Below are 445,577 nucleotides of genomic sequence, written 5' to 3'. Positions count from 1 at the left end.
AAGGAATAACACCAAGATTTGCTGTTTAGGAAGGCAAGGAAGAAACATCAGCGTCCTGTCTAGCCTCAGAAAAAAACAACTTCCTGTTTTTACTAATGTTATGAATCCCTCACTCAAGTACACCTTTGTGATGTGACTTCCAAGTTGCTATTCTATTTTCTGGCTGGAATCTGCAAATTCCAATCTGGAAGTATAGCTCTTTAGGGAAAGGGAAGGAAGACCAGAACCAGTGTTTGTTAAATACCTACTAAATGTCAAATTTACTATGCATAGCTCTATATATGCTATATGAATTACCCATGAAAAAAATCACTGGCATCACAATGTGTATCAGCTAGCATTTGCTGCATAACAAACCAACCCAAAATGTAGTGGCTTGAAACAACCATGTATTATTGCTGATGAGTGTCTGGATCAGCTAAGTGGTTCTGCTGAGCCATGCCAGGCTTAACTGATTCCAGCTGGATTCACTCATGTGCGTGAAGGTAACTACTGGATTAGCTAGGGACTGGCTGGTATAGGATGCCCTCAGCTGGGGTGGTTCATTTCTGTTCCATATTCTACAAAATGATATTCCATGCATGTTCACATGGCAGTGGTAGAAGAGAGTAAGCAGAAGCCATGAGGCCTCTGAGGCCTAGGCTCAGATTGAACACACCATCCCTTCCACTCCATTCTATTGGCCAAATAGAGTCACAAGGCCAGCCTACATTGAAGGGGCAGGGGGAGGGGAAAGCCGATTCCATCTCCTGATGGAATAAGCTACAAGGTCACATGGTCAATGGCATGAATACAGAGAGTGATAGAAAATTTGAGACTTTTCTGCAATGAACCAACCACAAATATCTTGGAATATTCCAGATCACCTAAGTTGTATGGTTTCCTCCAAAAACATGTTTCTCTTGCATATCTAGACTACCTTTGAAGATTTTTGAGTTCCCTTTAGTTTCACTTACGGAAAAATTCAGGAAACACGCTGTAGGGTTTTAAGATGGCATATAGAATTTTCAATTTACCCAAGTAAGACAAATGACCATCTAAATCCAGTAAAAACCTATGTGCTTTTATTCCAAGTAACAACAGTACAGAGCTAATTCTACTTCTCCTCTTTTCATCTACTACGTCACTCACTGCTTGAAAGAAGAATCAACTAGACAGGAAGCTTTCTACTCCTGCCAGTTGGGTTTGGTAAGAGACCAGCCCAACAGCTGAGGCTCTGCCTTAAGGGAAGCCCTGTGGCCTCTACCAAAATGGAAGCACACATTGCCCTGGTGTTTTGTTTTGCAAATAAAAAATAAAAACATGTTATTAAAAGGCAACCCTCTAAATCAGAGATCACGGATAGTTTTTATCCTCTATGCCAACTCCAATTGGTTAACAGAAGCTTCCAGGGATGTTATGTTCGAAACATTAGACTTCAGGCAATTCTAACAAAATTAGTATAGCACAAGAATTTTCCAGCAGTAAAATATGGTCACACAGTGATTCCCACCATTAGATTAAATTTACAGGGTAAACTGATTCTCTTCTCCTGGGTCTCTTTCCCATTGTTTCTTTCCCTCTACTTCTACCTGGGCTGTTTTTGAGAAAGGCAAGTAGAGCAGGGTTTTAATCTGCTGTTGGGTTTTATCATAGGCTCTGGAAGATAGACACAACGTGACTTTTTTGGCCGTTTCAAGTGTGTAGATGGTAAAGATCATGGAAGAACAAAGGCAGATCTACGATAAGGACAATTTATTCCAAAGGTCAATATATTGGTTCAGACTAAATCTAACCTCAGGAGGAATTATCTAAAACCCAGAAATAATTTAAGAGTATCACAACAGAGCGCACACCCTTTGTGCTCACTCTAAGCCTACCTTGACCTGTGTCTCAAGATAATATCTTCTATCTACTGAGTTGAGAGGAGCCTGAAGCTAGATCCGGATGGTCAGGCTCTGCTTTAACTTAAGGAGAAACATCTCAGACCCAGAACAAGGCTTATCTACGATGCCGCAATGCACAAGGTATAGTGAAAAGAACACAAAACACAAGGGTTCAGATTCTGCCTTTGCAAGTTTTAACATTTCTCCCAGAGTCTCAGAAGAGATGTGATACAACCATCTCAGAGTTTATGGTGAGAATAAAATGGGCAAATATGTAAAGCACCCAGACTAATAACTGGATCATATAGTTATATAGATCATATAGCTCATATAGATCATATAGCTCCCTAACTATAGCTATTATTATTAATTGCAAGGCAATAATAATAATTTATATATAATAATTATATACATTATATATAATAAATACGTGTAATATATAATAATATAAATAATAATATAGCCATAGCAATAGCAAAAGCAAAGCAAATCAATTAAGTTTCTATTATGTGCTAGGAACTGGGTTCCACGCTCTATTAGAGAAAACCAAAATATAAAGACTGTTGTTTATCTTTGGGAAATAGAGTCTGTTTGGAGACCAGGTGAGTATATATAAAATGAGTAAGAGCTGGAGAACAATATATGAAATACTCAACTAGACTCTGAGGACACTGAGACTCTAGGATCATTGCTTCTACCTCTTGTCAAAACAACAAATTAGTTTCTCAAACTCATTGACATTTCCGTTTTCTTAGGACAGTTATTTGAAGTGACTCAATGATCCAAACCTGTTTCATCTGATCTTTCAATATTTTTATTTGTACTTTGAGGGTCGCCAAATCATTGTGTCCTGACAGATAAAACAAATGGGCCATCCTCAGCTAAAGAGAATGAGGCCACCACTCATCACCCTGTACCCCATCTTGTACTTTACACATCATCATCACCCTGCAGCTAGTGTATCATGGGCCCTCAATGAGGTAGAATGAAAATGACAACAGGCCAAGGCCTGATGCTTTCAAAATTTTCCGCTAGATGCCAATGCTTTTGAAATATCATCCTTTCTTTCCATTACTCAGATGTCATTATGCAGGCAAAGCATGTTCTTAGTTGCCCATAGTAGGCTAGAGGCAGGATACATTGTTCAACAGTAATTCATGTCCTATTAAATGTGAAAATTGGACTCACGTGATTCAGTCACTGCCTCACCCAGTTGCAAGGTGGAAAATGTATCTAAGCTAGCACCTTTGTGAACCATGGCAGGGAGGTGATCCCTGAGCCCCATAAAAAATCAGGAAACAATGACTGAAACATGAAGATGAAGGCCTTTGTCAGCTCATAAAGCAGAAGTGATTGCAATTAATTGCTGATAAAATATGAAGGAGTCTCTTGTTGCTAGAGATCAGGTGCCAAGACATAGTACAGCTCTTTCCTGAGAGCTTGGGAAAGACATGTCTCTGAACTGTGTTTGTGAGAAGGCCGATGAGTTGATCTGTGTTGTGGGTGTTTGAGGAGGAACAATACCGAGAGCCATAGAGGATGGAGAGAAATCCCAAAAGGTAGGCTCCCTCCCCAGGTTGACATGAACCACCCTGGCTAACATGGCTCTTCTAGCAGAAGGCTGCCTTTGAATGATTTCCCCAACCAAATCACAACAGGAACGTTGACGGTGAAAGAGCAAATCCCACAGGTGAGGTTATCACAAGGCGGGGGAATAGGAGTAAACATTCACAACAAGCCTTTGGAATATAAGTTTTTGGAATATATTTTAGATGTTACTCATTCTAAGACAATATTTGATTAATCCAAATATACACAAAAAGGTAAAAAACAGGTAGTAGTAAATGCATTTCTAGAAAAGGTGTTCAAAGGGTCTTTGAAGTCTAAAATATATGATCCCTAACAGTTCAGCCTCAGGTTCAGGATGTGTATGTTTGTATATTCAGGGTGGGAGGGTCACTTACAGACATGATTTTTCTTCAGTACATCGAACTTCACAGTGGTTTAGAAAGTGATAAGAAATATACAAAGAATCAATATATACTAAGAAAATAACAATTTAAAATAAAGTTTAGAAATCAGATCATCTCACGCCTGTAATCCCAGCACTTTGAGAGGCCGAGGCGGGCAGATCACGAGGTCAGGAGATCGAGAACATCCTGGCGAACACGGTGAAACCCTGTCTCTACTAAAAATACAAAAAAATTAGCCAGGTGTAGTGGCAGGCGCCTGTAGTCCCAGCCACTGGGGAGGCTGAGGCAGGAGAATGGCGTGAACCTGGGAGGCGGAGCTTGCAGTGAACCGAGATTGCGCCACTGCACTCTAGCCTGAGCGACAGAGCAAGACTCCGTCTCAGAAAAAAAAAAAAAAGGGAAATCATATATCAGATCTAATTTCATATTTCCTAAATGACTCAGGCAGTGGTTTCCTAAAATAGGTCATGGACTGAATACATTGAAATTATCAGGGTGTCATCAAAATACTAATTCCCAGGCCTCCATCTACATTAACTAAGTGGGAGCTCTAGGAAAGAGGTTCAGAAGCTTACGGTTAGTTGCAGGGGCAGTGACTCACTCCTGTAATGCCAGCACTTTGGGAGGCCAAGGCAGGAGGATTGCTTGAAGCCAGGAGTTCAAGACCAGCCTAGGCAACATAGCAAGACCCAGTCTCTACAAAAATGAAATGAAATAAAATAAAATAAAATAAACTAGCTGAGCATGGTGGTACATGCTTATAGCCCCTAGCTGCTAGGGAGGCTGAGGTGGGAGGATTGCTTGAGTTCAGGAGTTCGAGGCTACAGTGAGTTGTAATCATACCACTGCACCCTAGGCGACAAAGTGACACCCTGTCTCCTAAAAAAAAAAAAAAAATCCCCAAAGTGATTCTGACACAAAGCTTCATGTGCAAGTGACAGTTTTCAGTCTTACAGCAATTAAATTCATAATTATGCCTTCAGTAGGAAAGAGCACAGGATGTGAGTCAGGGGAACTGGGCCCAGTTCAGCCTCTGCCTCTGAGACGCACTTATCCTACACTCCTGGTCTTTTAAGTGCAGTCTATGGACCAGCAGCATCAGCATCTCCAGGGAGCTTGTTAGAAATGCAGATTCTCACCCCTGCCCCTCACCTACTAAATCAGGGTCTCCAACTTAACAAGCTCTTCCTGTGGTTCCTGGGCACACTGAAGTCTGAGAAAAACTGTCTAGACCAAGTCTTTCAACCTCTCAGAGTTTCATTTACAAACAGATGGACTTGAAGCATATCTAAATCCTCCTCCCAGACCTACTGGTGCATGCTGACATCAGAGTGAGGACACAGAGGGAACACAATAGAAAGTTCTGGATAGGATGCCAGAAAAAAAGAGTGTGAGATTAGGTACACACACACACAGTTTTATAGAAACCATTTGTCTAGGAAAAATCCAAGTCCCAAGACATACACACCCTCTTATGAGATCCTGAGATCCTGCTCAAGCAGGAGCAGTCCCTTGCTGGGGATGGGAAACTGAGGAAGTGAGAAAGGTTGTGGACAACCCGACGCCCCAGGGCAAGTCCAAGGGAGAGGACAAACTGCAATCCAGGTGTCTGCGCGCCCAGCCCTGGACCACCCTGTCTTGTTATCTCAGCTGCATCAGGAAAAATTAAGAAAATAAGAACAGGACATCATAACAAAGAAAGCAGGTGTTTATAGGGGGCGATATATGGACATCGCTCCTCAGTCCCATCCTAGAGCCTTATCAGTCTTTGGATTATTATTTCAACCTTATTAAAATTAGCATCATTAAAATTGAGCATTAGGGCCCCCATAGTCTGACAACCATTCTAGCCCTCCCTCCATCTCTTGGTCTGTATAGTTTCACTTTGGAGGAACCAGTGTCAAATAAATACATCCTGCTAGTTTCCAAGAGTCAGATTTCATGAGTCCTGACTGTCACCTTTGCTTTCAAGATTCTAGAGCTCAGTTTCCCATTGTTTACCGTTCTGTGGGCTCTGTAGGTAAGTTAATGTGTGTTCTTATTATGAAATTCACATGTCAGGAACTCAGACATTTACACATGGGGTGATATACCAATGCGGGTTCACTTACCCTTTCTAATTGCATAAGAAATTTATGAACATTAATAACATTCAACCCCATAGAAATATACAACATAAGAGATGACATTCCCTTTCCACACAGGTCCCCATTATGCTGTTACCACTAACAGCGCAGCACCAATGTGCCACTCTTTTTAAATTTTTTGTGCAAGACTTTTTTAAAAATGAGCATACCACACATAACATTGTGCAAATTCTTTTCGTTACTGTGTATCTCATGGCCATCTTTTTAAGTCAAGTTATAATGCTCTCTCTTCTTCCTTGTGTCTACATGGCATTTCAACATTTCCCCAAACATGAACCTATCCGTGGACCCTTGGATTATTTCCAATTTTTCTCTATTACAAACTACGCTGCACATTTGAACATGTAACACCAGGAGTGCCCACAGGAAGTGGCAAGCTCTTTGGTATATTATGTTTGCAGATTGCTGATTTGTCTCCTGGTGCACCTTTCGGTCTTCAGCTGGAATAATGGTGGTGATGGAAGGTCGGATTTATTGGAGATATGAAGGATTTGAAATTATGACCCTTATTGTCTGAAAACCTTGCATGCACTCTGCAGGAGTCCATCTTTGCTACAGAGATCCCTTGCCCATACCACACACCCCTATCCCACACAGCCTCACCACTCATCCCATGGAGCCAGTTCCTTTATCCAACAAGTCTTCAGGTACCAGCAAGACAGACCTAGTCACTGCTCTGAAGGAGTCTATAGTCTAGAAAGGATGTTAGAGAAATAAACAGAAAAATAAGAATTTCAGATGGAGATACATGGTACGGAGAAAATATTACCAGGTCCTGAGATGAACGATGACTAGAAAGGGTAAGGGAGGTAAATTTTCAAAATCTTTTTTCACAGATAAAAATCACTTGGTTAAAAATTCTAAAAGTGTTAACAATAAGTATAAAACCTTATGAAAGTCAATATCCTGCCCTTGGGCCCTAAGAATCTAGTTACCCTACCCTCTGAAAACCCTGACAACCAATGTTTCTTACGTAATCTTTGGAGATAATTTATATGCATGTGTGTGAGAGAGAAAATGTGTGGGCAAATGTATAAATATATGTATACATATCTTTTCCTATATTTTTACACAAATGGTAGTTTCCATCTTACCTACTACTCTATCTTGCTTTTTCCACTTAATATATTTCAAATATTATTTCATTTCAATGTAATAAATGAATCATTTTCTATTCTATTTTATAATTACATGGTATTTCACTGTGAAGATATCCTACAATTATATAGCCAGTCCTTTATTGAGAGACATTTACTGCATCATTCTTTTGCCAATCAATAGAACAATGAATATCTTGAATATATGTCAAATCATGTTTATGTAAGTGTATCTGTAGAAAAAGAAAACATGGATTCAGCAGGTCAAAAAGGATCTGTAATTTTGATAGATATTGCCAACTTGTATGGCAACAGGTAAGGACATTTTTTCTATAGAGGGCATGAAAGTAAATATTTTCAACTTTGCAGGATATAGAGTCTCTATCACAACTACTCAAACCTGCCATTGGAGCACAAAAGCAGCCATAGACACAAATAAAGGAATGAACATGATTTTGTTCCAATAAAACTTAAGTCATGAAATTTGAATTTTACATAATTTTCATGTGTCACAAAATGTTTTATTTTATTGATATATACTTACAGTATACAACATGATTGTTTTGATACACATATGTATAGTGAAATGATTAACATGTTCAAACAAATTAACCTATGCATCACCTTCCATACCTACCTGTGTGTGTGTGTGTGTGTGTGTGTGTGTAATCAGAGCATCTAAAATCTACTCTTACCAAATGTTCAATATACAATACAATACAATATTATCTTGATTTTTTTTCAACTACTTAAAAATGGTTCTTAGGTCTTGGGCAGTACAAAAGCAAGCAGCAGGCTGGATTGAGCTCACAAGTCATCGTTTGCTAACTTCTGCCACTTACCTCCCCACCATTTGTATTTGAAAGCCTGTTTGTGCCAATACTGTGGCCAACACCAGGCATTATCAAACTTTTGAATCTTTGCCAATTTGACAGGTGAAATTGTATCTCAGTTATGCTTTACTTTGCATTTCTCTTTGTAAAGCAATGTAAATGATCTTTCTTTGTGAACTTCCTTTTGTATAAACATGACTATTCTATTCTTTTTCTGCTATTTGTTTGATACTAGTCTTTTTCTTATCAGTTTGTGTGCCTCCTTAAAGAGTAGAGAAATTCACACTTTAACAGAATTGCAAATATTTTTCCTGGCTTGTCATTTATCTTTGAACTTTGATGTTGGTGTTTTCGCCAGGTGCAAATACTTTATTTTTAATCAGTCTTTCATTTTATGACTTATGGCCTTTCCCTCCTCTACAATTATAAAATAATTTTTGCATGTTTTTGTATTTTCAGTATTTCCTTTTTTACATTAAATATTTTCTTCATTTGAAACTTATACTGTAGGGTGTGATGTATTACTTAGTTGTCCTCATTCCCCGAATAATCTTTCTTTACTGATTTTAGATGTAAACTTTGCCTTATATTAAACTATTATATGTATTTAGGTCTATTTCTAAACTTTCAATTCTGTTCCAATGATGTCTTTTTATTCTTATGCCTGTACCATGCTGTCTTAATGAATTTTTATAAGATTTAATAATAGACAGGATAGTTACTCCTTGCTACCCTTCTTTTTCAGAATGTTACTAATTATTCTTGATTATATACCTCTCTACATAAACTTAGAATCAGTCTGATTTTTTCAAGTTATCTTTTATGTCTTCATATCTACCCCCCAAATTGTTCATCCATGTCAAAATATTTTTACAAAACAATAGTTTATGACCTTACATGTAGTAAAAGTGTCAGATTACAAAGGGAAAGTGGAAATTACCCAAGGAAAAATGCTAGTCTGAAACACCTAGACATGAACCCTCATCAAGGAAAGATGATATAAATAATCTAATCCACACTAATTCTTAAAATACAAATTGTTCTTCTCCATTTACTGAAAAAGAGAAATTGGCACTTATAGCACTTAACATAAAAGAATTTCCTAATAGTAAGAGGATAGGTGGCTGGGTGAATGGCCAGATGAGTGGGTGAGTGAGTGGGTGGATAGATGAATGGATGGATGGATGGATGGATGGATGGATAGATGGACGGATGGATGGATGGACGGATGAATGAATAAATACCAGATTACTTAGGGAACTTGAATCTCTGCATGTCTTTTGTCCATTCCTCACATAGAATCAATCATTAATTCAATTCAACAACTTCAGGATTCCACTAAGGCATATGGAAAAACAAAATATCAGTTGGTTTTCCTTCTTAATTTATTTTCTTTATTAACAGAACAAAACCCAAAGCAAATCTTTAAAACTAAGATTTATTAAGGAAGAATGAATGTTATTCTCCAGTGCTTTCTCTACTGTGGTTTCGCCTTAATTGATCTTTCTCCCACTGGACCATAATCCAACTGGCATAAAGTGTTGCTGCGGATGGAGAGAGAAAGTAAAAAACTTTATTTAAACCACTGATTAATTTTATATTTCCTAGCTGGCCTGTGCCATGTGTCATGGAGGGCAATGGAAGGGGTGTGTGTGGTGGGGATGGAGGTGGGTGGATATTTTGTGTGCTGAATTTTAACAAGACCATTTTGGTTTCCCCATGAAAACTGAAACATGAGCCCAGTTCACTGACATATAGTCTCCACTGGAAACCCAGAGCCCAACACAGAATCATTGCTCCAGCTTCTTCAAATTCGAGCCATTATCATATTTGTTAATCTCCCTTGCAGCTGTGTTGGAAACTCCTCGGACTAAAAGTAAATCAGCTCAGGTGGAGTTCTATTATAACCAGAACTCTCCCTGATGCTTCCATTTGCAACCCAAACTCTATAGTCATCCTTCCAGAGTTTGCTCTGCCTCAGAGCAGACCATAGTAATGAATGGTAAGAAATAGAAGAGGTGAACTTGGCCAAGAAAACCATATTTCATTGCTCCAGATGACTTGTCCTTCATTAGAGGGTCTGAAGCACATACTCTAACTTCCACCCTAAAGATGTGGACATATTAAGACCAGGATTCTTTACTAAAAACACTTGCAACTTCTCCCTTAGGACATTTTTTCTGGAACAAAAGTGTTAGGAAGTTAATGCCCTCAAAAGCAGCCCCCACCCAATGAGTGATGGCAATTGGTGGATAAATACCCCAACTTCCTCACCTCCCAGATGAGTTCACTCTGAGGCACATTTTATACACTGATTGCTAGAGTTCACCACTGGGATTTTGCTCCATTTGTCCACATTGATATCTGAATAGCACTTCCCTGACTGCCTTCCTTTACCTCCCTGTCTCACTTTCCTGCCCCTCTGCTAAAGTTTCCTAGAATGATCTCCCTAGCAAACTACTTGCTCTGGACTCTTTCCATCTGTGTCTGCTTCTGGGGAAAACTCAACTAAGACAGGCTCTGTAACCCAGTACAGGGCTCTGAATACAGATTACTCTTTTTAAATTACAATACTCAAATAGTCCACACAGAAAAATTGGGTGTGGGTTTGTAATGGAGTTGAGAAGTGAATGCATGATATGAGGGCAGATAACTCGTCTGCCCCTTCTGACCCTGTTCTCTCCCATTTTATTGCTCACTCATCACTTGCCCAAAGCCTCCAATCCAATCAGGCTGCTCTGTTTTTGAAGTCTCAGACACGTATATGTATTCTCACCTCCGTGCTTTTGTGCATGCCGTTCTCCACATCTGAAAGCCCTGCTACTCCTCTTCAACCTGTCCAGATAGTACCAATCCTTGAAGATCTGTCTCAAGCTTTGCCTCCTCCAAGATGTCCCTTGTGTCATCACTAAGAGAATCACAGCATAGGTAGCCTGTTATTCACAACTCACCACTTAATCATAGGCTTTTGTATAGCTTCTAACTACTGCATATGTGATTGTTCTTGTCTCCCTAATTAAAATGGACTTTCCTTGGGAATAATGATGACATTTTGTACCTCTCTACTCCTCTCAGGGCCTAAAATAGTCTGATAAGCACAATTACTTGTCAATGTATGATTTATGCTTTTAAGTAATAAAACAACATGTATGTGTATGCCCAATAGTAATGAATCATTTTTAATGATCTTCAGAAAGGCCTCTTTCCTCTTATGCAAACTGCCTGGCAGACAGTTATCAGAGCATCCTTCTTGGTGATCCTTTCCAGAAGTTCACAAAAGACAACAGGCCACAGCAACACCTCGGTTTATACACACAACTTCCCTGCACTGCTTTAAAGGCATAATAAAAGATAATGCTTCTCGCTCATAAATAAAAAGTGCTTAAATGTAATTTTGACAAAATGTGTCCCAGGGGTGATTGAAGTCTTTTCCTCTCTGTTGTGATTGTAACTGTTATAAATAGACAACCATAAAAGATTCAAAAGGGGAAACCTTTTAAAGGCTTACTCCAGGGCTTGATACCCTCCCCACTTTATTTTTCTTAGCCCTAATGCTGAAGGAAAACAAACACTTATCAACGTAGTAATGGTGTTTATTTCCCATCTGCCTTGGAAGGGTGGCAATGTGCCAAGCCCTAAGACCGTTCACCACAGCGCCAAGTGAGCTGAAGGCAGCCCCTCCATTCACTGTACCCACGGCTTCCACTTTGGGGGCCATGGAAAGGTTCAGGATCTTGAATTTATTTTTCCCACCTGTTTCACACTCTGTACCTTTGCCACACCTAAGCCGATTTTCCCAGGCCTGGTGTAGATCAAATCACTTCCATTCTGCTTACAAAGTCACAGCCACCTTCATGCCCCTCTAGAAACAGCCCCATTGAAGTCAGTCGAGGAAACTCGGAAAGGCTCTTTGTTCTTGCTTTGCCTAGAGTCTGATTCCCAACTGCTCATGCCAGAGCTGCCCTAGCAGGGAACAGGAAAGCTGTCAGCCATGAGATGGAGTCACACCCACCTCCTCACCTGTACCACACCATCTCCCCCATGCTGCACCAGCAATGCCTTGGGAGCTGTGAAGAGCACCACTAGTGTTCCACTGCAAAGCTTTTCATCTTCCGGCAAGTCATCCCTCACCAAAGCAAAGTTCAATCGTCCTATTCAGGTGGGAGGTCCCTGAAAGATCCCAAGAGAAGAAGTGAGCATTTCCTGCTGTTTTTCTGTCTCTTTTCCAAGCAGCAAAGCATACAGAGGAAGTAGCTCGACTTTCTCCTCTCCTTTCTCCTAGTCTTAGCATTTTTGGCACTGACATGGGAGCCTACGCCCAAAGCAATCATGTCTACAGCAAGATTATACTTCTGTAGTGATATAATTCTTAATGGCACCTCAGTGTATCAGCTGTTCCAGTGCGTCTTATAATCCACTGCATCTGAAACCTCCCAAGTTCTTGACAATGGTCTTCCTCATGATGACTCTAAAAGACAAGCAGTAATTAGGTAACAGAATCTAATATCCTTTTAGACAAAGTTCAACTCATTTGTAAGGGGCTTTCAGTGATTGGGCTGAACATGCAGCCCATCTCTGTTTTTGCTAAAAATCCTCTCAACACACGAGAGTCATAAAAGGATATGGCTGAGAAAGTTTTAGTTGCAATCGTTCATTTCATTTGTTTAGAGCTGCTTTTTTTTTTTTTTCCAAATCCATTATTTTAGTTGATTTTCAGATGAACAGGCAAGATGACTTAGCAGTTAGGAATGCTGGTTCCAGATGCCCGAGCTTGAATCCTGGCTCAAAGCCTTACTGGCTTTATGACATTGATCAAGTCACCTACCTCCCACTCCATGTCTCTACTTTCTTATCTATAAAATGTGAATAGCTACATAGAGTTGAATTTTTTAAAGCACATATGTATGTATACATTATATATATATAAAGAGAGAGAGAGAACACATACATTTGGAACTATGCCTGGAACACAGCAAGTGCTAAATAATTATTCTAGTTAAGAGCCAAGAAAATAAAAGGTTAGCAGATTCCATGCCTGGCCTAAGCAATTCCTTCAGTGAGGAGGTCAGATATTGCCTTAGCTTGGGCTGCCTCAAAAGCAGACTCTGAGAGCAGCATTTGGGTACAAGTAACTTATATGGGAGCTGAAACTCCAGTAGAGGTAGGGAAGGAAAGGAGGCAATTAAGCTGTGTTTATGAGCAGTTTACTTCTGCAGGAAACTGGGCACAATCTTACCTGGCACCCCTTGAAGTGACTGTGCAGAACATACCACGTACCACAGAACTTTCCCTATGAGGCTGAAGGGAGCTGGGGAATGTATCACCAACTCTATCCCCCATTGTTGAGAGGTATCTCTGGGACTGGAACTTTGCTACAGTGTCTTCCAGACTGCTCCATGCATAGGTGAAGCATCCTCAGGGTATCATATGCATTCAGGCTTAAGGACGCAGAAAGCCATCAGCACATACTTGGTCTATCTGCAAGTGACTTCCTGGTATGGCCAAAGGAATACAAGCAGGACAATGACAGCAGTGAATACAGGAGTGCAATGCAAGTCTTAAAGTTCCTTGACCATCTTGTGCATTCAGACAGAACCAAAGCCAAAGGAACCCACCCAGGGAGGACCTATCCTAAATTAATTTCTGGAAAAGGATACTGTACCATCTTTCCTGGTAACTCATTCCAAGCTTATCAGACTTTATGACATCTCTATATACCTCAAAATCCCTTGAGATCTTTTCTTCTACATTAATTTCCAACAGAGAGAAAGAGTAAATCTGACAATATATTTTCATTCATAAAATAAAAAGTTTAAAAAAGGACATGACATGGCTTTAGACCCTGCTAGGTATACAGAAAAGAATGTTCTCTGAGCTTAAATGTTAAACTCTAAAAATGTAAAAACCTATTTGAAAATGCCTACCTTCAAATATGTTGACCCCTCTGTACAGGAGTCACTCTAGACATATGCTTCCAGAGTTGTAGTTTTGGAAAAACTAAAGTTTGCACAACTATCTTCAAATTGACAAGTTTACACTTCAAAAACAGAATGCGCACCTGAGCCCTTGAAGGCAAAAACCAAACAAAAGTCCTTAACTTTTATTAAATACCTTCTCTCTGCTCTTTCCCATTCCTCCAGAGACAGCTTTCATTTTACCTTATCATCTTTCTATCCAAAGGCAAAAAAAAATTCCAAAATCAATTCATAAAGGCAAGAACTTGTATCCACCATCCATTTCTAAATAAAGAAGGAAGGAATACCAAAGCAAAACAACCACACCTATTATAACTGCTTTCTTTGACTTCTAGCCAAATCTTCTTAATATGGACAAGATACAGTAAGTGACAAGGAGATCGTAGAGTCTGGCTTTTATTTAGAATGTTGGTTAAGCCCATTTGCAAGTAAGCATCTTTACATCTTTTCATGTGGAGGGCTTATTTTCTCTATATTTGGGCAGAGCCCACTGAAGTAACCAAAAACCACTACCTCTGATGAGGAGCTGTAATGTAGAACAGAGAAAGTCTTAGTTGAGGTAACTGAGGCCAGAGATCCACAATGAAACTGTACTGTATTATTTCATTTTTCAAACTTACAGATTCTACTACACCCCTTTCTTTGGGTATGATTTATGTTCAGTTGATTTTGTTACAGGTCTGGAATGTTTACACAAAGGCTTAATAGACATTTACTTTGGAAGTTACATTGTGAGATAGAATCAAGGAATTGGCCCATTGCCGGAGTCAGAATGAGAGGCCACCTGGAAGTTAATGATCACTTTGCAAAGACCAGAGGCCTGTAACAGAAGGTTCTAGAAAAGTAGAGACTTCATGTAATAACACATTATGCTCACACATCCATCTTCAGAATGACTGAAGAGAAACTCATGTTTCATAGAGACATCCACCGATAGAGACATCCAGGACACAATTATTCAATACCTTCATACTTTAATGTCATATTTTGTGCTCTAATTTATAGTTTATATATGCTTTTATATAACATTTAAAATAATGCTATCCAAAATGATTCCTGTTACCCCATTTATCAGATAATCTGCTTTACATGTTTCATTCATGCTGAATTTACCCTTGAGGCAAATATAAAAGAATTACAACTTTCACTTTACAGATGAGGAAACTGAGACTTAGAAAGGATCAGCAACCTACTTGCTCAAGATTACATCATGCATAAGTGGCAAAAACCACAGTCCCTTCAGTAATTTCGCCACTATTCTACAGTTGTTTTGTTTAAGCTATTCGCTTTTTCTATGATTCAACGGAACCCACAAATACTTATCAAGAAGCATTAACATCACTGGGCTGAGCATAGTGGAGGATAAAAATAAATGTAATCTCCTTCAGATTATAACCTAATTTGAGAGAAAGGCCTATTTCTTGAAGTGGCTTGTTTTTATATTCAGAGATTTCTTTCTAAGAAATTATCTGTAACACACAGGGCATTGACAACTAAACAAGTCAATATATGTTACATCCTTCCATATGGCATAGTATGAAAAAGAACACTTTAAACAAAGTGCTCAAAGGAATTCTTTTTTTAATTTTAGTTTTTTCTTTAAGTTCTGTTGCAGGATGTGCAGGTTTGTTATATGGGTAAACATGTGCCATGGTGGTTTGTTGCACTTATCAACCCATCACTTAGGTATTAAGCCCAGCATGCACTCGCTGTTTTTCCTAATGCTCTCCCTCCCCCACCCCACCTCTCAACAGGCCCCAGTGTATGTTGTTCCCCTCCCTGTGTCCATGTGTTCTCATTGTTCAGCTCCCACTTATAAGTGAGAACATGCAGTGTTTGATTTTCTGTTCCTGCGTTAGTTTACTGAGACTAATGACTTCCAAATCCATCCATGTCCCTGCAAAGGACATGATCTTGTTTCAAAGGAATCCTTCATAATAAAATGATATTTGACAGACATCTGAAGAAGGTAAAAGAGCAGGCTATGCACATATCTGGAGAAACACCAGTTCAGAAAGAGCAAACAGAAAGAACAAATTTCCCGAGGTAGAAATATGTTTGACTTCTTCGCAAACAGCAAGGAGACCAATTTGGCTACAGCAAGACTAGGAAGAGATGGCATAGAGGAGAGATGAAGGAGGCCTGGTCATGTTGGACCTTATGTGCCATAGGAAGGGATTTGACTTTGACTCTAAGTAAGATGAGATGCCCTTGGAGGATTCTGAGTAGATAAGTGACATGGTCTGGCTTTTGTTTTAAAAGGAATCATTCTGGCTTCTTTGTGAAAGAGTATAGAGGGACAAAGGCTGAAACAGAAATACCAGGCTTGAGAGATGGCGATGGACATGGTGAGACATGGTTGGATTCAAGATGCATTTTGAAGATAGTTTCCATGGGATTTTGTGGTGAATGGAATGTTAGGTGGGAGAGACAGAGAGGAGTCAATGATTGCTCCAGGTTTTTTCAGCTTGAGCACCTAGAAGGATGGAGTTGCCACAACTGAGATGGACAAGACAAGGGGTGGAACATATTATAAAGTTTTAATCAGAAGGTCACTTTCTGTCTCATGAAGTTTGAGATACCCATTACACGCCTAAGTAGGGGTATTGAAAAGACATTTAAATGTATAAATATGGAGTTTAAATGAGAGATCTGAGATGGAGATATAAATTTAGGCAATATAAGATATTTAAAGCCATGAGACTGAATGAGATCATCCAAAACATGAGTGAGAGTGAAGAGGGTCAAGATCTGAACTGAGGGTGGGACAGCTCAACTTTTAAAGGTTGAGGAGGTCAGGAGAAACCAACAGAGAACAACAAGAAAGGAAAGTCAGTGAAATAGGAAGAGAGTAAAGAGAAAAAAGAGGATATGTCCACAATAAAAGATTTATGTAAGAAAGCTCACAGTGGCTTAATTCATAATACCCCCAGGATGAGAGCAACACAAATATCCATCAGCAGGAAAATAAATAAACAAGTCATGGGATACAAGTCATACAAGGGAATAATACTCAGCAATGCAAAACAATAAACAAATTGCTACCCACAACAACACGGATGACTCTCCAGACATAATAAACAAGATACAAAAGAGAACTCACTCTATGATTCCATTGATGTGAAGTTCAAAGAAAGGCAAAACTACTCCATAGGAATAGAGGTGAGAACAGTGGTTTCCTCTGTAGTGGGAGGGGTAGGTATTGACTAGAACTGGTATTCTAGTGAACTTTCTAGAGGAATAGAAATGTTCAATATCTTGATCCAGGTGGTGGTTGGACAGGTAGATCATACACAGAAATGCATCAAGTCATAGCCTCAAAATGTATGCATTTTGCTGTAGCTAAATTATCCCTCAATAATAAACACAAGGGAGGAAAGAAGGAGGGCATGAAAATGGTGTCCTATGCTATAGAATAGCATAAGACTCCTTGTCCCCCAGCCCCCAACAGGCCCAGTGTGATTGTTCCCCTCCCTGTGCCCATATGTTCTCATTGCTCAACTTCCACTTATGAGTGGGAATATGCAGTGTTTGGTTTTCTGTTCCTGTGTTAGTTTGCTGAGAATGATGGTTTCCAGTTTCATCCATGTCCCTGCAAAGGACATGAACTCATTCTTTTTTATGGCTGCATAGTATTCCATGGCATATATATACCACATTTTCTTTATCCAGTCTATCATTGATGAGCATTTGGGTTGGTTCCAAGTTTTTGCTATTGTCAATAGTGCTGCAATAAACATATATGCGCATGTGTCTTTATAGTAGAATGATTTATAATCCTTTGGGTATATACCCAGTAATGGGAATGCTAGGTCAAATGGTATTTCTAGTTCTGGATCCTTGAGGAATCGCCACACTGTCTTCCACAATGGTTGAACTAATTTACACTCCCACCAACAGTGTAAAAGCATCCCTTTGGGAGGCTGAGGCAGGCAGATCATGAGGTCAGGAGTCCAAGACCAGCCTGGCCAATATGGTGACATGCCATCTCTACTAAAAATACAAAAATTAGCCGGGTGTGGTGGCGCACCTGTAGTCCCAGCTATTCGGGAGGCTTAGGCAGAAGAATCGCTTGAATCCGGGAGGTGGAGGTTGCAGTGAGCCGAGATTTGTGCCACTGCACTCCAGTCTGGTGACAGAGCAAGATTCTGTCTTTTGGGGGGGGGGAAAAAAAGACGTCCTTATTTTTCCACAAAATACTGACAGGTTGATGGGTGCAGCAAACCACCATGGCACATGTATACCTACATAACAAACCTGCACATCCTGCACATGTATCCCAGAACTTAAAGTATAATAAAAATAAATAAATAAAAATAAAATATATATTCTACAGTAAAAAAAAAAAAAAATAGCACAAGAATAGTGTAAATTGTCTTTGCCCATGAAGAGCTTACTTATCAGACTGAAAATTGGAAATGCATAGATTTCCTCTTCGGAACAAGAGGACTAAATTATTATCTTTTTACACTCTTTCTACAGAACATCCTCTTGCTCTTCCCCTTAACTATGACCATTTCAACCAATTGTCTCAGCAACCACAGCCCCAGGTCTGCTCTGCTAGGCCACTGGCCCCCAAGTACCTTAGAGGATATAGGAGATAATGTTAAACATGTTGTCTTGGTAACCAATGCTTTTGCCTGGTGGCCCTGGCTCCGTCCTCCTCTATGCCCTGCCCTCAAACTTTCCACTGCACTCCAAGGTTGATGACCTGACCCTTCCAGCCCCTCTCTGCTATGCCCTCCAGTGATTGTGCTGTGCCCCCCGCCAAACAAATTCTCCTCCCTCTCGTACACTTCCACCCTACTTCTTATTCTGAACTTGCACAGTTGTTTCCACCTCATGTTTAGCAGGTCTCAAGGGTTCTAATTCATGGTCTTGCTTAAATCTTAAATCCCTGCCACCTCACTGTCACTTGGATGAGGCACCCTGATAGGTTTCCCAGGACAACTACAAAAACTCCTTCATGGATGGAGAATTCTTCCCCAACTCCAAGACCTTTTAAGTTAGTTGGGATTTATCAGGTTGTTAATCACTTAAGTCAAAACTTTATAGTCAGGGTTTAGGATACCCTCCATCAGAAAGCAGAGAACGGAGAGGGGTTTCCACTGAAAACAGGATCACAAATTGGACACATATTTGCTCCTAGTTGGAACATTGCGCCCAGTGGCAAAGTGAGCTCTTTTCTCCCGGTAAGATGTCCCTCACTTGAACAAACTGTTTTGGCTGATAGATTTTTATTTTCAAAGAACCAAGAAGATTAGGCCGGGTGCAGGCCTGTAATCCCAGCACTCTGGGAGGCCAAGAAGATTAGGCTGGACTCACACCTGTAATCCCAGCACGTTGGGAGGCCAAGGTAGGTAGATCACCTGAGGTTGGGAGTTTGAGACCAGCCTGGCCAATATGGTGAGAACCCATCTACTAAAAATACAAAAATTAGCTGGATGTGGTGGCAAGCACCTGTAGTCCCAGCTACTTGGGACGATGAGGCAGAAGAATTGCTTCAACCCAGGAGGCAAGCTGAGATCACGCCACTGCACTCCAGCCTGGGCTACAGAGCGAGATTGTGTCCAAAAACAAACAAACAAAACAAGGAGCCAAGAAGATTATACTTCAGAGGCAGTTCTGAAAGCAGTCACTTCTAGGCAAGAATTAAAAATGCTTCAGAAGCTGACATGTGATCCCTTCCTGGAACGGGGCTCCCAGGTTGACCCCTGCCCAAGCTCTATCCGCCATATCACCCCACTCCCAACTCCCTGCCCAGGGTCCCAGGGCAGTCACAGGGCAACAGATCACAACAGTGTTATGTTGGGCTGACTCAGCTTTTCCACAAGGGAAGTTACAGAAGAACCTGGCTCAGGACTTAGACCAAGTAGTGAAAGAGAAGGAATGACGAAAGCTGGTGAGGCTTCTGCAACTTGGGTTACTGCCCTTGGATTGCTTCCAGGACTGACTTTGTGGGTACGAGACTCAAACTGCCACACAGAGCCCCATGCTCAAAGGGGTCTCATGCTTGGTTTAATGCTCTGCTGTCACTGTCTTGAAATTGTAATAATTTTTTAACAAAGGCCCACATTTTTATCTTGCACTGGGTCCTGCAAATAAATTATGTAGCTGATACTAATTGTTTCAACTCAGTTTTCGGCAAACTAAACATCACTGGTTATTTTTATATACTCTACTTTGAGCCTTATCTTCAGTAGATTGAAGTTGATAAACTGAGAGTGATAGACCCACATTCAAACATCTATGGAAACCACTGTTTTCAATGTGTAATTGGAAGAAGATAGGTCAGTTGGATTTCTAGACTGGGACAGTCTTCCCCAAAACTGGAGAAATAAGGAAATATCTACAAGTTGAAGGTCAAGATGATGAGTAAGAATGTATTGAAAAGTAAGACTTCAAATAAAATTTTCATCCCTGTCTTGAAGATGACATTAAACATAAACTTACTGCTATGAAAATATCAATCAGTCATAATGCCAAATAGTTGAAAAACACACATAACTTAAAAAATCCCCAATCCATCATTTATCAGAGGTAAGTTCTGGTAACACAGCCAGGTTGGGTCACAAACCAAATAATGGCAGTGGCACAATGAAATAAAAAGAGAAATCTGGGTAATCCATTGAATAATAATTGCTTCTCTCAACTCCTCCAAATAACTAAGGTATGTGTTTCCAGAGAGATCTATCTTATCCCTGAGTAATACTCAAATTTTCTGTGTTCTCAGAACTCTAAACTCTCTCCCCCTCAGTAAAGTCTTCTCTGGCTATTTAAAAGCAATTCAGTGTTTTATCTTTCAACTATCTCCTCTTTTCAATAAATCTCTGTGCATTGAAAGGCTCTTCTGGCCTTGTCAGCATCAGAGTCAAAGGGGGCTGGGGCAGAGTAAACACACAAGGTGGACCTTGGTAGCCAGGCTCCGCACCTGGCTGTAACCCTTTCTTTTTATCATCCACAGTATACTTACTCCTTGTCTTGGAATTCACCACAGCAGCCAGCCTTCTCCTCCAGCTCTGTTTCCTCCCCTGCCTCCTCACTCTCAAAGATGACCTCTCCACCTACTTCCTTGGGAAAATTGAGAACATCTGATGAGAACTCCCACAAGTTTCCTCCCAAACTCCTTAAGTTTTCTTTGGACCATCACCCAAACTTTCTTCCTTCCCGCCCATCTTGGAAGAAACATTCCCTGACACATGGGCAGGTTAACCCCTTCACCTGCCTCCTACCATGCAAGGGCTTCCCTTTGATGATAAGGGTCTCTGTTTTCTCCTTCCACTGGCTACTTGTCCAGTTCCTCAACACAGGCTCAAATCTTCTCATTCAAAAACAAACACACAAACACCAATGACATCCCCTCCTCAGTCACTCTTCACTCTCCTGCCTTCCTTTTTCTACCAGTCCATAGTGTCCACTTCCCTTTCTCTCTCTATGCCTTCAGTAAAACAAAATACTGTCTCATCCAGCACTAAATTTAGAAGGCATCAAATAAATGTGAGACCCATTTCTCGATAGCCTTGAAATACAGTTTGAAACCAAGTAGTGTGATGCCTCCAGTTTTTTTCTTTTTCCTCAAGATTGCCTCGGCTGTTTGGGGTTTTGTGTGGTCCCATATGAATTTTAGGATTTTTTTCCAGTTCTGTGAAAAATGACATCAGGTTTTGATAGGGATTGCATTGAAATCTGTAGATCACTTTAGGTAGTATGGACATTTTAACAATATCAATTCTTCCAATCCGTGGACACGGAATATGTTTCTACTTATTTGTGTCTTCTTCAATTTCTTTCATCAGTGTTTTATACTTTTTAGTGTAGAAATCTAAATCACATTGACCAGTGAAACAGAATAGAAAGCCCAGAAATGAACCTCCACTTTTATAGTCAATTGATTTTCAACAAAGATGCCAAAAACACACGATAGGAAAAGGACAACCTCTTCACTAAAGAATGCTGGAAAAACTAGATATCCACATGCAGAAGAATGAAATTGAACTCTTATATTATACCATACACAAAAATCAGCCCAAAATGAAATAGTCTTTTCTAGGGTTAGCCAAATCAAAGGCCTGGGTTTGACACCCATCCTATTTGTAATCCCAGAAGCATTCTTGCTTCTCACGATGAGATCTCTCTTCCTGGTTTCTGTGATGTTGGTTTCCCTCCAACTTTTCCCACTTGCTCATATAAAGTGTCTTTTTCCTATTCTTGTCCATCACTTAATGGAAGTTATTTCCAAAAATACCTCTCTTGGCTTGTTCTCTTGGCTCAGTATAGTGAGCAGAGAACATCTTTATTCCATGAAGGTTCTCATTGGCTCCCATCCTCACTGCATGATTCCCAAAGGTATATTCTTACTTCTGACCTCACTACCAAATCACAGACCACATCTCCAACACTTACTAAACACCCTCAGTCACCTGCCTTACCTCCCTCTAAGTGTGGCCTACCGGTTCCTTAACCTCTAGTTAACTAAAGCAGAATGAATGTGACAGAGGGATCCATCTTGGACAACTTTCAGGGAGTTTCTTATATAATTCTTGCTGTGGAAAGGCACTAGTGTCAGACTGAGGCTCATCAGGCTTGCAGGTAGAAACAACAGGTGATTTTACCTGGCTGGAGAAACAGTGTGAGACAAGGAACAAAGCCAGATTCTGATCCAAAGCAGCCAAGCTGCACTTCTGTGCTCAGCACTGTATGTTTACCTCTTGATCTTCTTAAAAATTACACTGTTCAAGACATTGATAACAGATAGAGACATCGCCCAAAATTAAACCAGCATTGCTTTCACACCTAGAGATAGAAAATTAACTACTTACTTTGCCTGCAAGTCAAGGCACAATGGCGTTGCATTAAGCAGGAAGTGATGGGACGTCTGACTTGGGCACAGTGGATCAAGAAAAGCTGTGACCTCTTTTCCACTTATTGTTCACACTGTAAATGCTTTACTTCCATCAATTAAAAGGCCTATGTGGGTTCTGTCGCTCCAATTATCCATGGTTCCGTTAAGCATCTCTCTCTGATTGAGACGCGTTTCTTAGTGGGAGTGCCTGCATCTGCTTTCCTAATCATGGCATTCCCAAATCCCAAGGAGCTCTGTGAATGATGCTCTCTTGGAAGACACTGGTGCTAACATTTCCCTCCCTGAGTTAGGAAAGTTAAGAAGAGTTAATAAATTTTGGCTGTGCTCATGTCCCACCCTCCCACTAACAACAACAACAAAAAAGTCCTTATTTTGAACAAAGGAGAATGAAGAAAAGCTCCCTTCCTCCACCCACAGCCTGGGCTCCCCATCCAGGGCCTCCTGCTAATTTCAGACCTCACCCTGAAATCAGGGAGGCCTGTGCCCTTGGGACACTTACCACCCCTCTCGGCATGACCTGCAGCATTCACAGCTTCCGAGTATCCTAATCTATTCCATATTCTGGGAGATTCTCAGAAGGGGAGGGTAACCATTCTCCCACAGTCACTCCACACTTGCTTTCCCACTCACATCCGCTTGGGATTGAGAGCAGTAGGGTAACAGTTCTGCCTTCCCTGGTGCTACGTGACTCCTTGGCTTTTGCTTAATCAAGGCCATTACTGTGGAAGTAAGCCGTGCACAAGGGGGCCTGCCCAAAATAAAGCAGGGAGCTATGGCATTGCCTTCTCCCAGCTTAAATGGAGTATCTAATTGAAACCACACCACCAATGTTAAAGAAATGTAAGGAGCAAAAAGGAGCAAATACACAAAAGTATAAAAAATTATAGGGCAAGCTGAGTGGGGAGGAAGACAATAGAATGATGCCCATTACTTTCCCTTAACTGCCATTTTGTATCACGTTAATTGAGAACTGTATCAGTTTTCACGTTCATCCACCAATGACAAAGTTGGAATTAAGAGTACCCAACCCATGTGAAAAACTTCCAGGGCTTAAGATCAAGTAAGTAGTGACACACTTGTAATCCTGGCACTTTGGGGTGCTGAGGCAGAAGAAGTTCTTGAGCCCAGGAGTTTGAGGTCAGCCTGGGCAACATAGGGAGATCCCAACTCTACAAAAGATTTGTTGTAAGTTCTTACTAGGAAAAAAAAAGGTGAAGTAAGTACTGCTCCCACCAAACCTAGCCATTTGCCTGACTTTTAAACCTAGACTCCTTAACTCTGTCATATCCAGTTTATCAGGAAGCCTTGGCTCTACCTCCAGAATACCTCCCACATTCTGCTCCTAGCTCACCTCCTTTGCCACTACCTTTTTGATTCAAGATGCTATCATTTCTTGCCTGGAATGTTACAGCTGATGGCCAACTGGGCTCTCTGCCTCACCTTACCCCCATCCCACTCTCCATACTGCAGCTGGTGAGAGTATTTTCACACCCAAATTACCTTCCAAAGATTTCCCACTGTCTTTGAGTGGAATCCAAGCTTTTTACACAGCCCACGTAATTTTCCTTAAGCTGTCTCCTTCTCTCATCTTTACCGCGATTCCCTAATACTCTCTCCCTCACTTACTGTGCTTTACTTTGCTTTAGCCACGCTGTTCCCCTTGCTGTCCTTCTATTGCACCAAGCTCTTTCCCTTTGTCCCAGATGGGGTTTTCCAGTGCAGAGCCTGTGATGGGGATTCTTGTGTATGCAGGAGGACTCTCAGGACAAACCTACAAAATAGTCTGGGAGACAGAACAGAGAAAGGAAAGACACCAATCAAAGATACAGTCTCTGCCAGAGACCAGATTCAGCCTGATGATCCCATGGCCGTGCTTAAGGCAACAGACTGGCATCTTGTTCCACTCAGCCATTGGCTGTGATCCACCCCTGAGAGGGGACATCATCTCAGGCACTCTCTTGCAGCAAAGCGCAATTGCAGTTGTAAGCAGATAGCAGCCAACACTCAGGGAAGCCAGGGGATGGGTACCTTGGCCCTTGGGATGTAGGCAAGGCATTAACAATTCTACTAGATCTACCTTAAGAACTTGTTTTAGCTATTCCTTCTGCCTAAAACATGCTCCTTCTAGATCTGCATGTGTCTAGCTCCTCATTATCATTTTCATCTTGATTTAAATGTCTTTTCTGAGTGGCCATGCTTGACCATCTAGCTAAAGTAGCTACTCTGACACACTGCCCTTCCAGTTAGTCAATATTATTATCTGATAATATCCTTTTTCACTGTCTGAAATCATATTTTTTTTATTTAACGTTCACTTGCATGTTTATCGGTTGTCTCTCCTACTACAATGTAAAGTCCACGAGACCAAGACTTCAATCTTATTTGCCAATTTAGTGGTAAAGTCAAAATATTCTGAAGTGAGACTTCCAAGTTCAATTTCTGACTTCACTATTTAATAGCTATATAAGCTTGAGCAATTATAAGTCGTTGTGTTGCTGACTCCCATCCTTCAGATTAATTGGGTCATTTGGAGGATTAAATGAGTTCATGCAAGAAAAGTGCTTGGAATACTGTCTGATACATGTGAATTATTCAGTAAATGCTAGCCCATGAGATGTGCCTGGTATATAAGTGAATGAATGAATGGATGGGTAGATGAATGAATGAATGAATGAATGAATGAATGAATGAATGACTCCCTTGGCAACTCAAGTTGCCACTCTGCTCCACCTGTATGGTGTATAGCAAAGGCCACTGGCATTTCTTTGACTTTTACCCTTTAAGGCTACAAATGTTCTTACTCTCTTTCTCAGCCATCAGTAGACGTCTAAAGTACTCAAATTAATTTTTTTCTCAATTATGCTTGGAACCACCCAATACTCCCTTCTCAATCATACTCATTGCAAGTCTTTAGACTTGAAGGCTTAATTTCCTGGGCAGCAGCATGCTAAATTCTGGAGGCAAGACTCTAGTCCCACAGTCACAAGCACTCACTGTTCCACCAACAGCTCTTTCCCGTTGCTTTGCTCAGGCCACCCTTGCCATGTAATCCAAAAAGCTGGCTGCATCAAGAGGAAAGGAAGCTTTCAGTAAGCTTCAGCCACCAAATGAACTGTGGTTTTGTCTGTGGCCTGCATGAAATGGATAAAGGTGCAATTAGTTCAACTCTCCTCTGCAAGGCAGAGTTTATGGGAAGTAAGCAGGGGCAGTCATTAAGCAAATATAAACTAACCGCGTTCTGTTGAGCAGGCACTGTGGGGAACGTGAACCGTATCATAGAAGGAGATGAAGAATAAAAGACACAGTTCAGAAAGCAGTTGCCCTGAGAGGGGATAATTTTATTGACCTAAATTTTTCTTAAGGAGGCTTTTGTATTTTTTTGGGTGAAAAGGTCGGATAAGACATTTAGGATTAATGGAAAGGCACCAAGAACAAGGCTACCCTTCCATTATGGGAAGACCAGGCAATATATTCGTCACTGAAGGGGGAGAAAAAGAGCAATGCAAACAGAAGTAGAAGAGGGAGGTTAGAAGGCAGAGGGAAGATAGAGGTGTCTTGAAGAGCTGTCGTTGTGTTGCTTACTCCCATTCTCTATAAGGTGGCTAAATTCAACAATGCCTGGAGTGAGGGGAGGTTTCATAGAAAGCAGTGAAGTGTATGGGTTTCCAGACCAGCAGACTTTAAATGATCCAGAGACCACACGTACCCTGTAGGCCAGAGGAGATGTGGAGGTAAAGGAGCCTCGGGCAAGCTTAGCCTTTGTGGAGGCCATGAGATGGGATTTGCCCCAAATTAACCCAGATCTCCAACGGATCAAGAGGGTTCAGCAAACACCCAAGCAGTATCTAGATACTCTCACACTCAGGGAGATGTTAAAGGGCAGACATCCACATCCCAATGTCCATCCCAGTGTCCATCCCTGTGGCCCCATTTTCAAACCGGGTCTAGAATCTTCATCATCAATCATATACCCAAATCTAAGCTAATGATCAATTTTAAGCAGTGGCTGAAGGCTCAGAAATAACATGTAGAAGGGCAGGCCCATGGAGATCATCCAGCATTTCTTCTTCTGCATAATCTTCCAGGGTGATTTCATTCACTCTCTTGGTATCAGATCTTGTCTGTAGTCTGGAGAATCTTTAGCCCAGATCCCCTCTTAAGAGCTATTGTGTGTAGCAGCCACTAGCCACATGCGGCTATTGAGCACTAGAAATGCAGCTAGCATGACTTAGCAACTGCATTTTTAAAATTGTGCTTCATTTTCATTTATTTTGATTTTAAAAAAATTATACTCAATTTAGTTATTGGAACACCTTTAATAATGTTTGGAACAATTTAGGTATGTAAATCTACTTTTAAAAAGTTTTTCGTTTTGAGTTTTGTGGGTATGCAGTAGGTATATAAATGTATGGGGTACATGAGATGTTTTGATAAGGCATGCAATGTGAAATAATCACATCATGTAAAATGGGGTATCTATTCCTTCAAGCATTTATCCTTTGTGTTACAAACAATCCAAATCTACTTTTACAACTATCCATTTTTCGTGTGAATGAAAACTTAACATCCAAATTGAGACGCTCTGTAAATGTAAAATATAAAGTTGATTTAGATGATTTAGTATCAAAATGTCAAGTTTTCATTAATAATTTTATATTGATTAAATGCCGAGATGATAATATTTTGGATATATTGGGTTAAATTAAAATAGTGTTAACATTAGTTTCACCTGTTTCTTTTTATTTGTCTCAGTGTGGCTACTAGAACACTTAGAACTCCATACATGGCTCATGTCATATTCCACTGGACAGCACTGCTCCGGAACCATATGGCCACATCCACCCTTAGGTTGTTCACAGGTACCTCAGACTAACATGTGCAAAATTATCACATGCAAAATTACATTATCTGTTGTCTCCCATCTCACCCCCAACCTCTTCCTCCTCTAGAATTCCTTAAATGCCTTCATTCATCAGATTACATTGGAAAATAATCTGAGAGTTATTCTTGATGCTTCAAAGTCAGTACCACCTTCAGTAGCATGTAGCTTATGCACTCCATAAGGGCAAGGGCAGTATCTGCCTAGCTTATGATTCCATCTGTCTACACTTCGCCAAATACAGCATGTAGTAAGACCTCAATAAAGACTTTCTAAACAAATGAATGAGCAAACAAGTGAAGCGGTGACTCACCTCTGGCATGGCTGAGACGACAAAGCATGTATAGCACAGTTAAGCAGAAAAGAGACATTTCAGTGTGTTCCCTAGAACAGCTGACCTTGAGGAAGAAAGTCAAAGTCCCACCTACAAAGCCACGGAGCAGTGACATGAAAACTGAGGCTCCAGAAGCACTTCTATACAGGGGGGTCTGGAGATAACCAAAGCAGTCAGGGCCTTTCCTATGAATTAAGGAGATTTGGGGGGTTTTTAGCTTCCTGGAACCACACCCTACTCAGCTTTGCAACGTGGCCTCTTTGCTGTAAAAGCTGGAAGAGGAATTACAGAGACAACAAATCTAGGTCAGCAAGAACCATGGACAGACTAAGCAGGGAGTGGACAGCCTCCCTGAGTGCCAATTAAACCAGAGCAATGACCAGTTAACAAGTACAACTGAAGAATAGGCTGAAAAAAGTCAGGCTCATTCCAGAAAGTCTGGCGGCCTAAACACCATCCCAGAACAATAATAGCAGTGGGAATAGCCATTGACATCAATTTATGCAGCACATACTATGTACCAGGAGCTACTTTAAATATTCCTTTCTTCTCACACTCTCTCTCTGTATGTATACATGTATATGATGTGTGCGTGTGTGTGTGTGTGTGTGTACGCGCACACACACTAGCTTCAGTCTTCACAGCAACCCTATAAAGTAGTAATCATTATCATTTCCATTTCACAGATGACGTAAATGAGACATGGCTCTGGGATTCAAACCCAGGCCATCAGTTACAAAGTCTTCATTTTTAACTATCATGCCATTCTATAAATCATAGATCAGTGAAAGGAGGCATCGAATCCTAATTTCTGGAACACCAGGTAAGATTATGATCCATCTGCTCAGTGTTCTGATGACTATCTAAGAAGCATTATTTAGGACTAAGTGAAGAAATAGGCATTATTCTCTTCTCTGACACTAGCCACATTCATTCACTTCTGCATTAAACGTGTATATTTTTTAAGCTCTCTCTTACCCGTGTTTCTATTTATCCTAGTCTCTTCTTGAGACAAGGACTTCTCTTCTACTCTTTGCTACTACCGCAAGATTGGAAGATCTTAAGGAAAATTGGTATATTTGGAAGGCAGAGATTCTGAATTAATGGAGAGTTAGATTGGCTCTTCTATTTCTGCCTCCTTGTGCCTTAAACTGAGGAATGGATCCAGCTAAGCACAACTTGGTAAAAGAGTATGGAACAGGGTCCTCAAGCAACGAAGGTGGGGTGCAAGAGGAGAATGGGGACATGGGGAGCTAACATTGTGTGATGATATTTGCAGTGGTTTTAGACAAACTAAACAAACACCAACAAAAGAGGAAACGATAAAACTTCTGGCAATGTCACTACCCTGACATTAACATTTTTGGAAAGAGAGACATAGAAGGGAATGATACAGAAGAGAATGAAAGACTTACTCTGTTTTGCTTATTACATAAACACAAGAATAAGGGTGGGAGATTGTTTAAGGAAGGAAGATACAAATCAAAAAGGGGGAAATTTTTCTAGCCATAAAAACTTGTCAAAATTGAATCATCTCTCTTGTATGGTTTTGAACTCCAGTTTAGGGAACAGACCTCAGCCAAAGATTATTGACCACTGGAATTTGAGTTTGAAATTGATGACCATTTAATCCCAACTCTAAGATTTTATGCCCTGAATATTACCAATATATTTTCTATTAAGATATAATTTATACCCATGAAAGTTACCATTTTAAAGTGTACAATTCAATATTTATAGTATTTATTTGTAGAGTCATACAGCCATCACCATTTTCCAATCCCAGGATATTTTTATCAATCCAAAAAGAAGCTTTATATATTAACAGTCACTCCTAATTCCTCCTCCCTCAATCCCTGGCAACCATTAATCTACTCCTTGTCTCTATGGATTTGCCTATTCTAGAGATTTAAGCCACATAATGTGTGGTCTTTTGTGTCTGGCTTCTTTCATGTAGCATAAGACTTTCAGGATTCATTCATGTTGTAACATGAATCAGTATTTCATTTATTTTTATGGCTGAATAATTTTCTATCATATGGATATACCAAATTTGGTATATCCATTCATTTGGTAGTGGATATTTGGGTTGTTTCATTTTTTTAGCTATTATGAATAATCCCACTATAAACATTTATGTACAAGTTTTTGTGTGAACGTGTGTTTTCCTTTCTCTCTGGCATACACCTGGGAGTGGACTTGCTGACTCACACGGTAACTCAATTTTTTAACTTTCTGAGGAGCTGCCAGACTGTTTTCCAAAGCAGCTGTACCATTTTGCATTCCCACCAGCAACGCATGAGGGTTTTTACTTCTCCATATCTTAGCTAACAGTTAGTATTTTCTGTCTGTTTTATTATAGGCATCCTAATAGATGTGAAGTGGTATTTCCATGTGGTTTTGATTTGCATTTTCCTAATGACTAATGATGTTGAGCATCTTTCCATATACTTATGGACCATTTGTATGCCTTCTTTGGAGAAACGTCTATTTAGATTTTTGTCCATTTTTAATTGGGTTGTCCTTTTATTATTGAGTTTTAACAGTCCTTTATATATTCTGGATGATCAATATACCTGACTTTCACTATAAGTGAAGAAATTTGAAACCTGGGTAAATTATCTTTCCAGGAGAAAAAAAATAGGAAACTTGAAATTATTTAAGAGTACCTAATATGAATAACCAAAGAAGAGATTATGAACACTTATAAAGAGCTATTTCCCTATTCTCCCTAAGCCCCTCTCATCCTACCCTACCTAAAATTCCAAAAAGCACCAAAGTCAATTGGTTTCAAGGGTGAATTTTTCAAACCTTCAAGGAAGAGATTTTTCCTTTGTTATATAACATGTTCCGGAGTCTAAAGAAAGGATACTTCTTAATTTTTTATGAAGACAACATAAAACTGCACCAAAACCTGAGAAAAAATAGCCGAAGAAATAAATTATAGAACATTCTTACTTATATATGTTAACATGAAAAGCTCATAAATTAAATATTAATAAATGCAATTTATCAGTACAGTAAATGAATACTACATAGGAATAACCTTTGGAAATCATAAGATGATTTAATAATGAGGATTCAATATAATTAACAATGCATGTGAATAAAAAACTCAATATTCAGAAAAGACATTGAATAGAAACATTTATTACCAGTTCAAAAACACTCCTTAGGACCTGTACATTGAACAACAGTTCAGTACCATCTCACACCTTATATAGAATAACATTAAAACATCTGAAACTATTTTTAAAAACAGCAAGAACATATGGAAACAGAACTTTCATAAACTCCTGGTGGGAGTTTAAAATGGTCAAATCACTTTGAATAAATACTTGGTAGCATCTAGAAACACTGATAACCTACATTCTATATGGCCAAGGGATTCTACTCCAGTGTGTATGTCCTAGAGAAATTCTTGTACAGTTTATAAACAGACATATACTACAATTTCCATAGAGAAACTCTTTAAAAATAGAAAAAAATAAAATATATTAATAGGAGAATGAATAAACATTTGTATTTTCATTTCATACAACTGTTAAAATTATGTAGCTCTCTCTATTCAGTCATGTAATTAGAACTCCACACAAAATGTTGAGTGAAAAAAAAGCCAAAAAGCACATTTCAGACAGCACACACCTTAAACATTGTTGTTGCTGTTGCTGTTGCTGTTGCTGTTGAGGCAGAGTCTCACTTTGTTTCACAGGCTGGAGAACAGTGGCACAATCTCGGCTCACTGCAAACTCCGCCTCCCAGGTTCAAGCGATTCTCTTACCTTAGCTTCCCAAATAGCTGGGACCATAGGCCTGTGCCACCATGCCCAGCTAATTTTTTTTATATTTTAGTAGAGACAGAGTTTCTACATGTTGGCCAGACTGGTCTTGAACTCCTGACCTCAGGTGAACCGCCCGCCTTGGCCTCCCAAAGTCCTGGGATTACAAGCATGAGCCACTGTACCCAACCTTAACACTTATGTCTATTTTCAAAACACAAAAACAAATATTATATATTATTCATCAACACATACATATGTATGTAAATACATTTAAATGGAGTGAAAAAGATACACATTCCATTCACATTTACCTCTGGGTTTGTAGCAAGAACAATACTGCCAGTGGAGGACTTTATCATTCGCCGTAATCCTTTGCTTCTTTTATTTAAATTGGGGTAAAGCAAAATCTTATCAATCCTCAATTCTGATTGGTGAGTGTATGAACATGCATCATTATTAATTATACTTTTGAGATTTTTCAGATTTCTGAGAACAAAAAAAATCTTTTAGTAAAAACAGACACCAAGTTCCTTAATACGATAAAAATATATATTTCCAAACAAAAATTAGTTCCATTCTTACTGGCAAAACACTAGAAGCATCACATCAAAATAATTTTAAACAATAAGGATCCACACTATTAATTTATATGACCCTAAAGGGCTCTAGCTATTTAATTAATTGATCAGAATTTTAAGATGTATATGTATCTTTAAGTATATGTCTATAGGATTGTGTATTTGTGTGTGAGTATGTATATGTTCATGGAGTATGTGCATGTGCATATATAAGAATTTGTATATTTATGTATATGTATATGAATGCATATGTATGTGTGTGAAGTGGGTATATGTGTATGAGAGTATGTATACGAGTGTGTCTGTGAGTACAAATACCCACTAACAGACATACTCACATATATACTCTCATACACATATACCCCCTCACCTATATACACATTCATATACATATACATAGCCACAGGTATATGCTTTTACATACATAGGTATATGTATGTAAGAGTATCTGTGAGTGGGTATATATGTATGTATGTAGGAAGATGTGTATGTGTATATGTATATGTGGGTATGTACACATGTGCCTACATGTGTGTACATGTGTGCATATATGCCTAGGTATGCATATGTATGCATGTGCATGTGTACATGTATGTATGTATATGCATGTATATATGCATGCAAACACATCAAATAGGAAGAAATACATATCAAGTGTTCCACATGTGTTTGTTCTGTATTTTTGGGTAGAGTTTATGCTCATTAAAATCTGAACCTGTGACTTGTGTTTCTTTTAGAATTTGGAAGTAAGTTCTCAATAATTCTTGTAGAATTAAATTTGGCACCAGTACCCCACAATTTCTACAGACCAGCAAAAATTCACAGACCAAATTTCAGGACTGTTTTTAGCTCAGTACAAGATAGTTGATGGTGAGAATTTTAAAATAAAAATGAAACCCTAGAGATAAGTTTCTTTTAAAATTTTTACAGATACAAACATAGTTATACCCTTTTCTGGAATTCATAGCAAGCATCAGGAACTAAGAGATTATAATTACCTCTAAATATTTGACAATTTCTCAAAAATTGCTAAAGTACGTTAAGGAAAGATAGAGAAGATACAACGCTGTAGATGACCTGCTTTGTTAACCAGAAGGACAGAAGAGAACCCACCAGGTGGACTTTGCTTCCACTTCCGGCCAGTGGGTAACTCACTCATTTGGAGAAGGTGGCATCAAGAAGCCAGCAAAGGTGGGGGATGCCCTTCATGGATCCCGTATAGCAGAAGAGAGAAACGGTGGTGTTGGTGGCAGTGATGAATGTGGCCTTCTGGTCCTGTGTAGGAAAGCTGTGAACTCACAAGTTCAATTCCCAGGATAGGAGGGTGGGGTCTGGAGAAGAGGAGCATAGCCTGAGCCTGAGCAGACAGGCTTAGTGATTGCATCCTACTGACAAGGAAACACAGCCATGGCTTTTGTTCTGCACGTCTGGAAAGGCAGCCAGAGCAGGAGAGCCATCCAAAAGCAAGAAAAACCATTTCCTCACAAAAGGAGAGGTTATTCTCTTATTTTCTTTTCCCCTGGAGCCTGAGTCAGGCAGGAAAGCAACACCCTAAGGTCAGATCTAAGTCAAAGAGGTGAGCGCTCCATTCGGGTTCAATTCGACAGGCTGAAAGACACTCACAGCCCAGATGGGCAATAAACCGGAAGAGCCACAGCAGCAGAAGCAATGCCTTATTCGCAAATATTGCTTGGAGCCCAAGAACAGTCTCTTGCATTTCAGGTCATACTCCCCACACAGCAAACCAAGCTGTGCTCTTTCTGGGTGGCTGGCTCAAAGAATCATACATTACAGTGGAAACTCCCATTTACTTCATTTACTGCCATTTATAATATTTTCCACTATTTGTAGATAATGAATTCATCCTTTTCTTCGTTCCTTTTTGTCAAAAATTAAAATGTTCCAAAATCCTTCTCAAATGTGTTCGCCTTCATTTTCTCTGATAGCTTTAATGGTTTCTTTGGAATTGCCCCAATATCAACCAAATTAACAATGCTGAGCAATAAAAATTGTTACCTTCATTCACTTTGAGTGGCAAGGGGCCTTTGAATGAGCAGGCTTAAAGAAGAGAGGTTAATTAAAGTCACTCCCAGAAAAATAACCACTCATCACAAAAAGTTTCTCCCCAGCAGAGTCTAGCTCTGTGTCATAGTTATAGACAATCTCTAGTTTATTTGAAACTCATTTAACATGCAGGACTGAAGCCACGAATTTTGCCAATGGAATTACATCTCTACAATTGCCTCACCTAAGCCTTTCAGAAGGATGTTAAGCAGGAGTCTTAGCAGGAGATCAAAAGGAGAAAAGGAATATTCCATGCTTACTTTATTTCACAGAAGCCTGGTGGTTTTCTCAGCCTGTGAAGAGTCAGGCACACGTTACATACGTCTGCATGCGGAGAAATTAACGTTCCACTTGGAAACCTTACTTTTTACCAAATAACAGCCTCAGAGCAAAGCATGATGAACAAAGCCACAATAACATCTCTTTCATTTTTACACCCTTCAGTCTACTGGCAAAATTGGAGCAATAAACATGTCAGCAGCTCATTCCTCTTTCTTATATTCTGTCATTGTTTGCTTTGGCAACAGCTACTATCCTAGGGCCAGGAGGAAAAGTGGACATACTGGACCAGGATAAAAGGTGTCAGCCAGCTAAGTTCATCAACAAACCCCAACTGGTAAAGGAAATTGGTATCCAATTCATGTGATTGCTACTGCTCATAGCTAAGACGCTGAGTCAAGCTGAAGAGCTACCCTGGAGGAGGTGGCAGAAAATTACTTTTGTTCCATTAAAAGTGAATCCTAATTGGCAATTCTCTATAAAGCAGTAAAGGGAAGACATTATTTTGATTGTTTGCTAAGCTTTCTGCATCTCGAGAGAGATGGTTTCAGCATCTTCAGTGCTTGGCACATCCTTGTTCCAAGGAATCATTCTTTGTATGTTGCCTTCTCCTATTAAGATATCTACATAGGTACCCTGTACTTCCTACACTAAGTAAGGCAGGGGTTCTCAATTTATGTAGTTCAGTCCCTTCCACATGCATCTTTTTTTCTATTCATATTACTTTTAACTTGTGTCTTTATATTGAAAATGTATTTTTTATAAACAAAACACAGGTGGACTTTACTCTTTCACTTAGTCTGACAATCTCTGCCTTTTAATCTGAGTGTTTAATCCATTAATGCTTAGTGTAATTTTTTCTATAATTCACTTTAGCTCCACATGCTTCCTATTTGTTTTCTATTTGTTTCACTTTCCTTTGTTCCTTTGTTTCTGCTTTCATGACTTCATTTGGATTGATGAAGTATCTTTTAGCATTTTTTAATCTACTCTACTGTTTTTAAACTATATGTCTAGTTGTTTCCGTTAATAGTTACTCCAAATATTATAAAATGCATTCTTAACTTGTCACAATCTATCACGAGTTAATACTATACCACTTCATATCTAATGTATTAATCTTACAAAAGTATTCTTCCTTTTACCTCCTTTCTATCTTTATGTAATTGTTATTATATATACAATGAGTAAATCCCAGAATATGTTGCTTATTTTCCTTGAAATAGTCAATGATCTTTTAAACAGAACAAAGGGGGAAGACATTGTATATTTACCCAAAACTCATTGTTTCTGGAGCTCGCCATTTCTTCCTGTAAAATATTGAATTTCCCATTCAGTCCTTTTGAATAACTAGGCATGATAGAAAGCTAATGCAAATTAGCACCTGGCTGAAGAGCTAACCCTGACAATGAACAGTAGGGATGAACAGCAGCTTTCTCGTGATTGTGAATACACATATCACAAAGTGATTTGCAGCAGGGACTTAGGGCCTGTTTATTCTGGAGGAGAAAAAACCCAGAGATGATGGAGTAAGCCTCAGAAGGCTGTCAAGCAAAAGGTAAAAATAATCTTCTCTGAAAGTTGGATCTAAGATCAAAGAGTTTAAGAAACTTAGAAGTTGATTTACATTCAAGATAAAGAACTAGGACTATTCAACATGGAAGAAAATGTCTGGAAAACCATCAGTTCTCCATGACAGGGCTGCTCAGTCTGGGGAGGCAGCATGACAAAGAGGTTGAATGTGGGCTCTTGTGTCTGACTTTCTGTGTCTGACTCCTACCTCACCATTTACTAGAGATGTAATCTTGGGTAAGTTCACCAACTTCTTTGGACTCATTTTCTTATCTTTAAAATGGGCATGATGATAACAGGATCTGCCTCAAAAGGTTGTTGTGGAGGAATCACCTGGAATATGCCTGGAGCACTGCCTGGCATGTTCTGTTCTGAGTACTCAGTAAACCTCAGCTATTACTATTACTGTTGCTAGAGGACTCCTCATGTTGTTTTCAATGCTAAGATTCTATTTTGCTCTGAGTCTTCTGTCTTTTATTATGCTTGAAGTCCAAATCAGAAATAGAATATTTGTTTTCATATCACCACTTTCTTCTTTCACTAAACCTCAGTAAACAATATGAGAAATACTCTGTAACTTTTGTTTAATTCCTAATCAGTAACAATGACAGGAATAACTTATTTTATTGAAATAATCTACCAAGACAGGAACTATGGCACCAATACATCATGCCACATTCCTAGGACAATGAAAAAACACAAACCATAGATAAAAACAGGCTTACTCCTTGATGCATGCTCTTGAAAACTGGTCATCAATGAAAGAAATAAGACTTGGCCTCAAAGTTATCAGACCGTAGAAAAACAAGAGAACCAACTTATGATGATGACCAGTGCTATCCAGTGAATACTTGTAGGTATTTTAAAGTTTTAAACCATCCTCATGACAGGACCCACTAACGTCATTTCACAAATGTCAATGACTGGAGTTTGGAGAAGTTTATGTTACTTTTTCAAATCCACACCTGCAGCCATACTCTTTATTCTTTGCACCATGACAATGCTACATCATGTCCATGGGCAGCAAGAGGGCAGGGGCACCTAGACTATGTCAAGATTTAGAAAACTAGATATCAATGTAACTAGACTCAGTTAAAGGAAGGTAGTACACTTGGGTATCAGCAGGCCTCTCTTCAGGCAACCAAAAAGGGGGCTGAGGAGAGAAATTAAGAATAGGGCAGTCTAAGTTTAAGTTCCCCGAAAAGTAGACAAGAGTCAAGGACAAGTTTAAGTACGTGATCTGGGGAGTAAAGAAACAACAGCAAGAAAGTGAAGTCAAACAAAAGGAAAGACAGCCAGTAAAGTTTGTTTACCAAACAAGTTACTATGTGGGCAACTGGAGCTTAACCTCACTGGAGAGCCCTGGGAGCCAATATAGAGCCACACACCTCTGAGTTATTGGAACCAGAGAGTGAAGGAATTGGGGTGCTTATACCAATCCAATTTATTTCTTCTGTCAGTCAGTAATTAAGAGCTGTCTCTGGAGGATATAATCCCATGGCACTCCTATCTACCACATACATGAGCAGAGTGGCCTTTGAAGGCAGAAGAAGAGTCTCAAACTAAAAGGGGCAGGTGTGGGCAGTTGAGAGCTAGGCCAGCACACATTTGCATTGGTAAAGGCCAACATCAGGAATTCGGTTTAATGAGTATCAGAAATCACAGTAGGTTGATGGCTTAATATATCAGCAAGAAGCTAAGGCTAAGAAATTGGCTCTATAGAAACTATATATATTGCCTAGATCAACTCTTTTATGTTGGTATTGAGGTAACTGATGGCCAAAAGAACAAATGCCCTTGGATGCTCAGTGCACTAAAGGCAAATTAATATTGCAATTGCCTGCACTTGAACTCCAGTACTCATACCTATTGTATCATACAGAAAACTATAATATGATGGATATGTAATACAATAAATTCCAGAGTAGATTTAATCCAGACAACAGCCTCCTTTAAACTACCAGGGAAGGAAAAAAAAATCAGTGTGTGGGGCCTGGATCACAAATTCATATTGGAAAGTAAGTTGCAGAGGAAAATAGAGAAACAAAAAGCCACACTTCACACATATACCTTGGAAAACAATTTGGCTGTTTCTTAAAAAGATAAATATATATTACCATACAACCCAGCAATCTTCCTAGGTATTTATTCTAACTATTGATCTAAGAGAGATGAAAATGACATTCACACAAAAATCTATATGCCAACATTTATAGTGGCCCTTTTAATAACTATCAAAAACAGTAAACAAACAAATGCCTCTCAGCCTCAGAATGGATAAACAAAGTGTGGTATATCCATATAATGGAATACAACTCAGAAAAAGAAGGAATGAACTACTGACATATGTAGTAGTTGTTGTCATCCAACAACATGTATGAATCCATCATGGATGACTTTCAAGTGCATTATGCTAACTGGAAGAAGCCAGATTCAAAAGGCGATATTGTAAGATGCATTTATATGACATTCTAGAAAAGGCTGGGGTTGGGGAAAGAGTTCACTCCAAATGGACAGCACAGGGGATTTTATGGGTGATGGCTATGTGCTATATCTTGATTGTCTTGGTAGTTATATGACTGCATACACTTATCAAAATTCATAGAATTGCATACCCAAAAGAGAATTTTATTGTAAATAATTTTTTCAATGAACCAATCAAATAAACAAAGAAAGCAATGGTAGGTTCCCATAGCAGCAAGGAACCTCGTGAAAGTTAAAAACCCAACCCAGGGCACGAGGTTGAAAGTTCCACCCTTTTATGCTTCAGCCATTGGCAGCAGAATCCCAGGCCTTTGGTAACTGAGATGGTCCATGATTAAGGCAAAAATATGTGCAGACTAACAGATTATTTGAACCTCCACACCACTACACCTCCAGCCCTGCGGTAGAGCCAAATCATGTGGATTGATTGCAGTCCAGTACCACAAAAATGACGATCATTCAATGAGATAAATAACAAAATGTTTAAAAGAAGAATATCAGATTTTTTAAAGGTTGGAAACATAACTTGAGTCTGGAGACTAGGAATCACATGAATGGCAAAACTGTCTTTGATAATACATGAAGTGTTTGGGACAGAGGAACTCAACAAAATCGAATGTGAACTCTAGGTGTGACCCTGGCTCCATACTCCAGGTAGGACTGTGGCAGATTGAATTTGGGTCCCAATTGTTCCCCCCTCCCTGGACCCTGCTTTTTGCCGTGTGACTTCATAGTTCTACCCCTGGCACTGTGGGCATTGTGTACTTCCCCAACCCTTTACTTTGGGCTCAGTGGAGGGATCTACTTTGGCCAATGGAATGTGGACAGAAGTGACGACATGTTTCTGAGGACCCACCATATCACGTAAGTTTCTGTTTGCCTCTTGAGCTTTTGCCATCTGCTTGAACAGAGCTTCTCTTGTGTAGCTGCTGTTCCTTCAGCCTGAACCTCAAAATGATCTTACACAACATGGACCACGCCAGCTAATCTCCTGACCTAAGAGCAAGAATCAATTATTCTTCCTTAAAGTCACAGAGTTTTGGGGTGTTTTTTATTCAGCATTACTGCAGCAGTAGCTACTGGATACAACAATCTAGATGAGCATTTTTATCTCCCATTTATCCATTCATTCATCCAAAAGAAATTTTTATTGAACACATACAGTATGCTAAGGACTAGAGTAGATGCTAAACCCTCTGCCAAGTGATGAGCCTAGTTATCTCTTAGGAAGGTAACCCAAAGCTCACCACCATGTGGGTACAAATGAGGTCACCAATGCACATATTTTGCCAGCTCCAAACCTCCCTCTGCTTACACAAGAAGTCCAGTCCATAAGGTAATTCTTGTGAAGCTCTGAACTGATCTGGGCTGTAGTCTGACATCTCTCCCTCCACACTCTGTTTCACATTACCTCCCTTACCTTCCATATCTCTGAAGTCTGCTTTACTGAGCTGTGCTTGACTGTGAGGATCCCACAGCACTGTGGGTACTGAAGCTTTTGGCTTGATAGTCACTAGACCCATGGGGCTATTTCATTAAATTTCAATAAATTTAAATTTAAATTTCATTAAATTTCAATAAATTTAAATTTAAACAAAATTAAAATTCAGTTCCTCAATCCTATTAGCCTCATTTCAAGTGCTCAATAGCTCTATGTGTCCCATGAATACTCTATTGGACGGCACAGATAAAGAACATTTTCCTCATCACAGAAAGTTTTACTGGACAGTGTCAATTCGAATGTGTGAATCCCCTCTTCTAGCTTGCTAATATTGCCCTTTTTCTCCCACGGGTTTATATATGCTCTCAGGGTATCTTGTGCCAGCCTCAGTGCTAAACCCAGAACCAACAACAATGCAGACCCTATTGCAGAATCGGCCTCGTCACACTGTTTCCTTCTTTTGGAATTAACACTCTGGGGTTTCCAGAGCCCTTTCCTGAAACTTGGCTTCTGTTGTAACCCTTCCCCCTGCCAGATCCATTCCATTCAAGTTATTTTCCTTCTGCACAGGTTTCTAGAATTCCATAAAAATTTGTCAATACATATGGTAACATAAAGGAAGAGATGTCACCCAACTCTTTCTGCCTGATGTAGTCATACCTCAGATTCCTCTAGGCAGAGCTGCATTTGCATAGAATTAAAATAGGAATACTCAGGAATTGAGGTGTGGAATAAATGCGGTAATATGTGTGGCCAGGTGCGGTGGCTCACGCCTGTAATCTCAACACTTTGGGAGGCCAAGGTGGTTGAACCACTTGAAGTCAGGAGTTCAAGACCTGCGTGGCCAAACATATTATTTAGTAGAGCCAGGGTTTCACTAAAAATATAAAAATCAGTTGGGCGTGGTATCAGGTGCTTGTAATTCCAGCTACTCTGGAGGCTGAGACAGGAGAATCTCTTGAACCCAGGAGATGGAGGTTGCAGTGAGCTGAGATCATACCACTGCATTCCAGCCTGAGTGACAGAGCAAGACTCTGTTTCAATATAATAATAATAATAACAATGATAGTAATATGTTTCACATGTTCAGTGTAGGACTTGGAGCATAGTGGATATCAAGAAATGAGACTTTTCTCTTCAGTCATCCCAAGTATATTGAAATTGGACAAAATTTTCTGGTGCTAGATACTGGCTGATTCCATTACAGTAATGCCCAGCCAGACAAGTCCATGGATAACCAGAAGTAACTCTCAGCTAGGACCCATGATTATCTCCCTTCAACTGCACCAAGGTCTTATCCTTTTGCCACTGGAGGAATAAAAAAAAGAGAGATTCCTGATTAGAGGATCCCAACTCCAACTAGATGTCCCTTAAATGATTCTAAATAGTCCTAAAGTAATCTCCAGTTCTTCCTTTGGCTCCTTGGCAGCTGCTTTCAGAAACATAGCATGACCATTTAAAAAATCTCAACATCTTGGCCACTTCTATGTTCATCCCCCTACCTACCTTAACCTTTGGAGTAACATTCATGTGCTTAAAAAATTAACATAGAAGGAGGCCTCATTGGGAAGAATAGGTATGTCTTGAAGGAAGAATTGTTAACCAAGAACAAAGCTACAGGAGAGTTTCTGTTGTGTTTTCTTTCAAGCTCTTTGGAATTTTTGGTCTTGGACAGACAGATCAACACGGCACATCGCTCCCAAGTTTCCAACCCCAAAATATTTTTCTTAATTTTAAATCTTTGAAGAAGAAATGCTACATTTGCTTCATGATTTTTTACTATTGAACATGATGGAAAGAGAATGCTAGCTTCTGTCTCTTGTCCCCCAGTGGAAGTGGGGCCAATGGAAAAAGCTGAGATGTTGCATTTTTCTGCCCATCTATTGAGATTTTCAAAGCACACCACTAAGAAAATATTCCTATTTAAAAAGAAGTTTATCCCTGTTACTTATGGCTTTGATGACTAAATTTGAAAAGGACTTATAATTCTAAAATAAATGAACCCTCAGTCCTTCCAAGATTCCAGATCCTAAATACCCCCAGACACTTCCTCTTAGAGGAACTGGCAGGATAAATTTGCATTTGCCATTCTCTGAAAACGCTGATTACCAAACCGAACTGCTTTGAATAGGCCTTTCAAACTCCAATGTATCTCATAATATTTTGCATGAAACTTTCCACTAATAGTATTAAAACTCTGTTTATTATTCTTTTCTTCTCTTCCATTTTCTTCTAATTTTGCATTTTATTCCATACCTTGTGACTTGTTCCTCTTCCTTCTTTTCCCTCCCTATTCCTTTCCCCTCATGCGTTTCCTTCTGTCTGTGATACACAAGCTCCTCGATTCTCCCTTGGTCTTTCCCAACTCAGTCAACAGCTAAACCTTCTGCCAGACCCCAGAGCCACAAACCTAGGACTCCTCCTTGATTTTTCATGGCCAACATCCAATCTGTTAATATGCTCTACTGAATGCGCCACCAAAACATTTCCCGGATCCATGTCCCTCTATTTCCTCTGTTCCACCCCTCACTCCAAGCCAACATTATTTTCACTATGATCTCCTAATTGGCATCTCTGTTTCCATTTCTGTTCTTCTACAATTGATTCTTCATAAAGCAGTTGGAGTGATCTTTTAAAAACACATGTAAGTTTATTTCATTCCTGTACATAAACTCACCAACAGCTTTCTTTGAGACTTATAATGAAATCGGAATGTCTTAGAACTCTTTCTAAGGAATGGCTCTGAAGGATGTAGTCTGTTCCTACCTTCCAACCTTATCCTCTGGACTCATTTCCTATCATTTTCTCTTTGGTCTCTATAATCTAGCACACTGGCCTTTCCTCTGCACTTTGAATTTTCAGACTTTCTTCTGCCTTAGGACATTTGCATTAGCTGTTCCCTCTGCCTGAAACAGTCTTTCCCTATGACTCCGAATGACCAACTCATTCTTGATCAGTGTTATTTCAGAGACGACTTTCCTGACCACCAATCTCAATGTAGCTCTCCAGTCGTTCTGGATTCCATCCTCCCAGCATGTATTTTTATAGTATTTATTACTACCTAAGACATGCCAGTTTTACTTCTTTGATGATTGTCTATTCGGCTATATTGGAATGTTAGTCCTATAAAGGCAGGGATTTTTGTCTATCTTGTTCACAGCAGTATCCCAACACCTAGAGCTGTGACCAACACACAATAAATGCCAAATAAGTATTTTGTAATGAATAAGTGACTAACTCTCCCAAAATTATTCTCTTCCTCTAATCTGAGAGGCTGATTTCTTTGAGGAGCTATTCTTCATCTCAACCAGAGAGATGATGTTACTATCTTTAGACAAGACAGGAAGAGAAAGAAGTTAACATCTGTGACTGGCACTGTGTTTAATCCTCAAAACATGTTATATCAAATAATCTTTACAATACTCCTTTGAGTCACCAGTATCTTAATCTTATAAATAAAAAGCTAAGAACTAACTCTAGTAAAAGCTGTGTGTAGCCTCACCTACATTGTGTTTAAACCTCAACACTGTGAATAATGGCTGCTAATGCTCAGAGTCACCGTCTTCTCCTGAAAATTGCTCTCTTATGACAGAAACACCTCATAAGAAGATTGCATGTCCTGTGTTGTCCCCTAGACAAAAATTGACTGACACAGGGGTCCAAAAGTTGACCAACCCCTTGAGGCCAATTCCATGGTACAATTTACCCTGCAGGGTTCCCAACAGGATCAGGCTGTAGCTTGATTCCAGCCAAGCTTTTCTACACTTGCTCAGCATACTCTCCTGCCCCTCCTGCTTCCCTCATTCTGGTGCACATTTCTTCTGAGAGCATCCCCTTAATAAATCATTTACACAAATAATCCCTATCTCAGGCTCTGCTTCTAAGGAACTCAACCCTAAGACACTTAGAAAGAATGAATCACATACTTAAGTCAAAGAATTAATATGTGGCAGAACTAGAACTCAATCACAGGTCTGTGTGACCCTTGGGCTCTCACCACTGCATCACACTCACTCTTGAAATTTTATTTTTTAGCCTTCAGGGAAGACTGCCATGGACTATTCTGGTGTAAGAGCTTCTGAAATATGCCTAATGCCAAAAAAAAAATTCTGCCACGGGAGTTAGTGGTCCTTGTACTCCCAAGAACTACAGCATAAAGGGGAAAAGGATACATTAGGGAAAAGAGAACAAACAGTAGCTAAGGGACTGGCTCTGTGACCTTCTATATCCAGAAAGCCACTGTCTACTGTGAGCTTCAACACATTACTTGAGTTCTGCATCTGTTTCTTTATCTGCAAAATGGTGATAACATCTATGGTGAAAAGTCATGCTGCAATGTCTGCTAGGTAGTAGGTGCTCTGAAAAAGGAGCTAATAGTCTCCTAAACCAAAAGTGTTTCTACCCCACTCCAAAGCTCTCTTGAGATTCGAGTCCTATGTCGCCAAATATGTTCCTCTCATCTCCCACTCCTCACCATCACTTCTTCATGGAGGCTTGTTTTCAGTGCATGTAAAACAAGTTGGTTCAACTAGTTAGGCCATGGTTGGGGCTTGCCAGGGAGCTGGGTGTTGAGGGGAGAATACCTCATTGGACTTTATCTGAGGCATCTAGCTCTTCCTGAGTCTGCTACTGGGAGATAGGCTGGTATTCACCTCCCCCAAGTGATGCTACAAGAATGAAGACAATTACACATGGTCCAACTATGCAGAAAGCTATGATGTGTCTTACAGACATATAGCTTACCTCCCTTGACATGAGAAAAGGAATTGAGCATACTTCAACCTTATTTACTGCCTCTTAAATGGCTGGCTGAGCCATAAAAAAAATCACCTTCAATGCCATAGTTAATATTCCCTGTGCCAAGAACATACAATCATTATTCTGTTCATTCCTTACTACAGGTGTTTTTAAATACTGCTTCCCACTTCCAGAGGAAACTGACACTTAGAGTAGTGGTCCTCAAATTTTAACATCCATCAGAATCATCTGGATGGCTTTCTAAAATCCAGATCACTGAAACTTATCTCCAGAGTTTCTGATTTCGCAGGTTTGGGTTCCACTCCAAGAGTATGCATGGACCACACTTTGAGTGCCGGCTTAGAAAACTTACATAAAATTTATAAGACTCCAACTCTTCTCTGTTTACATGGCAAAATTTCTGCTCTTTGCTATGGAAGGGAAATCCTTGCCTAGTTGTCACCAGTGATGTGCTGGACCTGTCTCCTCCTGTCACAAGAGCCAACGGTTATAATCTCTTCCCAACTTCACATTCAATTATGTCACTCACACTTCACACAGTAGCCCAAAATCAGCTATGGTGGGAGTATTAACAACATGCAAATTGGTGAACACTACAAATCAGAGTTACTGTTTTCTAGAAGCCAATTATTAAACTTCTACCAGTAGACTACAGATCATGGTCATGCCTTCAGATTTCTCTGCTCATTCTCCATCTCCTCAGAAGGAATTCCTCAGTGACCAATGGCCATGATGTGGCTAGGGAAATGGCTCCATCCACACAGTCATAGGGTTTTAACACCACATTCTTAAGTCCATTTCTTTTCTTCAGTTTTTTGTTTAAGAAGGAAAGTGACCAATTTCAACATGAACATCTCCTGAAAATCATGGTGAGCACAAAACAGCCTTACTGTGGATACTTGAGATTTGCAAGGCTCATTGTGAAGTCATCTCATGCATCCCATCCCTTCATTTATATTTGTAACATATATTTTTTGGTGACAAATATTCTCTTCCAGGCACTAAATTAGACAAAGAGGGTAGAGAAGAAAAGACAGTGGTAGGCCTTATGAAGCAAATAGTCTATCACATGGGCTTAAGGAAAAACAAATTTTCAGATAGAAAAAAATCAAAAAGAAACCTTCACCTTGGAATTCGTATTTAGGTTTCAATTTTTTAATGGGTAATGCATTCAAATTCACAGTACAAAATGCTACATATACAAAAGGATACACAGTAAAATATAAGTCTCCCTCCCGCCTTTGTCTTCCAAGCACTCAGTTGCCATCTTCTGGGAGGAAAAAAAATACGATTTCATTTTCTTTGTTTATCTAAAGATACTTTATGCACACACAAACAAAAACATTTTTTTCCTTTTTTACACTAATGAGAGCTCATAACACAAATTGTTCTTCATCCTTCATTTTTTCGTAACAACATACATTGGATATTATTCTATAACAATACATAAAGATCTGCTTCATTCTTTTTAACATTAACCATAATATATTTATCCAGTCCCCTATTAAAGTTGTTTATAACGTTTTTCAGCTACAAACAGCACCACAGTGAATAACTTTGTGCATTCATTCCTTCATCCATGTATGGGTATTTCTACAGGATAAATTCCTAGAAGTGTAATTCTAGGTCAAGGGACATTTGCAATTTTAGTAGTTATTACCAAATTGTCCTCCAAATCATTTGTAGTAATTTACAGGGCCACCAATAATGTATGACAGTTTTAGTTTCTCATCTTCTCAACCAAGTATATCATTAAACATTCAGGTGTTTGCCAATCTGGGAAATGAAAACTATTACATTATAGTTTTAACACACATATTTATTATAATGGATGAGGTTGAGTGGCTTTTTACAAATACAAGATTCATTTGTATCTACTTTTTAGTAAACTATCTGATCATACACTTTGTCCATTTTTTTCCACTAGTTTTCAGTCTATTCTTATTGATATATAGGTACTTTTTATACATTATAGAAATTTTTCTTTATCTGATATGAAATGTAATTTTTTCATATGGTTATTATAAACTGAGAAGAAATCCATTAACCACAGGATCTTCCTCTTTTTTTATAAATAAAATTTATTTATGCTAAATTTTCGTCTTAGTTGGTTCCCTTAAGAATATCTTGTTTTAGATTATCTTATGATAATTAAGAGTTTATGAATTATATGCTAATGGGAAAATCTAACTTCCCATATCTTCTTTATTCTGATTTCATCTATATGAGTTTCTTTTTTAGTCCACAAACTACCTCCTATACTTAAATACATGTGAAAGTAGTAAAGAACTTTGGGTTCAGGAGCCACAGACAATATTAAAAGTATTTATTTCCATCCAAAACTATAGCTTTCTAAAATTGTGGTTAAAGGCATAAGCTCCAACTAGGTCACTTGACAGTAACATGTAGAAGCTCACTGCTGAACTAACAAGGAAAAGAATCCCAGAGTGAAGACCATGAGAAGGAATGGAGAAGGATCAGCTTCAGTCTGTTGTCTCAGTGTCAGAGTGGAATGCTAGGATGTCTTGGGAAGCTTGCTCACTTGTTTATTTTCAAATGCCTTTTGAGAACCCATAAGGAAAGCCTAGATAAGAGCAGACAGGACTAGAGATGGCTACTACCTATGGGGATTCATGTGGGCCTTTAAAAGGGATACTCCACGCCCACCCTCTACTCTGCCCTCCAAAAGAAATTTGCAAACTGGAAAAGGGGACAGCATGAATTATCTCCACACAAGTCCCTAGATGCCTCGGTTTACTTATAATAGCAGCTTTCTTTTGTGATTCAACAAATATATCTCTTACAAATAGGCAACTTTCTGCTTCAATGCAGGATTGCCAGCTCTGAGCTAATGCCAGAGCCGTCTGGGCTGTCCCTCACTCCAAATTAAGGTTTTCTTAAACACTGTTTTCAAGAAGTGGGGGGCGGCTCTGGTTTATTTCCGATAATCAAGTTTTGCAAAGACTTCTGGCTAAGAAAACACCACATAAGCCTCTAAATCCCAAGGAGGCCCAATAGAAAACTTGAGGAGAAAAGATAAAACTCTCAACAGGCGCCAATGTCCTGGGGCTCAGATCTTCAGAGCAGCGTGAAATCCTCACTTCAGGGGGCTCCGAAATGGAACTCCCTAGTCTCTTTGAAAAGTGGTCATGAGACAGTATCTTCTGGAAAAACTGGCAACCAAGCCATTAACTGCTAGCAAGAACACCTAAAAGTGTACTTGTTGATCTACAATTTTATGGCTCTCCCTGCATCCTGCCACAAAGCAATATCCCCAACAATGTAGATGGAAATGAATGATAGGCTGAACTCATGTTGTGCAAATGCCAAGATGTAACTTAAGAGGAGCTTGCCACCCCAAAGGCAAGTATAACACTCATTTTTGCAATGCTGAGGTCATGTTTCCTGCTTCTTTTTCATCTCCCATGGTTCCTCACACTGGGTTGAGCGCGCAGTAGGCGCACAATGGGCAAGGATGACCAAGTAGGCACTCCCACAAAGTGCCCCAGGTAGTCCCAGGAACATTCTACTCTTCCCTGCATTCCCGGCCAAGTCTTACCCATTCCTTAAGTCCTAGCGCAGTTTGCTTATCTTCCAAGAAACTTCCAGGCTGCTTATTTCAGTTCATATTGATTTCTCTCTCTACTGTCTTCCCACCTCCTGCACTAGGGTCTGAACAAATTCAGCACTTAATATAGTTCACTTTGTGTAATCATAGACTTCTCTATTTGTGTGTGGATCTTGACATCACAGCTACACAAGAAGCTCCTGAAGCAAAGAAACACTTATATTCACACGCTTCTGCAGAGAAAACAATGAACTTTGCTCTTCATGTTCTAAGTCTTTCATGCTGTTCTCTCTGTCTGAAACATCTCCTTCTTTCATCCTCATCTTTCAGACCTCAGATTAGCAATGTCTTCCTTTAGGAAGGCTCTTCAGATGCCCTGTATTTATCTCTATGATAGTGGCCATTACGCCATGTGGTGATTGATGGCTGCCACATGGATGGACCGTGTCTGTATCAGTGAATGAGTGCTGCATACAAATTCGCCACATCCCAAAACTTAGCGGCTTCAAACATGAGTCCATGAGCTGTGTCCAGCTGTGTTTGCTCGTGCATCTGTGGTCATCTGGGTGGCACTAGCTGGTCTAGCATGGCCTTAACTGGGCTACATGCCTGTGGCCTCTCATTCTCCAGTAGGCTAGCTTGAGCTTGTTCACACAGCATCTGGAAAAGATTCTGAGAGAAAGAAAAGGGGCAAGGAAGAGATTCATACAAGGTATTTTGAAGCAAAGGTAAAGAACTGGCACAAGGTCACTTTTGCTGCATTCTATTGTCAAATCAAGGCACAAGCCTAGCCCAGATTCAAGAGTGAGGAAATGAACTCCTCTTGAGAGGAGTTAAGATAAGTCACATTACAAAGAGGCATGCTACAGAGAGGGGTGAAGAAGTGCAGCCATTTTTGCATTCAGTCTCCCATACTCTCCCTCACCCGATCATAACCTCCTCACAGACAGATGTGATATTCTGTTTACTGTTACATCTCTAGCCTCTAGGACAAGACTGGCAGAGAGCAGTCTTGCTTGTTAAACAAATATACGAGTTAATTAACAAATAGTGCTGAAAATAGAGGAAACGGCGGGGGAAACCCTCAGGTTTGACTATCTATGTGCCGTGGATGAATGTTTTATTTAATCCTTCCAATTTATTTCATTGGTTCCAGGAGCACAGTCTCAGGACTCCTATGCCATTTCATTGCATTGTCTACTTTTAAATCTGGTTTTCTGTATGTCAGGTACTATTCTAAGCATTTTTTTTTTTTTTTTCCGACGGAGTTTCACTCTTGTTGCCCAGGCTGGAGTGCAAATGGTGTGATCTCGGCTCACCGCAACAGCCGCGTCCCAGGTTCAAGCAGTTCTCCTGCCTCAGTCTCCCGAGTAGCTGCGATTACAGGCATGTGCCCCCACGCACAGATCATTTTGTATTTTTAGTAGAGATGGGGTTTCTCCACATTGGTCAGGCTGGTCTCGAACTCCCAACCTCAGGTGATCTGCCCACCTCAGCCTCCCAAAGTGCTGGGATTACAGGCGTGAGCCACTGTACCTTGCCTATTCTAAGGGTTTTATGTGAATTAGTCAATAAATTATTACACAAACACTTTGAGACAGATATTATTATCTCTCAATTTACCAATGAGGAAACTAAGGCACAGAGAGATTAATAGCCTCTGCAACTTCACAGTTCAAAAGTAGCAGAGGTGGAATTTGAACTCATCTAGTCTGGGTCCCAGGTCAGCTCTCTCAACCACTACAGTACATTGTGCCTCAAAACATGTGGCTTATACAGGCTTTCCCCATCCCAGCTCCTAGACAAGTTCCTTACTTCAATAGAGTTGTCCAATACAGTGGCCACTAGCCACATAAGAATATTTAAATTTAAATTCATTAAAATGTAACATAATTAAAGGTTCAGTTTCTCATCACACTGGCCACATTTTAAGTGCTGGATAGCTAATGGATACCAAATAGGACAGGGCAGACAACATTTCCATCATTGCAGAAATTTCCATTGGACAGCATAGATCTAGAATATTCCACTCTCAGAGAATTTCCCTTAGATCACAAGGAGAATGAAACCTGAAGCTTTTAGGGTCAAGATATGATGTTCTGTCATATGACCATTTACCAGCAATGTAGGAAATTGGCAACTTGAATTTTGGGGTCCTTCAACATGAACATGTATGGGCCACTGAGGCATCACAAGTTGTTTTTCTAATGAATATCTTCTGAATGTAGAATTCATTCAAGCACGGAAAGCAACCATTTTTTTTAAACCTATGCAATTTGAGTTCTCAAAAGCTCTATGCCCTGGCCCCACATTCTCCATCTCAAATGCAAACCCCTATACTCTCAAGGTGGAAAGGTCTGTCTTTTCTGAATGGGAAAAACTCCACGTGATATGTGGTGGAGGAAGGCATAATACAGAGAAAAGCAGTGAGGAACCTTTTCTTGGTGAAGAGAGGAACAGGTGGTGAGCAGGATGGAATGAGGCTTTTAGAACATCTGACTCCCAGAACTAGAGACCTGGCCAAGGATTCTTGCTTCTCTGAATTTCACTTTAAATTTGACATCTAAGCAATTCCAAACAGCTGAGGAAATTTCAGCTATGCTACATAGATATTGCTGTCATTTCTCCACTCACAGCTTTTCACGCCATGATTTAAATGTGATGATCTCCTCTGCAAATTTGGCTAGGGTTCTCCTGAAAGCTGCTTGCTTGGTACTGAAGGTGGGTGACAACAGATGAAACGTGGGGTGATGCCTTGCTTTATGCCTCTGTTTGCAACTTCCCACCAATGTTCTGAGAGCAAACACCAACTAGCCTACAGATGACTTGTCTCTTTTTCTATCTAGATATTTCCAGATCTCTGAAACTAGTGAGAAAGTAATAGTGAAAAGTCAGCCTTGAAGAGAGTCTTGTTGGTGTCTCAAAAATCAGTCTTGATTTGGAAAACAAGAAAGAGAAATTAGTACAAATGGTATGCCATACCACGTGGATTGTCTTTGACGTCACCCTCTTTCATTATAAAGTCTGCTCAAAGGTGTGCTAGTTTTTATGGTTTTCAAAACATGATGAGTTTCCAAAAACTAAACCTCAACCCACTAATGGTGGCTAGTTTAATAATCGAACATAGTCTTATACTGCAAGTCATTCCCTTAACTGCTCAAATCCAGGTTTTGTCTTTCCTCTTCCTTTTATTATAAAAGAATATAATTAGACCTGAACTCAGATGTTAAGAATGTAAAGCCTCTTTAGAAAAAAGAATGGAGTCTGTGGAGGAAGATGCACTATTAATTTTAGGATACTGCTCAAATGCAGTTGAACAGGTTTAGAAAATCTTTGTGGTTAAATTCCCCACCTTTCCCACCAGGATGGTCATTTAATGCCTGTCATATTTTCACCTAATACTATAAGCCCCATACACCCAGACTCATCTACAATATCAGCTTTATCAGAAAAGCTAGAGTGGAATATGATCAGTGGGAAAGATTAAGGGGGCTTTGCAAACAGAGGAAGGCATGTTCCATGTTAATTACTAATCAGTTTCAGCCAATATGGCACCGTGACAAAGGCAGCAGGCTTCATATAACAAGAAGGAGATGGTCCTGCTTTTCTGGGGTACAATATGTCTAAAGAGAAGAATCACCCAACAACCCCAGGTGACTAATTTCTCTATAAATTTATTATTGACATAATAGAAGCCTTTTTAATGGGATTATAACTACCCAGACAGCTGCTCTGCTAGTTGAGGAGAACATGGTTGACAAAAAAGATTTAAAGGAAAGAATAGAGGAAAATAGCAAACCTCCAGCCAGGCACACTTAAATGACCCCATTTGCTTGAAAATAATAGGATCATGTTGCAGATATGAAAGGAAAAGCCAATGCGCTTAAAGCAATCGCTTTCTGCACGCTCCTCACCATTTCTCTCCCACTGCTCAGCTAAGGGCACCGTTCAACAACAAATGGAGACGCCCCCAGTTCCCCTGTGCCAGAAGCAGGCCTTTCAAAGCAAAGGCCACATTGTCTGGTACAGCGTTCTTTAAAGGAATTAGGTTTGGATTTAAAAGGTCTGTAACGTGGACATGTTCTTTGCTTCCACTGCCAGGCTAACTTTTATTATATACATGAAACTCTTTGCAAATTTTACTCAAAAAAAGCAATTCTCTTAGATGTTGCTCTTCAGAAAAAAACAAATAAATAAGCATATGAAGAACTGATCAAGGAAAAGAAAAATTGCCTTCAGAATCAATTCCACAATTAAATTTCACTTGGATTTCAAAGGACATTAAATAAAATGGTAGTATCTCTTCATTGTCCTCTATTAAGAAAAAACGTGCAAAATAATATATGAGATTGTCTACATTCTTTTAAGGTTTATGGAAAATAGTGCTTTCAGATAAGATGAGAGAACATAGAGCCAAGTCTATGACATATTTCCTTGTATTTATCCATTGTGTCTAGTGACTCACACTTTCATTCATTTGATAACTAGAAATTCAGTGGAGAATGAAACAAAGTACAATCCTGCCCTCAAGAGCTTATATTCTAGTGGGGAATGCTTTAAGTTAGATTCTCATGGAGTGGAGCCTGAGATGGGGATTCTTTTACATATGATTTATAAGGGAGGAGTCTCAGGTAATACCAACAAGGCAATGAGGAAGCACAGGGCAGAAGAAGCTGAGAAAGGATATGGTTTCAGCTGATCCCAGATAGCCCTGGAGTGTGAGTGGCACCACAGAGGCAGAGTAGCATACCCTCGCAAGCATGCCCCCACCCCACCATACCCCATATCCTCTCCATTCCTCCAAAGTTAGTCAAGGCAATAAAACAAGCACATGTGACACTGTCAAAGGCCTAACACAATAGGAGGTGTTTGAGGTTTTTTTGTTTTTGTTTCTTGTTCATGTAATCATTCCGTACAGATTTTCTTGATTGTGTAGTTTTTCTTCAAGTTCTGAATCAAGAACCTAGGTTCCTTCTATCATCTTCCTAAACCATCTTCACATACATAACTTCCATTATCGAAAAAGCAGATGTAGAAACCCCTAGAGGGTGCTCCTGGGAGCTTTTGAGGGCCTGGAAGCAGCACACATCACTTCCACCCACATTCTATTGACCAGAGTGCAACCAGTGATCAAACGTAACTGCAAGGGAGGCTGGGAAAGTTTGCTTAGCTGTGTGCCAGGAAGAAGTAAATACACATTTAAAGAACATCTAGACAGTCTCTACCATCCTTCCTCTCTGACTCTGTGCTCAAAGAAGCCCAGAAGAACAGACATGAAAGTGCCTATAGAATAGAGAAGACCTTCTCCCAGCTTTCATGACTGTACCAGTGAAAGGTAATCCATTGACCATAGGCATCTCCGCTGCCTAGGAGTGATGGAGAAGGCAAAAGCATGGGAGTGGGGAAGAGGAGAGACCTGTTGTATCTGCACAAAGCTGAACTTCTAATTCTCATTTATTTCAGCTCAGTTTCCTCATCTGCCAAGCAGGACAAAGACCCAGTTATAGCTACTCTGTACATCACACTGGAATTTTTTAGAGGGAACGTAAAGAAACAAAGAATTTATTTTTATTTAAATTCAGCAAATTTAAGAGCTTTGACCAAACTTACAATAATTGATTAGTGATGTAGGTAAACTCTAACTCAAAGTTCTTTCAAGTCCTATTGTAATAGCTCTCATAGCAAACACAAAAGCTCATGGAAGAGTACACATCACTGCCAAGTGTACAGTGGAATTGTCTTTTGTTGCAAACATGTGTGTTATCATCACTTTTCAGAAGGACAATTAGAGGGCCACAAAGGAAAATTCTCCAATCAGCCTACAACAAGACTAACAATATCATGAGACACAGCTAGCTCCCACAACATCATGATAAAGCCATTAGCTTATTCACCAGAGAATGCTGGTTACCTATTCGGAAAACAACCCTCTTTCAAAAGGAATGTTTGCAGGCTGGAGCAATCAAATGACAAGAAGTAGGATCATAATAAAGAGTAGAATGAAATATTGCACAAACATCAGCGATAACTTGGCTAGGTGATTCTCACCCTCGTGACATGTGAGCATCACATGAAGAACTTTTTAAAATGTGAATGCCCAAGCCCCACTTCAGATAAAGTAAATCAGAATTTTTAAGGTAGAGCCCAGGCATCAGGATTTTTTAAAGTTTCCCAAGCAATTGTATTGTGCAGCTATATTTGAGAGCTACTGGTTCTCCCAGTGCGTCTTCATAACATTTTTTTTCCTCAAACACTGTTAACATTTTTATTTATATTTTTACAGACTTATCTTATGGGTGCATGTACTATTCTTTCAAGGTTGAGATCATATCAACTACATGTATTCAGGATACCAAACTTTGCCAATTTTTATTTTTTTTTTTTAAATTTTACTTTAAGTTCTGGAGTACATGTGCAGAATGTGCAGGTCTGTTACACAGGTATACACGTGCCATGGTGGTTTGCTGTACCCATCAACCTGTCATCTACATTAGATATTTCTTCTAGTGCTATCCCTCCCCTAGTCCCCCACCCCCTTACAAGCCCCAGTGTGTAGTGTTCCCGTTGTTGTGTCCATGCTTTCTCGTTGTTTGACTCCCACTTATGAGTGAGAACATGTGGTGTTTGGTTTTCTGTTCTTCTGTTAGTTTGCTGAGAGTGATGGTTTCCAGCATCATCCATGTCCCTGCAAAGGACATGAATTCATCCTTCTTTATGGCTGCATAGTATTCCATGGTGTATATGTGCCACATTTTCTTTATCCAGTCTATCATTGATGAGCATTTGGGTTGGTTCCAAATCTTTGCTATTGTGAACAGTGCCACAATAAACATACATGTGCATGTGTCTTTTTAGTAGAATGATTTATAATCCTTTGGGTACATGTCCAGTAATGGGATCACTGGGTCAAATGGTATTTCTAGTTCTAGATCCTTGAGGAATCACCACACTGTCTTCCACAATGGTTGAACTAATTTACACTCCCACCAACAGTGTAAAAGCCTTCCTATTTCTCTGCATCCTCTCCAGCATCTGTTGTTTCCTGACTTTTTAATGATCACCATTCTAACTGGTGTGAGATGATATCTCATTGTGATTTTGATTTGCATTTCTCTAATGACCAGTGATGATGAGTTTTTTTTCATATGTTTGTTGGCTGCATAAATGACTTCTTTTGAGAAGTGTGTGTTCATATACTTCACCCACTTTTTATGGGGTTGTTTTTTTCTTGTAAATTTGTTTAAGTTTTTTGTAGATTCTGGATATTAGTCCTTTGTCAGATGGATAGATTGCAAAAATTTTCTCCCATTCTGTAGGCTGCCTGTTCACTCCGATGATAGCTTCATTTGCTGTGTAGAAGCTCTTTAGTTTAATCAGATCCCATTTTTCTATTTTGGCTTTTGTTGCCATTGCTTTTGGTGTTTTAGTCATGAAGTCTTTGTCCATGCCTATGTCCTGAATGGTATTGCCTAGGTTTTCTTCTAGGGTTTTTACGGCTTTAGGTCTTAGATTTAAGTCTTTAATCCATCTTGAGTTAATTTTTATATAAGGTGTAAGGAAGGGATCCAGTTTCAGCTTTCTACATATGGCTAGCCAGCCCAACACCATTTTTTAAATAGGAAATCATTTCCTCATTGCTTATGTTTGTCAGGTTTGTCAAAGATCAGATGGTTGTAGATGGGTGGTGTTATTTCTGAGGCCTCTTTTATGTTCCATTGGTCTATGTGTCTGTTTTGGTACCAGTACCATCATGTTTTGCTTACTGTAGCCTTGTAGTATAGTTTGAAGTCAGATAGCGTGATGTTTCCACCTTTGTTCTTTTTGCTTAGGATTGTCTTGGCTATGTGGGCTCCTTTTTGGTTACATATGAAATTTAAGGTACTTTTTCCAATTCTATGAAGAAAGTCAATGGTAGCTTGATCGAGATAGTATTGAATCTATAAATTACTTCAGGCAGTATGGCCATTTTGACGATATTGATTCTTCCTATCCAGGAGCATTCAATGTTTTTCCATTTGTTTGTGTCCTCTCTTATTTCCATGAGCAGTGGTTTGTAGTTCTCCTTGAAGAGTTCCTTCACATCCCTTGTAAGTTGGATTCCTAGGCATTTAATTCTCTTTGTAGCAATTGTGAATAGGAGTTCACTCATGATTTGGCTCTCTGTTATTGGCGTATAGGAATGCTTATGATTTTTGCACGTTGATTTCGTATTCTGAGACTTTGCTGAAGTTGCTTATCAGCTTAAGGAGATTTGGGGTGAAGACAATGGGGTTTTCTTTTTTGTTGTTTTTTTTTTTTTGAGACAGAGTCTCACTCTGTCACCCAGGCTAGAGTGCAGTGGCACGATCTCTGCTCACTGCAAGCTCTGCCTCCTGGGTTCACACCATTCTCCTGCCTCAGTCTCCTGATTAGCTGGGACTACAGGTGCCTGCCACCACTCCTGGCTAATTTTTTGTATTTTTAGTAGAGACGGGGTTTCACCATGTTATGCAGGATGGTCTTGATCTCCTGACCTCGTGATCCGCCTGCCTCGGCCTCCCAAAGTGCTGGGATTACAGGCATGAGCCACCACGCCTGGCCAACAATGAGGTTTTCTAAATATACAATCATGTCATCTGCAAATAGAGACAATTTGACTTCCTCTTTTCCTAATTGAATACCCTTTCTTTCTCTTGCCTGATTGCCCTAGTCAGGACTTCCAACACTATGTTGAAGAGGAGTGATGAGAGAGGGCATCCTTGTCCTGTGCTGGTTTTCAAAGGGAATGCTTGTGGTTTTTGCCCATTCAGTATGATATTGGCTGTGGGTTTGTCATAAATAGCTCTTATTATTTTGAGATACATTCCATAATGCCTAGTTTATTGAGAGTTTTTAGCATGAAGGGCTGTTGAATTTTGTCTAAGGCCTTTTCGGATCTATTGAGATAATCATGTGGTTTTTGTTGTTGGATCTGTTTATGTAATGGATTACATTTATTAATTTGTGTATGTTGAACCAGCCTTGCATTCCAGGGATGAAGCCTACTTCATCCTGGTGGATAAGCTTTTTGATGTGCTGCTGGATTCAGTTTGCCAGTATTTTACTGAGGATTTTTGCATCAATGTTCATCAAGGATACTGACCTGAAATTTTCTTTTTTTTGAGACAGAGTCTCGCTTTGTCACCCAGGCTGGAGTGCAGTGGTGCGATCTTGGCTCACTGCAAGCTCCGCCTCCCAGGTTCACGCCATTCTCCTGCCTCAGCTTCCGAGTAGCTGGGACTACAGGTGCACACCACCACACCTGGTTAATTTTTTATATTTTTAGTAGAGACAGGGTTTCACTGTGTTAGCCATTTTCATTTTTGTTGTGTCTCTGCCAGGTTTAGGTATCAGGATGATGCTAGCCTCATAAAATGAATCAGGGAGGATTCCCTCTTTTTCTATTGTTTGGAATAGTTTCGGAAGGAATGATACCAGCTCTTCTTTGTACCTCTGGTAGAATTCAGCTGTGAATCCATCTGGTTCTGGACTTTTTTTTGCTTGGTAGGCTATTCATTATTGCCTCAATTTCAGAACTTGTTATCGGTCTATTCAGGGATTTGACTTCTTCATGGTTTAGTCTTGGGAGGGTGCATGTGTCCAGGAATTTATCCATTTCTTCTAGATTTTCTAGTTTATTTGCATAGAAGTGTTTATAGCATTCACTGATGGTAGTTTGTATTTCTGTGGGATTGGTGGTGATATCCCCTTTATCATTTTTATTGCATCTATTTGATTCTTCTCTCTTTTCTTCTTTATCAATCTGGCTAGTGGTCTATCTATTTTGTTGATCTTTTCAAAGAAACAACTTCTGGATTCACTGATTTTTTTGAAGGTTTTTCCTGTCTCTGTCTCCTTCACTTCTCCTCTGATCTTAGTTATTTCCTGTCTACTGATCCCACAGAAATACAAACTACCATCAGAGAATACTATAAACACCTCTAAAACCACAGTGCAATCAAATTAGAACTCAGGATTAAGAAACTCACTAGAAACCACACAACTACATGGAAACTGAACAACCTCCTCCTGAATGACTACTGGGTAAATAACAAAATGAAGGCAGAAATAAAGACGTTCTTTGAAACCGATGAGAACAAAGACAAAATATACCAAAATCTCTTGGATACATTTAAAGCCGTCTGTACAGGGAAATTTACAGCACTAAATGCCCACAAGAGAAAGCAAGAAAGATCTAAACTTGACACCCTAACATCACAATTAAAATAACTAGAAAAGCAAGAGCAAACAAATCCATAACATCTTGTTGAGAGCAAGGGACACTTGACTGGAAATGGGGGCCTGAATTATGCAAATAAGAGGTTTGGGTTATGAGCAGAGCATCTGGATAATGAAGAGACAGACACATGAAACTCCCACAGTAGCAGGACAAGTAGCCAGCTCCATGCCCTTCCCCCTGCCACATCCCACCTGCTGGAGTCATTCCTGTCAACATCTCCCAAGCTTGTGTCCTCCTTGGAAAGTGTCTTATATAAATAGTTTCTGAGCTTCTGTCACCAGCCTGAGCAAGGTTCCTTAGGATAGGAAGCTGATATGGTTTGGCTCTGTGTCCCCACCCAAATCTCACCTCTAATTGTAATAATCCCCACATGTTGTGGGAGGGACCCAATGGGAGGTAACTGAATCATGGGAGTGGACTTTTCCCATGCTGTTCTCATGATAATGCATCAGTCTCACAAGATCTGATGGTTTTATAAAGGGGAGTTCCCCTGCACACTCTCCTGCCTGCCACCATGTAAGATGTGACTTAGCTCCTCATCCACCTTCTGCCATGATTCCCAGCCATGTGGAACTGTGAGTCCATTAAGCCTCTTTCCTTTATAAATTACCCAATCTTTGGTACATCTTTATTAGCAGTGTGAGAACAGACTAATACAGAAGCTGATGTTCTAAAATACTTTTGATGGCAATGAACTGGAGGTCACAAAGTAGGCTAAGAAGAGTCTCCATTTCTTGAGCACTAACTACCTGTAAAGGACTGGGAAAAGGGCTTCACATGTGTTATCTCATTTCACACTATAAAGTAGGTAATGTGACACCTATTTTTCAGAGAGGTAAGCTAAGGCTGAAAACGAATAACTTGCTTTAAGCTATCCAACTAATAACAGTAGAACCTTGTTTCAAACCTAGACTGCCAACTTTCAAAACTCTTGCAGTTAAACAAAAATGGTTGCTAGATATAGGGGCCTATTCAGTGTCTTGAGCCCAACCACCCTTCAGAGTTGGAAACCTATAAGGGATAGAGAGGGGAAAAAAAAACCCTGAGATTTATTTTAAATAAAACTTTCAGGGATTACAAAGCCCGAATATTACATAAATCCATAACATCAGAAAAAAAGTAAAATTATAATAAAGTATTTTAAAAGCCAATTGTAATCGTTCTCTGGTCCATGCATATCCAAAGCAATCAGTCTTTTAAGACCCTACCTGAAATATGGAAGGGGAACATAGTAGAGAGCCCTAGAATTTGTTCACAAAGAGAGTGGATATCATAGGCTCAGAGCTGACCTTGGCAAAAAAGGTATACACAGCTTCCAGCTTAGGAAATCTAAACTCTGTGAAGGAAGGCAGCATATTTTAAATCCAAGAGGCATCTTTTTATTTTTAACAATTCCAAAATATTGGGGTTTTCCTATGGAGAAAAGGCAAAGCCCCATGTATTTAGATGACAGCTGATTTGACCAAGACTCGGCTACCAAGAGCTTTATTATTCTGGGAACTCAGGGACTAAATGGACTACATTTCAACAAATCAAATCAATTATACTAATATTAATTTTAATAAACTACATATAAGCCAACCAAGTATGGTAGACAGGTTGTAAAAATGATCTCAATTCTTTACCTTCCCCTGGTTCTCTACCCTTGGCTATATAATATTGTAGTGCCTGCCTCATGTCCCTAAATTTAGCCCTGTGATTTGTTTTGGTCAATTAAATATCAGCAAAGGTGATGTGGGCAAAGGCTTGAAACGGGTTTCCATTTAGTCTCTTGCTGTCCTGGCTAAATTGCTCAAGGTAGAGACATGTAGAGCAGACCCCAAATGTCCCAGTCAAGGTCTCAGACATGTGAGGAAAACCAGCCAAGATCCGCAGTTACCCAGCCAAACCTAAACTCATAGACATATAAGTAAGCCCTACCAAGCCCAGCTCAGATTGGCATAACCACGCAGCCAAACCATAGATTTATGAACAAAAAGGTTTATTGTCACATGTATCTGAGGCTGTATGGCTACTTGTTATGTTGCATTATTGCAGCAGTAGATAACTGATATATCATGTAATAGAAATTATATTTGTGACTATTTCTTGATATTCTGCAAATATTACTACCATTATATATTTTCAATAAAAGGTGTCCTTCCTCCACCCCCACTCCCAGTTTCCCTTAGGCTTGAATCTCTCTCATCTCTTGAGTTATTTTCAGGGTCAAAAATTTCCTCTATGCCTTCTGGCGATCAGCTATTACTCAAAGACATGCTTGCCTAAAGCTAATTTGTTCTGTATTCCAGAAAACCAAAGTAGAGCTGAGCTTTATTTTACATCTCTTCCTTCTCCATGCAACTGGAAGTTGAACTTTTTCACAACATCAGGTATAGAGTAGGCACTCATTAAATATTATTTGAATGAATGAAGTAGAATAAAAAGTAAGATTGACCTTAAATGAGAGTAAACTCAAAGTATCTATTGGTCTCTTTTGGTTGCAAGTGATGGAAACCCCATATTAAATTGGTTTCAGCAAAAACAAGTATTTAACTGATTCATGTAACTTGAAATTTCCATAGGTGGCTGAATCCAGGAATTCAAACAATGCCATCCCATCAGGACCTAGTTTTTCTTTGGATCTCAGCTCCATCTCCTGCTTTGTTCATTTCTTTTTCAAGCTCTGAGTGGTACCCCTGAAGCTACAGTCTTACATCTTTCGAATAGAAAAAGAAAAGGTGTTTTTTTCCCCAGTAGTCCCAGAAAAGCCCTGATTGGTTCTCTCGACTCTGGCTGTATCACATCCCCATCCCTGAGTCAATCACTTTGGTTGGGCAAATGCAGTGTTCTCATTGGCCAGGCCTGGAGGACATAAGAGGTGGAGGGAGTGAATGGGGGACACCTTCACTGAAAGAAAGTGAGGTGTGGGTTCATGAAGAAAAACATCAAGATTAGAATAAATAGATGCTGCATCCACCCAGGTTCCAAATCTACCTAATTAAACAGGGAAAGCACACATGAGGTTATAATACATGCACACCATATCTGACTCCTCTTGTGCCCTTCCTAGGGTCTCTAACCACCACCCCCACTTTCCACTACAGCATTGTAGCTGCAACCAGATGTATGTGATGTAACTTGACAGCACTTCAGCTCAACTGTGTCACGTAACTCTCACTTTCTATATTGGGCCCTTCTATGCCACAGTCATGAAGGATGCCAGAAAGAAACCAACCAGTCAGTCTGGCACACGTGCAAACTTAGAGGTGTAAGGGAATTAACTCATGAGGCATCCTTGACCATAAGTAATGGAAACCAGTGGAGAAACACTCCCTTCTTCTCAGAAGACAATCCTTCATGGCTTCTGGGGGCTCTGGACTGAGCCCTAGTACCCACAGCAAGAATCAGCTCAATAATTCACTGAGAAATTAACTTTTCTTCTTTCCCTACTTCACTCTCCCCAAACTCCTGCTCCTGCTCCCTGGAATCATTTCCTAAAATAACCTGCACAAAAGTCCTTGCCTCTGGCTCTGCTTTTCAATGGAATCTAGGCTTGGGTACATGCACACACACAAAAATGTACACGCATACACACACAGCCTCAACTATATGCAGGAGGTGAAAAAGAATGCAACACTAGATAGGAAAAACTATCCTTTTCCTCTTCTTTCAGCTTCAAATCACGTTATCCCATCCACATTCACTTCTGCCCATCGTTAAATGGACTTCAATAACTTTACTGGTAGTTTTATAAGAAAATAAAACTCCCATGAAAATTTCCCCCAAAAGTTCTCCTCCAGATCTTGAGAAGGGTCCTCCCTCTAATCAAGCACAGACCTTTGGGGTTACTAATCAGGAAGCAGCAATGGAAAGAGACCAGGAAACTGGAAGAGATTACGTGTGTGACTTAGGTCTTAAAAGGTACATAGGATTTCCATATGCAAAGAAGTGATGTGAGCAAAATCTGGGCTTGACACCTGAAATGTGAAAGGCATCACTAGTATCAGAGCTGGGGTGCAAGTCTGTCTCCCTGGAAACAGAGATCATGTCATCTCAATGACAGCACCACTGCCCTCCCAGAATGCCTTGTCACCACAAAATATGCAGAAATGGTATTTACACTCACATCGTCTAACCTACCAAGTAAACAAAACACTGCTCTTGCAAATTGCAGAAAATATAAAAAATGATCAAAATATGGTTAACATGTATACTATATATCGCAGATCAATATTTTTTAGAGTACAAAAATTCAAAAGCTAAGTCAGCAAAGGATGAGAACAGATGATTCGTTTGAAACAATATGGAATTAGATAACACAAAGGAAACAGAACAACCTTGTTGTCACCAGAGATATGCAAACTGAACAAGATGCTGCTTTCTACCAAAATGATTAAAAAAAAAAAAAAAAAAACCTACCATCACTGGCCATAACCAATAATGGTAGCTCTGTGTGTTGCTAATAAGACTGTAAATTGATAGAACATTTTGGAAACACATTTGGCAATATTATCAAGAGCCTTAAATCCTTTCATTCCTTTTGATGGTATAAGTTCATCTTTTGGAATCTATGGAAAGGAAATAATTCTGGATGCAGAAAACAAACAAATCTGAATTTATAATTATCCTGCCCATTTGTAGCATTACAATAGCAAAAAAAAAAAATGAACATTATCTTCTAGTAAAAGAATGCTAAAGCAAATTACAGCCTGTTAATGTAGCATATTATTATGTAACCATTTAAATTACATTTGTCAAAAAATTATAATAATATATTATTAAAATCATGTGAAATAAAAAGAAAAATCATAATTACATATGTAATATGAATAAAATTCTTGTTCATATTGCATATAGAAGAGGAAAAGCAAGGCATGTATAAAAGTTTGAAGAAATAAACATTAAAATCTTAACAAGCATTGTGTTTGAGCAATTGGTACTGCACTTTGTTATATTTTTAAATGTTCTATAACAAGTACATAGTTAATGAGAAAAATTAACTCAGTATTTTTTAAAAGACTGTTGGTTAAAAGTTCTATACCTGTATAGCAGAAACTAAAACTATGTAAGCCTGCAGACAAGTATTAGAAAACAAAAAACAGAAATATAAGTAGTTGTTGCATTTGGATCCTTGAATCAGAGTGATGTTTATTTCCTTCATGGTTTTCATAACATTGTTTTGCAACACCACATACACACAAAGAAATAATATTGAATTGATTTCAAGGAAGATAGTCCCTCTGCTCTATTGAGATGGATCGCAATAGATTCCTACAATAAGGATCAAATCATTGCCCTGGAAATCGTGAAGAGTCAATGTTCACAGATGTAAATAAAAGCAGGTCCTCTCCCAAGTCTGAATTAAGGACAGTCCAGAGAATTAGAAGCTTCATCCATGATCACTCTCCAAAAATGGAAAGCCTAGGCCTTTTGCCTATCAAAATCTATCACACTGACAAGACCCTCAAGAAGCAAAGCCAAAAGAGAGAAGTCCCAGCACAAATAAACATATCCACGCACATAAACACATTCATTCTCAAATAATGGGGGTCAAAGGCATTCGGCCACAGCAAAGGCATGGCTATCTTAGAAAATGCCTGGCTTCCTACCTTTGGACACAGCTAAATAGTAGTAGCTACTTTAATTTCTGGATAACAAACAAAGCTTAAGTGCTAGACTCTAAGTGAAGGGTTTGGGGGAAAGAAGGAGCTCAGGTTAAGCCAAACTGCAGTTCAATTTACTGAAAGCTTCAAAATATTAGCAACTCTCTGTTTGAAATGCGTCAGCAACGGTTCATTTTTTTTCTTTTTATCAAAACACATTTAGACTGTGGTGAATGACAGCATAAATCTTAAATAGAAAAGATACAGGGAAAAAAGACCACCCGGGTAGAACATAACTGTAAATGTGTCCATAAAACTATATTTGAATTCTGATCTTATACACAGAAATGCATTTAACCTTCCCAGCAAGACGCTTTCACCAACTTCCAAAGAAAGTGTTACCAATTAAGCTAAAGAAACTTTAAGAGTCAATTTTAATTACACCAAGAGATGCTCCAATCACTTCCCAGCTCCAGCTGAAGTTTTTACTAGAGATGGCTGGAACCAATTTACGTGCTTTTATGTTGCGTCTAGACTTTAATAAGCGGTTTAAGCACGAAGCAAGCTGATGCCAGCATCAAGCAGGCTGCAGTATAGCCTGCATGTAGAAATACAATAACCTTCTGGTCCCAGCCCCTTCTTGCTGATATCGGGGAATATCTCTCTACGATGCAGTTTCAAAAGCAACAGGATCCAGCCTTTATGATAAGAGTTTTGGCCTTTTTCTTTAGCCTTGTTTAAGTTTTCCTCTCTTTTCTCAATACCAAATGCCTTATGAGATCAGCCACTCTAGCCTTTCACTTAGTCTTAAAATTAACAGTGGGGAATGGAGATAAATGGCTTGGATCAGGTGTGCCTCCCAGGATAGCGCAGCTGGAGCCAGGTGCTGTTTCTTACCTACTGGCAAGAGTGAACTTCTGCAAGTCAGGTGGCTTCCTGAGCCTCCATGTTCCACATCTGGGATTGTTAGCTGACGTTTTGTGAGGGCGAAACACAGTCCCCTTTATAGTTGGTCAGATTCCTAGGAGGCAGACCAAGACCAGGATTCGCGGATTAAGGAAGTGCTACCGGAAAGCTCCAGGTAGGGAATGCTGGACCGAAAAGGGGAAGAAGTCAAGCCAGGGTTGATATTCGCTGCAAATTTCCAGTCCCTGCCTCAGCGTGCATAAATCGCTAGAGCATAAATTATACCTCAGAGTTTGTCCTGAATCAAGGCAAAGGCGCAGGGCTTTCACAGTCCTACCATAGTTAGTCCTTGGCTACAGATGGTCAGGCTGGTATTGGTTGGAAATGTACACTCCTAGGCACTACGGCTCTCAGGGCAAGGGAAGCAGCTCCAAGTACCCAGAGGTAACTTTCAGAAGGTCACAGGTTCAAGCTGTTGGCAGAAGCTGGGATTGATGCAGCAATCTTGTAAAAGAATTTTGGCAGGGCATGAGTTCACCCCGCTTTGCAAACTCTGTTGGAGAAGTATTGTACGAATGACGGCTGCTACTAACGTTTTTAAGTATTAGGTACCTCTTACAAAGCACATCATGTGCATTAGCAAATCACTTATGAAGTATGTTCAGTTACTATCATCATTGCACAGTGGGGAAAACAGGCTCAGAAAGACAAAATTACTTATACTCACAGCCTTAGAAGTAGCAAAGCTGGATAGATGAACCTTGTTCATCTACTTCCAAAGAGGTACCAAGTTCCTATATAAATATATATATATAAGTATATATATAAAATATATATTATATATAAATATATATATATATCCCATTGTTATCTCTGAAGCATCTAAATTAAAAACCAAAATGGCAACCACTTTCATGGGACCCATGTACATAATGAAAATGAATGAAACATAAAGATTTTAGACAATTGGGTGAAACCAAACTCCAAACAAAACCCTTTGACCAACTTATGGGATCAACAGGCAGACAATTTAAGACTCCTGAACTTTCCATGTACCTATCTGACTTTTCTCATTACCATCAGAGGCTCCATAGAGACCCTGGCCAACATCCACTCAGGTTAAACATATAAGTCTTTGAGGCCCATTTTTTCAATATATACTGTATAGGGTGGTAGGTTATAGGGAGGAAGAAAATAAACTCCTGCTTCCGTGGCCATCACACACATTAACTGGAATATGAAAGGCACCACCTGGCATTGTTAAGTGCATCTGCCCTGTCTGGTTCTTATCATCTTTGAGCAGCAGAGAATGGATTGCCAAGCTTGGTAGGATTTCCTTCACTCTTTTTGGAGAAGGGTTGGGGGGAAGGGAACTTATTATGTTGCCCAGGCTAGTCTCAGATTCCTCAGCATAAGCAATCTGCCTGCATCAGCCTCGGGAGTAGCTGGGATTACAGGCACGTGCCACAGGGCCCGGCTCTGGGTTCCCTTCTCTTGACCTGACACTGACCTAATGACAACAGATGACTTTGGTCATTACTGCATAGTACATAATTGCTCTCAGGTAAAAAGCAATCTTATTAACTACTAAAATCTACTCTTTGTCAATCTATATTTTCAGAGATTTCTGCACAAAAGTGTGAAGGTATAAATGATAAATTTTAGATTGAACCATTTGAAAATGACATTTTTATAGTTTAAAAACAGTTGAATATCAGCAAGTTCACTTGGTTCCACACATCGGCCACTGAGAGCAAAAGGAAGAACAAAAGATTACATTAGAATTAGATTTGCTGAGGCTCCTTCACGGCCCTTTCAAATTACTGAATGGTGTGCATCATGAGTAAATGGGTACAATTGTTTGTTGGAGCCACTGCTGTCCTTAACCAGAATGGTGGATAAATGACAGTAGATGACTAAAATTGGAAGCAAATGTATGATAAATGCATCTGATAGCAATAACTTAGGCATACCCTTAGGATGACCCTGTATGAAAGATGGACCTGAATGTGTGTTCTGAGTTAGGGAATCCAGGAGTGGCCAGCCCAGAGTTCCTTCCTTATTAACAAGTTCCTTCCCTATCCCGTTCCATAGAACACCAGGCATATAGGGGATCAAGGCCCCAAGCTTTAGGTTGAATGATGATTGCCAGGTGGAGGTTTTTAGTGGGAAGGCACTAAGTGGAAACGCTATATAAACTGCTTGCTTTTTGCAAGCTATTGTGGTTTTCCCACCTAGTCTGCCACCTCTGGGCCCTGCAGTTATCTTGTCCAGCTCACTGCCACTGGACCATATGTAAGGCAGTTCTCCTGCCCAGCTCACCACCACTGGACTGTCTCCCTAGTATGTAGCCCCTAGTAAAACCCCATGTCTCATTTTCTGGCTCTGGGTCTCTTCTCCAACCTCTCGAACATGGTGCCTACCCCACTGGAGTCGATAGAGGTTCAGCGCAACAGCAAATGATCTAGAAATGTGGGGTCAACTAAACATTTTAGCCAAACATAGAGAAGAATACATTGATGCGAGTTTCCTCTAACTGGTCTATGGAGGTGGTTTAATTCATGGATTAAAATAGTTCAAAGGAAGGTGGCCGAAAGAGAAAAAGATAAATCGTGCCTGGGAAACTTTCAGACTGGATGACAAATGTCGAACAGAGACATCCAACCTGCCTTCCTCTCATGCTGGCAGCTGCAGCATCTGTATAAATTACACATGTCATTTACAGATTATATTCCAGCTAATCCACATGCAGATAAAACTTGAAAATTAAAGATTTAGAAGGCAAAATCAGGACTGTTTTGCTCTGTCACTAACAAGAGTTATAATCATTGAATTTTAGGTCTAGAGGTGAGAGACTGCTTCTAGTCCAGGGATGACACACGAGTTGCAGTGTTGATGATGAGTTGGATTGCTGGTGCCTGCCTAGATCACTGAATGGAGGTGTCCCAGGTCTTCTTTGGGCTTGGTGGGAACAATTGCCGTGGTCAGTTGGTTGTGTCTATCCTGGGCATGGGAGAATGGGTGGTCAAATGTGCACTACACATTTGTCATTCCTGACCTAGGCATGGAGCCCTCGAGGCCTCAGTTTGCTCATCTGTAGAAAAAGACACTTCAACTGGGCTATGTCTGGAAACCTTCCATGTCTAACACACTGGATTTTTTTTTTTTTCTGATTAGCTGTAAATGTGATATCTTTCCTGATATTCTGTCTCAGATTCCTGGTTGTCCCAAACTTTTATTATAACGAGACAGCAGCAACAATTCGATGATAGCTGCCCTTTGCTTCTTCACGTTCTGAGCTGCTTCTCCTGTCTCCTCCAACCTCAGCTGAGATCCACTCTATCATGTTGCTTCAGTCATGCGATAATGATAGGTGCTCTGTATCGTGCCCTTAAACGATATCTCACAAAACTTTGTCACATCCCCATCTCTCTGAATTTGCTCCAGAAAATTAAACATCATTTCATCTGAGAATTGGGCCACCGATGAGTGTACAAACATCATTCCCATTATTTTGGAAGTGACTACTTTGTCACTTTGTCACTACTTTGTCACTTCAGTGACGGAAGAAATTAGATAGGACATGTGTGAAGACTTTAGGTCTCTGAAACACATAATTTTGATTAGCTTCTTCCACAGAGACATGGCAAAAGTAATGATGACAGCAGCTGCTAGTTGTTGAGTCCCCTGATGCAACAGGCCCTTAGGAACATAAACTCAATTCTTACAACTACCCCTGAAGTTGAGTGTTTGTCCTGGATAGCCCGTGCATGATATGTTCAGATCCACCATACCTAAAATCCCTGTATCAGTCAGTCAAGGTTCCATCATGTAAGACCTGTTTCACTCAAAGGGTTCACTAACAAGAGTTGCAGGAAGGGATTATTTACAAAACTATGGTCAGAATTAAGGGAACCAATTAGGGATGGTGAAGCACCCAGCATCCAGCAGAAGTGGGAAGCCATTACCACCTGTATGTCTGCAGAAAAGAGCTGCTACTAAAATGCCAGAGAGAGTTGTAGCCAAGGTGGGGATGCTGATTAATAGGGGCTGTGAACCCTGCCAAAACCATGGCCACATGGTTAGGGACATATGAAGAATAAATACCCCAACTTCTCTCTCCTTCATCATCTGATCGCCTTCCAATGCTTCCCATTGGCCACACCTAATGGGAACAAGACAGCACTGGCAATGCAGTTTGTAGAGCTCAGCCTCCAGGGTACATAGCAGGGCAGAGAAAAGTGGAGAATGGATCTGAAGGGGCAGGTGGAGCTCACCAAGGACAGTCCCCTACTGGGCAACATAGCTGTGTTTTATGTCATATGACCCTATTGGCCTTGCCTTTGCAGATGGTTCCAGGAATCCTGAACCAAATGCAACCATCCATGGGCTAAGCCAGCTCTGAAGAAGCCTAAAATGAGTACTCTCACCAAGGGAGGGTCCTTAATGGGTGGTCATCTCCTGACTCAATGGGATTCTCTCTGTTGGTGAGGTTTAAATGAAAGACAGAGACAGGGAAAGAGTGGTAGAAAGAAGAAAAAAGCCATGTTGGGCCGGGTATGGTGGCTCACGTCTGTAATCCCAGCAATTTGGGAGGCCGAAGCGGGCAGATCACGAGGTCAGGAGATCGAGATCATCCTGGCTAACAGGGTGAAACCCCGTCTCTAATAAAAATACAAAAAATTAGCTGGGCATGGTGGCGGGCGCCTGTAGTCCCAGCTACTAGGGAGGCTGAGGCAGGAGAATGACGTGAACCCAGGAGGCGGAGTTTGCAGTGAGCGAGCCGAGATCGCGCCACTGCCCTCCAGCCTAGGTGACAGAGTGAGACTCCGTCTCAAAAAAAAAAAAAAAAGAGCCATGTTGGCGGAGTAGACACAGACATACAGAGGGAAGATGACACGAAGAAACTACCATGAATATGGTGGCAGCGCTTTTTACGAAGGCGCTGCTGTATCCTGTATGGTGATCACTTGCTAAGTGCCTGCATTCCTTTTAGTAATCCCTGATCTCCAGGGTAACCTGAGCCTGCCTTTGATCCTTACAACCTGAAAGGCTCCAACCAGCAAAGTGCAATTACTCTGATACTACAGTTGAGCTAATTGAGCAAGAAGAATTAAGAATATACCCTAGGTGACACAGAAAATAAGTTCCCACAAAGGAATCTAAACCTCGTTACGCCTGTCACAAGCCCGTGGGCTCTCCACAGAGCACAGTGCCAGTTGCAGCCCAAGACAGAGCTGCCCCAATAACAGAATTCAAGGACAGTTTCCTGATTTTTCCAAGAAAATCCTCCAATGATTGTAGAATTTCCACCACTAAGAGCTGATAAACATGTCCATGTCTTGTTTTTTTTTTTTTTATTTGGTGAGGCACTCACAGCCTTTTCAGAGCCATTCATAATGGTCTGCATAACACAGGGATGTTAAGAGCACCATCTCAGAGCTGTTGGCAGATGTTCCTGGCTAAAATGACTTTCTGGAATGTAAGAGAAGGATATTTCACACCAGCTTCCATTTCCTTTCCTAGGTCCCTCGAGATCTGACTGTGACCAAGGCATGCTCAGAACAATATGTGACACAAACAATATTCGAACTTAGAACAGAAAGTATTTCAATTATATGCATAATAAAATATTGCATATTCCATTGCTTCAGCTGGTAGAAGTAATGGAACCACACTTGGTGATGTAAGTCACTGAGCTATAATAGAGCAATCGGGAGATTTTGGTTGGCAGCTGAGGACTAGGAAATGTGTAGAGAAGATGTCAAGATCTGCAAAAGGTTTTTAAGACCTCCCACCTCATGGATGCTCATATTCTAAGACAGGGTAATCCTGTGTCCTGCAATCCCCAAATGAACCCCTTACAGTCTTGTCATTAATCTGAAGGGCAAGTCCATTTCCACAGGTCAAGCTAAAACCCAGGTCAAAACCCAGTCCATTTCCACAGGTCAAAGCTAAAACCTCAGTATGGCAGTGGAAAAAGCTCTAGAATGTTTTTCCACATTCAAACCAGAGCTTCCTTATCAAGTTCATCAAAGCATTTTTTAAAAATATAAATGTCTCACCAATTTGCCCAGGAAGAATAAATCTTCACAGCCACCTCAAAGGCTTGACAACTTTATTTTCATTGTGTGGAGCTGGGTGGGTCCCCTGAACTGGGCTTCCTAAAGAGACCCACCCCTTCTCCGCCAGTTTCCAGGCCTGCCACTCCAGTGAGAGCGATCAAAGGGGAAGGAAAGCCGAGCCGCTGAGCCTCAAGGAATAAAGCTAAAACAACAGATTTGTTTCTTGGCTTCTCTCTTAAATACGCAGAGAGTGTTTAAAGCCCTGTAAGGAAACGCTCTGGGGCCCTGGATATGAGAGAGGCACATCTAAACCCTTTCCCAAGAGGAAATCTCTCACCTCGGTGGGGTAAATTAGCTCATTAAGAGCTGCCAGAAGCATGCAGGAAACCTGGGAAGTGGGAGCTTTCATTCAAAGCATAGAAAATTATAGATTTCTTTACACATTAAAAAAGCATTTATCTTGGCTGAAAATGAAACAACTTTTCAATGATCAACACATGGTTTAAATCTGCTTTACTAATTTATATCTCTCCACCCATCTGCCTAGTTGTTCAGCTACCAGGAAATTCAATTATATTCAATACATCTTTGTTGAACACCTACTATGTGCCTGTGGTGCATTTATAAATTTTTATAAACACAAAAAAAAAACAAAGGCAGGTGTCTTTCCTTTTGTTCGGGAGGTGATACTCACATGTATTAAAAATTAGAAGATATTGGCATTTCACTTCTCAACAAACACTGATTTTTTATATACCAGGCATTGAGCTCAGATAAACACCACAAAATGGAATGTCAAAAGGGCTGCCTTCAGTGGAATCAAATGATAAGATGTATAGAAGGGTAACAGGTAAAGCAAGGCAGGGAGTAGAGAACTGTAGAGACTGAAGTTTCTCCACAAGGTTTTCTAGAGGAAGCAGAACCCAAACTGATCTTGAAGTATACAATACAAGCAAAAGTGGTTCCTAGAGGATACGACTTTAGTCTTTTCTCTGCTGCTGTAACTACAAACAATTTCAGTTCTCTGGGCCTTAATTTCCCTCTTTAAAATGAGCACTTCGTAATAGAATTATTCATATGTTTATTCATTCATTCTTTCTTTCTTTCTTTCACTATTCAAGACCAATTATCCATCCCAGATAATCTTGACTTTTTTTGATGAAGCCTATGGGCCTTTTGTCAGACTGTTGTTGATATAAAAAATAAAATAGATAAGAATACAAAGGTAACCAATTATATTTTTTAAATATGTCTCAAACTACTTAAAACCAAAATTGTAATTTACTTTAATGTATACCTTTGTTAACACTTTGTAATGACTAGATTCAGGCTTAATAACCTGGAAATTGCATAGGCTTAATAACCACTGCAATTTCAAAGTATCAAGAAGCGTCAATGACATTTCAATGTCTCTGTAATGACTGTCCTATGATACGCAAGGATCTGTGATTTCAATGGGTGACAAAATCACATATCCCACTAAAACTACATTTTGTTTCTCACATTCATGCTTGAAGGAAATGCTAAGTTTCAATTAGAGATAGGTTAAAATAAAGACATAACTTTTTCCATCCATGTTCACAGACCCTGTGTTGATTTTCTGTGGCTGCCATAAAATGTTACCATAAACTTGGTGGCTTAAGATAATAGAGATTTATTCTCTCACAGTTCTGGAGGCTGGGAGTTCAAAATCAAGATGTTAGCATGACCTTCTTCCCTCCAGAGATGCCAGGAGAGAATTTGTTTCCTGCCTCTCACAGCTTCTGGGGGCTGCAGGCAGGCATTCCTTGGTTTATAGCCACATCTCTCTGACCTCTGCCTCCAATTTCACATCACCTTCTTTTCTGTGTGTCTGTGTGTGCACACCTGTGTGCACATGTGTATGTGTGCCTAATCTTTCTCTCCTTCTCTCATAAGGACACTTGTGATGGCATTTAAAGCCCACCCAAATAATCCAGGATAAGCTGGTGCTCCAAAGATTTTTAACTTTTTCCCTTATTTTTTCACGTAAGACAACGTGCACAGGTTCTGAGGATTAGGAAGTGAGCACATCTTTGAAGAGTCATTTTTTAAGCTTACCTTAGCCCCCCTGAATTCTACTCACACTTTGTAGAGATCTATGGACCCCTAATGAAGAACCCTTATCTTTTACAAGGATTATATCAAGGTGCCCACAAGTACAAATATACCTATAAGACAAGATAGTAGTAAGCGCCATACAGAAAACTAAAGCCAGGTAAGAGAAATAGACCGGGGAAAAAGGTGATGACTGAACAGAGTGAATGAAGCAAGAGACTGTGCCATTTGACTTCACTGCCGAAGAATAGTCTAGGCAGAGAAAATGGCAAGTGCAAATGTGTGCAGTTAGATGCACACTTGGCATGTTTAAGAAGAGGCCAGAGGCCAGGGTGTATGTGTGGATGAGCAAAGGGGTGAGTAGTAGGAAATAACATGTCAGAGGTAGTCCTCAGGCAGATCATGATCCCCAAGGGATTTGTAGCCCATGGGAGAACTTTGGGGTTCATTCCAATGCTTTGCAAAATCCCTGATGGTCCAGAGAAGTGGAAAAATGTAGTACAGTGTCTATTCTAGAAGGATCACCCTGGCTGCTTAAGGTGAGTCTGTGGTAGAGGGGGAAGACCAGGAGAGCAGGCAGGTCCATTGGGCAACTACTGCCAGCAGGATGAGCAAGAGGTATCAGTGGCCTGGACTAGGGTAGAGGGTGGAAAGGAAGAAAAAGAGTCAATGTGGGAACACATGTGGAAGGTAAGAACTTTCTAAGGTGTCTGAGACCTCAAGAAAAGATTGGAAGAATGTGGATCAGTGGTGTGGTAAGGAGAAGAAAGGATGTTTGACAAAAGGAACACGGGAGTGTCACCCCCTGTTAAACCTGGCCATATAGGTAGAAGTGGTGACGAGGGATTCAGCTGAGAGTGAGAAAGCCCAGTGTGCCTCTTTGACTGCTGGACTGTGATCACACAGAACAAGGCACAGCACAGAGAAGACAGAACCAGGAGCGTGCACAGCAGAAAGAGAAGATTGACACCCACCAAGGCAGACTTTCTTCTGTTGTGCCCCCTTCTTGACATGGAGTTTAAGACCTTATTTACTTCTCCTTTTCCAACTAGGAAGGTAAATTCTATAACAGCTCCCTTGCTTTCCTTGCTTAAAATCTCTTGAAAAAAGGGATACTTTGAATATTTTATATATATATATATGTATATATACACACACACATATATTTTCAAAGCACATTGTGGGTTGTGTCCCCTAAAGGTCCTAACCCCCAATACTTGTGACTATGACCTCATTTGAAAATTAGATCTTTGCAGATATAATTGATTTAAAATGGAGTCACACTGGATTAAGTTGGGCTCTAATCCAAAGACTGATGTCCTTATAAGAAGAGAGAAATTTGGAGACAGTAACCCATACAGAGAGAAAACAGCCATGTGACAACGAAGGAAGAAATTGGAGTAATTGGAGTCATATGGCTGCAAGTCAAGGAATACCAGGAATTCCCAGCAACCACCAGAAGCTAAGAAGAAGCAAGGATGGGTTTTTCCCTGAAGTCTTCTGAGGGAAAAATGGCCCTACTCATACCTTGATCTCTGATTTCTATCCTCTCAAACTGTAAAAAAATAGATTTGTGTTGTTTTAAGTCACCCAGGCTATGGAAATTAGCATGGCAGCCCTGGGAAACTAATACAGAGAACTTGCATGAGAGAGAGAAAGTGACGTGATGGCCAAGCTGTGGGACATGAGACAGACTCCTGGTTCCCCTGCTTGTTTGCCACGTTGCAATCCATTGCCCACCCATGTTGATAGGAGGAGCACAAAGAAAAGTCTCTCTGCTTACATGCATCTCCTCTGACATAAACTGTCACCCCAAATCCCATCATCCCTGCTTTGACCCAATGCATGAAAGAAAGGCCTCTGCTCTCCAGGAGGGGCTCAGACATGCATGACACCATGACAAATCCTTGTTGTTAGCTCCTTTTCACTTTTCAAGTCATCGAAGTTGGCTCTGGGGGAACAGGACACAGGATAGGTGAATTGCATTGAGGAAAGGTCAGGAAACGTGTAGAATGTGGGGAGTTGCAGGAGAAATTCCATAGTGGCAACTACATGGCATCTAATGATCTGTGTGATGGCAGGATGAAGTGGGGGTGGGAATGAACTTAGATGACCATGATAAGGTGTAAAGACAGTGGAAGGGCTCAGAGGAGAGCTGCCATTTAGCTCAGAGTAGAAACACTTAACAGCCTCCTTGAGGCAGGCATTGTCCCCTTATGTGGCCAGCTGACACAAGACCAGGAGCCGGATTGGAAGGCTTGACGTTTCATCTCAGCTCTGCTATTGGAAAGGATGGAGTTACTGAACACATTTAATAGCATATATGTGGTCTCCCTTTTTAAAGCCCTGATGACTAAAAAGCATTTTTTAATCAATAATCTTTAGTTGAAATTAATTGTTAAATAGGGAAAAACAGAGGTTGCTTTGGCTGTCACCAGAGAAGGACCATCAAGATTACAAACTCCAACATTACTATTTTGATGTGGACCACTTTATAGATTGTGTCCCAAGGGCTTTGAGTTTTAAGATTATCCCATTGCACTGAGGTCAAGAAGATCCACTCATTTACATTGCTTGAGCCTAATTTACATTGCTTGCGCCTATTGAACTTGAGACTCGATATTAGTCAAACTAAATTGATGAAATATATTGGCATTTTTCTCCCTCACATCTAAAAAGTAATTTAGGAAAATGAAAAATAACATCTAGCATATTCAGTATGCTAATTTTTATATCGGTTTTCACTTATTAGCTCTAGGCAGAGAATCCTTGTGGGTAATTATGTTTTAATATAGTACCAGCCTCTTTAAAAATGGTACCATGTGCAATTAGGAGTTCAAAATGATCTTGATGATGAAGTTTGATAAAATGTCTCTATTTGAGAAAATACTACAGCAGTCTTCAAGTGTAAGACCATTGGGCCTCATGTTGCTTGTGAAAAGGCAATAGAATAGGCACATGGAAGTAAGATGTGCTTCACTCAAATGATTTAAATTATAGATTAACACCTCACGTCTTCTGCCATGCTTTTGATTAAGCAAAATAAGGAGTGTGAGCATTTGACAAGTTGAAGGCACATGCCTCTCTTGTTCAACACTCTATCCAGTCTGTGGATGCCATTCCTAGACATGAAATGAGTTCTAATCAAAGACATGCCCATTCCAATTTGAGAAAAACATCATGGTAGTTTATAGAAAACTTCCTTTCTGCACTGACCCACAACCTAAACAAAAGGTCAAAATCATTTAAGTTGTTTCAAAACGAACAGTTGTGATATAAGCCAGCTATGTGGTGTGTACAAAAGCCCACACAATTCCTTTGTAAGCTGCAGAGCTAAGTAAACACTATGAAAGCCTGCTATTGTTTACTCCGATACCTTAGTCAACACTTTGGAATCATTAGCTTTGGGCCCTTGGGTAAAGCTGTTTTTAAATTCTCCGTTTCACAGTCAAGGTCAACGTCTACTATAGCCAGCAGACTCAGAACCCGAAGGCCACTTCTCTCCTCACATACACATGTTCACTCTCACAGACATCAACAGAAGGGTCTCCGGAGACCCAGAGGCAGGATGGGGGTTAGTTCCCTCTCTCCTCTTTTACCTTAAGGTGAAATGCTAAGGACTTAGAGTTTAGGTCTATCAAATACAGCAGTCACAAAGCAAGAAACAATATATTTGAAGTGAACAGACGGATACCAAATATTTTGGCCGCAGAAATTTTAGCCATGTCAAACAGTGTTAAATTATCTTCTCACCAAACCATCCAACTGAGATACAAAACCTTTGGCTTCAAGTAATACTCTTTATGGCCACAGATTATCAGTGGGATTCAAACAACCAATCACCATAACGCATAGCCCTCCTAGCCTCTGTATATGCACAAAGACCATCTACATAAATCTTGGTCTAGAAGGCAGGAGGCTTCAGTCCCAGTCACCCAGCCACTGACACTACCTAGTAGGATGACTCCTGTGAATCACTGAAGCTCTCCAGAGATGTGTTTTCATTTCTTAAAAAGAAAAAAAAAAAAAAGGATGACTCAAAAAACGCATTCGAAGCATTTTCTGTGATATCTAATAACTAAATGACAGAATCTAACTGTGTAAGTCCACAAGCACAGCAAGAAGAAACTATAAACTTAAAATAAAATAAATTCCCTGGGACAGTATTATCTTCAATTATGAAGTACAGGACATTAATCATTAACACTACACCACTGGCAAAGAGAGGTAAATTAAATACTAAGGTGACTTTCTGGGCTGTGCCTAAGGTGCTGACCCAAGCAGCTAGGCTGGTACAATACCGATGCTGACAATTAACTGGATATGTAGCCAAGGCCAGTCAAACCCAAGATGCCTGGGATTAGGGAAGGGAGAGGGCACACATACAGAGCAAGTCTAGAAAATTCTCCAAGGCCAAGACTCATGTCTCAGGCCCTGTGACAGGGCAAAGGATACTGCAGTCAAGAGGTCCCTTCATCTTCAACAGGCTGGGTTCATTTGCAAGTACACAGGAGCCATATTGTACACAGAGGATTGGTGTCCTGTCCAGCCTGCAGAAGCCTCCTCAACACACAACACCCTCCCTGAAGCACAGTAGTTACAGAATCACTTAAATGAGACTTAGACACCCTATGTAAAAATCCTTCCAATGATAAGTATCTTCCAAGTACTAGGAAGAATGCAATGCACACCTGCTCCACCCCGTCATCCCCCGACCCCACCCCCCTACACACAGAGCAATTTCTATCAGCTTTGACTGCTCATTCAGAATGGCCACTAAGAGTTTAGCTAGTTCAGATAAAAGTAGTAACCCAGGGACTCTGCTGGCAAACCCTCAATGGGTAGAAGAAATTCTGTGGATTAATCAGTCATCTGCCAAACCACGGAAGTCAGACACACTTTGTGGATCTGTTCCGAGCATACAAGTTATAGCATGATACTGACCCCCCTGAAAGGCAGTGGGACAGATTCTTATGATTGATTGATTAATTGGCCAGTTGGTTCATTGGTTGGTTGGTGAGTGGGTTCATTGGTTCTTTTAAGGATTGGTTGCTTAGTTAAGCTGTTGTTTGGGTTTCTTATTTTGCTTTGCTTATTAAGAATTGACTAGACCATCTAATGTATAATGCTTCTAGAAAAGAACATAGAATAACATTTTCCTGAATTTGGAGTAAGCAAAGATTTCTTAGAAAGGGCCCAGAGAGCACTAAATATAAAAGAAAAAAATGGTAAATTGGACTTCATTAAAATTAAAATTCTCTGCTTATCAAAATACATCTAAGAGAATAGATAAGGAACAGATCAGGAGATAATGATATCTGAGAAAGAACGTCTATCCAGAACATATAAAGAATTGCTACAAATCTATAGAAAGAACATCTATCCAGAACCTATAAAGAATTCCTACAACTCTATAGTAAAAAGATAAGCAACCCAATTTTTGAAATGAACAGAAGACTTGATAGACACCTTATATATAAAGGCCATATATATATATGACCAATAAGCACATGAAAAAGTGCTCAATATTATTACAATCAAGGAAATGCAAATTAAAACCACAATGAAATGCTATTTCACACCTATTAGAATGGCTAAAATGAAAAATATCAATAACACCAGAAGTTGGTGAGGTTGTAGACCAAATGGTGAGGTTGTAGACCAAATAAATTCCCTGGGACAGTATTATCTTCAATTATGAAGTACAGGACATTAATCATTAACACTACACCACTGGCAAAGAGATGTAGTGGCAAATTAAAACCACAATGAAATGCTATTTCACACCTATTAGAATGGCTAAAATGAAAAATATCAATAACACCAGAAGTTGGTGAGGTTGTAGACCAAATGGAACTTTCATACATTGATGATGAAAGTATAAGTGATACCAACACTTTGGAAATTATGTGGCACTATTCACAATAGCAAAGACTTGGAACCAACCCAAATGTCCATCAATGATAGACTGGATTAAGAAAATATGGCACCTATACACCATGGAAGACTACGCAGTCATAAAAAGGGGTGAGTTCATGTCCTTTGCAGGGACATGAATGAAGCTGGAAACCATCATTCTCAGCAAACTATCACAAGGACAGAAAACCAAACACCGCATGTTCTCACTCATAGGTGGGAATTGAACAATGAGAATACTTAGACACAGGGTGGGGAATATCACACACCAGGGCCTGTCAGAGGGGTGGGCCAGGGCCTGTCAGGGGGGTGGGGAGCTGGGGGAGGGACAGCATTAGGAGAAATACCTAATGTAAATGACGAGTTGATGGGTGCAGCAAACCAACATGGCACATGTATACCTATGTAACAAACCTGCACATTGTGCACATGTACCCTAGAACTTAAAGTATAACTAATTAACTAAATTAATTAATTAATTAAAATACAGGGAAAAAAGACACTTTCTTTAAAATGTAAACATACATTTACCCTGAGACCCGTCAATTCCACTCCTGGAACTGGGTGTTTATCCCAGCTTATAAAAAGATTTCAACAAAACTGTTCATAGCAGCTTTATAAGTGTAGCAGTGTTTATAATAGTTAAACACCGGAAACATCCCAGGTATGCACCCACAGGACAATGGAAAAACAAACTGTGGTATAGTCATACAATGGAATAATACTCAACAATTAAAAGCAATAAATTATTGATACCTGGAACAACAAGAATGGATGGATCTCAAAAACAGTATGTCGAGTTAAAGAAGTTGGATGTAAACATTTTACACCATGTAATTGCAATTGTATGAAGCTCTAAAGGAGGCTGGATGAATCTATCGTGATGGAAATCAAAATAGTAATTGCTTCTGGCAAGGGGAGGGAGACTGTCCAATAAGAAGCCCAAAAGAACTTTCTGGGGTGATGGAACTGCTTTGTGGGTTACATGTGCATATGCGTTTGTCAAAAATAATTGAAATCACACTTAAGATCTGTGGATTTCACTGTAAGTAATTTATCAGTTGAAATATATGAAAAAAAACAGGCAGGGAAAGAGATGATGACATAAGGATGGAAATGACAATATTCCTATCCTCAAGGACTCTTCAACGATGGGACAGACATCATTTCTCTGACGAGATCAAAGGGTGTAGGGGAAAAAAGGATGGAGTTACCGAACACATTTGACAGCATATATGTGGCTTCCCTTTTTAAAGCCCTGATGACTAGAAAGCATTTTTTTAATCAATTGAATACATAATCCTTAGTCTAAATTAATTGTTGGATAGGGGAAAACAGAGGTTAGCATGGCTGTCACCAGACAATGAGCATCAGCATTACAAAGTCAGGCGGGGCACGGTGGCTCATGCCTGTAATCCCAGGGCTTTGGGAGGCTGAGGCAGGTGAATCACCTGAGCTCAGAAGTTTGAGACCACCCTGGACAACATGGTGAAACCCCGTTTCTACTAAAATACAAAAATATTTGCCCGGTGTGGTGGCGCACAACTATAGTCCCAGCTACTCAGGAGGCTGAGGCACAAGAATGGCTGGAACCCAGGAGACAGAGGTTTCAGTGAGCCGAGATCGTGCCATTGTACTTCAGCCTGGGCGACAAGAGTGAGACTCCGTCTCAAAAAACAGATTACAAACTCCAACATTACTATTTTGATGTGGACCACTTCATAGATTGTGTCCCAAGGGCTTTGAGTTTTAAGATTATCCCATTGCACTGAGGTCAAGAAGGCCCACTAATCTGTGTAAGGCACAATCTTCCTGAAGACCTTGAAGATATCTTGCCCATTGCCCTGTTCCAATGCCCAAATGCCCATATCACAGATTCTTTTGGGTTAAAGTAGAGATAGACACTTGAAAACCCAATACCCCACATCTTCCCTGTAGCCCATCTCTAATCCATGACATTTGAAAACTTGGTCTTCCCTTTGCAGACATTCTTTCTCAAGTGATACCCTTCCTATCCTCCCACAAGCTATACAGCTTTATTTCCTGCATCCTAAAAGACACACATCAGCTGATAAATTCAGCCCTCTTCTCAGAGACTTAATCCAGAGTATTAGCTGGAGCCTAAGAAGGGAGAGCTGGTGTATTCTAACATCAGGCTTGGGAAACCCAAAGGCTAACAGAAAGCTAAAACACTCCAGTTCCTAAGCTTCTAGATGACTCTCCTGCAGCCATTGACTGTTGACCATTCAAACATCATGGCAGCACCCTCTTTGAAGGTTCAGACTCACTGAGCACCCAAACATGCCACCCTTTTCATTACTTCCCCAGGTCACCCTGTCCCAATTCATACATAGCAACAAACTAGCCTGAACAAATAAGCATGTTGCAGCCCAACAGCAGATCTGCAAACTTCAAAAATGAAAAACCACAAGTGCTAAAAGACAGTGTCACATATTCAGCCTTTTCATAAAAAAAAGAAAGAAAAAATATCAAACCTGAGAATAAATCCACCTGTGGGTCCCTATCTCTACTGAGGTCACCAAAAATCCCTCCCTCTTTGTTTGCAAACTGTTCAGAAGCTAATGAAGGAAGCCAGCAAATAAACCAAGATTAATGGCTGATTTGTCATCTGGGAAGGGAAAGGTGAGCTCCACGCCTCAGCCAGAGGAAGCAAACCAGAGGAGGTGGGGGCTGATTTATGGGGTTGGGAGCAGACTAATTAGAGCCTCATGGCAGGTGATAAGGGGGACCAAAGGCATCTGGGGAAAGCAAAGTGAAAGAAGGCAGGAACCCGGCCGGCCGAGTACTTAGTGCAAACTACAAGCTGGGGAGGGCAGGGGCCACAGAAACAAGCTCCAGACGCAAAGCAGACCAACTTTGAATTCCAAGAAAATTGCTGGAAAGTTTTGGAAAGTTCCCAGAAGCCACCAAGAAAAGCCCATGTTCCTGCATCTCAGATAAGGTCTGGAAACAAAGTCCTTGAGGCTCAGTTTTGAAGAGCTGCCCCCATGCAATTGCTCACACCAAGTGGCCAGCATGCCGGGGTCACCCAGTCAGCCCTCCCGTGTCCTTCCTAGCCCAGTTTGCTCAGTGCTCCAACAGGTCGGTTGGTTGAGCAGAAATTGTCACCAAGATGTAGCCTTCACTTTGAAGGTCTGCACACGCTCCAGCCACATTTACTTCCCACAGATTTCCTGCATGTAGGGAGGAGCTATCAGGGTGGTGGTGGGGCTGAACCTGGGACTGGGAGAACCAGCACACCAAGGAGGGAAGACCCTCCATGCATCATTCCCTTGAGAGAAGCCCAGGCTGGACAGTGCAGGGGTGGCCTCTTCAGATGACAGGCACTGTGTTCAGGGTAGAAACTCAGAAAGTCATGGACCGCTGGAGTGTGTCTGGGGAGAAGGAGATTGAGAGGAGAGTGCACCCTGCCTAATTTTTCTGAGAAGAGGCTCCTTTTGCCAGAACAGCGGCACCATTTGCTCTGTGTGGGGGTGTGTGTGTGTGTGTGTGAACACTAAATGCACACACACCTGCAAGTACTCAATCTCCTCTCATATCCTTCAAACGCTAACCCTGGGTTCTGTCTACCTTTAATGGGATGTGTCATTAGATGTAGCAAACAAGCATAACGTCCCTCAAGCATCTGCTTAACACAGCATTTGGGCAATGAACACACGAAAAGCTCACACTTCACCACTATGCAATATATTCATGCAGTAAAATGGTATTTGTTTCCCATAAATTTATACAAATTTTAAAAGCACAGCAGTCTTTTTCCCTCTCTCATTTTAAAAATGTGAACAAAGAGGAGGCAGAGAAAGAGACAGAAAGAAAGGCAGAGAGGGAGGAAGAGAGAGAAAGGGAAAAAAGGAAGGAAGGGAGGGAGGAATAAAGAGAAAAGAGAAAAGAGGAGAGAGACGGAGAATAAAAGGAAGCGAGAGAGCAGGCAGCTGGTGCAAGAAGTAAGGGTCTTTTCTCTCATTTTCCTGTCTTTTAATAAATCACTGTAGCGGCCTGTGACCACTCTCTGTTATCCCTAAATGCTCAAGCAAACAGCTTTTCTTTGAGACTATTCAAGTGGCTGCCAGGGAGGCTGGAGCTGAGCAAGCAATGTGAGCCCCCGGCCTGCCCGCCTGTAATTCAGGTAGAAAAGCAAGCATGAAGTCAATATTCATGGTGCGGGTAAGAATTGCCACCACACAATGAAATGGTAATGAGCCTGCTCACAAAGGAGACAAGCTGGATAATCAGCTTTTAAGGAGGTGCTGGGGCACACAAGGCTGCCAGGGCCTGAGCGGGCGCCCCGGCCATGGGCCCCCACCATCTGCAGGCGTTGGCAGAAGGCCGGCAGGAGCCAGGGCGGGTCTCACCAGGCCCTCTTCCCCTGGCCCTGCCTCTCCTTTTTGTCATTCTGGGGCCTCAAGGAGCCTAAACTTTGAGGACAAAAAGCCACTTTGCAGCCATTGCCTCTTCACTGGCTTTCAGATGAGTCGGGTGATGGCTGGCAGACAGATGAGAAAATTGGATACCTTGCAGTTGTACCTGGCGTACATGCTAAACGCACGCAGTGGTCGTTACCTGACTAGCTCAAGATCCCTAAGCAGGAAATCTTACCCAAAATCACAGACACTGGGGAGTGGAGTCAGACACTGGGTATTTATGTATGACAGTAAATTCAAATACACAAAGAGATTTATTTTTATTTCTTCTATAAGATTCCACTTAATATACCTTTTTAACAGGCAGATCATTTAATCTCTTCAGGAAAATTAGAATCAAAGAAGGATCAAAAGGAAATGAAGCCATCAGATGAACAGCCACATGCAAGCTGCGTTTAGACAGCCACGGGATTGTTCCAGGGCGATCGGTGGCCCCGGATTTGAAGATAATGTTTTTCTTGAGACTTCAATTTGATTTCATCTATGGTGTTGTCTACTGATGTCTGTTTTGAGATCGACTCAAACTCAGGCTTTCTACAGTTTCTCATTATTCTAGAGTAAATCTGTTGTCTTCATCATCATCGTCATCATCTGTATTTGTACCTCTAGTCATTACAAAATTAATTTAGGTGACTGTATTGGTCTGTTCTCAAGCTGCTAATCAAGACATGCCTGAGACTGGGCAATTTATAAAGGAAAGAGGTTTAATGGACTCACAGTTCCACATGGTTGGGGAGGTCTCACAATCATGGCAGAAGGCAAAGGAGAAGCAAGTCCCATCTTACATGGTGGCAGGCAAGAGAGAGAGCTTGTACAGGGGACCTTTTAAAACCATCAAATCTCATGAGACTTATTCACTACCACAAGAGCAGTATGGGGAAAACTGCCCCCATGATTCAATGATTCTCCACCTGGCCCCGCCTTTGACACATGGGGATTATTACAATTCAAGGTGAGATTTGGGTGGGGACAAAGCCAAACCATATCAGTGACCTACAAAAATACATACCAAAAAGCAAGATAACATGCATTTTAAAATAAAAAGTGAAAGGAAAATGAGGTAAGAGATGAGGTGAAGCCCAACGTCCTGTATCCTGGCCCGAGCTGAGCTGAGAGCTGGTTCGTGGCTTTCTAGTAACCAGTTCAAAAAGAAAAACACAATCCTTACAACCAGTGAATCTCAACTCAGCCCCAGGGTTTCTGATACATGTGGTTTGGGGGTGGGGACCCAGGCATTTTTACGTTTTAAAGCTCCCTGGTGAGATAAAAATAGACCAGTTCCTCAGGACATAATCATTCTCAATGTTCATAGGAAGAACATTGTGTTATATGGAAAAAAAAAAAAAAAAAAAAAAACCTCTCAGCAACTCCCTTACAATAAAAGCAATAAAGGTGGTTTTGTTAAGACATGAAAAAAGCAAAGGAGATCAAGGAGAAGGGACAAGTACTCCAGGGAAAAGAAATAGGATGAGAAAAGAAAAAGAAGTATATAAGCAAATCATGGAACATTTAGTTGTTGGTAAAAACACACACACAAGTGGAAGGAATTCAGCAAGCTGATGAAAAGGGCATTGTGGAGAGCCCTGAATGCCCGACTCAAGGCATGAGGTTAAGAGTACAAAGGGAAGAGAAAGTGCAATTGGCTGGATTCAAATCCCAACTCCCCTGCTTATTAGCATATGGGACCTTAGGCATGTTGCTTCCCTTTTGGGGCCTAGGTTCACCCATCTGTAAAACGGGCTAAAAAAAGTACTTACCTTGTAGGCATAAATGAGATAATCTATGCCAAGTGTTGAACATGGCACCTAATACAATAGTACTGTGAACCAAATGTCTGTGTTCACCCCAAATTCCTATGTTAAATCCTAATCCCCAAGCTGAGGGTCTTTGGAGGGGGTCTATGGTAGGTGATTTGGTCATAAAGGTGGAGCTCTCAGGAATGGGATTAGTGTTCTTTTAAAAGAGGACTGAGAGAGACCCCTTCCTCCAGGGGAGGTTACAGTAAGAAGATAGTCTATGAGTAAGTGGGCCCTCATAAGACACCGAATCTGCTGGTTTCTTGGACTTCCCAGCCTCCAGAACTGTGAGAAATAAGTCTCGACTTTTTATAAGCCACTCAGTCTATGATTTTGTCATAACAGCCAAATGGACTAAGACAATTAACTAGTGTTATTATTTTCATTATTATTGCTGTTACTATTTTATATGCAGTGAGAACAAGGGAATAACATTATTTCATGGAATGGCTCCAAGATGTACTAGACTTTATATATATATATATATATCTTACTTACTTTTGTAACAACTTAGTCTAATAGGTATTATCATTATCCCCAATAGCCAATTGGATCTCAGTGTGGTTAAGTACTGTGCCCAGGTTGTAGAACAAGGAAGTGGTCAGGCTGAGATTCAAACCCAGAAACTATAGAATATTCCAATGATAAACTGAGGCCAATTTGCAGTAAAGCAAATAAAGCTTAGGCTTCACAGACATCTTCAGTTGCCCAGGATGCTCCAAGGCTCTAATCTAATTTTACATTTATGCTCTGTATTTTTTTTCTTAAGTAGAGATCCCAAATTTACTCAGTTAGATCCCCAAAACCTGGACCCATCTTGATGATAATATATATGAATAACGTGGTCTGATCAGAACGGTGCCCTAATAAGGGAGGACCAAGGATAAAGTGACAGGAGGAAGGTCAAGAGGAAATGAGTTTTGTGAGTAGAGACAAGAAGTTCAACCTAAGCCACATTGCATCAAGGGGACCACAGAATAATCAAATTGGGGTATTTGTAAACATGGTTCAGGAGAGCAGGTAGTATAGGGAGATATAGACTGGGAATAACGGGGTGGACAGTAAGGCAGAAATTATTACCCACAAAGACTGTTCTAGAGCTACACTGTCCAATAGAGAAGCCACTAGCCACATGTGTCTATTTACATTTAACTTAACTAAAATTTAAAAGTCAGTTTCTCAGGCCCATAAGCCCCATGTCAAGTGCTCAGTGACTATATGTGGCTAGTGGTTCCAACAAGGAACAGTGCAGGTACCTTTGCAGATAGTTCTGTTGGATAGCTCTGGTTCAGAAAGTCAGAAAGTGATTAGGGACAGATTCATGGGAAAACATCTGAGGAACAAATGGAAGAAGAAGACAGGGAATAAACTGGGGAAACCAGGCCATAGAATCAGGAAGAGAACCAGAAGATGGAATTCTCAGCAAAGAGAATTTCAAAGCATTTATTCACCAGCTCAGCAGTTAGCAAAGACCTTGAAACGGCACCGTTTTCTTACAGCCACAAATACTCCCTGAACATGGCCCTGCCCAGAAAGGAAACCTTGATTAGGACAAACGACAGCAACAGGTAGGGAAGCAGATGCCCAGAGGCTTGCTTGCCCTCCCTTTCATCAGGAGAAGTCTTTAAAATTGTACTCAAACGGACAAGGCACACGTCTGCCCATGCCCACACGCACCTCTCCAACAGGCAGCTGCCTGCATACCTACGCAACTTCCTGTTTGCTTGTGCAATTACCTACGGTTCACATAAGAATGCATGTTCTGAGTGCAGCCTTTTCTGGCCCACACATGTATGTGCATATTTTGAAGGTGCAAATGAGGCACTGAGCATAGTTTTTTAATGTAGCCCTAAGGGGTACATTATTCTGATCAGCACTAACATAGCCGTCCTACATTAAGGTATCAACTTTAGGTCCCACTGGAGGCTGCAGTGTTAAACAAGCAAACAAACCTAGTTTCCCCATGTGGCCCAAAGTTTCCCTTTGCCCTTCACTTCTGCCTCCTCCTGTTAAAGTCTCACTGCCTGCCAAGCACCCACCTCCTCCTAACTCCAAGTCTTCCTGGAGACTCTGGCTCATAACCCAGGTATTTACATAGGTCTTTGTGTGTGTCTCCCCTACTTAATCACAACCTTGTCTTTTTAACCTTTGTCTGCCCCATATTACCATGCATTAACTTTTGAAATGTGTCCCAGTGCACTTTCTTGGAATGAGTTCCTCAGTCACAGAGTCTGTGACTGTAGCAGAGTCTAGTTAGGTGCTCAATAAGCCATTTTCCTCTTTCTCCTAACAGCTGGACCACATTTCCCAGCTCTCTTTGCAGTTCTATTCAACCATGTGACCAAGTTCTAGCCACTGGAAAGGGGCAGAAGTGATATGTATGACACCTCCAGGTTGAGGTAATTAAGGACAGATATTTCTTCTACATATTTGCTCTCTTCTTTCATCTAGTGGATGGAAACGAGGACCCAATCAAAGGCTCTGTGGCTTTGGATGCCACAGCAACTGGACAGAAGGAACCTTGGTACCTGAATGGCTGTGTGGAGCAAACTCTCTCACTCCCCTGCCCACCTCTTTTGGACTGTGATAATAACAAGAAATAAACATTATGGTGTTTGCATCCTAAGATTTGAAATTTGTTTATTAGAGCAATCAGGCTACTCTGTTGTAAATTGATTGCAAAATTTCCTCCAATTATTTATCTTCCATGCAATGTAATTAGCAATTTCTTCCATTAAGTGTTGATGTTTATTTTCCATTCCTTGGACCTAGGTTTGGCCATGTGCCTTGAACTGACACATGAAATGTAGCAGAAGTGACAGAGCCAGTTCCAAGTCTATGCCTCAAGAGACCTAGCAGGCTTTTGCTTACTCTTTGAGATCTCAGTCTCCACCACGTGAAGAAGCCACACTAGTCGCTGAAGGTTGAGAAACAACATGGAGTAGAGCAGGTTGTCCAAGCAGACCAGAAGTTAATAAATCAAGCCAAGCTGAATCAACCAAACTCAGACTAGATCAGCAGAACTTCCTAGCCAGCCAGCCCATAGATTTATGAAATATAATAAGTGGTTGTTTTACGTCACTAAGTTTTGGAGTTCTTTGTTACACAGCAAGAGATAACTAATATGCCTGACTAATATAGTAACTATTTTAATAGATTATTATTCAAGCAGTGATATTTATTAGACCCATTCTCATTCATCTTCAAAGAAACATCTGTTTTCCTTTTTCCTAACCAGACACTGGTGGCAGGTGTAATCAGAAAGACACCCCCACCCCCTGCCACCACACACACACACTTACATAATCCTGGGCTATTCCAAGACACAGATGTGTCCTATCTTTACTCTGTTGTCAGTTAAAACTACTTAGTGTCTCCCAGTCATAGCTAACAGACCCTAATGTTGTCTAAAGTTTTACATTCCATTAAATATTTCAATGGATTCCATATTTTTGCTTAGGGAGGGAATTTTTTTTGAAATCTGCTTTGAAAACTGCCTATTGTTTTTATTTTGTGTGTCAGATATTTTATAAATAATCTCTGGCAAATTCCCCTAAGAAAACTCTAGTTGAGGCTATGAGTTCCTTTTGCTACATCTTCAGCAGCAACAGCTTCAGCAGCAGCTGGGGTGGGTCATGATTGCTGAGGACTTCCTCTATTTAGTACACACCACACACTTCTCACCAGCCCACACACAGGGTCAGCCACCAGTTGGGGAAAGGGAACATTGAATCCCTCAGGAACAATCTTCAGCATCTTCAGCACTGGGTGATGGGAGTTGATGGAGAAATACCTTATTCCTTTGGGGAGTTCTTTAGGGCATACTCCTGAAAAGCATTCCACATGGTTTCTCAAAGGATCCCCTAGAGAATTGATCCCTAGTTCCATGTAATTGTAACAAACTCAATAGTGTACCTTTTTGCTGGCTTTCTCTCTATCACTGTCTCACTATTCTCTGCTCCCTCACTCTGTCTTCCAGGGTTCAAGTACCTGTACCCAAACTACCCCTACCCAAGTCCTTACAAAACAATACACAAAACTTTTGTGTATGTGTGTGTGGCCTTATGGCTAAACTCATGCCTTTTCTCAACAACGCCCCATACAGTAAGTGGTGATTTTAACTCAGATTTTATCCCAAGGGCCAATTCTCAGCATGGTGTTGGTTCACAAACTTCTTTCATTCTTTATTGAATGAATGAATTAGTTAGCACATGAGAAGCTTGACCTGGTAGTTTTCATATACAGTCATTTTTGCCCTGTTTTTATGAATAGGTGGATTTCTTACCTTCATTCATTGAAATACTTAATATTTACCATGTGTTAAGCACAGTGCTAGCCGCTATGAATGTAAGGACAAATAGGGTCCTATTAAACAAATGTGGTGTCGATTGCACTGACTTTGTTCATTCATTCATTTATTCACATGCCAGGGCACAGACCTTGAGATCTGATTGCCACTTAAAACCTAACCCAGAGTTGGTCTGGAAGGAAGATAAAGCTAGCACAATAGGGACCAAATCTGGTTGCCTAGAAGACACATAAGGCAGGTGGCATCTGTTTTAGCTCCTCATGTGGCACACTGGCCATGAATGGACACAGCTCATAACAAAAGAGCACTAAGAGCTAAACTGTACTTCAGCCAATACCTTCCCCCATTGGTATATTGCTGCTTTTCTCTCCCAGTACCTGAGCCCCTTCCTCCTCCTTCAGCCGCCATCTGCACATCATTCTAGGAAGCCTTGTTCTCTTCAAGATCTCATGGTCGCAAATGACTTATTGCAAAGGTTTTTCTGTCCATAATATTGACATTTTCAAGATAGGTTCTCAAGACTCAATAATGGTGGAATTTTAGCTATTGTAACAGATAACCTAAATACTCTTCAGGCTGTACCTGTATCACGACACCTACAAACTTGAAGAGCTGACCTTATGATGGAGAATGTGACAGTGAAAGACTGAAGCAATGATGAGACACCTCTCTGCATCCTACACATGCTTCAATTCTTGTACCACGAACGTCTGTTTCTTCTCCATGTGACAGCTAACAGTAGATAATGGCTATCTGTCTTATCTTGACCTCACAGGGACATGCGAACAACTAAATAACATCCAGAGAAGCTGAATGTCCTTGAATAAAAAGGCCTTAGACTACTAGGAATAAGGCACAGAAATATGCTCTCATTAATTCAAATTTGTGCTGCAAATTTGTTTTATTTCAACTAAATAACTGAATATTCTTTTACCATCCTTATTACAAATATTCAATGCTTGTTTCAATATTTCATGCAATTTTTATATCAGTTCACCTTGATTTAAACATCTTTAAAGAGAGATGTTAAAACTCTGCCCTAAATTGAAAACCACTGACCCTTGTCATAAATAGACATTAATGTTTAAAAGTACCTAATTAATTAACCTATTAAACAAAATGTTAAATAAATGAAACTCTTTTTGTGTAACATTGGGGACACACATTTCATTCTTTGGAAACACTACCCTAAAGGAAACAAAAATAAAGGTATTTATAGTAGAACCACCTAGAATGGAAGAGGGAGGTACAAAAACAAACCCAAGCTTTCTCATCACAGTAATTTAGGTTAATCCATTATTTATTTCACCCTTCTGGCATGCCTCAGGGAAGGTGAAGTTTCATCACCCCACCCAACCCCCACCATAAGGGCTGTCAATGTTTTCATCCACACTCATGTTTAGAAGTTTATGACAGCTGGGCTGGAGGTTCTGTAATGTTAGAACACCAACCTTGGGGTCACAAGAGGCTCTTGAAAATGAGACGGGAGAAGAGATGGCTTTGTTCATTCCAGTCACGGATTTTTCCTTGCCTGTTCTTGCTCTACGGCCTCTGAAAGAGTCCTTCCTGTCCTACACATACTCATTCCTAGAGCATGAGAAGCAGGTGGTCTGAGTAGAACCCTGTACTTGCTGTCTTCTAGCAGGTGGTAGTTCTATGTTGCAACCAGGCATCAGCAACTCCCCAGTTAGTGACTCCTTCTCTGTATCAGTAAGCTATTGCTACGTAACAAGTGATGAGACTTTGATAAATATAAAGAATGATTTGTAATTGATCTGTTAAACTCTGAGATTAAGAGGATGCTTCTCAAGTCTTTGAAATTGCTTTTCAAAATTTGTTCTCTTTAGACATTTAACCAGGTCTCTCCACACAATTTATTAGTCAAGATTTATTTTGTAAATGATTCCTTCAATGGTCTTTTTAAGAGAAAAAGTTCTGAGCGCAGGAGCTCACAGCTATAATCCCAGCACTTTGGGAGACAAAGGTAGAAGGATCACTTGAGGCCAGGAGTTCAAGACCAGCTTGGGCAACACAGCAAGACTGTCTCTACAAAACAAAAATAAATTAGCCAGCTGTGATAGTCCTTGCTTGTAATCCTAGACACTTGGGAGGTTAAGGCAGGAGGATCACTTGAACTCAGGAGTCTGGGTTACAATGAGCATGACTGCACCACTGCACTCCAGCCTGAGTGACAGAGTGAGACCTTGTCCAAAAAAAAATAAAGTAAACTAAACGAAAAAGCAGAAAAAGCAAACTTTAACCCTCATCCATTACAAATATCTCAGAGTCTCTACTAACAAAGGCTGGTGATATTTCAGAACTAAGACAGACAATTGCCTCTGTGAGTTCAAAGACAGAAAAGGAATTTTTTGATTCTGAAAGCTTCTACTTAATGTACAGTCTAAAGACACTGCGGGAAATCACAACAGCCCTTTAACAACGGTGTTTTTCTCTGTAATTACTGTTATGTCTAATAACAATATGTCTTTATCCTTTGTGGAATGAAGCAAGGTATAAATACAAATAACATCCTCCCATTCATTCACACTGGAAAAAAAATTGAAGCAGGTGTTTTTTAAAAGCTATGTGTTTGATTTAACGTTGTTTAAATATTAACTCACAACAACTAAGCATTACACCATTGTATCGATTATTTGAATTGCATCTAGTTTTTCCACTTGTTTGCAAGGTCTCCTTGAGTACTTCATTTTTGTCTTACAATATTTTTCAGTGGTTTCATGCAAGGAAGTATCCACTTGCTTTGAGCAGCAACAGTGCTTCCAAAATTTTAATATCTATACAAATCACTTGAAGATCTTGTTAAAAACACAGTTGCTTTTCAATTACTACTACCAGCGTAGTAGGGCTGGGGTCAGGAGATTCTGCATTTCTGACCAGCTCTGAAGTGAAGTTGGTGACGTAGGTCCACACAAGAGTCAAGAGTGGACTTGTGCTGTTCTTCTAACACTTAAAATTTTACTAAGATGGAACATGATACAGAACGTGATGATCAGGCTGGAAAATAGGCAGCAGCTTACATCATGTCTATTAATGTCATTCACTCTGTGATCAGCAACCTGAACTCAGCCTGATGTAATGCCCAAGGTGTTATCATCTGGCTGGTCTTTTGCTGAACAAAAACAAGACACCCATTTGTGTGGACACAGGAAGCAGGAGTGCTGAGGCATTTTCACTTCTCTTCCCATCATCTACTAAATTTGCATCTAAATTACTTTCCATTCTAAAGAGGCTAGATTCTTCTACTTATCTTCGTAATTCTCTTCCCTTTCTTTGCTCAGACCTGTTATCAAACTGCCATCTTGTATACACATTAACCAAAGCTAAATAATGCAGGTGGTATTGAGGTAGCAGGCGGGACTCAACTCCAGAGGCAGGGCTTGGACACTGGACGAAATTGAGGACTAGTTAAAACAAAAGGCAAAAGCAGCTTTCCATAAGACACGCCCACCAGTGTCCATGTCAGTTTACTATTGCCATGACAACACCAGGAAATTACTGCCTTTTTCCATGAGGAGAACCTGACAACCGGGAAGTTACCATCCTTTTCCTAGAAACCTCAACAAAATCTGCCCCTTAATTTGCTTAAAATTAAAAGTGGGTATAAATATGCCCCACATAACAGCACTGCCTCTGAGCTGCTACTCTGGGCACACTGCCTATGGGGTATCCCTGCTCCACAAGGAGCAGGGACTCTGCTGCTGCTGCTACTGTACACTGCTGCTTCAGTAAAAGTTGCTGTGTAACATCACCACTCACCCTTGAATTCTTTCCCAGGCAAAGCCAAGAACATTCCCTGGCTAAACTCTGTATCAATATCTACAGATCCAAGGCTTCATGGCAAGGTGTACATGAGCTGGATTTTTTTCTATCAGGTGTTTGGTCCACCTTTTCCACTTGATAACAATCCCTATGGATGGGGCTGGCCTTCTGTTGGACAGCACATAGAACAAATCAGCAGGAGAGTGTTTCTAAGGAGGTGGAGCCTCTGAGATTTGGTTTCAGCCCTTAAATAAGAATATCTTCCAATTTCATGATCACAGTGTTTGGATCAAGGGGATTTCTTTAGCCAGGTAGACTAATGTCTACCATCTCAGAAAGAGTGCTGTTTAATAGCTTGCTACAAAAAGTACAGTCTGTGGACTAATAGAAAGATCCATTGGTCTGGCACGGTGGCTCATGCCTATAATTCCATCACTCCCAGCACTTAGGGAGGCAGAGGCATGTGGATCGCTTGAGTTTACGAGTTCTGGAGAAGCCTGGGCAACAGGCTGTCAAAACCAGACTCTACAAAAAAAATAAAAATACAAAAGATACAAAAAACTCAGCCGGGCATGGTGGTGTGTGCCTGTTGTCCAGGCTACTTGGGAAGCTGAGGAGGGAGGATTGCTTGAGCCCAGGCAGCAGAGGTTTCAGTGAGCCAAGATCACACAACTGTACTCCAGTCTGGGTGATAGAGCCAGACCATGTCTCAAAAAAAGAAGAAGAAGAAGAAAAAGAAAAAGGAAAAGAAGGCAAAAGAGGGAGAAAGAAAGACCCATCAGTCAAATAATAGGAAACAAGGTTCTGGCCCCAATTCTACCCCGTCTTAGCTGAGTGAGCTTGTACAAGTCATGTCATCTCCCTGAGCTTCACTGCTATCCATTACAAAAATTAATTTCCAGGTCTAACTTTTCTGCCAGCTCAGATATCCCTTGACCTGAAATGCCTCCAGACCAGAAGCTACTCACAGCTATTGACCCACACAGCACAAATAGCCCTCGGACCACAACCACTTCTGCAGGTGGCTCCACAGGCACCATATTTCAGAGCAGGAAGGTCTGAAGGCATCCCATGCCAGCTGCCTCATTAAGCACAGGAACAAATCAAGGTCCTGGAAAGCAAGATGACTCCTCCAAGGTAATTTGGCTCTTCGAGGGCAGAACAAGAACCAGAACACAAGTCTCCTAATTCTCAGTCCAACACTCTTCGTAACAACCCATGCACTCAGGAAACCAGGCTTGGGGAGGCCACATCAGGATGAAAAGTTTCCCCTCTGTGCTGGATGAGATGGAGCTCCTTATGAAACAAAAGTGTTGGAGTACCTGCAAGGCCACAGAAAGCAACGGATACTCCATCTTCTCCACATTTATCCAAATACACAGGGAGGGCTTTATAAAGATTTGTCAAATGAAAGAATGAGTGATTCCTTTGCATTTTATTTCAGAGATGCATTTGTTGGCTTTTAGCATCTCTGAGTATTTAAAAGGGGCTTTAGTGCCCTTCCCAAATTCCCTCAGCATTTATCACTGTTCTCAAAGGCTGCTTACTGCAAACGTGAGACTCTCTTCCTAAGGACTTCCTTTCAGACCACAGTACATGATCAATCTGAGTGCAGGGAACCCCAGAAGCATGGGAAAGTTAGCATTCCTAGAGAAACCCTCGATCAATGATGAATGAGGAGTTGGTGATCAACATCTTAACTTCTTCACTTCTGGGACAGGACAGCGCTGAGGCATGTTCTACGGAGTTCCAGAATGTCTCAGCAGGACTAGACTCTAGCTACCCACAGTCATGATTAGCTTGATAACGTCCACATTCTTTCTTCCTTCTCTTCCCTATCTCACTTTCCTACTCCCCCTGGAGTCCTCTCCCAAATACACTATTTGTACCAAAATCATTATCTCAGGATTTGCATCCAGGGAATCCAAACCAAGGTACAGTGGTATCAACTTGGTGGAAAAATAGAACTTTGAAGAGGTCCCTCAAATTCTTTTGGATGCAAACTGAATTTTTATCTGATTCTGTCTTTGGGTTTCCCCAAAAGCAGCTGCTAAGAAAAGGATGTGGGTACAGGTAGTTTATTTGAGAAGTACCTCAGGAAGCAGAAGTGAGAGACTAGAGGAGTGAGACAGAGAAGGGAAAGAGAGCCAATACAAAGTGTGTTCATGACTCAGTTGCTGTGGGAAACTGTGGGCACGACCCCACTGGGGAGTCCCTGAGAGGCCGTAGGGAACGCACTTCAGAATTCTACACTGGGGGCAAGAAGCTGGTATTCATTCACTGACAACCTTCCTGGAGCCTCAGCTTCTGGGCTTCCTAACATGTCCTACGAGCAGCCCAACCACATCCTAGAGATCACGGAAGCTCTCAGTGTTCAGGGGAGCTGCCAACAAGGGACCTCCAGGGAACCAACAGCATCTGCCATAGATTCTGTAGGATTTTTACTAGATCAAAATGCTACTCTGTTCAACAAATGATAATCTTGCTGCTCCCCAAAAAACTATGTTGAGCCTCCTCAGTTCTGAGCTTGCTTTGTTTTGGCTTCCTTGAAAGGTATCCTTGAACTCCATCAGTTCCCAATGCAAAACTTCCAGATAAACTGAAAAGCAAGAAGAATGAGAAATGAAACTACTAGGGGAAAAAATGAGCCTGAAACCTTCCTACCTTGGTCATGCAACAAACACAACTAGAAATGTTCAGCAGTCATATCAGCACCATGCCTGCCCTGTCTTCAACACTCTCTCCCGGCCGCCGCACCTCACCATGGAGTCGAAGCCACAGTCAGGCTCGTGGGACCGCACAAACCCTTCCTTTGATGCTTCTCTGTTCAGTGTTACCGAGATGCCTGATCAGGGGGGCCCCCGAGGTCAAGGCTCTATCAGGAGTAAGGTTTCTTAAGTGCCATGTGTGAGACACCATCTGACACTGTTTATAGATCGATTTAGCCCCTTATTGACCATGGGACAGAAGTTAAAAGCATTGCTTTTGGAGCTCAAATGTGTTAACTTCTGAAGTGATGTTTGAATTAGGGTTAAGAAGGGCCCAAAGTTTTGATCTGCTGATTAGAGAAAAGAAAAAAAATAAAAAGAAGAAAGGACATAAACTAAAACATTTTTTTTTTCAGAAAGGAAATCAGATTCTTTTTACTAAAACCAAGAGACCAGCCCATGATTAATCTATCAACTAGAGTTGACATTAGATGTTCTGTAGTCACAGAAATATCTGAATTCTTCAGCCACCAAAATGTGGATGATCTATTAAAATGCAACTGCTGGTTTTGAAGTAACTCACTGAAAAAAGTAGCTTCCTTCTTCAGTAGGTCAAGGCTAGAAAGAGAAGTATCCACTGGGTTCATATCTGGAACAACCACCTTCTTGCCAACTGTAAGTCAAACAAAGCACATTCCTTGCCTAAAAGCTGACATTAGTGAGACAATAGTCATGCAGTAAAAAGACACAAGCAGCCCCACAACTAGTGCTGTTAGAATTAGGCCTGCATTCCCTGAAATGTCTTTGGATTTAAAACACCTAGAAAGTAAATGACCCTCCCTTACGTGAGCTCTGTGATAAAATGCCTGTAATCTAGGTATTATGCAGTAGGTTTGACCATTTTTAACTGATGTGTTTCTTATCTCCCATGTGGCATAATAGGAAGCAGTGGCAATTAAGAAAATTAGATATGAGTAGGAAATAGTTCTTCTGATTAGAACCAAAGACTGGGCATGCTGGATATTCAACAAGTGGATATTGGTGTGTATGGCATGTTACGAGCTGACACAGACACACTTCTGCAATGCAATCACGATTATTGCATTAACAATGACCCGAGGCTCGACATAGTCCTGGAGTCTGTTTGGGGCCATTCAGAAAGAGCAATTGAAGTTCAATAGGATTTGAAAAGTTTAATAAACTCTATTGTATTCTAATTCTTTTAAAATTAGTAAGGTGAATTAAATATGGGTTAACTATTAAGCTAAATATTTGATGATCCAAAGGCTCACAGGAAAATGGTTGACTGTGGAAATTACCATCCCCATAAAAAATAGGCCAGAATCCTTAAAAAATTAATTAAATGATGTCTATGAGTAAACTATCTAGAAGAAATAGTATTGTGCTAATATGAACTGGAAAATATTTATAGGCAACTCAAAGTATGTTCTAAAATTATTTTGGATCCTATTAAGAACATAAAAAAGCAATAAAGATCTAAATCTTTTAAAAGCCTCTGGATTAAATGTAATATAGGCACAGATATTTTGCCAGAGCAAGACATTTGCTAACGATGGTTCGTGCAGTCTTTGTATCTCCTATGAGTCATGTCATATAAAGCTTTTAACTCGTTTTGAGCTCTGGAAATAACAATTGAAACTTTTATCATTTACATAATTGTTTAATAAACATTTGTTAGATATCCGCAATATTGACGTATCAGTATGCATGCCTGGAGAACTCCAGATAGCCCTACCTTACGCAGGTGGCAAGGGCACATTCCAAATGATTGAAGTATGCCCAGATGGTCTAAGCATATTTAATAGCATGTATGTGCGGCAGGGTGGGGCACAGGAATGGCATATATACATCATGATAAAAGTGGCTAGAATTAAAATCTTTCACATCTTAGACAAATACCTGTGGTTCAGTAAGATGATAATTTGAACATCGACCTTGATAGCTATCCGAACCACGTTCTCTGAGAGCCACTAAAAAGCCATTCATTGTTTAATTGTTTAGTCAGGAATTAATTCCTGAGCATCTATTAAGTGCCAAGAACAATTCTAAGTGCTAAATCACATTAGGGAACAAAGACAATGTTCCTGGTGCCTATTGTTACAGTCAAGGTAAGTCTGAAAAATTTTTAGAAACAGAGTTTTTGATCCATTTTTATCACACCTTTATAATACAAAGGCTTAATATTGAATAAAATGCTTTAATGGCAATCTCATTTGATCTAAGCTGAACTCTATTCCTGAGAAAATCACATGAATTGAGAATTGAAGGAAGTCAATTTTCTCAAACATAGTGAGAAAAATTGTCCGTGTGAATGAGGTTTTGATAACTTTTCTCTGGTGCTGTAAATGATCTATTCCAAAAGTTAAAGTTAAAATTGCTTTTATTAGAGTTTCAGAATCAGTGTTTTGAGGTGAGCTGTCAGACATGAGGCAAAATTATGTGTATCAGGAGCAGAAGTTGTTAAAGTTGACAGCCAAGTTCAGAATTTGCTGTTCTTGAATTTTAAGCCCAGTTATTGGCCCTTTAAAGCATTCTGTCTGTACAGTTTTTTCTCTCTTAGATAGAAGGAACCTTAATTTCTGTATATTTCAAGAGGCCTAACAATTCAAAAATTAAAAAGATTATGCAGATATATGGGGCCACCTTGGGAAGGCAAACAGAGAGGTAAAATAAGAATGTTAGACAGGATAACTTATAAACATTCCGTCTTGGCATAAATCTGTAATTTGATGTAATTATTAATTATCTATTATTAGCTAGCTTTAGATACTGCAGCTAATTACATAGATATATAAGACTCTGCCTTTAATAGCCTGATATAGAATTCTAAAAATAAATAGTGATATATGAAAGGTAATAAAAGAATGCAAGATAATGTTATAAAAGGAAGAAAGAAGAGAAGAAAAAGGAACGGAAGAAAAGGTGTGTACGGAGACCATTCTCTCACACTGAGGAAACAAGTAGTTTGTTTACATTAATCTCTGCCACGCATTTACTCCTTGTGTGAAAATTAGCTCTTTGAAGTCACTGGATATAGTAGACACAGTCCCCTCCATATACCTGAGTTCACCTCCATGTACAGTGGCCAGTTTTCATGCAGGCTGGCAGCTTCCCCCTCATACAATGAAACCTCCCTCTGCTGCTCAGCCTGATGGCTTTCTCTAGTGTCACACATGTTTGCTCAGTCCAGCACAGGACAGCCCAGGAGAAGCCCAGCTCAGAAACACTAGGGGTTTAACACCTCCACAGCAATTCTTAACCAATGAGAAACAGAAGCTGATAAATATGCAGGGTTCCCCGACATGTGCGAGGTGTGTTCCACATGGTTTCCCAGAGGGCCCCCGGCAACAGTGAGCCCCACCACCCACAGCGGTAGCCTGAATTGGCTTCCTTCCCTCTCTGTCTCACCCTTCACCACCCTCTCACCCGGCTTTCTGGGATCACCTTCCAAACAAACTACCTGCCTCAGGGCCTGCTTTGGTGGGAAACCAAACCAAGACCAAAGGGAATGATAATTTAACAGCAGTCATTGCTAGGAAGCCTTCCATTCACCTAACCCTAATGTCTCCTCCTATAAAAGTCATTTTCTCCCTTAGTAAGTCCTTGGCAATATAACCTTAACCCAAACTCAACATTCCCTACAGAGAAAGTCAGTGGAAAGTCTGTAACCTTCCTTACCAGCCCTCTTTCCCTGCCTTCAACCATCTCTCTTATTCTCCTCTCCAAGCGCTCCTCCTCCCAGTAAATCTCCATATTTTAACATAAAGTGAAATTTGACTGTTAAATAGAAAATGGAGAAATTTGAAGTAGTTCATGCTGAAGTGTTTTTTTTTCCCAAAATTGATGTGGTTTATAATGATACCAAGTAGTAAAAACAACAGAAAGCAACATCATGGTTTCTCCTCATATTGGCCACTTTCCCTTCCCAACTCATCTTCCCAGGCTCTTTCTCCTGTTTTGATATTTAAAAGGTTGACACAAATGCCCTCCTTCACAGCTTTTCAGAAAAGTTGATAATAACACTAGCTAAGGTTTACTGAAAGCTTAAGAGTGTTTTATGTCAATAAACTAGCAACTTTCACAACAGCCCCATTTTTATCATCCCATTTTTTCAGACTTACTGAAGCATAACTTATAAATAAAAATTATATATATATTACAGGATACAACATGATGTTTTGATACTTGTATACATTGTGAAATGATCACCACGATCAAGCTAATTAACATATTCATCACCTCACATAATTACCTTTGTATGTGTGTGTGTGTGTGTGAAGAGCTTTTAAGATCTACTGTCTTAGTAAATTTCAAGTATACGATACAGCAATATTAACTATAGTTACCATGCTGTACTTTAGGTCTCCAGAACCCATTCATCTTGCATAACTGAAACTTTGTCCCCTTTGACCAACATCTCCCCGTTTCTTCCATCCCCTAACCACTGGCAACCATTCTACTTCTGCTTCTATGAGTTCAACTTTTTTTAGATTCCACACATAAGTGAGATCATGCAGTATATCGTTTTGTGCATGACCTTCCATTTAATATCATATCCTCTAGGTTTAATCTTATGTTGTTGCAGATGGTAAAGTTCCCTTCTTTTTAAAGCCTGAGTATTATTTCCTTGTCTGTGTGTATCACATTTTCTTTGTCCATTTATCTGTCGACGGACACTTAAGTTGACTCTGTAGCTTGGCTATTCTGAATAGTGCTGTAATGAACACGGGAATGCAAACATCTCTTCACAATCTTGTTTTCAATTATTTGGATAAACATCCAGAAGTGGGATCCTGAATTCTATGGTACTTTTATTGTTGATTTTTTTGAAGAAGCTTCATAGTGGTTTCCATAATGGCTATGTTAATTTACATTCCTACTAACAGTGTACAAGGGTTTTCTTTTCTCCACATCCTTGCCAATACTTCATATCTTTCTTCTTTTGGATAATAGCCATCTTAACTGGTGAGAGGTAATATTTTATTGTGGTTTTTGACTTGTATTTCTCTGATAATTTGTGATGTTAAACATTTTTTCATACACCTGTTGTCCATTTGTATGTCTTCTTTGGGTCAATGTCTATTCAGGTCATTGCCCATTCTTTATTTGGGTTATTTTGGTTTTTGCTATTGAGTGTTGTGAGTTCCTTATATATTTTGGATATTAACCTCTTATCAGATATATGGTTTGCAGATATTGTCTCCCATTCTGCAGATTGTCATTTCACTGTTTATTGTTTCCTTTGCTGTGCAGAAGCTTGCTAGTGTGAGGCACTCCCATTTGTCTATTATGAATTTGTTCCTGTTGTCTTTGGGGTCATATGCAAAAAAATTATTGTCCTGACCAATGTCAGGAGCTGTTTCCCTATGTTTTCTTCTAGTAGTTTTAGAGTTTTATGTCATAAATGTGTATTTAATTCATTTTGAATTGATTTTTGTGTATTGTGTAAGATCTGGTACAATTTCAGTCTTCTACATGTAGACATCCAGTTTTCTCAACACCATTTATTAAAGAGACTGTCCTTTCTTGGCACCTTTCTCAAAGATCAATTGACTGTAAATCAGCGTATTTCCTGGATCTCTTTTCTGTTCCATTGGTCAATATGTCCGTTTATATGTCAGTACCATGCTGTTCTAATTGCTACAGCTTTGTAGTATATTTTTAAATCAGGTATTGTGATGCCTCCAGCTTTGTTCTTCTTGTACAAAACCGCTTTGACTATTTGGGGTCTTTTTTGGTTCTATATGAATTTTAGGATTGTATTTTCTATTTCTGTAAAAAATGCCATTGGAATTTTGGTAAGGATTGCTTTGAATCTATAGATTACTTTGGGGGTATGAATATTTTAACAATGTTACTTCTTCCAATTCATGAGCATGAGCTATCTTTCCATTTACTTGTGACTTCTTCAAATTGTTTCATCAGTGTTTTATGGTTTTCAGTGTATAGATCTTTTACATTCTTGGTTAAATTTATGTCCATTTTTTTACACTACTGTAAATGTGATTGTTGTCTTAATTTTTTACAGATGCTATTTTGTTAGTGTATGCAAACAAAATTGATTTTTATGTATTGATTTTGTATCCTACAACTTTACTGAATTTCTTTATTAGTTCTAACAGTATTTTGGTGAAATCTTTAGAATTTTTCATTCATAAGGTTATGTTCGCTGGGCATAATGGCTCACACCTGTAACCATAGCACTTTGGGAGGCTGAGGCAGAAGAATCACTTAAGCCCAGGAGTTTAAGACCACCCTGAGCAACATAAGGAGACCCTGTCTCTAAAAAAGATTTAAAAATTAGTTAGGCATTGTGGTGCATGCCTGTAATCCAACTACTTGGGAAACTCAAATGAGAGAATCGTTCTAGGCCAGTAGGTTGAAGCTGCAGTGAGCCATGATTGCACTACTGCAATCCAGTCTGGGAGATCCTATTCTGTAAAAAGAAAAAAGAAAAAAAAATAGATTATGTCATCTGCAAACAGAGATAATTTTTCTTCTTCCTTTCCAATTTGGATGTCTTTTATTTCTTTTTCTTGATTAAATCACTGTGGTTAGAACTTCCAGTTCTATATTGAATAGAAGCAGCAAGTGAGCATCTTTGTCTTGTTTCTGATCTTAGAGTAAAAGTTTTTAGCTTTTCACCATGGAATATGATGTTAGCTGTGGGCTGGTCTTGCACGGCCTTTTTATTTTTATTTTTATTTTTTTTGTAGAGACGGCAGAGTCTTGCTTTGTTGCCCAGGCTGGTCTCAAACTCCTGACTTTAAACAATTCGCCTGCCTCAGTCTCTCAAAGTTCTGAGATTACAGGTATGAGCTCCTGTGCCTGGCCATATATGGCCTTTATTAGGTTTAGGTGCATTCCTTCTATCCCTAATATGTTGGCAGTTTTTATTATAATAGGATGTTGTATTTTGTCAAATGCATTTTCTGTATCGGTCAAAATGATCGTATAATTTTTATTCTTCATCCTGTTAATATGGTGTATCACATTTATTGACTTACATATGTAGAGCTATCCTTGCATCCCAAGGACAAATTCCACTCGAATATCTTTTTATTGTGCTGTTGAATTCAATTTGCTAGTATTTTGTTGAGGCCCACTAGAACCTGGGGCCATGGGAGCCAGTCTGGTCTTGGGACAGGTCTGCAGCCTGGATTTGCAAGGCCAGCCTGAAGCCTGGGATGGGCCTGCAGCCTGGATCTAAGAAGGCTAGCTAGATTTTACCGGGGTAGGCCCTGTGCTGGAGTCAGAGAAGTCAGGTGTTTGCCTCATTCTCCTTCCCCCATGCAGTGGGGGAGGAGTGATGCAGGTAACGTGAAACTGTCCTTCCTGCTCTCCTCAGTGCAGCTTTTCTTATTCTTGTGCTCCACCCATGTGCTGTAACCTCTCACTTAAATTCCTCAGCTTTTGTGAAGGTATCTTTGCATATGAATAATTCTTCAAATTGATGTTTCATTATGGGGACAAGCACTGGAAACTCCTATTCTGCCATCTTGCTGATGTCACTCTTTCCATCTTCCCCATCAACAGATGAGGAAACTCAAGTAACTTGCCCAAGGACACTGTCTTAGTTCATTTGTGTTGCTATAAAGGAATACCTGAGGCTGGCTAGTTTATAAAGGAAAGAAGTCTATTTGGTTCACGGTTCTGCAGGCTGTACAAGAAGCATGGTGCCAGCATCTGCTTCTGATAAGGGCATCAGGAAGCTTCCACTCATGGCATAAGGGGAAGAAGAGCAGGCATCACATGCAAAAGATGAAAAAGAGGGAGGAGGAAGGTGCCAGGCTCTTTTTTAACAATCAGCTCTCATAGGAACTAACAGGGCAAGAAATGACTCATTAGTTTAAAGAGAGCACCAAGCCATTCATGAAGGATCTATCATTGAGACCCAAATACCTCCCACTAGGTCCCACCTCCAACACTGGAGATCACACTTCAACATGAGGTTTAGAGGAGACAAATACCTGAACCATATCAGACAGTCAACTCCCAAGTGTTAAAACTGGGATGTAAACTAAGGCAGTCTAGCTGAAAATGGACATTTAATTCCCATGTTAATCAGCCTTCTCTGAGGTGATGTTTATTACTAAACTAACACAAAACACAACAGAAAACCATAAACCCTTGAATTATTCCTCAGAAGATAAAAGGAAGGGAAGGTTTGACACAAAAGAGCTCAAACCAGCATAGAGAGGCAAAAAGCTGGTTTGGACTGAGCTGCCACCCATAAATTACCACGATTCTCAAGACTGAACAACTAGTTCTTCTGACTAAGGTGCATTTAGAAAACCTGGTAATGATGTGCAATGGCACGACATCCTGGGTTACACTGATGTCTTCAAACAGAGATTATTAACAATGAAAAAACCTCTCAACTCAAACTGCTCCAATGACAACTGAAATAATTGTGCTAACTCAAGATTTCTGTCCTGGTCACATGGCTACTTCAGCTGTGAGGTATTTTGGAGAACTGCAAAGAAAAAGGCAGTTCTAGGGCAGAATCCACCTGATCATACCTCTCAATTTAGTTCCTATATCTCTATTCAAGGCAAAATGTCAAAATTTATTTTGTGTCAAATCACCTCTAGGGAAGCCACGATCTATTTAGACTCACACCAGAAAACTGGCATTTATCAAATTTAAAATGCAAGAAAATATGTTTAATTACTGTTGTGCTGGTGTCAAATACGTAACTATGAAATTCTTCAATCTTGACTTGCCTTAGAGTTTGATAGTAAGGGTATTAATTGACTTTTCATATGCTTAACTTATCACTTTCAAGGCAACCACTAGTAATCCTCATTACCTGCCTTCCCCACAAGAGAAAAAAGAATAGGACAAGAACTAGCATATAATTGGTTGAGGGGTCTGTTGTTGTTGTTTTTTGTTTTGTTGTTTTATTGTTTTGTTTTGTTTTGTTTTGCAGATCTGCTTATGCTTGCACATAACTATGTAAACACAAAAACCCAGGGCTGCAGATGTAAACTTGCAATTACAGTAATGAACCAGAAAGCGGAAAGAGTGGAGAAAGACTAGGCTATACTTACAGTTTTACTGATTAAGGAAGAATCAAGAATATCCACGGGATTACTGGATATTTGCCCCATGAGTGGAGATATCAGTGGCAATGGAATGTTTTTAAGGGAGGAAGGAATTCAAAATACACATCTATACTCAGCAAAGCCTGTTGATCTTGTCATGGTGGGTGGCAAAAATTGACAAAGAAATCTGAGCCACTGAATATCTTTTGTTTGCCAGTTCCATACGATTTTCTTTATATTGGGTGGGTTTCATCTGTATAGTTTGATATAAACAAAAAGCTACAAGCACTTTAACTTAGCAAGAAAAAAAAAATCAAAACCCCAGATTCCAGTTCTCCCATTCAAACATCACTTTCCCCATCTCTCTACAAATACAAACAACTTCACATTAAGGAAAGTGAGGCTCCCCAATTCACTGCTCGTGCATGACATCATACCCCTGTCATTATTCAACTCTCAGTATATGAATACACTACAGCACAGTTTACAAGCACAGAGCAATCCATTTTGTCAATGGGAACGTTGAATTGTTTCTCCTTTTTTACTTCCAAGAATAGGGTAATTCCATAGACAAGAATGCCTGGGAACACATGCAAATTTCCAATCAACACCCATTTTGAAAAGTCACAGTGTGTCTTGTCAACAGTCCAACTTACAAGGTATCAGGTTCCACTTACCTTTTTTTAACATCTAACAATTAGCCAGAAAGACAATCCATCAGGACTCCTATACCACTGTGTACTGGAGGAAGCAACAAGTGCAGATAGCTCTTAACCTTGCTCTTAAAGGCCATTGAGAATACTACTATTATAACACCCTCCAAAACATCTTTCTGATGATGACTGTTCTACTGAAGAAAAAAAAAAAGTTTTCTTGTCTCACTCTGCCTTTGAACTATGATAGAACATAGGTTTTCCTGATGTCATGGCTATTGCCAAAGAATAATGATAATCCTTACTCAATCCAGTAATACTTTGTATATATACAACAACTCTGCATTCCAAAAGCCTCTTTATGAAACACTAGCTCTATCTAGCACTTCCACCCTCAGCAAGCTAGATTGAGGCATATACATAATCCTCACATACAGAATAGGAAAATGGAGACATTCAGAGTTAGGTAAGTCAATTCTCTAAGATTGCACAATGCAGTTAATGATGAGGCCAGAACAGTCTGCATCCATTTACTGGGCTGCCTTCTCTTCTCCTGCTAAGATTCCAAAACACTTAAATAAATAAATCTGACACACCTTTGAAAAGAGAATAATAATGGTTACTTAAGGCAGAGAAAACATTTATCTTACCATCTCATAAAAATAGATACTATTTAAGGGCCTTTTTAAAAAGCCCAGGCCTCCCCATTTTCAGGTGAGTAATGGTGGTAACTTGGAGGCTCACCACCAATAGATATGTAGGGCAGGGCTAAGTGTTAGCAGGAAAGGTATGATCCAAGTTTTAGCATGATAGTTTTACCTCCAGCCTTGCTAAAGAAGGATACTAAAGGATATAAGAACAACTACAATTCAGCCACCATATCAGACACTCCAGGCCTGATTCCTCATTTACTTGTACATCAACCTATAAGATGATAATAGCATTCCCACTTCACAGATGAGAAAAGTGAGGCTTGGGAGATTAACTATACAAGGATCCCAGTCAAAAAGTGGCAAACTCTAGGTAGTCTTAAAAAGAAGATGATCTGCTGTTCCCAGAAGTCCTTAGCTGCTGTCAATTCGGAGTAAGGAAGAATGATGTGTCCCAGATAAGAGACCTTGAGTGTGTACATGAGGATGAATTATAAGAAATTGTTAACATTCAACTGCTTTCAATTCACAAAACGGGTATGTCACATGGTTCAAAGTATTACTTTGGGGGGTCCCTGGGATGTTAATGAAGGGAACAAAATTTCAAAAGTATGAATACCAAGGGCAAAGTCAGAAGCTGCCTTTGAAAGCACAACTGAGGGCTTCAAATAAAAGGGGCAGGCTAATGGAGAATTGTAATTCAAAAAATGCACCAGTACATAATAAGCTTGGTGAGAAAGGGTGTGTTCCCACCACTGGAGCAGAAACTTTCTTTCCCAGCCCTTCTAGGATTTTGCCCTTTCCATTCATCCTTTCCGATCAAATTCATCCTTTAGGTAAACACAGGAGGGATTAGAGACCTTTAATTGGCTTTGAGGAAGGAATGGTAATCTGAGATGCCCGGGCAGGAACTATCTTGTGTCTTGTGGGAGAGAAGCAGGGAGAGAAAGAGGAAAGGAAATATCTGTAGCCTGACAGGCAGTTCCCAGCCAAAGACGACAGCATTCAAGAATAGGCAAGACTGTTCAACCATTCACCCACATTTGTCTCGGAGCTACCAGCGTGCCATTTTGAATTTCTGCTTCCCCTCCAGCTCTTCCTCTGTGAAGTAGAGAGGTTCAATGGCATCCCACAGTCTAGATCAGTGGTTTTCACACTTTCGCATGCATCGGTATCACCTGGGGTCTGGGAAGGGTAAGGGATGCTAAGACACAGGTTGCTGGGCCCCACGCCCAGAGATTTTTGATTGAGGAGGTGTGGGGTAGGTAGGTTTTGAGAATTTGCTGACAAGTAACTGGGTGATGTTAATGCTGCTAGCCAAGGAGCTCACTTTAAAAATCAGTAGCCTAGCTTCCAGCTGTGTGCAATGCATTGTGTCTGTCTGCCGTGTAATGCAATTACCTGGACTGTGTTTGCACATATGGGAGCCACACATGATCCAACAAGGATGATGCAAAGAGATGACGCTACCCAAAGGATTATGACAGTGGGCGCTATAACGTTGGCTTTGGTGCAACAGTTTGCAACCCAACTGACTGTGGGATTAGTATTAATGATATCTAATAGTCATTGACTAATTAGTATGTGCCAAGCAGTATGCCAAATCTCTACCCATGTTATCTTTGAGGTATAAGTACTGATATTACCACTGTTTTAGAAATGTAGACTCTGGACCTCATTGGATTAAGTCCATCATAGCTTAGCCAGATAATGGGGAAGGTTGAATTGAAACTTAAGACTCTGACTTGCCACAATGCATTGTACTTCCTGAGCTCCAGAAAAAATAGATCAGGAAAAGAGAAGTCTACCTCCTACGTTCTTTGACAAAGGAATAAATATAGGTGACTGGGAGGTCATAGTTCTTTCTTTGCTCTGCTTGCTCATGTCTTCTCTGGGTAACTCAAACATTCTTCTCCAGCCCCATTCTCTCCTCTGCCCTATCTGCTTTATGTGTTAAAATGCAGGAGGCAGGAGAAGGGGGTGCCCCACTGCCAGAGGCGGTGCCTTAGATTTACTTCTCTTTCCCTATTGAAATAAACAACTAATGTTCCATAGGAGCATCACCTACTGTTTGGGGACTCCGGCACAGGAAATGTTATTACGGTTTTGGGCTCCAGTGGAAGTTAATTGCAAGGAATGGGACATCTCGAACAGAAAACTGTCTTGATTTTATGACGTCCAATTCTTGCATTGTCTGTCTCATCTCTTTGATGGTGGGAGGAAGGCAAGAGGTAGGAAAATGAAGCTACAGAGACACTAGCTCTTATCAGAATGGAGGATTACTTTCATTGTTACCACTCTGGCTTTGATATGCTACTTAACTAGTCTCATAACTTGCTCCTTCACCCTGACAGCTCCACCTTAATAGTTTAATCCAGGACCTGGCTCCCAGGCCTGGGACTACACATTACTAGGGTAGGAGTTGATGGAGCCTCCTATCTCAACAAGAAGAGGACTGAGCATCTGACATACAAAGTTCACGTGCAACCTCATGGACCATATCGTTGGCTAGTGATAGATCTTCAGGGACACTTGCCACACAATGGCCAATTGTCTTGGAGTCACCAGGTTCAGAAGAGTTTTGTTCTATTCTACTTCAGTCCTGCCCTATGCCTTGATTTTACTGAATTTGAGTATACAAAAATGTGGCCACACATCTGCTTACAGTGATGACATCCTACAGTCTCTAGTGAGTAATGAGTGAGGCATTAGGTCCCAACCAATTGCCCTTCATTATGACCATTTTCAAACCTGTTCAGATATCTCTGCATTAAAATTTTATGTACCCTTTGACCCAGCAATAACATTTCTAGATATTTATTCTACAGATAAACCTGCACCTGTGTAAAATAAGACATTATAGCATTACCTATAATACCATAATACTGGAAACAATCTAATCCATATAATCCCTCAATAAGGAACTGGCTAAATAAATTATGGTCATTTGTACAATAGGATCACATGCAATCATTAAGAAGAATGAAGCAATCTACCTGTACTGGAATGGAACAAACCATCAAGATGTGCCATCAAAAAAAAAAGGAAAATATTATAGTATATTATGTATGTAGGTAGAAAAAAAGAAAAGTTTTACTGTACATGTATATGATAGAAATAGAATATGCTTGAAGCATGAGAAAATAGCAACATTGCTGGTCACTTCAGGAGAGATATTAGATGATATTCCCTAAGTATAGCTGGCACTTACTCATCTTTCCTGAGAGGCCTTGAAATTGATTATAGACATTATTCCATGCAGCCTGAAATAGATTCAAAGAGGAAAGGTAATGATATGGAATAAATCTCATGTTTCTTCTTGCCTCCTCCTTGCCGCAAATGGAAGATCCCCCATCCCCAGCCAGGTCCATGCATGCTGGGGAATACCATTCACATACACACCATTCAATCCAGCTTTTATCAAGCCCTCTCCTCAATATTCTACAGTAGACTTTTCCTGTGGAAACTGCTGGCTTTTAAAAGATATAGACACAGCCAGGCGAAAATGTGAAGTCGCAGCAGGCCTTGGGACAGGCCTACAAAAGACGGCAGCAGCCTCATGTGAATGTAGTTGGACGGAATGAAGATTCGAAAGCCACATTGCCTAAAACACAGAGCTGCTGGAGACCTTGCTCTTCTGTAAACAAAATCTTTAGAAAAATACAGCAAGCAGATGATATTTTCCCTTAATAAAGTATTATTTCTCAAAGTGTGTTGATTGTATCTCATTGTAAGAACCCATCTGTATTCAAGAGACCTTGACCACTTGCTCCTTCACTCTCTTCCATGTGAGCCGTCTCTCCTGGCTACTTTCCTGCCTCTCTCCCTGCATCTTTACAGTTTCCTCTTGGCACAATATTCTTCCTGATCCTACTTGTGAATGCTTGTTCTCTGTTTCCTTCTTGTCTCACGCTACAGATCTTCCTGGGTTCATCTGTTCCTATTTGTTTGATTATTATCACCTATGTACCAAATGGCTCCCAGATGTCTTATCTTCATTTTTATTTTTATTTTTGAGACAAGGTCTCTATCCCCCAGATTGGAGTGCAGTGGCACAATCATAGCTCACTGAAGCCTCAAACTCCCAGCCTCAAGTAATTCTTCTACCTCAGCCTCCTGAGGAGCTGGGACTACAGGAATGAGTCATCATGCTTGGCTTTTTTTTTTTTTTTTTTTTTTTTTTTGAGACAGGGTCTCACTATGTTGCCCAAGCTGGTCTCAAACTCCTAGCTTCAAGGCATCCTCCCACCTTGGCCTCCCAAAGTGCTGGAAATACAGGTGTGAACCACCATGCCTGGCCCCAGATGTCTTAATTTGTTCTGCAATCTGGAACCCAACTTTAAACTTCTTATGGAATATCATCAATTGGATGTTCCCCGGGTACATCAAAATCCACATTTACAAAAATCTGAGCATATCATTTTTCTTATCCTCCAGTCAACTTTTTTTTTCTTTTTTTTTTTTTTTTTTTTTGAGATGTCTCACTCTGTCGCCCAGGCTGGAGTGCAGTGGTGCAATCTCAGCTCACTGCAACCTCCACCTCCCGGGTTCAAGTGATTCTTCTGCCTCAGCCTTCTGAGTAACTGGGATTACAGGCACACACCACCACACCAGGCTAATTTTGGTATTTTTTAGTAGAGATGGGGTTTAACCATATTGGCCAGGCTGGTCTCAAACTCCTGACCTTGTGATCCACCATGGAGGCCATCCGTCATGGCCTCCCAAAGTACTGGGATTACAGGCATGAGCCACGGCACCCAGCCAGTAGATTCCCTTTTTTCTTTTTTCCTTCTTTTTTTTGAGACAGAGTCTCACTCTGTCACCCAGGCTGGAGTACAGTGGCACAATCTTGGTTCACTGCAAGCTCCACCTCTCGGGTTCATGCCATTCTCCTGCCTCAGCCTCCCGAGTAGCTGGGACTACAGGCGCCCGCCACCACACCCAGCTAATGTTTTTTGTTTTTTGTTTTTTGTTTTTTTGTATTTTTAGTAGAGATGGGGTTTCGCCATGTTAGCCAGGATGGTCTCGATCTCCTGACCTCATGATCCGCCCGCCTTAGCCTCCCAAAGTGCTGGGATTACAGGCTTGAGCCACCACACCCGACCAGTAGATTCCCTGTTTTAAGGAATATGCCCATCACCCTCTAGCCACCCAAGGCTGAATCTTAAAGTCATTCTTAGCTGATGCTGCCTCATAAACGTCACGTTCCATCTGTCAACAAATCTTAATATGTCCATCTCTGAAACATTTTTCTAATCCATACCACTTCCTCCATTCCTAGGCCCATCATCTCAGTTTAGGCCAGCAGTCCCCAGCCTTTTTGGCACCAGGAGACTGGTTTTATGGAAAACACTTTTTTTTCCCATGGCTGGGGTTTGTGGGGGCAGAAGGCTTCCAGAAGAAACTGTTCCACCTCAGGTCATCAGGCAGTAGTAGCTCTCATAAGGAGCGCACAATGTACATTCTTCCATGCACAGTTCACAGTAGGGTTTGTGCTCCTATAAGAATCTAATGCCACTGCTGATCTGGCAGGAAGGAGATCTCAGGCAGTAATGCTGGCTGGTCCGAAGCTTACCTCCTGCTGTGTTGCCTAGTTCCTAACAGATCATGGACCTGCACCAGTCTGTGGCCCGAAGCTGGGGACCCCTGGTTAGTCATTATCACTGCTCAATATTTTATTATGACAGTGCCCTACTGCTGTGCCTGCCTCCAGTCTCTGTCCCCTCCAATCTCTGCCATTCAATAATGTGGCTTTTTTGTTGAAATCCATCCGATGACTTTGACTAATATGGAGATGACATTCCAAGCTCCTTATATGATCTGTAAGGTTCTGCATGATCTTCCCTTTCCTACTTTTTCCCTTCAACTGCTGCTTTTCCCCTGCCTCCACCTATATTGAATTACGGTCCCTCAAACTACAGCCCAGTCTGTAGCCCACTATCATGTGCTGTTGCTCCTGCCTATAATATCCTCCCTGCCTCATCCACCTGCCAGACTCCTATGCATTCTGCAAGCTCAGCTCAGTTCTAACGTTCTCTGGGAGTTTTCACCATCGTTTTCTCCATGCCAATTCCAGCTGAGTTAGCTACTCTCTCTTTATTGTCATGATCATGATTTTCTCTGTTTTATTCTATTTTTCTGTTTAGCTTTACATTGCAATAAACATTAGAGGAACTTATCTCCTTTTGAATCTATCTTTTCTTCTACTATAGCTATAGATCCATGAGAATGAGAACTATTTTTCACTTCTTTTTCTGTCTTTAGTGGTTACATTGTATCCATCATACAATGAAGACCTAGTTCTTGGTAAGAAATTAAAGATTAGGTATCATTCTTCTGACTTCTAAAAGAGTATTCTTTGTAATACACTTACAATAATAATGGACCAATTGGTTAGAAGAGGGGGAGGTATATTAACCAAGTAAGTAATCTGTAAAAAATGAGATAGCTCTTCACACTATACAGAAATATAATTGTACAACTCTCTCATGATTTCAAAGACCCTGTAACTGGAAATGTGCTTCAAGAACAGAAATAATTCTTATTTAAATGTCTCCTAAGAATTAAGTTATTCATTCACGTATGTATATGTGTCAACTTCTTATTACTGGGTAAACCTGGAGATTCCCTTTCTACCTAGATGAATTTACTGAGGTTTATTTCAGGGATGACATCTTTAAGGGTTCCCAGATTTGATTGCAATTTGTAACAAGTACTGCAATTCTAAGAGTCTGACCCCCAGTTCTCGGGAAAATTTCTCAGCTGACTAGCAGGTTTGTCCAGAAATGTCTCAGTCCTTAGGAAAAACTAAGGAAAACCCTCAATTGTCTATGAAAAAACAGGTGAAACACCTTGAGTAGTTCTCTCATTCCATGCTATCTCCTCTTCTTCCACCTTCTTGGTTTGACAATGGCATGTGGAGATGAGTGATGAATCATATTTAGATTTACTGAAATTTTGAGAGATTATCATTTCCAGATTTCATGCCATAGGACTAACCTGTAGGGGAGACTTTAAAGTAAGGCTATTTGGAGGCCTAAATAATGAAACCCATCCAAGTAGAGGCAAAGATTGAACCACATTATAGCAAACACATCTTTAAAACAAACAGAAACTGCCAACAAATAGCTCATTTTGTTGCAAAAATTAATTTGTACATATATTTGTTTACAGTTCAAAGTTTATTTTTCCAAAGAAGCTAAGCTATACATCTTAAATCTATTCCCGTCTGCTTGTAATGCATATTTAGTGCTCCTACAATTTAACACTGATAAAACCAAAGAATTAACCCATCTATCACATCCAACACGATGTCTGTGAGAAACAATATAAGTCTAATTTCCAACAAGCAAAGTATCAGATTTTCCCACAACTCTTGCAGAGGGAGAAACCATGTTTGAAGAGGATAGGGAGGAAACCCCCAAGATGGGGCAAAGGGGAGTTTGCATGAGCTCTAGCCTGCTAGGCTGGAGAGACTGTTTCCTGCAGTCAGTCATATCCCAACTGGGCATTCGTATTTCAGGAGGCAGCTTATAGAGCTAAAAGGAAATTCCACAACATCAGACAAACCCAAATTGAGGGACATTCCACAAAGTATCTGGCCTGTATTCATCAAAAATATCATGAAAGACAAAGAAAGACTGAGAAATTCCAGATTAAAATAAAAGAAAAAACAACTAAAGACGTGTTAACTGAATGCAGCATGTAGTCTAGGACTTTCTTTTGCTATAAAATATTTATTTTTGGACAGTTGGGGAAGTGAATTAAGTCTATGAACTGGATAATAGTATTATGGCAATGTTAATTTTTTGATTTTGGTAATAGTACTACAGTTATGTAAGAGACTATCGTTGTTTTTAGAAAATATGCACTGAAATATTTAGGATATCATGTCTGCAACCTATTCCTAAACAGTTCTGTGGGAAATACACTCTCTCTCTCTCTCTCTATATATATATATATATATATATATATCCCCAAGAACTGTTACATCTATGTATGTGTGTCTATTTATTTATTTATTTATATTTCACATATACATGAAATAAGAAAAGGGAGGAAGGGAAAAAAGAATTGGTAAAATGCAGAATGTGAGTATGAAGCATACACAAAAATCATTTGTACAATTCTTGCAACTTTTCTCTAAGTTTGAAATTATGCCAAAATACAAAATATATTTTTCAAGGAGAATCCATCATGTTATTATAATTCTCAGTTATGTGTTAGGATTCTCAGTCATGTGGTCTTGGGGCCTAACCTGCTTTTTAAAACCTTTTGCCAGTTGAGTAGCAATCAAGCAATGCTCAAAGTCCTTCGCAGTGTGAGGTCCTTGCTTTGAAAGAGTCTTTGCCTCTGATTCTTCTTTGCTGAGATGGTTCCTAGGGGGAAGATAGAACCGACCTACCAGCCTGTAGTCACCTCCAGAGGACCCACCATTGTGAATATTCTAAATAGAGCTTCCCATTCTGAAGGCATGAGCAATATTCAACACTTTCACTCAAAACTTTGGTTGAGCCTGTTTAATTTGGCTTTCCTTTAGTTTTACTCTGCTATGCTTGGATAACTGTGTGGATCTATTTACAGCTTTCCCTGTTGTCTGAGAATGTGGCTTTGAGACAGTGTCATAAGCCATTTCCAACATAGATACTAATGATTTCTTTACATTAGCTGCTCCCCTTCACTTCTCCTGAAGGTCATCTGTGCCATGGGACGTGGGCTGGTCCTCTTCATTCCAAGCAGCTCACCCAGACTGCTTTGCCTGGCTTTTCTTCCGGCAGCTATCATGGTAAAAGGCTTGACACAGCCCTGTTCAGGCTTGTCCATGTGCCAAAATCAACATACAATACGTACTTCTGGGTTTTTTAGAGCTGACCCCAAAATATCTATTTACCCAGACATTCACATTCTCATGAGTAATAGGCAAAGCTCTGAGGACATGCTGTTGGTGGCAGAGCAGAATTCAGAATTCCACTCTGAATTGTAGAGTTGGACGGGGACTTTGAGATCGTCAGTTGCAACTATATCATTTTAGGATAGGGAAAATGGGGCTGTAAGGGGTAAATAACTCGCTCATCAGAACCAGATTAGAACCCAGGTACTCTGTTGCCTGGATCAGTTTCTTTTGATTCTACCAGAGGAATGAATGCACTTGAGCGAAATGACCCCAGGAGCCTCAGTTATTAGGTGGGTGATGGCGAAGGCAGCCTCCCAGATACATACTTTGGGATTAGAGACAACAACGTTTCCAAATCCTTTTTTCAGATTCCTACACGAAGAAACCTCAAACCCAGGATTCAAGCCAAAAACAATGATTCTCAAGTTCCTATGAAATCCTGGATGGATGTTGAACTGGGCAACGTACTAGCTGACTCCCGTGGCAGATGCGAGCCTCAACAAAGCTCCAGGGCTGGCACTTCAAGGGAGCGGAGGTGTGTGTGCGAGTCTGAGTCACATGCAGCAGGCCATCTGCTCTTATCAACAGGATGAGTGAGTGCAAAGGAATATGAAGGCCATTTCTGAAAAGCAATTCAAAATTATATGCCTCCTATTAACCCGACTCATGCGCTTCTCACAGCCTATAGAAAAGCTTACAGAGATGCTTTACAGGGAAACTTCCAGAAACTTATAGAAAAGTACTCAGGAACAGGGATATTTCACTGTCTCTCAGGCTTAGGACAATACAAGGCAGTCAACACTATTGACTCATTCATTCATTCACTTATTTGTTTCTTTATTTGTATGATAAATAATTATTGATTTCTACTTTGTATTAGGTGTCAGGCTGTATTATGGCAAGGTGCCACCCTCAAGGAGGTCACAGGGCTGCTATAAACCCTAAGTAACATATGTATTATAAACATATGTGTGTGTGCATACACACACACACAACTGAGTTCCCTTTTTAGTGTCGTTTGTAGCAGCTCTCACAATAAAAAAGGGCAATTCAATTGAATTTTGACCAAAAGATATGCATAGGCAGTTCAAAGAAAAAGAAATGCAAAGGCCAGCTAAACACATGAAAGAGTGTTCACCTAGAACACCATACTAGAACAGTCTAGAACAGTGAGATACCATTTTTAGATATCAGATCAGCTGAAATTTAAAACACTGACAATATCCAGTGTCTACAGGCTCTGAGAGACAGACTCTTTCAAATACTGTTGGCACTGGGAATATAAACTGAGATACGATTTTGATAGCAGTACCGATCAAAATTTTTCATGCGCCCACTTTTTAATTCTCTGTTACCACTTGCAGACATCCATCTCAAATTCATCTCAAGTGGACATTAATTCCTTTCCTTGTCACACAGCATTCCCTCCTCCTTCTAGTGATAGGAGCAAGGCTAACCCTGGGGAATCACTCCCTTTCCCCATGTCCAATTCATGTCACAAGGTGTCATATGCCTAGCCCTAGCCTATGGTTTTTTTGGGGTTTTTTGTTGCTTGTCTGTTTGCTTGTTTTGCTTTTTTTTTTTTTTTTTTTTTTTTTTTTTGAGAAGGAGTCTCGCTTTGTGGCCTAGGCTTGAGTGCAGTGGCATGATCTCGGCTCACTGCAACCTCCACCTCCTGGGTTCAATCAATTATCCTGCCTCAGCCTCCTGAGTAGCTGGGATTACAGGTGCCCGCCACCATGCCTGGCTGATTTTTGTATTTTTAGTAGAGACGGGGTTTCATCATGTTGGCCAGGCTTGTCTCAAACTTCTGACCGCAAGTGACCCACCCATCTCAGCCTCCCAAAGTGCTGGGATTACAGGCGTGAGCCACTACACCCAGCCAGCCCTGGCCTGTGAATGGATTACATCCCCCAGCCACAATAATTAACCTAGAGTTGGGCTTTTGATACAATTTGGGAACATTTCCTTGGGCAACTAAGAGAAAACTGTCCTCTGTTTTCCAATGGCCTTGGAGTTCTGAGGGTAGAAGCCTGGAACTCCTGGCAATGAAAAGGAAAGATCTGGAGAATGACATGACATGGGGGACAGCAGAGAGGGGGGGACCAGTCCCTGTGACACTTCTTGAGCCCTTGATAGCTGATTCTAAAACCAGATTCGCCCTTTCACCAAATAAATTCGCTTTTGCTGAAGCTAGTTGAGGTTGGGTTTTCTTTTTCTTTTTCTTTTTCTTTTTCTTTTTTTTTTTCTATTGAAACAGAGTTTCACTCTTGTCAACCCTGCTGGAGTGCAGTGGCACAATCGCTCACTGCAACCTCCTCCTCCTGGGTTCAAGCGATTCTCCAGCCTCAGCCTCCCGAGTAGCTGGGATTACAGGCACCTGCCACCAGGTTTCTATTTTCAGTAGAGATGAAGTTTCACCATGTTGGCCAGTCTGCTCTGGAACTCCTGACCTCAGGTGGTCTGCCCACCTCAGCCTCCAAAAGTGCTGGGATTACAGGCGTCAATCACCGCGCCCAGCCGAAGCTGGGTTTTCTATTGCTGAAAACTAAAAAGCTCAAACAGACACACTCATCTACAGGATGGCTGGCACATGTGTGCAAGATATATGCACTTAGATAGTCATTGCAGAATTTTTTTATAACAGTGGAAAAAGTATCAGCACCCTAAGTGTTTATCAGTAGCAGAAATGTTTCAATAATTATAGTATATCACACTGTATTATGGAATCCAAGGGTATTGTACTATCGAAAAAAAAAAAGTCACAGTGCAACATGTATAATGTGATTTCATTCATGTGAAAAGGACTGTGTATAAAGATGTGTTCAAATTCACTTATCATTGTATACACAGATTGGTAAATGTATTCACATTTGTATATCTACATACTTTTAAATGTGTAGATATAAAGAAAAAATTTGGAAGTATGTATACCAAACAGTGGTTAGTTCTGGAAGGAAAGTAGACCAGGATGAGAGGGAGAAGGGAGAAGGGAGGGGAATAGGTGATGAAGGAGAAACATTTTATTCTTTGTTTTCCTGTGTCATTTTAAATGTTTGTTTAAAAAGAAACAAAGGGGAATCCAGACACAAACAATGCCTTACGCAAAGGCAAGAAAATGCTGACAGAGAATACTGAAATGTTTTAGGTTAGGTTCTTCCAAAAGTCAACCCTGAAGCAAAGATTCCAATGTGAGTAGTTTATTTGGAAGGTGATTCAGGGAAACACTGATAGGGAAGTGAGGAAGTGAGACAGGAAATGAAGGAAGCAAACAAAGGATGAATCAAACCCGAGTTACCACTGAGGGCAACTGGAACTTAATCCTGCTGAGGAACTCCATGAAGCAATGTCAAACATGTGCCTCAGAGTTATCTCACTCAAGGGAGGAAAGAGTGGAGGTATTTATACACCCATTCTTGGAAGTCATTGGTCAGGGATGCTTCCAGGGGCCATTAACTCCCTGGCGCTTGAAGCCTTCCCCACACATGGGCAGAGTGGGTTGTGCTGGTCAGAGAAGATCTTGGGCAGAGTGTCAGGTGCTGGCAGCTGGAATTTGGGCCAGTGTTCATAAAAATGCCAAATGTTGAGAGAACGTACAGAGGGCACAAAGATCATCGGCTTTGAGTGTATTCTTCCAGGACTGATAAGGATCTTAGTGTAGATGGGAACAGATGGTATCAGGAGAGGTAAGTGAAGAGACTTGGAAAGACCAGGGTGAGACTTTGAGGTTGAGATGATGAAGAGATCTTTTCCACCATGTTAAGAACTTCTTGACAATGGGAAGCTACCAACCTGTGTGAGTCAAGAGGTGATTAGATTAGATTCGTACCTTAGAAATTCATTTTTAGAACAGTGTGTCTAATTATAGGGGTCTGGTTGTATTCAACACATTCACGTGTAAAGATCCACTAATTGTGAGTGTCACAAGTAACATTTACCCCTTTAATAAATACCTGTTCAGCACTCCCTACGAATATCTGTTAAGCCCCAAGGATGTGTTTTCAATACTTTTTTTGAGACAGAATCTCATTCTGTCACTTAGGCAGGAGTGCAGGGGTGCAATCTCGGCTCATAGCAACCTCTGCTCCCAGGTTCAGACAATTCTCCTGCCTCATCCTCCTGAGTAGGTGGGATTACAGGCACACACCACCATGCCCGGCTAATTTTTGTATTTTTAGTAGAGATGGGGTTTCACCATATTGGTCAGGCTGGTCTCGAACTCCTGACCTTATGATCTGCCCACCTCGGCCTCCCACAGTGCTGGGATTACAGGCATGAGCCACCACGCCCGGCCTTCAATACTTTTTTCAAACAGAGTTTACAAGTGATTTTTCTTAACGAAATACAGATAATTCCCTAATCATCACGTGAGATCTGTTCAATTTGCAGCCCTGTGTATGCTATTGACGGGGGATGATAGGCGAGGAGCTCCAGTGTGGGGAATTGTGCTCATAGATGCTGCTTTTCCCCTGTTAGCTGACACATGAGCTCCGTCTGTCAGCATTGAAATTGTTAAGAAATGGTGTTTATATAATGAAATTAGAGCACACACTGAAGTCAATTGGGACCACTGGGAAGTTTGTTTATTTGTTTGTTTTTTCCAGCCATCCAAGAAAGAAATAATGGTCTTGAATTCAGGTCGAATTTTCAGGTGTTGAAGGGAGGGGCTGAATCTGGGCTGGCCATTCTCCATTTGTTGCTTACCCTACCAGATCCGTTTTGCTCCCCTCTCTGCACTCTTTGTACCCCAGGAGCCTGCCTCCCATCTGTGGCCTACAGCACCGAACTCCTTTGCCCTGTGATTTTTGGTTGGCCTTTGCCAATTGGAAGCACTAGCAGGAGATCAGAGGATGAGAAGAGGGAGAGCAAATGATGGTGGTGATTGTCTCCCTGGCTTTCGTCCCTAACTGCCCCTACCTTTCCAGAGTCCTGGCAGCGGCTGCATCCCCTGTTTTAGCTCCCATCAGGTGGCCCTTCTTCCACAGCTCCAAGCTTAGAGATCAGGTACTTTTAGGAATTCCCACTGCCGACCCTTGCACCTTATTCTCCTAAGGATGGTAAATGCATCCTGCAGCTGCCTTTGGGTCTTTTGCAACTGTTTTGTTTTTTTGTTTGTTTGTTTTGAGATGGAGTCTCACTCTGTCACCCAGGCTGGAGTGCAGCAGCTTGATCTTGGCTCACTGCAACCTCTGCCTCCTGGGTTCAAGTGATTCTCCTGCCTCAGCCTCCCGAGTAGCTGGGAATACAGGTGCCCGCCACCACACGGGCTAATTTTTATATTTTTAGTAGAGACAGGGTTTCACCATGTTGGTCAGGCTGGTCTTGAACTCCTGAACTCAGGTGATCTGGCCGCCTTGGCCTCCCAAAGTACTGGAATTACAGATGTCAGCCACTGCATCCAACCTTGCCACTGTTACTTAGCTTCCTCCTCCCTACTCTGGAAGCCAACTGTTCATTAAACTCTCCACCTTTCAGCCCTTTGCGTGCTCAGTTTCCTGCAGGAACTGAAATTTCTACAGAGAATAAAAGAATGTTTCAAAGGTTACATTAAGCCTGGTCAGATTTCATGATCAACTAAACATGTGCATGGGAGGTTGGGAAGAAGGAAAAGACAAAGACTCCCCAGTTTCTTGCTGGAACAGGGAGACAGATAGTTGGCAGTGTGAGGGATGAAGCCACACAGGAATGAGCAGACAGAAATGCTGCATGATAAGGAGTAGGCAAAGTTTCTCACAGGTGAGTTGGCATTTTGGACATGTGAACTTGATTCTCCAAGCTGGAGATGCTGCCACTTGGACAGAGGAGATGGAGATGGAGCTGAGGACTGAAACCGAGATTGGAAATAGATTTGGGAGAATGGAAAGCCATTAAGAAAATCTTGGGCAAACCTTGTGGCTTACACCTCCTTCCTTTTTCTCTGAATCTGCTTCTCCTCCAGCCCCACCCAAATCCTCCCCCTTCAGCCCAGATTCCCCACATCCCCAAGTAAGGTTACCCTTTAGGCACAGTATCCCACACTTTCAAATCTTGCCCTTTTTCATCACCAAAGATTTTCTAGTTTACAATCTTTCCAAGCCCAGAATATTGTTTTCCAAAATGACAATGAACTCCTTTGATAAAGTACCTCCTTCTAATGTAAAAATAAACTCATGTATTACTGTTCCAGGAGAGGATTTGTACATTTTCAAAGGACAATGACCAGACTACCAATTGAACAATGACTGAAGTCCTTATTTCTCAAAGTAGGATCCCCCTGCTCCTGAAAAGACAAGAGGGTATTCTGCAGAGTGGCCAGGACCGTGGAAGAGATATGGTCCATCCTCCTGAAGTTTCATTTCCACTCAAAGATTTGCAGATGGGTGATAATTTTATGTTACATAAAACATGAATATATGATGGGAAAGACGCAAAGTTCCTACCAATTTTTAAGATAAAACATAAACCTCCAAAGGATTCCTTGCCAAAAGTTCACATTGAATTGGACCTGCTCGTGAGGATGCATAGTGGGAAAGGGGGGCTAAGTTGGAGAAAACTGTCTCTCCAAGGACTATTCCAAAGGCAGGAATTTCTGGACATTGGACAGCAAATATATTAGAGCCAGCAACTCTCATGATATTCCCACAAATCTTGCCTCTTTGGTCCACCCAGACGCCATAGACAATGCCTGTGTCTTAAGTGGCAGTCCCTTGCTTAGTGGCCTTCCCTAACTTTGGAAATTGGTGCATAAAATACCTTTCAGATGATGTAAATTCATCTACTATAAGTCTTTAGGTGTTTCTGTCATACACTGAATTTTAAGTATAGCACATTTGCTTTCTTCCTGCGGAGAACATATCCTGATTCCAGGAAAGTCTGCCAGGGGAGAAGAAAAAAGTGCATACACCAACTTCTTGAAACATTTAGCACCTGCCACAATCACCAATAAATCTAAACTGGACAACTTGACATTTCCTCAAACAAGACCCCACCTCTCAAAGAACATTTGTTCTAACATGAAAAACAATAAAAGCCCAGCTGATAGAATGCAAAACATTCTTCCTTGTCTAACTGCAGAAGCAAAAACAAAATAATTGCTTGCTTAGGCAGCGATCTGAGCCATTCCACAATCCATGAATGTTATGGTACTGTTCAAATGGCATCAGTAATAACCCTCAATAATTTTCAAATTGGAAGAATTTATACACTGTGTCAACACTCAATTTTTTTTTGAAACCTACCTGCCCAAAGAAAACTGCACTCTGATCTTCTTAAGCACTGTATATGCCTGAATGAGGACTGTGGAACTTGTTGCATCCTTTTCTACTTTGTAAAAACACAGTTGTCAGTTCCGGCTTTAGAAACAATTCAACTTATAAACAATTTAATGGAGGTTTCCTGTCTCCTCCTTTCCCCTTTAACATGGAGCCTTCCTCCGTTGTTTCCAAAGGAGGACCTTAGCTTCCCCACCAAACCCCCACACCCACCAATCCTCCTCCCTCTCTCTACGCAAGGGCTGCCAAGATCTCCCAAAAGCAGGACAGGATATAGCAGAGCCTCTTCCAGTTTCCCAGTCTCTCGAGCTGCCTCTCGAAGGGCTGAAAGTTTAAGCCTCAGCAGCTTCTGAGCACATTCGTTGCAGTCAGCCACTTGGGGAATCCAATGGACCTTTGCTTGGAACATTGTTCTCTAGGAAAAATGCATCCCAAGTTCCAGGGGACTTTGGAACAGAACATTTTCACATGATAGCATGTGATCTGCACAAAATGTTAGAGTCTGATGCATGGTTTCCATGGACCTACAAGATTTCATGGGAGTTTCCTAGCAATGTCACTAACAATTAATCTAGGGGCCTTTGGGAAAGATTAGAAAGACCATCCATTTACTTAAACCATTATTAGCAAAATAGGGGCAAAAAGTTCATTCTTTGAATTTGATTTTTGTTATTTTATAATATATCAGAAATAGTCACATTGGAGGAAATCAGAACTGTTTGGGACTTCTTTTACTTTTTTAATGGGTTGGCATTGTCATTTTGATTTATATGTAGACAAACCAAGCTTAAGGCCTATTAACAATACTAAGAAGGACTTGATACTAGATAGAAAAGCATATTTATGCAAATACCAACCTTGGTTTTGGTACTAACTTGGTAACATTTGGGTGTCCGCTTTCTCATGAGTTAGGTTTGCCTAAAGCTTCCTTCCAGTTTAATGCTTCATGATTCCAATCATTTCTTCCCTGTCTTCATGCATGGTTCTCTGATGGTACCTTCCTTCCCTGGAGGAATCTTTGCCAAGAAGCCTCTGGTATAGCTACCAACATAGCTGTGCCACCTGGTTCCATGGATTGGCATCTCCATCACCTAATGAAGCAGAGATAACATGGAGGACCTCGGTCAATACTATCTACAAACCTCAGTCGATATCATTTGCAAACCTCCCTGAGACTACTCCTGATTCAGTGTTAACATTCACAATATTTAATGAGGCACCATTGAATTTCATTTACCAAATGTCAAGCAGATGACAAAATTCTCCCAATTTGATAAAAAATTTTAATGTTGACATTAATTCACTTTTATTTTAGAAAACAGCAAGACATCTTAGATGTTGAAAATAGAAAAGTCAATATCACCAAAGTCTGTTTGTTGGTATAAGAGAAAAAATTGAGTTAATTATTTTTGTTGTCTGTTCTCTGTGCCTCCCTCCTTTCTCTCTGTCTCTCTCTTTCTCTCTCCCCTCCCTCTTTCTTTCCCTCCTTCCCTCTATCCCCTCTCTCACACACACAAACACACACAAATATATACTCACCATCCCTTCAATGTGTGCCAAAGGCCTCTTCAACAGTCAAAGCATGTTAAGCATAAAGCCAAGTCCTACTTGGCAGAGAGGTTTTTATTCCAAAGAACTTTAGATTAAACAACCTGCTAAGTCAAAACAGCTTGCGTGAGCTTTCAAATCAGATAAAACAAAGGGTCAGCTAAACTATGGCCTATGAGCCAAATATGTCTTACCACCTGTTTCTGTATACCTGTAATCTAAAAATGGTCTTTATGTTTTTAAAGAGTTAAATATAATTTTAAGTATAATATTTTAAGACACAAAAATTACATGAAATTTGAAATTTCAGTGTTCATAAATAGTTTTATTAGAATACAACCACAACTGCTTGCCTCTATATTATCTGTGGTTGCTTTCACACTACAACAGAAGAGACTACTAATTGCAACAAAGACCATATGACCCACAAAGCTGAAATATTTACTATCTGCCCCTTTACAGAAAAAGTTTGCCAATTCTTGTGATAGGCCCACACTTTGATTCTGCCATTTAACATCTCTGTGGCATTAAGCAAGTTTCTTACCCTCTGTGACCTCAATTTTTCTTTCTAAATTAAATCATGGTATACAACTTGCAGATATCTACAACGATGCTTGGCACCACATATATTGGTTCTTCTGCCACATCTCTTTCCCATGTCTTTCTCTATGTAGCTGTCAGAGGCAACAGTCCAACAGATGTTGGCACAGCTCAACTTGCAAAGAGGGCAGACCACATCATATCTTGGTTGCAAGGACCAGGGCTGGGCTTCTGGGTCTGCTTTAGTGAAAGTTATTTTTGGCCAGTACCTGGACTTTTTATTATTTTCCTTTCAGTGGAAGCAAAAGTGGATATTTGCAAATTTGCATCTCCCACTTTTGCTAGTATACTCCTGGGAAATTCTTGACCAAGAGGAAAGTGTGTTTTAGTTGTTAAACTGATAAAACATATAAAACTACGTCAACAAGCACTAAAAGTTGGAGGGTCTGGGCAGCCCACTCCATGAAAATTAGAATTATGTATCCAATATGCAATTACTGCAAAGCATAACAACTCCCACAGTGACAGCCCAAAATCACAAGGTCCTTGGAGACTTCCCTGCTATTCTCCGGATCTCTCTGCCCACTTCATTCAAAACTTCTTTTACCACTAAGTCAACTCAACAAGGAAAATGGTACTCCAAAACCAGCTGAGCAGATGATTTCTACCTCAGAAGGAAACCACTATGTTTAGAGAAATTAAAGTACAACTCGGGTAGTTTTCTACCTAATTGGGAGGCGGCGTGTTCCTGTGGAATGAACTTTGGAAGAGTCCTGTGTTCACACATCAGTGGGCCTCCTCCAGCTCTGTGACCTTGCCCATCTGGCTCTCTGAACCTCAGTCACCTTATCTGAGTAATGATGGAAATAATTTTTACCCCATAGGGTTGATATGGGATAAAACAAGATTACTTATAAAGTATATCATGAGCTTATGAGCAATGTCTAGCACAGAACGCTGCTATCCTGACTTCTATTCCAAGTGGAATCAGGGGTTCAGCATTGCCACCATACCAAATACCTGCCAGTGCCAGGAACTGTATCTATATACAAGATGCTAGTTAATATTTGCAACAGCTCTGTGTAGCTGACATTTCTGGCTTCATCTTTTAGATGAAGATATTGATTAACCCATTCAGAAATAATGATGGGAAAGTGCTATTTTCTGTATGAAATGTATAAACTTAAGGACTAGAGGAATTGTCTGTAGCTGGCTGGTTCTGCAGGCTAGCTTTGTTCCATAAAAATTACTAATGGTGTCCAGGGCTGCAAAGATGGCAGAAATAATTTATTTAAACTTGCCAATTGAAAAAAAAACTTTTTATTAAAATACAGTATACAGAAAATACCCTTAAGCATACAGTCCAATGAACTTTCACAAACTGAACACAATCCTGCAACCAGCACCCAGACTAAGAAACAGAACCTGACTAGCATCCAAGAAGTCCCCAGTAATGCTTTCTTCTAGTCACTAATACTAATTACTATCCTGACTTCTTTTGGTTGTTTGTTTGTTTGTTTGTTTTGAGATGCTGCCTCGCTCTATCACCCAGGCTGAAGTGCAGGGGTGCCATCTCTGCCCACTGCAAACTCCACCTCCCAGGTTCAAGTGATTCATGTGCCTTAACCTCCCAAGTAGCTGGGATTACAGGCATCTGCCACCACACCCAGCTAATTTTTATATTTTTAGTAGAGACGGAGTTTTGTCAAGTTGGCCAGGCTGCTATCGAACTCCTGGCCTCAAGCAATCTGCACAACTCAGCCTCCCAAAGTGTTGGGATTACAGGTGTGAGCCACGGCATTCGACCTGCTATCCTGACTTCTAATAGCACAAATCAGTGGTGTTTGTTATACAAACTACAGTCATAGAGTGTGTATTTTTGTGCATGCATCTGGCTTCTTTTGCTCAACATTTACGTTTATAAATAAGATTCATCTATATTGATGCATGTAATTTAGAATTATATCATGCACTCTCAAAACTATATAGCACCCCATTTTTGCAAACATGCCAGAATTTATTTATCCAATCTATTGCTGATGGGCATTAGAGTAATTCCAGTTTTGAGGAGTTTGAACATTCTACTACATGTCTTTGGTGACTGTTTTCTGCGTTCTGTTAAGTACACACCTACAAGTGGACTTGCTGAACAATAGCATAGCTACTTTCAGCTTTAGTAGATACTAGCAACCATTTTTCCGAAAAGGTTTTGTCAGTGTATACTCCCACCAGCACTGCATGTGAGTTCCAGTTGTCCCACATCCTTGCCAACAGTGAGCATCTTCCATCTATTTCATCTTTGTCATGCTGGTCGGTGCCTGCTTGCATTCTTATTTTTGTCCCATATACCCAAAATATTCAACGACAAGAATGAAAGACAAGAAGTGAGTACAGGAAGAGCAAATTGAGGGAGCATCACAGACTCCAAGAAAAACATGGGGGCCACAGCCACGTAATTACCCACTAGGAACCATCATTATTGAATGCATCTGGAATTCTAGTGCTCAATGACTCAGCCCCTCGCCATTGGTGCATTTAATGCCAACGGTGTATTTAAATTAAAATTCTATAACAGATTCCTGATTTTCCATCATCCCACATTTGGACTTCAGAATTGCATTTTCTTCCCACCACTTTTTGGGTCTCCCAGGAGAGCCTTAATGAAATTTGGGATGTTGGCAAGGAACAAGTACGAGAAATAGGAGAAGACCGGGCTCTGGATATAGTAACAATCTATAAACATAAATGTGTACTTCAAAATGGGAAGGAGTGGGGAGGAAGAGGCCTGGGGTGTCCCCAACATATCTTGTCTATAGGGATAACATCACCAGTTGGATACACAGTAATAGTAATACCTTGCCATTGCATAGCTTTTTGTAATTTATAAAATGCTCTGGGAATCTATGGCATGCCTAGCAAGAAACAGATCCTGGGAAAGCAAGGTGCTGGAGGGAGGGCTGCTGCATATCTGGCTTCACAGGAGAACCTTTACTGCAGTAGTGGAGTAGAGGCTGCCCTCAGTGAATGTGGGTTTAGGACAATAACAGGAGGGGCTCATTCACTGCCTTTCTTTCTCTCTCTCTCTGTTTCTCTCTCTCTCTCTCCCCCTTTCTCTCTCTCTCTCCCTCTCTCTCTCTCTCTCTCTCGGTCCCTGTGTCTGTGTCATGCCATCTGACCCTGGGGTGATGCTGAAAATGGACCTCCCTCCCTGACTGTTCCCATGCAACATACATCCCTACCCCCTACAGCAACCCAAAACAGTTTCACTCCTGAATGTCCTTTAGCATGTGGCCCGGACTCCATAGCTCTTAATAATAGCCAATACTTACTGGATGCCCACCATATACGAAGGAGTGTGCTAAACACTTACATGCATTATTTATTTTGATTTTGGCTTAATTTCCACAAAACTCAGCCACACAGCAGATAATTCACAAGACTCAGGATAAATCCAGCTCTCCCTCTCTACCCAGAAAGCCATGTGATCTGAGGAGGACTTTTCCCTCTCCAAAACACACCCATGCCTGCTGATGCTTAAGGTCCCACAGCTCCAGCTTTGTTCCTGTGTCAAAAAGGGTGTTTGTGCTTGTTTGATGCATTAATGTTTATTGGACACATTATCAAACATTGACACCTTAAGGGAACATGTTTAGAAGAAAAAAGACCTTTTGTAACCTGAAAGCCTGGGATCCCGAGCTTCTGAAATGTCAGGAACATGAACTGCAGAACAATGTTCTCTTCCCTTTAGAGTTTCTAAATCCACAAATATTTTTGTAGATTTCCTTTGAGACAACTCTCTCAGACTCTGGGGCAAAGACTAACTCAAAAGGTGAGGATGAAACAGACATCAAATTATTTCTCCAGTCCCAACATGATAGAACAAATAAGTTCCCTTTCATTCTGTACTTGGAGCTAAGTTTAATTATTTTACCCAACAACGTATTAACCTCCAAATGGGTATGGTTTAAGGAAAAAAAACAGACACTTGAAAAGGTCTAGATATTTCATAGTTGACAGAGGCATAATGGGTCCTTACAGCCCATTGGGGTATCATTGGGATAAATGTGGTTGAGATAGTGATCGTTGACACCAGGCGAAGGACAAACTCAACACTACCACCCAGCCCCAAGGCCACCAAGATAGGAAGAGCGCTGTCTTCTTTCACCTTTCATCCTCCCCTTGCTCTATTCTCTGGTCTTACCTACCTCCAAACCATTTTCTACAATGTAGACAAAAAGAAATTACATAATCTAAGTGATTCATTCCCCTGTGGTTACCCCTTTGCTCTTGGAGCAAGAATTCAAATGCTAACAGATACAAAAGTATAGTGAGAGAGGAGGAATAAGTGCTAGTGTTCTATAGCACTACAAGGTGTCTGTAATTAACAATAATTAATTATATATTTCCAAATAGCTAGAAGAGTGGATTTTGAAGCTTCCCAACACAAATAAATGATCAAGGTTTGAAGTGATGGACATGCTAATTACCATGATTTGATCATTACATATTGTATACATATATGGAAATAACATACTACATCCCATAAATATATACAGTTATTATGTGTCAATTAAAAATAATGACAGAGCAAGAAAAATATCCTAAATGCTTAACAACACCAACAATGATCTGAGGAATCTGGCTCCTACCTACTTTATTTGACCATCCCTCACCAGTGCATATATCAGTCATTTCAGTATTCTTTTAGTTCTTCATACATAGTGAGTGCTCACCCACATTCAGGCCTCCCACCCCACTGTTCTGCACATCTGCCTGGAAAAATAATTACACTTAGCTCCCGCTCCCTGTCACTGAATGAACTTTGACTCACTCCTTGGATCTCAGATTAGATTTCTGCAAGAAACCTTTGTCAGGTCCCCAAAAGTGAATAAGACCCAAGTGTTCCCAATGCCTTCCCTTGCATTAACCCCATGTCCATTGACCATAATTGCCTATTCGTTTATCTACAGCTTTGAATGTCTTGTTCACTGGTGTATCCCATGTCCTAGTACAAGGTCTGCCCAACAGTAAGTACTAAACTATTTTTTCACGTTGAATTAATTGAATAATTTGTTTATTAAACTAAGGTCATTTCTTCTAACCAAATAACAGATTGCCAAATTTCCTTCAACCTTCTAGGATAAGCTTGCCATTTCTTTTTGAGAAAGGAAAAGAGAAACTTAACGGAGAGAAGTAAGCCTACTACTCTGCAAAACTAAATGAATTAATTCCATTTAGCCAACAAGTAAATACAGAATTAGGAGTCAAACAGTGACAAAACCTCCCTTCTTTGGCATGTGTTGAATGCATGACCAGCTCTGAAATGTCTTCTATTTTCCCAGACTGCTTTTGTTGCTTAATTGCTCAGCAAAAAAAGAAGGAAATTCAGGCACTCCCAGGTCTCCCTCCCATGGAAACCTGTTTTACTAGCTGCATTTTATATGGCTACAGAAGGCCCCAGAAGGAACTTACGGAAAAGAACAGGGGCTTAACAACCGTGCATCCTTCAGCTCCAGAACACACACTCAAGCTCGTGAGAGAGTCCGGGTTGGATGTTTTCCTTGTCTTCCTCTCAGAGCTGCTGCGTCATTCATTGAACTTGTATTTTGGTACTGGTACAAAGCATTCCCTTTATGGTTCACTCCCAGTCTTAAACCTTACATGTGACCACACGTCAATGTGTATTTTTATGGTTCTATAATCTCAAGACTTTTAAATCTCTGTTGCTTAAAAGCATACAGTGAGCTGAAGCGGAAAGCTCTGGAAGTTTCTGATCATCTAGAAACAGTTGATATGCTGGTTCTAAGTGGCTTCATGGCTTCAGTTCTTTCAGGGACTGGACATAGCAGAGAAAAGGCCCTGGCACCTAATTAATTCTTCAGGGCCTTCAAAACAAAAATTAAAAGTGATCAGAAAACATGCAACCTGTTTCTGTGTAAATGCTTCAGCTGTAGAAACCTGTATCTGCTTGCCCACTGGCAGGCTTCCTCCCTAGGGCCTGCTCCTTGGCTATCTCACAGTACATCCGCAGAACTGATTTTCTTCCCTGAGCTTACACGGAAATCCTTGGGTGGCCTCAATGAAAGGTGGAATTTAAAAAAATAAATACATTTTATTGTGCATATTTGAGTTTTACAACATGATGTTATGGGATACATATAGATAATAAAATGGTTACTATAGTAAAGCAAATTAACGTATCTATTGTCTCACATAGTTTTTTTGGTGACAAGAGCAACTGAAAATGACTTATTTAACAAAGATCTCTAATTCAATATAATCGTATTAACTTTAGTCCTTATGTTGTACATTCAATCTCTAAACTTGTTCATCCTATACATCTGCAATTTTGTTCCCTTTGACCTATGTTCCCCCATTTGCTCTCAATCTCTCTTTTCCCCCATGGTAACCACAGTTTTATTCTGTGTACTTGACCTCTTTTTAAAAATACATTCCACATATAAGTGAGATCATGCAGGATTTTTCTGCGCCTGGCTTATTTCACTTAGCATAATGTTTTCCAGGATCACCCATGTTATGGCAAATGGCAGGATCTCTTCTTTAAAACTGAATAATATTCCACTGTATTATGTATATACCACATTTTCTGTATCCATTTGTCAGCTGATGAACATTTAGGTGTTTCCATGTCTTGTCTATTGTGACTAGTGCTGCAATGAACACGGGAGTGCAGATATCTTTATGAGGTAGTGACTTCATGTTCCTCAGGTACATACCCAGGAGAGTGATTGCTGGGTTGTACGGTAGTTCTAATTTTAATTTCACACTGTTTTCCATAATGGCTACATCAACCTACATTCTGAAATGTGGAAAATTTACAAGGAAAATAAAAACAGGAGAGAGGCTCAGGATGTAGGAAATGTGTTCTCTTTCTGTTCTGCAGAAAACTTTCCTTATCTTCTCTCAACTCACATTTCTTTTTCTCATCTCTCATTCTTCATTCTTATAGACGAATATTTTGTGAATCCAGAGTAAGGTCTGATTTTATTCCAAAATTAGCACCGTTTTTCTGGCACTGACACAGGGGATTATGTATCAAAAGAATATTTGCAAATGTGAATTTGATGAAAACTATTGCATCTACCTCTCTATTTTGATGTCATTAAATAATTTTCTATACCTAGAACACTTGAGATGGTTTTGCATTATAAAAGTTTAATTCTCATATGCATCAAATATTTGTTTTTTAATGTCAAATTGGTCAGTTATTACTTCTTTCAAAATCTTCTTTGACTTTTGTTTCTCTTCTTTTTTTCTTTTTTCTTTTTTTTTTTTTTTTTTGGTTGTTTTTTAAAAAATCATTTGTTTCTGAAAGATGGTCATATAGAAGAAAATAAGCTCAAGGCCCTCGATACTTCGGTCAAGGTCTTCACCTCCAGTTGAATAAATTCTGCATTCAAGGACCGCACATGGAAGTGGGTGGGAATAGTTACATTTCCAGCCACTCTGCATCTCTAGCTTTAATTTGTTTGCAGTGAAAATTCCCAAGGTTTTGTTTCGTTTTATTTTGTTTTGTCCATTTGCTCCCTCTCTGATCTGTACTTGTGCCAGCAAATCATTTCTGACCCAAGTGAACAATTTTACAGAGAGCCGTGTTCATTTCCACTTGTTAGATTTGGCCCAAACTCAGCGGTCATGGCCTTTTGGATTTGAAGTCAATCTTAAAGTCAATTTAAGTCTCTTATCTAGAAATTGTGTTTCCTCTCAGCATTGTGTCCACAACATACTTGATGATCATATTTTCAAATCTTCCTCTGAGGAGCTGATTACAGTGTTGGTAAGGGTTGGTCAAGAAACAAGTTCTGGCATTACTATTACGGTTAGATTTTGAAAGATCAGGTTTTTATTGATGCAGGTCCTCAGGTGGACATTAGGAAAGAGTTTTGACAGTAACAAGGGATGAGAGGTGATGGAGGTGTTACATTTCCAGCACTTGAGTTTTCTAAGAACTGGAGGACTTACAAACAGCAATGGCTTCTGATGAAGTGAAGCAGGAACTAGCTAAAGGTTTATGAAATTGTTTTGTTTGGTATCTTGGAAAAGAAAAAATGATCCTTCCTATAGCAACATCTCTATTACATATGTCTATATTTTAAGAGAGTTGGCCCTGGGTGGGGGGGGGACGGGAAATCAGTCTAGTAGGATTCTTTTTTTTTTTTTTTTTTTTTTTGACTGGGGTTGGGTTCACTCTGCAACCTCCACCTCGGGAGTTCAAGTGATTCTCCTACCTCAGCCTCCCGAGAAGCTGGGACCACAAGCGTGCCACCACACCCCGCTAATTTTTGTGTCTTTAGTAGAGACCGGGTTTCACCATGTTGCCCAGGCTGGCCTAAAACTCCTGAGCTCAAAGCAATCCACCTGCCTCAACCTCCCAAAGTACTGGGATTACAGGAGTGAGCCAATGTGCTCAGCCAGAAGCTAATTCTTATTCACATTTTGGGGGATTGTTGTAGATAGGTCTCTACCAGGTGGCCCCATGCATTCCAAGAACAAGCAGGCAAGGCTCTTTTCTCTTTTGTGGAGGCCCAGATATATCTCAGAGTCTTACATCACCTTCCAAAGCAGCATGTAAAAATCTGAGGTAGGAGTTTTATTTTTCTGCTTACTTACATATACCTAGACTTGAGCTATAAAAATACTGAAGTAGATGAACAAATGTAAATACAAGAAATTTTTAGATCACAACTCTCCCTCTCTGTTCTTGAGGCTTCAATTCACTTTGATGAGTCTTAGAGTACAACATGAAATGTATGATTTTGACACCTGTGTAACATGGAGGTTTCCTTTCAATATTGTGTGCACTTATTAGGTGTTTGAAGCCTTGAAGGTGTAAATAACTATGCTCTTCTGTACTCATGGGATGTGATTAAATTACATTCATGCATAAAGTAATTCACATTGTGCCTTTTTCTGTGTTGTTAAAGACTTGAAATCCAATTAGAAACTTCAGGAATTACCACACCTATCTTGCAAGGACATTTAGATTGTGTGCACATTTGTAACTGTCACATTCTCATAGCATTTATAATGAGAATGTAAATAAATAATGAGAGAAAGAAATTAAGCAAGGTAATGAAGTAATTATAAAAACCAAGCTAAATCTCAAGAAAATAAAATTGTGGATTTCATGTTAAATATTGAATCTTCTCTTTAACAAACTTTTTCATACAATCCTAACAATTGTTTCAAGCAAGATCATTGATTAAAATTAGCAGATGAAAGTAAGAGGAGAAACAAGATTTTTATATAGTCTCAAAGCGTATCCCCACAGAATACTTATTGATTACAACAGGAGATGTGTAATTTTATAGTGGAGAAACTAGCAGACACTCCGTTAACCAAGTGATCAAACTTAATATCACCAGTGATAAGATATCAACACCACGTGCCTCCTGATATGCCGCACTGAGAAGGACATAATATCTCTTCCATGGTATTCCTACTAAAAGCGCATAGCCTGAAAAGAATCATGAAAAAGATCAGACAGACCTAAAATGAGGAAATTTTACAAAATCACTGGCAAAATGTTTAATGTTCCATGTCACAAAACACAAAGAAAAACTGAGGAAATGTCTCAGATTAAAGGAGAATAAGTAGAGGTGACAACTAAATGCAACATACAGTCCTACATTGGACTCTGGACCAAGGAAAGGATATTAGTGGAATAATATAAAATCTAAGTAAAGCCTATAGCTTAGACAATAGGATAGTATCAATGTTAATTTTCTCATTTTGGTCACTGTACTGTAATTACAAGAAATATTACTATTTGGAGAGTCTGGATGAGGGTATACTGAAATTATACAATATTTGTAACTCTTTTATAAGTCTGATATTATTTCAAAATTAAAACATAAAAATTAAAGCCAAAATAGATGAATAAATGTGCTCCTATGTATGTCCCATCTGATAAATTGCTAAAGAAGAAAAAAGCAAATGGTCAAGAAATCTAAAGTTCGAGAATTACTGAATTAGATGACAGGTAAGATTCCTTTCCATGCTACAGTTTTACAATTCAACCAATTATGAAATTTAGAAAACCACAATGTGTCAGGATCAATTGCTTTGAGAAAATGTGACACCAATTTAACCATTAAGAGATAATTTATTTGAAATTCTTAAATCTTTATGTTCACACCAAGGATGTAGAATCAGCTAATACTTTCATGAAAGACATTGACTACTTGAAATGAATGTGCTTCCTGTCTTTTCCACTAGTAAGTACATGTACACATGTATATAATCAATGCACCTCATTCTAGATAATACATGAAGTTGATAATTTAAATTATCCATACTCATTGTAACCTAGCTTGGTCTGACACCCAGCTTCCCGAGGCTCCCAGTTGGAGTGTTCACAGATTAAAAATTTAATTCCAAATTGCCTTAAATATGCAGGAGAAAAACTTGCTGCTATGGGTGTAGAAAATAACATGGAACATATTCTGTGGAACTATTTAAATATAACCCACATCATTGTGTCTCCATGTTAATTTTTTAAAATAACAACATTCACTTAACTTGGCAATGGCCACACTTTAAAATGAAGGTAGAAAAGTATATTTGAATTTGAAAACAAATTCCCTAGCTAACACTAGCCTCGGGAATTACTTATCATCCCTGATTCCTACATGTTAAAACATTGTTTTAAGAAAGTATTCCATGTTGTTTTTACAAAGGATACTTTCTTCTCCTGCAGAAGAATGTTGAGAACAGACTTAGAGGCAGCACCTTAGGGTTCTGGCTTTTTCTCTGCCACTTGCCAGCGCTGCCTCAATTTCCTCAGCTGTAAATAGAGGAGATTGGGCAAGAAAGGGATCTTATGCCATGTATTATGGACCTCTTGGCAGTGTGATAAAGACTGTCCTGTTCTCAGAATAATGCTCATAAGTAGATAAAATATATAAAGTTACTCAAAAACCTAGTGACAGAAAACACAGTACTCGAAATAGTTTTAAATGTGTGATATAGTAATATATGTATTTTCTTTAGTAGCTCACTAAAGAAGAAGCTCTAGCAGTGGGTTCAGTAACTATCATAATTTCACAGAAGTGATAGGCAGAGATGATGTCTTGAGATATCTATACTATAATATGACATAAAGATATATTTGATTTCCACTGTGTCAATATCATGGGTATAGCTGATGTTCTTATTATTTTTTGTCCTCATTTGAAATAGAAAGAAAGAGTTTATTTCAATTAGATGTTAGTGAAGACAAAAATGTGATTATTTTCCCATCCAAGTTCACAGATTCCCCCTGGATTCTCTCCAAGGATCCTTTGAGTACAAACCTCTGGACCAGATGACCTCACAGTTCTCTCTTCCTGCCTCGAGCCAGTCATTTCTCTAATCTTCTCTGGCCATCCACCTTGAGGACCCGAGTCTATCATGTGTATATGTATGCACCTCCCTCTGGGGAATCAAGTTTAACAAGATATCAAAATATTTCGTTTGCGAGTCTTGGCTGCTGTACAGCACTTAGCAAAGCAGAGCCAGTTTTCCTAGTTGAGATTGGTCAACACCAGGTTCATTTGTCTAGCATTTCACAAAATATTTTCCCACATTTGTCCCACTGCAGTTTGAAGGCTGTAACTGACAATATAAATGTGCCCTAAGGTGGAAAGTCCGACCCCATTTCCCTGAGTGATCTCCAGGGTTGGCCATTACCATGCAGATGCCCGGAGTCAAGGGATTTCCATAGATCTGCTAATTATTCCCCAGACTTTTCCACCAGCCATAAAAATCCCATTTGTTGCAGCTTGTTTGTAGAACAGCCCCCATTTCCACAGTGGTGGTATTAATTAGCAAAAACCTGTGAAAATGGCCAGAGTTTATGTGCTTTAATGGGAGGGAAAGAAAGGAACCTGGGTCACTTCTAAATATTCTTATAAATTCCCCTGTAGCAACCAGGAGGTAAAAGCTCACTTGTCTTAGATACTATGACTTTTAATGTTTGTAGTTCTAAGGGGGAATTAGTGAAGCCATTTAGTGAGTTCCCATTAGAATAGTAACTTGGTGAATCCTGAATGCAAACAGATAAATTTCTCAGATAATCAATCACCATTCCCTGATGATCTAGTGGCACCTGACACTGAGCCTGGAGAGATCCTGGAAGCACCATTCTTAGAGGAAAGATCTTTGCCAGTGGGGAGCTGTAGAAACAAACCATCCCTCCAGGGTTCCAGAATATACTCCAGATGATGACATTGGGCACTGGGGACTGAAGAGTGATGAAGGGTGTCCCTGTCCTCCAGCCCAGGAGGACACACAAACTTTAACCTCAGAGACATCTGATATACCCACACAGGGACAGAGGCTAAAGAAGAAAGAATGAAGTTGTAGAAGTTTTCGTCAATGATCTTATCAAGTTGTCCTGTTGGAGCAGCTTTGTTTCTTATGTTTGTTTGTGTTAATTTTTAAGTGGCTCTATTTTCTATTTGTTACAGATTAGCCACAGGAGAAAATGGTCTGTCCTACGCTTAAAAACCCAGTACCTAATCACTTTATAAGTAAGTGTGACTCTAGCTTTACTTCTGAAGGGTTAAACAAATGGATAAAGGGTAATAATTCTTTCGTCTCTTCACTTTCAATGAGTGTTTCAGAATGTTTTACTCCCTAATTTCTACCTCGAGCCAACAATCGCTGCTGACTTTAGCTAAGAATTCTATTTTTTAATATTTTTATAGCTGCAATGTGAGTTTCCCATGCAGTTTTTATTAACTCTGTTTCATTGCAAGGCCTTGCAAGCAAAAACAGCCCTTATTTTTATTCGGAGAAATCTATTTCGGTGACAATCTAGCCTCGGGGTAGCTCTATGTCAATCTCTTTGCTTTTTTTCCTGTTGAAACAAGCATGGGAAAGTTGCAAGACAAATGCCACACAGGGCAGGGCTGAAGGAAGCAGCATACCAGTCCTCATCTCTGGCCAGCTCAATTCCAGAAAGTGAAAGGAAAGTGAATTCCGAAGAGGTGCAACTGCGTAAGGTAGAAGAAAACTTCTGCATGTCTACCCACTTTCATTCCCAACAGATGAAAAGCCTTAAATTCTCACCACTTATCAACTTTTCCCAGAAATGACATTATTTGGGATTATGCTGGGAGGCTGGAGTATAATGTTTACAAGAAGCAGCATGTCTTCTTAAAAAAAGAATGGGAGCTAGGTGTCTGGTGATTCTGGACTGCAACCCTATGGCATCCTAAACTCTACTCACTGTGACCCTTTGAAAATAAAGCCAAAACTCTACTCACCATGACCCCTTTGGAGATAAAGCCTAGTCCTTCTGAGGTGTCCCATAGGGATTATCAAAATTCAAACTCGAGCACCCTACACTAAGAAATGGCAGAATGACAGCTGGACCAGTCCTAGGTGTGCACATCATGAGACCAGGTTTTCCAGACACACACAAGCTTGTCATCTGAAGCCTCGGCTGCTTGATTGAAAACAGTATTTGGATTTCCAAACCTTAAAGCTAAATTCTGAAAACAAATGGGAGAATATAACAGGGAGGAGGGGAAGTGTGAATATCTTTGAACAAGACTGACATCATCCCAGATTTTTACATTATTTCACTTAATCCTCCCATCAATACTACCAAGTAGACTTAATTCTTACCTTTTATACAGGAAGATAAGGTTGGCAAGAGAATTAGCAGCCAAATAAGCAGGTATAACTTATATTCTCTCTTTGTCTAGCACAATTAGAAAAAGACAAAGTTGGGAGCAACTCTAGAGTCCGTCTGGTTTTACCTCTTGTTTTTCAGTGTATGGGCAATAGAAGAGGGACAATCCAGCCCCCCACCTGTTTTTGTAAATGAAGTTTTATGGAGACACAGCCACACTTATTCATTTACATATTATCTATACTTTTGCATTGCAAAGTCAGGGTTTGATAGTCACAATTAATATCATATAGCCCACAAAACCTAAAATATTTACTATCTGTCCCTTTATACAAAATATTTGCCAATTCCTGCTAGAGAACAATTTGAGAAGAACTGACATGTTAATGATATTGAGTTTTCTAAACCATGCACATGGCATAGTTTTCCATTTATTAGGTTTTTCATGCCTGAAATGTTTTGTATTTTTTGTGTACAAGTCTTGCACATTTTGTTAGAAATAAATTTAAGTATGTTATGCTTTTTGATGCTACTTTAAATGGTATTTTTAATTTTATTTTCAATTGTTTGCTGTTGGATATACTTATATATTAATTCTAGAAGCTCTTGTGTCAATTTCTCAGGATTGTTACATAGATAAAAATGCCATTTGTGAGTAAAGAGTTGTAGTCTTCCTTTCAATCTCTATGCCTGTTTTTCTTTTTCTTGCCTTATGGCACTGGTGTGAACTCTAGTATGTTAATGGAAGTGGCAAGAGTAAATATGTTTGCTTTTTTCATGATCTGAAGGTGATTTAATAGCCATCATTAAGTACAAAGTTAGTTGTTGCTTTCTTCTTAGATTTTGAAGTCCACCCTTTTATTTCTTTGTATCTAGTGAAACAATGATTTTTTTTTTTACAGACTGAATGAGTAAATGGAGAGCCTGAATAATCTGAATGTTTATTATTGAGTCCTGCCATATGTTCAAATTGTCTAGAATTGACTGGTTTAACAAGGCAAAAAGGAAATGGGGGTGGTGAGAGAAAGTAGTACAAAAGTCTCTCTTTCTGTGCTGCTAATTGTTTAAGAGAAAGTCTTGAGTAAGAGTGTGAAATGGCACAAGTGCCTTGGAAAACTGCTTGGTGGTTTCTTATGACATAAAACATACACTTTCCCTCTGACCCAGCAATTCCACTACCGGGTATCTACACAAAAGAAATAAGTGCATATGCCAACAAAAGTCTTGTACATGAACTTTCATACTAGTTTTATTTGTAATGGCCAAAAATAAGAAACAACTCAAATGTCCATCAGCAAGATTAGATGTTTTAAAGTGTGGTATAATCATACAGTGGCATACCATTCAGTAGTTAAAAGGAATAAACTCTTGATACACACAACAATGTGGATGAACCTCAAGAAGATAACACTAAGGGAGGGAGCCAGACTCAAAGTAGTGAATATTGTTGGATTCCATTTATATGAAATTCTAGATCAGGTAAAACTAATCTCTAGTGATAAAAAATAAGAACAAAGGTTACCTGGGGTGGATGGAGGGGCAGGAATTTACTAGAATGGGGCACAAAGGGACATTCTAGGGGGATGAAAATGTTCTAAATCTTGACTATGGTGGTGGATCCATGGGAATATATATTTGTCAAAATTCAAACTGTACACTTAAGATCTGTGCATTTCACTGAATGTAAATTAATCCTCAAAAAATAAACTTAGAAGAAGCAAACCTGCAGAGGACATGCAGAATATTAATAAATGAGTCTTCGTTTATTTGATGTACTTTGTCATCTGTCTGATGTAATTTCAGATTCTTTGCCCCTGGTATGGAGAAGATCTGCTGAAGACCAATCGACAATACCATGGAACAGGTTTATAAGCAGGAGTCCAGCCCCACAATCTCTACCGAACAGACATCCCCCTACTAATAAGCATGCACACTAAGCAAAAATCACTTATGTGTCAGGCAAGGAAGCTTCAAAACCGGTTCCATATATCTTTTTCCAACTGAACTGCAGGCTCCTGAGCCCTCCTAATCAGAAATTTTGGGGCCACCACTGTGAACCTCAAATCACTTAGCCAGCCACTCAGACTGAAAGCATCCTTTTCCATCCACTTGCAAACCCTTGTCCACCCTCTTAGCTTCCTGGATTCACACACATGCCCCACCTACTGCTCTACATCACTAGAGTAATTAACTAAACAAGTAAATGCAGTCCAGGTATCATGCTTATAACAGTACCGGAGATGTAGCAAAAGACCAGGCAACATCAGATATCACCACACTGACCACTTCTGTTTTCCCTTTAGTTCTCCTTCAGTCCCACTAGATAGTGAGAGGTGTCTGCTTTCTCAACTGTTCTAGAATTTCTGAATGGGCTGCAAGAGCCTCTCCAGGAGATAAGAGACAAGAGAGCACAGTTTTTATCTAGAGAGGCCTAAATCCTCACCAAGTTCACCACACCCTAGAATTTCAGAGGGCTCCAGAACCGTAACATTTTTTACTCAAACCAAGGCTCAGGCCAGAAAAACTGGGTTTCACCAAGCTCATCAGTCCGTCAGAACGAAGTGAGGCCTTTGCCCTTGCTGCACTTGCTTCCCAGAACGAACATGCAGCCATGGTATCCAGCAGGTGCTCTATAAATGCTTTCATAAAATGTGCACTAGGGTTGGGAGATGGCGACTCTCTTTTCAGGGTACTGAGAAGTTCAAAGTGTGCAATAACAAATTTGCTCATCTACACAAATTAAAATTGGTTGACTCATAAGGACTTTCTTTTGAATTTTTACAATTAGATTTTTTTTTCCCACAAAGAACCCTTTGCTTTCCTGGGCTAAACAGGGGCACACACAACTGAGCTGAAATATCTGCTTTTGTTTCTAATCCAGGAAAGCTAGTATAACAGAGGAGAAAAAGCAGCGACTTAGGGGCCAACCCACCCTAGCTTCTGACCCAGAACGTGTTACTTAAAACCACTTGGTATCTGAAGATAATAATTGCTTACATTGCAAGGTTGGGAGAGCCTGGGGCCGTGCCTGGCATCATGCTTGGCACATATCTGGATCTCAATGATTGAATGTGTTTTTAGGAATAGCAGAGCTTCCTTTTCTCTAGGCACATGGGAAAATTGGCCCTGAGCCCCATCGCCCCCAGTCCATCAGCCTCTGCCCCCATTCTAAATGTATCCCAGGGTCAGGGGTTCAGAAATGAAGTAGAACATGAGGGCTGTCTTAAGCCAGAGCGATGAAGTCATGTCCTGGTCCAGCGTTCACTCAGGCCTTTAGGGAACCGGAGAAGAATGATGCTTCGAGTGTCTGAAGTAAGCAAACAAAAAGAGGAGACAAGCAGCCTGATCTCCAAAATTCAAACCTAGACCCAGCAACCATTCCAAAACGGCCTCAAACTAGGGCACCACGAAGCATTATGTAACCAGAAGGCTTCTTTATTTATTCCACTGGCAAACATTTCCTGCTTGGTTTTGTATAAACACGGGTGCAGAATTTCCTAGCAGTTGTATCTTCTGTGGGGCCAGCTATCATTACCCTGTTTGGTTCTGAAGGCTGATCTCATTGTTTCAGCAGCTCGCTTCTCCTCCTCACACCAGACGCTTTCGCTGATGAATTGCCTCCATTTAGGGATGGGGTTTGCTTAAACACTTTTGGATTTACAACACAACAAGATTTAATTGTCCAAAGGAACATCCGCAGCGTGAAAGAATCCCCTCTGCCAAAAAAACTGGGAGCTCATGTGTAGTCCTCAGTTTTTCAGAGAGGTGAAAAGAATGCAAAGATACTTCAGGGCTTAATTCAGGTGGGGTTCTACCTTGGTAAGACCATACGGACATGACTAAGTCAATACATTCTAGAAGAATTCTAAGAATTTTACAGATATTAAATCATTCCATGTATACACACAATTCTATCAGAAATACATTATTTCATTCCCATTTTACAGATGAAGAAACTGAAGCACGGAAAATCAAGGTGACACAGTTAATAAATGGCAGAGCCCATATTCAAATCCAGTCTGGCAAGCTCTAGACTCTGTGGTCTTACCCACTATGCCACATTACCTAAACACAGGTCCTAGGAACAAATAATATTTGAGTTGTGTCTTTCAGCCCCTGTCTCAGGCAACATGCTCATTTCATATAACAAACATTTATTGACAACCACCATTCTAAGAGATGCAGAGCTAAATAGGACATAGGTCCTCTTCTCAAGACCTGCACTGATCATTTGCCATTGGCCACATTTAATTAATTTAAATTAAATAAAATTTAACATGTATTTCCTTAGCAGCACTGGCCCACATTTCAACTGCTGAATAGCCACATGTGGCTAGTGGCTGATGTCTTGGACGGTGTAGATACAGAGTATTCCATCTTCACAGGAAGCCCTCTTGGAGAGATGAACAGGCCATTTGCTACTCAAAGAGGGGTTCCTGGACCAGCAGCACCAAGGAGCTTTCTAGAAATGCACAGTCTCAGGCCCTGCCTCAGACTTATTGGATCAGAATCTTCATTTTAACAAGATCCTAGGAGATATGGGCATACTTTAAAGTTCACGAAGCACTACAGTCTGGAAGCTTTTTTTGCCTTTAACTTCTATTTTACCAATAATCTCAAACCCTTTTATCAGACACATACACCATTATTCCCATTCCCTGCTAGAGTACTCATTAAAGTATATTGTCTTATAATAAATGACTTAAAGAACCAAAGCTGTCCAAGTTAAAGGAATAGAAAGATAATGGAGTGACAGGCAGCAGGGTTCTGTCCAATATTCCTTCAAACTACACTATGCAGAGGGGCACCCCTTCCTCCTATAAGATAAGTCTGGGCAGAAAAGATTAGATGGGAGGGAACAGTGGAAAGACCTGAGCTTGATGGTCAGCACAATGGGGATCCCAGTCTTGGATCCCTTCCTAGGAACTGGATGACATTAGACAAGTTGCTAAAACCCTCTGGATCTTGGGTTCTCCATCTGTAAAATAAAACAGACTGTAAGGCCCCTTCCTTCCACCTCTAAAACTCTGTGTTCCCGTTGAGCTGGTGGGTAAAGAGAGGAAGAATTGATCCTCTCGGGTGGGATGTCAGCCCTGGATAATGATGAGGAGAGAATTATAATATTTCACTCAAGTGTAAAGGAATCTCACTATAAAGATCCTTCCTAAGCAGAAATCAACATGGAATAGAGCATCATGGACCCTGTATACAGTGGGGTCAACTGAGGCATATTGTAAAATGTCTCCCAGTGCTAGACTGATTACATTAATGGCCTCAATTCTCCACCCCTTTCTATGTCCACTATCTTTGCCATGTGACTGCAACTCCCATCAAGTGGTGTGGTCTTTCTCCCCTGCCCTTTTCATTCTGCCACGTGACTTTGTAGTGCCCTTCTCCTCTGACCCTGGAGATGGTCACGTGACTCGTTTTAGACAATAAAAAAGAATAAAAAATGATGGCATGGAAGTTCAAGCCTAGGCCTTAAGATGCCTGAATACTTCCTCTCTTGTGCTGCTACCACCACCATGACAACATGCCCAGGATAGCCTGCTAGAGGAGGAGAGACACATGGAGCAGAGCTGAGTGATTGCAACTGACCCAAGAATGGCCATCCTAGATTAGCCAACAGCCAGCTGACACCCAGGCATGTGAGTGTGCCCAGTCAAAATCAGTGGAGGTGGCCAGTTTAGCCAAAGCTGACCCCAGATGCATGAGCCACACATGTTTAGTTTTGTATGTTACTGAGGTGTTGTATTATTGATATACTGCATCATTGTGGTACTGGATACCAGACATACTCCCTTATAAGGCAGCATCATTGTATGTTTCTAAATACAGATAAGATTTGTGATTAAAACCATCATCATAGAATCGAAGCCCTTTTCATCCACTTCTAATTTAACTGTCACAACTACAAAGTAGCCTCTTAAAAATGAGAAAATTGACACTGATAGAGCTTAAGTCCCTTGCCCATAATTTCATGGCTTCTAACTGTTTGAGCCAGGATTTGAACCACATTGTCCAATTCCAACTTTTTTTTTTTTTTTTTTTTTTTTTTTTTTTTTTTTTTTTTTTTTTTGAGATGGAGTCTCACTCTGACTCCCAGGCTGGAGTGCAGTGGTATGATCTCGGCTCACTGCAGCCTCTGCTTCCTAGCTTCAAGCGATTCTCATGCCTCTACCTTCTGAGCAGCTGAGATTACAGGCACCCACAGCCATGCCAGGCTAATTTTTGTATTTTTTTTTTAAATAGAGACAGGGTTTTGCTATGTTGGCCAAGCTGGCCTCGAACTCCTGATCTCAGGTAATCTACCCACCTTGCCCTCCCAAATTGCTAGGATTACAGGGGTGAGCCACCACACCCAGCAAATTCAATTCCAACTCTGAGCTACATTTTAAAATGCCAGTGCTATCTAAATACTGTATGATGACATGGAAAATGACTGGTCTAAGATTCCAGGCTCCACCCCAATTCTTGCCAATAAAGAGTTGAGTGGATGAGAACATATGGCTCTCTAAGTTTTGGTTTCATCAACTTTAAGAGAAAGAAAATGAACAAGCTGATTTTAATTTTTCTTTTATTTCAACATTCCATTATTCTATAAGATACTAGCCTAGTTGGCCAGGCATGGTGGCTCATGCCTGTAATCCCAGCCCTTTGGGAGGCTGAGGCGGATAAATCACCTGAGGTCGGGAGTTCGAGACCAGCCTCATCAACATGATGAAATCCCGTCTCTACTAAAAATAAAAAATTAGCTGGGCATGGTGGTGCATGCCTGTAGTCCCAGCTACTCAGGAGGCTGAGGCAGAAGAATCACCTGAACCTGGGAGCCAGAGGTTGCAGTGAGCCGAGATCATGGCTTTGCGCTCCAGCCTGGGCAACAGGCGAGATGAGACTCCATCTCAAAAAAAAAAAAAGATATGAGCCTAGTTTTTCAAATATCTATACTCCTTCTTGGAATGATAGAATCATATCTGAGAGGCTTTATGGTATTGTTTATAATAGACTTTGGGCAGAGATCCAAGTCTAATGGACATTGGGGTTCTGCTGGGGTATCCACCGTCCCTGCTTGAGGTTGGATAAGCTGAGGTTGAAAACTCAAGAGTAAACACATAAGCCAGATTGTTCTCCCGGGCTCAGAGCCAAAGGAGCCGGATGGGTCTTACTACCATCACAGCCCTCAGCATCAAAAACAGCTCTCTTAGTGATTGTGCCAAGCATGGGAGGAAAATAATGTCATCTAGGGGCAGTTATGAGGACAGGAAGAAGGCTGAGATAGAAAAAATGTATATACACAGATATCAAGGATAAATAGCAATAATAATAACTGCTAACATTTATTAAATGCGTACAATGAGCTAGATCATGTGGTCAACATGGGAAGCACCTCCCAGATTCCTTTTCAGGAAGGGCTTGCTGCCCAGTTGTAGGTGTACAATCTCCATGCAACCTCCAGCTGCCAACTCCTTCAGGCTCTGCCTTTTGCAGAGTCACCATACCCAAACCATGTCCCTTCTTGGGCAGCCCACGTCAAATGACTGATCTATTCAGAAATTTAAATGATTAGTCATCTCAATTCAATTCAGGACAGCTCTGGAGGGCTACGCTGGCTTCAGAGTCTATGTCTGGTTGGTTGAGGCTTCATCAGACTTATAACACAGTTTGACTTCTTTTTCCCAATCTTACTTCCCACCCTTTGTTTTCATGGGTGTTAATGCTTAGTAAACATCTTGTTTCCCAAACTCTGTCTCAGCGTCTACTTCCAAGACACCAAACCAAACTCACTCTATGAGTTAATGGTTATAGTAAATACTGTGATATAATCTATTAACCTGATGGAAATTTCATTTTGTTTAAAAATAAATAAATAAAAATAAAAGGAAAAAGGAAGGAAGGAAGGAAGGAAGGAAGGAAGGAAGGAAGGAAGGAAGGAAGGAAGGAAGGAAAAGGAAAGAGGGAAGGGAATGAAGGCGAGAGAGAAGGGGAGGGGAGGGGAGGGGAAGGAAAGGGGAGGGAAAGGAAAGGGAGGGAAGGGAAGGGAAGGGGAAGGGGGAGGAGAGGAGAGGAGAGGAGAGGAGAGGAGAGGAGAGGAGAGGAGAGGAGAGGAGAGGAGAAAAGTAATAGAAGTTATGCACTTCCTAAGATTCTTGACTCACTACCATAGGCCCCAAGACATCAAATTTGTGACACTTTTGGACCATTATGAAAGGAGTTGTCAGTGCTCAACTAAGCATCAGACTGGATGAGGAAGAGAGAGAGAAGAGAGAGATGAATTTCTCCCCTCTGTTCCAAGATTGCTAGTAGTCCTTCAGGTTCTACAACAGCAGAGGAAGAAGTTGGCAATAAAGGAGAGACTCGGGGCAAGTTGGACCATGAATCTCAGTATCGCCCGACTGGGTTCTCAGAGGTCCTTTTGTCCTTTGTTTTCCTTTCAGTTTACGGCACCATCTTTTTTGTAAGAAATAATAATAATGAGAAATACATCTTGATCTTTTACGATGACACAAGCAAATATGTATTACATCAGTTATCACTCACAGCAACCCCAGGATAGTGAGGTAGATGTTATTGTTCAGCAACTACTCCCTGTCCCTTCCTCCTTCCCTGGGAAAAGTGTGATGACCCACCTCTCAATGTTAAACTTGGCCATATGACTTGCTTTACCAATGAAATGTAAATATATGCAAGCAAAGGCTCTGCCTGGGTTGTTAAACGGTTCAGTTCATTCTCTCATGCTCCTCACATTGACCTCAGAGGACCACTGCTCTTTCAGTCTCGTATCAGTGGAATAGATCTGAATCCAACTGTCAGCCAATAACAGAGTTGCCATACTTGACCTACAGATAATTGAAGGAGAAATAAAATATCTGTGATTATAAGGCACTAAATTTGTTTAGGGAAGGGGCTATTTGTTACACAGCAGGACTGTAATAAAAGCTGACTAAAACAGACATGTTCTGTGCTCATTTCCACTTTCAGCTGAGAAAATACAGGTACAGAGAAGTTAAGTGGCTTGGCTAAGGTCACACAGCTAAACTGGTAAAGCTGGAATTTCAACCAAGCAATACGACTCTAAAGCAAAATTCTTAGGCCCTGCTTTATATTGCAGCATGTTTGAGGTGAACATTGCGAATCCATTCTTTGTGAAATGTCTGGGGAGCTTTGAATTCCACCTCAAACCGAGGCACAGATATTTTATTTTCTAGGTCTTTGTTTTAGCATTCTTACATTATAATGTCTATGAATGAGCCCATATTTAACATATGACTACTGTGAATATGAGAATCAAAGAAATTACACTAAAATGTCCAATTATATCATTGGCTTAGGAACTATGCATATAGTTTCAATTTCCAAAAGACAATGAGTTATCATTTTTTTTAAATCTGATTTTTCTTATCAATGGAAAACTCAGAGCCACTTCAACTGCAAGAGAGATGAGGAACTTGTTTAACAGGCATATCTCTAGGCCTTTGTGCATTAAGAGAAAGACATATATGAAGGAACTTGAATTTAATTAAACACTTAAAAGTAGGTATTTTTTTAAATTTTTTAATCCCCTTGTGATTTCATACTTATAAGCAAACTTTTTCTATGTGATATTGAAATGTATACAATTAAGACAAATGATTGATGTGAGCCTCCCCTGTCCCCCTGCTTTTTCTTCTCATTTACTGAATTTAGACTACAAAAAATTCTTGAACCTTCTTGCGGAATTTAAAACCCAAACAGAACTTCTATGCACACCCTTCCTCAGGACAACTTTATCCATCATCCCCTGCCATTGTGGCTGCTTTCACAGCCCTTTGAGAAGATAAACTTGTGACCCAAGCTGGGAAGTTAGGACTGACTCATGCTGAGCAGTTGAGCAGTATAAAGTGCATCTAGTACTTTAATTTATTCCTTCAGACTTCCTACTGCCCTTACCAGAAGCTTATTGCCACAGTCCTCCAAGTTCTTTCAACTCAAACCATCTATGCACCTCACTAGAGATACAAAACTATAAAAGATCTAAACTGTTACTTTAGATTCTTTTCAGGCTCCTTCAGAAGGTCTGCCCTAAAGACAGTGGCATGCAGCAAATTACCTCAAAGGAAACATGCCATAAAATACTTACTGGAAAAATGACCTCGGGTAGAAGATGCATAACAAAGATTATTATTATACATTTTAAGATCCTGCCTCTAATTATCTGAAATGCATTTTACCTCTTTTAGCCTATGAACACCATGAACAGAAGCAGGGTAATTGCTCTCCTCACCTCCATACTAGATGGACGAACTGTTCTTTTGTGGCTCTCTGAAGGTCTGTATCAATGACTTTCAAAAGGCAGCTGAACAGGTGAGAGTACACATTACAGCTGCAAAGCAAAACGAAATGCCTGCCGGCTTTTTATGCTCATTATGAGGTCTGCTGTCAGCCTGACCCTGACCTCTGCATGACAGGAAATGCACAATGGTGATGGAATCCTCATTCCTGCCTTCAGGATGCTCAAAATACTGGTGTTCTCTCTGCAAATAATTGTGAGCAACAAGCTCAAGATGTTTCCCAATCCTTGAGAAAGAATACAAGGGCAAGTTGATCAATTATCTTGATCTCAAGTCTACAAGCGGAGAAAAGACTAACACTAAATAATTCTCGTACGAAGCAGAAAGCAATAGATGCCTAAGAGAGACTCGGATAATAAGCAATGAGGGGTTGAGCAGAAAGAGAGAGTACTTAAAATTAAGGGGAATGAACTGAGACGGGAACTCTGCACTGAGAAAGCCTTTGAGGTGGGTCTTGAAAGACAGGATTAGGATTTATGCAGATGAAGGGAGAGCTTTCTAAACAAAAGAGAATTCTATTCAAATGAGCAAAGGATAAAAAGTGGGGAAGCCAAGACGGAAGATGGAAATAACTGTTCCACAATGATTCAACTGGAGGAGACACAGTTGGCAATAACAGGCCATAGATGGGAAAAGTACAATGGGAGTTAACTTGGGGTGTCCATTACTGTGAGGCTCAGGAAGCTGGCATGTCTTCAAAATCTATTTTGCTGAGCTCTGGGTGTTGTGAAAACAGAATGGGCAACGATCCAGGATACTACCCTGTTGTGACTGGGACAGTCTGCTTTTGTCTAGTTGACATACTAGAGTTTCTGGACAAGATTTCATTTGGGGTACCAAATGTGAAATGACTGCTGTCAACAAATAGAAGCCATGCAGGATCCTTAAGAGGATCGGGTGAGTCAGGAGATCAGATACCAAAAGATGAGTCTGGTAGCAGCGGTGTTTAAGACGGATTAGAGTGCAGAGAGTGCAAACTCGAGAAGATGAATGAAGAGGTTACTGCAACATCCCCAGGTAAAGGCACTGGGGGCCTGAACTCAAGCACAGTGGTGTGGGAGAGGAGGTCAGGCAGTTATAAGCAGCACAGAGGTCAACCTTCTGGGCCTTGGAAACAAGTGGAATACAGTTGAAGGGCTTGAGCCTGGAAGATGGGAAATTTTCACTACTAATAGAAGACACAGAACACAGGACAAGTTTGGAAATTGAGAAGCCAAGTTCAATTTGGGAAATATTAAGTTTAAGGTCCTGGCAAGATTCCTAGTTGGCAAGCAGCGTGGTAGAAGTGTCTTGCCGGAAGTTGGGAAGAAAAATTCACTGGATAAACACACACATGAGAAATGAGCACATGAGACAGTTAATCGTATACAAGAGGGTATTTTTTAATAAAATGCAGAAGCTCATTACATTCCAGATTCCACTTACTGTTTCGCCCATCTGCTGCCTTGGTTTTTCTTCCAGACCCCAAATAGAACAGGTGCATAGTATTTGGTCCTGGAATTCTGCTCTTCCTGTTTCTTATTCTTCTACTCAGAGATCTCATTTATTAGCAACTTCAAAAATCTACTCCAGCCCCATTCTGCTGCTCACTCCATAGCCCCATAGTTCCAACTGCCTGCTAGAGATGGCCACCTGACTTGGGCATCTCAATCCCCAACTCAACCAAGACAAAGATAAATTCATCTTCTCCTCTCTTCTTTAATTAGTACTTTCTCCAAATGTCTTTATTTCTTTGAATAGGGACTTTGAGCTGCGGTGCCTCAGACCTTTTCTAATTCTTGACACAGCTGTCCTAGAATAGCCCTTTTCTGGGACATTGTTTCCCCTTGCATTCGGCTGTTCTCGTGCTACTAACAAAGACATTCCCGAGGTTGGGTAATTTATAAAGGAAAGAAGTTTAATTGATTCACAGTTCCACATGGCTGGGGAGGCCTTACAATCATGGCGGAAGGCAAAGGGGAAGCAAGACACTTTTTACATGGCAGCAGGCAAGAGAGCGTGTGCAGGGGAACTCCCCTTTATAAAACCATCAGATTTCATGAGACATATTCACTATCATGGGAACAGCATGAGAAAGATCTGCCCCTATGATTCAATTACCTCCCACCAGGTCCCTACCACGAGATGTGGGAATTATAGGAGCTACAATTCAAGATGAGATTTGGGTGGGGACACAGCCAAGCTGTATCACCCCTACTCAAAGCTTCTGGGAGCTCCCCAGTGTGGACAGAATAAAAGCCAAGCGGGTTTCAAGGTCATCCATGAAGGCCATCAATGGCCATTCTTGGGTCCACCCCAAATCACCTTTCTAACTACAGTTTCTACTGCCTCTCTGCTCAACCCTGCATGGAGGACACCAACCTGCACCTGATACTCAAGCATGCTCACCTTTATTTCTTCCCTCCTTCTCAAGCATATTAGCATTCCTTCCTTCTGCCAGGGAGCATGCCTCCCCAGCCGATTCCTCATTTGACCTGTATCTATTCTCCAGGCCCTGGCAGAAGTCCTAACTTGTCCCAAACCCCCTCCTTATCCATTCTGGTGGACAGAGGACAGAGTGGAGCTTCCTCTACTCTCACTAAACAAACCAGATGGTGTTTGCATATCTGTTTCGTCATGTATGATGTGGGGATTAAAACTTTACCTATATCATAGGATTTTTAAATTAAATATGAGCTCAATAAATTATTATTACGATCACTAGTATTATATGTTAGACATTCGACTAGACATTTAAGGATATAAGTAGAAATACTGACATCCTAGGCTTTTCCTAGCAAAACATACACAATCCCCACCCTCTCTAAAAACTCCATAAAGAACCAGCCCTTTGCCATGCACTTTGAACATTGTTTCACTATTAGTGATCTTCTAGTTTTTACCTCTTGAGAGCAAGCAACTTATCATCTTAGCTTAATTATTCATGCCCTGAAATAAAACAAGAACATCCTTCCAAGTCGTATTTTACCTCAAGGAGCTCAAAATCTAATGGGAGAAAGCAGAAGTGAACAGGAGAGCACTTTGAGCCCACTGGACTGGGAAGGGGAGATACAAGTGATATGACACTTCTTCGCTGTCTTGTCTAATTAGCTTTTCTAAGATGTCAGGCATGATTCTCCTATGTGAATGTAAGCCTTAACAAAGTATTTTAGAATATTGTCCTGAGTAACTCTTAGGAAAGTGTATCTTATTTCTCTTTCTTGTGCTTTTACCTTTCCCAGAAGACTAGGTACTAAATAATTACATGTTCACAGGATAAACGTTTTTATTCCAAGAGCTAGAGATTTTTGCTCATCTTACTATACTTAAAAATAATAGTGTAATTATTAATAGTTCAATATTTAACACCTTTTGCTGATAGGTTCTCACCTTTATGTATCTGCATATCACACACACACACACTCATCTCTAACTTCCCAATTCACATGTATCCAAAGACGTTTTTAAAAGCACTCAACTTAGAGTCAAAAAAAAAAAAAGAGAGAGAGAGAAAGAGATTATAGATTTGAGTCTCAGTTCCACCTCTAGAGCAGGGATCACGCATGTAAATTATCCTTGCCAAGCCTCAGTCTACTCATCTGTTAAATGGGTACACCAAAATGTGGCTCCCAGTCCTGGTTGATCATAGGACTCTCATATGGGGAGGCTTGTTATTCATATTCCTGGATTCCAATCTGAACCTACTAGAGCAGAAGTTCCAAGGGGGGACTGGAATCTGTATCTTTAAAAAATCACTCCAGATGATTAGGTTAATTCACGAAGTTTGAGCATCCCTTTTGCAATTTTGATTCCCCTCACATTAAAAGACCTCCTCCAAGAAGCCTGGGATATCCTGGAGCTAGGATTTGAGGCACAGAGCGTATTACTGTTCAAAGACAGAAGCTGTAATAACGGGGTCACCCCTCCTCGTTTTCTGCTCAGAAACAGCCTTTCTTTTCACTTACCAACTGCGGTTTCTGATTAACATAAACATTTCAACCATTTATGATTCTTTCTCATTGATGGCTAAGGGAAAAGAAAACACTTTGATTATTTTGATACCTCTTAAGGACTTAAAGCCAGCTTTGAACATGTGACACAAAATCTCCTTCATCAGATAGTATTGTTGCCGTTGCTGAATTCAGTTTAAATCAGATGCGTATCTTCAATTGTTTCACTGACTGAACTGTGTTATTTTAAAATCTTATTGCATCCTCCCTGTTTACCTAAAGATACGTTTAAGGAAATACACTCAGCTTTACTGGCTTTGACCAAGCCTCTTCTATAAAATGCCACTTTGCTGGGGCTTTCACTCAATTGACTTAAGAGGAAAATTTTTCCCACTCTCCCAGGGGAGCTCCAGGGCTCTGCTTTGCCAGCTCTGGAGAATGAGTTTTTCTGAAAGAACAAAACTACCTGCAAGAGTTTCATGGACTGAAGTTTCCAAACTCTGAGCGAATTTGGGGAAATTTGAAGAAATATGGGTGCTCATCAAATATGACCATTCACCCTCCCTGTGTATCAAATGATTGCATGCCTATAGACAGACTAACAAAATCATCTAAATTCTGTCAGAAACTAACTTTCTGTTAGAGATTCTGTACCTTTTTTTCTCCACAGGTTCTGGTACAAGAAACCCGCTCCCAAGGAGTCCAATTTTCTGATTAAGGGGTCATAGCTTATGGAATCTGACTGCCTGGCTCCATCTTTTGCTAGCGATATGAATTTAGGCAAGGTGCTCATGCACTTTGTATTTTAGTTTCCTCATCTGAAAAATAATAGTGCCTGCTTTTCCAGTTTGCTATGAGGTTTAAATTAGATATTACATATAAAGGGCTGAAAATAAATCCTACCACATAGTAAGTACTCCATGAATGCTAGCTTTTATTTCTCCTTGCAGGGCTATAGGATTTGAGGCAAAATAAGAAAAAAAAAGAGTCCCCTATGCCCTGTCTGTCCCACTACCTCAGCAGCAGACAGATGACTTCTTGAGTGCTTTGCCTTTGTCTATACCAAGAAGCCTGTTCAACTAGGTGAAACAACTGCCCTGGTCCATACATGCTTCTATTTTCTTCCTCAAAGAGAATTTGAAGAGTCCCCCATGCTTGGATGGCAGTCACTCTTAATCGTTCTTTGCTCTCTTTCCTACAACCTAAGCGACACCACTAGCTGGGTCTCAAGTAGTCCATTTCAATTTGCCATTGTGAAGTCATCTTAATAACTCTTGCACACCAACAAACTCCGAACAGCACTACTTCAGTTTCTCCCTACTGCTGCCATTCTGCTGAAGTGAGAGATGCATAAGCCAAACTCAGGTAACCTCAATCTCTAGCATCCAGTAGACTAAATACTTCAGTTATTAAATCAGTCCTCTCAACCTTTCCCACTGAGGCATTCAGACTGTAGCAATGGTAGTCTAAAAACCAATCCATCTCTCTAAGAGTGCCCTGCCAAACGGGAAAGGAGGGAAAGAAGAAAGAAAGGAGGGTTGGGATTGTGCATGTTTTGGCACGAAAAGCCAAGGATTGTTATAGCCATTGGGAGGGAGGACAAGAATATGAAGTAACAGACATCTAAATAAAGTTCATCTATTCTGCAAGATTCAAGCTTTTATTTGATGTAGATAAGACAGTAAAGAACCTGATGTCTTGACTACGGAAACAACGAGAGAACTACCCACGACTCTAGATGAGTTACTGGGAAAGGGAAACAGGCATTTGTAAACAGCTTCTGCCCCAGAAAGGCTTAAATAACATCAACTCCTTGGCCGTGGGTCTTTGCATGCTCATTTCTTACTGAGCAAGATGGTTCTGCATTAACAAAGGCAATCGAAAACCAAATCATGCAGACAATGAATTGATGGCAAAGCTTCTAGAATGAAAAAAAAAAAAACTTACAATGAAAGTGACAAAATCTAAAATCTCACTGATTTAAAATATGGAATTTTGAGACTAGGACAATTCTTACTAAAATATGACTTGGAAGGATATTCTTGTTTTATTTTAGGGCCATGAATAATTAAGCTTAGATGATAAGTTACTTGCTCTCAAGAGTTAAAAACTAGAAAATCACTATTAGTGAAACAATGTTCGAAGTACACGGCAAAGCGTTGGTTCTTTACGAAGTTTTTATTACATCCTGTTCACTGGAATACTAAAAACTCAGACCGTTCCCAGAACCTATTATCATGGTCAGAATTCTATGTTCAGAAAAAAATGTACTGAACCTTCAAAATTTAGTTCATATCTGAAGGGAGGGAGCTGGGAATGAACAATTCTACCCAGGAAAAATAATATGAATTATTCAGAAGAAAATTCTCCATAATAGCTTAATCTTCTCTGCTTCCACATATTTGTAACTGATATAGCTTCAGGAAGTAAAGAAGTTACACCCAATGCTAGTTCCAACTGGAAGGGCCCATGGCATTCTGGGAGTGGTCTCCTCTTATCAGTGTTACTTTGGGGAACACAATAGCTTCTGGGCAATGCCCATTATTGGCAGATCAACCAAATTGCCAATTTCCTACCCTAAGATAGTGGTTGAATTAGCATAAAAATCTCGAGTTATAATGTATTTTATTATTCTGAAGATATTTTAAAAGAGATGACTTTTAAATTTCAAAATATCCCACTAAGAAAGCTTTCTAATTATTAATAAAGGTGGCATAGTCAGCAAGGAAAATGACATAGAAATGAAATTTTATTTATGTAGAATTCACTTATTGAATACTTTTTAGTCTCATCTATGTTCTAGACAGAAACACAGCTGAACATGCCTGATCCTTTTTTCTATTCTCTTTCTGTTTCTCATGGCTATCTCTATTACCAGAGCTGTGCCATCAAAGGAAACCACATAGGCTCTTGACCTGGCTACAAACGTGGCACAGTTGGCACATGGATAAAGAAGGTCACCGTGGAAGCATGAACAGAAACAGCACAATATTTAGCACGTAAAAAAAATGAGTCACAGATACCTTAAGAATATATTACTTAGAGAAGAGAAAATGTAAACAGATTACACATTTGGGAAGGGGCAAGGGGAATAAATGGTTAAAGGAACTGAGATTGGCCCCACAGGGTGGTTGAGTAATATATGGAGTGTTATTAGATCAAAGTTCTCTATCTCCAAGGAGAAAACAACCAAAAATTGGCTTCAAGTCAGTCCAGAAAGATGTCAGCTTAGCTTTTAGGATGAATTCTTGATGTATAAGTTGATATGTATCATATTAGGTTACAAAGAGAAGTCTTGTAATCTCCCTCCCAGGAGAGGCATGAGACAGGAAAAGTCCAGTAATGCGCTCGGCCATGTCAAGTGGCCGATTCACCCGGAGCCAGAGGAACGCACCAGGAGACTTACCAAGGTCCTTAGAGGCTCGGGATTTTCTCATAAAACAAACACTAGGCTATAGAAGTGACTGCTCTGCCTCTCGTTCAGCAATTTTAGCAAATTCCAAATACTTTTACTTCATACAAATGAGGTGAACAGCAAGAACAGATTTTACAAGGACATTTTACAACCAATCAGCACCTCTTGGAATGAGATAAATACCTGCTTTTTTCCTTAATATGGTAAATGGCTGGACATAGTTTAAAATAGAGCCAGAGCTTGGTGCAATTAAAAAAAAAAAATAGGTGAAAAACAAGAGACATGTGCAGGGCAAGCATGTAAATAGCATTTGGGGAAGAAAGCTAATGGATCTAGCGTTCACACAGGGAAATTTCACTAGACTCTTTAACCAAAGTCAATCTGCCACATTGAGGAAATGCAGGATCAGCCTTGATACTTTTGGTCCCAAGGGAAAGTTGCCTGGTTGCCAGCAAAAAAAGAACTATTTCCATTTCTGTTCTTGCTCTAAACAGTGGGCTGAGAAGAAATTGATCTCATGCAGAGGTCCTCAAAGAGAAAGCCTTCTGTTCACTTCCTTCTCAATTGAGACTCGCTCCTGCCAAACTGAAACACACGTGGAATCACAGACTCTTACAAATAAAAGAAATTTAGAAAGCTTGCAATCTAAAACACATATGCATCTCAAAACATACCACTAGCTAAAGAAGGCCAGCAGCCCAAGGAATATTTTTTCCTTTTCTCACAAGAAAGTTGCAGTCTAGGTTAGAAAACCTGCTGGAAGGCAGTCCCATCTCAAGAACGCAAGATGGTTGCCCCAGTTCGCTCCGCACTGAAGTGAAACCTCCTACTTCCTCGCCAGACAGGCACTCCCCAAAGAGACCACAGCATCTCTGCACAGAAAGAGATCTCAGTAATCTGTCTTAATCGCTGAGCTTCTAAAAAGCGTTTGACTCTGCCACAATGATGCCTTAAAAATCCCCACACCCACACTCAGAAATGTTGTGTTCTAGCCATGAATTTTTTTTTTAAGGCAGTTGAATCAGAAGCCTTGGGCCCATATTGCTCTACCAAGTAAGTTATGTACATGGAAACTGAACTCCCCACTAAAACGCCTCAAGTTGTGGCTAGGTGTGTCACTGATCTCTTCTCTGTTTAAAAAAAAAAAAAAAAAAAAAAAAAAAAATCCTTTCCTTCTGTTCCTTTACTTCTTTTCTAGGTACTAAGTAAATAAGTAGAGAGTTTTGTAGTCCCCAGCTTGTACAACTAACCCCTCATAAAACAATTCGTATTGTATAAAATAACAATGCTGTCCATTGAAATTAACATGGAAAAATTTTAACTGTTACTCAGCAAAGACAACAAAGGTGTCCCCTTTCAGAGTTGATAAGAGATCATGAGATTGAAACTCTGCACAGCACTTTGAAAACTAGAAGCCCTAGTCTTAGGACCTCATTCTTTTAAAGTCAATAGCTTTGAAAGCTTGCTAGATCTGAAACTGGCTCCATCCTATGTTATGTTTTTGATCAACAACACCGTGAAACAATTACTGCTGTAATCAAATACACTTTGATTATGTATAGCCCTCTATGCCATTTACACTTACAGAAAATAGTTCTTAAACCATATCAATATTAGAACAAAGCAAAATGGCCTTGAAAATGAATGAATCCTGCAAAAAGTCATGTTTTTAAAAATTATACATATATATACACACACAGAGGGAAAAAGTATTTTTGAAAGCTCACAAAATTGGAAACAAGGCAAGTCAATAAAATTTCTTCCAAACCACCTTTCTCTACCCCTGGAAAGCATTTTATGAGATAATGAAAACCTCTAACATTGAGTGATGTGATTAAGTAATAAAGGGCTGAATTTTCCTTCCTATGTAACTCCACAGGGTGCTTCCTAGTGCATTGCAAATGTCTGTATAAAGAGCTAACTGTGTGTTGGTGTGCCACCAGATCACAGGTGTTCGTTAAAGGAGATCCCACTGAGATTTTTCTCTAGACTGGTAAAACAACAGCTTCATTCTCTCTCCTCTAATGGGCTGATTAGTGAGCCCTACCCTTCCTAGAAAGCACTGTACGCAGTAGATATAGGTGCATTGTCTCAGCCCTAAGTGTGAAAGAAGAGCAAGCCTGCACACTTGAAATCTCATGATTCGCCGGTCAACACTATTTGGTTGGGAGAGTCCGCATGAAGAACTAACACTGCCTTCACATACTTCATAAGAGGTGGTGGGGCTCAGCCACTGCAGATACTCCTGGCTACTAAGAGAAGATATATGGCCAGCTGTCAACCCCCGGAATGCAACACTTAAAGGATGGTGAATGTATTCCTTCCTGGGTTTAATCTCATCACTGCTTCCCTCTCTGAGGATGGTGCAGGGCACCCAGGTTTGACCCAGACTACTGCTCCACAGGTTCCAAGTAACACATGGGTTAAGCCAGCCAATAAATCAACCTCCTAACCAGGGCTTCATCACCCTATACCTGGACTCTCACAGCTTTTCAGTCATCTGAAATTTCTTTAACGGGATTACCCTGCTGGACATAAAATCTCTGGAGTCTGTCATTTGTGAAAGGACTGCTTCCAACAATATTTATGAGAAGGTGCTTTTGCAGTTATTCCTCAAGTTTGTCTCCCAATGTTCAAACTTTCTGTATTCTAAATTCTCCTCTCATAAAACCTTTCACCACTAGATACATGCATATGTGAGGAGGTGTGGGGGGCGGGGGAGTATTAGCTTTATTTTTAAAAACTTTTATTTTGGAATTATTTTAAATCTACAGAAACATTGCAAGAATACTACAAGGTAATCTCAAATATTCTTTACTCAGATTCAATGATTTTAATATGCTGCCATCTTTTCTTTCACAAACCCCTCTGTGTGTGTGTGTGTGTGTGTGTGTGTGTGTGTGTGTGTGTGTGTGTGTATCCAGGCATACACTCAGTCACAGACAGTTGTTTCTGGACTGTGTGACTCTAGGAAACATGTATCATGTCCTTGCTCTGAAATACCTCAGTGTGTATATCATAGGAATAAGGATAACCTCTTACATATCACAGTACTGTTACCAAATTCAAGAAATTTAACACTGATGTAATATTTTCCTCCTACAGACCACACATAAATTTCATCATGTGTCCCCAACAATTCCCTTTATAACTATTATTTCTCTGGTAAAGGATTCAGTTCATAATCACATATTTTATTCAATTATCAGTTCTCTGCAGTCTCCTTTAACCTGGGAGCAATTCCTCAGCTTTTCAGTTATTTTATAGAATGTTTCTCAACTTGGATTTCTCTAAGATTTCCTTATGATCAGGTTCATACATCATATTTGAGCCTGGAATACTACATAATGATGTGTTCTTCCTAGAGTCTCATCTCAGGATTCTGATAACTAATTTGCCCATTTTTGTGATGTTAGTTTCTATGATTTGGTGAAGATCTTGCACCATTTCTTCATTGCATAGTGACCTGTTTTCCTTCTTTACCTTTAGATACCTTGTAATCCGCCTTTTTGTTGTTGTTGTTTTGTTTGTTTGGTTTGTTTTTTGAGACTGAGTCTTACTCTGCCTCCCAGGCTGGAGTGCAGTGGCACAATCTTGGCTCACTGCAACAGCAACCTCAGCCTCCCAGATTCAAGTGAGTCTCTTGCCTCAGCATCCCGAGTAGCTGGGATTACAGGTGCCTGTTGTCACACGCAGGTAATTTTTGTATTTTTAATAGAGATAGGGTTTCACCAAGTTGGCCAGGCTGGTCTCAAACTCATGACCTCAGGTAATCTGCCCGCCTTGGCCTCCCAAAGAGCTGGAATTACAGGCATTAGCCACCGTGCCTGGCCTAAGTATTCTGCTCTTTATTTAATCTGTACCTCTAGATTTAGCATCCGATGATGAATCTTGCCTAAATCAATTTTCCCTCTGACATTCACGTATTTTCTAATTTACATTGCAGAAAGTTAATTCACTGACACCACCCCAGGGCAGAAGAAAACTAGATTGCTTTAGCAGTCATCAGGCGTTTTCACAGGGTGACCATATCATACACTGAGAAAAAGGGGAAAATGCCTATGCTACAAATGGGCCAGCTTTGTCACAACAGGCTTTCCTTTTATCCTAGTTTCTTCAAAAGAGTCCTGTCTCCAGAGGTGAGAGTCCAAATCAGAAGTCACCACACCATCTTCCACTCCTGTGATTCAGTATCAAGCATTTTTCATTACGCTCACATGCAGCCTCTAGTCCAGGGCACTTCCTCCCTTTTGTTTAAATTGCTTGTAGAGTAAACATCTCAAAAGTTAGGATGACAGCCAACAGAAGATAATCTCTCAGGGGAAAAGATTGGAATCCTCACAATTTCCATCAGCAAGAAGCAAAGGAAAATGACAAGTTGCTATTCATTTCCAAAGAAATTGTACTCTACAGTCAAGTTTCCCACCTTTAATTCCATGAAATGAAAGACTTTCAAAATGTTACATTTTATAAATGGCAAAAAAACCCCACAAAAACAAAAAAAACAAAAAACTGCATTGCAACATTTCCTATGGAAACAAACACTTTTGCATATATTATATAGATAATTTACACACGAACACTTTTCCTTGTAAGAGGAGCTGCAGGCATCTCAGAAACCTGATAGGTTAATTATCAAGAGAATACTCTTCTACTTCACATGAAGTGAAACAAAGTGAAACTTACTGGTTGGGGGAATATATCACTTATGCCCTCTGGGGTTTATCATGTTCGCTAAAAATAAACAGACTTCTTTGAGGACAGATGGAAAATGTGAAGTGACAATTCATTCTCCAGGAGAGCACATTACTTCTCAAGAGGCAAATTCTCACTTCAAGGTGTGGAATCCCCATATGCATTAAAACACTTCTTCAAATCTATAGGCAAGCAAGCCTACCGCAGTGAGGATTATTCTAATAAAACTGGAGTTTGATTGAAAACAAAAATATAAACAAAGTGATAAGGTCCAACATATAGTAGCTGATATGGCCAGTCTTGCTTCCCTTATCACTAATCAGAATCTGGCAGCATGAGTTAGATTTTGTCATCTAAGAAATATTTGTTTCTCTGTCTTATATTGGCATGTATCGTATAAAGAGACCATAGCAAAATCCCAGTAGCCCAGCCAACTAAAAAAGACTACACACGTACAAATAGAGTGAAAGAATACTACATCCTGTTGTATGGTGTCCTGTCCTGCCAGATTTTATTGTATTTCAGAGCTGGAAGCAACTTAAATATCATTTTATAGCCTCCTCATTTAATAGGCAATGCAAACAATGGCACAGCTTGAATACATATTCATTTAATAACTATTTAAATTTATTTAAATAAGTATTTGTTCAAAGAATATTTAGCAAGCCCCTACTTTGTGCCAGGCACTGGGCCAGGCCCTAGATATATGATGGGAAACAAAGTAGAAATAATAGTAGATGATCCCTACTGTCACAGATATTGAAACCTACTTGTGGAATTTATTGATAATAACATCATAGTTCATTAAAAGCTTTCATATAGATCACTAGTGTTTAGTAGAAACATATTATGAGTCACTTACATAGTTTCTATATTTCTAGTCCTGTCTCCAGAGGTGAGAGTCCAAATCAATTGGCTACATTTTTTAAAATGTAAAAAGAAATAGGTGAAATTAATTTAATAATATACTTAATTTAATGCAGTATATTTAAAATAATCAATATAAAAAGTTATATAGTCAACACAAAAAGTTATTGATATGTTTTACATTTTTTTATATTAAATCTTCGAAATCCAGTGTGTATTTTACATTTACAGACATCTCAATTCAGATGGTAAATTTTCACCAGAAATAATTGATCTATATTTAGATTAAAATTTACAGTTTAAGAAGATTGGCAAATTCAAGTTGTATCAGGCATTCTTAAAAGTTTTCAAAGATCTGAATCAAGCAGCTCTTAAATTTAAGTTAATCAAAATTAAACGCAATTAAATAATACAGTTCCTCAGTCACACTAGACCCATGCCAAGTTCTCAATAGTCCCATGTGGCCAGCGGCTGCAGTATTGGTGCTGTAGCTCTGAAAGGCATCATTTTATTTTTCTAAGAAATATATGAACAAGGCAAGGCAGGCATTACTGCCCACATTAAATATATCAAAAACAAACCAGCCTTGGAGACAGATAAAATGAGTCATCTGGGGCTGTACACCGCTGCAGTGAGTAGTGGAATCAGAATTCAGTCCCAAGACTCCCAAAGCCTAATGATCTTTCCCCTCCACCTCTCTGCATTAAAAATGAGAGTGAGGAGTCCTGTTCTGTTCACAGCACTATGTTAGGTCGTACAGAATCATAAATGTCAGATTAATAAGTCTGAACTTGAGCCAGCCCACAGGTAACACACAAGGAGCCTAAGAGCTGAATTTAGCCGCAAATGTGTTCCATTGAGCAGGTCTTATTTCTCTTTTACAAATATGAACTTAAATGCTGCTCAATAGGACATGCATTTTTCAGTTTACCAGAAACCTCACCACCTCCTATTAATCATAACCATTCAGTTTCACTCACTTACTGTTCTTTCCCTCGCCCCTGATGCTTTTGAATTTGCAAACCCAGTGAGGCAACAAGCATCGTTAACAGTTTTCAAGCAAGGAATGATAGTCACCCAATACTGCTTTCAAGAGACTAATCTGGTCCTCTGTGCAGGCTCAACTGCACAGAGTAATCAGTGCAGTATTACAGTATCAGTAAATATGAGAATCTAAGAAACTAGTTTAGTACTAGCCTGTTTAAGACCTCGTTTGCTCCTTTCAGATTTTTCTTCTAGCTCTCATTAACATACTTTTTGACCCCAAAAGAATCTTCCAGAATGTCTAAAGTTTTTAGTGACTCAAAAGAAGCTTTTAATGAAAAGACAGAGCTACAGACACACACACACACACACAGACACACACACACACACACACACACACGGAGCTGGTCCCTACCTGCAGGGGCATCTGGATGACTCCTGTGGAAGGCTTTTGAGTTCAAGATTAAGATAAGGATTTTAAAGATGTAAAGACATCTTTTTTCCTCCCCTGCTTCCTTGCTAGGATGCACTGAACAAAACCTATTACTTCTATATATCTGTGTTCTTTTCTTGTCAAGTGAAAATTTACTAAAGCAAAAGCAATCCATCAAACTTGTTTTCCCAATATGAGTTTATCAGTTAATCTGCCTCTATGACATAACATATTCATCATAACTTGGGAGAAGGTAAGAATTTGTTAAGTCAATTCGCTGAAATGGTCCAACTAAATTTTTTTGTAGTTCATTTCAGAGTTAGTTTTCCAGATACGAAAACTATGTTCTGTTACTTGAATCTACATGTTTTGATGATTGTGTTGAGTAGGTGAGTCTAATACAAAAATTCCCAAACCTGAATATTAGAGTTATGGGGTGGGAGTTGGGGAAGAAGTTTAATTGACAAGCAGATTTCTGAGACCCAGAATTAGATTCTATAATAATTCAGTAGATCTAAGGCATCTCAAATCCCACAGGCAAATCTGATGCAGAAGATACCTGTATAGCACATTTTGAGATATATAGTATGAGCAATTGGCCATGGATCACAGCTCTTTCACCTGGATCAGAGATCCCTAGGTTTATTGAAGATTACTTACCAACTAAGATGAAGTATATTGATTGCATTCATAGTGCGAAGTAATGGTCGCTTTGTGTGCACACTCTCTGCAATGTGATTCTGTGGATTTTCCCGTCAAGAGGAAGATTCCACTTCCCTCCCTTTCGAGTCTGGGCTGGTCTTGTGATTTGCTTATGACTTTTCAGTGAAAGTATCAGCATGTCAGCTCCAAGTATGGGCCTTGAGAAGTCTTGCATGCTTATGTCTCTCAGATCCTTGTCACCACCATGGGAACAAGCCCAAAGGAGCCTGCCAGGGGATGAGACCGCATGGAAGAGATCCCAATTGTCCCATTCAAAGTGACCTTAAATCAGCCTATAGTCAGCCAGCCATTGAACATGTGAGAGAGCCCAGCCTAGAAAAACAGAGCTCCCTATCTGTCCCACAGTTGGCTAGGGACTCATAGTGAGCTGGCCAACGTCAGAAGTATCCAGCCAAACCAAGGGAAATAAATCTTACTGTTTTAGGCCACAGAGTTTGGGGTAGCTTGTTATGTAACAGTGCTAACCGACACATAAGGCAGAGTACCTACCATCTGTCCTCTGTTCAGGCAAGTTTGAATGAGAAAACAATTCCTTCACAGGAAGAAAATACATCTGTTATTCTGGCAGATAAACCCATGGGCAGACTCTTACCATTTGATTTCACTGGGTTTTATCATGGCCCTATAGTTCTCCCAACACTGTGGGACCAAGGTGATGGCCAAGGAAAAGTGATATCCAGGCCCCAAATAAAGTAATAGTTAATAACAAAAAGCAATGTTATTTAAAGCATTGCAAAATTAAAGACCCAAGCCCCAATTTAATGAAGAATTTTTTGTGTGTGTTCCATCAAGGTCTTGCTGTCCATTCACCATAAAAGAACACAATGAAACTCTGTCTCTACTAAAAATACAAAATAATTAGCTGGGCGTGGTGGGCATCTGTAATCCCAGCTACTTGGGAGGCTGAGGCAGGAGAATGGCTTGAACCTGGGAGGCGGAGGTTGCATTGAGCCAAGATAGCGCCATTGCACTCCAGCCTGGGTGACAGAGGGAGACACCATCTCAAAAAATTAAAAAAAAAAAAATTAAAAATGGAAAATGAACACAAAAGAAATAGACTTTATTCTTTTGAATGATAAAGGAGACATGTAATCTGGCATTTTTTGCATATTTCCTGTGAAATCCTTCTAGTACATGTGAATTCTTCAAAAGCATTTACAAATGAGATCTTTTAAAGCTCCCTAAATGCAAAACCAAAATTCAGACTTTTCCAATAATTCAAATATGGCTTTGCTGAATCTCACTGCTGCTAAATTATTGCAAGCTGTTTGATGTATCTAGAATCCAAACATTAGAAAGACCAGGTCTCATAAGAGAAACACATCTTTGGGGTCCTAGAATATTCATCGTTTGGACACCAGTTGCATTACTCTCCTCTTGTAAAGCAATGTCCATGGCACAGGGAACTCTTGGAGCAGTGGGTCGCAGAATAGCAAGCATGCCATATGCTCAACAGTTCAAAAGCACAATGGCCTTATGTCAAGGGTGACACATTGACTAAGAATCTCTTTACAAACTCAACTTTACATGAATGTAATGGGTATGTCACATTCAAAGGTAAAAAGAGTTACTTCTTTTGTTTGACAGATAATTATTTCACCCATACAGAAGAATGAACAAAGCCTGTCAAAAATCATAGCGTGTCCTCATCACTGGCCATCTACAAACACACAAAAAATGGATATGAGACTAACAAAGTCTCTTTGCCCATTAGAGCAAGTATTGACCCCACTGGCCCCGTATGCTTTCCATACGTTTCTTAAAGATCGCTCCTTATAATAAAATGACCAAAAAGGCCAACAAAAGAGCCACAAAGCTAAGTCACATTCTGTAGCATTTTATAAAGTTATGTATACCAGAAATGAAAACAGGGAGAGAAAGCTATATTACAGACTCCAAGATGATTTCTCACACCTTTCAACAAATTTCCTACTAGGTATGAGTCCCAGGTTTTTATAATCTGAAAGCAAGGAAAGTCCTATGGTTTCATAATCCTCATACTTGGAAGCAAAAGTCTAGAAGTCAAAATATTTCTTGATACATATTTGCAGAAGAAGATTTTCTCACCATTTTAGGTTAAACCTACAGTGCCTCGGGCTTTCTGATTATACAGATCCTGACGTCTAGCTGTTTTAATAGAAGCTTAGTGACTTCCAGTTCACGTTTGCCAACACTCTAGGAGTGCCCTCTTAGTGTGAGCGGTCAGAGATGATTAACTGAAAAATATTTCCAAGTTAAACATTGATTTGCCTCTGCCTCCATTTATTCCTATCTTGGATGACCTTTCCAACTCTTTTTTTTAAAGAAAGAAAGCAGGCACCAGTGGCTTTGCATTTCTCAGTGAAAAGCAGAATTCTGCATTTGTTAGTTCTTATGGTTTTATCATATAAAGAAATGAGTAGAGTATTGGGGCAATCCAAGGGAGACTATTTTCTTTTCTTTGTACACACTCACATACACACCTACACACATAGATGCACACTAACTGACACATACAGGCACACAATACATACAGACTCATATATACACACATTCACACACACATATACACACGGGTGCACACATGTACACACAGGTGGCCACACACACCTGTACACACAGATGACTCACATACAGCCAGACACACACACACAGACTTACACATACATACACACAGATATACACAGAAATACATACACACCCCCACCCCATACTTATGACTTGAGTGACGTCATTCTGTTATGTTTCTTTTCAGTTACTATTTTACTTGAGTATTTAATCCACGCCAATTCGGAAGGTATGAAACTAGCTTAGCTTATGAGGGAGTTGAACACTCTCCTCACTGTTTCCTTCCTACATTTTAGGAAAATGGCTGTATATATTTCAAATAGCTATCTCTAGGTCTCAAGCCCCTATTTTTGAATCCATAACCAAATCCTGCTGCATCTGAATCTCAGACTAATTGCAAAGCCCATAAAATTTTATATTTTGATAGAGTTCATTATATTGAAAGACAGAGAGTGAAAATCAAGGGTAAAGGAGAAAGAATGCTACGCTAAGGTCAAACGAATGAAGCACAAGTATCTGTTATGTTATTTCTTTATTTCCAACATATCCAGCTGTCTCACAGAGGCTAATATAAACACCAAAACATCTATGCACATGAAAGATTTTTCTTTTTACTAAAGATATCTTTTTTAATTTTTTATATTTTTCATACAAATATAATGTACCCTTATTCTAATTTTTTTAATTTTTTTTTTTTTTTTTTTTTTTTGACACGGAGTCTCGCTGTGTCTCCCAGGCTGGAGTGCAGTGGCTGGATCTCAGCTCACTACAACCTCTGCCTCCTGGGTTCAAGCGATCCTCCTGCCTCAGCCTCCTGAGTAGCTGGGACTACAGGCATCTGCCACCACCCCCGGCTAATTTTTGTATTTTTAGTAGAGATGGGGTTTCACCATATTGGCCAGGCTGGTCTTGAACTCCTGACCTTGTGATCCGCCCGCCTCGGCCTCCCAAAGTGCTGGGATTACAGGCGTGAGCCACTGCGCCCAGCCCCCTTATTCTAATTTTTAATGTCCCTATAGAATCTGGAATAAGTTTATATAGCAGGAGATAAGAAACAACTTCCTGGGAATGGGGCATTTATGATCTAAAATTATCTAAAATATCGCATACCAAAAAATAGGCCAAATATGTTTACATCTTTTCCTTTTTCTTTTTTCTTTTTTTTTTTTTTTGAGATAGAGTCTTGCTCTGTTGTCCAGGCTAAAATACAGGGGTACAATCTCAGCTCACTGCAACCTCTACCTCCCAGGTTCAAGCGATCCTCCCATCTCAGCCTCCCAAGTAGCTGGGAGTACAAGCATGCACCACCACACCCAGCTAATTTTTGTATTTTTAGTAGAAATGGGGTTTCACTTTGTTGGCTAGGCTGGTCTCAAATGCCTGACTTCAAGTGATCTGCTGACCTCAGCCTCCCAAAGTGCTGGGATTACCAGTGTGAGCCACCATGCCCAGTCTCTACATCCTTTTCTGATGAGAAATTTCACACGTGAATATTGGTGGATGTTAGAAAATTATTGTTAATATTTTTAAAGTATGATAATTTTGTTGCAGTTTATGCTTTTTTAAGGCATTCTCATTTTTTAGAAAGTAATAGCATATATTTTAGATCAAATATATGAAGTCAGAGATTTGTTTAAGAAGGTTAGGGAGTTCTGCTGCAAGATTAACGATCATTAATGATTGAATCTGGTGAAGGGTACCTTAGTGTCTGTTTAAAAGTTTCTATAAGACAATATTCTATGGAAAAAAAATGTTTTTCTATTTGCTTACAATCTTCCAAGTATGAGTAGATATTCTTCCTTTAAAATAAAACCTCTTTGGGCTGGGCACAGTGGCTCACACCTGCAATTCCCACACTTTGGGAGGCCAAGCAGGGAAGATGACTTGAGCCCTGGAATATGAGACCAGCCTGGACAACACTGTAAAACCCTGTCTCTATAAAAGATACAAAAAAGTTAGCTGGGCATAGTGGCATGCACCTGTAGTCCCAGCTGCCCGGGAGGCTGAGGTGGGAGGATCACGTGAACCCAGGAAGTCGAAGCTGCAGTGTACCATGATCATGCCACTGCACTCCAGTCTAGGTCACAGAACAAGACCCTATCTCAAAAAATATATAAATAAAAATAAAATGAAATAAAACCTCTTTGCATCTGATATTTCAGAAACATTTCCAGAGCAATAAGCATAACACGTAGAAGGTGAATATTGTTTCTTTGAACATTAAAACCAATTACCACCTTTTCTTGATAGTCATAGCAAGGGTGTTCTCAGTTCTCTGACTTAACTGCACTCTGATTTTAACTTCAGGTTTCAACTGCTACACATTAACCACTGCAATTTCACTCCACCCCTGCTATCTTTTCTTAGTAATCATCCATTCACCCTTGTCTGAGCCACTCTCTCATAATGTTTTTCTGGGTAGCAAAGTATGGAGCAAGGCTTATGTTGATTTTATGCAGCCCACATTCCTGGAATGTTAGTACTAAGTACAGAATTTGACCTGTAACACAGTGAAGAAAGAGTTCAAATGCAAACTCCAAAGATATCCATCCCACAGAATAAATGCCAATAAGCAATTTCCTTTTCCCAGCCTACCAGAGATTTTCATCAGATAGCCCATAACAGACAGAACCCGTGCCAATATTTTATAACCCATAAAATTTCTTCAAGCAATTGTACAGATTTCCAGCCATCCTTTGATCAGTCTTTGTAACAGTGACTCTGGGCCCTCGCCTAAAAATGATTCCTAGTTCTCGATATATATACAAGGGAAAAGATCTAGCCTTCAGAAAGCCTCTCATTAAAGCGCTAATCTGTTCCACCACATTCTTCCAAGACACAGCGATCAGCATTCTAGCCGGCCTCAATGGTCAGCCCTAATAAGACTGATAGAAACAGCTTAAGTAATTGGATTGGTATATGGGATTGAATGTCTGACAACAAAAGATAGCCATCTCTATTCGACCACCAAATCTTTGTTCCAGCAATGAATTCATTTAGCAATGTGCTTAGAGGCTCCTGAGCCTGGGCAGAAATAACAGACTGGGGACACAAAAGCTAGGCCAACTGATGAGCCCAGAGACAGAGGCTGTGCAGTTCCAAAAAGTTAATTACAGTGGACAAAGGCAGCAGACGATGACTTGTTGAATCATTACCATAATCACATTACTGCACTGCTCTGGAGTTCCCAGCCAAGGTGGCATTGCTGCTTCTCATTCTGCCCATGTACTTCATACTCATTTGCCACCTGCAATATACTGCGTGTGACTTCTCAGTTGACATGCTTTTAACTAGCTCAGCTTGTTTGTGTATGCTAGACATTCTTAAACTTTTCATATTTTTCTATCAAAAGAGCCTGATAGGAGAAAAGTGTTAAAGTAGCTGGTACAGAAAAAGTTGGTGTTAACATTCTTTATTTGTCTCAAAATTTGTGATTTAGGAAAGCACTATCATGCATTAATGCATCTATTGCAACAGAATTGCACTCTCAAAATCATATATTTATGTATATAACTTTAGAAAGTTCTAAGTAGGGTTTAATATAATATAAAACAAAACACTGATTTACAACTTTAGGTAGGTCTAAAGAAGGTGAATATAAATCAGAATATTGATATCTAAAGCCCATGCTAGGGTGAAAAGCAGCAAGGAGTGCCCACACTCAGTGATTCTGAAGCAACATTATTAGTTAACAGTTTCCTAGAAGTTTTGTCATGGTTATTTCTTGACCACTGGGTATTCCGTTTCCTCAGCAGTGTGACATAAATTATTTTCACTTCTAACTTCTCTGGGACTGCTTTGGTCTGTCTGGAAAACATACCAGTTAGCGAGTGAGAAGAGCATCTCATTTTATAACAAACAAAGATGGTGGTACAATAATCACAGCCAAAACTGTAATAACAAAGCAGCAATAATAGTAGACGTGATATTATTAATCAATAATTATTTTAAACAGCCAACTTAGAATGGATTCTAAATATTTCTAAATGAAGGTCTGATTTAGCCATACAACATTCTGTAAGAGGACTCAGGGATCATTCTACATTAAAATGGAAAGAAATAGCAAAGCCAGGGTGCCTTCGCTTTCTCAAACAGTGGCACCAAAGAAGCCCAAATACAAATGTCTTGACATCTAGTCCAACACTCCATGTCTTTAAAAAGCATCTTTCTGCCAAGATTCCTTGCCCAACTTGGCAAAGACATAGAACCAGCTTCACAGTCCAAATTGTGACTTTGGATCACAACTGAAAATACACAATCATATTTTGTCCAAAGTTGGCATGTTTTTCCCTTCCCAACTTATCATCCTGCCAAATGGAGAACGTAGTCACAAATGCTTGGAACTATAATCATAAAAAAAGATTGGAATATTTCTAATCAGGGATGAAGAACACATTTTTTTATTTTAACATAAATCATGAAGAGAACCTTAGAAGGATTTTTGCTCAGACCTTCTCGGCAGAGATTTCTGGGGGCTTTGCTGATGTTTTTGAGGAGAAATGTTCAGAGGAAAGGACACTGGTAAGTTTCCGAGTCAAGTGGTCACTCCTTTGCTGGGAGCAGGTGGTTCCCTCATCCACACGGCCTCCGGAACATACCACATCTGCGACCATCACATTCCACAAAACTGATGTTACCTTGATAAAAACAGGCCCCCAATTCAACAAAATATCCCAAACATCTGCCTAAATGCCTTCGTTTCTTTTCTGTTTTCTAAAAAGGACTGAAGTTGTAATCGATCTGTATGTCCGGCAATCAAGTGCAGGATATTTGCCACGTCCCTACACACAATAGCTGCGCGGAGCTTAAGTGCATCCTGTGCTCTACAGGAAGCTCCTCCATAGCATGGTCCGTGGCGTCCTCCAAACCCCCCTCTAGGCCTCAAGGCTCCTTCCATTTCCACCGTCCTTTTCTCATTCCACATGCCCTGCCTGTACTGGATACAGTTTTGCTTTTCCTAGGACCACGTATTTCTTCCATCCTCCCTGGGATCATAAAGCCCTCAAGGGCAGGGACGGTGAGGTCTACGATCTTCCCATTCCTCACGGTGCCTAGCACAGACTGGAATCCCATCAGTGTGTCATGGGCCTATTAGGATGGACTGAGAACATGAGACAGACAGAATCTGTTGTACTTGGGTGCAATGTGAATAGGCATTGATGGCTTGCCTTCGAGGTCAACATCAGTTTACCAAGAAAATAATAGGCTTTCAGTTCCAATGTTTGCAATCTTTCTAAATCATCCAAGGTGTGACTGGAACATGACCACAGCATTGTATAAACCCCAAACCTGACAGCCACTCACAGTGTTACAGGAAATGTGTGTCCACACAGACACATACAAAGCTTCTGTCTTGGAGCGGTAAACACCCGCGGCGTCTGTGACTAACGGTGAAATCACTTCTGTGCTGAGCCGACGCCCTGGTTCCTCTCGCAGAGCCACTGGGACAATACAGGTAGGCATGACATGGCTGAGCACAGGTGGACGGATGTCCCAGGGCCTCAGTCATTTCACATGTCACTCTTTTCTCACCTAAGATTCTCAGCCTCACCCCCTGCCCCTGCTTGGTCATGGAAGGCTGCTGCTTTTTGAAAGTGTTCTGGAAAATCTCTGATCAAAAGGTCTTTCCCAACTTCTTTGTAACTCCTCGTTGGTGCTGGAATGAAGTCCTACCAAGAGCCAGGCTGATTTCTGCCCCTTACTCTTCTGCCCAGGTCTGTTTGTCATTAGCAAATTATCTGTTCTTCCTATTGAGCACATGGTTCAACACAGACACAGTAAGTTGGCAGCCTAAAACACATAGCCCACATTGGGCCTGCAAGGGGATTTTGATTCATCTTGACACTGTTCGTTTGTTTCATGAATTCATCACCAATGTTTTTAAGTCAAGAAATCTTCTATGTCAGTTCAGATGTCTAACCTCTTTTGAGAAATTGGAAGGTTTGGCCACCTCTGGTTGGCATTTCTACCTGGCACCAATCAACTGAAGCTGAGAAATGGCTGTCTTTTTAGCTGGGAAAGCAGCACTCCACTTCTCCACTGTCCCCATCCATCTCCACTGTCCCTATCCATCCCCACTGTCATACACTTGACCATCCCATGTACTCATATATGTACCTTGCATGGCAGAGACAGGATAACAGTTCACAAAACATGGTTTCTCTCCTTTCTGAACACATAAGACTATATATCCTTATTTGTACACCCATGGTTATAGCAGCATTATTCACAATAGCTAAAATAGGGAAACAACCCAAGTGTCCACTGACGGATGAATGAATAAGCAAAACGTGGTATAGACATACAATGGAGTATTATTCAGCCTTTAAACGGCAGGAAATTCTGAAACATGCTACTACCGGGAATAAGCTTGAGGACATTATGCTAAGGGAAATAAGCCAGTCACTAAAAGATAAATACTACATGATTCCACTTACAGGAGATATTTCGAGTAGTCAAAATCATACAAGATGAAAAGAGTTGTGGAGATGGGTGGTGGTAACAGACGCACAACATTATAAATGTATTTAATACCATTGAACTATATTCTTTAAAATGGTTAAAATGGTAAATTTTTTGTTTTGTATATTTTATCACATTGGAATTTTTTTTAAGATTATGGTCATGTGACTGAGCTCTGGCCAGAAGAATGTGCATAGCAGTGACATGTGCCAGTTTATGGTGAATGTCATAAAATTTCTCACATGTGATTTTCCATGTTCTTTTCCTCTCCATTTGATGCAGTCAAACCACATGTTGAATATGGCAGAACCATCAGATGGAAAGATCCCAGGTTGGAAGATCCACTTGCTGACTAGAACAACTTTAGATAAGTAAGATATGAAAATACTTCTATTATGTTTCAGCCATTATGTATTTTGGGTTTGCTACAGCACCTAACAGAACTTTAACGCACCTACCTTTGAGCATCTGAGTCTGGGACCTGATTTAACACCTACAGGCCTATCGTTCTCATCTTACGTTGAACTACCCACGACTAATCCCTCTGAAAGGCACCATTTCTTGTAGAAATCAACCCACTATGAACTTCAAGAGATGGTTTTCCTCCCTGGACCTCTGTAGTGGGTTGCTCTGTCTAACATTAATTTGTATAACTGTGATTGTGTCTGAACTTGCCTGACTCTTAACTTAAATCTTTACTTTCTACCCTAGAAAGCTATGGCTCTGGTCTTCATGAGCTTCTTAGAAAAGTAATGGATGTTTATAAACAATAGAATTATGGTGTATTATTCTGTTCTCATATTGCTATAAAAAATACTTGAATCTGGGTAATTTACAAAGAAAATAGGTTGAATTGGCTCATGGTTCTGGAGGCTGTATAGGAAGCATGATGCTGGCATCTACTCAGCTTCTGGGGCGGCCTCAGGAAACTTACAATCATGGCAGAGGGTTAAGGGGAAGCAGGCACATCACATGGCCAGAGACGAAGCAAGAAAGACAGAGGGGGCGAAGGGGGAGATCACTTGAAGTCAGGAGTTCGAGACTAGGCTGGCCAAATGGTGAAACCCCGTCTCTACTAAAAATTAAAAAAAAAAAAAAATTAGCCAGGTGTGGTGGTGCATACCTATAATCCCAGCTACTTGGGAGGCTGAGGCAGGAGAATTTCTTGAACCCAGGAGGGAGGTTGCAGTGAGCCAAGATCACACCACTGCACACCAGGCTGGTGACAGAGTGAGACTCCAACTCAAAAAAAAAAAAGAAAAAAAGAAAAAAAAAAGAGTGGGGAGGTGGCACACACTTTCAAATGAACAGATCTTGCAAGAACTCACTCATTACCACAAGGACAGTGCCAAGGGGGTTGATGCTAAACCATTCATGAGAAGTCCATCCCCATGACACAATCACCTCCCACCAAAACCCACCTCCAACCTTGGGGATTACAATTCAACATGAGATTTGTCAGGGACACAAATCCAAACCATATCATATGGTCTATAGGAGTTGAAGAAATCCACTAGAGTAGACTGGTCCTTTTTCCTAAATTCCCCAGCCAGAAGATCATAGAAAGAAGAATCAAACTCTCCTTGTGTACTTTCGAATGCAGTGCACTTGAGAGCACCATCCTTCATCTCTTATTGCAACTGACACTATTATTTAGCCTTGACCTCACCTCCACAGTCTCTAGCAATTTATGGAACAGCTATTACACTCAAGTACTATACCAAGTATTTTATGGGTTTTTTTTTGTTTTGTTTTGTTTTTTTTGTTGAGACAGAGTCTCGCTCTGTCACCCAGGCTGAAGTGCAGTGGCACCATCTCGGCTCACTGCAAGCTCTGCCTCCCGGGTTCATGCCATTCTCCTGCCTCAGCCTCCTGAGTAGCTGGGACAACAGGCACCCGCCACCATGCCTGGCTAATTTTTTTTATTTTTAGTAGAGACGGGGTTTCACTGCATTAGCCAGGATATTTTATGTATTTTTTAAAGTTAATTTTATAATAAATATACAAGATTTTATTATTATCTCCACTTTTAAGATATAAAAATTGAGACAAAAAGAGTTGAAATTCCTCAAGGCCACACAACTAGAAAATGAAAGGTAAGCTATAACTCAAAAACCTATGCTTTCCAAAACCATGTTATATTTCCCATGACAAGCTTATCTTTTTCCCTAGAGGAAAGCACTTTTGTGTCAGTTACCTTTTTCTAGGAAACAAATCACCCTAAAACATGGTAGCGTAAAACAACCACATGTTTAGCCCATGACACTATGGGGTGGCAATTTGGTCTGGGCTCAGTTGGGCAGTTCTGCTAGTCTTGGCTGGGCTCACTCATACATATGAGGTTAGCTGGTGGATAGACAACCTAGATGGCCTCACTATATTATCTGCGGCCGTAGCCAGGAGAGCGAAAATGACTGACAAGGTAGGGCCTCTCTTCACATGGTCTCTCATCCCCCAACAGGCTAGCCAAGTCTTGTTCCCATAGTGGTGGTTACAGAGTTCCCAAGAGCCCAAGAGCATCAAGAAAGGCAAGTACCAAAACACAAGCGATTTTCAGTTCACCACCTGTGTCACGTTTGCTACTTTTCCATGGGCCAAAGCAATTCACATGACTAACTCCAATTGCAAAAATCAGGAAATAGACTACTCGATGAGCAGACCTTCAAAATTATATTGCAAAAGAGCATGCAGAATGGAATGGGAAGAATGTATAGACACTTTCAATATTTCAGGTAATGTAAATTGTTTTCTTCTAGTATTTTCCTCCATATTGCTAAATAATATTTATATATGGCTACCACTTAAGTAATTGACTTTACTGTCTTCCAGTTTTTTATCATAACAGTTAAGAATTTAACATTTTTACCCTTTTACTTTCTACAAAAAATTCCCATATAACTTTCACCCAAATTCCCTAAATGTTAACTTTTTCTTACCACAACTATTTTATATTTATTTTTTTCCCAAAACCATTTGAGAATGGGTAGCAGACATGATTCTTCTTTACTCCTAAATATTTCTGTGTATGTTTATAAACCATGGCTTAAATAACCACAGTACAATTATCAAAAATCTGGAAATCAACTTTATAATACTATCATCTAATCTACCTTTTGCTGTCCAATATGATACACATTCTCTACACATGGCTATTTATATTTAAACTAATTAAACATCCAATTCCTTGGTCACACGAGCCATATTTAAAGTGCTCAGTAGCCACATCTGATTCGTGGTTGTATTGGGCAATGCAGAGAACGCAACATCACAAACAATCCTATTGGGCAGTGCTGGTCTATATCTTTCAAGACCTGTTCGGATATAGTTACAGATTTACGGAGATGAAATTTATATCTGTTGCATGAGGCCACAAGGTAGTAATTATTACCTCCATTTAAAATATAAGTAGAGAGTTTATTTGGACCAACCTTGAAGATTGCAACCCAGGTACATACATTCAAATTGCTCTGAATATATACTCTGATTAGCAGCAATTAAAAATGGAATTTTAAAGGCAAAAAAAGGGGGGGGTCACAAGGCATGGGCTGATACAAAGTTGTTTGTTAAGAATTCTCATTGGTTCACAGCAGTAATATTGATTAGTGATTGGCTCTACATTGTTAAGCTATAGGGTATGGGCTACAGTGTCTGGTGCAGCACTGTTAGGTTAATTTATAGCTATTTATAGCACTAGCAAGCGGTTTCAAGAGATGGACACATAACTCAAGGGGGAAGTAGGACATGTTTGCTGTCATTTTAGTGTCTCTTTGAGCTTAATAATTTAAAAGGACTCAGGCCAGGCCCGGTGGCTCATGGCTGTAATCCCAGCACTTTGGGGGGCTGAGGTGGGTGGATCACTTAAGGCCAGAAGTTCAAGACCAGCCTGGCCAACATGGTGAAACCCCATCGCTACTACAAACTACAAAAATTAGCCAGGCATGGTGGCACACACCTGTAGTCCCAGCTACTCAAGAGGCTAAGGTGGGACAATCCCGTGAACCTGGGAGGTAGAGGTTGAAATAAGTGGAGATCATGCCACTACACTCCAGCTTGAGTAACACAGTGAGACTCTGTCCCCCAAAAAGGACTCACATTCCTCAGATAAAAGTTCTTTTCTTTTCTCATTTCCCCCTTTTGATCAAAAATCTTTCTTCTTGAAGGCATCGATGATCAAAATTTGAGTGTCAAGGTCTTCTTTGTTGCCAGGAAAGCTCATTTCCAGGTAATCCTGTCATAGTAGAAATATCGTGTACATAAGAATCATAATTAAAAAGAAAATGTGTATGCCAGAACAAAAAAGAGAAAAAAAACTTTCATTGAGAAGTCAACTAAAAGCACCATGTAGAAAACTAAATCCAGGTTGTTCTTTAGAGATTTATTATAGCCAGGAAGTAGTGCAAGATTTAGGTAATTGTAGGCAAATAATAAAACTCAAAAACAATGGAGAAAGCTAGAATCTACCTCCATATTTTAGATAGGGAGACAAAATTAGAAAAGTAAACTGGGTCCATGACTGTATAATAAAACAATTCTGTAAGCAGAGATCCGAACACAAGCTTGATTGTTTTAACGCTTCTCTCTTACCATGACATTTTATTTTATATCTTAGTTTGGGTTATCCAGAAGCAGAGTCTGAGACAAGAATTCACGTACATGTGGCTTATTAAGGAAGGGCTCCCAGAAGAAACTAGTAAAGGAATGAGGAAACCAGAACAAGGAAGGAGCCAGCCAAGGTGGTGATTTCAGGCAAAGTCCCAGCCACAGGCCCATCCTGCAGGAAACTCCAAAGCATAAATTATATCAGCGAGTTTGGCCCACCTAGAGATAGGGAACTAGGCTTTCATATACCCACACCTGTTAGTCATTGGCTATGTAAACTCCCAGATACTTCTGGAAGTCCACTTGTATGGGCAAAGCACAGCTGGTACCCAAGGGCTGTCCTCTGAAGAAAGCTAATAGTTCATGCTGCTAGAATCACAGTGCACACAAGCTGAGGCATGGGGACACCCTGAACCAGTAAAAAAGGTCCAAGAACATCTGGGTGCAGGCCCTGCGAAAAGCACAACAGAACATTCTACCTTATTATTCTTCGTAAAACATGTTCATTGAACATCTCCGTTTGTCTTTTGTGTAAATAAAACTTGAAAATCGAGCTGATTCAGAATAAATGCTCATTTATTTACCCTGGCCTATTTCCACGAGAGATTTTCTTGTGCCTACAATATCAGTTGAAGAAAAATAGGTGGGGTGGGTGGGGCCACCCTTGATAAGGAGCATAAAATCAAAGGGCAGGAACCATGGAAAACAGATTCAGGGACAGCCTAGTACAAATCAGTCCACTTGGTAGAAGGGAAACCCCTCGGTTGGAGAACTGTCTTCTCTTGCCCTGCAATCTACCCGGACTGCAGAAATCCACACAGCTTGCTTACAAAAAGTGGGGATTGCTTTTAGGATACAAGAATGTCTCACATAACTAGAGTTGATAAATCTAGTGGGGCATCACAAGGAAGCTGGAGAGCCATCAGGAGCAAACACAGGTTGCCTTTCCCTTTTTATTCCTTTGTTCCGCTATACAGTCTTGGATCTCTGCTTCTCTATGCAAATGGACCAAAAGTACCTGTTTCAGTTCTGAAGTCCACAAGCTGTGTTGACTCCAGAAGTAGATTCAAAAGTACAGATATCTCATTCTGATTCCTTTGTTTAAATTCTTGGTCAGGACAGAATCCAATTAGCCCAGTTCCCATGTCAGGGGTCAACCTCTGATTCAGTCATCAGATCCCAAAAGAAAATAGGATTACCTTGCAAAAAGATGGTATCAGGGGCTTGAGCAATGGTACAGGTTAACTTAAAGCATATGGCAGACTATCTTTTTCTAATGTCCACAGCAATATTTCTGGTCCCTGATACTCTTCAGAATTTTGCCACTCGTCTCCATTCTGAGAGGCGGGGTCTGGGTTCCCTTCTCTTGAATCTAAGCTGAGACTTGACTGCTCTAACCAATACAATATTGCAGATGTGGTGCTACGTGCTTCCAAGGCTGCTAGGTCATTAAAAAGATACAGCTTCTGCCTGGTATTCCTCTCAGTCTTCCCACCTTTTCCTCATACTCACCCTTGGGAACTCAGCCACCATGCTGTGAGGAAGCCCATGCCACATGGAAAGATTATATGGCCATGTTCCCTACAACAGCCCCAACTAAGATATCAGCTGATAGCCAGCATCAACCACCAGACCTGTGAGCAGGGAGCCTCAGACGACTCCAGCCCCAGCATCCAGCTACTCTAAATGACCTTGAATCAAGCAGAGGTGAGCTGTCACTACAAAATTCTACCCACATTATAGATTCATAAGCAAAACAAATGTACCATTGTTGTTGGTTCTAGCCACTTGGTGGGGGGTAATTTGTTTTGCAACCAGAGTAATGTCTCAATAAGCTTTGGTGTTCCCATCTTCTTGACCCTCATTGAATTTGTAACCTTGGGATTTCTGACCCCAGTGTCCCGATTTTCTCTTCTGGTCCCCTTACCTCACAACTACCAAAACCAAGCAAGCATGATTGCTGGGAATATGTGGAAAAGCAGTCCCTCATTTATTATGTATTATATGTTTTCTATTCTGTTAAGGGGGATTTAAGATACTCACTTCCCTCTCAGAACATGCAAGGGAGAAAACAAAAACTACCATGAATATGTCAAGGAAGAGTATAAAGAACAAGCAAGCATGGAGCTGTTCAACATGGTCAGGCGTGGGCTTTTGAATTTTTGTTTTCATTTGTTGGCATGACAAAATATATAAGCACGAATCTGAACTCCCCACCAAATAACCTAAGATTCTTTCATATATACTCTTGTTTAGAACCATTTAGATGTACCTCCTTGAACCACTCCCTCTCTAAGGCCTGTGGGTTTATAAAATGCCAGGAACACATCTTGCACACCATTCTGAAAATATATGATCACACTGCAGGAAACTTTATGAATGAATGATCACACATGCCCTTCATTTCCTTTCTTACTACATTGGCAAGTGGTAACACCCTGAACCTCACTCTGCTTTATTTTCAAAACATCATCAAGTCATTAGTCAATTGTGTTTACTTGGGTCTACTACTTCCAAGGAGTCTTATGGTGGTTTCAGGACAAATATTTCTCTAGGAGCAGACTGCTTTGTTCAGTGCAATGATTCTCGAAGTGGGGCCTCTGGGCCAGTAGCATCAGTATCTCTTGAGAACTTGCTAGAAATTCACATTATTGGGCCTGGCACAGTGGCTCACACCTGTAATCCCAGCAATTTACAAGACCAAGGTGGGAGGATCGCTTGAGCCCAGGAGCTTGAGACCAGCCTGGGCAATATAGCAAGACCCTACCTCTACAAAAAAATTTTTTTAATTACCCAGGTGTGGTGGCACTCACCTGTAGTCCCAGCCACTCAGGAGGCTGAGGTAGAAGGATTGCTTGAGCTCAGGAGGCCAAGGCTGCAGTGAGCCGGGGTTACGCCACTGCACTTCAGTCTGGACAGCAGAGAACCTATCTCAAAAAAAAAAAAAAAAAGAAAAAAGAAAATTCAAACTATTGGACAAATTCAGACCTACTATATCAGATATTCTGGGAACAGGCTTAGCAATCTGTGTTTTCACAAGCCCTCAAGATGATTCTGATGCATGTTAGAGTTTGAGAACCACTAATCTAGTTAGACCCAATAGAAATTGTATCAGTAACTGCAAAGAGAGAATAGAATTGTTAACTAGGTAGAAAATTCTAACAAGGTAATTGAACAGGCAAAAAGGAAACCATTAGGTATCAAGGAGACAGCAACTGTAGGCAGCAGCTCCTAGAGCAAAGGGAACAAAGGGAAGAGATTGGAGTCATTCAACTTACATTCTCAGAGGAGAGGAGGGCCCTGCAGAACTGAAAAGGCACCACTGAGAAGGATCCGAAGCTCAGCTGGTGCTGTCCTCAGGATTCACAGTCCCTCCCTCAAGCTGGACCCAGGCATCTGGGGAAGGACACGGGCAGCTGGTGCTGGTGTTGGTGTCTCTAAGGGAATGTGATCATGCTTGTTCTGTGAGTGCTGAATACACTGCAAACCAGAACCACCCGCTGCTACCAGAACTAAATGAGGTTTCCTCAAAGAACAAACGTTGGTCAGGTGACACAGGAAGGCACTGCTCTCTCCTCCAACCTCGCAGTTTCAGTCTAGCACCCCCTACTGGCAGCAGCTGACAAGGCTGAAACGGAATTAACAGGGTCTCCGCCCCAGCGGCCCCAGAGTCACAGAGCAGGATATAAGAGGGAGGGTTTAGAGTTTAAAGACATTGGCTTAATAACTGGCAAAGTTATTTGGATCTGTTATTTCCAAAGTATCTTATATGGTCTCAGAACAAGTTCCCTTTTGGGACAGGCCACCCTCTGCCTAGAAATCTGACACCCAGAGTACATTGAGTGGTTTGCAGTGGCTTATTCACAGGAAAGGGCTCCTTCAAATAACAGAATACCCTTTCACTATCCTCTTCTTATGGTGAAATGGCAGGGAATTCTTTTTCCCACTGCAGAGGATGAAAGCCAAGGGAGAAAGAAAGAAATGGGGTTGCTGACTGAGCAGGGATTCAGGGTGAGGGGAAGGAACTGAAGGTTACTGGTGTCTCAGGGACTTTAGCTGGTTCAGACAGCACAACATGCTCTGTCTTCCTCCAACATTAACATTCCCAAGAAGTGACAACTCCTTGGATTTCACAGAACTGGTTGGGTCCAGCAAGCATGCTCTTTGGCTACTTCAGAAACTGTCTCCTGTGCTTTAAAAAAGAGAAACTTACATGTCCTTGAGGCCTTCTCTGACAGCTGGCAGCAACACCTCTATTTCAGATTGTTCATCCCTGCACCTGTACCTGTCAGGTCCCCCATCACTTTGAGCTATATTCCTTCCTTCCATGATCTGGCTCTATTAGGAAACAAAAGATGATGCTTAATGGAGAAAAGAAAATGCACAACTTTCAATGAAATTGAAAGGAAATTTTGAGGGGGAAGAAAGTAAAATCACTTATCAGGCAGTGGAGAATAATGAGGGCTTTTTCATGAAGGTCACAGACATCCAGAGATACCTTCATATTTCTCAATCAGCCCCAATAATACTTTGAAAAGCCCAGGTAATAAAATACTTTATTACAAAAAGAAAATGAAGATAATAAATAGGTTATACTGTGTGCTAGACCTTGAGCCATCTGTCCTTGGCAGTTCCTAGAACTCCAGCATTTTCTCAGAATTTTTTAGAGCAATGCCTTCTCTAAATCCTAACTCTAAAACTTTTCTTGAATGCATTTGATTTCACATACAACAACAGCTTTGCCTCAGTTCACAACCATCTCTGAATCAAAATGAGTTTAAAATATTTATCATAAGGTAACCCCACTTCTCCTAACTTTCCTCTTTCTACAAATGTCAGACTTGAGGTTCAACATGTCATCCAACTTTGGAAGGCTTCCTAGGGAGTAAAAGATAAAAGTGCAAACTCATCCTAGCATTCAATGTCATCCACAGTCTGGTCACATCTCCTCACCATCTTCAACCCTCTGTCACCTAACCATGTACAACTTTATGTTCATAAGCTTTCTTTCAACATATACATTCCATTTCTTCATCAAAATGCTACTCAACCTTCAAGGCCTATCCCTTTGATGAGTCCTTCTCCAACTGAACCAGCCTGCCTCTCTGGCCTTTTCTCTCTTCTGCACTACCTCGTATCAACTAACTCTGATGATGATTGACACTTCATCCTAGAATGCCCACATCATCCTGTTGTTCCATCTGTCTTTGCTCTTCAGTATGAATTATGTATAAAGAGAAGAAGAACTGTATTTTATACAGCTGCATTAGTACCTAATATATTTTAAATTGGAGCATAAATATGAATGCATATGCCAGAGTTCTTGGTTGAGAACAACAAAAACTGGCAGCGACAGAAAATAAAAGGTACCTAGGAGTCTATCAAAAGATATGCAAATATTTTACAGATAAATCCTTTATTTAAGAGCATCAGTAAATAAGTTTAATAAGTGAAGCAATATACCATGTTCACAGATGAAAACCTTAAAATTGCAAAAATGTCAATCTGCAAATTAAAATTTAAATGTAATTTCGATGAAATTGTCTACCCAGTTTTTCATGAATCTTGACAAGCAGGTGATAAAATCTATATGGAAAAGCAAAGCCTCAAAAATAGCCCATTTTAGGACCAGGCACGGTGCCTCCCAGCACTTTGGGAGGCAGAGGCAGGTAGATCAACTGATGTTGGGAGTTGGAGACCAACCTGGCCAAAATGGCAAAATCCCATCTCTACTAAAAATACAAAAATTAGCTGGGCATGGTGGCAGGTCCCTGTAGCCCCAGCTACTCGGGAGGCTGAGGCAGGAGCATCACTTGAACCTGGGAGGTGGAGGTTGCAGTTAGCCAAGGTCATGCCACTGCACTCCAGCCTGGGCAACAGAGCAAGACTCCGTCTCAAAAACAAAAACGAAAAAGAATAGCCCAATTTAAAAGAAAAGAATGAAGATGGATACTGAAACTCATTCTACCAAATGCTAAACATGTTTTGTGTATAGCAATAGTGATGAATGTGGTATGGTATGGGCACAGGGATAAAGAAATGTCAACGGAACAGAATAGAGACCCTTGAAACAGTCACATCCATACATGGAAATGTGGCAGGTAACAGAAGAGGCACCACAGATTACTGAGAAAACAAGGGACTATGTATGAATGTGGCTGGGGAGATAGCTTGTTAGACTGCTGTCCTTGCTTTACATCATGCAGAAAAATCTATTCCAGGTAGTCTAAGGGCTCAGTGGTGACGATTCAGAAGAATTTCCTTATGGTTTAAGAGTAATAAAGAGTTTCCTGACAACATGTAAACACACACACACAAATTACAAAAGTAGAGATGAAAAAATTCAACTACATTAAAATTTAATATTTTGTATATCAAAAGATACCATTTTAAAATGAAAAACTCAAGTCATACACTGAAAAAATATATTGTCAATGCTTGCAATGATAGAGTCACTCTACAGAAAATTGGAATAACTTCCACAAATCCATAAGAAAAAACAACCCATAAAAAAAAAAATTGACAAAACATGAGATTCACTGAAGAGGAAATTCAAATGTCCAATAAATAGTTTCTGTAAAGTAATCAGATGTACAGAATGGAACAAAATACCATTTCTCATTCTTCAAAAACTGGTAAGAAAAATAGTTAAGTATGATAATAGCATTAGAAGAATATCAAAACCATAAGACACAGAATTGTTACACAGTGGGAGGGATGTAAATCGATGCAACCATTGGGGAGAACCATTTGGCAGCAGCTAATATATTTGAAGGGAAATGTATGCAGCAACCGAAAATTCTGCTCCAAGGAATATACCCCAGGTAATGTTCCTAGACAATGCTAATGCTGCTTCCAGGGGCAAGTTACTAAAGATTACCTATGGTAGTAATGGACTGCCAACTCCCCTTTCTCAATGGAGGTAGCACGTGAGCTAGAAGCTCAATTAAATGTCCACTTAACACTTTAGGGTCTTCAAAAAGAACTCTACCAGCAAGTATTCATTCCAGTGGTTCTCAAAAAATAAGACACTTAACAATGCTGGTAATTTTGATTTTTAAATAGCGAGTAATAGCATCCAATAATGTTCTGTGTTTTCAGTAGCCACTTAGCACCTCACATTCAGAACACAGATATGATTTAAGTGGGCTTAATTCCCAAGGATAAAATATCATAAAAGTGGTTTTTTACCTTGCTAACTTGATCCAATTGAGAGTTTACCCCACATAAATTTTAACACCAGGGAAAAGGGTCGTCTAAATTAAAATGTCATCATGTCAACAATTTTAAATCCTTCTCTCACCTGAGAACCCTGGTAAATAGAACCAGGTTTTCAAGAATTAAAAAGGCTCAGTTTTTACATGAAATGCTTAGAGACCAGGGCAATTTAGGTTCCACTTTTACAGTCAAATGGATTAATTATTCTGTCCACTTTATACCAAGAAAGAGAAGCAGAGGCAACTGCAAAAGGAAAACTAGGCAAGATTTCCAACAAGGGGCCTATCTTTTGTCCTTTGCTTTTAGTGGCTTCCAATGTGACCTATTAAAGGTATACTCTCGGCCCCAAAAAAGAGGAAAGAAACTATAGCTTTGTATTCCCAACTCATGTATCTTTGCTTGCAATCTTGCATTCAATTTCAGTGTAATATGAAGAGGCCTATTCTTTTACAAAAAGTTCCCTCTTCCCACCAGGCTTGTTTGTTATTTTATGTGTTTCTGCATCATTTGTGGGCTTCGCTTTGATCTGCATTCCTCCTGGATGTGGGGTTTCCTTTTCAGCTACCAAAAGGAAAGCTGGTCTGTTTGAAAATCTGTTTATTTGGATTTTTTGCTAGCCTAAAGTTCCTATCTTTATCAGGATGCGCAGAGCTCCATGTCTGCCAGCCTTGGACATCACTAGTTTTCCCTCAGGAAAAGGCAACTTGGAAAAAATACAATTTGCCCGTCTCTATTTGGAATACTCTGGGGAAAAGGTTTTAGCGGTTTCAGTTTAAAACTTTAGGAAAAGATTCTTTACCAGATACATTTAATCAGCAGTGGCTCTTTCATGTTTAGACTGAGAAAAAATTGTTGCCTCTCTCAATATTTGTCAGTTAGGAATTTTCTCAGCAAGCAACTGCTTACTTGCATGCACTGCCAACTGCATCTGCATTTACCAGTAAGAACCCACACCGTTCAAAGAGAAAAGAAACACAGGACCGTGAGGCACCTCTCTCCGCATTTAGACCAGCATAGTCCTGTGGATCTGGGGAAAAAGAAGGCCCCAAAAAGCACATACAGGTGACAATATCACACTATCACTGTCTCCAGAATATTTTCCTTTTAAAAGAAAAGTTGCCCAGGTGCGGTGGCTCACGACTGCAATCCCAACACTTTGGGAGGCCGAGGTGGGTGGATCACCTGAGGTCAGGAGTTCGAGACCAGCCTCGCCAACACGGTGAAACCTTGTCTCTACTAAAAATGTAAAAATTAGCCAGGTGTGGTGGTGCTTGCCTGTAATCCCAGCTACTCAGGAGGCTGAGGCAGGAGAATCACTTGAACCTGGGAGGCAGAGCTTGCGGTGAGCTGAGATCCCTCCACTGCACTCCAGCCTGGGCAACAGAGCGAGGCTCCATCTCAAAAAATAAAAAAATAAAATAAAAAGTAAAGAAAGCTCAACATTCCTCCAATACATATGTAAGAATAAGACAAATAATAAGTTTAAAAAGAAAAGCCAATACTTGACTCAGGGATGGCTCCTAGGTTACAACTAGCATTTCAGCTCTGGTTGCCGGGCAATGACTACATGAAGAATGTCAAGCATAGCAGGACTCCTTGGGTAAAAGGATCCATGGCCAAGTGTTAGCGACACCTTTCATGGCATGAAAGTATGTGTCACACACAGGGCGGGATCAGCTGAATGCATCTAAAGGCATGTTGCTGGTGCTGTATAACTCTGTTTAAAGTATGTGTCTTGAGGATGGGGTGGATTACTTGTTGAGGACAGGGTCATGGGTTCTTTAAACCAACCTTTTGTCTACAAAGTATTACCTATAAGTGATGTTGGCTCCAGACCAACACTTCTTCCTAGGAATAGTTCTTCTTAGGAAGACTGAAGCCGTCTATAGACAAAACATAGGGAGGAAATAAAAAGGCTCTCTGAATGGAGAAGACAGGAGACGTTCTCTCACATCCTCCAACTGCCTCTTTGAGGGAGAAACAGGATGTGTTCCCCAAGGACCTTATGAGACAGTCAACCTCACGGACGGCAGTGCCCGGGACCCTCTCTTTGGAGGGTTAGCCAGAAGGATTCAACCCGGGAATGCAAACAAACTTAGGAAAACAATAGGCAGGACCAGGAAGGAATGGGAATTATTTGTCTGTTTTTAATAGAATCCTGCCTTCAAATTGCAGCTTTGCTCTAGGAAAAAAAAAAAAAAAAAAAAAAAAAATCACAGCTTTCTTTAAAGTTAAACATGAACAGTTTCTGGCTTCAAAAGATAGAGATCAAAATAAACTCCAGTTGTTGTCTAAGAACCACCTCTTTTGCAAGGGCACTGGGCCTCACTCAATGTAGGCTGCCTTGGGACAGGTGGCAAGTCCACAGAATGAAACTAGTTAGATAAGGCAATTCTACACTGAGACTTCTCAGAGGACTCAGCAATTACAAACCCCAAATAGGAATTAAGATGGACTTGTTTACACCAAACTCTGGGCTGCTCCGATTTCGCAGTTTGGCCATCCATAGGGAGACCTTTGAGTCTCTGAGAACCAACAGAACCTTTCACCCCCTTCAGTTACCAAACCCCAAAAGTCCACATGTTGGAAGAAACCAGGACTATTGTTAAACCAGAGGGTTTTGTTTTGGCAGAACATTTAGATTGCATTTTACTCCTTTAAAAAAGGCAGTTCTAGCATACATATAAGTGCTGTTTGTGAGGTAGGGCAAGCCGAATTGAGGATTTCATCCCGGCAGATCAGGAAGAAACAAAGAAGCCCTTGTGGAAAGTTTTGGTTTTGAGACTCAAACTTCAAAGGAAGCTCAGCAGAATGAACAAATTGTCAAAAAAAGATGATTGTTAGAGGGAGGATGTCTTCTTTCTCAAAAATTCCCCAGGTGCAAAAAAAAAAAAAAAAAAGCCATTAGCATACAGACTTTAAATAATTTACAAAATTTTATAACACATCTCACCCTCGTCTTACACCTTCATGTCTCTTAAGCTTAGATGGGACACAGTATGCGATGGTGGCTCTCCTTAGAAGAATGTGGGCATCATAGACTCTGTTTTCCATAAAATCTCTTCCAAAAAGACCAATATTCGAGTCCTATTTAAAAACATCTGCTGAGAATCCCCCATCTGAAGCCAGAATCCCAAGTAACATCCCCTGGAGAATTTACTAAAGTTAATCCCCGACCCTAGGAGATTAGCAAAGCCACACACTCAAGAATCCTGGGGGCAGCAGGGGCTGGGGTTGTGCGGTGGTCAGATGAGGTCTACTCAAAGTGTGGACCTCAGGCTAGCAGCCATAGCATCACCTAGGAGCTTGCTAAAAGGCAAATGCTCCAGCCCCACTCCAGACTTTCTGAATCAGACTCTTGGTAGGGGGAGGGATGAAAATCTGTTTAACAACTTCTAGAGGTGATTCTTAATGGAGACTTCATTGTGACAAGCATTAAGCTAGAGGGATCATAAGGAACTATCTGGTAGCTCTCTGAGAGGTCAGCCCCAGAAGGACTTTGAAAACAGCAGGAAGGACATTGAGAGAGGGCAGTTAGAAGACAGTGGGTGCCTAGGACCTTGGAATGAAAAGGGAGATAGGCAATCATCACCTGTGTCTTGGTCTGAGGCCATAAAACCAACAAGTATACATTACCTTTGATCTTGGGAGGAACATCAGACCCTCCCTGCCACCCTTCTCATTTTTCCTGCCATGCAAAGCAAGAGCAGCCTATATTTAGGAGAAGTTTCATAAATATTGCCTGCCAGGGAATTGAGATTTTCATGGGGGTTCAAGGGCCACAAAACCTAAAGAAGGGTCTCAAATGAGAGCGGGTTCTTCACTAATCTAAGACCATCTCAACTTCATCCTCAGCAGCCCCTTCAACTCTATGGCTTCTGACCTATTAGCAACCTCTCAAATATACACCAGTGCTCTCTTTGTCCTCACTCATCTCGGTCCTCTTTCCCAGGTGCATCCACTGAAGCCCAGGACTCAGCTGTCACTGAGTGTGGCCTGACTGCCTAGCCACACTATTCTTTCATGCAGAGTCAAGCTTCATCCAAGAGTGTTACAGCTACTCAAGAGGCTTTTGTTTCAACCCATCGAGTTTTTAACTGAGCAACTATTATATATAACCTGCTGCCTCACTCCCTAGTTAAGTTCTACTGCCCCTCCTCTGAAAATGCCATGCAAGCACAAACTTTGTCACAGATAAATGAAGCCTTTGAGAGATCAAATGTTCCAACCATAATGTAACAGCTCCTTTGGCCTTAGTTTATGGAGTATTTTTACAATTTTTAGTTCCTACTCTGTTCATTCAGAACAAACTTCACTCACTTCTCATTTCCCTATACCCCTTGGTTGAGGCTGACCATAGGTCTCCATTCTACACCAAAACAATAATGACTATGCTGAAGATAACGGCAATGTCAACTCAGACATGTGGCGAGCTCACCATGTGCCAGGCATTGAACTAAGCATTCTACATACATTATTTAAGTTTCCCAGCCACCTTATAAGAAAGATACTGTTATTATTTCCACTCTACGGATGAGGAAACTGAGGTTTAGTTACTTAATTGAGGCAATTTAAGTAACTTGCCCAAGATTCCAGAGTTAATCAGTAGCAGAGCTGGAACTTTAACCCAAGACTGACTTTTATTCTTTATGCTTTCTTACCTCCGTATTTATGAGGAAACAATGTGAAAGTGATTTTAACCTGTAAAGCACTATCCACAAGAAACACATTTTTCTAAGGATTCTCCTGCTCTCTCTGGTCCCTCCATTACTCAACCATATTTTCCACTTGACAAGTGTCAGTGTGGCATTTTCTCAGTTTCTCTCTCACACAACTCCAGATCCCAGTCTTATGTGTCCTACAGCTTCCTCTCACCTAACTTTCCTGGACCATTTCACCATGAGACACACATTGGATGGGTCCACTGTGAAAGAGAAGGCTCTGGTAAAGTCATTAATTCATTCACTTGCTTAGTGCATGGTTTGTTTAGCTAGAACGGCAGGCTTTAACCTTAGCTACACATTGGAAGCTTTAAACAGTCTCAGTGCCCGGGTTGTAACCTAGACCAATTAAATCAGGATCTCTGGGGGTGGGGCCCAGGCATCAATAATTTTTAAAGTTCCCTGGGTGATTCCAGTGTACAGCTAAGGTTGTGCATGTTGACTATGGGTTTAATATCCCTGCTACTGCTCTGATATTTTTTCATGTACTCTGTGATTACAAAGCCCTTTGGGATAGACTTTACATTTGTGTTTCTCCAGTATGCCTCATGGACCAGCCTATGTTTAGGAGAAGTTTAATAAATATTACCTGCCAGGGAATTGCAATTTTCATGGGGGTTCTTAAAATAATTTTTTTGTATAAGGAAGTCGCCCTTAATTAGCCATCTGGGATCATTTATTCTCCAAATACTGTTTGGGTCTTGAAACAAGCCAGAAGAAATTTATTCTCTGAATGTGGATGAAATTGCCCGTGCTCTTTTGCTTTCTCTGTAACTGGTGGAACTATGAAACTCCTCTTATGGGGAGTCTTCTCCCAGCCTAAAAACACCTGAGAAGGTCAGAGAGCATGTTTCCAGTGATGCATATCAATGAGCTCTGTAGTAAAAGAGAGTAGACTGGACACTCATTCTGGATATAGCTTTACAGTATCTTATGTCTAAATTTCCTAAAATTAAAGAACTTAGCTATAAGATCTCATACTTCTTGGTGGCAAGAGAGAGAACTAAAATATGTGGCCATGATTAGCAACAGGGTAAAATGGTTGTAGAGTTTTCTATTGCCATGTGTAGGATAAAATGTAAACAATCTGGTAGATGTTTAAGCTGAGTGATACATAGGTAAAAATCCACTCCAACCCCCTTGAACCATCTATACTTTACCTCTGCTCTTTTGCTCTGTTTTCTGAAGTGAATGCACCTTCAAAGAAAACCCAATTGTGACTTTTCCTTGAAGATTTTATTTTGACCGCTTTCAAACGGGTTATGAGTGGAAGCTTCTAGATTAGGGAAGAGTCAGTTTCCTAAATAGAATGTAAAATCATGTGACACCTTTCATCTGCTTTCCAACATATGAATTAAGCCCAGGTTTACCTCAGCCGACCACACCTCAGCGAGAGAGAGCGAAGAGGATTTTCAACAGGATTAAATGATATGAATAGCTTTCAGGTTTCCACCGGGGGCAGAGCTGGGGGCGGGGTGCTGCTGCAGCAGCTGCTCAGAAAAGAGAATAAAGGATTTTCTGGAGCTTTGCGACTCCGTGTATCTGCTGAGGATTGATCTGAGCGCCTTTCTTATCCTCCTTTTGGTGCGAGGGGAGGGGCTTCCTTTCAAAGTCACATTATCTGACAACAAAGCCTAAACCAGGAGGGTGGTGTTTTGGGGCTTGCACACTTGCTGGGAAGAGAGGTGGGCTCAAAGGCTTCTTCAAGGAGGAGGCGCAAGGGCCCTAACAGATGGGCCTGAAGGCTTGGACAGACCGGGGGAGGTAAGCCCAGGCTGGCTGGCTTTCCCAAAACCTCTGACCTCAGTCTTCTCCCAGGTGGCTCGTGCTCTGACAGCGACCTCACTGAAATCCCTGCAGTGAAGGGTGTCCTCCCATGTGTGTCTGGGTACTGGGAGGAGCGTGTGGGTCGTGCGGCTCAGAAAAAGCATTCATCCATTGCTGGGGAGAGTGCAAAATGCTGCAGCCACTCTGGAAAACAGTTTAGCAAGTTTCCCAAAAAAGTGAAATGTACACTTTCCATATGAGGCAGCAATCCCAATCCTGGATATTTACCTAAGAAAAATTAAAAGGTGTGTTTACACAAAAACCTGCACTCAAATGTACAGCAGCTCTATTCACCGCCAATAAGAAGTGAAACAACGGAAAGATCTCTGGACTGGGGATGGATAAACAAACATCGCTGTATGGACTATCACTCAGCAATAAAAAAGGATCCAACTTTGAAGACACACTACAATGTGAATGAATCACAAATACACAATGCTAAGTGAAAGAAGTCACACTCGAAAGGCTGCATACTGTTTGGTGCCATCCATGGAACATTCTAGAAAAGGCAAAACTATAGGCACAGGAGGAGGGAATGAGGACCAAAGGGCAACATGATTGGACTGGCGGAGTGTGGATATGTTCTGTGTCTTGATCACGGGGGTGATTACATGACTGCATGCGTTTGTCAAAATTCATAGAGCTGTATACCAAAAGCAGCAAATGTTACCATATGCAAATAAGGAAAATAAAACAGCAACAGGTACGCCATGAAAGGTATGAAGACGGATTTTAAAGCTCCTGGCCCTCCTAGCTGCTTTCACTATAATTCCACACTCCCTTTTCCGGTAGGTGGTAACTGAGAGGGCAGAGTGGATTGTTCTAGATTCCCATCACATGCTGCTGCAGTTGGTGAACAGGTGACCATATTCCCTAGTTGGTTCTCAGGCAGTCCCAATTCCTTTTTCTTCAGCTCATTCTCCCTTTTCTCAAGAAGAATATACAGCCTTGGCATTCTTTCTTGTGCTTATTCATTTAATATAAATTTCCCTTTGGTTCCCTCTTCTAATTCTTCACTGAGAAAATGAAAGGCAAATTGTATTGTGTGTATAACATGACTGAAGGGCCATTCAGGACCTCCACTTCCTGCCAAGGGACATCCCAGACTCTGCACCCAAGCAAATAGGGTTGAGAGCATTGCTTTTCTAAGTGTAGTCCTGGACCAGCAGCATCACCATCACCTAGGAACTTGTGATAAATGCAAAATCTCAGGCCTGTCCTAGAACTGTAGAATAGGAATCTATTTTTTAACAAGAGGTCCAGGAGATTCACATGCACATTAAAGTCCAAGAAGTCCTGTTTTAGATTTAAGTGTTCATCTTAGTGACCTGATAATTTATGTTCCCACTAGATGTTGTGGAAAAAACAGGGCCTTCGGTCTCAGTTGATCCTGACCCTTACTCCACTGATTACTAGCTGTGTGTCCTCCATCTAGACGATACTAAGTGAAAAAGTGATGCTAGTTATAGAAGTGTACCACCTTTCTGACCCTCAGTTTTTCTCATCTATAAAATGGAGATATTAATATCAACTTTATAGTGTTACTGTGGGGGTTAAATTATAAAATATAATAAAACAACACTGTACCTGGCCCATAACCTAGGTTTTATATATCTGTTGCCTCATCCCAGCCAGTTAACTTACCCAGCCAATTCAATATTCATCCCATCAATTTACCTAACCAATTCAATACTTGTTGCCAGAACATTGAAGTCAAATCCAGTATCAGGTGAGACGTTTGAAGGAATTAAATGGACTGGGGTAAATGGCCAGAGGAAGAGGCAGATGACTTTGGTAATCGCCTGTTTTGGAGGTATACCAGGTCAGTGACTCTCAAAGTTTGTTCCTTGGAATAGCGTCACTTGGCAACTTGTCAGAAATGTAAACTCTGGAGTCCTACCTCAGACTTACTAAATGGAAACTCCATGATAGAGCCTAGCAATTTATAGTTGAACAAGGCCTCCAGGTGATTCTGATACATGCTAGTGGGACACTGCCAATAACAACAAAAACCTGCATTATCAGCCTTTGTTGAAGACCTGGTATAAACAAGCAATATTTAGAGAAATATTGGAAAGCTAAGCTGTTCCTCCATCTTCTACAAGTAAGGTTAAAGAAAGTGTGGTTAAAGTAAAAAGTCAGGTTTTTTTAAAAACTCAGTATTAAAACACATTGGTGTGTGAAAACATGCCTGGTTTGGTTGTAATGTGCATGGCCAGCAATTTGCCCCTAATTCATCCAACGAATTCATTCAGCAGTTAGTAATAGTGCTCCTGTTATGTGTCAGGCATTGGTCCAGGCTCTACTAATAGAATAAAACCTTCTTAAGTGATGCAACCATCACTAGTAATTGGTTGGTTAATCAAAAATGTGGGTTAAAGGGCCGGGCGCGGTGGCTCAAGCCTGTAATCCCAGCACTTTGGGAGGCCGAGACGGGCGGATCACGAGGTCAGGAGATTGAGACCATCCTGGCTAACAGGGTGAAACCCTGTCTTTACTAAAAAATACAAAAAACCAGCCGGGCGAGGTGGCAGGCGCCTGTAGTCCCAGCTACTCGGGAGGCTGAGGCAGGAGAATGGCGTAAACCCGGGAGGCGGAGCTTGCAGTGAGGCGAGATCCGGTCACTGCATTCCAGCCTGGGAGACAGAGCGAGACTACGTCTCAAAAAAATAAAAAAATAAAAATAAAAATAAAATAAAAATGTGGGTTAAAGATGGCATCATAAAACATGAGACACAAATGTTTTACTTTACTATCAAATGTATAAACAATATGTATTTGCCTATCTTTTGATATAAGACAAAAACTTTAAGTTGCTAGTATTGCAGCTTATCACATCTATAACAAGCTATTTTATTATTTTTAGTCAAATTGGAAAGCTAAAAGACATTTGGAAAACAATTTGAATGCAGAATTCTTCTAGATTATTCAGAATATTTAAATATTATTTTAAAATTGTCTTGGTGACATTCATTGAATAAAAATTCATTTTTAGCTTCTCACATTTATTTTCATCAAGTTACATTTAACTTGGGTTGCATAGGAGCACTATCTTTTTTAAGCACTCATATTCATCAGTTTATGTAATATTGAGCTGAATGATATAATAAGTACAATTGGCATATACAGATTTGGGAACCCTCCCAATTGACTACTGGGAAGTATAACAGCCCATTCCCTCTTTGAAACAGAACTAACTGCATAGGAACACGAGAGCTCAGTCTATTTACTGCAAGAGTTCTCCACGCTGTGGGGAACAGTCAGTATTTATTAAAGAAGGAATGGTGAACATTGGTTAATCCAGTGATTAGGTTAAGTGGAAGTTGGTTATAAGAGTCTTTATCAGGATTGTTTCAGGGGAGCCAACAAATAACTTATTTTTTAAGATAAGTTGGAGCAGACTTGATTATTCCTGTAATAAGGCCACTTTAACTCACATTTCAGCTTGCTTTCTCAAGTGGAGATTATTGAGTTAAGGTTGGCCGGTCTTGGCTATGTTTAGCTCACAGAAGTTTACTACTAACAATGATCATTCATTGAATGCTTGAAAGCTGACATTTGTAGTTGTTTTCTTTAAAATTTTTTACCCATGAAGGCTGTAGTAGTTATCTAATGCCACGATAGTGCTTCATAACAAACCAGCTCCAAACTTGAATTAAAAGAGCCAGTTGTTATTTCTCACAAGTCTATGAGTTGACTGGAAAGTTCTGCTGATCTGGGCCAGTAGGCTGATCTCAGCTGGGCTTGCTCATGTGTCTGCAGTCAGCTGGTAGGTCAGATGGAGGCTGACTGGTCAAAGATGATCTCATCTGGGACTACTAACTTCTCCCTATAACTTTTCATCCTCTGGCCCGTTAGTCCAGCTTGCCCCATGGCAATGATAGAGTCTTCAATCCACCGCCACTTCCCCTCCAAACTGCTTCCTCTGAGCTGTGCTTTGTTGCCATGCCCTCAGTTCAGGGTGCACCATTCTAAGAAGCAGTTGCATTTCCTCTGCATTCCATATATGTAAGACCCAAGGCCACCCAAAATATTTATAATTATATGCTCACACATATGTGAATATCTTTCATAACAAAATGCCAGGAAAAGCTTTGCTTCATCTGAAGGATTAGCTTGTTGATTCTGCATGGAGAATGTTAATCTTGTAGCTGACTCTGTTTTCTTGGTCACTTTGGCTGTCAAGGAGCTCAGCATCCGATTCTCAACTGAAGTAGCCGTCCTTGACCTGCCTGTCACTGATCTTGATCTTCTATCTTCAGTTCCATTTTCCTTGATCTTGATATTTATTCAGTTATATTTTTCTATTGGCTTATATATTTTACCTGAAAGTTGCTGAAAATTATTTAAAAAACTATCTGGTCTATATATACTTAAATAATTATAATTTCCATTATAACACTGAGTTCACAATGGGACAATCAAAGGTGGATTTGATTAGCCAATACTTTTACCCAATGATAGAGTATTGCAATCATTCAGTGGAAAGATCATTTGATAACTTCTACTAACTCTGGAATATTTCTGTTTTTGTGGGTTAGATTAAGGCCTCTTAGACCTTAATGTGCATACGAATCACCTGAGGATCTTGTGAAATTGTAGCTACTGAGTCAAAAGGTGTGGGACAGGGGTCTGATATTGTGGAGTTCTATCAAGCTCCCAGGTGATGCCAATGTTGCTGGTCCTCAGACTGCATTCATAATCGCACAGGTGAAAGTATAATAATAAGACCAAAGCTATGATGACCAGTGCTGTGACATTTAGAATTGATTCACTTGTTTCAGGTAATATGTGTGCAATGGATCCCAGAAAAGTGAGTTCAAAAAGCAGATAAATCTGTGCAAAATGGTCACCCCTGTACTCCAGGTTGTGATCATCCTCAATCAGTGGCATCAACTTCACATTTGTTTAAAAGCTGGCTCCTAGCGGCTCTTTATGTTTACAGACCTGAGTTTCCACCCTACCCATTTATTTTGTGATGGCCTCATAAAGAGTAGATTCCCAGGAAATCACTCAGTTCAACCTCCCATCCAGGAAAGGGAACCTCCCTCTCTCCTGCCACTGACAATGGTCCACAGCAGCCTGTTTGATATCCATAGATGGCAGGGACTCACTATCTCCAAGGGAGCCTCTTCCATTAAGGAATGGCTCTTATGAAAACAAAGTTTGTTGCTGAGTCAAAATCAATTTCCTTGTAACCTCACCCATTAAGCCTATTCTGCCATCTGCAGCATTTCAAGTCTGCTCTCAAGTCAGCCTTCCCCACACTGCAGAGAGCTGCTATGACTCCTTTCTCCTCTTCTCTGGTTAGACCCTCTCAATCCTTCATTTGCTCTGCTTAAAGGTCTGTATTTTTAGACATTTTACCACCTTTTTCTGGGAGTGGCCCAGTTGGTCAATATTCTCTTAAAAAATGGTGCCTAGGCTGTGTGCGGTGGCTCACGCCTGTAATCCCAGCACTTTGGGAGGCCGAGGCAGGTGGATCACAAGGTCAGGAGTTCGAGACCAGCCTGGCCAATATGGTGAAACCCCGTTTCTACTAAAAGTACAAAAATTAGCTGGGTGTGGCGACATGTGCCTGTAATCCCAGCCACTTGGGAGGCTGAAGTGGGAGAATCGCTAAACCCAGGGAGGCGGAGGTTGCAGTGAGCCGAAATCGTGCCACTGCACTCCAGCCTGGGTGACAGAGTGAGACTCGGTCTCAAAAAAAAAAAAAAAAAAAATTGGTGCCTAGTACATACCCCCTAAAATTGAAAGCAGGGTCTTGAATAGATACTTGTACACCCATACCCATGGTCAGAACAGCATTATTCACAATAGCCAAAAGGTAGAAGCAACTCTGGTGTCCATCAATGGATGAATGAATGAATAAGCAAAATGTGGTCTAAAAATACACTAGAATGTTATTTAGCCTCAACAAGGAATTCTGACATATGCTACAACATGGATGAACCTTGACGACACTGTGCTAAGTGAAATAAGCTAGGCATAAATGGACAAATACCATATGATTCCACTTATGAGGTACCTAGGGTAGTCAAATTCATAGAGACAGAAAGTAGAATGGCGATTACCAGGGGCTGGGGGTGGGTGAGGAAGGTAAATGGGTGTTGTTATTTAATGGGCATAGAGTTTCAGTTTTACAAGATGAAAACGTTCTGTAAATTTTTGCACAAAAATGTGAATCTATTGAACACAACAGAATTAAAAATTGGTTCACATGGTGATATTTATGTATATTTTACCACAATTCCAAAAAATCTCCAGCCCAGAGCTGGCCAGACCCCTCTAGATGTGTTAAGTCTAATGCAGAATATGCTGGGGCTATTATTTTTCCTTGACTGCCAACCCCTACATTCCTCAGACTGTGAGCCCTGCCCTTCCTAGTAGCCGCATTACATTACCTGTGTGGTCTATTGAAAACCAACCCCCCAACTGCAACTTCTCTTCACATGAATTTCTGCCAAACTATCCTCAAATAGAATAATTCACTTCTCTAGTTTTCATCTGGCTTTTAAGAAATATTATCACTTCAGTGGAGGAAATAACCATCTTTTGGAAATTAAACTTTCTTCTTTATAGTCATTCTAAGTTTTCTATGTCTTAGCCTTCCTTCCAAAAGCAAAAAGAACCTCTGATATTGCTCTGAAATAATTTCTGAATGATGCTTTTGAAAATCTATGTATCAGTAAACCTGTGTTATGACTAATATCTAAGGATCTAGAAATGTATAGTTGGTACTTGTACCAATATTTCTGTGCTGAAGCTAATATTTCTTCATTTAGTCATCCTTAAGTGCTCTTAGCATAAAGCAATAATAAAAACAACTATTTATCTTCCCAATGGGAAATCAAACATAAGCATTGCAATGATTCACTTTTGATGTTCTTAATAACTTCTAATTTAGAGGAAACCATCAGTACAGAAACCACTGGCTTGAGAACAAAAGTGTCAAATACAGACACAGTCTTATAATTTATTTGGGACCATTAACCTGAACATGAAATATGTAATTCAAAGCTCTATTACTTTCATGTCATTGGCAGGTGCAATCACCTTTCTTTGACTCTCACATTTATGTATGTGAAAATTTGAAATTTTCTCAGATAACTAAATACATTTAGCTCTCCTTTCTCAAGTTCCAGCGACTACTTTATCTTATTTATTTATTTGAGATCTGGAGGCATGCGTTTGGAAAAGCTGAGTGCAAATGAGATGAAAGGTACTCACAGAGAAAACTGTATTGTGGTGGTTTCCAAATACTACCTGCTTCTGGAAGTGTAATTTCCAGAACCTTTCAGGAGATGAAAAGGCTTGTAAGTGCTCAGTCATATTTTGCAATTATAGAAAATTGTTAGTTGCATTTAAATCAGTCGACTGTACAAATGGACCAATTTGGTTAAAAAAAAAAATTCTATCCCAGAATATCTATAGGTTAAGTCATTCAAGTGCCATTCACAAGAACAGACGACTCACTGTATCAGCGCCACAAAAAAGGAGGATTAGTGAATCATTTACAGTTGTTTTGAGAATGCCAATTTAATAGCAACTTACACCCAGCTTTTTTTTTTTTTTTCCCTGAAAAGACTGAACTCTAAGAAAAAAGTACATTTTGTACGTAGGACTTCTCCCACACTCTAGCTTCACAAAGAACATTTGATTTTAACTAAGGAGTAAAATGTAAATATTAGTCCTGTAGTTCCTAGATTTTGCATCTAAGTGTTTAGGCGACTTTCTGTGATTGGTTTGGTAAAGGGCATGTGGACACATAATTCTATTCATCCTGATGGTTTTCCACATAATGACTATAAAACAGGACTGGGGTAGGAAGGGCAAAATCATAACTACTTGGGCTCAAGATAAAACCAAGAAAATGTTTAACACGTGCTCATACAAAATCACTGTTGATAATACAAAAAATTCATAGTTCTGGTTTCAAAAAATTAATCCAGATCTCTTGTGTACATAGGATGAAGCTTTGGGGAAAAAAAAAAAAAAAAAAAAAAAAGCTGGATCTACTCAATTTATGCTTGAATGAGCAAACTTGTGGCCTGGTTGTGGTTGCTGTAACTATACCCTGATTTTTCAGTGTCTGTTACGTATAGGTTGGTGGTTTTTTTTTTTTTCCTTGTAGAATATCTTGTGATGTGATGTGGGAGAATGATGTTGTGCTTCCTTAGAGAGCTGGCTGGACAGAGTTCATGGGAGGCACTAACCTTGTGGGACACGTGAGTTTCATTGGGCTCTACTGGAAAGCGGCAAAAAAATATCATATCCGTGGAACAGGATTTGTGAACCTTTGTTAACGTCTCTGCAATGTTCAAACAAGGAATAAGGAAGATCTTAACGGATATTTTGTATGTGCCTTCTCTACAATTTGAACCTAACTGGAATGAAGAATGGGAGGAAAGAACTACTTTCCTTTCATTCACTCTTAACATCTACACCATCACCATTCCTTCCAAACACACTCTCCACCCAGCAGTGCTGAAGACCAATATTGCCGTGTTGCCCACCATATTCTTGGCACCATACAAAATACCTGGCAACTCAATACCTATCTTCCCCAAGATTTAAGAAGGACAATTTTCAAACATAGAAAAATGTCGAAGAATTTTGCAGTGAGCACCACTGTAACACCTAAATTCTACCATTAAGACTTTACTGACTGGGTACGGTGGCTCATGCCTGTAATCCCAGCACTCTGGGGGGCCAAGGCAGGAGGATCACCCGAGGTCAGGAGTTTGAGAGCAGGCATGGCCAACATGGTGAAACTCCATCTCTACTAAAAATACAAAAATTGGACACGTATGTTGGCGTGTGCCTAATCCCAGCTGCTGGGGAGGCTGAAACAGGAGAATCACCTAAATCCGGGAGGTGGAGATTGCAGTGAGCTGAGATGGTACCACTGCACTCCAGCCTGGGCAACAGAGTGAGAATCTGTCTCAAAAAAAAAAAAAAAAAAAAAAAAAAAAAGATTTTACTATGTTGCTTCAGCATGTATCTACCCACCCAGCCATCCTCTCTCTGATCCCTCTAATTTTGTATGCATTTCAGTATAAGTTGCAGATATCATTCCACTTCCCTGTTAAATGCTTCAACACTCACATAACTGGAGTTGAATATCTGTTCACAATTCTTTCTTTCTCTTTTGAACACCTAATGAAATACGACAATCTTAAATGTACTATTTAATAAATTTTGACAAATGCATACACCTGTGTAGCCCAAACACCTATCAAAAATATGAAACATTACCCCATAATGCCCCCAGAAGAGCCTCAAGCTCATCCCAGTGAGTCTCTACTCCCATCCATCCACCCTCAAAATCACTCTTGTGATCTTTTTTTCACCAGTTTTGCCTGTTCTGGAACTCCATTTAAATAAATTCATACAGGATGTAGTCTTTTGTGTCTAGCTTATTTCACTTAACATAATATTTTTTAGATCATCGATGTTACTGCTTATAATAGCAGTTCACAATAAATATTGATTAGCTTATTTTAACCGCAGTGTTGATTAACCAAGGATTAAGTTGATTAGATGTATTTAAATACAGCTAATATAGCTAGAATATCTCTTATAAAGCCTCTGCGGGTTCAGAATATAGCAATATGTTGTTGACTAGATAAAGGTGGGGCAAGTTTTCTGGGTAAAGAAAAAATGAGGCATCCATCATCTTTTTAGAATTAGAGGAAAAGATATCCAAGGATGATGTTTTGAGCACACAAGACGGGTGAGATAGTAACTGACCACAAGCCTCTCCCCTTCTCTCAGGTGTAGGTATGATAGCTAAAGATGGCATTTTCCACAGGAATGTTTTTCTGGAATATTCATTTACACTTGGAGGCTATACCCCAAAGCAGGATAAGGCTCGACCAAGGGGGAATCTCTGTATTTCAGTTCTTTCAGCAGCAGTTCCTCATTCTCTAAGGAGGGGGGCTGACAACTGGCTTCAAGGAAGCAGAGTACAGAGCTTCCACTCAGTGTCTGTTGTGGTAAACGTGACTGGCTTTTTGGGGGAGTCCCAATTATTTGGAAGAGCCCCAACTGAAAATTTTCAAAAGAATTCTCTAAACCCACAACTGCCTTCTCTAAAAGTGGGTTCCCAGGCTCAGGAAGGTGTGGGACTCTGTGCTGTTTGACATGAAAATTTTGTTTATTAGTGATTTGACATTCATGTTAGGTTTAATCAGGTAGTTTTCACCTCTCAGAATCTATATTTTCTTTCCTATCATTCAAATGGGCTAAATTCACTGGTGGACTCGAGGTGACACCAGCTTGCACGTGGCCCAGACTGCAACTGGTGGCACTTGCAACCTCAGGTAGCCCTTCTAGGTGAAGCCAGGTGGAGATCTAAACACTTCAACTAAAGGTCTGGCTCTGCAGCCTCTTTCCTGAGAGCTGTGTGGGGCACAAGGCACAGAATTAAAACAGGGTCAGACACAGGGAACTCTAAGGAGGGTGCACTTTGAGATCACACCAGCCTTTTTCAGCATCATTTTGCTTTTTTTTTTTTTTGTTTAGATGGAGTCTCGCTCTGTCGCCAGGCTAGAGTGCAGTGGCATGATCTCAGCTCCCTGCAACCTCCTCCTCCCAGGTTGAAGCGATTCTCCTGCCTCAGCCTCCCGAGTAGCTGGGACTACAGGTATGCGCCACCACGCCCAGCTAACTTTTGCATTTGTAGTAGAGATGGGGTTTCACCATGTTGTCCAGGATGGTCTCAATCTCTTGACCTCGTGATCCACTCGCCTCGGCCTCCCAAAGTGCTGGGATTACAGGCGCGACCCACAGCGCAAGGCCCATTTTACTTTTAAACCGTTATTTAGCACCCAAACTCAGGGATACATGGAAGTATAAATTATAACAGGACAGATAAGTGGGGAGACTGATGTTGATGGAAACTTCAGTGAGAAAAGTGTAGATAGGATTACAGTTGACAACTGGATGCCTTGCATTTAGGATAACTGGGAGAAGGGAGGCTGGGACACATTGAAACACCCAGGTTGTTGCTGCCTACCCCACTTGCTAACATGACCAGTCTTAAACCTGCTCTGTTCTTAGAAACCTCCCTTCCAAAACGTGGATTCTCTCGCCAGTGCTCAAGATGGGACACATTAACACTAAGTAAGCACTTTTCTTAGGAGCATTTCTTAGGCTGTTAAAATGCCAAGACTCCTAACCATCCTTGGTAGCTTTGAACCTATGTAAAGAGGTTAGCTGCCCTAGTTTATTCCTCAGAATGATGAGATCTGGCACTGAAAATGTTGTTCATACTGAGCCTCCCATCAAATGCAGTAAGTAGATAACCACAAACACCCACCCTTTTATGCTCATAACTCAGCATGTTGGAAACTATTTTCCCTTGACCTATTGCCAGCCCATCACGCCCCATACTCAGAACTCAAGCCCCAAACCGGCCGCTGAACAGTCACGCTTTTCTGCAGGACATACCCAATGTTAGGGCCAAAACTTTGTCCACCCTTCAAAGGAAGTCGATGTTTCCATATAATGGCCCCCTCAAATGCAACAGCAAGCCCGTTGGGAGAGGGGTTGGCAGAGGCTACGGCCAGCCCATGGGCTTTCTTCGACCTTGATTATGACCGGGAGTGTAGATGTTAATTGCCAGGCTTGCCTCAAGGTGGAAAACAGTATCGGTTTCCACTGCCACCCCAGAGAAGGCAAGTTCCGCGGCTGGCGGTGGTGGGGACACGGTCCCTTCCAGGCCCCTTGCCACCCAGAGAGCAGCTCGGAGGCCGCCTACAGGTGCAATACCGGCACTGCGGCCGGGGCGGCGGGCCGGGGAGGGCTTCCAAGCCCACCAGCATCTCCGCAGGCCCTTCCCAAAGCCTGAACACGGCCCCGGCGTGCCCACCGCCTTCTACCCCCGGTTTCCCTGCGCCTCTGCCCCGGCGCGGTTTGGAAAGGAAGCTGGGAGCCCTCCCAGGCTCCGCAGACTCGGATTTGGGAGGGAGTGGGGCGCGGCCGAGGCTTCCCCTCGAATCTGCGGCAAGCCTGGCTCCAGGAAAGTTTTTCAAAGTTCCCAGCAGCGTCTGCCCAGGTCGCCTCCGCGGGGCGAGCAGACGGCGGCAAGCGCGCCAGCCTAGCCGCCGCCTCTGCCGCCAGCAGAGCGCTCTGGGCGGCTCGCTCGCGGGAAGCGGGCCGAACTCCCGGCGGGCAGGCAGGCCCTCCTCCCGGGGCAAAAGCCGCAGCTGACGCAGGCGGCTCGGAAGGCGGAAGCTGCCCCGCTCCGACCGTTCCGCCAGCGCCGCGGCGCCTACACCTGGGGCCCCGACGCGCGGGCAAAGGCTCCCGGTCCCGGGCGCCCGAGGGGGCGGTCCCCGCTGGGGGCCTCCACGCGTCCCTAAGCAACCATCCCTTCCAAGTACCTCCCCGCACTCTCCCTTCCCTCCTGGCCCGAAGCTCCCGAGAACAGGGGTTGCTGTGGGGCCCCGGTATTTCTTTGCCGCCCTAAGCATCCCCGAGCCCCCAACCCCTTCCAAGATCCTCCCCGCACTACCCCCTCCCCAGCAACGTGAAGGGGAGGGGCGTGTCCTGGGTGAGCACGCCCTCTCATGAATATTAATAAGGGCGCATGCGCCCTGCCCGGCGTGCTGGGTAGAGGTGGCCAGCCCGGGCCGCGGCTGCCAGACGGGCTCTCCGGGTCCCTCTCCGAGAGCCGGGCGGGCACGCGTCATTGTGTTACCTGCGGCCGGCCCGCGAGCTAGGCTGGGTTTTTTTTTTTCTACCCTCCCTCCCCCTTTTTCCATGCAGCTGATCTGAAAGGGAATAAAAGGCTGCGCATAATCATAATAATAAAAGAAGGGGAGCGCGAGAGAAGGAAAGAAAGCCGGGAGGTGGAAGAGGAGGGGGAGCGTCTCAAAGAAGCGATCAGAATAATAAAAGGAGGCCGGGCTCTTTGCCTTCTGGAAAGGGCCGCTCTTGAAAGGGCTTTTGAAAAGTGGTGTTGTTTTCCAGTCGTGCATGCTCCAATCGGCGGAGTATATTAGAGCCGGGACGCGGCGGCCGCAGGGGCAGCGGCGACTGCAGCACCGGCGGCAGCACCAGCGCGAACAGCAGCGGCGGCGTCCCGAGTGCCCGCGGCGCGCGGCGCAGCGATGCGGTCCCCACGGACGCGCGGCCGGCCCGGGCGCCCCCTAAGCCTCCTGCTCGCCCTGCTCTGTGCCCTGCGAGCCAAGGTAGGAGCCCCTCTCCGGGCCTTGCTCCCAGCCATCCTTTCCCTCCCCTCGCGGCGCCCTGGGCGGTTGAGCCCCGCGAGCAGGCTCGGCAGCCCTCGAGCGCCCGATTCCTCGCCCCTGCGCCGGAGCGGCTGCACCTGGGCTGAGCGCGCCAACTCCCGGGAGCCCCGGCCTCCTGAGGGTGACCCCTCCAGGCCGGGCAGGGGCGCGTTCGCTCCGCTCTTGCCCCCCGGGCAGTCGTCGTCGTCGGATTTCTTCCGCACTCGTGCATTTTTTTTTTTTTTTTTGCCCCGGAATCATATTGAGTCCTTGAACCTAGTTTTGCAAAATTATTTTCACTCGGCGCGGAGGGCTCGTCGGGGCGGGGAGTGGGAGGGAGTCGCCACCTCTATACTCGAAGAAAACAGCTTTCTCCGGCGCTGACCTTCCTCCTTCCCTCGCCGGCAGGTGTGTGGGGCCTCGGGTCAGTTCGAGTTGGAGATCCTGTCCATGCAGAACGTGAACGGGGAGCTGCAGAACGGGAACTGCTGCGGTGGCGCCCGGAACCCGGGAGACCGCAAGTGCACCCGCGACGAGTGTGACACATACTTCAAAGTGTGCCTCAAGGAGTATCAGTCCCGCGTCACGGCCGGGGGACCCTGCAGCTTCGGCTCAGGGTCCACGCCTGTCATCGGGGGCAACACCTTCAACCTCAAGGCCAGCCGCGGCAACGACCGCAACCGCATCGTGCTGCCTTTCAGTTTCGCCTGGCCGGTGAGTGACGACTCGGGAAGGAGGCCAGGCGGAGACTCACACCCGCGCCTGGCCGAGCTCTGCTATCCCCTGCTAGAGGGATTTAAAGGGCTTTGGCTTGAAACTCGGCGCTAACGGGGGAAATCTCTAGGGGTGGCGGTTGGGGGAGCCGGGACACTATAGTTAGATCTCGACCGGGGTAGTCGAGATGGGTCCCATTCCTGCTGCTGTTTGCTTAGTACACAAAAGTGGGGATCCCAGAGGGGTTATGGGACCAGGCTCCTAGGAAGGCCGGTGTAAACTTGCAACTTGAAGTTCCCGGAGTAACCCTCCCGGCCCCAAGCCAAGAGGTCGTTGTAGCTGATCTCTTTTCTTAACTAATTAAACCTGGTGCGCCGTGGAAGGCGACTCGGCGCAGTTCTGGCCTGCGAACGCCGTCCAAATTGGCAACCTCCCCTTTCCCGTGAACGGCCAGGAGGGCGGGTGTGTCCTTCCTGGAGGGTGTGGGGGAGTCCGTTTCCCGCTGCTCCCCGGGAGATTTTAGTGTGTGCGGGGGCGCTCTCCGGGCTTGGCTCAGGGGCCGGGGGCGGCCGCCGCAGGAGGAGGTTCTTGGGGCCCTCACAGGAGCTGTAGACCCGGGAACCCCCGCCCGCTGCCGGCCCCTTCCTGCCCCCGCCCCCGAGTGGTGTAGCTCTTGTGGCCTCACTTCCAGCGGTTCCCGGGCTCTGGAACAGCTGTGTTTGCAGACTTCCCCGGGAAGGGCGGGTGCACGGCCCCCGCAAGCCTTCGGGGGCCGTGCCAAGGCCTGGAAGGGGTGGTCTTCTGGAGGTAGTGCCTGCGGGTGCAAGTGATAGACCCTCATCCTCCACCCCATTCCGCCCCCAAAGCAGCTCGAGGCCCCGGGCCCAGCTGGCAGATCCTGCAACGAGGCCCTTGCAACATCCCAAAATGGGTGGAAGGAAGATGGGTGCGATTGCAGAAGGGGAGGAAAGGGAAATGTTGGGGGTGTGCCCTCTGCCTGGCTCCCGCTGTCCAGGAGGCATGACTCATTGCCAAGACTGGGGTTTGGCCTAGCCTGTGCTGGGAGGGTGGGTGGTGAGAGGGGGAGCTCGGTGCCCCAGAGGATTGCTTACCACCACGTGCTCTAATGGGGTGCACTCTGCTGCCTCCTGTCCGCCAGCTTTGGCTGTGATTCTGGGAGGAGACGAGAGAGGGGAGAGTATCAGGCTGTGACTGTGTATGAAGCTTGGGGTGGCTCTTAAAATCCACGTTTACAGGAGCTGGCATTATAAGGTGCCCTCCGCTGTGGGTGAGATAAGACACTTATCAAAAACTGCCATGAAAAAGGGTTTATAAAAAAAAAATTAAAACCAACACTACTGTATGTGAAGCTCTCTTGAGGTCCAAGGACTGCTTCTGTTGTAGGATTTCATTTTTACCAAGAGTATTTATCTTGTTTGTTAATCCCCTATTAGGGAGAACTTTAAGCTAAAGAGCCTGGCTACCTTTAAATCTGGCTGGGCCCAAGCTGACTGTGAATACTCAGTGCCCTTGAACGTGTGTTTGAAGTTTAGGGGGAAGGGGCCTGCAGGTGGTTCCACCCTCCTGCCGGAGGATCTGTCTGGAGCCCCTCGCTTTTCACAAGACCATAAAAGGAATCTTATTAGTGATGTGGAAAAGCAGCAGCCTGGCTGAGGCTCATTTTGGAGAGTAGGGTCAGAGGGATGGCTAGCATGAAAACAAGGAGGCTTGCTCTCTAGGCTGGCCAAGGAAAAGTGACCTAGAAGGTGCGTCTGTCCCCTTTTGACACTTGGTCAGCGAGTGCTCAATGGAAAAGGAGCGGAAATAGTGTGGGAGGGCAGGAGAAGCGATTGATTTGCATTTGCTGGTGCTCTTCTGTGGTTTCAGGCCCCACGGGTCACCAACCATGAAATAGACTCTCCGCTTTTCTCGAATGGGGGAAGACCGATGGGGCAACACTGAGAATGTGGTTCTTTTGAAGTTGGGACAAACACATGTATCACAAGTCTCCACCCTCATGCCCCAAAAAGGCCTGTGAAACATAAGCTTTACTTCTCAAGAGAAATTGGAGTTTAGGTGTGTTTGTTTTTCTGTATGTGGTTGGAGAAACGGCACAGTCCATAACTTTCAAGAATGATTCCAGGCTGAGTATAAACGTAACTGAAACACTTAAGTAGCTGAGCAAGTATTTAAGTAGAGAGCACAGCTTCATTCAGTTTGGGAATTAACTATGTCTTTTAAAACTGATTTCCTTGAATAGGAAATAAATGAACTCAGTACAGAATTCAAGAGATAACAAGAAAAGGATATATGGTTAAAAACAAAGCAAAACTCCAAACCACTTTCGTCTCCCAACCCCTAGCAGGCACAATTACCATTTGCATGAGTCCTCCCAAATTTGCTGACGCTGGGTGTCAGCAAAGGGTGCAGGGGTAGGTCAGTGTAGAAGGTCATGTAATTCATGCCCTTTGTTTGGAATTATGACCCCATCCAAGCAACTGTTCATGTTCTAGAGAGGACGAGGAGGAAACCATTTGGTCAGATATGATATACAGTCCACGTTCTGATGTGCATGTGAAAGGCTTTGTAGAGGCGGCCCTTCCTGCCATATATCATATCTAAGTATGTCCCACTTGGTGTCCACTGCCCCGGCTCTGGTCTTGGCGTAGCTTTTCACCACTGGCTTCTAATTCTCATACTGTTGCTGCTCCAAGGGGCTTAACTTGCAGCAACTATCTGGATTAATGATTCTCAAGTTGGGGGACCAAGTGATAAGAACATTATTGTGGGAAGTAATTGGGCTTAACAGGAAATAATTTAGGAATGACCACTTATAAATCACTGAAACGATTAATTTGTACCTCCCAAAATTCGTGCTAAATCCCAGTAGTGCCTGCTTATTAAAAATGCATTAGTGTAATTACCACTACTCATCCCCAAAACCTTTTTGGGAACTTCAGAACCCCAGTTAGCTGTATTGCTACATTGGCCCCAGAGTGAAATGAATCTAGAGAAATGTTAGGGGAAGCAATTGCGGTATCTGGCTTATTAGCCTCACATTTAAATTCCATTGATCCTATTAAAAGACTTGCTGAGATCAACTTAATTGTTTTTTAGGAAAATCCAATGAAACATTCTTCTGTGTGAGGGATGCCAGCTTTGGCCCCCTTCATACTTCAGGCCTGAATGACCAGTTGCCATGATGCTAATCACAGAATGTAATCGACAGGCCCTTACTTTTATGCCTTTTGCTGTCTTTCCCAGTCCCTGAGCTTCTCTAGATATGGTGTGGGCACATGGAGGGCGCAACGATGGGGTTCTGATTTGACCAGCCTCCTTTCTGCAGCCAGGATTTACATCCCGCCCATGTGGTCAGCATGTATACAAAGAAAGAGCATGTGTGTATGTATGTGCTCAGAGCAAGGGACTTTCTGCATGTGGAGAAATGCCTTTTGCTGTAAGAAGTCTACCTCAAACCAAAGGGATGAAGTGATGTGTCTGTGTTGCAACACTGGGCTTGGGGAAAAGTGAAATTGTGCTTGCTTGGAAAGAGCTGTGCTAAGTATCTGCAGAATAGCTGCTCCAAAAATGGAATCTTTATTCCAGGTACTTGGTTTCTAATATTTCTTTTTTCTCTTGCAGGTGTAACCTTCTGTGTTTTCTTCCTCCTTGTTGTCTTGTTTCTTAGCAACTTATTCAAACCTCCTGTACTTACATGAATTTGCAACCCACCAGTTCCACACCCATCATTCTATAGGGACTTAAGATGTTTTTAGAAAACAGTGCAACTTTTGGCGTGGAGGCTTTTGGGGGAGTTGAGTGGGTAAAAAGGAGAGTCAGCAGCAACTTACAGGCATGCAAGCTCCCAGAAAATCAGCAATCTAAATGCTGCTCAAAATCTTCACACCAAATAGTGGTGCCTTTGGGGACCTTTTAGATAGAAGGCATGTGGGAAGTTTAACATGGAAAAAAAATTTACTTAAAAAAAAAAAAAAACAGTGTCAAGGCAACAAGGGGCCTTCAGAGTTCCTGATCTGAAAACAGGAATGTGAACAGAGGCCTTGGCTGGATTCATATCATCCACTGGCCCTATTGTAGATGGGCCAGGAGTTGGTCCCAATGTCCGGCTTTCAAGGTTAGTGACAGTGTAAGAATGCATGATCTCTGGATGTGCATACAATTAGCTAGCATTGTAATCCACAAATGCAAATGTTCCTGCAAATTCTTCCATGGCAAACTTCTGGAGGCATGTTGCTCTTCCACCTACCCCCATCCTTCAAGCTTAGGATCTAGGCTGCTGAGAGAAGTGACTCTTGGCTTCAGCTTTTAAATACATACATATATACAATATATAAAAACTTAGTCTTTTCTTCCAACTGTTGGAAGATACATTGGGATGAATGGGAAGTGGTGATTCTAGAATTGTGGTGGAAATGGAGGGGGGTCCTGGGTTCAGAAAAATCCCAACTTTACTTTGGTGCATGGCACCAGCTGGCTGTGTTGTGACTTCTATGCTGATTTCTGATTACCGCGTGGACCACAGCAGCCCCATGGCTGCTGGTATTTTTTTTTTTTTTTTTTTATGGTGCCAGTGACATCTATCATTGGTGCAGTGCGTGTGCTGGGAAGAAATTCCGCAAGGTGGCTCCCAGTAGTTAAAGGAGTACGTAAATAGTCAAACATGCAGAGTCCTCTACCAGCTCAACCCAGTTTTTATGCGCTTTTGGTAAATAAATAGAAAGGCTTCTTGTTCAGGCTTGCTCTGTGTGAACCAGACCGTTGTGCTTGGCTGGCTTCTCGGTATTCTATCTATTAACCTCGCCACCCTTTTGTAACTGGTGCATTTAATTATCAGTGGGATGCTTTTCAAACAGGTAAGGGTAATGATGGGAAAGGGGGTGGGGATGTCTCATTGAGAGTCTCAAATCTGGATATGAGCTTTGGGGCCCCTTGGTGAGCCTTTGAGGTGGGCTTTGATGAGAAAATCACCCTTTGTAACCAGATCGGACTCTATTGACATGTCAAGCCCTACAGACTTGATTGCTTTCTGTGTCTGAAGTCTTAGCCTAGATGCTATAGGATAGTTGTCCTTTCTTATCTCACCTTCCCGAAAACCACTGGCATGGTGTGCATGAGTACGTGTGAGTGTGCCCACACATGGACTCCCTGCAACCTTTTCTGCTTAATATGTTTTGTGATTGGAATATTTTATACTCTGGCCACCCAGACACAGGCAGGACAATAGAGTTGGCCGAATTGACTGAAATGAGGATTATGGAGAATAATGGGGCCTCTCCAAAAATAATGCTAATACAGGACAAGCGACAGGAAGCAACAGTTGAGTCAGCAGAGCGCAGGGCCCCTGACGATCCCCGGGAGCCGACTGACTGTGCACAATGGCCGCGTTGGCACGTCGGGCATTCCCAGGATGTGCGTGCCGCCGGCAGGCCTGCCTGTCGCTGCAGCCTGGGGTTTTGGACGCCGCACGCGTGCCGTTTGGATGGCGGTTTATTTGTGTCCGTCAGCTTGGCAGGAGGGGAGGCAGCCGCTTCTCAGGGCTTGGTTTGGCTGTCACTGTTGCCAGGAAAAGGAAGCTCCCAGCTGCCAACACAATTACCTTTGTTTCTTACATCCCCCCTTCTTAATGTGGCAATTAAGTGCTTACCGCTCTGCCCAGTGCCAAGGTAACCGCCATGGAGTGGGACAGGGCAGAGAACACAACCTTGGCACAGCAGCCTAAGTGTGGAGGGCGGGAGGAGGTGCAGGGGCCCCAGCCTTGGCGGAGGGGGAGCCTGGTGGCCCTTGGATGCCCTGGGACTTTGATGCCAGGACTCTCCTCTAGGTAGAATTCCATGGAAATCTTCCAAAAAGCAATTCTGAAGGCTGACCGTTCCTCTTTGATGCCATACCAGAATGGGAACCAGCTGCCAGTTTGCCACATTTCCTTGGGCTTGGAGCTGGGAAGGGGCTGAGGTGACTCAGTTGCAAATCCAGACTGAAGATCTGTTTGCTACCCCTCCCTCCTGTGTGGCCCCCACAGTATTGTTCTGGAAAACATAAGGAAAAAAGATGAAAGCCAGGTGACTCCTCAGCAGAATCTTAGTTCTGTAGTCTGAAACCAAGAAAAAACCCAGGTATTTGCTTTTTTTGTTGCTGTTTTGCTGTATAAACAAGTTTGAACACTTGCCTTTCCAAGCCCTCCTGGGATGGAGGACTCAGCCTCTAGTGGGGGTCAGAGTTGCAGTGGCTGCTTGTATGTGACTTTGGCATAGTGGATTTGCTGCTCTGTGGCCTCGTCCCTGCTTTGACGGCATGAGGTGTGTGTGCGTGGTCTGGTATCTCAGTGCCTGGGTGTATGTTCAGGGATGTACAGAGGTCAAGTGTGGGCCTGGGAAAAAGTAAAGTTCTCTAGCAACTAATAATCATTGTTAAATTATCTTGATTGCTGATCGATCTATAGTGTGGGGATGGAGTGGGAGGTTGAGTGCCTGCTAATAGGAGCCTTGGAGGGAATCCTTTTTCTCTGTAGGGCTGGGTAGGAGGAATCCTCCTGCCCCAGGAGATCCTAATCCCTTCCCTGAAACAGGCAGGAAAAAAAGTCCAGCCTTCGTTGCCGTCACTGTAGCTCCCTGCCTTCACCCTGTCTCTGCCTCTGAGAAAGAAGGCAGTTCATGGAAAATCACAGAGCCAGGCATGTAGGGCCGTGTGCAATTCTTTTCTCTCCAGGTGGGGTGATGTTGGTCAGCAACTTCTGAGGTTTTCCCAGTTCTGGCGAGGATGAGCCTGGTAGACCGCTTGGTCTTCCAAGTTCTTGTGCAAGCCCTAAGGATGCCTTCCTCCTTGAGTATTAAACCGAGTTAGTACTGCCATGCCAGCTCAGTCCCGGCACCTTCCCTTGCAGTGGGATTTGTGGGTACTATGTGTTTAGCGCTTGTGCAAGTCTGTCAAAACTCCTGGTGTCAATGCATTTAATCAGAGGATTAATTACAACAATATTGTTGAAGTGGAGGATGTGGGCCCCAACGTGACCAGCAAATGAAGGGCTTAATTATACAGAATCAGCCACACATTTGGCCTCATTCTGACTGTGCTGTTACCTCAAATCAGCAGAGAAATATAATTTCTTGCTGCTCTTAGGGAAGAGTCCTGTAATTTGCAGGAAGTCCTAAGAAACTTCAAGAGGCTGTAAATAAGGTATAACTTTCGCTAATAAAATAGTAACAACAACAATGAACTTGGACCTGTGGCCACTAACAGGAGAGGGCTGGGTATGTGCCCCGGCTTGCCCGGTTTTGCTTGCTTTTCTGAGCATTTTCCCACAGTTATCAGTGAACGAAATGGAATCCTACTCTGCTTTGAGTATGAAACATATTTCGGCTGAATTCCAAGGCAGGGTCTATCACAAGATATTTGTATATTCAGAGATGACCTGCTGTATCACTGTGAGAGCACTAAGCTGGCCTGGAGTTATGAATGAAACTCCCTTTTACCCTTTTTCTCTTTTGCCTTTGTCTCATAGGTGCTTTCTCTTCTCTTGGCAGCAGTGTGCTTCTGGTGGCACAGCACGGTATTATTTAATGTACACGCTTCTATTTCCGATGGCTTGGTTTCTGACACAGCAAAGCGGGGATTCATGACCCAGTTCATGTTCCTTGTCTACCCCACCTGCCTTGAGTACATTTCTTCAGCCCCAAGATAGCAGAAGCTTCATTTAAACGCTGGTGTTTTGCGAGACTGACCTTACTGTAAATTACGAAGGAAATTTTTAGAAAAGGAGGGAATTTGCTAATAGCTTAGGTTTGGCGGAGGGGTGGGGAGGTGGAATTCTGAGATAAGCTTGGAAGATAAAAGGTGCCTTCAGTTTAACAGCTGGCATCTTGCCAGTATCCAGGGAATTTGTTTAGTTAGTAGACTCTGATTATTCTTGGAATGTTAGATCTTATTAACAGATAAGTTCATCAATAAATATAACCCATGGGTGTGTGGTTGTTTCTCCCTTTGTACTTTCTTCCCTGGGATCTGCCCCCAACTCCACCGCCCAAGTGAGGTTGACTTCTTTGTCTTGCAGAGTCGCTTTGCATCTACCCCCTCCTGTTTCCTAGAGTTACCCGATACTTGTGGGAGCCAGGATGGTCTCACACAGACAGAGCTTTCAAAGGGGTTCTAAAAAGGAAAAGGGGGCCTCCCTAGAGACTGCCTCACCAGGGCCCAAAGTGTAACCTTAGCAATACCCCCTCGGTACAAATACTTGGTTAGGTTAACTTAGAATAAATTCTTTGTGTTTTTTCCCCCCCTTGTGCACTAGGGTCAGGGTCTGGAAAGTTTTGGGAAACCATATGCTAAGTACTCTCATATCATATAGGGAGGTGGCATTTCCTGATCTCAACTTTGAGCTGCCTGCATGCACGTTGACCCCAGTGGGTCCCTGCCAGGTGAAAGGAGTCATTTGTCAACCTGGGAAGAGTACTGACAAAGGAAGGGGAGTTGGTTTGGATTTAAACATCCAGGAACTCAGTGCAATGACCAATAGAATTTTTATTTTGGCATTATGGTTTTGTTTGGTGGGGTCTTCTGGGAGGAGGCCAAGAATGTACGAGGTTTTGGAGAGTCGACCCTGTTTCTGAATTGCTAAATTGTTGTTTATCTGTCTTGCAGAGGTCCTATACGTTGCTTGTGGAGGCGTGGGATTCCAGTAATGACACCGTTCGTAAGTATCGCTTCTGTGGACTTTTCTCTAAACACATGTGGAAGTGTGGGGCTTGGCCAACCAGTTGGAGCTGGATCTGTCTCCTTAGTACTTAGGATTTCTGCCACCCCTTGCCTTCTGTTCTCTCCCGCACCCTAGGGTGAACCTGTCAGTGGAATCTATTCCTTAACTTTTCTAGAATTTTAGCTTGGAATATTAAGTGGCCAGAACAGACTCCCAGTTAACTCATTCCCTGATTATGAAACCTAGATTATCTTCAGGATAGAGATCTTAATGGTTTTACAACTTTAAAACCTTGTAGGCTGCTAAAGGATCAAAGTAGTGACTTTTTAAAAGTCCATTTAAACTTTAAGTGAGCGTTTAATCTCTCATCAGAAAGATAAAGCCATAAAGGTGGTGCTGGGCTCTAGAGACCGACCTTGAATTTCACTTGGTGGGCAGGTGAGCTTCTAGCCCGTCCAGGTTTCCCACACTGCGCCACAGACCTTTCATTGAAGCAGAATTACAGAGCTTCACAGCCATTACCTGCCTTGTCCCCTCCTGAAAGATGGCTCTGTTTTCAGTGCAGGTTGCCTTTCAGGACGGTGAGGGGTCGGTTTTGGTGGATACGCCATGGAGGATGTGATGGAAATGACATAGTCTGGCTTACAAAGTAGTCTTGCTCTTTAATTGTAACTTTACAGTGTTTTTGCTCACGAGCCGAAACTTCAGTTCCCTTTTTGCCAGCAGAGTTTGGGTTGCTGTTGCTGGAAAACTTGATGTGCACTGAAATCTCTTGGTGTGTGCATGAGGAAGAGTGGATCCAGCTTCTTGTCTTGGCTCTCCGTTCTCTGAATGCCTTGTTCTTTTTGCTTTTCTATCTTACCAATTTTTTGTTGTCACTGTGAATAACATCTTTTCCTCTTTCCTTGCCTTGCTTTTTTGCTGACAGAGAATGGTGAATGCCCACCGTGGGTGCAGTGAGGGCTCGGTGCCTGCTGCGTGGGCAGCTTCCACCTGTGGCTGGCTTATTGGGCCACTTGGGGCTGCAGAATCATTGCTGAGCCCAGATGTGCCAGAGAGTCCCAGGCCATTTGGGTCACTCTTCTAGCTTGGGAATCTTAACTCCAACTCTTTGGGTGTCATCCTCCCTGGAGGGGAGCTTGTGAAAGTCCAAGGTCCAAGTCTTCCTCCCCAGAGGACTACCCCATAATGCCATGGGGAGCGCGTGTGGGGGTGGCAGGGAAGCTGTGTCAGCCTTGGCTATGGCTGATGCCAGTCAGGGTCACAGACACCTGTTTGTTCTCCCCTCCCTTCCCTGCCACAAACGTTGAGGACTGTGAACATTATGTCACTGTGACCTGCTTACAATGGTAACTAAGCGTTAAGCAGAAGGGGTCGAGGAGAGGGGGAGGCATGGGCTCTTCTGTAATATTATGGTGTCGGCATGGTGTTCTTTCCCCTCCCTTTTAGCTATTAAAACAATCCACCGGTAGAGTGAACAACTTGAGTTTGACACTGGCCTGTGATAAGAGCTGGGTCAGTATACTTGTTAGGGACATGTGAGAGACCTCCCTGCCACACTCCAGCATTCGCAGAACCTTTCCTGGGCCTACTGTTGCCTCACTGGTCAGGGAGTTATGTCCCTGGGAACCCAGGGCTTGTCCAGAACTACCCACAGTTGTCTGCATTTCCAGGTAGCCCCATTTTGGGGTTCTGGGATGTTTCATCTCCTGCTTGGGGGGTAACCAAATCCCTGGAAGAGGACAAGGAAGACTGGGGTAGGAATAAAGGTCTTTTAAACCTCTGTTTTTAGAGAGAGAGGGGTTGATACAAAGTCACGGGTGCCCATTGCGGGTTATCAAAACTCACTTGGTGAACCCCGAAGAGGAGATGAGTTTGGTGGGAATGGTTTCCACTTGCCTATTTGACCTCTTCTATGATGCTTCCAAGGAATCTTGAATTCAGCACAGCCAAAACCAAAGTCAGGATCTTCTCTTGACAAAAGCAGTCCCTTCCCTAGCGCCCTTTCTGGGTGTCTGGCACTGATATTTGAACGCTCACTGCCATAAGTCAGAAATATGGAAGGCGCTCTGTGTACCTCGTCTCTGTTAGCATCCATACCTAGTCCACCTCCAAGTTCTGAAAAATCTCTCCAGCTCTTCACTTGAATCTGCCTGCCTTCTGCCACTGCCCTGGTCCAAGTCACCATCTGCTCATGACCGAACTTAGAGTAGCCTCCGTCTGGTCCACCTTGATCTGCTCTGACCCACCTCTAGTGCTTTCTCCATTCTTCTGCCATCCTGGTCTTTTCAGAGCATAACCTTGGCTTGTCACCCTTATTATGAAAAACCAACCACTCGGTGGCCTTCTGTTGCTCTTGGGACAGATCTTCACGTGGCCCACAAGGCTCTGTGCAGCCCAGCCTTGTCTCCCTGCCAGCCTTGTCTTACACACCATGTCCATCGTATCTATAGCCTGGCCATACCCTAGCAGTTGCTTTTCTATCCTCAACTATATCGCGTGCTCTCCTGCCTCAGGACCTTTGCACATGCTGTTTATGCTACCTGGAGTGTTTTGTTCCTTTCTTCACCCTGAGCCACTCCCTCTGGACTGCACTCCACAGGGCAGAGGCTGAGGATGTTCAGAAGCCCAAATGGAGTTGGCTGCCCTGTGGGACCCAAGCGAGTTGTAAACATTCTGGCTTCAGATGGTAAATCAAAGGCAGATCCCTGAGTTTTAGGGCAGAGAATTCCTTCTATCAGCTCTGCAGTGAGCCCTCACAGGCAGACTCGGGCCCAAATATAGCCTAGGTTCTGTTTATGTATTCGAAAGTATTTAAGGCTGGTCCTTCTGTCATCGGTCCTTCAAAGTCTTTTATTACATTTTGGGATTGTGGTATATAGAGTTCCAAATTTCTTTCTCCCCCAGAGCAAATGGTTTCAGTTTACTGTAATGCACAGTAGACATGTAAGCATACATAGGCACACTTCAGACCAGGTTTTCTCTGAGGCCCCCTTCTAGGTTTTCGGGTTGGTGTGGTCCCAGGTTATGCTGAGACTCGCCCTTCATCACCTCCTCCATGGCCTGCGAGGTGGTCATAGATTCTTCGTGATTCATCTTCATGGCACTAGGGATTGCAGAGAGGCATGGTGACATCCTTTTCCAATCACAAGGCTGGACTGCCAAGTGAACTGCCACAGATAACCTTTCCGGTGCCCCAAGCTGAAGGGAAGCGTGATCAGGAAGCAGGCAGCAGAGGTGTTCGAACCCAGACATGCTTGACTCCCTCCCTGAGCAGGTGTGAAGTTATGTATGCAGCTCTATTAGCTCCACTGAAGATTCTGAAGTGATCCTCTACACGGCACTTCCCGGAAATAAGTGGAAAGCTTACTGCGTGACTGAAAAGTACATATCAGTCTTGTACCCCTAGGATTGCCCTGAACTTTTGTCTGAACTGTTTGTTGTTGATACGAGCCTCAGAACCTAGATGCCTTTGAGCCATGGCTAGTGTGTTTAACCGATCCCTTTTATGAAGATCTTGTAAGCGTGTGGTAATAGCCCACTATGCTTTTTAACTGAACCAGCAGAGCAAACATAGTTAATGGAGAGACATTTTTGTCATTCCTTGGCCTCTGTTTATTTGCAAAAATGAGGAAAGTGTTACCTGCAAGTGGTTCAGTGCTGCCGGGGTGTCAGGCCGCGGGTATGTGGGCTTGTTCAAGGCTTGTCTTGCCCACGCAGCAGTTTGAGAGCCCCAGAGGGTGAAACTGGGGCCCTGTTGGAAGTGGGATGTGTGGATGAAGCCACCCAGGAGTCCCTTCTCTCCTGGTCACCTACAGGGCTTGCATCAGTTTGTAAAGGAGCACGGGCCCGAGGCCTAGAAAAACAGCCATGTGGGTGGTTAAGAATCACACAGACATTGCAAGTCTCTGTCTCTCCAAGATGGCCTTGGATTTGACAAGGTGATGGAGAGTTGGTGCTAACAGGTTTAAGAAAACAAACACAAAACCAGGCTGGGGTGCTGACTTAGTGCCTCGCTGCCTTTTCAGATCCCTCACCTGAACTCCTGGCACCTGATGTTTGAGCTATTTTTGTACCTGTCTCTTCTCAAACTAGATCATAAATGGCCTCAGGGCAGGGACTACTTACTCCTGAGAGCTGCTTGAGCTGGAGGTGTTTCTTTTCCTCAGTAAGCTTTTTTTTCCGGGAGCATGACTTGACTCAAAAAAAAAAAAAAAAAAAAGAAAAAAAACCGTCCCCTCGATTTACCTGTGTCTAAACTTTGGTGAGTTATTCTTCCATCTGCCTTCTGGGCAGGGGAGAAAGGTGGAATGCATCAAATTCAAGGTGTTGGTATTTAAGGGCTGGCTTTAAAGGTTGCCATGTTAACACTTTTTAAAAAAATGTAACTCAGTCCTCTCCTGGGCTTCCAGTTAAGAGTTTCGGAATGGACAAAAAGCTTTTCTGAGCAAGACACGAAACTCTAAAACCAGAAATGATTGCTGACCTTTATCTGGAATAATGAAATTTCTTCAAGAGCAACATTTCCATAGGAAGCTACTTTCTCTCATATGTAAAGAGCTCTTGCAAGTCAGTATGGCAATGTAATAGAAAAGTTGGCAGAGGAGAGAGGCTGTTGCTGGTCACAGGAACAAATATAAATGGTTTTGTAACTACCAGAAAGGACTGTCACCATCACTTAATTAAATGCTAATTAAACGAGATACCTCTTTACCTATCAGGCATAGATGAGAAGGTTTGATAATGTACAACGTTGGCAGTGTTATTGGGAAGCACAGCTTCCTGGGTGGTGGGAGGACAGACTGGGTAGTTTGAGATTGTGGACAGATGCCGATTGGTTGTGCACATACTCTGATTCGGCACTTCCATTTCTAGAGTGTCTGATTGTGGGAACCGTACACAGGCAGATACGTTCCAGGAATGCGCACTGTGGCTTTGTTTAATAGTAGGAAGCCCAGACGACTCACATGCCCACATGTCAGGGACTAGGTAAATTATTTATTGGTGTTTCCAGACAATGAAATAGTGTGTACCCATGAAAGAAGGTAAATAAGTGGTAACAGGTTGTCTCTAGGTAAGGGCATAACCTTTTTCATTTCTTTGCCTTTTTGTACAACGGATATAATTTCGTAGCATGTGCGTATGTTTTTATTTTAAAAAGCCAAAACGGTCAGGGAAGAAGGCTCCAATGTGAATATTTAACACGATTCATCATTTTGTCTTTAGAACCTGACAGTATTATTGAAAAGGCTTCTCACTCGGGCATGATCAACCCCAGCCGGCAGTGGCAGACGCTGAAGCAAAACACGGGCGTTGCCCACTTTGAGTATCAGATCCGCGTGACCTGTGATGACTACTACTATGGCTTTGGCTGCAATAAGTTCTGCCGCCCCAGAGATGACTTCTTTGGACACTATGCCTGTGACCAGAATGGCAACAAAACTTGCATGGAAGGCTGGATGGGCCCCGAATGTAACAGAGGTATGTGTGTGTGTGCATGTGCACATATGCCTGTGGCTTTTAGTGTCCATTTATCCCCCCACCAGCAGGCAGGTGGCATGTGGCTATCTCAGGTGGGGTGGGATTTTGGCTGTTATTCAGGGCCTGCAGCATGAAGATGCTGAGTGTAGAAGATGCTGTCGGTGCCCCATCCAGATCCCCTTTACTGACATCGCCATCCCCCAGGTGCTGTGTTGGCTGCCAACAGCTCACAGCTGCTCCTTCTCAGGAGACTCGTCCTTGGCCAAACCAGTGCATGCCCCATTCCTCCAGCTCAGAGTCAGTGATTGACAGACTGGGCTACAAAGGCCAGCTTCCTTTGCCTTAAAACAGTAGTACAGTGCGCACTCTAGAGCTTACCCTGGGACTAGGCTGAAATCAGACTCCAGTTGAGACCATGTTCTTGCTCAGCTCCTTCCCCTACCCCTTTCTGCTGCCCTCAATTCCTTCTACCTATGTCCAGATCCCCTTCTCAGACTCTGCTTCTAAGGAACTTGACCCAAAATAGATGCCAGACAGGACTAGGTTAGCCCAGTTGATGTCTGAACAGGCAATCCTGTAGGAAATGATAGCCCCTGCATTCGGGGTAGCCTTGCAGCAAGTTTTCACTGGGCGTCTTTGGGGTCATGGCATTGAGGGGGAGAGGTATGTGGTTAGCTCAAGCTTTCCTACTGATGGAGGACTGAGCCCACTTTTAGCCTCTGTACTGTCTACTGTCCCAGTCCCTTTATAGAATTCAGTGATTCCAGTTCATAGCAACTTGATGGGTAATTCTGTTGACTGTATAATATCCCCTCATGAGCAATAATGTACTCTGCTTATTTTACATGATAATTAGGTAAATTCTTTTGATAAACTCAATTTCGAAGTGAGTTTTATAACCATGACAGAGGGATGGGGCATGGGGGAAGGAATTTGCAGATCTCCCGGGTAGTACTAATGCTTTCTTAAATAATTGGAGACAAGAGTTTAAAAAGGATGGCATTTCTGGAATTCAAATGAAAAGGGAAATTGATTAACATATTTTAGTGTGTTTGAAAAATTAAATGACCTAACACTTAGTGTGGGTTTTTTGTTTGGTGTTTTTTTTTTTTTTTTTTAAGATAAAGTGCTCACTTTGTCACCCATGATGGCACAATCAGGGCTCACTGGAGCCTTGAACTCCTGGGCTCAAGTGATCCTCCTGCCTCAGCCTCCCAAGTCGCTGGGACTATAGGCACATGCCACCACACCCAGCTTTCCCAGCTTTTTTATTTTGTGTAGACAGAGTCTTGCTGTGTTGTTGAGGCTGGTCTCAAACTCCTGGCCTCAGGCTATCCTTCTGCCTCAACCTCCCAAAGTGTTGGGATTATAGGCATGAGCCACTGTGCCTGGTCTTATAAACTGACATTTTTTAAAAAGTCACTTTTTTTTTTTTTTAAATGAAGTAGAGAATCGCTCTGCAAGGGTACTTTACAAAAATCTCACCAGATCTGGCCACCAGATTAGCCTGCCCAATGAATCCAGCCTGGTTGGCTCTGTTAGTCCTGTGGAATTTTGAAACCAGGCATTTGGTATGGATTTTTTTTTCCTTTTTTTTTAAGCCTGAGGCTCATCTGAACGTGTCCTGGTGGGATGGGGAAGGATTATCTATACCTTTTTTTCTTCTAATGAAAAGGGTGTGGGCAGAATGGAAGCTGACCAAGCTCTGCTCAAGGAGCCAGGGTAGCTATGGTTTAGAGAGGCTGGACGAAGGTCCCTGTTCCCTCATCAACTTGTCTGCATTTTGTCCCCAAACAATATCATGTTTTCAGGATCTGCTAACAAGGCCTTGAAGTTTAAAGCTGGTTTTGTTATTTGGGCCTCTCCCATCTTCCTCTCCTTACAAGGGACTTGATATGAGATCTATTAAAATTGTGGAATTTGCAGACTTTAATGCAATGGGCCATTCTCATGACTGTGGCGATGCAAGGAGCAGGCAGTGTGCTGACACGCCCTTCTCTGTTTTTTACAGCTATTTGCCGACAAGGCTGCAGTCCCAAGCATGGGTCTTGCAAACTCCCGGGTGACTGCAGGTAAATAAACTGGTCTTTTGTGAGATTTCTTTTAATTTTCCTTTATGTAAGAGAGGGACTGATTTTATTGCGACTATGCCTCTTTTTCCTTGGATAACAAGAAAGCTTTTTTAAAAAATTCAGATAGACACATCCGAAGCTTATTAAATTATACCAGCTGTCTGGTGGAATGCACACACCACTTCTCTCTTGGAATAAAAAGAAACTCTTTGGGCATAGCCAGTGACTTCATGTATTAACTGTTCTGTAAATTGATAACACATTTTTATAATCTTCCCTTACAGTGCTAATGGGCTAGGTGGAGGGATGTGGGCTTGTGTCTTTGCATCTCTCTCCTCCTCTTCCACCAAGGTTTTCTTCTCCCAGCCCCCTCCCCCACTTTTCCCATCAATAGGCGAAAGTCCAGCATTCTTTAGAATGGGATTAGTCCAATCTCCTGGCCCCTTTGCAGGCGGGAGCTGGGTTGGTGCTGAGAGGTTAATGGCTGCCCCGGAATCTTGTCAGTTGAGCCTGATGAATGTAGACTTTTGCTGCAGTCCTTTGAAGTCTGTTCCTTTATGGTCCAGGAACAATGCAGAAGCCAAAGGGAGGCCTGCCCTGACCACTTCACGATGGCGGATTTTGGAACTTCTTGAAATTTATATTATGCCAATTTGGAAAAGGCTTATTTAGGGAAATATTGTTGGTGTCTGCAGTGTTTTTGGCAGTCCTATGCTTTACTCTCCCTCTTCCCAAATTTTATGGAGTAACACGAAATGGATCCTTTGAACCTGTCACTTTTGCCCCAAAAGCTACTCTGACATGAGTGAAGAGACTCTTACGAAACATAGTCTAAACCAGTATGTGCCAAACTAACGTTATTGGGGGCTCTTATTAAAACGCAGGTCTTGATTCTATAGGTCTGGGCTGGGCCCAGGTTTCTGCATTTCTAACAAGCCCCCAAGCGATCCTGCTGATGGAACCATCAGGGATCACTGCCCCAAAACCTCAGTACTGAAAGTGTAACTTCCAGAATTAACAAGGGAGCTGTTAAAATGCAGGTTCGTGGGCTCCATCCCACATCTGTAGAATCCCAGTCCTTGGTTTGGCCTAGGAGTCTGCATTTGACAAGCTTGCCACATGACTTTGCTGCTTGGTAAATGTTGAGGCTGCTGCTTTGAAGAGAACTAACTGTGGCCTTTACCTTTGTGATTCCACCACTCCGTCTGCTCCCCTCCCACGCAAGGGGGAACAGGGAACTCTACATTAAGAACTGGTTGTCCTGAATTGTCTCTTCCTACATTTCAAAAAGATAGTTTATTTCCTGGAAGGCTGAGGGGCTTCTCCTGCTGTCTCCCATTGGTGGCGGTGAACTGTAGTGTTTAACAGCACTGCTGTCAAAGGTGGAGCAGGAATCCACCTACCTTAACTCTTCCTAATTAAGGGTATTCTGGAGAAAGTCCCAATGGCAGTGCTATTAGTGATTCCAAGCCTGCTCCCTGCTCAGATGGATATCAGCGGAGGCCGACTGTGATTTGTGCTGCTGTCATCAGAACACACATACAGCTATACAGGGGAGGGCCCTCCCAGCCAGAACAACAGGCTTTGTTTCCAGAATTTAGCCCTTTCTCTTTCGAAGTCCCACCTCCCTCTCCCTGCCCAGACACGCACTGATGGCCTTATTTACTTAAGGTGCGACTTTCCCACACATCATTTGCATAGTCTCCCAGCCCAGTTTTCTCCCTACCTTGAAAGAAAGTCAAAACAGAACCTTCACACTGAGGAAGTTCAGGTTGTGTCCTGCCGCCGAAATAGTTGAATGGCAAGTTACCTGCAACTTGTCTTTTGGATTATGTATTACACAGGTTATTTTTTTTTTCACCCCCACATGAGAATTTACTGGTTTTTGTTGTTCCCAAGTAGACTGAGTCCCTTTCCCTGGGTATACATGCTTGCTTATTGCAAGGCTGCCAATAATATCAAACTTAATTATGAATCATCATCTGAGGAAAGTCACTTCAATTCCTCATGAGAATCTTAATCATATATTATTAAACTGGGATAACTTGGTTGGTACCTCTTTTAGGGTCAGTATTTTTATTTGTTTTCTTTTGAAGTCATCCATGGCCTCTTGTGGTTGCTTTTTTATGCTTGGGGATTGCGGTCTCTTTAATTAGGTGAGGTTGGGTCCTCAGCTGCCTCTCCTTGCCTTTATGAGGCAGCTCGAAGAGGCCTAGTGATCCTGAATTTGGAAGAGAATAAGGGAAGACGGTGAGAATATTGCCATTTCGTAATCAGTTCCCTCTCACTATCTTTCAGGCTAAGAATATCAGCCTTGACAGAATGGCTACCCCCCTACCTCCCACTAACGTGGGTGTGCGCTTTTGAGAACTTATTTAGATTGTAATTTTGTTCTTATCTTACTCCTCTAGTCACTTGTCACGTTGACATTCCACTTTACAGAAACCAGAATCCAGTGTCTAACTTTAAACCACACATTCTAGTGATTCTTTGCATGTGGGTGTGCACGGCTGGGTTTTAGAAGTTAGGAAGTGGTTAGTCAGTATTCTCAGGGGTTAAGTTGACTCTCAGCCGTGGGTGATTAGCTATTAGCTAGCTCCCTATAATTTTCCCATGACAAGGATTTGCTAGCCTGCCTCCCGCTCTTGGGAAACCAAAAGCCTTTCCTTCTGGGGAGTTGGAGGGGGAGGTTTGTTTTCCAGAGTTACAGCTGAGCAGCTTAGGGGGTTGGCGCTGATCGGGGCTTTTCCCGGGTCCCATTCTGGAAACATGTTGCCCATCCCACCCGCACCCCACCCTCCACCCTCCGCCCTCCGCCCTCCACCGGCAGGCTAGTTGATGTTTCTCCCTGCCTTCCCCCACCCTTGTTAAAACTTGGCTCTTGAGAAGGCAATTACAGTTTCAGAGGGCTTGAAACTTGAAGGGAGAGTGGTTTGAGATGCTGCCCGCTCCCACCCCAGGTGAAAGTTGTTTTGTTTTTGTTTTTATTTGGGGATCAAAGGCACTATTTGGCCCCAAAAGAGTACGATTAATCAAGGTGCTTATATAAAAGAACCTCAACTCCCCCAATACTAGATAAATTAAGCAGACTGCTTTCTTTTTTTTTCTTTTCTTGGCAAAGCAAGAAATCACTATAAATTAGCACACAGTAATGGGACACAAATTATGGAGTTGGTTCCAAGTGTTGTCATTTCCTTCTCCTTCCCTATAGAAGTGGGTTTAGAGCGCCTACTCTGGCCTTGGCCAAGGGAGGAGGGTGCCCCTTTCTCTCCTTTTTTTTTTTTTTTTTTTTTTTGAATAAAGCGTCATCGTGACGCGGTTTCCTGCTGCACTTGGTGACTTGTTGCCTTTCTGTGAGCTGGGGTCGTGACTTTCTGTGCAGACAAAGAGCAGAGCGGCAAGTGCGGCGTCTGCAGAGACTTTGGCATAGCCCTCTTGTCACCAGGAGAGTCCTTTCTCTACAGTCTGTCGCAACTAGGTGCGCAGGTTGATTTATTCCACGCCTTCACCTTTGGCTCGCTCGTGTGAGCCTGAGAAGAGAGTGGCTTTGTGAAGGGCATCCCCATGCTGGTCTCTTCCCAAACAGCCCTCCTTTTGTCAGGAGTCGGCTGGGAGGGGACCTCAGCCCAACTGTGAAAATGTTTGTTTCTACGGAGCCCCTGATGAGCCTTGGGAGTCTACCACCCTGTCCCCAGACACAAAACAGAAAAAGCCTGGACTTTGCAGTCTTCCGTTTGGATTGTGCAGGTCTCTCTTAATGTTCAAAAGGCTAACCTGCAGGTGTGCTGTGTGTCTCCAGGTGCCAGTACGGCTGGCAAGGCCTGTACTGTGATAAGTGCATCCCGCACCCGGGGTGCGTCCACGGCATCTGTAACGAGCCCTGGCAGTGCCTCTGTGAGACCAACTGGGGCGGCCAGCTCTGTGACAAAGGTATAGCCCCTAGGGATGAGACCCAGGGTGGGATGCGGGCCTCGGAAGGAGTGTGGGATCTGGGGGTGGGATGGCAGTAATTTGGTTTTTAATTTTATTGGCAGGGGCTTTTATTCTGAATTCTCCTTGAATGCTGTGTGGGTTTTCTGGTTTTCTTTTTAAAAGACGATTGGGGCTAGAAACATGGCAGGTTTGCCACCTTCACAGGCGTCTCTTAGTGACTCCAGGATCTTTTTGGCAGATCTCAATTACTGTGGGACCCATCAGCCGTGTCTCAACGGGGGAACTTGTAGCAACACAGGCCCTGACAAATATCAGTGTTCCTGCCCTGAGGGGTATTCAGGACCCAACTGTGAAATTGGTAAGTGGTCCAAGCTGAATGAGAGTCCTTTGTCTAATTTTTCTGTACTCAGCCTTTAAAAAATATACTTAAGGACTTGTGTAAGGAAAAAAAAGTGCAAATAGCCTCCAAAGATAGGCCTTATCCCAGCCATTCTGTAGGCCTTTGTAACTTTCAAGTCCCGAAGGTTTTTTGGATGATGTTGATTCATATAGGAGGCAGCGGGAGATGAAATGACCCCAGCTCTACCATGTCTCGGAATGTGGTTAGAGACAGCTCAGTGAGAAAGATGACTTCCTTTCTTTCCTAGACACAGCAGGCTTCTATCACACGCTTGCTTTTGGTTTTTGAAATATGCTTGCACTAGTGGCTGTGGTGTGGGATTCGGTTGGAGGGCGGGGCGTGGGGAGGCAGCGGTGCGCAGGCATCCCTCGCTGACTGCCATCCTGGTTTTTGCAGCTGAGCACGCCTGCCTCTCTGATCCCTGCCACAACAGAGGCAGCTGTAAGGAGACCTCCCTGGGCTTTGAGTGTGAGTGTTCCCCAGGCTGGACCGGCCCCACGTGCTCTACAAGTAAGTCCAATTTTCAGCCTGTGTCCATTCTAAGGATCCTTGTGCCAAGATACCACGCTGGGGAGAGGTACCTAGGCTTGTCCAGTGTGCACGTCTCAGCGGGAGAGGGGCGGGTGCAGGCATAAGTCTGGTAAGCAGTCTGGCGGCTTGTGTGTTTGGAAGTCTCCCAGCACCCCTATCCTGTCCCACTAAGGTAGTGCATGTATCTGTTCTTGGAAGGAACGTCCTCGTGGAATCGCTTGTTCCTTTGCATCTGCTTCCCGGAGCTGGCCACCTTCCAGTTGTGGTTATTCTCCTTGCAGCCATGGAGAGCCTGCCTTCAGGGGAGGTTGTCACTCACTACTGGATTTTGTCATAGGGCCAGGGGGCCCCAAAAGAAGAACGTGGCCTGCAGAGTTCCTTTGGCTGTGAGACAGGGCTGTATGTCAGAATCACCTGGGGTGCCTTACAGTGTGAATCTCTGGGTCCCCCAGATTCCCTCCAGAATCCGGGAGTCCATGGTCTCTGATAAACTTCTGAAATTCTGCAGTGCAGCCAGGCCTGAGAACCGCTGTCATCAGCACCCCAGGTGTGGTTATGGATGTGGATTTCTGGGGTCAGCTTGCCTGTGCTGGTCCCGGGCCCCCACCCGTCACTTGCGGAACTCCAGCAGGCCACAGAAGCTCCCTGGGCCCTCTTTAAATGGCACAGTAGCAATTGCCGTCTCCGAGGGTTGTCATAAAGACACAAAAGTGAATACTTGATAAATTGTCAGGAGTTCTCTCTGGTCAGAGCAGAAGTGGAGAATGCAGCCTCTAGGTGTGCTATTTTGGGCAGACTCTAAGCAAATAAGAGGAATAAGATTTTCCACCTGTAAAGAACTGTTTTTCCTTACTCCTTAGCTACTTCTGAGCCATGATGAAACTTTTCTTTAAAAATAAAGATTAGGCAGATAGAGATGCCCTGTGTTCCTCCTGGGCGGATGCTCTGTCAGGATCCAGCTGTCTTTCTCCCCCACTGCTTAGGTTGGGGATTACATGAACTGGGGCAGTGGGGGATTTAAAGCTAAAATCAAGGCTTCGGCCTTATCGTCACTGTCCCACTTGTCCTGCTGTAGCTTTCCTTGTAGCAGGTGTCTGGCTCTTCAATGACAGCCCCTCATGTGAGAGGTGATGTTAAAGGATCTAATTGTCAGATGGATTGAATTAAATTGTCAACCCCCTCCTTTTCTTGTTGACCAGACATTGATGACTGTTCTCCTAATAACTGTTCCCACGGGGGCACCTGCCAGGACCTGGTTAACGGATTTAAGTGTGTGTGCCCTCCACAGTGGACTGGCAAAACGTGCCAGTTAGGTAAGAAAATCCCTGCGACTGTAATTTTTATGTCAAGGTTGGCTTTGTCAAAGCCATTACAGAAGACGAGCGTGTGGCCAGCAGTGTGAGTTCACACTCCATCATGCTAAGAAGTGATTTATTATCAAGAGTCTAGCGGGCTTGGGAGAAATAACTTGAATGCAAATGGACTAGCTCTTTTAGGCCCTGTGGGAAAGTCGTGGGATTCCTTGAACCATGTCAATCGTCTGTCCGAGGAGTGTTCAGCTGGGTTCCAAACGGGGATGATCTCATGAGGAATGAGCTGTCTGCATTCTTTTTGCCACATTTAAATCCCAGCAACTAGGCTGCGCTGGGTTTTGCACAGAAATGCCTGGTGGCTTTCTGCTCTTCTGTTGGGGGCTGGTTAACTAGCAGCTGGAAAGTTATCAATTAGCGTTCTTAGTGGATAATGGCTAGGGAGAGGGATCAGATGCTTAAAATAGAGGGAACCTCTAGTATCTTTTATTTAGCTAGCTTATTAAAAAGGTCTCATGTCTCCGACAAACTCTGGCCTGTTCTTTTCTTTTTTACAAAGTGGGGGAGATGCGGGTTGAACTTCATTTCTCATGCTCATCCCCATCTCCTTTCAGATGCAAATGAATGTGAGGCCAAACCTTGTGTAAACGCCAAATCCTGTAAGAATCTCATTGCCAGCTACTACTGCGACTGTCTTCCTGGCTGGATGGGTCAGAATTGTGACATAAGTGAGTGACTTTGTTTCCATTTTGATTTTCATGGAACTTGGGTAGCCGACTTGCTGGTCTGTGTTGAGGCTCCAGTCCTACGCCTCGAGCAGTAGAAGGAAAACCTTAGAGTGGGAATGTTTTTTTGAGAGGGAGTGGTCAGTGCAGCAGTGAAAACACACACTTTATCAGGTTCATTTAGCTGCTAAAACCAGCCATATTCTGATAATGTGGCTGAAACAATGATGTGAAGTTTCACTCCCTCATTCTGGAAGAATTAGGGAGGGTCCCCACCCAGCGTAATAACCTTATCTCACGGGAAGCACACAGGAAATCTGATTTGAAACTTATCTATCCTGAGCTGAGAAGGCTTTTCAATTAAGCCCAATTTCACTGTAAATTACCTCTTTAAAATGATGACTTATTTATTTTTTAGATATTAATGACTGCCTTGGCCAGTGTCAGAATGACGCCTCCTGTCGGGTATGTAAATCTTTGCTTAAATCAAAACTTTGACAATTGACAACAAATCTTTAGATTTGTGTGACACTGGGAGAGCTCTGTCCCTGTGAGATTTAAAAACTTGGGTGAAAAACGAGCCTCTCGGAAGTTTCACTAGGGCTTATATTACCCCAGCCTCGTGGGAGTCATTTTGAAGGCATGCACGTAGAAATTCCTCTAACCGTTTTCAGAGGTTTGGCATTTGGCTATTTCAGTGAACCAGCTAAACCGCAACAGTCATGCTAAACCACTGAAGCCCTGTGTTTGTGGAATACATAGGAAAAAAAGCACGTGTCTCTCTCTCCCCTTCTCCTCTTCCAGGATTTGGTTAATGGTTATCGCTGTATCTGTCCACCTGGCTATGCAGGCGATCATTGTGAGAGAGACATCGATGAATGTGCCAGCAACCCCTGTTTGAATGGGGGTCACTGTCAGAATGAAATCAACAGATTCCAGTGTCTGTGTCCCACTGGTTTCTCTGGAAACCTCTGTCAGGTGAGTGGTGGCAAAACCTCAGATGGCCAAGTTTTTACAGCAGAGCTGCTGCCTCCTCCGCTTGCCCTTTACTCCTCCCTCAGCTCTTATGTCTGGAATTTCCTGACATCTATTAACATCCTATTGATGAGTCTCTGCTAGACAAATGCTGGTGGAAGGAGATATTGACGAATTATTTTCTTCTTAGTGTCTTCGTCTTTGTGTTCTATTTGGTTCCCTCCACCCCCTCTTGGGCTCCCTCTCCCACTCTGCTCCATTGTTTCAAATATGGACATTGGCAGTCCCTAGGGCATGGACATGTATCTTACAGGGTGACTTCTAATAGAAACAGAAGGAACTGTCAGATTCCAGTGCCTGCTGCCCCAGAGAAGTTATCATGACACCTTTGTTTTACCCTGATCCCTCCCCCTTTTCCCTGTTCCTGATATTTGCAGCTGGACATCGATTATTGTGAGCCTAATCCCTGCCAGAACGGTGCCCAGTGCTACAACCGTGCCAGCGACTATTTCTGCAAGTGCCCCGAGGACTATGAGGGCAAGAACTGCTCACACCTGAAAGACCACTGCCGCACGACCCCCTGTGAAGGTACCTCCCTTCTCCTGGGACCTGGCTGTCTCCACTTTCTCCTTTTGTCCCCACTTACTACCACTGCCCCTTGCTACACTTGAGAAGTAATGTATTGGTGAGGAGGACCGCTACAGTGAAATGATCCTGTCTGTGTAGCGGGCCGCAACACGTGGAAACAATCTATTCAGGCCTGCCAGTGGGAGAGCCATGTCTACAAGTAGCCCAGGGGAGAGAATGTGAAATCCATTTAGCATTCCTGTTCTGGGGTGGGCTGATGTGCAACGCTGAGGCAAATGCCTGAGAACAACACTGTCAACAGAACTTCCTGCAACGGCAGACTGGGGGAATGTTCTGTATCTGCACGGTCAGGTGTGGGAGCCCCAGGCAATGTAGACTGTGACTAGCGCAACTAGAAACTGATTTTATTTCATTTTAGTTCATTTAAATGTAAATAGCCACATGTGGCCGGTGGCTGCTGTATTAGGTAGCACAACATTTAAAGCTTCTATAAGATTGTCCTTGAGCCTTGCTTAAGGTCAAAAAGGAAGTGAATAAAGCAGGTCCTTTTTCCTTAGCAAGTGTTTACCAAATTGGGTAGATGTCAAAAGTAGCATGAAGGGGACCTGCAAACATGTGGGTTTTCCTGGTTGTGGAGGGAGAAAATGCTTTAAAACTCTTTGCCTGGAGTCTCGACTTTGCCACATCATAATGTGATGTGGCATGTTGCCAGTATCTTGGCTTCCCTGGGGTGTGTCTCATTAGCCAGAGGGTCCCTGTCTCCAGGAAAGTGGGCTTGGCCCAGGCCCTTGGCGTAGGAATGCTGCGTCTGTGGGTGCATGACTATGATCTGATCCCAAGCCTATCTTCTAGTGATTGACAGTTGCACAGTGGCCATGGCTTCCAACGACACACCTGAAGGGGTGCGGTATATTTCCTCGAATGTCTGTGGTCCCCACGGGAAGTGCAAGAGTCAGTCGGGAGGCAAATTCACCTGTGACTGTAACAAAGGCTTCACGGGAACATACTGCCATGAAAGTAAGACTCCCTCATCCGGGAAGGGACCAGTGCTCCCCGGTCTGCCCCTGCCCCTGCCCCGCCTTGGGATCATTGGTGTTGAAAGTTTTTTCTTTTTTCTTTTTTTTTTTGAGACCAAATTTCGCTGCTCTTGCCCAGGCTAGAGTGCAGTGGCGCCATCTTGGCTCACTGCAACCTTGGCCTCCCAGGTTCAAGCGACTCTCCTGCCTGCCTCAGCCTTCCTCAGTTGCTGGGATTACAGGCATGTGCCACCATGCCCAGCTAATTTTGTATTTTTAGTAGAGATGGGGTTTCCCCATATTGGTCAGGCTGGTCTTGAACTCCCAACCTCAGATGATCCGCCCCGCCCACTCGGCCTCCCAAAGTGCTGGGATTACAGGTGTGAGCCACTGCACCCCGCAGTGTTGAAATTGTTTTAATCAGAAACAGCAAGGCTGGGGAAGACCGGTCGAGGCTTATCTTTACATCTGGATCTAAGACTGAGGTCGTGTTCAATTTACCAGATCACTCTGCCTCGGAGCCTCCATATCTATGTTGGAACATTCTGGAATGTTGCTAGGTTGGGTGGTTCCTCTTTAGGAGTTTCTTCCCCACTTTCACCAAGTACAGGTGACTGAATGCCCATGTGAGGGCATTAAGTGGGTAAGGCACTCTGGAAGTTTCTGCTTGATAAGCCGCCTAATTTGAGAAACAGCCCTGATGGAGGGTGGCAGGTGGAGGTGCCAGGTGCATTGTGTCAGGAGGGAGCCATGAAAACTGCCGAACAGTGCTTGTCTATGGCTTCACTTGTCCTTCAGCTCCTTTTTTTTTTGCTTTGTTTGGTAGATATTAATGACTGTGAGAGCAACCCCTGTAGAAACGGTGGTACTTGCATCGATGGTGTCAACTCCTACAAGTGCATCTGTAGTGACGGCTGGGAGGGGGCCTACTGTGAAACCAGTGAGTCTGCCACTGTTTGGGGAGCTCTGGGATGTATGGGTCATGTTGGAGGGATCCCACTTCAACGTGGGAAATCTTTCTTTGTCCTGGAAATCTCTGGAAGCAAGACCCCAGTGATTTCTGCAATAGGACAGTATCACTTGTGTCTCATTTGCGTTTGAGTACTGATGACAGCTTATGGGGAGGAATTTCTGCTGAGGAGCTATAGAATTAGACTGTGTAACAAATATTCCTGCTTGCAAGGAAAGTCATATTTCTACTTTAATTTCCATGGGACTTCCAGAGGCCCACCCCACATCTTGCCTAACTTGTGGCATTCAAAGTAACCTGGTTGGGAGCTCCTTTATTCCTGGAAAAGCCTGATTGTGTTAAAGTGCTACGGCTGTTCTCAGAATAGGGTGTTGGATGTAGCAGTAGGAAAGGCTTGGCTCTCACCTGTCGTGAGTGGTCCTGGACTTGGTCTTCAGCCGATTGTCTCCTCTTTGATTCTAGATATTAATGACTGCAGCCAGAACCCCTGCCACAATGGGGGCACGTGTCGTGACCTGGTCAACGACTTCTACTGTGACTGTAAAAACGGGTGGAAAGGAAAGACCTGCCACTCACGTAAGTGGTAGATGGCCTTGGATGCTATCTCTGAGACCCTTCCCTCTGTCTCCTGTGGGAGGGGGCCACTGGGACTCACACTGAGATATTTTCCTCCAGGTGACAGTCAGTGTGACGAGGCCACGTGCAACAACGGTGGCACCTGCTATGATGAGGGGGATGCTTTTAAGTGCATGTGTCCTGGCGGCTGGGAAGGAACCACCTGTAACATAGGTAACTTTCTGCCCCACGTGGGATCTGCAGTGGGCATGGCCACCTGGGCGTGTCTGCTGGTTGGCCCCTGGAGCTTATGATATTTCTCTGGGCCTGGTTCTTGCCCCTCCAGACTGTTTCTGGATACTCAGGGAGGGTGGTCGTGTCTGCTCTTCTTTATAGCCCGAAACAGTAGCTGCCTGCCCAACCCCTGCCATAATGGGGGCACATGTGTGGTCAACGGCGAGTCCTTTACGTGCGTCTGCAAGGAAGGCTGGGAGGGGCCCATCTGTGCTCAGAGTGAGTGTCCTCCCCCTTGAACTCTCCCAGGGCTGTCGGAGCAGATCCTGACACCCTTGGGGACTTGCAATGGAAACCAGAAGCAGAGCTGTTTGATGTCTGCTTTTGTATCACCTGGGTCTGCATTAATGACTTGATGGGATACAGCCCTGACCTGGGCATGAGAAAGTCGCCAATGAGATAAGTGGAGACAGATGGCGTCTCAGTTCCCAGCTCTGGGTCTGACCAGCAGCCTGTCTCCTTCCATTCTCACCCCCACCCCTATCCCCTACCAGGGCCTCTTCCTGCGTACATGTGTCCCACAGCAAAACTAAGTGTGGTGCGGGCCTGGTTCCAATTTAGCGAAGGTATTTTGCTGGTGTTAACTACGACTTTATCATTTGGGTATTAAGGAAATAAGCGGTGGTTTTACTTAGGGCTAAGACCGCTTTCCCTTTTGAAGGCCTCACTATTAAGTTGTCTTTTCTTTGCAGATACCAATGACTGCAGCCCTCATCCCTGGTAAGTGTGACATCCTTTTAAGCCAGCACTCATCCAGTATCGTGTGTGTGTGTGTGTGTGTGTGCGCGTGTGTGTGTGAATCACCCAGGGATCGTGTGTAAAATGCAAGTTCTGAGTCAGGAGGTCTGGGGTGGGGCTTCAGACTGCTTTTCTAACAAGCTCCCAGGTGAAGCGATCCTGCTGCTCCACGGACCACACTTTAATTAGCCAGCTTGTGTCCTCATTTAGAGCAGTGATTTTTCAACCTTGGCTGCACACCAGAATCACCTGGGAGCTTTTAAAAATCCCACTGCCTGGGCTGCAACCAAGACCTACGAAATTAGACTTTCTGGGCGTGGGACCCAGGCATCAGTATTCTTTAAAGCTCCCCAGGCAATAGCCATGGGGTGAGAGCCACTGACTGTAACTGGTGTGGTGACATGCGAGTGACTGGCAGCCAGAGTCATGGACTGGGAGGCTGGTAACCAAGGCGGTCTTTGCTTTCTCAGTTACAACAGCGGCACCTGTGTAGATGGAGACAACTGGTACCGGTGCGAATGTGCCCCGGGTTTTGCCGGACCTGACTGCAGAATAAGTAAGGACTGTCCCTGTCTGATTTTCCCAATGGCTTTACCCCTTCATTCCATACCTCAGCCCGAGACTTTCATCTTTAAAAACAAAGCCACCATTCCGTTTAAGTAGCTCTCAGAGAGCAAGGATCTCCCTCTTCCAGCTGGGATTAAGATATCCCAGGCTGGATCCTCCCAGGTACCTGCTGGTGGTTCCCTGGGTGGTGTCGCCCTCCTTGTTCTTGGGGAGAGAGTGCCAGCCACAGAATCTGATGATTACACTGGGGTCCTGAAGAAAGTGTGTGCATTTCCCCGTGACTAACATGAAATTATGGGCAAGCAGACATTAACCGCAGCTATACTGGTATAGGATAGAGCTAATACAAATGGAAGGGAGGACGACTGTGGCTTCCAGAGGCTTGTCTCTGCTGGGTCTGATCAGGCCCTGGAGAAATGACTAAAATAGGAAAATACGGGCAGGCAATGCAGTTTTTCAAGAAGTTTAAAACGTATTATTTCGAGCCTTTTCTCTAATTTTTTTTTTTACAAGCCCTTTCTCTTACAGAACAAAAAAAGGTGCTAGAGTAGTTATGGTTTGATTCTTGTACCCAAATTGTCTGAAATTTTACTGGTGCTTGAAATCCAAGTCTGGGATTAACTAGTCTTCAGCACTAGATGGGGGCAGGTTGTATCTGTTTCATGTTTCTAAATAAACAGTTGGCAAACTGTGGCCTAGGGGCTGTATCCAGCCCACTGGCTGTTTTTATACATATAGTTTTCTTGGCATAGAGCCACACATTCATTTACGTATTGTCTATGGCTACTTTCATGATACCACAAGAGTTGAATAGTTGTGACAGAGACTATATACTCCACAAAGCCCGGCGTGTTTACCGTCTGACCCTTTCCAGGAAACTTTGCCAGGCTTGCTGTAAATTGCACTGTCAGAGAAAGGAATCAAATTAAAAATTGCTGCCTCCCAAAATGGTTCTCCGCTGTTAGAATGCAGGATGGTGGTGGTCTTTGGGGGCCAGTGATTGGAGATTTTTGCAATAGATGATCTGTTTCTTCTTTTGGATGCTGCTTCCCTGAGTGAAAATTCATCAAGCTTATGATAATATGCTTTTCTAGTACATTATGTCAATAAAAATCTCAAAACATTGCTACAAACCATCAGTCCCTAAACTTGAACTCCATTTCTCCTAGACATCAATGAATGCCAGTCTTCACCTTGTGCCTTTGGAGCCACCTGTGTGGATGAGATCAATGGCTACCGGTGTGTCTGCCCTCCAGGGCACAGTGGTGCCAAGTGCCAGGAAGGTATGTGTGCCAGGCTCCAGCTGCCCATGGGTCTTCTGGGGTGAGCGACCTTTGCAGTCACCATTTTGACTTTTCACAAATAAGCCACTGTGCTCAGGGAGGGAACACGCAGTGGGGGGCTGCAAGGAAAAGGAAACGTGAGGAGTCTTCCCCAAAACAGGTAGCTGTTTTTGGTCAGCTGTTGCCACAATAGTGGGTACCAAACCATCCCAAACTGCTGTGGCTTGCAGCAAGCATTATTTTTACCGCTTACGATATGCAGCATGGGCAGAAAGATTGTGCTGTGGGTTGGGTTCAGTTCGGCCAGTGGCTGTGTCTGGGGCACATTCCCTTCGTTGCCAATGGTAGGCGTGCAAGAGGCTGGTCACAGGCTCTGCTTACATCACATCTGCCAATGTTATATTGGCCAGAGCAGGTCTTGTGGCCAAGCGCAGAGCCAGCAAAGGTAGGAAGTATACATGCTGTTACTGTGGGAAGAATGATCTTAACATAGCAAAGGGCACAGGTGTAACCATTTCATAACAGGGACCAAAGAATTGAACCCTGATCCGGTTCACAGAAAAATAAACTGCTCACCAGTCTCCACCTGTCAGTTTCAGGGAGACCTTGCATCACCATGGGGAGTGTGATACCAGATGGGGCCAAATGGGATGATGACTGTAATACCTGCCAATGCCTGAATGGACGGATCGCCTGCTCAAAGGTAGGACATGATGGCTGCCGCAATTCACCTGTGTTCTGGAATCAGGGGTGAGCATGCCTGCTAAGCTGCCAGCTTCTGTTTTTCTCCAGGTCTGGTGTGGCCCTCGACCATGCCTGCTCCACAAAGGGCACAGCGAGTGCCCCAGCGGGCAGAGCTGCATCCCCATCCTGGACGACCAGTGCTTCGTCCACCCCTGCACTGGTGTGGGCGAGTGTCGGTCTTCCAGTCTCCAGCCAGTGAAGACGAAGTGCACCTCTGACTCCTATTACCAGGATAACTGTGCGAACATCACATTTACCTTTAACAAGGAGATGATGTCACCAGTACGTAACAACTTTTTGTTTTTATTTTGGAATGGTGGATGTCTGCTTGCTTGCTTTAAAGGAGGAATGTCATGAGCTAGGATCTAGTTCTCCCTAGCCTCAATTCCTATCTTATAGTAAAGTGAGCTTGAACTTAGCCCAGCCTCAAAGAGAACATCTCAGCCTTTTGTTCTTCCTCTCAATCTTACGTGTGTGGGTTTTTAAAATCGTTGTAGGGTCTTACGACAGAGCACATTTGCAGTGAATTGCGGAATTTGAATATTTTGAAGAATGTTTCTGCTGAATATTCAATCTACATTGCTTGTGAGCCTTCCCCTTCAGCGAACAATGAAATACATGTGGCCATTGTAAGTATAAGACCCTTTCACACCTCACTATTCGACTGCAAGGCAGTTAACAAACTTGGGTTAACCAGTGTCTGAATGGAGCAAATTCACTGACAAAAAGCTTTGCAGACACAGATTGTCAAGTAGTTTTGAAGAAAGGCTGCTTTGAATATTCCCCTGACTCTCAAGTCTGATCATTCTTTTTCCAGTCTGCTGAAGATATACGGGATGATGGAAACCCAATCAAGGAAATCACTGACAAAATAATCGATCTTGTTAGTAAACGTGATGGGAACAGCTCGCTCATTGCTGCTGTTGCAGAAGTGAGAGTTCAGAGGCGGCCTCTGAAGAACAGAACAGGTAGGTGTCAAGTGGGACTAGTTTATTTGTGTGATGGCAGACGATCTCATTACACTTCAATAAAGCCATCAGGTCGGGGGATTACTTGGCAGTGTCCTACCCTTGCAGGAGCTCCCAATTTAACTGAGAACTGAGGGCAGCCTACTTGACTAAGGTCACATGGCCCATGACAATAGAGATCTGCCTCATATTTTCCTTCCCAACACACTATGCAATGTTCCCTGCAGAACAGGTATTGTGTCTAGATCCATGACAAAGCCCTAGGACACCGCTTGTCCTTTGTCCTTGAGTTTGAAGCTGTATAAAGCCTGACTTGGCATTTAGGTGTCCTGGGACAGCCCAGCCACTGCTGAGGGCTGTGAGGCTCGATGGCCCTGCAGGATGTCCAGGCTTCCCTCCTGAGGATCTCGAGCACCGTTTCAGCCAAGAGAGAGATTGGGCATGGAGCCATGGCACGTTTGAGCTGTCTGTGCTAATTTGAATCGGGTTTCTAGTTCTGAAAACTGACTCCTGTACTGAGCTGCCTCAGTGGCCAGACTTAACAAGACACTGCTCTCCCCATGTGAAGTCAAAGAGCCTGCAGGAGCTGCTGCTCCACCCAGTCTCTCCAGGGATAAGAGTGTCAAGGTCTACAGGGGCCTGATCCCAGCATTTGCTTATCAAGTTGTGAAGTGACCATATGCAATGATGAAAAGGGACTTGTCCCTGTGGCCCCCCTCTGAGGGACAAAGGGCAGGAGAACCACTGTTGGTATTCTTTTGTTCTGCGGTGACGCTTTTTTCTTTCTTTCTTGGAGAGTTAATTGGTTTTGTGCCTGCCTTACAGATTTCCTGGTTCCCTTGCTGAGCTCTGTCTTAACCGTGGCTTGGATCTGTTGCTTGGTGACGGCCTTCTACTGGTGCTTGCGGAAGCGGCGGAAGCCGGGCAGCCACACACACTCGGCCTCCGAGGACAACACCACCAACAACGTGCGGGAGCAGCTGAACCAGATCAAAAACCCCATTGAGAAACATGGGGCCAACACCGTCCCCATCAAGGATTACGAGAACAAGAACTCCAAAATGTCTAAAATAAGGACACACAACTCCGAAGTAGAAGAGGACGACATGGACAAACACCAGCAGAAAGCCCGGTTTGCCAAGCAGCCGGCGTACACGCTGGTAGACAGAGAAGAGAAGCCCCCCAACGGCACGCCGACAAAACACCCAAACTGGACAAACAAACAGGACAACAGAGACTTGGAAAGTGCCCAGAGCTTAAACCGGATGGAGTACATCGTATAGCAGACCGCGGGCACTGCTGCCGCTAGGTAGAGTCTGAGGGCTTGTAGTTCTTTAAACTGTCGTGTCATACTCGAGTCTGAGGCTGTTGTTGACTTAGAATCCCTGTGTTAATTTAAGTTTTGACAAGCTGGCTTACACTGGCAATGGTAGTTTCTGTGGTTGGCTGGGAAATCGAGTGCCGCATCTCACAGCTATGCAAAAAGCTAGTCGACAGTACCCTGGTTGTCTGTCCCCCTGCAGCCGACACGTCTCGGATCGGGCTCCCAGGAGCCTGCCCAGCCCCCTGGTCTTTGAGCTCCCACTTCTGCCAGATGTCCTAATGGTGATGCAGTCTTAGATCATAGTTTTATTTATATTTATTGACTCTTGAGTTGTTTTTGTATATTGGTTTTATGATGACGTACAAGTAGTTCTGTATTTGAAAGTGCCTTTGCAGCTCAGAACCACAGCAACGATCACAAATGACTTTATTATTTATTTTTTTTATTGTATTTTTGTTGTTGGGGGAGGGGAGACTTTGATGTCAGCAGTTGCTGGTAAAATGAAGAATTTAAAGAAGAAAAAAATGTCAAAAGTAGAACTTTGTATAGTTATGTAAATAATTCTTTTTTATTAATCACTGTGTATATTTGATTTATTAACTTAATAATCAAGAGCCTTAAAACATCATTCCTTTTTATTTATATGTATGTGTTTAGAATTGAAGGTTTTTGATAGCATTGTAAGTGTATGGCTTTTTTTTTTTTTTTTTTAAATTCTTCTCATTACTTGTTGCCTATAAGCCAAAATTAAGGTGTTTGAAAATAGTTTATTTTAAAACAATAGGATGGGCTTCCGTGCCCAGAATACTGATGGAATTTTTTTGTACGACGTCAGATGTTTAAAACACCTTCTATAGCATCACTTAAAACACGTTTTAAGGACTGACTGAGGCAGTGTGAGGATTAGTCTAGAACAGGTTTTTTGTTTTTTTGTTTTTCTGCTTTAGACTTGAAAAGAGACAGGCAGGTGATCTGCTGCAGAGCAGCAAGGAAACAAGTTGAGCTATGACTTAACGTAGCCAAAATGTGAGTGGTTGAATATGATTAAAAACATCAAATTAATTGTGTGAAGTTGGAAGCACACCAATCTTACTTTGTAAATTCTGATTTCTTTTCACCATTCGTACGTAATACTGAACCACTTGTAGATTTGAATTTTTTTTTTAATCTTCTGCATTTAGGGAGTATTCTAATAAGCTAGTTGAATACTTGAACCATAAAATGTCCAGTAAGATCACTGTTTAGATTTGCCATAGAGTACACTGCCTGCCTTAAGTGAGGAAATCAAAGTGCTATTACGAAGTTCAAGATCAAAAAGGCTTATAAAACAGAGTAATCTTGTTGGTTCACCATTGAGACCGTGAAGATACTTTGTGTTGTCCTATTAGTGTTATATGAACATAAAAATGCATCTTTGATGTGTTGTTCTTGGCAATAAATTTTGAAAAGTAATATTTATTAAATTTTTTTGTATGAAAACATGGAACAGTGTGGCCTCTTCTGAGCTTACGTAGTTCTACCCGGCTTTGCCTTGTGCATCTGCCACCCCGCTGAGTCTGTTCTGGTAATCGGGGGTATAATAGGCTCTGCCTAACAGGCATGGAGGAAGAACTGAAAGGCTTTTCAACCACAAAGCTCATCTGAAGTTCTCAAAGACCTGGGGCTGCTGTGAAGCTGGAGCTGCGGGAGCCCCATCTAGGGGAGCCTTGATTCCCTTGTTATTCAACAGCAAGTGTGAATACTGCTTGAATAAACACCACTGGATTAATGGCCTGTAGTGTGGAGGTGAATTGTTTGTGAGCAATCAGGGGAACTGGCCACCGCACTGAAAGGGTTTTAAAGGGTTTGGAATTGGTGTTGGGAAATGAGCAGGGAGATTTAATGTCTGCCTTTTTTTTTTTCCCTGGCTACTCAGATTCATATTAACGTCCTGTTGTAAGGGTGTGGTCTGAAATGACTCTTGTGCACATTTACCCATGGGGTGGTTTCCTCACGGCACAGGAGGTGGTAGTTGCAAGCTTCTGGCGTTCGGGCTCATCACTCATCACCTTGTTCCCAGGGAATAAGTGTTCTGGCCTCACCATGCAGCCTTGGGGTGCTAGTGTTCTGGTCTTCTGTGAGGTTCCAGAGTTGGGGCTGTCCCCACCTGTCATGGGCAGGAGAGCTCTGGTTCTCTCACTTGTGGCTGGTGGAGGCCCTGCCCCCGCATCGCGTGGTGGGGTGTGGGAGAAGCTTTGCCTCTGGTACCTCTGCGGAAGGAAAGACCTGTGGTAACAAGCACATGGACAGCTTCCAGCAGCCGTGCAGAGTCACCAGGAGTTCCCTGCTTCTGGTTAGGAAAGCCAAAGCTCACCCTTCTCAGAGCCATCCCCCAGCGCTTCAACATTCAGGCCTGTCCACACACGTCCGGTTTTCATACAACTGGCACAGCAAACTTTGGAGGAAAAGTTGATGGGAATATTTTTCTTTGTTCTCGGGAAAGCTTTTATTTTTTCTTCTAGGCTTGGAGTTGTGCTAAGGAACATCTTGATTAAGAATGAAAGATGGGCTTTAAGTGTCCCGGGCTCCCTGTGCATGAGCAGAGACCATCAAGGGATTCGGGGTTGTGACAACCCAAAGAGTGGCCAACACCATTTTGGCTTATTGGGGAGGTAGCCTGAAGGACCCGGACAGTGAAGAGTTGAGGTTCCCATGACATCTCGCTCTACCCTAGCGTAGCTCTGCTTTGTCACTAATGTCTGCTGGGTTTCTGTAAGGTGGGGTCAAAGGGAGGGAGAAGTGTAGATTCTACTGGACAGGGGACAGTCATTTCGCAGAGTGGAGTCAAACACTATCCTGAAGCAAAACCTTGTTCTGGTGGTTTGTAAACTTGGATTCTGTAGGACCCCAGAATTCCTTGGGTAGCTGCCAGATGCTTTTGTGCCGAGAAAAAAAAAGTTGAATGAGCCTCTGCAATTCTATATTCCAGGAGGGAAGGGATCTTGGGATTCATGGGTGGTGTCTTATCTCACCTTCTGTCAGGGACACCCGTGGTATTGGGAGGGCATAGATTAGGCTCCTCTAGACATGCCTCAGTGCCAGGACTTTAATTGTGAAGGGTAAATTTTCCCCTTCAGGAAAAAGGAAGCAGGCAATGGTGCTCTGGTTGTCCTTGGGGGTTAGGGAAGTAGAGAGGAAGGGACTCAGTGCCTTTACCATTCATTCCCCAGGAACACTCTGGGCTCTCTTTAAAGGGGCCCTGGAAGGCCCCTGAAATTTTCAGTCCAGAAACTTGGCCAACTAGAACTCTAGCATTAGACTATCCCACGCAACTCTAGGAAAGAACACTTAAAGCTGGTGTTCTTAGGATGGGAAGCTCTGTCCTGAGATTCTTTTTTTTTTTTTTTTTTTTTTTTTTTTTGAGACGGAGTCTCACTCTGTCACCCAGGCTGGAGTGCAGTGGCCGGATCTCAGCTCACTGCAAGCTCCGCCTCCCGGGTTCACGCCATTCTCCGGCCTCAGCCTCCCAAGTAGCTGGGACTACAGGCGCCCGCCACCTCGCCCGGCTAGTTTTTTGTATTTCTTAGTAGAGACGGGGTTTCACCGTGTTAGCCAGGATGGTCTCGATCTCCTGACCTCGTGATCCACCCGTCTCGGCCTCCCAAAGTGCTGGGATTACAGGCTTGAGCCACCGCGCCCGGCCTGTCCTGAGATTCTATACTTACCTGATGTAGAATTTGAATAGAAAGTGGAGGGGGACGATATATCTTAATTGACTACAAGCCAAATGAGACTGATGATTTGTGAGAGGGTTTACAATTTTAAGATGCAGATTCCCAGGCCCGGTCCATGACCCTGTTAGACCAGATGCACCAGAAGTGGAGCCTGGGAATTTGAATTTTTGACAAGCTCGCTCTTCTTCCCCCACTCATGCACTCTAAAAATTGGGAGCGACTCTGCTAAAGTGCTACAGTACCAGCTCTTCACTAATTATAATGTTTTTCCTCCTTGTTAAACTGAATTAAATAGCCTGGAAGCCAGTTTGTTGCTAAATTGCCACCTGACATCATTTTTAAGTAAAATAATTACACTGCCCCTTGAGCAAGTTGTGGTCTAAGTGCTTCACGCCTATTAGCTGATCTGAGGGGTCAGTGAGTCAAAATTAACTTATTCTGTAATATTTCTTAGGTAGCAAGGAGCCAAATGGGCCAGAGCGTGGGTTTCCCACCTTTCCAAATGGCTTACACCTGTGTGCTCGTGCTCCAAAGTGAGCAAATGTGCAGCAAAAAACCAGTTGCCTTTAAAGGAAAAAAAAAAGTTCTACAGGCCTATCGGGCTTTGAAACTTGGGCTGAGCGATGCTCCATTTCCGTTTCGACTGTGGGTCTCTTTCTTGCCTCTACTGGGAATGAGAAACAGGAGTTCAGAGGTTCCTGGTCTGGGAAGACATACAAGCACATGGGTTATGGGAAGCCTCCTCCTGCTAATGTGTATTTATACTTTGTAAGCTCTGATTCATCCAAGCATTGGAACAGAAATCTGCTTCCTGAGGTTCTGTTTTTAAATAGATAGTTTGCAAAAACAACAATTATTTTTCTTAACATTTTTTTTCCACCCCACAAGCAGCTAAACAACCCAGCTCAGGGTATGTCAGTCTCCAGCAATGCCAACAAACAGCTTGGTTATCTGAGCTAGAAGGGTGCCCTAAGGCAGTTCTCTACGGTTCTGGCCCCAGAAGTCTTAAAAACAAAGTTTAGAAACCATTAGGGCAATCTTGTTGCATCATTTCAAATCCACGAGGTATTTCGGGGTCTATTAAAAATAATGAATTTCCGTTTGCGAACCATTGCCTTCCAATGGCTGTTAAAATAAAACTAAGAGCAGGTTGGGGGGAGTGATGCTTGTAGGGCTGCCGTGGTATCGCTGCCTGGCAGCCGAGGAGCCTAAATCCTGCACGGCACCCTCTGAGATCATGTCAAAAGGGTGCGGCTCTCTTGCTTTGGACATATATTCTACCTGTATTACTCGCTCTTGCATGCTGGGCACAACCTTCCTGGCTTAGAGTGTGTTTCTTTCAAGTCCAAGGCAGCTTTTACAAGTCTCAAATTATGTATCATTATGCCTGGGTCCAGTATTAACCTGTGATATGCAAGTCAGGAAAATTAACCTGGAGAATAAAGGCTCTTAAATCCAGTAAGAACCTTGAATTGAGGCCTGCCTGCTGCCTTCTCCAACCCACCCGCACTGCAAATATCCACACCAGGGCACCCAAGGGTTGAGTTATCCAGAAAGCAAATGCAGATGCCAGCAACATGAAAGTAACAGCTTTGTTTTAAAGAGAAGCTCTCTTGGCAGGGCTGGTGGTGCTCATCGGTGATCCCGGAAGGAAATACAAGTTTGCAGCTGGCTTCCTAATCACTACTCAGGCAACCAAACAGGTTGGCCCCCTCTGTTCTGCACCTGAAGAGTGAAAAGCTGTTTTAATTCATCCTGGCTGAGATATGTGCAGTTGAAATACCTTTATCGTAGATGTTACATGTGAAATACCTTTATCACAGGATGTTAATGCAGTCAAGGACCTTACCCATCAAAGGATCCAACCCCTACTTCTTTCCCAGAAGAGGAAACTGAGGCCCAGAGAGGTTCAAGGTCTCGTCCGAGGTTATACAGAGAGTTAGCAATAGCCAGAACTAGAACTTGGGGCTCCTGCTTCCTGGGCTGCTGTGTTTTCTGCCTCTTCTGGGAATTTGCTAGGTTTATGCCTGGATCCTGCCCTTAGTGTGATTTTCAAGGGTAGAGCCTTGGGAGATCAGCACCTCACAAAAATGGATGCAAAGGCTCAAGGGAGGTCACAGGAGGCGGCTGCTAAGACAGTGTCGCCAATCTGAGCTGGTTCCGCCTAGAAAGTGACATCTGTATAAATCCGGGAGCAGTAGGTGTTTCCTGCATCACAGGCAGATTCAGCTCTGCTCCTTTGTAGGTTGTTCTTTTGTTCTTGGGAAGTTTCCGATTTCCCTTTTAGTTTTTGCTTCATAGAATTAAAACGAGTCGCAGGAAAAGAGGTTCAGAAAGGACATCAACAGGCTCACTAGGTCCTACTGCTCCCTGTGTGTGTGCACACATGTGCACACATGTACATTTTACAGGCGTTTTCAGAACAGCGCTGCTGGCTCACCGGGTCTGAGATGCAGGTGCCAGGGTCTTGGCCAGTGTTAAGTGATTGCAATTACCATTAGGCCTCATCCCATGTTCCCTAACCACTCCCACTCCCCCTGGCAGCTTCCTTCCTGGTTATCACCACAAAAACACCTGAGCATTTAACAGGACTAAAATCCAGATCGCTTGAATGTGATGAAGTTCGCCACGTCTAGTGTGCGGTTGGGCCAGTTCAGACACACCTGACAGTTCCTGGAACTGCCTGTGGGCAGCTCTGCTTCCTCCACCTGACATCCCCAAAAGGCTACACCTCCACACTCTGCCCCACCCAGCACTGATGGATTAGCAAAATCTCCCACAAGTCATCCTTAACCTGTTTGTCGTGTCAGGGTAGGCCAGAAGTACATTCTGTGTAGAAGTTTCCTCTGCGCCCAGGCACCCACACTGAGTGACTTGGAAAAACCCCATCCCCAAGACAGAAACATAAACCCCCCAAGTTCAGGACATGAACAATCAGATGCCCTCTGGGGCTCTCTCTGGCTTTGCAGTGATGTTATTTTGGAAGAATTTTTAAATAATTCAAGGCATAAAGCAGAAAGGAAGAGCGCAAATGTGACACGCCATACAGGTTTGCAACAGACTAAGGAAAAAAGTGCCTCTAGTAAAGAAAAGGGAGTGGGAAGGGGCCGGGAGGGACCACAACCTCTGGCTTTCTCCATCTCCAAGCCCCGTCATTTCCGCGCTTCCTGTGAGCTCTCAGTGGGACAGTGTTGGCTGCAGTGCAGTTACAAAAGAGGTCGTGAACATCTCCTGCAGAGCGTTCAGCCTCCACGTGGGCCTGATCCTTCCTTCACTAGACTGTTACTTTCACCTTCTTGGTGTGCAAAGCCGGGCTGTGTGCTTAGTGGTCAAGAGCATGCATTCTGGAGTAAGACTTCTTTGGTTCCAATCGCAGCTCTTCCTCCCAGCTCCCGGTTTGAAATTTTCCACCTGTGTGTACTAACAACACAGTTTCTGGGCTTTGAGATTTGCCAGATCTGGATTCTAGGCACTGCCATTTACTAACTTGGGAAAGTTTCCAAAGTTCTTTGTGCCTCAGTTTCCTCATCTGTCATGGTGACAATAAATGTGTGCCACTGCAGTATTCATGAAAAGGGCTACAGGAAAAGGAAAGAACACTGCTTTCAGTATTTGCTCTAAGCAACCATTAAAAGATTAAGGAATTCAGCTAGATTCCAACTGACACTCTACTTTCTCACCATTGCTCCATTAAACTGGGCCCGTCAGAGAAGAGCTAAGTGCTGTTGGATGTGGTCGTAGGCAGGACTCCATGATGGCTCCCAAAGGTCCCTGGCCCCTGGTTATTCAATCAAACACTAATCCTGGTACTGCTGTGAAGGGATTTTGCAGATGTCATTAGAGTCTCAAATCTGTTAGCCTTCAAATACAGATTATCCAGGTGGGGCTGGCCTAATTACAGGAGGTTTTTAAAAGCAGAGAGGTTTCTCTGGCTGGTCACAGAAGTCAGAGATTCAAAGCACGAAAGTGATTCGATGCCAAGGCTTCTCCATTAACGAAATGGATGGGGTCACGTGGCAAGGACCCGCGAAATGGCTTCTAGGAGGTCCCCTGCCAACAGCCAGCGGGACAATGCGGATCTTAGTCCTACAAATGTAAGGAACTGAATTCTGCCAACAAGGGAGCTTGGCAGCGGACCTTTCCCTGGTTGAGCATCCGGATGAGGATGCAGCCTGGCTGAAGCCCTGATTTCAGCCTATGAGACCCTGAGCAGAGGACCCAGCTAAGAAGTGTCGAAAACTGTGAGATAATAAACTTATGGTGTCTTAAGTCTCTCGATTTACGGTAATTTGTTACACAGGGATAGAAAATGAACATAGGCTTCTTCTAAAAAGGATCGTACCAGGCTCTGTCACTTGTAGGTGTTATATTTGGTTGTGACTATAAAAATCGTTGTTAGCTTTTTCCCTGATCAATTCAGAGCCGGCTTCCAGTGTAGGAGAAAGAAAAGCTCATTCAAGACAAGAATGAACTATAGGACTGCACAAAACGTGGTGCCTAATTGAAGTCTACAACAGTGTGTGGTCTGAGTGTCGACAGCTGTCTACAGCCTGCGAATAATGAGAATAGAACACAGTTTTTTCCTCTATATCCCTCGAAACCCCTATTTTATAAAATTCATGCCAAATGAGGTAAGCTTAGATACCTGGCCTTGGAGGACTCCAGGACACTCAAGTCTTGAGATAGTCTTCTCTCCTTATGAAACGAGATAATGTTGGACTTCCATTTTCTGGAGGTTTTCAGTGGGTTGGGCATTTTGGAAATACTTTGTATTCCCACCCCCGGCTTCTTCAGAGGCTTCCCCTACAAGGAAGTTCCCTTCTTGGCTGTCGTCACTGCACAGTGGCCACTTCTTTGGCACTGAGAAGGGGCTAAATGTGAAGCCAAAGTTTCTCTCCCACCATCTCTCTGCTAGGATTGCCCTTGCATGGAGGGCAAGGCAGGTGGCTTAGGCAGACATGCACAGCTGGGAGCAGAAAATGAAGGTTTCTCTTAAGTTCAGTGAGCTTTTCTAAAACATTATCAGGACCTGGAATTAGACTTGACAGACATGCAAAACAAGAACCAAAGTTGTTTCTACAACTGGAGCCCAGAAGAACATGAGATTTGGTAAACCGGTACCAGGAAATGCTATCTTCAAGGGAAAACAAGGACAATTTGCTGTATAAAATTCACAGATGGACGCAGAGACTCCTTGTCTTTGAGCTTGTGATTTTATTGAAATCTAGAAGGTTATTCCTGGTGAAGATGCTTGTTGGTATCAAAACAAGAACCCCAAAGCAACCCAGATCCCCAACACCTCTGGGGTAGAAAACTCTGCCGCCTACAAGTGCCTTCAGATTGATGGGGCATTTTCATGGGAGAGCCACCTGAGAATAGTCTTTTCTAGATGCCCCAGGCTCTGCCACAGGCAGACAGTCCACGTGCTAAGCAGTAGGGTACTGGGACAAGGCTCACTGGGGCAGCATTTTAAGGAGAATATATGAATACAGCAGTGTTGCTGCTTCACAAGGTCCTTCTCCAGTGCTGTGACAGGAAGGTCCCTCTAGGCTCCTCCTCCTGGGACACATCCCAAACACCCAGCCCAGTCTCCCACCTCCTGGCTGAGGGCTGCCCTGATTTACCATTCCACCTCTCCCTCTGACAACAGGAATGGATGCGCTGGTATTCATCTTCCCAGGCACCCACCCTGGGTTTGGGAAAGAGCCTTTTGCGTTCTTCTCACCAGTCAAGCGTGTGAAGGAGGAACTGAAAAGGCCTTGGGAGCTGCTGGGCCTAGAAAAATTCCCAGTCAATCCATCACCTGCCTCCTCTGGAGCAGGGTCTGTCAGTCTCTCCACTGTTCCTGGGGCAGGTGGAGAGAGGGATGTGAAGCAACGAGTGGAAATGAGGTGGGAGTGTGCATGTGTCTGTGTGTGTGTGTGTGTGTGTGTCTAAGCGCAGAACAGGACTGGTAACAGAAGTGCAAGCGAGAGGGCGTGGGAGACTGGGAACTCATTTATAAAAGCTCTTCTGCCCTAAAGCAAGTCAAACTCCCTGCTGAGGAGTTGCTTTTTCTTCCTCCCTTTTGAGTCTTGTGTGCTGAACTGACCTCTCCCCTGGCAGAGGTCAGCGCTCTGCTCACCCCGCACACACTCAGCCTTCTGGGGTTTGATCGCCTTAGAGCCTGAAGAGGAGAGAATTCTTCAGCTCTAATTTCTGAGAGAAAAGCCATAGTAAATCTTGTGAAGAAGCTGTTTTTTTTTTTTTTTTTTTTTTTTTTTTTAAGACATATATATACACGTTATGATAAAAATCTTTTGGGAACTGTGCAGAAAACAAAAAGCAAACATAAAAACCATACATCATTATATAGCCCCCTCCCACAGCCTACTTCACTCCTAAAATAAATCAGGCTGGGTAATGAATGAGGTTTTAAGAAATGCAACTGAACTTAAAATACAAGGTCAGTATCTCATCCTAGGTAATCCTTTGGAGGATGAGAAATTCTCCTGATTTTCCCACAGGGTTATTTCAGATGCACTTTCTGAGCCAAACTATTTTAAAAGCGTTCATTCTTCCACTGCCCTGTCAAATGCTAACTTGAGATTCACACGCACTTTTAGAGAGCCTATTAATGATATTAATGATCATGATCAAAGGCAAACCCCAGAGGTTTATGTAAAAATTTCAGACAATTATTTAGGTGCTTTAAAGACCCATCTTCTGAACGAGGGTAACAATTTCTCAATGTTGGCAAAGATGAGGGGTGTGTTGGGATGTGTAGGTTCTAAAGCAGCAGAACCAATGCAGAGGGGCCTTCAGAAGAAAACAAAACACATCTCTTTGTAAGGTTAAAATGTATGACTGTCGACTCACACCTTGTCCCCGAAGCCATTCCTACTCATTTACTTGGAAGTAGGTACACTCCTGATTTGCAGAAAGCCCCTCTTCTAAAGAATACTCAGCGGACCCTCTTTTAACATCTGCTATTTACACGCACACACCACATTTTTAAACAATAGTTCTTAACTATGGTGTCTCCTGAGAATCATCATTTGACGAGCTTTAAAAATACCAACGCCCAGGCCAAACCTCAGGGATTCTGACTGAACTAGGAGCTATCCAGGTGACCCCAGTAGGTGGCCAGTGTAGGGAACCATTTTCAAACAGATGGAGACATTAATACATGGGATGGGAATGTTCATCCCGATGCACTAAAAGCTATGTTTGGCACTTAAAATATTAGAGATAATTTTATTTGACAGATGAAGAAACTGAGGCCTGGGTGGTTACATGACTTGTACCAAAACATGTAAAACCAACTAGTGGCAAAGCAGCAGCCTGGACCCACGGATTGCAGCTTGCAGCCCCATGCTGTTGGGCAGTCCCCAGATCCCAGGCCCAGCCCCAATGTCCAGGGCAGGGCGTCTTTCCTGTGGGTTCGGCCAGATGGCGGACCACCATGATCAAAACACTAAGAAGAAATGAGCTACGCCTCATCGACTGCAGAGGTTCTCAGCATTGCACGCACAGCTATTCAAATGTATTATTCCAACCTGACTGAACTCCTTCTGAAAAGTTATGTACAAAACTAGAGAAACCTGCAGTACTGAAATGAAAGGCAGTGTAGACAGTCAGCCCAGGACTTCATCAGTTCTGAGTAAAGAGTAGATTCACTTGGAAAATACAAATGAATCTACTTGGGGAATGTCAAGATCCTTGGAAAGGAGTCAAAGTGCCATAGTTTAATCCTGCCAAAGACGTCTATCTTAGCTCATAGCTGGGAGCAGAATTGGGAGCAAGTCCACACTGTAAGGAGCACCCCAATAACTGACGGGTCAATTTAATCCAAAGGCTTCATGCTGAGTTTTCAATACTTACATCCTGAAGGCCAATGGTTAAATGGAAAGCTCCTCTGATTATTTTACATAGTATTCAAAACTGCAGAATTATTTCAACAAATAAAACACAAACACTTCTTATAAATAGAGCATAATTTAAAATAGCTGTCTAGAAAAGGGCATTTTTGAATATGTATTTCTTGGGGTGAATTCACTTATTTTTGAAGAACAGAAGTGATACACACTAATTTTTAAAAACAATTTTACTCTTTATTCATAAAACAGTACGTTTCTACTACGTAAGTTTCATCCCCTAGGCATGCACAACCACTTGAACTATTTAAACAGTTTAAAACAAAACAAATGAGAAGATAAGGGAAAAAGAGCTCTCCTGGTGACTTACATAGCTTTTGGTTTTCTAACTTGATTGAAGAAAGTTATTAGGGGAATCTGTCCAATTCACACCTTCTGTTCCCTGATCAAATACTTTAGGGTCAGACATATGGTTTACTGATTTTTTGCTCAAGCAAAGAATTAACATCTTTGATAAGGAATTGTAATGGCAATTATAAGGTAATACGGTGTATGGTAATATTATGCTGCCAAAGGAAACATGTGAATATGATTAAATTCAAGCCCAGTACTGGGTAGCTCTAGATGATTAAAGATAATTTTATCCATTCAAGTCCCCTCTGTTAAGCTGCACATTGACACATATTTGTTCCCTGTCTTGTTAAATAAATAGAGAAACCAAATTAGAGGAAGTCCTGCAGATTTCTGAGAATTTAATTATACCCTTAAATTGCAATACCAATGATATATATTAGATTTCTGTACTGAGTAATTACCTGAATTAACTTCATTTTACAATGCTTAATTTATTTTGTACTAAGGAAGACTTTTAACTATTTAAAATAAACCAACCTAATTTTGATTTTTTACTTGCTTCAACGTGTTTCAATTCATTAATGTTTCAATAATAAGGAATGAACTCTCTTGACAAACCAAGCATGGAAATTTCCTCATAAGAGAAAAGAAGAAATTAAAATGATTTCCATATTCAAGTCGCAGCACGCTGAAGAGAATTTTGAGTTCTTAGGAAAGGCATCTGTTACCTCCAAAGAAGGGCCACTCATTACAGTTTTGTGGAAATATTACAGTAGGGCCTGCCAAGAAGGAATTCAAGGAAATTGGGAATGGCGACATTGTGATCCCAGGTCATTCCCTTGAGCAGAGGTTTCCTTTCCTTATGTGTTCTGCCCTCGCTAAGCTCTTTCTGAAATCAAAGGCCACTGATATGCATAACAATCCATGCTAAAATCCAAACATGACACCAACAGCAAACAATTAACACTGTGATCGCATTGTGGTCCCCAAGATATATCTTGAGATACTTCGGAGATAAGCTATATTCTTCATAAATCAATTTACAGAGGGTTTTTATGATTCTTGCTTTTTATAAAATGAAATACACTTCTATAGTATTAAAATCAGTGAAAAAAAGAACTGCAGCACTTACTCCCATACCCCCAAATGTTTGCTCCTTTGCATTTCACAATTCATATTCATATCTGGATGACAGTTAACCTCCAGTGGCAAAGATAAGAAAATGTGAAAGAAAAATAATACAGATTGTTTCCAGACTTTTCTTGTTTATGGACATTAAAATAACCTCAACACCAATCTATTAAGATGCCACCTGAAAGCACATGGAAGTGGCTTAGAATCCATGCCGCTGAGAAAGTTAGGAAATTCAAAGTGTAACATTAATTGAATCAGATGAATGACTTCTCCAAGCACTGGAGTCACAGGGACTTGAATATAATTTGGGGTACTAGGTAAGTGGTTGAAGAACTTGTTCTTTTTGATGAAGAATACTGACACAGTTTCAGACTTTCAGATGCCAAATTATGAAGATGATTAAGAATGTCAAAACACATACCATTCCCAACAGTGAGAACTCTTCATATCCTACCTAATAAGCCACAATAACAAAAATCCCCTGGCATCCATTTACCCCTTTGTACTTCCAAATATCCAAAGAATCACGCAACCACTCAAATAACAAGAGATCCAGGGGTGTTTCAACCACGGGCAAGAAAAATGCTTAAAGGCAAAATTCCTCAAGCACATGTCACAGTGTGGGAACTGAGAGCCATTCCCTCTGTAAATCCTGTTAAAATCCCTTTTACATGAAGGGATGTGAGGGCTGTGAGGAAAACCACAGCTATCTACAACCGGAGGTGCTATTTTCTCTCTTAGATCACAGTAATTGTTATATCCCCAAATATAACAAACTCTAAAGTCAAGACTTTTCTTGACAGAGAATCATTCTAAGTACAAGTATTAGCCTTAACCACCAAGCCCAGGTTAGCTAATGAAATAAAAATTTCTCAATACCAGAGTGATACTTCAGGGAAAGATTAGAATAAAACAAAAACAACAACAAAAAAACCCAACAAAACAAACAAATAAAAACTTCTCAATAGAAATTTTCTCTGGCGGCTCCAGCTCAAATATCTCCCCCCTAGTTCTGGAGCAGGCAGTGGCTATTGTTCTAGTACAGCTGTCTTTTTAATTCCAGACTCTTTTCCAGAGAGCTGCTTCTTGGTCTATCCCCTGGGTTATTTATTACTTGTGCCCTCCCTATATATAAATCATTCTAATTGCTTCTGTTTAAGAAGATTCAATGATACACTGTGGTCCTGTGTTCAATAAAGAGCACACCTAGAATACTGTTTGCTCTAAGAGAGAGGCCTACGGTGGGCCATGGAAATGCACATTCTACCCAGTACTCAGGGGGTTTCAACTCTGTGCAGCCCAACCCTATTGCATAAGCAGAGTCAGCTCCATTGAAGCTAGTATTCTGTTGGGCTCCCTCTTCTACAGAATCCCTTGACTGGGTTCTGCTGGGAGTAGGAAAAAAGCCAAGAGGGAAGAAGACAGGACACCAGTAGGCAGGGCCATTTCAAGTAGTGTTGGTTAGGCTGGGATCATGGGATAGGAACAGGTTTTTAGGCAGGGTTTGGAATATCAGAGTAACAGTATCTACCACCACAGTCAAACTTGGTGACCAAGATGGAATTTCCTGATCCAAAATGTTGCCATGAAATATGGCTGCTGCTTTGTGAGTCTTACGGAGTCTCAACAAGTGGGGACAGGAGGTGTGGGGAAGGACAGAATGAGATGGAATAAACTACTAATCCATCTCAAGCATGAACCTATACTATGCCTGTTTCTGTATTCTCTTCATTTTGTTGGGCTTTTCTAGGTGATTTTTCTGCTAACTTCAACACTTTAGGGAATATACTTGGTTTTCCTTATTACTTAGGGGAGGTGCTATTTCAAAGGACCACCCCATGTTGAACAGAAAAAAAAGATGTATTGAATGAATAGACCTTGAATATTGTTTCTTTCCTATTTTAGAATGAAATTCGGTTATTGGAAATTTTTAGCAGGTGTCCATCCAAAATAAGTCATTGCTATAATTCACTATGTGACATTTCAGCAAGCCCACTGGAGACAGTGGGTGACATTGTAAAGGGAAGGCTCTGTCTTGAAATTTGAACTGCCTGTGAAGCCTTCCAACTGGGAAACTGGAAACTGGTCACTGAGTTCCCATTAGGTTCTAGTCTGCCCCAAACCAAAATCCTGGAGGTGGGCGCAAGAGCAGGGACTGGGCCATGCTTGAGCTACAGGCAACAACGAGCCTCTCTGATGTCTTCCCTAAAGTTGGGCAGAATCGCCCATCAACTTCAACAATTATAAGGGTAACACCTTCGTGGATGCCATGGCTACCATACAGTAGAACTAGGGAAGAGAGTGGCCCATACACCAAACCCAAGCGTTTTACAAGTTTGAGGGAGTCCGAGGGGATGCATGTGCACATCTGGCCCCAACTGGTGAGCTGGAGGCCATGGCAGCCAGGTTGGACGAAGCACCAGGGAGCGTTCTATTAGTCCAGTGGTTCTCAAACTCAAGCATGTTTCAGAATCACCCAAAGGTAGTTACTCAGCATGGGGCAGGGCCCAATAACCACATTTCTAGCACATTTCCAGACAGCGAAGCTGGTCCAGGACCACACGCTAAGAACCACCAGCCTGTTGCTCCACTGCCCTCCTACTCAGGCTGAGGAGCAGGAGGATGGATTGAACCCCTGGAGGTGAGTGGCACTGTCTTTGCATGGTCCATTGTGTGCTCTGCACAGTGATGTGCCAAGAAGGGGCTCATGATCAGTTTCTTCATACAGTCCTTGCACAGTCTCCTCCCTGACAAGGGGGATGGCTCTTTGTCATTATACTAATTCTCTGAAGACAGTCATAAAATATAATGATAAAGAAGCAACGCTGTTAGAACAAGCATATAGCCTCCTGGTTTGCAATGCTTTGAAAACAAACCATAGCCATAACACAGATAACACACTTCCTATGTAATCATTCTAATTAATTCCTCTAAAATGCCGGCATCTATACACGCAGCTCTCTTGTCACAGGTCTGGCCACTATGTCCTCAACTCCAACGGTACAATCCTCTTTGGTGTTAATGGACTCTTTCGTGTTTCTTTCTTTTCTTGGTTGGGCTGTTCTGAATTGTAGATAATCTTTCAGTGTTTGTGGCTGAGCCGGTTTGCTGTGCCTGCCCTGGGTTATTTTTCATAAGATGTCTGGAGGAGAGACTTTCCAAAACATGCAACTCTTCCTTAGACGTGGTTTTTGCCAAATTTTGTTTCAAAAGTAACCCTGGATCTGACAACTCTGAAGCTGGCAAAACCCTGACAGCTTTGCTTTTTTCCACTATTATTTCTCTTGGGACTAATCGATCACTTCCAAGAGAAACTCTCTTGCGGTGGTCGAAGTCTTCCGCAGAGCTGCAGTTCCTGCGTTTCTGTTGGGTTTTGGCCACTCGTGGACTTTGTTTTGGACCTGGTGATGCTGACTCACAGCTACAGACAGGGCTCCCACTTAGAAGCCCTGTCTTTAACCGCTCCCCAGGATGAGGTTTTTGCTGGCCACTAGTGACTTCTGGCTGGGTCTGATTAACTTTTTCCAGCTTTTGAACAGGAAGCCCCCAGTGGCTCTCAGCTGCCTTTATGTAATCCTTTGCTAGTCCCGTGGATTCTGATGCGGGACTGGAGGAAGCCTGACCATCATTCCTCCTCCTTGCTATCTCTGCAATCACTGAGTTACTAGATGTTTCCACAGTGTCTCTTCTGGTCTGTGATTTGCTCGTGATGCTGCTTTTTGTTTCAGTTCTTTTCACACTGAAACAAACAAAAATGATTTTATGGTTTGTGAAGCTGTCACGGCACAGTTTCCTCCAAATTCCCTCTACCACATTTCCTACACCTGGAAAAGGAGGCAGGCACTACCTGCCTTCTTGCCTCCCCAGCAAATCTGGAAACACCCCCCACAACAAGTGTATGTTTAAATGCAGATGGAATCAAGCAAAAACCTTCACATTTTCCATTATACTAGGATATACCTGCTTATCAATCATTGGGTTAAAAATGGATTTATGATGGTGTTCCCATTTTAACTAAGGCAAACAGGTATTCATTTCTGATGTTAAGGGTCAGTACTGCTTATATGCTGACTTTTTTTTTTTTTTTTTTTCCAGGAGTAGACTCAGGTTCTGTGAACACAAATGTACACATACACACAATTTCTACTTGTGAGTAAAGAATAATCTCCTGGAATTTCTCTCAGGCTATTTCAAGGTATTACCCAAATACAACCACCACTTAGCTGGTGTCATGTTTGTTGATCAAACTTGATCAACAAATGGGAGTAGGACTTAGTTAATATAATTTGAAATGTCCTGGAAGAAATTCCAGATAGCCAGCATGAAAGGCAATAAAATGCAATCATGGAAGACAAAAGAGTGTCGATATAGCTGTATATAAGCCCCTTGCTTCTAACGGCATGCACAACAGACAATGTAACTTCACTCTGATGATAAAATGAACTTTGAGGGGCGGGATAGAAGTTGCACAGGGAGAATTAGAGACTACAGATCTTAACTTCAGCATATGTTTACAGGTCTGTGAATGGCAAGAAATTTCCTCAACCACCAAAACATTGAAAGCTGAAATATTTATTTTGGCTAGCTTCAGTGTGAAAACAAATACATACAATACTCATGTTCTTACTGTTGACACCAGGAGTATGAGGATTATTGTAATTATATTAAAGTCGGAACAAGGATCTTAGGAAAGGAATGTATTTTTTAGATCTGTCTGTAGTCCCTCTGAAAGTGGTATGAAACACACCACCAACAGGTGCTTTTCATCTTCAAAGAACGTGTCATTAATTACTCCTTGCAACACACCTGTGAAGCAAGGACTCTATCCCTACTGTCCAGAAAGCAAGAGAGTCAGGAGGGAGGGGAGAGCAAGTACATGATGGAGGGGAGTTTGTGCTTCAGTTCCAGGCACTCTGTTTAATTCTGGACTTCATGTTATCTATCCATACATAGAGGCAGTCACAAATGAGAAAAAGGAAACACATTGCACCTACATTTCTTTCAGAGCATTTCTCCGGAGCTTTGCACTGGGAGGAAGTGAACTCTCTGCACACTCAGCAAAGTAATCAGACACTCCATGGAGAACTCTTTCTGTCTACTCCAAAAGATAACAAAGGTTCAACCAGAAATCTATTAGCTGAACATGAGAGAAAACAGTTACACTCTGAATGCCCAATGAACACATTTATTTTTGTAAAGACTGAATGAAACTGCTCAGTGGTAAGCTATTTTAACCTTTTTTACCTAGAACTTTATGGTTAATTGTAACTTCTTTTGGACTCCCAGTCTACATTTCAAACATTAATATGTGCCATAAACATACAAAACTGTAAGGCAAAGAATGCTGATTCCAAACCATCTGGGAAGTCTTGTCCAATATCTGGTAACTGTGAGGCCCAGGCTGTGACAAAAGCCCCAGAATCCTACTGTGTGGGGCAGCGTGCCTGTGAGCTCCGTTCTTCCAGCAAGACCTGGTGACACAGTGGTCTACACCCTTACCATCCTAAGAATTCCCCATATTTTCTCTATCTGCAAAAATAAAGAATATTTTGTGGCCGGGCGCGGTGGCTCACGCCTGTTATTCCAGCACTTTGGGAGGCTGAGGTGGGCGGATCACGAGGTCAGGAGATCGAGACCATCCTGGCTAACACGGTGAAACCCCGTCTCTACTAAAAATACAAAAAAAAAAATTATCCAGGCGTGATGGTGGGCACCTGTACTCCCAGCTACTCAGGAGGCTGAGGCAGGAGAATGGCATGAACCCAGGAGGTGGAGCTTGCAGTGAGCTGAGATGGCGCCACTGAACTCCAGCCTGGGTGACAGGGTGAGACTCCGTCTAAAAAAAAAAAAAAAAAAAAAAAAAAAAAAGTTGTAACACCCAAGACCGTAGCAATAGTCAAATATTTTAATATTGGTATTTTGAAAACTGGAGTTTGTGATTCTTGGCTACTAAAAAATTCGGGACTTTTTTCCTTATACTAACCACCACTCTGGTTTTATATAATTCATAGATTATCTGCCTATCTAGCCTTTTGTGTTCCCATGGAAGCATCATAAGGAAGTAATTATAAAATGTAAAAGCCTACCTACCTTGCCAACATTAACCCATTTCATAGTTTTGGAATCTCTTCTCCTTTTGGTTATCGAGTACATAATCCAGACGAGTATTAACTCCTCTCATTTTCTGAGACACTAAGTATTCTTCCCCATCAAATTCCAATAAAATGTTGCTACCACCAGAAACAGCTTTAGTAAACTGTCATTAGGTCCTTGCTTTAGAACGACACTGGAATTAGCAGTGACAGCCCCAGAGCACCTGGTGGGTGGCAGCCATGAGTACCACGCCTGGTTACCCTATAGGCTGAGGGGATGTGCTTTGCCTAATCACTGCCCTGCACCACTGAGGATGGGCTCTCCATGCTCTTCAGTTGTGCCTATCCATCTCAGACCTGGGCCAGTGTCATTCAAAGTCATATCTGGTTATAACCCAAGTGAGTTTTAAGCTAGTGAACAGAATATTCTATGTTTTATTGGATTATACTCCCTTTTTTTTTGGTTTGTTTTCTAAGACTTACTAGTTGGCCAAAATGAGTGACATCTTAAAATTCAAATGAGAGAGAGAGAGAGAGAGAGAGAGAGAGAGGAATCGAGATTTATGTGTGAAACACTTCTAAACATGCCCTATAAGTACAGTAGAATCTCCCCTTACAACCACACCCTGTAAGTGCTGTATTTTCAGAGCTGAACAATTAACATAAGGAGCATGAGTCAGGCTTTGAACAACTCTGTGGGAACCAGAAAGCCTTTTGCTATTAGGAATGATGTAAATTCCCCAAGGCTGGAAGAAATCCACAATGCAAGGCAGACAGGGTCATAAATAACAACAATGAATACTGCATATGCCACATAAAGTATTATGCTGCGATAGTGACACTCTCTTCAAATCTTGTATTAAATTCAATCACTGCCTTTATTTATTTATTTTAAAAATTCAGTTTAAAGAGCACTATGCATTTCCTTTGGGAACTTCAAAAACTCCTTTAAGAAGCAGAGCAGTCGGCTCTCATCCCAAATTCCTCTGACAACAATGAGGGAAAATGTCCTTGGAAGAAACGGGACAACAGAAAAGGTGACAGAGTGACAGGAGGAAATGTCCTGTTCAAAAAGTGTAAAATCTGTGACTTAGTTTTCATTTAAAAAAAAAAAAAAAAAAAAAAAAAAAAAAAAAAAGAAAGAAAAAAGAGAAGAAAAGAAAAGAAAAAGAAAGAGAAAGGCAAGGCGGGGTCTCCTGCTTACAAATTAAAACCACATTTGGCAATTTGTTGAAGGAGGCATATTTACATTTGTATGAAGACTGGGTGGGCAGGAAAAAAAAAGATTAGACTCCCTCTTCAGCCCCTGAGCTGTCAGGTCTCATTAGAAATCTCTTACTCTAACATTTCTAGGGTCAATTCACTCCCCTTTGTCTCTAAATCAAAGCCTCCAGTGCCACTCTCCCCTGCCCCCAAACAAGTATTCCTTAGGAAGCAGCTATCACCTGGGAACAGGATTTCCTAAAGGGAGTCGTCCTGATTACTAATGGCTTCTCACATCTGGCATCAAAATGCAATCTGAGGCTTATCCGGAGGCACAACGCCAAGATACAGATATATAATGTGTGCTAAGAGGGGTTGCAAGTGCCTTCTGGGCTTACGGGACGACCCTACTACTTTTCAGATTCTGCCATGAATAATGATCCCATCAGCTCTTGTAAAGAATGAAGATAAACCCAACATACTCAAAGAGGCTACCAAAGAGTTGGCCATCCAAAGTCCAGAATGAGGACATTCTGAGTCCCCATGGACTCAGATATTCCACAAATATCATTCCTTGGTATACTCCTTCCCAGCCATCTGCCTCATCCCCACTCTACCTCCTATTTTGTTTTACTTTTAGGTTACACTTTGAAGAGTTTTGATTCAAAAGTTTCTCTCTATAAAGAATGTCAGTACATAGTTCCAGGGCAAAACCAAACAGAAATAGGGCAAAGCCCTGGCCTCTAGGGAGATACCCTCCTTCAAACAACCTAAGCAGCCTACGCAGGCCACAGGGCAAGGGATCAGGACTTTTCTCCATCTTTGGGGGTATTCTGGAGACCACCACCCCAAGGATGAAGACAGTCAACACTCATGTCCCAGTACAGAACCAAGGGGAAGGCTGAACAGATGAATGTTTGAGTATGATGATGGGTGACATTACCGTATTCCTGTATGGGCTGACCTGGGAAACACATTTTAAATTCCAGGATAGAAAGGACTGCAAAGAGAGTCCTCACCAGGATGAGCTAGGTGACTAAGATATCCTTCTTGCCTCTAATCAAAGAACAGGCTGATTTGAGATGCAGTTAGAAATACTGGGCTGGGTGCAGTGGTTCACGCTTGTAATCCCAGCACTTTGGAAGGCCAAGGTGGGAGGATAGCTTGAGCTCAGGAGTTCAAGCCTAGGCAACATAGTGAGACCTCATCTCTACAAAAAATTAGCCAGGCGTGGTGGTGCGCACTTAAGAGTCCCAGCTACTCAGCAGGCTGAGGTGGGACGATCACTTGAGCCCAGGAGGTCAAGGCTGCAGTAAGCCATGACTGTGGCACTGCATTCCAGCCTAGGTGACAGAGTAAGACTTTGTCTTAAAAAAAAAAAAAAAAAAAGAAGGAAAAAGAAAAAAGAAATACTGGGCAATGTTTAAGTCCCAAAAGCACATTGAAACTGTGGATAAACCAAGGAGACACCCCACAGTGACTCAATGAAAACTGGTTTTGAACAGAACACTGTTGGATTAATGGGAGATAGGGAGAGAAGTTGGCCTAAAATGGCAGAGAAAACACCTGCTCTTGAACTTCCAACCTCCTCATGCAGTCTATAAAGCATAGGAGGGGCTCCCGCAGGCCAGTGGGAAGACTGGCTGCATCAGAGGCATAGAACGAGTCTTTTGAAAATGGAGATTCCCAAGACCCCTCCCTGGAAGCTCTGATTCACGAGATCTGGGGTGCGGCAAGGGCATCTACATTTAGGTTCCAAGGTGATTCAAAAACTGCCGATATACATAACACAACACTCAGCAAGGCAGAGCAACAGATAAATACAAACTGGTACAATGAGACAGTCTTTGGCAAAGTGTGGTCTGTTTATCCCATGCATCAAAATCATGTGGGGAGTGTGTTAAAAAATGTTCTAAGTTCCACCCCAGAATTTGGATCTCTAGGAAGCAGCGTCAGGGCATGTATATTTTGGGCAAGCTCCTCGGTGATTCTGATACTCAGCAGAATTACTGAACTTCTGCCCTAAGGGCACACAGAATTGATAACTGAGCAGAATCCCACAGAATAATCCAATCAGGCAATACTGAACTCTGTACCTGGCAATGCTTGAAGCCCTTGAGGGAAAGGACCTTGCTTTCACAGAGCCCCTATCTCAATGGAGAAGACAACAAACAAACAAATAAACATGTGTCACGTGGTGATGATATTATGAGGAGAAATAAACATCCAAAGGGCCATGGGGTGCTATTTTAGATATGGCAGTCAGGGAAGGCCGTGGTAGGTAACAAGGTGGGCTTTACACTGAGACCTGAGTGAAGGACAAGCCACAGGAAAGAGCATTTTGGGCAGGGGGAAGAGGGAACACCAAGGCTCTGAGGACAGAGTATGCCTGGATGGTACAGAAACTGGAGAGTAAATCAGGGGAAGAGGTCAGGAAGCTGGAAAGAGGGGTGTGTGTGTGTACTGGTGGTGAAAAGGCAGATCTTGTGTGACTTTTGTAAGGATGGCATGTTTTATTGTGAGGAAGATGATATGCCCATGGAAGCTTCCTAGAAGAAAAGGGGCTTGACATTTTAAAAGGAATACCTTGGGCGTTGTAGAGGTACATGGTTACGAGGAGGAAGACTAGTGATGAGGCCTCGGCAATGATTGATTCATTCAGAGGTGATGGGTCCTGGAGGAGAGCCTGCTTCTTGGGGAGCAGTGGTTAGACTGGAAATATAATTTGATGGGAGACCCAACAAAATGTGCTGATGGACTGGATATAGAGTGGGAGAAAGAAAAGTCATTGGTGACTCCACAATCTTTGGTTTAAATAACTGGATGAAGGAAGTTGGCCTTTACCAATGCGGAAAACATAGTAAATTTAGGGTCAGGCTTGGGGAATAAGACCAAGAAATCAGTTTTAGGCGTTGCTATGGTATGACTCTGTCCCCTTCAAAATTCAGGTGCTGCCAATGTGATGGTATTAAGAGGTGGGGCCTTGAAGATGTAATTAGGCCATGAGGGCTCCACCCTCATGAATGGGATTAGGTGTCTTTATAAAAGGGCTTGAAGGAAGGAGCTGGAACTATTGTCCTTCTACCTTGTGGGGACACTGCTCCTCCTTTCCGGAGCATACAGCAATGAGACATCATCTTGGAGGCAGAGACTAGCCCCTCACCAGACCCCAACCTGCTGGTGACTCGATCCTAGACTTCCCAGCCTTGAGAATAATAATAAATTTCTGTTCTTTATAAGTTACCAGTCTCGGGCATTGTGTTACAGCAACACTGATGGACTAAGATAGTGTAAGAGTCCTCCTGGATATCTAAATGGAGGTGCTGAGCAGGCAGGTAAGATACAGGTTTCCGGCAGAGGGAGGTCTGAGCTGCAGACACAAAGTCCTCAGAGTCAGTCGGATTTTGGAAATGATTTTGGATGAGTAAAAGAAGTTGAGAACATGAGGAGGATTCAGGAAAATAGACTATGAGGGAAGCACCAGTGAGGAGGAGAAAAATCAAGACAGCATAATGCTCCTGGAGGCAAGAGAGAGTGACATGGAGGCAAGAGAGAGTGACACGGAAGTGAAGAACAAAATGCCAATGAAAGTGACAACTGTTTGGAACACTGCCGACTGGTTATGAGTGAAAACTAATCACTGGAAGGAAGGTGACTTTGACATAAGCTGTTTTTGGTGAAGTGCTGGGATCCAAGCCTACCTGAGATGGGGTCAAGGGAGAAGTGCAAGTGGCTGCACTGGCACTTCTCCAGTATGGAGACAGACTGGAGACCAGAACTCCCGAGGAGAAACAGAATGTGAACTGTACAAGCAACTTGAAATTTTCTACAGACCCATTAAAAAAGTAAAAGGACACTTTTAAAGGTGACATTACATTTCAATAATATATATTTAACATAATATAAAATATTATAATAAGTAATCAATGTAAAAAAATATTCAGATGTTTTATATACTAAGTGTGTGAAGTCTGGTGTGCACGTTATACTTAGATTACATTATTTCTGACTTGTCATATTTTAAATACTCCATAGTCAAATGTAGCCAGTGGCTACAAGTACTGGCCAGCACAGGTCTAGACAACACCACTTTGGAAGAATTTTGCAGTAAGGGGGAGCAGAGAAAAGGGGGCCCCCACCACTGTCATCCTCAATACAGCTTGAGGCAGATATTAATACCACGCCCCAGGGTCAGATGCTGCTGGCTAGAAACTGGTGTGACATGGACACACAGCATGGGATGGTAACACCACTACCCATCTGACAAACATGACCTATGTTGGGAATGACTTGCAGCCAGCTCTCCAGCAACTGGCTGAAGGCTCTAAGACAATAATATTAGTTGAGGTTGGAGTTTATGGGGGCAGATCTTCGGGGCCATGGCATTAGGCTACTGTCACTCCAAGAGTTCTTGGGGTGCACCAGCCAATCCTGGCTCATCCTGACCACATGGCCCACCCCGTATGATCCTCCTGGTACCTTTAATAGCCATACTGGAAGCATATGGCAGAAGCCATCCCACCAAACTCTTGTTTTTAGGATTGTAAAACATCATGTGGAGGCAATAATGGGATGAAAAAAAGCTATTCAATGTCATTAAAATTGTTCTCAAGGTAGGACTTCATGAATTCTCAGTCTTCATCTTTTGAGAGTTGGACCTGTTTTTCCCATGGTTATGTACAGGAGTTTCTTCTGATTCTGTTACATTTAACCCCAAATGAAAATAATTAATGGCCGGGTGCGGTGGCTCACACCTGTAATCCCAGCACTTTGGGAGGCCAATGTGGGTGGATCACCTGAGGTAGGAGTTCGAGACCATCCTGACTAACATGGTGAAACTCCGCCGCTACTAAAAACACGAAAATTAGCCAGGGTTGGTGGCTCATGCCAGTAATCCCAGCACTTTGGGAGGCCGATGAGGGTGGATCACCCGAGGTCAGGAGTTCGAGACCAGCCTGACTAACACGGTGAAATCCTGTCACTACTAAAAACACGAAAATTAGCTGGGAGTGGAGGGGCATGCCTATGATCCCAGCTACTCGGGAGGCAGGAGAATCGCTTGAACCTGGGAGACGGAGGTTGTGGTGAGCCGAGATCACACCACTGCACTCCAGCATGGGCAACAAGAGCGAAACGCCATCTCAATAATAATAATTAATAACCCAACCAAAAGATTTTAAAAGTAGGCAATTCACAGTAGAAGATTAGAAAACATACTCTTAGGGCATATTCAAAATGTTACTGCTTTTCCATTCCTCCTAATCACATCTGCTGAGAATGATACACTCAGAGTTGATCGAATCAGGCAGAGGCTCCAGGCACACGAGTCCCAGCACAGAGGTGAGAGGGAGTGGAGTCTAAGGTCTCATGTTCATTGTTGACTTGTCCCAGAGCCAGCTTCTCAACCCCTTGATGGTTGGTTTCTCATCTACCTTTCAGGATTGTTTGGGAAATTTAAATGCTGTGAGGTGTATGAAGTAACTCTGGAAACTGGAGAGTGCTGAACGCATTTTCAAAGCTGATGCCTTCACAAACCATATGGGGCTGGAGAGAAGGCAAGAGTGCCTTGTATTTGTGAAGAAATCATGTGATTCTCAAAGTCCTTTCTCCAACATCTCATCTGGGCCCCAAGGAGTATTCATCAGGGCAGGTATTGTCACTATGTGATGGATGAGAAGAATGAGACCCACAAAAACTGAGGCCATGCATATAATCAAGGGCAGAAATGAGTCTAGGAAGCCTGCTCTCTGTGCAGTAGTACTGTCTTCACTTTGCCTAATGGCTGCAGTATCATTTGCCATCATAGTTAGATATGGACTTACAGAAAGAGAAGAGGACTTTGGCTCTAGTCACCTCTTGGTCAGTACCTGACTGTGATATTTGGACAGCTGACATATTCTCTGAGCACCAGTTTCTTCATCTATAAAAAGAGAGATGATAATAATGCCTCTATAGTGGATACTCATTCAGTTCCTGGAAGCAACACTCAGATTTTGTTCTGGAAAATCACATCTTCAACCTTCATACATATTCATGCATTTCGAGAGATCTTGTTTCCATACCTGACTCCAGAAATGAGCCTATGGCTCAGGCCAATCAAACTACTGAATTCACAAGCCTCAAACAGATGCATCAGCCACAGCTGTCCTGGCAAGAGGCCTCACCTCCTCCCACTGGAAGGAAACAGACCTGAGACTGCGGGATCAACCACCACCCATCAGCGGAGAGTGAAGCCAACACAGTGGAATCTGGAGCCAAAGATGGTGAGAAATGGAGACTTAATGATATTCTTTGTGTCTCTGATCAAGTTGTACCTAAAGTCTGGACTTCTCAGGGGCATGAGACAAAAACCTTCCCTTTTTTTGCTAAGCCGCTTTGAGTTGGCCTTTCGGTCTCTTGAAAACAAAAAGGTTCAAGACTGATACAATCTCTTCTCAGGTTTGTTGCACTGAATAGGTTATTGTATGTGTCAGCCCTCTGCAAATAATTAAAACCTTTTGCCAACAATAAAAGCAAATTAAAAGTATAATATATTATTAGCTTATTTGGGGGGCATATAACAGTGTCAAAGTTTGAAACTGGAACTATTTTAATTTATAACGAGGCAAAAAGAAACGTTACAACCATACTTTAGTGGACACCACATGATTTTCAGGAGCATCGGCAATGTGAAATGTGACACATACGAAAGGCTCAGTTAGTTATAGAAAAGCAGCTCAAACAGAGCATGAATGACAATGACCACAATCTCAGACCATGAGGCAACATGGCCATACAGAAGCCACCTGTCTTTAAAATGAGGGAGAAGTCTCTCTTTCCTAAATTTCACTTATAATACTTTTAAAATTTTTTGATAATAACGAAATAAAAAGGGCAAAACAGGTGGGACAGTCACAATGAACAATTAAAAGAAAGGATGGAAACACACAAGTATGTGTGTATTGACTCAAGGGAACTGAAGCAAACAGGAGGTGAAATGAAAAATGGCATTGTATGAATTCCACTGGGACTGAAGTTGTTTTTCTCTAAATATGACAATGATGATGGACATTTGTTCTGAGACCAAAGGCAAAACACTTGGCACAGGGGCTGGCACCTGGTACGTGAGTCCGCATGAGATGTGCACGAAGCAGACATGACCTTCCCCATTTCAGACTTGAGGAAATTGATGCTCTGGGTGGCCAAGCCATCTGCCCAGTTCCCACAGTGAGGGGCAAGCCTTCATTCCACACGTGTCTGGCCCTGAGTCTGTCCTCTGAGGACTTCACTTCTCTGCCTTCCTATGAAAAGGGCGGGTCTCTAAGGGGAAGTAGAGCCAGGGCTGCTGATAATGCTGCCACTTGGGTTAGTAGTGAATACTCTCATTTTCTCTTTAAAATCATTTTTTAAAAGTTTTCTTTTCTTCTGAATTGATGCCAATGAAGCTCTTGGGTAGACTTGGGGAAGCACCCATAAGTGGTTGCAAACAGTATCACCCTAAACATGAAATCGGTAAAAATAATCAAGGAAGTTATTTTGCAGGAAGTATACATTTCACAGGGATTTTCCAGTTTACATTCACCTGCCCTCAAGAACCTAAAAATATATCCTGACCAACCTTAGACTCTATACTCGAGTCTCTGGTGCCAAACAAGTGACAAACTTGGTGACAAACTTGGACATTTTGAAGAATTTATGGTTTTGGGCCAACACTTGACATTGTGAGGCTTATCAACTGTTCTGAGAATTGGATGGAAGCTATTTAACTTTGACCAGAAGAAAAAATAAAAATACACTTTTTTTTTTAATTTTAAGGAATTCATGAATCATAGGCTAGTAACCCCAGTTTAAAAGCAGAAGGGAAACATCTGTAAAAAATAGAGAAAACATAATAGGAATTACCCCAGGCAGAGTTGGGCCACTTTAGGAGGTCTTCTTGTTAAAAAAAAAATGCCTTCTCTGACAAAGGCCTGCGGTTGAAAAGTGCCAACACCTGAGGGAAGGCAGACAGCCCTCTTTCGGGATGATGAAAGAAGGATAATGTCTTTCCTAACATCTCACCTGACTGAGCACATGGGCCTGAACAGGGATGTGGTGGAGAGAGGTGGGTAAACATGAAGTCCAGCTGCATAGGGAGTAGGGCTAACCAAAAGGGAGCCCACAGTAGTCCTGGGCACTGATGGGAAAAGGGCTTAAGAGCTAGAGAGAACACACCACAGATGATTGTCTCATTTCAAAATCCTGCTCTGAGCTGGCCTTCTGCCCAGGGATGTGGAAGGAATAGCTCTTGCCATTTCCCTGGGACACAGATACTAAGGCCTCCTCTTTCCAAGACTCAGAGCTCATGATAGTAACAGCTTTTGTGAACTAGTCTGGGAACCTCATCCCCAGTTATGACACTGTTTCCTTGGGAAAATGAGTACTGAATTCTAAATCATCTGCTTACTAATGAACTCTCTGTGCTATCACTGTGGGTGTTCTGATGAAGATGTGCTTTTAGGAATTCAAGTCTGAGAAGTCTGCTGTCTCTTGATTCCTATGTACTTGAGAGAGGTGACTGGGTCCTTCCTCCAAAGCCGTATCTCAATGTGAGTCTGCAGCTAATGGAAATTGAAGGTGTTTAGCTGGGTGGTCGCTGCTGCTCCGCCTCCTCCTATTCTTCCTCCTCTGGATGTTGGTTAACAGAGCTCCCACTGAAGGTCATAAGTTTTTGCCTTTAGTGTGTCTCTTTCCCCACCACTGACTGGCTGGCTAAATGGGGGTTTATCACTTAACTCTTTGGTACTTCAGTTTTTATAGCTGCAAAATAAAGTTGAGCTGGCAAGTGGAGAAAATAATTAGGGAGCCGAGTTTCTTGGGAAAATATTAATAATATAAGCACATGGACAGTGTCAGGTATTTTTCTCCTTTCAAGTAGGAAGGAGAAGATTGTATAGCAGTCTGTTAATGAGGTGTTAATTGCATTTAAATGAAGACTTCTTCAGAGAAGAAAGGAAATGATGCTGATAAAAATTAACACTGTATAGTGCCTTAGACTTTCTATGACATTTTAATATTCATTATTTCACTTGCTCTTTAGGAAAACTTGAGAACACTGTACAGAAGGTATCATGTTTACCTTTGCTTAACCAGTTAGGTGATTAGTGCTCCCGCGAAGCCAGATTACTTGTCTAAGGTCATCAGTGAGTAAGGGGAGAGGCAGTGGTCAAAGCCAGCTCTTTACATTTTAACTCAAATCCCTTTTCCAGTTGTTCTATTCCCCACCACATTTTTCCTAATCAAATCTATCACGTAAAGGGATCATCAATGGAGATCATGGGCCTCTGCACACGCAAAGACGCTCTATGAGCAAAAAAACACAAAGGATTGGGGACTAAGATACATCCTATTCCAACTTATCCTATCTAACGATCCTCATTCATTTAACCTATCCTATTCTACTTCAGCAAAGGGCAGGTTCCCTTTCAGGGATGGCAGTGGTGGGAGGAGGCACAAACCATCTTTTTCACAAATACTGCTGGCTAAACATTTGGGAAGATTTCATTATTAAGAAAAGAGAACAAAAATAATTTCATTATTAACAAACGAGAACTCATGTTACTGTAATATACAAGCAAAAGACAATCTTTTAAAAAATGATCTCACCTGAGAAATATTTTTTTCTTATTTTCTCCATCTTAGTCTAGAAAAACTAACCAACAGAGGACATCTTCACCCCCACTACCAGCATTTTCAGAGGGTCATCCCTCTGCCAGTCCCTATAAGGGCAGGTGGGGATGGCGGCTATCCAAGGACAACAGCCCATCGTAGGCCACTTGCTGGGGGTGTGGCCCTAATCTATTCCCTAGCTATCTGTTGAACATGTTCTGACCCTGAGCCTTTGCCTTAACTGACTGGAAGGGGACAGGGCAGTCAGCCTTGGGAGAGGGCAAGCACCATGAGAGTTCTTTCACACTGAACAATAGTGTGACTTAAGAAAAGTGTTCTATTTAGTGCTTAAATATTGTCTCTTGGCAGTACGTCCCACTAATCTTTCTACTTAGATGATGCTAGTGAGGACTAGCCTTGTGTGGCTGATGCAGGTCAGCAGAACCTTGACGGCTATTTTGTCCACAACTCAAATGAAACATAAGGCAGAGAACCCAAATATCTTAGCGGCATCAGCGAAATCCAGCTGCTAAGGGGCAAAGGAAAGCCTACTTCCTACAGATGCCTCATTGTCAGGTGTGCACCGACGGTGTGGCAGAGGCAGACAGAGCTTGGCTGTCCCTTAAACCAAAAGACCATAATTAGGATAATATTGGTCACTACACAGAATAAAAAGGACCTCATATCATAAACTAAAATACATTCCATAAAAGTATCAGAAGAAAATATAAGTAAATATTTATCTAAGTTTGAAAAACATAACACCAACATCATCAAAAGCAGAGATCATTACAGAAAACACAATTCTCAGGATAAACAATGTATCCTACCATATAGCACTGACATACAAGTGAAAGGAAAATGATAAACTCACTGAGAGTTACTTTCCTTACTAGATAAGAAGCCTTCATGTAGCAGAGTTTGTCAAATACAAAATCATCAGTAAAAAAAATGGACAGAAACACATAATTGACAAATAGGGTCCTAGTTGAAACACATACACACGGACCTCAGTTTATTAAGTATGATGTATGAAGAGATACCATCCAGATCATTTGCAGAGACTTTGCATTCAGAGTTGTGGCTAATTTTTATTTTCTTTATATATATTTGGATTAAAAACTTTTGTACAATGAATATGTACAATATTGGTCATCAATTATTAGGTAAAATCTAAGTTCATAACATTGTAGAAAATGTGAAATATGAAAACAGCCTCTCTCTACTCAGGGAAATTTTCCTAGTGCTACAGGAATCTCTTGTTAATGTCTTCCATGCAATTCACCACTAGCGTTGTTTAGAAATAAGAAAAACAAAGGCTGGGCCCAGTGGCTCACGCCTGTAATCCCAGCACTTTTAGAGGCCGAGGCGGGCAGATCACAAGGTCAGGAGATCGAGACCATCCTGGCTAACACAGTGAAACCCCGTCTTTACTAAAAACACAAAAAATTAGCCGGGCATGGTCGTGGGCGCCTGTAGTCCTAGCTACTCGGGAGGCTGAGGCAGGAGAATGATGTGAACCCAGGAGGCGGAGCTTGCAGTGGGCCAAGATCGCGCCACTGCACTCCAGCCTGGGCGACAGAGAGAAACTCTGTCTCAAAAAAAAAAAAAAAAAAAAAAAAGAAATAAGAAAAATAATTTTTTTAACTCTATGATAGATCATGCAAAACCTGGAAAAGTCATCCACTACTTATTCCATTTTCTAAACACAAAAATAGAGAATTATTTTCTTAAATGATCTGATTTATACTTAAGAAAAAGCTCTCTTAGGAAAGTTAAAGGATTCTGTCATGAGGGTACAAACGTCAGTGCACAGTCAAATGTTAAGTAGTTTATTTCTTCTGTTCTAAAAACATAAGGCCTATAATGTTAGCTTATAATTTCTACTTACATCTTTCTTAAGATCAAATATAACTACCCTGGAAGTTTTGCTAATCACAATTTTTAAATCTGCAAGAAAATTTCTTCTTTGTGCAAAATTATTTTGTAGTTTTTATTTAGCTACAGTTTTATTTGCTTCCTCCAATAGAAATCCCAGGTGAGAAAAGATTTTTGAGATAATCTGATACCCTCCCCCTTGAATGACAGGAGGGCTATGGCCCACAAAGGGCTGGGTTATGCACAGCTGAGGACTATAACAGCCAAGCTAAAAACAACTCAGCCTTCAGTAGTTTATTATTTTGTATTCAAAAACCAGAAGAAGACTTCTTTACCACTAAACAGTAGTGTGCCTTAAGAGAAGTAGCTGAGTTAGTGCTTCAGTATTGTTTCTTGACAGGATGCCCCAGTAATCCTTAGATGATGCTACAGTGAGGACCCAGCCTTTTGTGGCTGGCCTACATCTGCAGAGTCTTAACAGCTATTTTCACAACTTGACCACAACTCAAAGAGTATAAGGTAGAGAACTCAAATATCTTAATGTAGATATCCACTTGTAGGCAGTAATAGCACTACAGATCATTTTTAATTTCCAAAAGGATCATAGACTTTGAGAGCTTCGGTTTAAACGTAAAAAAAGTAGGTCTGGGGATTTTGGACTTTCCTTCTGAGGAAGAGTAGAAGAGATCCAATGGAACCCTTAAAGGTACAGGTGCAGAGTGGAAAAATATTTAGGAAAAATGGAGGCCGTATTTGAATGACATTTTTAGGTCACCAGGATCTCCTTCAGCAGCCTTGATCTGCCAAACTGTAAGCTCCTTGAGGGCCAATGCGCTTTCTTACTTTTCCTTGTTTCCCTGGTGCCTACCAGAGTTCCCAGTATAGAGCTGGGACTTAGCAAATTATGTTAAAATGTGATGGTAAAAACAGATGGGAAGGCTGATCTCCAGAGACTAGAAGGAGTGGCTGTAACTAACACACAGTGAAATAGTAGCTTTGTCCTGACCCAGAAATGTCCCAGATATATACAGAGTTCTATGCTTATTTACACAACTTTAACAAAGAAATAATAGAAATAATAAATAATATTAAATTTCCCAAAGGCTCCAGGACTTTACATCTGAGAAAGAAAACAGTTTCCACATAGGCTCTTGGGTTTGTAAATAAGAAAATATTGTTGGAATGGAATGTAGTTGAGCGCAATCAAAATTCACTTTTTGTTCTTCATATTTCTAAGGAAAAAAAGGTGAGGAAAAAACAAACCAAATAAAGGTAAAAACTCTCAAAAAGACTCCCCAGTTCTATATCTAGCAATAGGTCAAAAACGGAGGCTACAAGAGTTTTTAGATTTCTTATGAGAAACTCTAGTAAGAAAAATACAATGACTCATTTCATAATAATGCCCTTTCTTCCCAAAGTACACATCACAGTTCCCACATCCCTAGCACATGGGCACTCTGTGCAGAGCTATTGCAACACAGAGAATCTCCCTGCACCAAAGTCCCTGAGTGGACAAGAGAAACGCCAACAGTGACAGCAGGGACAGACCTCCCTGGTGCTGCGGTGCTTAGGGGCAGCGTGGCTGCATTCGCTCTGCTCCGTAAAGGAGGGGGATTACTCCCTTTGTACTGCCTGATCTGGAACAGCAGTTCTTTTGTGCAACTACCTTTAAGAACTGGGGAGCTAAGTGCAGCTGGCTTCCTTGTCTACAGGTTGAAAGAATCCCTTGACAGAGTAGTTTTGAATAGACGCTCCCAGATTTCCTAACCAATTGTCACTCAGACATTGAGAATCCAAAAAAAAAAAAAAGATGAAGGAAAGGGAAAGTGTGCTCTCAAGGCTACAGCATGAGTAAGGCACCCAGGCTGTTGCTCAAGTACTAGTTCACTCCCCTGTCACTTCTGTGGCTGCAGAAGGGTGAGTTAAGTCAACAGTTATACAAAAACAACTGAAGTTTACTGCCAAGAAATCTCTCCAATATAGCTACTGCGGGCACCAATTTTCCCAGCCTTGCCCAGTCAGATGTTCTTGAGAATCGCTATCAAGAGAAAATGACACGGCTCCTGCCCTTTGGTGAATATCCATGTAAAGTGATACAAGAATTCAAAGCTTGAAGGAAGTCCAGGGAACACTCACAGGAGCCTGACATCACTGGCTTTGGGCATTTGAAGTATAGAACAAGTGATAAGAATGCCTTCTCTCAGGCAGAAGGCAGTTCTGGAAGGGAAGGGCTGTTTATTGATCCTTAAATAGCTGAGACAGGCAGACTCTGTAGAGGTCAAATATCAATGAGAATTAAACTACAAGACACTTCTAGTGGAAGGATGGTGTAGTTGGCTTGATGGGCCATTTGTGGGAGAGGGACCTTTACTTGACCTGGGTCTTTTATTGCTTCTAGTAACAACAGGCCTGAGGAAGTGGTGGGCTGGAGGCCTGTGAGGAGGGGAGGTGGCAGAGGTGAGCAGGCTAGGCAGAGGGACACACAGAGCTTGTGCCCGGAGATGAAGCTGTTGAGTAGTACCAGGCTGTAGCTGACATATGTGGCTGGGAAAATGCGTATGTGAAGAGACAGAGGTGGAGTAAATGAGCAACTGAAGAGACAGAAACTGACCACAGCTAAAGACAATCACTCAAAACAAGGAACGAACCTCGTGATGGAAATGGCATTTTCCTCATAAGTTAATATGGTTAACTCTGGTCATGTTATCGCTGGTTATCAGAACATTTTAAAGATAAAGAAACTGAACTCAGTCATGTAAAAGGCTCAGACTGGTGAGATTTTCAGAATGAAAATTCTCAATGTTTAGGAAGTCCTCCAGATTACAGGATTTATATGACAGCCGCTATAGAAAACTTACATCTGTATAAATACCAAGGCCCCTAAGGGGGATAATATTTCATTTGTATTGAGATGTTTTAATCCCTCCTTAATAATTTAAGATACTAAGTATTAATATTGCATATCAGATAGAAGATCTAATTTCTCCTGTATTTCACTTGAAAGTAATAATACTTTCTGGAACAGTTAATTGTTGTTTTCTTAAACCATAGATCAATTTCTTCCTTGCTCTGAATCAGTTAAGCTATATTATAGTTTAGATGTATGCCCATGGCACTGCCACTTTAGTATTTATTAGTTTACGAAGATAACTCAACATCCTGGACATATTTCAAAGGACAAACTTACTGCTTTTCACCAAATTTGCCTCATTCATTTAATGTGTATTCTTAAGAGTTTAACTGATGGATGAAGAAGAGGAGATATGAACCACACTGGCTGTTGCAAAGCATTCCTCTGCACCAAACACAGACATCTAAATTTAAATACAAGTTCTCTGCTCTTTACTTTTCCTGGGTCTCTACTCACCCTTGTAGCCTCTGAAACACTCTTCTTACGTATTTATTTAAGATGAGATAAGAAGCTGGTTTTAGATGATGTGGGCCAAATTTCAGATTTCATATGGATTAAAAAATAATAAACATCAAGGGTAATCTAATATTCCCATAAATTATTTTAGAAGCATAATAATCATGTCATTCTTCATGGCCCGGTTAATGTCTGCTGGTTTTTTTTTTTCTGTTTGTTAAAGATTCAAGTCATATGTCCCTGTTCGTTAAAGATTCAAGTCATACGTTCAAAAATACGGAAAAAAAACTCTGTGTAGAAGTCAGGCAGACTGGACCGTGGCTGCAGCAAACACACACACATGCAACGAGGAGATTCTCAAGTGTACATGTTCAGTTTAAAAGACAAAGCAGTCAGCTGCAATTCTGAGTCAGTTTTCTTTATCTATTTGAAGAGACAACTCCAATAAAACAGAAACAGGCCCTGTTGGAGCTCAAGACTTAGCATGAGAAAAAGGAGACAGAGAAGGAGACAGAGAGAGAGAGAGAGAGAGAGAGAGAGAGAGAAAGAGAGAGAGAGAGAGAGAGAGAGAGAGAGAGAGAGAAAGAGAAAATGAACCCTATCAGCTGTGAAATAATACACTGGGGAAAGTACTGGTTCTCATGAAAATGTCGGTGAATCACCATGGAATAAAATTAAAAGCCACTGACCCCAATGAAAGCCTCCAGTGGAAACATGTGGATTTTGCTTCATTTCACGTAAAGACTTTTCTTTATTTCATTTAAACACTGTCATAAGCACCATCACAGCTTTTGTGATGTGCTGCTTTCTCATTTACAATTGATATGGAAAAGGTACTGCTGATTAAAATGGTCTTCAGGAAAAGAAGAACAATGCACAAATTAGTTGATATAACCATGTAAAACAGGTAGCGCTCTTCTTGTTCCCTTAAAACATGCGTTGGGTGCTCATCAGCTGAACGACAACAGCAGACAATTCTTTTTTTCTATTTTTTGCAGTAACTCAGCATTTAAGCAGACTTATTTGTAGAATTTTTTCATACTCACCAAACCTTCATTCTGATTTGCTAAAAGATCACGACTGAATGCAAGCTGACTGACACAAACCACAAATCTGTCAGGGAATACATGGAGTTCTGTATAAAATGAAGAAAAACGAGTTTAAAGGCGTCAAAAAACTCTAAACACAGAATGGTTGTCCCAGATTTTTGTTCATTTTAAGTTACTGCAATATGCAGTAATAGAAAACACGCATCTCCCCTCTCCTCCCATCCTTTCAGCGTTTGCCAGCAATAGGGCAGGGTGAGCGCAAAGCTCTAGGGAGAGCTGACCAGGCTGCAAATGGGTCCACCTGCGCCCCGGGACCATTACATTGCAGGAAACCCCCAGGCAGAACCTCTGCAGCCTCCCCTCTGTGTCAGTTGGCTGTTTGCTGATTACAACTCCTATTTGGAAAATAGGATCAATGTTTTCAAAATGAGCATGTAAGACTTATAGAGGAAGAGGAATATTAGATAAAATCTAAAAATGTGACCTATCAATGTTTTTCCTAGTTACTTTACTTATCATCTCCTTGGTCAGCTAGTCTTAGAGAGGTCCCCGACCCTGGAGGGTAAACTACTAATCTGAATCAGGCTGGGAAAACAGCAGCTTCTCTTAGGAATTAATGAACCAACTATTAAGAAAATGGATAAATATACAATAAAGATGGTAAAATTACACCATACTCATAGTAATCTATTATTGCTGCTTCTTAAAACAAAACCACAACTTCCCATTGGGAAAGACTGAATGAATCACTGAACTGGACTCCTCGGCATTCAATGAAAGGAACGCAAGGTAGTAATGACATCCGGATCTTTCCTTCTCTCATCTGTCTGTCCATCCATCCATTTGTTCGCCAGCCTCCAGCTACCCAGGCGTGATGTCTGGAGTGATGCTGAGCTGATGCCAACAGTGTATGTTCCAGGTGGGTGGGGAGGGGCTCTTCTCCCTTTTTCATACTTGGTTGTACTGCTTGAATATTTTTATGATACACATGTCTGATACTTGTGATAGAAATCAAGTCATTTTTCTAACAAAGAAAGCTTCCCTCTTACATGAGACCAATTTTTTTTAAAGATGAATATTATGAATCAGGTGAGTAAAGCCTTTTAGGTACATTGCACATGATGGCAATGACTGTTTGAGGTAATAACGTATCTCAATTTGATATACCGCTTAGAAGCCAAGCAAGAAGGTGTCAATTGCATGGACACAGAATTTAAACAAGTTACACCTTATACTACTAGACTAGCTTAAATGATCCCAAAAGGCCTAAGGAGTTGTTCCAGTAACAGCTCTCTCCTTATCCTGTCAACCACTGCTGTCTCCTTGGCAGTCACCCGCCTTATTCCAAGTTATCCTATTCAGAACAGCAGGTTAACAGTTCTAAAAAAAGAGCTCCACTCATCCTGCTCCAAAACCTACCATGGCTCCCCAGTGCCCAACATTCAAAGCCCTCCATGATTAGGGATTAACCTGTTGTTCTGGTCTCACTCCCAATTAGTCCTCCTCATGAGGAAAGCCCCCATTTCAGGTGGGGGCCTGGGTGTTTTTAAACTTTAATCCCATGTGGGTATGATATCTGGCTAGGTGACTAGAGATGGACTTTGAAAAGCCGGAACAAAATTAGCAAAGCAATTAATATTTATTCATTAGTTCTTAAAAGATCTTATTGAGATAAATGGTAAATAGCCTTTTTATCATTTTATGAGAGGGGAAAATAAGCCACAGAATTCATTATTTGTCCACCTTCCCCCCACAAAAAAAAAATCATAAAATTGAAATACAACAGTTTATTAGTGGATCAGAACTGGAATTCAAAATTATCAGTTCTATCAAATAATTCCTCTGTATTTGCATTTCTTCCTCTGAAAAGTAACAATGTTAGAATGGCAGATTTTAAACATTTTGGTGCCAGGTATGAACAGAAAGCAACTTCTGCACCCTTTTGTTCTGTTTAGGTCATTATTGAGAGTTGCATTATTTTAATATTTAATTAAATATTTAGGCAATGATAGTCCTTTGTACAGATACAAGGTTAGCTGACTTATTTTATGAGAGAGTTGAACAAAGTGGAAGGCCTGTTAAGAAAGCAATATATCTGAGGCTGGGTATGTTGGCTCATGCCTGTAATCCCAGCACTTTGGGAGGCCAAGGCGGGAATACAGCTTGACCCCAGGAATTTGAGATCAGCTTCAACATAGTGAGACCCCTTCTCTACCAAAAATTAAAAAAAAAAAAAAAAAAAAAGAGAGAAAAAAATTAGCCAGGCATGGTGGCACACACCTGTGGTCCCAGCTACTTAGGAGGCTGAGGTGGAAGGATCACTTGAGCCTAGGAGGCTGAGGCTGCAGTGAGCCATGACTGCACCACGGCACTCCAGCCTGAGTGACAGAGTGAGACCTTGTCTCAAAAACAAACAATAGCAAAAAAGAGAGTAATATATTCGAGCAGAGTTTATAGTTAAGAAAATGCAGATAATCATGAAGATTCCACAGCAAGCCTCTACACAGTTAATTTTTTAAAGTTCCTATTTCATGTCTTACATATATATATACTGAAATCGTCCATGGAAGGTGACCTACATTTTCTTTCCAGTGCTCAGATCAACCTGGAGAAAGATCATTAGCTTCTGATTTTACTGTTGCTGGCTGGACAAGTTTGAAATCATATCCTTAGGGGACATCTAGACTTGGGGAAGTGACGTGGGAAAGTGGCCTCATCACACACCTAGGGAAAGCTCTGAGAGCTCTGGGCTGGGAAAGAGCTTTCTTGTGTACACACCTGCTCCATGTGCCAGGGCCTTGGTGTGCACAGACAATATTGAAGTGATTCATAGTTCAACCGTGTTGAGTCACTCTGAAAACTCAAAGAAAGTGCTGAGATGCATCAGGAAAGGAAAGCATGATGTGGCCCGGCTCAGTGTTCTCAGAGAGGCAGTAAACACAGTACAAGCTGGGAGGAAAGAAATCACAAACTTTCGGACACACTCAAGGACATGAAGGCAATGAAGCAAGTAGGACTCTCCATTCCTTAATTTTCATCCCTTCTCTATCTTAGGGCAAGCAGATTGTGTGAAATGTCTGATAAACCAAGAAATCGGCTTCTTACCAGCATTCTGTGAGCTCCTGATGCAGCGAAGACGTATCCCTCTCTTGAGAAAATAGGCTGTGATTTGAAAGCCATAACCTGTAAAGTGAAAGGGAATATCACACTAAGTTAAAAGTTTGTTTGCCACTAAATCTCAGGTTCGGCCCGGTGCCTGCCATATAAGATGCATTCAGTAATTATTTAGTAAATGAGGCTGCGCACGGTGACTCACGCCTGTAATCTCAACACTTTGGAAGGCCAAGGCAGGCGGATCACTTGAGGTCAGATGTTCGAGACCAGCCTGGCCACCACAGTGAAACCCTGTCTCTATTAAAAATACAAAAACTAGCCGGGTGAGGTGGCGGGCACCTGTAATCCCAGCTACTCAGGAGGCTAAGGCAGAAGAATTGTTTGAACCTGGGAAGTGGAGGTTGTAGTGAGCTAAGATCACTGCACTGTAGCCTGGGTGACAGAGTGAGACTCTATCTAAAATAATAATAATTACTAAACAAAAGAATAAAGGAATTAACAGAGGGCTTCTCTTGAGAGGTAAGGGTAAACATTACTATCTTGCCTCTTCCAGGAGGCCTGACTATGACGCCTGGCATAGTCCCTACTCCCTGAAGTGTCTCAGCTACTTCAACTGTAAAATGAAATAAATGAAGAGGTCTAATGTGCCTGAAAATTAGAACTTTCAGATGGGATAATTCAATTGGAGCTTGCAAATAGATCTTAGCCACCTTCTGATACTCACTGCTTATTAGCTCATAAAAAGAAGCAGTTCATACCTATTTGAGCATGGATGTATTTTGCCTATAAATAAATTAATTCAAATATGTCAAAATCTTTATATAGAATGAGATGAAAAGAAATGTGACATGAGTAAAAAACTAATTTCTCCAACTCACCAGAGTGGCCTAAGTGAAAGAGACAGAGCATTAAGTGTTGGCAAGAATGTAGGACAACTGGAATTCTCATACGCTGCTGGCAGGAATGCAAATTGGTACAGCCACTTTGAAAAAAATGCTTGAGTATCTAAAGCTGAACTTAGGTATGAAGATGCAGTGTTCACAATAGCACTCTTCACAACAGTCTCAACCTGGAACCAATGCAAATATCCATCAACAGTAAATTTTTTAATGGGGATACAGTCACACACTGAAATACTATATTGCCTCTAAAAATGAATGAGCTACAGTTACAGGTAATAACAGAAATACATCTCACAAACATAATGTTACATGAAAGAAGCCTGACCCCCAAGAGTAAATGCCATGTGTGAAAATGGAGACATTATCATTCATCTTACAGGGTGGCAACAGATTTTCAGATGGGTCACAGAAAGTGCCAGCTTAATTCCTTCCTCCCTCCCTTCCTCCTCTCTTCTGGCTTCCCTCCAGGTATAAACTACTTTATTGATGATTTTCCTAAAATCATAGTAAAACTGTTCCTGGTTATCGCAGTCAGCAGTCAAGTTATTTGGTAGAAGAATCAGAAGCAAAAGGTCCACCAGAGCAGGGTGAGGGTACCCCTGTGTCAAACTGGAGCGGCCAAGAGTTGCAGGAAGTAATCTCTAGGACTGTCAGATTCTCCAAAGTCCATGACTATGGTTGTTCTGCAATACCTTAGGTAAAGAATACAATTAAAGAAGTTTCCCCTTTCATATTCAGTATCCTTCTGACACTCCTGTAGAAAGACCCAGGACATCAGTGACCCCAGATTTGATGCTGTCTAAACAAGCGATGGTTCTGACAGAACAATTGCTTTAGTCATGCAGATTGTGCAATAACAGTGACATCTATGAAAGGATAATCTCCGGATTTACTGAGATAAAATATATTTTTTCCTAACACACTTGAAAATAGATTGCATTTCAGTCATGTGGCTTTCTTCTGCTTAAAATGTCAAACAAAATATACACATCACTGACATTACTCTGAGTGCTTTAAAACAAATATGTTATTTCTTAGGTCACTGAGAGAATGGAAGTCATTCCTACATCTGTTTATTTGTCCAACTGCTGAGGGAAGAAGTGGAATCCTTAACAATTTGCGACTCACAAACACATATAGCAAAATTTAAAAGTGTTTTTCAAGTATTAATTTATAATGCAAGTCTTCCAAAGAACTGAGAAAAAAATATATAATATCTAAGTTATTCTACCTTTGCTGACCTATAGGTCTAAGCGATTAAGATTCAGGAGGCATGTTCAAAATTTCAAAAATATTCTTCCTATACAAAATCTTTAGCAATAAAATGTTATTATCGGTCCCAGTGTGGTGCTTATACCTGTAATCTCAGTACTTTGAGGGCCCACAGTGGGAGGATTGCTTGAGGCCATGAGCTCGAGACCAGCCTTCGAAACATACTGAGACCCCACCTCCATTCAAAAAATACAAAAAAACATTAGCTGGGCATGGTGGTACATGTCTGTAGTCCCAGCTACTCAGGGGGCTGAGGCAGGAGGATTGCTTGAGTTTAGAACTTCAAGGCTGCAGTGAGCTATGATCACCACTGTACTGCAGCCTGGGCGACAAAGCAAGATCCTATCTTAAAAAAAAAAAAAAAATTATCAGGAAGGGGCTACATCTGAAGTTGACCATGAAAGCTACAGTTTTGAGTCCAGGAAGCCTGGTATCTGAAGATACTATTTGAGTGATAACTAAATCCTATTTGGACTGCTGAACAATCAAGTCTCAGTATGACACTTTCTCCTATAGAAAAAGAAAGCAGTAAAAGGCAGATTTCAAGTGATTTGTTACGGAAATTAGTAGGAGAAATTAGTTTATTGAAACCTTGACCCCTACACCTCCCACCCCTAGGACAGAACTAGGTTAAAAGGAATCATTTCTAAATGGCATATTGTTATTAGTGGTTTCAGTGGAAAACCTGCTCAAATGGCACCTACAAGAGAAATGGCAAGTTTAACACGTAAAAAAGATTTGCACCTGCTTAGTCCAAATTCCACTGGTCATATGAAACTTTATTGTTTAATGAGAAACTTAAGGAGAGATTAAACACAAAAGGTACTATGTCAGTTCTTATGGCAAACTAAATTTGATATACAAACAGAGAAAAGTATTGGTGCTTGAAACATACTGAACTGAAATGCTCAGGAAGATGTATTCCATTTATTTATAGATAACAGGCAATGATAAAGACTACATTCTTATCTTTGCTCTTAATGAAATCGCCTTCACAGAGTTCAGGAAGCCACTGAGATTTTGTACTTACCCAGGGCTAAAGCAAAGCTCCACTACTCTCTAAAGCTAAACAGCAATTTGGCAAAGAATCCAAGAGGCCTTTTGCTTTTCCTACTTGGGGCACTAGCTCCCAGCTTGTTATGCCGGCATTTTAAATGCAGAAAACTTGTCAGTAGAGCAAATGGAAATCATAAAGTGATCATCTTCTCCTTTGAAAACTACTGGATGACCGTATTAAGAGTATAAGGCACTTGCAAATCACATTTCAGTATGCCTGTTTTCTTGCTGGCGATTGTGGTCCTCCTAAATCTGAGAAGGCTGTCTTTAGACACAAGAAGAGACCTGGGTTAGAGGGAGAGAAAGCTTTGCAATAGAAACATCTTACCACCAGGCGTCTGTGGATATGTGCATTTCCAGAAACAATTGTTATTTTTATTTTTGAATTGCTTAATGTAACACAATCATCTAGTTTCAGCAAGATCCCATCTTCTCCCCTGGCCCCCAAGCAGCCTCAAAAGTCTCCAGTTCTTGTGCCACCATTTGCTCTCTGTATGTCGTAAAAAGCTGTTGTACTTCTCCCTATCCTTCTACAAACAACCTCCAAAGCGGCAATGAAGCCTCAAATGATTACTTTTTACCACACTAACTTTCTTCTGGCTTACCTAAGTTGTTCATCAAAAACTATTAAGTCTCTTAAAAAAAAAAAAATGGGGAGGTGATCAGTAATGCTTATGAAAGAAAGAAAGGACAAATGAGTCCTGCTACTATTTTATTTCATATTCTGTCTAAAATAAGCTGCTCCAAAATGGCTGTACTAGAAATTTGCAGTCTTCATAAACAGAAAGGCAAAAATTACGACAAAAAAACTCAAATATGAGTTGAACAAATTCCATCCTGGCTTAGCAAGGCAGTAGATTAGTTTCAAGTAGTACCGTGCTCCAATGAGTAATGGTTTTAAGGGAGGGGTCATTTATTTGGGTTGTTACAGTTCACAGTCCCAAGACACTGAGAGCAAATATTCAATGAGAGATTTTTACTGTAAAACTATCCAGCCTCACTTGTTTTCCAGGGGATTCATAGCCAAGGCGACTTGAGCTTCCCCACAGCTGCCAAGGGGAGTCTGTGGTCTGGTGCGTAACAGTGGGAAGCCCTCTCCCACAGCTATTACAGGACCATTCATGGAGGAGCCTGGGAAAATGCCTCTATGTGGCTTGGTGAGCCATCAGGACCTCTGGGCAGGTGAACTCTACTTCACTGTGGACCCCACCCACCACCTGTGTGGCTCTCTTCCAGCAAAGCCTCCTCCCAAACTACAAAGCAGGTTCAGGAAGACCTACGATGCCCCTCAGTACTTCTCTCCCTGAGATGACTCCTTCATTATTATCACCACTTAGATAATCTGAAACATTTCAAACATTCAGGAAATTAGAAAAAGGTCAGGAACATCCCAAAACCCACCATCTAGATTCAATAATAGTTAATATTTTGCCTTATTTCATATACATATTTTATAAACTCTTTCAAAGTAGACATCATGAAACCTTACCCCTAAACATGTGAGCATAGCTCTTGAGCAACAAGGAAATCTTCCTTCATCACCACGACACTATTATTACAACTGAGTATGACATTATCGATCAAATAACCATCTATATTCAAATTTCTCCATTGTCCCAAAATGTGTATCACTGATCTGATTTTCCTTTGAATCGGATCCAACCAAAGATCATGGATTTTAAGAGATGTATTTGCTTACATCTTCTTTAATCTAAAATAATCTCCCTTTACCTTTTAAAAAAAGAACTCTGAACTTTGGAAGAGGATCAGGCTAGTTGTGTTATAGAACAAACCCACTGTACATTTGATTTTTTTTTTTTTTGAGACAGGGTCTTGCTCTGTTGCCCAGGCTGGAGTGCAGTGGTACAATCATGACTCATTGCAGCCTCAACCTCCCAGGCTCAGGTGGTTCTCTCACTTCAACCTCCTGAGTAGCTAGGACCACAGGTGCATGCTACCATACCCATTTCAGTTTTAAAATTATTTTTAGAGACAGGGTCCCTCTATGTTGCCAAGGTTAGTCTTGAACTCCTGGGCTCAAGTGATCCTGCTGCCTGAGCCTCCCAAAATGCTGAGATTACAGGTGTGAGCCACTGAACCCAGCTAATTTTTTTTTTTTAACCTAAGTTGCCTAAACACAAAATGTCAACCTGTAAGCTCTTTTAAAATGCCAGTCATTTATTAATTTTGACTTCTCCTTTAACTGCTTTAGGAAATTACAGGTTCAAACTAAAGTTATAATGACAATGCAAAGACTGGCATACAGATGACTTGAAAATTTGGTCCTAATGATAATTTCAAAGAAATCAAATTATGAATTTGTAGACACTTGAAATTTTGGTGAAGATAAGCTTACTTAGGTAGGTTGGATAGTGGTCTGATATTTGCTTTAAGAAAGGGCACTTTGTCACAATCAGATTACTATATGCTAACCTGGAAGCAGCTCTGCATTGCACGCCAGTTCAGACATGTGACTGTTTCCAGTCTGAAGTCATGAGTCAGTTCTCAAGTTCGGTTGTGATTTAATAAGAGGACAGGAAGAAAGAGGCTGATACCAACTGAGTACTGACAGTATCTTGGGTATTAGACTAGACTAGGAACATACAACATATTTAAAAGATGAAGAGGCCAGGCGCGGTGGCCCTCACCTGTAATCCCAGCACTTTGGGAGGCCAAAGTGGGCAGATCACGACGTCAGAAGATTGAGACCATCCTGGCTCACATGGTGAAACCCTGTCTCTACTAAAAATACAAAAAAATAGCCGGGCATGGTGGCATGCGCCTGTAGTGTAGTTCCAGCTCGTTGGGAGGCTGAGGCAGGAGAATCGCTTGAACCCGGAAGGCAGAGGTTGCAGTGAGCCGAGATCACACCACTGCACTCCAGCCTGGGCAACAGAGCAAGACTCCATCTCAAAAAAAAAAAAAAAAGAAAAAAGAAAAAAAATGTGTGCTTTCAAGCTATCTCATTAAGGAAAAATGAAGTTGTAACTCTTTACATTCCAAACTGTGTCACTCAGAAAGTTGCACTTTGTCCTTATCAAAAGGCCTAGGGTAGAAAGGGTAGGGAAACCATGAGTTTGATGCTGTCACTTCAAACATGAAGACAGACTAAGTATGAGATGTGGCCTGTGAAAAAGCCTTGATGGGGCCTTTGGAAACATGTTATAGGTCCAAGTGTGACCTCCTCTATTGCTGGTGATGGATGGGGTTGGAGGAAGGGGTTATTCTGTAGGAGGTGAAAACCAAGGGTTCTGTCACAAGTTTAGGAATATACATACAGGATCCTAGTCTAAGACCACAACTGGGAAACAATTTGGGTGGGTAAGTGGAATATTTGATCCTAGGCTAAAAATTTCACTTATTATCCAAGACATTTAGAGATTCCAAAAAGGTTCCCTTGAGATAACATTTCATGTCCCTAAATAAGGACAGTACTAGACTCTGAGTCACAAAAAAGCTATGTCTATTTAATGCCAAAACAAACGGGGCATGAAATGTTTCATGAAAAAAAATAAAACTGTGAAAAAATAATTATTTATAAAATAATTCTTTGGAGCTGAATTTATTTAGAGAAAAACACACATTTTCTACCTGTCACCCTTTTGACTTTGTAGGTAATGCCAGAGGACACATGTGCTACAAATTTCATTTTCTATGGGATCCATCAGAGATTGTTAACATGGAATAAGAAAGCTTTTCAGAGGAGACAAAAATTTACAATACAACAAATTGAGAAATTATCACTTCAGATTTCTTCCCCATATTGCTTTTCCACTTTTTTGTTTATTACAAAAATGCCCTTAACATTAAATATGAAAACCATGTTCGGATAACACACAAACATAGATGAAATGAGCATAGATGAAATGATATTCAAAACTCTGGTTCCCACAATCATAACTCTGCCAGGCCATGCATAATGATAAGAATAATATAATACTGTGTAGTTATAAAACTCAAAGTTCTCTTTAAAACCCTTCACTCGTCTTTAAATAACTATACATAAAAGAAACAGAGATTTTAATAAGCCTTCTAAATGAGGTAGCTGGTTGTTTGAACTGTTCGCTTTTTAAGCAAGCCCCTCTGCAATAGATTTCAAATTTCCTGTGCCTACAGAGGAACACCAGATGAAGCATACCCTCTGTGGTCTCCCTGTCTTGCAGGGGGTCCATTTCAACTCTGAGATTCTAGATCACGTGCAACGAGAAAAAGAGTTCACGAACCACTGGACTATTCTAACAGGATCATGGACCTAAAAGACAAGAAACAACCTTGGGAAGTCTCCTAGTTCATTTCCTGTTTGTCAGCTAGGACCACATTAAAACCATCTTTTAAAAACAACACCAAAATGCAGAGCGAGAAGATGCTATACCTACCTATGTGCCACTTTATCTGTCCTTTATATGAACTGAGGTTGCAAACTTAATGCCTAAGGGGTAAGACAGGTAACAGGAAAAGGGCTGGGTTCTGACTGGAAAACTGGAGAGAGCTCAGGACTTATTTAAAGGGGACAGCAGTGATTTTCAAAACCAACCATCAGCTGCCATCAGAAACTAGGGCACAGGGATACCAGAAAAGCTGGAAATCCAAGTTTTTATGTGGAATCTCTTCAAATTTTAACTCTGCAAACAATTCAAACTTTTAAAATATATTGTGTGGTCCAAATAATATGTCTCTGAGAGCCAATGTAGCTTTCTATTGTCAGTTTGCAATCTCTAACCTAAATTCCTCACACTTCAGTTGAAATTCTTTTTTGTGTGTTTTCGGCAGAACTAAAGGAAAGCTGGCCACTACCGAATGCTTGAAGATAGGTATTCAGTTTCAATTTAGTTATTTATTCTAAGCTAAATAAACCCAGGTCCTTAACCTTACTAAACAGGGCATGTTTTTCTACATTAAAATCATCTTTCTGACTCTTAAGTCTGACATTAAAGATACTCAGCCGGGCGTGGTAGCTCACACCTGTAATTCTAGCACTTTGAGAGGCCGAGGCGAGTGGATTGCCTGAGCTCAGGAGTTTGAGACCAGCCTGAGCCACACAGCGAAACCCCATCTCTACTAAAATACAAAAAATTAGCCGGGTGTGGCGGCATGCTCCTATAATCCCAGCTACTCAGAAGGCTGAGGCAGAAGAATTGCTAGAACCCGGGAGGCAGAGATTGCAGTCAGCCGAGATTGCGCCACTGCACTCCAGCCTGGGCGACAGAGCAAGACTCTGTCCCTAAAAATAACATAACAACATAACATAACATAACATAACATAACATAACATAACATAACATGACATGATACTCAGTTAAGGGTTTGACTCAATATGGGGGAAAATTAAAAGATTATATAATTTTAGAAATAATTGTATAAATGTATGGGATCTGCATTAAAAATTACAAAGCTTTCATTAATTAATTAGGAAAAGGTCTTGAAAAGATTAATATGACATGTTCTCAACTGGAAGGGCTGACCATCATAAAGATGTGAATTGTTCCCATATTTATTTAACAAATATGTACCGAATACCTATTATGTACCAGACAATTCCAGTCAAATATCACAATGAAACTGTTATTTTGTACATGTGTAAGGGGAGGAGGCAGTTTAGAAGTTGCAAAAAATAATGCTAAATTTAATCTAAAAGACAAGAATAGTTAAAAAAAATTCAAAGTAAAAAAATGTTTGTTTCTAATTAAAAGTAACATAGACTCAATGTATTTTTAAAAATCTAGACCAAAAAAAGTGTAAAAAGAAATGAATCTTCAACAATCCGACCACCCAGAGACCTCTGTCACTTCGATTTTTGCTATCTTCTAGGTCTGTTCTCAAAATATATAATCACATATACTTTTACTTCTTTCTACAAAAAAGAAATCATATGATTAATGTTGTTTTATAAACTGATTTTAAAAACCTCAGTGCTATGAACATTTACTTTGTGTATGATACCATTTAGAAATCCATTTTTATTATTTCCCAAATGAATAATAAATTGAATATTCAACAGAAGATTCCCACTGATCCCTGGTTGCCAGTTCTGTCATACACAGACCTCTCTTTCTGACTCCCTTTATTCCATTGGCTTATCATCAGTCAGTTAACACTATGTTAATTACCTGAGTTTTATTTATAAAAAATCTTAATCTAGTAGGGCAATTTCCTCTCCTGACTCCCAACATTATTTTTCTTCTCCATCAGGAGTACTTGAAGTTATTCCTGGCCTTTTATCTTTTTATTAGCCTGTCCAGTTGCATGAAAAGTCCTTTCGGGGTTGGATTAGAAAGACCTTGAACGTATAGATCAATTTGGAGAAAATGAACATCTTTATGATAATGAGACTTCCCATACATTTGACATGGTAAATCTAATTATTTTTAAGAACTTATTTAATATCTTTGAATAAAGTTTTTTTAGTGTTGTCATGTAAATGTTATCTCCTAAAAACTACATTTTTTATTTATTAAAAACTACATTTTTTTCTTTCTTTTTTTTTTTGAGACAGAGTCTTGCTCTGTCGCCCAGGCTGGAGTGCATTGGCCGGATCTCAGCTCACTGCAAGCTCCGCCTCCCGGGTTTATGCCATTCTCCTGCCTCAGCCTCCCGAGTAGCTGGGACTACAGGTGCCCGCCACGGCCCAGCTAGTTTTTTTTGTATTTTTTTTAGTAGAGACAGGGTTTCACCATGTTAGCCAGGATGGTCTCGATCTCCTGACCTCGTGATCCGCCCAAAAACTACATTTTTAAACTGCCTGCTGTTGTAACTGACTTCTATATGTTGTCAGCTGAAATGCCTATTAAATCTTTTTTCCCCACCTTTATTGGGGTATAATTGACAAATAAAAGTTGTATACCTGTAAGGTGTAGAATATGATGATTTGATAAATGTATCCATTGTGAAATGATTACCACAATCAGGCTAATTAACACAACTATCACCTCATATAGTTTTCTCTCTTTTTCTTGCAGTGAGAACATTTAAAGATCTCTCCAACCAAATTTCAAGTATACAATGATAGGCCTCACAGGGTACATTAGATTCCCCAGAACTTCTTCACCTTATAACTGATAGTTTGTGTCCTTTGCCCAACATCTCCCCTTCCTTCCCTCATTGACCCTTTCCCCCAGCCAGACTCTGTCCCCACCCCTGCCTCTGGCAACCATCATTCTACTCTCTGCTTTTATGAATTAGGCTTTTTTAGATTCTACATACAAGTGAGATCACACAGTATTTGTCTTTCTATGTTTGACTTACTTCACGTAGCATAATGTACTCCAGGTTCATCAGTGTTGACACAAATAGTAGGATTTGCTTCTTTTTTTATGGCTGAATAATGTCCATTGTATATATACAGCACATTTTTAAAGATGCTAATTTCATTTCCTTTGTATGTATACCCAGAAGTGAGACTGCTGGATCATATGGTAATTCTGTTTTTACTTTTCTGAAGAGTCTCCATACTGTTTTCTTTAATGGCTATACTAATTTACACTCCCATCAAAATTACACAAGGGTTCCCTTTTCTCCACACCTTCACCAATACTTGTTATCTCTTTTTATAATAGCCATTCTAAGAGGTGTGCGATATCTCACTGTGATCATAATGTACATTTCCTGATGAAAAATTACGTTAAGTACCTTTCCATATACCTGTTTACAATTGTATGTTTTCTTTGGGAAAATATCTATTTAGGTCCTTCTCCCATTTTCGATTGGGTTTTTAATTTAGTTGTTTTCTTTCTTCCTTTTCCTTTTTTTTTTTTTTTTTTTTTGCTATTGAGTTGTATGAGTTCCTTAATATTTGGATATTAGTCCCTTATCAGCTATATGGGCTTGCAAATATTTATGCCATTCTATAGGTTACCTTTTCATTTTGTTGATTGTTTCCTTTGCTGCACAGAAATTTTTAGTTTGATATAGTTGCTTTTGTTACCTGTCTTTTGGGGTCATACCCAAAAAAATCATTGTCAGGACCAACGTCAAGGAGCCATTTCCCAACGTCTTCTACTAGGAGTTTTATGGTTTCACGTTTCACATTTAAGACTTTAATATATTTTAATTTTTGTGTATGGTATACGATAAAGATACAAGTTCATTCTTTTGCATATGGATATCCAGTTTACCCAGAACCATTTACTGAAGAGACTACTCTTTCCCCATTTTGCATTTTTGGTGCCCCTGTCAAAGAATAGTTGGCCATATACACGAGTTTATTTCTAGGCTCTCTATTTTGTTCTGTTGATCTAGGGTCCATTTTTATGCCAGTGCTATTCTGTTTTGCTTGCTATAGCTTTGTTTTAAATTTGAGTAATTTGTATGTATATCTATTTTAGACTTTTCTGCATATACAATCATACCATGTACTAAAAAAGGGACTTTTCTTCATCTCCAATTTTTTCACCTGTATATTTTTTTCCTCTTTTATTCTTTGGGCTGGAACTCCTCCATTAGAGTGTTGAATACTGCTGCTGGTAGGCATCTTTTGGTGCTCCTTATTATAAAGCTAACACTGTTAATGTTTCACTCACTACTGAGAACATTTGTCATAGCCTTTTTGTAGACATATTCCTAATTTTCTAAGAATTTTTATTATAAATAGTGGTTGCTTTTTCTGTACCTTGTACAATTGTTATATGCATTGCTCTTCTTTAATTTATTAATGTTGTAAATATTACAAATTGACTTTTAATGCTGAGCCAACTTTGTATGATACCATGATTTTGTTTTCTACATTGCCAAATTTGGCTTGCTAATATTTAGTTTAGGATTTCTGCTTTTATATTTGAGTGAGATTGACCTGTAATTTTCTTCTCTTTTATTATCCTGGTTTTTTCTTTTCTTTTCTGATCCTAGTTTTTAGTGTCAAGTTATACTAACCTCATAAAATGAATAGGAAATGTTAATGTTTATTCAACTACATAAAACTGGAGTTACCTAGTTCTTAAATTTTGGGGAGAACTATTCTGGTAAAATATCTAGACTTGGTGCTTTCTTTTTTAATCAGTGGTTTAAATTCTTTAATAGAGTCTATTCAGGGTTTATATTTATTCTCAGCTCAGATTAACAATTTATATTTTTCTATGAATTTTTCTATTTCACCTTAGTTTTCAAATTTATTAGCATGAAGTTGTTCTTAATAGTCTTTCATTATTTTAATTTCCACCTAATTTAATTGTCTTTTTTTCATTACTAATATTTCTATTCCTAACCTAATTATGTCTTTTTTTCATTACTAATACTTCTATTCCCAATATTTCTTTTCACGTTTTTTCCCTCTTTATCATAAATTACTGCATACCTATCATTAACAAGCTGTTAAGCCAAAATTAGCAAGAAACCATTAGTCTAGGGTTGTTTCTGTACCAGGAACCCTTACATAAATGAACAAACCAAAACTTAACTTAGAGGCATTCCTTGTGACTGATTAATTTTGAATGGAGCTTCAGCCAATCGCAGATAACCAACTAGCAAATTCGTTACATTAACTAGGGACTTCCTATTGAACCATATCCAAATAAGGCAAATGCCTAGATACAACCAATCAAGTAATTTCTTTATTTTGCCTCCACATTCAGCCTAGGAAAGCCCACTGCCCATACTGCTGGAACGGAGCTCTCAGAATCTCTTGCGGATTTGAGTGTTGCCTGATTCATGAATTGTTATTTGCTCAAATAAACTGTTATATTTATTTTGTCTAAAGTTTTTCTTTTAACAAAGTCAAGTGGGAGAAGGCAAGGATCATCAGTAGCCATAGGACTAATGAGAGAGAGACACAGTCAAGGGACACTTTAGAGATAAAAATCAGAGACAGGCTTAGTTGTTAATGAAACGTGTTCAGAGAAGAGTGATGACAATGACAATATTTTTTAACTTTGTTGACTACATGAGTGGTAGCTTCCTAAGGAACAGAGAGGATAGGTAGACTTGGTAAGATAATAAAGCAAGTTTTGGAGATGAGGATCAGTGAGATTTCTAGGTGAAGCTGTTTGGAAAGCCAATAGAAATAAGGTGTGCAGTGGCTGGGTGTGGTGGCTCATGACTGTAATTCCAGTATTTTTGGAGGCCGAGGCAGATGGATCACCTGAGGTTAGGAGTTCGAGACCAGCCTGACCAATATGGTGAAACCCTGTCTCTACTAAAAATATAAAAATTAGCCAGGTGTGGTGGTGTGCAACTGTAGTCCCAGCTACTCAGGAGGGAGGCTGAGGCAGGAGAATTGCTTGAACCCCGGTGACAGAGGTTGCAGTGAGCCGAGATTGCGCCACTGCGCTCCATCCAGCCTGGGTGACAGAGTGAGACTCTGTCTCAAAAAAAGAAAGAAGGAAAGGAAAGAAAAGGGGAAAGGGGAAAGGAATAATGGAAAAGGGGAAAGGGGGAAGGAATAACGGGAAAGGGGAAAGGGGAAAGGAAAAGGAAAAGGGTGGAGTTCAGTGGAAAAGTCACGGCTGCAGATCTACTGAAGCAACTCTGGCTAAAGGGAAGAAAAGCCCATGGCAGAGCATGTCAAGTGAGAGATCAAAGGGCAAGGGCAAGGGCAGGACCACTGCTCAAGAGTCAGCAGAGAAAGAGGAGCCCACATGGAGTAGTTAGACCAGAAGAAGGCCAGCCACCACAGTCAAGTCTTGGAAAAGAGAGTTGAAAGATCAAATGCCAGAGAACATTAGTGACAGCAGAAATAGAACAAAATACTCAGCTGGCAACTGAGAGGTGATTGGCAGCATTTCGGAGGTAGCTGCAGGGTGGAAGAATAAATGAGAGTATGAAAGAAGACACAAAACACACACATCTGTTCTGGGAACTCTGCAAAGATGAGAAGCAGAAAACACAGGAGCTTCAGGGGGAAACATTAAACTAAAGAAAGATCACCGTGTTTCTTCTTTCATGTCACACTCCTGTTTTTGTTTCCCAGTTCCATGCTTGCTTGCTTTCTGCCTTTTCTTTTTAAGTAGTCTGTTTTCTATTCTACATTTTCTATTCAGCATTTGTCTGTAACAAACATTCCTCTTAATTTTGTCACAGTCATTTGGAATTTCTACCCCATTTACAAGGTACTAGGTCTTTTACCCATTTTTGATGCATTCGCTCAAGTTATGGATGAAAACACTAAATATTCCTAAAACTTATCATCTCTTCTACTTCTTCCAGTTATTAAATAATCCACTATCAAGCTCAAATAAACATCTATGTACTAGTCTAGGGTCTTTCCGATTCCCAGTCATGAGTCCACTGCCCATATCTAAATCACTCGGGAAATTTGAATCTCCAAGGCTGAGGTCTTTTCCAACCATACAGATTCCTGGATCCCCATGCCCAGAGAACCTGGGGTGAGAGCCAGAGAACTACATTCTTTTTAAAGAGCTCCAGGGAATTCTGATGCTCAGACAGGTCTGGAAGTTACTGCTCTAAATCTTATTTTGTTGATTTACTGGTATGTTATAATGAAATTAGTAGTGAGAGTCTTATTAGAGTAATGGTAGTGCTCTGCAGAGTTCTTAGAAGACAAAAACAAAATGTAAGTTCTGTCAGTGAATATAAGAGATTAACCTAGTTCTTTAAACACAAACAGGCCTTTAGCTGGACTCTATAGCAACAATGAAGAGGCAAGGGGAGAGAGCTAATTTCTAAGGCACTCAAGGCCTAAACTACTGAAGCAATTTATGAGAAGCCAATGCATATTAGCTCAACTATTATCACTCCTCCAGAGAATTTAAATGAACAGATCTCATGCCTTTTTTTGTTTTCTTTTCTTTCTTTATTTTTGTTTTAACTACCTGCTGATTTGCGTTTTCATAGGAAAAAAACCCCACCATATATATGCTTTTTATTTTTATCTCCTATTATACAAGTCCTTAAGAGTTCACATAAGATGTATATTGGGCAGATATGTAAGCCTTATGATGATAGGTATGCAATAACTTACAATCATTTTAATTAAGGTCCTCAATTAGATCTTACATAGACTCAGATTTAAAAAGGAACTATGTATACTAACACCCAGGTTTTATTTTGAAACATTACCTCAATATATTTACCTTAATTGCCTGAATTAGGCAAAGTTTCAGAAGATTACATAAAGGAGTCTTTTATTTTATTTTTAATTTAATTAATTAATTAATTAATTTATTTATTTATTTTTGAGACACAGTTTCGCTCTTTTTGCCCAGGCTGGAGTACAATGGCGCAATCTCAGCTCACTGCAACCTCCGCCTCCTGGGTTCAAGCGATTCTCCTGCCTCAGTCTCCCAAGTAGCTGGGATTACAGGCATGCACCACCATGCCTGGATAATTTTTGTATTTTTAGTAGAGACAGGGTTTCTCCATGTTGGTCAGGCTGGTCTTGAACTCCCGACCTCAGGTGATCCGCCCGCCTCAGCCTCCCAATGTGCTGGGATTACAGGCATGAGCCACCGTGCCCGGCCACAAGTCTTTTAAATTTTGTTTTGCTTAAACAGTATTTACTAGTAATATAAATACCTAATGAACAAATCTAAAATACTGATTAATTTTAAAAATCATAAAAAGCTCCATTTTCATTGTATATACATTGTTAGCATGAAATTAGAAGGGATACAACCAGAAATCATGTGCTGCCAGATGAGATGCAATAGAAAAAACACCCACCTCCCACAAAGTATTCTCACACAAGGGACCCAAGCCTCATCAGGCCTGTGATTCTAACCACCAATCTACAGAAAATATAAGGGGCTGGAAGAGGCAGGCTAATTCCACCATCCAGATGCGGCCAGCCAAATCCAAATGTGGGAAATTCCAGAGGACATTTGACCCACTTTCTTAAATAAACAGATAGAAAAAAAACTGGGGAGGGGGGGTTCCTATAGGTTAAAGGAGGTGTTCTTCTATGATAAAGAGAATCAACCGAGTGCAATGAATGTGCACACCAACCTTGTTCGGACCCTGAATAGAACAATTCAACTACAAAAGAACTGAAGAGACATTCAGATAAATCTGAAGATGGACTAGATACTTGATGACATTACTTTATTGTCTTTAACGGCGCTTTTAACATTTTAAAAATCACTTCTCTTTTAGAGTTATGTATATTGAATCATTTATATATAAAATTAAATGACATCCAGGATCTACTTTAAAATAGTTGGGGGAGGAGGGAATAGATGAGCATATAAATGAAATAACATTCTCTATATGCTGTTTAAAACTGGGATGCTGACGACAGATAAGTGGGGGTTCATTACATGATTCTATTTTTGTATGTATTTGAAATTTCTGATGTTTTAAAAACTGAAAGTATTCTTTTAAAGAAGATTTCTTTGTAAAAAAGAAATACCATCATGAAAATATTCAAGGCCTTTAAAGATGATACATTTTTTCTTCTAAATATTTATATTAATATAGACCTTCCTCCAAAGTCTCAGAACATAAATCATATTAAAGCTTGCTTTTATACATAATTTCCTAAACATGAAAATAACATTTTACAAGGAAGGCAAAAGCATCTTTTATTATGTTGTGAACTATAACTATAATGTTTAGAATAATTTTTCTAAGTAGATAACAATTTAAAGGAAATCTAAACAAAAATGATCTAATAGGTGATTGTAAAGCTCTTACCTTCCTTAAGCTTAAATTATCATACCATTGTAAAATAAGAACAATAACTTCACCTTGAGATTTTTCAACTAGTGGCCCAAGATGAAAATACAGATTTATAGATACATAGTTATAGACACATATATGCATATTTTGCAGAGTCAACCCACATTACCAACCTGTTAAGCATGGAATAGAAAGCGCATCATTCTATAAAAATATCGCCTGGTAGTAAAAAGGGCTCATCTCTAAAAGCTGAATTGGGGAAATCTGAGAGAGAGTAAGATAAAGGAAACCTTACTGCTAAAAACATAGAATGCAGGTTTAAAAAAACGGTTTAAATATGTAACCCAAGCAAAATGGAAATATCAAGGAAATACCAGGAACAGAGGGAATTTAAAATAAGAGTAGGAAGCCAATAGACTGACACTCTAATGGCCTATGGAGAAGTGTCAGATCAGGTGTCTGGGAAGGTCTAAAGCTGCATCCTGCCTGTATCCTGCCACCTCTCCAAGATCCTGGTCCCCACTCACTGACAGGAGTACACACAGCCCTGTCATTCCATGAAAACTTCACTTTCCTTTTATTTACATATTTTTCCTTTTGTGGCACACTAAGAATTCACCATTCCCTGGGGCCTCACAAAAGCCCATAGCATTTTATTATGCCACATTTCCCAGCTTCCTGGAGATCCACCCCACAGAATCACTTTCCATCACTGTCCTTCCACTGGTACAAATGCAAATATTTTCAAGGCATTACTCAGCTCAGTCACCCCACTTCAGGTGAAGATGTTTCCAGTTACAGGCAGCTTTGATGGTGGGCAGTGGCGTGATCATAGCTCACTGCAGCCTCAAACTTCTGGGCTCAAGCAATCCTCCTGCCTCAGTCTCCCAAGCAACTAGGACTCCAGTTTGCACACCACCACACTCAGCTAATTAAAACAAAAATTATTTTGTAGAGATGGGGTATCACTATGTTGCCCAGGCTGGTCTTGAACTCCTGCTCTCAAATGATCTTCCTGCCCTGGCCTCACAAAGTGTTAGGATTACAGGTGTGAGCCATCGCACCTGGCCTCTCCCTTTGTTTTACTAGAAAGTCCACATGGTGTGAGATTTTCCACCTGGCATTTGCAAATACTTGATACTTTACAGTGCTTTGGGGTCTCTGAAAGAGGATCCTGGAGAAAGCTCTGAGTTATAAAACAATATCCACACAATCAAGGGTAAGAATACACTACATCTTGTTCAAACTCAGGCACGTTCTGTCTCTCTCTTTTCTTCCTGGACTTGTGCGTTTCACTGGTTTGCTAGGTTTGTCTTCATCTTTTCTCAGTGGCAGACGTCTCCCACCAACTCTCATCTCTAAGGTTCTGCATGAAGTCAAATATCACTACTTTTCAGGGTTTTCTCAATACCAGCCCTGCCCACACCCCCTGCCATCAGCTCCCTGTCCCTCCATCTTGCCCCATGGTCTCCCCAGGCTGCTGCTGCTTTCTACCACCACCAGCAGCTTTCTACCACTTCAGCTTTCTACCACCAGCAGCTTTCCACCACTTCTGGACACACTGCTACTCTGCTTGTTTGCATCATTCAAACCCCTTCTCCATGCATTAGAGCAAGTCTCACTGTTTCTCAGCAGTTTCCTCAAAACAGCTTTTCTGGAAAAATACTTTTTTGGGGCTCAGAAAAAAAAGTTTCCTTAGAAATGGCATTAAGGCCAATGTTGCTAAATAAATCTGGGCTGCACACATTTGTCTGGAATTATATGTCAATCATTTCTATCAAATATCACATTCATGGTGAGCTATTACTGAGTTAGCAGTTTGGCAGCAAATTGGAGTATACATTTCTGTATATGTGAGGCATTCCACTAAGAAGGGATTTTACTCTTTCTTAATCTTGAAAATGATTTCAGTAGAGGAGTTCTAGGAGCCAGTATGAACAGGAAATGGTCATGCTTTTTTCATTCTGTCAAAAACCAGGTGCCTCTCAAATAGTAATAATCAAACCAGAACCATCCAACTCATGCCACTTGCACACCTACCACATATAAGGACTATGTGAGGTCCTAGGGGTGCCAACAAAAATGCTCTGCTCCTGAGGGACTCAACTGAGGGCAGAGGGAGAGACAGAGGAGTTAAAGGTAGGATGGTTACATTGTAAATGCTACTACAACAAAGGTATGCATAGGCAACTGCAATGTAAAAAACAAACAAACAAACAGAAAAGGACAAGTCTAACTAAACAAAGAGGAGTAACAAATCAAATTGGGAGGAGGGAGATCCCCAAGGATGGGAAACATTCAAGCAGAGGATTAAAGCATGAGGAGCATTCTGCTGGGACTGAGAAGCAGAGGGCACTGCATTCATATCTGTGCAAAAACACAGACAAGTTCTGTTGGCTCCTGGGAACCCTGGTAGGGTAGGCTGAGGCCTAGAGTTCAGAATAATAGAGAGAGATGGGGGACAAGCCTGGAAGGGTGAGCAAAGGAGGTTAGATTTTAACCTGGCCTCAACTCTAAAACCTGAGGGAAAGGATTCTGAATGAGAATTAAAGACCCATGAGTGCCTTCAGTCATACCCTGAGAATACTGGTAACTCACTGTGGTTTTTCTGCCTATGAAGACCTGGACTATAATGAGGATCATTTTTGTCTTCATTGATTTGGTTAAAATGGAACAATTAAAGTCAAGAAATTTGTGAAAGATTTAATTTAATCTAAATCTCTAGAGAAGACCACTGGCAAAATCAATAGTACTTTATTAATTCATTAAAATTCAGATATTTATAATAATTTAAAATCATGTTTGCACTGGCTAGGTTAAAACAGATTATTGATCCTAACCAGTAAATGCCAGTTTTGACTCTGCTGGGAAGAAAGGAAAAAAAAAAATAGTTCCATTAAAAGAATGGGAAGACAATTTTAAATTTACTACAAAGCTACAGTAATCAAGACAGTGCAGTATTGGCATATGGAAAAACATGTAGAAACAGACTTGAGGCTGGGCACGGTGGCTCATGTCTGTAATTCCAACACTTTGGGAGGTCGAGGCGGGCAGATCACATGAGGTCAGGAGTTCGACACCATGGCCATCATGGTGAAACCCCATCTCCACTAAAAATACAAAAATTAGCCGGGCATGGTGGCGGATGCCTGGAATCCCAGCTACTCAGGAGGCTGAGGTGGGAGAATCGCTTGAACCTGGGAGGCTGAGGTTGCAGTGAGCCGAGATCACACCATTGCACTTCAGTCTGGGCGACAGAGCGAGACTCTGTCTCAAAAAAGAAAAAAAAGAAAAGAAAAGAAAAGAAAAGAAAAAAGAGAAACAGAATTGAGAGTCCAGAAATAAACACTCACATTTACTGTCAACTGATTTTCAGCAAAGGTGCCAAGAAAATTAAATGAGGATAGAATAGTCTTTTCAACAAAAGGTACTTGGACAACTGGATATCCACATGGAAAAGAATAAAGTTGGACCCATAACTCATGTCATATATGAAATTAACTCAAAGTGGATCAAAGACCTGAATGTAAGAGCTAAAACTATAAAATTCCTTAAAAATTAGATGTACATTTTTATTACCTCGGATAGGGCAATGGTTTCTTAGATACGATATCAAAAGCACAACAAGAACAAAATAGATGAATTGGACATCATTAAAATTTAAAACTTTTATGTTTCAAAGGCCATCATCAAGAAAATGAAAAAGAAAATCCACAGAAGGGAAGGAAAATGTTATAAATCATATAACTGATAAGGGACTTATATCTAGAATGTTTAAAAGTACTCCCATAACTCAATAAAAAGACTAATAACCTAATCAAAAAATGGGTTCAAATCCTGAACAAACATTTATCCACAGAAGATATACAAATGACTAATAAGTACTTGAATAGATGATAACATCATTAGCCATCAGGGAAATGGAAATCAAAACCACAATGAGATTAATACTTCATACACACAGGAGAGCTATAGTCAAAAAGACAAACAGGTGTAGCTAAGGATGTGGAGAAAACGGAATCCTCATACACTGCTAGCAAGAACAGAAAATGCTGCAGCTACTTGGAAAACAGTCTGGAAGTTCGTCGATATGTTAAACATACAGGTACAAAATGACCCAGAAATGCCATTCGTAGGTATATATCCATGAGAAATAAAAACATATGTCCACTCAAAAACCTGTACACGAATACCTACAGTAGCATTATTCATCATAGCCAAATGTAGTTAACAACCCAAATGTCCATCAATTGATGAATGCACAAAATGTGGTATATCCATACCATGGAACATTATTTGTAATAAAATGAAATAAAGTACTACCGGTATGTGCTATAAAATGAATGAACCTTGAAAACATTATGCTGCGTGAAAGAAGCCAGTTATAGAGAAGCACACAGTGGATGATTCTATTTGTATGAAATGTCCAGAACAGGCAAATCCATAGAGACAGAAAGTAAGCTGGTGGTTGGTTGTCTGTGGCTGGGGTCTTGGGGAAAATGGAGAGTAACTGCTAATGGGTAAAGGGCTTCTTTTGGAGTGATGAAAGTGTTCTCAAATTGATTCTGGTGATGGTTACACAACTCTGAATACATAAAAACCATTGAACAGTATAAACAGGTGAATTGTATATGAATTATATCTCAATAAAGCTGTTATTTAAAAAATGAGAAGTATTCTTCAGCTAAATGGATTGTTGACAACTATGTTCCTCATTTTTAAATCTCTCAACTAAATAGGAAGAATGAGGCTTTCCTGTAAGTGAAAACGTCTGAGATTTTAAAAATGAGATATGTCATTATTCCGCCACACTGGTAAACAACAAGAGGCTACAATGGAAATACAGAAACAATCTTTCTCATCATTTGACTGATTCAGCAAATGAATCTATGAGTATTTGATGGTGAATTCTATAATTTTCCAATAGTAGGCTTCCTGGCCCTACAGTCATCCTAATTAAGTTTCATTGTTGTCATTCATTCATTTATTATTATCATTAAAGAGACAGGGTCTTTCTCTGTTGCCTCGGCTGGAGTACAGTGATATGATCATAAATTATGGCAGCCTCGAATTACTGGACTCAAGCCATTCTCCTGCCTCAGTCTCCTGAGCAGCTGGGACTAGAGGCATGTGCTGCCACACCTGACTAATTTATTTTTATGTTTTTTTGTAGAGACAGAACCTTGCTATGTTGCCCACGTGGATCTTGAACTCCTGGTCTCAAGCAGTCCTCCTGCCTTGGTCTCCAAAGTGTTGGGATTAAAGGGGTGAGCCATCGTGCCAGGCCTTATTGTTATTTTTTAGTTGATTAGAATACTGTATACTACCACAGCCAGCCTAAGTTTACTTAGCCTAATTTTCCCTGTTATAAAAAGCTAGAGGAAAAAAAGATTGAACACGCTAAAAATGAAGGGGGGAAAGCATGAAAAAGCCTCACCACAAGGGCATTACTTATAAAGCCTGTACACTTTTGTTATGAAAACACCAGTATTTTACTAAAATAAGGGTAAACTTAAACAATACAAAAATTTCAGTCTTCTAGAAGTTCACACTTCCTTGAAGGGCAACCAAGAAGTTGTTTTATTTTCAAATATATCTAATAAGGATTTGTTAAGTTTTTAAAAAATAGTTTCTATTTAAGTGAAGCTTTTGCAAATCATTCTTGTAAATAATGAGAATTTCTTTCCCTGAGGGGAATACTTTCTACTTCAGTGTTTATAAGAATACACAGGGTTAAAACCATGTAAAATATATTTTCTCACAGTTGAGGGAGAAAAAAAACACCACAAATAGGAAACCAGACAGCTAGGGGGGTCAAAACACTATACTTCCAGGTCAGACTTCTGGTTGCAATTAAGTAAAATTCCTGAAAATATTTGTAAGGAAATCATATTTTTGGTGTCCCCTTTCAGGCCTTGTAACTTTTATTTTCTTTAGCAGCACCTTATATTTGTGGGTATATACTTATCCATTCATTAAATACACACACACAAACACACAAATATACACATTTACTTGGACACATACATTAATCTATGACCCAGAACTGAAATTCAATCTTGGTCTAAAACTTAAAACTAGCATCTTTTCCAGGCATTCATTTTTTATGCGTGAGATCATGTGGAGTTAGTTTTGTTTTTGCTTAATGTAGGCATGGATAATTTTCTCAAGACATTTCACAAAATAGATCGGGCCAAGTTTCCCATTAGGTTACGTGGTTCATGATCAAATAATTAAAATAAATGCGAATCTGATGGGAGTTTATGCTCTACGTAATAAGAGCATTGTGGTAGAACAACAAATATAAACAAGCTATACAATTAGGTGTACCTGAACAGTTATTCACCATGCCTCTACTCAACTCCCTGGGAACAGCCCAGGGAATCTTAATGCTTCACAAGGAAGCACCTCACTCTGAATCTGTGGCAAGTTCACTTACAGACAGTATAAATGTCTATTGTACGAAAGGGAGTCAATGCCCCTGCCCAGTTTATAGAAGTTATTATAATGAATATAAAATTCTTTTGATTATGAACAACTGAAGAGGTTAACTAAAATATTTAGTAACCATAAAACTTCACAGTTTTAGGTTATCCACTTTTATTCTAAATAATTAGAATAATTAGGGTGTCAAGTTAGGGAATTTGAAAATGAAAGCTCTCTCGTTTTTCATCATCACTTGGGTTAGAATCCCTCAAATTTCCAAGATATTCAGGTAGCAAATCACAGTCCCAATGTGTTAGACCACAGTGTACTATCCCAAACAAGGCCTCTTCACTCATCCTTCATACACTTCAAAATCAAAGAGCTCTTACTGATATCTAGTCTGTAAGATAACTAGTATCTATTTTCTCTTTCAAGCTTCCTTATGGGTGTTAAGATCAGGAATGTGAAACTCAATTACTAGAAATTTGAAAATGTGGGCATTATGATGGGAGGTCCTGGCCAAAGGAAAAAAAAAAAATTAAAAGGAACAGACAAGCTGGTGAATGCTACAAGTACTTTCTAGATAAGAGAAGGCTTTTTATTGCTAAGGTGTAATGGACCTGAAATTCTTGAGAAATTCTTGAGAAACAAACAGTAGATGCTAAGGAAAACAGTTCTCACGATACCTTGTCATCCAACATACTAAAAATGTGTATGTTACTCCTATGAGAAAGTCATCAGTCTTCATGGAGCTAATGAGAAAGCAGGGCTCTCAGCTAACTGGGACAACTCGTTAAAAAAAAAGTCTTGCGGTTGCGCATGGTGGCTCATGCCTGTAATCCTAGCACTTCTGGAGGCCAAGGTGGGTGGATCACCTGAGGTCAGGAGTTCGAGACCAGCCTGGCCAACACGGCAAAACCCCGTCTCTACTGAAAATACAAAAATTAGCTGGGCATGGTGGCACGCGCATGTAATCCCAGCTACCTGAGAGGGTGAGGCGGGAGAATCACTTGAACCCAGGAGGCGGTGGTTGCAGTAAGCTGAGATTGCACCACTCTAGCCTGGGCAACAAGAGTGAAACTCTGTCTCAGATTTAAAAAAAAAAAAAAAAAAAAAAGTCTTGCAAAGCAGCATTTGATAACAGAGATCTTTCTAGAATCCAAGAGTCCTGGGGTATTTGGTAGAGCAGTTGTGAGCTTTCCAGTTCCCAGATATGCAGAAAGTCTGGTTGTAAATGTGAACAAGCCCAAGCAGATAAAAAGTAATACTGGGGTTGTGTCACCATAAAAGCTCCATCAGAACTGGCATTGTAATTTGAAGCAGAACAAAGGCAATATGAACTTTGTTTTATGATGGAAAAATTGTCTTTCTGATCTGTGGGGTAGTGGGTTCAGATGGGTGAAGTGGGAGAGAAAGAAGCAGTATGTTCACAGCAGGCCAACAGGATCATTCTAATAAGGTTTATACTTACATGGGAAAAGTCTTGTAATGGTTCAAATTGAAGTTTGACAACCTCTGGTCAAAAGAATTCTAACCTTTCTGGAAGACTTGTACATCAAGTTTTTTTGAATTTTAATGTCTTGTAAAATTTAAAAGTAGACAAAGGATCAGTCATTGCAACTCTGGCAATGTCCATAACAGGTGATGATAGCAAGTGGAAACATTACCCTTAAAAGTTTAGAAATTTTGTTTACTTTCCATTTACTGTAATAAGTGGTTAGAGAAGTTTCCCCAGTTTTTGAGAAAGCAAAGAATTGTGTGTTGTCACTGGTGCTTTAGCACACTTTTCGTAAAAAGCATAAAACTTCAAGTTTTACAAATTACCCATTCCTGAAAAAATAATCTTTGTTGAAATTGTAGCACATTCACCAGACAACTTATAGGCATTTGCTTTCTCATTATTGCCCTTTTAAGCTTTACATGTGTGGATAAAAGCCTATAAAATGTTTTGATTGAGTACATTATGGGAAGAAATGTAAATAATAACCAAAGCTATTTAAACATGTGTAAAAAGAAAACACGTTTCCACAGTGCTTTATGAGAGAACTAGGGAAATCCACTTCTATTTGTAAAGGGCTGTGAATAGAAAAAAAACAATGTCTAAACAGTAAAAATATTTAATAGAACAGCAGATAACTGAAAATGTGCTGTGCAGTTTTGCTGTTTCTAAAACCACATGAGTGAGTATTTCTTCCCCTCTTAGTCCTCCTCCACGTCTGCTGTGGAAGTCAGAGAACTACCTAGCTTGCTCTGTGACTGCGGTACGGTTCCATTCCTATTGTGCACGGGTGTGTACAATAGGAGCACATTCTAACTGCCCATTGTAATAACTGACTCGCATAAAAAATGACTCTTAAAAATAGAATTACTTGTCAAGGGCCTATGTTTATTTAGGGATCACAGTGATTGGATGTACAGTACTTGTTATTTTGTTGTTAATGCGTGAGAAAAACACTGACCAAAGGGAAGTCTATGGATGGTGTTTTAGAGCAAGTTTTCATTGTCCTCTGAAAATGCATGAAGGTTTGTATGGAGGAAGGGCTGGGCTCTCAAAAGGGAAAAAGTATTTCACTTCTGAAATTTATTTTAAATAGGAAAAGGCCCTGTTTTCAAAGGGCTGGGAAAATAAATACAAAACAAAACACCACATACACAAATTTGCACTTGCGGGGACGCCGGGGAGAATGGCTCACAATGAGCTTGTGTCTGAAGAGCAAGGAGAAAGCTTTTTTTGGCAGGTATCATGCATCGGGTGTTGGGGAAAGTTGAGGAACATTTCTCAGACAGAGGAAAGAATAGGAAAAACTTGCTTGTTTTGGCAATACTTGTCTTTTTCTTTTTCGCCTCTTGTCGTGTGAACATACACTGATTCCCTAACGTGGTGGTAACGTGCCCCACCACAGAATGCTGCTTGGGAAGTGAGTGTTGATGAAGAGAGAGAACACCTTGGTAATTCGGCCTTGAATGTTCACCAAAGACACCTCAGATGCCACAGAAGGGTGAGCAGAGGGCTAGGTACTTTGTCTGCAGATGTAAGCTAAGATTTTAGAGGAGCATTCAGCTTAGAAGAAATGCCAAAAAGCAGGCCACTGCAGACAGAAACCACAGTACCCAGGAAAATTTAATTTATTTTATGGCATTTTCCAAAGGACTGGGTTTCTTAGATGTTAACTACAAGAAAAGGTTATACAGAATAGAATAATAGGCAGTAAAAAAATTTACTGTTACTGTTCCACAAACAGAAAAATGTCCTGAACCCTATTTAGACAAAATGCATTGAGGCAAGTGCTTACAGCTGGAAGATGAGCTGTGTTTGGGGGTCTATGTCTCCCTTTCCATCTCGTGATCAGAGGATAGAGAATATAAACTTTAAACCAAGATACCCACGTGGTAATTCAAGCAGAATACTGCTCCTAGTTAATTTAAAGACAGATGTGTTTTTATGATTAGAGGAAAATTGTATTAAAACAAACACATAAACATACAATACTCTCCTTAATAGGGATACCAAAGCAATGAGGACAAACCTGGTATCAGACAGTGGAGTTTTCATGTGGCCTCTGACACTTCCTAGCTACTATCTGATCTTTGGGCAAGTTACTTGAACTACAAATCTGGCTCTCATCTGTAGAGAAAGGGTTCTAAAGCTTAGGAACGGTTAAAACAAGGGCTAAGAAGGCTGGCTAGAAAGGACTGTCTCAGGGATCTGCCATAGGTAGGTGGAAGATCTAACCCAGAGTCAGCATCCGAGGGGTGGACACTCGGTAACGTGTACCTGGGCAGGGTAGTAATACTAATGAAGACCCGGGGTGGGGTGGGACTAGAAGGGAAGGTGTTTCCTGTCCCTGGAGTCAGAAGATATTGCAGCCTAATCTTACACTGGGGTAAGCTGTGGTTTTGACTTTCTGAAAACCAGATGAGAAAAGCTACTTAATAATTTGTAACTCATAGGCCACTTTCATCCTGCGTTTTGTGCAAGGGGCAAGAGATGCTGCAATGGAAACATGCTGTAAAGTCTTGGCAAAGAAAATGGAACCTGGGAGTTGTCACAATTCCTTTATTTCTCCCAACACTTGTGCTCTGACACGCTCTGCGGTGGTTGCTGAACAGGACAAGACTCCTGTCCTTAATGAAACTGAAGTCTATCTGTGAGGCAGGAAAGCAGCGGGAACAATGAGTGCCACTACTCCAGAGGGTGAGCAGGGAGAGAGGAAGGGAAGTGCTCCTGAGAGAGAAGCTACACAGAATCAGATAAGGCTCCTTGGAGGAAGTGATACCTGAGCACAGGCTGGAGGATGAGGAGGGCACAAGCAGGGGAGCAGAAGCAGCGTGTGCAGAGGCCCAGAGTGAGAGAGCACCACACTCTGGGGATGGCGTTAGGGGAGAGTGACAAGCTGATCAATGATCATGGGCACTCCCTGGATTTGCTGGCCAAGGCCATCCGGGAATAATGACTCCTAGTCCCTGGGGAGAGAGGCTCCTCCTGAACTCAGCCGACCGCAGGTCTAGCTGGAAGACTGCCAAAGCCTCCAGGTCCTGGGTAGCTGGCTTGCTGAGCATACTCCTAAGCAGCCAGACTGCTCGGTGCTTGAATCTGGGACTCAAATGTTTGCCACCCACAACTCGACAAGGTCACTTTTATGCTTGCCCAATAAAAAAGGCTGATGCAGGACAGGCGTGGAGGCTCATGCCTGTAATCCCAACACTTTGGGAGACTGAGGCAGGAGGATCACTTGAGCCCAGGAGTTCCAGACCAGCCTGGGCAACAGAGTGAGACCCCATCTCTGCAAAAAAAATTTTTTTAAATAGCCAGGTATGGTGATAGGCACTTGTGGTCCCAGCTATTCGGGAGGCTGAGGTGGGAGAATCACTTGATCCCCGGTGGTTGAGGCTGCTGTGAGCCATGATCGTTCCTCTGCACTCTGGCCTGGGCAACAGAGCAAGACCTTGTCTCAAAAAAAAAAAAAACAGTGTGCATGGGGCTGGGCATGGTGGTTCATGTCTGTAATCCCAGCACTTTGGAAGGCCAAGGCGGGTGAGTCACTTGAGTTCAGGAGTTCGAGACAAGCCTGACCAACATGGTGAAAACCCGCTTCTACTAAAAAGACAAAAGTTAGTCCGGTGTGGCGGTGGGCAGCTGTAATCCCAGCTACTCGGGAGGCTGAGGCAGGAGAATCACTTGAACCTGGGAAGCGGTGGTTGCAGTGAGCTAAGATTGTACCACTGCACTCCAGCTTGGACAATGAAGCAAGACTCTGCCTCAAAAAAAAAAAAAAAGTGTGTGTGTGTGTGTGTGTGATACATGGGAGCACACCTTGGTACACGATGCCTAGAGAGTACGTGATCTGTCTGCATGCCGATCTGTGTGACAATACCAGCCTGTGCCAGGTGATCCCCCTGCATTCCCCAGAACTATTTGCAAAATGGTGTGTGGCTCAACATGAGAAAGATATGCTACCAAGGCTACTCCTGAGTGGGTAGCCACCTTGTGGGTCAGGGGTGTCCCCCAGGGAGTGAGAGTTACTTGCAGAGAAAGTTAACAGCCAGAACAGATATGATGTCTGCACAGTACCAACGCTCAAAAGTAAAGGTGGGGCACTTGGTAACTGGGAGACTAGAAATTTATAGTCAATTTAAGCACATGGTTGGGCAAGTCACTTGGTCTACTGGAGGGCCATGATCCAGTGGTGACCCTGGTCGGAACCCTTTCAGAGTGGTTCTACCCAGAGATGTTTCTGGCTTACTGGTTAATTGATTATGTCCATAACTCCAAATAAGATGGAGAACATACTTAGACTCTACTTAAACTGTATGTTACGGGGTGAGCTGTGCACACCCCTGCCCAAATTCATATGTTGAAGTCATAAATCCCAGTAACTCAGGATGTGACTATATTTGGAGATTAGGTCTTTAAAGGGGTTAACTAAATTAAAATGAGGTCATCAGAGTGGGCCCTAATCCAATCTAACTGGCATCCTCATAAGAAGAGACAAAGACATTTATAGTGGAAAATCATGTGAAGACAAAGGGAGAAGACAGCCATCGACAAGCCAAGGAGAGAGACCTCAGAAGAGACTAACTTGCCAATACTTTGATCTCAGACTTCTAGATAAGACAAGACACAGGCATTTATAGAGGAAAACTCACGTGAAGACACAGGGAGGAGACAGCCATTAATAAGCCAAGGAGAGAGGCCTCAGAAGAAACTAACCTTGATCTTAGACTTCTAGTCTTTAGACTTTGAGAACAAATAAATTTCTGTTAGTTAAGCCACTTGGCCTGTGGTATGTTATGGCAACCCTAGCAAACCAATACACTGTAGAACAGGAAAAAAAAAAAAAATCTAGATCTAGGCTGTGCATAGTGGCTCACGCCTGTAATCCCAGCACTTTGGGAGGCCTAGAGGGGTGGATCACCAGCCTGGCCAACATGGCGAAACCCCGTCTCTACTAAAAATATAAAAATTAGCTGGGTGTGATGGCACGCACCTACTACAGCTACTTGGGAGGCTGAGGCAGGAGAATCGCTTGAACCTGGGAGGCAGAGGTTGCAGTGAGCTGAGATTGCACCACTGTACTCCAGCCTGGGCGACAAGAGTGAAACTCAAGTCTCAAAAAAAAAAAAAAGAAAAAAAAAATCTAGATTTGGTGCACAGGGACCTGACTTGACTTGAGCCACCTTAAAGGAGAGCCATAGCCACCTGGCCAGTCTCCAGATCTGAGTCAGTTCATGGACTTATTTTCTCCTTGAAAGGAGAGCCAGGAAGTCCTCAAGTAAGGACCCTTCAATAAAGTTACAAGCGCATCCTTTAAATCTTTCACGTGGGATCAACAGAGATTACCAGGGTATTTGCACAAGGAAAAAAGGGAAATATCTGAACTTTTGAGGAGGATTAGGCATTGGCTCTGAGATAATTCTTGGGTTCCTGATTACTGCTGTGATCCACCAGAGGGTGGCATCTAGAAATGTGGCTTAAATTCATCTCATGAAGGGCACACCATGTCTGTAAAAATCTGCAGTTGTCATCCCAGTTGCTGAGTATATCCTTGGGATAGGTTTATTCTGCAACTGACAGAATCCACAGTTGGAATTCATGTCTCAGGGAGTGAGAACTATTATGGTAATTATGGGCTAGGTGAAAGTTTCTGGAATTTCTCCCACCCCACCAAAATTGTAAACTAAAATCAGTATTAATCCCTAGAAGATCAAAGAGATCTGCTGCCATGAAAAACCTGAAACATTCATGAGTATCTTTCATACAGTCTTATCTCACTTTCCTCTTCGGTTAAGCAGAATGCAGAGGAGTCTTAAAGAATGATGGAAGGTTAATATAAGTTTAAATAGCCAGGGATTCTTCCAGAGTCGGTCTCTCAGCTGGAGCACCACAGCACCTAACATCAGTACTACAGAGGTGGCAAAATCTGTTTTTTTCTATCCCAGTGAACAGCGAACACAGAAGCAGGTTTCTGTCTACTGGCAGAGAAAGTCACACAGCTTCACTGATTTGCCTCATTGCTCTGTTGACATTCTGCTTCAGTGATACTACTGAGTCTACGGGGACCTTCATTATCTCAGTATCTTGCAGGACATTGTTCTGGTCTACTACACCAAAGGATTTATGACAGGACTTACAGAGCAGAAGGTGGCATGTATTCTGGCTGTCATTCTAAGACATAGGCATGTCAGATGGTGACAGATAAAGCCTTTCAAAATATATTTCCGAACGGCCTGGTGCACAGGAAAAAGTTCATCTAAAAGGAAAATCAAGGTTTTTACACCTTGTACCCCTTACTACTAAGAAATAAGCACAAACAATGAGTATGTCTGCGTGTTTCTCTGGCCAATATGAGAGACTTGAAAAGGTAATAGCTTCACTCACCAGTTATTAGATAAAAATTTGTGCCTAATCAGTGTCACTGCCCAATGGGATGGTATTAGCCAGAAGTGAATGAATATAATGACATAACCTCACTCAGGGTAGAAAAGAAAAATCTGTCCAGTGAGCAGACTGCTGAGTGGTATATTTTGGGTCTATGTGGTCTGTAAGGAGAGATGGCCTGAGAAACAAATACATACTGATTCACTGGCAGTGGTTAATAGTTTAAAGAGAGGGTCATCAAGAACTGGTGACATAAACATTTGGGAAAAAGTTAGAGTGTGAGAATATTTATGCATTTTGTGAAAGTTCTCCAAAGGGCCCTGTCTTAGTCTATTGTGTTGCTAAAACAAAATACTGCAAACTAGAATAAAGAATAGAAATTTACGTTCTCACAGTTGTGGAGGATGGGAAGTCCAAGATCAAGGCACCAGCAGGTTTGGTGAGAGTCTGATCTCTGTTTCCAAGATGGTGCCTTGAACACGGAGTCTTCCAGAGGGAAGGAATGCTGTATCCTCACATGGCAGGAGGAAAGGCAAAAGGGGACAAACTCTCTCCATCAAGCCCTTTAAAACAACATTAACCTATTTATGAAGGCTCTGCCTTCATAATGCAAATGCTCTCCCCACCTTCCAACACTGTTACAGTGGGGACCATTTCCAATATGTGAATTTTGGGGGATACTTCATACCACAGCAAGCCCCATTCAGAAGAGGTTTTTATAATGAGTTAGACAAGGTGACCTACCCCGTGGATGCTGGCTGGCCTCTTTCCCTAGCTGCCAAAGTACCTGCTCAAAGGTCTCATAAGCAATGTGGCCATGGAGGCATGGATGAATGTTCTGCTAGGGCTCAACACAGACTTAACCTAACCAAGACTGAGCTCTGCCAAATGCCCAATTTGCCAGCAATAGCAATTAATCTGAGCCTTCCCACCAACTCTCATTTCATAGGGAGATAGGCCAGTGATGGTGGGTAGATGACATTTGACCTCTTTCATCACAGAGAAGCCAATGCCTTATCTTCACTAAAATGGAGCTTTCTTCTGGATTTGGATGTGCCCTGTATGCCTGCCATGTTTCTGCCAGCCACATCATCCATAGACTTCAGGAAGGCCTCATTTGCCATCACCAGCACTGCGATTCTGACAAAGCAGCTCATTTTACAGGAAACAAAATAAGACAGTGGGCTTGTAAAATTCAATGGTCTTACAAACAATCAAGCACAGCTCAACTGCAGCTGGCCTTACTCAGTGGTAGAAAGGTCTACTGAAAACTCAGTTGTGATGCCAATTATGAGGCAGGGCCTTGTAGAACTGGAGTAAGGTCCTAAGGGATGCAATATAGGCTCTGACCAGCAGAACAATATGTGCTACCTTGGCCAGATACATGGTTCCTGGAATGAAGGACTGGGAAAGGGAGATGACCACCTCAGCAAACATTTACTTTCCATCTCCACGACTCTGCTTCCTTAGCACTGAAAGGATGATTGTAACACAGATGATAACAATGAATCGGGCTGAAAGTTCAAAGTACCATGTGACTGTTTCAGGCTCTTTATGGCACTATACAGACAGGCCAAACGGGAGTTGAAATGCCGGCTCATGATGAGATGAATGTGGGGAGAGAAGTATATAGACCAAAAAAAAAAAGAATGTAATGAGTTCTACCTGGTGAAACATACCCAGTGCTAAAAGTTAATTAAAACAATGGCAATCTCATCAAGGCAGGACCACTGGCAGCTCAAATCCTGGGGGAATGAAGGTAAAGAAAGCTAATCAGATGAATTACAGGCAAAGAACACAGAGAATACAAAATAAATAGAGGAGGTAAGATACAAACATCAGCTACTTATTTCATGGTTACAGAAGTTAGAATGGTAGCATCTACCTACCTCATTGTCTTCTTTGCTGCATCATGTATTTATTTATATCAGTTACTTTTTTGGCTTTCTGTTTCCCTACTATTTTATTTAAGGTTTGTTGGCAGTAGTTCACTTCATTACTTAGTTGAAAAGTTAACAAATATGCGCTGGGAATGAACTAGAAGGGGAGTAAACATCACTTAGAAATCCTGGACTTGGAGCTGGGACTTGAGACTCTGGGGGGTCATCTCTTTTGGAGGATATTTGGTGAGCACATTTCCTTTGTAGTTGGGAAAGTCAGGCTGTTAGGCAATAGCTTCTTGTTACTGAATAGCAGCTCATGGAAGAAGGAAGCCAAGAGGAAAGTTATTAGTGGATATTTGTAACTTGTGTCTACCCACTCAAAATTGTTGACCATCATCCTATGTTTTGATGACTTTCCACATCTTGTGTCAATTTCCCAAGGTAAAAGCCAAACATTTTGCCTCCCCTGACTCACTTGTAACTAGGAGACAGCCATTAAATCTAGTTTTGCCTTGTGGAGGACTCAGAAGGGAAAAAACAGCACAAGGCTGTGGCCACAGGCTGGGCAGTCGGTCTCTGCAGGATGGGGCAGAGGATGATGCTCAGCAAAGCTTCTGATATATGGTCATAAGCATCACAGGGAGCATGTCTCAAAGCTGTCCCTGACTCATGGCTGAGGCTGTTTTGTGTAGCTTCACAACAGGGCTCTCTGGCACTCCCCGAGATCCTGTGAGCTATCTAGTATCTTTAATCAACTTCTTCTCTGCTTAAGAGCCAGACCCACTCTGGCTAGTCTCAAGCAGAGAAAAGGTGAAATAAAGAATGTCAGGCAACTAAGGTTCCTGACCACAAAGGGTTTCAAGCTAGGAGCTATCACATTTTTGCCTTCAAAAGGCCACCCTGGCAGCAGAGGTGTGGATGAATTAAGAGGAAAATCACAGGCTGTGGCATTAATTTAAGAGCTGATCAAGATGGGCCTTGACCAAGGGAGTGACAAAAGGAAAAAAAAATTATGAGGGAAAAGGCAAAAACCACAAATCTAAACTATAACACAGATAAATAAAAATCAAAAAGCACAATATCTCGTTTTTTGACTTTTGGCCTGTCAGTCTGGCAAAAATCAAAAACATTGGTAATACTCAATATGGGCAAGGTTAAGAGAAAAATATTAGTGAGGTAGGATTTATGGGAATTGATAGTCAAGTCTTTAAAAAGCCTTATCTCAATAATTTTTTACTGAATCTACTGAAATAAATTTTCAGGTAACTCTTATAAACAATGAGGCTATTGGCAATATCTGTACTATTCTGTTCTTTGACCAAGTTTGTGAATAATTTTCATACGCCTCTATATCATATAATTGGAAAAACAGCCTCCAAGTCATTTATGCAAATTGTTTATAAAGAAATCTCAAAGCATAAAAAATATTAGTATTATTATAGCAACGAGCAAAGTCACCAGCCTAGAGACTTCAGCTTATCCAGGGTTGTATATTAAGTATATATACCCATGCTGAGGCATATTCCATTACACGGATCTGGAAATGGAAAAAAAGCTAAGGAACTCACACAAATGAGAGAAGATATCCAATATACACAAAAGCATAAACAATCCACATTCATCCAAACTACCTACACAGAAACAACAACTCTATTTTCAGGGAACGTGAGACATAGAACTGAAGACTGAGGAGGAAATAGGCATGGCTTTTTGGTTAGTGGTTTTGAACTTGGTTTTGAAACAGGCTTAGAACACTATAGGATCAGCTGAAAATAGGCAGTTAGGTAAATGTATAGAGAGATGTTTTTGGCACTGATGACAAAGTAAAAGCATGAATCAATTTCCGTTTTTAGTGATGCTGTTAATAAACAATGTAAGATGGTGGTGTACCATGGTGTGTCCCTCTTGTCCCTGCAGGTGTCTAGATCTACGCAGCCTAGAACACGATGAACCTCTGTCATCTGTGAAAAGCAATCTTGTGGTCAAGTTGGGTCAACAATGCTTATACCTTTTAGAAACTGACAGTTTAGTAAGAGTCTAAGCATGTATTAACCAATCCCTACCAAAATACCAATGACATTCTTCACAGAAATAGAAGAAAATAACACTAAAATTTGTATGGAACCACAAAAGACCCAAATAGCCAAAGCAATTGTGAGCAAAAGAACAAAGCCGGAAGCATCATATTACCTGATTTCAAAATATACTACAAAGCTATAGTAACCACAATAGCATGGTATGGTTATAAAAACAGACACACAGACCAATGGAACGGAATAGAGAACCCAGAAATAAGTTCACTTATTTAGAGCCAACTGATTTTTAACAAAGGCGCCAAGAACCATATTAGGGGAAAGGACACTTTCTTTAATAAATGCTGCTGGGAAAACTGGATATCCATATGCAGAAGAATGAAACTCGGCCCCTATCTCTCACTGGATACAAAAATCAACTCAAAATGAATTAAACGCTTGAACGTAAGACCGAAAACTAAAAAACTACTAGAAGAAAACCCAAGGAAAACTCTTCAAGACATTGGTCTAGGCAAGGATTTTATGAGTAAGACTTCAAAAGCACAAGCAATAAAAACAAAAATAGAAAAATGGGACTATATCAAACTAAAAATCTTCCATACAGCAAAGGAAACAATCAACAGAGTGAAGAGACAACCTGTAGAATGGGAGACAAAATTTGCAAACTATTAATCTGACAAAGGACTAATGTCCATAATATACAAAGAACTCAAATAACTCAATAGCAAAAAAGTGAATCTGATTTTAAAATGTGCAAAGGATTTGAATATTTCTCAAAAGAAGACATACACATGGCCAACAAGTATATGAAACACTGCTTAACATTATTAATCATCAGGGAAATGCAAATCAAAACCACAATGAGATATCTCACCACAGTTAGGATGGCTATTATCAAAAAGACAAAAACTAACAAGTGCTGGCAAGGATGTGAAGACAAAGGAACTCACATACATGGTTCATGGGAATTTAAATTAGTACAACCATTATGGAGAACAATCTGGAGGTTCCTCAAAAACCTACAAATAGAATTACCATATGATCCCACCAATCTCCCTACTAGGTATTTTAACAAAAGAAGAAAATCAGTATATTGAAGAGATCTGTACCCCTTTGTTTACTGCAGTGCTACTCACAATAGCTAAGATATGGAATCAGTCTAAATGTTCATCACCAGATGAATGGATAAAGAAAATGTGCTGTATGTATACACAATGGAATACTATTCAGCAATATGTACAAAAAAAAAAAAGAATAAAATCTGTCATTCATGGTGATATGGGAGGGGGGCAAGGAAGTGCTGGGTAGAGAAGGGAAGGGTCCCTGGTGAGGGCTCCACCCTTGGGCCTGTGCCCACAGACCTAGGTGAGGACAGGCACTCCTGTTTTCACGCCCAAATGTTGCATTTTCCCAGACCACCCTGGCCAGCCACACCCCCCATCTTGTGCCTATAAAACCCCCCAGACCCTAGCAGGCACACACACAGGCGGCTGGACGTCAACAGGAGCAGAGGAACGGAAGAAGTTGTTCCGACAGGCACCAGCAGACTCTGGCAGGCCATTGACAGCGGGATAAGGAGAAATTTTGCCAGGGGCAGTCAGAGAGTCCGGCAGCTGGGCGGCCCAGCTCCAGGGGAAGACCACCTTCCCACTCGATCCTCCTTCTGGCCTCTCCATTCACCTGGCTGAGAGCTACCTCCACTCAATAAAACCTTGCACCCATTCTCCAAGCCCACGTGTGATCCAATATTTCCGGTACACCAAGGCAAGAACCTGGGATACAGAAAGCCCTCTGTCCTTGAGATAAGGCAGAGGGCCTAACTGAGCTGATTAAGACGGCTAAACTGAAAAAGCACATTGTAACACACGCCCACTGGGGCTTCAGGAAATGTAAACACACACAACCCTAGACGCTGCTGCTGCTGTAGGGTTGGAGTCCATGCTCCCTATGAACTGCCCGTTCTGTATATTCCCCTAAGAGTTTGAGCTGCAGGGCAGCGATGAAGCAAGCCACACCCCCATCACACACCCTGTGTGGGGGATAAGATATCTGTTCCTGTTTCAATAGCAACATGGATGAGCCCAAAGGAAATTAAGTGAAGTAAGTCAGGCACACACACAATGGAATACCATTCAGCCATAAAAAGGAATGAATTAATGGCATTCTCAGCAACCTGGATGCGACTGGAGACTATTATTCTAAGTGAAGTAACTCAGGAATGGAAAGCCAAACTCATAAGTGGGAGCTAAACTATGAGGATACAAAGGCATAAGAATGGCACAATAGACTGGGGACTCGGAGGGAAAGGGTGGGAAGGGAGTGAGGAATAAAAGACTACAAATCAGGTTTAGTGTACACTGCTTGAGTGATGGGTGCACCAAAATCTCACAAATCACCACTTAAGAACTTAACTACTGTAACCAAAAAAAAAAAAAAAAAAGAAAGAAAGAAAAAGAAAAAAAAGGAGATATATAGACATACTAAAATTTGATGATGTAATCAGAAAATAAGAAAATAGATATCACATATTCTCACTTATATGTAGAAGCTATTTATTAAAAAAAAATTGAGCTCATACAATTGGAGAGAGTTGTGGGTATTAGAAGAGTAGGAAGGATGGGGAAGGGAAGGATAGGAAGAGGTTAGTTAATGGATATAAGATTACTACTAGAGTAAGTTCTAGTGTTCTATAGCACTATAGGGTAAATATGGTTAACATTAATTTATTGTATATTTAAAAAAAAAACAAGTGAGGATTTTAAATGCTTGCAACAAAGAAATGATAAATGTTCAGGTGATAGATATGCTAATTACTTTAATTTGAAAATTACACGTTGTATACCTGTATCAAACTATCATTCTGTATCCTATAAATATGCATAATTATTACATGTCTACTAAAAATAAAAAAAACCTTAAAAATAAAAAACAATCCTTTAAAGAATTTACAGTTTCCTTAGGAATGTTTTATTTGCTATTTTTATGCATTTTGCTACCATTAAAAGTCCTGAGGACTCTTTGGTTAATTTTCTTTACCCAAACAAAGTATCTTCATTAGGATATATTTTTAAAATGTATCACTATACTAACATGACAGTCAGAGTCAAACATAATTGCCATCTCTACAGAGCAGAAATTCTATTTATTTTTTGTCCAAAATCAAAGTGCTCTGTGCCTACCTTTTAAGGACAAGGGACTGGATCTTGTGAATTCTGCATTTGATGGCCTGTGCTGTTTGCGAACTTCCAAGTACTCCTGAACTCTTGAATCAATGGTTTCTTTTAACAGTAAACAGACTTCCTAAAGCAAATAAAAAATTAGATATAACCTTAGAATCTAATGCAAAAAAGTTAACATGATACCTATTAAAAAGTCAACAATGAACATTTCATTTTGTTTGCTTTTTAATTTAGCTATGAATGTTGAAAGGAAGGTCATGTGTGCTCATGAATAACACCACAAATTTAAATTTGCTACTGAAGTTTGCTCGAAACCATGATGTTGGCTCATTGTGTGATCTGGGAAAGTCATTTCATTTCTTTCTGCCTCAGTTTCATATTTCTAAAAGAAAGATAAAAACACTTCAATGTAAACATCAGGGTGAGGAGGTAGTAAGTGTGGTAAAGAATGCTTTCATATAAGTATCAATCAGTTCTACTGTGACAAATAGAAGAAATAAGTCAAGAAGAGCCAATACTGGCTGGCATCAGGGCCCCAGGGAAACACCCAGTGTGGCCAGCCAGGGGACTGTAGACGGGGACGGGGCCAGGAGTAAGGGCATATTCATCCACTGCTGGTGCAACGGCATGGGGAACCCACACCACAGCCCAGTCAACAGCAAGCAGCCCCCCATGGTTTCAGGGGACTGTTTCATGTTTACATGCACAATGTTGCTAGATTTTTGTTCAAAAGGAGTCAGAAACAGTAATTTTTATATAAACTATCCCATTTTTCAAACTTGGTCTAAAAATTTTTTACAATCTAAGCACCATCATTCATTAGTTTCTGCTCTTGGGTTTACAAATCTACTGAAGAAGGAAACTGTTGAGCAGTGAGTTAAGCAGAGAACTGGAAATCACTAATCCTATTTTCTTCTATGCTCCTGATGATACTGTATATGCCAGTTTGTTTTTGTAAAAATGCACTACACTCATGTATTAACCGTGAAAATAATGTAATTTCTCTAAAGTAGATGAACATTTATTAGGCAACAGAAACACGTGGTTTTAATTCAATTTCAGTATTCCTTATCACTAGTCAGTTTCTGGATATGTCAATTGTTTTATGACTTATAAATATAATTGTTTTATTGTTTTGGTGTTATTTATGGCAAAGGTAAACAAAAATTTAAGCCCAACCACACAATGGGAAGATACTCTTTGAAGTTGTTTCCTGCACTAACAGGAAATTGTAACCTAATGTAGAAAAAGAGAGTAAAATAACACACAAATCTAAATTTCTTAATTTAAATTAAGAACTGATGTATAAGGACTGATGATTCCTGTTTAATTCCCAAAGACTGCAGCAAACTTGAGGTGAGTTGCCCAGGTCACCTCAAACCTGTTTTGCTGGTTTCTTGCAATGTCATCTCAGCTCTTAGAATCTTCACAAATTAAAACAACAAAATTTTTAGCTGTTCTGAGGAGCAATGATAGCAAAACTTTTCCTTTATTACTAACACTTACATCCCTCAAACAGTACAGAAAACCCTTGATTTAACTCATGAGTGTGAGTTTCTAGATAAAATACAAACACTGGTTTCCTCTCTCCTGCTTTTCATGTTGCAGTCCAAAGATGCAGTGCCTCATGGAATACAGAGATATCCCTTTACAGTTGAGTGTTTCGGCATTGTTCACACAACAAAAAGGCAGCCTTGCCGCCTCATAGGTTTTTTTTTTTTTTAAACAATTAAAGAATTTTGCTTCACATGCAGAGTTCAACTATGACTGCGCTAGAAAATATGTGAAAGACATACATGGAAACAAGGATTGCTAAAATTTGGCCATAAATGCCCTATAAGGCTAAAACTAAAAATAGTATGACAAAAATAAAGCAAAGGCTCATACGCACAAATTTTCTCCCTCTAGCTCTGGGGCTTTCCTTCCATGAGTCAGTTTGACAAATGGAAGGTAGACCAAGTGCAGTGTGATAGACACCAGTAACTGACCACACCACACTTAGCGAAGCTTTCTCTTCAGAACCACAACAATGCAAGAAAAGAAAACTTCTCAGCTACCTTTGAGGGGCAGACAAGAAGAACAAGTTAAAATCAGTGCGTAAGAGAGAGATACAGAGGGCATCTCTAGGCTAACGGGCTGTGCTCGCTTCCTCGAGTTTACAAATGGAACAGTTTGAGTTCAACTGTTTGGGTACAAAGACTACTCGTGCTGCACTCAAAGTAAACATATGGTTAATACATGTAATTAGTTCTTTTTTCTAAAAAGGAACTGGATATTCTCAGGGTTTCACGATATAAAATGACTGTTAAAATGCAATCAAATTGGTTGCTTATGAAATCCCAATCATGAGAGGATCTAATGAAAAAAAAGATGAAAGCCTGGGGACACTGAACGTAAGCTAAAGTCATAGCCTTTCCTCAACTAGCTTTTCTCCTTTCTTACACACACACAAATGATCCCAGAGGAGTTTTAACGTCAGTGAATTTTTTTGTTTTTGTTTTTGTTTTTTTTTTGAGACAGGGTCTCACACTGCTGCCCACGGTGGAGTTCAGTGGCATGATCACAGCTCTGACTGCAGCCTCAACCTCCTGGGCTCAAGTGACCCTCCTACCTCAGCCTGCAGAGTAGCTGGGATTCCAGACACAAGCCACCACATCTGGCTAATTTTTTATTTTTTATATAGATGGGGTTTCACCATGTTGCCCAGGCTGGTTTGAACTCCTGGGCTCAGGCAATCCACCCACCTTAGCCTCCCAAAGTGCTGGGATTACAGTGTGTGTCACTGTGCCTGGCCAATACACATTTTAAAAGGACAAATTAAAGAAGCAGCAGCAAATTGACTATTTGGTTTTGAGTGGCAAGCTCAGCTTGCTACAGCGACCTGCCCCTTGCAGCTGCCAGCGCAGCACTGCTCTGCAGGTCCTGTCATGCACTGTGCAGCTTTGCTAAGTCATGCCCTGCTGCCCTCAAGTAGGTACTATGAGCATCCATGCAGCTGCATGTGGCTCCTAAAAAAAAAAAAACCTAGCCTCACGCTTTGGCTATGAGGTGATTCACACACCCAGGGCTTTATTTTAAAGCGTTCCAAATTAACTGAATCTTGGGCAAAACGGACTCAATATTAACAAGAAAGGTCTAAGGCTGATAAAGGTCTAAGGTGGCAAAGCTGAAAGGGAATGGAGAACGGGCCTGGAATGGTGGATTTATAACATTGTTAATTTAAGCCAAGTCAGAAGATTTCGGGGTGAGGTCCCCTTGGGTGACTATTGGTCACTTTGGGGAAACGAGCGAACAGTTTTGAATCACAGCAACATGTGTTAGTAAGCTAAAGAGTGGAATTATATGAAGGTAAGTGGCAGTAGGAGATGTTGATTGACTTGCTAAATACTTAAAAGTCATGAAGAGGAGAGTCTACAGTTATTTACCTGAATGATAAATCCCGTCATACAGAACCTTGTGCCTTCCTTTCCTCAACTTTAGGTCACCAGGTATTCTTTGCAAAATAATGACAGCAAAGTCTTGATAATATTATCCTTTGAATGAAAATGTATTATCCTATAAAATCTTTCTTGGGAGGTGGGGATCTCTTTTCTGGTGATCTCCAAAAGCTGATTAAAAGCAATTATCACAGAAAAGGGTGGCTTTTTTTTTTTCCCCCACCACTGTCAATAGTTTCTTCTGCATATACTATATTTTAACACATTTTAAAGGTATGTAAAAGCCACAAGCTGGTTACTCTTGCTCTCTGGAGAGCAGGGATCAGAGAAGGAAGCAAAGTAATGGTGAGAGCTCAGTGCAGCTTGTAAGCCTCCACCACAAGCAGCACTTGGGTGGGATTGTTGAAACTTAGAACCAGGAGTGGATCTGGCATCTAGGCAAACCCCTTCACTTTCAGATGAGGAGGCTGAGGCTCAGGGAAGTCCAACATCACGCTCTGCTAAGCCCCCCACTGCTGGCTTTCCTGACTGACCACTGTGAGAAGTGGTCAAGTATCTCCTCACTTGTCAAAGGCTCATGATAATACAAGGATGATAGAAAATAAAAGCTGAGGCTTTAACATGGGTGTGAAGGTTCAGCCTTGTGTTAAACGCCACACCTGCTTCAGGTGCTCAGGCTATCCTTCACAACCAGTCAGGTTAAAATCCCTGATTACCTGAAATAGTCACTTTAACTTCTTCTTCTTCTCTTTTTTAATATATAGAACTCCTTCCCCCAAAACAAAGAGGTATAAAATGTCTGGTTTAAATAATAGAGTATCATATGAAGTGTATGAATGTGTCAGTTTCTGAAGGAAAAAAAAAAGTGGGTGCATATGTGTCTGTCATTGAGAATACAATTGTTTTTCAAGAATTAAATACCCAACATTTTCCCCCACCAATAGAAATGAAAGCTGGAAAAAGATAATATTTCTTGTAGCAGCAGCAGCAGCAGCTACTTGCAATTAAACAGCAGAAAGTTTTGTTGTACCTCTTTCTTCTGTTCAGAAAACCAGCTTGTATCTTTGTTTGAACCTTGCGGCAAGATATGAAGATCCACGAGGACAGCAAAATTCCCACACTGAAAGACATTAATGGCAGAGTCAGTGTCTGTGCAGCTCATGCCCAGCAAACAATGAGAGAAAATCTCACAAATTCCTATGTGGTTGCTCATGATGAAATGGCAACAAAGTTCGCTACTAGACAGAATTCTTAATAAAGAACATGGCTACAGGTCATAATCTACTACTTTTCCTAAGTTTAACATTTACAGTAGAAATGCTAAGGAGAGATGCAATGTTAATCAAGACAGGAAAGACAAAATAATCTGTCTCTGGGCTGCACCTTGAAAGGGGATGTCCAGGCATCCCGGCAGCAGTTGGAAGACGTCAAGCATTGAGAGAAGTTAAACAGGTCAGTACTAGGTAGGCTCCACAAAAGAATGATTCCATGCACAGCCAGGGGAATTCTTTCTTCTAAGCAGCAAAGAACAGATATAAGATACTGCATTTTTAGACGGACAAAAGGATTGGCTAGGACTGTACACTTTAGAATTGAAATAGGAACATGGAAGAATGAGAAATAAGCAAGAAGAGAAAAATAGACACTGAATGCTAGTTAACAAAACAAAACCAAAAATTCATTAAAGTATGCTACAAAACTGTACAAAGCCTGACTCTGTTCTTATTCTATAGGCTAGCGCTGTCCAGCACTGTAGAAAAAAATGGAAATATTCTATATATATGCTGTTCAGTAAGAGAGCCATATGTGTCCATATGTGGCTGCTGAGTACTCAAAATGTGGCTATTGTAACTGATAAGCTAAATTTTTAATACAATTTAAATTAAATTTAAATAGCTACATGTAGCTAGTGGTTCCATACTGGATAGCACAGTTACAGGCCCTGTGAAAAGTTGTTACCTTATAAATCTTCACATATGAGTGAACTAATTTCTGAGAATCACAAGATAACTGTGAACAAACTAATTTGGTAAGGAATGGGACACCAAGGTTGGGGATAGTCTGAGAGACCCAGAGGTTTGGTTTATGAGACTCAGAGGTTCAGTTTTTTCACTTCCTTGGCTGGACAGTTTTTTTTTTTTTAATTCTGTCCTATGTATCAACAGGGAAAGGAAAGTAGTTTCAACAAATGGTTAGACCATCAGATGTAAATATAAAGTGAAACTTGACACCTACCTCACGCTATACACAAAATTTAATTTGAGATGGATCACATACCTAAACAAAAAAAGCCAAAACTATCTTCCTGATCTTTGGAACAGGAAAAGATTTCTTAGGATCCAGAAAGCACCAAATATTGAGAAAAATTGTTGTAAAATTGTTAAATTTTCAAAACTTCCTGTTAACCAAAAAAGCACCATTAATAAAATAAATAGGTATGTTACAGACTGGGAGAAATGTATCTATGTATTCATAAATACATGTATCTGGCAAAAAGGACTGGTATCCAAAATATGTAAAGAACTCCTACAAACTGATATTTAAACAACAACAAAAAAAACCCAAAAAACCCGAGTTTGAACAGACACTTCACAAACAGGATCAATGAATGGCTAATAAGAAAATGAAAAAAGTGTTCAATATCATTAGTCATCAGGCAAATTAAAATTAAAATGACCAAGAGATACAACTACAATACCCACCAGAATGACTACAATTAAAAAGACTGACATAACATGAAATGTTGGTAAGGATATGGAGCAACCCAAACTCTCATACTTTCCCAGTGGAAATGTAAGATGGTCTAACCACTTTGGCAAATGGGTTTCTCAGTTCCTGTAGTTAAACGTACATTTACTTATCAATTGAGCCAATGATTCCTCCCCAGGTATTTACCCAAGAGAGACGAAGTATATGTGCACACAAAGATTTGTATGCAAATATTCATGGAAGTTTTATTTATAATAACCCAAAGTGAAGACAACCCAAAAGTCTACAACAGGAGAACAAATTGTGCCATATTCATGCAATGGAGCACTACTCACCACACTACCGACAGACTCAACATGTATTTATCTCAAAAACATTAGGTTGAGCAAAAGAAGCCAGTCCAAAAGAGCACATACTGTATGGTTCCATCTATATATAATTCTAAAACAGCAAAATCAATGTGTGATGAAAGGAATCAAAACAGTAATTTCTCATGGGGGTAAAAAACTGGGTGAGAACTGTCACAAAGGAAGTTTGTATGTGATAAGAATACTCTGTATCTTGACGGGGTATGTTATGTATACACTGTAATCAGCTCCTTTCACTATATTTAAATTATACATCAATAATAAACAATTTTTAAACACTGTGTAAAATGCACTCATACTTACTGGCAGTTATTTAAAATGCAGGTATTACGTCCCTGAAAATGTGTGGGAGACCAAAATGAAGTTTACTGGATAATAAACTGTGAAGCATGTTGAAAGATGGTTTCCTAGGATGTAAAAGAGTGCACTTTAGTGTGTTACAGCTCAGTGTGTTGCAATCAGCATTTTATTTTAATGAAAGAGAACTGAAGAGAATATTAGAATGTAATACAAAATATCAATGTGTCATATGGTAAGATCAAGAATTGTTTTGTGAAATGTAAGTAAATGTGTACTCAGTTATGATGGAAAGCCTATTTCTTATTGTGGGCTGTAATAAAAAATGTTTGAAAACCGCTCAAGTATTTAAAGTTCTTCTCAACTGTTGGTTATAGAATTTAACCTTTAAGGAGTATGCTGCCACCAGGTGGAGGTCGCATGCCACAACGACAGGATCTTAGCCACGGAATATTAACCTTTCATGTGCCATGGACTTATTTAGTCAACTGTGAAGCTGATGAAACTTGCTCGGAATAATATTTTTAAATGCATGAAATACAACACATAGGATTAACAAGAAAACCAATTACACTGAAGTACAGTTGTCTTAACAAAAGAAAAATTTGAGGCATAGGAATGTATGCACTTGTTTATTAAGGTATTGGGTCTTGTCACATAGTGATGGAGCTAGCACTAGTACAAATCTGAAGTAGTGATAAGCATAAATGGTATCTTTATTATCTGAAACAACCATAATGCAAAATGAAAAGAGCTATAATTTCTAATGGTGACAAATACTGCTAATATTATTCATATTTTTATTATGAATCCTACATTCATAATAAAAAGGAAAACTAAATTTACTAGAACTTGGTCACAATAAAGATGTAACTTTTTCCCATGCAAGTTCACTGGCCTCTGAATTCAATCACAAGCCCATTGAAGTTCCAGAGATTCTGGAATAAAAGCCCTTCCAAAGTGGTAAAATATGTCTCAACACATTTTATTGCAGGTTCCTACAGTTGTTCTTTCCTGATTTTTAAATCTAAACCAAGTTCACTGCTACCTTTTCATTAGCAAAACTAATTCTGTTTTTTTTTTCTTGTAACCCTCTCACCACCGCAAAACTAATTCTTAAAAAAAAAGGGGGGGAGGGGTGGGAATCTTAAGCTTAAGACACTTAAATTGATACTGTAACAGCAGCTTTCTGAAGAATTAACCTAATAGTAAGGTCCAATTTGGTATGTTTCTCACCATTTTGTGATCCTGATCACAAATAACCTAATCTAAGTTTGAAAATAAACAGATTGAGTAGAATGTCTCTTTTTAGGAAAATAAATTGTTAAATCTTACTGTGGTGATCAGACTTCCCTGGGGTTTCTGGAAACCTCCATCCACTGTTTGGTAGGCAGTCCCCTCCCCCGCAGGGGGCTCTCCCTCCGCAGCCTGCAGTTCTGAGCTCTCTGAACTCCCTCCCACACTAGGCAGAGGTATTCCGCCTTTCCAAAGTTCCCTGCTCTCAAAGCTTTTCTTCTTGTCTCTCATGAGAAAACAGAAGTGAAAAAAAAAAAAAAGGCTTCTTACACTACCAGCAGCACAGCCTCCCTTTCTCCTCCTCCTTAATTAGGAGACTGTTATTTCTAGTCTCAGAAGATCAGCTCTCCAGCTTTCTTCTGAGAGGAGCAACATGGTAACCATCACTTCTTTCTCCGCCCAGAACTGGTCACTCTGCAGAGGCCAAGCCACCTCTTGAGCAATCAACAGGCTTCTAGGAATAGCTTCACATCGCATGCACTGGGCTGCGAGTCCCCCAGCCAGGATCTGGTCTGGCTTCTATCCCCTCCACCCAGAGGATGCAGCCAACAACCAGGGAGTCACCCCCAACTCCTCCCTTTCCCTAACCGTCCGGAATCAGTCACGCATCTTGTCCATTTTAATTTTTTAGAGAGTTCTCAAACACACTTCTCTCTTGCTCTGTTGCTCGTATCTTCTCCCACTTGGAAGATTACAGTCACATCTATCGGTGTCCTGGATGAACCCTCAATGCATATCCGGGCAATCTCTAACCTACAAATCGGATCAGTCCACTCCTGCTGCAGCTCAGAGCAGCAAGTCACAGGCCTCTAATGAGGTCCACGTCTTTGTCTCCTGCGCCTGACTTTTTCATCCTTGGCTTACATTACAACTTGCCTCATTGCTTCCATTCTTGTTGAGCTCCTATGCATCCTCGAACCCTAGTAGGAGTGTGGCCAACTCTGTGAAGGTGTTCTGAAGTTTCTCTTTCCCTGCTCTGGACCAGCCCATTCTTCATGTGATTATTTATTTCTACATTAAATGACTGGCCCAGGTAAGGCCCCCATCCTAGGCTATAAGCTCCATGGAGACAGGTCTATACCTCTGCCAACCCTGTATCCCCAGTGATCAACACAATACCAGCCCTCGGTGAATGCTTAATATTTAATGAAAGGAAGAACAAACGAAAAAACAAATGACAGAACAAGTTAGCCCCAAGTATTGGGCAAATCACAGCCTTGTCCGCAAAGGGAGAGCTCTAAGCCCTTTCCAGGGACAAAGCCATTCCTATTTGGCCCAGTGCACTGATACATCATAGAAAACTTCCTCTCTCCCTATTCTGAAGTAGCAACAACTCTTCCATCACCTACAACAACCAGTCATTTTTCATATTTTGTGAAATGGGAATACAAGAATCTTAGGATTACTTCACTGGAAACTCACTGCCAACTGAGCGTGTTGGTTATTTTTCCTATCTCTTTCCTAAGAATTCCAGAGGTGCAACTCACACTATTTCTAAGTCCTCAGAGGTGGGAGGTCTTGTCTTCTGTGTTTATATTAAATATAAGAATAAGGATGAAAATATTAACATTTCTCACCCACAAAGCCATCTCTGGAGCATCCTCAGAAATCTTAAGAGATGTAGAAAGGTCCCCACATTCTCTCACGCACTCATTGATCATCTGAGAAACACCTGCTGAGTTTCACAGGAGCACTAGCCAGGCCCTCAGAGAGGGAGGGGCAGCAGCTGGGCACTGTGGCATGTGTGACCACGGCACATACCCAAGGACCAGAGGGAGTGGAGTGACAGCTCTGCCCGAGGAAGGTGAGGGAAGGGAAGGTGGTGTCGCAGTCAAGTACTGACAAACAGGGCAAGCAGTGCAGAAGGAAAAATGAACAACGCCCCATGCAGAGAAACAGTCTGACTAGCTCGCATGCTTTGGAGATGGAAAAGAGTCTAAATGCAGAAAAACAGGGCATTGTTGGCAGATGGGGCCAACGGGGCAGGAAGGCTCAGGCCACAGAGGGACCTTGGACAGACCGAGGTGGCTGGTGGGCTGGAGGGCTCACTTGGGTAGGAGTGTGGAGCATGGGCGGGGAAGGGGAAATCACTGGAACCAGACAGATTCAAAGTCACTGCAGGAACCCAAATAAGAGCCCAAGCAAGGTGATCTCAAGGTGAAGGGGAAGGGGCACATTTGAGGGATACTCAGAAGACAGAAGTAAGAGGATGTGGTTGGATGAGAGGGAGAGGAAGAACAAGGGTGAGGCCCAAGGCATGTGGGCAGTTTCTACCACACCCACGGGGCTTCCAGAGGCAGCTTACATACATGCGTCTGTTGCTGAGAAGCCATAAAAATCATCATTGGCATTTTACACCCACCTGGCATTGAGGGTGTAAGGCAGCTTCAAGTAACAAGGCAAACATTAAAAATGGAGAGAATAAGTAAAGGCAAACAAGGGTAAAAACATAAGATGAAACCAATGATAGGCCTGCACGAACTTCCCACCATAGTCCCAAGTCTTTGCAACATCTGGCTCTCAGATTCCTAGGGTACAAATGTGAAAATTACAGCACCAATCAGAGTCAAGAAGATGAGAAGGAATCCACGCTGATGATAACTCAATCATTTCTGATACTACAGCTAGAAGGAGTTTCTCCTAAAGGCCTCCTCAGAAAACATGGAAATTTTCTTCCTGGAAGTACAAATTTTACAAAAAAGTTTTAGAAAACATATTACATATTTTCATATTAGCACAAACTGCATATATCTTACAGCATAAAATTTTATAGTGATGTGATTTTTAAACAATCACAGTTTAAAATATGGATTGTCATTTACAGAGCACCTATGTTCCATGCACTGTGCTAAGTTTTACTCAGAGCATTCAATTAAATCTTTGCCACTCTGGTGAAGGAGCACAATGATTATTTGCATTTCATAGATAAGGAAGTTGAATTCGGGAAGGTCTAGTCCAAGATTACACAGGCAGTGAGTGCCAGACCCAGGAATCAAATCCAGATCTGAGAGACTCCACATTGCCAGACATTATTCTGAGGAAATTTAACGCCTGTGGAAGGCTACTCAGGACACGCTTCCAGCCTCATGTGGGAGCACGTTTAGGCTCTCTAGCCTGGAACCCACTCCCCTTTATTTGGGAGCTGGCCCCTATCCCCTCTAGGTGAGCGATGGCAGCCCCATGTGCCCTAAAACACCCTATGCCTTAGTGCCTGGTGACTGCACCAGGGATTCTCAACAGAGTCCCGCAGCACCCTTCCCTGGGCAGCCTGATTCCCTGTCTAATTCCATTCCAACACAGGTACAGAGAGCTCAGACACTCAAGTTGCCACTGTAGAGCACCATGCTGAAACCCAAGTGCAGTGAAGCAGTGAAAGTCCCATCTTAGAAAGAACGAGGTGGGAGGGGTGGTTAGGGAGAAGAAAGGGTGAGGAGGGGAAAGAAAAGAATGCAGGAGAGGATGACAGCAATAAACCCTGTGAGAGGTGGGGTAGAGCTGTGAGGGTAGGAAGAGAAGTCTCCTGACATTAAGAATCCCTATCCAGATAGTTAAAAGCTGAAGAAAAGTCAATGCAAGTGTTCTGTCAATTGAATTCCCTTGGCCTGTTATTCATGTGAAATACTGGCCCAGGAAATCCAAGCTTGTAGTTTACATTTAAGAAAGGGAACCAGCATACCTGTTGGATGGCATACTTCGTAAACTCACAGACAGGTCAGGAGATGGGAGAATAAAGAGTCATTCTGTTGGAATACACTATATATTTAGTCCAATTGCAAAAATTTACTAATGGTGAACAAGTGAGCAATAACAATAGTTAAGATTCATGGAGCACTTGTGTGCCAGACACTGTGTCAAGCCCTTTCTGTACATTATTGCATTTAATTCTCATAGCAACCCAAAAGGCAGACACTATTACCCCTTGGTGTTCTGGAAACACTGAGAAATTTAAAAGCACTCTTTCTCTTTTAGGAGATCACTGGTGATCATGACTGGGTTTTGTTTGGTGCAGTGCCTTGCCAACCTGGCAATACTTGTGAGATCGGGTACAAGGAACACTCCATAATCTCAGTGACAGAATTAGACACAGCCTGAATTTGAGATCATAACACACAAAGAAGGCCTGGAGAAAGTCCTTTGATGACTAATGGGAGAATGGCCTAGCACAGGAAGTCCAAAGACCATGAATCTCTTCTAATGATGCCCCAGTTTAGGGGGGGTGGTACCACCCTCCTTTCTCTACTGTCAGTTTCTGTATATACAAAATGAGTGGACCGAACCAAATTGCCTTTAAGATGCCTTCCCTTTAAGATCTCATCTCCTGGTCATTTTGGTTTGCAACCATTTACTTGGATTCTACTTGCACACATAGTGTCTGTCCTCCTGTGGAGGTTATAAAAGAGCCAAACTGAGACTAGCACCTCATGCTGTCCTCTGTCAGTCCATTATGGGCCACCTACCAGGTGGCCTTTGTGGAGGAGCTGCTTTCTGTTACCTTTGGGTTGTCAATGTCTAGTACTGGGTCTGGCACACAGATGGTTGTGAAGAGTGTTTGTTAAATGAAAACATACATCAGTGATGAAAATTAAGTGGCTGGCTTATTCTCTCTCTAGGAGGGATTACCTCCCTCTCACCTGCACCCTGAACTCAGAACAAAAAACACTACAGAATCAAGCTCATGGTTTACAACTAAGGTTGCCCCAGGTATGCACAGATTACTGTCACTCATGAATCAGAATGGCTATTTCTCCACTTTCCAGTCAATCAGGCAGAACAAGATGCAAGCACAAAGCCCTGGTTGACAATGTGAATCCAGACCCATTAAAGGGAACTTCCTTGGTTGCACATGGATGACTAGTTCTTTAAGCTTGAGTTTTTTGGGTTAAAGGGCTGCTTGGGAAGGTGTGACTTGTCTGAGGAGAAAAGGACTCAGGAGGGGAGGGAGCTCCTGTCTCCTGTTTAGTGTCTGTTGTGGAACCTCTGACTATAGGTCAAGGATGTGTAACTTCCCAATCACTTGTTTTCCACAACAGATTTATGACTATGGTTAGGAAGGATTCTACAAAGATAAAGAGTAAAACACAAAGGAAAGAGAAAGATGAGGGAAAAGCAGAACAAATGACTTAGCAGCTTCTAAAAGGAGGAGAAAATCAAGTAAGAGGCTGTGATGTCCTTCAGTAAATCACCTCTGGTATCCTATTAAGAAAGAGTTTTGTGTTTTGACCCAGAGTGCTACAGGGTGGCTCACAGTCTCCCTGGGTAAGATTTGAGATGGGAAGCAAAGTACTGCTTGGAATAAAGCAATGGTCAACCACGTTATTATGAAGGGCTGCTTAAATTTAACATATGCCCCTGGGACCCTGTGGTAGAAATCCAGGCTGAATCACAAACTCTCAAAGCCATCACTGCATGAAGAGTACATTTGGGAATAGGTTTTCAGGGGCTCCCTTTGAAAGATGAGAACTGACTTCATTTCTTTAGACACCCTCCCTAATGGTTTTCAGGACATGATTCTTTCAAGTATAACCTGCAGGTACCTTCCCTTAGTCGACTGGTCAGTGGCACAGACACAGCAGGTGTGGCAATGAGTAAAACAGTGGCTTGGTTCAGCACAGACCTGACTTCAAATCCTAGCCCTGAGCTTCAGTGGCTCTGAGACGCAGGGTAAGTTCCTCCAATGTAAAAATGGAGACAGCAATGAAAACTACCTGATGTGGTTATTTTGAGCATGACATGACACAATGTGGGCATAGGGCTTCTGCACCATGCCAGCCACACAAAAGGCTCAAGGAAGAAATACTGGCTGCTTTTCTCATTTTTTTCCTCCAAAGGTAGAATTTGTCTCAAATTCCAAAGAATTTTAAATGAATTCTGAACTGTCAGTTCCACAAGATTTACAAATACGTAGGGCAGAGGTTTCCACCTATTCCTGTTAAGAGTCAATAAATGCCTCATAATTCTTCTGCACGGTTTTACTCTGGCCACACACTGCTTCTATGAAAAAGAGCAGATGGCTTGTAATCATACCACATTACAAGTAAAAATATGAACTCTCCTCTTACATATTTCTGCAAGAAAGCACATGAAATGAAAAGATAACCTGACAGAAACTGTAATGTACTCGTCCGGAAGGCCCCTGACTTCAGAGGGTACGAAGTGGCTGGGACGCAAGCATCACTTATATTTAGTGACATTTATGCTGGTCAGGAGCATGTTCTGGATCAATTATGGCATCTATAATCTGAAAGTGGAGTATGGGAAACAACAGGAATATCAGCGCCCACAAATTTTGTCCACAACTTGATCTAACATGTGTGATCATGAGGCATTGGAATGTGGCTTTGATTTTAAACTAAGAATTAACATGTTAGAAAATATTCTTTAATATTTGTGAAGAATCTTGACATGAAAGAAAAACTTTTCAGTGTATGAGTTAGAGGAATTTATGACAAACTACATATGAGTCAAAGAAAACCCCTGTAAATATTCCCCTAGTGATCAACATCTAGGTTGGCAGATTGTTCTAAAGGGTGGCCAGTCTTGGAGGGAGATTTCTTGAAGCAGGAAGGAAGAGGAGAGACAGGTAGCATAATTTTCCTACCTCTGTGGGTGAAACCAAAGCTTCTTTGATAAATACTTTGGGGATTCTGGATGACTTAGAGGAATTGTTTATTTGTTTATAGGTAAAATAATTTAAGGAATCCCCCCGTAGTGGTATTTTTACCCTGGAATCTTCTCATCTACTTTCTTTCTTTCTTTTTTTTTTTTTTTTTTTTTTGAGATGGAGTCTTGCTCGTCGCCCAGGCTGGAGTGCAGTGGCACAATCTTGGCTCACTGCAAGCTCCGCCTCCCAGGTTCACACCATTCTCCTGTCTCAACCTCCAGAGTAGCTGGGACTACAGGCGCCCGCCACCACGTCCAGCTAATTTTTTGTATTTTTAGCAGAGACGGGGTTTCACCATGTTAGCCAGGATGGTCTCGATCTCCTGACCTCGTGATCCGCTCGCCTCGGCCTCCCAAAGTGCTGGGATTACAGGCGTGAGCCACCGCGCCCGGCCCTCATCTACTTTCTAATATAACAAAAGACTTGCCAGATAAAGCTATGACAGGTACTCTCTGCTCAATCCAGCTGTCATTTAATTTTTACTGGGGTATTAGTATTGTATGAGTACTGTTTTGTTGTTTGTTTTTTAATGTACAGCTGTGTCACAGAATGAGTACTGTGTATCAAGGGGGTCATACATTTACTCTTTCAAAGTGGGTGTCAACTTTGACAGGCCAAAGATAGGGCTAAGTGTGATCTTTACAGGAGACAAACAGCATTGAAGTATGTGGCTGTAAACTAAAACACAACCTCAGAATGAGAAGTTTCTACTATTTCAGGGCTCAGGGTTACCAGAACCTTGGAGAGCCCCAACAAAGTCAAATCCTAGGCCTGTTTGTGCCCTTGGTCACACTGATCATCCTGGCTCTGCTAGTTCAGGAAAGCTCTCTGGGTGTATGGCCTTAGGGATATTTACCCACTAGAGCCTCGAGCCTAGACTACTGGTTCTCAGAGTACCAGCAGCCGAGGCATCTCCTGAAGCTGATTTGATGTGCAAATTCTTGGATCTTACTCAGACCTACCCAATCAGCAATTACAGAGAGGGAGCCCAGGATCTGGTGTTTTAACAAGCCCTCCAGGTGATTCTGGCACATGCTGAAGTTTAAGAGCCACTGCTACAGGCCCCCTTGTATCCTGGAAGAATACTAATAGCATTCTCTGTAGAATACAGTAACTTCTTTTGAGGTTACAATAGAAAGGAAGAAAAAAAACTCTGATGAAGTTTCACCCTGTTATACAACAGGAAATATATTCACCAGAATATATTTTAACTGTAAAACTCACAAGTAAAAAAATCACTGTTTTATCATAATTACAAGAAAATAGTTCCTTTAGTGTAAATTATGAGTTTATTTAAAAACAAAAAACAAGGCTGAGCATGGTGGCTCATGTCTATAATCGCAGCACCTTGGAAGGCCAAGGTGGACAGATTGCTTGAGTTCAAGAGTTCGACTGTAGCCTGGGCAACATGCCAGAACCCCATCTCAACTAAAAATAAAAAAATTAGCCAGGAATGGTGGTGCGCGCCTGTAGTCCCAGCTACTCAGGAGGCTGAGGTGGGAGAATCATCTGAGCCTGGGAAGTCGAGACTGCAGTGAGCCAAGATTGTGCCGCTGCACTCCAGCCTTGGCAACTAGAGTGACATCCTGTCACAAAAAAACATTCTCCAGAGGTGAATGTGATGTGTAGCCAGCGTGAGAGCCACAGATAAAATAATGCCTTGATGAGCATCTTCAAAATTCACCTCTGAATTAGGATGATAAAGATGATGAAAATCCAAAGGGAAAAAGAAATCTACCTGCTGGATGAAGGGAGAGCCTTAGGAAGAAACAGAAAGGAAAGGCCAGAAATGAAAAAGAAAGGGAGCTGTGAACTCCAAACAATTAAGGAGCAGATACAACTGCATTTAAATCCTTTAATGAGTTCAGATGACTGGGCTCAGAGGAATCCATCCCAGGGCACCAGAGCCTGGCACGACCACCGGGATGAGGAGGAGCACAAGAGTTACACGGAGAACCTAGAGAGACACAAATGATGCTGCACTTTTGAAAAAGGAGGCAAAGATGGATTTTACAGCTATACATTTAATCCATAACAGACTATTAGGGGAGAGCCTGAAGAAAATCCCAGTTATGAAAAACTAACCTCATTTTCTTCTTTGACAATATTCTTAGCTGCCATGACTGGTGAAGGCAGTTGACAAAGCACACGTGACCCTCAGCCAGGAATCAAATGAAGTTCCTCATGACATCCTTTTATTCACGTTACTCCACTAAAACACCTTTTGTCACGGTTATCAATGATCTGCATGTCGCCAAGCCCAATGGCCAGTTCATGATCCTCATGCTACTCTACCTCTCAGCATCATCTAACAAAGTGGATCTTTCACTTCCTGCTTTCCTTGATTTCTTGGGACACCACAAGTCAGCTTTCCTGGTTCTCCTCCCTCCTCATTGGCCACACTTTCTCAGTCTCTGCTGGCTTGTCCCATCACTTTGGCCTCTAAACACTGGAGAGTCCAGGGCTCAGTCCTTAGACCTCTCCTTGCCTCCATCTGCACTCTCATCAGTCTCAAGGTTTCAGACACTGGGCAGTTTACATGCTGAGAGCTCCTAGTCTTTTTGCTGTAGCCTGGACCTCCCTCTCGCCTGTAGATGCATATTTCCAATTGCCTACTGTGCATCTCCACTTGGGTATCAAATAGACACCTACAACTTAACAGGTTCAAAACCAAACTATTAATGTTTACCCTCAAACATGGTAACTAATGGTAACTCCATTCTTCAGTTGTTCAGGTCAAAAACGTTGGAGTCATTTTTGATGCCTCTCTTTCTCCCATATTGCACATCCAATCTATTAACAAACCCTAAGAGTTCTACCTTCAAAAGGGTCTGGCACATGGTAGGAGCTCAATAAATATTAAAGAAATGAATCTATGAATGAACAAGTGAGTCCTGAATAAAACAACAGAAAAATAGAAGTGGATGAAATGACAGGTGGGTTCATAACCAGTTAAACAGCCATAACCACAGGACCCACTAATCGCCAAACAGCAACCTGGATGGGGATGGTGAACAACTTTTTCCTCCACCCTGGTCTTGGTCTGCATTTCCAGCACTAGCATGGATAAATATAAAGGGGACATACCCACAAAACAGGTGGATGACACTGCACAAAAGAGGATAGTGAATATCTGGGGTAGCAAAAACTGGACTGGCAAACAAAACAAAACCCTAAAACCGGACCTCTGTGCTTCGGAGGGAACTAACTAGAGAGAATGTAACTAGGATATATGTAAGGGTCATATAACATTTGGCTCCAAAAAACTAACAGCCCAAGTGGAGGCATTCTTAGTCAAGAGTAAGTGCTGTGAGCAGGCAGCAGTGTCGTGGCTGTAAATGATGTTAATTTCATCTTAGGCTGCCTTAACAGCAGTGGCCAGGAAAAGTGACAGGATGAGGCTTTATACATTTAGTGCTCAATTACTCTCAATATTCAAATTGAGACAAACTGTCACGTACCCAAATGAGAGTAATCAGGATAACAGCAACACTTAAAATGTCATGAGCATCAGCTGAAGAAAGTAAAATGATAACCTAAAAAAGAATAGCCAGGATAATATAGTATTAACAGGGCTTTCAAAGGTGGAAGAATAATCCTTCTTAGTTCTCTAGGGCCTTAAGGGATACAGAACCAGATGAAGCAGAGAAACCATAAGGAGACAGGTACTGGCTCCACCTAAGGAAGACGATCAGACCAGCAGGGCTTTTCAAACAGGAAGTGATCTGCTGCAGGGGGTGTGTGCTGGCCACTCAACCCGGGGCAGAAAACTCTATTGACACAAAGCCCATTAAAATGGGCAACTGAATCAATATTGCACTGTTACCATAGGCCACTGGTCTCCCTGTGAGGAGTAACGAAAACTACACAGAAAAGGATCTGCTGCTGGCTTGCTGCATTGGACTGATTTAGTTACTTCAACCATCCAATGCACCACTGGTTTCCTGGTTTTTTGTTTAGTTTACACCTAAAAATGTGGGGTTATAGACCTCAAAAATCTGAGAAGTTGACTTTTTAGTGACACTTTAACATACAAAGCATGGCTTCAGAGTCATACAGATACATAGGTGTGCAAACACCGGCTGCCCCCTTCACTGGCCACAGAGCCAGAGCCAAGTTTCTCAGTCTCTCTGAATCTTAATCCCTTTATCTGTACAATGGGGACAGTAATCCCTGCCCTCCCAGAGATGTTATGATTAAATTTAAAAAGAAAACATAGTGTGCGGTGTCCACAAATAGGAATTAACTAATTGGGAGTAGTTAACAAACATCATTCTCAGTCTCAGTATCTTGTTTAACAAGGGTGACAAAATTGACCACTGCTGTCCAATAACATTCTGTGAAGATGCACATGTTCTGTATCTACAATGTCCAGTACCTTAGCCTCAAGCTACATGTGGCTATTGAGTATCTGAAATGAGGCTGGTGTGAATTTTAAATTTTGTTTCTAATTAAATTGGTTAATAAGCAGTTAATTTATTAACTTAAACTGCTACATGTAAACTAGTCACTGCCACACTGGACAGCCTAGACACTTCCCTAAAGTGACTCCTGGTTCAGAAATCCTGGTTCTATTATTTTAGTGAGAGACTAAAACCACAAAGGGCAAGCAACATCGGGAACCTCATAATAGGAAGTGCCCAGTGATGTAAGGGGAATCCCATCCTGCAGGGAATTCCAGAAGGCTCCTAAGGACTACATGTAAGGGAATGATAGGGACTAACCTGGGAAATTTCTTTGAACTTTAGCAAAGAAGGTGCTGATCCAATAGAATTGTTTTATTTTAAAGGTGTTTTCCTTGAAAATAGAAAATGAAGCAATAAAAACTTACTGACAAGTAAAGGACTAAGAAGTTTGTTTCCCTTCACCTTTCACCCTCACTCAGCTTTATCAAATCAGAAAACAAAATTCAAAATTCATCCAATGCAAAATAATCCCTTAGTTTTGCTGAGAATGAACCTTAAAGTTTGGCGCTGAATTTCCCTCACTATTCTGCTCTGCTTCTAGAACTCAGGAAACAATCCTATGACTACTTTCATCACAGAGAATTTCTACAGAATGAGTAAGAGTTCAAAGGGAATCTTCAACCAATTCATGCCTAAGGCAGGAAATTGAAATGGGACAGAAGCATGTTAAACAAACACAGGCGAGGTCTGCTGGTGAGAGCTGAGTTTTTCTTCCTCTGACCCATTTTTAGAGAACTACAAAGAGGAATAAAGGGAGGTCGTTAATTGGTCACAGGACTTGTTTAGAGCCACCTCTACTTTCCTTTTCTAATTGACTGCTGGGAATAACACCCTCTTCAAGGAATGCTCAAAGGGGAAACGTGCTGGGACAGGAGACCACTGATGAAATGGCTTCAGAAGCCGAAGATCATTAATTAAGAATATTTAGAGTGAGGCTGAAAGCTTGGCTGAAACGAGTGGGAGGGACAAGTCAGTATCAGCTGCTACCTACACATTAGCAATTAAACCTTATAAAGGCTCTCAGTGGAAAGTTACATCTCCCAGGCATCCTCCTGGGATAAGTGAAGAGCCTCCTGAGCCACATGAACTCTCAGAGCCATAGCACTGTCTTCAGAGCAATATTGCCAGCATCCACTATTACATACCCTTGATTCTCAGGATTTGGTGTCTTCAAAACACCACTACCCATTGCCTGACATAGTGTTTCTCAAACTTGGGCAAGCATCAGATTCACCAGGAGGGCTTGTTAAAAACACACATTGATTAGCTTTGTGCTCGGCTAGGTTAAAAAAAAAAAAAAGAAAAGAAAGAAAGAGAGAGAGAGAAAGAAAGAGAGAAGGAAGGAAGGAAGTAAAGAAAGAAAAGAAGCAAAAAGAAAAGAAAAGAAAAGAAAAAGAAGCACAAATTGCTAAAGCTCAGCCCCACGGTGAGGCTTAAACCTGGGGTGAGACTGAGAATGTGCATTACTAACAGACTTCCAGGTGATGCTGATGCTGCTGGTCTACAGACCACACTTCGAGATTCACTGGCCTAGAAGAGTGGTTTGCAACCCTGGCAGCACCTCAGAATCACTTGGGGAGCTTTTAAAATAATAACTGTGTCCAAATTCTACGCCAACGAAATCAAATCAGACTCTAGGGGTGGGGCCTGGGTATCAGTATATTTTAAAAGCTCCCTACCCAATTCTAATGTGCTGGCTGCGCTGAGACCCACTGCTGAGATGGTTACCTTCAACTACTTAAATCTAGAGACTACATATACTCTGAACAGTTTAATAATTATTCCTTGTTTTAAGTAAATTCCATACCTTCCACACTCATAAAATGAAAAAGAGAGGCGGAAAACTACCTTGTTTTTCCTTACACATTAGAGATAGGGAGGCAGATTCTGGTGTCTGCTTGATTCCCACCTGCCCTTGCTGGTGATGATCACTTTCTTCTTTTTTTTTTTTTTTTTTAACAAACCAAAATATAATGAGCCTCTTTGCACCTGCAGATGTCACCCTCCACTCCAATTCTGCTATTTAGACAGGATTCCCTGCAGATTTACTAATTAGAGCAACTCATGCTTTGTGAATACTGATAAATCTTCTAGCCCCTTTAAAACGTGGTAGGTAGCAAGTGATACATTTTCATGCCAATCCTACAACTATTTGAGGAGCAGACAATATTTCCAAAACACTCAAATTCTTCTAATGTTTCTTCCTTCAGTCTCTTTTCTATCCTCCTTGAATGCCTTTTTTTCTTTCTAAATCAGATTCTACTTTTCCTTCATCTATCATCTGCCTGCCTGTACCCTTCCTTCATCACCTCTGCCTTAATGTGACAAGTGTAAACTTTACAATTATTCTTATGAAATAAAGTTTTATGGTGCCTGTTCCCAATTTAACAAACAAGGAACTGAGTATTTTTATTTGGTGAGATAAAAAGACACTAAATTATTTTTGGTATGTGCCTCCTGATTAACTCTGCCTTGGGCATTAGTCCTCAACAGGAAACTTATTCCCCACCCTTAATTCCTTAAATTAAGAAACCTTCAGGCCACAATCCATTGTGTGCCATAAATCAGCACCTATTGGTGAAATGTGACAATACAGTTTGCCTCAAAATAATACAGCCAAAGAAGAAGGTCTGGTGCGGTGGCTCACACCTGTAATTCCAACACTTTGGGAGGCCATGGCAGGTGGATCACTTGAGGTCAGGAGTTCGAGACCAGCCTGGCCAACATGGTGAAACCACATCTCTACCAAAAAATTCAAAAAATTAGCAGGGCATAGTAACATGCACATGTAGTCCCAGCTACTCGGGAGCCCGAGGCAGGAGAACTGCTTGAACCTAGGAGGCAGAGGTTGCAGTGAGCCAAGATGGCACCACTGCACTCCAGCCTGGGCGACAGCGAGATTCTGTCTCAAAAAAATAAAATAAAATAAAATAAAATAAAAAATAAAAAATAAAAAGATGAAGGGCCATATCAATAAGAATCTAGAACTGTAATTTTAGATTCTTAATCAGGAGGTGATTTTGTTCCCCTCCTCCCTGTGTACAATGTCTGGAAACATTTAGGACTGTCACAGCTGGCATCTAATAGGTAGACTCCAGGAATATTGCTAAACATCCTATACTGCACAGGCCAGCTCCCACCACAAGGCATCATCTGGCCTATATTGTCATTAGTGCCAAAGTAGAGAAACCCTGGTCTAAAAGCTTCTGCATGGAGCCAGCTGACTTAGCCCTGGAGAATTTGCAGGGATCGAAGGCCAAGAGGAGGAAGAAAAAGAGGGACAAATGGCCCTGGGTCAAAGAGGTACTACAAAACACTCAGCCAAAGAGTGTGGATGCTGCTCATCCTCCCAGCTGCCCGGAACAACAAAGAAAGGGTCCTCTTAGTCTTTACCTTGCCAGAAGTTGTCAATGAGGGCTTTCTTCATGGGATTAGGGTTTAATTTGATCATAGAAAGAATTCTATTCCATGATTCATCACCTGGCCGGCTGACAAACTACCCCAGCTCTATAAAGCATTCTTACATCACTGTTAGCTTTTAACAGGGCCTAAACCAATGAAGGAAGAGCTGAAGGCAAGGAGAAAGGAATTAAAAAATAAATTCAGGAATTGTGAACAGATAACATTTTAAAAATAGGCTATCTCATTACTTTTGTCAAAATCTAAATGATCATGTTGTCCCTTCTCTTGAGAGACCTTGTTACCTAACCATTTTTATTTTGGGTAATTTGTATGGGGTATTCGCATAGGGGTAAAACGTTAAGATTCTTCTCATGTATTATTAATGTCATAAGGAGGTCATGATATTAGATGTATTTCCTGTTGCTATTCAATTCCTAGAAAAATTACATGAATCAACTGAATGGTAAATATCAAATTGATCCAGCTTAAAAAGATTAACATTATGTCTTTAGATCCTAATATCCAAACGAGTATGGTAGCTAGCTTTTATCTGTGATACTCTTCGGGCCAAACTGCAACCTAATGAATTACTTAGGAATCTAAATTTTAAAAAGGGTTACAGTAAGGAAGTACATGCCTCACGAAATAGTGTTTTCTTTGTAAGTATTCACTGTGGGTTCCATTAAACACAAAGCCCACTTAGTTGACTGGAGTATTTACCTTCTTCCCAGTTGGGAAGGGAAAGGGAAGTGCCAACCAAAGATTGGTCACAAAAAATTAAGCACTGGGTAGGGCAACAAGGACTGCCCTTAAAGTAGTTCCTGCATAAACTGCCATAGTAGCCCCATATCTTCATTGCCCCTTCCCAATGTAGTAAAACATATTCTCACGTTTTACCATGTAACATAAACTCATCTCTAAATTATAAATTGTGTAAATATGTTACCAAGAAACGCTAAAATCCTATTGAATATGAATTGTTTATCCCAGGCCTCTAATGTTCTGTGCCCTAAGCTTCAGAGATATTAGATACTAAAATTTGATTAAAACCATATTCCTTGCATTTGCTGCCATTATCAATGATGCAAATTCACACATGTGTTAGCTAATGAAGCAGCCAGACAGGGTTTCATAGGCAGAGACAAGGCTGAAAGAAATCTTTTTTGCCAAACAGAAAGTGGCCCAACTGTGGGAAATGATATGGATACCCAAGGTAGTCCTCAAAGCCAAAACTGTAAATAAGGTTAGACCCTCACATGGTTCCATGGTCTGAGTATACATTACAACATTTTAAACCAAACATTCATTTCATTGTAGGGATTTATGCCAGCTGGCATAGCGTAGTTGACCAAAGTGAAAAACGAGCTTGAGTTTTCCTTCCTTGTAAAACTCAGTACATTTGTAGCATTAGCCCCTTACCAGAAGAGGGCAATGGTGGCCAGGCTGGCATTATTCACAAAGAACAAAGTTACCTGCAGCCAAGGTAACGTTTGCCAAGGGGGCCAGACCTTAGGAAACAGCCTGCAGAACTGCTGGCTTCTGAGTGTCACACATGCAAAGAAACAAGGCTCTCTGCCTTTCCTTTTCCTTGCATGAACTAACAGGCGACTGAAAGATTAAACCGTTCCAATATTTCTAAGTGATGACACAGAAGCACTGCTCACTGCAACCGACTCACCACATTTATTTAATCTTTTTTTTTTTTTAAGAGACAAGGTCTTGTTATGTTGTCCAGGCTGTCCACAAATTTCTGGGCTCAAGCGATCCTCCTGCCTCAGTCTCCCAAAATGCTGTGATTACAGGCGTATGCCATCAGCGCCCAGCCCTACTCACCACATTTTAAAGTTACCCTCTCCTCTGTCCATACTAGCTATAACACTCTTCACATTCCAAAAAACAAGAAGGTGTGTTAAAGATCTCTGAGTGGAGAATTATTATGTAAATAGTATATAAGAAGTTTGCAAATTATAGATACCGTGAGAGCCATTCTAAATTCAGATTCAAGTTCACCCACAGTGCCCTGACTTTTCAGACTTCCCTGGTGGAGTCTACGGAGTCCATTTCTGCTTACTTTTCTCCCTCACTAGTGTTTCCAGGCTCATCTTTCTAAACAGTGTGCCTCCAGCTCAGGGTCTTCAGGCTTTCTCAAAACAAAGCATTCTCCAAAACCCTTGCCCCTCTGAAACCATTTGATCTTCTATGCAAATTTACTCAATATTTGCTTTTTAAATACATTAATCTCTAGTGAAGGAAAGAACTTGTTTTTAGCTAATAAAATTCAGGCATATGTGAGTAGTGAACACCTGGGTGGAGGGTTGACGATGGAGCTTGAACGTGCAAGCAACACAGGTAGTTACATTATTCTCTCCTGGTTTAGGAATTCATAAGACTAAGGATGAAACCTCTTAAGTTCATACCTTGACTCTTACCCTAGACAAAACTACATGTTCTTGGGCCAGGCATGGTGGCTCATGCCTGTAATCCCAGTACATTGGGAGGCTGAGGACGGTGGATCACCTGAGGTCAGGAGTTTGCGATTAGCCTGGCCAACATGGTGAAACCCTATCTCTACTAAAAGTACAAAAATTAGCCGGGCATGTTGGCACACACCTGTAATCCCAGCTACTTGGGAGGCTGAGGCAGGAGAACTGCTTGAACCCAGGAGGGTAGTGGTTTCAGTGAGCCAAGATCGCGCCACTACACTCCAGCTTGGGTGACAGAGCAAGACTCCGTCTCAAAAAAACAAACAAAACCTGCACGTTCTTTCCAAACCTGCTCCCTCCTCCTGTTTTGACTCAGTCAGTGGCACTATGACTTATCCAGTTCTGAGACCTCCACACTTCCTCAGCAGCCATTTGCAATTCATCACTTCTAACCCCTTTCATGCCTCCAGGCCAAGCCACCACCTGCTGCAGCCTGGCTGGGCCTTCTGTAACCGTCTTCCATGGTCTCTCCCCTGCAACAACTCACTTTCAATCTATTACCAGTCTGTTGCCAGAGTGATCATGTCATGCCCTGCCTCCACACCCCAAACCTCATCCCAGCTGAAAACCTTTGGAGGGGCCTTCCACTCCTCTCAGAATAAAGACGAAAATTCTAGGAAGCTGGTAAGAGGTTGACCATATCCCAGTATGCCCAAGTCAGTTGCATTTTACACTTCTCTATCCAGGCGTAATTATTAATAGCTCCCCCTTTTGCTCTAAAAACTATCTTGATTTTCCTAACAACCTATGTGGTCTCCTTTCATGATAACCTATGTGGTCTCCTACAAGTATATGATAACCTACAAGCCTCTGTGAGGTCTGGCCCCTGCCAGCTTCTCCAGCACCATGCCAACCCACTGTCCCCTGTGCTCTGCTCCAGCCCTGCTGGCCTCTGTTCATGCACTCGTTTTTAATTTATTGAGCATACACCAGACGCCAGCCCTGTGCCAGGAGCTGAACACAGAGCAGGGCAAAGCAGAAAGGACCTTGGCTCTGCTGGAAGGAGCTCCCCATTCCTTCTTCTATCCCACCTTCCCTAGGCTCAGGCTTGACTCGAGGCTCCTTCTTTATGGAAACCTTCTAAGGCTCCAGACCAGGGCAACCCACCCTTTATCTTACAGGCAGCATCATGTACCTCTTTTTGAAACAATGATTCAAGATTGCAATTTTTCCTGCTTCTGTGTGATTGATGTGACTGCCAGCTTCCTCCAAGAGACAATAAGGTCTGCATCTATTTTTGTTAGTTATTGATGATTGACACCCTAATGCTTACCAATGCCTAGCCCACAGAAGGTACCCAATAAGCATATTGCAGAAAGAAAGGAAGGAGGCAGGGAGTACATGCTCACTCCCCAACTCAGGGCCGACACTCCTTCCTGGGTCCCAGTGTAGTTCCAGTGGTGCCCAGGGCCTTACAAATCCTCTCATAACCTTGGCTTCTGCCCTGTTAACCCCTACCCCCAAGGCACAAAGTTGGTTCAAGGGGGCTCTGGCAGAAGTGACCCACCACCCTCACCCTGCTCAGCTGAGACAAAACTCTGGCTCCACATGCAGACTCTCTCTCCCAACAAAAGGCTGGAGGAAGATCTGGGAACCCATAACCAAAGGAAAAAGGGAGGGCAATGTGAAAATCAGACAACACAAAATTAAGGGTGAAAATTTTTTAAAAAATAAGAGATGGCTAGATGCAGTGGCTCATACCTATAATCCTAGCACTTTGGGAGGCCGCGGCAGGAGGACCACTTGAGGCCAGGAGTTCGAGACCAGCCTGGGTAAAACGGCAAAACCCCATCTCCACCAAAAATACAAAAATTAGCCAGGCAGGGTGGAATGTGCCTATAGTCCCAGCTAGTCTGGAAGCTGAGGTGGGAGGATGGCTTGAGCCCAAGAGGTGGAGGTTGCAGTGAGTTAAAATCATGCCATTGCACTCCAGCCTGGATGACAGAGCCAGACCCTGCCTCAAAGGAAAAAAAAAAAAAAAAAAAAAAAAAAAAGGCCGGGAATGGTGGCTCACACCTGTAATCCCAGCACTCTGGGAGGCTGAGGCAGGCAGATCACCTGCAGTTAGGAGTTTGAGATCAGCCTGGCCAACATGGTAAAACTCCCTCTCTACGAAAATACAAAAATTAGCTAGGCATGGTGGTGCACGCCTGTAATCCCAGCTACTCGAGAGGCTGATACAGGAGAATCACTTGAGCCCCAGAGGCAGAAGTTGCAGTGAGCCAAGATCATGCCACTGCACTGCAGCCTGGGTGACAGAGCAAGACTCTGTCTCAACAACAACAACAACAAAAAGAGATGTTTCATATAAGATGATCAGACCATCAAGAAGACATGAATTGCAAAGTTTCATGCACTGAACAACCTTCTTCCCACCAGTGATTGACCTTAAACTTCTCTCCATTTCAAAGTGGATCTCTGTTTTATCTGCACAAATATAAGCTCATTCATATGAGAGTTTTCCCAAGAGGTTTTGAAATACTGAAGTTTCTCATTCTTGACACAAAAATATTGCTTGCAGACCAGGCGTGGTGGCTCACACCTGTAATCCCAGCACTTTGGGAGGCCAAGGCAGGCAAATCACAAGGTCAGGAGTTTGAGACCAGCTTGGCCAACATGGTGAAACCCCATCTCTACTAAAAATAAAAATAATTAGCTGGGCGTACTGGCGGATGCCTGTAATCTCAGTTACTCGGGAGGCTGAGGCAGGAGAATTGCTTGAACCCGGGAGGCGGAGGTTGCAATGAGCCGAGATCATGCTACTGCACTCCAGCCCAGGCAACAGAGTGAGACTCCATCTTAAAAAAAAAAAAAAAAATTGCTTGTGGCTTATAAAAGTCCATTTTCTTTTTCTTCAGCTTCTATTCAGTGCGAATTAAAATCTCATAGTCCAAATTTCAGCTTGGGGACATGCACCCATCTTGGAGAGGGGCACTAAAAGAGTATGAACCTCCATTTAAGACACTGGTTATTTTCATTACAATATGTCACTGGGGGCCTGGGGTGAAGTGAGGACTAGAGATGGGTTGTGTTTTTATGAAATCATCCACATGACAACACCCTGCTGCATGTGGCTGCATGATGTCCCAATCAAGGGTAAGCCAACAGGAAAGGGTACCACAGTCAGGTCCTTCCCATCAGGAGGGACCCTTCCCTCCTTCATGTCACCTTCCCAGACAGAGGGCCTTTCGATGCACCAACCTAGTGAGGGTGCAGATACCAATTTTTTCAATTGACAAATAATTGTGTATATTTATGGGGCACAATGTGATTTTGTAGGTATACACTGTGGAATGATTCCAAGCCAGTAAACATAACCACCCCCTCTCATACTTATGATTTATTGGTGGTGACATCAATCTTTTGATTAGTTCTTTTGAATTCAATAAACTAAATATAGATAAAAGTTCTTATATTTTCCCATACCACCATGGATCATTTAACCTTTGCCCCCACCTTGGCACATGCACACAACCATGGAGACCACTCCAGTCAATGACGAGATAGCTCATGACTCAGATGAGGCCCACAGTGAAAAAGGCAAATTCCTGCTGGCAGTTGCAAACCAATGTCAGGGATGTGATGTCAGAAACTTACACTGGAGTTACAGGAGATGAAGCAGGGCATGTGCAGTGATGGAGAATAAAAGCTATAAAGAAATGAAAACTATCCTGAGAATCCAACAGCATACATGTGCAAGGAAAAGATTGTAAAACTCGCTCCTCTGATACTTCACGTTTGCTTCTATCTCAAAGGCTTGGTACCTGCTGTTCTCTCTGCTAGAACCACTTCCTCCAGACCCTAGGAGGTGCCTCTCTCTTTTCACTCAGAGTTCAACTTGAAAGTTCAAGGCTGTCTGACCATCGTATTTAAGCAGGAACCACCTCCAGTCACTAGCCACCAAGTTACCATCTTTTATTTTCTTTGTCACACGTCTCGGCATCTGAAATTATCTTGTTTCTTTCTTTGTGCAGTGTCTGTCTAACCCTGCCTGAAATGTCATCTCCATGAGAACAAGGACTTTGTCGGTCTCATTCAAAACTGGGTCCCCACAGCTGGGAACCATTCCTGGCACATAGAAAACAAGGAATGAACATTTATTGAACAGGTACAATTTTAGAAAACAGCAAAGAGAAACACAAGAGTCATAGAAGACTGAACCCACTTCTTTCAGCCCATGTCAGATCAAGTAGGCAAAGACAAATAGGACCAGAGGGGACATATAATAGATAATGTTGGTCCACAAGATATACCTCAAACCCTATGCAATGGAAGCAGAGAATACATCATGTTTCCAATCATTCACAAAACTGTATCTGTCCAGCTACATTTTTAATCTCCCAAATGAACTTCCCTGTCAAGTCATGGCAGGCAGGAGATAGGGTTGAGGGTCTGATCCCACAGCAAGACATAACAGCTGAGATGGGTGGGGAGAAGTGGGCATGTGATGATCCCAGAAGAGGAGTCAACGCTGCAAGCTTGGCAGCAGCCTGATATCTGTCTACTAGGCCCATCCATCTTCATGTCACACTGCTCAGTGGACTATCCATGTGCAGTCTCAACTGGGAGATAATGATATAACCTAGTTAGCACAGGAATAAACCTAAATATGTTTGTAAAGCTGAGGACTCCACAAAAATAGGCTCCTTACATCACTGATGTACTCTCTGTAAGAAACATCTCATGTATATAATATGATAAAGTGTGTTAATCAGGGTTCAGCATTTATGCTTTTTTGTAGAATCCAGCTACAAAGTTGGTTCTTTGGAAGAGTCTTGGTAGTTTTTTTTTTTTTTTTTTTTTGTATTTTCTACCTTAGGGTCACTTTAAAATCCCTTTTTAAAGATTTGTTTCAATAGCAAAATTAATTTTCTTTTTATAATCAAATCAATTTTTAAAGCAAGATGGAAAAAGGCTTACAGCCTCTATACTAAAGCCTATGCTCATGCCATAAATAATTTATAGCAAGATGGTTGCTTCTCAGTGGCAGGCTCAAATTCCCATTTTAATCAAAACTGATTTTGCAATCTGTTTCTCAATTTACGTGTGGTCAGGGAGCTTCTCACCAAGTGAGCAGGCAGACTCCATGGAAATGTGCACTTTTCCCAAACTCCTAACACATCGGGACATCGTTAACCACTGGTAATCATTTTCTTCTACCCTCTGATGCTCTTAACTTCATCAAAGGTTAATGTCATGGCAGTAGCTTCGGAGGGAAATCAAAAGCTAAAAGCCGCAAAACACCAATGGAACTATATTCGCTGATATTTTCAAATGCGTAAACAGACCTCACAAAGAAAAAGCTCAGAGATTCACTGGATTATCTAAACGTACAAACTCATACCAGAAACACAAAGACTAACCAACAAATGAAAGGACCAGCCAGTGTATTACTGTGCTTCAAACCTCCAACCAGTACGTCTGAGACTGCGCCGCCTTACTCTGGGGTAGGCAGCACAGGCACGCCTTCTTAAATGATTGTTTCCCAAACAGTCTAAATTCCCTTAAACGGTAGGTAGGCAGAGTGTCAGCCTGTTCACAATATGGATTCCCAAAACTTTTGGGAACCACCATGCTCTGTATCTGAGTGCTGGCTCGGCAGTTGAGACTCCAATAGAGAGAACTAGAATCTTCATGGTGCCAACCCTGCTGGTATGCTCCCAACTTTTGATCCGTAGGTAGAACCTCTGTAGACTGCATATGGTCTTGGACTTCTTCATTAGCAGAGAAATGAAACAATTCCCAAACTGACGGCAGAGATTAAAAATGCTTCCCAAACTCATGAAATTCTCCTGGCACTGAGAACTCTGTTCATAGGTGGTTTATATTCAGGTGGACTAGAATTGAAAAGAACATTTTCTGTGATAGCAATTATGGGAGAGGGTCCTTGAACCTTCGATGATTTTGGTGTTCCTCCTTTCTTAGAGATATGGAATTCTAACAAAAGTAGGATTAGAAAAAAAAAAGAAGAATGTGAGTAATCAGAATCACTTTTTTTTTTTTTTTTCCTGAGATGGAGTCTCACTCGGTCACCCAGACTAGAGTGCAGTGGCACAATCTTGACTCACTACAACCTCCACCTCTTGGGTTCAAGCAATTCTCCTGCCTCAGTCTCCCAAGTAGCTGAGATTACAGGCAACTGCCACCACGCTCGGCTAATTTTTTTGTATTTTTAGTAGAGATGGGGTTTCACCCTGTTGGCCAGGCTGATTTTGAACTCCTGACCTCAAGTGATCCACCTGCCTTGGCCTCCCAAAGTACTAGGACTACAGGGGTGAGCCACCGTGCCTGGCCCAGAATCGCTTTTTAAAATGCTATTTATTTTATCTTGCTCTACCACAAGGCTAATGAACGTTAAGATTACATTATAAAAATTAAATGTCTCATGTTAGCATGACAGGAAAATCAATCTACTTACTCCTCCTAAAAACTGGACTTTTAAATAAGTTAAAGCAGTAAGCAAAATCTGAATCTACTTTTTAGTCTTTAGACATCATCCCAAATTTATTATTATAAAAAATAGAGAATATGGAAAGCAAACAGAAACAGAAATCTATCTGAACAATTCACTGTTGTATCACTACCTTTCTTTCCTTGTACAGATTAAAATAAAATAATAGACAAATATGTCATGTGTTTAAGTCATGTGCATAAAGGAAAGCTCAGGGAATATCAACTTTGAGCTGGGTTGCATTTGGTTATATAGTTTGTGGGTGCCTGAAATGTCCACATCTATGCTTAGAAGAGAAATCCCAAATTACAAAAACATCTAATGTGATAACACAGATATGTTGAGCCCAGGGCAACATGACCAGTGGGGCAAACACTGGCCAGCCACTCTGATTGGGTGTGGATCTTCATGTGGATATCAAAGATTTTCTCTTCTGAGTCTTCAGGCTGGGGCTGACAAGTCTAGGCCCTCCTCCGTTGGCCTGGTACGTAAGGAGACAGGTCTGGGGCTTACTCCAAAGAGCTAGTCTGTTATAATGACAACATATTCCTGGGGATTTTTTTAAAAAAAGAAAAGAAAATTCCAAGAATATGGCAAGGCCAGTAAAGCTTAACTTCCACAAGCCTTTTTACTCCTAAGTAAAATTATTTTCTACTTCATAAGTGTTAGTTCTTGCTTTTGTTATTATTCATGAGTATCAGATAAAGGAAAGGGAAAATGGGCAGGAGGATGAAAGACTGTGAAAGGTGCAAATCTCATTCGAATGATTCAGCCTCGCCGTGAAAATTAATTACATTTCAAAAATGATGATGTTTATCAAACTAATGTTTGACAAGTGGACCCACAGAAGGTCCATTTAAGCATTGTTTTTCCCTATTGCTTTGATGCTTTCTTGTTTTGATATAATTTCAAATTTCAGAAAAGTTGCGAGAATAGCACAAAGTTAGAAAACTTGAATTAAATTCTAAGAGCTTAAAACCATTTTTAAATTAACTGCAAAAGTTAAAAATAAAACAAACTACTCTTACCTGACAAATGGTTACACAATGGAACCACCAGGCCTGTCAACATTTTTTTAAAAATTGAAACACGCCAGACAGAGAATGACATTTGTGACCCGCTCCCAGGAGTGCACAGATAAGGCAGGCTGGGGGTTATGTGTAATTACAGAGGCACCAGCTGTCCCTCTGCACATTTCTTTCCCAAATGAAAAAGCAGGATGGAATGCAAATGAAAAGGCGTAATTATATTAATGAATAATCTTAAATGTGTGTCAATCTTTTTTTGGAAAGAAATCACTGACAAACTTAGATACTATATTAGGGATCACAATTTATCCAAAACATACTGCACTGTAAAGAAACCACGGATTAGAACCTCTAACACAGATGATAAATTGGGATTCCAAATTATTCTTCCTTATTAGATGAATCCAAGAGAGCTTTGTAAGAATACCCCAGAGAAATAATTTTGAGTGTAGTCAAGTACCCTGAAACAAATGAAAGCAATAAAACATCTCTAAAGGCTGAAGACTACCTTCCATTTCCTTTGTACCTTATAAAAACATCTTCCTTGGGGACAGGATGGAGTAAATTTTTACAGCAAGAAGTAAAGGGGCTCATATTGAATACACGGAGAGGATTCTGTGGAGAGTTTAATCTTTGTATCATAAAGCCACTTTGCATCCAAAAGCCTGCTCCAAACACCTCTGGTTGGTAAATCATGAAACATGCCTTCTGACTAGTCCCCTCCGCACCTTCCACATGTGTCTAACATTCCTGCCAGAGTTGCTCTTTGTATTTTTAACTCTTTATTTCTATGGCTACTCAAGGATGTATTTAAATAATACGTTAGGACCCTCATGGGCAAGATGGCTTTTCTGGCAGAACTGTGAGCTCTTTGAGGGGCAGTATTTTGTTTTTATAGCTTTTATAGAGCCAGTGCCTAGCACAGGGCCTAGTTTATGGCATGTTTATCTGTTAAGTGAACAAATGAACCAGCAAAATACTGATGGTATGTGATCATCATGGCCAGAAGACGAAATATCTTTTGATTATCAACATACAACACATATCTCAATGGGTACCTTGCTTTGGTTGCACCTGTGAATAGTCAATGCATTCCCATCCAGGTCACAGAACAAGATCCTGTCTCTCTCTGTTTCTCTTTTTTGGGATGGGGTCTCACTCTGTCACTCAGGCTGGAGTGCAGTGGTGTGATCTTGGCTCACTACAACCTCTCCCTCTCAGGCTCAAGCAATCCTCCCACCTCAGTCTCCCAAGTAGATGGGACCACAGACACACACCACAACACCACAACACCCGGCTAATTTTTTGTATTTTTGGTAGAGACAAGATTTTACCATATTGCCCAGGCTGGTCTCAAATTCCTGAGTTCAAGTGATCCACCCACCTCAGCCTCCCAAAGTGCTGGGATTACAGGCATGAGCCACCATGCCCAGCCTGAGACCCTGTCTCTTAAAGAGAGAAAGAGAGAGAGAGGAGAATAGATTTCTGTTGTTTTAAACCACCTGGTTTGTGGTAATTTGTTATATCATCCATAGGAAACAAATACAGAAGCCTACTAAAAACACAGCAGTTCAAAAACAATTTGATGGAGACAACATCTGAGTGGCAATGTTAAGGACATATTTCAGACAAACACCACCACGTGTCAGAAACACTACTAATTTTTATTTGTTAACAAATTATATCCTAGCTCATCCCAAAAAGGATCACGAGAGCTGACAACCCAAACCCAATGATTCTCACACACCTGCCTAAAAACTGACCTTTCATGCTTTGCTAAACCAAAGTTGAGCAAGAGCTAAATTATAATTGAGAAAGAGCATGATTTCCAGACAGGGAACCATGCTGTTTCTTAACTATAATTTTATCACCTCACTAGACATCTAGATTGATGACTAGGCTTTTACCAAGTAGAATATTGGGGAAGAACCCTGAAGTCTAAGGGAAGAGTGTGAACTAACGCAGAGGGCTGAAAGTGCAATGTGATGTGCGCATGAAGGAAGGAGGGTATGATGGGGGAAGGTGAGACCGGAAATGCAGGCTAGAACAAAGAGATCAGCGACAGGCCAGTGATGAGCAGGGAGAGGACTTCATGGAGAAGCGGGGCCCTTCTGCTGCTCAGCTCCAAGAATGCCGGCAGCAAGGCATTTATCAGGAGACCCCCAAGTCCTTACCCCATATCCACATTCCTTCTCAGAAAGTTACTAGAATTGTGTTCCACCAAAAAAGGAATAAATCGAGACAGTGGAAGGTGTGAGAAAAGGAGAATCTAACACAGAAGAGAGGTGGAGGTAAACAGAAAATGACGTCTGTGCGCTGAGCCTTGAATGCCGTTGTTTCAGAAAGCAGCAGGATGACATCTCCAGGAAGACACGAAGAAATGTGCTGGTCCGTTACCTGACGGGTTTGATTGTGGGAAAATATTTTTTGGAAGGACTTTATAATTCATTTGGATAATTCTGGAGGAAAATAGTGATAGAAACAAAGAAAACTATGACTACCCCCTACTCTGCCAAAAAAGAGGCAACTCCAAATTCCAGGAAAAACAAACCATTGTAACAATGAGAAAATGTATTCATGGTATATGTTTGGCTAGGCAGTAAAAATACTTACAAAATTATAATAATATAAGCATTACATACAGATTTAACTCAACATTGTAATGCAACTATGGAAGGGAAAGAGGGGAAACTTCTATGTGAGCAGATGGAAAGCGAGAGGTATGAGTGCTAACTTTCTGTGTAGAGAAAAGTCAATAGATAACATCAAAACTGGCAAATCAAATTACCATATAAGCAGGTAAAAAGAGGTATTTTCTGCAGTACAGGATTTGGGAATAGGAAGAACTGAAGGCAGGGGTCTGCTACTTTTTCTTAAAATCCTTGTGGTGCTGCTATTTCATATTTTAAATGATATACACATAACAATGATGAAAATACTAATTATAAAGAAACCACATTTAAAATAAAAGAAAAAGATAAACTGGAGCAGATTGTAAAGATTTTATTTTATTTCTATCTTTCTATTTTGAATAATGTGCTAGGAACTTTTTTCTCTGTCAAACAGGATAAGCACACACAGGACCACTGGCTCCAAAGGGGAGGATGGGTGCAGAGGGGAGAAGCTGAAGACAATACTAGTTAAGTGGCTGCTATGTAATCTTAGAAACAGGAGATGACAACCTGAACCCAGACAATGGCAGCAGAAATGACGAGGAGAAATGTCTGAGGACCAAGCAAGTATGACTGAGCAGGAGATCAGAATTCTGGATATACTGAGCTTCAGATGTGAGCAAGCACCAATCATTATCTCATTTTCGAGACCTGTAAAATGAGGCTTTGAAAAGATAAGATCAAATGGCAGGTAACTGGCAGAGCCCAGTCCTCCTCCTTGACACTGTGCTGACTTCTGTACATACATCATTTGGCTAATACTTTTGTAGCTCCACTACCATCCTGTATCCCCACAGGTCAAATAAAAACTTGAAAGCAACTCACAAAAATATTAATTATTTTAAACATCAAAGACATCTTTACGCATATAGCAAACTGAATTTCCAATTAAACCTCTTCTTTATGACTGTTTTCTCATCACCGCTGAGTGGGCTCCTGGGAATCCTGTGTGTTTCTGACTTCATCCCAGGCCTGGCCATAGCTGACGGAACAATCATTTCACGTTTCTCGGCAACGTGGAACTAAGGCAGGGCGGGCGGTCAAGAGTGTCTCCCTGCATGGCTATGCCTGTTCCGTGCAAATCTGGGCACTGTGGAACCAAAACAGAGCCTGAGAAGAGTCCAGCTGATTCCCAAAGAGCAGCAGCCGAGAGGAACTCTGCCAAGGGTCCTCCTTCCCTGGAGTTCTGCAAGCCATCCCTGTAACTGTAATCAATTCCAAATGGACACAGCCAGCCCACTTTACCAACCCCATGAGGACTGTAGCTCTCTTCCCTCACAAAGCCCTGGGCCTGGCCCAGGCCTGCTGCTGTCACCAGGCCTTTCCACTTTCTCTACACCTCCCAATGCAGAGTCGTAGGGTCATGAGCCTGCTGGTCCCCCAGCTAGCCAGGAAGACCCTTATGTTCGACCAGCCAGCCCTGCCCTTGCAGGTCCATGTCAGACGGAACAACAACAACAAAATGGCCAAACATTACTGCCTCCTCCTACCAATTCAATTTTTAAAAATGATACTTCACCTACTGTCTCATATCCTTAAAAAAAATGGATTTAATAGACTCAAATAAGAATTTGGTTGTAGCTAAGTGATAATGTGACTTTTTGTTTATATAGTGAGACAACTCTTAACAAATATTTTTTAGTCTGCTCATAATTTTAAAGCTTAATATGAGCTTCTCACCTAATACCTCCTCCAGCAGACAGTTCTGATGTATCACCTCTTGCAATAAATCATTCATTCATTAAATCAGCACTGGGTGCTTGGTGCCAGGCACCATGCCAGGCCCTGTGAAGGATGGTGTGAATAAGCAGTCCTGGTACCTGTCTTCTTTGGTGCTTACAGTCTCATTTTAGAAAGTCATTAGCGTTTAATGCAACATTTACAAAGGTGAAGGATCTGTTACTTTATTTATCCTATAATTAATCTTTTTCCAGATAATCATATGTCTGTAGATAGGAAGAAATAAACACAAAGGCATTTGAGTATGTCTATATACAGAGGTCAATTAAAAGAAGGAAGAAAATTTAGGCAATTTAATAATTACCATGAAAACTAGTTAAGTGTGATTTGGATGAATTCAACTCCTCCTCCCCTGTGAACTGGCTTATATGTCCTTTTAGCATTAGAAACGAATTTCATATAAACTTCCACAAGGAGGAGAAAGCTATGAGCCTGTCTCTCTGACTATCGCAGTATCTTGCGGTACAGCGTCCCTTCCAGGTGGAAACCAGCTTGAGATCCTTCTGGCCAGAGAGAAAGTCCCCACCTGCTCTATAAACTTACTCACTGGCCCATCCCATGCCAAGAGATCTGCTACAGAGACAAAATTCGATCTCTGTTTGCATTCAGGGTTCAGATATGCATGCAGGCAGGTCAAGCAAAGGCGGGGAAGAATAGTGGGCCAGGAGACTTAGAGGCTAAATGGCAAGCAGAAACTGCAGGATGATCAGGGCTCAGAGAGAACTTAACACAGTAGGGAAGAGGGTTGTGCACCCAGTGAGGTGGATGTGATATGCTCTCTGTCTTACCAAATTCTTATTCACAGAAGGCCCAAGCAACCCTGTGGTGGGACCCCCTTCCCACCAACAGGCTGTGCCATGGGGTAGGAGAGATGGTCTCTATGGTTTTTGCAGCTGGGCTCTTGTGGATTCGGTGGATGAAAAGATTCAATGGCTGGGAAGAACAAGGAGGGTTCTCTGTGAGAAACAGGACCAGTAGCAGCCAGCTGGGCTGATACATGAGCACGTGAGATGACCTCCCTCCCTAGGACTGAGTGAGGGAAGGGCATTTTAATGAGCGTAAGGCACTTGGCTAAGAATGCAACAGGTCAACAAAATCCAGGTTTTAGTTGCATGCACTGTCACTGGTACCCGCAGGCCCAGGAGACCGGGAGCCATGTGTCTCCCTCCTTCCTACATGCTTCTCTTTGCTCCCTGCTGGGCTGCTTGGCAGGAAAGAAAAAGGGTCAGCCAGCTCTCACCAACATAGCGCCTCCACTCTATGGGTTTGTATACTTTTTCCACGTATCATTGTACTTTAAGAAAACGTTGCATAGCTTTAAAGGGGGGGAGGGGAAGAGGTCTGAAAACACTGATTTCTGTCACTGAGAGTGTTAGGAGGGCTTTAATAAGTCTTTAAAGAGCTAAGATCCCCCCCAAAAAAGTAACATTAAGAGAAAACTAATAATGTCATTGTATTAACTGCAACACAACCTGCATTTTCTGTTGAGAGCAGAAGATCAAAACACTTTCCAGTTTTACCTTACTAATAATTATCTCTAATGCCTGCATGTCACAACACATGCAAATCTCCAAATCTCTTGAAGGAGCGTGAAAGGCAGGGAGGAAGAGAGGCCAGTCACTCCAGAATGCCATAATAAAGTGATGTCTCTATGTGATCCTGACTCATGTACGGTCTTCTGTAATCAAATTAAATGACGCATACTTCAGATCTCTACTAATTATGGATTGATTTTTAAAAAATCATTTCCCCACCTGTCCCCTTAGCTAACTAGTACTTCTTATGGCTCACAGTGTGCCCATCTCTGTACTCCCCCTGCTCCTAAATTTAAACATTTTCAGATTATCTGTTGTGCCTTAGAAAGCCACATAGCCAAGCACTTCAGAATTGTATGTAAAAGAGAAGCAGCCTCTGAAGGAACAGAGATGTGGTGAGGAAGGAGCTGGGGCCTCTATGGCTGTATTTGGGGATGTAGTGCCACTTCTGGCCTTCTTGGTTTCCTGGTGACTTGGTTCCTAGCATTTTAGTCCTCATCAATAATACTGCCACTCAGAGTAAGACAGCTGCTTTTGACTCAGCATTTTAATTGAATTTAATTCACTTTCAGTAGCCTTGAGCTGGAAAAGAAAATACTAATTAGCTCGAGGATATTAGCTAAGGGACCTCACTAGTCTGGGCATCAGGTTCCTTGACTGTATGTAAAGGATCTCCTACAGAAAAATCCACACTAAGCTAGGAGGTGCAGGAACCCACGTAGAGAGAAGAGAGGTGATGGGAGCTCCTAAAAGAAGAGCAATATGAAGCCTCAGGAAGACAGCAATCATGGAGAGCGACCAGCCTAGAATGAATGGAACAAGAGAGAGGAGTCCAGGAAGGATGACTCACAGAACAAAAACACAGACACACAATGAGAAAAGACAGAAGAGAAAGATGATCTGCCATGGAGAGAAGTGGACTGGCAAGCACTTTAAAGAGCTGCCGGAGAGTAAGACAGATCAGCGAGGCTGCTGAAGAGAGCAAGCAAATGAAAACAAAAGAGGAGTGGGAATTAAAGAGAAAGGAAAGGTAATCAGAGTACACTGCCTGGCTCAGCAGTAAATACTGTCATAATAATATATCATCATAATAATGAAAACACAATAGGAATTTCTATAAAAATGTGTCAAAATTAAATATACTGTTTTAAATAATCCTCCAGAAACTGGAGGTAAAAACCAGAAGAAACAGCCAAGAGAGTCTATAGAGTGATCACTTCTGGGGAGTAGGAACAGAGGATAGAGAGGAGTGGAAGAGGGAACTATTATTTTTCTTTCAGCGTCTATAATGTGATTCCAAGAATCAAAGGGAGAAAGAATTTTAAGAGGAAAGAAAAGAAAACATATGTTCGTACAGATGGTGTTGGGACAACTGAATAACCACATGCAAAAGAATTAAAGCTGGGCTCATTCCTCAAACCATACACAGAAATTAACTCAAAATGAATCACAGACCTAAATTTAAGAACGAAAACTCTAAAACTCTTAGAAGAAAACATAAGAGCAAACTTTCATAATCTTGGTAAGGCAATGATTTCCTAGATATGATACCAAAAACAAGTGACAAAAAGAAAAAACTAGATAAATTGGGCTTACAAAATTAAAAACACTTGTGCTTCAAAGCACACCAGCAAGAAAGTAAAGAGATAATTCACAGAATGGGAGAAAATGCTTTCAAATCATATATCTGATCAGAATATATAATGAACACTTACAACTCAACAATAAGAAGACAAATAACTCAGTTGAAAAATGGGCACAAGGGCCAGGCGCAGTGGCTCAGGCCTGTAATATCAGCACTTTGGGAGGCTGAGGCAGGTGGATCACGAGGTCAGGAGATCGAGACCATCCTGGCTACACGGTGAAACCCTGTCTCTACTAAAAATACAAAAAATTAGCTGGGCATAGTGGCACATGCCTGTAGTCCCAGCTACTTGGGAAGCTGAGGCAGGGGAATCGCTTGAACCCAAGAGGCGGAGGTGGCTGTGAGCCGAGATGCACCACTGCACTCCAGCATGGCCAATGGTGAGACTCTATACCAAAAATAAAAAAAAAAGAAAAAAGAAAAATGGGCAAAATATTTCAATAGACATTTCTCTAGAAAATAGTCAATAAGCACATGAAAAGATGTTCAACATCATTAGCCATCAAGGAAATGCAAATTAAAACCACAACTGAGACACAACTTCATACCACTAGGATAGCTGTAAACAAGAAGACAGACAATAGCAAGTGTTGGCCAGGATGTGGAACCATCATACGTGGATGGTAGGAAAGTAAAATGGTATAGTCACTTTGAAAACAGTTTGGCAGTTCCCCAAAAAGTTAAACGCAGAGTAACCATGTGACTTAGCAATTCCATTTCCAGGTATATGCCCAAGATAAATGAAAACATGTAAGAATATACAAAAACTTTTACACAAACATTCATAGAAACATTAGTCATAACCGTCCAAAAGTAGAAACAATCCAAATGTCCCTCAACTGATAAATGGATGAGTAAAAGGTGATGTATCCATACAATGGAATATTATTCAATCATAGAAAGAAATAAAGTACTGACACATACTACAACATGGTTGAACCTTGAAAACATTTTGCTAAGTAAAGGAAGCCAGTCTCAAAACACCACATATTGTGTAACTCCATTTATATGATATGTCCATAACAGGCAAATTTTTATAAAGACAAAAAGTAAATCAATGGTTGCCAAGGGCTAGGAGTGGGAACTGAGACGAGGAGAATGACTGCTGATGAATATGGTGTTTCTTTTTGGGGGGGTGACGAAATGGTATAAAATTAGGTTGAAGTAATGGCTGCACAACTCTGTGAAGATACTAAAAACTACTGAATTATACTCTCTACATGGAGGAATCTTGTATGAATTATACCTCAATAAAGCTGTTTTTAAAAGTCGATAAGGCAGGCCAGGCGCGGTGGCTCACGCCTGTAATCCCAGCACTTTGGGAGGCTGAGACGGGAGGATCACGAGGTCAGGAGATTGAGACCATCCTGGCTAACATGGTGAAACCCCGTCTCTACTAAAAATACAAAAAAAAAAATTAGCTGGGCGTGGTGGCGGGTGCCTGTAGTCCCAGCTACTGGGGAGGCTGAGGCAGGAGAATGGCCTGAACCCAGGAGGTGGAGCTTGCAGTGAGCCGAGATGGCGCCACTGCACTCCAGCCTGGGCAACAGAGCGAGACTCCGTCTCAAAAAATAAAATAAAATAAACCAAAAAATAAAAGTCGATAAGGCAATGATTATTACACAGATGTAAACATTTGTCAAAAAGTATCCAACTTCTGCAAAGACTATGACAGTGAAAAGAAAAACATTCAACTGTACACTTACATGGTTACATTTTATTGTATGTAAATCACACCTCAATAAAGCATATTTTTTATAAAGCATCTCCAATGCAATAATTTTACTACAGTTAATTTATTAAAATGTTACTTTCAGAACACCAGGCAGGAAAGAATATCAAACTCATGACTATCTTTCTATGGCTGGCATTACTCACCTGTGTTAGGCAAACATTTTCTGCCTTCCTTAGAAAAGCCTCTAGGTCGGGTATGGTGGCTCACACCTGTAATCCCAGCACTTTGGGAGGCCAAAGTGGGTGTATCACTTGAACTCAGGAGTTCGAGACCAGCCTGGGTTACAAAGCAAAACCCTGTCTCTACAAAAAATACAAGAATATTAGCCAGGTATGGTGGCTTGCACCCGTGGTCCCAGCTACACAGGAGGTTGAGGTGGGAGGATCACTTGAGGATCACTTGAGCCTGGGAGGTGGAGGTCGCAGTGAGCTGAGATCGCACCATTGCACCAGCCTGAGTGATAGAGAGACCCTGTCTCCAAAAACAAAAAAAAAAAAAAAAAGAAAAAGAAAGAAAGACAGAAAGAAAAGACTAGTCTCTAGTGTCTAGTGCTGGGTGGAGAATGGTCATTCAGAACGGCAAGACTCTCAATTTCCAGCAGGAAAGCAACAATGTCCGTTTAATCAATGTGTTCCTGAAGTTAGCAAGTATGTCTTCCTAACAGAACATTAACTTTTCTAAACAGAACTCTTTTTTTTTCCTTCAGTTTTTAAGTTCTGGGGTACATGTGCAGGATGTGCAGGTTTGTTACATAGGTAAGTGTGTGCCATGGTGGTTTGCTGCATAGATCAACCCATCACCTAGGTATTAGGCCCAGCCTCCATTAGCTATTCTACCTGATGCTCTCCCTCCCCTACCCCTCCCCAGCCCCAATAGGCCCCAGTGTGTATTATAAACAGATCTCTTAATTTGTAAACTACTATTTATTCTCGGTTTGCTGTTTGGGAGAAATAAAATTTCACCTTAAAAACATAAAATTTTCCTTCTGGAAGGAACTTGTATATAGCAAATCCCTTATTTGACAAAGGCTGAAACTGATGAAGGCCTAGAGAAGTTAGAAGACTTGCTGGGGAATGAATGGATGACAAGTTGACAAAGCTGCTGAGCATCAGCCCAGGTCGCTTCTCCACACCTCCGGGGACACTGGCCCCATCATCAGATGGAGGGCTTCCTAAATACCCAAGATGCTCTCCTCACTTATTCCTCACATCAACCCTATGCAGCAGGACAATCAGCCCCTGTTCCAATTTACTGATGAGAAATGTAGGTACTGAGACGTTAGCAAGCAGCCTACAGGCAAGGAGCTAGGAGTGCAACTTGGGCTGTCTCCAGAGCCTGGCCTTCTAACTCATAACATATGTCCATCTCCCTAAAACCAATGCTTCAGATTTTCATTTCTTTTAATAAACATTGGCATTTTTCATTTCTAATATGTGGGAAGATTCTGATACATCACTTCTGTTAGAACACGCTGTTTATCCACACCTTACATCAAGTTCTGGCCTATGTCTGTCCTTTGTCTTGAATTTGGTCCCTCCTCTCATCTGTCCCTGAATTTTCACCTTGTCAAGCCAGACTGAGGGGCAGAGCAGTACCCCTGGTTTCTGACAGTGTTATACAAGCATGACATTGACACTGACCCTGTGAGGGTTCGATGACAGTCTTTCTGGTATGGTACCTATGGAAACGAAGAACCAGTAAGAGATGGGGTTTAGAGAAATGATCAGTTTAAAGCAATTTCATAAATTCTTAGGAATGCTTTCTTATATGCAAAGGCTTGACAATGTAAAATGATCAGAATGTTCACATATAGTTCCTCCCATGCTCATTCAAATACATTAGCCTAGCAGGTTTTAAGTTGCAGGTCGACCTAAAAGATAATCTTGACCTCAAAATAAATCTACTAAATATTGTATAGATTGAAGGGAAAGAAAAGAAGACCTCTCTGAGAAGCAATACCATATTTGGACTTAAGAATCCACTGGGATGTAAAACATAGACAAAATTATGGGCCACATTAGAACAAAGCTATAACAGCCCAGACATTTTTTCATTCTGTTAAAGGCAAAGATGAATAAAAGCCAATGGAGACAACCTAAGCCACTTTGAAATTTTCTTTGCTGATGCCAGCAAATTCCTTCCGAAAAAATCACAGCAGCAAACTTACTATTACTTGATATTTCTATCACAGCTGTCTTTGATGGGGTGAGCTTCTGAGGTTTTCCTTGTTAGACCCATCTTAATGAAGAAGGGCTATAATGCAATGAATCTGATTTGTTACAAAACATCTCAGAACGGACACTTACAAGCACACATCTTAGAAGGCAGAATGCTCATTCCTCAGTGCTGCCAACGCACGGCAATTTCTTTTCTGTAACAGCCTCAGATTCAGTTTATAAGCCTCAGTAGAAGACAAACCTCATTATCTTAGAATCATACCTCAGCTTTGCTCAATAACATTAATCACTTTATTCATCTACAATAGATTAATAAGGTGATTTTCTCTGAGCTAAAAAACTAAACTTACTTTCTCTGAGCTAAAAAAAAAACTAAACCTTTCCTCAAAGAATAAAAACTTGCTAGCATTGATATTTTGTGTATGTGGGTACCTACCCATGCCTAGGAAGGCACCACTATCCCAGATACTAAGGTGCAGATAAAAATAGCCTCACGAGGCCAGGTATGGAGACTCACACCTGTAGTCCTAGCACTTTGGGAGGCTGAGGTAGGCAGATCCCTTGAGCTCAGAAATTAGAAACCAGTCCAGACAACATGGTGAAACCCCGTCTCTATAAAAACACAAACATTAGCCAGGTGTGGTGGCACATGCCTGTATTCCCAGCTTCTCCAGACGCTGAGGTGGGAGGATCACTTGAGCCCCGGAGGCAGAGGCCAGTGCACTCCAACCCAGGTAACAGAGCAAGACCAAGTCTCAAAACAACAACAACAACAAAATAGCCTCAAGTAACATGTGAGAGAGCTGATCTCACACAGCAAAATCAGGTGTAAAGACTTTATCTCTCTTAAAATATCAGCTTTTAGAAAGAAATAATAATCTGATGCCAACCATACAAATATACCTAAAAGCAAAGTTTTTAAATTTAAAAAAGGTACCATTCAGATAGAATATTCAGGCTAGTGAACTAAATGAGCTATGCTTATGTCATGAATTTCATCCAGAAGATATCAATTCCTCCCAAATACCTGAGAAATAACAGTTTCTTAAGTCCTTAATGTACGCACATTATAATTGTAAGTGTTTTGACTGGATCTCATTTGGAGTAAGGAGCCAACACTTTTAAATAAGCCAAAACAAAGTAAAACTGGTAATTACATTATTGGACTTTATCCTTGTTTTAATACTTTCTTTCTCAGTTTTGGAAAGCAACTGTATCACTTCAAAGGCACACCTGTTTCACCAGAAAATAATTTCTTAAAAAATGCTTCAACTAGGCCCGGCACGGTGGCTCATGCCTGTAATCCCAGCACTTTGGGAGGCTGAGGTTGGCAGATCATCTGAGGTCAGGAGTTCGAGACCAGCCTGGCCAATGTGGTGAAACCCCGTCACTACTAAAAACACAAAAATTAGCCGGGCATGGTGGCAGGTGCCTGTAATCCCAGCAACTTGGGAGGCTGAGGCAGGAGAACTGCTTGAGCCCAGGAGGTGGAGGCTGCAGTGAGTTGAGATTGTGCCACTGCATTCCAGCCTGGGTGACAAGAGTGAGACTCCGTCTCAAAAAAAAAAAACATTGCTTCAACTTAGAAATAAATGTGAATTTAACAAAAGATAAAAGATGCATCGACCTTCAATTTTGCCCCTCAAGAGTGTCCTATATTCTAAAATACTTCAAAAATGGCCAAATCCAAATTGTCCACATTCCCAAAGAAGGGATCTTGAAGCCAGGGAGTCCTGTGTTCCAAAGTTGGTTTTGCTGCCAATCCTACTAAAAATTGCTTAACCTGACATACAGCGGATGCAACAGGGTGGTGGGACACTTCTCCACCTAAGAAGCACAAAACTATACAGGAAATGTACAAGGCACTACGTTAATACTCACCCTATTTCTGTTGTCTCTTCTTACATAAAAACTACTTTCACAATATGCTACTTGCTCCCAGGCTTATGAAGCACAAACCTTGCAAGTTGCTTCAAAGAATTTCTCTCAATTTGACACAAGTTAACTTGACAGAGAAGAAATACATTTTTTAACCACATTAAGGCTCCCATGTGGCCCATTAAAAGTGTTTGTAATTATTAGTACAGTTATTAAATACTTAATGCATTGTACAGAGGGTGATCTTTCCGTGCTACGAGAATTTTAACTTCAGCATACTCAGACCAGAATGCTCAAACAGGAAAGCTAACTGTTTGCAGATTTTTGCACTTGGTGCCCTAATGTCAGTTAAAATGTGGAATACAAGAGGAAAGAATTTAGCCAAGAGCTTAACAGAACAGAGAAAGAAGTTGGGGCAAGAGTCAGGCAAACAGGAAACATTCTCTCATTTGTCCTGATGCCAAAATGAACTTAAGACAGTGTCCTGGGGCAACATTCAAAATCTGGGAAAATGCACCAAATAGAATACACCTCAAAGGATACATTTTTAAAAGTTGGGGCCAGGAGGCATATTCACCGGTTTCCCACTCTCACCTCCCACTCCCCGGCAGAGTTTTGTAACCAAACCTAGAGGCACCCTTCTTTGCACTTTTCTCTGAGTAGTTTGCAAAAGCTCCAAATGACTGTCCTCATTGTGGTTAGGGTCACTGCTTTGGAAAGTGTACAAAAAAATACCACCCAGAAATAATAAGGGCTGATGGGAATTATTTTTAAAGATTTCTTTTTGGCATAGGTTTATCTAAAGAAGGCAACTCCCTTTGAAAATTATATACAACTTGGTGTTCTCCTTAAATCGCTGAGCTAGAAGTATAGGGCCTAAAGTATAAGAGTCCAGAGACTAGTGTGGACCACTCTCCCTTCCACTGTCCTCGCTAGAAGCCACAGGTGTCCCACGGAGATGCACATCTTAAGTGCCAGGCAGATGCTGTGCTGAATACTGACTACTCTGCTGCAGAGAAGCAATGGCCAGTGAGAGGCACAGCTAGGACTCCTCCTGTCCTTCTAGCCCTTGGGCCCAGCCAGACAAAACCTTGGGAATGCCAGAGGCAGCTCTAATGCAAAAGGCAGCCTCCTACTCTTCCTCAAGCTCTGTATCCCCTAAATCCAAGGATGCTCTTGCCCACCTGGCATCTTCTGCCCCTCAAGTCTCTCTAGTGCCCTAAGATTTCTCTTAACCAGCAGTCTTAAGGATTTTGTAATGAAAAGGTGCAGCTAATACCCCCGACTTCCATGATGTTTGTACCTAAGATGGATAAGATGAGAGGTATGTCTGCAACCTCTTACACCTCATCCCAATCTTTTCCTGCTTTAATTTGACTGATTTATTAGATTTAATTATTTCACACCTGTTCAACCTCCAAGCTTGGGTTCTGGAGCCAGACAGTGTAGGTCTGAATCCAAATCAAATTTCCAGCTCTGTGACCCTAGGCAAATTTCTTAACCTACTGTGCTTCAGTTTCCTCATCCGTAAAATTGAAATAATAATCATACTTAACTCCTGGGGTTAGCAGATGTTTCCTATGATAGGCCATATATAAAGCCTTTGGTACTGTGCCCAGCACACAGGCACTACTCCCAAAAAGTGAGCTAGGCATGCTCCTCTAGGAAGTCTTCGTTTTCCCTCCTTGAGTTTTCCTTTACTGCCAGGACCTCTTCCTGGACTAGGATAGGATAGAAATCTATGGAAAAGTCACCTGGTGCAGAAAAGTTCTGTGGTAACAAAAAATGACTGACTATGGTAAGAACATAAACCAAAGTTTCTACTTCACCTTAGTCTCATTAAGAAATTTAAAGTGGCTGGGTGTGGTGACTCACATCTGAAATCCCAGCACTTTGGGAAGCTAAGACAGGAGGGAGAACTGCTTGAAGCCAGGAGTTCAAGACCAGCCTAGGCAGTAACAACAACAACTACACACACACACACACACACACACACACACACACACACACACATATATATAATTAGACAGGGATGGTGGGGCACACCTGCAGTCCTAGCTACTTGGAAGGCTGAGACAGGAGATCATTTGAGCCTAGAAGAAGTATGACTGTACCACTGAACTCCAGCCTGGTTGACAGAGCAAGACCCATCTCCTTAAAAAAAAAAAAAAAAAAAATTAAAGTGACATAATACCAGGATGACAATATGCTAATATACTGACCAAGACACTTTTGAAACTAAAAAGGGGTGCTATTAATAATTATAATAAAACATCTAGGATTCTCCTACTTAGCACCCACTTGTAAATTCTTTTTCATTATCAAGAAAAACCCCATTAAGTGAAAATTATAAGCCAAGGTCAAAACCCAGCTGTTGCCTGTTTTTGTAAGTAACATTTTATTAGAACACAGCCGTGCTCATTTGTTTACATATTGTCTATGTCTGCTTTTGTGCAATAATGGCAGAGATGAGTTAATGCAACAGAGACTCTATCACCCACAAAGTCTAAGGGATGTATTATTTGGCTATTTACAGAAAAATTTTGCCAATCCCTGTTCTAGACTCAAGTAACTCAGAGATATTGCCTTCCAATTCCATAATCTCACATTTGTATGCTATTATCTGACAAGAAAAAAATACCAAATCACTTCTCTTATGATAGGCATGAGTTTTTACTATGTGACAATTTCATGTTAAATTTCAATACATTTTAGTTTCATACTTAATGAACATTATTATACATGGAATGGTCAAAGGAACTCATATATAGAGAAGAAGAAAACCACTGTGGTCTCCATACACAGGAAGCGCTGTCACGTGAAGAGGGTGAGTCAGCACCCCGTGGTGACTCAGCGCTCTGCTCTCAGTCTGGCCACCTAACTGTGGGTCCTTACGTGCTCCAAGCGTCATCTGCGAAGCTGGGGTAGTAAGAGTACTTTCCTCATAGGGAGGTGGTGAGCATCAAAGAAGATGGAACACGTCCAGCTGCTGTACTGCTTTTCTTAAATTAGGCATTTGTGCTTGTTGTTACTGTTGAAGACCTGGACATAGTCTGCTGGAGGTAGATTTCAACAAGTGAGATTTCAGCTTTCAGCTCAACTTAAGGAAAAGCCTGATCGCCTTACTGTCTGCCTGGGAGTCAGGTGAACAGACAGTCTCATGGAGTTCAACATCCCTGACAGTTTCCCCAGGGCAGTGTGAGCCCCATGGCAGGGAGGATGCAGAAGGGACTGCAAGAGAGTGAGGATCTGGCTAAATGACTGCCAGTGCAGTGTGTTTTTATCTGATACTATGATGAAGAAAGCTTTAGGAACACACACCATCAGCCTCATCTTAAGAATGGGGAAATAGGATACACCAGAGAGTAAATAGGTGTCAGCAGATTATGAGAACAACATATTGCAAACTTTTTATGTTTTAAAGGACCACCAGCAACTCAGAACAGAATAAGGACACAACCTGGTTCCATTCTGCCAAAAAGGTAAACGGAGGGACAAGAACACAGCACCAAAGCCAGGTTCTCTGATAAAGTCACCCAGGAAGTGGCCCTGTCTCCAACAACAGGCCCAGTGGTTTTGGCTGGCAGGGTCCTTCAAAGGAACAGTGTGCCCAATTCATGCTGGGTCCATTCACCCTGGGCCCATTAATAATTTGCCAGGCACTGGCCGGGCGCGGTGGCTCACGCCTGTAATCCCAGCACTTTGGGAGGCCGAGGCAGGAGGATCATGAGGTCAAGAGATCAAGACCATTCTGGCCGACGTGGTGAAACTCCATCTCTACTAAAAATACAAAAAATTAGCCGTGCATGGTGGTGGGTACCTGTAGTCCCAGCTACTCGGGAGGCTGAGGCAGGAGAATCACTTGAACCCGGGAGGTGGAGGTTGCAGTGAGTTGAGATTGCTCCACTGCAGTCCGGTCTGGTGACAGCAAGACTGCATCTCAAAATAAATAAATAAATAATAATAATTTGTCAGGCACCTAAGGCCATGGCCAGGCTCTCTTTCACTGCAGCCTGCTCTATCTTTAGTAGACCTGGACAGGCTCCATCACCTGGGCTCTGTGCTCCCCATTGGTCCTGGCAGGAAACAAGATACCTGACTGCACAATGGGCCTGTGGCCCCAGCTGCCCATTATCCAGGATAAAAGGTACGTGTGGCCACAACGAGTATGGCTCGTGCACTCTTTAGCACCCTAAAGGCTTGGGGATCATTTGTTCAGTCTGAATACAAATCAAGGGTAAAAACCACAAGGCAGTGTCACAGACATGACAGATGTAGTATCCAGTGCATGGATGGCACACAGCCTCTTTCCCTTTACCAATCTAGAAGAGTGACTAGTAAATGCTCTGACCATTTTCTTCTTCTGAAAAGGAAATTTTAAAAATTTAAAATTATATTGTTATTCTTCCTTTTTAATTCTGCCTGTTTGACTTAATATTATAACAGTAGGCTCAAAAATGACCAGTGACTTTTTCAATGACCTTGTTATTTAAAATTTTGTACACAGACTGTTAATAGCTGCATAATATTCTATTATATTGCTGTGTCAAAATTTATTCATCAGGCTGGTGCAGTGGCTCACACCTGTAATCCCAGCAATTTGGGAGGCCGAGGCAGAAGTTTGAAGCTGGCCTGGGCAGCAGAGCAAGGCCCCATCTCTAAAAAACTTTTTTTTTTAATTAAAAAATAGGCGTAGCGGTGCACACCTGTAGTCCTGGATACTGGGAAAGCTGAGGGGGAGGACTGCTTGAGCCAGGAGTTTGTAGTGAGCTATGATTGCACCACTGCATTCCAGCCTGGGCAAGAAAGTGAGACTCTGTCACTAAAAAAAAAAAAAAATATATATATATATATACATATATATATATTCATCATCCCAATGCTGGACCAACTGTCTCCACTTTTTCACCACTGTAAACAATGCTGCAATGAACATCTTTCTGGATGTATCTTTGTCCACGTAGAGAATAAGCTGCAAACTACTTTTCTTTAACAGGAAGAAAATCTGGTCTGTATCAAGGTGATATCCTACCACACTTGGGAAATGAGGTACAGGAGAGTAATCCTCTACTTTATAGTGTTGCCAAGGCTGTCCAACTTACTGGTTCAGATAAATTACAGCCCCAAATCACAGCAATTTCATCCATGGTGGCCACTGTTCCACAGTGGGGACAGTGCTCTGTTGGTGACTATCAACTCGGTGATCTCAGTCATTTTCCATTCAGGGCTTTAGTTTCTTCAACTGCAAAACTATGAGCTGGAATGAGATTATCTCCATGTTCCCTACTATCTTTATAATCAAATGACTGAAATAATTGAAAGACCCAGGAACAACAATTTCACAGTCAGATTTCCCCAGTGCTGAATTACAACCTAATGCCAACTATCATGGCAGTTAAAAGAGACCCTGTGCCCCTGGCACTAGGTCAGACATCGTGGGTAGAATCACAGGGGAAAGGGAGTGACACCCTGACTCGGAGTGGGAGGGAGATTAACCCATCACAGAGCTACTAAGGAATGCTTACAGAGCCTCACATAGCAGCACTGACCTCAGCATGGTTCTCTTGGGAAGCCCATAAATCCAAATATGTCTGCCAGCCAGTATCAAAATGTCAGGCTGGGATGTCTAACAGAGACCCCAAGTTAGGCCCCAGGGCCTGCAGGGAACCCTCAGTGGAGAGCTACTCACTGGGAGTCATCTTTGGCCATACCCAGAATTTACTTAATTTGACTATCTCCTTTCCCAGGCCCCAGTGGATGGAACTCATAAACAAAGAGTGAGAAGTGCAACTGAAGCAGAGTTAGAAGCAGGCTCACTGACAACAGCAAGAAGGGAGAGCTGCCAGCCCACGGAGAAGGAGAACCAGTAAAGCTAGCAAAAGCAAGCAGAAGAGTTTCTAAAGCAACATACTCTGCAAAGCAGTCTGGGGCCATGTACTGTAGGAGCAAGTTGCTAGCAGCCCCTGGGAGCATAAACGGATATAGCAACTGTTGTTGAAAAGAACGATCCTGATCAACCCACATCAAAGGCTAATGGACCTCATTTAAGAAGATAGGGAAATGTAAATCTGTGAGATATTTTAGGATCATTTCCATCAAAAGTATCTCATCGGATAAAGGAATAAGCTTCAGTTATCTGGAAGGGTCACCCCTGTTGAGCAACTCATTTGCTGAAGATATCACAGGGGCAAGGACAAACTGACACAGGACAAATCACGCTACAGGAGTGCTATAAAGAGAAGGATTTTCAGGGCTGGGCTCTCTTAGGCTCTGCTCACATTGGCATTGTGCCTAGCACTGTGTTAAGCCCAAACCAGGTGCTCGCCAAGCAGACTGATGCTCCAAGGGCAGGGCTGTGTGCACACACACTGGCTGACTCCAGCCAGGTGAGCACTGGGCCACAACCTGCCAAGTGTCCTCTCATACAAGGCTGGCTCTTTTCTCTACCTCCCCTTCCCTTCCCCCAGATGCAAACCAGAAACAGGATCTGCTAACAAATTATTAGGCATGATTGCCTCTAGCATGGGCAAAGCAACTAAGAATGGTAATTAAAAAGAAGTTTAATGTTTACGTACACACACAAATGTGTGTGTGTGTATATCTATGTACACACACACATATGTGTATATAAAATATATACATATGTATATATATAAATATACATACACACACATATGTATATAAAATATACACATATGTATATATATAAAGAAGAATGTATCCCTCTGCTCCTTGTATGCTTTTTAAGTATTCACAAAGAAATAATAAAAAAGGCTGGAAGCAAACATGCCAAAATGTTAACTGCTGTAAATTCTGGGTGGTTGGCATAAAGTGCTGTTATATTATTCTTGAGACTTCTTTTTTCTTTGCATTTTCCAAATATCTCAAAAAATAAAAGATAATAGGCTTCTGTCCCAGGAGGTATGTCACTAAATCATTCGTCCATGTGTCTATCCCTTCAAATACTGACTGCTTTCCCAGGCCTAGTATTTGTTGCGCTGCTAGGATGCAGTGGTGAACCAGCAGATCAAATCCCAACCCTCATAAGGTTTTTGGTCCTCGGGGTAAGTTTATGCTGGGTTCATTCTTCCTCTCCTCTCTGAACTCTTATCAGACGGGCAATCAGAAGAGGGTGTCTCATCTCCTTCCACAACTTGTTTCACACAAAGTAAAACCCAAACCTCTGGCGTGGACTATACAACCTTACCTGAGCACTCTCTTTCCACCTCTTCCACCTCATCTCTCCACTTTAAAGGGGCAGTCATAGTGGCCTCTTCCTCTCCTGTCTTTGTCTTTGGCCCTGCTGTTCCTCTGCCTGCGGCACTCCCACCTAACTCTACACATGACAGGTTCTTCACCTCTTCCGGGTTTTAGTTCAAATGGCATATCCTCATTAAAAGGCACTTGCCTCCTTGCTTGTCAAAGGCATTGGCCTCCCATAGGACACTAGAACACTGTCCCTAAGACACATCTGAGCTAACTCCCTCACCTCTTCAAGTCTTCTCAAGCAGGCCTTTCCCAGCCACCTGATTTAAAATTGCAGCTTCACTTGAGATTTGCCCAGAGAGTAGAATTTCAGGGTTCTCACCACCCCACCACACACAAAATGTGAGGTGATGAAGGTGTTAATTAGCCAGATTGCAGTCATCATTTCACAATGTATACGTTCATCAAATCATAACATTGTATACCTTAAATGTATGCAATTTTTATTTGTCAATTATATCCCAATAAAGTTGGGAAAATAAATAAATAAAAATAAAATTGCAGCCTGTCCGTTCCCACACCCCCTGCTGCCTCACTCCTCCTGATACCTTTCACCTGGTTCTGCTTTTTCCTGTTGGATAGTACTGACTGCTTACCAACATGCTCTGCAATTTATGTCTTTATTCCAGTTACTGCTTATGGTCTGTTTCCTGTACTAGAATGTGAGACCCTTAAGAGAAGAAAATGTGCATTTGTTTTGTTCACTGACACATCCTGAGAGTCTCAACAGTGCCCTTGGTAAACAGCTCATGTTGAATTTCATAGCAATCACAAACATCTTCTTGTTTACCTGATTACTTATTTACTGTTTTGTTTCTCTTCAAGAGAGCCAGAGAATTTGAGCAAACAACACGAGGCCTGTCTGTCTTGTTAAATTCACATGCCCGGCATGTAGAAAAGAACCTGACACATTTGAGGTGTTCAGTAAATTTATGAAACAAAAGAAAACACTGTCAAGCTGGGTCCGATACGGGTTTTTCAATAAAGAAACTGCATGGTAATCCAGCCACCCATTTTCCTCTGATTCCCTGAAAGAATCTTAGCCATCTGAAAAGGAGTCACTATTTTAGCTAGCATAATCACGATACAAAAATAATTATTTCATTTATTCTGTATCCCGAGTTTGGAAGTCAACTACAGACTCTAATTGCTGCCTAAATCCCAGTAGTAAACAAACCAACTTTGCATTTTATATGTTACCATGAGGTTCTCCAGGTTTGCTCCTCAGAGCCAAAGAAATGTTGACACAGTTGCACACCAAGTTTCAACATGCTGATCATGTTAAAATAGTGCACAAGAAATATTTTTCCACTTTATAAAAAGCCAGACTGTTTACATGCTTAAGTGGCCAGAGACTTTGCTATCTGTGTGTGGTCCTGAAGTTTCAATATCATAACCATGAATACAAAATGGAGCAGCATGCAACAAACTAGTTTATGTAGTTTCTCAGCCAAAATGGGAATCAAGATGTTACCGTGCAAGAGCTCATAAATGGGTAGGTTAGAAAAGGAGAATAAAACCTAATTTTAATATATTTTTGAAAAAAAAAAAAGAATTAATGTAATACAACTGGGTTATATTTATACATACATAATACAGACAAACATATGAAATAGAAGATGAGAGAGACAGAGGACAGAAATAGCTCACGAGGTCTTTGGCCTATAGATTTCTTATCAAGATCACACAGAAATATGCTGAGCACAGCATTAACTACAAGCCCAGAGTCGAGTGGTAGAAAAGATCTATGAAATGGTTACCAAACACGGAGAGGAGAGGCGTTCCTTCAGCTTGGCCCAGGAGCTGAACATAAGCCTTGTGCAACCTCCCAGGAGCACTCTCCAGAGGAGGGGCCCTAAGTTCACAGTCAGGCCAAAGAAGATATGCCCTGTCTCCTATGTCTTTTCCATATTCTGAGTAGTACTGGCTTTGGTCTACAATAATTTAGTCTTTCTTCAAGCTAGAAATAGAATTTAAGCAGGGGCTCCACCCTGTCCAGACAAGATATAAGTGAAAAGAGACCTCACAGAAAGAAAAATTATCTACATCTGACTAACTGAAGACGTGCACACATTCCCAGAGTCTAGAGTTTAAATGTTCAAGACAGTTTCTGGATTCTGGGCTGTTTGCATTTATCATTCCTCTAAGTCCCCAAATGCTTCAGGTTAGTGAGGACTGCTGGTTCTCACATTTTTAATAGCTTTGTACTTGAAGAAAGTTCTCAGTACAGTGTGTCTAAACAAAAAAATAAATCACTTAATGTAAGCAGGTTCATGTTGCAACACGAAATGCCATTTCCCATTTGATTGCCAAATGCACAAACTGTTATTCTCAGTTGACTGAATAAGTGAAAGAATGGTACTTCATTAAATTCTTCTTTTTCCTGGCATTATTTTTTTTCCCCTCCTACAGTTTCTTTTACAGAGTCTTCCGTGGCTATAGGTCAGAACAGTTTTCCTGTTGCTATGAGAACGGCGTAAATAAGTCGAGTTTAAAATTCACTTTGGGGGTATGGAGCCGCCACAGTTCCGGCTACCTAAGTAAGCCCTGCTGGATGTGTGTTGCGTACTCTTCCCTATAGGCAGTGGATCACAGCCATTTAACATGGCCTCCCTCCATGGCCCATCTTCTGGCCAGAAAAATCCCACAAGCCTCACAGAGGCCCCTCTAACTGCTTGGGCTTCTACACACAGACCTAGTGATGGTCTTCTGTGCTGCAAGGAAAGGAATATAAGCTCAACATTAACATTTCTCCAAGTGCAGAAATGCATGGGCCTCTCAAACTCCACCAAGGACCCTCCTACTTCCTCTACAACAATGCCACTGAGCAATGATCAAAATGAGGAGCCCTCAGAATACATTTGGAAGGGCAGAATAATGGGCCAGGAAGGGGGTCTGGGAAGGGGCTCTTTACATCCCCTATTGTAGCCGTCCAGATCTGCTTCACCAAAGGTCCAGGGACTCCCACAAGGGACCAGAGCTACACCTGCAGGAAGGTAGTTCTCCCTGTATTTTCAGGGCATTCTCTATTCGCAATTAATCTGTCCACTCTTCCAGTGCTCCTGGACATCAGAGACAGAAGGTATGCTTGTCTCACTTTACTGAACTGCATTCCAAAGTTTGAAGATCAAAAACCCTACTCCTGGACCAGGCATGGTGGCTCACACCTATAATCCCAGCACTTTGGGAGGCCGAGGCGGGAGGATCACGAGGTCAGGAGATGGAGACCATCCTGGCTAACATGGTGAAATCCCGTCTCTATTAAAAATACAAAAAAATTAGCCAGGCATGGTGGTGGGTGCCTGTAGTCCCAGCTACTTGGGAGGCTGAGGCAGGAGAATGGCATGAACCTGGGAGGTGGAGCTTGCAGTGAGTCGAGATGGGGCCACTGCGCTCCAGCCTGCGTAACAGAGCGAGACTCCATCTCAAAAAACAAACAAACAAAAAAACCCTACTCCTAGGACAAGCCAGTTAGTGAGGACAACAGTATTTAGGGAAGCTCAAGGCTGTCATGGAAAGGTCATGTGCGCTCTCCACCCTTAAAAATATCTAGGCTTTCTTCATGGCTGCTGCTTCTTTTCACGAAGAGCGTTGTAGGTTTAATTGTGGGTTGAATTGGATATTATAATATCCAAAAGATATTAGGATAAGTCCTAACTCCCAAAACCTGTGAATGTGACTTTATTTGGAAGTAGAGTCTTTGCAGTTGTAATCAAGGTAGGATGAGCTCATTAGGGTGGATCTTTAATCCAATATGACTGTTGTTCTTCTAAGAGAAGAAGACAGAGACAGAGAGAAGAGCTGTGTAATGACAGAGGCAAAGATTGCAATGCATTTACAAACCCGAGAATGCCTAGGATTGCCAATAAACGCCAAAACTAGAAGAGGCAAGGAAGGATCTCCCCTAGAACCCTCAGAGAGAAAGCATGGCCCTGCCAACACCTTGATATCAGACTTCTAGCATACAGACCCATGAGACAATAAATTTCTATTGTTTAAAGCCACCCAGTTTGTGGTCGTTTGTTACAACAGCCCCAGGAAACAAACACAAAGAGCAAATGTTGTCTTGAGCTAACAACGAAGTCATGTCATTTGTGAACAGAGAGGATGCCTTTCAGAGAAAAGCGAAGCTGCTTGCAAAAGCATAGGGCACACACATCAAATCCTCCCATGGCAAGGTGGCAGCAAGCTGGCCCAAAGAGCAGGTCCACAGAAAACAGCACGTGTGGCTACTTGTGAGGGTGCCTGGCAATGTTTGGCTCACACTTTCTAGGTTGCTTCAATGGTCCATCTAACCCAGTCACCTCTACTAAACTCTGCCAGTCAGTCACCCGCCAGCTGTTAGGGAGACTCAGAGACTAGTTTAACCCTGTAGACCTCTGGCGGACAGCAGGCCTGGAGACTCAGAAGGAATGCATCATATACACCCTTGGGTCCTACCCTAACCTTGGCATACAAAAGAGTCCCATTCATACCCAGAGTGAACCCTGCTGATACAAGGAGATGAGGGAGGACAGATGGCAAGGTAGGCCATAGTGAAAATTTATGTGGCCATAAATTTGTGGCCATAGGTGGCCAACAGTTGTATCAATGCTACACGTGTGTCTAAGGCAGCACAAGGCACTATAATTCTAGGAGGAACCAGACTTACAGTCACTAATATCAAGAAAGATAACACGAGTCATCAAATCTAAAGAGCCCGATGCCCATTGTGAAGGGCTACTAGTACATACTACTGGCAAATTCACTAAATATTTACTGAGCACCTATTATGTGCCAGACATTATTTTAGGCACGGAGGACAACAGTGAATAAACCAGGTAAAAATCCCTGTCTTCATGAAGCTTGCATTGGAATAGAGACAGACCAAAAAGTAAAACAAAAAAGTACACTATTTAGCCCATTAGATGATGACTTGAGTACGACGAAAAAAAAAATAAGGCAGAGAACAAGACAAAAAATTTGGGGGAGGGGGCAGTTAACAGAGTAAATGGGGTGGTTAAGAAAAGCCTCAAAGAGAAAATGATGCCCAAAGAGAGGGAGTACACGCTGCAAATATCTGGGGGAAGAGCATTGTAGGCAGCAGGAGTAGCAAACACAAAGGCTATGAAAAGGAGGCTGGCGTCTTTGAAGGCCTGTGAGGTTGAAAGTGAGTGGGTGCATGCACAGGCACAGAGAACAGTCAGATCAGAAGGCCTGAGAGCATGGGCTTTGCCTCCAAATAAGATGGCCTGGATCAATACCCCAGCATTGGAGCAGAGGAGTGATGGGATCTGACTGGTGTTTCGCAGGATCCTCTGCTGCTATGTAGAGGGCAGGCTGAAGGGAGGCGAGGGCACAGAGAACAGGTAGTGCAGAAACGCATGGGCCTCCCAACTCCTCCGAGCATCTGCAGTGCCTCCCACTTCCTACACAGAAATGCCACAGAGCAATAATTAAATGGAAGCCATCTCTCCTCACTTAAAGGGATAAGTGCCTCACCTTTACTAGCACTGAGGATTACAAATCTTTGCCAATGGTGTGCAGTTACTTAACTCCCTTGTGAGTATGTTTAACAAAAAATGAATAAGCTGCCATTTCGGCCCCACCCCATGAAAAATCTGCCGATTCTTGGCTTAGTGGAACTAGATGCAAACCAAAGACCCCATCTAGGTTTATGTAAAGAGAAACGGTGTGCTCTCTCATCAGGGTTCTGTGAGCACTGTGCCCATTACATTTTTACACAGGCATTCAAAACCTGCTTATAAAAGTAGTACATTTTCTTAAAAGTCTTATAACAAAATATTAGATTTTTTAAATAAGGTGTCTGCATCTCAGAAGAAAATGAAAAGAAATGAATACATTTTGACACAAACTTTTCTTCATGGCCACAACAATTCTTGTTTCACCACCAGACTGTTTTAAGTCTGTTTGTCTGGGTAAGTAGAAGCAAGGAAAACCTGCCATCTGGCATGACTGCCATCTCTTTGTGGTCACACAATAAGTCTTGGGCAACCCTGCCTGCTGCCCTCGAGAACCAAGTGGGGTGGCAACAGTGGAGAGGAGGTAGAACAAGGAGGCTTCTGTGGAGGCAGAAGTATTTATCATGAGCAGTTCCGCCTCTGAAGGAAGGAGATTGCTGTGGGGGCTGAGCACTTCATTGCTGGGCCCCAGCTTTTTGGCAACTGCAAACAGTCAACTTGTAGCTCTATGGAGAAGGTGAATTTACAGATGAGGACAGCTCCTTTTTTAGCTCTGGTCCCTTTACTACTTATTAACATCTTTTTTGAAAGGATAGACTGTGGGAGGAGGGGAGAACAAATAAGAACCAAATGTAAATTAAAGCATTAGTTTCTTTTGGAGTATAGTGGAAATTTTTCTGCACTAATTAGACATACATTATTACATAATGTCATTATTACTCCCTCCACCATCATTAGCATTTCTAAATATGGTAATATTATGTAACTACAATATTGTTCACCTATTTTTGCCATCATCAATGTAAGTACATATGGCTAAACTTGTGCTTCATATGGGAACTTTCACGATTCATTTTCAGGTGTAATTCATGTAACTAAGGTACCAACTAGTTTCATCAAGTATCACCATGGGAGTGGGGGAGGAAGCCTACACCAAATGAACACATGAAAACACTGGTTCTACAGAACTCTAATGCATTATCTCCCTGCAGACATGACCTTAATCTGTGCTTACATAAAACACTCTTCATTCAGTCTGAGTTTGGAAGCATTTCCACCAAGAACATTATCCATAAAACAAAACTGGTTGCCAATTAGAATCCTAAAATGAGTACCTGAGACATGAGAAGGGGCAAAGCATGCGATGGTAGACCCTTACAAATGTGCATTTTTTATTTACTTATTTTATTTATTTTTTGAGACAGGGTCTTGCTCTGTCATCCAGGCTAGAGTGCAGAGGTGCAATCATAGGTCATGCAGTCTCGACCTCCTGGGCTCAAGGAATCCTCCCACCTCGGCTTTCTGAGTAGCTGGGACTACAGGCATGCACCACCACGCATGGCTACTTTTTTAATTTTTTTGTAGAGACAAGGTATTGCTGTGTTGCCCAGGTTGCTCTTAAATTCCTGGACTCAAAGGATCCACCTGCCTCAGCCTCCCAAAGTGCTAGAATTACAGGTGTGAGCCACCATGCCTGGCAGCATCTTTTTCCACACACAAAGAGAAGCACACATAGAACTTTAACACATCAGTGGCTCACGCCTGTAATCCAAGCATTTTGGGAGGCCAAGGCGGGTGGGTCACTTGAGGTCACGAGTTCAAGACTAGCCTGGCAAACATGGTGAAACCTCATCTTTACTAAAAATACAAAAAATTAGTCAGGTGTGGTGGCGGGCACCTGTAATCCCATCTACTCAGGAGGCTGAGGCAGGAGAATTGCTTGAACAATTCAGAGGTTGCAGTGAGCGAAGATTGCGCCATTGCACTCCAGCGTGGGAAAGAGAGTGAGACTCAGTCTCAAAAAAAAAAAAAAAAAAAAAAAAAAAAAGAATTCTGAAACATAACATCATAAATTCAAAGTTTTCCCTATCTAACTAACCCAGAACTCAGACCACAATGTCTAATAAAGGGGCAGGGTTTTACATAATCTTCTGGTCTCCTGACAAAAGAGGTGTTTCTTAAATAAGTCATCTAATAATTGTACAATAACCATGTTTTAACCACAGCTTTTCTTTTTCCAACTTTGACCATTCAAGGAAATGTACCATTTCCTTGAATTCAGTTATTGGGTTTATTCGTATGTTTGACAGCAGTCATTATCATGATTAGCTATATATAGATTTACTCTTCTAGATTCAGTTAAACCCAGGTTATAGATTACAATAGACCTAGAATATTTAACTGCCTTTTATCATTTTGACTTTTAAAGGACTAAATTTTTAAAATATCTTTTATCTCCAATCAAAGGGATACTATGCTATCCTCTGTGAAAGGAGGGTAAATAATGACTTTGTTCTCATGTATAGTCACACCTTTCAGCATTTTCAGTGACATCAAAAAATTTGTCTTGTCTGTAGGTAATACTATTAATATATTTAAATATTTTCTGTGCCAGGAATACAAATGGGAAGATGAAGCACATTGACATTCATGAAAATTATCATACATACAACAGACACTGTTTTTCAAGCAATAACCCATTACTGGATCTTGAAATCAGCTTACTGATTTACAATCAAATATGTTTAAGTGAATATAATGAATTGTCTAGAATTGAATAAAACAAAGTATATTACATGTTACAAAGCTACATATCATTTTGTGATACTTTGGTTTCAATTATTTGTGTAAATGCATGTGTGCATGTATGTTGTGTGCATATACATGTTGTGTATGTATGTTGTTTCTTCAAATCATGTAAAATGTATTTCTTATTGTAAGTAGAGTTAAAGTTCAAAGATAGACAAGTGTCTGTCATTTAATTAAAGAGAGTAAGCCATAAAAATCCAAGCCACATATACTATAAAGAATTAAAGTTGAAAATTTGTATTAGACCCACATTTTTTGTCATTAAAGAAGTTAATAAGATCACTAAGTTTAAAATAAACAAAAATTTGTTCACATAGTTAAGATAATAATGATTGCTGTAAAACATACAAAATGGGGAGTAGAGATATTTTAACATCCAAAGCATATGCAAATATACATATTTTAGCTGTGATCATCCTCAGTGAGAATTATTGTCCAAATGCTTTATGTTCTTTTTCCTAACTAGAAGAGGCCAATAAGAATTGCTATTGTTCTAATCCATACAGGGTAGAATGATATGATAACAAAGTAAATTTGTCTAAAGCAAGAAATTTTTAAAAATTAGATGATTTTCAAAAGGAATTTTAATATGGATATTAAAATCCTAAGAATAAGGGACAATAGACTCAATTACAATAGAGTGTCAGGTATAATCACCAGCTGTAAACTCCATCACAAAAAAAAAAAAAAAAAAAGAAAAAGGAAATTGCTACAAGCACCAAAGAACCTCCTATCAAGATGATACAGTAAGTGCTTATTTGGAAGCATCCCCATGGCAATGATCAATTTCCTTAAAACCATCCACAAAATATTACAGTGTTAGACACTTCAAAACTGAGATAACCATTTCATGAGACAGAAATGGACCTGAAATAAGCAGGGGGCAGGGTAGATACCACAGACGTGGCAGGGGCAGTGGGAAGTTTCATCCTGCAGAGTAATGAGAGAGATAACCCCTGAGGCCACACTGGGTGGGATGGAGAAGGATTCCCCAGAGGAAAACTTCTGCTAACAGACTGACCTAGGGCACTGGCATGATAGGAAGCCGTAAACATGGGGAGGCAGGAAAACACAAACACAGCCTCAGGAACTGAAAAGAGCTGCCCACTGGCTCACCGAATAGATTAACAATATCTAATTCACGGCAAGACAGATGATCTGAAATTGTATTACCTATGTCATCAAATCTAGGATGCCAATAATTGTTAAGGAAGAATATTATTGCTATGTACCACTAAGAAAAAATATTGCCAATTAAAACATGATATATCCATGAATTATAGATGTATCCCAATCTGAAAGATTTTAAAACATGAAAAAAAATGTGAGTCATGGAACTGATAGAATACGCTCTATGACTTAGCTCTAGACTCCATGGTGAAGGAGCAGAGAGAAGAGAAAGCTGGCTCTCAGTGAGAAGAGGCCATTTTTTAGAAAAAGCAAGATTGGTGGAAGGATTGCATACAAAGGGAAACAGAGGAAAAATTAACACCAAAAAGAAATTTTTTAAAGGAAGAAGTAGAAGCCTACTCAAAATGAGCCTCCATTTGAGGCTCTAAAATTCCAAAATATATGAAGAATTTTAACATTAAGAAAAGTGACCTACAAAGTCAATAACCAGAAAAATAATTTCTGGAACAGTCTATTTGACTTAGAAATAAGTACGTTTAAGAAGTTTAAAGAAATAAATAAAAGCATCATTTTCATTAAAATGAGTAAAAAATTATAATACAGAAAGAGATAATGCTGATAGGAAACAGATATGAAAAACATCATAAACACAAGTAACAGGGCAGAAATAAAGTTTCCAAAAAAAGAAAGTGAAGAGAATGGTAGAAAACCATATTTGAAGAGGGTACACTAGCAAATGCCAAAATTAAGGAAATGATTCCTCAGATGAAAACACCTTTGGTAAAAAGCAAAAGATAAATTCACATCTAGACACCATGGTGAAAGCACAAAATATCAGGGATTTTTTTTAAGTTGTAAAATTTAAAAGTTATCACAAAATCTAATGGCAGATGTCTCATCTACAGAAAATGGAAGAGTGCCTTTCAAAATATTCACAGAAAATACCTGTTGACCTAAAATTTCATACTCATGTAAAATAAACTGCCATCCAAGATTCAATGCAAAGTAATTTCTGACATTGAAAAACTAAGTATCACTCACAGACACCCACAGTCCCTCATTAAAAGAACTATTAAATGTTTATCACTGGGAGAAAAGGCATGGGATACCTGAAACAATAGTGACCCCAGATACTGATTTATTTTAAAAAAAAAGACACACACAGACACATACATACACTTAACTTCTGATTGAAAAAATAAATATTAATAACCATTTTATATTAAGAAAACACTGTGAAAGTTGTTCAATGTTTAAATAAAATGTGCTAGGTCTGGGTCATATATGGAAAAAGGATAGAAATACTGAATGACTTTAGAGTTTGGTGAAAAATTTCAGAATGAATTACATGAGAGATACTGTAGGTGATAACGACTCCAAGCCCCGTTCTTTTTTTTTTTTTTTTTTTTTTTTTTTTGATGGAGTCTCGCTCTGTCACCCAGGCTGGAGGTGCGATCTCCGCACATTGCAACCTCTGCCTTCCGGGTTCACGCCATTCTCCTGCCTCAGCCTCCCAAGTAGTTGGGACTACAGGCACCCGCCACCACGCCCGGCTAATTTTTTCTTTTTTTTTTTGTATTTTTAGTAGAAATGGGGTTTCACCGTGTTGGCCAGGATGGTCTCGATCTCCCGACCTCATGATCCGCCCGCCTTGGCCTCCCAAAGTGCTGGGATTACAGGCTTGAGCCACCGCACCCGGCCCCAAACCCCATTCTTAATTTCTCCCTTGCTTTCTTCCAGCTATAGGAGCGCAGTTCTAGCCAATAACAAAAGCCCCTTAGATGCTACTCCCAGAAGTCTTTGCTTTTCTGACAAAAAGAAAACTCCTCAGTGAGCACACCTTTTTTTTTTTTTTTTTTTTTTTTGTCCATTTGGCCTTTCCCAATTCCCTCCTGCCTAGTAGTGCATGGGTGTGAGGAAGTGCAGCTGCCAGTCTGCAGCCATAAAGCTACAAGAATGCGGAAAAGCCCCCAAGTTACGGGATGATAAATCAAAAGGTAGGAAAACCTGGGTCCCTGATGGTAGGTCCACCTCCAGGTTTTGTTTCATGCAAGAAAAATAACACCTATTTGTTTGTGATTCCCTAATTGGGTTTTCTGCTACTTGCAGTTGAATATAACTTTATATAGTAAAAAGAATTAAGAGCAAACTCTAAAAGGAGAGAATTGCTATGTATGATGAATTAGGCAGAAGACAGGAATAGGAAAAAGAAGACACAAAATAAAGGGCTAGCTAGGAGACCTTAAATGTTCCCAACACGTAGAAATGATCAGTGCTCCAGGTGATGGATAACCTGACTTGATCATTACACGTTCTATGCACGTAATAAACATCACATGTATCCCAAACATACGTATAAGCACTATGCATCAATTACAAAAATAAGATAAAATAATTTAAAAAGAAAAGAAATGGCAAGCAAAAAATATAATGTAGTAGAAATAAGTCCAAATACATTAAAATTTGCAATTAATGGAACCCATTAATAAGTACAGAAAAAAAAAAACAACCAAACGACAACCCAGCTATTTGCCACTTACCAGAGAAGATGCACAAAAAAAGGCTGAAAAAGCAAATGTCTTTAAAAATTTAACCAAAAATGAAACAAAATTAAAAATCAACCAAATAATAACAACAACAAAAAAAACCCAGCTATTTGCCACTTATCAGAGAGAAAGAAAGAAAGGGCTTGAAAAGCAAATGTTTCATAAATTTTAGCCAAAAGAAAAACAGGTGAAGAAATATTAATACTAAAATATTAATAGCAGACAAAATAGAATCTTACAGGAAAACCATCAATATTACTAAAAATGGATACCTAATAATATACATAGAAAAATCTATGAGGATGATAGAATAATCATGAACTTGTTTATATTTGGCAGCACAGGTTCAACAAACATAAAGCAAAAACTGACAAAATATAAGGAAAATGTGACAAATTACCATAGTGAGAAGCTGAACAACCAGGCAAAATATTTAAGCAAAAACATTAATAAATAGTGAAAATAACTTACTGATTATTTAATAGAATCTTACATTTAATAAATGCAGACTACCAATTCTTTTTAATTATACTTTAAACATTTACAAAACCCGACCATGTACCAGATCAGAAAGGAAGTCTCAATAAATTTCCAACAATTGTTATCACACAGACTACATCCTTTAGCCATGATGTGGGCAGTTAAATTAGAAATTGACAATAGAAAATATTCTCAAAAGGTATTTGAGAAATTTAAGATGCAATCTTAAAAAAATCAGAAAGTAAGGAGAAAATGACAATGACAATCACAAAATACTTAGAAATTAATAATGTTGAGAGTACTATATCTCAAAACCTGTAACATGCAGTTAAAGTAACATGCAGAAAATACTTAGATGTATTTTACAGTCATATATGTATTTTTATTATTTTTAATTGATGAATAAAAATTGTATATATTTATTCAGTACAACGTGATGCTTTGATAAGTGGGAAATATGTGAAATGATTAAACAAACTAATTAACATATCTATCATTTCACTTGTCTTTTTTTGTGGTGAGACATTTAAAATTTAGTCTTAACAATATTGAAATATACATTATTAATAACTGTAGTCACCATGCAGTACAACAGATCAAGAACTTATTCCTCCTAACTGAAACTTTGTACCCTTTGACCACCATCTCTCCATTTCACCCCCAAACTCTATTATATGTACTTTCTAAGACAGAAGAAGGAATCAAAATCAATTCAGCTTACAATAGAGAAAACTAAAGAAAGAGGAGACAGAAAGACAAAGTCAGGGTGGGGCTGGGGGAGATAGGAGGAAGAAGCGAAAAAGCAAGAGGGGAAAAGGAAGAAAGTAGAAATTAAGCAGAAAATAAGAAAAACAGCAAATATTAATAAAACCAAATTCTGGCTCACCAGAAAAACTAAGCAGGAAAACCTCTAGCACAAATAAACAATACTGGATAAAAAGGAGGATAATCTTAAATACAGGGTTTTACTTAATTAAAAGAGATAACTATAACTCAATTCTATGTCAATATATTTAAAAACACAGATGAAATAACTTTTTCTAGAAAAATATTAACAGACTCAAAAGAATTATATTTTATACAAACCAATAAGCATTAAAGAACCTTATAATAATATAAATATAATAATGATATAAAAATAATATAAATAACAATAAACTTAAATAATAAGAAAGCTTTATTTCCATCCTCCACCCTAAAACCCCAGGCCCAGGCAGTTTCACGAGAGAGTTTTACAAAGTCTTCAAAAAATGGATAATTACAAACCATCACAGAATATTTTTAAAGGGGTGATCTATCATTTAACGAGATTAGTAACAAAGTTAAAAAAAAAAAAAAAAAAAAAGCTCATTCATAAAAAGTTTCAATAATGCTAAATTATACTGTCAAAGCAAAGCAGAGGTTAATCCAGGAATAGTAAGATCAACACAATCAGAACATCTACTAAATGCCATATTGAGATATTAAAGGATAAAATATGATCATCTCAATAAATGTGCTTAAAAAGTCTTCAAGGCCAGGTGTGGTGGCTCGTTCCTATAATCCCAGAACTTTGGGAGGCCAAAGCAAGAGGATCACTTGAGGCCAAAGGTTTGAGACCAGCCTGGGTAACACAGTGAGACCCTGTCTCAAAAAAAAGCAACCACAAAAAAACACTTCAGTAAAATTTAACACTCATTTATAAGACAACATAGTTGCAAAGTAGACCAGTAGGAAACATTTTTTATCTAAAATGTGTTATGTATCAAAGCCTGACACAAACATTGCTCTTAATAGTAAGACTTTAAAATTCTTTCCATTAAAGTAAGGCATAAGACAGGCATAACCACTATATCTTCTATTCACATTGCATTGGTCCTAGGCAATGCAATAATTCAAGAAATAGAAAATGGTTATATAAGAATTGAATGTTCATGCATTTAAAAGGGCTGAAAAAAAAGAAGGAAAGAGACAAAAGTTACCTTATCTGTAGATGTTGACTGTATACATAAAATATTCAAAAGAATCTTGGAGAAACTATTAAAATAAGGGAGTTCAATAAGGTTGGTGGTTTCAACATCAATCTAAAAACTGAATAATTGTCCTAAATCCTGTGATAATCTATTATAAAACACAACAGAACAAAATATCCAATTTATAGTAGCAACAACAAAAAAATGCCTAGAAATAGACCTAATAAAAAAATCTTATTTAAGGCCTCTATGGACCTTGTTCAAAGATAAGTCTCAGAATCATAAGACTGCAATGCTCCCCAATTAGTCTACAAACTCAATGTTAATTAAATCAAAATCCCAAATGTTTAAGGAAAATCAAAGGTCACAGAGTAGCCAAGACAATGTTGAAAAAGAAAAAAGTAGAAGGACTTGTTCTGCTAGATTAAAGACCTACCGCCAGGTGCAGTGGCTCACACTCGTAATCACAGCACTGTGGGAGGATTGCTTGAGGACAGGAGTTTGAGACCAGCCTGGCCAACATAGCAAGACCCCATCTCTTTAAAAAAAAAAAAAGACTTACGATAATGTTACAGTAATCAACAGTTAGTATTAGCATAGAAAGAGACAAATGATAATGTATACATAAAAAAATATGTCTATTTAGAATCATACTATATGACAGGAACATTACACTTCAATGGGGAAAGGATAAGCTGTTCTAAGACATCTAATTATCCACTGGGAATTAAAAACTATACCAGATGAATTAAAGAACTAAATATTTTCAAAAACCTACAATTTTTGAAGAATATATTAGATACATTTTGGTTGGAATTATACTTTCAAGAAGACTTAACAAGTACAAACCATAAAAAACTGATATATCAGTCGACATTAGAATTTAAAACTTCTTTTCCACAAAGACACTGGAGACAAAGTAAAAAGACAAGTCACAGATTAGTATTTATAACAAATGTAAATGACAAAAGATCACTATATAGGATAGCAGTTATATCAAAAGATAATGACAAACAGTCCTGCAGAAAAATGAGTAAAGGATATGAACCAGCTATCAACAAAAGAAATAAAAACAAACAGTAAGATATCACTTCACACCCATAAGATTGGAAAAAGTAAAAATTCTAGCAATACCAAGAATTCCCAAAGATATGAAGAAAGGAAATTCTCACATATGGCTGGTGGGAGGGGAAACTGACGCAACTACTGTGGAGAGTAATTTACACTGTCTAGTGAGGCTGAGGCTGAGGCTGAGTTATGTTCTACAGTTCTGCAATCCCACTCCAGGGCACATCCCCTAGAGCAGCCAGTACTTCTGTGCACATTCTCCCTATTCACACACCCAGGAACATTCATCACAAACTGTTGGGAATAGCACAAAATTAGGAAAAACTTAAACATTCAGCAGAAACAGGTAAATAAATGGCATAGAGTTACAGAAAGGAAAACTATGTAGCAGATCCTTCACTACAGCTACATGTATCCACTACCAACATAACAATGAGTAGTAAAAGCAAACTGCCTAATACTATGCACAGCATGTACCATTTATACTAAGTTTGAAAATGTGCAAATCAATACCAAATGTTGTTTATGAGCACATTTGCTTGTAGAAAAGGCATGAAAACGTATATAGAAATAAAACATACCAAATTCAGGAAAACTGTTACTTCTGGGGTAAGTGAAGAGTTTATAGGTTGAGGAGACATACACGGGTACTAAAACATATTTACAATTTTTTAACCCAACGATACCAGTACATACTATTACGTTGAACAATGAGTTCTTGAATTCTTTTGAAATAATTATCACTCATAGTTTCCATAAACATGACACATATTATTTAGTATGTACCAAATTATTACATAACACATAAGTTTAAAGATTTAATAAGAGAATCACTTTTGGAATTAAAAAAGAAAGAAATCTTCAGATGTAAAGATGCATCATGTTTTGGGGAAAAGTGATAAGCGTAATTGCTAAAAAGAGGGTTAGGTTCTAGAACTCGAACATTCTCTAGTTGTGCAGACAGCAAAATTGAGTTGAAATGGGGAAAACCTGAGATGACTTTAATGCTTCTCCACACTGGTTCCTGGAGAAGACAAAGGAGCAAGGTCCGAAAGCTCTGAGGTAAAGAACGTTAGAGCTGAGAATCATGAATATGATTACTTGGCTGCACAAAGTAAGAATATGAGGAAAAAACAGGGGAGTTGAGTGAGAAACAGGAAAAAATAGAAAGGCATTAATTTCTTCATTTCCTTTAAGAAGAGTTGATGGGGCCAGGCACAGTGGCTCACACCTGTAATCCCAGCACTTTGGGAGGCTGAGGCAGGCAGATCACGAAGTCAGGAGATCGAGATGATCCTGGCTAACACGGCGAAACCCAGTCTCTATTAAAAATACAAGAAAATTAGCCGGGCGTGGTGGCGGTGCCTGTAGTCCCAGCTACTCGAGAGGCTGAGCTTGCAGTGAGCCGAGATGGCGCAATAGAACTCCAGCCTGGGCCACGGAGCAAGACTCCCTCTCCAAAAAAAAAAAAAAAAAAAAAAAAAAAAAAAGAGTTGATTGGTATTATGTTTGGCAAAATGTCATGAAATGTTTAAACTGCGAAATAAGTACAAGGGTGTTCCTTACATGATTAGCCATTTTATTAAGTATTTAAAACACAAATTATATTAAAGAATTACATCTACAAGTGACAAAGTAAGACAAGAGGCAAGCACTAAAGTGTGTAACAACCTGTGTCTTTTTTTAAAGTGGAGCCTACTGACAGCAACGTGACAAAACCACTCTCTTGTTTGCTTTCTACTGGACTATCCTGAATGGGGAAGAGAGGGGTGGAATTACAAGTAGCTTGCTTCAATTTTCCATAACCCTGGACACCCCCCTGTGAGGGTGTAAGGCATGTGAAAGCCATCTGTGTTGTAGCAGAAAACAAGTTGAGAGCCACTGAATCAGAGCATTCACATCAAAGAATGAATGCAAACTGGCTCTCACCACCAGAAGCCATGTTCACAGGGAGAAGGAGAACGGACAGAGACTCTCAAATAAACCACCAAACAATGATGGAAAAAATACTGTAAGTCACTACATGGCCAATAATTTCAAATTGCAGACCTACCAAATCTTTTCAATCTCTATTAACTAACAGCAACACAGATGGGTTGGGTTTCAAGTCTCTCCATTCTTTCTGGATCCTCTGGAAAAGGCACAAAGAAATAAAATGCCATAACAATAAGTTACCCAAAAAAGGAGCAGGAAGTAGAGTCGGGAAAACTCACAAACTAACTGAGTGACCAGTCCCAATGTGAGGTCAGAAGATTCTATGAGACTGTGAATCTCAATGTAAAGCAGGGGGTGGGAGGGGATGATTTATTTTTAATCCATATTTCACACTATAAAAAGATGTTACAGGAAGACACACGGACCCAAATTAAGCTGAACATCTTTGTTACCACTGCTCTAAGCCACTGAGGAGACAGAACCAGCATGAAGGAGGATTCTGGGACAGACCCAGAAATGGAATATTTTAATTGTTACATTTTATTCAGGAACAAAATATTATAAATACTAATAAAGAATTTTATACATGGACTTATCCAAAGAAAGTTTTAGTCTAAAAAAAAAAAAAAGAAATTTCCACTACTTTAAATACTAAAAATATCTCCTTTCGAAACATGTTCTTTAGGTTTGCATGACAGGGATTCTTTTTTAAGCCTTTCATGGTGATAGTGTTTTTCCAAGGTGTGTCATTCATAATCCATACAGGTGATTCATCGCGGCCTCCTTAGAATTAGATATTAGCACTAAGGGCTTTTTTGGCCCTTCCCTGTTTTTACCTATGAAAGATGGATGGGTGGGGTAGAGTTAAGTGCAGAAGAAAATTTAAATCAGAGACCAGATTTAAACAGTTGCATGTGTTAAAACACCTTCAAAGATAACACAGTAATTCTTAAAGAACCAAGTAAGCTTCATTAAACATGTGAATAATACCACTATCTTTAACTTAGCTGAATTCAGTGAAACTGTCCTCATGTTAACCATTTCCTTTTCCCTCTCACTAAAGAGTACAAAGGAAACAGAAGCCATTGAGGCCCATCCAGACACACGTCACCATGGGTAATCCCACTCCCCTTTTAAATTCTATCCCTAAGCCTAACCTGACCTCTTAGTCTTGTGCTAGCACGTTGAGGAGAGGGAATATTTTTATAGAGCAAGAAGGTATAAAAGGGTTCTGGGGAAATTAGGAAGAGAGCCTCAGACAGAAGGGCAAATGGTATCAAACATTTCACATATCTTGTTTTAAAGATTTCCTCTCTGTACTTTCAGTCAAATGGCAAGTTTAAGGCCCATTAAAAAAAAAAAAAAAAAAAAAATTATCCACTATAACTTAGGAACTAAAGGAAAAAAGAAAAATAAAATGTAAACAGAAGGCCTTAGGTGGTATTATTTACAACGTTATCTTGCGGGTTTTGGCTGCCCATTTTGTAGGGAAAGATAACTGGTGAAGAGTGGGGTGGTGGTTCCCTCACTGCATTCCTCTGGGACAGCACCAAGTACAATGTCTTGATTTGGCTGCATTAGTGGACCCAACTATAACCTACTGACAAGTCAAGTAAGAAGACCGACCCCAGACAGAACTCTTCGACTTAGGTGAAAGTGTGGCATGAACTACACTTCACGATTCCAGGCTGCTGCTGCACTACTGTTTAGGGAGGCAAGGCATCCAGCAAATACCTGAGTGGCTTGTTTCTATGGGCAGCTTCCCTTGGGAAAACTAGAACAAGCCTGTGAACATCTAAAAGAAATCATTCTACAAATCTAGGGAAGGAAAGGTCATGAAATGACATCCAAACTATGCTAACCCCAAAGCAAGAGAAAACAGCTATATGCTTTTAAGTGGTATGTTCTTTCGTTATATATTATACTCATATACAGACTAGACATGCTGTCATCTGTTTAGTGTGTCAACTTGAAATGGACAGCCTTGCCCAATATTTCAGCTTAAGGGAAGTATCTATCACCAATGACTCTTGAATGAAAAGAAAAAAATTGGGAACTGAAAAAAACATATTCTTTGCTTATTTTAGCTATATTAAGAAATGTAACAATTACTTCTCTGGAAGTGAAATGCCTTCTTTGAAGAGTTAATCATCAGCTGTCAGAGCAGGAAGGTCATCTACCCCAATACTGTTATTTTACAAATTAAGGAAGCAGAAGACCAGGAGACTGAGAGGCTTGCTCAACATTTTATAACTTTGAAGGAATCGGGGCTGTATTTGCTTCCTAAGGCTACCATATAAAGTACCAAAAAACTGGATGGCTTAAACTAAGAGAAATGTACTCTCTCACAGTTCTGGAGGCCAGAAATCGAAATTAAGGTGTCGGCAGGGTTGGTTCCTTCTGCATATGGATATGAGGGAGAATCTGTTCTATGCCTCTTCTCCTGGCTCCTGGTAGCCTCAGGTGTTCCTCGGCTTGGTGGTGGCATTATCCTTGTGTCTTCATATCATCTTCCCTGTGTGTGTGCTGCCTCTGTGCCCAAATGTGCCCTTTCTATAGGGACACCAGTCATACTGGTTTAGGGTTCACCCTAGTGACCTCATTTACCTCTTTACAGACTCTGTTTCCAAATAAGGTCACATTCTGAGGTCCTGAGGGTTAGAATGTCAACATACATTTTTGGGAAGACATATTTCAACCCATAATAAGGACTATGAGCAGAACTCTGTTGGGATGTGGGCAGAACCCAGGTCTCCCAATGCATGACAGTGGCCTTTCTTATTCATAAGATTTCTCTGCTACTGGCACCTATTGTGGGGTCCACAGCTGACAGGTCCTACTTACAAAGTCAGACATGACTTCTGCCCACAAAAAACTGGTATCTCACAAAGGACAATGAAACATTCAAATGCCAGGAAAAGGAAATCATCATTCCATTTGGTCACTAATGTTCACCAATGTATCCTAACTTCCTCCCTCACAAAAATGCCTGAAATATTTCTGCAATACGCTTGCCCTCATGTCTAAAATACCTACTGTTCAGCGAACATGCAAGAAATACGACTGGAAGAAAAACAACTTAAATCTACTCTTCTATTTTGCCCAAGACCGCCCTCTCAAGCATCTCAGCATGCCTGGAAAAGGAAACACATGTGTGCAAGAAAAAACCTCGAGGGCCTCAGATTCCCAACAGGTCTCAGTTTCCTTCTGCTGCCCAAGTTACACGTCAAGTGGCTGACTAATCAAGGCACCCAGGCCCATGGCTGGTCTGCGACATCAGTGCTTCGGCTTAGTGCTTCATCCCGGCAGTGGCAATTTGCAGCAGCCTAACTGTTAGAACAACAGTTCAATCATCACTCACCCTGCTGCCTAAGTATGCCTGAGTCTGAAGATAATTGTCACACTGTCTCACTATTTTCCATTATAAATTAATGACATCTACAATATTGAGTCGTTAAAAAGTCTATCCAAATACAACTATATTAAAAATTACATGGAAATGATTTCTCTAAGTGGCCTCTTGACAAACACATGACCCACCCTTTTCCATTAAGGTCTTTAGAATCCTGATCTACAGCTGGCCTTGGAAAATTGGGAGTTATGTTTTACTGCACAAGATCTAACAAGTATCACAGTTCTAAAAGTGAATAAATAAGAGCTGAGCAGGATTAGACTGGATGTTGATTCTGTTGTTGTTTTTGTTTTTAACTCTTAAAGAGCTACTGCTTTAAGGAATAGTTTTCTACAGAGAACAGAGGCACTCAGAGTTAGAAAAGCGTGCAGGCTGCTCTAATTCAAACCTCTGTCTACTGAGTGAGATGTGAAGGCCCAAAAAACTGAAGTGAATCAGAATCAATTGATCAAATGAACAATCAACACTTAACTGTACCCTCATGTGACTATTCAAAAAAAAAAAAAAAAAAAAACAGAGCAAGTTTGAATGTAGAGATTCAGGAATTACTTTGTTCTAACAGAATTTTCTTTTGGGTTACAATCCTTTCAAAAGAGCAATTTTTAAATGTTCTAAGAAAACTTTGCTAGGGTTAAACGCTTAGTGTAAGTTGATTTCAAGTAATATTTGAACGGCTATTAACTATCTTAGAATTTAAAATTTTGTAAACAGGGACATTGGGCTATCCTGGCTATATACTCTGCATGATCATTTATCCCAGAGAAGACATAAACAATAACAAGCCATTTTATATGAACTGATGGCCTTTGCTGTCTATATTTCCTCTATTTGCAAATTTGTCTAAACCTATGAGCCCCCTAAACCTCATTTCTCCTCTGTATGTATGCAGGAATTAAAAATTTTACCAGGGTGTTGTGATGGCTTAAGGAAAATATATAGGAAAGAGCCTAGCACACCAGTTCCATCTCTTTCAGTTCTTGATTCTTAGGTAGAAAGAGCTCCTTCTCTTCCTCTCAACTCCAGCAGCATTTCATCACTACCATTCTAATAGTCTAACCACTCTGTACATGGTAATGTCTTCATCTCTAAACTCCTTCACAGCACGTCATGTGATGTCCTGCATATAACATGCCCTCAATTAATTTCAGCCTGAATGTTTCAAATAAAACAATTTTTTGCAAGACTGTGTTAGAATTCCTATGTAGTTAAAAAAAAAATTAAACAAGGAGTTGATAATTATTTTAGTTAAGATGCCAAACAAAAAGAAAACTAAGAACTAAATATACAAACCCTCTTGAATATACAGTTAACCCTTGAACAACATGAGTTTGAACTTCATGGGTCCACTTGTACCTGGATTTTTCCAATAATATTATATCAAGGGTGTCTGCCTCTCCTGCCTATCCTTCTACCTCCTCTACTTCTTCTGCCTCCACCACCCCTGAGACAGCAAGACCAACCCCTCCTCTTCTTCCACCGACTCAACACAAAGGTAACAAGGATGAAGATCTTCATGACGATCTACTTCCACTTAACAAACAGCAACTATATTATCTCTTCCTTATGATTTTCTAAACCTTTTTTCTCCAGCTTACTATATCATAAGCGTACAGTATATGTTCTCTAGCTTACTATATAAGAAGCATACAGTATATAGTACATATAACATAAAAATATGTGTTAATGGACTATTTAGGTTATCAGTAAGGCTTCTGGTCAACACTAAGCTATTAATAGTTAAGTTTTGGGGGAGTCAAAAATTTTAAGTGATTTTTTTTTTTTAGACAGTCTCCTCTGTCACCCAGGCTGAATTAAGTGTAGTGGTACGATGCAAACTCAATGCAAACTCCACCTCCTGGGTTCAAGTGATTCTCCTGCCTCAGCCTTCTGAGTAGCTGGGATTACAGATGTGCACTACCATGCCCAGCTAATGTTTTGTTTTAGTAGAGACAGGGTACTAGAGAAAGGGTTTCACCACCTTGGCCAGCTGGTCGTGAACTCCTCACCTCAAGTGATCTGCCAGCCTCAGCCTCCCAAAGTGCTGGGTTTACAGGCATAAGCCATCATGCCCAACCAAAAGTTGTATGTGGATTTTCAACTGCATAGAGAGAGTCAGTAGCCCTAATCCCCACATTATTCAAGGGTCAACTGTATAAGCATCTTGCACATAAGAGATAACAAAAAAACAGCCAAATTATCCATGTGGTCAGTCAATAACTTCAACAAGTTTGTAAATTTTAATCTAATCCTTTCTTGGCTCAAGAACCCACTGATTCCCAATGCCTAAAAATATAAGGCCAATCTCATATGTTGGGCTTTAAAGCCCCCCTACAATCTTCAGCCACTCTTTCCATCCAACTCTGTTTCCCAGTTCTCCCCTTGGCTTCAGTGAGCCCTATCTCTTCGAGGTCCCTCATTCAAGCCATCTTCATTTCTACCTTCATTTCTGAGTGCACTCTCCCTGGGTGCATTCTCTGTTCTTAGGAATTCAGGTATACCCACATGGGTACCACCAACTCCACAGGCTTTTTTGAGCAGTCCAAGCCACTGTCATCTTCTTCAGGCACTATATGGACAATTTGAACACTTGGGGTTATATGAGGCCCTGTGTTACTATCTTTTTCATATGCGTATGACTTAGTTGTCTAACTAGCATATACTGTTCTTGAGGATAATAAAAGCATACTCTATCTTTTCTCGAGGGCGAGGATTATGTCTTACTTATTCTTTCACTCACTTAGGCATTAAATATTTATGGAGCACCTATATTAAAAATGGAGGTGTGAAATGAATTCATCAGACACAGACTTTCCCTCAACAGCCTCACAATTTTGGTATCTCCAGCAGTGCCTCACACAGTGACAAGCAGACAGAAGTCTTCACCCATCTATTTACTGAAAAGCTGACCATTGAGAAGGTGGCCATATTTCTTCTTTGCATACTACTAATTGATCACCAGAGCAATGAGCTCCCCTCAAGATACTTGTTAGATAACTGAATGAAGCTCCTAGCTAAAGGAAGAAGTGAAGGCTATTTCTTCAGTGACACTATACACGAATTCTTTCGTGACACTGTATCTATAACCTAAAGACCATCAAGATTTGACTCTACTAGATGCTATATTTTGCTCTCAGAATGAATAAATAAAAGGCTATCTCATTGTAGAGAAGGAAAAATATCTTCCCCTCACTTATCCTAGGTTCATGACTGAGGCCCCTAAAACAAAAGACAAATTAACGAGAGAAAAGCACATAAATTTACTTAATATAAGTATGACATGGGAGCCTTCCTAAGGAAATGAAGACCTGAACATATGAGTAAATGTGTATATTTTTATGCTAGGTTTGATGAATAAGTGGATAGCTGTGGATAAGTAAGATTAGATTTAAAAGTATGATCTAATGGTAATAAACTGGAGGAAACATAGCAAAGTATGTTTGTTCAGACTTTTCTCTGTGACCCTTTGTATTCAGAGATAAGGATGTTCCTTTCCTCTGGGTATAGAGAGGTCACTTCTCAAATAAGGTCTATACGATTTGCTTTAGAGGAAGGTCAGAAACTCCCTCCTAGGTTTTATGACCTCCTTTAGAAGAGAAGGGTGAGGGGAGGGGAAAATGAACTAATGCTTCTGCTGTTTTCACATGTGCCATACTTTGGGGACACATGGACTGTACTCCATCATTATCACAGATTCCTTTTGGGAAAGCATTATTTTAAAATGGTTCCCTTTTTGCTACTAGTTTCTTTATAGTCAGGATTTTAATACATAATTAAACATTTAAAAATTTAAAATTAAATTGTAATATGTAATTAAAATTAATTTGCATTTTTGCAACACTCATGAGGAATTCTTCATTTATGTATTACCCAATCAATACTATAGAACTTTCTTAATAATCATTTTGTTTACTAGTAAAACTAAAGAGAACAAAGTAACTCATTCCATACTAATTACAAAATTATCTTTCTTGGACAGGCGCAGTAGCTCATGCATGTAATCCCAGCACTTTGGGAGGCCTAGGTGGGCGGATTACTTAGGCCAGGCATTCAAAACCAGCATGGCCAACATAGCGAAACCCCACATCTACTAAAAATACTAAAGAACTAGCCAGGCATGGCAGCACTCTCCTGTAATCCCACCTACTCATGAGGCTAAGGCACGAGAATCGTTTGAACCCAGGGGGCTGAGGATGCAGTTAGCTGAGATCACGCCACTTTACTCCAGCCTGGGCAACAGAGCGAGACTGTCTCAAAACAAACAAACAAAAAACTTATCTTTCTGGTGTTAATTTTACCAGTGGTGATACATAGACAATGTATCACTATAGACAATAAATGAATAAACATGAACAGTGTATGTTCTAAAAAATGAATAAACATGAACAGTTAATGGCTGGGACTGGTGCATCATCGCCATTCTGAAAATTCTTAATGCCTCTAACTCAGGAAAAATGCACACTAAACAGATATGGCTTCTAAAAACAGGTTTATTAAGGTATAATTTGTATGTCATAAAATTCACCTGTTTTGTTTCCAGTCTGATGAGTTTTAGTAAATGTATACAGTTGTGCAATTGTCACCATAATCTAGTTTTAGAACACTTCTAAAAGGTCTCTTAGCCCATTTGCCCACTTCTGCAAATATGCTTTCCTTCTATGAAGTATAGGGAATGGCTATTTGGGAAGCAGAGTTAACAACTGGGAGGATGTTCCCATGGCAGAGGATCTCACCCTGCCCCACCGTCCCCAACAAGGAGCAAACCCTGACACAGGACCTCTAGTGCAACCTCAGAAGAGAGTAGGATCCAGGCATCGAGGGTATAACCACCTTACCTCAACTGTGTTTGCTTCCTCCAGGGACCATTCTTTTCAGGCTCAGGAAAGTTTGTTTTGTTTGCTAGTAAAACTAAAAAGAACAAACTAACTCATTCCATACTAATTACAAAATTATCTTTCTTGGACAGGCACGGTGCCTCATGCATGTAATCCCAGCACTTTCGGAGGCCTAGGTAGGTGGATTACTTGAGGCCAAAAATACCCAGCCCTCAAACTTAGCTTGAAGAAAAATCAAACTGGCCTCAGATAAAGAGGGAAGACTGTAAAGTCACCCACATGATGCCAAAACAAATAGAATGCATGAAAGAGCCACATAAGACCACGATTAAATCAAATGGCATGGTTTTCATTGTGTTTCTATCAAAAGCAGTAAAAAGGCACATGTCCAACCCAAAAGGAAACATGAGAAACCAATTGCTTTAGGCACTACAGCATCTTAGGAAAAGCAGGAAAAAATCAATCAATCGAGAACCCAAAGTCTCATGACCAAACAAAGTAAAATGAAAAAGGGAGTTTGGAAGGCAGCTTCTCAGATGGCCCCCACTGATCCCTGCCTCCTGGTTTTCACACCCTTATATAATCTGCTCCTCTTGAGTGTTTTGCTTCTAGCAAACAGAATGTGACAGAGATGATTATGGGATATCACTTTGGGATTCGATTTCAAAAAGACTGTGGCTTCCATCTTGGGAACCCTCTCTTGATTGCTCTGAGGAAAGCTAGCTGCATGTTGTGAGCTGCCTTATGGAGAGGACCACTTGTTGAGAAACTGATGTCTCCAGTCAACAGCTGGGGAGCACCCAAGAGTGAACTTAGAAATAGATCCTCCCCACAACTGAGCCTTGAGAACAATGCCGCCCTGGCTGACGTTCTGGTTGAAGGCTTGTGAGAAACCCTGAGCAAGGGGCTCTCAGCTAAGCTATGCCTGTATTCCTAAGCCATAAAAATTGTGAGTCAATAAATGTTTATGGCTTGAAGCTGCTAAATTCTGGGATAATTTGGTGACAAGAAATAGGTAACCAACATAGGGAAAATAAAGAAACAAATTGAGAATCAAAGTCAGCATTACTACAGAATTAATAAAAAAGTGAAAAAAAGACAAACAAGATGCTGCCATCCCCGAAAACTAATTTACTGACAGTGAAAAAGTTTGCATAATCATGGCAAATTCAAATTTCAAAATAATAAAATAAATAAGGAAATTGAAGCAATTAGAGAAAAGCTAATAAAAATGAAAGGCAGATAAAAATAATCTAACAGGAGAACAGATCCCTGAAGAAGATAACTTAAGAAATGGAACAGACAATGGATCCCAAGATATAAGACAATGTAAGAATCTCTCTGGACACTTACGATGACTCCATATCTTTCCTGCTGTGAACAGTGATGCTATAAACATACAAGTGCAGGCATCTTTTCAATTTGGTGATTTATTTTCCTTTATAATAAAACTTAGACATCACCACTATACAATATATCCAGGTAACAAAACTGCACTTGAACCCCCTAAATTTATGCAAACCTTTTTCAAAAAAGACTCTCTCTGGAGTGAAGAATGAACAAACAAAAACAAGTACAGATATCACAATTAAAAAAAAAAGTTGTAAGAACATTCCACACTGAGAGATGTTATAGTTAAGCTTTTATACTTCAAGGACAAATAAAAAGTCTTCCAGATATCCAAAACAAAAAAACAAGTCACCTATATAATAGGGAGATATTAAGTTGGCTTTGCATTTCCCCAGAGCAATATTCAATATCAGACAATAGTGGTAAAAATGTTGTTACAAAGCTCTGAGAGAAAGAAAGTAAGAGCCAAGACTACTACACCCAGCTAAAGTGTCATTCAAATATAAAGGCAAAGGACACATTCTCAAGCATGAAACAATTCGGGAAATGCAATACTTACAATGTAGAGCTCAATCACTAGTATCTAAAACTGAAATTTAATTTTTTAAAAATGAGTTCAACTTTATTTATTTCATAAGCTATTTTAATTTCAAAGAAATCTTATAGGAAAATCTACATGAGAAAAAGAAATTTGAGGTTCAGCAATTCCTTATATTTCAATTCATCTTTTATCTATTATTAAAGTAAAATCGCATTTTATGTTTTTAATTAAAACAACAACTTTTGCCATATTTAACAAAAGTATTTCTATCTTTAATTGTAATCATTCCATCTGTACATATGATATAATCTATAGTATACATCCGGAATGATGTTCATTTAACACTATCAAGTTATTTGAACTGATTTTCCTTTTTTTTTTTTTCGAAACAGGATCCTGCTCTGTCACCTAAGCTAGAGTGTAGTGGCTCGATCACACCTCACTGCAGCCTCAACCTCCCAGGCTCAAGTGATCCTCCCATCTCGGCCCCAACCCACCAGTAGCTGGGACCACAGGCGCATGCCACCACGCCTGGCTAATATTTCATATTTTTTGTAGATACAGGATTTCACCATGTTGCCCAGGCTGGTCTCAAACTCCTGGGTTCAAGCATTCTGCCCACCTCAGCCCCCCAAATACTGGGATTACAGGCATGAGCCACCACACCCAACCGAGTGACCGTTTTTTCTTCTTTGAATTCTTCATAATAAAAATAAGTAGGTCATTTTCTATAAAACAAGTTTTGTTCATCTGTTTGCCTGCTTTGTTTGCTTGTTTTAGATGGAGTCTCGCTCTGTCGCCAGGCTGGAGTGCAATGGCACCATCTTGGCTCACTGCAACCTCTGACGCCCTGGTTCAAGGGATTCTCCTGCCTCAGCCTCCTGAGTGGCTGGGATTACAGGCACCCACCACCATGTCCAGCTAATTTTTGTATTTTTAGTACAGATGGGGTTTCACCGCATTGGCCAGGATGGTCTCAATCTCCTGACCTCGTAATCCACCCACCTCAGCCTCCCAAAGTGCTGGGATTACAGGTGTGAGCCACCGCACCTGGCCTCTGTTTGCCTGTTTTTAAATAAGAGCCTGGATGATAATACTGTAACATGTTAACAGTAATAGAAATATGCAATTCGAGGCCGGGCACGGTGGCTCATGCCTGTAATCCCAGCACTCTGGGAGGCCAAGGCAGGCAGATCACGAGGTCAGGAGTTCAAGACCAGCCTGGCCAACATGGTGAAATCCCATCTCTACTAAAAATACAAAAAATTAGCAGGGCGTGGTGGCGCATGCCTGTAGTCCCAGTTACTCAGGAGGCTGAGGCAGAAGAATGGCTTGAACCCAGGAGGCGGAAGTTGCAGTGAGCCAAGATTGTGCCATTGTACTCCAGCCTGGGTGACAGAGTGAGACTTCATCTCAAAAAAAAAAAAAAAAAAAAAAAAAAGAAATATGGAATTTGAGCAATGAGAATATGGAAATTTTTCTTCTTTATGCATTTCAGTTTTTAATTTACCAAACAAAAAAAGAAGTATACTAAGACTATAGAAGTTATATATGAATTTTCATTTTGCATCCGCAGATGACTTACCCAGACTGTCCTCACCTTTCCTAGAAGGCTGGTTTGTCATTTGGGAGGGAATCAGAGTCACCACTTGCCTCTAGGTGGAGTCCACTGTCCTACCCACTTCCCAAGCTCTCCCTAACTTCTTCTCCAGTGCTAGTCCAGAATCTGGGCAGAGGCCTGAGAATGAGGAGGATTGGCAAGCTCATCCCTGGAATCCCAGCTTTAGGCAGTTTTCCCTTGCTTCTACCTGAATAGAGGTAATATGCCTTTTTCTCCAAGAGTGACCTGATCCCCTTCTTTCTTTCACCTTCCCTCTTTGCACACCGTCTCACCCCATCCCACTTGGTACGCCAAAGGAGCTCAAGAAATCTCTCCCTTGGGAGTGGCATCTACCTCTAGAAGAGCTTGGAAGAGGTGGTCTGATTCATTAAGCTTTTACAAAGGAGTCTGGGGTCCAAAACTGACCTTTGACCAGCACAGTCATCAATGCATCTGCTTTCCTAAAGGATATTTTACTCAGGGGCAAGGACAATAAAGAACAAGAATCAGGGGCTCTAGGGTCCCTTCTTTAACAATGATACCTATGCTGCCTACTTCCCAAGAGAACATATTTTAATATGGTTAGTAAATGTAATATAGTTAATATTAATAAAATGTTTAAAATTACAAATCAGTATAAGTAGTTGTGTCATTACTGGACAAGGATGATTCTAAATTAATACCTTCACAAGCTTGTAGCTAGAGTTTCAATCTTCATCAAAGCATATGCCTTTGAGTCACAGACACCAGGCTTGAAACCCATTTTTCATATTCTTTACCTCCCAACTGAGCAAATTACTCAACCTCACTGCCTGTCACATTTGTGACATGTCAACAGTAAGATGTGCTTTACAGTGTTGTGAGAACTAAATAGGAAAAACACCTACTGAACTAAATAGGAAACACACTAAAATGTGAAAAACACCTACTTTATTAGGTAGTCAGTTTTAGCTCCCTTCCTTCTGCTGTCACAAAAAAACTTTTAAAAGAGAGCTTGGCCAGGCACAGTGGCTCACACCTGTAATCCTAGCACTTTGGGAGGCCGAGGCGGGCGGATTGCCTGAGCTCAGGAGTTCGAGACTAGCCTGGGCAACACAGTGAAACCCCATCTCCACTAAAATACAAAAAATTAGCCAGGCGTGGTGGCATGCGCCCATAGTCCGGGCTACTCAGGAGGCTGAGGCAGGAGAATTGCTTGAACCTGGGAAGCAGAGGCTGCAGTGAGCCAAGATGGCACCACACCACTCCACTCCAACATGGGTGATAGAGCAAGGCTCCGTTTCAAAAAAAAAAAAAAAAAAAAAGACAGAGAGCTTGTAACAAGGAATACCACAATACACAGATTTCACATCTTAAACAGCTAAAATAAAATGCCCGAAGAGGATGAGAAGGAGCCTATATAATCTTAAAATAGATATGTTTCCCAGCTGGTATTCTTTGATTACTAATTAAGTTAAGGCTTATTTATTTAGTAAATGCTTACTAATTGCCAGGCATTGTGTTAGAAACCTTTTATGTAACAACCCCATGAAGATTGACACTTATTATCCCCATATTGGAGAGAAGGAACCAAGATCCTAGAGATGAGAAGCAGTCAGGTCCATCCAATAACTCTGCAATAGCCTAACAAGAATTCCCTTCAGCCAGGCACGGTGGCTCATGCCTGTAATCCCAACACTTTGCGAGGCCGAGGCAGGCAGATCACCTGAGGTCAGGAGTTCAAGACCAGCCTGGCTAACATGGTGAAACCCCTTTCTACTGAAAATACAAAAAATTAGCTCACGCCTGTAATCCCAGCACTTTGGGAGGCCGAGGCGGGCAGATCACGAGATCAAGAGTTTGAGACCAGCCTCACCAACATGGTGAAATCCCGTCTCTACTAAAAATACAAAAATTAGCCAGGCATGGTAGTACATGCTTGTAATCCAGCTACTCAGGAAGCTGAGGCAGGAGAATCGCTTTAACCCGGGAGGCGGAGGTTGCAGTGAGCCGAAATCACACCATTGCACTCCAGCTTGGGCAACAAGAACGAAACTCCATCTCAAAAAAAAAAAAAAAAAAGAATTCCCTTCACAGTCAGGTCAGAAATCTAAGGAACACTGGTATCTTTGGAACCTGAGACACCCAAAATCTGTGTCTGCTCTTGACATGGGAAAACCCACATTAATGCCCTAATAAGACCTCTTAAACTTCGAATAATATTTCTTAGAATTTAAACTGAAGACTGAAGGAAGGAGCTAAGACTCTTTTGGTTTTGCAGAAAATTACTAACAATGCTGAAATTTGGAAAATCTAGCTTAACTGCAAAAGCATTAGTGTTATGTGGTACCATTCACTTTTATTAAACCCACATTTAGTTTGAATACTAGTTAATTGAAAATTGCCCACAATGTTAAAGATGAGTGATGGGTAAAACAATGTTCATTATATTCCTTCCCTTTAATAGTTTTACATTTTTCCATTGAGTTTTTTTTTTTAATCTACACACACACACACACACATCTCCCATGATCTCTGCAATAAGAGGCTGATTCATGTAAATTTTACAGAAAGCACCCTTTTCTGGATAATTTTAACTTTTCTTAAAAATAAACATTCCAGTCACCAATCCAAGGAGGGCGCAGCAGATCAAGAATGCACTGTCATGGCAGGTGGAGAATCAGTCATTATGGGAAGTGAAACAGACGCACGCGGCATAGGAACTGATACAGCAACATCTGATTCCATCCAGCGATCTTTAAAAAAGTAATCATTTCATCAGCTGTTGGCAGACTTTGCACAATGGCTTGCAGTACTACTTGGTGACAATTAAAAATACTAAAGCTTCAGTGCATTTTTTGTTGTGGAGGAAATACAAATGGAATGCTGAGTCAAAAGTAAATATGCACACTCATAGATGACTATGGGACACTTTGGAATGCATTCAGTGCTTCAGAATTTAAGATTTAAGACCAGATTCATGCTACTGAAGGTTGGGTCCTCTCCCGACTCACAAGATCATCAAAGAGTAGCCATTCAAAAATTTTAGTAGAATGACATCCTCTTTGACACTTTTCTTGACTTTTACAATATTTTGGTTTAATTATCATAACATATATACACATACACACACAGTGAGGGATGTGAACAACCTTAAAACACCTCAAAATGCACAGCGATAATAAAACACATTGCCAATTGTAAGTAAAGCAGTCATTATGACGATCGTCATCCCCAGGAACCAAGAGAAGCCTCTCAAGGGTCAGATTATTCCAGCGACCTCTTGGATGCCCCCTAGGCTTCTCTACAAACTGTAAGTGCTCATTATTATGTTCTCTAAAAAGGACTATTAGATTGCTAAAAAGAAACTTGCCAGCAAAGTCTCTAAATTGCAAAGTACTATCGTGTAACTTCTGGGGGACTCTATGCCCCTTTTTCTGACAGCTGTCATGTCCAAGGGTGGGCATAGGCAGCCATGTATTTACTACGTGACACTGCCTCTGTGCCACAGTCGATGAAGCAAAAGTGGACATCTGCACATACTCACCTCCAGAAGTTTGAATTGGGGCAGAAAGTGTAGCAGTTTTGTAGGATATATCACTTGGGAGGTGAGGAGCCTCTATCTTCTGCAACATGAACAAAGGAGCACAGAGAGGCCAGCAGAGGGAGAATAACAAGGAAGATGCAAAGACCAGAATCCCACTTCTCAAAGAGCGGCCCACGGTGGAGCTGCCTCAGGGCCATGGGCAACCGGAAGCTACCTCCAGGCTCTCACCAGCTCAATAGCACACTGATGCCAGGATGCTGAGACACTCACACTCCCTTATCACAAACTGCCCATTTCAAGTTCTAGTAGTTTGCGTGGGTGTTACTTCCTTCCAAAGAGCCTTGACTAGCAGTTACACTAGTCTAAGCTAGTTATTATGACTCTAAATAAGACACTAAGTTTCCTTGGGCAACTTCTGAGATCCTCACTTTCCTCTCCCCAGGGATTCTCATCTCATCACTGAAGAAGCTGGACTAACAACGATGCTTTTCAATGTTAAATTCTATGCATTACCTCAATACACCAAACTGATGGTGGCCGAGCTGGAGGCTGGAGCAGAGACAGGGATCTGGCTCTGGCACTCCACAGAATGCAATGCTTCCAGGGAACTCTGCTGAAAGCCCTGACTTGGATGCTCTCTAGGGACCCTGGCTTAGCCTTGGCAGATAATATTCCCACTGAAGAGCAGCTTTACTTGAGTAGCTCCACGTGCTTGCCCAAAGAAGGCAACAGATAGGGGATAAGGAGTGTTACTGAAGTCTGAGGACCAGGAAGCTGGAGAAGATGAGACTCTCACTGCCCATGGCCTGAACCGATGGCTCCCTGGGGGAAAGCAAACGCTTCCAGTCCTGGATGGTGGCGCCAGAGGGAGGCCGAGGTAAGTTATGATAGAGAGATCAGTGGCCAAAGGGCAGCGTCATCCCAGGGAACACCCCCCCACCACCTCTGATTCAGCAGCCCCGATTAGATGGAATAAACTGCTTTTCACTTTGGAAGTTTGGCTTCAACATAGTGGCAAGGGAGGGAAAAAAAGGAAGTGAACAAGGCAGCCGGCAGAGGTGGAGAGGCTCCAGTCCCAGCCCAGGCCCCCAAGGCCCATCTGGCCTTCCTTCTGGGGTTAACCATGATCCTTATTTGACCACAAATGGGGGGAGGAAAGAAAAAGGAAAAACTCCACAGAGACGTAAACAGAGGACATCAATACATAAAATAAAGAAGGGAAGGGGGTCTAGGAAGAGAAAGGCTCTTCAAAGCAAACTACAGAGCTCATTGTATGGGGACGCATTAAATGGCATTAATGACTCCCACGAAGTAAGAGCTTTGAATATATCTGCATAGCTATGTTATGTGATCTCTCAGTATTATTTTGGACTGAAGAATATCTTGTTCAGAATGATGGGCTTTTGAAGAAGCTCCTTCTTACTTGACAACTTGAAATTTTGTTAGACCAGTACACCATTCATAAGCTTTTAAAAAGATCTAATCAGAACTCAGGCAGCTTTGGCCAGGAATGGTGGTTCATACCTGTAAACCCAGCACTTTGGGAGGCCAAGGCGGATGGGTCACCTGAGGTCAGGAGTTCAAGACCAGCCTGAGGCCGAATGCGGTGGCTCCCAGCACTTTGGAAGGCTGAGGCAGGTAGGTCATCTGAGATCAGGAGATTGAGACCAGTCTGGCCAATGTGGTGAAATCCCATCTCTTACTAAAATTACAAAACTTAGGCAGGCATGGTGGCATGTGTCTGTAATCCCAGCTACTTGGGAGGCTGAAGCAGGAGAATCACCTGAACCCACAAGGTGGGAGGTTGCAGTGAGCCAAGATCACGCCACCGCACTCTACCCTGGGTGACAGAGCAAGACTCCATTTAAAAAAAAAAAAGACCAACCAGGCTGGCCAACATAGTGAAACTCCGTCTCTACTAAACATTTCTTTAAAATTAGTCAGGCGTGGTGGCAGGCGCCTGTAATCCCAGCTACTTGGGAGGCTGAGGCAGGAGAATTGTTTGAACCTGGGAGGTGAAGGTTGCAGTGAGCTGTGATTATACCACTGCATTCCAGCCTGGGCGACAGAGCGAGACTCTGTCTCAAAAAAAAAAAAAGAAAAAGAAAAAGAAAGAAAGATACAGAACTCTGGCAGCTTTAAGAAGAATTGCAGAATAAGCTGCTTCAAGACACGCTCTGGCAGAAAAATATTAACCACAATGATTAGCAATATTTATGACAATGAAGATGGATATTATTAATAATGCCTAACACCTACTAAAATGGTTACCTGGTACTGTGCTAAACACTTTATATGCATCATTTCATTTAACCCTCTCAATAACCAGTATAATAAAATCACTGCAATGACTGTGGGAGATACTAATGCTGCTGCTCCAGGGAATACACTTGCAGAACCAATGCTTCAGAGACAACAGAACCTTTCTTTTCTCCTAGTGCCCTTAGTTGCTGAGCTTTCAACCTTTAGCCTGTGAGTAGAAGTGCATGCCCAGTTTCACCTATCAGGCCTAGTTCACAAGCAAAGTACCACTACAGTGTATAACAGTCAGACCGAATGCTGGCCATGCCCCACAGCTATTTCTTTCTTCCAGACAAAAGTTACTAGCAATGCCAAATAACTCAGCTGTTCACAGACCAAAATGCATTTTTCAAATTAAGTTATTTTTAAGCCTGCTTTCTTAATAGCAACAATGTTCTAAGGACAATTTATAATACCAAAACAGATAAACAAACAAACTTAACAGTTTTGTTTGAACTCCTGGTCTTAGAAAAATATGCCAGCATCTGCAAAACACAATTAAATACCTAAACATTTTTATATTTGAATGAAACAAAACAAAACAAAACAAAACCTCAATAAATGTCTTTAACTATTGTTGGCTTTAAAAAGGCCTGTATCAGGTAACAAAGAAGGGAAAAGGAATGGGTGCTAACACCTTCTGGGTCGTGACCCTGTACTAAGATGGATAATTATTATAGAAGTGAGTTAACATTAATCCTATTTAATTAACCCTATTATTTAACAGATGTGTACAAAAGCTCAGAAAGACTCAAGTCACTTCCCAAGGTGTTGGTCAATCTTAAGGCCCTGCTTCAAACCAAGGCCTTTCTGCCTCCAAAGGCCAAATTATTTCCATTATGCCATGCACACAAAAATTCCTTAAATAAAAACATATAGTATTATGGAAATGTAGAGCTTGACAGGCCCCTAGAAACTCCCTAATTCAACATCTCATTTAATAGATAAGAAAACTATAATAAACAAGTAAGAAAACTATAATAAACAATTCCCAAAGATGGCCACCAACAATCCCTTTCCTCCTCTGGAGGTACACTGCTCCTTCCATCAAGAGGCAGAGCTGTTTCTTCTCCTCTTGACCTTGTGATTTGCTGCCCAGTAGAATACAGTGGAAATAACAGTATGCCAGTTCCAGAGGTAGTCCTTAGGAAGCTGGCAGCTTCCACTTTCATGTGCTCTGGGGAAGCCAGACGCCATGTTATAAGGGAGCTCAAGCCAGATTACTGAGTGATGAGACACCTTGTGAAGAGAGATGGTATCATTGAGAAGAACTAAACATGTGAGTGAAGTCTTCTAGAGCTTTGTAGCCTGGTCAGTAACCAAATGCATCTGAGTGATTGACCCCAGCCAAAGACAAATAAAGCAGAAAAACTGCCCAGGTGGATTTTCTGACCCACTGAAATGTGAGAATAGTAGGGCTTCTTTGTCACACAGATACAGATAACAGAAACAAAAGAGGTTAGCTGACTTGTCCCTAGACAAGAATCAATAGCAAGGACTAAAATCTAACAACCGTAACTTCTAATCCTGACCACCTGCCACTGTAGCCCAAAGTATAAACTGATTAATTTATAGTTTGGCTGCCCTATGGCTTTGCCATAACATCCCATTCAGAAACATGTCTGAAAAAAATGACCGGGCTCATCTGGTCATAACCCAGCTATGCTGGATGCTCTGGTATCTCTGTTTCACTAACCTTTATTTAATGATGTTAGTTTGACACATTAATTTCTCACTGCAAACTCCCTGAGGTTAGGGATGGGCAATCATCAGCCTCATCTGTGTCTATAGTGCCTAACCCAGGGCCTTGCATGATGAGGATAAATAAAGATTGCTAATTGAGCCCTCACATATGAAAAGAATTAGACTACCCCTCACTCCCAAGAATTATGAGACCAAGAACAAATAAGTCAAGGCCAAGTCCCTCAAATACTATACAGCATGTCACTGTAAGATAATAAAATAATTACTGACAGCCCAAGACATGCATAAAATGTTATTTTCCCACTTTCACAGCATTATGTCTTTTATTATTAATTTGATATCCAAAAGAAACCCTGTAAAACAGACACTGCTGTTACTCCTATCTTATAGCTGAAGAAATAAGATGCTCAGAGGGGTAATAAAATTCACCCAAAGTCATCCAGTTTTCATAAGTGAAACCACAACATGAATTCAGGAATCCTGATTAAAAGTCTGATATTTTAATTTTCTAGAATCCTTTCCTCAAAGACTTGATAATCTAAATTTCAAGAAGTACTATCAAAGAACCTAGAGTAAAATGAATATGGAGAACCATAAAAATTTAGAACCAGACATGATCTCAATTCTAATCGGTAACATATGGTGAATTTTTCAGGTAATAAGGATCTGGATGCTAGACCTGGTACATACCTTACCAGAATCTATATAATGCTATTCCACTGTGGAACAAACAGCATAACATTCTTTTTTTCACGTCATATTAAACTCGCAAAATACAGCACAAGTGTGTGCATGTGTGTATGTGAGGGTGTAGGGTAACTATTCATAACCTGATTATTTCCAACAGTCTGAAAACCAGTGTTTTTGTCACATGACACTCACATGGGACAAAGTGACACATACAGAGGCCTAGCTTCCTGTATTACTTAATCATGGATATTCCAAGAGTCTACTACTAGAGAAGTATCTCAAAGGACAATAAGCAAACACTGTGCATCGTTCGCCAAACACTATTTGGCTAATGACGACTACACTGCTGTACATTTTAGCCATTTCAATGGAATGTAATTTCCATGGAATTCTCTGGGACTGTAAACTGCAAGGACACTCTCAATCCCCACCCTCAAACTGACAGTAATAATAAGAAAAAGGAAAGGTGAGTCGGATGAGCAGTAATGGTAATAAAACTTCAAGGATTTCTTCCCAGACCTGAATGGCCCCCTCCAGCCTTTACTGCTGGGACCAGGGCTGAACTGGGGTCCCAAAGTTTTCAAAGGACAAAGAGGATCCTTACTCTCTGACCATCATCTCCAGGTTCCTGAATCTGGAAAGGAAGTACTGAAAAGGCAGTCTTGCGTCACTCTGAGAATGCTTTCCCTGGGGCCACTTTAGATAGTTTTCGTTGTTGGGACTGTTTTCCCTCGGTGTTTGGTGGTGGTACATCCTAGTGAGGAGGGCTCTATGGCAGAAGCAATCTAAATATATACATTCATAAAAGGCTAGGGATGCAAGTGTGCACATACAACCACCAGGCAAACAAACAGGCGTTTAGGATGTCATAGTAACTTAGGCACGAGACAACGACTGTAAAAGCGCTTTAGTTGCTGTGTTTCTTTAGATCACAGCAGGAAGATACTTTATAAAACGTGGAACAATGATGCCCCCTACAGCCCTCAGAGGGAATACAAGGTGCTTACTGAGTTCATCTATTTGGTCAGAGATCCTGAGTTTACTTCTCTGGTAAGAATTAATTTTTACACTAGAATAAATAATAAAAGCACATGCTTTGTACACATGTTGGAAAAAATGAAAAATATCAAGGTCTAACACTAAGAAATTAATTAAAATAAAATATAATGTCTAGATAATCAAAACCATTATACTGAAACATTTTACTTTTCTGAAGCATATAGAAACAAATTCTATCGATTGCCATCTTGATTATTAATAGAGACTGTTTTCAAAAGAATTATTAAAAATATTTTCAAAATGGAACTGTGGACTCCTAAAAGGAGAAATAGGTTGAGATGAATTTTTTTTTAAAAAAAAACAAATATACCACAAATTGAAGATTACAACATTCCCTGACTGGAACTGAAAAAAAGACCAGTAAGAAATAATTCAAAGCTGGAGTGACTTCCCTGTTCTCTACGAACCAAGACGAAAGAAACTTATCATCTTTGGGACAAGGAAAGTGGGGGGTACTGGGCACTTCAGAAATGCTTTAGACCACACTTGTCCAACTCGCTGCCCAGGATGGCTTTGAATGCAGCCCAACACAAACGTGTAAACTTTCTTAAAACATTATGAGATTTTTCTTTTGTGATTTTTTTAAAGCTCATCAGCTATTGTTAGTATAAGTGTATTTTATGTGTGGCCCAAGACAATTCTTCTTCCAGTGAGGCACAGGGAAGCCAAAAGATTGGACACCCCTGCTTTAGACTATTCAAGGCCTGTGCAGATACAAAAGAAGCATAGGACAGGTCTTCCTTCCCAGGGAATGTGGCTAGGCATAATGTATAGAAAAGCATATGGATATCACCGCAAGATGATGTTCTTAGGAAAAAAAAGAAATTGGAAATATATACAAAACATAACATAAACTGCACATAACAAAGAAACACATAGCAATAGAGAAATCAACATGGGAAAAGTTTAGAGGTGTAACAAAGAAAAAGTGAGTTATTCACTGGTCAAACTTGGAAAAAGCTGATGGGTGTGGACCAAGGAAGAAAAGGTGAGAGATAGCAAGTAGAGAGAAAACCACAGAAAAGCCAAATGACTGCAGGAAATGCAAATGCATTTGTTTCACAGGAATAGGTGGGCCACCTTCCCCAGTTCCGAGATGAAAACAAACATGGGTCCAAGTCAAAAAGGAAGGGGAGAGTAATTATCAGAATACCTTAAGTCTAGCTGGAGAGTTGAGATTAGATCCGTTTAAACAAAAGGAATTACCCTGATCACCTAAGCAAGGAAGTAACATGATGAATATGATGTTAAGAAAACATTACCCTGGCACTTGTCTAGATGAACTGAAATGGTAAGAGAAGAGAGGCACAGAGGTCCTCAGAGATTAAATGGACATAAAAACAAAGACAATAAAGGCTTGAATTTGTAAGAGAAGGACTAAATTCAAGATGCTCTGCAGAGCAGGAATGCATTTAGTAAGTGACTAAAGAATGAAGGACAAGAAGACATCATTTGGCAAGCCCAGGGTGTGTGAAGGTAGCATCAGAGGCTTTCAAAGCAAAAATCAGCTTAGATGAAAGCTATGATAAACTCAGTTGTTTGTTTGAAGTTTTAGTGATCAATGTAGGCAGAAACTTCTTGGAGGCAGGTGGAAAGTTGAGACTAAAAAGGAGGATGAGAAGCCAGAGTTGTATTTACACATTTTTTAGTCATCCAAAAAAAGAACAGACTAGTTTATCTATTATCACTTGAGCAAAGGACTGGGAAAATGAAGCCTAGAAAACTGGGTGTCTGGCCAGAAAGGCAGAGAGAACACTTAGAAAAAAAAAAAATTAATTTCAAGTCCAAGAACTTTGTTTCAAAGTCATCAACACTCAGAGCAGATGCCCTACAGAGTGAGAAGATACTTAAAAGCTTTAAGCCTGAGATAAAACTCACTGGGTGACTGCTCGTGTGAAAACTTTTACTAATTTTATTTCAATTCATTCACGAAATCAGCACATACTTACTTGAATACAGCTTCCAGCATGAGCAAAGCAATAGATCAATGATACCGAATGGGAAAACAGCGTCCTATGTTAGTTTGGGCATATCATCAACCACTCTGCAAACTCTCATTGACCCTGTATGTCTTTAAAACATAAAGCTCTTACAAGGAATACATGAAATTAGGGAGGAACTGGAAGATCCAGACTTTAAGTATCAGGAGAAGAAATACAGAGATACTTCTTTCACTTTAAAAGGTTCACAGACACAAATCTCTGTAAAAACATTCTTCGGGACAAAGGTTGCACACTCCAAAGTTATTTCCAGTGAAGAATATAACCATTTAAAATGTTTGTGATTTATTCTGTTTAGGCACTTCAGTTTTATTCTTTCTTAAAATGTGTAGAAAAATCAGTACCTAGAACTCAATTGATATGAAAATAATTGCATAAATCTTTTCAATGTGATACACAAAATCAACGCAGCCATTTTCAAATGAGCACTAATAATAAAGTCAGTACCACGTTCCCATTTAAGTAGACAAAAAACCTAGGACACAGGATTTAAGTGATTCCTTGAAGCAAACTAGCAAGACAAAAGCCTAGTGATTATCCATTTACTATTCAACTGTCTCTTTCTCTGGAAGTTTAAAGAGCTGCTCTATACTTCTATCAAAAAGGGGAAACCATTGTCAAATCTTAGGCTTGTTTCTCTTTTTGTGGTGTTCTAAGGAATGTGAAGACTAAGGTTAACTGAAATTCACAGAAGAGCATAAACCTATAATTGCTCTGAAAGAGTGGAAAGAAAAACATTGATAGTAAAGATGCAAGGAGTTCTTTTTTTTTTTAATAAAATCTCTCCTTTCCTCCTAAATATTAATAAAACCTTAAATCTTTTACTTTAGATTTAGAAAATGACTCATGCTTCCTACCCCTAAATTCCAGCCCTCCTCTCTCCCAGAATAAAAAGTAGACAACCCCATCAAGAGCAAAAGTAAAAGCTTTTAGCCTCCAGGAATGGGTGGGAAGAAAGAGGAGGGGATCATTACACATTCCCTGTAGAAGACAAAGCCAGATGCACATTCCAGAGAAATCTGGCGGGTCCGAGTTTTTCCTTAAATACAGACTGGCCTGTCACTAAGCCAGGCTCTGTAATCTTCCCAGGCTGCCACCGCTAGGGAAGCCAGGAATCCCTTCTAATTAATCAAGTCCTCCCAACAAAAATTTTCCCACCCACAATAAAGTAGGTTGGGGGAAAGGGAAGCAGCAGAGAAAGCTCTGCAGCCAAAAGAATTCTAGACTTTAGTATAATACCTAACTAATCCAAGAAAACAGATGCAGGAAGCAGAGGAAATGATCTACAGAGACACACAATGAGCTAGGAAACTTTCACAGCACTGCTCCGCTGGGACCCAGAATTTAAATTCAAAATCATAAGATATAATTATTACTGAAAGCGAGTCTGGCAACATCCTATACTTTTTCAAATGCCTCTAAGGCAGGGGGTGGACACAAAATTTCCTGAGGTAGATACCATGTGTATCACTTGACCCTTTTAACAATAATTTGATATTTGGATTTCTTTTTTATTTTGCTAAAGTTTTGTTTTAATGGATAAACATTCATAATTATTACATTATGTGTCCATGTCTATTTCTTGCAAAGGAAATGGCTTTACCTTGGCCTTGCTAACTTACCCCACACCTGCAGCCGGTTTAACCCAAGGTAACTTCATTGAAGGCTTATTCTGATAAGGTACAAGGAGGTAGGAGTACCAAGGATACAGCGATTTAGATCTGTGTTAGCCAATACAGCTGATACTAGCCACTGGTGCCTACTGAGCATTTGAAATGCGGCTACTAGGAATTGAGATGTAGGCTGGACGCAGTGGCTCATGCCTGTAATCCCACCACTTTGGAAGGCAGAGGCAGGCGGATCACTGGAGGTCAGGCATCGGAGACCAGCCTGCCCAACATGGCGAAACCTCGTCTCTACTAAAAATACAAAAATTAGCTGGGCATGATGTCGTGTACCTGTAACCCCAGCTACTTGGGAGGTTGAGACAAGAGAATCACTTGAACCTGGGAGGCAGAGGTTGCAGTGAGCCGAGATCTTGCCACTGCACTCCAACCTGGATGACAGAGCAACAGAGTGAGACTCCGTCTCAAAAAAAATAAATAAATAAAAGATATATCTGTATACATATTCCATATATAAATCAGTGTGTGTGAGTGTGTTTATTCCAGACTTTGCAGGCAAAAAGGTCTTTATTTCAACTACTCAACACTCCACTCTACTGTAGCATAAAAGCAGCCAGGGATGATATGTAAACAAGTGGGAGTGGCTGGATTCCCGTAAAACATTATTTACAAAAACAAGCAGCTGGCATGTGGGCTGTAATTTGCAGATCTCTGGTCTAGATCTTTTCCCTACCCTAAAGAGTCTATTATTTTGGAAATTTTAAAATGCTGGGGTGGGTGCAAAGCTCGGGTAAGATTGCTATGAAGCCTTGGGGAGACGTGCCTGCTGTTACCACTTCTTTCAGTTAAAATAAGAGTCACTCACTGAAGTACAGGACATACCTCCCTGCTACAAGCTGCAGTAGCCCAGAAGTCTACAGACCCTGAAAGTTATACTTCCAAGGATTCCCACATCTCATGCACTACTGCCATTTCCTGGAAGTCTGGCCTCAGAAAAGTCTTCAACTCTTGAAAGAATTCAAGAGCCAGCTGCGCAGTGGTAGTGCCGCCTGTAGTCCCAGCTACTTAGGAGGCTGGATCGGGAGGATAGCTTGAGCCCAGTAGTTCATGTTCAGCCTGGGCAATATAACGAGATCCTGTCTCTAAAAAATAGTGATAAAAAAAAGAATTCAAGACCAGAACCACAGCAATTAAAAAGAAAAAACAAAAGTATTCATATGCAGGAAGGTCAGAAGATCTTTCTTCGCTTGAAGAAGAGTAAATCATTTGCAAGAATAATTAATGCCATTCCAAGGGCAGTCTTAGAATAAACAACCGAGATCAAGTGGCAAACTACTTGGTGTTCATCAGTTTTTCTGTTACTTTGAAACCCTGCTCTATGCAAGTACTTTTCAACCCAGTCAAAAGTGGCTGCATCTATGTGAAAAATTTGCATAAGTTAATTAATTCCTTTTAAATTTTATTAATTTTTTTTTTCAAACTTAGAGATGGGGTCTTGCTATGTTGCTCAGGCTGCTGGTCTCTAACTCCTGGCCTCAAGTGATCCTCCCACCTGGGCCTTCCAAAATGCAGGGATTACAGATGTGAACCACTGTACCCAGCCTACATTTTATTTATGCACTTAATTTTTATATTAATCCATAGACACATATTAAAATGATATATCAAAGTGAGGTCTCAAGCTGGGTGTAGTGGTGCACATCTGTAGTCCCAGCTACTCAGGAGGCTGAGGCAGGAGGACTGCTTGAGCCCAGTAGTTCAAGATCAGACTGGGCAGCATAAGTAGACCCCATCTTTCAAACAAACAAACAAACAAACAAAATGGCCTCTTCTGCCTCATCCAGCTCCCTCTCTCACTCCAACTCTCGCTCACCAAGGGCAACCACACTGAAACTTAGCTTTCTGATCTGGTAATTTGCCAACATATTTCTAAACACTATGTTTATCCTACGAATGTCTTATTACTTCAGTTTTATATACTTTATGTGTGAAATGAGGACTTAATCCTTATAACTGCCCTTCCACATGTTTCCTTCCCCGGCCTTCCAAAACTTGGAGTTCACAATATTATGAAATGTAACCTCTGTTCAAAGCTGAACCATGCAGGAGGGTCACTTGAGCCTGGGAGTTCAACGCTGCAGTGAGTTATGACTGTGCCACTGCATTCCAGCCTGAGCAACAGGGCAAGACCCCATCTCTACAACAAGAAGAACAAAAAGCTGAGCCATGTAGTATACTATGCTTAATTTCCTATCTTGCACAATCTTTTGTTTACTGAGAGCTGAGGGTTGCATCATTTTTTTGTTTAGTTTTCTATATTCTTATGACTAAATCATTCCCATGCTACCTGATAGGCCTAAAAAAATTTCTTCTCAATGCATTTAAATACATGAAGTATTTTATTCATTTCATTTTTTATTGGAGACATCTTTCATGGAACCCTCTGTCTTCTTCCAATAGGACTGGTTGCAGTTCAGAAACCAATACTCAGAAATATAACTCTTTGACATGCTAAACTAAAAAAGCAGCAGCAAGGTCTCTCTGACCTCCTCCCCTCCTCCCCTCAATCCATTGTCTCTCCCAAAGCACAAGATGAGGCTGTTCGCTGAAGCTCCATTATCTTCCTAGAAACTGGATACCCAAAGAGGAACACAATTGCCTTCCATATCTTCCCTGAAATTATCTATAGCAGAAAAGAAGACTAAAGAATACAAACACACAGTGGACAGGCATTTCAACTAGATATTATCTGCTTCTTGGCTCATTCAAATTCTAAAGAAAATCATATACAAGTTAATTTCTGTTTCTCAGGTCCATTCATTTCCCCTAAAAATCAGTTACCCCTATATCTCCCAGTTCCCTCTCCCCAGTGAGAGGTCAACCATCTGGCCCTTTGGGTTTTCGTTTCTTGCTGCTGTTGTTGTTTTTAAAGCCAGGGTCTCTCTATGTTGCCCAGGCTGAACTCAAACTCCTGTGCTCAAGCAAATCTTCTGCCTCAGCCTCCCCAAATGGCTGGGACTACAGGCATATGCCATCACGTCCAGCTTTTGAGTGTTTATATTTTGTATGACTTCCATGCACTTGCATGAACATAATAAATTTGTTATGCTTTCCTTAGTTAACTTAGTCTTTTGTTACAGGAGTGCTGGCTGTGACCCTTCATGATGGGGAGGAAAGGATCACGCCCCTTCCACCCTTACATTTTCTAGGCAAAATACACAGTAATCATCAAGGAATTTGGTTAGGCCCTCACCTGTCTGGTTCCCTATTTCCTGGATCCTATATCTGATTCTTTCTCTGTTTATTCCCCTATTTTGGAAGATGACATCCTTTCTAAAACAGTGTGCACATCAGAAGGGAAGTGTTTTCTATACTCTGCATCCTAAAAATGTCTCTATTCCACCATGTGACTGAACGTTGGGCTGTAAAGGGAATTCTTGGTTGGAAACCATTTTTCCTAAAATATTAAACATATTGTTCTACTGTCTCCTAGTTATTGCTATTGAGAAGGGTGTTCTGATTCTTGATCCTCTGTATGTGATCTGTTTGTTTCTTAAGTTCTTCTCTAAATTCCCAGTGTTCTGAAATTTTAGGATGATATGCCTTAGCACAACTCTTTTTCACTGACTTTATTGTGTATTCGCTCACAGCTCTTTCAAACAGGAACTTTGTATCCTCCACTTCCAGTAAATTGTATTGTATTGTTTCTTTCATAATTTTTTCTCAACCATTTGTTTTTCTTTTAGAATTCCAATTTTTCATATCAAGAATGAAACTCTAATTTTCTTGTGGTTTTCTCTTCAATTTTTTTTTTTAATCTATTATTTTCTTGTTCTACTTTCTGGGCAGTGTTCCTTGGTGTTTGCCCCATACTTTATCATATTTTTATTTATATTATGCTTTTAATTTATAAGAGCTGTTTCTTGTTCTTGGGAATTTCCCTAGTTTGTAACATCCTAACCTTGTTTTGTGGTTATATGTAATAGCTTCCTTCTTCGCTCTAAGGAAGCAAATTATAGTGCAGTTAAAGTCTTCTCTGGCTCCCTAGCACCTCTCTGCTCTTTAGAGTTTGTTCATTCACTATATTTTCTAATTCTCATACTCTATGTTCTTCTTAAATCTGCACGAATGCTCTTCTGTCCATTCATAATTTAAAAAGAAAATGAATGGTTATTGGAAATTTTTATCTCCCTTATTGACTGATGGGCTTTGGGAATCCAGTAGGAACCCATCTGTTTGGTTGGGGGATACCAAATATAGGCTATGCTATTCATCAGATAAGCAGGCTTTAGGTTAAGAAGTATGACTAGAGATAAAAAGAGACATTTCACAGTGATTAAGGACTTACTTCAATAGATATAACAGTTATAAATCCACACACACCTGCTAACATAGTCTCAAAATATACAAAGCAAAAATCAAAACTAAAAGGAGAAATATATAAATTTAAAATCACAGTTGAAGGTTTTAATGCACCTCTCTCAACAGATAAAACAAGTTAACAAAAATATTAGTAAATACATACAATTAACAAACCAGACCCAAGTGACTATACTTAGTTCACTGCACATGACAACCATCACATTTTCAAGTGCTTATGTAACATTTACCAGAACAGAGAGAGGTGCTGTGCTAAACATTAATAACAAAATGATTATTAGAAAATTTGCAAATACTTAGAAACTAAACAATATGCATTTAAATAGCCAATGGATCAAAAACAAAATCACAATGAACACTGGAAATTATTTGACTTGAGTTATAACAAAATCCCTACTTTAACTGCATCCCTATCAAAACATGAAGGATACAATTAAAGTAGGAAATGCTTAAAGAGAAATTTATAACTTTAAGTACATGTATCAGAAAAGAAGGCTCTACACCAAAAATTTAACCTTCCACCTTAAGAAGCTAGAAAAGAGTAAATTTACCCAAAGAAATTAGAAGGAAATAATAAAGAAAGAAGTAAGGAAATAATAAAATAAAATACCAAACATACTACAGGATAAAAGAATTCAAAGCCAGAACTGGGTTCTCTGAGAAGACTAATAAAATTAGTAAGCCCCTAACAGTACTAATCAATAATCATCCCTTTGGAAGGTTCAAGCCTGGCTGTCAGAATATTTGGAAGCAGGATATAAGAGCCAGGAAGGCTGAGAGCTGCTGGTATCATAATGCCCTAGAGGTATAAAAAATAAAAGAGAGTGGAGAATGAACTCATTACAGTTAGTTAAGCCACAAGTTGTGAGGAATTTCAATTTATACTTCTGTATCCCATTAGCATATAATATAATATTTGACACATATATAAACATGCAATGTATATATCCTCATATAATACTTTCTGGTTTATATGGGCTAGTTTGTCCATAACTAAAACTATAAATTTTTGGAGAAGGAGCTATTCAATAGAGGTTTTTACTTAATTCCCTTGAGAAATTACGACTTTCATGAAAATGCAACTAAAAAAATCTCTGCTTATTGACCAAGGAAAGCAACATGGAAACTTGCTATTCACTCAGGACCTTGGAATGCCAGGAGGGGAATGGAGAACAGCAAGGAAGTGAGAAACTGTTTGCAAATTACAAAAAAACATCAAGCTTGTGCCAGACTCTGTTGTAAGTTCTAAAGTTATACTACCAACAAGGTGGTAGAATCTCGAGCCATGAAATTAGTATAAAATCTGGTCCAAAATGACTGAAATGTTAATGGCTCTAGCAGAAGTAAACTTAAAATTGTTCAAGTACTCTGCAGGATTCATAAGTCTTTCCACGTGTGTGTGTGTGTGTAGGATGTCACTGAAAATGAAGCACAATCAAAACGTACACACATTAACAATCCAGCAATCTCAACAACCAATTTATTCCACACTTAATAAATAATAGTGAAATAGATTTATTAGATTTTATTTATTTTATTAGATTGTTCTAATCTAAGAGACTATAAGTTATTTTAAAATTATTAAGATAAAAGGAGAAAATTGAAATAAATTTTTAAAACTAGGGAAAGTATATAGAATAAGTGCTGGTAGAATTTGAATTTTTAAAATATAAACAAATATAACTTCTTAAATAAAAAAATACAGTCACTAAAAGTGAACAAGTCAAAGAGAAGATTAAATACAGATAAGCAGATTTTAGTGAAGTGAAAGAGGTCTGATCAAAAAGCACTCTGGACCAGGCACAGCGGCTCATGCCTGTAATCCCAACATTTTGGGAGGTCAAGGCAGAAGGATCACTTGAGCCCAGGAGTTTGAGATCAGGCTGGGCAACATAGCAAGACTCCATCTCTACAAAAACTTAAAAATAAAAAAAAATTAGCTGGGAGTGGTAGTACATGCCTGTGGTCCCAGCGACTCAGGAGGCTGAGGCAGGAGGACTGCTTAAGCCCAGGAGGTCAAGGCTGAAGTGAGCCATATTCACACCACTGCACTCCAGCCTGGGTAACTGAGTGAGATCCTGTTTCAGAGGGGGGAAAAAAAGCACTCTCAATGCAATAAGGAAAAGAAAAACAGGGAAGGGCAATTGGCCACTGGCCACACAGCACTCACACAAGACTTCAGGAGCAGTGTTCTCTGGGGAGAAAGCATGTCTGAAAATATCAGTAGCAGGTGTGCAGGTCTCCTGCTGCCCATGATACCCTGGAGCAGAGCACAGAAATCTGGCAAAACTCACTGTCAGATATTTAAAAAGGGATCCCCATGCTTGAGTCATGGAGCTTTTAAGTAAGGTACATGGAGAAGCACCGGTCCCTAGACTGTCAGAGGCAGAAATACAACTACAAAGTGATGTACAGAACCCTCAATATGATGTGTCAGAACCCTGTCCCTATCCCTATTCTGCCAGCCTGACACTCACTGTTGAGGCAACTCCTCTGCCTACCATGATCTGGAAGCTTTGTTCCAAGCCTTACAGGTATCACTATAAGATGGGATAATATGGTAGCAGAATATGCCACTTCCATGTGTATGGAACTGACCCATCTCTGGCATAATTAGGCGCCTCAGGTCCAAGCTTCATGGTTGACCAGGATGGTCTGCCCTACTTGGCCATAGCCAGTTTCAACAGAGCTTTGCAAGAGGCCCAGCCCTTTTCTGAGCAGACAGACTACCGGGGCTCAGTCCTGGATAAAATTAATCTCACTCCTCCAGCATATAATGAACAGTCATATGAGACTATCCAACAAACTTCAAATAAAAGTTCTCTATAAGAAGAGAACAGAGAGAATTAGGAGAGGCAGAGAAAATGGTCAAGAATTTTCCAAAACTGATGACTTGAGTCTTCAAATTGAAGACATACATTGCATCCCAAGCCAGATTAATAAAAGCAAAACTATAACTAGAGATTTCATAGTGAAACTATAGAAGAGCAAAGACAAAAATAAATCTTAAGAGCAACCAGAGAAGAATGACAGATAACCAAGAAAGGAATCAAATCAGGCCAAACAGTGAACTTCTGAGGTGAGTAGTCTCCATAGACACACCCCAACAATTCTCCTGATCCCTGTGAGAAAATGCTGCTTCTCAAGTTAAGAGTGCAGGTTCCCCTGACTCAAGGCTGGCCCTGTGAATGCTCTGATCAACAGAAGGCCACAGAAGTGGCATCTGAGATGTCTGCATCTAGGCCTTCAAAGCACTGACAAATCATACTTCTTTCATTGTGCAAGTCTTGTCCTAAGATGCCACCCCTCAAAACTCAGTTACCGGGTTAGATGCCCAAGCCACACAGAATAGGCACATGGATGAGAACTGAAGAACAACAATTAATAGATCCAGCAGAGATTCCAACCAAAGCCAGCATTAACTGCCACTGAGTATGCCATCTTTCATGTTCCACCTAAGTGAGGCCCTAAGTAGAACTGCAGCCCCAACCAACGTCAAAAGGAAAAATTACTCAATTGATGCTAAGCAACCTACAGAATCAGGAGAGATCATAAAATGGTTGGTGTTTCAAGCCAATAAGTTTTAAAGTGGATTTTAAGCATGAATAGATAATGAAAACATTTCTCAGTAGTAAAAAAAGATGCCAGAAGACAATTAAAAAGTATCTTTAAAGTGTTGTTGGAAAATAATGCTCAACCTAGCATTCGAAAACCAACTAAATATCTTTCTTTCCTTTCCTTCTTTTTTTTTGAGACGGAGTCTCGCTCTGCGCCCAGGCTGGAGCGCAGTGGCCTGATCTCAGCTCACTGCAAGCTCCGCCTCCGGGGTTTACGTCATTGTCCTGCCTCAGCCTCCCAAGTAGCTGGGACTACAGGCACCCGCCACCACGCCCGGCTAGTTTTTTTGTATTTTTTAGTAGAGACGGGGTTTCACCGTGTTAGCCAGGATGGTCTCGATCTCCTGACCTCGCAATCCACCCGTCTCGGCCTCCCAAAGTGCTGGGATTACAGGCTTGAGCCACCGCGCCCAACTAAAACCAACTAAATATCTTTCTAAGGTAAGACCAAAATATATTTTTAGACACACAAATAGTTAAAGTTCATCACTTATATGCCTTCACAGGAAGAAATACTAAGAATATATAGGGATACAAGAAATAACTGAAAGCAATGAAATTTATAAATATGTTAGCAAATCTAAATAAGCACTGACTTGGTTAAAAATAAGACAGAGCTATAACATTAAATAGTATCTAATCTGGCCAACTAGCTATTGTAATTTATATTCTGATGTTTTGAACTTGCACTTATGGTAACACTAGCATACAGAAAATGTCCTAAAGAAACAACAACATATATGAAAGCATCTGCAAGATCTTGTACTCACTATTAGTTCTTCTCTTCTCCCTTCCCACTATCCCTCACACAGCAGCCTCCCATCTATCCACACCTGGTCTCAACCCCAGCCATCAAGGAACAAAGAAGGGACATTTATAAGAGGAAAATGAAAGAGGGCAACCAAGTAAGAGAACTCTCCTGGCATTGACCCAGGTAGAGAATTTGCTGATTCCTTCTTTTGATTACCTTTTATCTGCTTTGACATAATGAGAAATCATGCCATGGACCTGGAATATGAATAATAATTTTTAACAGTAAAGACCAAGGGATGACCAAAAAGCATCTTTAAAAGACGAAGCAAGGAACGCCTCATAACCATATGAACATTTTCTCCCCCATCTCGTTCTCAAAATATAAATTTTCAATCTGCCTAGAGTCCCCAAAACACCAAAAGCAACTGCAACAAAAGCAAAAATTGACAAATAGGATCAAATTAAACTAAAGAGCTTCTGTACAGCAAAATAAACTATCATCAGAGTGAACAGACAACCTACAGAATGGGAGAAAATACTTGCAAGCTATCCATTTGACAAAGGTCTAATATCCAGAGGAACTTAAACAAACTTACAAGAAAAAAAACAAACGACCCCATTAAAAAGTGGGCAAAGGATGTAAACAGACTCTTCTGAAAAGAGGACATTCATGTAGCCAGCAAATATATGAAAAAAAAGCTCAATATCACTGATCATTAAAGAAATGCAAATCAAAAACAACACAATACCATCTCACGCCAGTCAGAATGGCGATTATTAAAAAGTCAGGAAACAACAGATCCTGATGAGGCTGTGGAGAAAAAGGAATATTTTTACACTGTTGGTGGGAGTGTAAATTAGTTAAACTATTATGGAAGACAGTGAGGCAATTCCCCAAATATCTAGAGGCAGAAATGCCATTTGACCCAACAATCCCATTGCCAGGTATATACCCCCCAAGATATAAATCATTCTATTATAAAGAAACATGCATGCGTATGTTCATTGCAACACTATTCACAATAGCAAAGACAGGGAATCAACCTAAATGCCCATCAGTGAAAAAACAGATAAAGAAAATGTGGTACATATACACCATGGAATACTATGCAGCCATAAAAAGGAACAAAATGATGTCCTTTGCAGGGACGTGAATGGAGCTGGAAGGCATTATCCTCAACAAACTAATGCAAGAACAGAAAACCAAATACCTCACAGTCTCACTTATAAGTGGGAGCTGAATGAGTACACATAGACACATGGGGGGAAATAGTACACACTGGGACTTGTTGGTGGTGCAGGGGGAGGGAGAACATCAGGAAGAATAGCTAATGGCCACTGGGTTTAATACCTAAGTCATGGGATGATCTGTGCAACAAACCACTGTGGCACATGTTTACCTATGTAACAAACCTGCACATCCTGCACATGTGCCCCAGAACTTAAAAGTTGAAAAACTTTTTTGCAGAGTCCCAAGTGTAAAAAGTAGAAAGTTAGGAACTTCAATTTTCAATTAACATAGAACTCAGTTATATTAGACAGTGATTAGACACTTTTTAAAGAGCTATTAAACATTACTTACTTTAACAGCAAATTTCTTAGATGCCATGGCTTACTGACTCCACAGTAACTACAAACCTTTAAGAAAAAAAAAAAGTTATAATTAGATATATTAAAATTTCTTTTTATTTGGATATTATACAGGAAAAAGATTGGCTAAATAGTAAAATATCAATGGGTTATTTTGAGATGAATGTTCACTTATAATTCCCTTAACCAAAATACTATATTAAATTAGTAATTTAAGCACTGCTTGCAAAGAAAAGGACAGGCCCTGGCCAGGCATGGTGGCTCACACCTATAATCCCAGCATTTCAGGAGGCCAAAGTGGGAGGATCACTTGAGCTCAAGAGTTGGAGACCAAACTAGGCAACATAGCAAGACCTTATCTCTACAAAAATTAAAAAAAAAAAAAAAAAAAAAAAAAAAAAAGGGAGAAAAGCACAGGCTCAGATGGCTTCCCTGCTATATTCTACCAAATCTGTAAAGAATAATTTAAACCAATCCCTCATAAACTCTTTTTAAAAAAACAGTAGCATAAGAAAATTTCTCAAATAATTCTGAAGCCAGTGTCATCCTGATACCAATACCAGAGAGAGACATCACAAGAAAACCACACATCAATGTCCCTTATGAAGAAAGACCCAAAAATTCTCAACAAAATACTAGAAAATCAAACATAGCAACATGTAAAAAAGATTATACACCATGATCAAGTTGGATGTATTCCAAGAATGCAAGGATAGTTTAAGATCTGAAAATTAATCAATATAAGACACTCTATTAATAACAGAAAAAAAATGCACATAATCATCCCAAATACAAAAAAAAAAAATCCAAAACGCTTTTTTAATTTAAAAAAAAAAAAAAAAGGCCAACACAATAGGAATAGAAGGGACTATCTCAACCTGATAAAAGATATTTAGGAAAAACCAAGTGCTAAAATCATACTAAATGATGAAGACTAAATGTTTTCTCCCTTAAGATAAGAGACACATCTTTACAAGAAATGTCTGCTCTTGCCACTTCTTTTCATCATTGTACTAAAGGTTCTAACTAAGGCAATTAGGCAACAAAAAGAAATAAAAAGCATCCAGATTAGGAAGAAAGAGATAAACTGTCTATTCATGAACAACATGTTCTCATATATAGAAAACCCTAAGAAATCATCAAAAAACTACTAGAATTAATAAGTTCAGCAAGGTTGTAGGATATATGATAAATATTTTAAATCTACTATATTTCTACATACCAACAATAGATAGTCCTAAAATAAAATTTAAAGAAAAATTCCATTCATAATAACATGAAAAAGAATACTTAAGAATAAGTATAACAAAAGTACAAGATTTGTACACCAGAAGTAATAAAATATAATTGAAAGAAATTAAAGACTTAAGTGGAAAGATAACCCATGTTCATGAATTGTAAGACTTAATGCTGTTAATATAGCAATATTCCCAAAATGTTCTCAGATTCAATGCAATCCCTATCAAAATCCTAGCTGACTTCTTTACAGAAATTAACAAGTTTATTCCAAAATGTATATAAAATTGCAAGAGCTCTGGAGTAACAAAAACAATACTGAAAAAGAAGAATGAAATTGGAGAACTCAGGCTTCTCAATTTAAAAGCTTACTATGGTTGGACGCAGTGGCTCATGCCTGTTAATCCCAGCACTTTGGGAGGCCGAGGAAGGCAGATCACGAGGTCAGGAGTTCGAGATCAGCCTAGCCAACATGGGGAAACCCCATCTCTACTAAAAATACAAAAATTAGCTGGGTGTGGTGGCATGCACCTGTAATCCCAGTTACTTGAGAGGCTGAGGCAGGAGAATCACTTGAACCCGAGAGGTGAAGGTTGTAATGAGCCAAAATCATGCCACTGCACTCCAGGTTGGGTGACAGAGCAAGATTCCGTCTGAAAAAATAAATAAATAAAAGCTTACTACAACATCACAACAATCAGAACAGTATGGTACAGGCTGAACATCCCTTACAGAAATGCTTAGGACCAGAAGTGTTTCAGACACAGGATTTTTTTTAGATTTGGAATATTTACATATACATGATGAGATATCCTGGGGATGAGATACAAATCTAAATACAAAATTCACTTATGTTTCATATATACCTTATACAGATAGCCTGAATTTTATATATTTTTATGATTTTGTGCATGAAACAAAGTTTTGACTGCATTTTGACTACAGACTGTCATGTGAAGTCAGGTGTGGAATTTTGTACTTGTGGCATCATGTTGGCATTCAGAGAGTTTCAGACTTTCCAGGATTTCATATTTTGGATTTTCATATTAGGGATGCTCAACCTACACTAGCACAAGAACAGACATATAGGCCAGGCACGGTGGCTCAGACCTGTAATCCCAGCACTTTGGGAGGCTAAGGCGAGCAGATTATTCAAGGCCAGGAGTTCGAGACAACCCTGACCAACATGGTGAAACCCTGTCTCTACTAAAAATACAAAAAATCAGCCAGGCATGGTGGTGCACACCTGTAATTCCAACTACTTGGGAGGCTGAAGCACGAGAATCAGTTGAAAGCAGGAGGCAGAGGTTGCAGTGTGGCAAGATCATGCCACTGCACTCCAGCCTGGGGGACAGATTGAGACTCTGTCTCAAAAAAATAAATAAAAGACATACAGGTCAATTGGAATAAAACTGATAGAAATAGAGCCTTAATTCATGTTCAATTGATTTTCAACAAGGGTAATGAGATAGCTTGTTTCAACAAATGGTTCCAGGACAACTGGGTATCCATATGCCAAATAATAAAGTTGGACTGCTACATCACACTATGTACAAAAAGTTAATTCAAAATGGATCAAAGACCTAAATATAAGAGCTAAAACTATAAAAATCTTAGGAAAAAAACATAGGCATAAATTTTGGTGACCTTTCATTGGGCAACAGTTTCTTAGATATGATACCAAAACAGAAGTGACAAAAGCAATTAGTAAGTTAGATTTTATCAAAATTAAAAACTTTTATACTTCAAACCAAGAAAGTAAAAAGATAATACACAGAACAGAAAAAAAGTCTGCAAACATCTGATGAAGGACTCATGTCCAGAATATATAAAGAACTCAACTCAATAAGAGGAAAAATAACTCAATTTAAAAATAAGCAAAGAATTTGAATTCCTTCAAAGAAGATCTACAAATGACCCATTAAGCACATGAAAAGATGCTTATCATTAGCCATCAAATAAATGCAAATCAAAACCACAATGAGATATTACTTTATACCCATTAAGATAAATAGCTAAAATCAAAATGACAAATAATAACAGATGTTGGCAAGGATGTGAATAAACTGGAACTCTCACACATTGATGATAGGAATGTAAACTGTAGCCACTTTGCACAATAGTTTGATAGCGTTTCAAAATTTAAAGAGTTGCCACATGACCCAGCATTTCCATTCCTAGGGATATAACCAAGAAAAAAAACAACAACTCCATACAAAATAATTATACAGGAATGCTCACAGAAGCACTACTAATAATTGTCGAAAAATGGAAACAACCCAAATGTCCATCCACTAATGAACAGATAAACAAAATGTGATATATCATACAATAGAATATTATTTGGCAATAAAAAGGTAAATATTCCCCTTTACTGTGCTCAGCCAGGCAACCACTTTTTCTCACCCTGGCACAAAACCGGAGTATTTTCTGGAGAGGGTAAGACAGAGGATCTCTAGTCTGGAAAACACTAGGCACAGTAGAAGGAGGAATCTTCTGAACAAAGAGAAATTAGGGAATACAAATGGAGACCTTCCTCTGCCTGCATGCCTCTCTACCCTGCCCACACTCTCCAGAGGGCAGACTAAAACCTCCCTATTCAGAGAATTGGACTAACCTAAAAGACAGCGTCTAAAAATACTGACATAGGGGTTCCCCAAGGAAACAGCCTAAACAGATGGCTCTTAAGTGAAGTCCAGATCCATAAGCCCCACACCCATATGCAGAGATTCTAGTTCTCTTTTAATGTCCCACTCTCAAATATAAGTCAACAAGCAGGAACCACCTGCCACCTAAAGCAAGATTATATTATGAAAGAAAAACAAACAGAGAAAAAAAACCTACTTGGCTGAAACAAAGTATGGAGAGAGAAGAAAACATTTTTTAAAAATTATCATTAGGGAGGTTGCAGATACTGCAGCCATAAAGCAAAAAAATAAAAAAAAATAAAATAACAACAAAAAAAGAGACTATCAGAAGACAACAAACTAAAACAATGATAGTTGAATTTTTAAAACTTAATAGAATGGTTGAAAGATAACATGATGAAATCTCTCAGAAACTTCAGCCAAAAATAAAAAAAAAAAAAGGAAAGAGAAAATAAATTAAAATTAAAAGACCAATATAGGAGGTCAAACACATGAAAATGATTATGGAGACTGACCCATATTAGAGCATCTATCACAGCGAAATTTTAGGTATTGGGAATAAAAAAATTTTCTTTTAAGTGTGTGTGGGGGGTAGTAGGAGGTGGAGAACACAAAGGATCAGGAGTCAGAATTGGTTCCAAACTGCCCAAAGATATAGAGAAATATCTTCAAAATTCTGAAGAAAATTGTTTCCAACCTCAAACTGGATTTAAACTTCAGGGGAGAAAAAAAATTATTAGATATGCAAGTTCTTATAAAACTGTTTCATGTATTTTTTCTCAGGAAGCTACTAAAGATGTGCTTCACCAAAATGAGGAAATTAAGCAAGAAAGAGGAAACAGGAAGGGTGAGACAGGAGAAAGGCAGAGGAAAGCTGAGGATCTGGTGAAAGGAGGCCTCCATGAGAGCCGTGGGTAGACCACAGGGGAAGCGCAGGTGCGGACCAGAGCAGGCTGCAGGGGAGAGGCACGTCCAGGAAGATCTGCGGACACACGCACACACGGATGAGTTTTAGACAACTGGTGAAGAATATGAGATTGAATTAGGGCAGGTACATGGAAAGCTAAACAGCAGAAGAATAACAAGGCAATTACTGATTCCACCATAAACAAAAACTGCAGTAAATAAAGAGTGCTTAATACACAGCTGAGTTATGACTAGCATTTATAGTCATAATAGCAAACATTGAATGTTGAGCTAAACAATGTTATGCTTATGATGATATTAGAAAAATAGGGAATGTGTGTGCATAAATATGGTGAGGGTACAGAGGTTAAACAGAGCAAAAGATCTCTAATGGTGATGGAGTGTTTCAGAAACAAAGCAGACCAGTGAAAATAATAACCACAATGGCTATATTAAAGCAAAAATACAGACAGTAATTTAGTGATCTGGATCCAATTCTTTGTTTTTTAATAAACTTTTTAAAAGTTTATTTATTTTTTATTTCTGAGATAGAGTCTCACTTTGTCAACCAGGCTGAAGTGCAGTGGCTCAATCGAGGCTCACAGCAACCTCCGCCTGGTGGACTCAAGCGATCCTCCTGCCTCAGCCTCCTAAGTAGCTGGGATCACAGGTTCATGCCACCAAACCCAGCTAATTTACATATACATACATATTTATTTATTTTTTTGTTTTGAGACAGAGTTTCGCTCTTGTTGCCCAGGCTGGAGTGCAATGGCGCGATCTCGGCTCACTGCAACCTCTGTCTCCTGGGTTAAGCAATTCTCCTGTCTCAGCTTCCCCAGTAGCTGGGATTACAGGCGCATGCCACCACGCCCAGCTAAATTTTGTATTTTTAGTAGAGACAGAGTTTCATCATATTGGTCAGGCTGGTCTTGAATTCCTGACCTCTGGTGATCCGCCCACTTTGGCCTCCCACAGTGCTGGGATTACAGGCGTGAGCCACCGCACCTGGCCTATTTTTATATTTTTTATAGAGATGGGGCTTCACCATCTTGCCCAGGCTGGTTTTCATCTCCTGAGCTCAAGCAATCCAACAGCCTCAGCCTCCCAAAGTGCTGGGATTACACGTGGGAGCCACCACGCCCTGCCTGTATCCGATTCTTAAGTACTAAACTCTGCCCCAAACTGAAGAACGAGGTGAAGAGAGCCCACAAGGATGGAGGAAAGGGGTTGAGGAGGACACCATCATTCACAAGCCTTGAGCATGGAACTATTTGCCCGTTGAAATTGTTACAGCAGCTCTTCCAATAGAAATATAATGCAAGCCACAAATGTAATCTTAAGTTTTCTATTAGTTGCATTTTTAAAAAGTAAACAGAAACAGGTGAAGTTAATTTGAATAATCTATTTCATTTTATTTTATTTTATGTTTTTGAGACGGAATCTCACTCTGTCACCAGGAATGGAGTGAGAGGTGCAATCTTGGCTCACTGCAACCTCCACCTCCTGGGTTCAAGCGATTCCCCTGCCTCAGCCTCCCGAGTAGCTGGGATTACAGGCGCCCGTCACTAAGCCCAACTAATTTTTTGTATTTTTAGTAGAGACGGGATTTCACCGTGTTAGCCAGGATGGTCCCGATCTCCTGACCCCGTGATCCGCCTGTCTCGGCCTCCCAAAGTGTTGGGATTTTTATCTCTGAAATAAGAGTAATAATACCTAACTCAAAATTATTGAAAAGACTAAATAAAATGACACATAAAAACACTAGGCCGGCCGGGCGTGATGGCTCATGCCTGTAATCCCAGGAAAAAAAACAACAACAAAAAAAAACAAAAAAAAAACCACTAGGCCTTCCTTCGATGGGTATTCATAATTATTATTACTTAGTCAATGGTGATTTTTTTAAAAAAATTTGGTACCCTTTGATTTTAATTTTTATTTTTTTAATTTTTGTCTCCTATGTGATGAGATCCTAATTTTTTAAATGGACAAAAAATATCTTTATCCAAACCGTAAGTCATTTTAAGTATTCATTTTCATTCTCTAAATAACATAATGCACATGACTTAGAAAAATATTTAATGATGTTTATCTTAGCAAGCCCATTTAGACACAGTGTAAGTGGAAAAAAAGTAAGTTCCTGGGAAATCAGGCACATGTTTAAAAACAATATATATAAAGGTTATCCTGAAAACTTCACATGGATTTTTAAAATTATATTATTTTTGTCTAATAAACATAAAATCAGTCACCTTAAATACATTAAATCAGGCTTGCATAACCTTGCTAAGAATTAAGGAAGTCCCTAGATGAGAGTACTTAAAAAGAATACTCAAGTGGATCAGCTAGACATGGAACCAGGAAAAGGGGGACAGTTTTGTCAATACGTAACCACCACAGGTAAAACATGTGTGATCCAATTATTTTTTACACACTGATTTTCCCATACATACTTCTTTTCCTGAAGGACAGACAAACCAAGTGGAAGGCCAAGGCAAGGCTTTCACATCATATCTGCTATTGGATAGATCATGAATGAGCCATATTACAGTGAGGTTACTGTAATGGCTAAAATGACTAATACAGTTACATTTTCACATTTTCAACTCACAATAAGGTTTTTGTTTTGTGGGTTTTTTTTTTTTTACATTTATCAATAAAACAAGAACAGCTACATTTGTGTTGTAGATGCTGAATTTTTCAAAGAGTATCATCAAAGTCCAATATCAAAAAAATGATCTCTAGGGATCTGGAACTGAAAAGCATTTTTTTATATAAAATAATATGGTCTGACAATATAAAACAGGATACCTGGGAAAATGAAATCTATATTCTGAATATTTTAGTCTGTTTTTAGTATCATAACACACTCTGCCTCAAGGTATGTGACTTTTTCACTTGTTTCCACAATGTTTGGAAATTCAAAAAATCACAATTTTAGGGCTAAAATAGATCTTACAGACCCTCTACTTCCAGCCTTACCATCTATTCCCCTAATGAGAACTTATGGGACCAGGCCTGGATCTCACAGCTGATGGCCTAACCAGGCACTAGATAGAGTCTTGTTAGGTCCACTGAGAGCAAACTAGCACCATCTGTCACCTGTAGAATTGCCAAGGTCAGTGACTCATTGGGCTGTCAGGGTAGGTGTGACCTTCCTCCCTCTGCCTCACACCAAGGTCCAAGTTCCCAACACAGAGTATGACCTCAAATAAACCTACATGTGTAGTGGTTCTCTCTTGTTAACCAAAGAAAGAAAGAAACTCTATTGTTAAAGAAAATGTAGTTTGAACTCGTTTATCACTATGCTACATAAGATGGCACCCTTCATACACAAAATATAAATAAATGAATTCTGCCAGGATAAAGCCCATAACACATCTGGACAGTCAGGTGCATACACCTTGAGCTTGCATATTTGCTAAAGTCATTTCAAATCAAGAAATCCTCTTTTCTTTGGTTTATGACAGCACTAGGCTTGTGCTGGGGATGAATTAAATGGTGAAATCTGAAACAAACTAAGCCAATCTGCTAAAGTCCCAAATATGGTAAAATCATACTTATCCATGGTGGCAGGAGTACACTCTCATATGTGAGCAGCCCTCAGAGCAATGCCTAGCACTAGAGGGTACTCACGAAAAGCCTGCCGGGTGAAAAAAATGTTCCAGATAATTGGAGCTGAGTCACTTATACATATAACCTTTTTACCTTTTTATTTTTTTTTTCTGTTTTTAGGGAAATTTTCCAGAAATATACTGAATCTTTATTAATGTTCATAAAAATACCATATATTGAATATTTGATATTTCCAATCAAAATTATAATCACACTGGGCAATAAACATATCACTGCCCTGTGAGCTGCCAGCTCCTACACAAAGCAATAGTAGGCCAGCAGGGTTGTCTGCCTGCTCTCGCAGGTGATCCCAAAGCTGTAAGAGTGCCTGAGTCCCTTTCTTTTTTTTTTTTTTTTTTTTTTTGAGACGGAGTGTCGCTCTGTCGCCCAGGCTGGAGTGCAGTGGCCAGATGTCGGCTCACTGCAAGCTCCGCCTCCCGGGTTTGCGCCATTCTCCTGCCTCAGCCTCCCGAGTAGCTGGGACTACAGGCGCCCGCCACCTCACCCGGCTAGTTTTTTGTATTTGTTAGTAGAGACGGGGTTTCATCGTGTTAGCCAGGATGGTCTCGATCTCCTGACCTCGTGATCCGCCCGTCTCGGCCTCCCAAAGTGCTGGGATTACAGGCTTGAGCCACCGCACCCGGCCTGAGTCCCTTTCTTAACTCCATTCTTTTTTTTTTTTTTTTTTGAGACAGAGTCTCGCTCTGTCGCCCAGGCTGGAGTGCAGTGGCCGGATGTAGGCTCACTGCAAGCTCCGCCTCCCGGATTCACGCCATTCTCCTGCCTCAGCCTCCCGAGTAGCTGGGACTACAGGCGCCCAACACCATGCCTGGCTAATTTTTTTATATTTTTAGTAGAGACGGGGTTTCACCGTGTTAACCGGCATGGTCTCGATCTCCTGACCTCGTGATCCACCCGTCTCGGCCTCCCAAAGTCCTGGGGTTACAGGCCTGAGCCACCACGCCCGACCTTCTTAACTCCATTCTTAATCTTAATCAGATGGGCCTAGAAAACTATGAGACTGAGGCTAATGTGATGTTTTTCAAGCCACTCTTACATGGATTTGCATGAACTTTGGTGCGAAGGCTTTGAGCCATCTGTTTTACATAATAAAATGACTATTACCTCTACTTCAGGATTAGGGTTTCTATAATGATGAACTCACTGGGTCATGGTACAGTGCAAAGTGTCCCTTGGATTTATGCCTCAGCATTTAATTCTTCCCACCTCAGAAAAAAACAGTGGAGTTGGAAAGGTTGACCTCTATAGTCTATTCCATTTTTAAACCTCTAGAATCCAAAAATCAACAGTTCAGGGTACAAATAATGCCAGTATACAAACTCTTCCAGAGAAACGAGTAAGAAGGAAATCATCCCACCACTCATTTTATGGAGTGCTGATAGCAAAACCAGACAAGAGCAGTAAAAGAATGAAAAATCAGACAATTCTATGGGTGAACATAGAAGCAATAATCTAAAAGCAATTTTAATCTAGCAAACCTACTTGAAAACAAACAAACATCAGAACCAAGTGAGATATCTGAGGAGTGCAAGGTTTGCTAAACACCAGAGAAATCATCACATTAAAAAACTGAAGTAGAGGCCGGGTTCAGTGGCTCACACCTGTAATCCCAGGACTTTGGGAAGCCAAGGCAGGAGGACTGCTTGAGCCCAGGAGTTTGAGACCAGCCTAGGCAACAAAGCGAGACCTTGTCTCTACAAAAAAAATCAAAAAATTAGCCTGTGGTTCCAGCTACATGGGAGACTGAGGCAGGAGGATCACTTAAGCCCAGGAGTTCAAGGCTGCAGTGAGCCATGTTTATGCCACTGCACTCCAGCCTGGGTGACAGAGAGAGACCCTGTCTCAAAAAACAAAAACTGAAGAAGAAAAAAGGCACATAATCATTCCAGTAGAAGCAGAAAAAAAATAAAAAGATAACATTAGAAATCTATGAATACAAAGGACTTTCTTAATCTAGAAAAAGCACCTACAAAAATGTAACAAAATGCTTAATGATGAATCAGTAGAAACAACTTCTTTGAAAAAAGTAAAAAATGTAGAATTTAAAATATCACTTAAACTAGCATCCACAAATAAAAAGTATCTAGGAATAAAATGAAAATATATATTCAAGACATCCTCAAACTGATCTACTAATTTAATGCAACTCCAACTACAAACTTGAACGGGGAAACTGAGAAAGAGTAAAAAAGATCAAGGCACTTCTAGAAAATAAATAAAAACAAAAACAAAAGATGGGGTTTGTCTTACCAAAACTACTACAACGCAAGGTATAAAAACTAATGTACTGGCAAACGGGCAGACAAACAGGCAGAAGGGGCAGACTCCACACACCAGAAACCAATGCATGCATTTATGAAACTGATGCATGCTGGCAGCAGCACTGTGAATTAGTGGGAAATGAAGAGATGACTCATTCAATAAACTGTGGTCAAACAATTGCTCATATCTATTTGAGAAAAAATTAAATTGAACCCTATCTCATACAAGACTCAAAAATCAATTACAGATGGGTTAAAAACTCAAATGTGCGAAACTAAAACCTTTCAGAGGATATTTTTATGAACTCAAAATCATAAAGGAGTTTTTTAACTAGACAGAGAAAATATAAACCATAAAGAAAAAGAATGACAGCTTTGGCCATATTAAAATTAAAACTTTTCTAAAACTGGGAGAAAATATTTGCAATCCATATCCAACAAAGGATTTCTATCTAGAATATGTAAAGAAGTCTCAAAATTCAATAGTAAAAAGCAACAGTCCAATCAGAAAATGGGCAAATGACAGATATCTCACCAAGAAAGATATACAGATGGTAAAAAAGCATATGAAAAGATATTCAACAACATTAGCCATGGGAAAATGCAAAATAAAACCACAACAAGATATCACTACACATCTACCAGAAAGGCAAATAAAAAATAATAACACCAAATGCTGGTGAGGCTGCAGAGAAATGTTCATAGTAACTTTATTTTTTATTTTTTTTATTTTTTGAGACAGAGTCTTACTCTGCTGCCCAGGCTGGAGTGCAGTGGCCTGATCTCTGCTCACTGCAACCTCCGCCCTCCCAAGTTCAAGCGATTCTCTTGCCTCAGTCTCCCGAGTAGCTGGGATTACAGGCGCCTGCCACTGCGCGTGGCTAATTTTTGTATTTTTCATAGAGTTTCACCATCTTGGCCAGGCTGGGCTTGAACTCCTGACCTCGCAATCCACCCACCTCGGCCTCCCAAAGTGTTGGGATTACAGACGTGAGCCACCACACCCGGCCATCATAGTAACTTTATTCTTAACAGCCACAAACTGGAAACAACCCTGACATCCTTCAATGTGTGAACAGTTAAACTACAGTACATTTATCCCCTGGCATATTACTCAGGCAGAGGGAATAAACTACTGATACATGCAACTTGGATGGATTTTAAGGAAACAGGCTGAGTTAAAAAAAAAAAAAAAAGGCAATCTCAGCCAGGCCTGGTGGCTCATGCCTGTAATCCCAGCACTTTGGGAAGCCGAGGCGGGCAGATCACCTGAGGTCAGGAGTTCAAGACCAGCCTGGCTAACACAGTGAAATCTGTTTCTACTAAAAATACAAAAAATTAGCTGGGCGTGGTGGCACATGCCTGTAGTCCCAGCTACTCGGGAGGCTGAGGCAAGAGAACTGCTTGAACTCGGGAGGCAGAGGTTGCAGTGAGCTGAGATCACGCCACTGCACTCCAGCCTGGGTGACAGAGTAAGACTCTGTCTCAAAAAAAAAAGGGCAGTCTCGTCGGCCAGGCATGGTGGCTCACACCTGTAATCCCAGCACTTTGGGAAGCCGAGGTGGGTGGATCACGAGGTCAGGAGTTTTAGACCAGCATGGCCAACATGGTGAAACCCCATCTCTACTAAAAATAAAATTAGCCAGGCATCTTAGCGCACACTTGTAATGCCAGCTACTTGGGAGGCTGAGGCAGGAGAATTGCTTAAACCCAGGAGGCAGAGTTTGCAGTCAGCCAAGATCGTGCCATTGCACTCCAGCCTGGGCAACAGAGCAAGACTCTGTCTTGGAAAAAAAAAAAAAAGGCAATCTCAAAAGGTTGCATATTGTATGATTCCATTTACATAATATTTATGAGATAAAATTATAGAAGTGGGGAAGAGATGAGTGGTTGCCAGAGGGTTATGGATGGGAGAGGAGTGTGTAGCTACAAAGAGGCAGTAGGAGGGAACCTGTGGCAATGGAACCATGGAACATTTCTCTATCTCGATTGTGAAATTGGTGACATGAACATACACATGTAATAAAATTGTACAAATCCAAAGAAATGCATGTGTAACTGCTTAACTCTAATAAATTACAGTGATTAAACCAGTGTCAATTTTCTAGTTTTCATATTTGTACTACAGTTATGCCATATGTTACCACTGGGGGAAACTGAATGACAGTTTTCAGGACCTCCCTGGACCTTTTTTTGTAACTGCCTATGAATCTATAATTATTTCAAAATAAAAGCTTAAAAAAATTAAAACATCTCTTCATCAAAACATACCATAAAGAAATGGGGGGAGAGGCATCATAAACTGGGAGAAAATATTTGTAAGACATGTAACCAGCAAAACATAAGTATGCAAGAAAAAGCAATCCAGGTTGGGCGCAGTGGCTCACGCCTGTAATCCCAACACTCTGGGAGGCTGAGGTGGGTGGATCACCTGAGGTCGGGAGTTCGAGACCAGCCTGACTAACATGGAGAAACCCTGTCTCTACTAAAAACACAAAAAAATTAGCCGGGCGTGGTGGCACTTGCCTGTAATCCCAGCTACTCGGGAGGCTGAGACAGGAGAATCGCTTGAACCCAGGAGGTGGAGGTTGAGGTGAGCCAGGATCGCGCCATTGTACTCCAGCCTGGGCCACAAGCACGAAACTCCATCTTAAAAAAAAAGGAAAAAGAAAAAACAATCCAACAGAAAAATGGGCAGAGGTGATGCCCAGAGTAAGGTGCCCCTGCCTCCCAACGAAGTCTCCGCACGTCTGGCAAGGCAGTAGGGGATGGAAGGAAAATCTTCTCATCCCTTCCGTTATTCAGGCCTTGACAACCACTGTGCAACATCCAACCAGGAGACTTTCATATCCTCTGGGAGCTGAGGGGCATGTCCCTCACTATTCTTTTACAAAACCCAATTAGTTGTGATATCTTATCACAGAAGAACCAATTGCCCGAGAATCTGTGGCGAACACATGTTCTCTTCTCTTACTACATGCACACAGCCTGTTACCTGGGATGGAACAGATGACAGTCATGGATGGGCCCGTCCGCCTCCCATGAGAAGGAAAAATCAAATCACAACACGGTGCTATGGTCTACATGTTGGTATCCCCCCAAATTCACATGTTGGAACCCAGTGCCCAATGTAATAGTATTAACGGTGGGGACTTTGGAAAGTGGTAAGTAATGAGGGCTCCATCCTCACGAATGGGACCAGTGCCCTTATTTTAAAAAAGGCTCAAACAAGCTCCCCAGCCTCCCTACCTTATGTGAGTGTACAGCAAGTAGGTGTCATCTTTGAAGTAGAAAGCAAGCCCAGGCCGGGTGCGGTGGCTCACACCTGTAATCCCAACACTTCGGGAGGCCAAGGTGGGCGGATCATGAAGTCAAGGGTTCGAGACCAGCCTGACCAACATGGTGAAACCCCATCTCTACTAAAAATACAAAAAGTAGCTGTAATCCCAGCTACTCAGGAGGCTGAGGCAGAAGAATCGCTTGAACCTGGGAGGCGGAGGTTGCAGTGAGCCAAGATCACGCCATTGCAATCCAGCATGGGTGACAGAGCGAGACTCCATCTCAAAAAGAAAGAAAGAAAGAAAGAAAGCCCTCACCAGACAGTGAATCTGCTGGGATCTTGAACGTCCCATTCTCCAGAACTGTGAGCAATAAATTCCTATTGTTTATACATTACTCAGTCTAAGGTATTTTGTCACAGCAGCACAGGCAGACTAAAACACACGGTGATGCCAGGAGGTCCAGACACCAAAGAAAGGGTTATCCTGAGGACACCCCCGACAACTACGGCCTCTTAAAGTACCTCTAATCTCTATCCTTGTACTTCCCCAACCCCAAACCCAACATTAGAGTTGTCTGAGCATGAGTCCCCTATTCAAAACTCTTCACTGGGATTTCCCACAGCATCACAAGTCCTTTTATCGGTGCTTGTGTTAGTCTGTTCTTGCAATGCTATAAAGAACTACCTGAGACTGGGTAATTTATAAAGAAAAGAAGTTTAATTGGCTTGCAGTTCTGCAGACCCTACAGGAAGCATGGCTGGGAAGGCCTCAGGAGACTTACAATCATGGTGGAAGGCAAAAGGAGGCAGGCATGTCCTACATGACTGGAGCAGGATGAAGAGAGCAAAGAGAGAGGTACTATACACTTTTAAACAACCAGAGCTCGAGAGAACTCACTATCCTGAGAACAGCAAGTGGGAAATCTGCCCCCATGATACAATCACCTTCAACCAGGCCCCTCCTCCAACACTGGCGGTTACAGTTCAACATGAGATTTGGTCAGGAACACAAATCCAAACCATATCAGTGTCCCTGTCCAAACCTCCATCTTATGGCACAGGCAACTTCACACCTGTAATGCCACCACATAACCAACTCCTGGCACGTGTCCTTGAACAGGCAACTCCATTTCTCTCTGCCTTCACCCATGCATGCTGCACTTGGAATGTCCTCTCCTAAGGCAAGTTGAGTTATCCTCTGAGACCCAACTCGGATGCCACCTTGCAGCCTTCTATGAACCAAGTGAATTGCTCCTTCTCGGGGACACATTTGAACCACCTCTACTCTCATGCCTAGCCCACTGAATTACACCTAAATCTGGTCCTCTCCCTGACTATAAGATTCCCAAGGACAGGGTCCATTCATCTCCTCTTTAATACTTGGGGTGTGGTACAGTTATACATTAAAACTTTGCTGACTTGGGTCCACTGATGTTACTAAATCAGACTGTGGTTTTGTTTTTGTTTTTGTTTTAGATTTATACCTATTTATCCAATGTATCTTTACTGTCCCCAAATTCCAAATTCCACAGTAAGCATTCCAAAAAAGAGGTCAAGCACTCTGGACCTATTTCACCAAATAAATAACACTTCAGTTATATATATCATACAGCCAAAGCTGAGAGCTGTAATTCATATAAACACATACCCAGAAGATCTTAGTGTTTCATACTGAAAATAATGGGCAACAGATTAGAGGTATGGTTGAAGTTTATACCACAAAGATGATGTTTTCGGTGCATAAAATTCTTTGTCTTTAAAATACTGGCATTTTAACGTTCATTTAAATGAAAAATATATTATTAGCTTCTATGTTAATTAAGTTTTAAATCAAGGAACATCCTGAGGCTTTTCTAAACTTTTTTTTAACTGATCATTAAAAAGCAAATGTGCACACACACACAAAAAGCAACAATGCATCTTAAATGATTATTTTCCTAGGCCCTCAGAGTTGTTTTCAGGAGGATGCAGCAAGCTCAGTGCCCAGGTTTACAGAATAAATGTTAAAAAGCCTTTGCTACCAGAGCTGGTAATTCAAGTCTAAATTCAGTGGCAGTTTTATTTTGTTGCCTGTTTTTAAGAAGTGTAGGACAACCCAAAAAGATCGATTTTCCAAATATCTGAAAGTATATAATTTACGTAAGTATGCTGAGAAGTTAGAGTATATGATAACTTAAAAATGATGCCTCATCTTCTGTTGTGCATTCTTGAGTCCACCCTCTGAGGCCTGAAAACAAGCATTCTTTCACAATGAGGAGACTTTGATAGGGTATGACCCCACCAAAAATATGATTACATGTGTGTTTTTAGTGGAGCGAGAAAGATCCTAAGAGTCTTAAAAAATTAATTTGGGGAGGGAATGGAAGTAGATTAAACAGTATCACAAGATTGTCCTGTCATTTAAATACAAAGCAGAGATAAACTCTAATAAAGAAAGTCAATGACCTTCTAGATTATTCTGTGGGAAAATCTAAGGCACTCTGAAATTCACATTTGTCTTCTTTCTAGTGATTGCTGGCCTATGTCACAAGCAACTGCTCTCATTAAATAGACCAGAAATTAACTTTAGGCTTCTAATCTCCAGATTTCAAATTTTATCTAGGAAATTATTATGTTTCTTTCTATCATCTTAAAGAACTTTCATTAGTTATGGGAACAGAAACAGAAAACAGCAAAGGCCCTAGAACTTCTGAAGTTGCAGCTATAATTCAAGAATGAGAAATCATTTCACTGTTGTCCTCTCCCAACACATGCACCAATCTTATCACCAAAACAACCAGTATCAAGGAATGAATCACAAACTTAACAAAAGATGGAGGAAAAACAACAAATGAGCGAAGGCTTCACTGGTGACCACTCAGATAAAGTCTGAAAGGCAACTTCAGTGCCAAAAAGAATCAGCTTTTGTTATTATTCAGATGGTAATTCTGAATGCCAGTTTACTTATTTAAAAAAAAAAAAAAACAAAACACTTCAGCTTCAACAATGGAAAGAGGATAATGCAAGTAACAAAAAAATTAGAACTTAAAAATCCTTTGTCACTAAATGTAAGTCAAACATTGATACTCTACCAAGAATAATTCCATGGAACAGTCCTTTTAGTTACTCTATACTCTCAACCTAGTCAGCTGACCCATGACCTGAGCCTCCCCTTCCTGCTGTGCCCACAGAAAATACCCACCAGCCACCACATGGGATGCTTTACTAATAGGCAAAATCTAGTAGGTTTTCATTGTTGTTGTTGTTGTTGTTGTTTTGAGACAGGGTCTTGGTCTGTCGCCCAGGCTGAAGTGCAGTGGCGTGATCACAGTTCACTGAAACCTCAACCTACCCTGGCTCAAATCATCCTCCTGCCTCAGCCTCCCGAGTAGCTGGGACTACAGGTGTAAGCCACCATGCCCGGTTAATTTTTGTATTTTTTGTAGAGATGAGGTTTTGCCATATTGCCCAGGCTGTTCTCTAAGTCTTGAGCTCAAGCACTCCACTCGCCTCAGACTCTCAAAGTGCTAGGATTACAGGTGTGACCCCGCTGTGTCCAGCCTGAATCTAGTTTTTATTTAATACCTAGTCAGAAACAGACATAGGCACCCACACGTGGTACATGTCCTTAGGTTCTTGTAAAACTCATCCCTTCAAACTCTGACTTTGTATGACCTGAAGCAGGCTATTCAACTCCTTTAATTCTCTGGTTTTCTTACCTCTGAAATGGGATAATAACAACAGTTTCTATTTCATGGCTCCTGTAAGGATTACATGAGATCAGATATATAATTATGGAGCCTAGTGCCTGATACACAGTGGGTGCTCAGTCTGTTAAACAGAATCATTTTAACAAGAGTACAAGCAAACAGCACATGATCAATCCACTTTGTAACCCAAGAACTCTGAAAACTAATGTTTTCCAGTCACCTTTACATAGAAAAAAAAGTTCTGATAATCATTAATGAAATAGTTTTACAATCTAATCACTTCAAAGCAAAAACTGTTATGATGGAGAACAGATCACTGGTTGCCAAAGGTGAAGGGGTAAGGAGCACTACAACGGGGTGGCAGAAGGGAAGTTGGGGAGGAAGGAGCCGATGGAACTGTCCCATGTGCTGATTTCGATAGTGGTTACAAAACTCAATGCACTGATTAAAACTCTGAAAACTACATACCCAAGAATAATTTTATTTTACATAAATTAAAAATAATTTGTATTTATTTTTTAGTTTCTAGGTTTTTCTTGAGACAAAGTCTTGCTCTGTCGCCCAGGCTGAAGTGCAGTTGCACTATCTTGGCTCACTGCAACCTCTGCCTCGTGGGTTCAAGCGACTCTCCCACCTCAGCCTCCCAAGTAGCTGGGATTACAGGTGTGCGCCACCATGCCCAGCTAATTTTTGTATTTTTAGTAGAGATGGTTTCACCATGCTGGCCAGGCTGGTCTCAAACTCCTGACCGCAACTGATCTGCCCGCCTCAGCCTCCCAAAGTGCTAGAATTACAGGCGTGAGCCACCGCACTGGGCCCAGAATAATTTTTAAATGCAAAAAAAAAAAAATCCAATCTTTTCTAAGTAGACGATAAATCAACAGTGACACAAATGAATTTCTATGTCCAAGATATTGTAACAGCCATATTGTATATATTATCCTATAGTTAACATCAGTCAAATCCAATTTTAAACCACCTCTGATTAATTCAAGCACAAAATGTCAATACTAAAATAAATACAAGTAACCGCTTTTACATAATAGAAGCAAAAAGACTTTAGAAATACACTTACATCACTCAAAATGTAAGTGGTACTCCCCGTTTCCCTGACAAAGGGGAGTTTTATAACATTATAGGGTTGGCTTTATAGCTCTCTACTTTGCTACCTAATAAGTAGGTTTCTTCATGTGCATGAATTATTGTCCTCAATCTCTAAAAAGTAGACTTGAGGTTTAATACAGCTTTAAATGATTAGACATGTACATGTCAAGAACTAACTATACACTTAAAAGTCAATGCACACATTTTGCATTTTTAAAAAGCCGTGTTTCATTCACAAAACATTAATTCATAAACTACATAACAGCAAAAGTGAAGTTTTAATACAAACATGCTTTACAACTATCACCTCTTGGTTTCACTGTACACAGAAGGCTTCATTACCAAATAATTAAACTTCTAAAAAAATTGTGAGGCCAGGCCCCTGGCTCATACTTGTAATCCCAGCACTTTCAGAGGCCAAGGTGGGAGGATTGCCTCAGTCCAGGAGTTTGAGGCAGGTCTGGGTAACATGGCGAAAACTCATCTCTAGTAAAGATACAAAAAATTAGCCAGGCACAGTGAGGCACACTTGTAGTCCCAGCTACTCAGGAGGCCGAGGCACGAGAATCACCTGAACTCAAGAGGCCGAGGCACGAGAATCAGCTGAACCTAGGAGGTGGAGGCTGCAGAGAGCTGAGATCACACCACTGCCCTCCAGCCTGAGAGTGGGACCCAGTCTCAAAAAAGTGAAAAAAGGAAAAAAAATTTTTTTAATTAAAATAAGCTAGAGAAGAACAAAGCAATGTGAGAATGAGTATTATAAAAATAAGAACAAACCAAATGTTCATCAATTGGTGAATGTGTAAACAAATTATTATGTATCTACACAATGGAATACCGCTCAGTATTAAAAAGGAATAAACTATCGAAACTCCCAACAACAAAGATGATTATCAAAATAATTATGATGGCCAGGCATGGTGTGGCTCATGCCTGTAATACCAGCGCTTTGGGAGGCTGAGACAGGAGGATCGCTTGAGACCAGGAGTTCAAGAGCAGCCTGTATAACACAGCAAGATCCTCTCTAAAACAAAATAAAAATTAAAAAAAAAAAAATGATGATGATGATGATGATGAAAAAAGTCAGACTAACCCCTATCCCCTAAAAAGCACACACTCCAAGACTGCAGTTAGATAAAAACCTAGGAAATGCGGTCGGGCATGGTGGCTCACTCCTGTAATCCCAGCACTTTGGGAGGCCAAGGTAGGCAGATCATTTGAGGTCAGGAGTTCGAGACCAGCCTGACCAACATGGTGAAACCCCATCTCTACTAAAAATACAAAGAAAAATTAGCCGGGCGTGGTGGAGGGTGCCTGTAATCCCAGTTACTTGGGAGGCTGAGGCAGGAGAATAGCTTGAACTCAGGAGGCGGAGGTTGCAGTGAGCCAAGATCGCACCATTGAGTTCTAGCCTGGGTGACAGAGGGAGACTTCGTCTCAAAAAAAAAAAAAAAAAAAAAAAAAAAAACACCTAGGAAATGCAATGCAAACTTATCTACAGTGATAGATCAGAGGTTTCCTGGAAGAGGAGTGGCTGGAGGGATGACAAAGGGGCAAGAGGAAACTTTTAGGGGTGATGGATACCTTCATTATCTTGTTGAGGTGATGGTTTCACTGGCATAAACATATCAAATTGTACACTTCAATATGTGCATTAACTGTATAACAATTATACCTCAATAAAGCTGTTTAAAAAATACAGAAAAAAAAAATCCTCTTCCTGGCCTGGTATATTGTGTTTAGATCACCCTCTTTTCCAAACAAGCTCATATCCTGAAAAGTCACAGAACTGTAATACCTTTCCCCTGGTGATTTGCATGCATAAACAAAACCTTAAAACCCAGAAATTTAATTATAATAAAATTTAACAATAGTTAATTAATATTTACATGGCTGAACTATGTGCTAGACACTGTTACAAGCATTTTTCTTATATTAATTTATCTAACGCTCACATCAACCCTATTTTACAGATGAGGAAACTGAGGTAATGAAGGGATAAGTTATCTGATCAAGGTCACAAAGCTGATAAGCAGAGGAGCTAGAATTTGAACCCAGGGAGTCTAGCCCTAGAGTTAATTTCCTAACCCATCACGCTCTACTGCCACACACAATATAAGGGATGTTAACACTAGAAGCAACGAATATTGCACTTGTAAAATACTTTTCTTTCTCACACTCACAGAATATACATATTCACTATAATTGGCAACACCACATGAAACTAAATAAAAAACAACAGTGGCCTTATTTTCTTTTCCCAATTAATAGATGGAGGGAGAAGCAGAAAGGCTGGACAACTTTCTTAGGACACAAAGCAAATAATTGGCAAGTTGACCAGTTACTGGGAAGCTGGTTCCTTACATTCTTAATCCAATTCTTTTCATGGTTTTCAAAATCCCGATTATTTTAAGTAACATCAGAAGGGAGAGAAAATCGAACATAACAACAAAAAACGTAAAAGTTGTTTCTGTTTTCTCATACTCTTTACTGACTCAATTTCATCCAGAGGGTCTCAGTCTCTGCAGATACAGGTCTGGAGTCTGTTTTTAAAGCTCCCAGGTGAATGTTATGTGCAGCCAAGGTCGAGAACTCTTGATTTAGATTTCTCATTACAGAAAGCCAGAAGGCGGCTGGGTGCGGTCTCTAATACCCGCTCTCCTCCACTTTGACAGGCGGAGGCGGAAGGATCACTTGAGCCCAGGAGTTGGAGGTTACAGTGAGCTATGATCCCGCCACTGCATTTCAGCCTGGACAACAGGGTTATACCCTGTCTCAAAAAATAAAAACATATATGAAATAAAACAAAATGGGAAGACAGAAGAAAGCAAGGTGCCACAAAAAGCTTTGGTAAACCAAGGCCCAGTGTTTTCCAAGTCAGTATTGAACTGCTGTCCACATGCAAACTTTGAGTTCAACTTTCAATAAATTAAAAGCACATATGTATACAAGATATGAGAAAGCAAGAAGCACAGTAAACAACTTTTTTAAAAAAAACGCAAGCCAGTGGTAAATTGGATGTTAAGACTTACAGAGAAAACCCTACATTTGGGATGTTATGTCATAACAGAAGTTACATAAAAGTATATTGGGATGACAGAATCTCTTTTCAACTTTTTGGAATGCTAAATTGATGCTCAAACATCAAGTCAATGAAGTAAAAGCACAGAAAAACCTGTCAAATATCCACTGCATTTAGAACATGGAATAAATTGATAATACACTATGAATCTAGTTAAGAAGCACGGGTTGAAGAAAGCATGGGCCAGGCCGGGCGCAGTATCTCACGCCTGTAATCCCAGGACTTTGGAGGCCGAGGCGGGTGGATCACCTGAGGTCAGGAGTTCGAGACCAGCCAGGCCAACATAGCGAAACTTCGTCTCTACTAAAATTACAAAAATTAGCCGGGGGTGATGGCGGCGTGCGCCTGTAATCCCAGCTACTGGGGATGCTGAGGCAGGAGAATTGCTTGAACCTGGCTAGAGGAGGGGGAGAGATGGCAGTGAGCCAAGATCGCGCCACTGCACTCCAACCCGGGCAACAGAACGAGATTCCATCTAAGGGAAACAAACAAACAAAAAAAAGAAAACAAAAAGAAAGAAAGGGCTGTATCTTTAGCCCATGCCCTGAATCAATGTTCCTTCAACTTTAAGGTGCCCTTCTTGAGGAAGATTCTGATTCAGCAGCTCTGGAGTGAGGCATGAAGTGTAATTCTAACAAGCTCCCAGAGGATGCTGATGCTGCTGGTAGGTGGACCAAACTTTAAACAACAAGGCCCTAAGTAACTGGAATATTGGTTGTAACACTAGCTAACTGGCTTACAAATATCGTTATGTCTAGGATCCAAGAAGTAAGTGTCAATACCATTAATTCCTACTCCCGGCCAAAAAAAATTAAAAACTAAAACTAAAAAACAGGGTTCAGGGGAAGGAGAAAGCAAATACTTGTCTAGCAGTGCTAAGAACCATAAAATACTATTATTTGTCTCAACCTAGTAGATGTCAAGGTGATAAAGTGTAGGCTCCATGAGTTAATGGATTTTTTTAGTTAACTGCTGAATCCTTATGGCCTAGCACAAACTAGGTACTCAAGAAATGCACTGAATAAATGAATGAATGGGAAGTATATACAAACGCAATCTGTATTTACGTCACATCCCCAAAAATGTCTGGGAAGGGGGAGGTATTTGTACTTCTGGATGCAGGTAGCCATGATTTGATACAAATACCTGGCCCATCTACTGCATTCCCTTTCTCCGAAGATAAAGTTAACTTTCCTGAATAGTATTTCCACCTTAAAGCCCATGCTCATGGCACCCTGATGTTTAGCAACTTTTTGGCTTTTTGAAAACAATGAAGAAAGGTGGAAGTAGAGGGAGAAGGATTCGGAAAAGTCTCAAAAACTCAAAGCAAAAAACCAGAAGGGAGGAGATGGGCAAACAGTTCAGTTCACTTGAAGGAACATCTGAGGTTGTCAGAGGTCCATGTGCTTACCTATGATGGTGGCGGGGTTTGGGCTCGGGCTTTTATATGTTTTGTTACTGTCCAGGGTCACTGGTGGAGTAGTACCTGGCTGTGGGAACTCGGACTACACAGGTAGCCGGCGCTGCAGCCAACCTTCAGAAGCTTAGAGGAAGCACTTTCGCGCCTACTTCCTACTTCCCAGGGTCTCCGCGCGCTTTTGAGAACTCAGCCGCCGCCCAAACACAAGATGATCTGGGCAGCTTCGCTGTTGGATTGAGGCCACCGCCAGGATTTAAGATGGCAGCGAAACACTTCGATGGCCCGCGGAATCTGCCCAAAAGAAAAATGGCCTCTGTTCAGAATATCGCGGCTTTCAAAGTGGGCCCAAAACAAAAATGGCGCCGGACGCAGGCTATTTAAAGGCTGGGAACCCAATGACTATGATTAGCAAGTAACGAATCACGGTAACTCACAGTGCTAGCAGTTGAACTGATCGAGAGAAAAAAACCGCTTTTCTGTGGTATGTCTTCTTAACATTGGAAAATGACTAGTTCAAGAATGAAACATATATTAGGTGCGAAAGATTATGGGAAAAGAAAGATAGCTTTCACAGTGCCGGATAAACTTTAATGAAAATAGCCATGTTTGAACATAACTTCCTCGATTTTTTTTTTAATGTTAAAAGAGAATAAAAGGTTTGTCCTGG

The 445,577-nt window shown here is 41.1% G+C and overlaps 2 protein-coding genes and 3 long non-coding RNA genes across 10 annotated transcripts; 1 reads left to right on the top strand and 4 right to left on the bottom strand.

The window, feature by feature from the left end:
• Positions 1 to 9,150: 9,150 nt before the first annotated feature.
• On the bottom strand, positions 9,151 to 21,766 carry LOC105481516 (uncharacterized). Its single transcript, XR_011614348.1, has 6 exons — positions 20,864 to 21,766; positions 13,152 to 13,407; positions 12,295 to 12,383; positions 11,928 to 12,085; positions 10,692 to 10,823; positions 9,151 to 9,459 (listed from the first exon to the last, which is right to left on the bottom strand). It is a non-coding gene; the product is annotated as an uncharacterized lncRNA (long non-coding RNA).
• A 119-nt stretch (positions 21,767 to 21,885) lies between these two features.
• Positions 21,886 to 32,568, bottom strand: LOC139358832 (uncharacterized). The gene is made up of 3 exons (XR_011614347.1): positions 32,059 to 32,568; positions 25,748 to 25,884; positions 21,886 to 24,536 (listed from the first exon to the last, which is right to left on the bottom strand). It is a non-coding gene; the product is annotated as an uncharacterized lncRNA (long non-coding RNA).
• Positions 32,569 to 114,641: 82,073 nt separating this feature from the next.
• On the bottom strand, positions 114,642 to 124,601 carry LOC139358504 (uncharacterized). The gene is made up of 3 exons (XR_011613502.1): positions 124,386 to 124,601; positions 123,704 to 123,937; positions 114,642 to 122,895 (listed from the first exon to the last, which is right to left on the bottom strand). It is a non-coding gene; the product is annotated as an uncharacterized lncRNA (long non-coding RNA).
• Positions 124,602 to 203,962: 79,361 nt separating this feature from the next.
• On the top strand, positions 203,963 to 239,946 carry LOC105481518 (jagged canonical Notch ligand 1). 2 transcript variants are annotated; one of them, XM_011741148.3, is made up of 26 exons: positions 203,964 to 204,523; positions 204,971 to 205,276; positions 213,932 to 213,983; positions 219,213 to 219,467; positions 221,479 to 221,539; positions 225,339 to 225,469; positions 225,711 to 225,830; positions 226,269 to 226,382; positions 227,603 to 227,716; positions 228,328 to 228,441; positions 228,857 to 228,903; positions 229,243 to 229,416; positions 229,851 to 230,001; positions 230,854 to 231,018; positions 231,844 to 231,957; positions 232,450 to 232,563; positions 232,663 to 232,776; positions 232,939 to 233,055; positions 233,529 to 233,556; positions 234,045 to 234,130; positions 235,311 to 235,424; positions 236,018 to 236,127; positions 236,217 to 236,450; positions 236,666 to 236,797; positions 236,986 to 237,136; positions 237,962 to 239,946. In XM_011741148.3, the coding sequence occupies exons 1-26, from the start codon at positions 204,443 to 204,445 to the stop codon at positions 238,417 to 238,419; spliced, it is 3,657 nt and encodes a 1,218-aa protein (XP_011739450.1). In that variant the 5' UTR covers positions 203,964 to 204,442; the 3' UTR covers positions 238,420 to 239,946. The 2 variants fall into 2 exon arrangements, with proteins under 2 accessions (XP_011739451.1, XP_011739450.1); XM_011741149.2 differs by lacking the exon at positions 232,939 to 233,055 and having other exon boundaries at positions 203,963 to 204,523.
• A 1,898-nt stretch (positions 239,947 to 241,844) lies between these two features.
• SLX4I (SLX4 interacting protein) lies at positions 241,845 to 445,375 on the bottom strand. 5 transcript variants are annotated; one of them, XM_011741154.3, is made up of 8 exons: positions 444,977 to 445,375; positions 421,641 to 421,696; positions 320,508 to 320,597; positions 316,041 to 316,161; positions 277,839 to 277,916; positions 274,731 to 274,819; positions 256,512 to 256,612; positions 241,847 to 255,256 (listed from the first exon to the last, which is right to left on the bottom strand). In XM_011741154.3, the coding sequence occupies exons 2-8, from the start codon at positions 421,665 to 421,667 to the stop codon at positions 254,536 to 254,538; spliced, it is 1,227 nt and encodes a 408-aa protein (XP_011739456.2). In that variant the 5' UTR covers positions 421,668 to 421,696; positions 444,977 to 445,375; the 3' UTR covers positions 241,847 to 254,535. The 5 variants fall into 5 exon arrangements, with proteins under 5 accessions (XP_011739457.2, XP_011739456.2, XP_070935764.1 ...); XM_011741152.3 differs by having other exon boundaries at positions 241,848 to 255,256; positions 444,902 to 445,374; XM_071079663.1 differs by lacking the exons at positions 421,641 to 421,696; positions 444,977 to 445,375 and adding an exon at positions 420,808 to 420,869.
• Positions 445,376 to 445,577: the final 202 nt, after the last annotated feature.

The sequence above is a fragment of the Macaca nemestrina genome, chromosome 15, assembly GCF_043159975.1.
Source record: "Macaca nemestrina isolate mMacNem1 chromosome 15, mMacNem.hap1, whole genome shotgun sequence".
Taxonomy (NCBI): domain Eukaryota; kingdom Metazoa; phylum Chordata; class Mammalia; order Primates; family Cercopithecidae; genus Macaca; species Macaca nemestrina.
Note: the sequence above shows the minus strand (reverse complement) of the source record. Positions and strands in the feature narration are given on the sequence as shown.

What these genes read in the sequence shown, in the direction of transcription:
- LOC105481518 (XM_011741148.3), top strand. Translation starts at nt 204,443, where the DNA reads ATGCGGTCCCCACGGACGCGCGGCCGGCCCGGGCGCCCCCTAAGCCTC. An exon ending in GGGTCAGAATTGTGACATAA is followed by an intron (nt 228,442 to 228,856) that starts GTGAGTGACTTT and finishes TTTATTTTTTAG; the next exon opens with ATATTAATGACTGCCTTGGC. An exon ending in CGGACCTGACTGCAGAATAA is followed by an intron (nt 234,131 to 235,310) that starts GTAAGGACTGTC and finishes CATTTCTCCTAG; the next exon opens with ACATCAATGAATGCCAGTCT.
- SLX4I (XM_011741151.2), bottom strand. Translation starts at nt 352,168, where the DNA reads ATGTCTTTGATGTTTAAAATAATTAATATTTTT. An exon ending in TTAAAATAATTAATATTTTT is followed by an intron (nt 320,598 to 352,135) that starts GTGAGTTGCTTT and finishes AATGTCTTTCAG; the next exon opens with TGTGGGAATTTTGCTGTCCT. An exon ending in CAGGAGCTCACAGAATGCTG is followed by an intron (nt 274,820 to 277,838) that starts GTAAGAAGCCGA and finishes CATTTTATACAG; the next exon opens with AACTCCATGTATTCCCTGAC.